Raw genomic sequence first — 576716 nt, forward strand, 5'->3', positions numbered from 1 at the left:
AGCGTAGACGGTTCGAGACATTACTCCCATGGAGGAAAGTGCGCATGGTGACTGTTGTATTCAATCCCGATTCTATTTCTGTGTTTCATCAACACTCTGATAGTCTACAGATTACAGAATGCCACCAGATGTGCATCGGAAACTACTACTGGTCTTCCAGGGATCGATCAAAGCGTAGACTGTTTGAGACATTACTCCCGTGGAGGAAAGTGCGCATGGTGACTGTTGTATTCAATCCCGATGCAATATCTGTGTTTCATCAACACTCTGATTGTCCACAGATTACAGAATGCCTCCAGATGTTCATCGGAAACTACTACTGGTCTTCCAGGGAACGATCAAAGCGTAGACTGCTTGACACATTACTCCCATGGAGGCAAGTGCGCATGGTGACTGTTGTATTCAATCCCGATGCAATTTCTATGTTTCATCAACACTCTGATAGTCCACAGACTACAGAATGCCACCAGATGTGCATCGGAAACTACTACTGGTCTTCCAGGGAACGATCAAAGCGTAGACTGTTTGAGAATTACTCCCATGTAGGAATGTTCGCATGGTGACTGTTGTATTCAATCCCGATGCAATTTCTGTGTTTCACCAACACTCTGATACTCCACAGATTACAGAATGCCTCCAGATATGCATCTGAACTACTACTGGTCTTCCAGGGAACGATCAAATCGTAGACTGTTTGAGACATTACTCCCATGGAGGAAAGTGCGCATGGTGACTGTTGTAATAAATCCCGATGCACTTTCTGTGCTTCATCAACACTCTGATAGCCCACAGATTACAGAAAGTCACCAGATGTGCATCGAAACTACTACTGGTCTTTCAGGGAACGATCAAAGCGTAGACGGTTCGAGACATTACTCCCATGGAGGAAAGTGCGCATGGTGACTGTTGTATTCAATCCCGATTCTATTTCTGTGTTTCATCAACACTCTGATAGTCTACAGATTACAGAATGCCACCAGATGTGCATCGGAAACTACTACTGGTCTTCCAGGGATCGATCAAAGCGTAGACTGTTTGAGACATTACTCCCGTGGAGGAAAGTGCGCATGGTGACAGTTGTATTCAATCCCGATACAATTTCTGTGTTTCATCAACACTCTGATAGTCCACAAATTACGGAATGCCTCCAGATGTGCATCGGAAACTACTACTGGTCTTCCAGGGAACGATCAAAGCGTAGAGTGTTTGAGACATTACTCCCATGGAGGAAAGTGCGCATGGTGATTGTTGTATTCAATCCCGATGCAATTTCTGTGTTTCATCAACACTCTGATAGTCCACAGATTACAGAATGCCACCAGATGTGCATCGGAAACTACTACTGGTCTTCCAGGGAACGATCAAAACGTAGACTGTTTGAGAATTACTCCCATGGAGGAAAGTGCACATGGTGACTGTTGTATTCATTCCCGATGCAATTTCTGTGTTTCATCAACACTCTGATACTTCACGTAGTACAGAATGCCTCCAGATGTGCATCGGAAACTACTACTGGTCTCAGGGAACGATCAAAGCGTAGACTGTTTGAGACATTACTCCCATGGAGGAAAGTGCGCATGGTGACTGTTGTATTCAATCCCGATGCAATTTCTGTGTTTCATCAACTCCCTGATAGTTAACAGATTACAGAATGCCTCCAGATGTGCATCGGAAAGTACTACTGGTCTTCCAGGGAACGATCAAAGCGTAGACTGTTAGAGACATTACTCCCATGGAGGAAAGTGCGGAAGGTGACTGTTGTATTCAATCCCTATGCAATATCTGCGTTCCATCAAAACTCTGATAGTCCACAGATTACAAAATGCCTCCAGATGAGCATCGGAAACTACTACTGGTCTTCCAGGGAACGATCAAAGCGTAAACTCCTTGCGACATTACTCCCATGGAGGGAAGTGCGCATGGTGATTGTTGTATTGAATCCCGATGCAATTTCTATGTTTCATCAACGCTCGGATAGTCCACAGATTACAGAATGCCTTCAGATGTGCATCGGAAACTACTACTGGCCTTCCTGGGAACGATCAAAACGTAGACTGTTTGAGCCATTATTCCCATGAAGGAAAGTGAGCATGGTGACTGTTGTATTCAATCCCGATTCAATTTCTGTGTTTCATCAACACTCCGATAGTGCACAGATTACACAATGCCACCAGACGTGCATCGGAGACTACTACTGGCCTTCCAGGGAACGATCAAAGCGTAAACTGTATGAGACATTACTCCCGTGGATGAAAGTGCGCATGGTGTCTGTTGTATTCAATCCCGATGCAATTTCTGTGTTTAATCAACACTCTGATACTCCACAGATTACAGAATGCCACCAGACGTGCATCGGAAACTACTACTGGTCTTCCAGGGAACGACCAAAGCATAGACTGTTTGAGACATTACCCCCGTGGAGGAAAGTGCGCATGGTGACTGTTGTATTGAATTCACATCAATTTCTGTGTTTCATCAACACTCTGATAGTCCACAGATTACAGAATGCCACCAGATGTGCATCGGAAACTACTACTGGTCTTCCAGGGAACGATCAAAGCGTAGACAGTTTGAGACATTACTCCCGTGGAGGAAAGTGGGCATGGTGACTGTTGTATTCAAACCCGATGCAATTTCTGTGTTTCATCAACACTCTAATAGTCCACAGATTACAGAATGCCACCAGATGTGCATCGGAAACTACTACTGGTCTTCCAGGGAACGATCAAAGCGTAGACTGTTTGAGACATTACTCCCATGGCGGAAAGTGCGCATGGTGACTGTTGTATTCAATCCCGATGCAATTTCTGTGTTTCATCAACTCTCTGATAGTTAACAGATACAGAATGCCTCCAGATGTGCATCGGAAACTACTACTGGTCTTCCAGGGAACGATCAAAGAGTAGACTGTTTGAGACATTACTCCTATGGAGGAAAGTGCGCATGGTGACTGTTGTATTCAATCCCGAAGGATTTTCTGTGTTCCATCAGCACTCTGATAGTCCACAGAATACAGAATGCCGACAGATGTGCATCGGAAACTACTACTGGTCTTCCAGGGAACGATTAAAGCGTAGACTGTTTCAGGGTTACTCCCATGGCGGAAAGTGCGCATGGTGAATGTTTTATTCAATTCCGATGCAAATTTCTGTGTTTCATATACACTCTGATAGTCCACAGATTACAGAATGCAACCAGACGTGCATCGGAAGCTACTACTGGTCTTCCAGGGAACGATCAAAGCGTAGACTGTTTGAGACATTACTCCCGTGGAGGAAAGTGGGCATGGTGACTGTTGTATACAATCCCGATGCAATTTCTGTGTTTCATCAACACTCTAAGAGTCCACAGACTACAGAATACCACCAGATGTGCATCGAAAATTACTACTGGTCTTCTAGGGAACGATCAAAGCGTAGACTGTTTGAGACATTACTCCCGTGGAGGAAAGTGCGCATGGTGACTGTTGTATTCAATCCTGAAGGCAAATTTCTGTGTTTCATCAACACTCTGATACTCCACCGATTACAGAATGCCTCCAGATGTGCATCGGTAACTACTACTGGTCTTCCAGGATATGATCAAAGCGTACACTGTTAGAGACATTACCCCCGTGGAGGAAAGTGCGCATGGTGACTGTTGTATTGAATTCACATTCAATTTCTGTGTTTCATCAACACTCTGATAGTCCACAGATTACAGAATGCCACCAGATGTGCATCGGAAACTACTACTGGTCTTCCAGGGAACGACCAAAGCATAGACTGTTTGAGACATTACCCCCGTGGAGGAAAGTGCGCATGGTGACTGTTGTATTGAATTCACATTCAATTTCTGTGTTTCATCAACACTCTGATAGTCCACAGATTACAGAATGCCACCAGATGTGCATCGGAAACTACTACTGGTCTTCCAGGGAACGATCAAAGCGTAGACTGTTTGAGAATTACTCCCATAGGGGAAAGTGCATGTGGTGACTGTTGTATTCAATCCCGATGCAATTTCTTTGTTTCATCAACACTCTGATACTCCACAGATTACAGAATGCCACCACATGTGCATCGGTAACTACTACTGGTCTTCCAGGGACCGATCAAAGCGTAGACTGTTTGAGACATTACTCCCATGGAGGGAAGTGCCCATGGTGACTGTTGTATTCAATCCCGATCCAATTTCTGTGTTTCATCAACTCTCTGATAGTTAACAGCTTACGGAATGCCTCCAGATGTGCATCGGAAACTACTACTGGTCTTCCAGGAAACGATCAAAGAGTAGACTGTTTGAGACATTACTCCTATGGAGGAAAGTGCGCATGGTGACTGTTGTATTCAATCCTGATGCACTTTCTGTGTTTCATCAACACTCTGATAGTCCACAGATTACCGAATGCCTCCAGATGTGCATCGGTAACTACTACTGGTCTTCCAGGTTATGATCAAAGCGTAGACTGTTAGAGACATTACTCCCATGGAGGAAAGTGCGCATTGGTGACTGTTGTATTCAATCCCGATACAATTTCTGTGTTTCATCAACACTCTGACAGTCCACAGATTACAGAATGCCTCCAGATGTGCATCGGTAACTACTACTGGTCTTCCAGGGAACGATCAAAGCATAGACTGTTTGAGACATTACTCCCATGAAGGAAATTGGGCATGGTGACTGTTGTATTCAATCCCGAAGGATTTTCTGTGTTTCATCAGCACTCTGATAGTCCACAGATTTCAGAATGCCGACAGATGTGCATCGGAAACTACTACTGGTCTTCCAGGGAACGATCAAAGGGTAGACTGTTTGAGACATTACTCCTATGGAGGAAAGTGTGCATGGTGACTGTTGTATTCAATCGCGATGCAATTTCTGTGTTTCATCAACTCTCTGATAGTTAACAGATACAGAATGCCTCCAGATGTGCATCGGTAACTACTACTGGTCTTCCAGGTTACGATCAAAGCGTAGACTGTTAGAGACATTACTCCCATGGAGGAAAGTGCGCATTGGTGACTGTTGTATTCTATCCCGATACAATTTCTGTGTTTCATCAACACTCTGATAGTCCGCAGATTACAGAATGCCTCCAGATGTGCATCGGTAACTACTACTGGTCTTCCAGGGAACGATAAAAGCATAGACTGTTTGAGACATTACTCCCATGGAGGAAAGTGCGCATGGTGACTGTTGTATTCAATCCCGAAGGATTTTCTGTGTTCCATCAGCTCTCTGATAGTCCACAGATTACAGAATGCCGACAGATGTGCATCGGAAACTACTACTGGTCTTCCAGGGAACGATTAAAGCGTAGACTGTTTCAGGGTTACTCCCATGGCGGAAAGTGCGCATGGTGAATGTTTTATTCAATTCCGATGCAAATTTCTGTGTTTCATATACACTCTGATAGTCCACAGATTACAGAATGCCACCAGACGTGCATCGGAAGCTACTACTGGTCTTCCAGGGAACGATCAAAGCGTAGACTGTTTGAGACATTACTCCCGTGGAGGAAAGTGGGCATGGTGACTGTTGTATTCAATCCCGATGCAATTTCTGTGTTTCATCAACACTCTAAGAGTCGACAGACTACAGAATACCACCAGATGTGCATCGAAAATTACTACTGGTCTTCTAGGGAACGATCAAAGCGTAGACTGTTTGAGACATTACTCCCGTGGAGGAAAGTGCGCATGGTGACTGTTGTATTCAATCCCGAAGGCAAATTTCTGTGTTTCATCAACACTCTGATAGTCCACAGATTACAGAATGCCTCCAGATGTGCATCGGTAACTACTACTGGTCTTCCAGGGAACGATCAAAGCGTAGACTGTTTGAGACATTACTCCCGTGGAGAAAAGTGCGCATGGTGACTGTTGTATTCAATCCCGATGCAATTTCTGTGTTTCATCAACTCTCTGATAGTTAACAGATTACAGAATGCCTCCAGATGTGCATCGGAAACTACTACTGGTCTTCCATGGAACGATCAAATAGTAGACTGTTTGAGACATTACTCCCATGGAAGAAAGTGCGCATTGGTGACTGTTGTATTCAATCCCGATACAAATTCTGTGTTTCATCAACGCTCTGATAGTCCACAGATTACAGAATGCCTGCAGATGTGCATCGGTAACTACTACTGGTCTTCCAGGGAACGATCAAAGCATAGACTGTTTGAGACATTACTCCCATGTAGGAAAGTGCGCATGGTGACTGTTGTATTCAATCCCGAAGGATTTTCTGTGTTTCATCAGCACTCTGATAGTCCACAGATTACAGAATGCCGACAGATGTGCACCGGAAACTACTACTGGCTTCCAGGGAACGATCAAAGAGTAGACTGTTTGAGACATTACTCCTATGGAGGAAAGTGCGCATGGTCACTGTTGTATCCAATCCCGATGCAATTTCTGTGTTTCATCAACTCTCTGATAGTTAACAGATACAGAATGCCTCCAGATGTGCATCGGTAACTACTACTGGTCTTCCAGGTTACGATCAAAGCGTAGACTGTTAGAGACATTACTCCCATGGAGCAAAGTGCGCATTGGTGACTGTTGTATTCAATCCCGAAGGATTTTCTGTGTTCCATCAGCACTCTGATAGTCCACAGATTACAGAATGCCGACAGATGTGCATCGGAAACTACTACTGGTCTTCCAGGGAACGATAAAAGCGTAAACTGTTTCCGGGTTTACTCCCATGGCGGAAAGTGCGCATGGTGAATGTTTTATTCAATTCCGATGCAAATTTCTGTGTTTCATATACACTCTGATAGTCCACAGATTACAGAATGCCACCAGACGTGCATCGGAAGCTACTACTGGTCTTCCAGGGAACGATCAAAGCGTAGACTGTTTTAGACATTACTCCCGTGGAGGAAAGTGTGCATGGTGACTGTTGTATTCAATCCCGATGCAATTTCTGTGTTTCATCAACACTCTAAGAGTCCACAGATTACAGAATACCACCAGATGTGCATCGAAAATTACTACTGGTCTTCTAGGGAACGATCAAAGCGTAGACTGTTTGAGACATTACTCCCGTGGAGGAAAGTGCGCATGGTGACTGTTGTATTCAATCCCGAAGGATTTTCTGTGTTTCATCAACACTCTGATAGCCCACAGATTACAGAATGCCACCATATGTGCATCGGAAAACAACTACTGGTCTTCCAGGGAACGATCAAAGCGTAGACTGTATGAGACATCACTCCCATGGAGGAAAGTGCGCATGGGGACTGTTGTATTCAATCCCGATCCAATTTCTGTGTTTCATCAACTCTCTGATAGTTAACAGCTTACGGAATGCCTCCAGATGTGCATCGGAAACTACTACTGGTCTTCCAGGGAACGATCAAAGAGTAGACTGTTTGAGACATTACTCCTATGGAGGAAAGTGCGCATGGTGCCTGTTGTATTCAATCCCGATGCAATTTCTGTGTTTCATCAACACTCTGATAGTCCACAGATTACAGAATGCCTCCAGATGTGCATCGGTAACTACTACTGGTCTTCCAGGTTATGATCAAAGCGTAGACTGTTAGAGACATTACTCCCATGGAGGAAAGTGCGCATTGGTGACTGTTATATTCAATCCCGATACAATTCCTGTGTTTCATCAACACTCTGACAGTCCACAGATTACAGAATGCCTCCAGATGGGCATCGGTAACTACTACTGGTCTTCCAGGGAACGATCAAAGCATAGACTGTTTGAGACATTACTCCCATGAAGGAAAGTGCGCATGGTGACTGTTGTATTCAATCTCGAAGGATTTTCTGTGTTTCATCAGCACTCTGATAGTCCACAGATTACAGAATGCCGACAGATGTGCATCGGAAACTACTACTGGTCTTCCAGGGAACGATCAAAGAGTAGACTGTTTGAGACATTACTCCTATGGAGGAAAGTGCGCATGGTGACTGTTGTATTCAATCCCGATGCAATTTCTGTGTTTCATCAACTCTCTGATAGTTAACAGATACAGAATGCCTCCAGATGTGCATCGGTAACTACTACTGGTCTTCCAGGTTACGATCAAAGCGTAGACTGTTAGAGACATTACTCCCATGGAGGAAAGTGCGCATTGATGACTGTTGTATTCAATCCCGATACAATTTCTGTGTTTCATCAACACTCTGATAGTCCACAGATTACAGAATGCCTCCAGATGTGCATCGGTAACTACTACTGGTCTTCCAGGGACCGATCAAAGCGTAGACTGTTTGAGACATTACTCCCGTGGAGGAAAGTGCCCATGGTGACTGTTGTATTCAATCGCGATGCAATTTCTGTGTTTCATCAACTCTCTGATAGTTAACAGATACAGAATGCCTCCAGATGTGCATCGGTAACTACTACTGGTCTTCCAGGTTACGATCAAAGCGTAGACTGTTAGAGACATTACTCCCATGGAGGAAAGTGCGCATTGGTGACTGTTGTATTCAATCCCGATACAATTTCTGTGTTTCATCAACACTCTGATAGTCCGCAGATTACAGAATGCCTCCAGATGTGCATCGGTAACTACTACTGGTCTTCCAAGGAACGATAAAAGCATAGACTGTTTGAGACATTACTCCCATGGAGGAAAGTGCGCATGGTGACTGTTGTATTCAATCCCGAAGGATTTTCTGTGTTCCATCAGCACTCTGATAGTCCACAGATTACAGAATGCCTTCAGATGTGCATCGGAAACTACTACTGGTCTTCCAGGGAACGATTAAAGCGTAGACTGTTTCAGGGTTACTCCCATGGCGGAAAGTGCGCATGGTGAATGTTTTATTCAATTCCGATGCAAATTTCTGTGTTTCATATACACTCTGATAGTCCACAGATTACAGAATGCCACCAGACGTGCATCGGAAGCTACTACCGGTCTTCCAGGGAACGATCAAAGCGTAGACTGTTTGAGACATTACTCCCGTGGAGGAAAGTGGGCATGGTGACTGTTGTATTCAATCCCGATGCAATTTCTGTGTTTCATCAACACTCTAAGAGTCCACAGATTACAGAATACCACCAGATGTGCATCGAAAATTACTACTGGTCTTCTAGGGAACGATCAAAGCGTAGACTGTTTGAGACATTACTCCCGTGGAGGAAAGTGCGCATGGTGACTGTTGTATTCAATCCCGAAGGCAAATTTCTGTGTTTCATCAACACTCTGATAGTCCACAGATTACAGAATGCCTCCAGATATGCATCGGTAACTACTACTGGTCTTCCAGGTTATGATCAAAGCGTAGACTGTTAGAGACATTACTCCCATGGAGGAAAAAGCGGAAGGTGACTGTTGTATTCAATCCCAATACAATTTCTATGTTTCATCAACACTCTGATAGTCCACAGATTACAGAATGCCTCCAGATGTGCAACGGTAACTTCTACTGGTCTTCCAGGGAACGATCAAAGCGTAGACTGTTTGAGAATTACTCCCATAGAGGAAAGTGAGTCTGGTGACTGTTGTATTCAATCCCGATGCAATTTCTTTGTTTCATCAACACTCTGATACTCCACAGATTACAGAATGCCACCACATGTGCATCGGTAACTACTACTGGTCTTCCAGCGACCGATCAAAGCGTAGACTGTTTGAGACATTACTCCCGTGGAGGAAAGTGCCCATGGTGACTGTTGTATTCAATCCCGATGCAATTTCTTTGTTTCATCAACACTCTGATACTCCACAGATTACAGAATGCCACCACATGTGCATCGGTAACCACTACTGGTCTTCCAGGGACCGATCAAAGCGTAGACTGTTTGAGACATTACTCCCGTGGAAGAAAGTGCCAATGGTGACTGTTGTATTCAATCCCGATGCAATTTCTGTGTTTCATTAACACTCTGATAGTCCACAGATTACAGAATGCCACCAGATGTGCATCGGAAACTACTACTGGTCTTCCAGGGAACGATCGAAGCGTAGACTGATTGAGACATTACTCCCGTGGAGGAAAGTGCGCATGGTGACTGTTGTATTCAATCCCGAAGGATTTTCTGTGTTTCATCAACACTCTGATAGCCCACAGATTACAGAATGCCACCATATGTGCATCGGAAAACAACTACTGGTCTTCCAGGGAACGATCAAAGCGTAGACTGTATGAGACATTACTCCCATGGAGGAAAGTGCGCATGGGGACTGTTGTATTCAATCCCGATCCAATTTCTGTGTTTCATCAACTCTCTGATAGTTAACAGCTTACGGAATGCCTCCAGATGTGCATCGGAAACTACTACTGGTCTTCCAGGGAACGATCAAAGAGTAGACTGTTTGAGACATTACTCCTATGGAGGAAAGTGCGCATGGTGACTGTTGTATTCAATCCCGATGCAATTTCTGTGTTTCATCAACACTCTGATAGTCCACAGATTACAGAATGCCTCCAGATGTGCATCGGTAACTACTACTGGTCTTCCAGGTTATGATCAAAGCGTAGACTGTTAGAGACATTACTCCCATGGAGGAAAGTGCGCATTGGTGACTGTTATATTCAATCCCGATACAATTCCTGTGTTTCATCAACACTCTGACAGTCCACAGATTACAGAATGCCTCCAGATGTGCATCGGTAACTACTACTGGTCTTCCAGGGAACGATCAAAGCATAGACTGTTTGAGACATTACTCCCATGAAGGAAAGTGCGCATGGTGACTATTGTATTCAATCTTGAAGGATTTTCTGTGTTTCATCAGCACTCTGATAGTCCACAGATTACAGAATGCCGACAGATGTGCATCGGAAACTACTACTGGTCTTCCAGGGAACGATCAAAGAGTAGACTGTTTGAGACATTACTCCTATGGAGGAAAGTGCGCATGGTGACTGTTGTATTCAATCCCGATGCAATTTCTGTGTTTCATCAACTCTCTGATAGTTAACAGATACAGAATGCCTCCAGATGTGCATCGGTAACTACTACTGGTCTTCCAGGTTACGATCAAAGCGTAGACTGTTAGAGACATTACTCCCATGGAGGAAAGTGCGCATTGATGACTGTTGTATTCAATCCCGATACAATTTCTGTGTTTCATCAACACTCTGATAGTCCACAGATAACAGAATGCCTCCAGATGTGCATCGGTAACTACTACTGGTCTTCCAGGGAACGATCAAAGCATAGACTGTTTGAGACATTACTCCCATAGAGGAAAGTGCGTCTGGTGACTGTTGTATTCAATCCCGATGCAATTTCTTTGTTTCATCAACACTCTGATACTCCACAGATTACAGAATGCCACCACATGTGCATCGGTAACTACTACTGGTCTTCCAGGGACCGATCAAAGCGTAGACTGTTTGAGACATTACTCCCGTGAAGGAAAGTGCCCATGGTGACTGTTGTATTCAATCCCGATGCAATTTCTGTGTTTCATTAACACTCTGATAGTCCACAGATTACAGAATGCCTCCAGATGTGCATCGGTAACTACTACTGGTCTTCCAGGTTATGATCAAAGCGTAGACTGTTAGAGACATTACTCCCATGGAGGAAAGTGCGGAAGGTGACTGTTGTATTCAATCCCAATACAATTTCTATGTTTCATCAACACTCTGATAGTCCACAGATTACAGAATGCCTCCAGATGTGCAACGGTAACTACTACTGGTCTTCCAGGGAACAATCAAAGCGTAGACTGTTTGAGAATTACTCCCATAGAGGAAAGTGCGTCTGGTGACTGTTGTATTCAATCCCGATGCAATTTCTTTGTTTCATCAACACTCTGATACTCCACAGATTACAGAATGCCACCACATGTGCATCGGTAACTACTACTGGTCTTCCAGGGACCGATCAAAGCGTAGACTGTTTGAGACATTACTCCCGTGGAGGAAAGTGCCCATGGTGACTGTTGTATTCAATCCCGATGCAATTTCTGTGTTTCATTAACACTCTGATAGTCATAGATTACAGAATGCCACCAGATGTGCATCGGAAACTACTACTGGTCTTCCAGTGAACGATCGAAGCGTAGACTGTTTGAGACATTACTCCCGTGGAGGAAAGTGCGCATGGTGACTGTTGTAATCAATCCTGATGCACTTTCTGTGTTTCATCAACACTCTGATAGCCCACAGATTACAGAATGCCACCATATGTGCATCGGAAAACAACTACTGGTCTTCCAGGGAACGATCGAAGCGTAGACTGTTTGAGACATTACTCCCATGGAGGAAAGTGCGCATGGGGACTGTTGTATTCAATCCCGATCCAATTTCTGTGTTTCATCAACTCTCTGATAGTTAACAGATTACGGAATGCCTCCAGATGTGCATCGGAAACTACTACTGGTCTTCCAGGGAACGATCAAAGAGTAGACTGTTTGAGACATTACTCCTATGGAGGAAAGTGCGCATGGTGACTGTTGTATTCAATCCCGATGCAATTTCTGTGTTTCATCAACACTCTGATAGTCCACAGATTACAGAATGCCTCCAGATGTGCATCGGTAACTACTACTGGTCTTCCAGTTTATGATCAAAGCGTAGACTGTTAGAGACATTACTCCCATGGAGGAAAGTGCGCATTGGTGACTGTTGTATTCAATCCCGATAAAATTTCTGTGTTTCATCAACACTCTGACAGTCCACAGATTACAGAATGCCGACAGATGTGCATCGGAAACTACTACTGGTCTTCCAGGGAACGATCAAAGAGTAGACTGTTTGAGACATTACTCCTATGGAGGAAAGTGCGCATGGTGACTGTTGTATTCAATCCCGATGCAATTTCTGTGTTTCATCAACTCTCTGATAGTTAACAGATACAGAATGCCTCCAGATGTGCATCGGTAACTACTACTGGTCTTCCAGGTTACGATCAAAGCGTAGACTGTTTGAGACATTACTCCCATGGAGGAAAGTGCGCATTGGTGACTGTTGTATTCAATCCCGATACAATTTCTGTGTTTCATCAACACTCTGATAGTCCACAGATTACAGAATGCCTCCAGATGTGCATCGGTAACTACTACTGGTCTTCCAGGGAACGATAAAAGCATAGACTGTTTGAGACATTACTCCCATGGAGGAAAGTGCGCATGGTGACTGTTGTATTCAATCCCGAAGGATTTTCTGTGTTCCATCAGCACTCTGATAGTCCACAGATTACAGAATGCCGACAGATGTGCATCGGAAACTACTACTGGTCTTCCAGGGAACGATTAGAGCGTAGACTGTTTCAGGGTTACTCCCATGGAGGAAAGTGCGCATGGTGAATGTTTTATTCAATTCCGATGCAATTTCTGTGTTTCATCAACACTCTAATAGTCCACAGATTACAGAATGCCACCAGATGTGCATCGGAAACTACTACTGGTCTTCCAGGGAACGATCAAAGCGTAGACAGTTTGAGACATTACTCCCGTGGAGGAAAGTGGGCATGGTGACTGTTGTATTCAATCCCGATGCAATTTCTGTGTTTCATCAACACTCTAATAGTCCACAGATTACAGAATGCTACCAGATGTGCATCGGAAGCTACTACAGGTCTTCCAGGGAACGATCAAAGCGTAGACTGTTTGAGACATTACTCCCGTGGAGGAAAGTGCGCATGGTGACTGTTTCATTCAATCCCGATGCAAATTTCTGTGTTTCATCAACACTCTGATAGTCCACAGATTACAGAATGCCTCCAGATGTGCATCTGTAACTACTACTTGTCTCCCAGGGAACGATCAATGCGTAGACTGTTTCAGGGGTACTCCCATGGCGGAAAGTGCGCATGGTGACTGTTGTATTCAATCCCGATGCAATTTCTGTGTTTCATCAACTTTCTGATAGTTAACAGATTACAGAATGCCTCCAGATGTGCATCGGTAACTACTACTGGTCTTCTAGGGAACGATCAAAGCATAGACTGGTTGAGACATGACTCCCATGGAGGAAAGTGCGCATGGTGACTGTTGTATTCAATCCCGAAGGATTTTCTGTGTTTCATCAGCACTCTGATAGTCCACAGATTACAGAATGCCGAGAGATGTGCATCGGAAACTACTACTGGACTTCCAGGGAACGATTAAAGCGTAGACTGTTTCAGGGTTACTCCCATGGCGGAAAGTGCGTATGGTGAATGTTTTATTCAATTCCGATGCAAATATCTGTGTTTCATATACACTCTGATACTCCACAGATTACAAAATGCCACCAGACGTGCATCGGAAGCTACTACTGGTCTTCCAATGAACGATCAAAGCGTAGACTGTTTGAGACATTACTCCCGTGGAGGAAAGTGGGCATGGTGACTGTTGTATTCAATCCCGATGCAATTTCTGTGTTTCATCAACACTCTAAGAGACCACAGATTACAGAATGCCACCAGATGTGCATCGTAAACTACTACTGGTCTTCTAGGGAAAGATCAAAGCGTAGACTGTTTGAGACATTACTCCCGTGGAGGAAAGTGCGCATGGTGACTGTTGTATTCAATCCCGATGCAAATTTCTGTGTTTCATCAACACTCTGATAGTCCACAGATTACAGAATGCCTCCAGATGTGCATCGGTAACTACTACTGGTCTTCCAGGTTATGATCAAAGCGTAGACTGTTAGAGACATTACTCCCATGGAAGAAAGTGCGGAAGGTGACTGTTGTATTCAATCCCGATGCAATTTCTTTGTTTCATCAACACTCTGATACTCCACAGATTACAGAATGCCACCACATGTGCATCGGTAACTACTACTGGTCTTCCAGGGAACGATCAGAGCGTAGACTGTTTGAGAATTACTCCCATAGAGGAAAGTGAGTGTGGTGACTGTTGTATTCAATCCCGATGCAATTTCTTTGTTTCATCAACACTCTGATACTCCACAGATTACAGAATGCCACCAGATGTGCAGCGGTAACTACTACTGGTCTTCCAGGGACCGATCAAAGCGTAGACTGTTTGAGACATTACTCCCATGGAGGAAAGTGCCCATGGTGACTGTTGTATTCAATCCCGATGCAATTTCTGTGTTTCATTAACACTCTGATAGTCCACAGATTACAGAATGCCTCCAGATGTGCATCGGTAACTACTACTGGTCTTCCAGGTTATGATCAAAGCGTAGACTGTTAGAGACATTACTCCCATGGAGGAAAGTGCGGAAGGTGACTGTTGTATTCAATCCCGATGCAATTTCTTTGTTTCATCAACACTCTGATACTCCACAGATTACAGATGGCCACCACATGTGCATCGGTAACTATTACTGGTCTTCCAGGGAACGATCAAAGCGTAGACTGTTTAAGAATTACTCCCATAGAGGAAAGTGCGTGTGGTGACTGTTGTATTCAATCCCGATGCAATATCTTTGTTTCATCAACACTCTGATACTCCACAGATTACAGAATGCCACCACATGTGCATCGGTAACTACTACTGGTCTTCCAGGTTCCGATCAAAGCGTAGACTCTTTGAGACATTACTCCCGTGGAGGAAAGTGCCCATGGTGATTGTTGTATTCAATCCCGATGCAATTTCTGTGTTTCATTAACACTCTGATAGTCCACAGATTACAGAATGCCACCAGATGTGCATCGGAAACTACTACTGGTCATCCAGGGAACGATCAAAGCGTAGACTGTTTGAGACATTACTCCCGTGGAGGAAAGTGCGCATGGTGACCGTTGTAATCAATCCCGATGCAATTTCTGTGTTTCATCAACACTCTGATAGTCCACAGATTACAGAATGCCTCCAGATGTGCATCGGTAACTATTACTGGTCTTCCAGTTTATGATCAAAGCGTAGACTGTTAGAGACATTACTCCCATGGAGGAAAGTGCGCATTGGTGACTGTTGTATTCAATCCCGATAAAATTTCTGTGTTTCATCAACACTCTGACAGTCTACAGATTACAGAATGCCGACAGATGTGCATCGGAAACTACGACTGGTCTTCCAGGGAACGATCAAAGAGTAGACTGTTTGAGACATTTCTCCTATGGAGGAAAGTAGGCATGGTGACTGTTGTATTCAATACCGATGCAATTTCTGTGTTTCATCAACACTCTGATAGTCCACAGATTACAGAATGCCTCCAGATGTGCATCGGTAACTACTACTGGTCTTCCAGGGAACGATAAAAGAGTAGACTGTTTGAGACATTACTCCCATGGAGGAAAGTGCGCATTGGTGACTGTTGTATTCAATCCCGATACAATTTCTGTGTATCATCAACACTCTGATAGTCCACAGATTACAGAATGCCTCCAGATGTGCATCGGTAACTACTACTGGTCTTCCAGGGAACGATAAAAGCATAGACTGTTTGAGACATTACTCCCGTGGAGGAAAGTGCGCATGGTGACTGTTGTATTCAATCCCGAAGGATTTTCTGTGTTCCATCAGCACTCTGATAGTCCACAGATTACAGAATGCCGACAGATGTGCATCGGAAACTACTACTGGTCTTCCAGGGAACGATTAAAGCGTAGACTGTTTCAGGGTTACTCCCATGGCGGAAAGTGCGCATGGTGAATGTTTTATTCAATTCCGATGCAAATTTCTGTGTTTCATATACACTCTGATAGTCCACAGATTACAGAATGCCACCAGACGTCCATCGGAAGCTACTATTGGTCTTCCAGGGAACGATCAAAGCGTAGACTGTTTGAGACATTACTCCCGTGGAGGAAAGTGGGCATGGTGACTGTTGTATTCAATACCGATGCAATTTCTGTGTTTCATCAACACTCTAATAGTCCACAGATTACAGAATGCCACCAGATGTGCATCGGAAACTACTACTGGTCTTCCAGGGAACGATCAAAGCGTAGACTATTTGAGACATTACTCCAGTGGAGGAAAGTGCGCATGGTGACTGTTGCATTCAATCCCGATGCAAATTTCTGTGTTTCATCAACACTCTGATAGTCCACAGATTACAGAATGCCTCCAGATGTGCATCGGTAACTACTACTGGTCTCCCAGGGAACGATCAAAGAGTAGACTGTTTGAGACATTACTCCTATGGAGGAAAGTGCGCATGGTGACTGTTGTATTTAATCCCGAAGGATTTTCTGTGTTTCATCAGCACTCTGATAGTCCACAGATTACAGAAAGCCGACAGATGTGCATCGGAAACTACTACTAATCTTCCAGGGACGATTAAAGCGTAGACTGTTTCAGGGTTACTCCCATGGCGGAAAGTGCGAATGGTGAATGTTTTATTCAATTCCGATGCAATTTCTGTGTTTCATCAACACTCTAATAGTCCACAGATTACAGAATGCTACCAGATGTGCATCGGAAACTACTACTGGTTTTCCAGGGAACGATCAAAGCGTAGACAGTTTGAGACATTACTCCCGTGGAGGAAAGTGGGCATGGTGACTGTTGTATTCAATCCCGATGCAATTTCTGTGTTTCATCAACACTCTAATAGTCCACAGATTACAGAATGCTACCAGATGTGCATCGGAAGCTACTACAGGTCTTCCAGGGAACGATCAAAGCGTAGACTGTTTGAGACATTACTCCCGTGGAGGAAAGTGCGCATGGTGACTGTTGCATTCAATCCCGATGCAAATTTCTGTGTTTCATCAACACTCTGATAGTCCACAGATTACAGAATGCCTCCAGATGTGCATCGGTAACTACTACTGGTCTCCCAGGGAACGATCAATGCGTAGACTGTTTCAGGGGTACTCCCATGGCGGAAAGTGCGCATGGTGACTGTTGTATTCAATCCCGATGCAATTTCTGTGTTTCATCAACTTTCTGGTAGTTAACAGATTACAGAATGCCTCCAGATGTGCATCGGTAACTACTACTGGTCTTCCAGGGAACGATCAAAGCATAGACTGGTTGAGACATGACTCCCATGGAGGAAAGTGCGCATGGTGACTGTTGTATTCAATCCCGAAGGATTTTCTGTGTTTCATCAGCACTCTGATAGTCCACAGATTACAGAATGCCGAGAGATGTGCATCGGAAACTACTACTGGACTTCCAGGGAACGATTAAAGCGTAGACTGTTTCAGGGTTACTCGCATGGCGGAAAGTGCGTATGGTGAATGTTTTATTCAATTCCGATGCAAATATCTGTGTTTCATATACACTCTGATACTCCACAGATTACAAAATGCCACCAGACGTGCATCGGAAGCTACTACTGGTCTTCCAATGAACGATCAAAGCGTAGACTGTTTGAGACATTACTCGAGTGGAGGAAAGTGGGCATGGTGACTGTTGTATTCAATCCCGATGCAATTTCTGTGTTTCATCAACACTCTAAGAGTCCACATATTACAGAATGCCACCAGATGTGCATCGTAAACTACTACTGGTCTTCTAGGGATAGATCAAAGCGTAGACTGTTTGAGACATTACTCCCGTGGAGGAAAGTGCGCATGGTGACTGTTGTATTCAATCCCGATGCAAATTTCTGTGTTTCATCAACACTCTGATAGTCCACAGACTACAGAATGCCTCCAGATGTGCATCGGTAACTACTACTGGTCTTCCAGGTTATGATCAAAGCGTAGACTTTTAGAGACATTACTCCCATGGAAGAAAGTGCGGAAGGTGACTGTTGTATTCAATCCCGATGCAATTTCTTTGTTTCATCAACACTCTGATACTCCACAGATTACAGAATGCCTCCACATGTGCATCGGTAACTACTACTGGTCTTCCAGGGAACGATCAGAGCGTAGACTGTTTGAGAATTACTCCCATAGAGGAAAGTGAGTGTGGTGACCGTTGTATTCAATCCCGATGCAATTTCTTTGTTTCATCAACACTCTGATATTCCACAGATTACAGAATGCCACCAGATGTGCATCGGTAACTACTACTGGTCTTCCAGGGACCGATAAAAGCGTAGACTGTTTGAGACATTACTCCCGTGGAGGAAAGTGCCCATGGTGACCGTTGTATTCAATCCCGATGCAATTTCTGTGTTTCATTAACACTCTGATAGTCCACAGATTACAGAATGCCTCCAGATGTGCATCGGTAACTACTACTGGTCTTCCAGGTTATGATCAAAGCGTAGACTTTTAGAGACATTACTCCCATGGAGGAAAGTGCGGAAGGTGACTGTTGTATTCAATCCCGATGCAAATTCTTTGTTTCATCAACACTCTGATACTCCACAGATTACAGAATGCCACCACATGTGCCTCGGTAACTACTACTGGTCTTCCAGGGAACGATCAAAGCGTAGACTGTTTGAGAATTACTCCCATAGAGGAAAGTGCGTGTGTTGACTGTTTTATTCAATCCTGATGCAATTTCTTTGTTTCATCAACAATCTGATACTCCACAGATTACAGAATGACACCACATGTGCATCGGTAACTACTACTGGTCTTCCAGGGACCGATCAAATCGTAGACTCTTTGAGACATTACTCCCGTGGAGGAGAGTGCCCATGGTGACTGTTGTATTCAATCCCGATGCAATTTCTGTGTTTCATTAACACTCTGATAGTCCACAGATTACAGAATGCCACCAGATGTGCATCGGAAACTACTACTGGTCATCCAGGGAACGATTAAAGCGTAGACTGTTTGAGACATTACTCCCGTGGAGGAAAGTGCGCATGGTGACCGTTGTAATCAATCCCGATGCACTTTCTGTGTTTCATCAACACTCTGATAGCCCACAGATTACAGAATGCCACCATATGTGCATCGGAAAACTACTACTGGTCTTCCAGGGAACGATCAAAGCGTAGACTGTTTGGGACATTACTCCCATGGAGGAAAGTGCGAATGGTGACTGTTGTATTCAATCCCGATCCAATTTCTGTGTTTCTTCAACTCTCTGATAGTTAACAGATTACTGAATGCCTCCAGATGTGCATTGGAAACTGCTACTGGTCTTCCTGCGAACGATCAAAGAGTAGACTGTTTGAGACATTACTCCTATGGAGGAAAGTCCGCATGCTGACTGTTGTATTCAATCCCGAAGGATTTTCTGTGTTTCATCAGAACTCTGACAGTCCACAGATTACAGAATGCCGACAGATGTGCATCGGAAACTACTACTAATCTTCCAGGGACGATTAAAGCGTAGACTGTTTCAAGGTTACTCCCATGGCGGAAAGTGCGCATGGTGAATGTTTTATTCAATACCGATGCAATTTCTGTGTTTCATATACACTCTGATAGTCCACAGATTACAGAATGCCACCAGACGTGCATCGGAAACTACTACTGGTCTTCCAATGAACGATCAAAGCGTAGACTGTTTGAGACAATACTCCCGTGGAGGAAAGTGCGCATGGTGACTGTTGTAAACAATCCCGATGCACTTTCTGTGTTTCATCAACACTCTGATAGCCCACAGATTACAGAATGCCACCATATGTGCAACGGAAAACTACTACTGGTCTTCCAGCTAACGATCAAAGCGTAGACTGTTTGAGACATTACTCCCATGGAGGAAAGTGCGCATGATGACTGTTGTATTCAATCCCGATCCAATTTCTGTGTTTCATCAGCTCTCTGATAGTTAACAGATTACAGTATGCCTAAAGATGTGCATCGGAAACTACTACTGGTCTTCCTGCGAACGATCAAAGAGTAGACTGTTTGAGACATTACTCCTATGGAGGAAAGTGCGCATGGTGACTGTTGTATTCAATCCCGATGCAATTTCTGTGTTTCATCAACACTCTAAGAGTCCACAGATTACAGAATGCCACCAGATGTGCATCGAAAACTACTACTGGTCTTCTAGGGAACGATCAAAGCGTAGACTGTTTGAGACATTACTCCCGTGGAGGAAAGTGCGGAAGGTGACTGTTGTATTCAATCCCGATGCAATTTCTTTGTTTCATCAACACTCTGATACTCCACAGATTACGGAATGCCACCACATGTGCATCGGTAACTATTACTGGTCTTCCAGGGACCGATCAAAGCGTAGACTCTTTGAGATATTACTCCCGTGGAGGAAAGTGCCCATGGTGACGGTTGTATTCAATCCCGATGCAATTTCTGTGTTTCATTAACACTCTGATAGTCCACAGATTACAGAATGCCACCAGATGTGCATCGGAAACTACTACTGGTCTTCCAGGGAACGATCAAAGCATAGACAGTTTGAGACATTACTCCCGTGGAGGAAAGTGCGCATGGTGACTGTTGTAAACAATCCCGATGCACTTTCTGTGTTTCATCAACACTCTGATTGCCCACAGATTACAGAATGCCACCATACGTGCATCGGAAAACTACTACTGGTCTTCCAGGGAACGATCAAAGCGTAGACTGTTTGAGACATTACTATTATGGAGGAAAGTGCGCATGGTGACTGTTGTATTCAATCCCGATCCAATTTCTGTGTTTCATCAACTCTCTGATAGTTAACAGATTACAGAATGCCTCCAGATGTGCATCGGAAACTACTACTGCTCTTCCAGGAAACGATCAAAGCGTAGACAGTTTGAGACATTACTCCCATGGAGGAAAGTGGGCATGGTGACTGTTGTATTCAATCCCGATGCAATTTCTGTGTTTCATCAACACTCTAATAGTCCACAGATTACAGAATGCCACCAGATGTGCATCGGAAACTACTACTGGTCTTCCAGGGAACGATCAAAGCGTAGACAGTTTGAGACATTACTCCCGTGGAGGAAAGTGGGCATGGTGACTCTTGTATTCAATCCCGATGCAATTTCTGTGTTTCATCAACACTCTAATAGTCCACAGATTACAGAATGCTACCAGATGTGCATCGGAAACTACTACTGGTCTTCCAGGGAACGATCAAAGCGAAGACTGTTTGAGACATTACTCCCGTGGAGGAAAGTGCGCATGGTGACTGTTGCATTCAATCCCGATGCAAATTTCTGTGTTTCATCAACACTCTGATAGTCCACAGATTACAGAATGCCACCAGATGTGCATCGGTAACTACTACTGGTCATCCAGGGAACGATCAAAGCATTGACTGTTTGAGACATTACTCCCATGGAGGAAAGTGCGCATGGTGACTGTTGTATTCAATCCCGAAGGATTTTCTGTGTTTCATCAGCACTCTGATAGTCCACAGATTACAGAATGCCTACAGATGTGCATCGGAAACTACTACTGGTCTTCCAGGGAACGATTAAAGCGTAGACTGTTTCAGGGTTACTCCCATGGCGGAAAGTGCGCATGATGAATGTTTTATTCAATTCCGATGCAAATATCTGTGTTTCATATACATTCTGATAGTCCACAGATTACAGAATGCCACCAGACGTGCATCGGAAGCTACTACTGGTCTTCCAATGAACGATCAAAGCGTAGACTGTTTGAGACATTACTCCCGTGGAGGAAAGTGGGCATGGTGACTGTTGTATTCAATCCCGATGCAATTTCTGTGTTTCATCAACACTCTAAAAGTCCACAGATTACAGAATGCCACCATATGTGCATCGAAAACTATTACTGGTCTTCTAGGGAACGATCAAAGCGTAGACTGTTTGAGGCATTACTCCCGTGGAGGAAAGTGCGCATGGTGACTGTTGTATTCAATCCCGATGCAAATTTCCATGTTTCATCAACACTCTGATAGTCCACAGATTACACAGTGCCTCCAGATGTGCATCGGAAACTACTACTGGTCTTCCAGGGAACGATCAAAGCGTAGACTGTTAGAGACATTACTCCCATGGAGGAAAGTGCGGAAGGTGACTGTTGTATTCAATCCCGATGCAATTTCTTTGTTTCATCAACGCTCTGATACTCCACAGATTACAGAATGCCACCACATGTGCATCGGTAACTACTACTGGTCTTCCAGGGAACGATCAAAGCGTAGACTGTTTGAGAATTACTCCCATATAGGAAAGTGCGTGCGGTGACTGTTGTATTCAATCCCGATGCAATTTCTTTGTTTCATCAACACTCTGATACTCCACAGATTACAGAATGCCACCACATGTGCATCGGTAACTACTACTGGTCTTCCAGGGACCGATCAATGCGTAGACTGTTTGAGACATTACTCCCGTGGAGGAAAGTGCACATGGTGACTGTTGTAATCAATCCCGATGCACTTTCTGTGTTTCATCAACACTCTGATAGCCCACAGATTACAGAATGCCACCAGATGTGCATCGGAAAACTACTACTGGTCTTCCAGGGAACGATCAAAGCGTAGACTGTTTGAGACATTACTCCCATGGAGGAAAGTGCGCATGGTGACTGCTGTATTCAATCCCGAGGCAATTTCTGTGTTTCATCAGCACTCTGATAGTCCACAGATACAGAATGCCGACAGATGTGCATCGGAAACTACTACTGGTTTTCCAGGGAACGATTAAAGCGTAGACTGTTAGAGACATTACTCCGATGGAGGAAAGTGCGGAAGGTGACTGTTGTATTCAATCCCAATACCATTTCTATGTTTCATCATCACTCTGATAGTCCACAGATTACAGAATGCCTCCAGATGTGCAACGGTAATTACTACTGGTCTTCCAGGGAACGATCAAAGCGTAGACTGTTTGAGAATTACTCCCATAGAGGAAAGTGCGCGTGGTGACTGTTGTATTCAATCCCGATGCATTTTCTGTATTTCATCAACACTTTGATAGTCCACATATTACAGAATGCCTCCAGATGTGCATCGGTAACTACTACTGGTCTCCCAGGGAACGATCAAAGCGTAGACTGTTTGAGACATTACTCCCGTGGAGGAAAGTGCGCATGGTGACTGTTGTAATCAATCCCGATGCACTCTCTGTGTTTCATCAACACTCTGATAGCCCACAGATTACAGAATGCAACCAGATGTGCATCGGAAACTACTACTAGTCTTCCAGGGAACGATCAAAGCGTAGAATGTTTGAGACATTACTCCCATGGAGGAAAGTGCGCATGGTGATTGTTGTATTCAAACCCGATGCAATTTCTGTGTTTCATCAACTCTCTGATAGTTAACAGATTACAGAATGCCACCAGATGTGCATCGGAAACTACTACTGGTCTTCCAGGGAACGATGACAGAGTAGACTGTTTGAGACATTACTCCTATGGAGGAAAGTGCGCATGGTGACTGTTATATTCAATCCCGATGCAATTTCTGTGTTTCATCAACACTCTGATAGTCCACAGATTACAGAATGCCTCCAGATGTGCATCGGTAACTACTACTGGTCTTCCAGGTTATGATCAATGCGTAGACTGTTAGAGACATACTCCCATGGAGGAAAGTGCGCAATGGTTACTGTTGTATTCAATCCCGATACAATTTCTGTGTTTCATCAACACTCTGATAGTCCACAGATTACAGAATGCCTCCAGATGTGCATCGGTAACTACTACTGGTCTTCCAGGGAACGATCAAAGCATCAACTGTTTGAGACATTACTCCCATGGAGGAAAGTGCGCATGGTGACTGTTGTATTCAATCCCGAAGGATTTTCTGTGTTTCATCTGCACTCTGATAGTCCACAGATTACAGAATGCCGACAGATGTGCATCGGAAACTGCTACTGGTCTTCCAGGGAACGATTAAAGCGTAGACTGTTTCAGGGTTACTCCCATGGCGGTAAGTGCGCATGGTGAATGTTTTATTCAATTCCGATGCAATTTCTGTGTTTCATATACACTCTGATAGTCCACAGATTACAGAATGCAACCAGACGTGCATCGGAAGCTACTACTGGTCTTCCAGGGAACGATCAAAGCGTAGTCTGTTTGAGACATTCCTCCCGTGGAGGAAAGTGGGCATGGTGACTGTTGTATTCAATCCCGAGCAATTTATTTGTTTCATCAACACTCTGATACTCCACAGATTACAGAATGCCACCACATGTGCATCGGTAACTACTACTGGTCTTCCAGGGACCGATCAATGCGTAGACTGTTTAAGACATTACTCCCGTGGAGGAAAGTGCACATGGTGACTGTTGTAATCAATCCCGATGCACTTTCTGTGTTTCATCAACACTCTGATAGCCCACAGATTACAGAATGCCACCAGATGTGCATCGGAAAACTACTACTGGTCTTCCAGGGAACGATCAAAGCGTAGACTGTTTGAGACATTACTCCCATGGAAGAAAGTGCGCATGGTGACTGTTGTATTCAATCCCGATCCAATATCTGTGTTTCATCAACTCTCTGATAGTTAACAGATTACAGAATGCCTAAAGATGTGCATCGGATACTACTACTGGTCTTCGTGGGAACGATCAAAGAGTAGACTGTTTGAGACATTACTCCCATGGAGGAAAGTGCGCATTGTGACTGTTGTATTCAATCCCGAAGGATTTTCTGTGTTTCATCAGCACTCTGTTAGTCCACAGATACAGAATGCCTACAGATGTGCATCGGAAACTACTACTGGTCTTCCAGGGAACGATTAAAGCGTAGACTGTTAGAGACATTACTCCCATGGAGGAAAGTGCGGAAGGTGACTGTTGTATTCAATCCCAATACCATTTCTATGTTTCATCAACACTCTGATAGTCCACAGATTACAGAATGCATCCAGATGTGCAACGGTAACAACTACTGGTCTTCCAGGGAACGATCAAAGCGTAGACTGTTTGAGAATTACTCCCATAGAGGAAAGTGCGCGTGGTGACTGTTGTATTCAATCCCGATGCATTTTCTGTGTTTCATCAACACTTTGATAGTCCACAGATTACAGAATGCCCCCAGATGTGCATCGGTAACTACTACTGGTCCCCCAGGGAACGGTCAAAGCGTAGACTGTTGCAGGGGTACTCCCAGGCCGGAAAGTGCGCATGGTGACTGTTTTATTCAATTCCGATGCAATGTCTGTGTTTCATCAACACTCTGATAGTCCACAGATTACAGAATGCCACCAGACGTGCATCGGAAGCTACTACTGGTCTTCCAGGGAACGATCAAAGCGTAGACTGTTTGAGACATTACTCCCGTGGAGGAAAGTGGGCATGGTGGCTGTTGTATTCAATCCCGATGCAATTTCTGTGTTTCATCATAACTCTAAGAGTCCACAGATTACAGAATGCCACCAGATGTGCATCGAAAGCTACTACTGGTCTTCCAGGGAACGATCAAAGCGTAGACTGTTTGAGACATTACTCCCGTGGAGGAAAGTGCGCATGGTGACTGTTGTATTCAATCCCGATGCAAATTTCTGTGTTTCATCAACACTCTGATAGTCCACATATTACACAATGCCTCCAGATGTGCATCGGTAACTACTACTGGTCTTCCAGGTTATGATCAATGCGTAGACTGTTAGAGACATTACTCCCATGGAGGAAAGTGCGCATTGGTGACTGTTGTATTCAATCCCGATACAATTTCTGTGTTTCATCAACACTCTGATAGTCCACAGATTACAGAATGCCTCCAGATGTGCAACGGTAACTACTACTGGTCTTCCAAGGAACGATCAAAGCGTAGACTGTTTGAGAATTACTCCCATAGAGGAAAGTGCGCCTGGTGACTGTTGTATTCAATCCCGAGCAATTTATTTGTTTCATCAACACTCTGATACTCCACAGATTACAGAATGCCACCACATGTGCATCGGTAACTACTACTGGTCTTCCAGGGACCGATCAATGCGTAGACTGTTTGAGACATTACTCCCGTGGAGGAAAGTGCACATGGTGACTGTTGTAATCAATCCCGATGCACTTTCTGTGTTTCATCAACACTCTGATAGCCCACAGATTACAGAATGCCACCAGATGTGCATCGGAAAACTACTACTGGTCTTCCAGGGAACGATCAAAGCGTAGACTGTTTGAGACATTACTCCCATGGAAGAAAGTGCGCATGGTGACTGTTGTATTCAATCCCGATCCAATTTCTGTGTTTCATCAACTCTCTGATAGTTAACAGATTACAAAATGCCTAAAGATGTGCATCGGATACTACTACTGGTCTTCGTGGGAACGATCAAAGAGTAGACTGTTTGAGACATTACTCCCATGGAGGAAAGTGCGCATTGTGACTGTTGTATTCAATCCCGAAGGATTTTCTGTGTTTCATCAGCACTCTGATAGTCCACAGATACAAAATGCCTACAGATGTGCATCGGAAACTACTACTGGTCTTCCAGGGAACGATTAAAACGTAGACTGTTAGAGACATTACCCCCATGGAGGAAAGTGAGGAAGGTGACTGTTGTATTCAATCCCAATACCATTTCTATGTTTCATCAACACTCTGATAGTCCACAGATTACAGAATGCATCCAGATGTGCAACGGTAACTACTACTGGTCTTCCAGGGAACGATCAAAGCGTAGACTGTTTGAGAATTACTCCCATAGAGGAAAGTGCGCGTGGTGACTGTTGTATTCAATCCCGATGCATTTTCTGTGTTTCATCAACACTTTGATAGTCCACAGATTACAGAATGCCTCCAGATGTGCATCGGTAACTACTACTGGTCCCCCAGGGAACGGTCAAAGCGTAGACTGTTTCAGGGGTACTCCCATGCCGGAAAGTGCGCATGGTGACTGTTTTATTCAATTCCGATGCAATTTCTGTGTTTCATCAACACTCTGATAGTCCACAGATTACAGAATGCCACCAGACGTGCATCGGAAGCTACTACTGGTCTTCCAGGGAACGATCAAAGCGTAGACTGTTTGAGACATTACTCCCGTGGAGGAAAGTGGGCATGGTGGCTGTTGTATTCAATCCCGATGCAATTTCTGTGTTTCATCATCACTCTAAGAGTCCACAGATTACAGAATGCCACCAGATGTGCATCGAAAGCTACTACTGGTCTTCCAGGGAACGATCAAAGCGTAGACTGTTTGAGACATTACTCACGTGGAGGAAAGTGCGCATGGTGACTGTTGTATTCAATCCCGATGCAAATTTCTGTGTTTCATCAACACTCTGATAGTCCACAGATTACACAATGCCTCCAGATGTGCATTGGTAACTACTACTGGTCTTCCAGGGAACGATCAAAGCGTAGACTGTTTGAGACATTACTCCCGTGGAGGAAAGTGCGCATGGTGACTGTTGTAATCAATCCCGATGCACTCTCTGTGTTTCATCAACACTCTGATAGCCCACAGATTACAGAATGCAACCAGATGTGCATCGGAAACTACTACTGGTCTTCCAGGGAACGATCAAAGCGTAGACTGTTTGAGACATTACTCCCATGGAGGAAAGTGCGCATGGTGATTGTTGTATTCAAACCCGATGCAATTTCTGTGTTTCATCAACTCTCTGATAGTTAACAGATTACAGAATGCCTCCAGATGTGCATCGGAAACTACTACTGGTCTTCCAGGGAACGATGAAAGAGTAGACTGTTTGAGACATTACTCCTATGGAGGAAAGTGCGCATGGTGACTGTTATATTCAATCCCGATGCAATTTCTGTGTTTCATCAACACTCTGATAGTCCACAGATTACAGAATGCCTCCAGATGTGCATCGGTAACTACTACTGGTCTTCCAGGTTATGATCAATGCGTAGACTGTTAGAGACATTACTCCCATGGAGGAAAGTGCGCATTGGTGACTGTTGTATTTAATCCCGATACAATTTCTGTGTTTCATCAACACTCTGATAGTCCACAGATTACAGAATGCCTCCAGATGTGCATCGGTAACTACTACTGGTCTTCCAGGGAACGATCAAAGCATAGACTGTTTGAGACATTACTCCCATGGAGGAAAGTGCGCATGGTGACTGTTGTATTCAATCCCGAAGGATTTTCTGTGTTTCATCAGCACTCTGATAGTCCACAGATTACAGAATGCCTCCAGATGTGCATCGGAAACTGCTACTGGTCTTCCAGGGAACGATTAAAGCGTAGACTGTTTCAGGGTTACTCCCATGGCGGTAAGTGCGCATGGTGAATGTTTTATTCAATTCCGATGCAATATCTGTGTTTCATATACACTCTGATAGTCCACAGATTACAGAATGCCACCAGACGTGCACGGAAGCTACTACTGGTCTTCCAGGGAACGATCAAAGCGTAGACTGTTTGAGACATTCCTCCCGTGGAGGAAAGTGGGCATGGTGACTGTTGTATTCAATCCCGATGCAATTTCTGTGTTTCATCAACACTCTAAGAGTCCACAGATTACAGAATGCCACCAGATGTGCATCGAAAACTACTACTGGTCTTCCAGGGAACGATCAAAGCGTAGACTGTTTGAGACATTACTCCCGTGGAGGAAAGTGCGCATGGTAACTGTTGTATTCAATCCCGTTACAAATTTCTTAGTTTCATCAACACTCTGATAGTCCACAGATTACAGAATGCCTCCAGATGTGCATCGGTAACTAATACTGATCTTCCAGGTTATGATCAAAACGTAGACTGATAGAGACATTACTCCCATGGAGGAAAGTGCGGAAGGTGACTGTTGTATTCAATCCCAATAGAATTTCTATATTTCATCAACACTCTGATAGTCCACAGATTACAGAATGCCTCCAGATGTGCAACGGTAACTATTACTGGTCTTCCAGGGAACGATCAAAGCGTAGACTGTTTGAGAATTACTCCCATAGAGGAAAGTGCGCCTGGTGACTGTTGTATTCAATCCCGAGCAATTTATTTGTTTCATCAACACTCTGATACTCCACAGAGTACAGAATGCCACCACATGTGCATCGGTAACTACTACTGGTCTTCCAGGGACCGATCAAAGCGTAGACTGTTTGAGACATTACTCTTGTGGATGAAAGTGCCCATGGTGACTGTTGTATTCAATCCCGATGCAATTTCTGTGTCTCATTAACACTCTGATAGTTTACAGATAACAGAATGCCACCAGATGTGCATCGGAAACTACTACTGGTCTTCCAGGGAACGATCAAAGCGTAGACTGTTTGAGACATTACTCCCGTGGAGGTAAGTGCCCATGGTGACTGTTGTATTCAATCCCGATGCAATTTCTGTGTTTCATTAACACTCTGATAGTCCACAGATTACAGAATGCCACCAGATGTGCATCGGAAACTACTACTGGTCTTCCAGGGAACGATCAAAGCGTAGACTGTTTGAGACATTACTCCCGTGTAGGAAAGTGCGCATGGAGACTGTTGTAATCAATCCCGATGCACTTTCTGTGTTTCATCAACACTCTGATAGCCCACAGGTTACAGAATGCCACCATATGTGCATCGGAAAACTACTACTGGTCTTCCAGGGAACGATCAAAGCGTAGACTGTTTGAGACATTACTCCCATGGAGGAAAGTGCGCATCGTGACTGTTGTATTCAATCCCGATCCAATTTCTGTGCTTTATCAACTCTCTGATAGTTAACAGATTACAGATAACCTCCAGATGTGCATCGGAAACTACTGCTGGTCTTCCAGGGAACGATCAAAGAGTAGACTGTTTGAGACATTACTCCTATGGAGGAAAGTGCGTATGGTGACTGTTGTATTCAATCCCGATGCAATTTCTGTGTTTCATCAACACTCTGATAGTCCACAGATTACAGAATGCCTCCAGTTGTGCATCGGTAACTACTACTGGTCTTCCAGGGAACGATCAAAGCGTAGACTGTATGAGACATTACTCCCGTGGAGGAAAGTGCGCATGGTGACTGTTGTATTCAATCCCGATGCAATTTCTGTGTTTCATCAGTTATCTGATAGTTAAAAGATTACAGAATGCCTCCAGATGTGCATCGGAAACTACTACTGGTCTTCCAGGGAACGATCAAAGAGTAGACTGTTTGAGACATTACTCCTAAGGACTAAAGTGCGCATGGTGACTGTTGTATTCAATCCCGATGCAAATTCTGTGTTTCATCAACACTCTGATAGTCCACAGATTACAGAATGCCTCAAGATGTGCATCGGTAACTACTACTGGTCTTCCAGGTTATGATCAAATCGTAGACTGTTAGAGACATTACTCCCATAGAGGAAAGTAAGCATTGGTGACTGTTGTATTCAATCCCGATACAATTTCTGTGTTTCATCAACACTCTGATAGTCCACAGATTACAGAATGCCTCCAGATGTGCATCGGTAACCACTACTGGTCTTCCAGGGAACGATCAAAGCATAGACTGTTTGAGACATTACTCCCATGGAGGAAAGTGCGCATGGTGACTGTTGTATTCAATCCCGAAGGATTTTCTGTGTTTCATCCGCACTCTGATAGTCCACAGATTACAGAATGCCGACAGATGTGCATCGGAAACTACTACTGGTCTTCAAGGGAACGATTAAAGCGTAGACTGTTTCAGGGTTACTCCCATGGCGGAAAGTGCGCATTGTGAATGTTTTATTCAATTCCGATGCAATTTCTATGTTTCATATACACTCTGATAGTCCACAGATTACAGAATGCCACCAGACGTGCATCGGAAGCTACTACAGGTCTTCCAGGGAACGATCAAAGCGTAGACTGTTTGAGACATTACTCCCGTGGAGGAAAGTGCGCCTGGTGACTGTTGTATTCAATCCCGAGCAATTTATTTGTTTCATCAACACTCTGATACTCCACAGATTACAGAATGCCACCACATGTGCATCGGTAACTACTACTGGTCTTCCAGGGACCGATGAAAGCGTAGACTGTTTGAGACATTACTCTTGTGGGGGAAAGTGCCCATGGTGACTGTTGTATTCAATCCCGATGCAATTTCTGTGTATCATTAACACTCTGATAGTCCACAGATTACAGAATGCCACCAGATGTGCATCGGAAACTACTACTGGTCTTCCAGGGAACGATCAAAGCGTAGACTGTTTGAGACATTACTCCCGTGGAGGAAAGTGCCCATGGTGACTGTTGTATTCAATCCCGATACAATTTCTGTGTTTCATCAACACTCTGATAGCCCACAGATTACAGAATGCCACCATATGTGCATCGGAAAACTACTACTGGTCTTCCAGGGAACGATCAAAGCGTAGACTGTTTGAGACATTACTCCCATGGAGGAAAGTGCGCATGGTGACTGTCTTATTCAATCCCGATCCAATTTCTGTGCTTTATCAACTCTCTGATAGTTAACAGATTACAGATAGCCTCCAGATGTGCATCGGAATCTACTGCTGGTCTTCCAGGGAACGATCAAAGAGTAGACTGTTTGAGACATTACTCCTATGGAGGAAAGTGCGTATGGTGACTGTTGTATTCAATCCCAATGCAATTTCTGTGTTTCATCAACACTCTGATAGTCCACAGATTACAGAATTCCTCCAGATGTGCATCGGTAACTAATACTGGTCTTCCAGGTTATGATCAAAGCGTAGACTGTTAGAGACATTACTCCCATGGAGGAAAGTGCGCATTGGTGACTGTTGTATTCAATCCCGATACAATTTCTGTGTTTCATCAACACTCTGACAGTCCACAGATTACAGAATGCCTCCAGATGTGCATCGGTAACTACTCCTGGTCTTCCAGGGAACGATCAAAGCATAGACTGTTTGAGACATTACTCCCATGGAGGAATGTGCGCATGGTGACTGTTGTATTCAATCCCGATGCAATTTCTGTGTTTCATTAACACTCTGATAGTCCACAGATTACAGAATCCCACCAGATGTGCATCGGAAACTACTACTGGTCTTCCAGGGAACGATCAAAGCGTAGACTGTTTGAGACATTACTCCCGTGGAGGAAAGTGCGCGTGGTGACTGTTGTATTCAATCCCGATGCATTTTCTGTGTTTCATCAACGCTTTGATAGTCCACAGATTACAGAATTCCTCCAGATGTGCATCGGTAACTAATACTGGTCTTCCAGGTTATGATCAAAGCGTAGACTGTTAGAGACATTACTCCCATGGAGGAAAGTGCGCATTGGTGACTGTTGTATTCAATCCCGATACAATTTCTGTGTTTCATCAACACTCTGATAGTCCACAGATTACAGAATGCCTCCAGATGTGCATCGGTAACTACTACTGGTCTTCCAGGGAACGATCAAAGCGTAGACTGTTTGAGACATTACTCCCATGGAGGAAAGTGCGCATGGTGACTGTCGTATTCAATCCCGATCCAATTTCTGTGCTTTATCAACTCTCTGATAGTTAACAGATTACAGATAGCCTCCAGATGTGCATCGGAATCTACTGCTGGTCTTCCAGGGAACGATCAAAGAGTAGACTGTTTGAGACATTACTCCTATGGAGGAAAGTGCGTATGGTGACTGTTGTATTCAATCCCAATGCAATTTCTGTGTTTCATCAACACTCTGATAGTCCACAGATTACAGAATTCCTCCAGATGTGCATCGGTAACTAATACTGGTCTTCCAGGTTATGATCAAAGCGTAGACTGTTAGAGACATTACTCCCATGGAGGAAAGTGCGCATTGGTGACTGTTGTATTCAATCCCGATACAATTTCTGTGTTTCATCAACACTCTGACAGTCCACAGATTACAGAATGCCTCCAGATGTGCATCGGTAACTACTCCTGGTCTTCCAGGGAACGATCAAAGCATAGACTGTTTGAGACATTACTCCCATGGAGGAATGTGCGCATTGTGACTGTTGTATTCAATCCCGAAGGATTTTCTGTGTTTCATCAGCACTCTGATAGTCCACAGATTACAGAATGCCTCCAGATGTGCATCGGTAACTACTACTTGTCTCCCAGGGAACGATCAAAGCGTAGACTGTTTCAGGGGTACTCCCATGGCGGAAAGTGCGCATGGTGACTGTTTTATTCAATTCCGATGCAATTTCTGTGTTTCATCAACACTCTGATAGTCCACAGATTACAGAATGCCTCCAGATGTGCATCGGTAACTACTACTGGTCTTCCAGGGAACGATCAAAGCGTAGACTGTTTGAGAATTACTCCCATAGAGGAAAGTGCGCCTGGTGACTGTTGTATTCAATCCCGAAGCAATTTATTTGTTTCATCAACACTCTGATACTCCACAGATTACAGAATGCCACCACATGTGCATCGGTAACTACTACTGGTCTTCCAGGGACCGATCAAAGCGTAGACTGTTTGAGACATTACTCTTGTGGAGGAAAGTGCCCATGGTGACTGTTGTATTCAATCCCGATGCAATTTCTGTGTCTCATTAACACTCTGATAGTCCACAGATTACAGAATGCCACCAGATGTGCATCGGAAACTACTACTTGTCTTCCAGGGAACGATCAAAGCGTAGACTGTTTGAGACATTAATCCCGTGGAGGAAAGTGCCCATGGTGACTGTTGTATTCAATCCCGATGCAATTTCTGTGTTTCATTAACACTCTGATAGTCCACAGATTACAGAATCCCACCAGATGTGCATCGGAAACTACTACTGGTCTTCCAGGGAACGATCAAAGCGTAGACTGTTTGAGACATTACTCCCGTGGAGGAAAGTGCGCGTGGTGACTGTTGTATTCAATCCCGATGCATTTTCTGTGTTTCATCAACGCTTTGATAGTCCACAGATTACAGAATTCCTCCAGATGTGCATCGGTAACTAATACTGGTCTTCCAGGTTATGATCAAAGCGTAGACTGTTAGAGACATTACTCCCATGGAGGAAAGTGCGCATTGGTGACTGTTGTATTCAATCCCGATACAATTTCTGTGTTTCATCAACACTCTGATAGTCCACAGATTACAGAATGCCTCCAGATGTGCATCGGTAACTACTACTGGTCTTCCAGGGAACGATCAAATCATAGACTGTTTGAGACATTACTCCCATGGAGGAATGTGCGCATTGTGACTGTTGTATTCAATCCCGAAGGATTTTCTGTGTTTCATCAACACTCTGATAGTCCTCAGATTACAGAATGCCGACAGATGTGCATCGGAAACTGCTACTGGTCTTCCAGGGAACGATCAAAGCGTAGACTGTTTGAGACATTACTCCCGTGGAGGAAAGTGCGCATGGTGACTGTTGTACTCAATCCCGATGCAAATTTTTGTGTTTCATCAACACTCTGATAGTCCACAGATTACAGAATGCCTCCAGATGTGCATCGGTAACTAATACTGGTCTTCCTGGGAACGATCAAAGCGTAGACTGTTTGAGACATTACTCCCGTGGAGGAAAGTGCGCATGGTGACTGTTGTAATCAATCCCGATGCACTTTCTGTGTTTCATCAACACTCTGATAGCCCACAGATTACAGAATGCAATCAGATGAGCATCGGAAACTACTACTGGTCTTCCAGGGAACGATCAAAGCGTAGACTGTTTGAGACATTACTCCCATGGAGGAAAGTGCGCATGGCGATTGTTGTATTCAAACCCGATGCAATTTCTGTGTTTCATCAACTCTCTGATAGTTAACAGATTACAGAATGCCTCCAGATGTGCATCGGAAACTACTACTGGTCTTCCAGGGAACGATGAAAGAGTAGACTGTTTGAGACATTACTCCCATGGAGGAAAGTGGGCATGGTAACTGTTGTATTCAATCCCGAAGGATTTTCTGTGTTTCATCACCACTCTGATAGTCCACAGATACAAAATGCCGACAGATGTGCATCGGAAACTACGACTGGTCTTCCAGGGAACGATTCAAGCGTAGAATGTTAGAGACATTACTCCCATGGAGGAAAGTACGGAAGGTGACTGTTGTATTCAATCCCAATACCATTTCTATGTTTCATCAACACTCTGATAGTCCACAGATTACAGAATGCCTCCAGATGTGCAACGGTAACTACTACTGGTCTTCCAGGGAACGATCAAAGCGTAGACTGTTTGAGAATTACTCCCATAGAGGAAAGTGCGCGTGGTGACTGTTGTATTCAATCCCGATGCATTTTCTGTGTTTCATCAACACTTTGATAGTCCACAGATTACAGAATTCCTCCAGATGTGCATCGGTAACTACTACTGGTCGCCCAGGGAACGACCAAAGCGTAGACTGTTTCAGGGGTACTCCCATGGCGGAAAGTGCGCATGGTGACTGTTTTATTCAATTCCGATGCAATTTCTGTGTTTCATCAACACTCTGATAGTCCACAGATTACAGAATGCCACCAGACGTGCATCGGAAGCTACTACTGGTCTTCCAGGGAACGATCAAAGCGTAGACTGTTTGAGACATTACTCCCGTGGAGGAAAGTGGGCATGGTGGCTGTTGTATTCAATCCCGATGCAATTTCTGTGTTTCATCAACACTCTGATAGTCCACAGATTACACAATGCCACCAGATGTGCATCGGTAACTACTACTGGTCTCACAGGGAACGATCAAAGCGTAGACTGTTTCAGGGGTACTCCCAAGGCGGAAAGTGCGCATGGTGACTGTTTTATTCAATTCCGATGCAATTTCAGTGTTTCATCAACACTCTGATAGTCCACAGATTACAGAATGCCACCAGACGTGCATCGGAAGCTACTACTGGTCTTCCAGGGAACGATCAAAGCGTAGACTGTTTGAGACATTACTCCCGTGGAGGAAAGTGGGCATGGTGGCTGTTGTATTCAATCCCGATGCAATTTCTGTGTTTCATCAACACTCTGATAGTCCACAGATTACACAATGCCTCCAGATGTGCATCGGTAACTACTACTGGTCTTCCAGGGAACGATCAAAGCGTAGTCTATTTGAGACATTACTCCCGTGGAGTCAAGTGCGCATGGTGACTGTTGTAATCAATCCCGATGCACTTTCTGTGTTTCATCAACACTCTGATAGCCCACAGATTACAGAATGCAACCAGATGTGCATCGGAAACTACTACTGGTCTTCCAGGGAACGATCAAAGCGTAGACTGTTTGAGACATTACTCCCATGGAGGAAAGTGCGCATGGTGATTGTTGTGTTCAAACCCGATGCAATTTCTGTGTTTCATCAACTCTCTGATAGTTAACAGATTACAGAATGCCTCCAGATGTGCATCGGAAACTACTACTGGTCTTCCAGGGAACGATGAAAGAGTAGACTGTTTGAGACATTACTCCTATGGAGGAAAGTGCGCATGGTGAATGTTGTATTTAATCCCGATGCAATTTCTGTGTTTCATCAACACTCTGATAGTCCACAGATTACAGAATGCCTCCAGATGTGCATCGGTAACTACTACTGGTCTTCCAGGTTATGATCAAAGCGTAGACTGTTAGAGACCATACTCCCATGGAGGTAAGTGCGCATTGGTGACTGTTGTATTCAATCCCGATACAATTTCTGTGTTTCATCAACACTCTGATAGTCCACAGATTACAGAATGCCTCCAGATGTGCATCGGTAACTACTACTGGTCTTCCAGGGAACGATCAAAGCATAGACTGTTTGAGACTTTACTCCCATGGAGGAATGTGCGCATTGTGACTGTTGTATTCAATCCCGAAGGATTTTCTGTGTTTCATCAGCACTCTGATAGTCCACAGATTACAGAATGCCTCCAGATGTGCATCGGTAACTACTACTGGTCTCCCAGGGAACGATCAAAGCGTAGACTGTTTCAGGGGTACTCCCATGGCGGAAAGTGCGCATGGTGACTGTTTTATTCAATTCCGGTGCAATTTCTGTGTTTCATCAACACTCTGATAGTCCACAGATTACAGAATGCCTCCAGATGTGAATCGGTAACTACTACTGGTCTTCCAGGGAACGATCAAAGCGTAGACTGTTTGAGAATTACTCCCATAGAGGAAAGTGCGCCTGGTGACTGTTGTATTCAATCCCGAAGCAATTTATTTGTTTCATCAACACTCTGATACTCCACAGATTACAGAATGCCACCACATGTGAATCGGTAACTACTACTGGTCTTCCAGGGAACGATCAAAGCGTAGACTGTTTGAGACATTACTCTTGTGGAGGAAAGTGCCCATGGTGACTGTTGTATTCAATCCCGATGCAATTTCTGTGTCTCATTAACACTCTGATAGTCCACAGATTACAGAATGCCACCAGATGTGCATCGGAAACTACTACTTGTCTTCCAGGGAACGATCAAAGCGTAGACTGTTTGAGACATTACTCCCGTGGAGGAAAGTGCCCATGGTGACTGTTGTATTCAATCCCGATGCAATTTCTGTGTTTCATTAACACTCTGATAGTCCACAGATTACAGAATCCCACCAGATGTGCATCGGAAACTACTACTGGTCTTCCAGGGAACGATCAAAGCGTAGACTGTTTGAGACATTACTCCCGTGGAGGAAAGTGCGCATGGTGACTGTTGTAATCAATCCCGATGCACTTTCTGTGTTTCATCAACACTCTGATAGCCCACAGATTACAGAATGCCACCATATGTGCATCGGAAAACTACCACTGGTCTTCCAGGGAACGATCAAAGCGTAGACTGTTTGAGACATTACTCCCATGGAGGAAAGTGCACATGGTGACTGTTGTATTCAATCCCGATCCAATTTCTGTGCCTTATCAACTCTCTGATAGTTAACAGATTACAGATAGGCTCCAGAAGTGCATCGGAAACTACTGCTGGTCTTCCAGGGAACGATCAAAGAGTAGACTGTTTGAGACATTACACCTATGGAGGAAAGTGCGTATGGTGACTGTTGTATTCAATCCCGATGCAATTTCTGTGTTTCATTAACACTCTGATAGTCCACAGATTACAGAATTCCTCCAGATGTGCATCGGTAACTACTACTGGTCTTCCAGGTTATGATCAAAGCGTAGACTGTTAGAGACATTACTCCCATGGAGGAAAGTGCGCATTGGTGACTGTTGTATTCAATCCCGATACAATTCTGTGTTTCATCAACACTCTGATAGTCCACAGATTACAGAATGCCGACAGATGTGCATCGGAAACTGCTACTGGTCTTCCAGGGAACGATCAAAGCGTAGACTGTTTGAGACATTACTCCCGTGGAGGAAAGTGCGCATGGTGACTGTTGTATTCAATCCCGATGCAAATTTCTGTGTTTCATCAACACTCTGATAGTCCACAGATTACAGAATGCCTCCAGATGTGCATCGGTAACTAATACCGGTCTTCCTGGGAACGATCAAAGCGTAGACTGTTTGAGACATTACTCCCGTGGAGGAAAGTGCGCATGGTGAATGTTGTAATCAATCCCGATGCACTCTCTGTGTTTCATCAACACTCTGATAGCCCACAGATTACAGAATGCAACCAGATGAGCATCGGAAACTACTACTGGTCTTCCAGGGAACGATCAAAGCGTAGACTGTTTGAGACATTACTCCCATGGAGGAAAGTGCGCATGGCGATTGTTGTATTCAAACCCGATGCAATTTCTGTGTTTCATCAACTCTCTGATAGTTAACAGATTACAGAATGCCTCCAGATGTGCATCGGAAACTACTACTGGTCTTCCAGGGAACGATGAAAGAGTAGACTGTTTGAGACATTACTCCCATGGAGGAAAGTGGGCATGGTGACTGTTGTATTCAATCCCGAAGGATTTTCTGTGTTTCATCACCACTCTGATAGTCCACAGATACAAAATGCCGACAGATGTGCATCGGAAACTACTACTGGTCTTCCAGGGAACGATTCAAGCGTAGACTGTTAGAGACATTACTCCCATGGAGGAAAGTGCGGAAGGTGACTGTTGTATTCAATCCCAATACCATTTCTATGTTTCATCAACACTCTGATAGTCCACAGATTACAGAATGCCTCCAGATGTGCAACGGTAACTACTACTGGTCTTCCAGGGAACGATCAAAGCGTAGACTGTTTGAGAATAACTCCCATAGAGGAAAGTGCGCGTGGTGACTGTTGTATTCAATCCCGATGCATTTTCTGTGTTTCATCAACACTTTGATAGTCCACAGATTACAGAATTCCTCCAGATGTGCATCGGTAACTACTACTGGTCTCCCAGGGAACGATCAAAGCGTAGACTGTTTCAGGGGTACTCCCATGGCGGAAAGTGCGCATGGTGATTGTTTTATTCAATTCCGATGCAATTTCTGTGTTTCATCAACACTCTGATAGTCCACAGATAACAGAATGCCACCAGACGTGCATCGGAAGCTACTACTGGTCTTCCAGGGAACGATCAAAGCGTAGACTGTTTGAGACATTACTCCCGTGGAGGAAAGTGGGCATGGTGGCTGTTGTATTCAATCCCAATGCAATTTCTGTGTTTCATCATCACTCTAAGAGTCCACAGATTACAGAATGCCACCAGATGTGCATCGAAAGCTACTACTGGTCTTCCAGGGAACGATCAAAGCGTAGACTGTTTGAGACATTACTCCCGTGGAGGAAAGTGCGCATGGTGACTGTTGTATTCAATCCCGATGCAAATTTCTGTGTTTCATCAACACTCTGATAGTCCACAGATTACACAATGCCTCCAGATGTGCGTCGGTAACTACTACTGGTCTTCCAGGGAACGATCAAAGCGTAGTCTGTTTGAGACATTACTCCCGTGGAGGAAAGTGCGCATGGTGACTGTTGTAATCAATCCCGATGCACTTTCTGTGTTTCATCAACACTCTGATAGCCCACAGATTACAGAATGCAACCAGATGTGCATCGGAAACTACTACTGGTCTTCCATCGAACGATCAAAGCGTAGACTGTTTGAGACATTACTCCCATGGAGGAAAGTGCGCATGGTGATTGTTGTGTTCAAAACCCGATGCAATTTCTGTGTTTCATCAACTCTCTGATAGTTAACAGATTACAGAATGCCTCCAGATGTGCATCGGAAACTACTACTGGTCTTCCAGGGAACGATGAAAGAGTAGACTGTTTGAGACATTACTCCTATGGAGGAAAGTGCGCATGGTGACTGTTGTATTCAATCCCGATGCAATTTCTGTGTTTCATCAACACTCTGATAGTCCGCAGATTACAGAATGCCTCCAGATGTGCATCGGTAACTACTACTGGTCTTCCAGGTTATGATCAAAGCGTAGACTGTTAGAGACATTACTCCCATGGAGGAAAGTGCGCATTGCTGACTGTTGTATTCAATCCCGATACAATTTCTGTGTTTCATCAACACTCTGATAGTCCACAGATTACAGAATGCCTCCAGATGTGCATCGGTAACTACTACTGGTCTTCCAGGGAACGATCAAAGCATAGACTGTTTGAGACATTACTCCCATGGAAGAAAGTGCGCATGGTGACTGTTGTATTCAATCCCGAAGGATTTTCTGTGTTTCATCGGCACTCTGATAGTCCACAGATTACAGAATGCCGACAGATGTGCATCGGAAACTGCTACTGGTCTTCCTGGGAACGATTAAAGCGTAGACTGTTTCAGGGTTACTCCCATGGCGGTAAGTGCGCATGGTGAATGTTTTATTCAATTCCGATGCAATTTCTGTGTTTCATATACACTCTGATAGTCCACAGATTACAGAATGCCACCAGACGTGCATCGGAAGCTACTACTGGTCTTCCAGGGAACGATCAAAGCGTAGACTGTTTGAGACATTCCTCCCGTGGAGGAAAGTGGGCATGGTGACTGTTGTATTCAATCCCGAAGCAATTTATTTGTTTCATCAACACTCTGATACTCCACAGATTACAGAATGCCACCACATGTGCATCGGTAACTACTACTGGTTTTCCAGGGACCGATCAAAGCGTAGACTGTTTGTGACATTACTCTTGTGGAGGAAAGTGCCCATGGTGACTGTTGTATTCAATCCCGATGCAATTTCTGTGTCTCATTAACACTCTGATAGTCCACAGATTACAGAATGCCACCAGATGTGCATCGGAAACTACTACTGGTCTTCCAGGGAACGATCAAAGCGTAGACTGTTTGAGACATTACTCCCGTGGAGGAAAGTGCCAATGGTGACTGTTGTATTCAATCCCGATGCAATTTCTGTGTTTCATTAACACTCTGATAGTCCACAGAGTACAGAATGCCACCAGATGTGCATCGGAAACTACTGCTGGTCTTCCAGGGAACGATCAAAGAGTAGACTGTTTGAGACATTACTCCTATGCAGGAAAGTGCGTATGGTGACTGTTGTATTCAATCCCGATGCAATTTCTGTGTTTCATTAACACTCTGATAGTCCACAGATTACAGAATGCCACCAGATGTGCATCGGAAACTACTACTGGTCTTCCAGGGAACGATCAAAGCGTAGACTGTTTGAGACATTACTCCCGTGGAGGAAAGTGCGCATGGTGACTGTTGTAATCAATCCCAATGCACTATCTGTGTTTCATCAACACTCTGATAGTCCACAGATTACAGAATGCCTCCAGATGTGCATCGGTAACTACTACTGGTCTTCCAGGGAACGATCAAAGCGTAGACTGTTAGAGACATTACTCCCATGGAGGAAAGTGCGCATTGGTGACTGTTGTATTCAATCCCGATACAATTTCTGTGTTTCATCAACACTCTGATAGTCCACAGATTACAGAATGCCTCCAGATGTGCATCGGTAACTACTACTGGTCTTCCAGGGAACGATCAAAGCATAGACTGTTTGAGACATTACTCAAATGGAGGAATGTGCGCATTGTGACTGTTGTATTCAATCCCGAAGGATTTTCTGTGTTTCATCAGCACTCTGATAGTCCACAGATTACAGAATGCCTGCAGATGTGCATCGGTAACTACTACTGGTCTCCCAGGGAACGATCAAAGCGTAGACTGTTTCAGGGGTACTCCCATGGCGGAAAGTGCGCATGGTGACTGTTTTATTCAATTCCGATGCAGTTTCTGTGTTTCATCAACACTCTGATAGTCCACAGATTACAGAATGCCTCCAGATGTGAATCGGTAACTACTACTGGTCTTCCAGGGAACGATCAAAGCGTAGACTGTTTGAGAATTACTCCCATAGAGGAAAGTGCGCCTGGTGACTGTTGTATTCAATCCCGAAGCAATTTATTTGTTTCATCAACACTCTGATACTCCACAGATTACAGAATGCCACCACATGTGCATCGGTAACTACTGCTGGTCTTCCAGGGACCGATCAAAGCGTAGACTGTTTGAGACATTACTCTTGTGAAGGAAAGTGCCCATGGTGACTGTTGTATTCAATCCCGATGCAATTTCTGTGTCTCATTAACACTCTGATAGTCCACAGATTACAGAATGCCACCAGATGTGCATCGGAAACTACTACTTGTCTTCCAGGGAACGATCAAAGCGTAGACTGTTTGAGACATTACTCCCGTGGAGGAAAGTGCCCATGGTGACTGTTGTATTCAATCCCGATGCAATTTCTGTGTTTCATTAACACTCTGGTAGTCCACAGATTACAGAATCCCACCAGATGTGCATCGGAAACTACTACTGGTCTTCCAGGGAACGATCAAAGCGTAGACTGTTTGAGACATTACTCCCGTGGAGGAAAGTGCGCATGGTGACTGTTGTAATCAATCCCGATGCACTTTCTGTGTTTCATCAACACTCTGATAGCCCACAGATTACAGAATGCAACCAGATGTGCATCGGAAAACTACCACTGGTCTTCCAGGGAACGATCAAAGCGTAGACTGTTTGAGACATTACTCCCATGGAGGAAAGTGCGCATGGTGACTGTTGTATTCAATCCCGATCCAATTTCTGTGCTTTATCAACTCTCTGATAGTTAACAGATTACAGATAGCCTCCAGAAGTGCATCGGAAACTACTGCTGGTCTTCCAGGGAACGATCAAAGAGTAGACTGTTTGAGACATTACTCCTATGGAAGAAAGTGCGTATGGTGACTGTTGTATTCAATCCCGATGCAATTTCTGTGTTTCATTAACACTCTGATAGTCCACAGATTACAGAATTCCTCCAGATGTGCATCTATAACTACTACTGGTCTTCCAGGTTATGATCAAAGCGTAGACTGTTAGAGACATTACTCCCATGGAGGAAAGTGCGCATTGGTGACTGTTGTATTCAATCCCGATACAATTTCTGTGTTTCATATACACTCTGATAGTCCACAGATTACAGAATGCCACCAGACGTGCATCGGAAGCTACTACTGGTCTTCCAGGGAACGATCAAAGCGTAGACTGTTTGAGACATTCCTCCCGTGGAGGAAAGTGGGCATGGTGACTGTTGTATCCAATCCCGATACAATTCTGTGTTTCATCAACACTCTGATAGTCCACAGATTACAGAATGCCGACAGATGTGCATCGGAAACTGCTACTGGTCTTCCAGGGAACGATCAAAGCGTAGACTGTTTGAGACATTACTCCCGTGGAGGAAAGTGCGCATGGTGACTGTTGTATTCAATCCCGATGCAAATTTCTGTGTTTCATCAACACTCTGATAGTCCACAGATTACAGAATGCCTCCAGATGTGCATCGGTAACTAATACCGGTCTTCCTGGGAACGATCAAAGCGTAGACTGTTTGAGACATTACTCCCGTGGAGGAAAGTGCGCATGGTGACTGTTGTAATCAATCCCGATGCACTTTCTGTGTTTCATCAACACTCTGATAGCCCACAGATTACAGAATGCAACCAGATAAGCATCGGAAACTACTACTGGTCTTCCAGGGAACGATCAAAGCGTAGACTGTTTGAGACATTACTCCCATGGAGGAAAGTGCGCATGGCGATTGTTGTATTCAAACCCGATGCAATTTCTGTGTTTCATCAACTCTCTGATAGTTAACAGATTACAGAGTGCCTCCAGATGTGCATCGGAAACTACTACTGGTCTTCCAGGGAACGATGAAAGAGTAGACTGTTTGAGACATTACTCCCATGGAGGAAAGTGGGCATGGTGACTATTGTATTCAATCCCGAAGGATTTTCTGTGTTTCATCACCACTCTGATAGTCCACAGATACAAAATGCCGACAGATGTGCATCGGAAACTACTACTGGTCTTCCAGGGAACGATTCAAGCGTAGACTGTTAGAGACATTACTCCCATGGAGGAAAGTGCGGAAGGTGACTGTTGTATTCAATCCCAATACCATTTCTATGTTTCATCAACACTCTGATAGTCCACAGATTACAGAATGCCTCCAGATGTGCAACGGTAACTACTACTGGTCTTCCAGGGAACGATCAAAGCGTAGACTGTTTGAGAATTACTCCCATAGAGGAAAGTGCGCGTGGTGACTGTTGTATTCAATCCCGATGCATTTTCTGTGTTTCATCAACACTTTGATAGTCCACAGATTACAGAATTCCTCCAGATGTGCATCGGTAACTACTACTGGTCTCACAGGGAACGATCAAAGCGTAGACTGTTTCAGGGGTACTCCCATGGCGGAAAGTGCGCATGGTGATTGTTTTATTCAATTCCGATGCAATTTCTGTGTTTCATCAACACTCTGATAGTCCACAGATAACAGAATGCCACCAGACGTGCATCGGAAGCTACTACTGGTCTTCCAGGGAACGATCAAAGCGTAGACTGTTTGAGACATTACTCCTGTGGAGGAAAGTGGGCATGGTGGCTGTTGTATTCAATCCCAATGCAATTTCTGTGTTTCATCATCACTCTAAGAGTCCACAGATTACAGAATGCCACCAGATGTGCATCGAAAGCTACTACTGGTCTTCCAGGGAACGATCAAAGCGTAGACTGTTTGAGACATTACTCCCGTGGAGGAAAGTGCGCATGGTGACTGTTGTATTCAATCCCGATGCAAATTTCTGTGTTTCATCAACACTCTGATAGTCCACAGATTACACAATGCCTCCAGATGTGCGTCGGTAACTACTACTGGTCTTCCAGGGAACGATCAAAGCGTAGTCTGTTTGAGACATTACTCCCGTGGAGGAAAGTGCGCATGGTGACTGTTGTAATCGATCCCGATGCACTTTCTGTGTTTCATCAACACTCTGATAGCCCACAGATTACAGAATGCAACCAGATGTGCATCGGAAACTACTACTGGTCTTCCAGGGAACGATCAAAGCGTAGACTGTTTGAGACATTACTCCCATGGAGGAAAGTGCGCATGGTGATTGTTGTGTTCAAACCCGATGCAATTTCTGTGTTTCATCAACTCTCTGATAGTTAACAGATTACAGAATGCCTCCAGATGTGCATCGGAAACTACTACTGGTCTTCCAGGGAACGATGAAAGAGTAGACTGTTTGAGACATTACTCCTATGGAGGAAAGTGCGCTTGGTGACTGTTGTTTTCAATCCCGATGCAATTTCTGTGTTTTATCAACACTCTGATAGTCCGCAGATTACAGAATGCCTCCAGATGTGCATCGGTAACTACTACTGGTCTTCCAGGTTATGATCAAAGCGTAGACTGTTAGAGACATTACTCCCATGGAGGAAAGTGCGCATTGGTGACTGTTGTATTCAATCCCGATACAATTTCTGTGTTTCATCAACACTCTGATAGTCCACAGATTACAGAATGCCTCCAGATGTGCATCGGTAACTACTACTGGTCTTCCAGGGAACGATCAAAGCATAGACTGTTTGAGACATTACTCCCATGGAAGAAAGTGCGCATGGTGACTGTTGTATTCAATCCCGAAGGATTTTCTGTGTTTCATCAGCACTCTGATAGTCCACAGATTACAGAATGCCGACAGATGTGCATCGGAAACTGCTACTGGTCTTCCTGGGAACGATTAAAGCGTAGACTGTTTCAGGGTTACTCCCATGGCGGTAAGTGCGCATGGTGAATGTTTTATTCAATTCCGATGCAATTTCTGTGTTTCATATACACTCTGATAGTCCACAGATTACAGAATGCCACCAGACGTGCATCGGAAGCTACTACTGGTCTTCCAGGGAACGATCAAAGCGTAGACTGTTTGAGACATTCCTCCCGTGGAGGAAAGTGGGCATGGTGACTGTTGTATTCAATCCCGAAGCAATTTATTTGTCTCATCAACACTCTGATACTCCACAGATTACAGAATGCCACCACATGTGCATCGGTAACTACTACTGGTTTTCCAGGGACCGATCAAAGCGTAGACTGTTTGAGACATTACTCTTGTGGAGGAAAGTGCCCATGGTGACTGTTGTATTCAATCCCGATGCTATTTCTGTGTCTCATTAACACTCTGATAGTCCACAGATTACAGAATGCCACCAGATGTGCATCGGAAACTACTACTGGTCTTCCAGGGAACGATCAAAGCGTAGACTGTTTGAGACATTACTCCCGTGGAGGAAAGTGCCCATGGTGACTGTTGTATTCAATCCCGATGCAATTTCTGTGTTTCATTAACACTCTGATAGTCCACAGATTACAGAATGCCACCAGATGTGCATCGGAAACTACTACTGGTCTTCCAGGGAACGATCAAAGCGTAGACTGTTTGAGACATTACTCCCGTGGAGGAAAGTGCCCATGGTGACTGTTGTAATCAATCCCGATGCACTTTCTGTGTTTCATCAACACTCTGATAGCCCACAGATTACAGAATGCCACCATATGTGCATCGGATAACTACTACTGGTCTTCCAGGGAACGATCAAAGCGTAGACTGTTTGAGACATTACTCCCATGGAGGAAAGTGCGCATGGTGACTGTTGTATTCAATCCCGATCCAATTTCTGTGCTTTATCAACTCTCTGATAGTTAACAGATTACAGATAGCCTCCACATGTGCATCGGAAACTACTGCTGGTCTTCCAGGGAACGATCAAAGAGTAGACTGTTTGAGACATTACTCCTATGGAGGAAAGTGCGTATGGTGACTGTTGTATTCAATCCCGATGCAATTTCTGTGTTTCATCAACACTCTGATAGTCCACAGATTACAGAATGCCACCAGATGTGCATCGAAAACTACTACTGGTCTTCCAGGGAACGATCAAAGCGTAGACTGTTTGAGACATTACTTCCGTGGAGGAAAGTGCGCATTGTGACTGTTGTATTCAATCCCGATGCAATTTCTGTGTTTCATCAACACTCTGATAGTCCACAGATTACACAATGCCTCCAGATGTGCATCGGTAACTTATACTGGTCTTCCAGGTTATGATCAAAACGTAGACTGATAGAGACATTACTCCCATGGAGGAAAGTGCGGAAGGTGACTGTTGTATTCAATCCCAATAGAATTTCTATATTTCATCAACACTCTGATAGTCCACAGATTACAGAATGCCTCCAGATGTGCAACGGTAACTACTACTGGTCTTCCAGGGAACGATCAAAGCGTAGACTGTTTGAGAATTACTCCGATAGAGGAAAGTGCGCCTGGTGACTGTTGTATTCAATCCCGAAGCAATTTATTTATTTCATCAACACTCTGATACTCCACAGATTACAGAATGCCACCACATGTGCATCGGTAACTACTACTGGTCTTCCAGGGACCGATCAAAGCGTAGACAGTTTGAGACATTACTCTTGTGGAGGAAAGTGCCCATGGTGACTGTTGTATTCAATCCCGATGCAATTTCTGTGTCTCATTAACACTCTGATAGTCCACAGATTACAGAATGCCACCAGATGTGCATCGGAAAGTACTACTTGTCTTCCAGGGAACGATCAAAGCGTAGACTGTTTGAGACATTACTCCCGTGGAGGAAAGTGCCCATGGTGACTGTTGTATTCCATCCCGATGCAATTTCTGTGTTTCATTAACACTCTGATAGTCCACAGATTACAGAATTCCACCAGATGTGCATCGGAAACTACTACTGGTCTTCCAGGGAACGATCAAAGCGTAGACTGTTTGAGACATTACTCCCGTGGAGGAAAGTGCGCATGGTGACTGTTGTAATCAATCCCGATGCACTATCTGTGTTTCATCAACACTCTGATAGCCCACAGATTACAGAATGCCACCATATGTGCATCGGAAAACTACTACTGGTCTTCCAGGGAACGATCAAAGCGTAGACTGTTTGAGACATTACTCCCATGGAGGAAAGTGCGCATGGTGACTGTTGTATTCAATCCCGATCCAATTTCTGTGCTTTATCAACTCTCTGATAGTTAACAGATTACAGATAGCCTCCAGATGTGCATCGGAAACTACTGCTGGTCTTCCAGGGAACGATCAAAGAGTAGACTGTTTGAGACATTACTCCTATGGAGGAAAGTGCGTATGGTGACTGTTGTATTCAATCCCGATGCAATTTCTGTGTTTCATCAACACTCTGATAGTCCACAGATTACAGAATGCCTCCAGATGTGCATCGGTAACCACTACTGGTCTTCCAGGGAACGATCAAAGCATAGACTGTTTGAGACATTACTCCCATGGAGGAAAGTGCGCATGGTGACTGTTGTATTCAATCCCGAAGGATTTTCTGTGTTTCATCAGCACTCTGATAGTCCACAGATTACAGAATGCCTCCAGATGTGCATCGGTAACTACTACTGGTCTTCCAGGTTATGATCAAAGCGTAGACTGTTAGAGACATTACTCCCATGGTGGAAAGTGCGGAAGGTGACTGTTGTATTCAATCCCAATAGAATTTCTATGTTTCATCAACACTCTGATAGTCCACAGATTGCAGAATGCCTCCAGATGTGCAACGGTAACTACTACTGGTCTTCCAGGTTATGATCAAAGCGTAGACTCTTAGAGACATTACTCCCATGGAGGAATGTGCGCATTGGTGACTGTTGTATTCAATCCCGAAGGATTTTCTGTGTTTCATCAGCACTCTGATAGTCCACAGATTACAGAATGCCGACAGATGTGCATTTGAAACTGCTACTGGTCTTCCAGGGAACGATTAAAGCGTAGACTGTTTCAGGGTTACTCCCATGGCGGTAAGTGCGCATGGTGAATGTTTTATTCAATTCCGATGCAATTTCTGTGTTTCATATACACTCTGATAGTCCATAGATTACAGAATGCCACCAGACGTGCATCGGAAGCTACTACTGGTCTTCCAGGGAACGATCAAAACGTAGACTGTTTGAGACATTCCTCCCGTGGAGGAAAGTGGGAATCTTGACTGTTGTATTCAATCCCGATGCAATTTCTGTGTTTCATCAACACTCTGATAGTCCACAGATTACAGAATGCCACCAGATGTGCATCGAAAACTACTACTGGTCTTCCAGGGAACGATCAAAGCGTAGACTGTTTGAGACATTACTCCCGTGGAGGAAAGTGCGCATGGTGACTGTTGTATTCAATCCCGATGCAAATTTCTGTGTTCCATCAACACTCTGATAGTCCACAGATTACAGAATGCCTCCAGATGTGCATCGGTAACTAATACTGGTCTTCCAGGCTATGATCAAAACGTAGACTGATAGAGACATTACTCCCATGGAGGAAAGTGCGGAAGGTGATGTTGTATTCAATCCCAATAGAATTTCCATATTTCATCAACACTGTGATAGTCCACAGATTACAGAATGCCTCCAGATGTGCAACGGTAACTACTACTGGTCTTCCAGGGAACGATCAAAGCGTAGACTGTTTGAGAATTACTCCCATAGAGGAAAGTGCGCCTGGTGACTGTTGTATTCAATCCCGAAGCAATTTATTTGTTTCATCTACACTCTGATACTCCACAGATTACAGAATGCCACCACATGTGCATCGGTAACTACTACTGGTCTTCCAGGGACCGATCAAAGCGTAGACTGTTTGAGACATTACTCTTGTGGAGGAAAGTGCCCATGGTGACTGTTGTATTCAATCCCGATGCAATTTCTGTGTCTCATTAACACTCTGATAGTCCACAGATTACAGAATGCCACCAGATGTGCATCGAAAACTACTACTTGTCTTCCAGGGAACGATCAAAGCGTAGACTGTTTGAGACATTACTCCCGTGGAGGAAAGTGCCCATGGTGACTGTTGTATTCAATCCCGATGCAATTTCTGTGTTTCATTAACACTCTGATAGTCCACAGATTACATAATGCCACCAGATGTGCATCGGAAACTACTACGGGTCTTCCAGGGAACGATCAAAGCGTAGACTGTTTGAGACATTACTCCCGTGGAGGAAAGTGCGCATGGTGACTGTTGTAATCAATCCCGATGCACTTTCTGTGTTTCATCAACACTCTGATAGCCGACAGATTACAGAATGCCACCATATGTGCATCGGAAAACTACTACTGGTCTTCCAGGAAACGTTCAAAGCATAGACTGTTTGAGACATTACTCCCATGGAGGAAAGTGCGCATGGTGACTGTTGTATTCAATCCCGATCCAATTTCTATGCTTTATCAACTCTCTGATAGTTAACAGATTACAGATAGCCTCCAGATGTGCATCGGAAACTACTGCTGGTCTTCCAGGGAACGATCAAAGAGTACACTGTTTGAGACATTACTCCTATGGAGGAAAGTGCGTATGGTGACTGTTGTATTCAATCCCGATGCAATTTCTGTGTTTCATCAACACTCTTATAGTCCACAGATTACAGAATTCCTCCAGATGTGCATCGGTAACTACTACTGGTCTTCCAGGTTATGATCAAAGCGTAGACTGTTAGAGACATTACTCCCATGGAGGAAAGTGCGCACTGGTGACTGTTGTATTCAATCCCCATACAATATCTGTGTTTCATCAACACCCTGATAGTCCACAGATTACAGAATGCCTCCAGATGTGCATCGGTAACTACTACTGGTCTTCCAGGGAACGATCAAAGCATAGACTGTTTGAGACATTACTCCCATGGAGGAATGTGCGCATTGTGACTGTTGTATTCAATCCCGAAGGATTTTCTGTGTTTCATCAGCACTCTGATAGTCCACAGATTACAGAATGCCGACAGATGTGCATCGGAAACTGCTACTGGTCTTCCAGGGAACGATTAAAGCGTAGACTGTTTCAGGGTTACTCCCATGGCGGTAAGTGCGCATGTTGAATGTTTTATTCAATTCCGATGCAATTTCTGTGTTTCATATACACTCTGATAGTCCACAGATTACAGAATGCCACCAGACGTGCATCGGAAGCTACTACTGGTCTTCCAGGGAACGATCAAAGCGTAGAATCTTTGAGACATTACTCCCGTGGAGGAATGTGGGCATGGTGACTGTTGTATTCAATCCCGATGCAATTTCTGTGCTTCATCATCACTCTAAGAGTCCACAGATTACAGAATGCCACCAGATGTGCATCGAAAGCTACTACTGGTCTTCCAGGGAACGATCAAAGCGTAGACTGTATGAGACATTACTCCCGTGGAGGAAAGTGCGCATGGTGACTGTTGTAATCAATCCCGATGCACTTTCTGTGTTTCATCAACACTCTGATAGCCCACAGATTACAGAATGCCGACAGATGTGCATCGGAAACTACTACTGGTCTTCCAGGGAACGATCAAAACGTAGACTGTTTGAGACATTACTCCCGTGGAGGAAAGTGCGCATGGTGACTGTTGTATTCAATCCCGATGCAATTTCTGTGTTTCATCAATTCTCTGATAGTTAAAAGATTACATAATGCCTCCAGATGTGCATCGGAAACTACTACTGGTCTTCCAGGGAACGATCAAATAGTAGACTGTTTGAGACATTACTACTAAGGACTAAAGTGCGCATGGTGACTGTTGTATTCAATCCCGATGCAAATTCTGTGTTTCATCAACACTCTGATAGTCCACAGATTACAGAATGCCTCCAGATGTGCATCAGTAACTACTACTGGTCTTCCAGGTTATGATCAAAGCGTAGACTATTAGAGACATTACTCCCATGGAGGAAAGTAAGCATTGGTGACTGTTGTATTCAATCCCGATACAATTTCTGTGTTTCATCAACACTCTGATAGTCCACAGATTACAGAATGCCTCCAGATGTGCATCGGTAACCACTACTGGTCTTCCAGGGAACGATCAAAGCATAGACTGTTTGAGACATTACTCCCATGGAGGAAAGTGCACATGGTGACTGTTGTATTCAATCCCGAAGGATTTTCTGTGTTTCATCAGCGCTCTGATAGTCCACAGATTACAGAATGCCGACAGATGTGCATCGGAAACTACTACTGGTCTTCCAGGGAACGATTAAAGCGTAGACTGTTTCAGGGTTACTCCCATGGCGGAAAGTGCGCATTGTAATTGTTTTATTCAATTCCGATGCAATTTCTATGTTTCATATACACTCTGATAGTCCACAGATTACAGAATGCCACCAGGCGTGCATCGGAAGCTACTACAGGTCTTCCAGGGAACGGTCAAAGCGTAGACTGTTTGAGACATTACTCCCGTGGAGGAAAGTGGGCATGGTGACTGTTGCATTCAATCCCGTTGCAATTTCTGTGTTTCATCAACACTCTAAGAGTAGACAGATTACAGAATGCCACCAGATGTGCATCGAAAACTACTACTGGTTCCAGGGAACGATCAAAGCGTAGACTGTTTGAGACATTACTCCCGTGGAGGAAAGTGCGCATGGTGACTGTTGTATTCAATCCCGATGCAAATTTCTGTGTTTCATCAACACTCTGATAGTCCACAGATTACAGAATGCCTCCAGATGTGCATCGGTAACTACTACTGGTCTTCCAGGTTATGATCAAAGAGTAGACTGTTAGAGACATTACTCCCATGGTGGAAAGTGCGGAAGGTGACTGTTGTATTCAATCCCAATACAATTTCTATGTTTCATCAACACTCTGATAGTCCACAGATTACAGAATGCCTCCAGATGTGCAACGGTAACTACTACTGGTCTTCCAGGGAACGATCAAAGCGTAGACTGTTTGAGAATTACTCCCATTTAGGAAAGTGCGCGTGGTGACTGTTGTATTCTATCCCGATGCATTTTCTGTGTTTCATCAACTCTCTGATAGTCCACAGATTACAGAATGCCGACAGATGTGCATCGGAAACTACTACTGGTCTTCCAGGGAACGATCAAAACGTAGACTGTTTGAGACATTACTCCCGTGGAGGAAAGTGCGCATGGTGACTGTTGTATTCAATCCCGATGCAATTTCTTTGTTTCATCAACACTCTGATACTCCACAGATTACAGAATGCCTCCAGATGTGCATCGGTAACTACTACTGGTCTTCCAGGGACCGATCAAAGCGTAGACTCTTTGAGACATTACTCCCGTGGAGGAAAGTGCAAATGGTGACTGTTGTATTCAATCCCGATGCAATTTCTGTGTTTCATTAACAATCTGATAGCCCACAGATTACAGAATGCCACCATATGTGCATCGGAAAACTACTACTGGTCTTCCAGGAAACGTTCAAAGCATAGACTGTTTGTGACATTACTCCCATGGAGGAAAGTGCGCATGGTGACTGTTGTATTCAATCCCGATCCAATTTCTATGCTTTATCAACTCTCTGATAGTTAACAGATTACAGATATCCTCCAGATGTGCATCGGAAACTACTGCTGGTCTTCCAGGGAACGATCAAAGAGTAGACTGTTTGAGACATTACTCCTATGGAGGAAAGTGCGTATGGTGACTGTTGTATTCAATCCCGATGCAATTTCTGTGTTTCATCAACACTCTTATAGTCCACAGATTACAGAATTCCTCCAGATGTGCATCGGTAACTACTACTGGTCTTCCAGGTTATGATCAAAGCGTAGACTGTTAGAGACATTACTCCCATGGAGGAAAGTGCGCACTGGTGACTGTTGTATTCAATCCCGATACAATTTCTGTGTTTCATCAACACTCTGATAGTCCACAGATTACAGAATGCCTCCAGATGTGCATCGGTAACTACTACTGGTCTTCCAGGGAACGATCAAAGCATAGACTGTTTGAGACATTACTCCCATGGAGGAATGTGCGCATTGTGACTGTTGTATTCAATCCCGAAGGATTTTCTGTGTTTCATCAGCACTCTGATAGTCCACAGATTACAGAATGCCGACAGATGTGCATCGGATACTGCTACTGGTCTTCCAGGGAACGATTAAAGCGTAGACTGTTTCAGGGTTACTCCCATGGCGGTAAGTGCGCATGTTGAATGTTTTATTCAATTCCGATGCAATTTCTGTGTTTCATATACACTCTGATAGTCCACAGATTACAGAATGCCACCAGACGTGCATCGGAAGCTACTACTGGTCTTCCAGGGAACGATCAAAGCGTAGACTGTTTGAGACATTCCTCCCGTGGAGGAAAGTGGGCATGGTGACTGTTGTATACAATCCCGATGCATTTTCTGTGTTTCATCAACACTCTGATAGTCCACAGATTACAGAATGCCTCCAGATGTGCATCGGTAACTACTACTGGTCTCCCAGGGAACGATCAAAGCGTAGACTGTTTCAGGGGTACTCCCATGGCGGAAAGTGCGCATGGTGACTGTTTTATTCAATTCCGATGCAATTTCTGTGTTTCATCAACACTCTGATAGTCCACAGATTACAGAATGCCACCGGACGTGCATCGGAAGCTACTACTGGTCTTCCAGGGAACGATCAAAGCGTAGAATCTTTGAGACATTACTCCCGTGGAGGAATGTGGGCATGGTGACTGTTGTATTCAATCCCGATGCAATTTCTGTGCTTCATCATCACTCTAAGAGTCCACAGATTACAGAATGCCACCAGATGTGCATCGAAAGCTACTACTGGTCTTCCAGGGAACGATCAAAGCGTAGACTGTATGAGACATTACTCCCGTGGAGGAAAGTGCGCATGGTGACTGTTGTAATCAATCCCGATGCACTTTCTGTGTTTCATCAACACTCTGATAGCCCACAGATTACAGAATGCCGACAGATGTGCATCGGAAACTACTACTGGTCTTCCAGGGAACGATCAAAACGTAGACTGTTTGAGACATTACTCCCGTGGAGGAAAGTGCGCATGGTGACTGTTGTATTCAATCCCGATGCAATTTCTGTGTTTCATCAATTCTCTGATAGTTAAAAGATTACAGAATGCCTCCAGATGTGCATCGGAAACTACTACTGGTCTTCCAGGGAACGATCAAATAGTAGACTGTTTGAGACATTACTACTAAGGACTAAAGTGCGCATGGTGACTGTTGTATTCAATCCCGATGCAAATTCTGTGTTTCATCAACACTCTGATAGTCCACAGATTACAGAATGCCTCCAGATGTGCATCAGTAACTACTACTGGTCTTCCAGGTTATGATCAAAGCGTAGACTATTAGAGACATTACTCCCATGGAGGAAAGTAAGCATTGGTGACTGTTGTATTCAATCCCGATACAATTTCTGTGTTTCATCAACACTCTGATAGTCCACAGATTACAGAATGCCTCCAGATGTGCATCGGTAACCACTACTGGTCTTCCAGGGAACGATCAAAGCATAGACTGTTTGAGACATTACTCCCATGGAGGAAAGTGCACATGGTGACTGTTGTATTCAATCCCGAAGGATTTTCTGTGTTTCATCAGCGCTCTGATAGTCCACAGATTACAGAATGCCGACAGATGTGCATCGGAAACTACTACTGGTCTTCCAGGGAACGATTAAAGCGTAGACTGTTTCAGGGTTACTCCCATGGCGGAAAGTGCGCATTGTAATTGTTTTATTCAATTCCGATGCAATTTCTATGTTTCATATACACTCTGATAGTCCACAGATTACAGAATGCCACCAGGCGTGCATCGGAAGCTACTACAGGTCTTCCAGGGAACGGTCAAAGCGTAGACTGTTTGAGACATTACTCCCGTGGAGGAAAGTGCGCATGGTGACTGTTGTATTCAATCCCGATGCAAATTTCTGTGTTTCATCAACACTCTGATAGTCCACAGATTACAGAATGCCACCAAACGTGCATCGGAAGCTACTACTGGTCTTCCAGGGAACGATCAAAGCGTAGACTGTTTGAGACATTCCTCCCGTGGAGGAAAGTGGGCATGGTGACTGTTGTATACAATCCCGATGCATTTTCTGTGTTTCATCAACACTCTGATAGTCCACAGATTACAGAATGCCTCCAGATGTGCATCGGTAACTACTACTGGTCTCCCAGGGAACGATCAAAGCGTAGACTGTTTCAGGGGTACTCCCATGGCGGAAAGTGCGCATGGTGACTGTTTTATTCAATTCCGATGCAATTTCTGTGTTTCATCAACACTCTGATAGTCCACAGATTACAGAATGCCACCAGACGTGCATCGGAAGCTACTACTGGTCTTCCAGGGAACGATCAAAGCGTAGAATCTTTGAGACATTACTCCCGTGGAGGAATGTGGGCATGGTGACTGTTGTATTCAATCCCGATGCAATTTCTGTGCTTCATCATCACTCTAAGAGTCCACAGATTACAGAATGCCACCAGATGTGCATCGAAAGCTACTACTGGTCTTCCAGGGAACGATCAAAGCGTAGACTGTATGAGACATTACTCCCGTGGAGGAAAGTGCGCATGGTGACTGTTGTAATCAATCCCGATGCACTTTCTGTGTTTCATCAACACTCTGATAGCCCACAGATTACAGAATGCCGACAGATGTGCATCGGAAACTACTACTGGTCTTCCAGGGAACGATCAAAACGTAGACTGTTTGAGACATTACTCCCGTGGAGGAAAGTGCGCATGGTGACTGTTGTATTCAATCCCGATGCAATTTCTGTGTTTCATCAATTCTCTGATAGTTAAAAGATTACAGAATGCCTCCAGATGTGCATCGGAAACTACTACTGGTCTTCCAGGGAACGATCAAATAGTAGACTGTTTGAGACATTACTACTAAGGACTAAAGTGCGCATGGTGACTGTTGTATTCAATCCCGATGCAAATTCTGTGTTTCATCAACACTCTGATAGTCCACAGATTACAGAATGCCTCCAGATGTGCATCAGTAACTACTACTGGTCTTCCAGGTTATGATCAAAGCGTAGACTATTAGAGACATTACTCCCATGGAGGAAAGTAAGCATTGGTGACTGTTGTATTCAATCCCGATACAATTTCTGTGTTTCATCAACACTCTGATAGTCCACAGATTACAGAATGCCTCCAGATGTGCATCGGTAACCACTACTGGTCTTCCAGGGAACGATCAAAGCATAGACTGTTTGAGACATTACTCCCATGGAGGAAAGTGCACATGGTGACTGTTGTATTCAATCCCGAAGGATTTTCTGTGTTTCATCAGCTCTCTGATAGTCCACAGATTACAGAATGCCGACAGATGTGCATCGGAAACTACTACTGGTCTTCCAGGGAACGATTAAAGCGTAGACTGTTTCAGGGTTACTCCCATGGCGGAAAGTGCGCATTGTAATTGTTTTATTCAATTCCGATGCAATTTCTATGTTTCATATACACTCTGATAGTCCACAGATTACAGAATGCCACCAGGCGTGCATCGGAAGCTACTACAGGTCTTCCAGGGAACGGTCAAAGCGTAGACTGTTTGAGACATTACTCCCGTGGAGGAAAGTGCGCATGGTGACTGTTGTATTCAATCCCGATGCAAATTTCTGTGTTTCATCAACACTCTGATAGTCCACAGATTACAGAATGCCTCCAGATGTGCATCGGTAACTACTACTGGTCTTCCAGGTTATGATCAAAGCGTAGACTGTTAGAGACATTACTCCCATGGTGGAAAGTGCGGAAGGTGACTGTTGTATTCAATCCCAATACAATTTCTATGTTTCATCAACACTCTGATAGTCCACAGATTACAGAATGCCTCCAGATGTGCAACGGTAACTACTACTGGTCTTCCAGGGAACGATCAAAGCGTAGACTGTTTGAGAATTACTCCCATTTAGGAAAGTGCGCGTGGTGACTGTTGTATTCTATCCCGATGCATTTTCTGTGTTTCATCAACACTCTGGTAGTCCACAGATTACAGAATGCCGACAGATGTGCATCGGAAACTACTACTGGTCTTCCAGGGAACGATCAAAACGTAGACTGTTTGAGACATTACTCCCGTGGAGGAAAGTGCGCATGGTGACTGTTGTATTCAATCCCGATGCAATTTCTTTGTTTCATCAACACTCTGATACTCCACAGATTACAGAATGCCTCCAGATGTGCATCGGTAACTACTACTGGTCTTCCAGGGACCGATCAAAGCGTAGACTCTTTGAGACATTACTCCCGTGGAGGAAAGTGCAAATGGTGACTGTTGTATTCAATCCCGATGCAATTTCTGTGTTTCATTAACAATCTGATAGTCCACATTTTACAGAATGCCACCAGATGTGCATCGGAAACTACTACTGGTCTTCCAAGGAACGATCAAAGCGTAGACTGTTTGAGAAATTACTCCCGTGGAAGAAAGTGCGCATGGTGACTGTTGTAATCAATCCCGATGCACTTTCTGTGTTTCATCAACACTCTGATAGCCCACAGATTACAGAATGCCACCATATGTGCATCGGAAAACTACTACTGGTCTTCCAGGGAACGATCAAAGCGTAGACTGTTTGAGACATTACTCCCATGGAGAAAAGTGCGCATGGTGACTGTTGTATTCAATCCCGATGCAAATTTATGTGTTTCATCAACACTCTGATACTCCACAGATTACAGAATGCCACCAGATGTGCATCGGAAACTACTACTGGACTTCCAGTTACCGATCAAAGCGTAGACTGTTTGAGACATTACTCCCGTGGAGAAAAGTGCGCATGGTGACTGTTGTATTCAATCCCGATGCAATTTCTGTGTTTCATCAACACTCTGATAGTCCACAGATTACAGAATGCCACCAGATGTGCATCGGAAACTACTACTGGTCTTCCAGGGAACGATCAAAGCGTAGACTGTTTGAGACATTACTCCCGTGGAGGAAAGTGCGCATGGTGACTGTTGTAATCAATCCCGATGCACTTTCTGTGTTTCATCAACACTCTGATTGCCCACAGATTACAGAATGCCACCAGATGTGCATCGGAAACTACTACTGGTCTTCCAGGGAACGATGAAAGCATAGACTGTTTGAGTCATACCTCCCGTGATGGAAAGTGCGCATGGTGACTGTTGCATTCAATCCCGATGCAATGTCTGTGTTTCATCAAAAATCTGGTAGTCCACAGATTACAGAATGCCTCCAGATGTGCATCGGAAAATACAACTGGTCTTCAAGGGAACGATCAAAGCGTAGACTGTTTGAGACATTACTCCCATGGAGAAAAGTGCGCATGGTGACTGTTGTATTCAATCCCGATGCAAATTTCTGTGTTTCATCAACACTCTGATACTCCACATATTACAGAATGCCACCACATGTGCATCGGTAACTACTACTGGTCTTCCAGGGACCGATCAAAGCGTAGACTGTTTGAGACAAAACTCCCGTGGAGAAAAGTGCGCATGGTGACTGTTGTATTCAATCCCGATGCACTTTCTGTGTTTCATCAACACTCTGATAGCCCACAGATTACAGAATGCCACCAGACGTGCATCGGAAGCTACAACTGGTCTTCCAGGGAACGATCAAAGCCTAGACTGTTTGAGACATTACTCCCGTGGAGGAATGTGGGCATGGTGACTGTTGTATTCAATCCCGATGCAATTTCTGTGTTTCATCATTTCTCTGATAGTTAAAAGATTACAGAATGCCTCCAGATGTGAATCGGAAACTACTACTGGTCTTCCAGGGAACGATCAAAGAGTAGACTGTTTGAGACATTACTCCTAAGGACTAAAGTGTGCATGGTGACTGTTGTATTCAATCCCGATGCAAATTCTGTGTTTCATCAACACTCTGATAGTCCACAGATTACAGAATGCCTCCAGATGTGCATCGGTAACTACTACTGGTCTTCCAGGTTATGATCAAAGCGTAGACTGTTAGAGACATTACTCCCATGGAGGAAAGTAAGCATTGGTGACTGTTGTTTTCAATCCCGATACAATTTCTGTGTTTCATCAACACTCTGATAGTCCACAGATTACAGAATGCCTCCAGATGTGCATCAGTAACCACTACTGGTCTTCCAGGGAACGATCAAAGCGTAGACTGTTTGAGAATTACTCCCATTTAGGAAAGTGCGCGTGGTGACTGTTGTATTCTATCCCGATGCATTTTCTGTGTTTCATCAACACTCTGATAGTCCACAGATTACAGAATGCCGACAGATGTGCATCGGAAACTACTACTGGTCTTCCAGGGAACGATCAAAACGTAGACTGTTTGAGACATTACTCTTGTGGAGGAAAGTGCCCATGGTGACTGTTGTATTCAATCCCGATGCAATTTCTGTGTCTCATTAACACTCTGATAGTCCACAGATTACAGAATGCCACCAGATGTGCATCGAAAACTACTACTTGTCTTCCAGGGAACGATCAAAGCGTAGACTGTTTGAGACATTACTCCCGTGGAGGAAAGTGCCCATGGTGACTGTTGTATTCAATCCCGATGCAATTTCTGTGTTTCATTAACACTCTGATAGTCCACAGATTACATAATGCCACCAGATGTGCATCGGAAACTACTACGGGGCTTCCAGGGAACGATCAAAGCGTAGACTGTTTGAGACATTACTCCCGTGGAGGAAAGTGCGCATGGTGACTGTTGTAATCAATCCCGATGCACTTTCTGTGTTTCATCAACACTCTGATAGCCCACAAATTACAGAATGCCACCATATGTGCATCGGAAAACTACTACTGGTCTTCCAGGAAACGTTCAAAGCATAGACTATTTGAGACATTACTCCCATGGAGGAAAGTGCGCATGGTGACTGTTGTATTCAATCCCGATCCAATTTCTATGCTTTATCAACTCTCTGATAGTTAACAGATTACAGATAGCCTCCAGATGTGCATCGGAAACTACTGCTGGTCTTCCAGGGAACGATCAAAGAGTAGACTGTTTGAGACATTACTCCTATGGAGGAAAGTGCGTATGGTGACTGTTGTATTCAATCCCGATGCAATTTCTGTGTTTCATCAACACTGTGATAGTCCACAGATTACAGAATGCCTCCAGATGTGCAACGGTAACTACTACTGGTCTTCCAGGGAACGATCAAAGCGTAGACTGTTTGAGAATTACTCCCATAGAGGAAAGTGCGCCTGGTGACTGTTGTATTCAATCCCGAAGCAATTTATTTGTTTCATCTACACTCTGATACTCCACAGATTACAGAATGCCACCACATGTGCATCGGTAACTACTACTGGTCTTCCAGGGACCGATCAAAGCGTAGACTGTTTGAGACATTACTCTTGTGGAGGAAAGTGCCCATGGTGACTGTTGTATTCAATCCCGATGCAATTTCTGTTTCTCATTAACACTCTGATAGTCCACAGATTACAGAATGCCACCAGATGTGCATCGAAAACTACTACTTGTCTTCCAGGGAACGATCAAAGCGTAGACTGTTTGAGACATTACTCCCGTGGAGGAAAGTGCCCATGGTGACTGTTGTATTCAATCCCGATGCAATTTCTGTGTTTCATTAACACTCTGATAGTCCACAGATTACATAATGCCACCAGATGTGCATCGGAAACTACTACTGGTCTTCCAGGGAACGATCAAAGCGTAGACTGTTTGAGACATTACTCCCGTGGAGGAAAGTGCGCATGGTGACTGTTGTAATCAATCCCGATGCACTTTCTGTGTTTCATCAACACTGTGATAGCCCACAGATTACAGAATGCCACCATATGTGCATCGGAAAACTACTACTGGTCTTCCAGGAAACGTTCAAAGCATAGACTGTTTGTGACATTACTCCCATGGAGGAAAGTGCGCATGGTGACTGTTGTATTCAATCCCGATAAAATTTCTATGCTTTATCAACTCTCTGATAGTTAACAGATTACAGATATCCTCCAGATGTGCATCGGAAACTACTGCTGGTCTTCCAGGGAACGATCAAAGAGTAGACTGTTTGAGACATTACTCCTATGGAGGAAAGTGCGTATGGTGACTGTTGTATTCAATCCCGATGCAATTTCTGTGTTTCATCAACACTCTTATAGTCCACAGATTACAGAATTCCTCCAGATGTGCATCGGTAACTACTACTGGTCTTCCAGGTTATGATCAAAGCGTAGACTGTTAGAGACATTACTCCCATGGAGGAAAGTGCGCACTGGTGACTGTTGTATTCAATCCCGATACAATTTCTGTGTTTCATCAACACTCTGATAGTCCACAGATTACAGAATGCCTCCAGATGTGCATCGGTAACTACTACTGGTCTTCCAGGGAACGATCAAAGCATAGACTGTTTGAGACATTACTCCCATGGAGGAATGTGCGCATTGTGACTGTTGTATTCAATCCCGAAGGATTTTCTGTGTTTCATCAGCACTCTGATAGTCCACAGATTACAGAATGCCGACAGATGTGCATCGGAAACTGCTACTGGTCTTCCAGGGAACGATTAAAGCGTAGACTGTTTCAGGGTTACTCCCATGGCGGTAAGTGCGCATGTTGAATGTTTTATTCAATTCCGATGCAATTTCTGTGTTTCATATACACTCTGATAGTCCACAGATTACAGAATGCCACCAGACGTGCATCGGAAGCTACTACTGGTCTTCCAGGGAACGATCAAAGCGTAGACTGTTTGAGACATTCCTCCCGTGGAGGAAAGTGGGCATGGTGACTGTTGTATACAATCCCGATGCATTTTCTGTGTTTCATCAACACTCTGATAGTCCACAGATTACAGAATGCCTCCAGATGTGCATCGGTAACTACTACTGGTCTCCCAGGGAACGATCAAAGCGTAGACTGTTTCAGGGGTACTCCCATGGCGGAAAGTGCGCATGGTGACTGTTTTATTCAATTCCGATGCAATTTCTGTGTTTCATCAACACTCTGATAGTCCACAGATTACAGAATGCCACCAGACGTGCATCGGAAGCTACTACTGGTCTTCCAGGGAACGATCAAAGCGTAGAATCTTTGAGACATTACTCCCGTGGAGGAATGTGGGCATGGTGACTGTTGTATTCAATCCCGATGCAATTTCTGTGCTTCATCATCACTCTAAGAGTCCACAGATTACAGAATGCCACCAGATGTGCATCGAAAGCTACTACTGGTCTTCCAGGGAACGATCAAAGCGTAGACTGTATGAGACATTACTCCCGTGGAAGAAAGTGCGCATGGTGACTGTTGTAATCAATCCCGATGCACTTTCTGTGTTTCATCAACACTCTGATAGCCCACAGATTACAGAATGCCACCAGATGTGCATCGGAAACTACTAGTGGTCTTCCAGGGAACGACCAAAGCGTAGACTGTTTGAGACATTACTCCCATGGAGGAAAGTGCGCATGGTGACTGTTGTATTCAATCCCGATGCAATTTCTGTGTTTCATCAATTCTCTGATAGTTAAAAGATTACAGAATGCCTCCAGATGTGCATCGGAAACTACTACTGGTCTTCCAGGGAACGATCAAATAGTGGACTGTTTGAGACATTACTCCTAAGGACTAAAGTGCGCATGGTGACTGTTGTATTCAATCCCGATGCAAATTCTGTGTTTCATCAACACTCTGATAGTCCACAGATTACAGAATGCCTCCAGATGTGCATCGGTAACTACTACTGGTCTTCCAGGTTATGATCAAAGCGTAGACTGTTAGAGACATTACTCCCATGGAGGAAAGTAAGCATTGGTGACTGTTGTATTCAATCCCGATACAATTTCTGTGTTTCATCAACACTCTGATAGTCCACAGATTACTGAATGCCTCCAGATGTGCATCGGTAACCACTACTGGTCTTCCAGGGAACGATCAAAGCATAGACTGTTTGAGACATTACTCCCATGGAGGAAAGTGCACATGGTGACTGTTGTATTCAATCCTGAAGGATTTTCTGTGTTTCATCAGCGCTCTGATAGTCCACAGATTACAGAATGCCGACAGATGTGCATCGGAAACTACTACTGGTCTTCCAGGGAACGATTAAAGCGTAGACTGTTTCAGGGTTACTCCCATGGCAGAAAGTGCGCATTGTGAATGTTTTATTCAATTCCGACGCAATTTCTATGTTTCATAAACACTCTGATAGTCCACAGATTACAGAATGCCACCAGACGTGCATCGGAAGCTACTACAGGTCTTCCAGGGAACGATCAAAGCGTAGACTGTTTGAGACATTACTCCCGTGGAGAAAAGTGGGCATGGTGACTGTTGTATTCAATCCCGTTGCAATTTCTGTGTTTCATCAACACTCTAAAAGTAGACAGATTACAGAATGCCACCAGATGTGCATCGAAAACTACTACTGGTCTTCCAGGGAACGATCAAAGCGTAGACTGTTTGAGACATTACTCCCGTGGAGGAAAGTGCGCATGGTGACTGTTGTATTCAATCCCGATGCAAATTTCTGTGTTTCATCAACACTCTGATAGTCCACAGATTACAGAATGCCTCCAGATGTGCATCGGTAACTACTACTGGTCTTCCAGGGAACGATCAAAGCGTAGACTGTTTGAGAATTACTCCCATAGAGGAAAGTGCGCGTGGTGACTGTTGTATTCAATCCCGATGCATTTTCTGTGTTTCATCAACACTTTGATAGTCCACAGATTACAGAATTCCTCCAGATGTGCATCGGTAACTACTACTGGTCTCCCAGGGAACGATCAAAGAGTATCTGTTTGAGAATTACTCCCATTTAGGAAAGTGCGCGTGGTGACTGTTGTATTCTATCCCGATGCATTTTCTGTGTTTCATCAACACTCTGATAGTCCACAGATTACAGAATGCCGACAGATGTGCATCGGAAACTACTACTGGTCTTCCAGGGAACGATCAAAACGTAGACTGTTTGAGACATTACTCCCGTGGAGGAAAGTGCGCATGGTGACTGTTGTATTCAATCCCGATGCAATTTCTGTGTTTCATCAATTCTCTGATAGTTAAAAGATTACAGAATGACTCCAGATGTGCATCGGAAACTACTACTGGTCTTCCAGGGAACGATCAAATAGTAGACTGTTTGAGACATTACTACTATGGACTAAAGTGCGCATGGTGACTGTTGTATTCAATCCCGATGCAAATTCTGTGTTTCATCAACACTCTGATAGTCCACAGATTACAGAATGCCTCCAGATGTGCATCAGTAACTACTACTGGTCTTCCAGGTTATGATCAAAGCGTAGACTATTAGAGACATTACTCCCATGGAGGAAAGTAAGCATTGGTGACTGTTGTATTCAATCCCGATACAATTTCTGTGTTTCATCAACACTCTGATAGTCCACAGATTACAGAATGCCTCCAGATGTGCATCGGTAACCACTACTGGTCTTCCAGGGAACGATCAAAGCATAGACTGTTTGAGACATTACTCCCATGGAGGAAAGTGCACATGGTGACTGTTGTATTCAATCCCGAAGGATTTTCTGTGTTTCATCAGCGCTCTGATAGTCCACAGATTACAGAATGCCGACAGATGTGCATCGGAAACTACTACTGGTCTTCCAGGGAACGATTAAAGCGTAGACTGTTTCAGGGTTACTCCCATGGCGGAAAGTGCGCATTGTAATTGTTTTATTCAATTCCGATGCAATTTCTATGTTTCATATACACTCTGATAGTCCACAGATTACAGAATGCCACCAGGCGTGCATCGGAAGCTACTACAGGTCTTCCAGGGAACGATCAAAGCGTAGACTGTTTGAGACATTACTCCCGTGGAGGAAAGTGGGCATGGTGACTGTTGTATTCAATCCCGTTGCAATTTCTGTGTTTCATCAACACTCTAAGAGTAGACAGATTACAGAATGCCACCAGATGTGCATCGAAAACTACTACTGGTTCCAGGGAACGATCAAAGCGTAGACTGTTTGAGACATTACTCCCGTGGAGGAAAGTGCGCATGGTGACTGTTGTATTCAATCCCGATGCAAATTTCTGTGTTTCATCAACACTCTGATAGTCCACAGATTACAGAATGCCTCCAGATGTGCATCGGTAACTACTACTGGTCTTCCAGGTTATGATCAAAGCGTAGACTGTTAGAGACATTACTCCCATGGTGGAAAGTGCGGAAGGTGACTGTTGTATTCAATCCCAATACAATTTCTATGTTTCATCAACACTCTGATAGTCCACAGATTACAGAATGCCTCCAGATGTGCAACGGTAACTACTACTGGTCTTCCAGGGAACGATCAAAGCGTAGACTGTTTGAGAATTACTCCCATTTAGGAAAGTGCGCGTGGTGACTGTTGTATTCTATCCCGATGCATTTTCTGTGTTTCATCAACACTCTGATAGTCCACAGATTACAGAATGCCGACAGATGTGCATCGGAAACTACTACTGGTCTTCCAGGGAACGATCAAAACGTAGACTGTTTGAGACATTACTCCCGTGGAGGAAAGTGCGCATGGTGACTGTTGTATTCAATCCCGATGCAATTTCTTTGTTTCATCAACACTCTGATACTCCACAGATTACAGAATGCCTCCAGATGTGCATCGGTAACTACTACTGGTCTTCCAGGGACCGATCAAAGCGTAGACTCTTTGAGACATTACTCCCGTGGAGGAAAGTGCAAATGGTGACTGTTGTATTCAATCCCGATGCAATTTCTGTGTTTCATTAACAATCTGATAGTCCACATTTTACAGAATGCCACCAGATGTGCATCGGAAACTACTACTGGTCTTCCAAGGAACGATCAAAGCGTAGACTGTTTGAGAAATTACTCCCGTGGAAGAAAGTGCGCATGGTGACTGTTGTAATCAATCCCGATGCACTTTCTGTGTTTCATCAACACTCTGATAGCCCACAGATTACAGAATGCCACCATATGTGCATCGGAAAACTACTACTGGTCTTCCAGGGAACGATCAAAGCGTAGACTGTTTGAGACATTACTCCCATGGAGAAAAGTGCGCATGGTGACTGTTGTATTCAATCCCGATGCAAATTTCTGTGTTTCATCAACACTCTGATACTCCACAGATTACAGAATGCCACCAGATGTGCATCGGAAACTACTACTGGACTTCCAGTTACCGATCAAAGCGTAGACTGTTTGAGACATTACTCCCGTGGAGAAAAGTGCGCATGGTGACTGTTGTATTCAATCCCGATGCAATTAATGTGTTTCATCAACACTCTGATAGTCCACAGATTACAGAATGCCACCAGATGTGCATCGGAAACTACTACTGGTCTTCCAGGGAACGATCAAAGCGTAGACTGTTTGAGACATTACTCCCGTGGAGGAAAGTGCGCATGGTGACTGTTGTAATCAATCCCGATGCACTTTCTGTGTTTCATCAACACTCTGATTGCCCACAGATTACAGAATGCCACCAGATGTGCATCGGAAACTACTACTGGTCTTCCAGGGAACGATGAAAGCATAAACTGTTTGAGTCATACCTCCCGTGATGGAAAGTGCGCATGGTGACTGTTGCATTCAATCCCGATGCAATGTCTGTGTTTCATCAAAAATCTGGTAGTCCACAGATTACAGAATGCCTCCAGATGTGCATCGGAAAATACAACTGGTCTTCAAGGGAACGATCAAAGCGTAGACTGTTTGAGACATTACTCCCATGGAGAAAAGTGCGCATGGTGACTGTTGTATTCAATCCGATGCAAATTTCTGTGTTTCATCAACACTCTGATACTCCACATATTACAGAATGCCACCACATGTGCATCGGTAACTACTACTGGTCTTCCAGGGACCGATCAAAGCGTAGACTGTTTGAGACATTACTCCCGTGGAGAAAAGTGCGCATGGTGACTGTTGTATTCAATCCCGATGCACTTTCTGTGTTTCATCAACACTCTGATAGCCCACAGATTACAGAATGCCACCAGACGTGCATCGGAAGCTACAACTGGTCTTCCAGGGAACGATCAAAGCCTAGACTGTTTGAGACATTACTCCCGTGGAGGAATGTGGGCATGGTGACTGTTGTATTCAATCCCGATGCAATTTCTGTATTTCATCATTTCTCTGATAGTTAAAAGATTACAGAATGCCTCCAGATGTGAATCGGAAACTACTACTGGTCTTCCAGGGAACGATCAAAGAGTAGACTGTTTGAGACATTATTCCTAAGGACTAAAGTGTGCATGGTGACTGTTGTATTCAATCCCGATGCAAATTCTGTGTTTCATCAACACTCTGATAGTCGACAGATTACAGAATGCCTCCAGATGTGCATCGGTAACCACTACTGGTCTTCCAGGGAACGATCAAAGCGTAGACTGTTTGAGAATTACTCCCATTTAGGAAAGTGCGCGTGGTGACTGTTGTATTCTATCCCGATGCATTTTCTGTGTTTCATCAACACTCTGATAGTCCACAGATTACAGAATGCCGACAGATGTGCATCGGAAACTACTACTGGTCATCCAGGGAACGATCAAAACGTAGACTGTTTGAGACATTACTCCCGTGGAGGAAAGTGCGCATGGTGACTGTTGTATTCAATCCCGATGCAATTTCTTTGTTTCATCAACACTCTGATACTCCACAGATTACAGAATGCCTCCAGATGTGCATCGGTAACTACTACTGGTCTTCCAGGGACCGATCAAAGCGTAGACTCTTTGAGACATTACTCCCGTGGAGGAAAGTGCAAATGGTGACTGTTGTATTCAATCCCGATGCAATTTCTGTGTTTCATTAACAATCTGATAGTCCACATTTTACAGAATGCCACCAGATGTGCATCGGAAACTACTACTGGTCTTCCAAGGAACGATCAAAGCGTAGACTGTTTGAGAAATTACTCCCGTGGAAGAAAGTGCGCATGGTGACTGTTGTAATCAATCCCGATGCACTTTCTGTGTTTCATCAACACTCTGATAGCCCACAGATTACAGAATGCCACCATATGTGTATCGGAAAACTACTACTGGTCTTCCAGGGAACGATCAAAGCGTAGACTGTTTGAGACATTACTCCCATGGAGAAAAGTGCGCATGGTGACTGTTGTATTCAATCCCGATGCAAATTTCTGTGTTTCATCAACACTCTGATACTCCACAGATTACAGAATGCCACCAGATGTGCATCGGAAACTACTACTGGTCTTCCAGGGAACGATGAAAGCATAGACTGTTTGAGTCATACCTCCCGTGATGGAAAGTGCGCATGGTGACTGTTGCATTCAATCCCGATGCAATGTCTGTGTTTCATCAAAAATCTGGTAGTCCACAGATTACAGAATGCCTCCAGATGTGCATCGGAAAATACAACTGGTCTTCAAGGGAACGATCAAAGCGTAGACTGTTTGAGACATTACTCCCATGGAGAAAAGTGCGCATGGTGACTGTTGTATTCAATCCCGACGCATTTTCTGTGTTTCATCAACACTCTGATAGTCCACAGTTTACAGAATGCCGACAGATGTGCATCGGAAACTACTACTGGTCTTCCAGGGAACGATCAAAACGTAGACTGTTTGAGACATTACTCCCGTGTAGGAAAGTGCGCATGGTGACTGTTGTATTCAATCCCGATGCAATTTCTGTGTTTCATCAATTCTCTGATAGTTAAAAGATTACAGAATGCCTCCAGATGTGCATCGGAAACTACTACTGGTCTTCCAGGGAACGATCAAATAGTAGACTGTTTGAGACATTACTCCTAAGGACTAAAGTGCGCATGGTGACTGTTGTATTCAATCCCGATGCAAATTCTGTGTTTCATCAACACTCTGATAGTCCACAGATTACAGAATGCCTCCAGATGTGCATCAGTAACTACTACTGGTCTTCCAGGTTATGATCAAAGCGTAGACTATTAGAGACATTACTCCCATGGAGGAAAGTAAGCATTGGTGACTGTTGTATTCAATCCCGATACAATTTCTGTGTTTCATCAACACTCTGATAGTCCACAGATTACAGAATGCCTCCAGATGTGCATCGGTAACCACTACTGGTCTTCCAGGGAACGATCAAAGCATAGACTGTTTGAGACATTACTCCCATGGAGGAAAGTGCACATGGTGACTGTTGTATTCAATCCCGAAGGATTTTCTGTGTTTCATCAGCGCTCTGATAGTCCACAGATTACAGAATGCCGACAGATGTGCATCGGAAACTACTACTGGTCTTCCAGGGAACGATTAAAGCGTAGACTGTTTCAGGGTTAGTCCCATGGCGGAAAGTGCGCATTGTGAATGTTTTATTCAATTCCGATGGAATTTCTATGTTTCATATACACTCTGATAGTCCACAGATTACAGAATGCCACCAGACGTGCATCGGAAGCTACTACAGGTCTTCCAGGGAACGATCAAAGCGTAGACTGTTTGAGACATTACTCCCGTGGAGGAAAGTGGGCATGGTGACTGTTGTATTCAATCCCGTTGCAATTTCTGTGTTTCATCAACACTCTAAGAGTAGACAGATTACAGAATGCCACCAGATGTGCATCGAAAACTACTACTGGTCTTCCAGGGAACGATCAAAGCGTAGACTGTTTGAGACATTACTCCCATGGAGGAAAGTGCGCATGGTGACTGTTGTATTCAATCCCGATGCAAATTTCTGTGTTTCATCAACACTCTGATAGTCCACAGATTACAGAATGCCTCCAGATGTGAATCGGTAACTACTACTGGTCTTCCAGGTTATGATCAAAGCGTAGACTGTTAGAGACATTACTCCCATGGTGGAAAGTGCGGAAGGTGACTGTTGTATTCAATCCCAATACAATTTCTATGTTTCATCAACACTCTGATAGTCCACAGATTACAGAATGCCTCCAGATGTGCAACGGTAACTACTACTGGTCTTCCAGGGAACGATCAAAGCGTAGACTGTTTGAGAATTACTCCCATTTAGGAAAGTGCGAGTGGTGACTGTTGTATTCTATCCCGATGCATTTTCTGTGTTTCATCAACACTCTGATAGTCCACAGATTACAGAATGCCGACAGATGTGCATCGGAAACTACTACTGGTCTTCCAGGGAACGATCAAAACGTAGACTGTTTGAGACATTACTCCCGTGGAGGAAAGTGCGCATGGTGACTGTTGTATTCAATCCCGATGCAATTTCTTTGTTTCATCAACACTCTGATACTCCACAGATTACAGAATGCCTCCAGATGTGCATCGGTAACTACTACTGGTCTTCCAGGGACCGATCAAAGCGTAGACTCTTTGAGACATTACTCCCGTGGAGGAAAGTGCAAATGGTGACTGTTGTATTCAATCCCGATGCAATTTCTGTGTTTCATTAACAATCTGATAGTCCACATTTTACAGAATGCCACCAGATGTGCATCGGAAACTACTACTGGTCTTCCAAGGAACGATCAAAGCGTAGACTGTTTGAGAAATTACTCCCGTGGAAGAAAGTGCGCATGGTGACTGTTGTAATCAATCCCGATGCACTTTCTGTGTTTCATCAACACTCTGATAGCCCACAGATTACAGAATGCCACCATATGTGCATCGGAAAACTACTACTGGTCTTCCAGGGAACGATCAAAGCGTAGACTGTTTGAGACATTACTCCCATGGAGAAAAGTGCGCATGGTGACTGTTGTATTCAATCCCGATGCAAATTTCTGTGTTTCATCAACACTCTGATACTCCACAGATTACAGAATGCCACCAGATGTGCATCGGAAACTACTACTGGACTTCCAGTTACCGATCAAAGCGTAGACTGTTTGAGACATTACTCCCGTGGAGAAAAGTGCGCATGGTGACTGTTGTATTCAATCCCGATGCAATTAATGTGTTTCATCAACACTCTGATAGTCCACAGATTACAGAATGCCACCAGATGTGCATCGGAAACTACTACTGGTCTTCCAGGGAACGATCAAAGCGTAGACTGTTTGAGACATTACTCCCGTGGAGGAAAGTGCGCATGGTGACTGTTGTAATCAATCCCGATGCACTTTCTGTGTTTCATCAACACTCTGATTGCCCACAGATTACAGAATGCCACCAGATGTGCATCGGAAACTACTACTGGTCTTCCAGGGAACGATGAAAGCATAAACTGTTTGAGTCATACCTCCCGTGATGGAAAGTGCGCATGGTGACTGTTGCATTCAATCCCGATGCAATGTCTGTGTTTTATCAAAAATCTGGTAGTCCACAGATTACAGAATGCCTCCAGATGTGCATCGGAAAATACAACTGGTCTTCAAGGGAACGATCAAAGCGTAGACTGTTTGAGACATTACTCCCATGGAGAAAAGTGCGCATGGTGACTGTTGTATTCAATCCGATGCAAATTTCTGTGTTTCATCAACACTCTGATACTCCACATATTACAGAATGCCACCACATGTGCATCGGTAACTACTACTGGTCTTCCAGGGACCGATCAAAGCGTAGACTGTTTGAGACATTACTCCCGTGGAGAAAAGTGCGCATGGTGACTGTTGTATTCAATCCCGATGCACTTTCTGTGTTTCATCAACACTCTGATAGCCCACAGATTACAGAATGCCACCAGACGTGCATCGGAAGCTACAACTGGTCTTCCAGGGAACGATCAAAGCCTAGACTGTTTGAGACATTACTCCCGTGGAGGAATGTGGGCATGGTGACTGTTGTATTCAATCCCGATGCAATTTCTGTATTTCATCATTTCTCTGATAGTTAAAAGATTACAGAATGCCTCCAGATGTGAATCGGAAACTACTACTGGTCTTCCAGGGAACGATCAAAGAGTAGACTGTTTGAGACATTATTCCTAAGGACTAAAGTGTGCATGGTGACTGTTGTATTCAATCCCGATGCAAATTCTGTGTTTCATCAACACTCTGATAGTCGACAGATTACAGAATGCCTCCAGATGTGCATCGGTAACCACTACTGGTCTTCCAGGGAACGATCAAAGCGTAGACTGTTTGAGAATTACTCCCATTTAGGAAAGTGCGCGTGGTGACTGTTGTATTCTATCCCGATGCATTTTCTGTGTTTCATCAACACTCTGATAGTCCACAGATTACAGAATGCCGACAGATGTGCATCGGAAACTACTACTGGTCATCCAGGGAACGATCAAAACGTAGACTGTTTGAGACATTACTCCCGTGGAGGAAAGTGCGCATGGTGACTGTTGTATTCAATCCCGATGCAATTTCTTTGTTTCATCAACACTCTGATACTCCACAGATTACAGAATGCCTCCAGATGTGCATCGGTAACTACTACTGGTCTTCCAGGGACCGATCAAAGCGTAGACTCTTTGAGACATTACTCCCGTGGAGGAAAGTGCAAATGGTGACTGTTGTATTCCATCCCGATGCAATTTCTGTGTTTCATTAACAATCTGATAGTCCACATTTTACAGAATGCCACCAGATGTGCATCGGAAACTACTACTGGTCTTCCAAGGAACGATCAAAGCGTAGACTGTTTGAGAAATTACTCCCGTGGAAGAAAGTGCGCATGGTGACTGTTGTAATCAATCCCGATGCACTTTCTGTGTTTCATCAACACTCTGATAGCCCACAGATTACAGAATGCCACCATATGTGTATCGGAAAACTACTACTGGTCTTCCAGGGAACGATCAAAGCGTAGACTGTTTGAGACATTACTCCCATGGAGAAAAGTGCGCATGGTGACTGTTGTATTCAATCCCGATGCAAATTTCTGTGTTTCATCAACACTCTGATACTCCACAGATTACAGAATGCCACCAGATGTGCATCGGAAACTACTACTGGTCTTCCAGGGAACGATGAAAGCATAGACTGTTTGAGTCATACCTCCCGTGATGGAAAGTGCGCATGGTGACTGTTGCATTCAATCCCGATGCAATGTCTGTGTTTCATCAAAAATCTGGTAGTCCACAGATTACAGAATGCCTCCAGATGTGCATCGGAAAATACAACTGGTCTTCAAGGGAACGATCAAAGCGTAGACTGTTTGAGACATTACTCCCATGGAGAAAAGTGCGCATGGTGACTGTTGTATTCAATCCCGACGCATTTTCTGTGTTTCATCAACACTCTGATAGTCCACAGTTTACAGAATGCCGACAGATGTGCATCGGAAACTACTACTGGTCTTCCAGGGAACGATCAAAACGTAGACTGTTTGAGACATTACTCCCGTGTAGGAAAGTGCGCATGGTGACTGTTGTATTCAATCCCGATGCAATTTCTGTGTTTCATCAATTCTCTGATAGTTAAAAGATTACAGAATGCCTCCAGATGTGCATCGGAAACTACTACTGGTCTTCCAGGGAACGATCAAATAGTAGACTGTTTGAGACATTACTCCTAAGGACTAAAGTGCGCATGGTGACTGTTGTATTCAATCCCGATGCAAATTCTGTGTTTCATCAACACTCTGATAGTCCACAGATTACAGAATGCCTCCAGATGTGCATCAGTAACTACTACTGGTCTTCCAGGTTATGATCAAAGCGTAGACTATTAGAGACATTACTCCCATGGAGGAAAGTAAGCATTGGTGACTGTTGTATTCAATCCCGATACAATTTCTGTGTTTCATCAACACTCTGATAGTCCACAGATTACAGAATGCCTCCAGATGTGCATCGGTAACCACTACTGGTCTTCCAGGGAACGATCAAAGCATAGACTGTTTGAGACATTACTCCCATGGAGGAAAGTGCACATGGTGACTGTTGTATTCAATCCCGAAGGATTTTCTGTGTTTCATCAGCGCTCTGATAGTCCACAGATTACAGAATGCCGACAGATGTGCATCGGAAACTACTACTGGTCTTCCAGGGAACGATTAAAGCGTAGACTGTTTCAGGGTTAGTCCCATGGCGGAAAGTGCGCATTGTGAATGTTTTATTCAATTCCGATGGAATTTCTATGTTTCATATACACTCTGATAGTCCACAGATTACAGAATGCCACCAGACGTGCATCGGAAGCTACTACAGGTCTTCCAGGGAACGATCAAAGCGTAGACTGTTTGAGACATTACTCCCGTGGAGGAAAGTGGGCATGGTGACTGTTGTATTCAATCCCGTTGCAATTTCTGTGATTCATCAACACTCTAAGAGTAGACAGATTACAGAATGCCACCAGATGTGCATCGAAAACTACTACTGGTCTTCCAGGGAACGATCAAAGCGTAGACTGTTTGAGACATTACTCCCGTGGAGGAAAGTGCGCATGGTGACTGTTGTATTCAATCCCGATGCAAATTTCTGTGTTTCATCAACACTCTGATAGTCCACAGATTACAGAATGCCTCCAGATGTGAATCGGTAACTACTACTGGTCTTCCAGGTTATGATCAAAGCGTAGACTGTTAGAGACATTACTCCCATGGTGGAAAGTGCGGAAGGTGACTGTTGTATTCAATCCCAATACAATTTCTATGTTTCATCAACACTCTGATAGTCCACAGATTACAGAATGCCTCCAGATGTGCAACGGTAACTACTACTGGTCTTCCAGGGAACGATCAAAGCGTAGACTGTTTGAGAATTACTCCCATTTAGGAAAGTGCGAGTGGTGACTGTTGTATTCTATCCCGATGCATTTTCTGTGTTTCATCAACACTCTGATAGTCCACAGATTACAGAATGCCGACAGATGTGCATCGGAAACTACTACTGGTCTTCCAGGGAACGATCAAAACGTAGACTGTTTGAGACATTACTCCCGTGGAGGAAAGTGCGCATGGTGACTGTTGTATTCAATCCCGATGCAATTTCTTTGTTTCATCAACACTCTGATACTCCACAGATTACAGAATGCCTCCAGATGTGCATCGGTAACTACTACTGGTCTTCCAGGGACCGATCAAAGCGTAGACTCTTTGAGACATTACTCCCGTGGAGGAAAGTGCAAATGGTGACTGTTGTATTCAATCCCGATGCAATTTCTGTGTTTCATTAACAATCTGATAGTCCACATTTTACAGAATGCCACCAGATGTGCATCGGAAACTACTACTGGTCTTCCAAGGAACGATCAAAGCGTAGACTGTTTGAGAAATTACTCCCGTGGAAGAAAGTGCGCATGGTGACTGTTGCATTCAATCCCGATGCAATGTCTGTGTTTCATCAAAAATCTGGTAGTCCACAGATTACAGAATGCCTCCAGATGTGCATCGGAAAATACAACTGGTCTTCAAGGGAACGATCAAAGCGCAGACTGTTTGAGACATTACTCCCATGGAGAAAAGTGCGCATGGTGACTGTTGTATTCAATCCCGATGCAAATTTCTGTGTTTCATCAACACTCTGATACTCCACAGATTACAGAATGCCACCACATGTGCATCGGTAACTACTACTGGTCTTCCAGGGACCGATCAAAGCGTAGACTGTTTGAGACATTACTCCCGTGGAGAAAAGTGCGCATGGTGACTGTTGTATTCAATCCCGATGCACTTTCTGTGTTTCATCAACACTCTGATAGCCCACAGATTACAGAATGCCACCAGACGTGCATCGGAAGCTACAACTGGTCTTCCAGGGAACGATCAAAGCCTAGACTGTTTGAGACATTACTCCCGTGGAGGAATGTGGGCATGGTGACTGTTGTATTCAATCCCGATGCAATTTCTGGGTTTCATCATTTCTCTGATAGTTAAAAGATTACAGAATGCCTCCAGATGTGAATCGGAAACTACTACTGGTCTTCCATTGAACGATCAAAGAGAAGACTGTTTGAGACATTACTCCTAAGGACTAAAGTGTGCATGGTGACTGTTGTATTCAATCCCGATGCAAATTCTGTGTTTCATCAACACTCTGATAGTCCACAGATTACAGAATGCCTCCAGATGTGCATCGGTAACTACTACTGGTCTTCCAGGTTATGATCAAAGCGTAGACTGTTAGAGACATTACTCCCATGGAGGAAAGTAAGCATTGGTGACTGTTGTTTTCAATCCCGATACAATTTCTGTGTTTCATCAACACTCTGATAGTCCACAGATTACAGAATGCCTCCAGATGTGCATCGGTAACTACTACTGGTCTTCCAGGTTATGATCAAAGCGTAGACTGTTAGAGACATTACTCCCATGGAGGAAAGTAAGCATTGGTGACTGTTGTTTTCAATCCCGATGCAAATTCTGTGTTTCATCAACACTCTGATAGTCCACAGATTACAGAATGCCTCCAGATGTGCATCGGTAACCACTACTGGTCTTCCAGGGAACGATCAAAGCATAGACTGGTTGAGACATTACTCCCATGGAGGAAAGTAAGCATTGGTGACTGTTGTATTCAATCCCGATACAATTTCTGTGTTTCATCAACACTCTGATAGTCCACAGATTACAGAATGCCGACAGATGTGCATCGGAAAATACTACTTATCTTCCAGGGAACGATTAAAGCGTAGACTGTTTCAGAGTTACTCCCATGGCGGAAAGTGCGCATTGTGAATGTTTTATTCAATTCCGATGCAATTTCTATGTTTCATATACACTCTGATAGTCCACAGATTACAGAATGCCACCAGACGTGCATCGGAAGCTACTACAGGTCTTCCAGGGAACGATCAAAGCGTAGACTGTTTGAGACATTACTCCCGTGGAGGAAAGTGCGCATGGTGACTGTTGTATTCAATCCCGATGCACTTTCTGTGTTTCATCAACACTCTGATAGCCCACAGATTACAGAATGCCACCATATGTGCATCGGAAAACTACTACTGGTCTTCCAGGGAACGATCAAAGCGTAGACTGTTTGAGACATTACTCCCATGGAGAAAAGTGCGCATGGTGACTGTTGTATTCAATCCCGATGCAAATTTCTGTGTTTCATCAACACTCTGATACTCCACAGATTACAGAATGCCACCAGATGTGCATCGGAAACTACTACTGGACTTCCAGTTACCGATCAAAGCGTAGACTGTTTGAGACATTACTCCCGTGGAGAAAAGTGCGCATGGTGACTGTTGTATTCAATCCCGATGCAATTTCTGTGTTTCATCAACACTCTGATAGTCCACAGATTACAGAATGCCACCAGATGTGCATCGGAAACTACTACTGGTCTTCCAGGGAACGATCAAAGCGTAGACTGTTTGAGACATTACTCCCGTGGAGGAAAGTGCGCATGGTGACTGTTGTAATCAATCCCGATGCACTTTCTGTGTTTCATCAACACTCTGATTGCCCACAGATTACAGAATGCCACCAGATGTGCATCGGAAACTACTACTGGTCTTCCAGGGAACGATGAAAGCATAGACTGTTTGAGTCATACCTCCCGTGATGGAAAGTGCGCATGGTGACTGTTGCATTCAATCCCGATGCAATGTCTGTGTTTCATCAAAAATCTGGTAGTCCACAGATTACAGAATGCCTCCAGATGTGCATCGGAAAATAGAACTGGTCTTCAAGGGAACGATCAAAGCGTAGACTGTTCGAGACATTACTCCCATGGAGAAAAGTGCGCATGGTGACTGTTGTATTCAATCCCGACGCATTTTCTGTGTTTCATCAACACTCTGATAGTCCACAGATTACAGAATGCCGACAGATGTGCATCAGAAACTACTACTGGTCTTCCAGGGACCGATCAAAACGTAGACTGTTTGAGACATTACTACCGTGGAGGAAAGTGCGCATGGTGACTGTTGTATTCAATCCCGATGCAATTTCTGTGTTTCATCAATTCTCTGATAGTTAAAAGATTACAGAATGCCTCCAGATGTGCATCGGAAACTACTACTGGTCTTCCAGGGAACGATCAAATAGTAGACTGTTTGAGACATTACTCCTAAGGACTAAAGTGCGCATGGTGACTGTTGTATTCAATCCCGATGCAAATTCTGTGTTTCAACAACACTCTGATAGTCCACAGATTGCAGAATGCCTCCAGATGTGCATCAGTAACTACTACTGGTCTTCCAGGTTATGATCAAAGCGTAGACTATTAGAGACATTACTCCCATGGAGGAAAGTAAGCATTGGTGACTGTTGTATTCAATCCCGATACAATTTCTGTGTTTCATCAACACTCTGATAGTCCACAGATTACAGAATGCCTCCAGATGTGCATCGGTAACCACTACTGGTCTTCCAGGGAACGATCAAAGCATAGACTGTTTCAGGGTTACTCCCATGGCGGAAAGTGCGCATTGTGAATGTTTTATTCAATTCCGATGCAATTTCTATGTTTCATATACACTCTGATAGTCCACAGATTACAGAATGCCACCAGACGTGCATCGGAAGCTACTACAGGTCTTCCAGGGAACGATCAAAGCGTAGACTGTTTGAGACATTACTCCCGTGGAGGAAAGTGGGCATGGTGACTGTTGTATTCAATCCCGTTGCAATTTCTGTGTTTCATCAACACTCTAAGAGTAGACAGATTACAGAATGCCACCAGATGTGCATCGAAAACTACTACTGGTCTTCCAGGGAACGATCAAAGCGTAGACTGTTTGAGACATTACTCCCGTGGAGGAAAGTGCGCATGGTGACTGTTGTATTCAATCCCGATGCAAATTTCTGTGTTTCATCAACACTCTGATAGTCCACAGATTACAGAATGCCTCCAGATGTGCATCGGTAACTACTACTGGTCTTCCAGGTTATGATCAAAGCGTAGACTGTTAGAGACATTACTCCCATGGTGGAAAGTGCGGAAGGTGACTGTTGTATTCAATCCCAATACAATTTCTATGTTTCATCAACACTCTGATAGTCCACAGATTACAGAATGCCTCCAGATGTGCAACGGTAACTACTACTGGTCTTCCAGGGAACGATCAAAGCGTAGACTGTTTGAGAATTACTCCCATTTAGGAAAGTGCGCGTGGTGACTGTTGTATTCTATCCCGATGCATTTTCTGTGTTTCATCAACACTCTGATAGTCCACAGATTACAGAATGCCGACAGATGTGCATCGGAAACTACTACTGGTCTTCCAGGGAACGATCAAAACGTAGACTGTTTGAGACATTACTCCCGTGGAGGAAAGTGCGCATGGTGACTGTTGTATTCAATCCCGATGCAATTTCTTTGTTTCATCAACACTCTGATACTCCACAGATTACAGAATGCCTCCAGATGTGCATCGGTAACTACTACTGGTCTTCCAGGGACCGATCAAAGCGTAGACTCTTGAGACATTACTCCCGTGGAGGAAAGTGCAAATGGTGACTGTTGTATTCAATCCCGATGCAATTTCTGTGTTTCATTAACAATCTGATAGTCCACATTTTACAGAATGCCACCAGATGTGCATCGGAAACTACTACTGGTCTTCCAAGGAACGATCAAAGCGTAGACTGTTTGAGAAATTACTCCCGTGGAAGAAAGTGCGCATGGTGATTGTTGTAATCAATCCCGATGCACTTTCTGTGTTTCATCAACACTCTGATAGCCCACAGATTACAGAATGCCACCATATGTGCATCGGAAAACTACTACTGGTCTTCCAGGGAACGATCAAAGCGTAGACTGTTTGAGACATTACTCCCATGGAGAAAAGTGCGCATGGTGACTGTTGTATTCAATCCCGATGCAAATTTCTGTGTTTCATCAACACTCTGATACTCCACAGATTACAGAATGCCACCAGATGTGCATCGGAAACTACTACTGGACTTCCAGTTACCGATCAAAGCGTAGACTGTTTGAGACATTACTCCCGTGGAGAAAAGTGCGCATGGTGACTGTTGTATTCAATCCCGATGCAATTTCTGTGTTTCATCAACACTCCGATAGTCCACAGATTACAGAATGCCACCAGATGTGCATCGGAAACTACTACTGGTCTTCCAGGGAACGATCAAAGAGTACACTGTTTGAGACATTACTCCCGTGGAGGAAAGTGCGCATGGTGACTGTTGTAATCAATCCCGATGCACTTTCTGTGTTTCATCAACACTCTGATTGCCCACAGATTACAGAATGCCACCAGATGTGCATCGGAAACTACTACTGGTCTTCCAGGGAACGATGAAAGCATAGACTGTTTGAGTCATACCTCCCGTGATGGAAAGTGCGCATGGTGACTGTTGCATTCAATCCCGATGCAATGTCTGTGTTTCATCAAAAATCTGGTAGTCCACAGATTACAGAATGCCTCCAGATGTGCATCGGAAAATACAACTGGTCTTCAAGGGAACGATCAAAGCGTAGACTGTTTGAGACATTACTCCCATGGAGAAAAGTGCGCATGGTGACTGTTGTATTCAATCCCGATGCAAATTTCTGTGTTTCATCAACACTCTGATACTCCACAGATTACAGAATGCCACCAGACGTGCATCGGAAGCTACAACTGGTCTTCCAGGGAACGATCAAAGCCTAGACTGTTTGAGACATTACTCCCGTGGAGGAATGTGGGCATGGTGACTGTTGTATTCAATCCCGATGCAATTTCTGTGTTTCATCATTTCTCTGATAGTTAAAAGATTACAGAATGCCTCCAGATGTGAATCGGAAACTACTACTGGTCTTCCAGGGAACGATCAAAGAGTAGACTGTTTGAGACATTACTCCTAAGGACTAAAGTGTGCATGGTGACTGTTGTATTCAATCCCGATGCAAATTCTGTGTTTCATCAACACTCTGATAGTCCACAGATTACAGAATGCCTCCAGATGTGCATCGGTAACTACTACTGGTCTTCCAGGTTATGATCAAAGCGTAGACTGTTAGAGACATTACTCCCATGGTGGAAAGTAAGAATTGGTGACTATTGTTTTCAATCCCGATACAATTTCTGTGTTTCATCAACACTCTGATAGTCCACAGATTACAGAATGCCTCCAGATGTGCATCGGTAACCACTACTGGTCTTCCAGGGAACGATCAAAGCTAAGACTGTTTGAGACATTACTCCCATGGAGGAAAGTAAGCATTGGTGACTGTTGTATTCAATCCCGATACAATTTCTGTGTTTCATCAACACTCTGATAGTCCACAGATTACAGAATGCCGACAGATGTGCATCGGAAACTACTACTTATCTTCCAGGGAACGATCAAATAGTAGACTGTTTGAGACATTACTCCTAAGGACTAAAGTGCGCATGGTGACTGTTGTATTCAATCCCGATGCAAATTCTGTGTTTCAACAACACTCTGATAGTCCACAGATTACAGAATGCCTCCAGATGTGCATCAGTTACTACTACTGGTCTTCCAGGTTATGATCAAAGCGTAGACTATTAGAGACATTACTCCCATGGAGGAAAGTAAGCATTGGTGACTGTTGTATTCAATCCCGATACAATTTCTGTGTTTCATCAACACTCTGATAGTCCACAGATTACAGAATGCCTCCAGATGTGCATCGGTAACCACTACTGGTCTTCCAGGGAACGATCAAAGCATAGACTGTTTGAGACATTACTCCCATGGAGGAAAGTGCACATGGTGACTGTTGTATTCAATCCCGAAGGATTTTCTGTGTTTCATCAGCGCTCTGATAGTCCACAGATTACAGAATGCCGACAGATGTGCATCGGAAACTACTACTGGTCTTCCAGGGAACGATTAAAGCGTAGACTGTTTCAGGGTTACTCCCATGGCGGAAAGTGCGCATTGTGAATGTTTTATTCAATTCCGATGCAATTTCTATGTTTCATATACACTCTGATAGTCCACAGATTACAGAATGCCACCAGACGTGCATCGGAAGCTACTACAGGTCTTCCAGGGAACGATCAAAGCGTAGACTGTTTGAGACATTACTCCCGTGGAGGAAAGTGGGCATGGTGACTGTTGTATTCAATCCCGTTGCAATTTCTGTGTTTCATCAACACTCTAAGAGTAGACAGATTACAGAATGCCACCAGATGTGCATCGAAAACTACTACTGGTCTTCCAGGGAACGATCAAAGCGTAGACTGTTTTAGACATTACTCCCGTGGAGGAAAGTGCGCATGGTGACTGTTGTATTCAATCCCGATGCAAATTTCTGTGTTTCATCAACACTCTGATAGTCCACAGATTACAGAATGCCTCCATATGTGCATCGGTAATTACTACTGGTCTTCCAGGTTATGATCAAAGCGTAGACTGTTAGAGACATTACTCCCATGGTGGAAAGTGCGGAAGGTGACTGTTGTATTCAATCCCAATACAATTTCTATGTTTCATCAACACTCTGATAGTCCACAGATTACAGAATGCCTCCAGATGTGCAACGGTAACTACTACTGGTCTTCCAGGGAACGATCAAAGCGTAGACTGTTTGAGAATTACTCCCATTTAGGAAAGTGCGCGTGGTGACTGTTGTATTCTATCCCGATGCATTTTCTGTGTTTCATCAAAACTCTGATAGTCCACAGATTACAGAATGCCGACAGATGTGCATCGGAAACTACTACTGGTCTTCCAGGGAACGATCAAATAGTAGACTGTTTGAGACATTACTCCCGTGGAGGAAAGTGCGCATGGTGACTGTTGTATTCAATCCCGATGCAATTTCTTTGTTTCATCAACACTCTGATACTCCACAGATTACAGAATGCCTCCAGATGTGCATCGGTAACTACTACTGGTCTTCCAGGGACCGATCAAAGCGTAGACTCTTTGAGACATTACTCCCGTGGAGGAAAGTGCAAATGGTCACTGTTGTATTCAATCCCGATGCAATTTCTGTGTTTCATTAACAATCTGATAGTCCACATTTTACAGAATGCCACCAGATGTGCATCGGAAACTACTACTGGTCTTCCAAGGCACGATCAAAGCGTAGACTGTTTGAGAAATTACTCCCGTGGAAGAAAGTGCGCATGGTGACTGTTGTAATCAATCCCGATGCACTTTCTGTGTTTCATCAACACTCTGATAGCCCACAGATTACAGAATGCCACCATATGTGCATCGGAAAACTACTACTGGTCTTCCAGGGAACGATCAAAGCGTAGACTGTTTGAGACATTACTCCCATGGAGAAAAGTGCGCATGGTGACTGTTGTATTCAATCCCGATGCAAATTTCTGTGTTTCATCAACACTCTGATACTCCACAGATTACAGAATGCCACCAGATGTGCATGGGAAACTACTACTGGACTTCCAGTTACCGATCAAAGCGTAGACTGTTTGAGACATTACTCCCGTGGAGAAAAGTGCGCATGGTGACTGTTGTATTCAATCCCGATGCACTTTCTGTGTTTCATCAACACTCTGATAGTCCACAGATTACAGAATGCCTCCAGATGTGCATCGGTAACTACTACTGGTCTTCCAGGTTATGATCAAAGCGTAGACTGTTAGAGACATTACTCCCATGGAGGAAAGTAAGCATTGGTGACTATTGTTTTCAATCCCGATACAATTTCTGTGTTTCATCAACACTCTGATAGTCCACAGATTACAGAATGCCTCCAGATGTGCATCGGTAACCACTACTGGTCTTCCAGGGAACGATCAAAGCTAAGACTGTTTGAGACATTACTCCCATGGAGGAAAGTAAGCATTGGTGACTGTTGTATTCAATCCCGATACAATTTCTGTGTTTCATCAACACTCTGATAGTCCACAGATTACAGAATGCCGACAGATGTGCATCGGAAACTACTACTTATCTTCCAGGGAACGATTAAAGCGTAGACTGTTTCAGAGTTACTCCCATGGCGGAAAGTGCGCATTGTGAATGTTTTATTCAATTCCGATGCAATTTCTATGTTTCATATACACTCTGATAGTCCACAGATTACAGAATGCCACCAGACGTGCATCGGAAGCTACTACAGGTCTTCCAGGGAACGATCAAAGCGTAGACTGTTTGAGACATTACTCCCGTGGAGGAAAGTGCGCATGGTGACTGTTGTATTCAATCCCGGTGCAATTTCTGTGTTTCATCAACACTCTAAGAGTAGACAGATTACAGAATGCCACCAGATGTGCATCGAAAACTACTACTGGTCTTCCAGGGAACGATCAAAACGTAGACTGTTTGAGACATTACTCCCGTGGAGGAAAGTGCGCATGGTGACTGTTGTATTCAATCCCGATGCAATTTCTTTGTTTCATCAACACTCTGATACTCCATAGATTACAGAATGCCACCACATGTGCATCGGTAACTACTACTGGTTTTCCAGGGACCGATCAAAGCGTAGACTCTTTGAGACATTACTCCCGTGGAGGAAAGTGCAAATGGTGACTGTTGTATTCAATCCCGATGCAATTTCTGTGTTTCATTAACAATCTGATAGTCCACATTTTACAGAATGCCACCAGATGTGCATCGGAAACTACTACTGGTCTCCCAAGGAACGATCAAAGCGTAGACTGTTTGAGAAATTACTCCCGTGGAAGAAAGTGCGCATGGTGACTGTTGTAATCAATCCCGATGCACTTTCTGTGTTTCATCAACACTCTGATAGCCCACAGATTACAGAATGCCACAATATGTGCATCGGAAAACTACTACTGGTCTTCCAGGGAACGATCAAAGCGTAGACTGTTTGAGACATTACTCCCATGGAGAAAAGTGCGCATGGTGACTGTTGTATTCAATCCCGATGCAAAATTTCTGTGTTTCATCAACACTCTGATACTCCACAGATTACAGAATGCCACCACATGTGCATCGGTAACTACTACTGGTCTTCCAGGGACCGATCAAAGCGTAGACTGTTTGAGACATTACTCCCGTGGAGAAAAGTGCGCATGGTGACTGTTGTATTCAATCCCGATGCAATTTCTGTGTTTCAACAACACTCTGATAGTCCACAGATTACAGAATGCCACCAGATGTGCATCGGAAACTACTACTGGTCTTCCAGGGAACGATCAAAGCGTAGACTGTTTGAGACATTACTCCCGTGGAGGAAAGTGCGCATGGTGACTGTTGTAATCAATCCCGATGCACTTTCTGTGTTTCATCAACACTCTGATAGCCCACAGATTACAGAATGCCACCAGATGTGCATCGGAAACTACTACTGGTCTTCCAGGGAACGATCAAAGCGTAGACTGTTTGAGACATTACTCCCATGGAGGAAAGTGCGCATGGTGACTGTTGTATTCAATCCCGATGCAATTTCTGTGTTTCATCAACTCTCTGATAGTTAACAGATTACAGAATGCCTCCAGATGTGCATCGGAAACTACTACTGGTCTTCCAGGGAACGATCAAAGAGTAGACTGTTTGAGACATTACTCCTATGGAGGAAAGTGCGCATGGTGACTGTTGTATTCAATCCCGATGCAATTTCTGTGTTTCATCAACACTCTGATAGTCATCAGATTACAGAATGCCTCCAGATGTGCATCGGTAGCTACAACTGGTCTTCCAGGTTATGATCAAAGCGTAGACTGTTAGAGACATTACTCCCATGGAGGAAAGTGCGCATGGTGACTGTTGTATTCAATCCCGATGCAATTTCTGTGTTTCATCAACTCTCTGATAGTTAACAGATTACAGAATGCCTCCAGATGTGAATCGGAAACTACTACTGGTCTTCCATTGAACGATCAAAGAGTAGACTGTTTGAGACATTACTCCCATGGAGGAATGAGCGCATGGTGACTGTTGTATTCAATCCCGAAGGATTTTCTGTGTTTCATGAGCACTCTGATAGTCCACAGATTACAGAATGCCGACAGATGTGCATCGGAAACTACTACTGGTCTTCCAGGGATCGATAAAAGCGTAGACTGTTTCAGGGTTACTCCCATGGCGGAAAGTGCGCATGGTGAATGTTTTATTCAATTCCGATGCAATTTCTGTGTTTCATATACACTCTGATAGTCCACAAATTACAGAATGCCACCAGACGTGCATCGGAAACTACTACTGGTCTTCCAGGGAACGATCAAAGCGTAGACAGTTTGAGACATTACTCCCGTGGAGGAAAGTGCGCATGGTGACTGTTGTAATCAATCCCGATGCACTTTCTGTGTTTCATCAACACTCTGATAGCCCACAGATTACAGAATGCCACCAGATGTTCATCGGAAACTACTACTGGTCTTCCAGAGAACGATCAAAGATTAGACTGTTTGAGACATTACTCCCATGGAGGAAAGTGCGCATGGTAACTGTTGTATTCAATCCCGATGCAAAATTTCTGTGTTTCATCAACACTCTGATACTCCACAGATTACAGAATGCCACCACATGTGCATCGGTAACTACTACTGGTCTTCCAGGGATCGATAAAAGCGTAGACTGTTTCAGGGTTACTCCCATGGCGGAAAGTGCGCATGGTGAATGTTTTATTCAATTCCGATGCAATTTCTGTGTTTCATATACACTCTGATAGTCCACAAATTACAGAATGCCACCAGACGTGCATCGGAAACTACTACTGGTCTTCCAGGGAACGATCAAAGCGTAGACTGTTTGAGACATTACTCCCGTGGAGAAAAGTGCGCATGGTGACTGTTGTATTCAATCCCGATGCAATTTCTGTGTTTCAACAACACTCTGATAGTCCACAGATTACAGAATGCCACCAGATGTGCATCGGAAACTACTACTGGTCTTCCAGGGAACGATCAAAGCGTAGACTGTTTGAGACATTACTCCCGTGGAGGAAAGTGCGCATGGTGACTGTTGTAATCAATCCCGATGCACTTTCTGTGTTTCATCAACACTCTGATAGCCCACAGATTACAGAATGCCACCAGATGTGCATCGGAAACTACTACTGGTCTTCCAGGGAACGATCAAAGCGTAGACTGTTTGAGACATTACTCCCATGGAGGAAAGTGCGCATGGTGACTGTTGTATTCAATCCCGATGCAATTTCTGTGTTTCATCAACTCTCTGATAGTTAACAGATTACAGAATGCCTCCAGATGTGCATCGGAAACTACTACTGGTCTTCCAGGGAACGATCAAAGAGTAGACTGTTTAAGACATTACTCCTATGGAGGAAAGTGCGCATGGTGACTGTTGTATTCAATCCCGATGCAATTTCTGTGTTTCATCAACACTCTGATAGTCATCAGATTACAGAATGCCTCCAGATGTGCATCGGTAGCTACAACTGGTCTTCCAGGTTATGATCAAAGCGTAGACTGTTAGAGACATTACTCCCATGGAGGAAAGTGTGCATGGTGACAGTTGTATTCAATCCCGATGCAATTTCTGTGTTTCATCAACTCTCTGATAGTTAACAGATTACAGAATGCCTCCAGATGTGAATCGGAAACTACTACTGGTCTTCCATTGAACGATCAAAGAGTAGACTGTTTGAGACATTACTCCCATGGAGGAATGTGCGCATGGTGACTGTTGTATTCAATCCCGAAGGATTTTCTGTGTTTCATGAGCACTCTGATAGTCCACAGATTACAGAATGCCGACAGATGTGCATCGGAAACTACTACTGGTCTTCCAGGGAACGATAAAAGCGTAGACTGTTTCAGGGTTACTCCCATGGCGGAAAGTGCGCATGGTGAATATTTTATTCAATTCCGATGCAATTTCTGTGTTTCATATACACTCTGATAGTCCACAAATTACAGAATGCCACCAGACGTGCATCGGAAACTACTACTGGTCTTCCAGGGAACGATCAAAGCGTAGACAGTTTGAGACATTACTCCCGTGGAGGAAAGTGGGCATGGTGACTGTTGTAATCAATCCCGATGCACTTTCTGTGTTTCATCAACACTCTGATAGCCCACAGATTACAGAATGCCACCAGATGTTCATCGGAAACTACTACTGGTCTTCCAGAGAACGATCAAAGATTAGACTGTTTGAGACATTACTCCCATGGAGGAAAGTGCGCATGGTAACTGTTGTATTCAATCCCGATGCAATTTCTGTGTTTCATCAACTCTCTGATAGTCCACAGATTACAGAATGCCGACAGATGTGCATCGGAAACTACTACTGGTCTTCCAGGGAACGATCAAAACGTAGACTGTTTGAGACATTACTCCCGTGGAGGAAAGTGGGCATGGTGACTGTTGTATTCAATCCCGATGCAATTTCTTTGTTTCATCAACACTCTGATACTCCACAGATTACAGAATGCCTCCAGATGTGCATCGGTAACTACTACTGGTCTTCCAGGGACCGATCAAAGCGTAGACTCTTTGAGACATTACTCCCGTGGAGGAAAGTGCAAATGGTGACTGTTGTATTCAATCCCGATGCAATTTCTGTGTTTCATTAACAATCTGATAGTCCACATTTTACAGAATGCCACCAGATGTGCATCGGAAACTACTACTGGTCTTCCAAGGAACGATCAAAGCGTAGACTGTTTGAGAAATTACTCCCGTGGAAGAAAGTGCGCATGGTGACTGTTGTAATCAATCCCGATGCACTTTCTGTGTTTCATCAACACTCTGATAGCCCACAGATTACAGAATGCCACCATATGTGCATCGGAAAACTACTACTGGTCTTCCAGGGAACGATCAAAGCGTAGACTGTTTGAGACATTACTCCCATGGAGAAAAGTGCGCATGGTGACTGTTGTATTCAATCCCGATGCAATTTCTGTGTTTCAACAACACTCTGATAGTCCACAGATTACAGAATGCCACCAGATGTGCATCGGAAACTACTACTGGTCTTCCAGGGAACGATCAAAGCCTAGACTGTTTGAGACATTACTCCCGTGGAGGAAAGTGCGCATGGTGACTGTTGTAATCAATCCCGATGCACTTTCTGTGTTTCATCAACACTCTGATAGCCCACAGATTACAGAATGCCACCACATGTGCATCGGAAACTACTACTGGTCTTCCAGGGAACGATCAAAGCGTAGACTGTTTGAGACATTACTCCCATGGAGGAAAGTGCGCATGGTGACTGTTGTATTCAATCCCGATGCAATTTCTGTGTTTCATCAACTCTCTGATAGTTAACAGATTACAGACTGCCTCCAGATGTGCATCGGAAACTACTACTGGTCTTCCAGGAAACGATCAAAGAGTAGACTGTTTGAGACATTACTCCTATGGAGGAAAGTGCGCATGGTGACTGTTGTATTCAATCCCGATGCAATTTCTGTGTTTCATCAACACTCTGATAGTCATCAGATTACAGAATGCCTCCAGATGTGCATCGGTAGCTACAACTGGTCTTCCAGGTTATGATCAAAGCGTAGACTGTTAGAGACATTACTCCCATGGAGGAAAGTGCGCATGGTGACTGTTGTATTCAATCCCGATGCAATTTCTGTGTTTCATCAACTCTCTGATAGTTAACAGATTACAGAATGCCTCCAGATGTGCATCGGAAACTACTACTGGTCTTCCATTGAACGATCAAAGAGTAGACAGTTTGAGACATTACTCCCATGGAGGAAAGTGCGCATGGTGACTGTTGTATTCAATCCCGAAGGATTTTCTGTGTTTCATCAGCACTCTGATAGTCCACAGATTACAGAATGCCGACAGATGTGCATCGGAAACTACTACAGGTCTTCCAGGGAACGATAAAAGCGTAGACTGTTTCAGGGTTACTCCCATGGCGGAAAGTGCGCATGGTGAATGTTTTATTCAATTCCGATGCAATTTCTGTGTTTCATATACACTCTGATAGTCCACAAATTACAGAATGCCACCAGACGTGCATCGGAAACTACTACTGGTCTTCCAGGGAACGATCAAAGCGTAGACAGTTTGAGACATTACTCCCGTGGAGGAAAGTGCGCATGGTGACTGTTGTAATCAATCCCGATGCACTTTCTGTGTTTCATCAACACTCTGATAGCCCACAGATTACAGAATGCCACCAGATGTTCATCGGAAACTACTACTGGTCTTCCAGAGAACGATCAAAGATTAGACTGTTTGAGACATTACTCCCATGGAGGAAAGTGCGCATGGTAACTGTTGTATTCAATCCCGATGCAATTTCTGTGTTTCATCAACTCTCTGATAGTCCACAGATTACAGAATGCCAACAGATGTGCATCGGAAACTACTACTGGTCTTCCAGGGAACAAACAAAACGTAGACTGTTTGAGACATTACTCCCGTGGAGGAAAGTGGGCATGGTGACTGTTGTATTCAATCCCGATGCAATTTCTTTGTTTCATCAACACTCTGATACTCCACAGATTACAGAATGCCTCCAGATGTGCATCGGTAACTACTACTGGTCTTCCAGGGACCGATCAAAGCGTAGACTCTTTGAGACATTACTCCCGTGGAGGAAAGTGCAAATGGTGACTGTTGTATTCAATCCCGATGCAATTTCTGTGTTTCATTAACAATCTGATAGTCCACATTTTACAGAATGCCACCAGATGTGCATCGGAAACTACTACTGGTCTTCCAAGGAACGATCAAAGCGTAGACTGTTTGAGAAATTACTCCCGTGGAAGAAAGTGCGCATGGTGACTGTTGTAATCAATCCCGATGCACTTTCTGTGTTTCATCAACACTCTGATAGCCCACAGATTACAGAATGCCACCATATGTGCATCGGAAAACTACTACTGGTCTTCCAGGGAACGATCAAAGCGTAGACTGTTTGAGACATTACTCCCATGGAGAAAAGTGCGCATGGTGACTGTTGTATTCATTCCCGATGCAAATTTCTGTGTTTCATCAACACTCTGATACTCCACAGATTACAGAATGCCACCAGATGTGCATCGGAAACTACTACTGGACTTCCAGTTACCGATCAAAGCGTAGACTGTTTGAGACATTACTCCCGTGGAGAAAAGTGCGCATGGTGACTGTTGTAATCAATCCCGATGCACTTTCTGTGTTTCATCAACACTCTGATAGCCCACAGATTACAGAATGCCACCACATGTGCATCGGAAACTACTACTGTTCTTCCAGGGAACGATCAAAGCGTAGACTGTTTGAGACATTACTCCCATGGAGGAAAGTGCGCACATTGACTGTTGTATTCAATCCCGATGCAATTTCTGTGTTTCATCAACACTCTGATAGTCATCAGATTACAGAACGCCTCCAGATGTGCATCGGTAGCTACAACTGGTCTTCCAGGTTATGATCAAAGCGTAGACTGTTAGAGACATTACTCCCATGGAGGAAAGTGCGCATGGTGACTGTTGTATTCAATCCCGATGCAATTTCTGTGTTTCATCAGCTCTCTGATAGTTAACAGATTACAGAATGCCTCCAGATGTGCATCGGAAACTACTACTGGTCTTCCATTGAACGATCAAAGAGTAGACTGTTTGAGACATTACTCCCATGGAGGAAAGTGCGCATGGTGACTGTTGTATTCAATCCCGAAGGATTTTCTGTGTTTCATCAGCACTCTGATAGTCCACAGATTACAGAATGCCGACAGATGTGCATCGGAAACTACTACTGGTCTTCCAGGGAACGATAAAAGCGTAGACTGTTTCAGGGTTACTCCCATGGCGGAAAGTGCGCATGGTGAATGTTTTATTCAATTCCGATGCAATTTCTGTGTTTCATATACACTCTGATAGCCCACAGATTACAGAATGCAACCAGATGTTCATCGGAAACTACTACTGGTCTTCCAGGGAACGATGAAAGAGTAGACTGTTTGAGACATTACTCCCATGGCGGAAAGTGCGCATGGTAACTGTTGTATTCAATCCCGAAGGATTTTCTGTGTTTCATCAGCGCTCTGATAGTCCACAGATTACAGAATGCCGACAGATGTGCATCGGAAACTACTACTGGTCTTCCAGGGAACGATTAAAGCGTAGACTGTTTCAGGGTTACTCCCATGGCGGAAAGTGCGCATTGTGAATGTTTTATTCAATTCCGATGCAATTTCTATGTTTCATATACACTCTGATAGTGCACAGATTACAGAATGCCACCAGATGTGCATCGGAAACTACTACTGGTCTTCCAGGGAACGATGAAAGAGTAGACTGTTTGAGACATTACTCCTATGGAGGAAAGTGGGCATGGTGACTGTTGTATTCAATCCCGATGCAATTTCTGTGTTTCATCAACACTCTGATAGTCCACAGATTACAGAATGCCTCCAGATGTGCATCGGTAACTACTACTGGTCTTCCAGGGACCGATCAAAGCGTAGACTCTTTGAGACATTACTCCCGTGGAGGAAAGTGCAAATGGGGACTGTTGTATTCAATCCCGATGCAATTTCTGTGTTTCATTAACAACCTGATAGTCCACATTTTACAGAATGCCACCAGATGTGCATCGGAAACTACTACTGGTCTTCCAAGAAACGATCAAAGCGTAGACTGTTTGAGAAATTACTCCCGTGGAGGAAAGTGCGCATGGTGACTGTTGTAATCAATCCCGATGCACTTTCTGTGTTTCATCAACACTCTGATAGCCCACAGATTACAGAATGCCACCATATGTGCATCGGAAAACTACTACTGGTCTTCCAGGGAACGATCAAAGCGTAGACTGTTTGAGACATTACTCCCATGGAGGAAAGTGCGCATGGTGACTGTTGTATTCAATCCCGATGCAATTTCTGTGTTTCATCAACTCTCTGATAGTTAACAGATTACAGACTGCCTCCAGATGTGCATCGGAAACTACTACTGGTCTTCCAGGAAACGATCAAAGAGTAGACTGTTTGAGACATTACTCCTATGGAGGAAAGTGCGCATGGTGACTGTTGTATTCAATCCCGATGCAATTTCTGTGTTTCATCAACACTCTGATAGTCATCAGATTACAGAATGCCTCCAGATGTGCATCGGTAGCTACAACTGGTCTTCCAGGTTATGATCAAAGCGTAGACTGTTAGAGACATTACTCCCATGGAGGAAAGTGCGCACGGTGACTGTTGTATTCAATCCCGATGCAATTTCTGTGTTTCATCAACTCTCTGATAGTTAACATATTACAGAATGCCTCCAGATGTGCATCGGAAACTACTACTGGTCTTCCATTGAACGATCAAAGAGTAGACTGTTTGAGACATTACTCCCATGGAGGAAAGTGCGCATGGTGAATGTTGTATTCAATCCCGAAGGATTTTCTGTGTTTCATCAGCACTCTGATAGTCCACAGATTAAAGAATGCCGACAGATGTGCATCGGAAACTACTACTGGTCTTCCAGGGAACGATAAAAGCGTAGACTGTTTCATGGTTACTCCCATGGCGGAAAGTGCGCATGGAGAATGTTTTATTCAATTCCGATGCAATTTCTGTGTTTCATATACACTCTGATAGTCCACAAATTACAGAATGCCACCAGACGTGCATCGGAAGCTACTACTGGTCTTCCAGGGAACGATCAAAGCGTAGACAGTTTGAGACATTACTCCCGTGGAGGAAAGTGGGCATGGTGACTGTTGTATTCAATCCCAATGCAATTTCTGTGTTTCATCAACACTCTAATAGTCCACAGATTACAGAATGCCACCAGATGTGCATCGGAAACTACTACTGGTCTTCCAGGGAACGACCAAAGCGTAGACAGTTTGAGACATTACTCCCGTGGAGGAAAGTGGGCATGGTGACTGTTGTATTCAATCCCGATGCAATTTCTGTGTTTCATCAACACTCTAATAGTCCACAGATTACAGAATGCCACCAGATGTGCATCGGAAACTACTACTGGTCTTCCAGGGAACGATCAAAGCGTAGACTGTTTGAGACATTACTCCCGTGGAGGAAAGTGCGTATGGTGACTGTTGTATTCAATCCCGATGCAAATTTCTGTGTTTCATCAACACTCTGATACTCCACAGATTACAGAATGCCACCACATGTGCATCGGTAACTACTACTGGTCTTCCAGGGACCGATCAAAGCATAGACTCTTTGAGACATTACTCCCGTGGAGGAAAGTGCGCATGGTGACTGTTATATTCAATCCCGATGCAATTTCTGTGTTTCATCAACTCTCTGATAGTCCACAGATTACAGAATGCCACCAGATGTGCATCGGCAACTATTACTGGTCTTCCAGGGAACGATCAAAGCGTAGACTGTTTGAGACATTACTCCCGTTGAAGAAAGTGCGCATGGTGACTGTTGTAATCAATCCCGATGCACTTCCTGTGTTTCATCAACACTCTGATAGCCCACAGATTACAGAATGCCACCAGATGTTCATCGGAAACTACTACTGGTCTTCCAGGGAACGATGAAAGAGTAGACTGTTTGAGACATTACTCCCATGGAGGAAAGTGCGCATGGTAACTGTTGTATTCAATCCCGAAGGATTTTCTGTGTTTCATCAGCGCTCTGATAGTCCACAGATTACAGAATGCCGACAGATGTGCATCGGAAACTACTACTGGTCTTCCAGGGAACGATTAAAGCGTAGACTGTTTCAGGGTTACTCCCATGGCGGAAAGTGCGCATTGTGAATGTTTTATTCAATTCCGATGCAATTTCTATGTTTCATATACACTCTGATAGTGCACAGATTACAGAATGCCACCAGATGTGCATCGGAAACTACTACTGGTCTTGCAGGGAACGATCAAAGCGTAGACTGTTTGAGAAATAACTCCCGTGGAAGAAAGTGCGCATGTTGACTGTTGTAATCAATCCCGATGCACTTTCTGTGTTTCATCAACACTCTGATAGCCCACAGATTACAGAATACCACCATATGTGCATCGGAAAACTACTACTGGTCTTCCAGGGAACGATCAAAGCGTAGACTGTTTGAGACATTACTCCCATGGAGAAAAGTGCGCATGGTGACTGTTCTATTCAATCCCGATGCAAGTTTCTGTGTTTCATCAACACTCTGATACTCCACAGATTACAGAATGCCACCACATGTGCATCGGTAACTACTACTGGTCTTCCAGGGACCGATCAGAGCGTAGACTGTTTGAGACATTACTCCCGTGGAGAAAAGTGCGCATGGTGACTGTTGTATTCAATCCCGATGCAATTTCTGTGTTTCATCAACTCTCTGATAGTTAACAGATTACAGAATGCCTCCAGATGTGCATCGGAAACTACTACTGGTCTTCCAGGGAACGATAAAAGCGTAGACTGTTTCAGGGTTACTCCCATGGCGGAAAGTGCGCATGGTGAATGTTTTATTCAATTCCGATGCAATTTCTGTGGTTCATATACACTCTGATAGTCCACAAATTACAGAATGCCACCAGACGTGCATCGGAAACTACTACTGGTCTTCCAGGGAACGATCAAAGCGTAGACAGTTTAGGACATTACTCCCATGGAGGAAAGTGGGCATGGTGACTGTTGTATTCAATCCCGATGCAATTTCTGTGTTTCATCAACACTCTAATAGTCCACAGATTACGGAATGCCACCAGATGTGCATCGGAAACTACTACTGGTCTTCCAGGGAACGATCAAAGCGTAGACAGTTTGAGACATTACTCCCGTGGAGGAAAGTGGGCATGGTGACTGTTGTATTCAATCCCGATGCAATTTCTGTGTTTCATCAACACTCTAATAGTCCACAGATTACAGAATGCCACCAGATGTGCATCGGAAACTACTACTGGTCTTCCAGGGAACGATCAAAGAGTAGACTGTTTGAGACATTACTCCCGTGGAGGAAAGTGCGTATGGTGACTGTTGTATTCAATCCCGATGCAAATTTCTGTGTTTCATCAACACTCTGATACTCCACAGATTACAGAATGCCACCACATGTGCATCGGTAACTACTACTGGTCTTCAAGGGACCGATCAAAGCGTAGACTCTTTAAGGCATTACTCCCGTGGAGGAAAGTGGGCATGGTGACTGTTGTATTCAATCCCGATGCAATTTCTGTGTTTCATCAACACTCTGGTAGCCCACAGATTACAGAATGCAACCAGATGTTCATCGGAAACTACTACTGGTCTTCCAGGGAACGGTCAAAGCGTAGACTGTTTGAGACATTACTCCCATGGAGGAAAGTGCGCATGGTAACTGTTGTATTCAATCCCGATGCAATTTCTGTGTTTCATCAACTCTCTGATAGTTAACAGATTACAGAATGCCTCCAGATGTGCATCGGAAACTACTACTGGTCTTCCAGGGAACGATCAAAGAGTAGACTGTTTGAGACATTACTCCTATGGAGGAAAGTGGGCATGGTGACTGTTGTATTCAATCCCGATGCAATTTCTGTGTTTCATCAACACTCTGATAGTCCACAGATTACAGAATGCCTCCAGATGTGCATCGGTAACTACTACTGGTCTTCCAGGGACCGATCAAAGCGTAGACTCTTTGAGACATTACTCCCGTGGGGGAAAGTGCAAATGGTGACTGTTGTATTTAATCCCGATGCAATTTCTGTGTTTCATTAACAATCTGATAGTCCACATTTTACAGAATGCCACCAGATGTGCATCGGAAACTACTACTGGTCTTCCAAGGAACGATCAAAGCGTGGACTGTTTGAGAAATTACTCCCGTGGAGGAAAGTGCGCATGGTAACTGTTGTAATCAATCCCGATGCACTTTCTGTGTTTCATCAACACTCTGATAGCCCACAGATTACAGAATGCCACCATATGTGCCATCGGAAAACTACTACTGGTCTTCCAGGGAACGATCAAAGTGTAGACTGTTTGAGACATTACTCCCATGGAGAAAAGTGCGCATGGTGACTGTTGTATTCAATCCCGATGCAAATTTCTGTGTTTCATCAACACTCTGATACTCCACAGATTACAGAATGCCACCACATGTGCATCGGTAACTACTACTGGTCTTCCAGGGACCGATCAAAGGGTAGACTGTTTGAGACATTACTCCCGTGGAGAAAAGTGCGCATGGTGACTGTTGTATTCAATCCCGATGCAATTTCTGTGTTTCATCAACACTCTGATAGTCCACAGATTACAGAATGCCACCAGATGTGCATCGGAAACTACTACTGGTCTTCCAGGGAACGATCAAAGCGTAGACTGTTTGAGACATTACTCCCGTGGAGGAAAGTGCGCATGGTGACTGTTGTAATCAATCCCGATGCACTTTCTGTGTTTCATCAACACTCTGATAGCCCACAGATTACAGAATGCCACCAGATGTGCATCGGAAACTACTACTGGTCTTCCAGGGAACGATCAAAGCGTAGACTGTTTGAGACATTACTCCCATGGAGGAAAGTGCGCATGGTGACTGTTGTATTCAATCCCGATGCAATTTCTGTATTTCATCAAATCTCTGATAGTTAACAGATTACAGAATGCCTCCAGATGTGCATCGGAAACTACTACTGGTCTTCCAGGGAACGATCAAAGAGTAGACTGTTTGAGACATTACATCAATGGAGGAAAGTGCGCATGGTGACTGTTGTATTCAATCCCGATGCAATTTCTGCGTTTCATCAACACTCTGATAGTCATCAGATTACAGAATGCCTCCAGATGTGCATCGGTAGCTACAACTGGTCTTCCAGGTTATGATCAAAGCGTAGACTGTTAGAGACATTACTCCCATGGAGGAATGTGCGCATGGTGACTGTTGTATTCAATCCCGATGCAATTTCTGTGTTTCATCAACTTTCTGATAGTTAACAGATTACAGATTGCCTCCAGATGTGCATCGGAAACTACTACTGGTCTTCCATTGAACGATCAAAGAGTAGACTCTTTGAGATATTACTCCCATGGATGAAAGTGCGCATGGTGACTGTTGTATTTAATCCCGAAGGATTTTCTGTGTTTCATCAGCACTCTGAAAGTCCACAGATTACAGAATGCCGACAGATGTGCGTCGGAAACTACTACTGGTCTTCCAGGGAACGATAAAAGCGTAGACTGTTTCAGGGTTACTCCCATGGCGGAAAGTGCGCATGGTGAATGTTTTATTCAATTCCGATGCAATTTCTGTGGTTCATATACACTCTGATAGTCCACAAATTACAGAATGCCACCAGACGTGCATCGGAAACTACTACTGGTCTTCCAGGGAACGATCAAAGCGTAGACAGTTTGAGACATTACTCCCGTGGAGGAAAGTGGGCATGGTGACTGTTGTATTCAATCCCGATGCAATTTCTGTGTTTCATCAACACTCTAATAGTCCACAGATTACGGAATGCCACCAGATGTGCATCGGAAACTACTACTGGTCTTCCAATGAACGATCAATGCGTAGACAGTTTGAGACATTACTCCCGTGGAGGAAAGTGGGCATGGTGACTGTTGTATTCAATCCCGATGCAATTTCTGTGTTTCATCAACACTCTAATAGTCCACAGATTACAGAATGCCACCAGATGTGCATCGGAAACAACTACTGGTCTTCCAGGGAACGATCAAAGCGTAGACTGTTTGAGACATTACTCCCGTGGAGGAAAGTGCGTATGGTGACTGTTGTATTCAATCCCGATGCAAATTTCTGTGTTTCATCAACACTCTGATACTCCACAGATTACAGAATGCCACCACATGTGCATCGGTAACAACTACTGGTCTTCCAGGGACCGATCAAAGCGTAGACTCTTTGAGACATTACTCCCGTGGAGGGAAGTGCGCATGGTGACTGTTGTATTCAATGCCGATGCAATTTCTGTGTTTCATCAACACTCTGATAGTCCACAGATTACAGAATGCCACCAGATGTGCATCGGAAACTATTACTGGTCTTCCAGAGAACGATCAAAGCGTAGACTGTTTGAGACATTACTCCCGTTGAAGAAAGTGCGCATGGTGACTGTTGTAATCAATCCCGATGCACTTTCTGTGTTTCATCAACACTCTGATAGCCCACAGATTACAGAATGCCACCAGATGTTCATCGGAAACTACTACTGGTCTTCCAGGGAACGATCAAAGAGTAGACTGTTTGAGACATTACTCCCGTGGAGAAAAGTGCGCATGGTGACTGTTGTATTCAATCCCGATGCAATTTCTGTGTTTCATCAACACTCTGATAGTCCACAGATTACAGAATGCCACCAGATGTGCATCGGAAACTACTACTGGTCTTCCAGGGAACGATCAAAGCGTAGACTGTTTGAGACATTACTCCCGTGGAGGAAAGTGCGCATGGTGACTGTTGTAATCAATCCCGATGCACTTTCTGTGTTTCATCAACACTCTGATAGCCCACAGATTACAGAATGCCACCAGATGTGCATCGGAAACTACTACTGGTCTTCCAGGGAACGATCAAAGCGTAGACTGTTTGAGACATTACTCCCATGGAGGAAAGTGCGCATGGTGACTGTTGTATTCAATCCCGATGCAATTTCTGTATTTCATCAAATCTCTGATAGTTAACAGATTACAGAATGCCTCCAGATGTGCATCGGAAACTACTACTGGTCTTCCAGGGAACGATCAAAGAGTAGACTGTTTGAGACATTACATCAATGGAGGAAAGTGCGCATGGTGACTGTTGTATTCAATCCCGATGCAATTTCTGCGTTTCATCAACACTCTGATAGTCATCAGATTACAGAATGCCTCCAGATGTGCATCGGTAGCTACAACTGGTCTTCCAGGTTATGATCAAAGCGTAGACTGTTAGAGACATTACTCCCATGGAGGAATGTGCGCATGGTGACTGTTGTATTCAATCCCGATGCAATTTCTGTGTTTCATCAACTTTCTGATAGTTAACAGATTACAGATTGCCTCCAGATGTGCATCGGAAACTACTACTGGTCTTCCATTGAACGATCAAAGAGTAGACTCTTTGAGACATTACTCCCATGGATGAAAGTGCGCATGGTGACTGTTGTATTTAATCCCGAAGGATTTTCTGTGTTTCATCAGCACTCTGAAAGTCCACAGATTACAGAATGCCGACAGATGTGCGTCGGAAACTACTACTGGTCTTCCAGGGAACGATAAAAGCGTAGACTGTTTCAGGGTTACTCCCATGGCGGAAAGTGCGCATGGTGAATGTTTTATTCAATTCCGATGCAATTTCTGTGGTTCATATACACTCTGATAGTCCACAAATTACAGAATGCCACCAGACGTGCATCGGAAACTACTACTGGTCTTCCAGGGAACGATCAAAGCGTAGACAGTTTGAGACATTACTCCCGTGGAGGAAAGTGGGCATGGTGACTGTTGTATTCAATCCCGATGCAATTTCTGTGTTTCATCAACACTCTAATAGTCCACAGATTACGGAATGCCACCAGATGTGCATCGGAAACTACTACTGGTCTTCCAATGAACGATCAATGCGTAGACAGTTTGAGACATTACTCCCGTGGAGGAAAGTGGGCATGGTGACTGTTGTATTCAATCCCGATGCAATTTCTGTGTTTCATCAACACTCTAATAGTCCACAGATTACAGAATGCCACCAGATGTGCATCGGAAACAACTACTGGTCTTCCAGGGAACGATCAAAGCGTAGACTGTTTGAGACATTACTCCCGTGGAGGAAAGTGCGTATGGTGACTGTTGTATTCAATCCCGATGCAAATTTCTGTGTTTCATCAACACTCTGATACTCCAGAGATTACAGAATGCCACCACATGTGCATCGGTAACAACTACTGGTCTTCCAGGGACCGATCAAAGCGTAGACTCTTTGAGACATTACTCCCGTGGAGGGAAGTGCGCATGGTGACTGTTGTATTCAATGCCGATGCAATTTCTGTGTTTCATCAACACTCTGATAGTCCACAGATTACAGAATGCCACCAGATGTGCATCGGAAACTATTACTGGTCTTCCAGAGAACGATCAAAGCGTAGACTGTTTGAGACATTACTCCCGTTGAAGAAAGTGCGCATGGTGACTGTTGTAATCAATCCCGATGCACTTTCTGTGTTTCATCAACACTCTGATAGCCCACAGATTACAGAATGCCACCAGATGTTCATCGGAAACTACTACTGGTCTTCCAGGGAACGATCAAAGAGTAGACTGTTTGAGACGTTACTCCTATGGAGGAAAGTGGGCATGGTGACTGTTGTATTCAATCCCGATGCAAATTTCTGTGTTTCATCAACACTCTGATACTCCACAGATTACAGAATGCCACCACATGTCCATCGGTAACTACTACTGGTCTTCCAGGGACCGATCAAAGCGTAGACTGTTTGAGACATTACTACTATGGAGGAAAGTGGGCGTGGTGACTGTTGTATTCAATCCCGATGCCATTTCTGTGTTTCATCAACACTCTGATAGTCATCAGATTACAGAATGCCTCCAGATGTGCATCGGTAGCTACAACTGGTCTTCCAGGTTATGATCAAAGCGTAGACTGTTAGAGACATTACTCCCATGGAGGAAAGTGCGCATGGTGACTGTTGTATTCAATCCCGATGCAATTTCTGTGTTTCATCAACTCTCTGATAGTTAACAGATTACAGAATGCCTCCAGATGTGCATCGGAAACTACTACTGGTCTTCCATTGAACGATCAAAGAGTAGACTGTTTGAGACATTACTCCCATGGAGGAAAGTGCGCATGGTGACTGTTGTATTCAATCCCGAAGGATTTTCTGTGTTTCATCAGCACTCTGATAGTCCACAGATTACAGAATGCCGACAGATGTGCATCGGAAACTACTACTGGTCTACCAGGAACCGATAAAAGCGTAGACTGTTTCAGGGTTACTCCCATGGAGGAAAGTGCGCATGGTGAATGTTTTATTCAATTCCGATGCAATTTCTGTGGTTCATATACACTCTGATAGTCCACAAATTACAGAATGCCACCATACGTGCATCGGAAACTACTACTGGTCTTCCAGGGAACGATCAAAGCGTAGACAGTTTGAGACATTACTCCCGTGGAGTAAAGTGGGCATGGTGACTGTTGTATTCAATCCCGATGCAATTTCTGTGTTTCATCAACACTCTAATAGTCCACAGATTACGGAATGCCACCAGATGTGCATCGGAAACTACTACTGGTCTTCCAGGGACCGATCAAAGCGTAGACTCTTTGAGACATTACTCCCGTGGAGGAAAGTGGGCATGGTGACTGTTGTATTCAATCGCGATGCAATTTCTGTGTTTCATCAACACTCTAATAGTCCACAGATTACAGAATGCCACCAGATGTGCATCGGAAACTACTACTGGTCTTCCAGGGAACGATCAAAGCGTAGACTGTTTGAGACATTACTCCCGTGGAGGAAAGTGCGTATGGTGACTGTTGTATTCAATCCCGATGCAAATTTCTGTGTTTCATCAACACTCTGATACTCCACAGATTACAGAATGCCACCACATGTGCATCGGTAACTACTACTGGTCTTCCAGGGACCGATCAAAGCGTAGACTCTTTGAGACATTACTCCCGTGGAGGGAAGTGCGCATGGTGACTGTTGTATTCAATGCCGATGCAATTTCTGTGTTTCATCAACACTCTGATAGTCCACAGATTACAGAATGCTACCAGATGTGCATCGGAAACTATTACTGGTCTTCCAGGGAACGATCAAAGCGTAGACTGTTTGAGACATTACTCCCGTGGAAGAAAGTGCGCATGGTGACTGTTGTAATCAATCCCGATGCACTTTCTGTGTTTCATCAACACTCTGATAGCCCACAGATTACAGAATGCCACCAGATGTTCATCGGAAACTACTACTGGTCTTCCAGGGAACGATCAAAGCGTAGACTGTTTGAGACATTACTCCCATGGAGGAAAGTGCGCATGGTAACTGTTGTATTCAATCCCGATGCAATTTCTGTGTTTCATCAACTCTCTGATAGTTAACAGATTACAGAATGCCTCCAGATGTGCATCGGAAACTACTACTGGTCTTCCAGGGAACGATCAAAGAGTAGACTGTTTGAGACATTACTCCCGTGGAGGAAAGTGCGTATGGTGACTGTTGTATTCAATCCCGATGCAATTTCTGTGTTTCATCAACACTCTGATAGTCCACAGATTACAGAATGTCTCCAGATGTGCATCGGTAACTACTACTGGTCTTCCAGGGACCGATCAAAGCTTAGACTCTTTGAGACATTACTCCCATGGAGGAAAGTGCAAATGGTGACTGTTGTATTCAATCCCGATGCAATTTCTGTGTTTCATTAACAATCTGATAGTCCACATTTTACAGAATGCCACCAGATGTGCATCGGAAACTACTACTGGTCTTCCAAGGAACGATCAAAGCGTAGACTGTTTGAGAAATTACTCCCGTGGAGGAAAGTGCGCATGGTGACTGTTGGAATCAATCCCGATGCACTTTCTGTGTTTCATCAACACTCTGATAGCCCACAGATTACAGAATGCCACCAGATGTGCATCGGAAACTACTACTGGTCTTCCAGGGAACGATCAAAGCGTAGACTGTTTGAGACATTACTCCCATGGAGGAAAGTGCGCATGGTAACTGTTGTATTCAATCCCGATGCAATTTCTGTGTTTCATCAACTCTCTGATAGTCTACAGATTACAGAATGCCTCCAGATGTGCATCGGAAACTACTACTGGTCTTCCAGGGAACGATCAAAGAGTAGACTGTTTGAGTCTTTACTCCAATGGAGGAAAGTGCGCATGGTGACTGTTGTATTCAATCCCGATGCAATTTCTGTGATTCATCAACACTCTGATAGTCATCAGATTACAGAATGCCTCCAGATGTGCATCGGTAGCTACAACTGGTCTTCCAGGTTATGATCAAAGCGTAGACTGTTAGAGACATTACTCCCATATAGGAAAGTGCGCATGGTGACTGTTGTATTCAATCCCGATGCAATTACTGTGTTTCATCAACTCTCTGATAGTTAACAGATTACAGAATGCCTCCAGATGTGCATCGGAAACTACTACTGGTCTTCCATTGAACGATCAAAGAGTAGACTGTTTGAGACATTACTCCCATGGAGGAAAGTGCGCATGGTGACTGTTGTATTCAATCCCGAAGGATTTTCTGTGTTTCATCAGCACTCTGATAGTCCACAGATTACAGAATGCCGACAGATGTGCATCGGAAACTACTACTGGTCTTCCAGGAAAAGATAAAAGCGTAGACTGTTTCAGGGTTACTCCCATGGCGGAAAGTGCGCATGGTGAATGTTTTATTCAATTCCGATGCAATTTCTGTGGTTCATATACACTCTGATAGTCCACAAATTACAGAATGCCACCAGACGTGCATCGGAAACTACTACTGGTCTTCCAGGGAACGATCAAAGCGTAGACAGTTTGAGACATTACTCCCGTGGAGTAAAGTGGGCATGGTGACTGTTGTATTCAATCCCGATGCAATTTCTGTGTTTCATCAACACTCTAATAGTCCACAGATTACGGAATGCCACCAGATGTGCATCGGAAACTACTACTGGTCTTCCAGGGAACGATCAAAGCGTAGACTGTTTGAGACATTACTCCCGTGGAGGAAAGTGGGCATGGTGACTGTTGTATTCAATCCCGATGCAATTTCTGTGTTTCATCAACACTCTAATAGTCCACAGATTACAGAATGCCACCAGATATGCATCGGAAACTACTACTGGTCTTCCAGGGAACGATCAAAGCGTAGACTGTTTGAGACATTACTCCCGTGGAGGAAAGTGAGTATGGTGACTGTTGTATTCAATCCCGATGCAAATTTCTGTGTTTCATCAACACTCTGATACTCCACAGATTACAGAATGCCACCACATGTGCATCGGTAACTACCACTGGTCTTCCAGGGACCGATCAAAGCGTAGACTCTTTGAGACATTACTCCCGTGGAGGAAAGTGCGCATGGTGACTGTTGTATTCAATCCCGATGCAATTTCTGTGTTTCATCAACACTCTGATAGTCCACAGATTACAGAATGCCACCAGATGTGCATCGGAAACTATTACTGGTCTTCCAGGGAACGATCAAAGCGTAGACTGTTTGAGACATTACTCCCGTGGAAGAAAGTGCGCATGGTGACTGTTGTAATCAATCCCGATGCACTTTCTGTGTTTCATCAACACTCTGATAGCCCACAGATTACAGAATGCCACCAGATGTTTATCGGAAACTACTACTGGTCTTCCAGGTAACGATCAAAGCGTAGACTGTTTGAGACATTACTCCCATGGAGGAAAGTGCGCATGGTAACTGTTGTATTCAATCCCTATGCAATTTCTGTGTTTCATCAACTCTCTGATAATTAACAGATTACAGAATGCCTCCAGATGTGCATCGGAAACTACTACTGGTCTTCCAGGGAACGATCAAAGCGTAGACTGTTTGAGACATTACTCCTATGGAGGAAAGTGGGCATGGTGACTGTTGTATTCAATCCCGATGCAATTTCTGTGTTTCATCAACACTCTGATAGTCCACAGATTACAGAATGCCTCCAGATGTGCATCGGTAACTACTACTAGTCTTCCAGGGACCGATCAAAGCGTAGACTCTTTGAGACATTACTCCCGTGGAGGAAAGTGCAAATGGTGACTGTTGTATTCAATCCCGATGCAATTTCTGTGTTTCATTAACAATCTGATAGTCCACATTTTACAGAATGCCACCAGATGTGCATCGGAAACTACTACTGGTCTTCCAGGGACCGATCAAAGCGTAGACTGTTTGAGACATTACTCCCGTGGAGAAAAGTGTGCATTGTGACTGTTGTATTCAATCCCGATGCAATTTCTGTGTGTCATCAACTCTCTGATAGTCCACAGATTACAGAATGCCACCAGATGTGCATCGGAAACTACTACTGGTCTTCCAGGGAACGATCAAAGCGTACACTGTTTGAGACATTACTCCCATGGAGGAAAGTGCGCATGGTGACTGTTGTAATCAATCCCGATGCACTTTCTGTTTTTCATCAACACTCTGATAGCCCACAGATTACAGAATGCCACCAGATGTGCATCGGAAACTACTACTGGTCTTCCAGGGAACGATCAAAGCGTAGACTGTTTGAGACATTACTCCCATTGAGGAAAGTGCGCATGGTGACTGTTGTATTCAATCCCGATGCAATTTCTGTGTTTCATCAACTCTCTGATAGTTAACAGATTACAGAATGCCTCCAGATGTGCATCGGAAACTACTATTGGTCTTCCAGGGAACGATCAAAGAGTAGACTGTTTGAGACATTACTCCAATGGAGGAAAGTGCGCATGGTGACTGTTGTATTCAATCCCGATGCAATGTCTGTGATTCATCAACACTCTGATAGTCATCAGATTACAGAATGCCTCCAGATGTGCATCGGTAGCTACAACTGGTCTTCCAGGTTATGATCAAAGCGTAGACTGTTAGAGACATTACTCCCATGGAGGAAAGTGCGCATGCTGACTGTTGTATTCAATCCCGATGCAATTTCTGTGTTTCATCAACTCTCTGATTGTTAACAGATTACAGAATGCCTCCAGATGTGCATCGGAAACTACTACTGGTCTTCCATTGAACGATCAAAGAGTAGACTGTTTGAGACATTACTCCCATGGAGGAAAGTACGCATGGTGACTGTTGTATTCAATCCCGAAGGATTTTCTGTGTTTCATCAGCACTCTGATAGTCCACAGATTACAGAATGCCGACAGATATGCATCGGAAACTACTACTGGTCTTCCAGGGAACGATAAAAGCGTAGACTGTTTCAGGGTTACTCCCATGGCGGAAAGTGCGCATGGTGAATGTTTTATTCAATTCCGATGCAATTTCTGTGTTTCATATACACTCTGATAGTCCACAAATTACAGAATGCCACCAGACGTGCATCGGAAACTACTACTGGTCTTCCAGGGAACGATCAAAGCGTAGACAGTTTGAGACATTACTCCCGTGGAGGAAAGTGGGCATGGTGACTGTTGTATTCAATCCCGATGCAATTTCTGTGTTTCATCAACACTCTAATAGTCCACGGATTACAGAATGCCACCAGATATGCATCGGAAGCTACTACTGGTCTTCCAGGGAACGATCAAAGCGTAGACAGTTTGAGACATTACTCCCGTGGAGGAAAGTGGGCATGGTGACTGTTGTATTCAATCCCGATGCAATTTCTGTGTTTCATCAACACTCTAATAGTCCACAGATTACAGAATGCCACCAGATGTGCATCGGAAACTACTACTAATTTTCCAGGGAACGATCAAAGCGTAGACTGTTTGAGACATTACTCCCGTGGAGGAAAGTGCGTATGGTGACTGTTGTATTCAATCCCGATGCAAATTTCTGTGTTTCATCAACACTCTGATACTCCACAGATTACAGAATGCCACCACATGTGCATCGGTAACTACTACTGGTCTTCCAGGGACCGATCAAAGCGTAGACTCTTTGAGACATTACTCCTGTGGAGGAAAGTGCGCATGGTAACTGTTGTATTCAATCCCGATGCAATTTCTGTGTTTCATCAACACTCTGATAGTCCACAGATTACAGAATGCCACCAGATGTGCATCGGAAACTATTACTGGTCTTCCAGGGAACGATCAAAGCGTAGACTGTTTGAGACATTACTCCCGTGGAAGAAAGTGCGCATGGTGACTGTTGTAATCAATCCCGATGCACTTTCTGTGTTTCATCAACACTCTGATAGCCCACAGATTGCAGAATGCCACCTGATGTTCATCGGAAACTACTACTGGTCTTCCAGGGAACGATGAAAGAGTAGACTGTTTGACACATTACTCCCATGGAGGAAAGTGCGCATGGTAACTGTTGTATTCTATCCCAATGCAATTTCAGTGTTTCATCAACTCTCTGATAGTTAACAGATTACAGAATGCCTCCAGATGTGCATCGGAAACTACTACTGGTCTTCCAGGGAACGATCAAAGAGTAGACTGAGACATTACTCCTATGGAGGAAAGTGGGCATGGTGACTGTTGTATTCAATCCCGATGCAATTTCTGTGTTTCATCAACACTCTGATAGTCCACAGATTACAGAATGCCTCCAGATGTGCATCGGTAACTACTACTGGTCGTCCAGGTTATGATCAAAACGTAGACTGTTAGAGACATTACACCCATGGAGGAAAGTGCGCTTTGGTGACTGCTGTATTCAATCCCGATACAATTTCTGTGTTTCATTAACACTCTGATAGTCCACAGATTACAGAATGCCTCCAGATGTGCATCGGTAACTACTACTGGTCTTCCAGGGAACGATCAAAGCATAGACTGTTTGAGACATTACTCCCATGGAGGAAAGTGCGCATGGTGACTGTTGTATTGAATCCCGAAGGATTTTCTATGTTTCATCAGCACTCTGATAGTCTACAGATTACAGAATGGCTCCAGATGTGCATCGGAAACTACTACTGGTCTTCCAGGGAACGATTAAAGCGTAGACTGTTTCAGGGTTACTCCCATGGCGGAAAGTGCGCATGGTGAGTGTTTTATTCAATTCCGATGTAATTTCTTTGTTTCATATACACTCTGATAGTCCACAGATTACAGAATGCCACCTGACGTGCATCGGAAACTACTACTGGTCTTCCAGGAAAGGATCAAACCGTAGACAGTTTGAGACATTACTCCCGTGGAGGAAAGTGGGCATGGTGACTGTTGTATTCAACCCCGATGCAATTTCTGTGTTTCATCAACACTCTAATAGCCCACAGATTACAGAATGCCACCAGATGTGCATCGGAAACCACTACTGGTCTTCCAGGGAACGATCAAAGCGTAGACTGTTTGAGACATTACTCCCATTGAGGAAAGTGCGCATGGTGACTGTTGTATTCAATCCCGATGCAATTTCTGTGTTTCATCAACTCTCTGATAGTTAACAGATTACAGAATGCCTCCAGATGTGCATCGGAAACTACTACTGGTCTTCCAGTTAATGATCAAAGAGTAGAGTGTTTGAGACATTACTCCAATGGAGGAAAGTGCGCATGGTGACTGTTGTATTCAATCCCGATGCAATGTCTGTGTTTCATCAACACTCTGATAGTCATCAGATTACAGAATGCCTCCAGATGTGCATCGGTAGGCACAACTGGTCTTCCAGGTTATGATCAAAGCGTAGACTGTTAGAGACATTACTCCCATGGAGGAAAGTGCGCATGCTGACTGTTGTATTCAATCCCGATGCAATTTCTGTGTTTCATCAACTCTCTGATTGTTAATAGATTACAGAATGCCTCCAGATGTGCATCGGAAACTACTACCGGTCTTCCATTGAACGATCAAAGAGTAGACTGTTTGAGACATTACTCCCATGGAGGAAAGTGCGCATGGTGACTGTTGTATTCAATCCCGAAGGATTTTCTGTGTTTCATCAGCACTCTGATAGTCCACAGATTACAGAATGCCGACAGATATGCATCGGAAACTACTACTGGTCTTCCAGGGAACGATAAAAGCGTAGACTGTTTCAGGGTTACTCCCATGGCGGAAAGTGCGCATGGTGAATGTTTTATTCAATTCCGATGCAATTTCTGTGTTTCATATACACTCTGATAGTCCACAAATTACAGAATGCCACCAGACGTGCATCGGAAACTACTACTGGTCTTCCAGGGAACGATCAAAGCGTAGACAGTTTGAGACATTACTCCCGTGGAGGAAAGTGGGCATGGTGACTGTTGTATTCAATCCCGATGCAATTTCTGTGTTTCATCAACACTCTAATAGTCCACGGATTACAGAATGCCACCAGATATGCATCGGAAGCTACTACTGGTCTTCCAGGGAACGATCAAAGCGTAGACAGTTTGAGACATTACTCCCGTGGAGGAAAGTGGGCATGGTGACTGTTGTATTCAATCCCGATGCAATTTCTGTGTTTCATCAACACTCTAATAGTCCACAGATTACAGAATGCCACCAGATGTGCATCGGAAACTACTACTAATTTTCCAGGGAACGATCAAAGCGTAGACTGTTTGAGACATTACTCCCGTGGAGGAAAGTGCGTATGGTGACTGTTGTATTCAATCCCGATGCAAATTTCTGTGTTTCATCAACACTCTGATACTCCACAGATTACAGAATGCCACCACATGTGCATCGGTAACTACTACTGGTCTTCCAGGGACCGATCAAAGCGTAGACTCTTTGAGACATTACTCCTGTGGAGGAAAGTGCGCATGGTAACTGTTGTATTCAATCCCGATGCAATTTCTGTGTTTCATCAACACTCTGATAGTCCACAGATTACAGAATGCCACCAGATGTGCATCGGAAACTATTACTGGTCTTCCAGGGAACGATCAAAGCGTAGACTGTTTGAGACATTACTCCCGTGGAAGAAAGTGCGCATGGTGACTGTTGTAATCAATCCCGATGCACTTTCTGTGTTTCATCAACACTCTGATAGCCCACAGATTGCAGAATGCCACCTGATGTTCATCGGAAACTACTACTGGTCTTCCAGGGAACGATGAAAGAGTAGACTGTTTGACACATTACTCCCATGGAGGAAAGTGCGCATGGTAACTGTTGTATTCTATCCCAATGCAATTTCTGTGTTTCATCAACTCTCTGATAGTTAACAGATTACAGAATGCCTCCAGATGTGCATCGGAAACTACTACTGGTCTTCCAGGGAACGATCAAAGAGTAGACTGAGACATTACTCCTATGGAGGAAAGTGGGCATGGTGACTGTTGTATTCAATCCCGATGCAATTTCTGTGTTTCATCAACACTCTGATAGTCCACAGATTACAGAATGCCTCCAGATGTGCATCGGTAACTACTACTGGTCGTCCAGGTTATGATCAAAACGTAGACTGTTAGAGACATTACACCCATGGAGGAAAGTGCGCTTTGGTGACTGCTGTATTCAATCCCGATACAATTTCTGTGTTTCATTAACACTCTGATAGTCCACAGATTACAGAATGCCTCCAGATGTGCATCGGTAACTACTACTGGTCTTCCAGGGAACGATCAAAGCATAGACTGTTTGAGACATTACTCCCATGGAGGAAAGTGCGCATGGTGACTGTTGTATTGAATCCCGAAGGATTTTCTATGTTTCATCAGCACTCTGATAGTCTACAGATTACAGAATGGCTCCAGATGTGCATCGGAAACTACTACTGGTCTTCCAGGGAACGATTAAAGCGTAGACTGTTTCAGGGTTACTCCCATGGCGGAAAGTGCGCATGGTGAGTGTTTTATTCAATTCCGATGTAATTTCTTTGTTTCATATACACTCTGATAGTCCACAGATTACAGAATGCCACCTGACGTGCATCGGAAACTACTACTGGTCTTCCAGGAAAGGATCAAACCGTAGACAGTTTGAGACATTACTCCCGTGGAGGAAAGTGGGCATGGTGACTGTTGTATTCAACCCCGATGCAATTTCTGTGTTTCATCAACACTCTAATAGCCCACAGATTACAGAATGCCACCAGATGTGCATCGGAAACCACTACTGGTCTTCCAGGGAACGATCAAAGCGTAGACTGTTTGAGACATTACTCCCATTGAGGAAAGTGCGCATGGTGACTGTTGTATTCAATCCCGATGCAATTTCTGTGTTTCATCAACTCTCTGATAGTTAACAGATTACAGAATGCCTCCAGATGTGCATCGGAAACTACTACTGGTCTTCCAGTTAATGATCAAAGAGTAGAGTGTTTGAGACATTACTCCAATGGAGGAAAGTGCGCATGGTGACTGTTGTATTCAATCCCGATGCAATGTCTGTGTTTCATCAACACTCTGATAGTCATCAGATTACAGAATGCCTCCAGATGTGCATCGGTAGCTACAACTGGTCTTCCAGGTTATGATCAAAGCGTAGACTGTTAGAGACATTACTCCCATGGAGGAAAGTGCGCATGCTGACTGTTGTATTCAATCCCGATGCAATTTCTGTGTTTCATCAACTCTCTGATTGTTAATAGATTACAGAATGCCTCCAGATGTGCATCGGAAACTACTACCGGTCTTCCATTGAACGATCAAAGAGTAGACTGTTTGAGACATTACTCCCATGGAGGAAAGTGCGCATGGTGACTGTTGTATTCAATCCCGAAGGATTTTCTGTGTTTCATCAGCACTCTGATAGTCCACAGATTACAGAATGCCGACAGATATGCATCGGAAACTACTACTGGTCTTCCAGGGAACGATAAAAGCGTAGACTGTTTCAGGGTTACTCCCATGGCGGAAAGTGCGCATGGTGAATGTTTTATTCAATTCCGATGCAATTTCTGTGTTTCATATACACTCTGATAGTCCACAAATTACAGAATGCCACCAGACGTGCATCGGAAACTACTACTGGTCTTCCAGGGAACGATCAAAGCGTAGACAGTTTGAGACATTACTCCCGTGGAGGAAAGTGGGCATGGTGACTGTTGTATTCAATCCCGATGCAATTTCTGTGTTTCATCAACACTCTAATAGTCCACGGATTACAGAATGCCACCAGATATGCATCGGAAGCTACTACTGGTCTTCCAGGGAACGATCAAAGCGTAGACAGTTTGAGACATTACTCCCGTGGAGGAAAGTGGGCATGGTGACTGTTGTATTCAATCCCGATGCAATTTCTGTGTTTCATCAACACTCTAATAGTCCACAGATTACAGAATGCCACCAGATGTGCATCGGAAACTACTACTAATTTTCCAGGGAACGATCAAAGCGTAGACTGTTCGAGACATTACTCCCGTGGAGGAAAGTGCGTATGGTGACTGTTGTATTCAATCCCGATGCAAATTTCTGTGTTTCATCAACACTCTGATACTCCACAGATTACAGAATGCCACCACATGTGCATCGGTAACTACTACTGGTCTTCCAGGGACCGATCAAAGCGTAGACTCTTTGAGACATTACTCCTGTGGAGGAAAGTGCGCATGGTGACTGTTGTATTCAATCCCGATGCAATTTCTGTGTTTCATCAACACTCTGATAGTCCACAGATTACAGAATGCCACCAGATGTTCATCGGAAACTATTACTGGTCTTCCAGGGAACGATCAAAGCGTAGACTGTTTGAGACATTACTCCCGTGGAAGAAAGTGCGCATGGTGACTGTTGTAATCAATCCCGATGCACTTTCTGTGTTTCATCAACACTCTGATAGCCCACAGATTGCAGAATGCCACCTGATGTTCATCGGAAACTACTACTGGTCTTCCAGGGAACGATGAAAGAGTAGACTGTTTGAGACATTACTCCCATGGAGGAAAGTGCGCATGGTAACTGTTGTATTCTATCCCAATGCAATTTCTGTGTTTCATCAACTCTCTGATAGTTAACAGATTACAGAATGCCTCCAGATGTGCATCGGAAACTACTACTGGTCTTCCAGGGAACGATCAAAGAGTAGACTGTTTGAGACATTACTCCAATGGAGGAAAGTGCGCATGGTGACTGTTGTATTCAATCCCGATGCAATGTCTGTGATTCATCAACACTCTGATAGTCATCAGATTACAGAATGCCTCCAGATGTGCATCGGTAGCTACAACTGGTCTTCCAGGTTATGATCAAAGCGTAGACTGTTAGAGACATTACTCCCATGGAGGAAAGTGCGCATGCTGACTGTTGTATTCAATCCCGATGCAATTTCTGTGTTTCATCAACTCTCTGATTGTTAACAGATTACAGAATGCCTCCAGATGTGCATCGGAAACTACTACTGGTCTTCCATTGAACGATCAAAGAGTAGACTGTTTGAGACATTACTCCCATGGAGGAAAGTACGCATGGTGACTGTTGTATTCAATCCCGAAGGATTTTCTGTGTTTCATCAGCACTCTGATAGTCCACAGATTACAGAATGCCGACAGATATGCATCGGAAACTACTACTGGTCTTCCAGGGAACGATAAAAGCGTAGACTGTTTCAGGGTTACTCCCATGGCGGAAAGTGCGCATGGTGAATGTTTTATTCAATTCCGATGCAATTCCTGTGTTTCATATACACTCTGATAGTCCACAAATTACAGAATGCCACCAGACGTGCATCGGAAACTACTACTGGTCTTCCAGGGAACGATCAAAGCGTAGACAGTTTGAGACATTACTCCCGTGGAGGAAAGTGGGCATGGTGACTGTTGTATTCAATCCCAATGCAATTTCTGTGTTTCATCAACACTCTAATAGTCCACGGATTACAGAATGCCACCAGATATGCATCGGAAGCTACTACTGGTCTTCCAGGGAACGATCAAAGCGTAGACAGTTTGAGACATTACTCCCGTGGAGGAAAGTGGGCATGGTGACTGTTGTATTCAATCCCGATGCAATTTCTGTGTTTCATCAACACTCTAATAGTCCACAGATTACAGAATGCCACCAGATGTGCATCGGAAACTACTACTAATTTTCCAGGGAACGATCAAAGCGTAGACTGTTTGAGACATTACTCCCGTGGAGGAAAGTGCGTATGGTGACTGTTGTATTCAATCCCGATGCAAATTTCTGTGTTTCATCAACACTCTGATACTCCACAGATTACAGAATGCCACCACATGTGCATCGGTAACTACTACTGGTCTTCCAGGGACCGATCAAAGCGTAGACTCTTTGAGACATTACTCCTGTGGAGGAAAGTGCGCATGGTGACTGTTGTATTCAATCCCGATGCAATTTCTGTGTTTCATCAACACTCTGATAGTCCACAGATTACAGAATGCCACCAGATGTGCATCGGAAACTATTACTAGTCTTCCAGGGAACGATCAAAGCGTAGACTGTTTGAGACATTACTCCCGTGGAAGAAAGTGCGCATGGTGACTGTTGTAATCAATCCCGATGCACTTTCTGTGTTTCATCAACACTCTGATAGCCCACAGATTGCAGAATGCCACCTGATGTTCATCGGAAACTACTACTGGTCTTCCAGGGAACGATGAAAGAGTAGACTGTTTGAGACATTACTCCCATGGAGGAAAGTGCGCATGGTAACTGTTGTATTCTATCCCAATGCAATTTCTGTGTTTCATCAACTCTCTGATAGTTAACAGATTACAGAATGCCTCCAGATGTGCATCGGAAACTACTACTGGTCTTCCAGGGAACGATCAAAGAGTAGACTGAGACATTACTCCTATGGAGGAAAGTGGGCATGGTGACTGTTGTATTCAATCCCGATGCAATTTCTGTGTTTCATCAACACTCTGATAGTCCACAGATTACAGAATGCCTCCAGATGTGCATCGGTAACTACTACTGGTCGTCCAGGTTATGATCAAAACGTAGACTGTTAGAGACATTACACCCATGGAGGAAAGTGCGCTTTGGTGACTGCTGTATTCAATCCCGATACAATTTCTGTGTTTCATTAACACTCTGATAGTCCACAGATTACAGAATGCCTCCAGATGTGCATCGGTAACTACTACTGGTCTTCCAGGGAACGATCAAAGCATAGACTGTTTGAGACATTACTCCCATGGAGGAAAGTGCGCATGGTGACTGTTGTATTGAATCCCGAAGGATTTTCTGTGTTTCATCAGCACTCTGATAGTCTACAGATTACAGAATGGCTCCAGATGTGCATCGGAAACTACTACTGGTCTTCCAGGGAACGATTAAAGCGTAGACTGTTTCAGGGTTACTCCCATGGCGGAAAGTGCGCATGGTGAGTGTTTTATTCAATTCCGATGTAATTTCTTTGTTTCATATACACTCTGATAGTCCACAGATTACAGAATGCCACCTGACGTGCATCGGAAACTACTACTGGTCTTCCAGGAAAGGATCAAACCGTAGACAGTTTGAGACATTACTCCCGTGGAGGAAAGTGGGCATGGTGACTGTTGTATTCAACCCCGATGCAATTTCTGTGTTTCATCAACACTCTAATAGCCCACAGATTACAGAATGCCACCAGATGTGCATCGGAAACCACTACTGGTCTTCCAGGGAACGATCAAAGCGTAGACTGTTTGAGACATTACTCCCATTGAGGAAAGTGCGCATGGTGACTGTTGTATTCAATCCCGATGCAATTTCTGTGTTTCATCAACTCTCTGATAGTTAACAGATTACAGAATGCCTCCAGATGTGCATCGGAAACTACTACTGGTCTTCCAGGGAACGATCAAAGAGTAGACTGTTTGAGACATTACTCCAATGGAGGAAAGTGCGCATGGTGACTGTTGTATTCAATCCCGATGCAATGTCTGTGTTTCATCAACACTCTGATAGTCATCAGATTACAGAATGCCTCCAGATGTGCATCGGTAGCTACAACTGGTCTTCCAGGTTATGATCAAAGCGTAGACTGTTAGAGACATTACTCCCATGGAGGAAAGTGCGCATGCTGACTGTTGTATTCAATCCCGATGCAATTTCTGTGTTTCATCAACTCTCTGATTGTTAACAGATTACAGAATGCCTCCAGATGTGCATCGGAAACTACTACCGGTCTTCCATTGAACGATCAAAGAGTAGACTGTTTGAGACATTACTCCCATGGAGGGAAGTGCGCATGGTGACTGTTGTATTCAATCCCGAAGGATTTTCTGTGTTTCATCAGCACTCTGATAGTCCACAGATTACAGAATGCCGACAGATATGCATCGGAAACTACTACTGGTCTTCCAGGGAACGATAAAAGCGTAGACTGTTTCAGGGTTACTCCCATGGCGGAAAGTGCGCATGGTGAATGTTTTATTCAATTCCGATGCAATTTCTGTGTTTCATATACACTCTGATAGTCCACAAATTACAGAATGCCACCAGACGTGCATCGGAAACTACTACTGGTCTTCCAGGGAACGATCAAAGCGTAGACAGTTTGAGACATTACTCCCGTGGAGGAAAGTGGGCATGGTGACTGTTGTATTCAATCCCGATGCAATTTCTGTGTTTCATCAACACTCTAATAGTCCACGGATTACAGAATGCCACCAGATATGCATCGGAAGCTACTACTGGTCTTCCAGGGAACGATCAAAGCGTAGACAGTTTGAGACATTACTCCCGTGGAGGAAAGTGGGCATGGTGACTGTTGTATTCAATCCCGATGCAATTTCTGTGTTTCATCAACACTCTAATAGTCCACAGATTACAGAATGCCACCAGATGTGCATCGGAAACTACTACTAATTTTCCAGGGAACGATCAAAGCGTAGACTGTTTGAGACATTACTCCCGTGGAGGAAAGTGCGTATGGTGACTGTTGTATTCAATCCCGATGCAAATTTCTGTGTTTCATCAACACTCTGATACTCCACAGATTACAGAATGCCACCACATGTGCATCGGTAACTACTACTGGTCTTCCAGGGACCGATCAAAGCGTAGACTCTTTGAGACATTACTCCTGTGGAGGAAAGTGCGCATGGTGACTGTTGTATTCAATCCCGATGCAATTTCTGTGTTTCATCAACACTCTGATAGTCCACAGATTACAGAATGCCACCAGATGTGCATCGGAAACTATTACTGGTCTTCCAGGGAACGATCAAAGCGTAGACTGTTTGAGACATTACTCCCGTGGAAGAAAGTGCGCATGGTGACTGTTGTAATCAATCCCGATGCACTTTCTGTGTTTCATCAACACTCTGATAGCCCACAGATTGCAGAATGCCACCTGATGTTCATCGGAAACAACTACTGGTCTTCCAGGGAACGATGAAAGAGTAGACTGTTTGAGACATTACTCCCATGGAGGAAAGTGCGCATGGTAACTGTTGTATTCTATCCCAATGCAATTTCTGTGTTTCATCAACTCTCTGATAGTTAACAGATTACAGAATGCCTCCAGATGTGCATCGGAAACTACTACTGGTCTTCTAGGGAACGATGAAAGTGTAGACTGAGACATTACTCCTATGGAGGAAAGTGGGCATGGTGACTGTTGTATTCAATCCCGATGCAATTTCTGTGTTTCATCAACAATCTGATAGTCCACAGATTACAGAATGCCTCCAGATGTGCATCGGTAACTACTACTGGTCTTCCAGGTTATGATCAAAACGTAGACTGTTAGAGACATTACACCCATGGAGGAAAGTGCGCTTTGGTGACTGTTGTATTCAATCCCGATACAATTTCTGTGTTTCATTAACACTCTGATAGTCCACAGATTACAGAATGCCTCCAGATGTGCATCGGTAACTACTACTGGTCTTCCAGGGAACGATCAAAGCATAGACTGTTTGAGACATTACTCCCATGGAGGAAAGTGCGCATGGTGACTGTTGTATTGAATCCCGAAGGATTTTCTGTGTTTCATCAGCACTCTGATAGTCTACAGATTACAGAATGGCTCCAGATGTGCATCGGAAACTACTACTGGTCTTCCAGGGAACGATTAAAGCGTAGACTGTTTCAGGGTTACTCCCATGGCGGAAAGTGCGCATGGTGAGTGTTTTATTCAATTCCGATGTAATTTCTTTGTTTCATATACACTCTGATAGTCCACAGATTACAGAATGCCACCTGACGTGCATCGGAAACTACTACTGGTCTTCCAGGAAAGGATCAAACCGTAGACAGTTTGAGACATTACTCCCGTGGAGGAAAGTGGGCATGGTGACTGTTGTATTCAACCCCGATGCAATTTCTGTGTTTCATCAACACTCTAATAGCCCACAGATTACAGAATGCCACCAGATGTGCATCGGAAACCACTACTGGTCTTCCAGGGAACGATCAAAGCGTAGACTGTTTGAGACATTACTCCCATGGAGGAAAGTGCGCATGGAAACTGTTGTAGTCAATCCCGATGCAATTTCTGTGTTTCATCAACTCTCTGATAGTTAACAGATTACAGAATGCCTCCAGATGTGCATCGGAAACTACTACTGGTCTTCCAGGGAACGATCAAAGAGTAGACTGTTTGAGACATTACTCCTATGGAGGAAAGTGGGCATGGTGACTGTTGTATTCAATCCCGATGCACTTTCTGTGTTTCATCAACACTCTGATAGTCATCAGATTACAGAATGCCTCCAGATGTGCATCGGTAGCTACTACTGGTCTTCCAGGGACCGATCAAAGCGTAGACTCTTTAGACATTACTCCCCTGGAGGAAAGTGCAAATGGTGACTGTTGTATTCAATCCCGATGCAATTTCTGTGTTTCATTAACAATCTGATAGTCCACATTTTACAGAATGCCACCAGATGTGCATCGGAAACTACTACTGGTCTTCCAAGGAACGATCAAAGCGTATACTGTTTGAGAAATTACTCCTGTGGAGGAAAGTGCGCATGGTGACTGTTGTAATCAATCCCGATGCACTTTCTGTGTTTCATCAACACTCTGATAGTCATCAGATTACAGAATGCCTCCAGATGTGCATCGGTAGCTACAACTGGTCTTCCAGGTTATGATCAAAGCGTAGACTGTTAGAGACATTACTCCCATGGAGGAAAGTGCGCATGGTGACTGTTGTATTCAATCCCGATGCAATTTCTGTGTTTCATCAACTCTCTGATAGTTAACAGATTATAGAATGCCACCAGATGTGCATCGGAAACTACTACTGGTCTTCCATTGAACGATCAAAGTGTAGACTGTTTGATACAGTACTCCCATGGAGGAAAGTGCGCATGGTGACTGTTGTATTCAATCCCGATGCAAATTTCTGTGTTTCATCAACACTCTGATACTCCACAGATTACAGAATGCCACCACATGTGCATCGGTAACTACTACTGGTCTTCCAGGGACCGATCAAAGCGTAGACTCTTTGAGACATTACTCCTGTGGAGGAAAGTGCGCATGGTGACTGTTGTATTCAATCCCGATGCAATTTCTGTGTTTCATCAACACTCTGATAGTCCACAGATTACAGAATGCCACCAGATGTGCATCGGAAACTATTACTGGTCTTCCAGGGAACGATCAAAGCGTAGACTGTTTGAGACATTACTCCCGTGGAAGAAAGTGCGCATGGTGACTGTTGTAATCAATCCCGATGCACTTTCTGTGTTTCATCAACACTCTGATAGCCCACAGATTGCAGAATGCCACCTGATGTTCATCGGAAACAACTACTGGTCTTCCAGGGAACGATGAAAGAGTAGACTGTTTGAGACATTACTCCCATGGAGGAAAGTGCGCATGGTAACTGTTGTATTCTATCCCAATGCAATTTCTGTGTTTCATCAACTCTCTGATAGTTAACAGATTACAGAATGCCTCCAGATGTGCATCGGAAACTACTACTGGTCTTCTAGGGAACGATGAAAGTGTAGACTGAGACATTACTCCTATGGAGGAAAGTGGGCATGGTGACTGTTGTATTCAATCCCGATGCAATTTCTGTGTTTCATCAACACTCTGATAGTCCACAGATTACAGAATGCCTCCAGATGTGCATCGGTAACTACTACTGGTCTTCCAGGTTATGATCAAAACGTAGACTGTTAGAGACATTACACCCATGGAGGAAAGTGCGCTTTGGTGACTGTTGTATTCAATCCCGATACAATTTCTGTGTTTCATTAACACTCTGATAGTCCACAGATTACAGAATGCCTCCAGATGTGCATCGGTAACTACTACTGGTCTTCCAGGGAACGATCAAAGCATAGACTGTTTGAGACATTACTCCCATGGAGGAAAGTGCGCATGGTGACTGTTGTATTGAATCCCGAAGGATTTTCTGTGTTTCATCAGCACTCTGATAGTCTACAGATTACAGAATGGCTCCAGATGTGCATCGGAAACTACTACTGGTCTTCCAGGGAACGATTAAAGCGTAGACTGTTTCAGGGTTACTCCCATGGCGGAAAGTGCGCATGGTGAGTGTTTTATTCAATTCCGATGTAATTTCTTTGTTTCATATACACTCTGATAGTCCACAGATTACAGAATGCCACCTGACGTGCATCGGAAACTACTACTGGTCTTCCAGGAAAGGATCAAACCGTAGACAGTTTGAGACATTACTCCCGTGGAGGAAAGTGGGCATGGTGACTGTTGTATTCAATCCCGATGCAATTTCTGTGTTTCATCAACACTCTAATAGCCCACAGATTACAGAATGCCACCAGATGTGCATCGGAAACCACTACTGGTCTTCCAGGGAACGATCAAAGCGTAGACTGTTTGAGACATTACTCCCATGGAGGAAAGTGCGCATGGAAACTGTTGTAGTCAATCCCGATGCAATTTCTGTGTTTCATCAACTCTCTGATAGTTAACAGATTACAGAATGCCTCCAGATGTGCATCGGAAACTACTACTGGTCTTCCAGGGAACGATCAAAGAGTAGACTGTTTGAGACATTACTCCTATGGAGGAAAGTGGGCATGGTGACTGTTGTATTCAATCCCGATGCACTTTCTGTGTTTCATCAACACTCTGATAGTCATCAGATTACAGAATGCCTCCAGATGTGCATCGGTAGCTACTACTGGTCTTCCAGGGACCGATCAAAGCGTAGACTCTTTAGACATTACTCCCCTGGAGGAAAGTGCAAATGGTGACTGTTGTATTCAATCCCGATGCAATTTCTGTGTTTCATTAACAATCTGATAGTCCACATTTTACAGAATGCCACCAGATGTGCATCGGAAACTACTACTGGTCTTCCAAGGAACGATCAAAGCGTATACTGTTTGAGAAATTACTCCTGTGGAGGAAAGTGCGCATGGTGACTGTTGTAATCAATCCCGATGCACTTTCTGTGTTTCATCAACACTCTGATAGTCATCAGATTACAGAATGCCTCCAGATGTGCATCGGTAGCTACAACTGGTCTTCCAGGTTATGATCAAAGCGTAGACTGTTAGAGACATTACTCCCATGGAGGAAAGTGCGCATGGTGACTGTTGTATTCAATCCCGATGCAATTTCTGTGTTTCATCAACTCTCTGATAGTTAACAGATTACAGAATGCCACCAGATGTGCATCGGAAACTACTACTGGTCTTCCATTGAACGATCAAAGAGTAGACTGTTTGATACAGTACTCCCATGGAGGAAAGTGCGCATGGTGACTGTTGTGTTCAATCCCGAAGGATTTTCTGTGTTTCATCAGCTCTCTGATAGTCCACAGATTACAGAATGCCGACAGATGTGCATCGGAAACTACTACTTGTCTTCCAGGGAACGATAAAAGCGTAGACTGTTTCAGGGTTACTCCCATGGCGGAAAGTGCGCATGGTGAATGTTTTATTCAATTCCGATGCAATTTCTGTGTTTCATATACACTCTGATAGTCCACAAATAACAGAATGCCACCAGACGTGCATCGGAAACTACTACTGGTCTTCCAGGGAACGATCAAAGCGTAGACTGTTTGAGATATTACTCCCGTGGAGGAAAGTGGGCATGGTGACTGTTGTATTCAATCCCGATGCAATTTCTGTGTTTCATCAACACTCTAATAGTCCACAGATTACAGAATGCCACCAGATGTGCATCGGAAACTACTACTGGTCTTCCAGGGAACGATCAAAGCGTAGACAGTTTGAGACATTACTCCCATAGAGGAAAGTTGGCATGGTGACTGTTGTATTCAATCCCGATGCAATTCTGTGTTTCATCAACACTCTAATAGTCCACAGATTACAGAATGCCACCAGATGTGCATCGGAAACTACTACTGGTCTTCCAGGTTATGATCAAAGCGTAGACTGTTAGAGACATTACTCCCATGGAGGAAAGTGCGCATGGTGACTGTGGTATTCAATCCCGATGCAATTTCTGTGTTTCATCAACTCTCTGATAGTTAACAGATTACAGAATGCCTCCAGATGTGCATCGGAAACTACTACTGGTCTTCCAGGGAACGATCAAAGCGTAGACTGTTTGAGACATTACTCCCATGGAGGAAAGTGCGCATGGTAACTGTTGTATTCAATCCCGATGCAATTTCTGTGTTTCATCAACACTCTGATAGTCCACAGATTACAGAATGCCTCCAGATGTGCATCGGTAACTACTACTGGTCTTCCAGGGACCGATCAAAGCGTAGACTCTTTGAGACATTACTCCCGTGGAGGAAAGTGCAAATGGTGACTGTTGTATTCAATCCCGATGCAATTTCTGTGTTTCATTAACAATCTGATAGTCCACATTTTACAGAATGCCACCAGATGTGCATCGGAAACTACTACTGGTCTTCCAAGGAACGATCAAAGCGTAGACTGTTTGAGAAATTACTCCCGTGGAGGAAAGTGCGCATAGTGACTGTTGTAATCAATCCCGATGCACTTTCTGTGATTCATCAACACTCTCATAGCCCACAGATTACAGAATGCCACCATATGTGCATCGGAAAACTACTACTGGTCTTCCAGGGAACGATCAAAGTGTAGACTGTTTGAGACATTACTCCCATGGAGAAAAGTGGGCATGGTGACTGTTGTATTCAATCCCGATGCAAATTTCTGTGTTTCATCAACACTCTGATACTCCACAGATTACAGAATGCCACCACATGTGCATCGGTAACTACTACTGGTCTTCCAGGGACCGATCAAAGCGTAGACTGTTTGAGACATTACTCCCGTGGAGAAAAGTGCGCATGGTGACTGTTGTATTCAATCCCGATGCAGGTTCTGTGTTTCATCAACACTCTGATAGTCCACAGATTACAGAATGCCACCAGATGTGCATCGGACACTACTACTGGTCTTCCAGGGAACGATCAAAGCGTAGACTGTTTGAGACATTACTCCCGTATAGGAAAGTGCGCATGGTGACTGTTGTAATCAATCCCGATGCACTTTCTGTGTTTCATCAACACTCTGATAGCCCACAGATTACAGAATGCCACCAGATGTGCATCGGAAACTACTACTGGTCTTGCAGGGAACGATCAAAGCGTAGACTGTTTGAGACATTACTCCCATGGAGGAAAGTGCGCATGGTGACTGTTGTATTCAATCCCGATGCAATTTCTGTGTTTCATCAACTCTCTGATAGTTAACAGATTACAGAATGCCTCCAGATGTGCATCGGAAACTACTACTGGTCTTCCAGGGAACGATCAAAGAGTAGACTGTTTGAGACATTACTCCTATGGAGGAAAGTGGGCATGGTGACTGTTGTATTCAATCCCGATGCAATTTCTGTGTTTCATCAACACTCTGATAGTCCACAGATTACAGAATGCCTCCAGATGTGCATCGGTAACTACTACTGGTCTTCCAGTTAACGATCAAAGCATAGCCTGTTTGAGACATTACTCCCATGGAGGAAAGTGCGCATGGTGACTGTTGTATTGAATCCCGAAGGATTTTCTGTGCTTCATCAGCACTCTGATAGTCCACAGATTACAGAATGGCTCCAGATGTGCATCGGAAACTACTACTGGTCTTCCAGGGAACGATTAAAGCGTAGACTGTTTCAGGGTTACTCCCATGGCGGAAAGTGCGCATGGTGAATGTTTTATTCAATTCCGATGTAATTTCTGTGTTTCATATACACTCTGATAGTCCACAGATTACAGAATGCCACCTGACGTACATCGGAAACTACTACTGGTCTTCCAGGAGAGGATCAAAGCGTAGACTGTTTGAGACATTACTCCCATGGAGGAAAGTGGGCATGGTGACTGTTGTATTCAATCCCGATGCAATTTCTGTGTTTCATCAACACTCTAATAGTCCACAGATTACAGAATGCCACCAGATGTGCATCGGAAACTACTAATGGTCTTCCAGGGACGATCAAAGCATAGACAGTTTGAGACATTACTCCCATGGAGGAAAGTGGGCATGGTGACTGTTGTATTCAATCCAGATGCAATTTCTGTGTTTCATCAACACTCTAATAGTCCACAGATTACAGAATGCCACCAGATGTGCATCGGAAATTACTACTGGTCTTCCAGGGAACGATCAAAGCGGAGACTGTTTGAGACATTACTCCCGTGGTGGAAAGTGCGCATGGTGACTGTTGCATTAAATCCCGATGCAAATTTCTGTGTTTCATCAACACTCTGATAGTCCACAGATTACAGAATGCCTCCAGATGTGCATCGGTAACTACTACTGGTCTTCCAGGAAACGATCAAAGAGTAGACTGTTTGAGACATTACTCCTATGGAGGAAAGTGCGCATGGTGACTGTTGTATTCAATCCCGATGCAATTTCTGTGTTTCATCAACACTCTGATAGTCCACAGATTACAGAATGCCTCCAGATGTGCATCGGTAACTACTTCTGGTCTTCAAGGTTATGATCAAAGCGTAGACTGTTAGAGACATTACTCCCATGGAGGAAAGTGCGCATTGGTGACTCTTGTAATCAATCCCGATGCACTTTCTGTGTTTCATCAACACTCTGATAGCCCACAGATTACAGAATGCCACCAGATGTGCATCGGAAACTACTACTGGTCTTCCAGGGAACGATCAAAGCGTAGACTGTTTGAGACATTACTCCCGTATAGGAAAGTGCGCATGGTGACTGTTGTAATCAATCCCGATGCACTTTCTGTGTTTCATCAACACTCTGATAGCCCACAGATTACAGAATGCCACCAGATGTGCATCGGAAACTACTACTGGTCTTCCAGGGAACGATCAAAGCGTAGACTGTTTGAGACATTACTCCCATGGAGGAAAGTGCGCATGGTGACTGTTGTATTCAATCCCGATGCAATTTCTGTGTTTCATCAACTCTCTGATAGTTAACAGATTACAGAATGCCTCCAGATGTGCATCGGAAACTACTACTGGTCTTCCAGGGAACGATCAAAGAGTAGACTGTTTGAGACATTACTCCTATGGAGGAAAGTGCGCATGGTGACTGTTGTATTCAATCCCGATGCAATTTCTGTGTTTCATTAACACTCTGATAGTCCACAGATTACAGAATGGCTTCAGATGTGCATCGGAAACTACTACTGGTCTTCCAGGGAACGATTAAAGCGTAGACTGTTTCAGGGTTACTCCCATGGCGGAAAGTGCGCATGGTGAATGTTTTATTCAATTCCGATTTAATTTCTGTGTTTCATATACACTCTGATAGTCCACAGATTACAGAATGCCACCTGACGTGCATCGGAAACTACTACTGAGCTTCCAGGAAAGGATCAAAGCGTAGACAGTTTGAGACATTACTCCCATGGAGGAAAGTGGGCATGGTGACTGTTGTATTCAATCCCGATACAATTTCTGTGTTTCATCAACTCTCTGATAGTTAACAGATTACAGAATGCCTCCAGATGTGCATCGGAAACTGCTACTGGTCTTCCATTGAACGATCAAAGAGTAGACTGTTTGAGACATTACTCCCATGGAGGAAAGTGCGCATGGTGACTGTTGTATTCAATCCCGAAGGATTGTATGTGTTTCATCAGCACTCTGATAGTCCACAGATTACAGAATGCCGACAGATGTGCATCGGAAACTACTACTGGTCCTCCAGGGAACGATAAAAGCGTAGACTGTTTCAGGGTTACTCCCATGGCGGAAAGTGCGCATGGTGAATGTTTTATTCAATTCCGATGCAATTTCTGTGTTTCATATACACTCTGATAGTCCACAAATTACAGAATGCCACCAGACATGCATCGGAAACTACTACTGGTCTTCCAGGGAGCGATCAAAGCGTAGACTGTTTGAGACATTACTCCCGTGGAGGAAAGTAGGCATGGCGACTGTTGTATTCAATCCCGATGCAATTTCTGTGTTTCATCAACACTCTAATAGTCCACAGATTACAGAATGCCACCAGATGTGCATCGGAAACTACTACTGGTCTTCCAGGGTACGATCAAAGCGTAGACAGTTTGAGACATTACTCCCGTGGAGGAAAGTGGGCATGGTGAATGTTGTATTCAATCCCGTTGCAATTTCTGTGTTTCATCAACACTCTAATAGTCCACAAATTACAGAATGCCACCAGATGTGCATCGGAAACAATTACTGGTCTTCCAGGGAACGATCAAAGATTAGACTGTTTGAGACATTACTCCTATGGAGGAAAGTGCGCATGGTGACTGTTGTATTCAATCCCGATGCAATTTCTGTGTTTCATCAACACTCTGATAGTCCACAGTTTACAGAAAGCCTCCAGATGTGCATCGGTAACTACTACTGGTCCTCCAGGTTATGATCAAAGCGTAGACTGTTATTGACATTACTCCCATGGAGGAAAGTGCGCATTGGTGACTGTTGTATTCAATCCCGACACAATTTCTGTGTTTCATCAACACTCTGATAGTCCACAGATTACAGAATGCCTCCAGATGTGCATCGGTAACTACTACTGGTCTTCCAGGTTATGATCAAAACGTAGACTGTTAGAGACATTACTCCCATGGAGGAAAGTGCGCATTGGTGACTGTTGTATTCAATCCCGATACAATTTCTGTGTTTCATTAACACTCTGATAGTCCACAGATTACAGAATGCCTCCAGATGTGCATCGGTAACTACTACTGGTCTTCCAGTTAACGATCAAAGCATAGCCTGTTTGAGACATTACTCCCATGGAGGAAAGTGCGCATGGTGACTGTTGTATTGAATCCCGAAGGATTTTCTGTGTTTCATCAGCACTCTGATAGTCCACAGATTACAGAATGGCTCCAGATGTGCATCGGAAACTACTACTGGTCTTCCAGGGAACGATTAAAGCGTAGACTGTTTCAGGGTTACTCCCATGGCGGAAAGTGCGCATGGTGAATGTTTTATTCAATTCCGATGTAATTTCTGTGTTTCATATACACTCTGATAGTCCACAGATTACAGAATGCCACCTGACGTGCATCGGAAACTACTACTGGTCTTCCAGGAGAGGATCAAAGCGTAGACTGTTTGAGACATTACTCCCATGGAGGAAAGTGGGCATGGTGACTGTTGTATTCAATCGCGATGCAATTTCTGTGTTTCATCAACACTCTAATAGTCCACAGATTACAGAATGCCAACAGATGTGCATCGCAAACTACTAATGGTCTTCCAGGGACGATCAAAGCATAGACAGTTTGAGACATTACTCCCATGGAGGAAAGTGGGCATGGTGACAGTTGTATTCAATCCAGATGCAATTTCTGTGTTTCATCAACACTCTAATAGTCCACAGATTACAGAATGCCACCAGATGTGCATCGGAAATTACTACTGGTCTTCCAGGGAACGATCAAAGCGGAGACTGTTTGAGACATTACTCCCGTGGTGGAAAGTGCGCATGGTGACTGTTGCATTCAATCCCGATGCAAATTTCTGTGTTTCATCAACACTCTGATAGTCCACAGATTACAGTATGCCTCCAGATGTGCATCGGTAACTACTACTGGTCTTCCAGGGAACGATCAAAGAGTAGACTGTTTGAGACATTACTCCCACGGAGGAAAGTGCGCGTGGTGACTGTTGTATTCAATCCCGATGCAATTTCTGTGTTTCATCAACACTCTGATAGTCCACAGATTACAAAATGCCTCCAGATGTGCATCGGTAACTACTACTGGTCTTCCAGGTTATGATCAAAGCGTAGACTGTTAGAGACATTACTCCCATGGAGGAAAGTGCGCATTGGTGACTGTTGTATTCAATCCCGATACAATTTCTGTGTTTCATCAACACTCTGATAGTCCACAGATTACAGAATGCCACCAGATGTGCATCGGAAACTATTACTGGTCTTCCAGGGAACGATCAAAGCGTAGACTGTTTGAGACATTACTCCCGTGGAAGAAAGTGCACATGGTGACTGTTGTAATCAATCCCGATGCACTTTCTGTGTTTCATCAACACTCTGATAGCCCACAGATTACAGAATGCCACCAGATGTGCATCGGAAACTACTACTGGTCTTCCAGGGAACGATCAAAGCGTAGACTGTTTGAGACATTACTCCCACGGAGGAAAGTGCGCATGGTGACTGTTGTATTCAATCCCGATGCAATTTCTATGTTTCATCAACTCTCTGATAGTTAACAGATTACAGAATGCCTCCAGATTTGCATCGGAAACTACTACTGGTCTTAGAGGGAACGATCAAAGAGTAGACTGTTTGAGACATTACTCTTATGGAGGAAAGTGGGCATGGTGACTGTTGTATTCAATCCCGATGCAATTTCTGTGTTTCAACAACACTCTGATAGTCCACAGATTACAGAATGCCTCCAGATGTGCATCGGTAACTACTACTGGTCTTCCAGGGAACGATCAAAGGGTAGACTGTTTGAGACATTACTCCCACGGAGGAAAGTGCGCGTGGTGACTGTTGTATTCAATCCCGATGCAATTTCTGTGTTTCATCAACACTCTGATAGTCCACAGATTACAGAATGCCTCCAGATGTGCATCGGTAACTACTACTGGTCTTCCAGGTTATGATCAAAGCGTAGACTGTTAGAGACATTACTCCCATGGAGGAAAGTGCGCATTGGTGACTGTTGTATTCAATCCCGATACAATTTCTGTGTTTCATCAACACTCTGATAGTCCACAGATTACAGAATGCCACCAGATGTGCATCGGAAACTATTACTGGTCTTCCAGGGAACGATCAAAGCGTAGACTGTTTGAGACATTACTCCCGTGGAAGAAAGTGCACATGGTGACTGTTGTAATCAATCCCGATGCACTTTCTGTGTTTCATCAACACTCTGATAGTCCACAGATTACAGAATGCCTCCAGATGTGCATCGGTAACTACTACTGGTCTTCCAGGTTATGATCAAAACGTAGACTGTTAGAGACATTACTCCCATGGAGGAAAGTGCGCATTGGTGACTGTTGTATTCATCCCGATACAATTTCTGTGTTTCATTAACACTCTGATAGCCCACAGATTACAGAATGCCTCCAGATGTGCATCGGTAACTACTACTGGTCTTCCAGGGAACGATCAAAGCATAGACTGTTTGAGACATTACTCCCATGGAGGAAAGTGCGCATGGTAACTGTTGTATTGAATCCCGAAGGATTTTCTGTGTTTCATCAGCACTCTGATAGTCCACAGATTACAGAATGGCTCCAGATGTGCATCGGAAACTACTACTGGTCTTCCAGGGAACGATTAAAGCGTAGACTGTTTCAGGGTTGCTCCCATGGAGGAAAGTGCGCATGGTGAATGTTTTATTCAATTCCGATGTAATTTCTGTGTTTCATATACACTCTGATAGTCCACAGATTACAGAATGCCACCTGACGTGCATCGGAAACTACTACTGGTCTTCCAGGAAAGGATCAAAGCGTAGACAGTTTGAGACATTACTCCCATGGAGGAAAGTGGGCATGGTGACTGTTGTATTCAATCCCGATGCAATTTCTGTGTTTCATCAACACCCTAATAGTCCACAGATTACAGAATGCCACCAGATGTGCATCGGAAATTACTACTGGTCTTCCAGGGAACGATAAAAGCGGAGACTCTTTGAGACATTACACCCGTGGAGGAAAGTGCGCATGGTGACTGTTGCATTCAATCCCGATGCAAATTTCTGTGTTTCATCAACACTCTGATAGTCCACAGATTACAGAATGCCTCCAGATGTGCATCGGTAACTACTACTGGTCTCCCAGGGAACGATCAAGGCATAGACTCTTTCAGGGGTACTCCCATGGCGGAAAGTGCGCATGGTGACTGTTGTATTCAATCCCGATGCAATTTCTGTGTTTCATCAACTCTCTGATAGTTAACAGATTACAGAATGCCTCCAGATGTGCATCGGAAATTACTACTGGTCTTCCAGGGAACGATCAAAGAGTAGACTGTTTGAGACATTACTCCTATGGAGGAAAGTGCGCATGGTGACTGTTGTATTCAATCCCGATGCAATTTCTGTGTTTCATCAACACTCTGATAGTCCACAGATTACAGAATGCCTCCAGATGTGCATCGGTAACTACTACTGTTCTTCCAGGTTATGATCAAAGCGTAGACTGTTTGAGACATTACTCCCGTGGTGGAAAGTGCACATGGTGACTGTTGTAATCAATCCCGATGCACTTTCTGTGTTTCATTAACACTCTGATAGCCCACAGATTACAGAATGCCTCCAGATGTGCATCGGTAACTACTACTGGTCTTCCAGGGAACGATCAAAGCATAGACTGTTTGAGACATTACTCCCATGGAGGAAAGTGCGCATGGTAACTGTTGTATTGAATCCCGAAGGATTTTCTGTGTTTCATCAGCACTCTGATAGTCCACAGATTACAGAATGGCTCCAGATGTGCATCGGAAACTACTACTGGTCTTCCAGGGAACGATTAAAGCGTAGACTGTTTCAGGGTTGCTCCCATGGAGGAAAGTGCGCATGGTGAATGTTTTATTCAATTCCGATGTAATTTCTGTGTTTCATATACACTCTGATAGTCCACAGATTACAGAATGCCACCTGACGTGCATCGGAAACTACTACTGGTCTTCCAGGAAAGGATCAAAGCGTAGACAGTTTGAGACATTACTCCCATGGAGGAAAGTGCGCATGGTGACTGTTGCATTCAATCCCGATGCAAATTTCTGTGTTTCATCAACACTCTGATAGTCCACAGATTACAGAATGCCTCCAGATGTGCATCGGTAACTACTACTGGTCTTCCAGGGAACGATCAAAGAGTAGACTGTTTGAGACATTACTCCCACGGAGGAAAGTGCGCGTGGTGACTGTTGTATTCAATCCCGATGCAATTTCTGTGTTTCATCAACACTCTGATAGTCCACAGATTACAGAATGCCTCCAGATGTGCATCGGTAACTACTAATGGTCTTCCAGGTTATGATCAAAGCGTAGACTGTTAGAGACATTACTCCCATGGAGGAAAGTGCGCATTGGTGACTCTTGTATTCAATCCCGATACAATTTCTGTGTTTCATCAACACTCTGATAGTCCACAGATTACAGAATGCCACCAGATGTGCATCGGAAACTATTACTGGTCTTCCATTGAACGATCAAAGCGTAGACTGTTTGAGACATTACTCCCGTGGAAGAAAGTGCACATGGTGACTGTTGTAATCAATCCCGATGCACTTTCTGTGTTTCATCAACACTCTGATAGTCCACAGATTACAGAATGCCTCCAGATGTGCATCGGTAACTACTACTGGTCTTAAAGGTTATGATCAAAACGTAGACTGTTAGAGACATTACTCCCATGGAGGAAAGTGCGCATTGGTGACTGTTGTATTCATCCCGATACAATTTCTGTGTTTCATTAACACTCTGATAGCCCACAGATTACAGAATGCCTCCAGATGTGCATCGGTAACTACTACTGGTCTTCCAGGGAACGATCAAAGCATAGACTGTTTGAGACATTACTCCCATGGAGGAAAGTGCGCATGGTAACTGTTGTATTGAATCCCGAAGGATTTTCTGTGTTTCATCAGCACTCTGATAGTCCACAGATTACAGAATGGCTCCAGATGTGCATCGGAAACTACTACTGGTCTTCCAGGGAACGATTAAAGCGTAGACTGTTTCAGGGTTGCTCCCATGGAGGAAAGTGCGCATGGTGAATGTTTTATTCAATTCCGATGTAATTTCTGTGTTTCATATACACTCTGATAGTCCACAGATTACAGAATGCCACCTGACGTGCATCGGAAACTACTACTGGTCTTCCAGGAAAGGATCAAAGCGTAGACAGTTTGAGACATTACTCCCATGGAGGAAAGTGGGCATGGTGACTGTTGTATTCAATCCCGATGCAATTTCTGTGTTTCATCAACACCCTAATAGTCCACAGATTACAGAATGCCACCAGATGTGCATCGGAAATTACTACTGGTCTTCCAGGGAACGATAAAAGCGGAGACTCTTTGAGACATTACACCCGTGGAGGAAAGTGCGCATGGTGACTGTTGCATTCAATCCCGATGCAAATTTCTGTGTTTCATCAACACTCTGATAGTCCACAGATTACAGAATGCCTCCAGATGTGCATCGGTAACTACTACTGGTCTCCCAGGGAACGATCAAGGCATAGACTCTTTCAGGGGTACTCCCATGGCGGAAAGTGCGCATGGTGACTGTTGTATTCAATCCCGATGCAATTTCTGTGTTTCATCAACTCTCTGATAGTTAACAGATTACAGAATGCCTCCAGATGTGCATCGGAAATTACTACTGGTCTTCCAGGGAACGATCAAAGAGTAGACTGTTTGAGACATTACTCCTATGGAGGAAAGTGCGCATGGTGACTGTTGTATTCAATCCCGATGCAATTTCTGTGTTTCATCAACACTCTGATAGTCCACAGATTACAGAATGCCTCCAGATGTGCATCGGTAACTACTACTGTTCTTCCAGGTTATGATCAAAGCGTAGACTGTTAGAGACATTACTCCCATGGAGGAAAGTGCGCATTGGTGACTGTTGTATTCAATCCCGATAGAATTTCTGTGTTTCATCAACACTCTGATAGTCCACAGATTACAGAATGCCACCACATGTCCATCGGTAACTACTACTGGTCTTCCAGGGACCGATCAAAGCGTAGACTGTTTGAGACATTACTCCCGTGGAGAAAAGTGCGCATGGTGACTGTTGTATTCAATCCCGATGCAATTTCTGTGTTTCATCAACACTCTGACAGTCCACAGATTACAGAATGCCACCAGATGTGCATCGGAAACTACTACTGGTCTTCCAGGGAACGATCAAAGCGTAGACTGTTTGAGACATTACTCCCGTGGAGGAAAGTGCGCATGGTGACTCTTGTAATCAATCCCGATGCACTTTCTGAGTTTCATCAACACTCTGATAGCCCACAGATTACAGAATGCCACCAGATGTGCATCGGAAACTACTACTGGTCTTCCAGGGAACGATCAAAGCGTAGACTGTTTGAGACATTACTCCCATGGAGGAAAGTGCGCATGGTAACTGTTGTATTCAATCCCGATGCAATTTCTGTGTTTCATCAACTCTCTGATAGTTAACAGATTACAGAATGCCTGCAGATGTGCATCGGAAACTACTACTGGTCTTCCAGGGAACGATCAAAGAGTAGACTGTTTGAGACATTACTCCAATGGAGGAAAGTGCGCATGGTGACTGTTGTATTCAATCCCGATGCAATTTCTGTGTTTCATCAACACTCTGATAGTCATCAGATTACAGAATGCCTCCAGATGTGCATCGGTAGCTACAACTGGTCTTCCAGGTTATGATCAAAGCGTAGACTGTTAGAGACATTACTCCCATGGAGGAAAGTGCGCATGGTGACTGTTGTATTCAATCCCGATGCAATTTCTGTGTTTCATCAACTCTCTGATAGTTAACAGATTACAGAATGCCTCCAGATGTGCATCGGAAACTACTACTGGTCTTCCATTGAACGATCAAAGAGTAGACTGTTTGAGACATTACTCCCATGGAGGAAAGTGCGCATGGTGACTGTTGTATTCAATCCCGAAGGATTTTTTGTGTTTCATCAGCACTCTGATAGACCACAGATTACAGAATGCCGACAGATGTGCATCGGAAACTACTACTGGTCTTCCAGGAAACGATAAAAGCGTAGACTGTTTCAGGGTTACTCCCATGGCGGAAAGTGCGCATGGTGAATGTTTTATTCAATTCCGATGCAATTTCTGTGGTTCATATACACTCTGATAGTCCACAAATTACAGAATGCCACCAGACGTGCATCGGAAACTACTACTGGTCTTCCAGGGAACGATCAAAGCGTAGACAGTTTGAGACATTACTCCCGTGGAGTAAAGTGGGGAATGGTGACTGTTGTATTCAATCCCGATGCAATTTCTGTGTTTCATCAACACTCTAATAGTCCACAGATTATGGAATGCCACCAGATGTGCATCGGAAACTACTACTGGTCTTCCAGGGAACGATCAAAGCGTAGACTGTTTGAGACATTACTCCCGTGGAGGAAAGTGGGCATGGTGACTGTTGTATTCAATCCCGATGCAATTTCTGTGTTTCATCAACACTCTAATAGTCCACAGATTACAGAATGCCACCAGATATGCATCGGAAACTACTACTGGTCTTCCAGGGAACGATCAAAACGTAGACTGTTTGAGACATTACTCCCGTGGAGGAAAGTGCGTATGGTGACTGTTGTATTCAATCCCGATGCAAATATCTGTGTTTCATCAACACTCTGATACTCCACAGATTACAGAATGCCACCACATGTGCATCGGTAACTACTACTGGTCTTCCAGGGACCGATCAAAGCGTAGACTCTTTGAGACATTACTCCCGTGGAGGAAAGTGCGCATGGTGACTGTTGTATTCAATCCCGATGCAATTTCTGAGTTTCATCAACACTCTGATAGTCCACAGATTACAGAATGCCACCAGATGTGCATCGGAAACTATTACTGGTCTTCCAGGGAACGATCAAAGCGTAGACTGTTTGAGACATTACTCCCGTGGAAGAAAGTGCGCATGGTGACTGTTGTAATCAATCCCGATGCACTTTCTGTGTTTCATCAACACTCTGATAGCCCACAGATTACAGAATGCCACCAGATTTTTATCGGAAACTACTACTGGTCTTCCAGGTAACGATCAAAGCGTAGACTGTTTGAGACATTACTCCCATGGAGGAAAGTGCGCATGGTAACTGTTGTATTCAATCCCGATGCAATTACTGTGTTTCATCAACTCTCTGATAATTAACAGATTACAGAATGCCTCCAGATGTGCATCGGAAACTACTACTGGTCTTCCAGGGAACGATCAAAGCGTAGACTGTTTGAGACATTACTCCTATGGAGGAAAGTGGGCATGGTGACTGTTGTATTCAATCCCGATGCAATTTCTGTGTTTCATCAACACTCTGATAGTCCACAGATTACAGAATGCCTCCAGATGTGCATCGGTAACTACTACTAGTCTTCCAGGGACCGATCAAAGCGTAGACTCTTTGAGACATTACTCCCGTGGAGGAAAGTGCAAATGGTGACTGTTGTATTCAATCCCGATGCAATTTCTGTGTTTCATTAACAATCTGATAGTCCACATTTTACAGAATGCCACCAGATGTGCATCGGAAACTACTACTGGTCTTCCAAGGAACGATCAAAGCGTAGACTGTTTGAGAAATTACTCCCGTGGAGGAAAGTGCGCATGGTGACTGTTGTAATCAATCCCGATGCACTTTCTGTGTTTCATCAACACTCTGATAGCCCACAGATTACAGAATGCCACCATATGTGCATCGGAAAACTACTACTGGTTTTCCAGGGAACGATCAAAGTGTAGACTGTTTGAGACATTACTCCCATGGAGAAAAAGTGCGCATGGTGTCTGTTGTATTCAATCCCGATGCAAATTTCTGTGTTTCATCAACACTCTGATACTCCACAGATTACAGAATGCCACCACATGTGCATCGGTAACTACTACTGGTCTTCCAGGGACCGATCAAAGCGTAGACTGTTTGAGACATTACTCCCGTGGAGAAAAGTGCGCATGGTGACTGTTGTATTCAATCCCGATGCAATTTCTGTGTGTCATCAACACTCTGATAGTCCACAGATTACAGAATGCCACCAGATGTGCATCGGAAACTACTACTGGTCTTCCAGGGAACGATCAAAGCGTACACTGTTTGAGACATTACTCCCGTGGAGGGAAGTGCGCATGGTGACTGTTGTAATCAATCCTGATGCACTTTCTGTTTTTCATCAACACTCTGATAGCCCACAGATTACAGAATGCTACCAGATGTGCATCGGAAACTACTACTGGTCTTCCAGGGAACGATCAAAGCGTAGACTGTTTGAGACATTACTCCCATGGAGGAAAGTGCGCATGGTGACTGTTGTATTCAATCCCGATGCAATTTCTGTGTTTCATCAACTCTCTGATAGTTAACAGATTACAGAATGCCTCCAGATGTGCATCGGAAACTACTACTGGTCTTCCAGGGAACGATCAAAGAGTACACTGTTTGAGACATTACTCCAATGGAGGAAAGTGCGCATGGTGACTGTTGTATTCAATCCCGATGCAATGTCTGTGTTTCATCAACACTCTGATAGTCATCAGATTACAGAATGCCTCCAGATGTGCATCGGTAGATACAACTGGTCTTCCAGGTTATGATCAAATCGTAGACTGTTAGAGACATTACTCCAATGGAGGAAAGTGCGCATGCTGACTGTTGTATTCAATCCCGAAGGATTTTCTGTGTTTCATCAGCACTCTGATAGTCCACAGATTACAGAATGCCGACAGATATGCATCGGAAACTACTACTGGTCTTCCAGGGAACGATAAAAGCGTAGACTGTTTCAGGGTTACTCCCATGGCGGAAAGTGCGCATGGTGAATGTTTTATTCAATTCCGATGCAATTTCTGTGTTTCATATACACTCTGATAGTCCACAAATTACAGAATGCCACCAGACGTGCATGGGAAACTACTACTGGTCTTCCAGGGAACGATCAAAGCGTAGACAGTTTGAGACATTACTCCCGTGGAGGAAAGTGGGCATGGTGACTGTTGTATTCAATCCCGATGCAATTTCTGTGTTTCATCAACACTCTAATAGTCCACGGATTACAGAATGCCACCAGATGTGCATCGGAAGCTACTACTGGTCTTCCAGGGAACGATCAAAGCGTAGACAGTTTGAGACATTACTCCCGTGGAGGAAAGTGGGCATGGTGACTGTTGTATTCAATCCTGATGCAATTTCTGTGTTTCATCAACACTCTAATAGTCCACAGATTACAGAATGCCACCAGATGTGCATCGGAAACTACTACTGGTCTTCCAGGGAACGATCAAAGCGTAGACTGTTTGAGACATTACTCCCGTGGAGCAAAGTGCGTATGTTGACTGTTGTATTCAATCCCGATGCAAATTTCTGTGTTTCATCAACACTCTGATAGTCCACAGATTACAGAATGCCACCACATGTGCATCGGTAACTACTACTGGTCCTCCAGGGACCGATCAAAGCGTAGACTCTTTGAGACATTACTCCTGTGGAGGAAAGTGCGCATGGTGACTGTTGTATTCAATCCCGATGCAATTTCTGTGTTTCATCAACACTCTGATAGTCCACAGATTACAGAATGCCACCAGATGTGCATCGGAAACTAATACTGGTCTTCCAGGGAACGATCAAAGCGTAGACTGTTTGAGACATTACTCCCGTGGAAGAAAGTGCGCATGGTGACTGTTGTAATCAATCCCGATGCACTTTCTGTGTTTCATCAACACTCTGATAGCCCACAGATTACAGAATGCCACCTGATGTTCATCGGAAACTACTACTGGTCTTCCAGGGAACGATGAAAGAGTAGACTGTTTGAGACATTACTCCTATGGAGGAAAGTGCGCATGGTAACTGTTGTATTCAATCCCGATGCAATTTCTGTGTTTCATCAACTCTCTGATAGTTAACAGATTACAGAATGCCTCCAGATGTGCATCGGAAACTACTACTGGTCTTCCAGGGAACGATCAAAGAGTAGACTGTTTGAGACATTACTCCTATGGAGGAAAGTGGGCATGGTGACTGTTGTATTCAATCCCGATGCAATTTCTGTGTTTCATCAACACTCTGATAGTTAACAGATTACAGAATGCCTCCAGATGTGCATCGGTAACTACTACTGGTCTTCCAGGTTATGATCAAAACGTAGACTGTTAGAGACATTACTCCCATGGAGGAAAGTGCGCTTTGGTGACTGTTGTATTCAATCCCGATACAATTTCTGTGTTTCATTAACACTCTGATAGTCCACAGATTACAGAATGCCTCCAGATGTGCATCGGTAACTACTACTGGTCTTCCAGGGAACGATCAAAGCATAGACTGTTTGAGACATTACTCCCATGGAGGAAAGTGCGCATGGTGACTGTTGTATTGAATCCCGAAGGATTTTCTGTGTTTCATCAGCACTCTGATAGTCTACAGATTACAGAATGGCTCCAGATGTGCATCGGAAACTACTACTGGTCTTCCAGGGAACGATTAAAGCGTAGACTGTTTCAGGGTTACTCCCATGGCGGAAAGTGCGCATGGTGAATGTTTTATTCAATTCCGATGTAATTTCTTTGTTTCATATACACTCTGATAGTCCACAGATTACAGAATGCCACCTGACGTGCATCGGAAACTACTACTGGTCTTCCAGGAAAGGATCAAACCGTAGACAGTTTGAGACATTACTCCCGTGGAGGAAAGTGGGCATGGTGACTGTTGTATTCAACCCCGATGCAATTTCTGTGTTTCATCAACACTCTAATAGCCCACAGATTACAGAATGCCACCAGATGTGCAACGGAAACCACTACTGGTCTTCCAGGGAACGATCAAAGCGTAGACTGTTTGAGACATTACTCCCATGGAGGAAAGTGCGCATGGAAACTGTTGTATTCAATCCCGATGCAATTTCTGTGTTTCATCAACTCTCTGATAGTTAATAGATTACAGAATGCCTCCAGATGTGCATCGGAAACTACTACTGGTCTTCCAGGGAACGATCAAAGAGTAGACTGTTTGAGACATTACTCCTATGGAGGAAAGTGGGCATGGTGACTGTTGTATTCAATCCCGATGTACTTTCTGTGTTTCATCAACACTCTGATAGTCATCAGATTACAGAATGCCTCCAGATGTGCATCGGTAACTACTACTGGTCTTCCAGGGACCGATCAAAGCGTAGACTCTTTAGACATTACTCCCGTGGAGGAAAGTGCAAATGGTGACTGTTGTATTCAATCCCGATGCAATTTCTGTGTTTCATTAACAATCTGATAGTCCACATTTTACAGAATGCCACCAGATGTGCATCGGAAACTACTACTGGTCTTCCAGGGAACGATCAAAGAGTAGACTGTTTGAGACATTACTCCTATGGAGGAAAGTGCGCATGGTGACTGTTGTAATCAATCCCGATGAACTTTCTGTGTTTCATCAACACTCTGATAGTCATCAGATTACAGAATGCCTCCAGATGTGCATCGGTAGCTACAACTGGTCTTCCAGGTTATGATCAAAGCGTAGACTGTTAGAGACATTACTCCCATGGAGGAAAGTGCGCATGGTGACTGTTGTATTCAATCCCGATGCAATTTCTGTGTTTCATCAACTCTCTGATAGTTAACAGATTACAGAATGCCACCAGATGTGCATCGGAAACTACTACTGGTCTTCCATTGAACGATCAAAGAGTAGACTGTTTGATACAGTACTCCCATGGAGGAAAGTGCGCATGGTGACTGTTGTGTTCAATCCCGAAGGATTTTCTGTGTTTCATCAGCTCTCTGATAGTCCACAGATTACAGAATGCCGACAGATGTGCATCGGAAACTACTACTGGTCTTCCAGGGAACGATAAAAGCGTAGACTGTTTCAGGGTTACTCCCATGGCGGAAAGTGCGCATGGTGAATGTTTTATTCAATTCCGATGCAATTTCTGTGTTTCATATACACTCTGATAGTCAACAAATTACAGAATGCCACCAGACGTGCATCGGAAACTACTACTGGTCTTCCAGGGAACGATCAAAGCGTAGACTGTTTGAGACATTACTCCCGTGGAGGAAAGTGGGCATGGTGACTGTTGTATTCAATCCCGATGCAATTTCTGTGTTTCATCAACACTCTAATAGTCCACAGATTACAGAATGCCACCAGATGTGCATCGGAAACTACTACTGGTCTTCCAGGGAACGATCAAAGCGTAGACAGTTTGAGACATTACTCCCGTGGAGGAAAGTTGGCATGGTGACTGTTGTATTCAATCCCGATGCAATTTCTGTGTTTCATCAACACTCTAATAGTCCACAGATTACAGAATGCCACCAGATGTGCATCGGAAACTACTACTGGTCTTCCAGGGAACGATCAAAGCGTAGACTGTTTGAGACATTACTCCCATGGATGAAAGTGCGTATGGTGACTTTTGTATTCAATCCCGATGCAAATTTCTGTGTTTCATCAACACTCTGATACTCCACAGATTACAGAATGCCACCACATGTGCATCGGTAACTACTACTGGTCTTCCAGGGACCGATCAAAGCGTAGACTCTTTGAGACATTACTCCCGTGGAGGAAAGTGCGCATGGTGACTGTTGTATTCAATCCCGATGCAATTTCTGTGTTTCATCAACACTCTGATAGTATACAGATTACAGAATGCCACCAGATGTGCATCGGAAACTATTACTGGTCTTCCAGGGAACGATCAAAGCGTAGACTGTTTGAGACATTACTCCCGTGGAAGAAATTTCGCATGGTGACTGTTGTAATCAATCCCGATGCACTTTCTGTGTTTCATCAACACTCTGATAGCCCACAGATTACAGAATGCCACCAGATGTTCATCGGAAACTACTACTGGTCTTCCAGGGAACGATCAAAGCGTAGACTGTTTGAGACATTACTCCCATGGAGGAAAGTGCGCATGGTAACTGTTGTATTCAATCCCGATGCAATTTCTGTGTTTCATCAACTCTCTGATAGTTAACAGATTACAGAATGCCTCTAGATGTGCATCGGAAACTACTACTGGTCTTCCAGGGAACGATCAAAGAGTAGACTGTTGAGACATTACTCCTATGGAGGAAAGTGGGCATGGTAACTGTTGTATTCAATCCCGATGCAATTTCTGTGTTTCATCAACACTCTGATAGTCCACAGATTACAGAATGCCTCCAGATGTGCATCGGTAACTACTACTGGTCTTCCAGGGACCGATCAAAGCGTAGACTCTTTGAGACATTACTTCCGTGGAGGAAAGTGCGCATAGTGACTGTTGTAATCAATCCCGATGCACTTTCTGTGTTTCATCAACACTCTGATAGTCCACAGATTACAGAATGCCACCAGATGTGCATCGGAAACTACTACTGGTCTTCCAGGGAACGATCAAAGCGTAGACTGTTTGAGACATTACTCCCGTATAGGAAAGTGCGCATGGTGACTGTTGTAATCAATCCCGATGCACTTTCTGTGTTTCATCAGCACTCTGATAGCCCACAGATTACAGAATGCCACCAGATGTGCATCGGAAACTACTACTGGTCTTCCAGGGAACGATCAAAGCGTAGACTGTTTGAGACATTACTCCCATGGAGGAAAGTGCGCATGGTGACTGTTGTATTCAATCCTGATGCAATTTCTGTGTTTCATCAACTCTCTGATAGTTAACAGATTACAGAATGCCTCCAGATGTGCATCGGAAACTACTACTGGTCTTCCAGGAAACGATGAAAGAGTAGACTGTTTGAGACATTACTCCTATGGAGGAAAGTGCGCATGGTGACTGTTGTATTCAATCCCGATGCAATTTCTGTGTTTCATTAACACTCTGATAGTCCACAGATTACAGAATGGCTCCAGATGTGCATCGGAAACTACTACTGGTCTTCCAGGGAACGATTAAAGCGTAGACTGTTTCAGGGTTACTCCCATGGCGGAAAGTGCGCATGGTGAATGTTTTATTCAATTCCGATTTAATTTCTGTGTTTCATATACACTCTGATAGTCCACAGATTACAGAATGCCACCTGACGTGCATCGGAAACTACTACTGAGCTTCCAGGAAAGGATCAAAGCGAAGACAGTTTGAGACATTACTCCCATGGAGGAAAGTGGGCATGGTGACTGTTGTATTCAATCCCGATGCAATTTCTGTGTTTCATCAACTCTCTGATAGTTAACAGATTACAGAATGCCTCCAGATGTGCATCGGAAACTGCTACTGGTCTTCCATTGAACGATCAAAGAGTAGACCGTTTGAGACATCACTCCCGTGGAGGAAAGTTGGCATGGCGACTGTTGTATTCAATCCCGATGCAATTTCTGTGTTTCATCAACACTCTAATAGTCCACAGATTACAGAATGCCACCAGATGTGCATCGGAAACTACTACTGGTCTTCCAGGGTACGACGAAAGCGTAGACAGTTTGAGACATTACTCCCGTGGAGGAAAGTGGGCATGGTGAATGTTGTATTCAATCCCGATGCAATTTCTGTGTTTCATCAACACTCTAATAGTCCACAGATTACAGAATGCCACCAGATGTGCATCGGAAACTACTACTGGTCTTCCAGGGAACGATCAAAGCGTAGACTGTTTGAGACATTACTCCCGTGGAGGAAAGTGCGTATGGTGACTGTTGTATTCAATCCCGATGCAAATTTCTGTGTTTCATCAACACTCTGATACTCCACAGATTACAGAATGCCACCACATGTGCATCGGTAACTACTACTGGTATTCCAGGGACCGATCAAAGCGTAGACTGTTTGAGACATTACTCCCATGGAGGAAAGTGCGCATGGTGACTGTTGTATTCAATCCCGATGCAATTTCTGTGTTTCATCAACACTCTGATAGTCCACAGATTACAGAATGCCACCAGATGTGCATCGGAAACTATTACTGGTCTTCCAGGGAACGATCAAAGCGTAGACTGTTTGTGACATTACTCCCGTGGAAGAAAGTGCGCATGGTGACTGTTGTAATCAATCCCGATGCACTTTCTGTGTTTCATCAACACTCTGATAGCCCACAGATTACAGAATGCCACCAGATGTGCATCGGAAACTACTACTGGTCTTGCAGTTAACGATCAAAGCGTAGACTGTTTGAGACATTACTCCCATGGAGGAAAGTGCGCATGGTGACTGTTGTTTTCAATCCCGATGCAATTTCTGTGTTTCATCAACTCTCTGATAGTTAACAGATTACAGAATGCCTCCAGATGTGCATCGGAAACTACTACTGGTCTTCCAGGGAACGATCAAAGAGTAGACTGTTTGAGACATTACTCCTATGGAGGAAAGTGGGCATGGTGACTGTTGTATTCAATCCCGATGCAATTTCTGTGTTTCATCAACACTCTGATAGTCCACAGATTACAGAATGCCTCCAGATGTGCATCGGTAACTACTACTGGTCTTCCAGTTAACGATCAAAGCATAGCCTGTTTGAGACATTACTCCCATGGAGGAAAGTGCGCATGGTGACTGTTGTATTGAATCCCGAAGGATTTTCTGTGTTTCATCAGCACTCTGATAGTCCACAGATTACAGAATGGCTCCAGATGTGCATCGGAAACTACTACTGGTCTTCCAGGGTACGATTAAAGCGTAGACTGTTTCAGGGTTACTCCCATGGCGGAAAGTGCGCATGGTGAATGTTTTATTCAATTCCGATGTAATTTCTGTGTTTCATATACACTCTGATAGTCCACAGATTACAGAATGCCACCTGACGTGCATCGGAAACTACTACTGGTCTTCCAGGAGAGGATCAAAGCGTAGACTGTTTGAGACATTACTCCCATGGAGGAAAGTGGGCATGTTGACTGTTGTATTCAATCCCGATGCAATTTCTGTGTTTCATCAACACTCTAATAGTCCACAGATTACAGAAAGCCACCAGATGTGCATCGGAAACTACTAATGGTCTTCCAGGGACGATCAAAGCATAGACAGTTTGAGACATTACTCCCATGGAGGAAAGTGGGCATGGTGACTGTTGTATTCAATCCCGATGCAATTTCTGTGTTTCATCAACACTCTAATAGTCCACAGATTACAGAATGCCACCAGATGTGCATCGGAAATTACTACTGGTCTTCCAGGGAACGATCAAAGCGGAGACTGTTTGAGACATTACTCCCGTGGAGGAAAATGCGCATGGTGACTGTTGCATTCAATCCCGATGCAATTTTCTGTGTTTCATCAACACTCTGATAGTCAACAGATTACAGAATGCCTCCAGATGTGCATCGGTAACTACTACTGGTCTTCCAGGGAACGATCAAAGAGTAGACTGTTTGAGACATTACTCCTATGGAGGAAAGTGCGCATGGTGACTGTTGTATTCAATCCCGATGCAATTTCTGTGTTTCATCAACACTCTGATAGTCCATAGATTACAGAATGCCTCCAGATGTGCATCGGTAACTACTACTGGTCTTCCAGGTTATGATCAAAGCGTAGACTGTTAGAGACATTACTCCCATGGAGGAAAGTGCGCATTGGTGACTGTTGTATTCAATCCCGATACAATTTCTGTGTTTCATCAACACTCTGATAGTCCACAGATTACAGAATGCCACCAGATGTGCATCGGAAACTATTACTGGTCTTCCAGGGAACGATCAAAGCGTAGACTGTTTGAGACATTACTCCCGTGGAAGAAAGTGCGCATGGTGACTGTTGTAATCAATCCCGATGCACTTTCTGTGTTTCATCAACACTCTGATAGCCCACAGATTACAGAATGCCACCAGATGTGCATCGGTAACTACTACTGGTCTTCCAGGTTATGATCAAAACGTAGACTGTTAGAGACATTACTCCCATGGAGGAAAGTGCGCATTGGTGACTGTTGTATTCAATCCCGATACAATTTCTGTGTTTCATTAACACTCTGATAGCCCTCAGATTACAGAATGCCTCCAGATGTGCATCGGTAACTACTACTGGTCTTCCAGGGAACGATCAAAGCATAGACTGTTTGAGACATTACTCCCATGGAGGAAAGTGCGCATGGTGACTGTTGTATTGAATCCCGAAGGATTTTCTGTGTTTCATCAGCACTCTGATAGTCCACAGATTACAGAATGGCTCCAGATGTGCATCGGAAACTACTACTGGTCTTCCAGGGAACGATTAAAGCGTAGACTGTTTCAGGGTTACTCCCATGGAGGAATGTGCGCATGGTGAATAATTTATTCAATTCCGATGTAATTTCTGTGTTTCATATACACTCTGATAGTCCACAGATTACAGAATGCCACCTGACGTGCATCGGAAACTACTACTGGTCTTCCAGGAAAGGATCAAAGCGTAGACAGTTTGAGACATTACTCCCATGGAGGAAAGTGGGCATGGTGACTGTTGTATTCAATCCCGATGCAATTTCTGTGTTTCATCAACACTCTAATAGTCCACAGATTACAGAATGCCACCAGATGTGCATCGGAAATTACTACTGGTCTTCCAGGGAACGATAAAAGCGGAGACTCTTTGAGACATTACACCCGTGGAGGAAAGTGCGCATGGTGACTGTTGCATTCAATCCCGATGCAAATTTCTGTGTTTCATCAACACTCCGATAGTCCACAGATTACAGAATGCCTCCAGATGTGCATCGGTAACTACTACTGGTCTCCCAGGGAACGATCAAGGCATAGACTCTTTCAGGGGTACTCCCATGGCGGAAAGTGCGCATGGTGAATGTTGTATTCAATCCCGATGCAATTTCTGTGTTTCATCAACTCTCTGATAGTTAACAGATTACAGAATGCCTCCAGATGTGCATCGGAAATTCTACTGGTCTTCCAGGGAACGATCAAAGAGTAGACTGTTTGAGACATTACTCCTATGGAGGCAAGTGCGCATGGTGACTGTTGTATTCAATCCCGAAGCAATTTCTGTTTTTCATCAACACTCTGATAGTCCACAGATTACAGAATGCCTCCAGATGTGCATCGGTAACTACTACTGTTCTTCCAGGTTATGATCAAAGCGTAGACTGTTAGAGACATAACACCCATGGAGGAAAGTGCGCATTGGTGAGTGTTGTATTCAATCCCGATAGAATTTCTGTGTTTCATCAACACTCTGATAGTCCACAGATTACAGAATGCCTCCAGATGTGCATCGGTAACTACTACTGGTCTTCCAGGGAACGATCAAAGCATAGACTGTTTGAGACATTACTCCCATGGAGGAAAGTGGGCATGGTGACTGTTATATTCAATCCCGAAGGATTTTCTGTGTTTCATCAGCACTCTGATAGTCCACAGATTACATAATGCCAACAGATGTGCATCGGAAACTACTACTGGTCTTCCAGGGAACGATTAAAGCGTAGACTGTTTCAGGGTTACTCCCATGGAGGAAAGTGCGCATGGTGAATGTTTCATTCAATTCCGATGCAATTTCTGTGTTTCTTCAACAGCCTGATAGTCCATAGATTACAGAATGCCACCAGACGTGCATCGGAATCTACTACTGGTCTTCCAGGGAACGATCAAAGCGTAGACTGTTTGAGACATTACTCCCGTGGAGGAAAGTGGGCATGGTGACTGTTGTATTCAATCGCGATGCAATTTCTATGTTTTATCAACACTCTAAGAGTCCACAGATTACAGAATGCCACCAGATGTGCATCGGAAACTACTACTGGTCTTCCAGGGAACGATCAAAGCGTAGACTGTTTGAGACATTACTCCCATGGAGGAAAGTGCGCATGGTGACTGTTGTAATCAATCCGGATGCACTTTCTGTGTTTCATCAACACTCTGATAGCCCACAGATTACAGAATGCCACCATATGTGCATCGGAAAACTACTACTGGTCTTCCAGGGAACGATCAAAGCGTAGAATGTTTGAGAGATTACTCCCATGGAGGAAAGTGCGCGTGGTGACTGTTGTATTCAATCCCGATCCAATTTCTGTGTTTCATCAACTCTCTGATAGTTAACAGATTACAGAATGCCTCCAGATGTGCATCGGAAACTACTACTGGTCTTCCAGGGATTGATCAAAGAGTAGACTGTTTGAGACATTACTCCTATGGAGGAAGGTGCGCATGGTGACTGTTGTATTCAATCCCGATGCAATTTCTGTGTTTCATCAACACTCTGATAGTCCACAGATTACAGAATGCCTCCAGATGTGCATCGGTAACTACTACTGGTCTTCCAGGTTATGATCAAAGCGTAGACTGTTAGAGACATTACTCCCATGTAGGAAAGTGCGCATTGGTGACTGTTGTATTCAATCCCGATACAATTTCTGTGTTTCATCAACACTCTGATAGTCCACAGATTACAGAATGCCTCCAGATGTGCATCGGTAACTACTACTGGTCTTCCAGGGAACGATCAAAGCATAGACTGTTTGAGACATTACTCCCATGGAGGAAAGTGCGCATGGTGACTGTTGTATTGAATCCCGAAGGATTTTCTGTGTTTCATCAGCACTCTGATAGTCCACAGATTACAGAATGGCTCCAGATGTGCATCGGAAACTACTACTGGTCTTCCAGGGAACGATTAAAGCGTAGACTGTTTCAGGGTTACTCCCATGGCGGAAAGTGCGCATGGTGAATGTATTATTCAATTCCGATGTAATTTCTGTGTTTCATATACACTCTGATATTCCACAGATTACAGAATGCCACCTGACGTGCATCGGAAACTACTAGTGGTCTTCCAGGAAAGGATCAAAGCGTAGACAGTTTGAGACATTACTCCCATGGAGGAAAGTGGGCATGGTGACTGTTGTATTCGATCCCGATGCAATTTCTGTGTTTCATCAACACTCTAATAGTCCTCAGATTACAGAATGCCACCAGATGTGCATCGGAAACTACTACTGGTCTTCCAGGGAACGATCAAAGCGTAGACAGTTTGAGACATTACTCCCATGGAGGAAAGTGGGCATGGTGACTGTTGTATTCAATCCCGATGCAATTTCTGTGTTTCATCAACACTCTAATAGTCCACAGATTACAGAATGCCACCAGATGTGCATCGGAAATTACTACTGGTCTTCCAGGGAAAGATCAAAGCGGAGACTGTTTGAGACATTACTCCCGTGGAGGAAAGTGCGCATGGTGACTGTTGCATTCAATCCCGATGCAAATTTCTGTGTTTCATCAACACTCTGATAGTCCACAGATTACAGAATGCCTCCAGATGTGCATCGGAAACTACTACTGGTCTTCCAGGGAACGATCATTGAGTAGACTGTTTGAGACATTACTCCTATGGAGGAAAGTGCGCATGGTGACTGTTGTATTCAATCGCGAAGGATTTTCTGTGTTTCATCAGCACTCTGATAGTCCACAGATTACAGAATGCCGACAGATGTGCATCGGAAACTACTACTGGTCTTCCAGGGAACGATTAAAGCGTAGACTGTTTCAGGGTTACTCCCATGGAGGAAAGTGCGCATGGTGAATGTTTTATTCAATTCCGATGCAATTTCTGTGTTTCATCAACACTCTGATAGTCCATAGATTACAGAATGCCACCAGACGTGCATCGGAATCTACTACTGGTCTTCCAGGGAACGATCAAAGAGTAGACTGTTTGAGACATTACTCCTATGGAGGGAAGTGGGCATGGTGACTGTTGTATTCAATCCCGATGCAATTTCTGTGTTTCATCAACACTTTGATAGTCCACAGATTACAGAATGCCTCCAGATGTGCATCGGTAACTACTACTGGTCCTCCAGGTTATGATCAAAGCGTAGACAGTTTGAGACATTACTCCCATGGAGGAAAGTGGGCATGGTGACTGTTGTATTCAATCCCGATGCAATTTCTGTGTTTCATCAACACTCTAATAGTCCACAGATTGCAGAATGCCACCAGATGTGCATCGGAAATTACTACTGGTCTTCCAGGGAACGATCAAAGCGGAGACTGTTTGAGACATTACTCCCGTGGAGGAAAGTGCGCATGGTGACTGTTGCATTCAATCAAGATGCAAATTTCTGTGTTTCATCAACACTCTGATAGTCCACAGATTACAGAATGCCTCCAGATGTGCATCGGAAACTACTATTGGTCTTCCAGGGAACGATCATTGAGTAGACTGTTTGAGACATTACTCCTATGGAGGAAAGTGCGCATGGTGACTGTTGTATTCAATCCCGAAGGATTTTCTGTGTTTCATCAGCACTCTGATAGTCCACAGATTACAGAATGCCGACAGATGTGCATCGGAAACTACTACTGGTCTTCCAGGGAACGATTAAAGCGTAGACTGTTTCAGGGTTACTCCCATGGAGGAAAGTGCGCATGGTGAATGTTTTATTCAATTCCGTTGCAATTTCTGTGTTTCATCAACACTCTGATAGTCCATAGATTACAAATTGCCAGCAGACGTGCATCGGAAATTACTAGTGGTCTTCCAGGGAACGATCAAAGCGGAGACTGTTTGAGACATTACTCCCGTGGAGGAAAGTGCGCATGGTGACTGTTGCATTTAACCCCGATGCAAATTTCTGTGTTTCATCAACACTCTGATAGTCCACAGATTACAGAATGCCTCCAGATGTGCATCGGTAACTACTACTGGTCTTCCAGGTTATGATCAAAGCGTAGATTGTTAGAGACATTACTCCCATGGAGGAAAGTGCGCATTGGTGACTGTTGTATTCAATCCCGATACAATTTCTGTGTTTCATCAACACTCTGATAGTCCACAGATTACAGAATGCCTCCAGATGTGCATCGGTAACTACTACTGGTCTTCCAGGGAACGATCAAAGCATAGTCTGTTTGAGACATTACTCCCATGGAGGAAAGTGCGCATGGTGACTGTTGTATTGAATCCCGAAGGATTTCCTGTGTTTCATCAGCACTCTGATAGTCCACAGATTACCGAATGGCTCCAGATGTGCATCGGAAACTATTACTGGTCTTCCAGGGAACGATTAAAGCGTAGACTGTTTCAGGGTTACTCCCATGGCGGAAAGTGCGCATGGTGAATGTTTTATTCAATTCCGATGTAATTTCTGTGTTTCATATACACTCTGATAGTCCACAGATTACAGAATGCCACCTGACGTGCATCGGAAACTACTACTGGTCTTCCAGGAAAGGATCAAAGCGTAGACAGTTTGAGACATTACTCCCATGGAGGAAAGTGGGCATGGTGACTGTTGTATTCAATCCCGATGCAATTTCTGTGTTTCATCAACACTCTAATAGTCCTCAGATTACAGAATGCCACCAGATGTGCATCGGAAACTACTACTGGTCTTCCAGGGAACGATCAAAGCGTAGACAGTTTGAGACATTACTCCCATGGAGGAAAGTGGGCATCGTGACTGTTGTATTCAATCCCGATGCAATTTCTGTGTTTCATCAACACCCTAATAGTCCTCAGATTACAGAATGCCACCAGATGTGCATCGGAAATTACAACTGGTCTTCCAGGGAACGATCAAAGCGGAGACTGTTTGAGACATTACTCCCGTGGAGGAAAGTGCGCATGGTGACTGTTGCATTCAATCCCGATGCAAATTTCTGTGTTTCATCAACACTCTGATAGTCCACAGATTACAGAATGCCTCCAGATGTGCATCGGAAACTACTACTGGTCTTCCAGGGAACGATCATTGAGTAGACTGTTTGAGACATTACGCCTATGGAGGAAAGTGCGCATGGTGACTGTTGTATTCAATCCCGAAGGATTTTCTGTGTTTCATCAGCACTCTGATAGTCCACAGATTACAGAATGCCGACAGATGTGCATCGGAAACTACTACTGGTCTTCCAGGGAACGATTAAAGCGTAGACTGTTTCAGGGGTACTCCCATGGAGGAAAGTGCGCATGGTGAATGTTTTATTCAATTCCGATGCAATTTCTGTGTTTCATCAACACTCTGATAGTCCATAGATTACAGAATGCCACCAGACGTGCATCGGAATCTACTACTGGTCTTCCAGGGAGCGATCAAAAAGTAGACTGTTTGAGACATTACTTCTATGGAGGGAAGTGGGAATGGTGACTGTTGTATTCAATCCCGATGCAATTTCTGTGTTTCATCAACACTCTGATTGTCCACAGATTACAGAATGCCTCCAGATGTGCATCGGTAACTACTACTGGTCCTCCAGGTTATGATCAAAGCGTAGACAGTTTGAGACATTACTCCCATGGAGGAAAGTGGGCATGGTGACTGTTGTATTCAATCCCGATGCAATTTCTGTGTTTCATCAACACTCTAATAGTCCACAGATTACAGAATGCCACCAGATGTGCATCGGAAATTACTACTGGTCTTCCAGGGAACGATCGAAGCGGAGACTGTTTGAGACATTACTCCCGTGGAGGAAAGTGCGCATGGTGACTGTTGCATTCAATCCCGATGCAAATTTCTGTGTTTCATCAACACTCTGATAGTCCACAGATTACAGAATGCCTCCAGATGTGCATCGGAAACTACTATTGGTCTTCCAGGGAACGATCATTGAGTAGACTGTTTGAGACATTACTCCTATGGAGGAAAGAGCGCATGGTGACTGTTGTATTCAATCCCAAAGGATTTTCTGTGTTTCATCAGCACTCTGATAGTCCACAGATTACAGAATGCCGACAGATGTGCATCGGAAACTACTACTGGTCTTCCAGGGAACGATTAAAGCGTAGACTGTTTCAGGGTTACTCCCATGGAGGAAAGTGCGCATGGTGAATGTTTTATTCAATTCCGATGCAATTTCTGTGTTTCATCAACACTCTGATAGTCCATAGATTACAGAATGCCACCAGACGTGCATCGGAAATTACTACTGGTCTTCCAGGGAACGATCAAAGCGGAGACTATTTGAGACATTACTCCCATGGAGGAAAGTGCGCATGGTGACTGTTGTATTCGATCCCGATGCAATTTCTGTGTTTCATCAACTCTCTGATAGTTAACAGATTACAGAATGCCTCCAGATGTGCATCGGTAACTACTACAGGTCTTCCAGGGAACGATCAAAGCATAGACTGTTTGAGACATTACTCCCATGGAGGAAAGTGCGCATGGTGACTGTTATATTCAATCCTGAAGGATTTTCTGTGTTTCATCAGCACTCTGATACTCCACTGATTACAGAATGCCGACAGATGTGCATCGGAAACTACTACTGGTCTTCCAGGGAACGATTAAAGCGCAGACTGTTTCAGGGTTACTCCCATGGAGGAAAGTGCGCATGGTGAATGTTTTATTCAATTCCGATGCAATTTCTGTGTTTCATCAACACTCTGATAGTCCATAGATTACAGAATGCCACCAGACGTGCATCGGAAATTACTACTGGTCTTCCAGGGAACGATCAAAGCGGAGACTATTTGAGACATCACTCCCGTGGAGGAAAGTGCGCATGGTGAATGTTTTATTCAATTCCGATGCAATTTCTGTGTTTCATCAACACTCGATAGTCCATAGATTACAGAATGCCACCAGACGTGCATCGGAATCTACTACTGGTCTTCCAGGGAACGATCAAAGCGTAGACTGTTTGAGACATTACTCCCGTGGAGGAAATTGGGCATGGTGACTGTTGTATTCAATCCCGATGCAATTTCTGTGTTTCATCAACACTCTAAGAGTCCACAGATTACAGAATGCCACCATATGTGCATCGGAAAACTACTACTGGTCTTCCAGGGAACGATCAAAGCGTAGAATGTTTGAGAGATTACTCCCATGGAGGAAAGTGCGCATGGTGACTGTTGTATTCAATCCCGATATAATTTCTGTGTTTCATCAACACTCTGATAGTCCACAGATTACAGAATGCCTCCAGATGTGCATCGGTAACTACTACTGGTCTTCCTGGGAACGATCAAAGCATAGACTGTTTGAGACATTACTCCCATGGAGGAAAGTGCGCATGGTGACTATTGTATTCAATCCCGAAGGATTTTCTGTATTTCATTAGCACTCTGATAGTCCACAGATTACAGAATGCCGACAGATGTGCAACGGAAACTACTACTGGTCTTCCAGGGAACGATTAAAGCGTAGACTGTTAGAGACATTACTCCCATGGAGGAAAGTGCGGAAGGTGACTGTTGTATTCAATCCCAATACCATTTCTATGTTTCATCAACACTCTGATAGTCCACAGATTACAGAATGTCTCCAGATGTGCAACGGTAACTACTACTGGTCTTCCAGGGAACGATCAAAGCGTAGACTGTTTGAGAATTACTCCCATAGAGGAAAGTGCGCGTGGTGACTGTTGTATTCAATCCCGATGCATTTTCGGTGTTTCATCAACACTCTGATAGTCCACAGATTACAGAATGCCTCCAGATGTGCATCGGTAACTACTACTGGTCTCCCAGGGAACGATCAAAGCGTAGACTGTTTCAGGGGTACTCCCATGGCGGAAAGTGCGCATGGTGACTGTTTTATTCAATTCCGATGCAATTTTTGTGTTTCATCAACACTCTGATAGTCCACAGATTACAGAATGCCACCAGACGTGCATCGGAAGCTACTACTGGTCTTCCAGGGAACGATCAAAGCGTAGACTGTTTGAGACATTACTCCCGTGGAGGAAAGTGGGCATGGTAACTGTTGTATTCAATCCCGATGCAATTTCAGTGTTTCATCATCACTCTAAGAGTCCACAGATTACAGAATGCCACCAGACGTGCATCGGAAGCTACTACTGGTTATCCAGGGAACGATCAGAGCGTAGATTGTTTGAGACATTACTCCTGTGGAGGAAATTGCGCATGGTGACTGTTGTATTCAATCCCGATGCAAATTGCTGTGTTTCATCAACACTCTGATAGTCCACAGATTACACAATGCCTCCAGATGTGCATCGGTAACTAGTACTGGTCTTCCAGGGAACGATCAAAGCGTAGACTGTTTGAGACATTACTCCCGTGGAGGAAAGTGCGCATGGTGACTGTTGTAATCAATCCCGATGCACTTTCTGTGTTTCACCAACACTCTGATAGCCCACAGATTACAGAATGCCCCTAGATGTGCATCGGAAAATACTACTGGTCTTCCAGGGAACGATCAAAGCGTAGACCGTTTGAGACATTACTCCCATGGAAGAAAGTGCGCATGGTGACTGTTGTATTCAATCCCGATGCAATTTCTGTGTTTCATCAACTCTCCGATAGTTAACAGATTACAGAATGCCTCCAGATGTGCATCGGAAACTACTACTGGTCTTCCAGGGAACGATCAAAGAGTAGACTTTTTGAGACATTACTCCTATGGAGGAAAGTGCGCATGGTGACTGTTGTATTCAATCCCGATGCAATTTCTGTGTTTCATCAACACTCTGATAGTCCACAGATTACAGAATTTCTCCAGATGTGCATCGGTAACTACTACTGGTCTTCCAGGGAACGATCAAAGCATAGACTGTTTGAGACATTCCTCCCATGGAGGAAAGTGCGCATGGTGACTGTTGTATTGAATCCCGAAGGATTTTCTGTGTTTCATCAGCACTCTGATAGTCAACAGATTACAGAATGCCTCCAGATGTGCATCGGAAACTACTACTGGTCTTCCAGGGAACGATCAAAGCGTAGACTGTTTGAGACATTACTCCCGTGGAAGAAAGTGCGCATGGTGACTGTTGTAATCAATCCCGATGCACTTTCTGTGTTTCATCAACACTCTGATAGCCCACAGATTACAGAATGCCACCAGATGTGCATCGGAAACTACTACTGGTCTTCCAGGGAACGATCAAAGCGTAGACTGTTTGAGACATTACTCCCGTGGAGGAAAGTGCGCATGGTGACTGTTGTATTCAATCCCGATGCAATTTCTGTGTTTCATCAACTCTCTGATAGTTAAGAGATTACAGAATGCCTCCAGATGTGCATCGGAAACTACTACTGGTCTTCCAGGGAACGATCAAAGAGTAGACTGTTTGAGACATTACTCCTATGGAGGAAAGTGGGCATGGTGACTGTTGTATTCAATCCCGATGCAATTTCTGTGTTTCATCAACACTCTGATAGTCCACAGATTACAGAATGCCTCCAGATGTGCATCGGTAACTACTACTGGTCTCCCAGGGAACGATCAAAGCGTAGACTGTTTCAGGGGTACTCCCATGGCGGAAAGTGCGCATGGTGACTGTTTTATTCAATTCCGATGCAATTTTTGTGTTTCATCAACACTCTGATAGTCCACAGATTACAGAATGCCACCAGACGTGCATCGGAAGCTACTACTGGTCTTCCAGGGAACGATCAAAGCGTAGACTGTTTGAGACATTACTCCCGTGGAGGAAAGTGGGCATGGTAACTGTTGTATTTAATCCCGATGCAATTTCAGTGTTTCATCATCACTCTAAGAGTCCACAGATTACAGAATGCCACCAGACGTGCATCGGAAGCTACTACTGGTCATCCAGGGAACGATCAAAGCGTAGACTGTTTGAGACATTACTCCTGTGGAGGAAATTGCGCATGGTGACTGTTGTATTCAATCCCGATGCAAATTGCTGTGTTTCATCAACACTCTGATAGTCCACAGATTACACAATGCCTCCAGATGTGCATCGGTAACTAGTACTGGTCTTCCAGGGAACGATCAAAGCGTAGACTGTTTGAGACATTACTCCCGTGGAGGAAAGTGCGCATGGTGACTGTTGTAATCAATCCCGATGCACTTTCTGTGTTTCACCAACACTCTGATAGCCCACAGATTACAGAATGCCCCTAGATGTGCATCGGAAAATACTACTGGTCTTCCAGGGAACGATCAAAGAGTAGACTTTTTGAGACATTACTCCTATGGAGGAAAGTGCGCATGGTGACTGTTGTATTCAATCCCGATGCAATTTCTGTGTTTCATCAACACTCTGATAGTCCACAGATTACAGAATGCCTCCAGATGTGCATCGGTAACTACTACTGGTCTTCCAGGGAACGATCAAAGCATAGACTGTTTGAGACATTACTCCCATGGAGGAAAGTGCGCATGGTGACTGTTGTATTGAATCCCGAAGGATTTTCTGTGTTTCATCAGCACTCTGATAGTTAACAGATTACAGAATGCCTCCAGATGTGCATCGGAAACTACTACTGGTCTTCCAGGGAACGATCAAAGCGTAGACTGTTTGAGACATTACTCCCGTGGAAGAAAGTGCGCATGGTGACTGTTGTAATCAATCCCGATGCACTTTCTGTGTTTCATCAACACTCTGATAGCCCACAGATTACAGAATGCCACCAGATGTGCATCGGAAACTACTACTGGTCTTCCAGGGAACGATCAAAGCGTAGACTGTTTGAGACATTACTCCCGTGGAGGAAAGTGCGCATGGTGACTGTTGTATTCAATCCCGATGCAATTTCTGTGTTTCATCAACTCTCTGATAGTTAAGAGATTACAGAATGCCTCCAGATGTGCATCGGAAACTACTACTGGTCTTCCAGGGAACGATCAAAGAGTAGACTGTTTGAGACATTACTCCTATGGAGGAAAGTGGGCATGGTGACTGTTGTATTCAATTCCGATGTAATTTCTGTGTTTCATATACACTCTGATAGTCCACAGATTACAGAATGCCACCTGACGTGCATCTGAAACTACTACTGGTCTTCCAGGAAAGGATCAAAGCGTAGACAGTTTGAGACATTACTCCCATGGAGGAAAGTAGGCATCGTGACTGTTGTATTCAATCCCGATGCAATTTCTGTGTTTCATCAACACTCTAATAGTCCACAGATTACAGAATGCCACCAGATGTGCATCGGAAACTACTACTGGTCTTCCAGGGAACGATCAAAGCGTAGACAGTTTGAGACATTACTCCCATGGAGGAAAGTGGGCATGGTGACTGTTGTATTCAATCCCGATGCAATTTCTGTGTTTCATCAACACTCTAATAGCCCACAGATTACAGAATGCCACCAGATGTGCATCGGAAATTACTACTGGTCTTCCAGGGAACGATCAAAGCGTAGACTGTTTCAGGGGTACTCCCATGGCGGAAAGTGCGCATGGTGACTGTTTTATTCAATTCCGATACACTTTCTGTGTTTCATCAACACTCTGATAGTCCACAGATTACAGAATGCCACCAGACGTGCATCGGAAGCTACTACTGGTCATCCAGGGAACGATCAAAGCGTAGACTGTTTGAGACATTACTGCTGTGGAGGAAATTGCGCATGGTGACTGTTGTATTCAATCCCGATGCAAATTGCTGTGTTTCATCAACACTCTGATAGTCCACAGATTACACAATGCCTCCAGATGTGCATCGGTAACTAGTACTGGTCTTCCAGGGAACGATAAAAGCGTAGACTGTTTGAGACATTACTCCCGTGGAGGAAAGTGCGCATGGTGACTGTTGTAATCAATCCCGATGCACTTTCTGTGTTTCATCAACACTCTGATAGCCCACAGATTACAGAATGCCACCAGATGTGCATCGGAAAATACTACTGGTCTCCCAGGGAACGATCAAAGCATAGACTGTTTCAGGGGTACTCCCATGGCGGAAAGTGCGCATGGTGACTGTTGTATTCAATCCCGATGCAATTTCTGTGTTTCATCAACTCTCTGATAGTTAACAGATTACAGAATGCCACCAGATGTGCATCGGAAATTACTACTGGTCTTCCAGGGAACGATCAAAGCGTATACTGTTTGAGACATTACTCCCGTGGAAGAAAGTGCGCATGGTGACTGTTGTAATCAATCCCGATGCACTTTCTGTGTTTCATCAACACTCTGATAGCCCACAGATTACAGAATGCCACCAGATGTGCATCGGAAACTACTACTGGTCTTCCAGGGAACGATCAAAGCGTAGACTGTTTGAGACATTACTCCCATGGAGGAATGTGCGTATGGTGACTCTTCTATTCAATCCCGATGCAATTTCTGCGTTTCATCAACTCTCAGATAGTTAACAGATTACAGAATGCCTCCAGATGTGCATCGGAAACTACTACTGGTCTTCCAGGGAACGATCAAAGAGTAGACTGTTTGAGACATTACTCCTATGGAGGAAAGTGGGCATGGTGACTGTTGTATTCAATCCCGATGCAATTTCTGTGTTTCATCAACACTCTGATAGTCCACAGATTACAGAATGCCTCCAGATGTGCATCGGTAACTACTACTGGTCTTCCAGGTTATGATCAAAACGTAGACTGTTAGAGACATTACTCCCATGGAGGAAAGTGCGCATTGGTGACTGTTGTATTCAATCCCGATACAATTTCTGTGTTTCATTAACACTCTGATAGTCCACAGATTACAGAATGCCTCCAGATGTGCATCGGTAACTACTACTGGTCTTCCAGGGAACGATCAAAGCATAGACTGTTTGAGACATTACTCCCATGGAGGAAAGTGCGAATGGTGACTGTTGTATTGAATCCCGAAGGATTTTATGTGTTTCATCAGCACTCTGATAGTCCACAGATTACAGAATGGCTCCAGATGTGCATCGGAAACTACTACTGGTCTTCCAGGGAACGATTAAAGCGTAGACTGTTTCAGGGTTACTCCCATGGCGGAAAGTGCGCATGGTGAATGTTTTATTCAATTCCGATGTAATTTCTGTGTTTCATATACACTCTGATAGTCCACAGATTACAGAATGCCACCTGACGGGCATCGGAAACTACTACTGGTCTTCCAGGAAAGGATCAAAGCGTAGACAGTTTGAGACATTACTCCCATGGAGGAAAGTAGGCATGGTGACTGTTGTATTCAATCCCGATGCAATTTCTGTGTTTCATCAACACTCTAATAGTCCACAGATTACAGAATGCCACCAGATGTGCATCGGAAACTACTACTGGTCTTCCAGGGAACGATCAAAGCGTAGACAGTTTGAGACATTACTCCCATGGAGGAAAGTGGGCATGGTGACTGTTGTATTCAATCCCGATGCAATTTCTGTGTTTCATCAACACTCTAATAGTCCACAGATTACAGAATGCCACCAGATGTGCATCGGATATTACTACTGGTGTTCCAGGGAACGATCAAAGCGGAGACTGTTTGAGACATTACTCACGTGGAGGAAAGTGCGCATGGTGACTGTTGCATTCAATCCCGATGCAAATTTCTGTGTTTCATCAACACTCTGATAGTCCTCAGATTACAGAATGCCTGCAGATGTGCATCGGTAACTACTACTGGTCTCCCAGGGAACGATCAAAGCATAGACTGTTTCAGGGGTACTCCCAAGGCGGAAAGTGCGCATGGTGACTGTTGTATTCAATCCCGATGCAATTTCTGTGTTTCATCAACTCTCTGATAGTTAACAGTTTACAGAATGCCTCCAGATGTGCATCGGAAACTACTACTGGTCTTCCAGGGAACGATCAAAGAGTAGACTGTTTGAGACATTACTCCTATGGAGGAAAGTGCGCATGGTGACTGTTGTATTCAATCCCGAAGGATTTTCTGTGTTTCACCAGCACTCTGATAGTCCACAGGTTACAGAATGCCGACAGATGTGCATCGGAAACTACTACTGGTCTTCCAGGGAACGATTAAAGCGTAGACTGTTTCAGGGTTACTCCCATGGAGGAAAGTGCGCATGGTGAATGTTTTATTCAATTCCGATGCAATTTCTGTGTTTCATCAACACTCTGATAGTCCATAGATTACAGAGTGCCACCAGACGTGCATCGGAATCTACTACTGGTCTTCCAGGGAACGATCAATGCGTAGACTATTTGAGACATTACTCCCGTGGAGGAAAGTGGGCATGGTGACTGTTGTATTCAATCCCGATGCAATTTCTGTGTTTCATCAACACTCTGATAGTCCACAGATTACAGAATGCCACCAGATGTGCATCGGAAACTACTACTGGTCTTCCAGGAAACGATCAAAGCGTAGACTGTTTGAGACATTACTCCTGTGGAGGAAAGTGCGCATGGTGACTGTTGTAATCAATCCCGATGCACTTTCTGTGTTTCATCAACACTCTGATAGCCCACAGATTACAGAATGCCACCATATGTGCATCGGAAAACTACTACTGGTCTTCCAGGGAACGATCAAAGCGTAGAATGTTTGAGAGATTACTCCCATGGAGGAAAGTGCGCATGGTGACTGTTGTATTCAATCCCGATCCAATTTCTGTGTTTCATCAACTCTCTGATAGTTAACAGATTACAGAATGCCTCCAGATGTGCATCGGAAACTACTACTGGTCTTCCAGGGATTGATCAAAGAGTAGACTGTTTGAGACATTACTCCTATGGAGGAAAGTGCACATGGTGACTGTTTTATTCAATCCCGATGCAAATTCTGTGTTTCATCAACACTCTGATAGTCCACAGATTACAGAATGCCTCCAGATGTGCATCGGTAACTACTACTGGTCTTCCAGGTTATGATCAAAGCGTAGACTGTTAGAGACATTACTCCCATGGAGGAAAGTGCGCATTGGTGACTGTTGTATTCAATCCCGATACAATTTGTGTGTTTCATCAACACTCTGATAGTCCACAGATTACAGAATGCCACCAGATGTGCATCGGAAACTATTACTGGTCTTCCAGAGAACGATCAAAGCGTAGACGGTTTGAGACATTACTCCGTGGAAGAAAGTGCGCATGGTGTCTGTTGTAATCAATCCCGATGCACTTTCTGTGTTTCATCAACACTCTGATAGCCCACAGATTACAGAATGCCACCAGATGTGCATCGGAAACTACTACTGGTCTTCCAGGGAACGATCAAAGCGTAGACTGTTTGAGACATTACTCCCATGGAGGAAAGTGCGCATGGTGACTGTTGTATTCAATCCCGATGCAATTTCTGTGTTTCATCAACTCTCTGATAGTTAACAGATTACAGAATGCCTCCAGATGTGCATCGGAAACTACTACTGGTCTTCCAGGGAACGATCAAAGAGTAGACTGTTTGAGACATTACTCCTATGGATGAAAGTGGGCATGGTGACTGTTGTATTCAATCCCGATGCAATTTCTGTGTTTCATCAACACTCTGATAGTCCACAGATTACAGAATGCCTCCAGATGTGCATCGGTAACTACTACTGGTCTTCCAGGTTATGATCAAAACGTAGACTGTTAGAGACATTACTCCCATGGAGGAAAGTGCGCATTGGTGACTGTTGTATTCAATCCCGATACAATTTCTGTGTTTCATCAACACTCTGATAGTCCACAGATTACAGAATGCCACCAGATGTGCATCGGAAACTATTACTGGTCTTCCAGGGAACGATCAAATCGTAGACTGTTTGAGACATTACTCCCATGGAGGAAAGTGCGCATGGTGACTGTTGTATTCAATCCCGAAGGATTTTCTGTGTTTCATCAGCACTCTGATAGTCCACAGATTACAGAATGGATCCAGATGTGCATCGGAAACTACTACTGGTCTTCCAGGGAACGATTAAAGCGTAGACTGTTTCAGGGTTACTCCCATGGCGGAAAGTGCGCATGGTGAATGTTTTATTTAATTCCGATGTAATTTCTGTGTTTCATATACACTCTGATAGTCCACAGATTACAGAATGCCACCTGACGTGCATCGGAAACTACTACTGGTGTTCCAGGAAAGGATCAAAGCGTAGACAGTTTGAGACATTACTCCCATGGAGGAAAGTGAGCATGGTGACTGTTGTATTCAATCCCGATGCAATTTCTGTGTTTCATCATCACTCTAATAGTCCACAGATTACAGAATGCCACCAGATGTGCATCGGAAACTACTACTGGTCTTCCAGGGAACGATCAAAGCGTAGACAGTTTGAGACATTACCCCCATGGAGGAAAGTGGGCATGGTGACTGTTGTATTCAATCCCGATGCAATTTCTGTGTTTCATCAACACTCTAATAGTCCACGGATTACAGAATGCCACCAGATGTGCATCAGAAATTACTACTGGTCTTCCAGGGAACGATCAAAGCGAAGACTGTTTGAGACATTACTCCCGTGGAGGAAAGTGCGCATGGTGATTGTTGCATTTAATCCCGATGCAAATTTCTGTGTTTCATCAACACTCTGATAGTCCACAGATTACAGAATGCCTCCAGATGTGCATCGGTAACTACTACTGGTCTTCCAGGTTATGATCAAAGCGTAGACTGTTAGAGGCATTACTCCCATGGAGGAAAGTGCGCATTGGTTACTGTTGTATTCAATCCCGATACAATTTCTGTGTTTCATCAACACTCTGATAGTCCACAGATTACAGAATGCCTCCAGATGTGCATCGGATACTACTACTGGTCTTCCAGGGAACGATCAAAGCATGGACTGTTTGAGACATTACTCCCATGGAGGAAAGTGCGCATGGTGACTGTTGTATTCAATCCCGAAGGATTTTCTGTGTTTCATCAGCACTCTGATAGTCCACAGATTACAGAATGCCGACAGATGTGCATCGGTAACTACTACTGGTCTTCCAGGTTATGATCAAAACGTAGACTGTTAGAGACATTACTCCCATGGAGGAAAGTGCGCATGGTCACTGTTGTAATCAATCCCGATGCACTTTCTGTGTTTCATCAACACTCTGATAGCCCACAGATTACAGAATGCCACCAGATGTGCATCGGAAACTACTAATGGTCTTCCAGGGAACGATCAAAGCGTACACAGTTTGAGACATTACTCCCATGGAGGAAAGTGCGCATGGTGACTGTTGTATTCAATCCCGAAGGATTTTCTGTGTTTCATCAGCACTCTGATAGTCCACAGATTACAGAATGGATCCAGATGTGCATCGGAAACTACTACTGGTCTTCCAGGGAACGATTAAAGCGTAGACTGTTAGAGACATTACTCCCATGGAGGAAAGTGCGGAAGGTGACTGTTGTATTCAATCCCGATGCAATTTCTGTGTTTCATCAACTCTCTGATAGTTAACAGATTACAGAATGCCTCCAGATGTGCATCGGAAACTACTACTGGTCTTCCAGGGAACGATCAAAGAGTAGACTGTTTGAGACATTACTCCTATGGAGGAAAGTGGGCATGGTGACTGTTGTATTCAATCCCGATGCAATTTCTGTGTTTCATCAACACTCTGATAGTCCACAGATTACAGAATGCCTCCAGATGTGCATCGGTAACTACTACTGGTCTTCCAGGTTATGATCAAAACGTAGACTGTTAGAGACATTACTCCCATGGAGGAAAGTGCGCATTGGTGACTGTTGTATTCAATCCCGATACAATTTCTGTGTTTCATTAACACTCTGATAGTCCACAGATTACAGAATGCCCCCAGATGTGCATCGGTAACTACTACTGGTCTTCCAGGGAACGATCAAAGAGTAGATTATTTGAGACATTACTCCCATGGAGGAAAATGCGCATGGTGACTGTTGTATTGAATCCCGAAGGATTTTCTGTGTTTCATCAGCACTCTGATAGTCCACAGATTACAGAACGGATCCAGATGTGCATCGGAAACTACTACTGGTCTTCCAGGGAACGATTAAAGCGTAGACTGTTTCAGGGTTACTCCCATGGCGGAAAGTGCGCATGGTGAATGTTTTATTTAATTCCGATGTAATTTCTGTTATTCATATACACTCTGATAGTCCACAGATTACAGAATGCCACCTGACGTGCATCGGAAACTACTACTGGTCTTCCAGGAAAGGATCAAAGCGTAGACAGTATGAGACATTACTCCCATGGAGGAAAGTGAGCATGGTGACTGTTGTATTCAATCCCGATGCAATTTCTGTGTTTCATCAACACTCTAATAGTCCACAGATTATAGAATGCCACCAGATGTGCATCGGAAACTACTACTGGTCTTCCAGGGAACGATCAAAGCGTAGACAGTTTGATACATTACTCCCATGGAGGAAAGTGGGCATGGTGACTGTTGTATTCAATCCCGATGCAATTTCTGTGTTTCATCAACACTCTAATAGTCCACGGATTACAGAATGCCTCCAGATGTGCATCAGAAAGTACTACTGGTCTTCCAGGGAACGATCAATGCGGAGACTGTTTGAGACATTACTCCCGTGGAGGAAAGTGCGCATAGTGACTGTTGCATTCAATCCCGATGCAAATTTCTGTGTTTCATCAACACTCAGATAGTCCACAGATTACAGAATGCCTCCAGATGTGCATCGGTAACTACTACTGGTCTCCCAGGGAACGATCAAAGCATAGACTGATTCAGGGGTACTCCCATGGCGGAAAGTGCGCATAGTGACTGTTGTATTCAATCCCGATGCAATTTCTGTGTTTCATCAACTCTCTGATAGTTAACAGATTACAGAATGCCTCCAGATGTGCATCGAAAACTACTACTGGTCTACCAGGGAACGATCAAAGAGTAGACTGTTTGAGACATTACTCCTATGGAGGAAAGTGCGCATGGTGACTGTTGTATTCAATCCCGATGCAATTTCTGTGTTTCATCAACACTCTGATAGTCCACAGATTACAGAAAGCCTCCAGATGTGCATCGGTAACTACTACTGGTCCTCCAGGTTATGATCAAAGCGTAGACTGTTATTGACATTACTCCCATGGAGGAAAGTGCGCATTGGTGACTGTTGTATTCAATCCCGATACAATTTCTGTGTTTCATCAACACTCTGAAAGTCCACAGATTACAGAATGCCTCCAGATGTGCATCGGTAACTACTACTGGTCTTCCAGGGAACGATCAAAGCATAGACTGTTTGAGACATTACTCCCATGGAGGAAAGTGCGCATGGTGATTGTTATATTCAATCCCGAAGGATTTTCTGTGTTTCATCAGCACTCTGATAGTCCACAGATTACAGAATGCCGACAGATGTGCATCGGAAACTACTACTGGTCTTCCAGGGAACGATCAAAGCGTAGACTGTTTCAGGGTTACTACCATGGAGGAAAGTGCGCATGGTGAATGTTTTATTCAATTCCGATGCAATTTCTGTGTTTCATCAACACTCTGATAGTCCATAGATTACAGAATTCCACCAGACGTGCATCGGAATCTACTACTGGTCTTCCGGGGAACGATCAAAGCATAGACTGTTTGAGACATTACTCCCGTGGAGGAAAGTGGGCATGGTGACTGTTGTATTCAATCCCGATGCAATTTCTGTGTTTCATCAACACTCTAAGAGTCCACAGATAACAGAATGCCTCCAGATGTGCATCGGTAACTACTACTGGTCTTCCAGGTTATGATCAAAGCGTAGACTGTTAGAGGCATTACTCCCATGGAGGAAAGTGCGCATTGGTGACTGTTGTATTCAATCCCGATAAAATTTCTGTGTTTCATCAACACTCTGATAGTCCACAGATTACAGAATGCCTCCAGATGTGCATCGGATACTACTACTGGTCTTCCAGGGAACGATCAAAGCATAGACTGTTTGAGACATTACTCCCATGGAGGAAAGTGCGCATGGTGACTGTTGTATTCAATCCCGAAGGATTTTCTGTGTTTCATCAGCACTCTGATAGTCCACAGATTACAGAATGCCGACAGATGTGCATCGGTAACTACTACTGGTCTTCCAGGTTATGATCAAAACGTAGACTGTTAGAGACATTACTCCCATGGAGGAAAGTGCGCATGGTGACTGTTGTAATCAATCCCGATGCACTTTCTGTGTTTCATCAACACTCTGATAGCCCACAGATTACAGAATGCACCAGATGTGCATCGGAAACTACTACTGGTCTTCCAGGGAACGATCAAAGCGTAGACTGTTTGAGATATTACTCCCATGGAGGGAAGTGGGCATGGTGACTGTTGTATTCAATCCCGATGCAATTTCTGTGTTTCATCAACTCTCTGATAGTTAACAGATTACAGAATGCCTCCAGATGTGCATCGGAAACTACTACTGGTCTTCCAGGGAACGATCAAAGAGTAGACTGTTTGAGACATTACTCCTATGGAGGAAAGTGGGCATGGTAACTGTTGTATTCAATCCCGATGCAATTTCTGTGTTTCATCAACACTCTGATAGTCCACAGATTACAGAATGCCTCCAGATGTGCATCGGTAACTACTACTGGTCTTCCAGGTTATGATCAAAACGTAGACTGTTAGAGACATTACTCCCATGGAGGAAAGTGCGCATTCCTGACTGTTGTATTCAATCCCGATACAATTTCTGTGTTTCATTAACACTCTGATTGTCCACAGATTACAGAATGCCTCCAGATGTGCATCGGTAACTACTACTGGTCTTCCAGGGAACGATCAAAGAGTAGACTGTTTGAGACATTACTCCCATGGAGGAAAATGCGCATGGTGACTGTTGTATTGAATCCCGAAGGATTTTCTATGTTTCATCAGCACTCTGATAGTCCACAGATTACAGAATGGATCCAGATGTGCATCGGAAACTACTACTGGTCTTCCAGGGAACGATTAAAGCGTAGACTGTTTCAGGGTTACTCCCATGGCGGAAAGTGCGCATGGTGAATGTTTTATTTAATTCCGATGTAATTTCTGTGTTTCATATACACTCTGATAGTCCACCGATTACAGAATGCCACCTGACGTGCATCGGAAACTACTACTGGTCTTCCAGGAAAGGATCAAAGCGTAGACAGTTTGAGACATTACTCCCATGGGGGAAAGTGAGCATGGTGACTGTTGTATTCAATCCCGATGCAATTTCTGTGTTTCATCAACACTCTAATAGTCCACAGATTACAGAATGCCACCAGATGTGCATCGGAAACTACTACTGGTCTTCCAGGGAACGATCAAAGCGTAGAAAGTTTGAGACATTACTCCCTTGGAGGAAAGTGCGGAAGGTGACTGTTGTATTCAATCCCAATACAATTTCTGTGTTTCATCAACACTCTGATAGTCCACAGATTACAGAATGCCTCCAGATGTGCATCTGTAACTACTACTGGTCTTCCAGGTTATGATCAAAGCGTAGACTGTTTGAGACATTACTCCCATGGAGGAAAGTGCGCATGGTGACTGTTGTATTCAATCCCGATGCAATTTCTGTGTTTCATCAACTCTCTGATAGTTAACAGATTACAGAATGCCTCCAGATGTGCATCGGAAACTACTACTGGTCTTCCAGGGAACGATCAAAGAGTAGATTGTTTGAGACATTACTCCTATGGAGGAAAGTGGGCATGGTGACTGTTGTATTCAATCCCGATGCAATTTCTGTGTTTCATCAACACTCTGATAGCCCACAGATTACAGAATGCCACCAGATGTGCATCGGAAACTACTACTGGTCTTCCAGGGAACGATCAAATCGTAGACTGTTTGAGACATTACTCCCATGGAGGAAAGTGGGCATGGTGACTGTTGTATTCAATCCCGATGCAATTTCTGTGTTTCATCAACTCTCTTATAGTTAACAGATTACAGAATGCCTCCAGATGTGCATCGGAAACTACTACTGGTCTTCCAGGGAACGATCAAAGAGTAGACTGTTTGAGACGTTACTCCTATGGAGGAAAGTGGGCATGGTGACTGTTGTATTCAATCCCGATGCAATTTCTGTGTTTCATCAACACTCTGATAGTCCATAGATTACAGAATGCCTCCAGATGTGCATCGGATACTACTACTGGTCTTCCAGGGAACGATCAAAGCATAGACTGTTTGAGACATTACTCCCATGGAGGAAAGTGCGCATGGTGACTGTTGTATTCAATCCCGAAGGATTTTCTGTGTTTCATCAGCACTCTGATAGTCCACAGATTACAGAATGCCGACAGATGTGCATCGGTAACTACTACTGGTCTTCCAGGTTATGTTCAAAACGTAGACTGTTAGAGACATTACTCCCATGGAGGAAAGTGCGCATGGTGACTGTTGTAATCAATCCCGATGCATTTTCTGTGTTTCATCAACACTCTGATAGCCCACAGATTACAGAATGCCACCAGATGTGCATCGGAAACTACTACTGGTCTTCCAGGGAACGATCAAAGCGTAGACTGTTTGAGACATTACTCCCATGGAGGAAAGTGGGCATGGTGACTGTTGTATTCAATCCCGATGCAATTTCTGTGTTTCATCAACTCTCTGATAGTTAACAGATTACAGAATGCCTCCAGATGTGCATCGGAAACTACTACTGGTCTTCCAGGGAACGATCAAAGAGTAGACTGTTTGAGACATTACTCCTATGGAGGAAAGTGGGCATGGTGACTGTTGTATTCAATCCCGATGCAATTTCTGTGTTTCATCAACACTCTGATAGTCCACAGATTACAGAATGCCTCCAGATGTGCATCGGTAACTACTACTGGTCTTCCAGGTTATGATCAAAACGTAGACTGTTAGAGACATTACTCCCATGGAGGAAAGTGCGCATTCGTGACTGTTGTATTCAATCCCGATACAATTTCTGTGTTTCATTAACACTCTGATAGTCCACAGATTACAGAATGCCTCCAGATGTGCATCGGTAACTACTACTGGTCTTCCAGGGAACGATCAAAGAGTAGACTGTTTGAGACATTACTCCCATGGAGGAAAGTGAGCATGGTGACTGTTGTATTCAATCCCGATGCAAATTGCTGTGTTTCATCAACACTCTAATAGTCCACAGATTACAGAATGCCACCAGATGTGCATCGGAAACTACTACTGGTCTTCCAGGGAACGATCAAAGCGTAGAAAGTTTGAGACATTACTCCCATGGAGGAAAGTGCGGAAGGTGACTGTTGTATTCAATCCCAATACCATTTCTGTGTTTCATCAACACTCTGATAGTCCACAGATTACAGAATGCCTCCAGATGTGCATCGGTAACTACTACTGGTCTTCCAGGTTATGATCAAAGCGTAGACTGTTTGAGACATTACTCCCATGGAGGAAAGTGCGCATGGTGACTGTTGTATTCAATCCCGATGCAATTTCTGTGTTTCATCAACTCTCTGATAGTTAACAGATTACAGAATGCCTCCAGATGTGCATCGGAAACTACTACTGGCCTTCCAGGGAACGATCAAAGAGTAGATTGTTTGAGACATTACTCCTATGGAGGAAAGTGGGCATGGTGACTGTTGTATTCAATCCCGTTGCAATTTTTGTGTTTCATCAACACTCTGATAGCCCACAGATTACAGAATGCCACCAGATGTGCATCGGAAACTACTACTGGTCTTCCAGGGAACGATCAAAGCGTAGACTGTTTGAGACATTACTCCCATGGAGGAAAGTGGGCATGGTGACTGTTGTATTCAATCCCGATGCAATTTCTGTGTTTCATCAACTCTCTGATAGTTAACAGATTACAGAATGCCTCCAGATGTGCATCGGAAACTAATACTGGTCTTCCAGGGAACGATCAAAGAGTAGACCGTTTGAGACATTACTCCTATGGAGGAAATTGGGCATGGTGACTGTTGTATTCAATCCCGATGCAATTTCTGTGTTTCATCAACACTCTGATAGTCCATAGATTACAGAATGCCTCCAGATGTGCATCGGATACTACTACTGGTCTTCCAGGGAACGATCAAAGCATAGACTGTTTGAGACATTACTCCCATGGAGGAAAGTGCGCATGGTGACTGTTGTATTCAATCCCGAAGGATTTTCTGTGTTTCATCAGCACTCTGATAGTCCACAGATTACAGAATGCCGACAGATGTGCATCGGTAACTACTACTGGTCTTCCAGGTTATGATCAAAACGTAGACTGTTAGAGACATTACTCCCATGGAGGAAAGTGCGCATGGTGACTGTTGTAATCAATCCCGATGCACTTTCTGTGTTTCATCAACACTCTGATAGCCCACAGATTACAGAATGCCACCAGATGTGCATCGGAAACTACTACTGGTCTTCCAGGGAACGATCAAAGCGTAGACTGTTTGAGACATTACTCCCATGGAGGAAAGTGGGCATGGTGACTGTTGTATTCAATCCCGATGCAATTTCTGTGTTTCATCAACTCTCTGATAGTTAACAGATTACAGAATGCCTCCAGATGTGCATCGGAAACTACTACTGGTCTTCCAGGGAACGATCAAAGAGTAGACTGTTTGAGACATTACTCCTATGGAGGAAAGTGGGCATGGTGACTGTTGTATTCAATCCCGATGCAATTTCTGTGTTTCATCAACACTCTGATAGTCCACAGATTACAGAATGCCTCCAGATGTGCATCGGTAACTACTATTGGTCTTCCAGGTTATGATCAAAACGTAGACTGTTAGAGACATTACTCCCATGGAGGAAAGTGCGCATTCGTGACTGTTGTATTCAATCCCGATACAATTTCTGTGTTTCATTAACACTCTGATAGTCCACAGATTACAGAATGCCTCCAGATGTGCATCGGTAACTACTACTGGTCTTCCAGGGAACAATCAAAGAGTAGACTGTTTGAGACATTACTCCCATGGAGGAAAATGCGCATGGTGACTGTTGTATTGAATCCCGAAGGATTTTCTGTGTTTCATCAGCACTCTGATAGTCCACAGATTACAGAATGGATCCAGATGTGCATCGGAAACTACTACTGGTCTTCCAGGGAACGATTAAAGCGTAGACTGTTTCAGGGTTACTCCCATGGCGGAAAGTGCGCATGGTGAATGTTTTATTTAATTCCGATGTAATTTCTGTGTTTCATATACACTCTGATAGTCCACAGATTACAGAATGCCACCTGACGTGCATCGGAAACTACTACTGGTCTTCCAGGAAAGGATCAAAGCGTAGACAGTTTGAGACATTACTCCCATGGAGGAAAGTGAGCATGGTGACTGTTGTATTCAATCCCGATGCAATTTCTGTGTTTCATCAACACTCTAATAGTCCACAGATTACAGAGTGCCACCAGATGTGCATCGGAAACTACTACTGGTCTTCCAGGGAACGATCAAAGCGTAGAAAGTTTGAGACATTACTCCCATGGAGGAAAGTGCGGAAGGTGACTGTTGTATTCAATCCCAATACAATTTCTGTGTTTCATCAACACTCTGATAGTCCACAGATTACAGAATGCCTCCAGATGTGCATCGGTAACTACTACTGGTCTTCCAGGTTATGATCAAAGCGTAGACTGTTTGAGACATTACTCCCATGGAGGAAAGTGCGCATGGTGACTGTTGTATTCAATCCCGATGCAATTTCTGTGTTTCATCAACTCTCTGATAGTTAACAGATTACAGAATGCCTCCAGATGTGCATCGGAAACTACTACTGGTCTTCCAGGGAACGATCAAAGAGTAGATTGTTTGAGACATTACTCCTATGGAGGAAGTGGGCATGGTGACTGTTGTATTCAATCCCGATGCAATTTCTGTGTTTCATCAACACTCTGATAGTCCACAGATTACAGAATGCCTCCATATGACATCGGTAACTACTACTGGTCTTCCAGGTTATGATCAAAACGTAGACTGTTAGAGACATTACTCCCATGGAGGAAAGTGCGCATTGGTGACTGTTGTATTCAATTCCGTTACAATTTCTGTGTTTCATTAACACTCTGATAGTCCACAGATTACAGAATGCCTCCAGATGTGCATCGGTAACTACTACTGGTCTTCCAGGGAACGATCAAAGAGTAGACTGTTTGAGACATTAAACCCATGGAGGAAAATGCGCATGGTGACTGTTGTATTGAATCCCGAAGGATTTTCTGTGTTTCATCAGCACTCTGATAGTCCACAGATTACAGAATGGATCCAGATGTGCATCGGAAACTACTACTGGTCTTCCAGGGAACGATTAAAGCGTAGTCTGTTTCAGGGTTACTCCCATGGCGGAAAGTGCGCATGGTGAATGTTTTATTTAATTCCGATGTAATTTCTGTGTTTCATATACACTCTGATAGTCCACAGATTACAGAATGCCACCTGACGTGCATCGGAAACTACTACTGGTCTTCCAGGAAAGGATCAAAGCGTAGACAGTTTGAGACATTACTCCCATGGAGGAAAGTGCGCATGGTGACTGTTGTATTCAATCCCGATGCAATTTCTGTGTTTCATCAACACTCTAATAGTCCACGGATTACAGAATGCCACCAGATGTGCATCAGAAATTACTACTGGTCTTCCAGGGAACGATCAAAGCGGAGACTGTTTGAGACATTACTCCCGTGGAGGAAAGTGTGCATGGTGACTGTTGCATTCAATCCCGATGCAAATTTCTGTGTTTCATCAACACTCTGATAGTCCACAGATTACAGAATGCCTCCAGATGTGCATCGGTAACTACTACTGGCCTCCCAGGGAGCGATCAAAGCATAGACTGTTTCAGGGGCACTCCCATGGCGGAAAGTGCGCATGGTGACTGTTGTATTCAATCCCGATGCAATTTCTGTGTTTCATCAACTCTCTGATAGTTAACAGATTACAGAATGCCTCCAGATGTGCATCGAAAACTACTACTGGTCTTCCAGGGAACGATCAAAGAGTAGACTGTTTGAGACATTACTCCTATGGAGGAAAGTGCGCATGGTGACTGTTGTATTCAATCCCGATGCAATTTCTGTGTTTCATCAACACTCTGATAGTCCACAGATTACAGAAAGCCTCCAGATGTGCATCGGTAACTACTACTGGTCCTCCAGGTTATGATCAAAGCGTAGACTGTTATTGACATTACTCCCACGGAGGAAAGTGCGCATTGGTGACTGTTGTATTCAATCCCGATACAATTTCTGTGTTTCATCAACACTCTGATAGTCCACAGATTACAGAATGCCTCCAGATGTGCATCGGTAACTACTACTGGTCTTCCAGGGAACGATCAAAGCGGAGACTGTTTGAGACATTACTCCCATGGAGGAAAGTGCGCATGGTGATTGTTATATTCAATCCCGAAGGATTTTCTGTGTTTCATCAGCACTCTGATAGTCCACAGATTACAGAATGCCGACAGATGTGCATCGGAAACTACTACTGGTCTTCCAGGGAACGATTAAAGCGTAGACTGTTTCAGGGTTACTCCCATGGAGGAAAGTGCGCATGGTGAATGTTTTATTCAATTCCGATGCAATTTCTGTGTTTCATCAACACTCTGATAGTCCATAGATTACAGAATGCCACCAGACGTGCATCGGAATCTACTACTGGTCTTCCGGGGAACGATCAAAGCATAGACTGTTTGAGACATTACTCCCGTGGAGGAAAGTGGGCATGGCGACTGTTGTATTCAATCCCGATGCAATTTCTGTGTTTCATCAACACTCTAAGAGTCCACAGATAACAGAATGCCTCCAGATGTGCATCGGTAACTTCTACTGGTCTTCCAGGTTATGATCAAAGCGTAGACTGTTAGAGGCATTACTCCCATGGAGGAAAGTGCGCATTGGTGACTGTTGTATTCAATCCCGATACAATTTCTGTGTTTCATCAACACTCTGATAGTCCACAGATTACAGAATGCCTTCAGATGTGCATCGGATACTACTACTGGTCTTCCAGGGATCGATCAAAGCATAGACTGTTTGAGACATTACTCCCATGGAGGAAAGTGCGCATGGTGACTGTTGTATTCAATCCCGAAGGATTTTCTGTGTTTCATCAGCACTCTGATAGTCCACAGATTACAGAATGCCGACAGATGTGCATCGGTAACTACTACTGGTCTTCCAGGTTATGATCAAAACGTAGACTGTTAGAGACATTACTCCCATGGAGGAAAGTGCGCATGGTGACTGTTGTAATCAATCCCGATGCACTTTCTGTGTTTCATCAACACTCTGATAGCCCACAGATTACAGAATGCCACCAGATGTGCATCGGAAACTACTACTGGTCTTCCAGGGAACGATCAAAGCGTAGACTGAGACATTACTCCCATGGAGGAAAGTGGGCATGGTGACTGTTGTATTCAATCCCGATGCAATTTCTGTGTTTCATCAACTCTCTGATAGTTAACAGATTACAGAATGCCTCCAGATGTGCATCCGAAACTACTACTGGTCTTCCAGGGAACGATCAAAGAGTAGACTGTTTGAGACATTACTCCTATGGAGGAAAGTGGGCATGGTGACTGTTGTATTCAATCCCGAAGGATTTTCTGTGTTTCATCAGCACTCTGATAGTCCACAGATTACAGAATGGATCCAGATGTGCATCGGAAACTACTACTGGTCTTCCAGGAACGATTAAAGCGTAGACTGTTTCAGGGTTACTCCCATGGCGGAAAGTGCGCATGGTGAATGTTTTATTTAATTCCGATGTAATTTCTGTGTTTCATATACACTCTGATAGTCCACAGATTACAGAATGCCACCTGACGTGCATCGGAAACTACTACTGGTCTTCCAGGAAAGGATCAAAGCGTAGACAGTTTGAGACATTACTCCCATGGAGGAAAGTGAGCATGGTGACTGTTGTATTCAATCCCGATGCAATTTCTGTGTTTCATCAACACTCTAATAGTCCACAGATTACAGAATGCCACCAGATGTGCATCGGAAACTACTACTGGTCTTTCAGGGAACGATCAAAGCGTAGACAGTTTGAGACATTACTCCCATGGAGGAAAGTGGGCATGGTGACTGTTGTATTCAATCCCGATGCAATTTCTGTGTTTCATCAACACTCTAATAGTCCACGGATTACAGAATGCCACCAGATGTGCATCAGAAATTACTACTGGTCTTCCAGGGAACGATCAAAGCGGAGACTGTTTGAGACATTACTCCCATGGAGGAAAGTGCGCATGGTGACTGTTGCATTCAATCCCGATGCAAATTTCTGTGTTTCATCAACACTCTGATAGTCCACAGATTACAGAATGCCTCCAGATGTGCATCGGTAACTACTACTGGTCTCCCAGGGAACGATCAAAGCATAGACTGTTTCAGGGGTACTCTCATGGCGGAAAGTGCGCATGGTGACTGTTGTATTCAATCCCGATGCAATTTCTGTGTTTCATCAACTCTCTGATAGTTAACAGATTACAGAATGCCTCCAGATGTGCATCGAAAACTACTACTGGTCTTCCAGGGAACGATCAAAGAGTAGACTGTTTGAGACATTACTCCTATGGAGGAAAGTGCGCATGGTGACTGTTGTATTCAATCCCGATGCAATTTCTGTGTTTCATCAACACTCTGATAGTCCACAGATTACAGAATGCCACCTGACGTGCATCGGAAACTACTACTGGTCTTCCAGGAAAGGATCAAAGCGTAGACAGTTTGAGACATTACTCCCATGGAGGAAAGTGAGCATGGTGAATGTTTTATTCAATTCCGATGCAATTTCTGTGTTTCATCAACACTCTGATAGTCCATAGTTTACAGAATGCCACCAGACGTGCATCGGAATCTACTACTGGTCTTCCGGGGAACGATCAAAGCATAGACTGTTTGAGACATTACTCCCGTGGAGGAAAGTGGGCATGGTGACTGTTGTATTCAATCCCGATGCAATTTCTGTGTTTCATCAACACTCTAAGAGTCCACAAATAACAGAATGCCTCCAGATGTGCATCGGTAACTACTACTGGTCTTCCAGGTTATGATCAAAGCGTAGACTGTTAGAGGCATTACTCCCATGGAGGAAAGTGCGCATTGGTGACTGTTGTATTCAATCCCGATACAATTTCTGTGTTTCATCAACACTCTGATAGTCCACAGATTACAGAATGCCTCCAGATGTGCATCGGATACTACTACTGGTCTTCCAGGGAACGATCAAAGCATAGACTGTTTGAGACATTACTCCCATGGAGGAAAGTGCGCATGGTGACTGTTGTATTCAATCCCGAAGGATTTTCTGTGTTTCATCAGCACTCTGATAGTCCACAGATTACAGAATGCCGACAGATGTGCATCGGAAACTACTACTGGTCTTCCAGGGATTGATCAAAGAGTAGACTGTTTGAGACATTACTCCTATGGAGGAATGTGCGCATGGTGACTGTTGTATTCAATCCCGATGCAATTTCTGTGTTTCATCATTACTCAGATAGTCCACAGATAACAGAATGCCTCCAGATGTGCATCGGTAACTACTACTGGTCTTCCAGGTTATGATCAAAGCGTAGACTGTTAGAGGCATTACTCCCATGGAGGAAAGTGCGCATTGGTGACTGTTGTATTCAATCCCGAAGGATTTTCTGTGTTTCATCAGCACTCTGATAGTCCACAGATTACAGAATGCCGACAGATGTGCATCGGAAACTACTACTGGTCTTCCAGGGAACGATTAAAACGTAGACTGATAGAGTCATTACTCCCATGGTGGAAAGTGCGCGTGGTGACTGTTGTATTCAATCCCGATGCATTTTCTGTGTTTCATCAACACTCTGATAGTCCACAGATTACAGAATGCCTCCAGATGTGCATCGTTAACTACAACTGGTCTCCCAGGAAACGATCAAAGCGTAGACTGTTTCAGGGGTACTCCCATGGCGGAAAGTGCGCATGGTGACTGTTTTATTCGATTCCGATGCAATTTCTGTGTTTCATCAACACTCTGATAGTCCACAGATTACAGAATGCCACTAGACGTGCATCGGAAGCTACTACTGGTCTTCCAGGGAACGATCAAAGCGTAGACTGTTTGAGAATTACTCCCATAGAGGAAAGTGCGCGTGGTGACTGTTGTATTCAATCCCGATGCATTTTCTGTGTTTCATCAACACTCTGATAGTCCACAGATTACAGAATGCCTCCAGATGTGCATCGGTAACTACTACTCGTCTCCCAGGAAACGATCAAAGCGTAGACTGTTTCAGGGGTACTCCCATGGCGGAAAGTGCGCATGGTGACTGTTTTATTCAATTCCGATGCAATTTCTGTGTTTCATCAACAATCTGATAGTCCACAGATTACAGAATGCCACCAGACGTGCATCGGAAGCTACAACTGGTCATCCAGGGAACGATCAAAGCGTAGACTGTTTGAGACATTACTCCCATGGAGGAAAGTGGGCATGGTAACTGTTGTATTCAATCCCGATGCCATTTCAGTGTTTCATCATCACTCTAAGAGTCCACAGATTACAGAATGCCACCAGACGTGCATCGGAAGCTACTACTGGTCATCCAGGGAACGATCAAAGCGTAGACTGTTTGAGACATTACTCCTGTGGAGGAAAGTGCGCATGGTGACTGTTGTATTCAATCCCGATGCAAATTGCTGTGTTTCATCAACACTCTGATAGTCCACAGATTACACAATGCTTCCAGATGTGCATCGGTAACTAGTACTGGTCTTCCAATGAACGATCAAAGCGTAGACTGTTTGAGACATTACTCCCGTGGAGGAAAGTGCGCATGGTGACTGTTGTAATCAATCCCGATGCACTTTCTGTGTTTCATCAACACTCTGATAGCCCACAGATTACAGAATGCCACCAGGTGTGCATCGGAAAATACTACTGGTCTTCCAGGGAACGATCAAAGCGTAGACTGTTTGAGACATTACTCCCTTGGAAGAAAGTGCGCATGGTGACTGTTGTATTCAATCCCGATGCAATTTCTGTGTTTCATCAACTCTCCGATAGTTAACAGATTACAGAATGCCTAAAGATGTGCATCGGAAACTACTACTGGTCTTCCAGGGAACGATCAAAGAGTAGACTTTTTGAGACATTACTCCTATGGAGGAAAGTGCGCATGGTGACTGTGGTATTCAATCCCGATGCAATTTCTGTGTTTCATCATCACTCTAAGACTCCACAGATTACAAAATGCCACCAGACGTGCATCGGAAGCTACTACTGGTCATCCAAGGAACGATCAAAGCGTAGACTGTTTGAGACATTACTCCCGTGCAGGAAAGTGTTCAAGGTGACTGTTGTATTCAATCCCGATGCAAATTGCTGTGTTTCATCAACACTCTGATAGTCCACAGATTACACAATGCCTCCAGATGTGCATCGGTAACTAGTACTGGTCTTCCAGGGAACGATCAAAGCGTAGACTGTTTGAGACATTACTCCCGTAGAGGAAAGTGCGCGTGGTGACTGTTGTAATCAATCCCGATGCAGTTTCTGTGTTTCATCAACACTCTGATAGCCCACAGATTATAGAATGCCACCAGATGTGCATCGGAAACTACTACTGGTTTTCCAGGGAACGATCAAAGCGTAGACTGTTTGAGACATTACTCCCATGGAAGAAAGTGCGCATGGTGACTGTTGTATTCAATCCCGATGCAATTTCTGTGTTTCATCAACTCTCTCATAGTTAACAGATTACAGAATGCCTCCAGATGTGCATCGGAAACTACTACTGGTCTTCCAGGGAACGATCAAAGAGTAGACTGTTTGAGACATTACTCCTATGGAGGAAAGTGCGCATGGTGACTGTTGTATTCAATCCCGATGCAATTTCTGTGTTTAATCAACACTCTGATAGTCCACAGATTACAGAATGCCTCCATATGACATCGGTAACTACTACTGGTCTTCCAGGTTATGATCAAAGCGTAGACTGTTAGAGACATTACTCCCATGGAGGAAAGTACGCATTGGTGAATGTTTTATTCAATTCCGATGCAATTTCTGTGTTTCATATACACTCTGATAGTCCACAGATTACAGAATGCCACCAGACGTGCATCGGAAGCTACTACTGGTCTTCCAGGGGACGATCAAAGCGTAGACTGTTTGAGACATTACTCGCGTGGAGGAAAGTGGGCATGGTGACTGTTGTATTCAATCCCGATGCAATTTCTGTGTTTCATCAACACTCTGATAGTCCACAGATTACAGAATCGGTCCAGACGTGCAACGGTAACTACTACTGGTCTTCCAGGGAACGATCAAAGCGTAGACTGTTTGAGAATTACTCCCATTGGGGAAAGTGCGCGTGGTGACTGTTGTATTCAATCCCGATGCAATTTCTTTGTTTCATCAGCACTCTGATACTCCACAGATTACAGAATGCCACCACATGTGCATCGGTAACTACTACTGGTCTTCCAGGGACCGATCAAAGCGTAGACTGTTTGAGACATTACTCCCGTGGAGGAAAGTGCTCATGGTGACTGTTTTAATCAATCCCGATTCACTTTCTGTGTTTCATCAACACTCTGATAGCCCACAGATTACAGAATGCCACCATATGTGCATCGGAAAACTACTACTGGTCTTCCAGGGAACGATCAAAGCGTAGACTGTTTGAGACATTACTCCCATGGAGGAAAGTGCGCATGGTGACTGTTGTATTCAATCCCGATCCAATTTCTGTGTTTCATCAACTCTCTGATAGTTAACAGATTACAGAATGCCTCCAGATCTGCATCGGAAACTACTACTGGTCTTCCAGGGAACGATCAAAGAGTAGACTGTTTGAGACACTACTCCCATGGAGGAAAGTGCGCATGGTGACTGTTGTATTCAATTCCGATGCAATTTTTGTGTTTCATCAACACTCTGATAGTCCACAGATTACAGAATGCCTCCAGATGTGCATCGGTAACTACTACTGGTCTTCCAGGTTATGATCAAAGCGTATACTGTTAGAGACATTACTCCCATGGAGGAAAGTGCGCATTGGTGACTGTTGTATTCAATCCCGATACACTTTCTGTGTTTCATCAACTTTCTGATAGTCCACAGATTACAGAATGCCTCCAGATGTGCATCGGTAACTACTACTGGTCTTCCAGGGAACGATCAAAGCATAGACTGTTTGAGACATTACTCCCCTCGAGGAAAGTGCGCATGGTGACTGTTGTATTCAATCCCGAAGGATTTTCTGTGTTTCATCAGCACTCTGATAGTCCACAGATTACAGAATGCCGACAGATGTGCATCGGAAACTACTACTGGTCTTCCAGGGAACGATCAAAGCGTAGACTGTTAGAGACATTACTCCCATGGAGGAAAGTGCGCATTGGTGACTGTTGTATTCATTCCCGATACAATTACTGTGTTTCATCAACACTCTGATAGTCCACAGATTACAGAATGCCTCCAGATGTGCATCGGTAACTACTACTGGTCTTCCAGGGAACGATCAAAGCATAAACTGTTTGAGACATTACTCCCATGGTGGAAAGTGCGCATGGTGACTGTTGTATTCAATCCCGAAGGATTTTCTGTGTTTCATCAGCACTCTGATAGTCCACATATTACAGAATGCCGACAGATGTGCATCGGAAACTACTACTGGTCTTCCAGGGAACGATTAAAGCGTAGACTGTTTCAGGGTTACTCCCATGGCGGAAAGTGCGCATGGTGAATGTTTTATTCAATTCCGATGCAATTTCTGTGTTTCATCAACTCTCTGATAGTCCACAGATTACAGAATGCCACCAGACGTGCATCGGAAGCTACTACTGGTCTTCCAGGGAACGATCAAAGCGTAGACTGTTTGAGACATTACTTCCGGGGAGGAAAGTGGGCATGGTAACTGTTGTATTCAATCCCGATGCAATTTCAGTGTTTCATCATCACTCTAAGAATCCACAGATTACAGAATGCCACCAGACGTGCATCGGAAGCTACTACTGGTCATCCAGGGAACGATCAAAGCGTAGACTGTTTGAGACATTACTCCTGTGGAGGAAAGTGCGCATGGTGACTGTTGTATTCAATCCCGATGCAAATTGCTGTGTTTCATCAACACTCTGATAGTCCACAGATTACACAATGCCTCCAGATGTGCATCGGAAACTACTACAGGTCTCCCAGGGAACGATCAAAGCGTAGACTGTTACAGGGGTACTCCCATGGCGGAAAGTGCGCATGGTGACTGTTTTATTCAATTCCGATGCAATTTCTGTGTTTCATCAACACTCTGATAGTCCACAGATTACAGAATGCCACCAGACGTGCATCGGAAGCTACTACTCGTCTTCCAGGGAACGATCAAAGCGTAGACTGTTTGAGACATTACTCCCATGGAGGAAAGTGCGCATGGTGACTGTTGTATTCAATCCCGATGCAATCTCTGTGTTTCATCAACTCTCTGATAGTTAACAGATTACAGAATGCCTCCAGATGTGCATCGGAAACTACTACTGGTCTTCCAGGGAACGATCAAAGAGTAGACTGTTTGAGACATTACTCCTATGGACGAAAGTGCGCATGGTGACTGTTGTATTCAATCCCGATGCAATTTCTGTGTTTCATCAACACTCTGATAGTCCACAGATTACAGAATGCCTCCAGATGTGCATCGGTAATTACTACTGGTCTTCCAGGTTATGATCAAACCGTAGACTGTTAGAGACATTACTCCCATGGAGGAATGTGCGCATTGGTGACTGTTGTATTCAATCCCGATACAATTACTGTGTTTCATCAACACTCTGATAGTCCACAGATTACAGAATGCCTCCAGATGTGCATCGGTAACTACTACTGGTCTTCCAGGGAACGATCAAAGCATAAACTGTTTGAGACATTACTCCCATGGAGGAAAGTGCGCATGGTGACTGTTGTATTCAATCCCGAAGGATTTTCTGTGTTTCATCAGCACTCTGATAGTCCACAGATTACAGAATGCCGACAGATGTGCATCGGAAACTACTACTGGTCTTCCAGGGAACGATTAAAGCGTAGACTGTTTCAGGGTTACTCCCATGGCGGAAAGTGCGCATGGTGAATGTTTTATTCAATTCCGATGCAATTTCTGTGTTTCATCAACACTCTGATAGTCCACAGATTACAGAATGCCACCAGACGTGCATCGGAAGCTACTACTGGTCTTCCAGGGAACGATCAAAGCGTAGACTGTTTGAGACATTACTCCCGTGGAGGAAAGTGGGCATGGTAACTGTTGTATTCAATCCCGATGCAATTTCAGGGTTTCATCATCACTCTAAGAATCCACAGATTACAGAATGCCACCAGACGTGCATCGGAAGCTACTACTGGTCATCCAGGGAACGATCAAAGCGTAGACTGTTTGAGACATTACTCCTGTGGAGGAAAGTGCGCATGGGGACTGTTGTAAACAATCGCGATGCACTTTCTGTGTTTCATCAACACTCTGATAGCCTACAGATTACAGAATGCCACCAGATGTGCATCGGAAAATACTACTGGTCTTCCAGGGAACGATCAAAGCGTAGACTGTTTGAGACATTACTCCCATGGAAGAAAGTGCGCCTGGTGACTGCTGTATTCAATCCCGATGCAATTTCTGTGTTTCATCAACTCTCCGATAGTTAACAGATTACAGAATGCCTCCAGATGTGCATCGGAAACTACTACTGGTCTTCCAGGGAACGATCAAAGAGTAGACTTTTTGAGACATTATTCCTATGGAGGAAAGTGCGCATGGTGACTGTTGTATTCAATCCCGATGCAATTTCTGTGTTTCATCAACACTCTCATAGTCCACAGATTACTGAATGCCTCCAGATGTGCATCGGTAACTACTACTGGTCTTCCAGGTTATGATCAAAGCGTAGACTGTTAGAGACATTACTCCCATGGAGGAAAGTGCGCATTGGTGACTGTTGTATTCAATCCCGATACAATTACTGTGTTTCATCAACACTCTGATAGTCCACAGATTACAGAATGCCTCCAGATGTGCATCGGTAACTACTACTGGTCTTCCAGGGAACGATCAAAGCATAGACTCTTTGAGACATTACTCCCATGGAGGAAAGTGCGCATGGTGACTGTTGTATTCAATCCCGAAAGATTTTCTGTGTTTCATCAGCACTCTGATAGTCCACAGATTACAGAATGCCACCAGATGTGCATCGAAAACTACTACTGGTCTTCCAGGGAACGATCAAAGCGTAGACTGTTTGAGACATTACTCCCGTAGAGTAAAGTGCCCATGGTGACTGTTGTATTCAATCCAGATGCAATTTCTGTGTTTCATTAACACTCTGATAGTCCACAGATTACAGGATTCCACCAGATGTGCATCGGAAACTACTACTGGTCTTCCAGGGAACGATCAAAGCGTAGACTGTATGAGACATTACTCCCGTGGAGGAAAGTGCGCATGGTGACTGTTGTAATCAATCCCGATGCACTTTCTGTGTTTCATCAACACTCTGATAGCCCACAGATTACAGAATGCCACCATATGTGCATCGGAAAACTACTACTGGTCTTCCAGGGAACGATCAAAGCGTAGACTGTTTGAGACATTACTCCCATGGAGGGAAGTGCGCATTGTGACTGTTGTATTCAATCCCGATCCAATTTCTGTGTTTCATCAACTCTCTGATAGTTAACAGATTACAGAGTGCCTCCAGATGTGCATCGAAAACTACTACTGGTCTTCCAGGGAACGATCAAAGAGTAGACTGCTTGAGACATTACTCCTATGGAGGAAAGTGCGCATGGTGACTGTTGTATTCAATCCCGATGCAATTTCTGTGTTTCATCAACACTCAGATAGTCCACAGATTGCAGAATGCCACCAGATGTGCATCGGTAACTACTACAGGTCTTCCAGGTTATGATCAAAGCGTAGACTGTTAGAGACATTACTCCCATGGAGGAAAGTGCGCATTGGTGACTGTTGTATTCAATCCCGATACAATTTCTGTGTTTCATCAACACTCTGATAGTCCACAGATTACAGAATGCCTCCAGATGTGCATCGGTAACTACTACTGGTCTTCCAGGGAACGATCAAAGCGTAGACTGTTTGAGACATTACTCCCGTGGAGGAAAGTGGGCATGGTGACTGTTGTATTCAATCCCGATGCAATTTCTGTGTTTCATCAACACTCTGATAGTCCACAGATTACAGAATGCCTCCAGATGTGCATCGGAAGCTACTACTGGTCTTCCAGTTTATGATCAAAGCGTATACTGTTAGAGACATTACTCCCATGGAGGAAAGTGCGCATTGGTGACTGTTGTATTCAATCCCGATGCAATTTCTGTGTTTCATCAACACTCTGATAGTCCACAGATTACAGAATGCCTCCAGATGTGCATCGGAAACTACTACAGGTCTCCCAGGGAACGATCAAAGCGTAGACTGTTACAGGGGTACTCCCATGGCGGAAAGTGCGCATGGTGACTGTTTTATTCAATTCCGATGCAATTTCTGTGTTTCATCAACACTCTGATAGTCCACAGATTACAGAATGCCACCAGACGTGCATCGGAAGCTACTACTCGTCTTCCAGGGAACGATCAAAGCGTAGACTGTTTGAGACATTACTCCCATGGAGGAAAGTGCGCATGGTGACTGTTGTATTCAATCCCGATGCAATCTCTGTGTTTCATCAACTCTCTGATAGTTAACAGATTACAGAATGCCTCCAGATGTGCATCGGAAACTACTACTGGTCTTCCAGGGAACGATCAAAGAGTAGACTGTTTGAGACATTACTCCTATGGACGAAAGTGCGCATGGTGACTGTTGTATTCAATCCCGATGCAATTTCTGTGTTTCATCAACACTCTGATAGTCCACAGATTACAGAATGCCTCCAGATGTGCATCGGTAATTACTACTGGTCTTCCAGGTTATGATCAAACCGTAGACTGTTAGAGACATTACTCCCATGGAGGAATGTGCGCATTGGTGACTGTTGTATTCAATCCCGATACAATTACTGTGTTTCATCAACACTCTGATAGTCCACAGATTACAGAATGCCTCCAGATGTGCATCGGTAACTACTACTGGTCTTCCAGGGAACGATCAAAGCATAAACTGTTTGAGACATTACTCCCATGGAGGAAAGTGCGCATGGTGACTGTTGTATTCAATCCCGAAGGATTTTCTGTGTTTCATCAGCACTCTGATAGTCCACAGATTACAGAATGCCGACAGATGTGCATCGGAAACTACTACTGGTCTTCCAGGGAACGATTAAAGCGTAGACTGTTTCAGGGTTACTCCCATGGCGGAAAGTGCGCATGGTGAATGTTTTATTCAATTCCGATGCAATTTCTGTGTTTCATCAACACTCTGATAGTCCACAGATTACAGAATGCCACCAGACGTGCATCGGAAGCTACTACTGGTCTTCCAGGGAACGATCAAAGCGTAGACTGTTTGAGACATTACTCCCGTGGAGGAAAGTGGGCATGGTAACTGTTGTATTCAATCCCGATGCAATTTCAGGGTTTCATCATCACTCTAAGAATCCACAGATTACAGAATGCCACCAGACGTGCATCGGAAGCTACTACTGGTCATCCAGGGAACGATCAAAGCGTAGACTGTTTGAGACATTACTCCTGTGGAGGAAAGTGCGCATGGGGACTGTTGTAAACAATCGCGATGCACTTTCTGTGTTTCATCAACACTCTGATAGCCTACAGATTACAGAATGCCACCAGATGTGCATCGGAAAATACTACTGGTCTTCCAGGGAACGATCAAAGCGTAGACTGTTTGAGACATTACTCCCATGGAAGAAAGTGCGCATGGTGACTGCTGTATTCAATCCCGATGCAATTTCTGTGTTTCATCAACTCTCCGATAGTTAACAGATTACAGAATGCCTCCAGATGTGCATCGGAAACTACTACTGGTCTTCCAGGGAACGATCAAAGAGTAGACTTTTTGAGACATTATTCCTATGGAGGAAAGTGCGCATGGTGACTGTTGTATTCAATCCCGATGCAATTTCTGTGTTTCATCAACACTCTCATAGTCCACAGATTACTGAATGCCTCCAGATGTGCATCGGTAACTACTACTGGTCTTCCAGGTTATGATCAAAGCGTAGACTGTTAGAGACATTACTCCCATGGAGGAAAGTGCGCATTGGTGACTGTTGTATTCAATCCCGATACAATTACTGTGTTTCATCAACACTCTGATAGTCCACAGATTACAGAATGCCTCCAGATGTGCATCGGTAACTACTACTGGTCTTCCAGGGAACGATCAAAGCATAGACTCTTTGAGACATTACTCCCATGGAGGAAAGTGCGCATGGTGACTGTTGTATTCAATCCCGAAGGATTTTCTGTGTTTCATCAGCACTCTGATAGTCCACAGATTACAGAATGCCACCAGATGTGCATCGAAAACTACTACTGGTCTTCCAGGGAACGATCAAAGCGTAGACTGTTTGAGACATTACTCCCGTAGAGTAAAGTGCCCATGGTGACTGTTGTATTCAATCCAGATGCAATTTCTGTGTTTCATTAACACTCTGATAGTCCACAGATTACAGGATTCCACCAGATGTGCATCGGAAACTACTACTGGTCTTCCAGGGAACGATCAAAGCGTAGACTGTATGAGACATTACTCCCGTGGAGGAAAGTGCGCATGGTGACTGTTGTAATCAATCCCGATGCACTTTCTGTGTTTCATCAACACTCTGATAGCCCACAGATTACAGAATGCCACCATATGTGCATCGGAAAACTACTACTGGTCTTCCAGGGAACGATCAAAGCGTAGACTGTTTGAGACATTACTCCCATGGAGGGAAGTGCGCATTGTGACTGTTGTATTCAATCCCGATCCAATTTCTGTGTTTCATCAACTCTCTGATAGTTAACAGATTACAGAGTGCCTCCAGATGTGCATCGAAAACTACTACTGGTCTTCCAGGGAACGATCAAAGAGTAGACTGCTTGAGACATTACTCCTATGGAGGAAAGTGCGCATGGTGACTGTTGTATTCAATCCCGATGCAATTTCTGTGTTTCATCAACACTCAGATAGTCCACAGATTGCAGAATGCCACCAGATGTGCATCGGTAACTACTACAGGTCTTCCAGGTTATGATCAAAGCGTAGACTGTTAGAGACATTACTCCCATGGAGGAAAGTGCGCATTGGTGACTGTTGTATTCAATCCCGATACAATTTCTGTGTTTCATCAACACTCTGATAGTCCACAGATTACAGAATGCCTCCAGATGTGCATCGGTAACTACTACTGGTCTTCCAGGGAACGATCAAAGCGTAGACTGTTTGAGACATTACTCCCGTGGAGGAAAGTGGGCATGGTGACTGTTGTATTCAATCCCGATGCAATTTCTGTGTTTCATCAACACTCTGATAGTCCACAGATTACAGAATGCCTCCAGATGTGCATCGGAAGCTACTACTGGTCTTCCAGTTTATGATCAAAGCGTATACTGTTAGAGACATTACTCCCATGGAGGAAAGTGCGCATTGGTGACTGTTGTATTCAATCCCGATGCAATTTCTGTGTTTCATCAACACTCTGATAGTCCACAGATTACAGAATGCCTCCAGATGTGCATCGGAAACTACTACAGGTCTCCCAGGGAACGATCAAAGCGTAGACTGTTACAGGGGTACTCCCATGGCGGAAAGTGCGCATGGTGACTGTTTTATTCAATTCCGATGCAATTTCTGTGTTTCATCAACACTCTGATAGTCCACAGATTACAGAATGCCACCAGACGTGCATCGGAAGCTACTACTCGTCTTCCAGGGAACGATCAAAGCGTAGACTGTTTGAGACATTACTCCCATGGAGGAAAGTGCGCATGGTGACTGTTGTATTCAATCCCGATGCAATCTCTGTGTTTCATCAACTCTCTGATAGTTAACAGATTACAGAATGCCTCCAGATGTGCATCGGAAACTACTACTGGTCTTCCAGGGAACGATCAAAGAGTAGACTGTTTGAGACATTACTCCTATGGACGAAAGTGCGCATGGTGACTGTTGTATTCAATCCCGATGCAATTTCTGTGTTTCATCAACACTCTGATAGTCCACAGATTACAGAATGCCTCCAGATGTGCATCGGTAATTACTACTGGTCTTCCAGGTTATGATCAAACCGTAGACTGTTAGAGACATTACTCCCATGGAGGAATGTGCGCATTGGTGACTGTTGTATTCAATCCCGATACAATTACTGTGTTTCATCAACACTCTGATAGTCCACAGATTACAGAATGCCTCCAGATGTGCATCGGTAACTACTACTGGTCTTCCAGGGAACGATCAAAGCATAAACTGTTTGAGACATTACTCCCATGGAGGAAAGTGCGCATGGTGACTGTTGTATTCAATCCCGAAGGATTTTCTGTGTTTCATCAGCACTCTGATAGTCCACAGATTACAGAATGCCGACAGATGTGCATCGGAAACTACTACTGGTCTTCCAGGGAACGATTAAAGCGTAGACTGTTTCAGGGTTACTCCCATGGCGGAAAGTGCGCATGGTGAATGTTTTATTCAATTCCGATGCAATTTCTGTGTTTCATCAACACTCTGATAGTCCACAGATTACAGAATGCCACCAGACGTGCATCGGAAGCTACTACTGGTCTTCCAGGGAACGATCAAAGCGTAGACTGTTTGAGACATTACTCCCGTGGAGGAAAGTGGGCATGGTAACTGTTGTATTCAATCCCGATGCAATTTCAGGGTTTCATCATCACTCTAAGAATCCACAGATTACAGAATGCCACCAGACGTGCATCGGAAGCTACTACTGGTCATCCAGGGAACGATCAAAGCGTAGACTGTTTGAGACATTACTCCTGTGGAGGAAAGTGCGCATGGGGACTGTTGTAAACAATCGCGATGCACTTTCTGTGTTTCATCAACACTCTGATAGCCTACAGATTACAGAATGCCACCAGATGTGCATCGGAAAATACTACTGGTCTTCCAGGGAACGATCAAAGCGTAGACTGTTTGAGACATTACTCCCATGGAAGAAAGTGCGCATGGTGACTGCTGTATTCAATCCCGATGCAATTTCTGTGTTTCATCAACTCTCCGATAGTTAACAGATTACAGAATGCCTCCAGATGTGCATCGGAAACTACTACTGGTCTTCCAGGGAACGATCAAAGAGTAGACTTTTTGAGACATTATTCCTATGGAGGAAAGTGCGCATGGTGACTGTTGTATTCAATCCCGATGCAATTTCTGTGTTTCATCAACACTCTCATAGTCCACAGATTACTGAATGCCTCCAGATGTGCATCGGTAACTACTACTGGTCTTCCAGGTTATGATCAAAGCGTAGACTGTTAGAGACATTACTCCCATGGAGGAAAGTGCGCATTGGTGACTGTTGTATTCAATCCCGATACAATTACTGTGTTTCATCAACACTCTGATAGTCCACAGATTACAGAATGCCTCCAGATGTGCATCGGTAACTACTACTGGTCTTCCAGGGAACGATCAAAGCATAGACTCTTTGAGACATTACTCCCATGGAGGAAAGTGCGCATGGTGACTGTTGTATTCAATCCCGAAGGATTTTCTGTGTTTCATCAGCACTCTGATAGTCCACAGATTACAGAATGCCACCAGATGTGCATCGAAAACTACTACTGGTCTTCCAGGGAACGATCAAAGCGTAGACTGTTTGAGACATTACTCCCGTAGAGTAAAGTGCCCATGGTGACTGTTGTATTCAATCCAGATGCAATTTCTGTGTTTCATTAACACTCTGATAGTCCACAGATTACAGGATTCCACCAGATGTGCATCGGAAACTACTACTGGTCTTCCAGGGAACGATCAAAGCGTAGACTGTATGAGACATTACTCCCGTGGAGGAAAGTGCGCATGGTGACTGTTGTAATCAATCCCGATGCACTTTCTGTGTTTCATCAACACTCTGATAGCCCACAGATTACAGAATGCCACCATATGTGCATCGGAAAACTACTACTGGTCTTCCAGGGAACGATCAAAGCGTAGACTGTTTGAGACATTACTCCCATGGAGGGAAGTGCGCATTGTGACTGTTGTATTCAATCCCGATCCAATTTCTGTGTTTCATCAACTCTCTGATAGTTAACAGATTACAGAGTGCCTCCAGATGTGCATCGAAAACTACTACTGGTCTTCCAGGGAACGATCAAAGAGTAGACTGCTTGAGACATTACTCCTATGGAGGAAAGTGCGCATGGTGACTGTTGTATTCAATCCCGATGCAATTTCTGTGTTTCATCAACACTCAGATAGTCCACAGATTGCAGAATGCCACCAGATGTGCATCGGTAACTACTACAGGTCTTCCAGGTTATGATCAAAGCGTAGACTGTTAGAGACATTACTCCCATGGAGGAAAGTGCGCATTGGTGACTGTTGTATTCAATCCCGATACAATTTCTGTGTTTCATCAACACTCTGATAGTCCACAGATTACAGAATGCCTCCAGATGTGCATCGGTAACTACTACTGGTCTTCCAGGGAACGATCAAAGCGTAGACTGTTTGAGACATTACTCCCGTGGAGGAAAGTGGGCATGGTGACTGTTGTATTCAATCCCGATGCAATTTCTGTGTTTCATCAACACTCTGATAGTCCACAGATTACAGAATGCCTCCAGATGTGCATCGGAAGCTACTACTGGTCTTCCAGTTTATGATCAAAGCGTATACTGTTAGAGACATTACTCCCATGGAGGAAAGTGCGCATTGGTGACTGTTGTATTCAATCACGATACACTTTCTGTGTTTCATCAACACTCTGATAGTCCACAGATTACAGAATGCCTCCAGATGTGCATCGGTAACTACTACTGATCTTTTAGGTTATGATCAAAGCGTAGACTGTTAGAGACATTACTCCCTTGGAGGAAAGTGGGGAAGGTGACTGTTGTATTCAATCCCGATGCAATTTCTTTGTTTCATCAACACTCTGATACTCCACAGATTACAGAATGCCACCACATGTGCATCGGTAACTACTACTGGTCTTCCAGGGACCGATCAAAGCGTAGACTGTTTGAGACATTACTCCCGCTGAGGAAAGTGCCCATGGTGACTGTTGTATTCAATCCCGATGCGATTTCTGTGTTTCATTAACACTCTGATAGTCCACAGATTACAGAATGCCTCCAGATGTGCATCGGAAACTACTACTGGTCTTCCAGGGAACGATTAAAGCGTAGACTGTTAGAGACATTACTCCCATGGAGGAAAGTGCGTAAGGTGACTGTTGTATTCAATCCCAATACCATTTCTATGTTTCATCAACACTCTGATAGTCCACAGATTACAGAATGCCTCCAGATGTGCAACGGTAACTACTACTGGTCTTCCAGGGAACGATCAAAGCGTAGACTGTTTGAGACATTACTCCCATGGAGGAAAGTGCGCATGGTGACTGTTGTATTCAATCCCGATCCAATTTCAGTGTTTCATCAACTCTCTGATAGTTAACAGATTACAGAATGCCTCCAGATGTGCATCGGAAACTACTACTGGTCGTCCAGGGAACGATCAAACAGTAGACTCTTTGAGACATTACTCCTATGGAGGAAAGTGCGCATGGTGACTGTTGTATTCAATCCTGAAGGAGTTTCTGTGTTTCATCAGCACCCTGATAGTCCACAGATTACAGAATGCCGACAGATGTGCATCGGAAACTACTACTGGTCTTCCAGAGAACGATTAAAGCGTAGACTGTTAGAGACATTACTCCCATGGAGGAAAGTGCGTAAGGTGACTGTTGTATTCAATCCCAATACCATTTCTATGTTTCATCAACACTCTGATAGTCCACAGATTACAGAATGGCTCCAGATGTGCATCGGTAACTACTACTGGTCTTCCAGGGAACGATCAAAGCGTAGACTGTTTGAGAATTACTCCCATAGAGGAAAGTGCGCGTGGTGACTGTTGTATTTAATCCCGATGCAATTTCTGTGTTTCATCAACACTCTGATAGTCCACAGATTACAGAATGCCACCAGACGTGCATCGGAAGCTATTACTGGTCTTCCAGGGAACGATCAAAGCGTAGACTGTTTGAGACATTACTCCCGTGGAGGAAAGTGTTCATGGTGACTGTTGTATTCAATCCCGATGCAATTTCTGTGTTTCACCATCACTCTAAGAGTCCACAGATTTCAGAATGCCACCAGATGTGCATCGAAAGCTACTACTGGTCTTCCAGGGAACGATCAAAGCGTAGACTGTTTGAGACATTACTCCCGTGGAGGAAAGTGGGCATGGTGACTGTTGTATTCAATCCCGATGCAAATTGCTGTGTTTCATCAACACTCTGATAGTCCACAGATTACCTAATGCCTCCAGATGTGCATCGGTAACTAGTACTGGTCTTCCAGGGAACGATCAAAGCGTAGACTGTTTGAGACATTACTCCCGTGGAGGAAAGTGCGCATGGTGACTGTTTTAATCAATCCCGATGCACTTTCTGTGTTTCATCAACACTCTGATAGCCTACAGATTACAGAATGCCACCAGATGTGCATCGGAAAATACTACTGGTCTTCCAGGGAACGATCAAAGCGTAGACTGTTTGAGACATTACTCCCATGGAAGAAAGTGCGCATGGTGACTGTTGTATTCAATCCCGATGCAATTTCTGTGTTTCATCAACTCTCCGATAGTTAACAGATTACAGAATGCCTCCAGATGTGCATCGGAAACTACTACTGGTCTTCCAGGGAACGATCAAAGAGTAGACTTTTTGAGACATTACTCCTATGGAGGAAAGTGCGCATGGTGACTGTTGTATTCAATCCCGATGCAATTTCTGTGTTTCATCAACACTCTCATAGTCCACAGATTACTGAATGCCTCCAGATGTGCATCGGTAACTACTACTGGTCTTCCAGGTTATGATCAAAGTGTAGAATGATAGAGACATTACTCCCATGGAGGAAAGTGCGCATTGGTGACTGTTGTATTCAATCCCGATACAATTACTGTGTTTCATCAACACTCTGATAGTCCACAGATTACAGAATGCCTCCAGATGTGCATCGGTAACTACTACTGGTCTTCCAGGGAACGATCAAAGCATAGACTGTTTGAGACATTACTCCCATGGAGGAAAGTGCGCATGGTGACTGTTGTATTCAATCCCGAAGGATTTTCTGTGTTTCATCAGCACTCTGATAGTCCACAGATTACAGAATGCCACCAGATGTGCATCGAAAACTACTACTGGTCTTCCAGGGAACGATCAAAGAGTAGACTGTTTGAGACATTACTCCCGTGGAGGAAAGTGCCCATGGTGACTGTTGTATTCAATCCCGATGCAATTTCTGTGTTTCATTAACACTCTGATAGTCCACAGATTACAGAATGCCACCAGATGTGCATCGGAAACTACTACTGGTCTTCCAGGGAACGATCAAAGCGTAGACTGTATGAGACATTACTCCCGTGGAGGAAAGTGCGCATGGTGACTGTTGTAATCAATCCCGATGCACTTTCTGTGTTTCATCAACACTCTGATAGCCCACAGATTACAGAATGCCGAGAGATATGCATCGGAAACTACTACTGGTCTTCCAGGGAACGATTAAAGCGTAGTCTGTTAGAGACATTACTCCCATGGAGGAAAGTGCGGAAGGTGACTGTTGTATTCAATCCCAATACCATTTCTATGTTTCATCAACACTCTGATAGTCCACAGATTACAGAATGCCTCCAGATGTGCAACGGTAACTACTATTGGTCTTCCAGGGAACGATCAAAGCGTAGACTGTTTGAGAATAACTCCCATAGGGGAAAGTGCGCGTGGTGACTGTTGTATTCAATCCCGATGCAATTTCTGTGTTTCATCAACACTCTGATAGTCCACAGATTACAGAATGCCTCCTGATGTGCATCGGGAACTACTAATGGTCTCCCAGGGAACTATCAAAGCGTAGACTGTTTCAGGGGAACTCCCATGGCGGAAAGTGCGCATGGTGACTGTTTTATTCAATTCCGATGCAATATCTGTGTTTCATCAACACTCTGATTATCCACAGATTACAGAATGACACCAGACGTGCATCGGAAGCTACTACTGGTCTTCCAGGGAACGATCAAAGCGTAGACTGTTTGAGACATTACTCCCGTGGAGGAAAGTGGGCATGGTGACTGTTGTATTCAATCCCGATGCAATTTCTGTGTTTCATCATCACTCTAAGAGTCCACAGATTACAGAATCGGTCCAGACGTGCAACGGTAACTACTACTGGTCTTCCAGGGAACGATCAAAGCGTAGACTGTTTGAGACATTACTCCAGTGGAGGAAAGTGCGCATGGTGACTGTTGTAATCAATCCCGATGCACTTTCTGTGTTTCATCAGCACCCTGATAGTCCACAGATTACAGAATGCCGACAGATGTGCATCGGAAACTACTACTGGTCTTCCAGGGAACGATCAAACCGTAGACTGTTTGAGACATTACTCCCATGGAGGATAGTGCGGAAGGTGACTGTTGTATTCAATCCCAATACCAAATCTATGTTTCATAAACACGCTGATAGTCCACAGATTACAGAATGCCTCCAGATGTGCAACGGTAACTACTACTGGTCTTCCAGGGAACGATCAAAGCGTAGACTGTTTGAGAATTACTCCCATAGAGGAAAGTGCGCGTGGTGACTGTTGTGTTTAATCCCGATGCATTTTCTGTGTTTCATCAACACTCTGATAGTCCACAGATTACAGAATGCCTCCAGATGACATCGGTAACTACTGCTGGTCTTCCAGGTTATGATCAAAGCGTAGACTGTTAGAGACATTACTCCCATGGAGGAAAGTACGCATTGCTGACTGTTGTATTCAATCCCGATGCAATTTCTGTGTTTCATATACACTCTGATAGTCCACAGATTACAGAATGCCACCAGACGTGCATCGGAAGCTACTACTGGTCTTCCAGGGGACGATCAAAGCGTAGACTGTTTGAGACATTACTCCCGTGGAGGAAAGTGGGCATGGTGACTGTTGTATTCAATCCCGATGCAATTTCTGTGTTTCATCAACACTCTGATAGTCCACAGTTTACAGAATCGGTCCAGACGTGCAACGGTAACTACTACTGGTCTTCCAGGGAACGATCAAAGCGTAGACTGTTTGAGAATTACTCCCATTGAGGTTTAGTGCGCGTGGTGACTGTTGTATTCAATTCCGATACAATTTCTGTGTTTCATCAACACTCTGATACTCCACAGGTTACAGAATGCCACCACATGTGCATCGGTAACTACTACTGGTCTTCCAGGGACCGATCAAAGCGTAGACTGTTTGAGACATTACTCCCCTGGAGGAAAGTGCGCATGGTGACTGTTGTAATCAATCCCGATGCACTTTCTGTGTTTCATCAACACTCTGATAGCCCGCAGATTACAGAATGCCACCATATGTGCATCGGAAAACTACTACTGGTCTTCCAGGGAACGATCAAAGCGTAGACTGTTTGAGACATTACTCCCATGGAGGAAAGTGCGCATGGTGACTGTTGTATTCAATCCCGATCCAATTTCTGTGTTTCATCAACTCTCTGATAGTTAACAAAATACAGAATGCCTCCAGATGTGCATCGGAAACTACTACTGGTCTTCCAGGGAACGATCAAAGAGTAGACTGTTTGAGACATTACTCCCATGGAGGAAAGTGCGCATGGTGACTGTTGTATTCAATCCCGATGCAATTTTTGTGTTTCATCAACACTCTCATAGTCCACAGATTACAGAATGCCTCCAGATGTGCATCGGTAACTACTACTGATCTTCCAGGTTATGATCAAAGCGTATACTGTTTGAGACATTACTCCCATGGAGGAAAGTGCGCATTGGTGACTGTTGTATTCAATCACGATACACTTTCTGTGTTTCATCAACACTCTGATAGTCCACAGATTACAGAATGCCTCCAGATGTGCATCGGTAACTACTACTGATCTTCCAGGTTATGATCAAAGCGTAGACTGTTAGAGACATTACTCCCATGGAGGAAAGTGGGGAAGGTGACTGTTGTATTCAATCCCGATGCAATTTCTTTGTTTCATCAACACTCTGATACTCCACAGATTACAGAATGCCACCACATGTGCATCGGTAACTACTACTGGTCTTCCAGGGACCGATCAAAGCGTAGACTGTTTGAGACATTACTCCCGTGGAGGAAAGTGCCCATGGTGACTGTTGTATTCAATCCCGATGCGATTTCTGTGTTTCATTAACACTCTGATAGTCCACAGATTACAGAATGCCACCATATGTGCATCGGAAAACTACTACTGGTCTTCCAGGGAACGATCAAAGCGTAGTCTGTTTGAGACATTACTCCCATGGAGGAAAGTGCGCATGGTGACTGTTGTATTCAATCCCGATCCAATTTCTGTGTTTCATCAACTCTCTGATAGTTAACAGATTACAGAATGCCTCCAGATGTGCATCGGAAACTACTACTGGTCTTCCAGGGAACGATCAAACAGTAGACTGTTTGAGACATTACTCCTATGGAGGAAGGTGCGCATGGTGACTGTTGTATTCAATCCTGAAGGATTTTCTGTGTTTCATCAGCACTCTGATAGTCCACAGATTACAGAATGCCGACAGATGTGCATCGGAAACTACTACTGGTCTTCCAGGGAACGATTAAAGCGTAGACTGTTAGAGACATTACTCCCATGGAGGAAAGTGCGGAAGGTAACTGTTGTATTCAATCCCAATACCATTTCTATGTTTCATCATCACTCTGATAGTCCACAGATTACAGAAAGCCTCCAGATGTGCAACGGTAACTACTACTGGTCTTCCAGGGAACGATCAAAGCGCAGACTGTTTGAGAATTACTCCCATAGAGGAAAGTGCGCGTGGTGACTGTTGTATTTCATCCCGATGCATTTTCTGTGTTTCATCAACACTCTGATAGTCCACAGATTACAGAATGGCTCCAGATGTGCATCGGTAACTACTACTGGTCTCCCAGGGAACGATCAAAGCGTAGACTGTTTCAGGGGTACTCCCATGCCGGAAATTGCGCATGGTGACTGTTTTATTCAATTCCGATGCAATTTCTGTGTTTCATCAACACTCTGATAGCCCACAGATTACAGAATGCCACCAGACGTGCATCGGAAGCTACTACTGGTCTTCCAGGGATCGATCAAAGCGTAGACTGTTTGAGACATTACTCCCGTGGAGGAAAGTGGGCATGGTGACTGTTGTATTCAATCCCGATGCAATTTCTGTGTTTCATCATCACTCTAAGAGTCCACAGATTTCAGAATGCCACCAGATGTGCATCGAAAGCTACTACTGGTCTTCCAGGGAACGATCAAAGCGTAGACTGTTTGAGACATTACTCCCGTGGAGGAAAGTGGGCATGGTGACTGTTGTATTCAATCCTGATGCAAATTTCTGTGTTTCATCAACACTCTGATAGTCCACAGATTACAGAATGCCTCCAGATGTGCATCGGTAACTACTACTGGTCTTCCAGAGAACGATCAGAGCGTAGACTGTTTGAGACATTACTCCCGTGGAGGAAAGAACGCATGGTGACAGTTGTAATCAATCCCGATGCACTTTCTGTGTTTCAACCACACTCTGATAGCCCACAGATTACAGAATGCCACCAGATGTGCATCGGAAACTACTACTGGTCTTCCAGGGAACGATCAAAGCGTAGACTGTTTGAGACATTACTCCCATGGAGGAAAGTGCGCATGGTGACTGTTGTATTCAATCCCGATGCAATTTCTGTGTTTCATCAACTCTCTGATAGTTAACAGATTACAGAATGCTTCCAGATGTGCATCGGAAACTACTACTGGTCTTCCAGGGAACGATCAAAGCCTAGACTGTTTGAGACATTACTCCTATGGAGGAAAGTGCGCATGGTGACTTTTGTATTCAATCCCGATGCAATTTCTGTGTTTCATCAACACTCTGATAGTCCACAGATTACAGAATGCCTCCAGATGTGCATCGGTAACTACTACTGGTCTTCCAGGTTATGATCAAAGCGTAGACTGTTAGAGACATTACCCCCATGGAGGAAATGCGCATTGGTGACTGTTGTATTCAATCCCGATACAATTTCTGTGTTTCATCATCACTCTGACAGTCCACAGATTACAGAATGCCTCCAGATGTGCATCGGTAACTACTACTGATCTTCCAGGTTATGATCAAAGCGTAGACTGTTAGAGACATTACTCCCATGGAGGAAAGTGCGGAATGTGACTGTTGTATTCAATCCCAATACAATTTCTATGTTTCATCAACACTCTGATAGTTCACAGATTACAGAATGCCTCCAGATGTGCAACGGTAATTACTACTGGTCTTCCAGGGAACGATCAAAGCGTAGACTGTTTGAGAATTACTCCCATAGAGGAAACTGCGCGTGGTGACTGTTGTATTCAATCCCGATGCATTTTCTGTGTTTCATCAACACTCTGATAGTCCACAGATTACAGAATGCCGACAGACGTGCATCGGAAACTACTACTGGTCTTCCAGGGAGCGATCAAAGCGTAGACTGTTTGAGACATTACTCCCGTGGAGGAAAGTGCGCATGGTGACTGTTGTATTCAATCCCGATGCAATTTCTTTGTTTCATCAACACTCTGATACTCCACAGATTACAGAATGCCACCACATGTGCATCGGTAACTACTACTGGTCTTCCAGGGACCGATCAAAGCGTAGACTGTTTGAGACATTACTCCCATGGAGGAAAGTGCGCATGGTGACTGTTGTATTCAATCCCGATGCAATTTCTGTGTTTCATCAACTCTCTGATAGTTAACAGATTACAGAATGCTTCCAGATGTGCATCGGAAACTACTACTGGTCTTCCAGGGAACGATCAAAGCCTAGACTGTTTGAGACATTACTCCTATGGAGGAAAGTGCCCATGGTGACTGTTGTATTCAATCCCGATGCAATTTCTGTGTCTTATTAACACTCTGATATTCCACAGATTACAGAATGCCACCAGATGGGCATCGGAAACTACTACTGTTCTTCCAGGGAACGATCAAAGCGTAGACTGTTTGAGACATTACTCCCATGGAGGAAAGTGCGCATGGTGACTGTTGTATTCAATCCCGATGCAATTTTTGTGTTTCATCAACTCTCTGATAGTTAGCAGATTACAGAATGCCTCCAGATGTGCATCGGAAACTGCTACTGGTCTTCCAGGGAACGATCAAAGAGTAGACTGTTTGAGACATTACTCCTATGGAGGAAAGTGCGCATGGTGACTGTTGTATTCAATCCCGATGCAATATCTGTGTTTCATCAACACACTGATAGTCCACAGATTACAGAATGCCTCCAGATGTGCATCGGTAACTACTACTGGTCTTCCAGGTTATGATCAAAGCGTAGACTGTTAGAGAAATTACTCCCATGGAGGAAAGTGCGCATTGGTGACTGTTGTATTCAATCCCGATACAATTTCTGTGTTTCATCAACACTCTGATAGTCCACAGATTACAGAATGCCGACAGATGTGCATCGGAAACTACTACTGGTCTTCCAGGGAACGATTAAAGCGTAGACTGTTTCAGGGTTACTCCCATGGCGGAAAGTGCGCATGGTGAATGTTTTATTCAATTCCGATGCAATTTCGGTGTTTCATATACACTCTGATAGTCCACAGATTACAGAATGTCACCAGACGTGTATCGGAAGCTACTACAAGTCTTCCAGGGAACGATCAAAGCGTAGACTTTTTGAGACATTACTCCCGTGGAGGAAAGTGGTCATGGTGACTGTTGTATTCAATCCCGATGCAATTTCTGTGTTTCATCAACACTCTAAGAGTCCACAGATTACAGAATGCCACCACATGTTTCTTCGAAAACTACTACTGGTCTTCCAGGGAACGATCAAAGCATAGACTGTTTGAGACATTACTCCCGTGGAAGAAAGTGCGCATGGTGACTGTTGTATTCAATCCCGATGCAAATTTCTGTGTTTCATCAACACTCTGATAGTCCACAGATTACAGAATGCCTCCAGATGTGCATCGGTAACTACTACTGATCTTCCAGGTTATGATCAAAGCGTAGACTGTTAGAGACATTACTCCCATGGAGGAAAGTGCGGAAGGTGACTGTTGAATTCAATCGCAATACAATTTCTATGTTTCATCAACACTCTGATAGTCCACAGATTACAGAATACCTCCAGATGTGCAACGGTAAGTACTAATGGTCTTCCAGGGAACGATCAAAAGCGTAGACTGTTTGAGAATTACTCCCATAGAGGAAACTGCGCGTGGTGACTGTTGTATTCAATCCTGATGCATTTTCTGTGTTTCATCAACACTCTGATAGTCCACAGATTACAGAATGCCGACAGATGTGCATCGGAAACTACTACTGGTCTTCCAGGGAACGATCAAAGCGTAGACTGTTTGAGACATTACTCCCGTGGAGGAAAGTGCGCATGGTGACTGTTGTATTCAATCCCGATGCAATTTCTTTGTTTCATCAACACCCTGATACTCCACAGATTACAGAATGATACCACATGTGCATCGGTAACTACTACTGGTCTTCCAGGGACCGATCAAAGTGTAGACTGTTTGAGACTTTACTCCCGTGGAGGAAAGTGCCGATGGTGACTGTTGTATTCAATCCCGATGCAATTTCTGTGTTTCATTAACACTCTTATAATAAACAGTTTACAGAATGCCACCAGATGTGCATCGGAAACTACTACTGGTCTTCCAGGGAACGATCAAAGCGTAGACTGTTTGAGACATTCCTCCCGTGGAGGAAAGTGCACATGGTGACTGTTGTAATCAATCCCGATGCACTTTCTGTGTTTCATCAACACTCTGATAGCCCACAGATTACAGAATGCAACCATATGTGCATCGGAAAACTACTACTGGTCTTCCAGGGAACGATCAAAGCGTAGACTGTTTGAGACATTACTCCCATGGAGGAAAGTGCGCATGGTGACTGTTGTTTTCAATCCCGATCCAATTTCTGTGTTTCATCAACTCTCTGATAGCTAACAGGTTACAGAATGCCTCCAGATGTGCATCGGAAACTACTACTGGTCTTCCAGGGAACGATCAAAGAGTAGACTGTTTGAGACGTTACTCCTATGGAGGAAAGTGCGCATGGTGACTGTTGTATTGAATCCCGATGCAATTTCTGTGTTTCATCAACACTCTGATTGTCCACAGATTACAGAATGCCTCCAGATGTGCATCGGTAACTAATACTGGTCTTCCAGGTAATGATCAAAGCGTAGACTGTTAGAGACATTACTCCCATGGAGGAAAGTGCGCATTGGTGACTGTTGTATTCAATCCCGATACAATTTCTGTGTTTCATCAACACTCTGATAGTCCACAGATTACAGAATGCCACCAGATGTGCATCGGAAACTACTACTGGTCTTCCAGGGAACGATCAAAGCGTAGACTGTTTGAGACATTACTCCCGTGGAGGAAAGTGCGCATGGTGACTGTTGTAATCAATCCCGATACACTTTCTGTGTTTCATCAACACTCTGATAGCCCACAGATTACAGAATGCCACCAGATGTGCATCGGAAACTACTACTGGTCTTCCAGGGAACGATCAAAGCGTAGACTGTTTGAGACATTACTCCCATGGAGGAAAGTGCGCATGGTGACTGTTGTATTCAATTCCGATGCATTTTCTGTGTTTCATCAACTCTCTGATAGTTAACAGATTACAGAATGCCTCCAGATATGCATCGGAAACTACTACTGGTCTTCCAGGGAACGATCAAAAAGTAGACTGTTTGAGACATTACTCCTATGGAGGAAAGTGCGCATGGTGACTGTTGTATTCAATCTCGATGCAATTTCTGTGTTTCATCAGCACTCTGATAGTCCACAGATTACAGAATGCCGACAGATGTGCATCGGAAACTACTACTGGTCCTCCAGGGAACGATAAAAGCGTAGACTGTTTCAGGGTTACTCCCATTGCGGAAAGTGCGCATGGTGAATGTTTTATTCAATTCCGATGCAATTTCTGTGTTTCATATACACTCTGATAGTCCACATATTACAGAATGCCACCAGACGTGCATCTGAAACTACTACTGGTCTTCCAGGGAACGATCAAAGCGTAGACAGTTTGAGACAATACTCCCGTGGAGGAAAGTGGGTATGGTGACTGTTGTATTCAATCCCGATGCAATTTCTGTGTTTCATCAACACACTAATAGTCCACAGATTACAGAATGCCACCAGATGTGCATCGGAAACTACTACTGGTCTTCCAGGTTATGATCAAAGCGTAGACTGTTAGAGACATTACTCCCATGGAGGAAAGTGCGCATTGGTGGCAGTTGTATTCAATCCCGATACAATTTCTGTGTTTCATCAACACTCTGATAGTCCACAGATTACAGAATGCCTCCAGATGTGCATCGGTAACTACTACTGGTCTTCCAGGGAACGATCAATGCATAGACTGTTTGAGACATTACTCCTATGGAGGAAAGTGCGCATGGTGTCTGTTGTATTCAATCCCGAAGGATTTTCTGTGTTTCATCAGCACTCTGATAGTCCACAGATTACAGAATGCCGACAGATGTGCATCGGAAACTACTACTGGTCCTCCAGGGAACGATAAAAGCGTAGACTGTTTCAGGGTTACTCCCATTGCGGAAAATGCGCATGGTGAATGTTTTATTCAATTCCGATGCAATTTCTGTGTTTCATATACACACTGATAGTCCACAGATTACAGAATGCCACCAGATGTGCATCGGAAACTACTACTGGTCTTCCAGGGAACGATCAAAGCGTAGACTGTTTGAGACATTACTCCCATGGAGGAAAGTGCGCATGGTGACTGTTGTATTCAATACCGATGCAATTTCTGTGTTTCATCAACTCTCTGATAGTTAACAGATTACAGAATGCTTCCAGATGTGCATCGGAAACTACTACTGGTCTTCCAGGGAACGATCAAAGCGTAGACTGTTTGAGACATTACTCCTATGGAGGAAAGTGCGCATGGTGACTTTTGTATTCAATCCCGATGCAATTTCTGTGTTTCATCAACACTCTGATAGTCCACAGATTACAGAATGCCTCCAGATGTGCATCGGTAACTACTACTGGTCTTCCAGGTTATGATCAAAGCGTAGACTGTTAGAGACATTACCCGCATGGAGGAAATGCGCATTGGTGACTGTTGTATTCAATCCCGATACAATTTCTGTGTTTCATCAGCACTCTGACAGTCCACAGATTACAGAATGCCTCCAGATGTGCATCGGTAACTACTACTGATCTTCCAGGTTATGATCAAAGCGTAGACTGTTAGAGACATTACTCCCATGGAGGAAAGTGCGGAATGTGACTGTTGTATTCAATCCCAATACAATTTCTATGTTTCATCAACACTCTGATAGTTCACAGATTACAGAATGCCTCCAGATGTGCAACGGTAACTACTACTGGTCTTCCAGGGAAAGATCAAAGCGTACACTGTTTGAGAATTACTCCCATAGTGGAAACTGCGCGTGGTGACTGTTGTATTCAATCCCGATGCATTTTCTGTGTTTCATCAACACTCTGATAGTCCACAGATTACAGAATGCCGACAGACGTGCATCGGAAACTACTACTGGTCTTCTAGGGAGCGATCGAAGCGTAGACTGTTTGAGACATTACTCCCGTGGAGGAAAGTGCGCATGGTGACTGTTGTATTCAATCCCGATGCAATTTCTTTGTTTCATCAACACTCTGATACTCCACAGATTACAGAATGCCACCACATGTGCATCGGTAACTACTACTGGTCTTCCAGGGACCGATCAAAGCGTAGACTGTTTGAGACATTACTCCCGTGGAGGAAAGTGCCCATGGTGACTGTTGTATTCAATCCCGATGCAATTTCTGTGTCTTATTAACACTCTGATAGTCCACAGATTACAGAATGCCACCAGATGGGCATCGGAAACTACTACTGTTCTTCCAGGGAACGATCAAAGCGTAGACTGTTTGAGACATTACTCCCATGGAGGAAAGTGCTCATGGTGACTGTTGTATTCAATCCCGATGCAATTTTTGTGTTTCATCAACTCTCTGATAGTTAGCAGATTACAGAATGCCACCAGATGTGCATCGGAAACTGCTACTGGTCTTCCAGGGAACGATCAAAGAGTAGACTGTTTGAGACATTACTCCTATGGAGGAAAGTGCGCATGGTGACTGTTGTATTCAATCCCGATGCAATTTCTGTGTTTCATCAACACACTGATAGTCCACAGATTACAGAATGCCTCCAGATGTGCATCGGTAACTACTACTGGTCTTCCAGGTTATGATCAAAGCGTAGACTGTTAGAGAAATTACTCCCATGGAGGAAAGTGCGCATTGGTGACTGTTGTATTCAATCCCGATACAATTTCTGTGTTTCATCAACACTCTGATAGTCCACAGATTACAGAATGCCGACAGATGTGCATCGGAAACTACTACTGGTCTTCCAGGGAACGATTAAAGCGTAGACTGTTTCAGGGTTACTCCCATGGCGGAAAGTGCGCATGGTGAATGTTTTATTCAATTCCGATGCAATTTCGGTGTTTCATATACACTCTGATAGTCCACAGATTACAGAATGCCACCAGACGTGTATCGGAAGCTACTACAAGTCTTCCAGGGAACGATCAAAGCGTAGACTTTTTGAGACATTACTCCCGTGGAGGAAAGTGGTCATGGTGACTGTTGTATTCAATCCCGATGCAATTTCTGTGTTTCATCAACACTCTAAGAGTCCACAGATTACAGAATGCCACCACATGTTTCTTCGAAAACTACTACTGGTCTTCCAGGGAACGATCAAAGCATAGACTGTTTGAGACATTACTCCCGTGGAAGAAAGTGCGCATGGTGACTGTTGTATTCAATCCCGATGCAAATTTCTGTGTTTCATCAACACTCTGATAGTCCACAGATTACAGAATGCCTCCAGATGTGCATCGGTAACTACTACTGATCTTCCAGGTTATGATCAAAGCGTAGACTGTTAGAGACAGTACTCCCATGGAGGAAAGTGCGGAAGGTGACTGTTGAATTCAATCGCAATACAATTTCTATGTTTCATCAACACTCTGATAGTCCACAGATTACAGAATGCCTCCAGATGTGCAACGGTAACTACTACTGGTCTTCCAGGGAACGATCAAAGCGTAGACTGTTTGAGAATTACTCCCATAGAGGAAACTGCGCGTGGTGACTGTTGTATTCAATCCTGATGCATTTTCTGTGTTTCATCAACACTCTGATAGTCCACAGATTACAGAATGCCGACAGATGTGTATCGGAAACTACTACTGGTCTTCCAGGGAACGATCAAAGCGTAGACTGTTTGAGACATTACTCCCGTGGAGGAAAGTGCGCATGGTGACTGTTGTATTCAATCCCGATGCAATTTCTTTGTTTCATCAACCCCCTGATACTCCACAGATTACAGAATGATACCACATGTGCATCGGTAACTACTACTGGTCTTCCAGGGACCGATCAAAGCGTAGACTGTTTGAGACTTTACTCCCGTGGAGGATAGTGCCCATGGTTACTGTTGTATTCAATCCCGATGCAATTTCTGTGTTTCATTAACACTCTGATAATAAACAGTTTACAGAATGCCACCAGATGTGCATCGGAAACTACTAATGGTCTTCCAGGGAACGATCAAAGCGTAGACTGTTTGAGACATTCCTCCCGTGGAGGAAAGTGCACATGGTGACTGTTGTAATCAATCCCGATGCACTTTCTGTGTTTCATCAACACTCTGATAGCCCACAGATTACAGAATGCAACCATATGTGCATCGGAAAACTACTACTGGTCTTCCAGGGAACGATCAAAGCGTAGACTGTTTGAGACATTACTCCCATGGAGGAAAGTGCGCATGGTGACTGTTGTTTTCAATCCCGATCCAATTTCTGTGTTTCATCAACTCTCTGATAGCTAACAGGTTACAGAATGCCTCCAGATGTGCATCGGAAACTACTACTGGTCTTCCAGGGAACGATCAAAGAGTAGACTGTTTGAGACATTACTCCTATGGAGGAAAGTGCGCATGGTGACTGTTGTATTGAATCCCGATGCAATTTCTGTGTTTCATCAACACTCTGATTGTCCACAGATTACAGAATGCCTCCAGATGTGCATCGGTAACTAATACTGGTCTTCCAGGTAATGATCAAAGCGTAGACTGTTAGAGACATTACTCCCATGGAGGAAAGTGCGCATTGGTGACTGTTGTATTCAATCCCGATACAATTTCTGTGTTTAATCAACACTCTGATAGTCCACAGATTACAGAATGCCACCAGATGTGCATCGGAAACTACTACTGGTCTTCCAGGGAACGATCAAAGCGTAGACTGTTTGAGACATTACTCCCGTGGAGGAAAGTGCGCATGGTGACTGTTGTAATCAATCCCGATACACTTTCTGTGTTTCATCAACACTCTGATAGCCCACAGATTACAGAATGCCACCAGATGTGCATCGGAAACTACTACTGGTCTTCCAGGGAACGATCAAAGCGTAGACTGTTTGAGACATTACTCCCATGGAGGAAAGTGCGCATGGTGACTGTTGTATTCAATTCCGATGCATTTTCTGTGTTTCATCAACTCTCTGATAGTTAACAGATTACAGAATGCCTCCAGATATGCATCGGAAACTACTACTGGTCTTCCAGGGAACGATCAAAAAGTAGACTGTTTGAGACATTACTCCTATGGAGGAAAGTGCACATGGTGACTGTTGTAATCAATCCCGATGCACTTTCTGTGTTTCATCAACACTCTGATAGCCCACAGATTACAGAATGCAACCATATGTGCATCGGAAAACTACTACTGGTCTTCCAGGGAACGATCAAAGCGTAGACTGTTTGAGACATTACTCCCATGGAGGAAAGTGCGCATGGTGACTGTTGTTTTCAATCCCGATCCAATTTCTGTGTTTCATCAACACTCTGATAGTCCACAGATTACAGAATGCCGACAGATGTGCATCGGAAACTACTACTGGTCCTCCAGGGAACGATAAAAGCGTAGACTGTTTCAGGGTTACTCCCATTGCGGAAAGTGCGCATGGTGAATGTTTTATTCAATTCCGATGCAATTTCTGTGTTTCATATACACTCTGATAGTCCACAGATTACAGAATGCCACCAGACGTGCATCGGAAACTACTACTGGTCTTCCAGGGAACGATCAAAGCGTAGACAGTTTGAGACATTACTACCGTGGAGGAAAGTGGGCATGGTGACTGTTGTATTCAATCCCGATGCAATTTCTGTGTTTCATCAACACACTAATAGTCCACAGATTACAGAATGCCACCAGATGTGCATCGGAAACTACTACTGGTCTTCCAGGTTATGATCAAAGCGTAGACTGTTAGAGACATTACTCCCATGGAGGAAAGTGCGCATTGGTGGCAGTTGTATTCAATCCCGATACAATTTCTGTGTTTCATCAACACTCTGATAGTCCACAGATTACAGAATGCCTCCAGATGTGCATCGGTAACTACTACTGGTCTTCCAGGGAACGATCAATGCATAGACTGTTTGAGACATTACTCCTATGGAGGAAAGTGCGCATGGTGTCTGTTGTATTCAATCCCGAAGGATTTTCTGTGTTTCATCAGCACTCTGATAGTCCACAGATTACAGAATGCCGACAGATGTGCATCGGAAACTACTACTGGTCCTCCAGGGAACGATAAAAGCGTAGACTGTTTCAGGGTTACTCCCATTGCGGAAAATGCGCATGGTGAATGTTTTATTCAATTCCGATGCAATTTCTGTGTTTCATATACACACTGATAGTCCACAGATTACAGAATGCCACCAGACGTGCATCGGAAACTACTACTGGTCTTCCAGGGTACGATCAAAGCGTAGACAGTTTGAGACATTACACCCGTGGAGGAAAGTGGGCATGGTGACTGTTGTATTCAATCCCGATGCAATTTCTGTGTTTCATCAACACACTAATAGTCCACAGATTACAGAATGCCACCAGATGTGCATCGGAAACTACTACTGGTCTTCCAGGGAACGATCAAAGCGTAGACAGTTTGAGACATGACTCCCGTGGAGGAAAGTGGGCATGGTGACTGTTGTTTTCAATCCCGATGCAATTTCTGTGTTTCATCAACACACTAATAGTCCACAGATTACAGAATGCCACCAGATGTGCATCGGAAACTACTACTGGTCTTCCAGGGAACATCAAAGCGTAGACAGTTTGAGACATTACTCCCGTGGAGGAAAGTGGGCATGGTGACTGTTGTATTCAATACCGATGCAATTTCTGTGTTTCATCAACACTCTAATAGTCCACAGATTACAGAATGCCAACAGATGTGCATTGGAAACTACTACTGGTCTTCCAGGGAACGATCAAAGCGTAGACATTTTGAGACATTACTCCCGTGGAGGAAAGTGGGCATGGTGACTGTTGTATTCAATCCCGATGCAATTTCTGTGTTTCATCAACACTCTAATAGTCCACAGATTACAGAATGCCACCAGATGTGCAGCGGAAACTACTACTGGTCTTCCAGGGAACGATCAAAGAGTAGACAGTTTGAGACATTACTCCCGTGGAGGAAAGTGCGCATGGTGACTGTTGTATTCAATCCCGATGCAATTTCTGTGTTTCATCAACACTCTAATAGTCCACAGATTACAGAATGAAGACAGATGTGCATCGGAAACTACTACTGGTCCTCCAGGGAACGATAAAAGCGTAGACTGTTTCAGGGTTACTCCCATGGAGGAAAGTGCGCATGGTGACTGTTGTATTCAATCCCGATGCAATTTCTGTGTTTCATCAACACTCTAATAGTCCACAGATTACTGAATGCCGACAGATGTGCATCGGAAACTACTACTGGTCCTCCAGGGAACGATAAAAGCGTAGACTGTTTCAGTGTTACTCCCATGGCGGAAAGTGCGCATGGTGAATGTTTTATTCAATTCCGATGCAATTTCTGTGTTTCATATTCACTCTGATAGTCCACAGATTACAGAATGCCACCATACGTGCATCGGAAACTACTACTGGTCTTCCAGGGAACGATCAAAGCGTAGACAGTTTGAGACATGACTCCCATGGAGGAAAGTGTTCATGGTGACTGTTGTTTTCAATCCCGATGCAATTTCTGTGTTTCATCAACACTCTAATAGTCCACAGATTACAGAATGCCACCAGATGTGCATCGGAAACTACTACTGGTCTTCCAGGGAATGATTAAAGCGTAGACGGTTTGAGACATTACTCCCGTGGAGGAATATGGGCATGGTGACTGTTGTATTCAATCCCGATGCAATTTCTGTGTTTCATCAACACTCTAATAGTCCACAGATTACAGAATGCCACCAGATGTGCATCGGAAACTACTACTGGTCTTCCAGGGAACGATCAAAGCGTAGACAGTTTGAGACATTACTCCCATGGAGGAAAGTGCGCATGGTGACTGTTGTATTCAATCCCGAAGGATTTTCTGTGTTTCATCAGCACTCTGATAGTCCACAGATTACAGAATGCCGACAGATGTGCATCGGAAACTACTACTGGTCTTCCAGGGAACGATTAAAGCGTAGACTGTTTCAGGGTTACTCCCATGGCGGAAAGTGCGCATGGTGACTGTTGTATTCAATCCCGATGCTTTTTCTGTGTTTCATCAACACTCTGATAGTCCACAGATTACAGAATGCCGACAGACGTGCATCGGAAACTACTACTGGTCTTCCAGGGAGCGATCAAAGCGTAGACTGTATGAGACACTACTCCCGTGGAGGAAAGTGGTCATGGTGACTGTTGTATTCAATCCCGATGCAATTTCTGTGTTTCATAAACACTCTAAGAGTCCACAGATTACAGAATGCCACCACATGTTTCTTCGAAAACTACTACTGGTCTTCCAGGGAACGATCAAAGCATAGACTGTTTGAGACATTACTCCCGTGGAAGAAAGTGCGCATGGTGACTGTTGTACTCAATCCCGATGCAAATTTCTGTGTTTCATCAACACTCTGATAGTCCACAGATTACAGAATGCCTCCAGATGTGCATCGGTGACTACTACTGACCTTCCAGGTTATGATCAAAGCGTAGACTGTTAGAGACATTACTCCCATGGAGGAAAGTGCGGAAGGTGACTGTTGAATTCAATCGCAATACAATTTCTATGTTTCATCAACACTCTGATAGTCCACAGATTACAGAATGCTTCCAGATGTGCAACGGTAACTACTACTGGTCTTCCAGGGAACGATCAAAACGTAGACTGTTTGAGAATTACTCCCATAGAGGAAACTGCGCGTGGTGACTGTTGTATTCAATCCTGATGCATTTTCTGTGTTTCATCATCACTCTGATAGTCCACAGATTACAGAATGCCGCAGATGTGCATCGGAAACTACTACTGGTCTTCCAGGGAACGATCAAAGCGTAGACTGTTTGAGACATTACTCCCGTGGAGGAAAGTGCGCATGGTGACTGTTGTATTCAATCCCGATGCAATTTCTTTGTTTCATCAACACCCTGATACTCCACAGATTACAGAATGTTACCACATGTGCATCGGTAACTACTACTGGTCTTCCAGGGACCGATCAAAGCGTAGACTGTTTGAGACATTACTCCCGTGGAGGAAAGTGCCCATGGTGACTGTTGTATTCAATCCCGATGCAATTTCTGTGTTTCATTAACACTCTGATAATAAACAGTTTACAGAATGCCACCAGATGTGCATCGGAAACTATTACTGGTCTTCCACGGAACGATCAAAGCGTAGACTCTTTGAGACATTACTCCCGTGGAGGAAAGTGCACATGGTGACTGTTGTAATCAATCCCGATGCACTTTCTGTGTTTCATCAACACTCTGATAGCCCACAGATTACAGAATGCATCCATATGTGCATCGGAAAACTACTACTGGTCTTCCAGGGAACGATCAAAGCGTAGACTGTTTGAGACATTACTCCCATGGAGGAAAGTGCGCATGGTGACTGTTGTATTCAATCCCGATCCAATTTCTGTGTTTCATCAACTCTCTGATAGTTAACAGGTTACAGAATGCCTCCAGATGTGCATCGGAAACTACTACTGGTCTTCCAGGGAACGATCAAAGAGTAGACTGTTTGAGACATTACTCCTATGGAGGAAAGTGCGCATGGTGACTGTTGTATTGAATCCCGATGCAATTTCTGTGTTTCATCAACACTCTGATTGTCCACAGATTACAGAATGCCTCCAGATGTGCATCGGTAACTAATACTGGTCTTCCAGGTAATGATCAAAGCGTAGACTGTTAGAGACATTACTCCCATGGAGGAAAGTGCGCATTGGTGACTGTTGTATTCAATCCCGATACAATTTCTGTGTTTCATCAACACTCTGATAGTCCACAGATTACAGGATGCCACCAGATGTGCATCGGAAACTACTACTGGTCTTCCAGGGAACGATCAAAGCGTAGACTGTTTGAGACATTACTCCCGTGGAGGAAAGTGCGCATGGTGACTGTTGTAATCAATCCCGATGCACTCTCTGTGTTTCATCAACACTGTGATAGCCCACAGATTACAGAATGCCACCAGATGTGCATCGGAAACTACTACTGGTCTTCCAGGGAACGATCAGAGCGTAGACTGTTTGAGACATTACTCCCATGGAGGAAAGTGCGCATGGTGACTGTTGTATTCAATTCCGATGCATTTTCTGTGTTTCATCAACTCTCTGATAGTTAACAGATTACAGAATGCCTCCAGATATGCATCGGAAACTACTACTGGTCTTCCAAGGAACGATCAAAGAGTAGACAGTTTGAGACATTACTCCTATGGAGGAAAGTGCGCATGGTGACTGTTGCATTCAATCCCGATGCAATTTCTGTGTTTCATCAGCACTCTGATAGTCCACAGATTACAGAATGCCGACAGATGTGCATCGGAAACTACTACTGGTCCTCCAGGGAACGATAAAAGCGTAGACTGTTTCAGGGTTACTCCCATTGCGGAAAGTGCGCATGGTGAATGTTTTATTCAATTCCGATGCAATTTCTGTGTTTCATCAACACTCTGATAGTCCACAGATTACAGAATGCCACCAGACGTGCATCGGAAACTACTACTGGTCTTCCAGGGAACGATCAAAGCGTAGACAGTTTGAGACATTACACCTATGGAGGAAAGTGCGCATGGTGTCAGTTGTATTCAATCCCGAAGGATTTTCTGTGTTTCATCAGCACTCTGATAGTCCACAGATTACAGAATGCCGACAGATGTGCATCGGAAACTACTACTGGTCCTCCAGGGAACGATAAAAGCGTAGACTGTTTCAGGGTTACTCCCATTGCGGAAAGTGCGCATGGTGAATGTTTTATTCAATTCCGATGCAATTTCTGTGTTTCATCAACACTCTGATAGTCCACAGATTACAGAATGCCACCAGACGTGCATCGGTAACTACTACTGGTCTTCCAGGGAACGATCAATGCATAGACTGTTTGAGACATTACTCCTATGGAGGAAAGTGCGCATGGTGTCTGTTGTATTCAATCCCGAAGGATTTTCTGTGTTTCATCAGCACTCTGATAGTCCACAGATTACAGAATGCCGACAGATGTGCATCGGAAACTACTACTGGTCCTCCAGGGAACGATAAAAGCGTAGACTGTTTCAGGGTTACTCCCATTGCGGAAAATGCGCATGGTGAATGTTTTATTCAATTCCGATGCAATTTCTGTGTTTCATATACACTCTGATAGTCCACAGATTACAGAATGCCACCAGACGTGCATCGGAAACTACTACTGGTCTTCCAGGGAACGATCAAAGCGTAGACAGTTTGACACATTACTCCCGTGGAGGAAAGTGGGCATGGTGACTGTTGTATTCAATCCCGATGCAATTTCTGTGTTTCATCAACACACTAATAGTCCACAGATTACAGAATGCCACCAGATGTGCATCGGAAACTACTACTGGTCTTCCAGGGAACGATCAAAGCGTAGACAGTTTGAGACATGACTCCCGTGGAGGAAAGTGGGCATGGTGACTGTTGTTTTCAATCCCGATGCAATTTCTGTGTTTCATCAACACTCTAATAGTCCACAGATTACAGAATGCCACCAGATGTGCATCGGAAACTACTACTGGTCTTCCAGGGAACATCAAAGCGTAGACAGTTTGAGACATTACTCCCGTGGAGGAAAGTGGGCATGGTGACTGTTGTATTCAATACCGATGCAATTTCTGTGTTTCATCAACACTCTAATAGTCCACAGATTACAGAATGCCACCAGATGTGCATCGGAAACTACTACTGGTCTTCCAGGGAACGATCAAAGCGTAGACATTTTGAGACATTACTCCCGTGGAGGAAAGTGGGCATGGTGACTGTTGTATTCAATCCCGATGCAATTTCTGTGTTTCATCAACACTCTAATAGTCCACAGATTACAGAATGCCACCAGATGTGCATCGGAAACTACTACTGGTCTTCCAGGGAACGATCAAAGAGTAGACAGTTTGAGACGTTACTCCCGTGGAGGAAAGTGCGCATGGTGACTGTTGTATTCAATCCCGATGCAATTTCTGTGTTTCATCAACACTCTAATAGTCCACAGATTACAGAATGCCGACAGATGTGCATCGGAAACTACTACTGGTCCTCCAGGGAACGATAAAAGCGTAGACTGTTTCAGGGTTACTCCCATGGAGGAAAGTGCGCATGGTGACTGTTGTATTCAATCCCGATGCAATTTCTGTGTTTCATCAACACTTTAATAGTCCACAGATTACAGAATGCCGACAGATGTGCATCGGAAACTACTACAAGTCCTCCAGGGAACGATAAAAGCGTAGACTGTTTCAGGGTTACTCCCATGGAGGAAAGTGCGCATGGTGAATGTTTTATTCAATTCCGATGCAATTTCTGTGTTTCATATTCACTCTGATAGTCCACAGATTACAGAATGCCACCATACGTGCATCGGAAACTACTACTGGTCTTCCAGGGAACGATCAAAGCGTAGACAGTTTGAGACATGACTCCCATGGAGGAAAGTGTTCATGGTGACTGTTGTTTTCAATCCCGATGCAATTTCTGTGTTTCATCAACACTCTAATAGTCCACAGATTACAGAATGCCACCAGATGTGCATCGGAAACTACTACTGGTCTTCCAGGGAACGATCAAAGCGTAGACAGTTTGAGACATTACTCCCATGGAGGAAAGTGCTCATGGTGACTGCTGTATTCAATCCCGAAGGATTTTCTGTGTTTCATCAACACTCTGATAGTCCACAGATTACAGAATGCCGACAGATGTGCATCGGAAACTACTACTGGTTTTCCAGGGAACGATTAAAGCGTAGACTGTTTCAGGGTTACTCCCATGGCGGAAAGTGCGCATGGTGAATGTTTTATTCAATTCCGATGCAATTTCTGTGTTTCATATACACTCTGATAGTCCACAGATTACAGAATGCCACCAGACGTGCATCGGAAGCTACTACAGGTCTTACAGGGTACGATCAAAGCGTAGACTGTTTGAGACATTACTCCCGTGGACGAAAGTGGGCGTGATGACTGTTGTATTCAATCCCGATGCAATTTCTGTGTTTCATCAACACTCTAAGAGTCCACAGATTACAGAATGCCACCAGATGTGCATCGAAAACTACTACTGGTCTTCCAGGAAACGATCAAAGCGTAGACTGTTTGATACATTACTCCCGTGGAGGAAAGTGCGCATGGTCACAGTTGTATTCAATCCCGATGCAAATTTCTGTGTTTCATCAACACTCTGATTGTCCACAGATTACAGAATGCCTCCAGATGTGCATCGGTAACTACTACTGATCTTCCAGGTTTTGATCAAAGCGTAGACTGTTAGAGACATTACTCCCATGGAGGAAAGTGCATAAGGTGACTGTTGTATTCAATCACAATACTATTTCTATGTTTCATCAACACTCTGATAGTCCACAGATTACAGAATGCCACCAGATGTGCATCGGAAACTACTACTGGTCTTCCAGGGAACGATCAAAGCGTACACAGTTTGAGACATGACTCCCTTGGAGGAAAGTGGGCATGGTGACTGTTGTTTTCAATCCCGATGCAATTTCTGTGTTTCATCAACACTCGAATAGTCCACAGATTACAGAATGCCACCAGATGTGCATCGGAAACTACTACTGGTCTTCCAGGGAACATCAAAGCGTAGACAGTTTGAGACATTACTCCCATGGAGGAAAGTGGGCATGGTGACTGTTGTATTCAATACCGATGCAATTTGTGTGTTTCATCAATACTCTAATAGTCCACAGATTACAGAATGCCACCAGATGTGCATCGGAAACTACTACTGGTCCTCCAGGGAACGATAAAAGCGTAGACTGTTTCAGGGTTACACCCATTGCGAAAAATGCGCATGGTGAATGTTTTATTCAATTCCGATGCAATTTCTGTGTTTCATATACAGTCTGATAGTCCACAGATTACAGAATGCCACCATACGTGCATCGGAAACTACTACTGGTCTTCCAGGGAACGATCAAAGCGTAGACAGTTTGAGACATTACTCCCGTGGAGGAAAGTGGGCATGGTGACTGTTGTATTCAATCCCGATGCAATTTCTGTGTTTCATCAACACACTAATAGTCCACAGATTACAGAATGCCACCAGATGTGCATCGGAAACTACTACTGGTCTTCCAGGGAACGATCAAAGCGTAGACAGTTTGAGACATGACTCCCGTGGAGGAAAGTGGGCATGGTGACTGTTGTTTTCAATCCCGATGCAATTTCTGTGTTTCATCAACACTCTAATAGTCCACAGATTACAGAATGCCACCAGATGTGCATCGGAAACTACTACTGGTCTTCCAGGGAACATCAAAGCGTAGACAGTTTGAGACATTACTCCGTGGAGGAAAGTGGGCATGGTGACTGTTGTATTCAATACCGATGCAATTTCTGTGTTCCATCAACACTCTAATAGTCCACAGATTACAGAATGCCACCAGATGTGCATCGGAAACTACTACTGGTCTTCCAGGGAACGATCAAAAACGTAGACAGTTTGAGACATTACTCCCATGGAGGAAAGTGGGCATGGTGACTGTTGTATTCAATACCGATGCAATTTCTGTGTTTCATCAACACTCTAATAGTCCACAGATTACAGAATGATACCACATGTGCATCGGTAACTACTACTGGTCTTCCAGGGACCGATCAAAGCGTAGACTGTTTGAGACATTACTCCCGTGGAGGAAAGTGAACATGGTGACTGTTGTATTCAATCCCGATGCAATTTCTGTGTTTCATTAACACTCTGATAATAAACAGTTTACAGAATGCCACCAGATGTGCATCGGAAACTACTACTGGTCTTCCAGGGAACGATCAAAGCGTAGACTCTTTGAGACATTACTCCCGTGGAGGAAAGTGCACATGGTGACTGTTGTAATCAATCACGATGCACTTTCTGTGTTTCATCAACACTCTGATAGCCCACAGATTACAGAATGCATCCATATGTGCATTGGAAAACTACTACTGGTCTTCCAGGGAACGATCAAAGCGTAGACTGTTTGAGACATTACTCCCATGGAGGAAAGTGCGCATGGTGACTGTTGTATTCAATCCCGATCCAATTTCTGTGTTTCATCAACTCTCTGATAGTTAACAGGTTACAGAATGCCTCCAGATGTGCATCGGAAACTACTACTGGTCTTCCAGGGAACGATCAAAGAGTAGACTCTTTGAGACATTACTCCTATGGAGGAAAGTGCGCATGGTGATTGTTGTATTGAATCCCGATGCAATTTCTGTGTTTCATCAACACTCAGATTGTCCACAGATTACAGAATGCCTCCAGATGTGCATCGGTAACTAATACTGGTCTTCCAGGTAATGATCAAAGCGTAGACTGTTAGAGACATTACTCCCATGGAGGAAAGTGCGCATTGGTGACTGTTGTATTCAATCCCGATACAATTTCTGTGTTTCATCAACACTCTGATAGTCCACAGATTACAGGATGCCACCAGATGTGCATCGGAAACTACTACTGGTCTTCCAGGGAACGATCAAAGCGTAGACTGTTTGAGACATTACTCCCGTGGAGGAAAGTGCGCATGGTGACTGTTGTAATCAATCCCGATGCACTTTCTGTGTTTCATCAACACTCTGATAGCCCACAGATTACAGAATGCCACCAGATGTGCATCGGAAACTACTACTGGTCTTCCAGGGAACGATCAAAGCGTAGACTGTTTGAGACATTACTCCCATGGAGGAAAGTGCGCATGGTGACTGTTGTATTCAATTCCGATGCATTTTCTGTGTTTCATCAACTCTCTGATAGTTAACAGATTACAGAATGCCTCCAGATATGCATCGGAAACTACTACTGGTCTTCCAGGGAACGATCAAAGAGTAGACAGTTTGAGACATTACTCCCGTGGAGGAAAGTGCGCATGGTGACTGTTGTATTCAATCCCGATGCAATTTCTGTGTTTCATATACACTCTGATAGTCCACAGATTACAGAATGCCACCAGACGTGCATCGGAAACTACTACTGGTCTTCCATGGAACGATCAAAGCGTAGACAGTTTGAGACATTACTCCCGTGGAGGAAAGTGGGCATGGTGACTGTTGTATTCAATCCCGATGCAATTTCTGTGTTTCATCAACACACTAATAGTCCACAGATTACAGAATGCCACCAGATGTGCATCGGAAACTACTACTGGTCTTCCAGGGAACGATCAAAGCGTAGACAGTTTGAGACATGACTCTCGTGGAGGAAAGTGGGCATGGTGACTGTTGTTTTCAATCCCGATGCAATTTCTGTGTTTCATCAACACTCTAATAGTCCACAGATTACAGAATACCACCAGATGTGCATCGGAAACCACTACTGGTCTTCCAGGGAACATCAAAGCGTAGACAGTTTGAGACATTACTCCCGTGGAGGAAAGTGGGCATGGTGACTGTTGTATTCAATACCGATGCAATTTCTGTGTTTCATCAACACTCTAATAGTCCACAGATTACAGAATGCCACCAGATGTGCATCGGAAACTACTACTGGTCAATCAGGGAACGATCAAAGCGTTGACATTTTGAGACATTACTCCCGTGGAGGAAAGTGGGCATGGTGACTGTTGTATTCAATCCCGATGCAATTTCTGTGTTTCATCAACACTCTAATAGTCCACAGATTACAGAATGCCACCAGATGTGCATCGGAAACTACTACTGGTCTTCCAGGGAACGATCAAAGAGTAGACAGTTTGAGACATTACTCCCGTGGAGGAAAGTGCGCATGGTGACTGTTGTATTCAATCCCGATGCAATTTCTGTGTTTCATCAACACTCTAATAGTCCACAGATTACAGAATGCCGACAGATGTGCATCGGAAACTACTACTGGTCCTCCAGGGAACGATAAAAGCGTACACTGTTTCAGGGTTACTCCCATGGAGGAAAGTGCGCATGGTGACTGTTGTATTCAATCCCGCTGCAATTTCTGTGTTTCATCAACACTTTAATAGTCCACAGATTACAGAATGCCGACAGATGTGCATCGGAAACTACTACTGGTCCTCCAGGGAACGATAAAAGCGTAGACTGTTTCAGGGTTACTCCCATGGCGGAAAGTGCGCATGATGAATGATTTATTCAATTCCGATGCAATTTCTGTGTTTCATATTCACTCTGATAGTCCACAGATTACAGAATGCCACCATACGTGCATCGGAAACTACTACTGGTCTTCCAGGGAACGATCAAAGCGTAGACAGTTTGAGACATGACTCCCATGGAGGAAAGTGTTCATGGTGACTGTTGTTTTCAATCCCGATGCAATTTCTGTGTTTCATCAACACTCTAATAGTCCACAGACTACAGAATGCCACCAGATGTGCATCGGAAACTACTACTAGTCTTCCAGGGAATGATTAAAGCGTAGACGGTTTGAGACATTACTCCCGTGGAGGAATGTGGGCATGGTGACTGTTGTATTCAATCCCGATGCAATTTCTGTGTTTCATCAACACTCTAATAGTCCACAGATTACAGAATGCCACCAAATGTGCATCGGAAACTACTACTGGTCTTCCAGGGAACGATCAAAGCGTAGACAGTTTGAGACATTACTCCCATGGAGGAAAGTGCGCATGGTGACTGTTGTATTCAATCCCGAAGGATTTTCTGTGTTTCATCAGCACTCTGATAGTCCACAGATTACAGAATGCCGACAGATGTGCATCGGAAACTACTACTGGTTTTCCAGGGAACGATTAAAGCGTAGACTGTTTCAGGGTTACTCCCATGGCGGAAAGTGCGCATGGTGAATGTTTTATTCAATTCCGATGCAATTTCTGTGTTTCATATACACTCTGATAGTCCACAGATTACAGAATGCCACCAGACGTGCATCGGAAGCTACTACAGGTCTTACAGGGTACGATCAAAGCGTAGACTGTTTGAGACATTACTCCCGTGGACGAAAGTGGGCATGATGACTGTTGTATTCAATCCCGATGCAATTTCTGTGTTTCATCAACACTCTAAGAGTCCACAGATTACAGAATGCCACCAGATGTGCATCGAAAACTACTACTGGTCTTCCAGGGAACGATCAAAGCGTAGACTGTTTGATACATTACTCCCGTGGAGGAAAGTGCGCATGGTCACAGTTGTATTCAATCCCGATGCAAATTTCTGTGTTTCATCAACACTCTGATTGTCCACAGATTACAGAATGCCTCCAGATGTGCATCGGTAACTACTACTGATCTTCCAGGTTTTGATCAAAGCGTAGACTGTTAGAGACATTACTCCCATGGAGGAAAGTGCATAAGGTAACTGTTGTATTCAATCACAATACTATTTCTATGTTTCATCAACACTCTGATAGTCCACAGATTACAGAATGCCACCAGATGTGCATCGGAAACTACTACTGGTCTTCCAGGGAACGATCAAAGCGTACACAGTTTGAGACATGACTCCCGTGGAGGAAAGTGGGCATGGTGACTGTTGTTTTCAATCCCGATGCAATTTCTGTGTTTCATCAACACTCGAATAGTCCACAGATTACAGAATGCCACCAGATGTGCATCGGAAACTACTACTGGTCTTCCAGGGAACATCAAAGCGTAGACAGTTTGAGACATTACTCCCGTGGAGGAAAGTGGGCATGGTGACTGTTGTATTCAATCCCGATGCAATTTCTGTGTTTCATCAACACACTAATAGTCCACAGATTACAGAATGCCACCTGATGTGCATCGGAAACTACTACTGGTCTTCCAGGGAACGATCAAAGCGTAGACAGTTTGAGACATGACTCCCGTGGAGGAAAGTGGGCATGGTGACTGTTGTTTTCAATCCCGATGCAATTTCTGTGTTTCATCAACACTCTAATAGTCCACAGATTACAGAATGCCACCAGATGTGCATCGGAAACTACTACTGGTCTTCCAGGGAACATCAAAGCGTAGACAGTTTGAGACATTACTCCCGTGGAGGAAAGTGGGCATGGTGACTGTTGTATTCAATACCGATGCAATTTCTGTGTTTCATCAACACTCTAATAGTCCACAGATTACAGAATGCCACCAGATCTGCATCGGAAACTACTACTGGTCTTCCAGGGAACGATCAAAAACGTAGACAGTTTGAGACATTACTCCCATGGAGGAAAGTGGGCATGGTGACTGTTGTATTCAATCCCGATGCAATTTCTGTGTTTCATCAACACTCTAATAGTCCACAGATTACAGAATGCCACCAGATGTACATCGGAAACTACTACTGGTCTTCCAGGGAACGATCAAAGAGTAGACAGTTTGAGACATTACTCCCGTGGGGGAAAGTGCGCATGGTGGCTGTTGTATTCAATCCCGATGCAATTTCTGTGTTTCATCAACACTCTAATAGTCCACAGATTACAGAATGCCGACAGATGTGCATAGGAAACTACTACTGGTCCTCCAGGGAACGATAAAAGCGTAGACTGTTTCAGGGTTACTCCCATGGAGGAAAGTGCGCATGGTGACTGTTGTATTCAATCCCGATGCAATTTCTGTGTTTCATCAACAATCTAATAGTCCACAGATTACAGAATGCTACCAGATGTGCATCGGAAACTACTACTGGTCTTCCAGGGAATGATTAAAGCGTAGACGGTTTGAGACGTTACTCCCGTGGAGGAATGTGGGCATGGTGACTGTTGTATTCAATCCCGATGCAATTTCTGTGTTTCATCAACACTCTAATAGTCCACAGATTACAGAATGCCACCAGATGTGCATCGGAAACTACTACTGGACTTCCAGGGAACGATCAAAGCGTAGACAGTTTGAGAATTACTCCCGTAGAGGAAACTGCGCGTGGTGACTGTTGTATTCAATCCCGATGAATTTTCTGTGTTTCATCAACACTCTAATAGTCCACAGATTACAGAATGCCGACAGATGTGCATCGGAAACTACTACTGGTCTTCCAGGGAACGATCAAAGCGTAGACCTGTTGAGACATTACTCCCGTGGAGGAAAGTGCCCATGGTGACTGTTGTATTCCATCCCGATGCAATTTCTGTGTTTCATTAACACTCTGATAGTCCACAGATTACAGAATGCCACCATATGTGCATCGGAAAACTACTACTGGTCTTCCAGGGAACGATCAAAGCGTAGACTGTTTGAGACATTACTCCCATGGAGGAAAGTGCGCATGGTGACTGTTGTATTCAATCACTATCCAATTTCTGTGTTTCATCAACTCTCTGATAGTTAACAGATTACAGAATGCCTCCAGATGTGCATCGGAAACTACTACTGGTCTTCCAGGGAACGATCAAAGGGTAGACTGTTTGAGACATTACTCCTATGAAGGAAAGTGCGCATGGTGACTGTTGTATTCAATCCTGAAGGATTTTCTGTGTTTCATCAGCACTCTGATAGTCCACAGATTACAGAATGCCGACAGATGTGCATCGGAAACTACTACTCGTCTTCCAGGGAACGATTAAAGCGTAGACTGTTAGAGACATTACTCCCATGGAGGAAAGTGCGGAAGGTGACTGTTGTATTCAATCCCGATTCACTTTCTGTGTTTCATCAAGACTCTGGTAGTCCACAGATTACAGAATGCCACCAGATGTGCATCGGAAACTACTACTGGTCTTCCAGGGAACGATCAAAGCGTAGACTGTTTGAGAATTACTCCCATAGAGGAAACTGCGCGTGGTGACTGTTGTATTCAATCCCGATGCATATTCTGTGTTTCATCAACACTCTGATAGTCCACAGATTACAGAATGCCGACAGATGTGCATCGGAAACTACTACTGGTCTTCCAGGGAACGATCAAAGCGTAGACTGTTTGAGACATTACTCCCGTGGAGGAAAGTGCGCATGGTGACTGTTGTATTCAATCCCGATGCAATTTCTTTGTTTCATCAACACTCTGATACTCCACAGATTACAGAATGCCACCACATGTGCATCGGTAACTACTACTGGTCTTCCAGGGACCGATCAAAGCGTAGACTGTTTGAGACATTACTCCCGTGGAGGAAAGTGACCATGGTGAGTGTTGTATTCAACCCCGATGCAATTTCTGTGTTTCATTAACACTCTAATAGTCCACAGATTACAGAATGCCAACAGATGTGCATTGGAAACTACTACTGGTTTTCCAGGGAACGATCAAAGCGTAGACATTTTGAGACATTACTCCCGTGAAGGAAAGTGGGCATGGTGACTGTTGTATTCAATCCCGATGCAATTTCTGTGTTTCATCATCACTCTAATAGTCCACAGATTACAGAATGCCACCAGATGTGCATCGGAAACTACTACTGGTCTTCCAGGGAACGATCAAAGAGAAGACAGTTTGAGACATTACTCCCGTGGAGGAAAGTGCGCATGGTGACTGTTGTATTCAATCCCGATGCAATTTCTGTGTTTCATCAACACTCTAATAGTCCACAGATTACAGAATGCCGACAGATGTGCATCGGAAACTACTACTGGTCCTCCAGGGAACGATAAAAGCGTAGACTGTTTCAGGGTTACTCCCATGGAGGAAAGTGCGCATGGTGACTGTTGTATTCAATCGCGATGCAATTTCTGTGTTTAATCAACACTCTAATAGTCCACAGATTACAGAATGCCGACAGATGTGCATCGGAAACTACTACTGGTCCTCCAGGGAACGATAAAAGCGTAGACCGTTTCAGGGTTACTCCCATGGCGGAAAGTGCGCATGGTGAATGTTTTATTCAATTCCGATGCAATTTCTGTGTTTCATATTCACTCTGATAGTCCACAGATTACAGAATGCCACCATACGTGCATCGGAAACTACTACTGGTCTTCCAGGGAACGATCAAAGCGTAGACAGTTTGAGACATGACTCCCATGGAGGAAAGTGTTCATGGTGACTGTTGTTTTCAATCCCGATGCAATTTCTGTGTTTCATCAACATTCTAATAGTCCACAGATTACAGAATGCCACCAGATGTGCATCGGAAACTACTACTGGTCTTCCAGGGAATGATTAAAGCGTAGACGGTTTGAGACATTACTCCCGTGGAGGAATATGGGCATGGTGACTGTTGTATTCAATCCCGATGCAATTTCTGTGTTTCATCAACACTCTAATAGTCCACAGATTACAGAATGCCACCAGATGTGCATCGGAAACTACTACTGGTCTTCCAGGGAACGATCAAAGCGTAGACAGTTTGAGACATTACTCCCATGGAGGAAAGTGCGCATGGTGACTGTTGTATTCAATCCCGAAGGATTTTCTGTGTTTCATCAGCACTCTGATAGTCCACAGATTACAGAATGCCGACAGATGTGCATCGGAAACTACTACTGGTCTTCCAGGGAACGATTAAAACGTAGACTGTTTCAGGGTTACTCCCATGGCGGAAAGTGCGCATGGTGACTGTTGTATTCAATCCCGATGCATTTTCTGTGTTTCATCAACACTCTGATAGTCCACAGATTACAGAATGCCGACAGACGTGCATCGGAAACTACTACTGGTCTTCCAGGGAGCGATCAAAGCGTAGACTGTATGAGACATTACTCCCGTGGAGGAAAGTGGTCATGGTGACTGTTGTATTCAATCCCGATGCAATTTCTGTGTTTCATCAACACTCTAAGAGTCCACAGATTACAGAATGCCACCACATGTTTCTTCGAAAACTACTACTGGTCTTCCAGGGAACGATCAAAGCATAGACTGTTTGAGACATTATTCCCGTGGAAGAAAGTGCGCATGGTGACTGTTGTATTCAATCCCGATGCAAATTTCTGTGTTTCATCAACACTCTGATAGTCCACAGATTACAGAATGCCTCCAGATGTGCATCGGTAACTACTACTGATCTTCCAGGTTATGATCAAAGCGTAGACTGTTAGAGACATTACTCCCATGGAGGAAAGTGCGGAAGGTGACTGTTGAATTCAATTGCAATACAATTTCTATGTTTCATCAACACTCTGATAGTCCACAGATTACAGAATGCCTCCAGATGTGCAACGGTAACTACTACTGGTCTTCCAGGGAACGATCAAAGCGTAGACTGTTTGAGAATTACGCCCATAAAGGAAACTGCGCGTGGTGACTGTTGTATTCAATCCTGATGCATTTTCTGTGTTTCATCAACACTCTGATAGTCCACAGATTACAGAATGCCGACAGATGTGCATCGGAGACTACTACTGGTCTTCCAGGGAACGATCAAAGCGTAGACTGTTTGAGACATTACTCCCGTGGAGGAAAGTGCGCATGGTGACTGTTGTATTCAATCCCGATGCAATTTCTTTGTTTCATCAACACCCTGATACTCCACAGATTACAGAATGATACCACATGTGCATCGGTAACTACTACTGGTCTTCCAGGGACCGATCAAAGCGTAGACTGTTTGAGACATTACTCCCGTGGAGGAAAGTGCCCATGGTGACTGTTGTATTCAATCCCGATGCAATTTCTGTGTTTCATTAACACTCTGATAATAAACAGTATACAGAATGCCACCAGATGTGCATCGGAAACTACTACTGGTCTTCCAGGGAACGATCAAAGCGTAGACTGTTTGAGACATTACTCCCGTGGAGGAAAGTGCACATGGTGACTGTTGTAATCAATCCCGATGCACTTTCTGTGTTTCATCAACACTCTGATAGCCCACAGATTACAGAATGCCACCAGATGTGCATCGGAAACTACTACTGGTCTTCCAGGGAATGACTAAAGCGTAGACGGTTTGAGACATTACTCCCGTGGAGGAATGTGGGCATGGTGACTGTTGTATTCAATCCCGATGCACTTTCTGTGTTTCATCAACACTCTGATAGCCCACAGATTACAGAATGCCGACAGATGTGCATCGGAAACTACTACTGGTCCTCCAGGGAACCATAAAAGCGTAGACTGTTTCAGGGATACTCCCATTGCGGAATGTGCGCATGGTGAATGTTTTATTCAATTCCGATGCAATTTCTGTGTTTCATATACACTCTGATAGTCCACAGATTACAGAATGCCACCAGACGTGCATCGGAAACTACTACTGGTCTTCCAGGGAACGATCAAAGCGTAAACAGTTTGAGACATTACTCCCGTGGAGGAAAGTGGGCATGGTGACTGTTGTACTCAATCCCGATGCAATTTCTGTGTTTCATCAACACACTAATAGTCCACAGATTACAGAATGCCACCAGATGTGCATCGGAAACTACTACTGGTCTTCCAGGTTATGATCAAAGCGTAGACTGTTAGAGACATTACTCCCATGGAGGAAAGTGCGCATTGGTGACTGTTGTATTCAATCCCGATACAATTTCTGTGTTTCATCAACACTCTGATAGTCCACAGATTAAGAGAATGCCTCCAGATGTGCATCGGTAACTACTACTGGTCTTCCAGGGAACGATCAATGCATAGACTGTTTGAGACATTACTCCTATGGAGGAAAGTGCGCATGGTGTCTGTTGTATTCAATCCCGAAGGATTTTCTGTGTTTCATCAGCACTCTGATAGTCCACAGATTACAGAATGCCGACAGATGTGCATCGGAAACTACTACTGGTCCTCCAGGGAACGATAAAAGCGTAGACTGTTTCAGGGTTACTCCCATTGCGGAAAATGCGCATGGTGCATGTTTTATTCTATTCCGATGCAATTTCTGTGTTTCATATACACTCTGATAGTCCACAGATTACAGAATGCCACCAGACGTGCATCGGAAACTACTACTGGTCTTCCAGGGAACGATCAAAGCGTAGACAGTTTGAGACATTCCTCCCGTGGAGGAAAGTGGGCATGGTGACTGTTGTATTCAATCCCGATGCAATTTCTGTGTTTCATCAACACACTAATAGTCCACAGATTACAGAATGCCACCAGATGTGCATCGGAAACTACTACTGGTCTTCCAGGGAACGATCAAAGCGTAGACAGTTTGAGACATGACACCCGTGGAGGAAAGTGGGCATGGTGACTGTTGTTTTCAATCCCGATGCAATTTCTGTGTTTCATCAACACTCTAATAGTCCACAGATTACAGAATGCCACCAGATGTGCATCGGAAACTACTACTGGTCTTCCAGGGAACATCAAAGCGTAGACAGTTTGAGACATTACTCCCGTGGAGGAAAGTGGGCATGGTGACTGTTGTATTCAATACCGATGCAATTTCTGTGTTTCATCAACACTCTAATAGTCCACAGATTACAGAATGCCACCAGATGTGCATCGGAAACTACTACTGGTCTTCCAGGGAACGATCAAAGCGTAGACATTTTGAAACATTACTCCCATGGAGGAAAGTGGGCATGGTGACTGTTGTATTCAATCCCGATGCAATTTCTGTGTTTCATCAACACTCTAATAGTCCACAGATTACAGAATGCCACCAGATGTGCATCGGAAACTACTACTGGTCTTCCAGGGAACGATCAAAGAGTAGACAGTTTGAGACATTACTCCCGTGGAGGAAAGTGCGCATGGTGACTGTTGTATTCAATCCCGATGCAATTTCTGTGTTTCATCAACACTCTAATAGTCCACAGATTACAGAATGCCGACAGATGTGCATCGGAAACTACTACTGGTCCTCCAGGGGACGATAAAAGCGTAGACTGTTTCAGGGTTACTCCCATGGAGGAAAGTGCGCATGGTGACTGTTGTATTCAATCCCGATGCAATTTCTGTGTTTCATCAACACTCTAATAGTCCACAGATTACAGAATGCCGACAGATGTGCATCGGAAACTACTACTGGTCCTCCAGAGAATGATAAAAACGTAGACTGTTTCAGGGTTACTCCCATGGCGGAAAGTGCGCATGGTGAATGTTTTATTCAAATCCGATGCAATTTCTGTGTTTCATATTCACTCTGATAGTCCACAGATTACAAAATGCCACCATACGTGCATCGGAAACTACTACTGGTCTTCCAGGGAACGATCAAAGCGTAGACAGTTTGAGACATGACTCCCATGGAGGAAAGTGTTCATGGTGACTGTTGTTTTCAATCCCGATGCAATTTCTGTGTTTCATCAACACTCTAATAGTCCACAGATTACAGAATGCCACCAGATGTGCATCGGAAACTACTACTGGTCTTCCAGGGAATGACTAAAGCGTAGACGGTTTGAGACATTACTCCCGTGGAGGAATGTGGGCATGGTGACTGTTGTATTCAATCCCGATGCAATTTCTGTGTTTCATCAAAACTCTAATAGTCCACAGATTACAGAATGCCACCAGATGTGCATCGGAAACTACTACTGGTTTTCCAGGGAACGATTAAAGCGTAGACTGTTTCAGGGTTACTCCCATGGCGGAAAGTGCGCATGGTGAATGTTGTATTCAATTCCGATGCAATTTCTGTGTTTCATATACACTTTGATAGTCCACAGATTACAGAATGCCACCAGACGTGCATCGGAAGCTACTACAGGTCTTACAGGGAACGATCAAAGCGTAGACTGTTTGAGACATTACTCCCGTGGAGGAAAGTGGGGATGATGACTGTTGTATTCTATCCCGATGCAATTTCTGTGTTTCATCAACACTCTAAGAGTCCACAGATTACAGAATGCCACCAGATGTGCATCGGAAACTACTACTGGTCTTCCAGAGAACATCAAAGCGTAGACAGTTTGAGACATTACTCCCGTGGAGGAATGTGGTCATGGTGACTGTTGTATTCAATACCGAGGCAATTTCTGTGTTTCATCAACACTCTAATAGTCCACAGATTACAGAATGCCACCAGATGTGCATCGGAAACTACTACTGGTCCTCCAGGGAACGATAAAAGCGTAGACTGTTTCAGGGTTACTCCCATTGCGGAAAATGCGCATGGTGAATGTTTTATTCAATTCCGATGCAATTTCTGAGTTTCATATACAGTCTGATAGTCCACAGATTACAGAATGCCACCAGACGTGCATCGGAAACTACTACTGGTCTTCCAGGGAACGATCAAAGCGTAGACAGTTTGAGACATTACTCCCGTGGAGGAAAGTGGGCATGGTGACTGTTGTATTCAATCCCGATGCAATTTCTGTGTTTCATCAACACACTAGTAGTCCACAGACTACAGAATGCCAGCAGATGTGCATCGGAAACTACTACTGGTCTTCCAGGGAGCGATCAAATCGTAGACAGTTTGAGACATGACTCCCGTGGAGGAAAGTGGGCATGGTGACTGTTGTTTTCAATCCCGATGCAATTTCTGTGTTTCATCAACACTCTAATAGTCCACAGATTACAGAATGCCACCAGATGTGCATCGGAAACTACTACTGGTCTTCCAGGGAACATCAAAGCGAAGACAGTTTGAGACATTACTCCCGTGGAGGAAAGTGGGCATGGTGACTGTTGTATTCAATACCGATGCAATTTCTGTGTTTCATCAACACTCTAATAATCCACAGATTACAGAATGCCACCAGATGTGCATCGGAAACTACTACTGGTCTTCCAGGGAACGATCAAAAACGTAGACAGTTTGAGACATTACTCCCATGGAGGAAAGTGGGCATGGTGACTGTTGTATTCAATCCCGATGCAATTTCTGTTTTTCATCAACACTCTAATAGTCCACAGATTACAGAATGCCACCAGATGTGCATCGGAAACTACTACTGGTCTTCCAGGGAACGATCAAAGAGTAGACAGTTTGAGACATTACTCCCGTGGAGGAAAGTGCGCATGGTGACTGTTGTATTCAATCCCGATGCATTTTCTGTGTTTCATTATCACTCTAAGAGTCCACAGATTTCAGAATGCCACCAGATGTGCATCGAAAGCTACTACTGGTCTTCCAGGGAACGATCAAAGCGTAGAATGTTTGAGACATTACTCCCGTGGAGGAAAGTGGGCATGGTGACTGTTGTATTCAATCCCGATGCAAATTTCTGTGTTTCATCAACACTCTGATAGTCCACAGATTACAGAATGCCTCCAGATGTGCATCGGTAACTACTACTGGTCTTCCAGAGAACGATCAGAGCGTATACTGTTTGAGACATTACTCCCGTGGAGGAAAGTGCGCATGGTGACAGTTGTAATCAATCCCGATGCACTTTCTGTGTTTCATTAAGACTCTGGTAGTCCACAGATTACAGAATGCCACCAGATGGGCATCGGAAACTACTACTGGTCTTCCAGGGAACGATCAAAGCGTAGACTGTTTGAGAATTACTCCCATAGAGGAAACTGCGCGTGGTGACTGTTGTATTCAATCCCGATGCATTTTCTGTGTTCCATCAACACTCTGATAGTCCACAGATTACAGAATGCCGACAGATGTGAATCGGAAACTACTACTGGTCTTCCAGGGAACGATCAAAGCGTAGACTGTTTGAGACATTACTCCCGTGGAGGAAAGTGCGCATGGTGACTGTTGTATTCAATCCCGATGCAATTTCTTTGTTTCATCAACACTCTGATACTCCACAGATTACAGAATGCCACCACATGTGCATCGGTAACTACTACTGGTCTTCCAGGGACCGATCAAAGCGTAGACTGTTTGAGACATTACTCCCGTGGAGGAAAGTGCCCATGGTGAGTGTTGTATTCAACCCCGATGCAATTTCTGTATTTCTTTGACACTCTGATAGTAAACAGATTACAGAATGCCACCAGATGTGCATCGGAAACTACTACTGGTCTTCCAGGGAACGATCAAAGCGTACACTGTTTGAGACATTACTCCCGTGGAGGAAAGTGCACATGGTGACTGTTGTAATCAATCCCGATGCACTTTCTTTGTTTCATCAACATTCTGATAGCCCACAGATTACAGAATGCAACCATATGTGCATCGGAAAACTACTACTGGTCTTCCAGGGAACGATCAAAGCGTAGACTGTTTGAGACATTACTCCCTTGGAGGAAAGTGCGCATGGTGACTATTGTATTCAATCCCGATCCAATTTCTGTGTTTCATCAACTCTCTGATAGTTAACAGGTTACAGAATGCCTCCAGATGTGCATCGGAAACTACTACTGGTCTTCCAGGGAACGATCAAAGAGTAGACTGTTTGAGAGATTACTCCTATGGAGGAAAGTGCGCATGGTGACTGTTGAATTGAATCCCGATGCAATTTCTGTGTTTCATCAACACTCTGATAGTCCACAGATTACAGAATGCCTCCAGATGTGCATCGGTAACTACTACTGGTCTTCCAGGTTATGATGAAAGCGTAGACTGTTAGAGACATTACTCCCATGGAGGAAAGTGGGCAATGGTGACTGTTGTATTCAATCCCGATACAATTTCTGTGTTTCATCAAAACTCTGATAGTCCACAGATTACAGAATGCCTCCAGATGTTCATCGGTAACTACTACTGGTCTTCCAGGGAACGATCAAAGCGTAGGCTGTTTGAGAATTACTCCCATAGAGGAAAGTGCGCGTGGTGACTGTTGTATTCAATCCCGAGGCAATTTCTTTGTTTCATCAACACTCTGATACTCCACAGATTACAGAATGCCACCACATGTGCATCGGTAACTACTACTGGTCTTCCAGGTTATGATCAAAGCGTAGACTGTTAGAGACATTACTCCCGTGGAGGAAAGTGCACATGGTGACTGTTGTAATCAATCCCGATTCACTTTCTGTGTTTCATCAACACTCTGATAGCCCACAGATTACAGAATGCCACCATATGTGCATCGGAAAACTACTACTGGTCTTCCAGGGAACGATCAAAGCGTAGACTGTTTGAGACATTACTCCCATGGAGGAAAGTGCGCATGGTGACTGTTGTATTCAATCCCGATGCAATTTTTGTGTTTCATCAACTCTCTGATAGTTAACAGATTACAGAATGCCTCCACATGTGCATCGGAAACTACTACTGGTCTTCCAGGGAACGATCAAAGAGTAGACTGTTTGAGACATTACTACTATGGAGGAAAGTGCGCATGGTGACTGTTGTATTCAATCCCGATGCAATTTCTGTGTTTCATCAACACTCTGATAGTCCACAGATTACAGAATGCCTCCAGATGTGCATCGGTAACTACTACTGGTCTTCCAGTTTATGATCAAAGCGTAGACTGTTAGAGAAATTACTCCCATGGAGGAAAGTGCGCATGGTGACTGTTGTATTCAATCCCGATACAATTTCTGTGTTTCATCAACACTCTGATAGTCCACAGATTACAGAATGCCTCCAGATGTGCATCGGTAACTACTACTGGTCATCCAGGGAACGATCAAAGCATAGACTGTTTGAGACATTACTCCCATGGAGGAAAGTGCGCGTGGTGACTGTTGTATTCAATCCCGAAGGATTTTCTGTGTTTCATCAGCACTCTGATTGTCCACAGATTACAGAATGCCGACAGATGTGCATCGGAAACTACTAGTGGTCTTCCAGGGAACGATTAAAGCGTAGACTGTTTCAGGGTTACTCCCATGGCGGAAAGTGCGCATGGTGAATGTTTTATTCAATTCCGATATAATTTCGGTGTTTCATATACACTCTGATAGTCCACAGATTACAGAATGCCACCAGACGTGCATCGGAAGCTACTACAGGTCTTCCAGGGAACGATCAAAACGTAGACTTTTTGAGACATTACTCCCGTGGAGGAATGTGGTCATGGTGACTGTTGTATTCAATCCCGATGCAATTTCTGTGTTTCATCAACACTCTAAGAGTCCACAGATTACAGAATGCCACCACATGTTTCTTCGAAAACTACTACTGGTCTTCCAGGGAACGATCAAAGCGTAGACTGTTTGAGACATTACTCCCATGGAGGAAAGTGCGCATGGTGACTGTTGTATTCAATCCCGATGCAAATTTCTGTGTCTCATCAACACTCTGATAGTCCACAGATTACAGAATGCCTCCAGATGTGCATCGGTAACTACTACTGATCTTCCAGGTTATGATCAAAGCGTAGACTGTTAGAGACATTACTCCCATGGAGGAAAGTGCGGAAGGTGACTGTTGAATTCAATCGCAATACAATTTCTATGTTTCATCAACACTCTGATAGTCCACAGATTACAGAATGCCTCCAGATGTGCAACAGTAACTACTACTGGTCTTCCAGGGAACGATCAAAGCGTAGACTGTTTGAGAATTACTCCCATAGAGGAAACTGCGCGTGGTGACTGTTGTATTCAATCCCGATGCATTTCCTGTGTTTCATCAACACTCTGATAGTCCACAGATTACAGAATGCCGACAGATGTGCATCGGAAACTACTACTGGTCTTCCAGGGAACGATCAAAGCGTAGACTGTTTGAGACATTACTACCGTGGAGGAAAGTGCGCATGGTGACTGTTGTATGCAATCCCGATGCAATTTCTTTGTTTCATCAACACTCTGATACTCCACAGATTACAGAATGCCACCACATGTGCATCGGTAACTACTACTGGTCTTCCAGGGACCGATCAAAGCGTAGACTGTTTGAGACATTACTCCCGTGGAGGAAAGTGCCCATGGTGAGTGTTGTATTCAATCCCGATGCAATTTCTGTGTTTCATTAACACTCTGATAGTAAACAGATTGCAGATAGCCACCAGATGTGCATCGGAAACTACTACTGGTCTTCCAGGGAACGATCAAAGAGTAGACTCTTTGAGACATTACTCCTATGGAGGAAAGTGCGCATGGTGACTGTTGTATTGAATCCCGATGCAATTTCTGTGTTTCACCAACACTCTGATAGTCCACTGATTACAGAATGCCTCCAGATGTGCATCGGTAACTACTACTGGTCTTCCAGGTTATGATCAAAGCGTAGACTGTTAGAGACATTACTCCCATGGAGGAAAGTGCGCATTGGTGACTGTTGTATTCAATCCCGATACAATTTCTGTGTTTCATCAAAACTCTGATAGGTCACAGATTACAGAATGCCTCCAGATGTGCATCGGTAACTACTACTGGTCTTCCAGGGAACGATCAAAGCGTAGACTGTTTGAGAATTACTCCCATAGAGGAAAGTGCGCGTGGTGACTGTTGTATTCAATCCCGATGCATTTTCTGTGTTTCATCAACACTCTGATAGTCCACAGATTACAGAATGCCGACAGATGTGCATCGGAAACTACTACTGGTCTTCCAAAGGAACGATCAAAGCGTAGACTGTTTGAGACATTACTCCCGTGGAGGAAAGTGCGCATGGTGACTGTTGTATTCAATCCCAATGCAATTTCTTTGTTTCATCAACACTCTGATACTCCACAGATTACAGAATGCCACCACATGTGCATCGGTAACTACTACTGGTCTTCCAGGGAACGATCAAAGAGTAGACTGTTTGAGACATTACTCCCGTGGAGGGAAGTGCGCATGGTGACTGTTGTATTCAATGCCGATCCAATTTCTGTGTTTCATCAACTCTCTGATAGTTAACAGGTCCAGAATGCCTCCAGATGTGCATCGGAAACAACTACTGGTCTTCCAGGGACCGATCAAAGCGTAGACTGTTTGAGACATTACTCCCGTGGAGGAAAGTGCCCATGGTGACTGTTGTATTCAATCCCGATGCAATTTCTGTGTTTCATTAACACTCTGATAGTCCAAAGAATACAGAATGCCACCATATGTGCATCGGAAAACTACTACTGGTCTTCCAGGGAACGATCAAAGCGTAGACTGTTTGAGACATTACTCCCATGGAGGAAAGTGCGCATGGTGACTGTTGTATTCAATCCCGATCCAATTTCTGTGTTTCATCAACTCTCTGATAGCTAACAGATTACAGAATGCCTCCAGATGTGCATCGGAAACTACTACTGGTCTTCCAGGGAACGATCAAAGAGTAGACTGTTTGAGACATTACTCCTATGGAGGAAAGTGCGCATGGTGACTGTTGTATTCAATCCTGAAGGATTTTCTGTGTTTCATCAGCACTCTGATAGTCCACAGATTACAGAATGCCGACAGATGTGCATCGGAAACTACTACTGGTCTTCCAGGGAACGATTAAAGCGTAGACTGTTAGAGACATTACTCCCATGGAGGAAAGGGCGGAAGGTGACTGTTGTATTCAATCCCAATACCATTTCTATGTTTCATCAACACTCTGATAGTCCACAGATTACAGAATGCCACCAGACGTGCATCGGAAGCTACTACTGGTCTTCCAGGGAACGATCAAAGCGTAGACTGTTTGAGACATTACTCCCGTGGAGGAAAGTGCCCATGGTGCCTGTTGTATTCAATCCCGATGCAATTTCTGTGTCTCATAAAAACTCTGATAGTCCACAGATTACAAAATGCCACCAGATGGGCATCGGAAACTACTACTGGTCTTCCAGGGAACGATCAAAGCGTAGACTGTTTGAGACATTACTCCCATGGAGGAAAGTGCGCATGGTGACTGTTGTATTCAATCCCGATGCAATTTTTGTGTTTCATCAACTCTCTGATAGTTAACAGATTACAGAATGCCTCCAGATGTGCATCGGAAACTACTACTGGTCTTCCAGGGAACGATCAAAGAGTAGACTGTTTGAGACATTACTCCTATGGAGGAAAGTGCGCATGGTGACTGTTGTATTCAATCCCGATGCAACTTCTGTGTTTCATCAACACTGTGATAGTCCACAGATTACAGAATGCCTCCTGATGTGCATCGGTAACTACTACTGGTCTTCCAGGTTATGATCAAAGCGTAGACTGTTAGAGAAATTACTCCCATGGAGGAAAGTGCGCATTGGTGACTGTTGTATTCAAACCCGATACAATTTCTGTGTTTCATCAACACTCTGATAGTCCACAGATTAAAGAATGCCTCCAGATGTGCATCGGTAACTACTACTGGTCTTCCAGGGCACGATCAAAGCATAGACTGTTTGAGACATTACTCCCATGGAGGAAAGTGCGCATGGTGACTGTTGTATTCAATCCCGAAACATTTTCTGTATTTCATCAGCACTCTGATTGTCCACAGATTACAGAATGCCGACAGATGTGCATCGGAAACTACTACTGGTCTTCCAGGGAGCGATTGAAGCGTAGAATGTTTCAGGGTTACTCCCATGGCGGAAAGTGCGCATGGTGAATGTTTTATTCAATTCCGATGCAATTTCTGTGTTTCATATACACTCTGATAGTCCACAGATTACAGAATGCCACCAGACGTGCATCGGAAGCTACTACAGGTCTTCCAGGGAACGATCAAAGCCTAGACTTTTTTAAGACATTACTCCCGTGGAGGAAAGTGGTCATGGTGACTGTTGTATTCAATCCCGATGCAATTTCTGTATTTCATCAACACTCTAAGAGTCCACAGATTTCAGAATGCCACCACATGTTTCTTCGAAAACTACTACTGGTCTTCCAGGGAACGATCAAAGCGTAGACTGTTTGAGAATTACTCCCATAGAGGAAACTGCGCGTGGTGACTGTTGTATTCAATCCTGATGCATTTTCTGTGTTTCATCAACACTCTGATAGTCCACAGATTACAGAATGCCGACAGATGTGCATCGGAAACTATTACTGGTCTTCCAGGGAACGATCAAAGCGTAGACTGTTTGAGACATTACTCCCGTGGAGGAAAGTGCGCATGATGACTGTTGTATTCAATCCCGATGCAATTTCTTTGTTTCATGAACACTCTGATACTCCACAGATTACAGAATGCCACCACATGTGCATCGGTAACTACTACTGGTCTTCCAGGGACCGATCAAAGCGTAGACTGTTTGAGACATTACTCCCGTGGAGGAAAGTGCCCATGGTGACTGTTGTATTCAATCCCGATGCAATTTCTGTGTTTCATTAACACTCTGATAGTAAACAGATTACAGAATGCCACCAGATGTGCATCGGAAACTACTACTGGTCTTCCAGGGAACGATCAAAGCGTAGACTGTTTGAGACATTACTCCCATGGAGGAAAGTGCACATGGTGACTGTTGTAATCAATCCCGATGCACTTTCTGTGTTTAATCAACACTCTGATAGCCCACAGATTACAGAATGCCACCATATGTGCATTGGAAAACTACTACTGGTCTTCCAGGGAACGATCAAAGCGTAGACTGTTTGAGACAATACTCCCATGGAGGAAAGTGCGCATGCTGACTGTTGTATTCAATCCCGATCCAATTTCTGTGTTTCATCAACTCTGGTAGTTAACAGGTTACAGAATGCCTCCAGATGTGCATCGGAAACTACTACTGGTCTTCCAGGGAACGATCAAAGAGTAGACTGTTTGAGACATTACTCCTATGGAGGAAAGTGCGCATGATGACTGTTGTATTCAATCCCGATGCAATTTCTGTGTTTCATCAGCACTCTGATAGTCCACAGATTACAGAATGCCGACAGATGTGCATCGGAAACTACTACTGGTCCTCCAGGGAACGATAAAAGCGTAGACTGTTTCAGGGTTACTCCCATTGCGGAAAGTGCGCATGGTGAATGTTTTATTCAATTCCGATGCAATTTCTGTGTTTCATATACACTCTGATAGTCCACAGATTACAGAATGCCACCAGACGTGCATCGGAAACTACTACTGGTCCTCCAGGGAACGATCAAAGCGTAGACAGTTTGAGATATTACTCCCGTGGAGGAAAGTGGGCATGGTGACTGTTGTATTCAATCCCGATGCAATTTCTGTGTTTCATCAACACTCTAATAGTCCACAGATTACAGAATGCCACCAGATGTGCATCGGAAACTACTACTGGTCTTCCAGGTTATGATCAAAGCGTAGACTGTTAGAGACATTACTCCCATGGAGGAAAGTGCGCATTGCTGACTGTTGTATTCAATCCCGATACAATTTCTGTGTTTCATCAACACTCTGATAGTCCACAGATTACAGAATGCCTCCAGATGTGCATCGGTAACTACTACTGGTCTTCCAGGGAACGATCAATGCATAGACTGTTTGAGACATTACTCCCATGGAGGAATGTGCGCATGGTGTCTGTTGTATTCAATCCCGAAGGATTTTCTGTGTTTCATCATCACTCTGATAGTCCACAGATTACAGAATGCCGACAGATGTGCATCGGAAACTACTACTGGTCCTCCAGGGGACGATAAAAGCGTAGACTGTTTCAGGGTTACTCCCATTGCGGAAAGTGCGCATAGTGAATGTTTTATTCAATTCCGATGCAATTTCTGTGTTTCATATACACTCTGATAGTCCACAGATTACAGAATGCCTCCAGATGTGCAACGGTAACTACTACTGGTCTTCCAGGGAACGATCAAAGCGTAGACTGTTTGAGAATTACTCCCATAGAGGAAACTGCGCGTGGTGACTGTTGTATTCAATCCTGATGCATTTTCTGTGTTTCATCAACACTCTGATAGTCCACAGATTACAGAATGCCGACAGATGTGCATCGGAAACTATTACTGGTCTTCCAGGGAACGATCAAAGCGTAGACTGTTTGAGACATTACTCCCGTGGAGGAAAGTGCGCATGATGACTGTTGTATTCAATCCCGATGCAATTTCTTTGTTTCATGAACACTCTGATACTCCACAGATTACAGAATGCCACCACATGTGCATCGGTAACTACTACTGGTCTTCCAGGGACCGATCAAAGCGTAGACTGTTTGAGACATTACTCCCGTGGAGGAAAGTGCCCATGGTGACTGTTGTATTCAATCCCGATGCAATTTCTGTGTTTCATTAACACTCTGATAGTAAACAGATTACAGAATGCCACCAGATGTGCATCGGAAACTACTACTGGTCTTCCAGGGAACGATCAAAGCGTAGACTGTTTGAGACATTACTCCCATGGAGGAAAGTGCACATGGTGACTGTTGTAATCAATCCCGATGCACTTTCTGTGTTTAATCAACACTCTGATAGCCCACAGATTACAGAATGCCACCATATGTGCATTGGAAAACTACTACTGGTCTTCCAGGGAACGATCAAAGCGTAGACTGTTTGAGACAATACTCCCATGGAGGAAAGTGCGCATGCTGACTGTTGTATTCAATCCCGATCCAATTTCTGTGTTTCATCAACTCTGGTAGTTAACAGGTTACAGAATGCCTCCAGATGTGCATCGGAAACTACTACTGGTCTTCCAGGGAACGATCAAAGAGTAGACTGTTTGAGACATTACTCCTATGGAGGAAAGTGCGCATGATGACTGTTGTATTCAATCCCGATGCAATTTCTGTGTTTCATCAGCACTCTGATAGTCCACAGATTACAGAATGCCGACAGATGTGCATCGGAAACTACTACTGGTCCTCCAGGGAACGATAAAAGCGTAGACTGTTTCAGGGTTACTCCCATTGCGGAAAGTGCGCATGGTGAATGTTTTATTCAATTCCGATGCAATTTCTGTGTTTCATATACACTCTGATAGTCCACAGATTACAGAATGCCACCAGACGTGCATCGGAAACTACTACTGGTCTTCCAGGGAACGATCAAAGCGTAGACAGTTTGAGATATTACTCCCGTGGAGGAAAGTGGGCATGGTGACTGTTGTATTCAATCCCGATGCAATTTCTGTGTTTCATCAACACTCTAATAGTCCACAGATTACAGAATGCCACCAGATGTGCATCGGAAACTACTACTGGTCTTCCAGGTTATGATCAAAGCGTAGACTGTTAGAGACATTACTCCCATGGAGGAAAGTGCGCATTGCTGACTGTTGTATTCAATCCCGATACAATTTCTGTGTTTCATCAACACTCTGATAGTCCACAGATTACAGAATGCCTCCAGATGTGCATCGGTAACTACTACTGGTCTTCCAGGGAACGATCAATGCATAGACTGTTTGAGACATTACTCCCATGGAGGAAAGTGCGCATGGTGTCTGTTGTATTCAATCCCGAAGGATTTTCTGTGTTTCATCATCACTCTGATAGTCCACAGATTACAGAATGCCGACAGATGTGCATCGGAAACTACTACTGGTCCTCCAGGGGACGATAAAAGCGTAGACTGTTTCAGGGTTACTCCCATTGCGGAAAGTGCGCATGGTGAATGTTTTATTCAATTCCGATGCAATATCTGTGTTTCATATACACTCTGATAGTCCACAGATTACAGAATGCCACCAGACGTGCATCGGAAACTACTACTGGTCTTCCAGGGAACGATCAAAGCGTAGACAGTTTGAGACATTACTCCCGTGGAGGAAAGTGGGCATGGTGACTGTTGTTATCAATCCCGATGCAATTTCTGTGTTTCATCAACACTCTAATAGTCCACAGATTACAGAATGCCACCAAATGTGCATCGGAAACTACTACTGGTCTTCCAGGGGACATCAAAGCGTAGACAGTTTGAGACATTACTCCCGTGGAGGAAAGTGGGCATGGTGACTGTTGTATTCAATACCGATGCAATTTCTGTGTTTTATCAACACTCTAATAGTCCACAGATTACAGAATGCCACCAGATGTGCATCGGAAACTACAACTGGTCTTCCAGGGAACGATCAAAGTGTAGACAGTTTGAGACATTACTCCCGTCTAGGAAAGTGGTAATGGTGACTGTTGTATTCAATCCCGATGCAATTTCTGTATTTCATCAACACTTTAATAGTCCACAGATTACAGAATGCCACCAGATGTGCATCGGAAACTACTACTGGTCTTCCAGGGAACGATCAAAGAGTAGACAGTTTGAGACATTACTCCCGTGGAGGAAAGTGCGCATGGTGACTGTTGTATTCAATCCCGATGCAATTTCTGTGTTTCATCAACACTCTAATAGTCCACAGATTACAGAATGCCACCAGATGTGCATCGGAAACTACTACTGGTCTTCCAGGGAACGATCAAAGCGTAGACAGTTTGAGACATTACTCCCGTGGAGGAAAGTGGGCATGGTGACTGTTGTATTCAATCCCGATGCAATTTCTGTGTTTCATCAACACTCTAATAGTCCACAGATTACAGAATGCCACCAGATGTGCATCGGAAACTACTACTGGTCTTCCAGGGAACGATCAAAGCGTAGACAGTTTGAGACATTACTCCCGTGGAGGAAAGTGGGCATGGTGACTGTTGTATTCAATCCCGATGCAATTTCTGTGTTTCATCAACACTCTAATAGTCCACAGATTACAGATTGCCACCAGATGTGCATCGGAAACTACTACTGGACTTCCAGGGAACGATCAAAGCGTAGACAGTTTGAGACATCACTCCCGTGGAGGAAAGTGGGCATGGTGACTGTTGTATTCAATCCCGATGCAATTTCTGTGTTTCATCAACACTCTAATAGTCCACAGATTACAGAATGCCACCAGATGTGCATCGGAAACTACTACTGGTCTTCCAGGGAACGATCAAAGACTAGACTGTTTGAGACATTACTCCTATGGAGGAAAGTGCGCATGATGACTGTTGTATTCAATCCCGATGCAATTTCTGTGTTTCATCAGCACTCTGATAGTCCACAGATTACAGAATGCCGACAGATGTGCATCGGAAACTACTACTGGTCCTCCAGGGAACGATAAAAGCGTAGACTGTTTCAGGGTTACTCCCATTGCGGAAAGTGCGCATGGTGAATGTTTTATTCAATTCCGATGCAATTTCTGTGTTTCATATACACTCTGATAGTCCACAGATTACAGAATGCCACCAGACGTGCATCGGAAACTACTACTGGTCTTCCAGGGAACGATCAAAGCGTAGACAGTTTGAGATATTACTCCCGTGGAGGAAAGTGGGCATGGTGACTGTTGTATTCAATCCCGATGCAATTTCTGTGTTTCATCAACACTCTAATAGTCCACAGATTACAGAATGCCACCAGATGTGCATCGGAAACTACTACTGGTCTTCCAGGTTATGATCAAAGCGTAGACTGTTAGAGACATTACTCCCATGGAGGAAAGTGCGCATTGCTGACTGTTGTATTCAATCCCGATACAATTTCTGTGTTTCATCAACACTCTGATAGTCCACAGATTACAGAATGCCTCCAGATGTGCATCGGTAACTACTACTGGTCTTCCAGGGAACGATCAATGCATAGACTGTTTGAGACATTACTCCCATGGAGGAATGTGCGCATGGTGTCTGTTGTATTCAATCCCGAAGGATTTTCTGTGTTTCATCATCACTCTGATAGTCCACAGATTACAGAATGCCGACAGATGTGCATCGGAAACTACTACTGGTCCTCCAGGGGACGATAAAAGCGTAGACTGTTTCAGGGTTACTCCCATTGCGGAAAGTGCGCATAGTGAATGTTTTATTCAATTCCGATGCAATTTCTGTGTTTCATATACACTCTGATAGTCCACAGATTACAGAATGCCACCAGACGTGCATCGGAAACTACTACTGGTCTTCCAGGGAACGATCAAAGCGTAGACAGTTTGAGACATTACTCCCGTGGAGGAAAGTGGGCATGGTGACTGTTGTTATCAATCCCGATGCAATTTCTGTGTTTCATCAACACTCTAATAGTCCACAGATTACAGAATGCCACCAAATGTGCATCGGAAACTACTACTGGTCTTCCAGGGGACATCAAAGCGTAGACAGTTTGAGACATTACTCCCGTGGAGGAAAGTGGGCATGGTGACTGTTGTATTCAATACCGATGCAATTTCTGTGTTTCATCAACACTCTAATAGTCCACAGATTACAGAATGCCACCAGATGTGCATCGGAAACTACTACTGGTCTTCCAGGGAACGATCAAAGTGTAGACAGTTTGAGACATTACTCCCGTGGAGGAAAGTGGTAATGGTGACTGTTGTATTCAATCCCGATGCAATTTCTGTATTTCATCAACACTTTAATAGTCCACAGATTACAGAATGCCACCAGATGTGCATCGGAAACTACTACTGGTCTTCCAGGGAACGATCAAAGAGTAGACAGTTTGAGACATTACTCCCGTGGAGGAAAGTGCGCATGGTGACTGTTGTATTCAATCCCGATGCAATTTCTGTGTTTCATCAACACTCTAATAGTCCACAGATTACAGAATGCCACCAGATGTGCATCGGAAACTACTACTGGTCTTCCAGGGAACGATCAAAGCGTAGACAGTTTGAGACATTACTCCCGTGGAGGAAAGTGGGCATGGTGACTGTTGTATTCAATCCCGATGCAATTTCTGTGTTTCATCAACACTCTAATAGTCCACAGATTACAGAATGCCACCAGATGTGCATCGGAAACTACTACTGGTCTTCCAGGGAACGATCAAAGCGTAGACAGTTTGAGACATTACTCCCGTGGAGGAAAGCGGGCATGGTGACTGTTGTATTCAATCCCGATGCAATTTCTGTGTTTCATCAACACTCTAATAGTCCACAGATTACAGATTGCCACCAGATGTGCATCGGAAACTACTACTGGACTTCCAGGGAACGATCAAAGCGTAGACAGTTTGAGACATCACTCCCGTGGAGGAAAGTGGGCATGGTGACTGTTGTATTCAATCCCGATGCAATTTCTGTGTTTCATCAACACTCTAATAGTCCACAGATTACAGAATGCCACCAGATGTGCATCGGAAACTACTACTGGTCTTCCAGGGAACGATCAAAGAGTAGACAGTTTGAGACATTACCCCCGTGGAGGAAAGTGCGCATGGTGACTGTTGTATTCAATCCCGATGCAATTTCTGTGTTTCATCAACACTCTAATAGTCCACAGATTACAGAATGCCGACAGATGTGCATCGGAAACTACTACTGGTCCTCCAGGGAACGATAAAAGCGTAGACTGTTTCACGGTTACTCCCATTTAGGAAAGTGCGCATGGTGACTGTTGTATTCAATCCCGATGCAATTTCTGTGTTTCATCAACACTCTAATAGTCCACAGATTACAGAATGCCGACAGATGTGCATCGGAAACTACTACTGGTCCTCCAGGGAACGATAAAAGCGTAGACTGTTTCAGGGTTACTCCCATGGAGGAAAGTGCGCATGGTGACTGTTGTATTCAATCCCGATGCAATTTCTGTGTTTCATCAACACTCTAATAGTCCACAGATTACAGAATGCCGACAGATGTGCATCGGAAACTACTACTGGTCTTCCAGGGAACGATCAAAGAGTAGACAGTTTGAGACATTACTCCCGTGGAGGAAAGTGCGCATGGTGACTGTTGTATTCAATCCCGATGCAATTTCTGTATTTCATCAACACTTTAATAGTCCACAGATTACAGAATGCCACCAGATGTGCATCGGAAACTACTACTGGTCTTCCAGGGAACGATCAAAGAGTAGACAGTTTGAGACATTACTCCCGTGGAGGAAAGTGCGCATGGTGACTGTTGTATTCAATCCCGATGCAATTTCTGTGTTTCATCAACACTCTAATAGTCCACAGATTACAGAATGCCACCAGATGTGCATCGGAAACTACTACTGGTCTTCCAGGGAACGATCAAAGCGTAGACAGTTTGAGACATTACTCCCGTGGAGGAAAGTGGGCATGGTGACTGTTGTATTCAATCCCGATGCAATTTCTGTGTTTCATCAACACTCTAATAGTCCACAGATTACAGAATGCCACCAGATGTGCATCGGAAACTACTACTGGTCTTCCAGGGAACGATCAAAGCGTAGACAGTTTGAGACATTACTCCCGTGGAGGAAAGTGGGCATGGTGACTGTTGTATTCAATCCCGATGCAATTTCTGTGTTTCATCAACACTCTAATAGTCCACAGATTACAGATTGCCACCAGATGTGCATCGGAAACTACTACTGGACTTCCAGGGAACGATCAAAGCGTAGACAGTTTGAGACATCACTCCCGTGGAGGAAAGTGGGCATGGTGACTGTTGTATTCAATCCCGATGCAATTTCTGTGTTTCATCAACACTCTAATAGTCCACAGATTACAGAATGCCACCAGATGTGCATCGGAAACTACTACTGGTCTTCCAGGGAACGATCAAAGAGTAGACAGTTTGAGACATTACCCCCGTGGAGGAAAGTGCGCATGGTGACTGTTGTATTCAATCCCGATGCAATTTCTGTGTTTCATCAACACTCTAATAGTCCACAGATTACAGAATGCCGACAGATGTGCATCGGAAACTACTACTGGTCCTCCAGGGAACGATAAAAGCGTAGACTGTTTCAGGGTTACTCCCATGGAGGAAAGTGCGCATGGTGACTGTTGTATTCAATCCCGATGCAATTTCTGTGTTTCATCAACACTCTAATAGTCCACAGATTACAGAATGCCGACAGATGTGCATCGGAAACTACTAGTGGTCCTCCAGGGAACGATAAAAGCGTAGACTGTTTCAGGGTTACTCCCATGGCGGATAGTGCGCATGGTGAATGTTTTATTAAATTCCGATGCAATTTCTGTGTTTCATATACACTCTGATAGTCCACAGATTACAGAATGCCACCAGACGTGCATCGGAAACTACTACTGGTCTTCCAGGGAACGATCAAAGCGTAGACAGTTTGAGACATGACTCCCGAGGAGGAAAGTGGGCATGGTGACTGTTGTTTTCAATCCCGATGCAATTTCTGTGTTTCATCAACACTCTAATAGTCCACAGATTACAGAATGCCACCACATGTGAATCGGTAACTACTACTGGTCTTCCAGGGACCGATCAAAGCGTAGACTGTTTGAGACATTACTCCCGTGGAGGAAAGTGCGCATGGTGACTGTTGTATTCAATCCCGATGCAATTTCTGTGTTTCATCAACACTCTGATAGTCCACAGATTACAGAATGCGACCAGATGTGCATCGGAAACTACTACTGGTCTTCCAGGGAACGATCAAAGCGTAGACTGTTTGTGACATTACTCCCGTGGAGGAAAGTGCGCATGGTGACTGTTGTAATCAATCCCGATGCACTTTCTGTGTTTCATCAACACTCTGATAGCCCACAGATTACAGAATGCCACCAGATGTTCATCGGAAACTACTATTGGCCTTCCAGGGAACGATCAAAGCGTAGACTGTTTGAGACATTACTACCATGGAGGAAAGTGCGCATGGTGACTGTTGTATTCAATCCCGATGCAATTTCTGTGTTTCATCAACTCTCTGATAGTTAACAGATTACAGAATGCCTCCAGATGTGCATCGGAAACTACTACTGGTCTTCCAGGGAACGATCAAAGAGTACACTGTTTGAGACATTACTCCTATGGAGGAAAGTGCGCATGGTGACTGTTGTATTCAATCCCGATACAATTTCTGTGTTTCATCAACACTCTGATAGTCCACAGATTACAGAATGCCTCCAGATGTGCATCGGTAACTACTACTGGTCTTCCAGGTTATGATCAAAACGTAGACTGTTAGAGACATTACTCCCATGGAGGAAAGTGCGGATTGGTGACTGTTGTATTCAATCCCGATACAATTTCTGTGTTTCATCAACACTCTGATAGTCCACAGATTACAGAATGCCTCCAGATGTGCATCGGTAACTACTACTGGTCTTCCAGGTTATGATCAAAGCGTAGACTGTTAGAGACATTACTCCCATGGAGGAAAGTGCGGAAGGTTACTGTTGTATTCAATCCCAATACAATTTCTGTGTTTCATCAACACTCTGATAGTCCACAGATTACAGAATGCCTCCAGATGTGCAACGGTAACTACTACTGGTCTTCCAGGGAACGATCAAAGCGTAGACAGTTTGAGACATTACTCCCGTGGAGGAAAGTGGGCATGGTGACTGTTGTATTCAATCCCGATGCAATTTCTGTGTTTCATCAACACTCTGATAGTCCACAGATTACAGAATGCCTCCAGATGCGCGTCGGTAACTACTACTGGTCTTCCAGGGAACGATCAAAGCATAGACTGTTTGAGACATTACTCCCATGGAGGAAAGTGCGCATGGTGACTGTTGTATTCAATCCCGAAGGATTTTCTGTGTTTCATCAGCACTCTGATAGTCCACAGATTACAGAATGCCGACAGATGTGCATCGGAAACTACTACTGGTCTTCCAGGGAACGATTAAAGCGTAGACTGTTTCAGGGTTACTCCCATGGAGGAAAGTGCGCATGGTGAATGTTTTATTCGATTCCGATGCTATTTCTGTGTTTCATATACACTCTGATAGTCCACAGATTACAGAATGCCACCAGACGTGCATCGGAAACTACTACTGGCGTTCCAGGGAACGATGAAAGCGTAGACAGTTTGAGACATTACTCCCGTGGAGGAAAGTGGGCATGGTGACTGTTGTATTCAATCCCGATGCAATTTCTGTGTTTCATCAACACTCTAATAGTCCACAGATTACAGAACGCCACCAGATGTGCATCGGAAACTACTACTGGTCTTCCAGGGAACGATCAAAGTGTAGACAGTTTGAGACATTACTCCCGTGGAGGAAAGTGGTAATGGTGACTGTTGTATTCAATCCCGATGCAATTTCTGTATTTCATCAACACTTTAATAGTCCACAGATTACAGAATGCCACCAGATGTGCATCGGAAACTACTACTGGTCTTCCAGGGAACGATCAAAGAGTAGACAGTTTGAGACATTACTCCCGTGGAGGAAAGTGCGCATGGTGACTGTTGTATTCAATCCCGATGCAATTTCTGTGTTTCATCAACACTCTAATAGTCCACAGATTACAGAATGCCACCAGATGTGCATCGGAAACTACTACTGGTCTTCCAGGGAACGATCAAAGCGTAGACAGTTTGAGACATTACTCCCGTGGAGGAAAGTGGGCATGGTGACTGTTGTATTCAATCCCGATGCAATTTCTGTGTTTCATCAACACTCTAATAGTCCACAGATTACAGAATGCCACCAGATGTGCATCGGAAACTACTACTGGTCTTCCAGGGAACGATCAAAGCGTAGACAGTTTGAGACATTACTCCCGTGGAGGAAAGTGGGCATGGTGACTGTTGTATTCAATCCCGATGCAATTTCTGTGTTTCATCAACACTCTAATAGTCCACAGATTACAGATTGCCACCAGATGTGCATCGGAAACTACTACTGGACTTCCAGGGAACGATCAAAGCGTAGACAGTTTGAGACATCACTCCCGTGGAGGAAAGTGGGCATGGTGACTGTTGTATTCAATCCCGATGCAATTTCTGTGTTTCATCAACACTCTAATAGTCCACAGATTACAGAATGCCACCAGATGTGCATCGGAAACTACTACTGGTCTTCCAGGGAACGATCAAAGAGTAGACAGTTTGAGACATTACCCCCGTGGAGGAAAGTGCGCATGGTGACTGTTGTATTCAATCCCGATGCAATTTCTGTGTTTCATCAACACTCTAATAGTCCACAGATTACAGAATGCCGACAGATGTGCATCGGAAACTACTACTGGTCCTCCAGGGAACGATAAAAGCGTAGACTGTTTCAGGGTTACTCCCATGGAGGAAAGTGCGCATGGTGACTGTTGTATTCAATCCCGATGCAATTTCTGTGTTTCATCAACACTCTAATAGTCCACAGATTACAGAATGCCGACAGATGTGCATCGGAAACTACTACTGGTCCTCCAGGGAACGATAAAAGCGTAGACTGTTTCAGGGTTACTCCCATGGCGGAAAGTGCGCATGGTGAATGTTTTATTAAATTCCGATGCAATTTCTGTGTTTCATATACACTCTGATAGTCCACAGATTACAGAATGCCACCAGACGTGCATCGGAAACTACTACTGGTCTTCCAGGGAACGATCAAAGCGTAGACAGTTTGAGACATGACTCCCGAGGAGGAAAGTGGGCATGGTGACTGTTGTTTTCAATCCCGATGCAATTTCTGTGTTTCATCAACACTCTAATAGTCCACAGATTACAGAATGCCACCACATGTGAATCGGTAACTACTACTGGTCTTCCAGGGACCGATCAAAGCGTAGACTGTTTGAGACATTACTCCCGTGGAGGAAAGTGCGCATGGTGACTGTTGTATTCAATCCCGATGCAATTTCTGTGTTTCATCAACACTCTGATAGTCCACAGATTACAGAATGCGACCAGATGTGCATCGGAAACTACTACTGGTCTTCCAGGGAACGATCAAAGCGTAGACTGTTTGTGACATTACTCCCGTGGAGGAAAGTGCGCATGGTGACTGTTGTAATCAATCCCGATGCACTTTCTGTGTTTCATCAACACTCTGATAGCCCACAGATTACAGAATGCCACCAGATGTTCATCGGAAACTACTATTGGCCTTCCAGGGAACGATCAAAGCGTAGACTGTTTGAGACATTACTACCATGGAGGAAAGTGCGCATGGTGACTGTTGTATTCAATCCCGATGCAATTTCTGTGTTTCATCAACTCTCTGATAGTTAACAGATTACAGAATGCCTCCAGATGTGCATCGGAAACTACTACTGGTCTTCCAGGGAACGATCAAAGAGTACACTGTTTGAGACATTACTCCTATGGAGGAAAGTGCGCATGGTGACTGTTGTATTCAATCCCGATACAATTTCTGTGTTTCATCAACACTCTGATAGTCCACAGATTACAGAATGCCTCCAGATGTGCATCGGTAACTACTACTGGTCTTCCAGGTTATGATCAAAACGTAGACTGTTAGAGACATTACTCCCATGGAGGAAAGTGCGGATTGGTGACTGTTGTATTCAATCCCGATACAATTTCTGTGTTTCATCAACACTCTGATAGTCCACAGATTACAGAATGCCTCCAGATGCGCGTCGGTAACTACTACTGGTCTTCCAGGGAACGATCAAAGCATAGACTGTTTGAGACATTACTCCCATGGAGGAAAGTGCGCATGGTGACTGTTGTATTCAATCCCGAAGGATTTTCTGTGTTTCATCAGCACTCTGATAGTCCACAGATTACAGAATGCCACAAGACGTGCATCGGAAACTACTACTGGCGTTCCAGTTAACGATCAAAGCGTAGACAGTTTGAGACATTACTCCTGTGGAGGAAAGTGGGCATGGTGACTGTTGTATTCAATCCCGATGCAATTTCTGTGTTTCATCAACACTCTAATAGTCCACAGATTACAGAATGCCACCAGATGTGCATCGGAAACTACTACTGGTCTTCCAGGGAACGATCAAAACGTAGACAGTTTGAGACATTACTCCCGTGGAGGAAAGTGGGCATGGTGACTGTTGTATTCAATCCCGATGCAAATTTCTGTGTTTCATCAACACTCTGATAGTCCACAGATTACAGAATGCCTCCAGATGTGCATCGGTAACTACTACTGGTCTTCCAGGTTATGATCAAAGCGTAGACTGTTAGAGACATTACTCCCATGGAGGAAAGTGCGGAAGGTTACTGTTGTATTCAATCCCAATACAATTTCTGTGTTTCATCAACACTCTGATAGTCCACAGATTACAGAATGCCTCCAGATGTGCAACGGTAACTACTACTGGTCTTCCAGGGAACGATCAAAGCGTAGACAGTTTGAGACATTACTCCCGTGGAGGAAAATGGGCATGGTGACTGTTGTATTCAATCCCGATGCAATTTCTGTGTTTCATCAACACTCTGATAGTCCACAGATTACAGAATGCCTCCAGATGCGCGTCGGTAACTACTACTGGTCTTCCAGGGAACGATCAAAGCATAGACTGTTTGACACATTACTCCCATGGAGGAAAGTGCGCATGGTGACTGTTGTATTCAATCCCGAAGGATTTTCTGTGTTTCATCAGCACTCTGATAGTCCACAGATTACAGAATGCCGACAGATGTGCATCGGAAACTACTACTGGTCTTCCAGGGAACGATTAAAGCGTAGACTGTTTCAGGGTTACTCCCATGGAGGAAAGTGCGCATGGTGAATGTTTTATTCGATTCCGATGCTATTTCTGTGTTTCATATACACTCTGATAGTCCACAGATTACAGAATGCCACCAGACGTGCATCGGAAACTACTACTGGCGTTCCAGGGAACGATGAAAGCGTAGACAGTTTGAGACATTACTCCCGTGGAGGAAAGTGGGCATGGTGACTGTTGTATTCAATCCCGATGCAATTTCTGTGTTTCATCAACACTCTAATAGTCCACAGATTACAGAACGCCACCAGATGTGCATCGGAAACTACTACTGGTCTTCCAGGGAACGATCAAAGTGTAGACAGTTTGAGACATTACTCCCGTGGAGGAAAGTGGTAATGGTGACTGTTGTATTCAATCCCGATGCAATTTCTGTATTTCATCAACACTTTAATAGTCCACAGATTACAGAATGCCACCAGATGTGCATCGGAAACTACTACTGGTCTTCCAGGGAACGATCAAAGAGTAGACAGTTTGAGACATTACTCCCGTGGAGGAAAGTCCGCATGGTGACTGTTGTATTCAATCCCGATGCAATTTCTGTGTTTCATCAACACTCTAATAGTCCACAGATTACAGAATGCCACCAGATGTGCATCGGAAACTACTACTGGTCTTCCAGGGAACGATCAAAGCGTAGACAGTTTGAGACATTACTCCCGTGGAGGAAAGTGGGCATGGTGACTGTTGTATTCAATCCCGATGCAATTTCTGTGTTTCATCAACACTCTAATAGTCCACAGATTACAGAATGCCACCAGATGTGCATCGGAAACTACTACTGGTCTTCCAGGGAACGATCAAAGCGTAGACAGTTTGAGACATTACTCCCGTGGAGGAAAGTGGGCATGGTGACTGTTGTATTCAATCCCGATGCAATTTCTGTGTTTCATCAACACTCTAATAGTCCACAGATTACAGATTGCCACCAGATGTGCATCGGAAACTACTACTGGACTTCCAGGGAACGATCAAAGCGTAGACAGTTTGAGACATCACTCCCGTGGAGGAAAGTGGGCATGGTGACTGTTGTATTCAATCCCGATGCAATTTCTGTGTTTCATCAACACTCTAATAGTCCACAGATTACAGAATGCCACCAGATGTGCATCGGAAACTACTACTGGTCTTCCAGGGAACGATCAAAGAGTAGACAGTTTGAGACATTACCCCCGTGGAGGAAAGTGCGCATGGTGACTGTTGTATTCAATCCCGATGCAATTTCTGTGTTTCATCAACACTCTAATAGTCCACAGATTACAGAATGCCGACAGATGTGCATCGGAAACTACTACTGGTCCTCCAGGGAACGATAAAAGCGTAGACTGTTTCAGGGTTACTCCCATGGAGGAAAGAGCGCATGGTGACTGTTGTATTCAATCCCGATGCAATTTCTGTGTTTCATCAACACTCTAATAGTCCACAGATTACAGAATGCCGACAGATGTGCATCGGAAACTACTACTGGTCCTCCAGGGAACGATAAAAGCGTAGACTGTTTCAGGGTTACTCCCATGGCGGAAAGTGCGCATGGTGAATGTTTTATTAAATTCCGATGCAATTTCTGTGTTTCATATACACTCTGATAGTCCACAGATTACAGAATGCCACCAGACGTGCATCGGAAACTACTACTGGTCTTCCAGGGAACGATCAAAGCGTAGACAGTTTGAGACATGACTCCCGAGGAGGAAAGTGGGCATGGTGACTGTTGTTTTCAATCCCGATGCAATTTCTGTGTTTCATCAACACTCTAATAGTCCACAGATTACAGAATGCCACCACATGTGAATCGGTAACTACTACTGGTCTTCCAGGGACCGATCAAAGCGTAGACTGTTTGAGACATTACTCCCGTGGAGGAAAGTGCGCATGGTGACTGTTGTATTCAATCCCGATGCAATTTCTGTGTTTCATCAACACTCTGATAGTCCACAGATTACAGAATGCGACCAGATGTGCATCGGAAACTACTACTGGTCTTCCAGGGAACGATCAAAGCGTAGACTGTTTGTGACATTACTCCCGTGGAGGAAAGTGCGCATGGTGACTGTTGTAATCAATCCCGATGCACTTTCTGTGTTTCATCAACACTCTGATAGCCCACAGATTACAGAATGCCACCAGATGTTCATCGGAAACTACTATTGGCCTTCCAGGGAACGATCAAAGCGTAGACTGTTTGAGACATTACTACCATGGAGGAAAGTGCGCATGGTGACTGTTGTATTCAATCCCGATGCAATTTCTGTGTTTCATCAACTCTCTGATAGTTAACAGATTACAGAATGCCTCCAGATGTGCATCGGAAACTACTACTGGTCTTCCAGGGAACGATCAAAGAGTACACTGTTTGAGACATTACTCCTATGGAGGAAAGTGCGCATGGTGACTGTTGTATTCAATCCCGATACAATTTCTGTGTTTCATCAACACTCTGATAGTCCACAGATTACAGAATGCCTCCAGATGTGCATCGGTAACTACTACTGGTCTTCCAGGTTATGATCAAAACGTAGACTGTTAGAGACATTACTCCCATGGAGGAAAGTGCGGATTGGTGACTGTTGTATTCAATCCCGATACAATTTCTGTGTTTCATCAACACTCTGATAGTCCACAGATTACAGAATGCCTCCAGATGTGCATCGGTAACTACTACTGGTCTTCCAGGGAACGATCAAAGCATAGACTGTTTGAGACATTACTACCATGGAGGAAAGTGCGCATGGTGACTGTTGTATTCAATCCCGAAGGATTTTCTGTGTTTCATCAGCACTCTGATAGTCCACAGATTACAGAATGCCGACAGATGTGCATCGGATACTACTACTGGTGTTCCAGGGAATGATTATAGCGTAGACTGTTTCAGGGTTACTCCCATGGAGGAAAGTGCGCATGGTGAATGTTTTATTCGATTCCGATGCTATTTCTGTGTTTCATATAAACTCTGATAGTCCACAGATTACAGAATGCCACAAGACGTGCATCGGAAACTACTACTGGCGTTCCAGGGAACGATCAAAGCGTAGACAGTTTGAGACATTACTCCTGTGGAGGAAAGTGGGCATGGTGACTGTTGTATTCAATCCCGATGCAATTAATGTGTTTCATCAACACTCTAATAGTCCACAGATTACAGAATGCCACCAGATGTGCATCGGAAACTACTACTGGTCTTCCAGGGAACGATCAAAACGTAGACAGTTTGAGACATTACTCCCGTGGAGGAAAGTGGGCATGGTGACTGTTGTATTCAATCCCGATGCAAATTTCTGTGTTTCATCAACACTCTGATAGTCCACAGATTACAGAATGCCTCCAGATGTGCATCGGTAACTACTACTGGTCTTCCAGGTTATGATCAAAGCGTAGACTGTTAGAGACATTACTCCCATGGAGGAAAGTGCGGAAGGTTACTGTTGTATTCAATCCCAATACAATTTCTGTGTTTCATCAACACTCTGATAGTCCACAGATTACAGAATGCCTCCAGATGTGCAACGGTAACTACTACTGGTCTTCCAGGGAACGATCAAAGCGTAGACAGTTTGAGACATTACTCCCGTGGAGGAAAGTGGGCATGGTGACTGTTGTATTCAATCCCGATGCAATTTCTGTGTTTCATCAACACTCTGATGGTCCACAGATTACAGAATGCCTCCAGATGCGCGTCGGTAACTACTACTGGTCTTCCAGGGAACGATCAAAGCATAGACTGTTTGAGACATTACTCCCATGGAGGAAAGTGCGCATGGTGAATGTTGTATTCAATCCCGAAGAATTTTCTGTGTTTCATCAGCACTCTGATAGTCCACAGATTACAGAATGCCGACAGATGTGCATCGGAAACTACTACTGGTCTTCCAGGGAACGATTAAAGCGTAGACTGTTTCAGGGTTACTCCCATGGAGGAAAGTGCGCATGGTGAATGTTTTATTCGATTCCGATGCTATTTCTGTGTTTCATATACACTCTGATAGTCCACAGATTACAGAATGCCACCAGACGTGCATCGGAAACTACTACTGGCGTTCCAGGGAACGATGAAAGCGTAGACAGTTTGAGACATTACTCCCGTGGAGGAAAGTGGGCATGGTGACTGTTGTATTCAATCCCGATGCAATTTCTGTGTTTCATCAACACTCTAATAGTCCACAGATTACAGAACGCCACCAGATGTGCATCGGAAACTACTACTGGTCTTCCAGGGAACGATCAAAGCGTAGACAGTTTAAGACATTACTCCCGTGGAGGAAAGTGGGCATGGTGACTGTTGTATTCAATCCCGATGCAATTTCTGTGTTTCATCAACACTCTGATAGTCCCCAGATTACAGAATGCCTCCAGATGTGCATCGGTAACTACTACTGGTCTTCCAGGGAACGATCAAAGCGTAGACTCCCATAGCGGAAACTGCGCATGGTGACTGTTTTATTCAATTCCGATGCAATTTCTGTGTTTCATCAACACTCTGATAGTCCACAGATTACAGAATGCCACCAGACGTGCATCGGAAGCTACTACTGGTCTTCCAGGGAACGATCAAAGCGTAGACTGCTTGAGACATTACTCCCGTGGAGGAAAGTGGGCATGGTGACTGTTGTATTCAATCCCGATGCAATTTCTGTGTTTCATCAACACTCTAAGAGTCCACAGATTACAGAATGCCACCAGATGTGCATCGGAAACTACTACTGGTCTTCCATAGAACGAGCAAAGCGTAGACTGTTTGAGACATTACTCCAGTGGAGGAAAGTGCGCATGGTGACTGTTGTATTCAATCCCGATGCAATTTCTGTGTTTCATCAACACTCTAATAGTCCACAGATTACAGAATGCCACAAGATGTGCATCGGAAACTACTACTGGTCTTCCAGGGAACGATCAAAGCGTAGACTGTTTGAGACATTACTCCCGTGGAGGAAAGTGGTCATGGTGACTGTTGTATTCAATCCCGATGCAATTTCTGTGTTTCATCAACAGTCTGATAGTCCCCAGATTACAGAATGCCTCCAGATGTGCATCGGTAACTACTACTGGTCTTCCAGGGAACGATCAAAGCGTAGACTGTTTCAGGAATACTCCCATATCGGAAAGTGCGCATGGTGACTGTTTTATTCAATTCCGATGCAATTTCTGTGTTTCATCAACACTCTGATAGTCCACAGATTACAGAATGCCTCCAGATGTGCAACGGTAACTACTACTGGTCTTCCAGGGAACGATCAAAGCGTAGACAGTTTGAGAATTACTCCCATAGAGGAAAGTGCGCATGGTGACTGTTGTATTCAATCCCGATGCATTTTCTGTGTTTCATCAACACTCTGATAGTCCACAGATTACAGAATGCCGACAGATGTGCATCGGATACTACTACTGTTCTTCCAGGTTATGATCAAAACGTAGACTTTTAGAGACATTACTCCCATGGAGGAAAGTGCGGATTGGTGACGGTTGTATTCAATCCCGATACAATTTCTGTGTTTCATCAACACTCTGATAGTCCACAGATTACAGAATGCCTCCAGATGTGCATCGGTAACTTCTACTGGTCTTCCAGGGAACGATCAAAGCATAGACCGTTTGAGACATAACTCCCATGGAGGAAAGTGCGCATGGTGACTGTTGTATTCAATCCCGAAGGATTTTCTGTGTTTCATCAGCACTCTGATAGTCCACAGATTACAGAATGCCGACAGATGTGCATCGGAAACTACTACTGGTCTTCCAGGGAACGATTAAAGCGTAGACTGTTTCAGGGTTACTCCCATGGAGGAAAGTGCGCATGGTGAATGTTTTATTCGATTCCGATGCTATTTCTGTGTTTCATATACACTCTGATAGTCCACAGATTACAGAATGCCACCAGACGTGCATCGGAAACTACTACTGGCGTTCCAGGGAACGATCAAAGCGTAGACAGTTTGAGACATTACTCCCGTGGAGGAAAGTGGGCATGGTGACTGTTGTATTCAATCCCGATGCAATTTCTGTGTTCCATCAACACTCTAATAGTCCACAGATTACAGAATGCCACCAGATGTGCATCGGAAACTACTACTGGTCTTCCAGGTTATGATCAAAGCGTAGACTGTTAGAGACATTACTCCCATGGAGGAAAGTGCGGAAGGTGACTGTTGTATTCAATCCCAATACAATTTCTGTGTTTCATCAACACTCTAATAGTCCACAGATTACAGAATGCCACCAGATGTGCATCGGAAACTACTACTGGTCGTCCAGGGAACGATCAAAACGTAGACAGTATGAGACATTACTCCCGTGGAGGAAAGTGGGCATGGTGACTGTTGTATTAAATCCCGATGCAATTTCTGTGTTTCATCAACACTCTGATAGTCCCCAGATTACAGAATGCCTCCAGATGTGCATCGGTAACTACTACTGGTCTTCCAGGGAACGATCAAAGCGTAGACTCCCATAGCGGAAAGTGCGCATGGTGACTGTTTTATTCAATTCCGATGCAATTTCTGTGTTTCATCAACACTCTGATAGTCCACAGATTACAGAATGCCACCAGACGTGCATCGGAAGCTACTACTGGTCTTCCAGGGAACGATAAAAGCGTAGACTGTTTGAGACATTACTCCCGTGGAGGAATGTGGGCATGGTGACTGTTGTATTCAATCCCGATGCAATTTCTGTGTTTCATCAACACTGTAAGAGTCCACAGATTACAGAATGCCACCAGATGTGCATCGGAAACTACTACTGGTCTTCCAGGGAACGATCAAATCGTAGACTGTTTGAGACATTACTCCCGTGGAGGAAAGTGGACATGGTGACTGTTGTATTCAATCCCGATGCAATTCCTGTGTTTCATCAACACTCTGATAGTCCCCAGATTACAGAGTGCCTACAGATGTGCATCGGTAACCACTACTGGTCTTCCAGGGAACGATCAAAGCGTAGACTGTTTTAGGAATACTCCCATAGCGGAAAATGCGCATGGTGACTGTTTTATTCAATTCCGATGCAATTTCTTTGTTTCATCAACACTCTGATAGTCCACAGATTACAGAATGCCTCCAGATGTGCAACGGTAACTACTACTGGTCTTCCAGGGAACGATCAAAGCGCAGACTGTTTGAGAATTACTCCCATAGAGGAAAGTGCGCATGGTGACTGTTGTATACAATCCCGATGCATTTTCTGAGTTTCATCAACACTCTGATAGTCCACAGATTACAGAATGCCGACAGATGTGCATCGGAAACTACTACTGGTCTTCCAGGGAACGATCAAAGCGTAGACTGTTCGAGAAATCACTCCAGTGGAGGATAGTGGGCATGGTGACTGTTGTATTCAATCCCGATGCAAATTTCTGTGTTTCATCAACACTCTGATAGTCCACAGATTACAGAATGCCTCCAGATGTGCATCGGTAACTACTACTGGTCTTCCAGGTTATGATCAAAGCGTAGACTGTTAGAGACATTACTCCCGTGCAGGAAAGTGCGGAAGGTGACTGTTGTATTCAATCCCAATACAATTTCTGTGTTTCAGCAACACTCTAATAGTCCACAGATTACAGAATGCGACCAGATGTGCATCGGAAACTACTACTGGTCTTCCAGGGAACGATCAAAACGTAGACAGTATGAGACATTACTCCCGTGGAGGAAAGTGGGCATGGTGACTGTTGTATTCAATCCCGATGCCATTTCTGTGTTTCATCAACACTCTAATAGTCCACAGTTTACAGAATGCCCCCAGATGTGCATCGGAAACTACTACTGGTCTTCCAGGGAACGATCAAAGCGTAGACAGTTTGAGACATTACTCCCGTGGAGGAAAGTGGGCATGGTGATTGTTGTATTCAATACCGATGCAATTTCTGTGTTTCATCAACACTCTGATAGTCCCCAGATTACAGAATGCCTCCAGATGTGCATCGGAACCTACTACTGGTCTTATAGGGAACGATCAAAGCGTAGACTCCCATAGCGGATAGTGCGCATGGTGACTGTTTTATTCAATTCCGATGCAATTTCTGTGTTTCATCAACACTCTGATAGTCCACAGATTACAGAATGCCACCAGACGTGCATCGGAAGCTACTACTGGTCTTCCAGGGAACGATCAAAGCGTAGACTGTTTGAGACATTACTCCCGTGGAGGAAAGTGGGCATGGTCACTGTTGTATTCAATCCCGATGCAATTTCTGTGTTTCATCAACACTCTAAGAGTCCACAGATTACATAATGCCACCAGATGTGCATCGGAAACTACTACTGGTCATCCAGGGAACGATCAAAGCGTAGCCTGTTTGAGACATTACTCCAGTGGAGGAAAGTGCGCATGGTGACTGTTGTATTCAATCCCGATGCAATTTCTGTGTTTCATCAACACTCTAATAGTCCACAGATTACAGAATGCCTCCAGATGTGCATCGGAAACTACTACTGGTCTTCCAGGGAACGATCAAAACGTAGACTGTTCCAGGAATACTCCCATAGCGGAAAGTGCGCATGGTGACTGTTTTATTCAATTCCGATGCAATTTCTGTGTTTCATCAACACTCTGATAGTCCACAGATTACAGAATGCTCCAGATGTGCAACGGTAACTACTACTAGTCTTCCAGGGAACGATCAAAGCGTAGACTGTTTGAGAATTACTCCCATAGAGGAAAGTGCGCATGGTGACTGTTGTATTCAATCCCGATGCATTTCCTGTGTTTCATCAACACTCTGATAGTCCACAGATTACAGAATGCCGACAGATGTGCATTGGAAACCACTACTGGTCTTCCAGGGAACGATCAAAGCGTAGACTGTTTGAGACATTACTACCGTGGAGGAAAGTGCGCATGCTGACTGTTGTATTCAATCCCGATGCAATATCTGTGTTTCATCAACACTCTAAGAGTCCACAGATTACAGAGTGCCACCAGATGTGCATCGGAAACTACTACTGGTCTTCCAGGGAACGATCAAAGCGTAGACTGTTTGAGACATTACTCCAGTGGAGGAAAGTGCGCATGGTGACTGTTGTATTCAATCCCGATGCAAATTTCTGTGTTTCATCAACACTCTGATAGTCCACAGATTACAGAATGCCTCCAGATCTGCATCGGTAACTACTACTGGTCTTCCAGGTTATGATCAAAGCGTAGACTGTTAGAGACATTACTCCCATGGAGGAAAGTGCGGAAGGTGACTGTTGTATTTAATCCCAATACAATTTCTGTGTTTCATCAACACTCTGATAGTCCACAGATTACAGAATGCCTCCAGATGTGCAACGGTAACTACTACTGGTCTTCCAGGGAACGATCAAAGCGTAGACAGTTTGAGACATTACTCCCGTTGAGGAAAGGGGGCATGGTGACTGTTGTATTCAATCCCGATGCAATTTCTGTGTTTCATCAACACTCTGATAGTCCACAGATTACAGAATGCCACCAGATGTGCATCGGAAACTACTACTGGTCTTCCAGGGAACGATCAAAGCGTAGACTGTTTGAGACATTACTCCCGTGGAGGATAGTGCGCATGGTGACTGTTGTAATCAATCCCAATGCACTTTCTGTGTTTCATCAACACTCTGATAGCCCACAGATTACAGAATGCCACCGGATGTTCAATGGAAACTACTACTGGTCTTCCAGGGAACGATTAAAGCGTAGACTGTTTCAGGGTTACTCCCATGGCGGAAAGTGCGCATGGTGAATGTTTTATTTGATTCCGATGCTGTTTCTGTGTTTCATATACACTCTGATAGTCCACAGATTACATAATGCCACCAGACGTGCATCGGAAACTACTACTGGCGTTCCAGGGAACGATCAAGGCGTAGACAGTTTGAGACATTACTCCCGTGGAGGAAAGTGGGCATGGTGACTGTTGTATTCAATCCCGATGCAATTTCTGTGTTTCATCAACACTCTGATAGTCCCCAGATTACAGAATGCCTCCAGATGTGCATCGGTAACTACTACTGGTCTTCCAGGGAACGATCAAAGCGTAGACAGTTTCAGGAATACTCCCATAGCGGAAAGTGCGCATGGTGACTATTTTATTCAATTCCGATGCAATTTCTGTGTTTCATCAGCACTCTGATAGTCCACAGATTACAGAATGCCACCAGACGTGCATCGGAAGCTACTACTGGTCTTCCAGGGAACGATCAAAGCGTAGACTGTTTGAGACATTACTCCCGTATAGGAAAGTGGGCATGGTGACTGTTGTATTCAATCCCGATGAAATTTCTGTGTTTCATCAACACTCTAAGAGTCCACGGATTACAGAATGCCACCAGATGTGCATCGGAAACTACTACTGGTCTTCCAGGGAACGATCAAAGCGTAGACTGTTTGAGACATTACTCCAGTGTGGGAAAGTGCGCATGGTGACTGTTGTATTCAATCCCGATGCAATTTCTGTGTTTCATCAACACTCTAATAGTCCACAGATTACAGAATGCCACCAGATGTGCATCGGAAACTACTACTGGTCTTCCAGGGAACGAACAAAACGTAGACTGTTTGAGACATTACTCCCGTGGAGGAAAGTGGGCATGGTGACTGTTGTATTCAATCCCGATGCAATTTCTGTGTTTCATCAACACTCTGATAGTCCCCAGATTACAGAAAGCCTCCAGATGTGCATCGGTAACTACTACTGGTCTTCCAGGGAACGATCAAAGCGTAGACTGTTTCAGGAATACTCCCATAGCGGAAAGTGCGCATGGTGACTGTTTTATTCAATTCCGATGCAATTTCTGTGTTTCATCAACACTCTGATAGTCCACAGATTACAGAATGCCTCCAGATGTGCAACGGTAACTACTACTGGTCTTCCAGGGAACGATCAAAGCGTAGACTGTTTGAGAATTACTCCCATAGAGGAAAGTGCGCATGGTGACTGTTGTATTCAATCCCGATGCAATTTCTGTGTATCATCAACACTCTGATAGTCCACAGATTACAGAATGCCTCCAGATGTGCATCGGAAACTACTACTGGTCTTCCAGGGAACGATCAAAACGTAGACAGTATGAGACATTACTCCCGTGGAGGAAAGTGGGCATGGTGACTGTTGTATTCAATCCCGATGCAATTTCTGTGTTTCATCAACACTCTGATAGTCCCCAGATTACAGAATGCCTCCAGATGTGCATCGGAACCTACTACTGGTCTTATAGGGAACGATCAAAGCGTAGACTCCCATAGCGGATAGTGCGCATGGTGACTGTTTTATTCAATTCCGATGCAATTTCTGTGTTTCATCAACACTCTGATAGTCCACAGATTACAGAATGCCACCAGACGTGCATCGGAAGCTACTACTGGTCTTCCAGGGAACGATCAAAGCGTAGACTGTTTGAGACATTACTCCCGTGGAGGAAAGTGGGCATGGTCACTGTTGTATTCAATCCCGATGCAATTTCTGTGTTTCATCAACACTCTAAGAGTCCACAGATTACATAATGCCACCAGATGTGCATCGGAAACTACTACTGGTCATCCAGGGAACGATCAAAGCGTAGCCTGTTTGAGACATTACTCCAGTGGAGGAAAGTGCGCATGGTGACTGTTGTATTCAATCCCGATGCAATTTCTGTGTTTCATCAACACTCTAATAGTCCACAGATTACAGAATGCCTCCAGATGTGCATCGGAAACTACTACTGGTCTTCCAGGGAACGATCAAAACGTAGACTGTTTCAGGAATACTCCCATAGCGGAAAGTGCGCATGGTGACTGTTTTATTCAATTCCGATGCAATTTCTGTGTTTCATCAACACTCTGATAGTCCACAGATTACAGAATGCTCCAGATGTGCAACGGTAACTACTACTAGTCTTCCAGGGAACGATCAAAGCGTAGACTGTTTGAGAATTACTCCCATAGAGGAAAGTGCGCATGGTGACTGTTGTATTCAATCCCGATGCATTTCCTGTGTTTCATCAACACTCTGATAGTCCACAGATTACAGAATGCCGACAGATGTGCATTGGAAACCACTACTGGTCTTCCAGGGAACGATCAAAGCGTAGACTGTTTGAGACATTACTACCGTGGAGGAAAGTGCGCATGCTGACTGTTGTATTCAATCCCGATGCAATATCTGTGTTTCATCAACACTCTAAGAGTCCACAGATTACAGAGTGCCACCAGATGTGCATCGGAAACTACTACTGGTCTTCCAGGGAACGATCAAAGCGTAGACTGTTTGAGACATTACTCCAGTGCAGGAAAGTGCGCATGGTGACTGTTGTATTCAATCCCGATGCAAATTTCTGTGTTTCATCAACACTCTGATAGTCCACAGATTACAGAATGCCTCCAGATCTGCATCGGTAACTACTACTGGTCTTCCAGGTTATGATCAAAGCGTAGACTGTTAGAGACATTACTCCCATGGAGGAAAGTGCGGAAGGTGACTGTTGTATTCAATCCCAATACAATATCTGTGTTTCATCAACACTCTGATAGTCCACAGATTACAGAATGCCTCCAGATGTGCAACGGTAACTACTACTGGTCTTCCAGGGAACGATCAAAGCGTAGACAGTTTGAGACATTACTCCCGTTGAGGAAAGGGGGCATGGTGACTGTTGTATTCAATCCCGATGCAATTTCTGTGTTTCATCAACACTCTGATAGTCCACAGATTACAGAATGCCACCAGATGTGCATCGGAAACTACTACTGGTCTTCCAGGGAACGATCAAAGCGTAGACTGTTTGAGACATTACTCCCGTGGAGGATAGTGCGCATGGTGACTGTTGTAATCAATCCCAATGCACTTTCTGTGTTTCATCAACACTCTGATAGCCCACAGATTACAGAATGCCACCGGATGTTCAATGGAAACTACTACTGGTCTTCCAGGGAACGATTAAAGCGTAGACTGTTTCAGGGTTACTCCCATGGCGGAAAGTGCGCATGGTGAATGTTTTATTTGATTCCGATGCTGTTTCTGTGTTTCATATACACTCTGATAGTCCACAGATTACATAATGCCACCAGACGTGCATCGGAAACTACTACTGGCGTTCCAGGGAACGATCAAGGCGTAGACAGTTTGAGACATTACTCCCGTGGAGGAAAGTGGGCATGGTGACTGTTGTATTCAATCCCGATGCAATTTCTGTGTTTCATCAACACTCTGATAGTCCCCAGATTACAGAATGCCTCCAGATGTGCATCGGTAACTACTACTGGTCTTCCAGGGAACGATCAAAGCGTAGACTGTTTCAGGAATACTCCCATAGCGGAAAGTGCGCATGGTGACTATTTTATTCAATTCCGATGCAATTTCTGTGTTTCATCAGCACTCTGATAGTCCACAGATTACAGAATGCCACCAGACGTGCATCGGAAGCTACTACTGGTCTTCCAGGGAACGATCAAAGCGTAGACTGTTTGAGACATTACTCCCGTATAGGAAAGTGGGCATGGTGACTGTTGTATTCAATCCCGATGAAATTTCTGTGTTTCATCAACACTCTAAGAGTCCACAGATTACAGAATGCCACCAGATGTGCATCGGAAACTACTACTGGTCTTCCAGGGAACGATCAAATCGTAGACTGTTTGAGACATTACTCCAGTGAGGGAAAGTGCGCATGGTGACTGTTGTATTCAATCCCGATGCAATTTCTGTGTTTCATCAACACTCTAATAGTCCACAGATTACAGAATGCCACCAGATGTGCATCGGAAACTACTACTGGTCTTCCAGGGAACGAACAAAACGTAGACTGTTTGAGACATTACTCCCGTGGAGGAAAGTGGGCATGGTGACTGTTGTATTCAATCCCGATGCAATTTCTGTGTTTCATCAACACTCTGATAGTCCCCAGATTACAGAAAGCCTCCAGATGTGCATCGGTAACTACTACTGGTCTTCCAGGGAACGATCAAAGCGTAGACTGTTTCAGGAATACTCCCATAGCGGAAAGTGCGCATGGTGACTGTTTTATTCAATTCCGATGCAATTTCTGTGTTTCATCAACACTCTGATAGTCCACAGATTACAGAATGCCTCCAGATGTGCAACGGTAACTACTACTGGTCTTCCAGGGAACGATCAAAGCGTAGACTGTTTGAGAATTACTCCCATAGAGGAAAGTGCGCATGGTGACTGTTGTATTCAATCCCGATGCAATTTCTGTGTATCATCAACACTCTGATAGTCCACAGATTACAGAATGCCGACAGATGTGCATCGGAAACTACTACTGGTCTTCCAGGGAACGATCAAAGCGTAGACTGTTTGAGACATTACTCCCGTGGAGGAAAGTGCGAATGGTGACTGTTGTATTCAATCCCGATGCAATTTCTTTGTTTCATCAACACTCTGATAGTCCACAAATTACAGAATGCCGCCAGACGTGCATCGGAAGATACTACTGGTCTTCCAGGGAACGATCAAATCGTAGACTGTTTGAGACATTACTCCCGTGGAGGAAAGTGCGCATGGTGACTGTTGTATTCAATTCCGATTCAACTTCTGTGTTTCATCAACACTCTGATAGTCCACAGATTAAAGAATGCCACCAGACGTGCATCGGAAGCTATTACTGGTCTTCCAGGGAACTTTCAAAGAGTAGACTGTTTGAGACATTACTCCCGTGGAGGAAAGTGGGCATGGTGACTGTTGTATTCAATCCCGATACAATTTCTGTGTTTCATCAACACTCTGATAGTCCACAGATTACAGAATGCCTCCAGATGTGCATCGGTAACTACTACTGGTCTTCCAGAGAACGATCAACGCGTAGACTGTTAGAGACATTACTCCCATGGTGGAAAGTGCGCATTGGTGACTGTTGTATTCAATCCCGATACAATTTCTGTGTTTCATCAACACTCTGATAGTCCACAGATTACAGAATGCCTCCAGATGTGCAACGGTAACTACTACTGGTCTTCCAATGAACGATCAAAGCGTAGACTGTTTGAGACATTACTCCCGTGGAGGAAAGTGGGCATGGTGACTGTTGTATTCAATCCCGATGCAATTTCTGTGTTTCATCAACACTCTAAGAGTCCACAGATTACAGAATGCCACCAGATGTGCATCGGAATCTACTACTGGTCTTCCAGGGAACGATCAAAGCGTAGACTGTTTGAGACATTACTCCCATGGAGCAAAGTGCGCATGGTGACTGTTGTATTCAATCCCGATACAATTTCTGTGTTTCATCAACACTCTGATAGTCCACAGATTACAGAATGCCTCCAGACGTGCATCGGTAACTACTACTGGTCTTCTAGGGAACGATCAAAGCATAGACTTTTTGAGATATTGCTCCCATGGAGGAATGTGCTCATGGTGACTGTTGTATTCAGTCCCGAGGGAATTTCTGTGTTTCAAACCACACTTTGACGGTCCACAGATTACAGAAGGAATTCAGATGTGCATCGGAAACTACTACTGGTCTTGCAGGGAACGATCAAAGCGTAGACTGTTTGAGAATTACTCCCATGGAGGAAAGTGCGCATGGTGACTGTTGTATTCAATCCCGATGCAATTTCTGTGTTTCATCAACACTCTGATAGACCACAGATTACAGAATGCCGCCGAATGTGCAACGGAAACTACTACTGGTCTTCCAGGGAACGATTAAAGAATAGACTGTTTCAGGGGTACTCCCATGGCGGAAAGGGCACATGGTGGCTGTTTTATTCAATTCCGATGCAATTTCTGTGTTTCATCAACACTCTGATAGTCCACAGATAACAGAATGCCACCAGACGTGCATCGGAAGCTACTACTGGTCGTCCAGTTAACGATCAAAGCGTAGACTGTTTCAGACATTAGTCCCACGGAGGAAAGTGCGGAAGGTGACTGTTGTATTCAATCCCGACACAATTTCTGTGTTTCATCAACATTCTGATAGTCCACAGATTACAGAATGCCACCAGATGTGCATCGGAAACTAGTACTGGACTTCCAGGGAACGATCAAAGCGTAGACTGTTTGAGATTTACTCCCATGGAGGAAAGTGCGCATGGTGTCTGTTGTATTCAATCCCGATGCATTTTCTGTGTTTCATCAACACTCCGATAGTCCACAGATTACAGAATGCCTCCAGATGTGCATCGGTAACTACTACTGGTCTTCCAGGTTATGATCGAAGCGTAAACTGTTAGAGACATTACTCCCATGGAGGAAAGTGCGCATTGGCGACTGTTGTATTCAATCCCGATACAATTTCTGTGTTTCATCAACACTCTGATAATCCACAGATTACAGAATGCCTCCAGATGTGCATCGGTAACTACTACTGGTCTTGCAGGGAACGATCAAAGCGTAGACTGTTTGAGACATTACTCCCGTGGAGGAAAGTGGGCATGGTGACTGTTGTATTCAATCCCGATGCAATTTCTGTGTTTCATCTACACTCTCCTAGTCCACAGATTACAGAATGCCACCAGATGTGCATCAGAAACTACTACTGGTCTTCCAGGGAACGATTAAAGCGTAGACTGTTTGAGACATTACTCCCGTGGTGGAAAGTGCGCATGGTGACTGTTGTATTCAATCCCGATGCAATTTCTGTGTTTCATCAACATTCTGATAGTCCACAGATTACATAATGAAATCAGATGTGCATCGGAAACTACTACTGGTCTTCCAGGGAACGATCAAAGCGTAGACTGTTTCAGACATTACTCCCATGGAGGAAAGTGCGGAAGGTGACTGTTGTATTCAATCCCGATGCAATTTCTGTGTTCCATCAACATTCTGTTAGTCCACAGATTACAGAATGCCACCAGATGTGCATCGGAAACTACTACTGGTCTTCCATGGAACGATTAAATCGTAGACTGTTTGAGACATTACTCCCGTGGAGGAAAGTGCGCATGGTGACTGTTGTATTCAATCCCGATGCAATTTCTTTGTTTCATCAACACAATGATAGTCCACACATTACAGAATGCCACGAGATGTTCATCGCAAACTACTACTGGCCTTCCTGGGAACAATCAAAGCGTAGACTGTTTGAGACATTACACCCATGGAGAAAATTGCGGATGGAGGCTGTTGTATTCAATCCCGATGCAATTTCTGTGTTTCATCAACACGCTGATAGTCCATTGATTACAGAATGCCACCAGATGTGCATCTGTAACTACTACTGGTCTTCCAGGGAACGTTCAAAGCGTAGACTGTTTCAGACATTACTCCCATGGAGGAAAGTGCGCATGGTGACTGTTATATTCAATTCCGATTCAATTTCTGTGTTTCATCAACACACTGATAGTCCACAGATTACAGAACGCTACCAGATGTCCATCGGAAACTACTACTGGTCTTCCAGGGAACGATAAAAGCGTAGACTATTTCAGACATTACTCCCATGGAGGAAAGTGCGGATGGTGACTGTTGTATTCAATCCCGAACGAATTTCTGTGTTTCATCAACACTCTGATAGTCAACAGATTACAGAATGGCACCAGATGTGCATAGGAAACCACTACTGGTCTTCCAGGGAACGATCAAAGCGTAGACTGTTAGAGACATTACTCCCGTGGAGGAAAGTGGGCATGGTGACTGTTGTATTCAATCCCGATGCAATTTCTGTGTTTCATCTACACTCTACTAGTCCACAGATTACAGAATGCCACCAGATGTGCATCGGAAACTACTACTGTTCTTCCAGGGAACGATTAAAGCGTAGACTGTTTGAGACATTACTCCCGTGGAGGAAAGTGCGCATGGCGACTGTTGTATTCAATCCCGATGCAATTTCTGTGTTTCAATCCACACTTTGAAGGTCCACAGATTACAGAAGGAATCCAGATGTGCATCGGAATCTACTACTGGTCTTCAGGGACTATCAAAGCGTAGACTGTTTGAGAATTACTCCCATGGAGGAAAGTGCGTATGCTAACTGTTGTATTCAATCCCGCTGATATTTCTGTGTTTCATCAACACTCTGATAGTCCAAAGATTACAGAATGCCTCCATATGTGCATCGGAAACTTCTACTGGTCTTCCAGGGAACGATCAAAGCGTAGACTGTTTGAGACATTACCCCCATGGATGGAAGTGTACATGGTGACTGTTGTATTCAATCCCGATGCAATTTCTGTGTTTCATCAACACTCTGATAGTCCACAGATTACAGAATGGCACCAGATGTGCATCGGAAACTGCTACTGGTCTTCCAGGGAACGATCAAAGCGTAAACTCTTTGAGACATTATTCCCATGGAGGAAAGTGCGCATGGTGACAGTTGTATTCAATCCCGATGCAATTTGTGTGTTTCATCAACACTCTGATAGTCCACAGATTACAGAATGCCACCAGACGCGCATCGGAAACTACTACTGGTCGTCCAGGGAACGATCAAAGCGTAGACAGTTTGAGACATTACTCCTGTAGAGGAAAGTTGGCATGGTGACTGTTGTATTCAATCCCGATTTAATTTCTGTGTTTTATCAACACTCTGATAGTCCACAGATTACAGAATGCAACCAGATGTGCTTTGGAAACTACTACTGGTCTTCCAGGGAACGATGAAAGCGTAGACAGATTGAGACATTACTCCCGTGGAGGAAAGTGCGCATGGTGATAGTGTGACTGTTGTATTCAATCCCGATGCAATTTCTGTGTTTCATCAACACTCTGATAGTCCACACATTACAGAATTGTTCCAGATGTGCATCGGAAACTGCTACTGGTCTTCCAGGGAACGATCAAAGCGTAAACACTATGAGACATTATTCCCATGGAGGAAAGTGCGGGTGGTGACTGTTGTATTCAATCCCGATGCATTTTCTGTGTTTCATCAACACTCTGATAGTCCACAGATTACAGAATGCCTCCAGATGTGCATCGGAAATTACACTGGTCTTCCAGGGAACGATCAAAGCGTAGACTCATTGAGACATTACTCCCATGGAGGAAAGTGTGCGTGGTGACAGTTGTATTCAATCCCGATGCAATTTCTGTGTTGCATCAACACTCTGATAGTGCACAGATTACAGAATGCCACTATACGTGCATCGGAAACTACTGCTGTTCTCCCAGGGAACGATCAAAGCGTAGTCTGTTTGAGACATTACTCCCGTGGAGGAATGTGCGCATGGTGACTGTTGTATTCAATCCCGATGCAATTTCTGTGTTTCATCAACACTCTGATAGCCCACAGATTACAGAATGCCTCCAGATGTGCATCGGAAACTACTACTGGTCTTCCAGGGAACGATCGAAGCGTAGACTATTTGAGACATTACTCCCATGGGGGAAAGTGCGCATGGTGACTGTTGTATTCAATTCCGAGGCAATTACTGTGTTTCATCAACACTTTAAAGGTCCACAGATTACAGAAAGCCTCCAGATGTGCATCGGAAACTACTACTGGCCTTCCACGGAACGATTAAATCGTAGACTGTTTGAGTTTTTCTCCCATGGAGGAAATTTCGCATGGTGACTTTTGTATTCAATCTCGGTGCAATTTCTGTGATTCATCAGCACTCCGATGGTCCTCACATTACAGAATGCCACGAGAAATGCATCGGAAACTACTACTTTTCTTCCAGGGAACGATGAAATCGTAAACTGTTTGAGACCTACCTCCCGTGGAGGTAAGTGCTTATGGTGACTGTTGTATTCAATCCCATTACAATATCTGTGTCTCATCAACACTCTGATAGTCCACAGATTACAAAATGCCTCCTGATGTGCATCGGAATCTATTACTGGTCTTCCAGGGAACGATCAAAGCGTAAACTCTTTGAGACATTACTCCCATTGAGGAAGGTGCGCATGGTGACTGTTGTATTCAATCGCGATGCAATTTCTGTGTTTCATCAACACTCTGATACTCCACAGATTACAGAATGCAACCAGATGTGCATCGGAAACTACTACTTTTCTTCCAGGGAACGTTGAAATCGTAAACTGTTTGAGACCTACCTCCCGTGGAGGAAAGTGCCTATGGTGACTGTTGTATTCAATCCCATTACAATATCTGTGTTTCATCAACACTCTGATAGTCCACAGATTACAAAATGCCTCCTGATGTGCATCGGAAACTATTACTGGTCTTCCAGGGAACGATCAAAGCGTAAACTCTTTGAGACATTACTCCCATTGAGGAAGGTGCGCATGGTGACTGTTGTATTCAATCCCGATGCAATTTCTGTGTTTCAACAACACTCTGATACTCCACAGATTACAGAATGTCTCCATATGTGCATCGGAAAGTACTACTGGTCTTCCAGGGAACGATCAAATCGTAGACTGTTTGAGACATTACTCCCATGGAGGAAAGTGCGCATGGTGACTGTTGTATTCAATCCCGACGCAATTTCTGTGTTTCATCAACACTCTGATATTGCACAGATTACAGAATGCCACCAGATGTGCATCGGAAACTACTACTGGTCTTCCTGGGAACGATCAAAGCATAGACTGTTTGAGTCATACCTCCCGTGGAGGAAAGTGCGCATTGTGACTGTTGCATTCAATCGCAATGCAATTTCTGTGTTTCATCAACAATCTGATAGTCCACGTATTACAGAATGCCTCCAGATGTGCATCGGAAAATACAACTGGTCTTCCAGGGAATGTTCAAATCGTAGACTGTTTGAGACATTACACCTGTGGAGGAAAGTGCGCATGGTGACTGTTGTATTCAATCCCGATGCAATTTATGTGTTTCATCATCACTCTGATATTCCACAGATTACAGAATACCTCCAGATGTGCATCGGAAACTACTACTGATCATCCAGGGAACGATCAAAGCGTAGACTGTTTGAGACATTACTCCCATGGAGGAAAGTGCGCATGGTGACTGTTCTATTCAATAACGATTCAATTTCTGTGTTTCATCAACACTCAGATAGTCCACAGATTGCAGAATGCCACCAGATGTGCATCGGAAAGTACTACTGGTCTTCCAGGGAAAGATCAAAGCGTAGACTGCTTGGGACATTACTCCCATGGAGGAAAGTCCGCATGGTGACTGTTGTATTAAATCCCGATGCAATTTCTGTGTTTCATCAACACTCTGATAGTCCACAGATTACAGAATGCTTCCAGATGTGCATCGGAAACTACTACTGGTCTTGCAGGGAACGATCAAAGCGTAGACTGTTTGAGAATTACTCCCATGGAGGAAAGTGCGCATGGTGACTGTTGTATTCAATCCCGATGCAATTTCTGTGTTTCATCAACACTCTGATAGACCACAGATTACAGAATGCCGCCGAATGTGCAATGGAAACTTCTACTGGTCTTCCAGGGAACGATTAAAGAATAGACTGTTTCAGGGGTACTCCCATGGCGGAAAGGGCACATGGTGGCTGTTTTATTCAATTCCGATGCAATTTCTGTGTTTCATCAACACTCTGATAGTCCACAGATAACAGAATGCCACCAGACGTGCATCGGAAGCTACTACTGGTCGTCCAGTTAACGATCAAAGCGTAGACTGTTTGAGACATTACTCCCGTGGAGGAAAGTGGGTATGGTGACTGTTGTATTCAAATCCGATTCAATTTCTGTTTTTCGTCAACACTCTGATAGACCACAGATTACAGAATGCCATCAGATGTGCATCGGAAACTACTACTGGACTTCCAGGGAACGATTAAAGCGTAGACTGTTTCAGACATTAGTCCCATGGAGGAAAGTGCGGAAGGTGACTGTTGTATTCAATCCCGACACAATTTCTGTGTTTCATCAACATTCTGATAGTCCACAGATTACAGAATGCCACCAGATATGCATCAGAAACTACTACTGGTCTAACAGGGAACGATCAAATCGTAGACTGTTTGAGACATTACTCCCATGGAGGAAAGTGCGGAAGGTGACTGTTGTATTCAATCCCGACGCAATTTCTGTGTTTCATCAACATTCTGATAGTCCACAGATTACAGAATGCCTACAGATCTGCATCGGTAACTACTACTGGTCTTCCAGGGAACGATCAAGCCTAGACTTTTTGAGACATTGCTCCCATGGAGGAAAGTGCGCATCGTGACTGTTGTATTCAATCCCGAGGCAATTTCTGTGTTTCAAACCACACTTTGAAGGTCCACAGATTACAGAAGGAATTCAGATGTGCATCGGAAACTACTACTGGTCTTGCAGGGAACGATCAAAGCGTAGACTGTTTGAGAATTACTCCCATGGAGGAAAGTGCGCATGGTGTCTGTTGTATTCAATCCCGATGCATTTTCTGTGTTTCATCAACACTCTGATAGTCCACAGATTACAGAATGCCTCCAGATGTGCATCGGTAACTACTACTGGTCTTCCAGGTTTTGATCGAAGCGTAAACTGTTAGAGACATTACTCCCATGGAGGAAAGTGCGCATTGGCGACTGTTGTATTCAATCCCGATACAATTTCTGTGTTTCATCAACACTCTGATAATCCACAGATTACAGAATGCCTCCAGATGTGCATCGGTTACTACTACTGGTCTTCCAGGGAACGATCAAAGCGTAGACTGTTTGAGACATTACTCCCGTGGAGGAAAGTGGGCATGGTGACTGTTGTATTCAATCCCGATGCAATTTCTGTGTTTCATCTACACTCTACTAGTCCACAGATTACAGAATGCCACCAGATGTGCATCGGAAAATACTACTGGTCTTCCAGGGAACGATTAAAGCGTAGACTGTTTGAGACATTACTCCCGTGGAGGAAAGTGCGCATGGTGACTGTTGTATTCAATCCCGATGCAATTTCTGTGTTTCATCAACATTCTGATAGTCCACAGATTACAGAATGAAATCAGACGTGCATCGGAAACTACTACTGGTCTTCCAGGGAACGATCAAAGCGTAGACTGTTTCAGACATTACTCCCATGAAGGAAAGTGCGGAAGGTGACTGTTGTATTCAATCCCGATGCAATTTCTGTGTTTCATCAACATTCTGATAGTCCACAGATTACAGAATGCCACCAGATGTGCATCGGAAACTACTACTGGTCTTCCAGGGAACGATTAAAGCGTAGACTGTTTGAGACATTTCTCCCGTGGAGGAAAGTGCGCATGGTGACTGTTGTATTCAATCCCGATGCAATTTCTTTGTTTCATCAACACAATGATAGTCCACACATTACAGAATGCCACGAGATGTTCATCGCAAACTACTACTGGCCATCCTGGGAACAATCAAAGCGTAGACTGTTTGAGACATTACACCCATGGAGAAAATTGCGGATGGTGACTGTTGTATTCAATCCCGATGCAATTTCTGTGTTTTATCAACACTCTGATAGTCCACAGATTACAGAATGCCTCCAGATGTGCATCGGAAAATACAACTGGTCTTCCAGGGAAAGTTCAAATCGTAGACTGTTTGAGACATTACACCCGTGGAGGAAAGTGCGCATGGTGACTGTTGTATTCAATCCCGATGCACTTTCTGTGTTTCATCATCACTCTGATATTCCACAGATTACAGAATACCTCCAGATGTGCATCGGAAACTACTACAGGTCATCCAGGGAACGATCAAAGCGTAGACTGTTTGAGACATTACTCCCATGGAGGAAAGTGCGCATGGTGACTGTTGTATTCAATAACGATTCAATTTCTGTGTTTCATCAACACTCAGATAGTCCACAGATTGCAGAATGCCACCAGATGTGCATCGGAAACTACTACTGGACTTCCAGGGAACGATCAAAGCGTAGACTGTTTCAGACATTAGTCCCATGGAGGAAAGTGCGGAAGGTGACTGTTGTATTCAATCCCGACACAATTTCTGTGTTTCATCAACATTCTGATAGTCCACAGATTACAGAATGCCACCAGATGTGCATCGGAAACTACTACTGGTCTTCCAGGGAACGATCAAATCGTAGACTGTTTGAGACATTACTCCCTTGGAGGAAAGTGCGGAAGGTGACTGTTGTATTCAATCCCGACGCAATTTGTGTGTTTCATCAACATTCTGATAGTCCACAGATTACAGAATGCCTCCAGATCTGCATCGGTAACTACTACTGGTCTTCCAGGGAACGATCAAGCATAGACTTTTTGAGACATTGCTCCCATGGAGGAAAGTGCGCATGGTGACTGTTGTATTCAATCCCGAGGCCATTTCTGTGTTTCAATCCACACTTTGAAGGTCCACAGATTACAGAAGGAATTCAGATGTGCATCGGAAACTACAACTGGTCTTGCAGGGAACGATCAAAGCGTAGACTGTTTGAGAATTACTCCCATGGAAGAAAGGGCGTATGGTGTCTGTTGTATTCAATCCCGATGCATTTTCTGTGTTTCATCAACACTCTGATAGTCCACAGATTACAGAATGCCTCCAGATGTGCATCGGTAACTACTACTGGTCTTCCAGGTTATGATCGAAGCGTAAACTGTTAGAGACACTACTCCCATGGAGGAAAGTGCGCATTGGCGACTGTTGTATTCAATCCCGATACAATTTCTGTGTTTCCTCAACACTCTTTTAGTCCACAGATTACAGAATGCCACCAGATGTGCATCTGTAACTACTACTGGTCTTCCAGGGAACGTTCAAAGCGTAGACTGTTTCAGACATTACTCCCATGGAGGAAAGTGCGCATTGTGACTGTTGTAATCAATCCCGATTCAATTTCTGTGTTTCATCAACACTCTGATAGTCCACAGATTACAGAATGCCTCCAGATGTGCATCGGTATCTACTACTGGTCTTCCACGGAACGATCAAAGCGTAGACTGTTTGAGACATTACTCCCGTGGATGAAAGTGCGCATGGTGACTGTTGTATTCAATCCCGATGCAATTTCTGTGTTTCATCAACACTCTGATAGTCCACAGATTACAGAATGCCACCAGATGTGCATCGAAAACTACTACTGATCTTCCAGGGAACGATCAAAGTGTAGACTGTTTGAGACATTACTCCCGTGGAGGAAAGTGCACATGGTGACTGTTGTATTCAATCACGATGCAATTTCTTTGTTTCATCAACACCCTGATAGTCCACACATTACTGAATGCCACGAGATGTGCATCGGAAACTACTACTGGTCTTCCTGGGAACGATCAAATCGTATACAGTTTCAGACATTACTCCCGTGGAGAAAATTGCGTATGGTGCCTGTTGTATTCAATCCCGATGCAATTTCTGTGTTTCATCAACACTCTGATAGTCCACAGATTACAGAATGCCACCAGACGTGCATCGAAAACTACTACTGATCTTCCAGGGAACGATCAAAGTGTAGGCTGTTTGAGACACTACTCCCGTGGAGGAAAGTGCGCATGGTGACTGTTATATTCAATTCCGATTCAATTTCTGAGTTTCATCAACACACTGATAGTCCACAGTTTACAGAACGCCACCAGATGTGCATCGGAAACTACTACTGGTCTTCCAGGGAACGATAAAAGCGTAGACTATTTCAGACATTACTCCCATGGAGGAAAGTGCGGATGGTGACTGTTGTATTCAATCCCGATCGAATTTCTGTGTTTCATCAACACTCTGATAGTCAACAGATTACAGAATGGCACCAGATGTGCATAGGAAACCACTACTGGTCTTCCAGGGAACGATCAAAACGTAGACTGTTAGAGACATTACTCCCATGGAGGAAAGTGCGCATGTTGACTGTTGTATTCTATCCCGATGCAATTTCTGGGTTTCATCAACACTCTGATAGTCCACAGATTACAGAATGCCTCCAGATGTGCATCGGTAACTACTACTGGTCTTCCAGGGAACGATCAAAGCGTAGACTGTTTGAGACATTACTCCCATGGAGGAAAGTGCGCATGGTGACTGTTGTATTCAATCCCGATGCAATTTCTGTTTTTCAACCCACACTTTGAAGGTCCACAGATTACAGAAGGAATCCAGATGTGCATCGGAATCTACTACTGGTCTTCAGGGACTATCAAAGCGTAGACTGTTTGAGAATTACTCCCATGGAGGAAAGTGCGCATGGTGACTGTTGTATTCAATCCCGATGCAATTTGTGTGTTTCATCAACACTCTGATAGTCCACAGATTACAGAATTCCACCAGACGTGCATCGGAAACTACTACTGGTCGTCCAGAGAACGATCAAAGCGTAGACAGTTTGAGACATTACTCCCATGGAGGAAAGTGGGCATGGTGACTGTTGTATTCAATCCCGATGCAATTTCTGTGTTTTATCAACACTCTGATAGTCCACAGATTACAGAATGCAACCAGATGTGCTTTGGAAACTACTACTGGTCTTCCAGGGAACGATGAAAGCGTAGACAGATTGAGACATTACTCCCGTGGAGGAAAGTGCGCATGGTGATAGTGTGACTGTTGTATTCAATCCCGATGCAATTTCTGTGTTTCATCAACACTCTGATAGTCCACACATTACAGAATGCTTCCAGATGTGCATCGGAAACTGCTACTGGTCTTCCAGGGAACGATCAAAGCGTAAACACTTTGAGACATTATTCCCATGGAGGAAAGTGCGGGTGGTGACTGTTGTATTCAATCCCGATGCATTTTCTGTGTTTCATCAACACTCTGATAGTCCACAGATTACGGAATGCCTCCAGATGTGCATCGGAAATTACACTGGTCTTCCAGGGAACGATCAAAGCGTAGACTCATTGAGACATTACTCCAATGGAGGAAAGTGTGCGTGGTGACTGTTGTATTCAATCCCGATGCAATTTCTGTGTTTCATCAACACACTGATAGTCCACAGATTACAGAATGCCTCCAGATGTGCATTGGAAACTACTACTGGTCTTCCAGGGAACGATCGAAGAGTAGACTATTTGAGACATTACTCCCATGGGGGAAAGTGCGCATGGTGACTGTTGTATTCAATTCCGAGGCAATTACTGTGTTTCATCAACACTTTAAAGGTCCACAGATTACAGAAAGCCTCCAGATGTGCATCGGAAACTACTACTGGCCTTTCACGGAACGATTATATCGTAGACTGTTTGAGTTTTACTCCCATGGAGGAAATTTCGCATGGTGACTGTTGTATTCAATCTCGGTGCAATTTCTGTGATTCATCAGCACTCTGATAGTCCACAGATTACAGAATTAATCGAGATGTGCATCGGAAACTACTACTGGTCTTCCAGGGAACGATAAAACCGTAGACTGTTTCAGACATTACTCCCATGGAGTAAAGTGCGCATGTTCACTGTTGTATTCTATCCCGAAACAATTTCTGTGTTTCATCAACACTCTGATATTGCACAGATTACAGAATGCCACCAGATGTGCATCAGAAACTACTACTGGTCTTCCAGCTAACGATCAAAGCATAGACTGTTTGAGTCATACCTCCCGTGGAGGAAAGTGCGCATGGTGACTGTTGTAATCAATCCCGATTCAATTTCTGTGTTTTATCAACACTCCGATAGTCCCCACATTACAGAATGCCACGAGATGTGCATCGGAAACTACTACTTTTCTTCCAGGGAACGATGAAATCGTAAACTGTTTGAGACCTACCTCCCGTGGAGGAAAGTGCCTATGGTGACTGTTGTATTCAATCCCATTACAATATCTGTGTTTCATCAACACTCTGATAGTCCACAGATTACAAAATGCCTCCTGATGTGCATCGGAAACTATTACTGGTCTTCCAGGGAACGATCAAAGCGTAAACTCTTTGAGACATTACTCCCATTGAGGAAGGTGCGCATGGTGACTGTTGTATTCAATCGCGATGCAATTTCTGTGTTTCATCATCACTCTGATACTCCACAGATTACAGAATGCAACCAGATGTGCATCGGAAACTACTACTTTTCTTCCAGGGAACGATGAAATCGTAAACTGTTTGAGACCTACCTCCCGTGGAGGAAAGTGCCTATGGTGACTGTTGTATTCAATCCCATTACAATATCTGTGTTTCATCAACAATCTGATAGTCCACAGATTACAAAATGCCTCCTGATGTGCATCGGAAACTATTACTGGTCTTCCAGGGAACGATCAAAGCGTAAACTCTTTGAGACATTACTCCCATTGAGGAAGGTGCGCATGGTGACTGTTGTATTCAATCCCGATGCAATTTCTGTGTTTCGTCAACACTCTGATACTCCACAGATTACAGAATGTCTCCATATGTGCATCGGAAAATACAACTGGTCTTCCAGGGAAAGTTCAAATCGTAGACTGTTTGAGACATTACACCCGTGGAGGAAAGTGCGCATGGTGACTGTTGTATTCAATCCCGATGCAATTTCTGTGTTTCATCATCACTCTGATATTCCACAGATTACAGAATACCTCCAGATGTGCATCGGAAACTACTACTGGTCATCCAGGGAACGATCAAAGCGTAGACTGTTTGAGACATTACTCCCAAGGAGGAAAGTGCGCATGGTGACTGTTGTATTCAATAACGATTCAATTTCTGTGTTTCATCAACACTCAGATAGTCCACAGATTGCAGAATGCCACCAGATGTGCATCGGAAAGTACTACTGGTCTTCCAGGGAAAGATCAAAGCGTAGACTGTTTGGGACATTACTCCCATGGAGGAAAGTGCGCATGGTGACTGTTGTATTAAATCCCGATGCAATTTCTGTGTTTCATCAACACTCTGATAGTCCACAGATTACAGAATGCTTCCAGATGTGCATCGGAAACTACTGCTGGTCTTCCTGGGAACGATCAAAGCGTAGACTGTTTGTGACATTACTCCCATGGAGGAAAGTGTTCATGGTGACTGTTGTATTCAATCCCGATGCAATTTCTGTGTTTCATCAACACTCTAATAGTCCACAGATTACAGAATGCCACCAGAAGTGCATCGAAAACTGCTACTGGTCTTCCAGGGATCGATCAAAGTGTAGACTGTTTGAGACATTTCTCCCGTGGAGGAAAGTGCGCATTGTGACTGTTGTATTCAATCCCGATGCAATTTCTGTGTTTCATCAACACTCAGATATTCCACAGATTACTGAATTAATCGAGATGTGCATCGGAAACTACTACTGGTCTTCCAGGGAACGATAAAAGCGTAGACTGTTTCAGACATTACTCCAATGGAGTAAAGAGCGCATGTTCACTGTTGTATTCTATCCCGAAACAATTTCTGTGTTTCATCAACACTCTGATATTGCACAGATTACAGAATGCCACCAGATGTGCATCAGAAACTACTACTGGTCTTCCAGCTAACGATCAAAGCATAGACTGTTTGAGTCATACCTCCCGTGGAGGAAAGTGCGCATGGTGACTGTTGTAATCAATCCCGATGCAATTTCTGTGTTTCATCAACACTCTGATAGTCCACAGATTACAGAATGGCACCAGATGTGCATCGGAAACCACTACTGGTCTTCCAGGGAATGATCAAAGCGTAGACTGTTAGAGACATTACTCCCATGGAGGAAAGTGCGCATGGTGACTCATGTATTCAATATCGATGCAATTTCTGTGTCTCATCAACACTCTAATAGTCCACAGATTACAGAATGCCTCCAGATGTGCATCAGTAACTACTAATGGTCTTCCAGCGAACGATCAAAGCGTAGACTGTTTGAGACATTACTCTCATGGAGGAAAGTGCGCATGTTGACTGTTGTATTCTATTCCGATACAATTTCTGTGTTTCATCAATACTCTGATAGTCCACAGATTACAGAATGCCTCCTGATGTGCATCGCTAACTACTACTGGTCTTCCAGGGAACGATCAAAGCGTAGACTGTTTGAGACATTACTCCCATGGAGTAAAGTGCGCATGTTCACTGCTGTATTCTATCCCGATACAATTTCTGTGTTTCATCAACACTCTGATATTGCACAGATTACAGAATGCCACCAGATGTGCATCGGAAACTACTACTGGTCTTCCAGGGAACGATCAAAGCGTAGACTGTTTCAGACATTACTCCCATGGAGTAAAGAGCGCATGTTCACTGTTGTATTCTATCCCGAAACAATTTCTGTGTTTCATCAACACTCTGATATTGCACAGATTACAGAATGCCACCAGATGTGCATCAGAAACTACTACTGGTCTTCCAGCTAACGATCAAAGCATAGACTGTTTGAGTCATACCTCCCGTGATGGAAAGTGCGCATGGTGACTGTTGCATTCAATCCCGATGCAATGTCTGTGTTTCATCAAAAATCTGGTAGTCCACAGATTACAGAATGCCTCCAGATGTGCATCGGAAAATACAACTGGTCTTCAAGGGAGCGATCAAAGCCTAGACTGTTTGAGACATTGCTCCCATGGAGGAAAGTGCGCATGGTGACTGTTGTATTCAATCTCAATGCAATTTCTGTGTTTCATCAAAACTCTGATAGTCCACAGATAAGAGAATGCCTCCAGATGTGCATCGGAAACTACTACTGGTCTTCCAGGGAACGTTCAATTCGTAGACTGTTTGAGACATTACACCCGTGGAGGAAAGTGCGCATGGTGACTGTTGTATTCAATCCCGATGGAATTTCTGTGTTCCATCATCACTCTGATATTCCACAGATTACAGAATATCTCCAGATGTGTATCGGAAACTAATACTGGTCATCCAGGGAACGATCAAAGCGTAGACTGTTTGAGACATTACTCCCATGGAGGAAAGTGCGCATGGTGACTGTTGTATTCAATAACGATTCAATTTCTGTGTTTCATCAACACTCTGATAGTCCACAGATTGCAGAATGCCTCCAGATGTGCATCGGAAAACTACTACTGGTCTTCCAGGGAAATATCAAATCGTAGACTGTTTGAGACATTACTCCCATGGAGGAAAGTGCGCATGGTGACTGTTGTATTAAATCCCGATGCAATTTCTGTGTTTCATCAACACTCTGATAGTCCACAGATTACAGAATGCCTCCAGATGTGCATCGGAAACTACTGCTGGTCTTCCAGGGAACGATCAAATCGTAGTCTGTTTGAGACATTACACCTGTGGAGGTAAGTGCGCATGGTGACTGTTGTATTCAATCCCGATGCAATTTCTGTGTTTCATCATCACTCTGATGTTCCACAGATTACAGAATGCTTCCAGATGTGCATCGGAAACTACTACTGGTCATCCAGGGAACGATCAAAGCGTTGACTGATTGAGACATTCCTCCCATGGAGGAAAGTGCGCATGGTGACTGTTGTATTCAATAACGATTCAATTTCTGTGTTTCACCAACACTCTGATAGTCCACAGATTGCAGAATGCCACCATATGTGCATCGGAAAGTACTACTTGTCTTCCAGGAAAAGATCAAAGCGTAGACTGTTTGAGACATTACTCCCATGGAGGAAAGTGCGCATAGTGACTGTTGTAATAAATCCCGATGCAATATCTGTGTTTCATCAACACTCTGATAGTCCACAGATTACAGAATGCCTCCAGATGTGCATCGTAAACTACTGCTGGTCTTCCAGTGAACGATCAAAGCGTAGACTGTTTGAGACATTACTCCCATAGAGGAAAGTGCGCATGGTGACTGTTGTATTCAATCCCGATGCAATTTCTGTGATTCATCAACACTCTGTTAGTCCACAGATTACAGAATTAATCCAGACGTGCATCGGATACTACTACTGGACTTCCAGGGAACGATCAAAGCGTAGACTGTTTCTGACATTACTTCCATTGAGGAAAGTGCGGATGGTGACTGTTGTAATCTATCCCGATACAATTTCTGTGTTTCATCAACACTCTGATAGTCCACAGATTACTGAATGCCACCAGATGTGCATCGGAAACCACTACTGGTCTTCCAGGGAATGATCAAAGCGTAGACTGTTAGAGACATTACTCCCATGGAGGAAAGTGCGCATGGTGACTCATGTATTCAATATCGATGCAATTTCTGTGTCTCATCAACACTCTGATAGTCCACAGATTACAGAATGCCTCCAGATGTGCATCGGTAACTACTAATGGTCTTCCAGCGAACGATCAAAGCGTGGACTGTTTGTGACATTACTCCCATGGAGGAAAGTGCGCATGTTGACTGTTGTATTCTATCCCGATACAATTTCTGTGTTTCATCAACACTCTGATAGTCCACAGATTACAGAATGCCTCCTGATGTGCATCGGTAACTACTACTGGTCTTCCAGGGAACGATCAAAGCGTAGACTGTTTGAGACATTACTCCCATGGAGTAAAGTGCGCATGTTCACTATTGTATTCTATCCCGATATAATTTCTGTGTTTCATCAACACTCTGATAGTATACAGATTACAGAATGCCTCCAGATGTGCATCGGAAACTACTACTGGTCTTCCAGGGAACGATCAAAGTGTAGACTGTTTGAGCCAATACTTCCATGGATGGAAGTGTACATGGTGACTGTTGTATTCAATCCCGATGCAATTTCTGTGTTTCATCAACACTCTGATAGTCCACAGATAACAGAATGCCTCCAATTGTGGATCGGAAACTGCTACTGGTCTTCCAGGGAACGATCAAAGCGTAAACTCTTTGTGACATTATTCCCATGGAGGAAAGTGCGCATGGTGACTGTTGTATTCAATCCCGATGCATTTTCTGTGTTTCAACAACACTCTGATAGTCCACAGATTACAGAATGCCTTCAGATGTGCATCGGAAACTACTACTCGTCATCCAGGGAACGATTAAAGCGTAGACTGTTTCTGGATTACTCCCATGGAGGAAAGTGCGCATGGTGACTGTTTTATTCAATCCCGATGCAATTTCTGTGTTTCATCAACACTCTGATAGTCCACAGATTACAGAATGCCACTAGACGTGCATCGGAATCTACTACTGGTCTTCCAGGGAACGATCAAACCGTAGACAGTTTGAGACATTACTCCCATGGAGGAAAGTTGGCATGGTGACTGTTATATTCAATCCCGATGCAATTTCTCTGTTGTATCAACACTCTGATAGTCCACAGATTACAGAATGCCACCAGATGTGCATCGGAAACTACTGCTGGTCTTCCAGGGAACCATGAAAGCGTAGACTGTTTGAGACATTACTCCCGTGGAGGAAAGTGAGCATTGTGACATGGTGACTGTTGTATTCAATCCCGATGACATTTCTGTGTTTCATCAACACTCTGATAGTCCACACATTAGAGAATGCCTCCAGATGTGCATCGAAAACTGCTACTGGTCTTCCAGGGAACGATCAAGGCGTAGACTGTTTGAAACATTACTCTCGTGGAGGAAAGGGCGCATGGTGACATGGTGACAGTTGTATTCAATCCCGATGCAATTTCTGTGCTTCATCAACACTCTGATAGTCCACACATTACAGAATGCCTCCAGATGTGCATCGGAAACTGCTACTTGTCTTCCAGGGAACGATCAAAGCATAAACACTTTGAGACATTATTCCCATGGAGGAAAGTGCGCATGGTGACTGTTGTATTCAATCCCGATGCATTTTCTGTGTTTCATCAACACTCTGATAGTCCACAGATTACAGAATGCACCAGATGTGCATCGAAAACTACTACTGGTCTTCCTGGGAACGATCAAAGTGTAGACTGTTTGAGACATTACTCCCGTAGAGGAAATTGCGCATGGTGACTGTTATATTCAATTCCGATTCAATCTCTGTGTTTCATCAACACTCTGATAGTCCACATATTACAGAATGCCACCAGACGTGCATCGGAAACTACTACTGGTCTTCCAGGGAACGATAAAAGCGTAGACTGTTTCAGACATTACTCCCATTGAGGAAAGTGCGGATGGTGACTGTTGTATTCAATCCCGATCCAATTTCTGTGTTATATCAACACTCTGATAGTCCACAGATCACAGAATGCCACCAGATGTGCATCGGAAACTACTATTGGCCTTCCAGGGAACGATCAAAGCGTAGACTGTTTGAGACATACCTCCCGTGGAGGAAAGTGCGCATGGTGACTGTTGTAATCAATCCCGATGCAATTTCTGGGTTTCATCAACACTCTGATAGTCCACAGATTGCAGAATGGCACCAGATGTGCTTCGGAAACCACTACTGGTCTTCCAGGGAATCTTCAAAGCGTAGACTTTTAGAGACATTACTCCCATGGAGGAAAGTGCGCATGGTGACTCATGTATTCAATATCGATGCAATTTCTGTGTCTCATGAACACTCTGATAGTCCATAGATTACAGAATGCCTCCAGATGTGCATCGGTAACTACTAATAGTCTTCCAGCGAACGATCAAAGCGTAGACTGTTTGAGACATTACTCCCATGGAGGAAAGTGTGCATGTTGACTGTTGTATTCTATCCCGATACAATTTCTGTGTTCCATGAACACTCTGATAGTCCACAGATTACAGAATGCCTCCAGATGTGCATCGGTAACTACTACTGGTCTTCCAGGGAACGATCAAAGTGTAGACTGTTTGAGACATTACTCCCATGGATGGAAGTGTGCATGGTGACTGTTGTATTCAATCCCGATGCAATTTCTGTGTTTCATCAACGCTCTGATAGTCCACAGATTACAGAAAGCCTACAATTGTGCATCGGAAACTGCTACTGGTCTTCCAGGGAACGATCAGAGCGTAAACCCTTTGAGACATTATTCCCATGGAGGAAAGTGCGCATGGTGACTGTTGTATTCAATACCTATGCATTTTCTGTGTTTCATTAACACTCTGATAGTCCACACATTACAGAATGCATCCAGATGTGCATCGGAATTTGCTACTGGTCTTCCAGGGAACGATCAAAACGTAGACTGTTAGAGACATTACTCCCATGGAGGAAAGTGCGCATGGTGACTCATGTATTCAATATCGATGCAATTTCTGTGTCTCATCTACACTCTGATAGTCCACAGATTACAGAATGCCTCCAGATGTGCATCGGTAACTACTAATGGTCTTCCAGCGAACGATCAAAGCGTAGACTGTTTGAGACATTACTCCCATGGAGGAAAGTGCGCATGTTGACTGTTGTATTCTATCCCGATACAATTTCTGTATTTCATCAACACTCTGATAGTCCACAGATTACAGAATGCCTCCTGATGTGCATCGGTAACTACTACTGGTCTTCCAGGGAACGATCAAAGCGTAGACTGTTTGAGACATTTCTCAAATGGTGTAAAGTGCGCATGTTGACTGTTGTATTCTATCCCGATACAATTTCTGTGTTTCATCAACACTCTGATAATCCACAGATTACAGAATGCCTCCTGATGTGCATCGGTAACTACTACTGGTCTTCAGGGAACTACCAAAGCGTAGACTATTTCAGAATTACTCCCATGGAGGAAAGTGCGCATTGTGACTGTTGTGAACAAACCCGATGCAATTTCTGTGTTTCATCAACACTCTGATAGTCCACAGATTACAGAATGCCACCAGACGTGCATCGGAAACTACTACTCGTCTTCCAGGGAACGATCAAAGCGTAGACAGTTTGAGACATTACTCCAGTGGAGGAAAGTGGGCAAGGTGACTGTTGTATTCAATCCCGATGCAATTTCTCTGTTTGATCAACACTCTGATAGTCCACAGATTACAGAATGCCACCAGATGTGCATCGGAAACTACTACTGGGCTTCCAGGGAACCATGAAAGAGTAGACTGTTTGAGACATTACTCCCGTGGAGGAAAGTGCGCATGGTGATATGGTGACTGTTGTATTCAATCCCGATGAAATTTCTGTGTTTCATTAACACTCTGATAGTCCACACATTACAGAATGCCTGCAGATGTGCATCGGAATTTGCTACTGGTCTTCCAGGGAACGATCAAAGCGTAGACTGTTAGAGACATTACTCCCATGGAGGAAAGTGCGCATGGTGACCCATGTATTCAATATCGATGCAATTTCTGTGTCTCATCTACACTCTGATAGTCCTCAGATTACAGAATGCCTCCAGATGTGCATCGGTAACTACTAATGGTCTTCCAGCGAACGATCAAAGCGTAGACTGTTTGAGACATTACTCAAATGGTGTAAAGTGCGCATGTTGACTGTTGTATTCTATCCCGATACAATTTCTGTGTTTCATCAACACTCTGATAATCCACAGTTTACAGAATGCCTCCTGATGTGCATCGGTAACTACTACTGGTCTTCAGGGAACTATTAAAGCGTAGACTGTTTGAGACATTACTCCCATGGAGGAAAGTGCACATGTTGACTGTTGTATTCTATCCCGATACAATTTCTGAATTTCATCAACACTCTGATAGTCCACAGATTACAGAATGCCTCCTGATGTGCATTGGTAACTACTACTGGTATTCCAGGGAACGATCAAAGCGTAGACTGTTTGAGACATTACTCAAATGGTGTGAAGTGCGCATGTTGACTGTTGTATTCTATCCCGATACAATTTCTGTGTTTCATCAACACTCTGATAATCCACAGATTACAGAATGCCTCCCGATGTGCATCGGTAACTACTACTGGTCTTCAGTGAACTATTAAAGCGTAGACTATTTGAGAATTACTCCCATGGAGGAAAGTGCGCATTGTGACTGTTGTTAACAAACCCGATGCAATTTCTGTGTTTCATCAACACTCTGATAGTCCACAGATTACAGAATGCCACCAGACGTGCATCAGAAACTACTACTGGTCTTCCAGGGAACGATCAAAGCGTAGACAGTTTGAGACATTACTCCAGTGGAAGAAAGTGGGCAAGGTGACTGTTGTATTCAATCCCGATGCAATTTCTCTGTTTTATCAACACTCTGATAGTCCACAGATTACAGAATGCCACCAGATGTGCATCGGAAACTATTACTGGTCCTCCAGGGAACCATGAAAGAGTAGACTGTTTGAGACATTTCTCCCGTAGAGGAACGTGCGCATGGAGACATGGTGTCTGTTGCATTCAATCCCGATGCAATGTCTGTGTTTCATCAACACCCTGATAGTCCACACATTACAGAATGCCTCCAGATGTGCATCGGAAACTGCTACTGGTCTTCCAGGGAACGATCAAAAACGTAAACTCTTTGAGACATTATTCCCATGGAGAGAAGTGCGCCTGGTGACTGTTGTATTCAATCCCGATGCATTTTCTGTGTTTCATCAACACTCTGATAGTCCACAGATTACAGAATGCCTCCAGATGTGCATCGGAAACTACTACTGGTCTTCCAGGGAACGATTAAAGCGTAGACTGTTTCAGGATTACTCCCATGGAGAAGAGCGCATGGTGACTGTTTTATTCAATCCCGATGCAATTTCTGTGTTTCATCAACACTCTGATAGTCCACAGATTACAGAATGCCACCAGACGTGCATCGGAAACTACTACTGGTCTTCCAGGGAACGATCAAATCGTAGACTGTTTGAGACATTAGTCCCGTGGAGGAAAGTGGGCATGGTGACTGTTGTATTCAATCCCGATGCAATTTCTTTGTTGTACCAACACTCTGATAGTCCACAGATTACAGAATGCCACCAGATGTGCATCGGAAACTACTACTGTTCTTCCGGGGAACGATGAAAGCGTAGACTGTTTGAGACATTACTCCCGTGGAGGAAAGTGCACATGGTGAAATAGTGACTGTTGTATTCAATCCCGATGCAAATTCTGTGTTTCATCAACACACTGATAGTCCACACATTACAGAATGCCTCCAGATGTGCATCGGAAACTACTACTGGTCTTCCAGGGAACGATCAAATCGTAGACTGTTAGAGACATTACTCCCATGGAGGAAAGTGCGCATGGTGACTGTTGTATTCAATCACGAGGCTATTTCTGTGTTTCAATCCACACTTTGAAGGTCCACAGATTACAGAAGGAATCCAGATGTGCATCGGAAACTACTACTGGTCTTCCAGGGAACGATTAAAGCGTAGACTGTTTGAGACACTACTCCCATGGAGGAAAGTGGGCAAGGTGACTGTTGTATTCAATCCCGATTCAGTTTCTGTGTTTCATCTACACTTCGATAGTAAACACATTACAGAATGCCACGAGATGTGCATCGGAAACTACTACTGGTCTTACAGGGAACGATCAAAGCGTAGACTGTTTCAGACATTACTCCCATGGAGTAAAGTGCGGATGGTGACTGTTGTATTCAATCCCGGTGCAATTTCTGTGTTTCATCAACACTCTGATTGTCCACATATTACAGAATGCAACCAGATGTGCATCGGAAACTACTACTGGTCTTCCAGGGAACGATCAAAGCGTAGACTGTTTGAGACCTACCTCCCGTGGAGGAAAGTGCGCATGGTGACTGTTGTATTCAATCCCATTGCAATTTCTGGGTTTCATCAACACTTTGATAGTCCGCAGATTACAGAATGCCTCCATATGTGCATCGAAAACTCCTACTGGTCTTCCAGGGAACGATCAAAGCGTAGACTCTTTGAGACATTGCTTTCATGGAGGAAAGTGCGCATGGTGACTGTTGTATTCAATCCCGATACACTTTCTGTGTTTCATCAACACTCTGATAATCCACAGATTACAGAATGCCTCCTGATGTGCATCGGTAACTACTACTGGTCTTCAGGGAACTATCAAAGCGTAGACTATTTGAGAATTACTCCCATGGAGGAAAGTTCGCATTGTGACTGTTGTAAACAATCCCGATGCATTTTCTGTGTTTCATCAACACTCTGATAGTCCACAGATTACAGAATGCCTCCAGATGTGCATCGGAAACTACTACTGGTCTTCCAGGGAACGATTAAAGCGTAGACTGTTTCAGGATTACTCCCATGGAGGAAAGTGCTCATGGTGACAGTTTTATTCAATCCCGATGCAATTTCTGTGTTTCATCAACACTCTGATAGACCACAGATTACAGAATGCCACCAGACGTGCATCGGAAACTACTACTGGTCTTCCAGGGAACGATCAAAGCGTAGACAGTTTGAGACATTACTCCCGTTTAGGAAAGTGGGCATGGTGACTGTTGTATTCAATCCCGATGCAATTTCTCTCTTTTATCAACACTCTGATAGTCCACAGATTAATGAATGCCACCAGATGTGCATCGGAAACTACTACTGGAATTCCAGGGAACCATGAAAGCGTAGACTGTTTGAGACATTTCTCCCGTGTAGGAACGTGCGCGTGGTGACATGGTGACAGTTGCATTCAATCCCGATGCAATGTCTGTGTTTCATCAACACCCTGATAGTCCACACATTACAGAATGCCTCCAGATGTGCATCGGAAACTGCTACTGGTCTTCCAGGGAACGATCAAAGCGTAAACTCTTTGAGACATTATTCCCATGGAGAAAAGTGCGCCTGGTGACTGTTGTATTCAATCCCGATGAATTTTCTGTGTTTCATCAACACTCCGATAGTCCACAGATTACAGAATGCCTCCGGATGTGCATCGGAAGCTACTACTGGTCTTCCAGGTAACGATTAAAGCGTAGACTGTTTCAGGATTACTCCCATGGAGGAAAGTGCGTATGGTGACTGTTTTATTCAATCCAGATGCAATTTCTGTGTTTCATCAACACTCTGATAGTCCACATATTACAGAATGCAACCAGATGTGCATCGGAAACTACTACTGGTCTTCCAGGGAACGACCAAGCGTAGACTGTTTGAGACCTACCTCCCGTGGAGGAAAGTGCGCATGGTGGCTGTTGTATTCAATCCCATTGCAATTTCTGTGTTTCATCAACACTTTGATAGTCAACAGATTACAGAATGCCTCCATATGTACATCGAAAACTCCTACTGGTCTTCCAGGGAACGATCAAAGCGTAGACTCTTTGAGACATTGCTTTCATGGAGGAAAGTGCGCATGGTGACTGTTGTATTCAATCCCGATACAATTTCTGTGTTTCATGAACACTCTGATAGTCCACAGATTACAGAATGCCACCAGATGTTCATCGGAAACATCTACTGGTCTTCCAGGGAACGATCAAAGCGTAGACTGTTTGAGACATTACCCCCGTGGTGGAAAGTGCGCATGGTGACTGTTGTATTCAATCCCGATTCAATTTCTGTGTTTCATCAACACTCCGATAGTCCACACTTTACAGAATGCCAAGAGATGTGCATCGGAAACTACTACTGGTCTTCAGGGAACGATTAAAGCGTAGACTGTTTGAGACACTACTCCCATGGAGGAAAGTGGGCATGGTGACTGTTTTATTCAATCCCGAATCAGTTTCTGTGTTTCATCAACACTCCGATAGTGAACACATTACAGAATGCCACGAGATGTGCATCGGAAAGCGTAGACTGTTTCAGACATTGCTCCCTCGGAGGAAAGTGCACATGGTGACTGTTGTATTCAATCCCGATGCAATTTCTGTGTTTCATCAACACTCTGATAGTCCACAGATTACAGAATGCCTCCAGATGTGCATCGGAAACTACTACTGGTCTTCCAGGGTACGATCTAAGCGTAGACTGGTTGAGAAATTACTCCCATGGAGGAAAGTGCGCATGGTGACTGTTGTATTCTATTCCGAGGCAATAACTGTGTTTCATCAACACTTTGAAGGTCCACAGATTACAGAAAGCCTCCAGATGTGCATCGGAAACTACTACTGGCCTTCCACTGCACGAATAAAGCGTAGAATATTTGAGGATTACTCCCACTGAGGAAAGTGCGCATGGTGACTGTTGTATTTAATCTCGATGCAATTTCTGTGTTTCATCAACACTCTGATAGTCCACAGGTTACACAATGCCACCAGCCGTGCATCGGAAACTACTACTGGTCTTCCAGGGAACGATCAAAGCGTAGAATGTTTAAGACATTACTCCCATGGAGGAAAGTGGGCATGGTGACTGTTGTATTCAATCCCGATGCAATTTCTGTGTTTCATGAACACTCTGATAGTCCACAGATTACAGAATGCTACCAGAAGTGCAACGGAAACTACTGCTGGTCTTCCAGGGAACGATCAAAGCGTAGACTGTTTGAGACATTACCCCCGTGGAGGAAAGTGCGCATGGTGACTGTTGTATTCAATCCCGATTCAGTTTCTGTGTTTCATCAACACTCCGATAGTCCACACATTACAAAATGCCACGAGATGTGCATCGGAAACTGCTACTGATCTTCCAGGGAACGATCAAAGCGTAGACTGTTTCAGACATTACTCACATGGAGGAAAGTGCGGATGGTGACTGTTGTATTCAATCCCATTGCAATTTCTCTGTTTCATCAACACTCTGATAGTCCACAGATTACAGAATGCCTCCAGATGTGCATCGAAAACTACTACTGGTCTTCAAGGGAACGATCAAAGCGTAGACTGTTTGAGACATTGCTCCCATGGAGGAAAGTGCGCATGGTGACTGTTGTATTCAATCCCAATGCAATTTCTGTGTTTCATCAACACTCTGATAGTCCACAGATAAGAGAATGCCTCCAGATGTGCATCGGAAACTACTACTCGTCTTCCAGGGGACGATCAAAGCGTAGACTGTTTGAGACATTACTCCCATGAAGGAAAGTGCGCATGGTGACTGTTGTATTCAATCCCGATTCAATCTCTGTGTTTCATCATTACTCCGATAGTCCACAGATTGCAGAATGCCACCAGATGTGCATCGCAAAAGTACTACTGGTCTTCCAGGGACCGATCAAAGCGTAGACTGTTTGAGACATTACTCCCATGGAGGAAAGAGCGCATGGTGACTGTTGTATTAAATCCCGATGCAATTTCAGTGTTTCATCAACACTCTTATAGTCCACAGATTACAGAATGCCTCCAGATGTGCATCGGAAACCACTGCTGGTCTTCCAGCGAACGATCAAAGCGTAGACTGTTTGAGACATTACACCCATGGAGGAAAGTGCGCATGGTGACTGTTGTATTGAATCCCGATGCAATTTGTGTGTTTCATCAACACTCTGATAGTCCACAGATTACAGAATGCCTCCAGATGTGCATCGGAAGCTACTGCTGCTCTTCCAGGGAACGATCAAATCGTAGACTGTTTGAGACATTACTCCCATGGAGGAAAGTGCGCATGGTGACTGTTGTATTCAATCCCATTGCAATTTCTGTGTTTCATCAACACTCTAATAGTCCACAGATTACAGAATGCCACCAGATGTGCATCGGAAACTACTACTGGTCTTCCAGGGATCGATCAAAGTGTAGACTGTTTGGGACATTTCTCCCGTGGAGGAAAGTGCGCATGGAGACTGTTGTATTCAATCCCGAAGCAATTTCTGTGTTTCATCAACACTCTAATAGTCCACAGATTACAGAATGCCACCAGATGTGCATCGGAAATTACTACTGGTCTTCCAGGGAACGATCAAAGCGGAGACTGTTTGAGACATTACTCCCATGGAGGAAAGAGCGCATGGTGACTGTTGTATTAAATCCCGATGCAATTTCTGTGTTTCATCAACACTCTTATAGTCCACAGATTACAGAATGCCTCCAGATGTGCATCGGAAACCACTGCTGGTCTTCCAGCGAACGATCAAAGCGTAGACTGTTTGAGACATTACTCCTATGGAGGAAAGTGCGCATGGTGACTGTTGTATTGAATCCCGATGCAATTTGTGTGTTTCATCAACAGTCTGATAGTCCACAGATTACAGAATGCCTCCAGATGTGCATCGGAAACTACAGCTGGTCTTCCAGGGAACGATCAAATCGTAGACTGTTTCAGACATTTCTCCCATGGAGGAAAGTGCGCACGGTGACTGTTGTATTCAATCCCGATGCAATTTCTGTGTTTCGTCAACACTCTGATAGTCCACAGATTAAAGAATGCCTCCAGATGTGCATCGGAAACTACTGCTGGTCTTCCAGGGAACGATCAAAGCGTAGACTGTTTGAGACATTACTCCCATGGAGGAAAGTGCGCATGGTGACTGTTGTATTCAATCCCGATGCAATTTCTGTGTTTCATCAACAATCTAATAGTCCACAGACTACAGAATGCCACCAGATGTGCATCGGAAACTACTACTGGTCATCCAGGGATCGATCAAAGTGTAGACTGTTTGGGACATTTCTGCCGTGGAGGAAACTTCGCATGGAGACTGTTGTATTCAATCCCGATGCAATTTCTATGCTTCATCAACACTCTGATAGTCCACAGATTACAGAATTAATCCAGATGTGCATCGGAAACTACTACTGGTCTTCCAGGGAACGATCAAAGCGTAGACCCTTTGGGACATTTCTCCTGTGGAGGGAAGTGCGCATGGTGACTGTTGTATTCAATCCCGATGCAATTTTTGTGTTTCATCAACACTCTGATAGTCCACAGATTACAGAATGCCACCAGATGTGCATCGGAAAGTACTACTGGACTTCCAGGGAACAATCAAAGCATAGACTGTTAGAGACATTACTCCCATGGAGGAGAGTGCGCATGGTGACTGTTGTATTCAATCCCGATGCAATTTCTGTGTTTCATCAACAGTCTGATAGTCCACAGATTTCAGAATGCCTCCAGATGTGCATCGGAAACTACTACTGGTCTTCCATTGAACGATCAAAGTGTAGACTGTTTGGGACATTTCTCCCGTGGAGGAAAGTGCGCATGGTGACTGTTGTATTCAATCCCGATGCAATTTCTGTGTTTCATCAACACCCTGATAGTCCACAGATTACAGAATGCCTCCAGATGTGCATCGGAAACCACTGCTGGTCTTCCAGGGAACGATCAAAGCGTAGACTGTTTGAGACATTACTCCCATGGAGGAAATTGCGCATGGTGACTGTTGTATTCAATCCCGATTCAATTTCTGTGTTTCATCAACACTCTGATAGTCCACAGATTGCAGAATGCCACCAGATATGCATCGCAAAAGTACTACTGGTCATCCAGGGTTCTTTCAAATCGTATACTGTTTGAGAATTACTCCCATGGAGGTGAGGGAACATGGTGACTGTTGTATTCAATCCCAATGCAATTTCTGTTTTTCATCAACAGTCTGATAGTCCACAGATTACAGAATATCTCCAGATGTGCATCGAAAACTACTACTGGTCTTCAAGGGAACGATCAAAGCGCAGACTGTTTGAGACATTGCTCCCATGGAGGAAAGTGCGCATGGTGACTGTTGTATTCAATCCCAATGCAATTTCTGTGTTTCATCAACACTCTGATAGTCCACAGATAAGAGAATGCCTCCAGATGTGCATCGGAAACCACTGCTGGTCTTCCAGCGAACGATCAAAGCGTAGACTGTTTGAGACATTACTCCCATGGAGGAAAGTGCGCATGGTGACTGTTGTATTGAATCCCGATGCAATTTGTGTGTTTCATCAACACTCTGATAGTCCACAGATTACAGAATGCCTCCAGATGTGCATCGGAAGCTACTGCTGCTCTTCCAGGGAACGATCAAAGCGTAGACTGTTTGAGACATTACTCCCATGGAGGAAAGAGCGCATGGTGACTGTTGTATTCAATCCCATTGGAATTTCTGTGTTTCATCAACACTCTAATAGTCCACAGATTACAGAATGCCACCAGATGTGCATCGGAAACTACTACTGGTCTTCCAGGGATCGATCAAAGTGTAGACTGTTTGGGACATTTCTCCCGTGGAGGAAAGTGCGCATGGAGACTGTTGTATTCAATCCCGAAGCAATTTCTGTGTTTCATCAACAGTCTGATAGTCCACAGATTACAGAATGCCTCCAGATGTGCATCGGAATCTACTGCTGGTCTTCCAGGGAACGATCAAATCGTAGACTGTTTCAGACATTTCTCCCATGGAGGAAAGTGCGCACGGTGACTGTTGTATTCAATCCCGATGCAATTTCTGTGTTTCATCAACACTCTGATAGTCCACAGATTAAAGAATGCCTCCAGATGTGCATCGGAAACTACTGCTGGACTTCCAGGGAACGATCAAAGCGTAGACTGTTTGAGACATTACTCCCATGGAGGAAAGTGCGCATGGTGACTGTTGTATTCAATCCCGATGCAATTTCTGTGTTTCATCAACAATCTAATAGTCCACAGATTACAGAATGCCACAAGATGTGCATCGGAAACTACTACTGGTCATCCAGGGATCGATCAAAGTGTAGACTGTTTGGGACATTTCTGCCGTGGAGGAAACTTCGCATGGAGACTGTTGTATTCAATCCCGATGCAATTTCTATGCTTCATCATCACTCTGATAGTCCACAGATTACAGAATTAATCCAGATGTGCATCGGAAACTACTACTGGTCTTCCAGGGAACGATCAAAGCGTAGACCCTCTGGGACATTTCTCCTGTGGAGGGAAGTGCGCATGGTGACTGTTGTATTCAATCCCGATGCAATTTTTGTGTTTCATCAACACTCTGATAGTCCACAGATTACAGAATGCCACCAGATGTGTATCGGAAAGTACTACTGGACTTCCAGGGAACAATCAAAGCATAGACTGTTAGAGACATTACTCCCATGGAGGAAATTGCGCATGGTGACTGTTGTATTCAATCCCATTGCAATTTCTGTGTTTCATCAACACTCTGATAGTCCACAGATAAGAGAATGCCTCCAGATGTGCATCGGAAACTACTACTCGTCTTCCTAGGGACGATCAAAGCGTAGACTGTTTGAGACATTACTCCCATGAAGGAAAGTGCGCATGGTGACTGTTGTATTCAATCCCGATAAATCTCTGTGTTTCATCAACACTCCGATAGTCCACAGATTGCAGAATGCCACCAGATGTGCATCGCAAAAGTACTACTGGTCTTCCAGGGACCGATCAAAGCGTAGACTGTTTGAGACATTACTCCCATGGAGGAAAGAGCGCATGGTGACTGTTGTATTATATCCCGATGCAATTTCTGTGTTTCATCAACACTCTTATAGTCCACAGATTACAGAATGCCTCCAGATGTGCATCGGAAACCACTGCTGGTCTTCCAGCGAACGATCAAAGCGTAGACTGTTTGAGACATTACTCCCATGGAGGAAAGTGCGCATGGTGACTGTTGTATTGAATCCCGATGCAATTTGTGTGTTTCATCAACACTCTGATAGTCCACAGAATACAGAATGCCTCCAGATGTGCATCGGAAGCTACTGCTGCTCTTCCAGGGAACGATCAAAGCTTAGACTGTTTGAGACATTACTCCCATGGAGGAAAGTGCACATGGTGACTGTTGTATTCAATCCAATTGCAATTTCTGTGTTTCATCAACACTCTAATAGTCCACAGATTACAGAATACCACCAGATGTGCATCGGAAACTACTACTGGTCTTCCAGGGATCGATCAAAGTGTAGACTGTTTGGGACATTTCTCCCGTGGAGGAAAGTGCGCATGGAGACTGTTGTATTCAATCCCGAAGCTATTTCTGTGTTTCATCAACAGTCTGATAGTCCACAGATTACAGAATGCCTCCAGATGTGCATCGGAAACTACTGCTGGTCTTCCAGGGAACGATCAAATCGTAGACTGTTTCAGACATTTCTCCCATGGAGGAAAGTGCGCACGGTGACTGTTGTATTCAATCCCGATGCAATTTCTGTGTTTCATCAACACTCTGATAGTCCACAGATTAAAGAATGCCTCCAGATGTGCATCGGAAACTACTGCTGGTCTTCCAGGGAACGATCAAAGCGTAGACTGTTTGAGACATTACTCCCATGGAGGAAAGTGCGCATGGTGGCTGTTGTATTCAATCCCGATGCAATTTCTGTGTTTCATCAACAATCTAATAGTCCACAGATTACAGAATGCCACCAGATGTGCATCGGAAACTACTACTGGTCATCCAGGGATCGATCAAAGTGTAGACTGTTTGGGACATTTCTGCCGTGGAGGAAACTTCGCATGGAGACTGTTGTATTCAATCCCGATGCAATTTCTATGCTTCATCAACACTCTGATAGTCCACAGATTACAGAATTAATCCAGATGTGCATCGGAAACTACTACTGGTCTTCCAGGGAACGATCAAAGCGTAGACCCTTTGGGACATTTCTCCTGTGGAGGGAAGTGCGCATGGTGACTGTTGTATTCAATCCCGATGCAATTTTTGTGTTTCATCAACACTCTGATAGTCCACAGATTACAGAATGCCACCAGATGTGCATCGGAAAGTACTACTGGACTTCCAGGGAACAATCAAAGCATAGACTGTTAGAGACATTACTCCCATGGAGGAGAGTGCGCATGGTGACTGTTGTATTCAATCGCGATGCAATTTCTGTGTTTCATCAACAGTCTGATAGTCCACAGATTTCAGAATGCCTCCAGATGTGCATCGGACACTACTACTGGTCTTCCATTGAACGATCAAAGTGTAGACTGTTTGGGATATTTCTCCCGTGGAGGAAAGTGCGCATGGTGACTGTTGTATTCAATCCCGATGCAATTTCTGTGTTTCATCAACACTCTGATAGTCCACAGATTACAGAATGCCTCCAGATGTGCATCGGAAACCACTGCTGGTCTTCCAGGGAACGATCAAAGCGTAGACCATTTGAGACATTACTCCCATGGAGGAAATTGCGCATGGTGACTGTTGTATTCAATCCCGATTCAATTTCTGTGTTTCATCAACACTCTGATAGTCCACAGATTGCAGAATGCCACCAGATATGCATCGCAAAAGTACTACTGGTCATCCAGGGATCTTTCAACTCGTATACTGTTTGAGAATTACTCCCATGGAGGTGAGGGAACATGGTGACTGTTGTATTCAATCCCAATGCAATTTCTGTTTTTCATCAACAGTCTGATAGTCCACAGATTACAGAATATCTCCAGATGTGCATCGGAAACTACTGCTGGTCTTCCAGGGAACGAACAAAGCGTAGACTGTTTGAGACATTACTCCCATGGAGGAAAGTGCGCATGGTGAGTGTTGTATTCAATCCCGATGAAATTTCTGTGTTTCATCAACATTCTAATAGTCCACAGATTACAGAATGCCACCAGATGTGCATCGGAAACTACTACTGGTCTTCCAGGGATCGTTCAAAGTGTAGACTGTTTGGGACATTTCTCCCGTGGAGGAAAGTGCGCATGTAGACTGTTGTATTCAATCCCGACGCAATTTCTGTGTTTCATCAACAGTCTGATAGTCCACAGATTACAGAATGCCTCCAGATGTGCATCGGAAACTACTGCTGGTCTTCCAGGGAACGATCAAAGCGTAGACTGTTTCAGACATTTCTCCCATGGAGGAAAGTGCGCATGGTGACTGTTGTATTCAATCCCGATGCAATTTCTGTGTTTCATCAACACTCTAATAGTCCAGAGATTACAGAATGCCACCAGATGTGCAACGGAAACTACTACTGGTCTTCCAGGGATCGATCAAAATGTAGACTGTTTGGCACATTTCTCCCGTGGAGGAAACTGTGCATGGAGACTGTTGTATTCAGTCCCGATGCAATTTCTGTGTTTTATCAACAATCTAATAGTCCACAGATTACAGAATGCCACGAGATGTGCATCGGAAACTACTACTGGTCTTCCAGGGAACGATCAAAGCGTAGACTGTTTTGGACACTTCTCCCGTGGAGGGAAGTGCGCTTGGTGACTGTTGTATTCAATCCCGATGCAATTTCTGTATTTCATCAACACTCTGATAGTCCACAGATTACAGATTGCCTCCAGATGTTCATCGGAAACTAATACTGGTCTTCCAGGGAACGATCAAAGTGTAGACTGTTACAGACATTACTCCCATGGAGGAAAGTGCGCATGGTGACTATTGTTTTCAATCCCGATGCAATTTCTGTGTTTCATCAACACTCTAATAGTCCACAGATTACAGAATGCCACCAGATGTGCATCGGAAACTACTACTGGTCATCCAGGGATCGGTCAAAGTGTAGACTGTTTGGGACATTTCTGCCGTGGAGGAAACTTCGCATGGAGACAGTTGTATTCAATCCCGATGCAATTTCTGTGCTTCATGAACACTCTGATAGTCCACAGATTACAGAATTAATCCAGATGTGCATCGGAAACTACTACTGGTCTTCCAGGGAACGATCAAAGGGTAGACCCTTTGGGACATTTCTCCTGTGGAGGGAAGTGCGCATGGTGACTGTTGTATTCAATCCCGATGCAATTTTTGTGTTTCATCAACACTCTGATAGTCCACAGATTACAGAATGCCACCAGATGTGCATCGGAAAGTACTACTGGTCTTCCAGGGAACAATCAAAGCATAGACTGTTAGAGACATTACTCCCATGGAGGAGAGTGCGCATGGTGACACTTGTATTCAATCCCGATGCAATTTCTGTGTTTCATCAACAGTCTGATAGTCCACAGATTTCAGAATGCCTCCAGATGTGCATCGGAAACTACTACTGGTCTTCTAGGGAACGATCAAAGTGTAGACTGTTTGGGACATTTCTCCCGTGGAGGAAAGTGCGCATGGTGACTGTTGTATTCAATCCCGATGCAATTTCTGTGTTTCATCAACACTCTGATAGTCCACAGATTTCAGAATGCCTCCAGATGTGCATCGGAAACTACTACTGGTCTTCCAGGGAACGATCGAAGCGTAGGCTATTTGAGACATTACTCCCGTGGAGGAAAGTGCGCATGGTGACTGTTGTATTCAATCCCGATGCAATTTCTGTGTTTCATCAACACTCTGATAGTCCACAGATTACAGAATGCCTCCAGATGTGCATCGGAAACCACTGCTGGTCTTCCAGGAAACGATCAAAGCGTAGACTGTTTGAGACATTACTCCCATGGAGGAAATTGCGCATGGTGACTGTTGTATTCAATCCCGATTCAATTTCTGTGTTTCATCAACACTCTGATAGTCCACAGGTTGCAGAATGCCACCGGATATACATCGCAAAAGTACTACTGGTCATCCAGGGATCGTTCAAATCGTATACTGTTTGAGAATTACTACCTTGGAGGTGAGGGAACATGGTGACTGTTGTATTCAATCACGATGCAATTTCTGTTTTTCATCAACAGTCTGATAGTCCACAGATTACATAATATCTAAAGATGTGCATCGGAAACTACTGCTGGTCTTCCAGGGAACGATCAAAGCGTAAACTGTATGAGACATTACTCCCATGGAGGAAAGTGCGCATGGTAACTGTTGTGTTCAATCCCGAGGCAATTTCTGTGTGTCATCAACACTCTGATAGTCCACAGATTACAGAATGCCTCCAGATGTGCATCGGAAACTACTACTGGACTTCTAGGGAACGATCAAAGTGGAGACTGTTTGAGACATTACTCCCATGGAGGAAAGTGCGCATGGTGACTGTTGTATTAAATCCCGATGCAATTTCTGTGTTTCATCAACACTCTGATAGTCCACAGATTACAGAATGCCACGAGATGTGCATCGGTAACTACTGCTGGTCTTCCAGGGAACGATCAAAGCGTAGACTGTTTGGGAATTACTCCCATGGAGGAAAGTGCGCATGATGACTGTTGTATTCAATCCCGATACAATTACTGTGTTTCATCAACACTCAGATAATACACAGATTACAGAATGCCTCCAGATATGCATCGGAAACTACTACTGGTCTTCCAGGGAATGAACAAAGCATAGACTGTTTGAGAGATTACTCCCATGGAGGAAAGTGTGCTCGGTGACTGTTGTATTCAATCCCGATGCAATTTCTGTATTTCATCAACAGTCTGATAGTCCACAGATTACAGAATGCCTCCAGATGTGCATCGGAAACTACTACTGGGCTTCCAGGGAACGATGAAAGCGTAGACTGTTTGAGGCATTACTCCCATGGAAGAAAGTGCCCATGGTGACTGTTGTATTCAATCCCGATGCAATTTCTGTGTTTCATAAACACTCTTATAGTCCACAGATTACAGAATGATTCCAGATGTGCATCGGAAACTACTACTGGTCTTCCAGGGAACGATCAAACCGTAGACTGTTTGAGACATTACTCCTATGGAGGAATGTGCGCATGTTGACTGTTGAATTCAATCCCGATGCAATTTCTGTGTTTCATCAACACTTAGTTTGTCCACAGATTTCAGAATGCCTCCAGATGTGCATCGGAAACTACGACTGGTCTTCCAGGGAACGATCAAAGCGTAGGCTGTTTGAGAGATTACTCCCAAGGAGGAAAGTGTGCATGGTGACTTTTGTATTCAATCCCGATGCAATTTCTGTGTTTCATCAACAGTCTGATAGTCCACAGATTACAGAATGCCTCCAGATGTGCATCGAAAACTACTACTGGTCTTCCTGGGAACGATCAAAGCGTAGACTGTTTGAGAATTACTCCCATGGACGAAAGTGCGCATGGTGACTGTTGTATACAATCCCGATGCAATTTCTGTGTTTCATCAACAGTCTGATAGTCCACAGATTACAGAATGCTTACCGATATACATCAGAAACTACTACTGGTCTTCCAGGGAACGATCAAAGGGTAGACTGTTTGAGACATTACTCCCATGGAGGAAAGTGCGGCTGGTGACTGTTGTATTCTATCCGGATGCAATTTCTGTGTTTCATCAACACTCAGTTAGTCCACAGATTTCAGAATGCTTCCACATGTGCTTCGGAAACAACTACTGGTCTTCCTGGGAACGATCAAAATGTAGACTGTGTGAGAGATTACTATCTTGAAGAAAAGTGTGCACGGTGAATGTTGTATTTAATCCCGATGAAATTTCTGTGTTTCATGAACACTCTGGTAGTCCACAGATTATAGAATGCCTCCAGATGTGCATCGGAAACTAACACTGGTCTTACAGGGAACGATCAAAACGTAGACCGTTCGAGACATTACTAACATGGAGGAAAGTGCGCATGGTGAGTGTTGTATTCAATCCCGATGAATTTCTGTGCTTCATCAACACTCAGGTAATCCACAGATTACACAATGCTTCCAGATATGCATCGGAAAGTACTACTGGTATTCCAGGGAATTATCAAAGCGTAGACTGTTTGAGAATTACTCCCATGGAGGAAAGTGTGCACGGTGACTGCTGTATTCAATCCCGATGCAATTTGTGTGTTTCATCAACACTCTGATACTCCACAGATTACAGAATGCCTCCAGATGTGCATCGAAAACTACTACAGGTCTTCCTGGGAACGATCAAAGCGTAGACTGTTTGAGAATTACTCCCATGGAGGAAAGTGCGCATGGTGACTGTTGTATTCAATCCCGATGCAATTTCTGTGTTTCATCAACACTCAGATAATCCACAGATTACAGAATGCCTCCAGATGTGCATCGGAAACTACTACTGGTCTTCCAGGGAATGAGCAAAGCGTAGACTGTTTGAGAGATAACTCCTATCTAGGAAAGTGTGCACAGTGACTGTTGAATTCAATCCCGATGCAATTTCTGTGTTTCATCAACAGTCTGATAGTCATCAGATTACAGAATGCCTCCAGATGTGCATCGGAAACTACTACAGGGCTTCCAGCGAACGATCAAAGCGTAGACTGTTTGAGACATTACTCCCTTGGAGGAAGGTGCGCATGGTGACTGTTGTATTCAATCCCGATGCAATTTGTGTGTTGCATCAACTGTCTGATAGTCCACAGATTACAGAATGCCTCCAGATTTGCATCGGAAACTACTACTGGACTTCCAGGGAAGGATCAAAGCGTAGACTGTTTGAGACATTACTCCCATGGAGGAAAGTGCGCATGGTGACTGTTGTAATCAATCCCAATGCAAGTTCTGTGTTTCATCAACACTCAGATAATCCACAGATTACAGAATGCCTCCAGATGTGCATCGGAAACTACGACTGGTCTTCCAGGGAACGATCAAAGCGTAGGCTGTTTGAGAGATTACTCCCAAGGAGGAAAGTGTGCATAGTGACTGTTGTATTCAATCGCGATGCAATTTCTGTGTTTCATCAACAGTCTGATAGTCCACAGATTACAGAATGCCTCCAGATGTGCATCGGAAACTACTACTGGACTTCCAGGGAAGGATCAAAGCGTAGACTGTTTGAGACATTACTCCCATGGAGGAATGTGCGGCTGGTGACTGTTGTATTCTATCCGGATGCAATTTCTGTGTTTCATCAACACTCAGTTAGTCCACAGATTTCAGAATGCTTCCACATGTGCTTCGGAAACAACTACTGGTCTTCCTGGGAACGATCAAAGTGTAGACTGTTTGAGAGATTACTCCCATGAAGAAAAGTGTGCACGGTGACTGTTGTATTTAATCCCGATGAAATTTCTGTGTTTCATCAACACTCTGGTAGTCCACAGATTACAGAATGCCTCCAGATGTGCATCGGAAACTAACACTGGTCTTACAGGGAACGATCAAATCGTAGACCGTTCGAGACATTACTAGCATGGAGGAAAGTGCGCATGGTGACTGTTGTATTCAATCCCGATGAATTTCTGTGTTTCATCAACACTCAGGTAATCCATAGATTACACAATGCCTCCAGATATGCATCGGAAACTACTACTGGTATTCCAGGGAATGATCAAAACGTAGACTGTTTGAGAGATTACTCCCTCGGAGGAAAGTGTGCACGGTGACTGTTGTATTCAATCCCGATGCAATTTATGTGTTTCATCAACACTCTGATACTCCACAGATTACACAATGCCTCCAGATGTGCATCGAAAACTACTACTGGTCTTCCTGATAACGATCAAAGCGTAGACTGTTTGAGAATTACTCCCATGGAGGAAAGTGCGCATGGTGACTGTTGTATTGAATCCCGATTCAATTTCTGTGTTACATCAACACTCAGATAATCCACAGATTACAGAATGCCTCCACATATGCATCGGAAACTACTACTGGTCTTCCAGGGAATGAACAAAGCGTAGACTGTTTGTGAGATTACTCCCATGGAGGAATGTGCGGCTGGTGACTGTTGTATTCTATCCGGATGCAATTTCTGTGTTTCATCAACACTCAGTTAGTCCACAGATTTCAGAATGCTTCCACATGTGCTTCGGAAACAACTACTGGTCTTCCTGGGAACGATCAAAGTGTAGACTGTTTGAGAGATTACTCCCATGAAGAAAAGTGTGCACGGTGACTGTTGTATTTAATCCGGATGAAAATTCTGTGTTTCATCAACACTCTTATAGTCCACAGATTACAGAATGCTTCCAGATGTGCATCGGAAGATAACACTGGTCTTACAGGGAACGATCAAATCGTAGACCGTTCGAGACATTACTAACATGGAGGCAAGTTGCATGGTGACTGTTGTATTCAATCCCGATGAATTTCTGTGTTTCATCAACACTCAGGCAATCCACAGATTACACAATGCCTCCAGATATGCATCGGAAACTACTACTGGTATTCCAGGGAATGATCAAAGCGTAGACTGTTTGAGAGATTACTCCCATGGAGGAAAGTGTGCACGGTGACTGTTGTATTCAATCCCGATGCAGTTTCTGAGTTTCATCAACAGTCTGACAGTCTACAGATTACAGAATGCCTAAAGAAGTGCATCGGAAACTACTACTGGACATCCAGGGAACGATCAAAGCGTAGACTCTTTGAGACATTACTCCCATGGAGGAAAGTGCGCATGGTGACTGTTGTATTCAATCCCGATGCAATTTCTCTGTTTCATCAACACTCTGATAGTCCACAGATTACAGAATGCCACGAGATGTGCATCGAAAACTACTACTGGTATTCCAGGGAATGATCAAAGCGTAGACTGTTTGAGAGATTACTCCCATGGAGGAAAGTGTGCACGGTGACTGTTGTATTCAATCCCGATGCAGTTTCTGAGTTTCATCAACAGTCTGACAGTCTACAGATTACAGAATGCCTAAAGAAGTGCATCGGAAACTACTACTGGACATCCAGGGAACGATCAAAGCGTAGACTCTTTGAGACATTACTCCCATGGAGGAAAGAGTGCATGGTGACTGTTGTATTCAATCCCGAAGCAATTTCTGTGTTTCATCAACACTCTGATAGTCCACAGATTACAGAATGCCACGAGATGTTCATCAGAAACTACTACTGGTCTTCCAGGGAACGATAAGCGTAGACTGTTTGAGAATTACCCCCATGGAGGAAAGTGCGCATGGTGACTGTTGTATTCAATCCCGATGCAATTTCTGTGTTTCATCAACACTCTTATAGTCCACAGATGTCAGAATGCCTCCAGATGTGCATCGGAAACTACTACTGGTCTTCCAGGGAACGATCAAGGCGTAGACTGTTTGAGACATTACTCCTATGGAGGAATGTGCGCATGGTGACTGTTGAATTCAATCCCGATGGAATGTCTGTGTTTCATCAACACTTAGTTTGTCCACAGATTTCAGAATGCCTCCAGAAGTGCATCGGAAACTACGACTGGTCTTCCAGGGAACGATCAAAGCGTAGGCTGTTTGAGAGATTACTCCCATGGAGGAAAGTGTGCATGGTGATTGTTGTATTCAATCCCGATGCAATTTCTGTGTTTCATCAACAGTCTGATAGTTAACAGATTACAGAATGCCTCCAGATGTGCATCGGAAACTACTACTGGACTTCCAGGGAAGGATCAAAGTATAGACTGTTTGAGACATTACTCCCATGGAGGATAGTACGCATGGTGACTGTTGTAATCAATCCAGATGCAAGTTCTGTCTTTCATCAACACCCTGATAGCCCACAGAATACAGAATGCCTCCAGATGTGCATCGGTAACTACTACTGGTCTTCCAGGGAACGATCAAAGCGTAGGCTGTTTGAGACATTACTCCCATGGAGGAAAGTGCGCATGGTGACTGTTGTATTCAATCCCGTTGCAATTTCTGTGTTTCATCAACACTCTGATAGTCCACAGATTACAGAATGCTTCCAGATGTGCATCGGAAACTACTACTGGTCTTCCAGGGAACGATCAAAGCGTAGACTGTTTGAGACATTACTCCAATGGAGGAATGTGCGGCTGGTGACTATTGTATTCAATCCCGATGCAATTTCTGTGTTTCATCAACACTCTTATAGCCCACAGATTACAGCATGCCTCCAGAAGTGCATCGGAAACTACTACTGGTCTTCCAGGGAACGATCAAACCGTAGACTGTTTGAGACATTACTCCTATGGAGGAATGTGCGTATGGTGTCTGTTGTATTCAATCCCGATGCAATTTCTGTGTTTCATCAACACTTAGTTTGTCCACAGATTTCAGAATGCCTCCAGATGTGCATCGGAAACTACGACTGGTCTTCCAGGGAACGATCAAATCGTAGGCTGTTTGAGAGATTACTCCCAAGGAGGAAAGTGTGCATGGTGACTGTTGTATTCAATCCCCATGCAATTTCTGTGTTTCATCAACAGTCTGATAGTCCACAGATTACAGAATGCCTCCAGATGTGCATCGGAAACTACTACTGAACTTCCTGGGAACGATCAAAGCGTAGACTGTTTGAGACATTACTCCCATGGAGAAAAGTGCGCATGGTGACTGTTGTAATCAATCCCGATGCAAGTTCTGTGTTTCATCAACACTCTGATAGCCCACAGATTACAGAATGCAGCCAGATGTGCATCGGTAACTATTACTGTTCTTCCAGGGAACGATCAAAGCGTAGACTGTATGAGACATTACTCCCTTGGAGGAAAGTGTGCATGGTGACTGTTGTATTCAATCCCGATGCAATTTCTGTGTTTCATCAACACTCTTATAGTCCACAGATTACAGAATGCCACCAGATGTGCATCGGAAACTACTACTGGCCTTCCAGGGAACGATCAAAGCGTAGACTGTTTGAGACATTACTCCCGTGGAGGAAAGTGCGCATGGTGACTGTTGTATTCAATCCCGATGAAATTTCTGTGTTTCATCAACACTCTGATACTCCACAGATTACAGAATGCCACAAGATGTGAATCGGAAACTATTACTGGTCTTCCAGGGAACGATCAAAGCGTAGACTGTTTGAGACATTTATCCCATGGAGGAAAGTGAGCATGGTGACTGTTCTATTCAATCCCGATGCAATTTCTGTGTTTCATCAACACTCTGATAGTCCACAGATTACAGAATGGCACCAGATGTGCATCGGAAACTACAACTGGCCTTCCAGGGAACGATAAAAGCGTAGAATGTTTGAGACATTACTCCCATGGAGGAATGTGCGGCTGGTGACTATTGTATTCTATCCGGATGAATTTTCTGTGTTTCATCAACACTCAGGTAGTCCACAGATTTCAGAATGCTTCAACATGTGCTTCGGAAACAACTACTGGTCTTCCAGGGAACGATCAAAGTGTAGACTGTTTGAGAGATTACCTTCATGGAGGAAAGTGTGCATGGTGACTGTTGTATTTAATCCTGATGAAATGTCTGTGTTTCATCAACACTCTGGTAGTCCACAGATTACCGAATGCCTCCAGATGTGCATCGGAAACTAACACTGGTCTTACAGGAAACGATGAAATCGTAGACCGTTCGAGACATTACTAACATGGAGGAAAGTGCGCATGGTGACTGTTGTATTCAATCCCGATGCAATTTCTGTGTTTCATCAATACTCTTATAGTCCACAGAATACAGAATGCCTCCAGATGTGCATCGGAAACTACTACTGGTATTCCAGAAAATGATGAAAGCGTAGACTGTTAGAGATATTACTCGCATGGAGGAAAGTGCGCATGGTGACTTTTGTATTTAATCCCGATGAAATTTCTGTGTTTCATCAGTACTCTGATAGTCCACAGATTACAGAATGCCTCCAGATATGCATCGGAAACTAACACTGGCCTTACAGGGAACGACAAAGCGTAGACTGTTTGTGACATTACTCCCATGGAGGAAAGTGCGCATGGTGACTGTTGTATTCAATCTCGATGCAATTTTTGTGTTTCATCAACACTCTGATAGTCCACAGATTACAGAATGCTTCCAGATGTGCATCGGAAACTAACACTGGTCTTACAGGAAACGATCAAATCGTAGTCCGTTCGAGACATTACTAACAAGGAGGAAAGTGCGCATGGTGACTGTTGTATTCAATCCCGATGAATTTCTGTGTTTCATCAACACTCAGGTAGTCCACAGATTACACAATGCCTCCAGATATGCATCGGAAACTACTAATGGTATTCCAGGGAATGATCAAAGCGCAGATAGTTTGAGAGAGTACTCCCATGGAGGAAAGTGTGCACGGTGACTGTTGTATTCAATCCCGATGCAATTTCTGTGTTTCATCAACAGTCTGAAAGTCCACAGATTACAGAATGCCTCCAGATGTGCATCGGAAACTACTACTGAACTTCCAGGGCACGATCAAAGCGTAGACTGTTTGAGACATTATTCCCATGGAGAAAAGTGCGCATGGTGACTGTTGTAATCAATCCCGATGCAAGTTCTGTGTTTCATCAACACTCTGATAGCCCACAGATTACAGAATGCCTCCAGATGGGCATCGGTAACTATTACTGTTCTTCCAGGGAACGATCAAAGCGTAGACTGGTTGAGACATTACTCCCATGGAGGAAAGTGCGCATGGTGACTGTTGTATTCAATCCCGATGCAATTTCTGTGTTTCATCAACACGCTTATAGTCCACAGATTACAGAATGCCTCCAGATTAGCATCGGTAACTATTACCGTTCTCCCAGGGAACGATCAAAGGGTAGACTGTTTGAGACACTACTCTCATGGAGGAAAGTTCGCATGGTGACTGTTGTATTCAATCCCGATGCAATTTCTGTGTTTCATCAATACTCTTATAGTCCACAGAATACAGAATGCCTCCAGATGTGTATCGAAAACTACTACTGGTCTTCCAGGGAACGATCAAAGCGTAGACTGTTAGAGATATTACTCCCATGGAGGAAAGTGCGCATGGTGACTTTTGTATTTAATCCCGATGAAATTTCTGTGTTTCATCAGTACTCTCATAGTCCACAGATTACAGAATGCCTCCAGATATGCATCGGAAACTAACACTGGTCTTACAGGGAACGTCAAAGCGTAGACTGTTTGTGACATTACTCCCATGGATCAAAGTGACCATGGTGATTGTTGTATTCAATCCCGATGCAATTTGTGTGTTTCATCAACACTCTGATACTCCACAGATTACAGAATGCCTCCAGATGTGCATCGAAAACTACTACTGGTCTTCCTGGGAACGATCAAAGCGTGGACTGTTTGAGAATTACTCCCATGGAGGAAAGTGCGCATGGTGACTGTTTTATTCAATCCCGATGCAATTTCTATGTTTCATCAACACTCAGATAATCCACAGATTACAGAATGCCTCCAGATATGCATCGGATACTACTACTGGTCTTAGAGGGAATGAACAAAGCGTAGACTGTTTGAGAGATTACTCCCATGGAGGAAAGTGTGCATGGTGACTGTTGTATTCAATCCCGATGCAAGTTCTGTGTTTCATCAACACTCTGATAGTCCACAGATTACATAATGCCTCCAGATGTGCATCGGTAACTATTACTGTTCTTCCAGGGAACGATCAAAGCGTGGACTGTTTGAGACATTACTCCCATGGAGGAAAGTGCTCATGGTGACTTTTGTATTCAATCCCGATGCAATTTCTGTGTTTCATCAACACTCTTATAGTCCACAGATTACAGAGTGGCACGAGATGTGCATCGGAAACTACCACTGGTCTTCCAGGGAACGATCAAAGCGTAGACTGTTTGAGAATTACCCCCATGGAGGAAAGTGCGCATTGTGACTGTTGTATTCAATCCCGATGCCATTTCTGTGTTTCATCAAAACTCTTATAGTCCACAGATTAGAGAATGCCTCCAGATGTGCATCGGTAACTATTACTGTTCTTCCAGGGAACGATCAAAGGGTAGACTCTTTGAGACATTACTCCCATGGAGGAAAGTGCGCATGGTGACTTTTGTATTCAATCCCGATGCAATTTCTGTGTTTCATCAACACTCTTATAGTCCACAGATTACAGAATGCTTCCAGATGTGCATCGGAAACTACTACTGGTCTTCCAGGGAACGATCAAAGCGTAGACTGTTTGAGACATTACTCCAATGGAGGAATGTGCGGCTGGTGACTATTGTATTCAATCCCGATGCAATTTCTGTGTTTCATCAACACTCTTATAGTCCACAGATTACAGCATGCCTCCAGATGTGCATCGGAAACTACTACTGGTCTTCCAGGGAACGATCAAACCGTAGACTGTTTGAGACATTACTCCTATGGAGGAATGTGCGTATGGTGTCTGTTGTATTCAATCCCGATGCAATTTCTGTGTTTCATCAACACTTAGTTTGTCCACAGATTTCAGAATGCCTCCAGATGTGCATCGGAAACTACGACTGGTCTTCCAGGGAACGATCAAATCGTAGGCTGTTTGAGAGACTACTCCCAAGGAGGAAAGTGTGCATGGTGACTGTTTTATTCAATCCCGATGCAATTTCTGTGTTTCATCAACAGTCTGATAGTCCACAGATTACAGAATGCCTCCAGATGTGCATCGGAAACTACTACTGAACTTCCTGGGAACGATCAAAGCGTAGACTGTTTGAGACATTACTCCCAAGGAGGAAAGTGTGCATCGTGACTGTTGTATTCAATCCCGATGCAATTTCTGTGTTTCATCAACACTCTTATAGTCCACAGATTACTGAATGCCACCAGATGTGCATCGGAAACTACTACTGGCCTTCCAGGGAACGATCAAAGCGTAGACTGTTTGAGACATTACTCCCGTGGAGGAAAGTGCGCATGGTGACTGTTGTATTCAATCCCGATGAAATTTCTGTGTTTCATCAACACTCTGATACTCCACAGATTACAGAATGCCACAAGATGTGAATCGGAAACTATTACTGGTCTTCCAGGGAACGATCAAAGCGTAGACTGTTTGAGACATTTATCCCATGGAGGAAAGTGAGCATGGTGACTGTTCTATTCAATCCCGATGCAATTTCTGTGTTTCATCAACACTCTGATAGTCCACAGATTACAGAATGGCACCAGATGTGCATCGGAAACTACAACTGGCCTTCCAGGGAACGATAAAAGCGTAGAATGTTTGAGACATTACTCCCATGGAGGAATGTGCGGCTGGTGACTATTGTATTCTATCCGGATGAAATTTCTGTGTTTCATCAACACTCAGGTAGTCCACAGATTTCAGAATGCTTCAACATGTGCTTCGGAAACAACTACTGGTCTTCCAGGGAACGATCAAAGTGTAGACTGTTTGAGAGATTACCTTCATGGAGGAAAGTGTGCATGGTGACTGTTGTATTTAATCCCGATGAAATGTCTGTGTTTCATCAACACTCTGGTAGTCCACAGATTACCGAATGCCTCCAGATGTGCATCGGAAACTAACACTGGTCTTACAGGAAACGATCAAATCGTAGACCGTTCGAGACATTACTAACATGGAGGAAAGTGCGCATGGTGACTGTTGTATTCAATCCCGATGCAATTTTTGTGTTTCATCAATACTCTTATAGTCCACAGAATACAGAATGCCTCCAGATGTGCATCGGAAACTACTACTGGTATTCCAGAAAATGATGAAAGCGTAGACTGTTAGAGATATTACTCGCATGGAGGAAAGTGCGCATGGTGACTTTTGTATTTAATCCCGATGAAATTTCTGTGTTTCATCAGTACTCTGATAGTCCACAGATTACAGAATGCCTCCAGATATGCATCGGAAACTAACACTGGCCTTACAGGGAACGACAAAGCGTAGACTGTTTGTGACATTACTCCCATGGAGGAAAGTGCGCATGGTGACTGTTGTATTCAATCTCGATGCAATTTTTGTGTTTCATCAACACTCTGATAGTCCACAGACTACAGAATGCTTCCAGATGTGCATCGGAAACTAACACTGGTCTTACAGGAAACGATCAAATCGTAGTCCGTTCGAGACATTACTAACATGGAGGAAAGTGCGCATGGTGACTGTTGTATTCAATCCCGATGAATTTCTGTGTTTCATCAACACTCAGGTAGTCCACAGATTACACAATGCCTCTAGATATGCATCGGAAACTACTACTGGTATTCCAGGGAATGATCAAAGCGCAGATAGTTTGAGAGAGTACTCCCATGGAGGAAAGTGTGCACGGTGACTGTTGTATTCAATCCCGATGCAATTTCTGTGTTTCATCAACAGTCTGAAAGTCCACAGATTACAGAATGCCTCCAGATGTGCATCGGAAACTACTACTGAACTTCCAGGGCACGATCAAAGCGTAGACTATTTGAGACATTACTCCCATGGAGAAAAGTGCGCATGGTGACTGTTGTAATCAATCCCGATGCAAGTTCTGTGTTTCATCAACACTCTGATAGCCCACAGATTACATAATGCCTCCAGATGTGCATCGGTAACTATTACTGTTCTTCCAGGGAACGATCAAAGCGTAGACTGGTTGAGACATTACTCCCATGGAGGAAAGTGCGCATGGTGACTGTTGTATTCAATCCCGATGCAATTTCTGTGTTTCATCAACACTCTTATAGTCCACAGATTACAGAATGCCTCCAGATTAGCATCGGTAACTATTACTGTTCTCCCAGGGAACGATCAAAGGGTAGACTGTTTGAGACACTACTCCCATGGAGGAAAGTTCGCATGGTGACTGTTGTATTCAATCCCGATGCAATTTCTGTGTTTCATCAATACTCTTATAGTCCACAGAATACAGAATGCCTCCAGATGTGTATCGAAAACTACTACTGGTCTTCCAGGGAACGATCAAAGCGTAGACTGTTAGAGATATTACTCCCATGGTGGAAAGTGCGCATGGTGACTTTTGTATTTAATCCCGATGAAATTTCTGTGTTTCATCAGTACTCTCATAGTCCACAGATTACAGAATGCCTCCAGATATGCATCGGAAACTAACACTGGTCTTACAGGGAACGTCAAAGCGTAGACTGTTTGTGACATTACTCCCATGGATCAAAGTGACCATGGTGACTGTTGTATTCAATCCCGATGCAATTTGTGTGTTTCATCAACACTCTGATACTCCACAGATTACAGAATGCCTCCAGATGTGCATCGAAAACTACTACTGGTCTTCCTGGGAACGATCAAAGCGTGGACTGTTTGAGAATTACTCCCATGGAGGAAAGTGCGCATGGTGACTGTTGTATTCAATCCCGATGCAATTTCTATGTTTCATCAACACTCAGATAATCCACAGATTACAGAATGCCTCCAGATATGCATCGGATACTACTACTGGTCTTAGAGGGAATGAACAAAGCGTAGACTGTTTGAGAGATTACTCCCATGGAGGAAAGTGTGCATGGTGACTGTTGTATTCAATCCCGATGCAAGTTCTGTGTTTCATCAACACTCTGATAGTCCACAGATTACATAATGCCTCCAGATGTGCATCGGTAACTATTACTGTTCTTCCAGGGAACGATCAAAGCGTAGACTGTTTGAGACATTACTCCCATGGAGGAAAGTGCTCATGGTGACTTTTGTATTCAATCCCGATGCAATTTCTGTGTTTCATCAACACTCTTATAGTCCACAGATTACAGAGTGGCACGAGATGTGCATCGGAAACTACCACTGGTCTTCCAGGGAACGATCAAAGCGTAGACTGTTTGAGAATTACCCCCATGGAGGAAAGTGCGCATTGTGACTGTTGTATTCAATCCCGATGCCATTTCTGTGTTTCATCAATACTCTTATAGTCCACAGATTAGAGAATGCCTCCAGATGTGCATCGGTAACTATTACTGTTCTTCCATGGAACGATCAAAGGGTAGACTCTTTGAGACATTACTCCCATGGAGGAAAGTGCGCATGGTGACTGTTGTATTCAATCCCGATGCAATTTTTGTGTTTCATCAATACTCTGATACTCCACAGATTACAGAATGCCTCCAGATGTGCGTCAGAAAATACTACTGGCATTCCAGGGAACGATCAAAGCGTAAACTCTTTGAGACATTACTCCCATGGAGGAAAGTGCGCATGGTGACTGTTGTTTTCAATCCTGATGCAATTTCTGTGTTTCATCAACACTCTGATACTCCACTGATTACAGAATGTCTGCAGATGTGCATCGGAAACTGCTACTGGTCTTCCTGGGAACGATCAAATCGTAGACATTTTGAGACATTACTCCCATGGAGGAAAGTGCGCATGGTGACTGTTGTATTCAATCCCGATGCAACTTCTGTGTTTCATCAACACTCTGATACTCCACAGATTACAGAATGCCTCCAGATATGCATCGGAAACTAACACTGTTCTTACAGGGAACGACAAAGCGTAGACTGTTTGTGACATTACTCCCATGGAGGAAAGTTAACATGGTGACTGTTGTATTCAATCCCGATGCCATTTCTGTGTTTCATCAACACTCTAAAAGTCCACAGATTACAGAATGCCCACAGATGTGCATCGGAAACTACTTCTGGTCTTCCAGGGAACGATTAAAGCGTAGACTGCTTGAGACATTACTCCCATGGAAGAAAGTGTGCATGGTGACTGTTGTATTCAATCCCGATGCAATTTCTGTGTTTCATCAACACTCAGATAACCCACAGATTACAGAATGCCTCCAGATATGCATCGGATACTACTACTGGTCTTAGAGGGAATGAACAAAGCGTAGACTGTTTGAGAGATTACTCCCATAGAGGAAAGTGTGCACGGTGACTGTTGTATTCAATCCCGATGCAAGTTCTGTGTTTCATCAACACTCTGATAGTCCACAGATTACATAATGCCTCCAGATGTGCATCGGTAACTATTACTGTTCTTCCAGGGAACGATCAGAGCGTAGACTGTTTGAGACATTACTCCCATGGAGGAATGTGCTCATGGTGACTTTTGTATTCAATCCCGATGCAATTTCTGTGTTTCATCAACACTCTTATAGTCCACAGATTACAGAATGCCACGAGATGTGCATCGGAAACTACCACTGGTCTTCCAGGGAACGATCAAAGCGTGGGCTATTTGAGAGATTATTCCCATGGAGGAAAGTGTGAATGGTGACTGTTGTATTCAATCCCGATGCAATTTCTGTTTTTCATCAACTGTCTGATAGTCCACAGATTTCAGAATGGCTTCAGATGTGCATCGGAAACTACGACTGGTCTTCCAGGGAACGATCAAAGCGTAGGCTGTTTGAGAGATTACTCCCAAGGAAAAAACTGTGCTTGGTGACTGTTGTATTCAATCCCGATGCAATTTGTGTGTTTCATCAACTGTCTGATAGTCCACAGATTACAGAATGCCTCCAGATGTGCATCGGAAACTACTACTGAACTTCCAGGGAACGATAAAAGCGTACACTGTTTGAGACATTACTCGCATGGAGGAAAGTGCGCATGGTGACTGTTGTATTCAATCCCGATGCAATTTCTGTGTTTCATCAATACTCTTATAGTCCACAGAATACAGAATGCCTCCTGATGTGCATCGGAAACTACCACTGGTCTTCCAGGGAACGATCAAAGCGTAGACTGTTTGAGAATTACCCCCATGGAGGAAAGTGCGCATTGTGACTGTTGTATTCAATCCCGATGCCATTTCTGTGTTTCATCAAAACTCTTATAGTCCACAGATTAGAGAATGCCTCCAGATGTGCATCGGAAACTACTACTGGTCTTCCAGGGAACGATCAAACCGTAGACTGTTTGAGACATTACTCCTATGGACGAATGTGCACATGGTGACTGTTGTATTCAATCCCGATGCAATTTCTGTGTTTCATCAACACTTAGTTTGTCCACAGATTTCAGAATGCCTCCAGATGTGCATCGGAAACTACAACTGGTCTTCGAGGGAACGATCAAAGCGCGGGCTGTTTGAGAGATTACTCCCATGGAGGAAAGTGTGAATGGTGACTGTTGTATTCAATCCCGATGCAATTTCTGTGTTTCATCAACAGTCTGATAGTCCACAGATTTCAGAATGCCTCTAGATGTGCATCGGAAGGTACTACTGGACTTACAGGGAACGATCAAAGCGTAGACTATTTGAGACATTACTCCCATGGAGGAAAGTGCGCATGGTGACTTTTGTATTCAATCCCGATGCAACTTCTGTGTTTCATCAACACTCTGATAGTCCACAGATTACAGAATGCCTCCAGATGTGCATCGGTAACTATTACTGTTCTTCCAGGGAACGATCAAAGCGTAGACTCTTTGAGACATTACTCCCATGGAGGAAAGTGCGCATGGTGACTGTTGTATTCAATCCCGATGCAATTTTTGTGTTTCATCAATACTCTGATACTCCACAGATTACAGAATGCCTCCAGATGTGCGTCAGAAAATACTACTGGTATTCCAGGGAACGATCAAAGCGTAAACTCTTTGAGACATTACCCCAATGGAGGAAAGTGCGCATGGTGACTGTTGTATTCAATCCTGATGCAATTTTTGTGTTTCATCAACACTCTGATACTCCACTGATTACAGAATGTTTGCAGATGTGCATCGGAAACTGCTACTGGTCTTCCTGGGAACGATCAAATCGTAGACATTTTGAGACATTACTCCCATGGAGGAAAGTGCGCATGGTGACTGTTGTATTCAATCCCGATGCAATTTCTGTGTTTCATCAACACTCTTATACTCCACAGATTACAGATTGCCTCCAGATGTGCATCGAAAACTACTACTGGTCTTCCTGGGAACGATCAAACCGTAGACTCTTAGAGCCATTACTCCCATGGAAGAAAGTGCGCATGGTGACTGTTGTATTCAATCCCGATGCAATTTCAGTGTTTCATCAACACTCAGATAATCCACAGATTACAGAATGCCTCCAGATATGCATCGGATACTACTACTGGTCTTAGAGGGAATGAACAAAGCGTAGACTGTTTGAGAGATTACTCCCATGGAGGAAAGTGTGCACGGTGACTGTTGTATTCAATCCGAATGCAAGTTCTGTGTTTCATCAACACTCTGATACTCCACAGATTACAGAATGCATCCAGATGTGCATCGAAAACTACTACTGGTCTTCCTGGGAACGATCAAAGCGTAGACTGTTTGAGAATTATTCCCATGGAGGAAAGTGCGCATGGTGACTGTTGTATTCAATCCCGATGCAATTTCTGTGTTTCATCAACACTCAGATACTCCACAGATTACAGAATGCCTCCAGATATGCATCGGAAACTACTACTGGTCTTCCAGGGAATGATCAAAGCGTAGACTGTTAGAGACTTTAACCTCATGGAGGAAAGTGCGCATGGTGACTGTTGTATTCAATCCCGATGCAATTTCTGTGTTTCATCAACAGTCTGATAGTCCACAGATTACAGAATGCCTCCATATGTGCATCGGAAACTACTACTGGACTTCCAAGGAACGATCAAAGCGTAGACTGTTTGAGACATTACTCCCATGGAGGAACGTTTGCATGGTGACTGTTGTATTCAATCCCGATGCAATTTTAGTGTTTCATCAACACTCTGATAGTCCACAGACTACAGAATGCTTCCAGATGTGCAACGGAATCTACTACTGGTCTTCCAGGGAACGATCAAAGCGTAGACTGTTAGAGACATTACTCGCATGGAGGAAAGTGCGCATGGTGACTTTTGTATTCAATCCCGATGAAATTTCTGTGTTTCATCAATACTCTGATAGACCACAGATTACAGAATGCCTCCAGATGTGCATCGGAAACTAACACTGGTCTTACAGGGAACGATCAAAGCGTAGACCGTTTGAGACATTACTAACATGGAGGAAAGTGCGCATAGTGACTGTTGTATTCAATCCCGATGCAATTTCTGTGTTTCATCAACACTCTGATAGTCCACAGATTACAGAATGCCACCAGATGTGCATCGGTAACTATTACTGTTCATCCAGGGAACGATCAAAGCGTAGACTGTTTGTGACATTACTCCCATGGAGGAAAGTGCGCATGGTGACTGTTGTATTCAATCCCGATGCAATTTTTGTGTTTCATAAACACTCTGATACTCCACAGATTACAGAATGCCTCCAGATGTGCATCGGAAACTACTACTGGTCTTCCAGGGAACGATCAAAGCGTAGACTGTTTGAGACATTACTTCCATGGAGGGAGGTGTTCATGGTGACTGTTGTATTCAATCCCGATGCTATTTTAGTGTTTCATCAACACTCTGATAGTCCACAGACTACAGAATGCTTCCAGATGTGCATCGGAATCTACTACTGGTCTTCCAGGGAACGATCAAAGCGTAGACTGTTAAAGATATTACTCGCATGGAGGAAAGTGCGCATGGTGACTTTTGTATTTAATACCGATGACATTTCTGTGTTTCATCAATACTCTGATAGTCCACAGATTACAGAATGCCTCCAGATGTGCATCGGAAACTAACACTGGTCTTACAGGGAACCATCAAAGAGTAGACCGTTTGAGACATTACTAACATGGAGGAAAGTGCGGATGGTGACTGTTGTATTCAATACCGATGCAATTTCTCTGTTTCATCAACACTCAGATAATCCACAGATTACAGAATGCCTCCAGATATGCATCGGAAACTACTACTGGTCTTCCAGGGAATGATCAATGCGTAGACTGTTAGAGACTTTAACCTCATTGAGGAAAGTGCGCATGGTGACTGTTGTATTCAATCCCGATGCAATTTCTGTGTTTCATCAACAGTCTGATAGTCCACAGATTACAGAATGCCTCCATATGTGCATCGGAAACTACTACTGGACTTCCAAGGAACGATCAAAGCGTAGACTGTTGGAGACATTACTCCCATTGAGGAAAGTTTGCATAGTGACTGTTGTATTCAATCCCGATGCAATTTTAGTGTTTCATCAACACTCTGATAGTCCACAGACTACAGAATGCTTCCAGATGTGCAACGGAATCTTCTACTGGTCTACCAGGGAACGATCAAAACGTAGAGACATTACTCGCATGGAGGAAAGTGCGCATGGTGACTATTGTATTTAATCCCGATGAAATTTCTGTGTTTCATCAATACTCTGATAGACCACAGATTACAGAATGCCTCCAGATGTGCATCGGAAACTAACACTGGTCATACAGGGAACAATCAAAGCATAGACCGTTTGAGACATTACTAACAAGGAGGAAAGTGCGCATAGTGACTGTTGTATTCAATCCCGATGCAATTTCTGTGTTTCATCAACACTCTGATAGTCCACAGATTACAGAATGCCACCAGATGTGCATCGGTAATTATTACTGTTCATCCAGGGAACGATCAAAGCGTAGACTGTTTGTGACATTACTCCCATGGGGGAAAGTGCGCATGGTGACTGTTGTATTCAATCCCGATGCAATTTGAGTGTTTCATAAACACTCTGATACTCCACAGATTACAGAATGCCTCCAGATGTGCATCGGAAACTACTACTGGTCTTCCAGAGAACGATCGAAGCGTAGGCTAATTGAGACATTACTGCCGTGGAGGAAGGTGCGCATGGAGACTGTTGTATTCAATCCCGATGCAATTTCTGTGTTTCAACAACACTCAGATATTCCACAGATTACAGAATGCCTCCAGATATGCATCGGAAACTACTACTGGTCTTCCAGGGAATGATCAAAGCGTAGACTGTTAGAGACTTTAACCTCATGGAGGAAAGTGCGCATGGTGACTGTTATATTCAATCCTGATGCAATTTCTGTGTTTCATCAACAGTCTGATAGTCCACAGATTACAGAATGCCTCCATATGTGCATCGGAAACCACTACTGGACTTCCAAGGAACGATCAAAGCGTAGACTGTTTGAGACATTACTCCCATGGAGGAAAGTTCGCATGGTGACTGTTATATTCAATCCCGATGCAATTTCTGTGTTTCATCAACACTCTTATAGTCCACAGATTACAGAATGCCAAAAGATGTGCATCGGTAACTATTACTGTTCATCCAGGGAACGATCAAAGCGTAGACTGTTTGTGACATTACTTCCATGGAGGAAGGTGGGCATGGTGACTGTTGTATTCAATCCCGATGCAATTTTAATGTTTCATCAACACTCTGATAGTCCACAGACTACAGAATGCTTCCAGATGTGCAACGGAATCTACTACTGGTCTTCCAGGGAACGATCAAAGCGTAGACTGTTAGAGACATTACTCGCATGGAGGAAAGTGCGCATGGTGACTTTTGTATTTTATCCCGATGAAATTTCTGTGTTTCATCAATACTCTGATAGACCACAGATTACAGAATGCCTCCAGATGTGCATCGGAAACTAACACTGGACTTACAGGGAACGATCAAAGCGTAGACCGTTTGAGACATTACTAACATGGAGGAAAGTGCGCATAGTGACTGTTGTATTCAATCCCGATGCAATTTCTGTGTTTCATCAACACTCTGATAGTCCACAGATTACAGAATGCCACCAGATGTGCATCGGTAACTATTACTGTTCATCCAGGGAACGATCAAAGCGTAGACTGTTTGTGACATTACTCCCATGGGGGAAAGTGCGCATGGTGACTGTTGTATTCAATCCCGATGCAATTTTTGTGTTTCATAAACACTCTGATACTCCACAGATTACAGAATGCCTCCACATGTGCATCGGAAACTACTACTGGACTTAGAAGGAACGATCAAAGCGTAGACTGTTGGAGACATTACTCCCATGGAGGAAAGTTTGCATGGTGACTGTTGTATTCAATCCCGATGCAATTTTAGTGTTTCATCAACACTCTGATAGTCCACAGACTACAGAATGCTTCCAGATGTGCAACGGAATCTACTACTGGTCTACCAGGGAACGATCAAAGCATAGAGACATTACTCGCATGGAGGAAAGTGCGCATGGTATCTTTTGTATTTAATCCCGATGAAATTTCTGGGTTTCATCAATACTCTGATAGACCACAGATTACAGAATGCCTCCAGATGTGCATCGGAAACTAACACTGGTCTTACAGGGAACAATCAAAGCGTGGACCGTTTGAGACATTACTAACATGGAGGAAAGTGCGCATAGTGACTGTTGTATTCAAGCCCGATGCAATTTGTGTGTTTCATAAACACTCTGATACTCCACAGATTACAGAATGGTTCCAGATGTGCATCGGAAACTACTACTGGTCTTCCAGGGAACGATCGAAACGTAGGCTATTTAAGACATTACTCCCGTGGAGGAAGGTGCGCATGGTGACTGTTGTATTCAATCCCGATGCAATTATTGTGTTTCATCAACACTCGGATCCTCCACTGATTACTGAATATCTCCAGATGTGCATCGGAAACTGCTAATGGTCTTCCTGGGAACGATCAAATCGTAGACATTTTGAGACATTACTCCCATGGAGGAAAGTGCGCATGGTGACTGTTGTATTCAATCGCGATGCAATTTCTGTGTTTCATCAACACTCTGATAGTCCGCAGATTACAGAAGGCCACCAGATGTGCATCGGAAACTAATGTTGGTCTTCCAGGGAACGATCAATGAGTAGACTGTTTGAGACATACCTCCCGTGGAGAGAAGTGAGCATGGTGACTGTTCTATTCAATCCCGATGCATTTTCTGTGTTTCATCAACACTCTGATACTCCACAGATTACAGAATGCCACCAGATGTGCATCGGAAACTACTACTGGTCTTCCAGGGAACGATCAATGCGGAGACTCTTTAAGACATACCTCCCACGGAGGAAAGTGAGCATGGTGACTGTTCTATTCAATCCCGATGCAATTTCTGTGTTTCATCAACACTCTGATAGTCCACAGATTACAGAATGGCACCAGATGTGCATCGGAAACTACTACTGGTCTTCCAGGGGACGATCAAAGCGTAGACTGTATGAGAATTACTCCCATGGAGGAAAGTGCGCATGGTGACTGTTGTATTAAATCCCGATGCAATTTCTGTGTTTCATCAACAGTCTGATTGTCCACAGGTTACAGAATGCCTCCAGATGTGCGTCAGAAACTACTACTGGTATTCCAGGAAACGATCAAAGCGTAAACTCTTTGAGACATTACTCCCATGGAAGAAAGTGCGCATGGTGACTGTTGTATTCAATCCCGATGCAATTTCTGTGTTTCATCAACACTCTGAAAGTCCACAGATTACAGAATGCCTCCAGATGTGCATCGGAAACTACTACTGGACTTCCAGGGAACGATCAAAGCGTAGACTGTTTGAGACACTACTCTTATGGAATTAAGTGCGCATGGTGACTGTTGTATTTATTCCCGATGCAATTTCTGTGTTTCATCAACACTCTGATATTCCAAAGATTACAAAATGCCTCCAGATGTGCATCGGAAACTGCTACTGGTCTTCCAGGGAACGATCAAAACGTAGACTGTTTGAGAATTACTCCCATGGAGGAAAGTGCGCATGGTGACTGTTGTATTCAATCCTGATGCAATTTCTGTGTTTCATCAACACTCTGATAGTCCACAGATTACAGAATGCCTCCAGATGGGCATCGGAAACTGCTACTGGACTTCCAGGGAACGATCAAAGCGTAGGCTGTTTGCGACATTACTCCCATGAAGGAAAGTGCGCATGGAGACTGTTGTATTCAGTCCCGCTGCAATTTCTGTGTTTCATCAACACTCTGATATTCCACAGATTACAGAATGCCTCCAGATGTGCATCGGAAACTGCTACTGGTCTTCCAGGGAACGATCAAAACGTAGACGGTTTGAGAGTTACTCATATGGAGGAAAGTGCGCATGGTGACTGTTGTAATCAATCCCGATGCAATTTCTGTGTTTCATCAACACTCTAATAATCCACAGATTACAGAATGCCTTCAGATGTGCATCGGAAACTACTACTGGTCTTCTAGGGAACGATCAAAGCGTAGACTGTTTGAGACATTACTCCCATGGAGGAAAGTGCGCATGGAGACTGTTGTATTCAATCCCGATGCAATTTCTGTGTTTCATCAACCCTCTGATAGTCCACAGATTACAGAATGCCTCCAGATGTGCATCGGAAACTAACACTGGTCTTACAGGGAACGATCAAAGCGTAGACCGATTGAGACATTACTAACATGGAAGAAAGTGCGCATAGTGACTGTTGTATTCAATCCCGATGCAATTTCTGTGTTTCATCAACACTCTGATAGTCCGCAGATTACAGAATGCCTCCAGATGTGCATCGGAAACTACTACTGGTCTTCCAGAGAACGATCGAAGCGTAGGCTATTGGAGACATTACTCCCGTAGAGGAAGGTGCGCATGGAGACTGTTGTATTCAATCCCGATGCAATTTCTGTGTTTCAACAACACTCTGATAGTCCACAGATTACAGAATGCCTGCAGATGTGCATCGGAAACTACTACTGGTCTTCCAGGGAACGATCAAAGAGTAGACTGTTTGAGACCCTACTCCCATGGAGGAAAGTGCGCATGGTGACTGTTGTATTCAATACCGATGCATTATCTGTGTTTCATCAACACTCAGATAATCCACAGATTACAGAATGCCTCCAGATATGCATCGGAAACCACTACTGGACTTCCAAGGAACGATCAAAGCGTAGACTGTTTGAGACATTACTAACATGGAGGAAAGTTCGCATGGTGACTGTTATATTCAATCCCGATGCAATTTCTGTGTTTCATCAACACTCTTATAGTCCACAGATTACAGAATGCCAAAAGATGTGCATCGGTAACTATTATTGTTCATCCAGGGAACGATCAAAGCGTAGACTGTTTGTGACATTACTCCCATGGAGGAAATTGCGCATGGTGACTGTTGTATTCAATCCTGATGCAATTTCTGTGTTTCATCAACACTCTGATAGTCCACAGATTAGAGAATGCCTCCAGATGTGCATCGGAAACTACTACTGGTCTTCCAGGGAACGATCAAACCGTAGACTGTTTGAGACATTACTCCTATGGACGAATGTGCACATGGTGACTGTTGTATTCAATCCCGATGCAATTTCTGTGTTTCATCAACACTTAGTTTGTCCACAGATTTCAGAATGCCTCCAGATGTGCATCGGAAACTACAACTGGTCTTCGAGGGAACGATCAAAGCGCGGGCTGTTTGAGAGATTACTACCATGGAGGAAAGTGTGAATGGTGACTGTTGTATTCAATCCCGATGCAATTTCTGTGTTTCATCAACAGTCTGATAGTCCACAGATTTCAGAATGCCTCTAGATGTGCATCGGAAGGTACTACTGGACTTACAGGGAACGATCAAAGCGTAGACTATTTGAGACATTACTCCCATGGAGGAAAGTGCGCATGGTGACTTTTGTATTCAATCCCGATGCAACTTCTGTGTTTCATCAACACTCTGATAGTCCACAGATTACAGAATGCCTCCAGATGTGCATCGGTAACTATTACTGTTCTTCCAGGGAACGATCAAAGCGTAGACTCTTTGAGACATTACTCCCATGGAGGAAAGTGCGCATGGTGACTGTTGTATTCAATCCCGATGCAATTTCTGTGTTTCATCAACACTCTGATACTCCACAGATTACAGAATGCCTCCAGATATGCATCGGAAACTAACACTGGTCTTACAGGGAACGACAAAGCGTAGACTGTTTGTGACATTACTCCCATGGAGGAAAGTGCGCATGGTGACTGTTGTATTCAATCCCGATGCAATTTGTGTGTTTCATCAACACTCTTATACTCCACAGATTACAGATTGCCTCCAGATGTGCATCGAAAACTACTACTGGTCTTCCTGGGAACGATCAAACCGTAGACTCTTAGAGCCATTACTCCCATGGAAGAATGTGCGCATGGTGACTGTTGTATTCAATCCCGATGCAATTTCAGTGTTTCATCAACACTCAGATAATCCACAGATTACAGAATGCCTCCAGATATGCATCGGATACTACTACTGGTCTTAGAGGGAATGAACAAAGCGTAGACTGTTTGAGAGATTACTCCCATGGAGGAAAGTGTGCACGGTGACTGTTGTATTCAATCCGAATGCAAGTTCTGTGTTTCATCAACACTCTGATACTCCACAGATTACAGAATGCATCCAGATGTGCATCGAAAACTACTACTGGTCTTCCTGGGAACGATCAAAGCGTAGACTGTTTGAGAATTACTCCCATGGAGGAAAGTGCGCATGGTGACTGTTGTATTCAATCCCGATGCAATTTCTGTGTTTCATCAACACTCAGATACTCCACAGATTACAGAATGCCTCCAGATATGCATCGGAAACTACTACTGGTCTTCCAGGGAATGATCAAAGCGTAGACTGTTAGAGACTTTAACCTCATGGAGGAAAGTGCGCATGGTGACTGTTGTATTCAATCCCGATGCAATTTCTGTGTTTCATCAACAGTCTGATAGTCCACAGATTACGGAATGCCTCCATATGTGCATCGGAAACTACTACTGGACTTCCAAGGAACGATCAAAGCGTAGACTGTTTGAGACATTACTCCCATGGAGGAACGTTTGCATGGTTACTGTTGTATTCAATCCCGATGCAATTTTAGTGTTTCATCAACACTCTGATAGTCCACAGACTACAGAATGCTTCCAGATGTGCAACGGAATCTACTACTGGTCTTCCAGGGAACGATCAAAGCGTAGACTGTTAGGGACATTACTCGCATGGAGGAAAGTGCGCATGGTGACTTTTGTATTTAATCCCGATGAAATTTCTGTGTTTCATCAATACTCTGATAGACCACAGATTACAGAATGCCTCCAGATGTGCATCGGAAACTAACACTGGTCATACAGGGAACAATCAAAGCATAGACCGTTTGAGACATTACTAACATGGAGGAAAGTGCGCATAGTGACTGTTGTATTCAATCCCGATGCAATTTCTGTGTTTCATCAACACTCTGATAGTCCACAGATTACAGAATGCCACCAGATGTACATCGGTAATTATTACTGTTCATCCAGGGAACGATCAAAGCGTAGACTGTTTGTGACATTACTCCCATGGGGGAAAGTGCGCATGGTGACTGTTGTATTCAATCCCGATGCAATTTGAGTGTTTCATAAACACTCTGATACTCCACAGATTACAGAATGCCTCCAGGTGTGCATCGGAAACTACTACTGGTCTTCCAGAGAACGATCGAAGCGTAGGCTAATTGAGACATTACTCCCGTGGAGGAAGGTGCGCATGGAGACTGTTGTATTCAATCCCGATGCAATTTCTGTGTTTCAACAACACTCAGATATTCCACAGATTACAGAATGCCTCCAGATATGCATCGGAAACTACTACTGGTCTTCCAGGGAATGATCAAAGCGTAGACTGTTAGAGACTTTAACCTCATGGAGGAAAGTGCGCATGGTGACTGTTATATTCAATCCTGATGCAATTTCTGTGTTTCATCAACAGTCTGATAGTCCACAGATTACAGAATGCCTCCATATGTGCATCGGAAACCACTACTGGACTTCCAAGGAAGGGTCAAAGCGTAGACTGTTTGAGACATTACTCCCATGGAGGAAAGTTCGCATGGTGACTGTTATATTCAATCCCGATGCAATTTCTGTGTTTCATCAACACTCTTATAGTCCACAGATTACAGAATGCCAAAAGATGTGCATCGGTAACTATTACTGTTCATCCAGGGAACGATCAAAGCGTAGACTGTTTGTGACATTACTCCCATGGAGGAAAGTGCGCATGGTGACTGTTGTATTCAATCCTGATGCAATTTCTGTGTTTCATAAACACTCTGAAAGTCCACAGATTACAGAATGCCTCCAGATGTGCATCGGAAACTACTACTGGTCTTCCAGGGAACGATCAAAACGTAGACTGTTTGAGACATTACTTCCATGAGGAAGGTGGGCATGGTGACTGTTGTATTCAATCCCGATGCAATTTTAGTGTTTCATCAACACTCTGATAGTCCACAGACTACAGAATGCTTCCAGATGTGCAACGGAATCTACTACTGGTCTTCCAGGGAACGATCAAAGCGTAGACTGTTAGAGACATTACTCGCATGGAGGAAAGTGGGCATGGTGACTTTTGTATTTTATCCCGATGAAATTTCTGTGTTTCATCAATACTCTGATAGACCACAGATTACAGAATGCCTCCAGATGTGCATCGGAAACTAACACTGGACTTACAGGGAACGATCAAAGCGTAGACCGTTTGAGACATTACTAACATGGAGGAAAGTGCGCATAGTGACTGTTGTATTCAATCCCGATGCAATTTCTGTGTTTCATCAACACTCTGATAGTCCACAGATTACAGAATGCCACCAGATGTGCATCGGTAACTATTACTGTTCATCCAGGGAACGATCAAAGCGTAGACTGTTTGTGACATTACTCCCATGGGGGAAAGTGCGCATGGTGACTGTTGTATTCAATCCCGATGCAATTTTTGTGTTTCATAAACACTCTGATACTCCACAGATTACAGAATGCCTCCACATGTGCATCGGAAACTACTACTGGACTTAGAAGGAACGATCAAAGCGTAGACTGTTGGAGACATTACTCCCATGGAGGAAAGTTTGCATGGTGACTGTTGTATTCAATCCCGATGCAATTTTAGTGTTTCATCAACACTCTGATAGTCCACAGACTACAGAATGCTTCCAGATGTGCAACGGAATCTACTACTGGTCTACCAGGGAACGATCAAAGCATAGAGACATTACTCGCATGGAGGAAAGTGCGCATGGTATCTTTTGTATTTAATCCCGATGAAATTTCTGGGTTTCATCAATACTCTGATAGACCACAGATTACAGAATGCCTCCAGATGTGCATCGGAAACTAACACTGGTCTTACAGGGAACAATCAAAGCGTGGACCGTTTGAGACATTACTAACATGGAGGAAAGTGCGCATAGTGACTGTTGTATTCAATCCCGATGCAAATTCTGTGTTTCATCAACACTCTGATAGTCCACAGATTACAGAATGCCACCAGATGTGCATCGGTAACTATTACTGTTCATCCAGGGAACGATCAAAGCGTAGACTGTTTGTGACATTACTCCCATGGAGGAAAGTGCGCATGGTGACTGTTGTATTCAATCCCGATGCAATTTGTGTGTTTCATAAACACTCTGATACTCCACAGATTACAGAATGGTTCCAGATGTGCATCGGAAACTACTACTGGTCTTCCAGGGAACGATCGAAACGTAGGCTATTTAAGACATTACTCCCGTGGAGGAAGGTGCGCATGGTGACTGTTGTATTCAATCCCGATGCAATTATTGTGTTTCATCAACACTCGGATCCTCCACTGATTACTGAATATCTCCAGATGTGCATCGGAAACTGCTAATTGTCTTCCTGGGAACGATCAAATCGTAGACATTTTGAGACATTACTCCCATGGAGGAAAGTGCGCATGGTGACTGTTGTATTCAATCGCGATGCAATTTCTGTGTTTCATCAACACTCTGATAGTCCGCAGATTACAGAAGGCCACCAGATGTGCATCGGAAACTAATGTTGGTCTTCCAGGGAACGATCAATGAGTAGACTGTTTGAGACATACCTCCCGTGGAGAAAAGTGAGCATGGTGACTGTTCTATTCAATCCCGATGCATTTTCTGTGTTTCATCAACACTCTGATACTCCACAGATTACAGAATGCCACCAGATGTGCATCGGAAACTACTACTGGTCTTCCAGGGAACGATCAATGCGGAGACTCTTTGAGACATACCTCCCACGGAGGAAAGTGAGCATGGTGACTGTTCTATTCAATCCCGATGCAATTTCTGTGTTTCATCAACACTCTGATAGTCCACAGATTACAGAATGGCACCAGATGTGCATCGGAAACTACTACTGGTCTTCCAGGGGACGATCAAAGCGTAGACTGTATGAGAATTACTCCCATGGAGGAAAGTGCGCATGGTGACTGTTGTATTAAATCCCGATGCAATTTCTGTGTTTCATCAACAGTCTGATTGTCCACAGGTTACAGAATGCCTCCAGATGTGCGTCAGAAACTACTACTGGTATTCCAGGAAACGATCAAAGCGTAAACTCTTTGAGACATTACTCCCATGGAAGAAAGTGCGCATGGTGACTGTTGTATTCAATCCCGATGCAATTTCTGTGTTTCATCAACACTCTGAAAGTCCACAGATTACAGAATGCCTCCAGATGTGCATCGGAAACTACTACTGGACTTCCAGGAAACGATCAAAGCGTAGACTGTTTGAGACACTACTCTTATGGAATTAAGTGCGCATGGTGACTGTTGTATTTATTCCCGATGCAATTTTAGTGTTTCATCAACACTCTGATAGTCACAGATTACAGAATGCCACCAGATGTGCATCGGAAACTGCTACTGGACTTCCAGGGAACGATCAAAGCGTAGACTGTTTGCGACATTACACCCATGGAGGAAAGTGCGCATGGAGACTGTTGTATTCAATCCCGCTGCAATTTCTGTGTTTCATCAACACTCTGATATTCCACAGATTACAAAATGCCTCCAGATGTGCATCGGAAACTGCTACTGGTCTTCCAGGGAACGATCAAAACGTAGACTGTTTGAGAATTACTCCCATGGAGGAAAGTGCGCATGGTGACTGTTGTATTCAATCCTGATGCAATTTCTGTGTTTCATCAACACTCTGATAGTCCACAGATTACAGAATGCCTCCAGATGGGCATCGGAAACTGCTACTGGACTTCCAGGGAACGATCAAAGCGTAGGCTGTTTGCGACATTACTCCCATGAAGGAAAGTGCGCATGGAGACTGTTGTATTCAGTCCCGCTGCAATTTCTGTGTTTCATCAACACTCTGATATTCCACAGATTACAGAATGCCTCCAGATGTGCATCGGAAACTACTTCTGGTCTTCAAGAGAACGATCAAAGCGTATACTCTTTGAGACATTACTCCCATGGAGGAAAGTGCGCATGGTGACTGTTGTATTCAATCGCGATGCAATTTCTGTGTTTCATCAACACTCTGATAGTCCGCAGATTACAGAAGGCCACCAGATGTGCATCGGAAACTAATGTTGGTCTTCCAGGGAACGATCAATGCGTAGACTGTTTGAGACATACCTCCCGTGTAGAAAAGTGAGCATGGTGACTGTTCTATTCAATCCCGATGCATTTTCTGTGTTTCATCAACACTCTGATACTCCACAGATTACAGAATGCCACCAGATGGGCATCGGAAACTACTACTGGTCTTCCAGGGAACGATCAATGCGTAGACTCTTTAAGACATACCTCCCACGGAGGAAAGTGAGCATGGTGACTGTTCTATTCAATCCCGATGCAATTTCTGTGTTTCATCAACACTCTGATAGTCCACAGATTACAGAATGGCACCAGATGTGCATCGGAAACTACTACTGGTCTTCCAGGGGACGATCAAAGCGTAGACATTTTGAGACATTACTCTCATGGAGGAAAGTGCACATGGTGGCTGTTGTATTCAATCCCGATGCCATTTCTGTGTTTCATCAACACTCTGAAAGTCCACAGATTACAGAATGCCTCCAGATGTGCATCGGAAACTACTACTGGTCTTTCAGGGAACGATCAAAACGTAGACTGTTTGAGACATTACTTCCATGGAGGAAGGTGGGCATGGTGACTGTTGTATTCAATCCCGTGCAATTTCTGAGTTTCATCAACAGTCTGATAGTCCACAGATTACAGAATGCGTAGAGATGTGCATCGGAAACTACTACTGGTCTTCCAGGGAACGATTAAAGCGTAGACTCTTAGAGACATTACTCCCATGGAGGAAAGTGCGCATGGTGACTGTTGTATTCAATCCCAATGCAATTTCTGTGTTTCATCAACACTCTGATACTCCACAGATTACAGAATGCCTCCAGATATGCGTCAGAAACTACTACTGGTATCCAGTAAACGATCAAAGAGTAAACTCTTTGAGACATTACTCCCATGGAGTAATGTGCGCATGGTGACTGTTGTATTCAATCCCGATGCAATTTCTGTGTTTCATCAACACTCGGATACTCCACTGATTACTGAATATCTCCAGATGTGCATCGGAAACTGCTAATGGTCTTCCTGGGAACTATCAAATCGTAGACATTTTGAGACATTACTCCCATGGAGGAAAGTGCACATGGTGACTGTTGTATTTAATCCCGATGCCATTTCTGTGTTTCATCAACACTATGAAAGTCCACAGATTACAGAATGCCTCCAGATGTGCATCGGAAACTACTTCTGGTCTTCAAGAGAACGATCAAAGCGTATACTCTTTGAGACATTACTCCCATGGAGGAAAGTGCGCATGGTGACTGTTGTATTCAATCGCGATGCAATTTCTGTGTTTCATCAACACTCTGATAGTCCGCAGATTACAGAAGGCCACCAGATGTGCATCGGAAACTAATGTTGGTCTTCCAGGGAACGATCAATGCGTAGACTGTTTGAGACATACCTCCCGTGTAGAAAAGTGAGCATGGTGACTGTTCTATTCAATCCCGATGCATTTTCTGTGTTTCATCAACACTCTGATACTCCACAGATTACAGAATGCCACCAGATGGGCATGGGAAACTACTACTGGTCTTCCAGGGAACGATCAATGCGTAGACTCTTTAAGACATACCTCCCACGGAGGATAGTGAGCATGGTGACTGTTCTATTCAATCCCGATGCAATTTCTGTGTTTCATCAACACTCTGATAGTCCACAGATTACAGAATGGCACCAGATGTGCATCGGAAACTACTACTGGTCTTCCAGGGGACGATCAAAGCGTAGACTGTATGCGACATTACTCCCATGGAGGAAAGTGCGCATGGTGACTGTTGTATTAAATCCCGATGCAATTTCTGTGTTTCATCAACAGTCTGATTGTCCACAGGTTACAGAATGCCTCCAGATGTGCGTCAAAAACTACTACTGGTATTCCAGGAAACGATCAAAGCGTAGACTGTTTGTGACATTACTCCCATGGAGGAAAGTGCGCATGGTGACAGTTGTATTCAATCCTGATGCAATTTCTGTGTTTCATCAACACTCTGATACTCCACAGATTACAGAATGCCTCCAGATGTGCATCGGAAACTACTACTGGTCTTCCAGGGAACGATCGAAGCGTAGGCTATTTAAGACATTACTCCCGTGGAGGAAGGTGCGCATTGTGACTGTTGTATTCAATCCCGATGCAATTATTGTGTTTCATCAACACTCGGATCCTCCACTGATTACTGAATATCTCCAGATGTGCATCGGAAACTGCTAATGGTCTTCCTGGGAACGATCAAATCGTAGACATTTTGAGACATTACTCTCATGGAGGAAAGTGCACATGGTGGCTGTTGTATTCAATCCCGATGCCATTTCTGTGTTTCATCAACACTCTGAAAGTCCACAGATTACAGAATGCCTCCAGATGTGCATCGGAAACTACTACTGGTCTTTCAGGGAACGATCAAAACGTAGACTGTTTGAGACATTACTTCCATGGAGGAAGGTGGGCATGGTGACTGTTGTATTCAATCCCGTGCAATTTCTGAGTTTCATCAACAGTCTGATAGTCCACAGATTACAGAATGCGTAGAGATGTGCATCGGAAACTACTACTGGTCTTCCAGGGAACGATTAAAGCGTAGACTCTTAGAGACATTACTCCCATGGAGGAAAGTGCGCATGGTGACTGTTGTATTCAATCCCAATGCAATTTCTGTGTTTCATCAACACTCTGATACTCCACAGATTACAGAATGCCACCAGATGGGCATCGGAAACTACTACTGGTCTTCCAGGGAACGATCAATGCGTAGACTCTTTAAGACATACCTCCCACGGAGGAAAGTGAGCATGGTGACTGTTCTATTCAATCCCGATGCAATTTCTGTGTTTCATCAACACTCTGATAGTCCACAGATTACAGAATGGCACCAGATGTGCATCGGAAACTACTACTGGTCTTCCAGGGGACGATCAAAGCGTAGACTGTATGCGACATTACTCCCATGGAGGAAAGTGCGCATGGTGACTGTTGTATTAAATCCCGATGCAATTTCTGTGTTTCATCAACAGTCTGATTGTCCACAGGTTACAGAATGCCTCCAGATGTGCGTCAAAAACTACTACTGGTATTCCAGGAAACGATCAAAGCGTAAACTCTTTGAGACATTACTCCCATGGAGGAAAGTGCGCATGGTGACTGTTGTATTCAATCCCGATGCAATTTTAACGTTTCATCAACACTCAGATAGTCACAGATTACAGAATGCCACCAGATGTGCATCGGAAACTGCTACTGGACTTCCAGGGAACGATCAAAGCGTAGACTGTTTGCGACATTACACCCATGGCGGAAAGTGCGCATGGGGACTGTTGTATTCAATCCCGCTGCAATTTCTGTGTTTCATCAACACTCTGATATTCCACAGATTACAGAATGCCTCCAGATGTGCAGCGGAAACTGCTACTGGTCTTCCAGGGAACGATCAAAACGTAGACGGTTTGAGAATTACTCATATGGAGGAAAGTGCGCATGGTGATTGTTGTAATCAATCCCGATGCAATTTCTGTGTTTCATCAACACTCTTATAATCCACAGATTACAGAATGCCTTCAGATGTGCATCGGAAACTACTACTGGTCTTCTAGGGAAAGATCAAAGCGTAGACTGTTTGAGACATTACTCCCATGGAGGAAAGTGCGCATGGAGACTGTTGTATTCAATCCCGATGCCATTTCTGTGTTTCATAAACACTTTGAAAGTCCACAGATTACAGAATGTCTCCAGATGTGCGTCAGAAACTACTACTTGACTTCCAGGGAACGATCAAATCGTAGCCTGTTTGAGACATTAGTCCCATGGAGGAAAGTGCGCATGGTGACTGTTGTATTCGTTCCCGATTTCCACTTCTGTGTTTCATCAACACTCTGACAGTCCTCAGATTACAGAAAAACTCCAGATGTGCATCGGTAACTATTACTGTTCTTACAGGAAACGATCAAAGCGTAGACTGTTTGAGACATTACTCCCATGGAGGAAAGTGCGCATGGTGACTGTTGTATTCAATGCCGATGCAATTTCTGTGTTTCATCAACACTCTTATAGTCCACAGATTACAGAATGCCTCCAGATATGCATCGGAAACTACTACTGGACTTCCAAGGAACGATCAAAGCGTAGACTGTTTGAGACATTACCCCCATAGAGGAAAGTTCGCATGGTGACTGTTGTATTCTATCCCAATGCAATTTTAGTGTTTCACCAACACTCTGATAGCCCACAGACTACAGAATGCTTATAGATGTGCATCGGAATCTAATACTGGTCTTCCAGGATCGATCAAATTGTAGACTGTTAGAGATATTACTTGTTATGAGGAAAGTGCGCATGGTAACTTTTGTATTTAATCCCGATGAAATTTCTGTGTTTCATCAATACTCTGATAGTCCACAGATTACAGAATGTCTCCAGATGAGTATCGGAAACTAACACTGGTCTTACAGGGAACGATCAAAGCGTAGACCGTTTGAGACATTACTAACATGGAGGAAAGTGCGGATGGTGACTGTTGTATTCAATACCGATGCAATTTCTGTGTTTCATCAACACTCAGATAATCCAACGATTACAGAATGCCTCCAGATATGCATCGGAAACTACTACTGGTCTTCCAGGGAATGATCAAAGCGTAGACTGTTAGAGACTTTAATCTCATGGAGGAAAGTGCGCATGGTGACTATTGTATTCAATCCCGATGCAATTTCTGTGTTTCATCAACAGTCTGATAGTCCACAGATTACAGAATGCCTCCATATGTGCATCGGAAACTACTAGTTGACTTCCAAGGAACGATCAAAGCGTAGACTGTTTGAGACATTACTCCCATGGAGGAAAGTTCGCATGGTGACTGTTGTATTCATTCCGGATGGAATTTTAGTGTTTCATCAACACTCTGTTAGTCCACAGACTACAGAATGCTTCCAGATGTGCATCGGAATCTACTACTGGTCTTCCATTGAACGATCAAAGCGTAGACTGTTAGAGACATTACTCGCATGGAGGAAAGTGCGCATGGTGACTTTTGTATTTAATCCCGATAAAATTTCTGTGTTTCATCAATACTCTGATAGACCACAGATTACAGAATGCCTCCAGATGTGCATCGGAAACTAACACTGGACTTACAGGGAACGATCAAAGCGTATACCGTTTGAAACATTACTAACATGGAGGAAAGTGCGCATGGTGACTCTTGTATTCAATCCCGATGCAATTTTTGTGTTTCATAAACACTCTGATACTACACATATTACAGAATGCCTCCAGATGTGCATCGGAAACTACTACTGGTCTTCCAGGGAACGATCTAAGCGTAGGCTATTTGAGACATTACTCCCGTGGAGGAAGGTGCGCATGGTGACTGTTGTATTCAATCCCGATGCAATTTCTGTGTTTCATCAACACTCTGATAGTCCACAGATTACAGAATGCCTCCAGATGTGCAACGGAAACTACTACTGGTCATCCAGGGAACGATCAAAGCGTAGACTGTTTGAGACATTACTTCCATGGAGGAAATTGTTCATTGTTACTGTTGTATTCAATCCCGATGCAATTTTAGTGTTTCATCAACACTCTGATAGTCCTCAGACTACAGAATGCTTCCAGATGTGCATCAGAATCTACTACTGGTCTTCCAGAGAACGATCAAAGCGTAGACTGTTAAAGATATTACTCGCATGGAGGAAAGTGCGCATGGTGACTTTTTTATTTAATCCCGATGAAATTTCTGTGTTTCATCAATACTCTTATAGTCCACAGATTACAGAATGCCTCCAGATGTGCATCGGAAACTAACACTGGTCTTACAGGGAACGATCAAAGCGTAGACCGTTTAAGACATTACAAACATGGAGGAAAGTGCGGATGGTGACTGTTGTATTCAATACCGATGCAACTTCTGTGTTTCATCAACACTCAGATAATCCACTGATTACAGAATGCCTTCAGATATGCATCGGAAACTACTACTGGTCCTCCAGGGAATGATCAAAGCGTAGACTGTTAGAGACTTAACCTCATGGAGGAATGTGCGCATGGTGACTGTTGTATTCAATCCCGATGCAATTTCTGTGTTTCATCAACAGTCTGATAGTCCACAGATTACAGAATGCCTCCATATGTGCATCGGAAACTACTACTGGACTTCCAAGGAACGACCAAAGCGTAGACTGTTTGAGACATTACTCCCATGGAGGAAAGTTTGCATGGTAACTGTTGTATTCAATCCCGATGCAATTTTAGTGTTTCATCAACACTCTGATAGTCCACAGACGACAGAATGCTTCCAGATGTGCAACGGAATCTACTACTGGTCTTCCAGGGAACGATCAAAGCGTAGACTGTTAGAGACATTACTCGCATTGAGGAAAGTGCGCATGGTGACTTTTGTACTTAATCCCGATGAAATTTCTGTGTTTCATCAATACTCTGATAGACCACAGATTACAGAATGCCTGCAGATGTGCATCGGAAACTAACACTGGTCTTACAGGGAACGATCAAAGCGTAGACCGTTTGAGACATTACTAACATGGAGGAAAGTGCGCATAGTGACTGTTGTATTCAATCCCGATGCAATTTCTGTGTTTCATCAACACTCTGATAGTCCACAGATTACAGAATGCCACCAGATGTGCATCGGTAACTATTACTGTTCATCCAGGGAACGATCAAAGCGTAGACTGTTTGTGACATTACTCCCATGGAGGAAAGTGCGCATGGTGACTGTTGTATTCAATCCCGATGCAATTTTTGTGTTTCATAAACACTCTGATACTCCACAGATTACAGAATGCCTCCAGATGTGCATCGGAAACTACTACTGGTCTTCCAGGGAACGTTCAAAGCGTAGACTGTTTGAGACATTACTTCCATGGAGGAAGGTGTTCATGGTGACTGTTGTATTCAATCCCGATGCAATTTTAGTGTTTCATCAACACTCTGATAGTCCACAGACTACAGAATGCTTCCAGATGTGCATCGGAATCTACTACTGGTCTTCCAGGGAACGATCAAAGCGTAGACTGTTAAAGATATTACTCGCATGGAGGAAAGTGCGCATGGTGACTTTTTTATTTAATCCCGATGAAATTTCTGTGTTTCATCAATACTCTTATAGTCCACAGATTACAGAATGCCTCCAGATGTGCATCGGAAACTAACACTGGTCTTACAGGGAACGATCAAAGCGTAGACCGTTTGAGACATTACAAACATGGAGGAAAGTGCGGATGGTGACTGTTGTATTCAATACCGATGCAACTTCTGTGTTTCATCAACACTCAGATAATCCACAGATTACAGAATGCCTCCAGATATGCATCGGAAACTACTACTGGTCCTCCAGGGAATGATCAAAGCGTAGACTGTTAGAGACTTAACCTCATGGAGGAATGTGCGCATGGTGACTGTTGTATTCAATCCCGTTGCAATTTCTGTGTTTCATCAACAGTCTGATAGTCCACAGATTACAGAATGCCTCCATATGTGCATCGGAAACTACTACTGGACTTCCAAGGAACGACCAAAGCGTAGACTGTTTGAGACATTACTCCCATGGAGTAAAGTTTGCATGGTGACTGTTGTATTCAATCCCGATGCAATTTTAGTGTTTCATCAACACTCTGATAGTCCACAGACTACAGAATGCTTCCAGATGTGCAACGGAATCTACTACTGGTCTTCCAGGGAACGATCAAAGCGTAGACTGTTAGAGACATTACTCGCATTGAGGAAAGTGCGCATGGTGACTTTTGTATTTATTCCCGATGAAATTTCTGTGTTTCATCAATACTCTGATAGACCACAGATTACAGAATGCCTGCAGATGAGAATCGGAAACTAACACTGGTCTTACAGGGAACGATCAAAGCGTAGACCGTTTGAGACATTACTAACATGGAGGAAAGTGCGCATAGTGACTGTTGTATTCAATCCCGATGCAATTTCTGTGTTTCATCAACACTCTGATAGTCCACAGATTACAGAATGCCACCAGATGTGCATCGGTAACTATTACTGTTCATCCAGGGAACGATCAAAGCGTAGACTGTTTGAGACATTACTTCCATGGAGGAAGGTGTTCATGGTGACTGTTGTATTCAATCCCGATGCAATTTTAGTGTTTCATCAACACTCTGATAGTCCACAGACTACAGAATGCTTCCAGATGTGCATCGGAATCTACTACTGGTCTTCCAGGGAACGATCAAAGCGTAGACTGTTAAAGATATTACTCGCATGGAGGAAAGTGCGCATGGTGACTTTTGTATTTAATACCGATGAATTTTCTGTGTTTCATCAATACTCTGATAGTCCACAGATTACAGAATGCCTCCAGATGTGCATCGGAAACTAACACTGGTCTTACAGGGAACGATCAAAGTGTAGATCGTTTGAGACATTACTAACATGGAGGAAAGTGCGGATGGTGACTGTTGTATTCAATACCGATGCAATTTCTGTGTTTCATCAACACTCAGATAATCCACAGATTACAGAATGCCTCCAGATATGCATCGGAAACTACTACTGGTCTTCCAGGGAATGATCAAAGCGTAGACTGTTAGAGACTTTAACCTCATGGAGGAAAGTGCGCATGGTGACTGTAGTATTCAATCCCGATGCAATTTCTGCGTTTCATCAACAGTCTGATAGTCCACAGATTACAGAATGCCTCCATATGTGCATCGGAAACTACTACTGGACTTCCAAGGAACGATCAAAGCGTAGACTGTTGGAGACATTACTCCCATGGAGGAAAGTTTGCATGGTGTCTGTTGTATTCAATCCCGATGCAATTTTAGTGTTTCATCAACACTCTGATAGTCCACAGACTACAGAATGCTTCCAGATGTGCAACGGAATCTACTACTGGTCTACCAGGGAACGATCAAAGCGTAGAGACATTACTCGCATGGAGGAAAGTGCGCATGGTGACTTTTGTATTTAATCCCGATGAAATATCTGTGTTTCATCAATACTCTGATAGACCACAGATTACAGAATGCCTCCAGATGTGCATCGGAAACTAACACTGGTCTTACAGGGAACGATCAAAGCGTAGACCGTTTGAGACATTACTAACATGGAGGAAGGTGCGCATAGTGACTGTTGTATTCAATCCCGATGCAGTTTCTGTGTTTCATCAACACGCTGATAGTCCACAGATTACTGAATGCCACCAGATGTGCATCGGTAACTATTACTGTTCATCCAGGGAACGATCAAAGCGTAGACTGTTTGTGACATTACTCCCATGGAGGAAAGTGTGCATGGTGACTGTTGTATTCAATCCCGATGCAATTTTTGTGTTTCATAAACACTCTGATACTCCACAGATTACAGAATGCCTCCAGATGTGTATCGGAAACTACTACTGGTCTTCCAGGGAACGATCAAAGCGTAGACTGTTAGAGACTTTAACCTCATGGAGGAAAGTGCACATGGTGACTGTTGTATTCAATCCCGATGCAATTTCTGTGTTTCATCAACAGTCTGATAGTCCACAGATTACAGAATGCCTCCATATGTGCATCGGAAACTACTACTGGACTTCCAATGAACGATCAAAGCGTAGACTGTTGGAGACATTACTCCCATGGAGGAAAGTTTGCATGGTGACTGTTGTATTCAATCCCGATGCAATTTTAGTGTTTCATCAACACTCTGATAGTCATCAGACTACAGAATGCTTCCAGATGTGCAACGGAATCTACTACTGGTCTACCAGGGAACGATCAAAGCGTAGAGACATTACTCGCATGGAGGAAAGTGCGCATGGTGACTTTTGTATTTAATCCCGATGAAATTTCTGTGTTTCATCAATACTCTGATAGACCACAGATTACAGAATGCCTCCAGATGTGCATCGGAAACTAACACTGGTCTTACAGGGAACGATCAAAGCGTAGACCGTTTGAGACATTACTAACATGGAGGAAAGTGCGCATAGTGACTGTTGTATTCAATCCCGATGCAATTTCTGTGTTTCATCAACACTCTGATAGTCCACAGATTACAGAATGCCACCAGATGTGCATCGGTAACTATTACTGTTCATCCAGGGAACGATCAAATCGTAGACTGTTTGTGACATTACTCCCATGGGGGAAAGTGCGCATGGTGACTGTTGTATTCAATCCCGATGCAATTTCTGTGTTTCAACAACACTCTGATAGTCCACAGATTACAGAATGCCTGCAGATGTGCATCGGAAACTACTACTGGTCTTCCAGGGAACGATCAAAGAGTAGACTGTTTGAGACATTACTCCCATGGAGGAAAGTGCGCATGGTGACTGTTGTATTCAATACCGATGCATTATCTGTGTTTCATCAACACTCAGATAATCCACAGATTACAGAATGCCTCCAGATATGCATCGGAAACTACTACTGGTCTTCCAGGGACCGATCAAAGCGTAGACTCTTTGAGACATTACTTCCGTGGAGGAAAGTGCGCATAGTGACTGTTGTAATCAATCCCGATGCAATTTCTGTGTTTCATCAACAGTCAGATAGTCCACAGATTACAGAATGCCTCCATATGTGCATCGGAAACCACTACTGGACTTCCAAGGAACGATCAAAGCGTAGACTGTTTGAGACATTACTCCCATGGAGGAAAGTTCGCATGGTGACTGTTATATTCAATCCCGATGCAATTTCTGTGTTTCATCAACACTCTTATAGTCCACAGATTACAGAATGCCAAAAGATGTGCATCGGTAACTATTACTGTTCATCCAGGGAATGATCAAAGCGTAGACTGTTTGTGACATTACTCCCATGGTGGAAAGTGCGCATTGTGACTGTTGTATTCAATCCCGATGCAATTTGTGTGTTTCATAAACACTCTGATACTCCACAGATTACAGAATGCCTCCAGATGTGCATCGGAAACTACTACTGGTCTTCCAGGGAACGATCGAAGCGTAGGCTATTTGAGACATTACTCCCGTGGAGGAAGGTGCGCATGGTGACTGTTGTATTCAATCCCGATGCAATTATTGTGTTTCATCAACACTCGGATCCTCCACTGATTACTGAATATCTCCAGATGTGCATCGGAAACTGCTAATGGTCTTCCTGGTAACGATCAAATCGTAGACATTTTGAGACATTACTCTCATGGAGGAACGTGCACATGGTGACTGTTGTATTTTAATCCCGATGCCATTTCTGTGTTTCATCAACACTCTGAAAGTCCACAGATTACAGAATGCCTCCAGATGTGCATCGGAAACTTCTACTGGTCTTCCAGGGAACGATCAAAACGTAGACTGTTTGAGACATTACTCCCATGGAGGAAAGTGCGCATGGAGACTGTTGTATTCAATCCCGCTGCAATTTCTGTGTTTCATCAACACTCTGATATTCCAAAGATTACAGAATGCCTCCAGATGTGCATCGGAAACTGCTACTGGTCTTCCAGGGACCGATCAAAACGTAGACGGTTTAAGAATTACTCATATGGAGGAAAGTACGCATGGTGACTGTTGTAATCAATCCCGATGCAATTTCTGTGTTTCATCAACTCTCTTATAATCCACAGATTACACAATTCCTTCAGATGTGCATCGGAAACTACTACTGGTCTTCTAGGGAACGATCAAAGCGTAGACTGTTTGAGACATTACTCCCATGGAGGAAAGTGCGCATGGAGACTGTTGTATTCAATCCCGATGCAATTTCTGTGTTTCATCAACCGTCTGATAGTCCAGAGATTACAGAATGCCTCCAGATGTGCATCGGAAACTAACACTGGTCTTACAGGGAACGATCAAAGCGTAGACCGATTGAGACATTACTAACATGGAGGAAAGTGCGCATAGTGACTGTTGTATTCAATCCCGATGCAATTTCTGTGTTTCATCAACACTCTGATAGTCCACAGATTACAGAATGCCACCAGATGTGCTTCGGTAACTATTACTGTTCATCCAGGGAACGATCAAAGGGTAGACTGTTTGTGACATTACTCCCATGGGGGAAAGTGCGCATGGTGACTGTTGTATTCAATCCCGATGCAATTTGTGTGTTTCATAAACACTCTGATAGTCCACAGATTACAGAATGCCTCCAGATGTGCATCGGAAACTACTACAGGTCTTCCAGGGAACGATCAAAACGTAGACTGTTTGAGACATTACTTCCATGGAGGAAGGTGGGCATGGTGACTGTTGTACTCAATCCCGTGCAATTTCTGTGTTTCATCAACAGTCTGATAGTCCACGGATTACAGAATGCGTCCAGAAGTGCATCGGAAACTACTACTGGTCTTCCAGGGAACGATTAATGCGTAGACTCTTAGAGACATTACTCCCATGGAGGAAAGTGCGCATGGTGACTGTTGTATTCAATCCCGATGCAATTTCTGTGTTTCATCAACACTCTGAAACTCCACAGATTACAGAATGCTTCCAGATATGTGTCAGAAACTACTACTGGTATTCCAGGAAACGATCAAAGCGTAAAGTCTTTGAGACATTACTCCCATGGAGGAAAGTGCGCATGGTGACTGTTGTATTCAATCCCGCTGCAATTTCAGTGTTTCATCAACACTCTGATATTCCACAGATTACAGCATGCCTCCAGATGTGCATCGGAAACTAGGACTGGTCTTCCAGGGAACGATCAAAACGTAGACTGTTTGAGAATTACTCCCATGGAGGAAAGTGCGCATGGTGACTGTTGTATTCAATCCTGATGCAATTTCTGTGTTTCATCAACACTCTGATAGTCCACAGATTACAGAATGCCTCCAGATGTGCATCAGAAACTAACACTGGTCTTACAGGGAACAATCAAAGCGTAGACTGTTTGAGACATTACTCCCATTTAGGAAAATGCGCATTGTGACTGTTGTATTCAATCCCGAGGCAATTTCTGTGTTTCAATCCACACTTTGAAGGTCTACAGATTAAAGAAGGAATCCAGATGTGCATCGGAACCTACTACTGGTCTTCCAGGGAACGATCAAAGCATAGACTGTTTAAAAGATTACTCCCAAGGAGGAAAGTGTGCACGGTGACTTGTATTCAATCCCGATGCAATTTCTGTGTTTCATCAACAGTCTGATAGTCCACAGATTACAGAATGCCTCCAGATGTGCATCGGAAACTACTACTGGATTTCCAGGGATCGATCAAAGCGTAGACTGTTTGAGACATTACTCCCATGGAGGAAAGTGTGCATGGTGACTGTTGTTTTCAATTCCGATGCAATTTTAGTGTTTCATCAACACTCTGATAGTCCACAGATTACAGAATACCTCCAGATGTGCATCGGAAACTACTACTGGTCTTGCAGGGTACGATCAAAGCGTAGACTGTTATAGACATTACTCGCATGGAGGAAAGTGCGCATGGTGACTGTTGTATTTAATCCCGATGAAATTTCTGTGTTTCATCAACACTCTCATATACCACAGATTACAGAATGCCTCCAGATGTGCATCGGAAACTGCTACTGGCCTTCCAGTGAACGATCAAAGCGTAGACTGTTTGCGACATTACTCCCATGGAGGAAAGTGCGCATGGAGACTGTTGTATTCAATCCCACTGCAATTTCTGTGTTTCATCAACACTCTGATAGTCCACAGATTACAGACTGCCTCCAGATGTGCATCGGAAACTACTACTGGTCTTCCAGGGAACGATCAAAGCGTAGACTGTTTGAGAATTACTCCCATGGAGGAAAGTGCGCATGGTGACTGTTGTATTCAATCCCGATGCAATTTCTGTGTTTCATCAACACTCTTATAATCCACAGATTTCAGAATGCCTCCCGATGTGCATCGGTAACTACTACTGGTCTTCCAGGGAACGATCAAAGCGTAGACTGTTTGAGAAAAACTCCCATGGAGGAAAATGCGCATGGTGACTGTTGTATTCAATCCCGATGCAATTTCTGTGTTTCATCAACACTCTTATAATCCACAGATTTCAGAATGCCTCCAGATGTGCATCGGAAACTGCGACTGGTCTTCCAGGGAACGATCAAAGCGTAGACAGTTTGAGAGATTACTCCCATGGAGGAAAGTGCGCATGGTGACTGTTCTATTCAATCCCGATGCAATTTCTGTGTTTCATCAACACTCTGATAGTCCACAGATTACAGAATATCACCAGATGTGCATCGGAAACTACTACTGGTCTTCCAGGGGACGATCAAAGCGTAGACTGTATGAGAATTACTCCCATGGAGGAAAGTGCGCATGGTGACTGTTGTATTCAATCCTGATGCAATTTCTGTGTTTCATCAACACTCTGATAGTCCACAGATTACAGAATATCAACAGATGTGCATTGGGAACTGCTAATGGTCTTCCAGGGAACGATCAAATCGTAGACTGTTTGAGAATTACTCCCATGTAGGAAAGTGCGCATGGTGACTGTTGTAATCAATCCCGGTGCTATATCTGTGTTTCATCAACACTCTTATAATCCACAGATTACTGAATGCCACCAGATGTGCATCGGAAACTGCTAATGGTCTTCCAGGGAACGATCAAAACGTAGACTGTTTGAGAATTACTCCCATGTAGGAAAGTGTGCATAGTGACTGTTGTAATCAATCCCGATGCTATTTCTGTGTTTCATCAACACTCCTATAATCCACAGATTACAGAATGCCTTCAGATGTGCATCGGAAACTACTAATGGTCTTCTAGGGAACGATCAAAGCGTAGACTGTTTGAGACATTACTCCCATGGAGGAAAGTGCGCATGGTGACCGTTGTATTCAATCCTGATGCAATTTCTGTGTTTCATCGTCCCTCTGATAGTACACAGATTACAGAATGCCTCCAGATGTGCATCGGAAACTACTACTGGACTTCCAGGGAACGATCAAAGCGTAGACTGTTTGAGACACTATTCCCATGGAGGAAAGTGCGCATGGTGACTGTTGTATTCAATCCCGATGCAATTTCTGTGTTTCATCAACACTCTGATACTCCACAGACTACAGAGCGCCAACAGATGTGCATCGGAAACTTCTACTGGACTTCCAGGGAACGATCAAAGCGTAGACTGTTTGCGACATTACTCCCATGGAGGAAGGTGCGCATGGAGACATTTGTATTCAATCCCGCTGCAATTTCTGTGTTTCATCAACACTCTGATATACCACAGATTACAGAATGCATCCAGATGTGCATTGGAAACTGCTACTGGACTTCCAGGGAACGATCAAAGTGTAGACTGTTTGCGACATTACTCCCATGGAGGAAAGTGCGCATGGAGATTGTTGTATTCAATCCCACTGCAATTTCTGTGTTTCATCAACACTCTGATAGTCCACAGATTACAGAATGCCAGCAGATGTGCATCGGAAACTACTACTGGTCTTCCAGGGAACGATCAAAGCGTAGACTGTTTGAGAATTACTCCCATGGAGGAAAGTGCGCATGAAGACTGTTGTATTCAATCCCGATGCGATTTCTGTGTTTCATCAACACTCTTATAATCCACAGATTTCAGAATGCCTCCAGATGTGCATCGGAAACTACGACTGGTCTTCCAGAGAACGATCAAAGCGTAGACTGAGAGATTATTCCCATGGAGGAAAGTGTGCACGGTGACTGTTGTATTCAATCCCGATGCAATTTCTGTGTTTCATCAACAGACTGATAGTCCACAGATTACAGAATGCCTCCAGATGTGCATCGGAAACCACTACTGGACTTCCAGGGAACGACCAAAGCGTAGACTGCTTGAGACAATACTCCCATGGAGAAAAGTGCGTATGGTGACTGTTGTATTCAATCCCGATGCAATTTCTGTGTTTCAACAACACTCTGATACTCCACAGACTACAGAGTGCCAACAGATGTGCATCGGAAACTGCTACTGGACTTCCAGGGAACGATCAAAGCGTAGACTGTTTGCGACATTACTCCCATGGAGGAAAGTGCGCATGGAGACTGTTGTATTCAATCCCGCTGCAATTTCTGTGTTTCATCAACACTCTGATATACCACAGATTACAGAATGCCTCCAGATGTGCATCGGAAACTGCTACTGGACTTACAGGGAACGATCAAAGCGTAGACTGTTTGCGACATTACTCCCATGGAGGAAAGTGCGCATGGAGATTGTTGTATTCTATCCCACTGCAATTTCTGTGTTTCATCAACACTCCGATAGTCCACAGATTACAGAATGCCAGCAGATGTGCATCGGAAACTACTACTGGTCTTCCAGGGAACGATCAAAGCGTAGACTGTTTGAGAATTATTCCCATGGAGGAAAGTGCGCATGGTGACTGTTGTATTCAATCCCGATGCGACTTCTGTGTTTCATCAACACTCTTATAATCCACAGATTTCATAATGCCTCCAGATGTGCATCGGAAACTACGACTGGTCTTCCAGGGAACGATCAAAGCGTGGACTGTTTGAGAGATTACTCCCATGGAGGAAAGTGTGCACGGTGACTGTTGTATTCAATCCCGATGCAATTTCTGTGTTTCATCAACAGACTGATAGTCCACAGATTACAGAATACCTCCAGATGTGCATCGGAAACTACTACTGGACTTCCAGGGAACGATCAAAGCGTAGACTGCTTGAGACAATACTCTCATGGAGAAAAGTGCGCATGGTGACTGTTGTATTGAATCCCGATGCAATTTTAGTGTTTCATCAACACTCTGATAGTCCACAGATTAGAGAATACCTCTGGATGTGCATCGGAAACTACTACTGGTCTTGCAGGTTACGATCAAGTCGTAGACTGTTAGAGACAACACTCGCATAGAGGAAAATGCGCATGGTGACTGTTGTATTTAATCCCGATGAAATATCTGTGTTTCATCAATACTCTGATAGTCCACATATTATAGAATGCAACCAGATGTGCATCGGAACTAACACTGGTCTTCCAGGGAACGATGAAAGCGTAGACTGTTTGAGAGATTATTCCCATGGAGGAAAGTGTGCACGGTGACTGTTGTATTCAATCCCGATGCAATTACAGTGTTTCATCAACACTCTGATACTCCACAGACTACAGAATGCCACCAGATGTGCATCGGAAACTACTACTGGTCTTCCAGGGAACGATCAAAGCGTAGACTGTTTGAGACATACCTCCCGTGGAGGAAAGTGAGCATGGTGACTGTTCAATTCAATCCCGATGCAATTTTTGTGTTTCATCAACACTCAGATAGTCCACAGATTACAGAATGGCACCAGATGTGCATCGGAAACTACTACTGGTCTTCCAGGGAACGATCGAAGCGTAGACTGTTTGAGACATACCTCCCGTGGAGGAAAGTGAGCATGGTGACCGTTCAGTTCAATCCCGATGCAATTTTTGTGTTTCATCAACACTCAGATAGTCCACACATTACAGAATGCCTCCAGATGTGCATCGGAAACTGCTACTGGACTTCCAGGGAACGATCAAAGCGTAGACTGTTTGCGACATTACTCCCATGGAGGAAAGTGAGCTTGGAGACTGTTGTATTCAATACCACTGCGATATCTGTGTTTCATCAACAATCTGAGAGTCCACAGATTACAGAATGCCTCCAGATGTGCATCGGAAACTACTACTGGTCTTCCAGGGAACGATCAAAGCGTAGACTGTTTGAGACATTACTCCCATGGAGGAAAGTGCGCATGGTGACTGTTAAATTCAATCCCGACGCAATTTCTGTGTTTCAATCCACACTTTGAAGGTCCACACATTACAGAAGGAATCCAGATGTGCATCGGAAACTACTACTGGTCTTCCAGGTAACGATCAAAGGGTAGACAATTTGGGAAATACTCCCATGGAGGAAAGGGCGCATGGTGACTCTTGTGTTCAATCCCGATGCAATTTCTGTGTTTCATCAACACTCTGATAGTCCACAGATTACAGAGTGCCAGCAGATGTGCATCGGAAACTACTACTGGTCTTCCAGGGAACGATCAAAGCGTAGACTGTTTGAGACATTACTCCCATGGAGGCAAGTGCGCATGGTAATTGTTGTATTCAATCCCGATGCAATTTCTGTGTTTCATTAACACTCAGTTAGTCCACAGATTTCAGAATGCCTCCAGATGTGCATCGGAAACTACGACTGGTCTTCCAGAGAACGATCAAAGCGTAGACTGTGTGAGAGATAACTCCCATGGAGGAAAGTGTGCACGGTGATTAATGTATTCAATCCCGAAGCAATATCTGTGTTTCATCAATACTTTGATAGTCCACACATTATAGAATGCAACCAGATGTGCATCGGAAACTAACACTGGTCTTACAGCTAACGATCAAAGCGTAGACTGTTAGAGACTTTAATCTCATGGAGGAGAGTGCGCATGGTGCCTGTTGTATACAATCCCGATGCTATTTCTGTGTTTCATCAACACTCTGATAGTAAACAGATTACAGAATGCCTCCAGATGTGCATCGGTAACTATTACTGTTCTTCCAAGAAACGATCAAAGCGTAGACTGTTTGTGACATTACTCCCATGGAGGAAAGTGCGCATGGTGACTGTCGTATTCAATCCCGATAGAATTTCTGTGTTTCATCAACACTCTGATATTCCACAGATTACAGAATGCCTCCAGATGTGCATCGGAAACTTCTACTGGACTTCCAGGGAACGATCAAAGCGTAGACTGTTTGAGACACTACTCTTATGGAGGAAAGTGCGCATGGAGACTGTTGTATTCAATCCCGATGCAATTTTAGTGTTTCATCAACATTCTGATAGTCCACAGATTACAGAATGCCACCAGATGTGCATCGGAAACTACTACTGGTCTTCCAGGGAACGATCAAAGCGTAGACTGTTTGAGACATACCTCCCGTTGAGGGAAGTGAGCATGGTGACTGTTCTATCCAATCCCGATGCAATTTTTGTGTTTCATCAACACTCTGATAGTCCACAGATTACAGAATGGCACCAGATGTGCATCGGAATCTACTACAGGTCTTCCAGGGGACGATCAAAACGTAGACTGTATGAGAAATACTCCCAGGGAGGGAAGTGCGCATGGTGACTGTTGTATTCAATCCCACTGCAATTTCTGTGTTTCATCAACAATCTGATAGTCCACAGATTACAGAATGCCTCCAGATGTCATCGGGAACTACTACTGGTCTTCCAGGGAACGATCAAAGCGTAGACTGTTTGAGACATTACTCCCATGGAGGAAACTGTGCACGGTGATTAATGTATTCAATCCCGAAGCAATATCTGTGTTTCATCAATACTCTGATAGTCCACACATTATAGAATGCAACCAGATGTGCATCGGAAACTAACACTGGTCTTACAGGGAACGATCAAAGCGTAGACTGTTAGAGACTTTAATCTCATGGAGGAAAGTGCGCATGGTGCCTGTTGTATACAATCCCGATGCAATTTCTGTGATTCTTCAACACTCTGATAGTAAACAGATTACAGAATGCCTCCAGATGTGTATCGGTAACTATTACTGTTCTTCCAGGAAACGATCAAAGCGTAGACTGTTTATGACATTACTCCCATGGAGGAAAGTGCGCATGGTGACTGTTGTATTCAATCCCGATACAATTTCTGTGTTTCATCAACACTCTGATATTCCACAGATTACAGAATGCCTCCAGATGTGCATCGGAAACTGCTACTGGACTTCCAGGGAACGATCAAAGCGTAGACTGTTTGAGACACTACTGTTATGGAGGAAAGTGCGCATGGAGGCTGTTGTATTCTATCCCGATGCAATTTTAGTGTTTCATCAACATTCTGATAGTCCACAGATTACAGAATGCCACCAGATGTGCATCGGAAACTACTACTGGTCTTCAAGGGAACAATCAAAGCGTATACTGTTTGAGACATTACTCCCGTGGAGGAAAGTGCGCATGGTGACTGTTGTATTCAATCCCGATGCAATTTCTGTGTTTCAATATACACTTTGAAGGTCCACAGATTACAGAAGGAGTCCAGATGTGCATCGGAAACTACTACTGGTCTTCCAGCGAACGATCAAAGGGTAGACTATTTGAGAAATACTCCCATGGAGGAAAGTGCGCATGGTGACTGTTGTGTTCAATCCCGATGCAATTTCTGTGTTTCATCAACACTCTGATAGTCCACAGATTACAGAATGCCAGCAGATGTGCATCGGAAACTACTACTGGTCTTCCAGGGAACGATCAAAGCGTAGACTGTTTGAGAATTACTCCCATGGAGGAAAGTGCGCATGGTGACTGTTGTATTCAATCCCGATGCAATTTCTGTGTTTCATCAACACTCTTATAATACACAGATTACAGAATGCCTCCAGATGTGCATCGGAAACTACTACTGGTCTTCCAGGGAACGATCAAAGCGTAGACTGTTTGCGACATTACTCCCATGGAGGAAAGTGCGCATGGAGATTGTTGTATTCAATCCCACTGCAATTTCTGTGTTTCATCAACACTCCGATAGTCCACAGATTACAGAATGCCAGCAGATGTGCATCGGAAACTACTACTGGTCTTCCAGGGAACGATCAAAGCGTAGACTGTTTGAGAATTATTCCCATGGAGGAAAGTGCGCATGGTGACTGTTGTATTCAATCCCGATGCGACTTCTGTGTTTCATCAACACTCTTATAATCCACAGATTTCATAATGCCTCCAGATGTGCATCGGAAACTACGACTGGTCTTCCAGGGAACGATCAAAGCGTAGACTGTTTGAGAGATTACTCCCATGGAGGAAAGTGTGCACGGTGACTGTTGTATTCAATCCCGATGCAATTTCTGTGTTTCATCAACAGACTGATAGTCCACAGATTACAGAATGCCTCCAGATGTGCATCGGAAACTACTACTGGACTTCCAGGGAACGATCAAAGCGTAGACTGCTTGAGACAATACTCTCATGGAGAAAAGTGAGCATGGTGACTGTTGTATTCAATCCCGATGCAATTTTAGTGTTTCATCAACACTCTGATAGTCCACAGATTACAGAATACCTCTGGATGTGCATCGGAAACTACTACTGGTCTTGCAGGTTACGATCAAGGCGTAGACTGTGAGAGACATCACTCGCATAGAGGAAAGTGCGCATGGTGACTGTTGTATTTAATCCCGATGAAATATCTGTGTTTCATCAATACTCTGATAGTCCACATATTATAGAATGCAACCAGATGTGCATCGGAACTAACACTGGTCTTCCAGGGAACGATGAAAGCGTAGACTGTTTGAGAGATTATTCCCATGGAGGAAAGTGTGCACGGTGACTGTTGTATTCAATCCCGATGCAATTACAGTGTTTCATCAACACTCTGATACTCCACAGATTACAGAATGCCACCAGATGTGCATCGGAAACTACTACTGGTCTTCCAGGGAACGATCAAAGCGTAGACTGTTTGAGACATACCTCCCGTGGAGGAAAGTGAGCATGGTGACTGTTCAATTCAATCCCGATGCAATTTTTGTGTTTCATCAACACTCAGATAGTCCACAGATTACAGAATGGCACCAGATGTGCATCGGAAACTACTACTGGTCTTCCAGGGAACGATCAAAGCGTAGACTGTTTGAGACATACCTCCCGTGGAGGAAAGTGAGCATGGTGACCGTTCAGTTCAATCCCGATGCAATTTTTGTGTTTCATCAACACTCAGATAGTCCACACATTACAGAATGCCTCCAGATGTGCATTGGAAACTGCTACTGGACTTCCAGGGAACGATCAAAGCGTAGACTTTTTGCGACATTACTCCCATGGAGGAAAGTGAGCTTGGAAACTGTTGTATTCAATCCCACTGCGATATCTGTGTTTCATCAACAATCTGATAGTCCACAGATTACAGAATGCCTCCAGATGTGCATCGGAAACTACTACTGGTCTTCCAGGGAACGATCAAAGCGTAGACTGTTTGAGACATTACTCCCATGGAGGAAAGTGCGCATGGTGACTGTTAAATTCAATCCCGACGCAATTTCTGTGTTTCAATCCACACTTTGAAGGTCCACAGATTACAGAAGGAATCCAGATGTGCATCGGAAACTACTACTGGTCTTCCAGGTAACGATAAAAGGGTAGACAATTTGGGAAATACTCCCATGGAGGAAAGGGCGCATGGTGACTCTTGTGTTCAATAACGATGCAATTTCTGTGTTTCATCAACACTCTGATAGTCCACAGATTACAGAATGCCAGCAGATGTGCATCGGAAACTACTACTGGTCTTCCAGGGAACGATCAAAGCGTAGACTGTTTAAAACATTACTCCCATGGAGGCAAGTGCGCATGGTAATTGTTGTATTCAATCCCGATGCAATTTCTGTGTTTCATTAACACTCAGTTAGTCCACAGATTTCAGAATGCCTCCAGATGTGCATCGGAAACTACGACTGGTCTTCCAGAGAACGATCAAAGCGTAGACTGTGTGAGAGATAACTCCCATGGAGGAAAGTGTGCACGGTGATTAATGTATTCAATCCCGAAGCAATATCTGTGTTTCATCAATACTCTGATAGTCCACACATTATAGAATGCAACCAGATGTGCATCGGAAACTAACACTGGTCTTACAGCTAACGATCAAAGCGTAGACTGTTAGAGACTTTAATCTCATGGAGGAGAGTGCGCATGGTGCCTGTTGTATACAATCCCGATGCTATTTCTGTGTTTCATCAACACTCTGATAGTAAACAGATTACAGAATTTCTCCAGATGTGCATCGGTAACTATTACTGTTCTTCCAGGAAACGATCAAAGCGTAGACTGTTTGTGACATTACTCCCATGGAGGAAAGTGCGCATGGTGACTGTCGTATTCAATCCCGATAGAATTTCTGTGTTTCATCAACACTCTGATATTCCACAGATTACAGAATACCTCCAGATGTGCATCGGAAACTTCTACTGGACTTCCAGGGAACGATCAAAGCGTAGACTGTTTGAGACACTACTCTTATGGAGGAAAGTGCGCATGGAGACTGTTGTATTCAATCCCGATGCAATTTTAGTGTTTCATCAACATTCTGATAGTCCACAGATTACAGAATGCCACCAGATGTGCATCGGAAACTACTACTGGTCTTCCAGGGAACGATCAAAGCGTAGACTGTTTGAGACATACCTCCCGTTGAGGAAAGTGAGCATGGTGACTGTTCTATCCAATCCCGATGCAATTTTTGTGTTTCATCAACACTCTGATAGTCCACAGATTACAGAATGGCACCAGATGTGCATCGGAATCTACTACTGGTCTTCCAGGGGACGATCAAAACGTAGACTGTATGAGAAATACTCCCAGGGAGGAAAGTGCGCATGGTGACTGTTGTATTCAATCCCACTGCAATTTCTGTGTTTCATCAACAATCTGATAGTCCACAGATTACAGAATGCCTCCAGATGTCATCGGGAACTACTACTGGTCTTCCAGGGAACGATCAAAGCGTAGACTGTTTGAGACATTACTCTCATGGAGGAAACTGTGCACGGTGATTAATGTATTCAATCCCGAAGCAATATCTGTGTTTCATCAATACTCTGATAGTCCACACATTATAGAATGCAACCAGATGTGCATCGGAAACTAACACTGGTCTTACAGGGAACGATCAAAGCGTAGACTGTTAGAGACTTTAATCTCATGGAGGAAAGTGCGCATGGTGCCTGTTGTATACAATCCCGATGCAATTTCTGTGATTCTTCAACACTCTGATAGTAAACAGATTACAGAATGCCTCCAGATGTGTATCGGTAACTATTACTGTTCTTCCAGGAAACGATCAAAGCGTAGACTGTTTATGACATTACTCCCATGGAGGAAAGTGCGCATGGTGACTGTTGTATTCAATCCCGATACAGTTTCTGTGTTTCATCAACACTCTGATATTCCACAGATTACAGAATGCCTCCAGATGTGCATCGGAAACTGCTACTGGACTTCCAGGGAACGATCAAAGCGTAGACTGTTTGAGACACTACTGTTATGGAGGAAAGTGCGCATGGAGGCTGTTGTATTCTATCCCGATGCAATTTTAGTGTTTCATCAACATTCTGATAGTCCACAGATTACAGAATGCCACCAGATGTGCATCGGAAACTACTACTGGTCTTCAAGGGAACAATCAAAGCGTATACTGTTTGAGACATTACTCCCGTGGAGGAAAGTGCGCATGGTGACTGTTGTATTCAATCCCGATGCAATTTCTGTGTTTCAATATACACTTTGAAGGTCCACAGATTACAGAAGGAGTCCAGATCTGCATCGGAAACTACTACTGGTCTTCCAGCGAACGATCAAAGGGTAGACTATTTGAGAAATACTCCCATGGAGGTAAGTGCGCATGGTGACTGTTGTGTTCAATCCCGATGCAATTTCTGTGTTTCATCAACACTCTGATAGTCCACAGATTACAGAATGCCAGCAGATGTGCATCGGAAACTACTACTGGTCTTCCAGGGAACGATCAAAGCGTAGACTGTTTGAGAATTACTCCCATGGAGGAAAGTGCGCATGGTGACTGTTGTATTCAATCCCGATGCAATTTCTGTGTTTCATCAACACTCTTATAATTCACAGATTACAGAATGCCTCCAGATGTGCATCGGAAACTACTACTGGTCTTCCAGGGAACGATCAAAGCGTAGACTGTTTGAGACATTACTCCCATGGAGGAAAGTGCGCATGGTAACTGTTGTATTCCATCCCGTTGCAATTTCTGTGTTTCATTAACACTCACTTAGTCCACAGATTTTAGAATGCCTCCAGATGTGCATCGGAAACTACGACTGGTCTTCCAGGGAACGATCAAAGCGTAGACTGTTTGAGAGATTACTCCCATGGAGGAATGTGTGCACGGTGATTAATGTATTCAATCCCGAAGCAACTTCTGTGTTTCATCAACAGTCTGATAGTCCACAGATTACAGAATGCCTCCAGATGTGCATCGGAAACTACTACTGGACTTCCAGGGAACGATCAAAGCGTAGACTGTTTGAGACATTACTCCCATGGAGGAAAGTGCGCATGGTGACTGTTGTATTCAATCCCGATGCAATTTTAGTGTTTCATCAACACTCTGATAGTCCACAGATTACAGAATACCTCCAGATGTGCATCGGAAACTACTACTGGTCTTGCAGGGTACGATCAAAGCGTAGACTGTTAGAGACATTACTCGCATAGAGGAAAGTGCGCATGCTGACTGTTGTATTTATTCCCGATGAAATATCTGTGTTTTATAAATACTCTGATAGTCCACGTATTATAGAATGCAACCAGATGTGCATCGGAAACGAACACTGGTCTTACAGGGAACGATCAAAGCGTAGACTGTTAGAGACTTTAATCTCATGGAGGAAAGTGCGCATGGTGCCTGTTGTATTCATTCCCGATGCAATTTCTGTGATTCATCAACACTCTGATAGTAAACAGATTACAGAATGCCTCCAGATGTGCATCGGTAACTATTACTGTACTTCCAGGAAACGATCAAAGCGTAGACTGTTTGTGACATTACTCCCATGGAGGAAAGCGCCATGGTGACTGTTGTATTCAATCCCGATGCAATTTGTGTGTTTCATCAACACTCTGATACTCCACAGATTACAAAATGCCTCCAGATGTGCATCGGAAACTACTACTGGACTTCCAGGGATCGATCAAAGCGTAGGCTGTTTGAGACATTACTCCCGTGGAGGAAGGTGCGCATGGTGACTGTTGTATTCAATCCTGATGCAATTTCTTTGTTTCATCAACACTCTGATACTCCACAGATTACAGAATGCCTCCAGATGTGCATCGGAATCTACTGCTGGTCTTCAAGGGCACGATCAAAGCGTAGACTGTTTAAGACATTACTCCCATGGAGGAAAGTGCGCATGGTGACTGTTGTATTGAATCCCGATGCAATTTCTGTGTTTCATCAACAGTCTGATAGTCCACAGGTTACAGAATGCCTTCAGATGTGCATCGGAAACTACTACTGGACTTCCAGGGAACGATCAAAGCGTAGACTCTTTGAGACATTACTCCCATGGAGGAAAGTGCACATGGGGACTGTTGTATTCAATCACGAGAAAATTACTGTGCTTCATGAACACTTTGAAGGTCCACAGATTACAGAAAGCCTCCAGATGTGCATTGGAAACTACTAGTGGTTTTCCAGGGAACGATTAAAGCATAGACTGTTTGAGACATTACTCCCATGGAGGAAAGTGCGCATGGTGACTGTTGCATTCAATCCCGATGCAAATTCTGTGTTTCATCAACACTCTGATCGTCCACACGTTACAGAATGCCACCAGATGTGCATCGGAAACTACTATTGGTCTTCCAGGGAACGATCAAAGCATAGGCTGTTTGAGACATTACTCTTATGGAGGAAAGGCGCATGGTGACTGTTGTATTCAATTCCAATGCAATTTCTGTGTTTCATCAACACTCTGATACTCCACAGATTACAGAATGCCTCCAGATGTGCATCGGAAACTGCTACTGGTCTTCCAGGGAACGATCAAAGCGTAGACTGTTTGAGAATTACTCCCATGGAGGAAAGTGCGCATGGTGACTGTTGTATTCAATCCCGATGCTATTACTGTGTTTCATCAACAGTCTGATAGTCCACAGTTACAGAATGCCTCCAGATGTGCATCGGTAACTATTACTGTTCTTCCTGGAAACGATCAAAGCGTAGACTGTTTGTGACATTACCCCCATGGAGGAAAGTGCCATGGTGACTGTTGCATTCAATCCCGATGCAATTTGTGTGTTTCATCAACACTCTGATACTCCACAGATTACAGAATGCCTCCAGATGTGCATCGGAATCTACTGCTGGTCTTCCAGGGAACGATCAAAGCGTAGACTGTTTAAGACATTACTCCCATGGAGGAAAGTGCGCATGGTGACTGTTGTATTGAATCCCGATGCAATTTCTGTGTTTCATCAACAGTCTGATAGTCCACAGGTTACAGAATGCCTTCAGATCTGCATCGGAAACTACTACTGGACTTCCAGGGAACGATCAAAGCGTAGGCTGTTTGAGACATTACTCCCGTGGAGGAAGGTGCGCATGGTGACTGTTGTATTCAATCCTGATGCAATTTCTTTGTTTCATCAACACTCTGATACTCCACAGATTACAGAATGCCTCCAGATGTGCATCGGAATCTACTGCTGGTCTTCCAGGGAACGATCAAAGCGTAGACTGTTTAAGACATTACTCCCATGGAGGAAAGTGCGCATGGTGACTGTTGTATTGAATCCCGATGCAATTTCTGTGTTTCATCAACAGTCTGATAGTCCACAGGTTACAGAATGCCTTCAGATGTGCATCGGAAACTACTACTGGACTTCCAGGGAACGATCAAAGCGTAGACGGTTTGAGACATTACTCCCATGGAGGAAAGTGTACATGGGGAATGTTGTATTCAATCCCGAGAAAATTACTGTGTTTCATGAACACTTTGAAGGTCCACAGATTACAGAAAGACTCCAGATGTGCATCGGAAACTACTAGTGGTTTTCCAGGGAACGATTAAAGCATAGACTGTTTGAGACATTACTCCCATGGAGGAAAGTGCGCATGGTGACTGTTGTATTCAATCCCGATGCAAATTCTGTGTTTCATCAACACTCTGATCGTCCACACGTTACAGAATGCCACCAGATGTGCATCGGAAACTACTACTGGTCTTCCAGGGAACGATCAAAGCGTAGACTGTTTGAGACATTACTCTTATGGAGGAAAGTGCGCATGGTGACTGTTGTATTCAATTCCAATGCAATTTCTGTGTTTCATCAACACTCTGATACTCCACAGATTACAGAATGCCTCCAGATGTGCATCGGAAACTGCTAATGGTCTTCCATGGAACGATCAAAGCGTAGACTCTTTGAGACATTACTCCCATGGAGGAAAGTTTGCATGGTGACTGTTGTATTCAATCCCGATGCAATTTCTGTGTTTCATCACCACTCTGATATTCCACAGATTACAGAATGCCTCCAGATGTGCATCGGAAACTACTACTGGTCTTCCAGGGAATGATCAAAGCGTAGACTGTTAGAGACTTTAATCTCATGGAGGAAAGTGCGAATGGTGCCTGTTGCATTCAATTCCGATACTATTTCTGTGATTCATCAACACTCTGATAGTCCACAGATTACAGAATGCCTCCAGATGTGCATCGGTAACTATTACTGTTCTTCCAGGAAACGATCAAAGCGTAGACTGTTTGTGACATTACCCCCATGGAGGAAAGTGCCATGGTGACTGTTGTATTCAATCCCGATGCAATTTGTGTGTTTCATCAACACTCTGATACTCCACAGATTACAAAATGCCTCCAGATGTGCATCGGAAACTACTACTGGACTTCCAGGGATCGATCAAAGCGTAGGCTGTTTGAGACATTACTCCCGTGGAGGAAGGTGCGCATGGTGACTGTTGTATTCAATCCTGATGCAATTTCTTTGTTTCATCAACACTCTGATACTCCACAGATTACAGAATGCCTCCAGATGTGCATCGGAATCTACTGCTGGTCTTCAAGGGCACGATCAAAGCGTAGACTGTTTAAGACATTACTCCCGTGGAGGAAGGTGCGCATGGTGACTGTTGTATTCAATCCCGATGCAAATTCTGTGTTTCATCAACACTCTGATCGTCCACACGTTACAGAATGCCACCAGATGTGCATCGGAAACTACTATTGGTCTTCCAGGGAACGATCAAAGCATAGGCTGTTTGAGACATTACTCTTATGGAGGAAAGGCGCATGGTGACTGTTGTATTCAATTCCAATGCAATTTCTGTGTTTCATCAACACTCTGATACTCCACAGATTACAGAATGCCTCCAGATGTGCATCGGAAACTGCTACTGGTCTTCCAGGGAACGATCAAAGCGTAGACTGTTTGAGAATTACTCCCATGGAGGAAAGTGCGCATGGTGACTGTTGTATTCAATCCCGATGCTATTACTGTGTTTCATCAACTGTCTGATAGTCCACAGTTACAGAATGCCTCCAGATGTGCATCGGTAACTATTACTGTTCTTCCTGGAAACGATCAAAGCGTAGACTGTTTGTGACATTACCCCCATGGAGGAAAGTGCCATGGTGACTGTTGCATTCAATCCCGATGCAATTTGTGTGTTTCATCAACACTCTGATACTCCACAGATTACAGAATGCCTCCAGATGTGCATCGGAATCTACTGCTGGTCTTCCAGGGAACGATCAAAGCGTAGACTGTTTAAGACATTACTCCCATGGAGGAAAGTGCGCATGGTGACTGTTGTATTGAATCCCGATGCAATTTCTGTGTTTCATCAACAGTCTGATAGTCCACAGGTTACAGAATGCCTTCAGATCTGCATCGGAAACTACTACTGGACTTCCAGGGAACGATCAAAGCGTAGGCTGTTTGAGACATTACTCCCGTGGAGGAAGGTGCGCATGGTGACTGTTGTATTCAATCCTGATGCAATTTCTTTGTTTCATCAACACTCTGATACTCCACAGAATACAGAATGCCTCCAGATGTGCATCGGAATCTACTGCTGGTCTTCCAGGGAACGATCAAAGCGTAGACTGTTTAAGACATTACTCCCATGGAGGAAAGTGCGCATGGTGACTGTTGTATTGAATCCCGATGCAATTTCTGTGTTTCATCAACAGTCTGATAGTCCACAGGTTACAGAATGCCTTCAGATGTGCATCGGAAACTACTACTGGACTTCCAGGGAACGATCAAAGCGTAGACGGTTTGAGACATTACTCCCATGGAGGAAAGTGTACATGGGGAATGTTGTATTCAATCCCGAGAAAATTACTGTGTTTCATGAACACTTTGAAGGTCCACAGATTACAGAAAGACTCCAGATGTTAATCGGAAACTACTAGTGGTTTTCCAGGGAACGATTAAAGCATAGACTGTTTGAGACATTACTCCCATGGAGGAAAGTGCGCATGATGACTGTTGTATTCAATCCCGATGCAAATTCTGTGTTTCATCAACACTCTGATCGTCCACACGTTACAGAATGCCACCAGATGTGCATCGGAAACTACTACTGGTCTTCCAGGGAACGATCAAAGCGTAGACTGTTTGAGACATTACTCTTATGGAGGAAAGTGCGCATGGTGACTGTTGTATTCAATTCCAATGCAATTTCTGTGTTTCATCAACACTCTGATACTCCACAGATTACAGAATGCCTCCAGATGTGCATCGGAAACTGCTAATGGTCTTCCATGGAACGATCAAAGCGTAGACTCTTTGAGACATTACTCCCATGGAGGAAAGTTTGCATGGTGACTGTTGTATTCAATCCCGATGCAATTTCTGTGTTTCATCACCACTCTGATATTCCACAGATTACAGAATGCCTCCAGATGTGCATCGGAAACTACTACTGGTCTTCCAGGGAATGATCAAAGCGTAGACTGTTAGAGACTTTAATCTCATGGAGGAAAGTGCGAATGGTGCCTGTTGTATTCAATCCCGATACTATTTCTGTGATTCATCAACACTCTGATAGTCCACAGATTACAGAATGCCTCCAGATGTGCATCGGTAACTATTACTGTTCTTCCAGGAAACGATCAAAGCGTAGACTGTTTGTGACATTACCCCCATGGAGGAAAGTGCCATGGTGACTGTTGCATTCAATCCCGATGCAATTTGTGTGTTTCATCAACACTCTGATACTCCACAGATTACAGAATGCCTCCAGATGTGCATCGGTATCTATTACTGTTCTTCCAGGAAACGATCAAAGCGTAGATCGTTTGAGACATTACTGACATGGAGGGAAGTGCGGATGGTGACTGTTGTATTCAATACCGATGCAATTTCTGTGTTTCATCAACACTCAGATAGTCCACAGATTACAGAATGCCTCCAGATGTGCATCGGAAACTAGGACTGGTCTTCCAGTTAACGATCAAAGCGTAGACTGTTTGTGACATTACTCCCATGGAGGAAAGTGCGCATGGTGACTGTTGTATTGAATCCCGATGCAATTTCTGTGTTTCATCAACAGTCTGACAGTCCACAGGTTACAGAATGCCTTCAGATGTGCATCGGAAACTACTACTGGTCTTCCAGGGAACGATCAAAGCGTAGACTGTTTAAGACATTACTCCCATGGAGGAAAGTGCGCATGGTGACTGTTGTATTGAATCCCGATGCAATTTCTGTGTTTCATCAACAGTCTGACAGTCCACAGGTTACAGAATGCCTTCAGATGTGCATCGGAAACTACTACTGGACTTCCAGGGAACGATCAAAGCGTAGGCTGTTTGAGACATTACTCCCGTGGAGGAAGGTGCGCATGGTGACTGTTGTATTCAATCCTGATGCAATTTCTTTGTTTCATCAACACTCTGATACTCCACAGATTACAGAATGCCTCCAGATGTGCATCGGAATCTACTGCTGGTCTTCCAGGGAACGATCAAAGCGTACACTGTTTAAGACATTACTCCCATGGAGGAAAGTGCGCATGGTGACTGTTGTATTGAATCCCGATGCAATTTCTGTGTTTCATCAACAGTCTGATAGTCCACAGGTTACAGAATGCCTTCAGATGTGCATCGGAAACTACTACTGGACTTCCAGGGAACGATCAAAGCGTAGACGGTTTGAGACATTACTCCCATGGAGGAAAGTGCACATGGGGACTGTTGTATTCAATCCCGAGAAAATTACTGTGTTTCATGAACACTTTGAAGGTCCACAGATTACAGAAAGCCTCCAGATGTGCATCGGAAACTACTTGTGGTTTTCCAGGGAACGATTAAAGCATAGACTGTTTGAGACATTACTCCCATGGAGGAAAGTGCGCATGGTGACTGTTGTATTCAATCCCGATGCAAATTCTGTGTTTCATCAACACTCTGATCGTCCACACGTTGCAGAATGCCACCAGATGTGCATCGGAAACTACTACTGGTCTTCCAGGGAACGATCAAAGCGTAGACTGTTTGAGACATTACTCTTATGGAGGAAAGTGCGTATGGTGACTGTTGTATTCAATTCCAATGCAATTTCTGTGTTTCATCAACACTCTGATACTCCACAGATTACAGAATGCCTCCAGATGTGCATCGGAAACTGCTAATGGTCTTCCATGGAACGATCAAAGCGTAGACTCTTTGAGACATTACTCCCATGGAGGAAAGTTTATATGGTGACTGTTGTATTCAATCCCGATGCAATTTCTGTGTTTCATCAACACTCTGATATTCCACAGATTACAGAATGCCTCCAGATGTGCATCGGAAACTACTACTGGTCTTCCAGGGAATGATCAAAGCGTAGACTGTTAGAGACTTTAATCTCATGGAGGAAAGTGCGAATGGTGCCTGTTGTATTCAATCCCGATACTATTTCTGAGATTCATCAACCCTCTGATAGTCCACAGATTACAGAATGCCTCCAGATGTGCATCGGTAACTATTACTGTTCTTCCAGGAAACGATCAAAGCGTAGACTGTTTGTGACATTACCCCCATGGAGGAAAGTGCCATGGTGACTGTTGCATTCAATCCCGAGGCAATTTGTGTGTTTCATCAACACTCTGATACTCCACAGATTACAGAATGCCTCCAGATGTGCATCGGTATCTATTACTGTTCTTCCAGGAAACGATCAAAGCGTAGATCGTTTGAGACATTACTGACATGGAGGGAAGTGCGGATGGTGACTGTTGTATTCAATACCGATGCAATTTCTGTGTTTCATCAACACTCAGATAGTCCACAGATTACAGAATGCCTCCAGATGTGCATCGGAAACTAGGACTGGTCTTCCAGTTAACGATCAAAGCGTAGACTGTTTGAGGGTTACTCCCATTGGAGGAAAGTGTGCACGGTGACTGTTGTATTCAATCCCGATGCAATTTCTGTGTTTCATCAACATTCTGATACTCCACAGATTACAGAATGCCACCAGATGTGCATCGGAAACTACTACTGGTCTTCCAGGGAACGATCAAAGCGTACACTCTCTGAGACATATCTCCCGTGGAGGAAAGTGAGCATAGTGACTGTTCTATTCCATCCCGATGCAATTTCTGTGTTTCATCAACACTCGGATAGTGCACAGATTACAAAATGGCACCAGATGTGCATCGGAAACTACTACTGGCCTTTCAGGGGACGATCAAAGCGTAGACTGTATGAGAATTACTCCCTTGGAGGAAAGTGCGAATGGTGACTGTTGTATTCAATCCTGATGCAATTTCTGTGTTTCATCAACACTCTGATAGTCCACAGGTTACAGAATGCGTCGAGATGTGCATCGGAAACTGCTACTGGACTTCCAGGGAACGATCAAAGCGTAGGCTGTATGCGACATTACTCCCATTTAGGAAAGTGCACATGGAGACTTTTGTATTCAATCCCGCTGCAATTTCTGTGTTTCATCAACTCTCTGTTAGTCCACAGATTACAGAATGATTCCAGATGTGCATCGGAAACTACTACTGGTCTTCCAGGGAACGATCAAAGCGTAGACTGTTTGAGACATTACTCCCATGGAGGAAAGTGCGCATGGTGACTGTTGTATTCAATCCCGATGCAATTTCTGTGTTTCAATCCACACTTTGAAGGACCACAGATTACAGAATGAATCCAGATGTGCATCGGAAACTACTACTGGTCTTCCAGGGAATAATCAAAGGGTAGACTGTTTGAGAATTACTCCCATGGAGGAAAGTGCGCATGGTGACTGTTGTGTTCAATCCCGATGCAATTTCTGTGTTTCATCAACACTCTGATACTCCACAGATTACAATATGCCTCCAGATGTGCATCAGAAACTACTACTGGTCTTCCAGGGAACGATCAAAGCGTAGACTGTTTGAGAATTACTCCCATGGAGGAAAGTGCGCATGGTGACTGTTGTATTCAATCACGATGCAATTTCTGTGTTTCATCAACACTCTTATAGTCCACAGATTACAGAATGCCTCCAGATGTGCATCGGAAACTACTACTGGTCTTCCAGGGAACGATCAAAGCGTAGAATGTTTCAGACATTACTCCCATTGAGGAAAGTGCGCATATTAATTGTTGTATTCAATCCCGATGCAATTTCTGTGTTTCATCAACACTCAGTTAGTCCACAGATTTCAGAATGCCTCCAGATGTGCATCAGAAACTACGACTGGTCTTCCAGGGAACGATCAATGCGTAGACTGTTTGAGAGATTACTCCCATGGAGGAAAGTGTGCACGGTGACTGCTGTATTCAATCCCGATGCTATTTCTGTGTTTCATCAACAGTCTGATAGTCCACAGATTGCAGAATGCCTCCAGATGTGCATCGGAAACTACTACTGGACTTCCAGGGAACGAACAAAGCGTAGACTGTTTTTGACATTACCCCATGGAGGAAAGTGCCATGGTGACTGTTGCATTCAATCCCGATGCAATTTGTGTGTTTCATCAACACTCTGATACTCCACAGATTACAGAATGCCTCCAGATGTGTATCGGAAACTACTACTGTTCTTCCAGGGAACGATCAAAGCGTAGGCTGTTTGAGACATTACTCCCATGGAGGAAGGTGCGCATGGTGGCTGTTGTATTCAATCCCGATGCAATTTCTGTATTTCATCAACACTCTGATACTCCACAGATTACAGAATGCCTCCAGATGTGCATCGGAAACTACTACTGGACTTCCAGGGAACGATCAAAGCGTAGACTGTTTGAGACACTACCCCCATGGAGGAAAGTGTGCACGGTGACTGTTGTATTCAATCCCGATGCAATTTCTGTGTTTCATCAACAGTCTGATAGTCCACAGATTACGGAATGCCTCCAGATGTGCATCGGAAACTACTCCTGCACTTCCAGTTAACGATTAAAGCGTAGACTGTTTGAGACACTACTCTTATGGAGGAAAGTGCGCATGGTGACTGTTGTATTTAATCCCGTTGCAATTTTAGTGTTTCATCAACACTCTGATAATCCACAGATTACAGAATGCCTCCTGATGTGCATCGGAAACTACTACTGGTCTTCCTGAGAACGATCAAAGCGTAGACTGTTTGAGACTTTACTCCCATGGAGGAAAGTGCGCATGGTGACTGTTGTATTCAATACCGATGCAATTTCTATGTTTCATCAACACTCAGATAGTCCACAGATTACAGAATGCCTCCAGATATGCATCGGAAACTACGACTGGTCTTCCAGGGAATGTTCAAAGGGTAGACTGTTAGAGACTTTAATCTCATGGAGGAAAGTGCGCATGGTGCCTGTTGTATTCAATCCCGAAGCTATTTCTGTGATTCATCAACACTCTGATAGTCCACATATTACAGAATGCCTCCAGATGTTTATCGGTAACTATTACTGTTCTTCCATGAAACGATCAAAGCGTAGACTGTAACATTACCCCCATGGAAGAAAGTGCCATGATGACTGTTGTATTCAATCCCGATGCAATTTGTGTGTTTCATCAACACTCTGATACTCCACAGATTACAGAATGCCTCCTGATGTGCATCGGAAACTACTACTGGTCTTCCAGGGAACGATCAAAGCGTAGACTGTATGAGACATTACTCCCGTGGAGGAAGGTGCGCATGGTGAATGTTGTATTCAATCCCGATGCAATTTCTGTGTTTCATCAACACTCTGATACTCCACAGATTACAGAATGCCTCCAGATGTGCATCGGAAACTACTACTGGTCTTCCAGGGAACGATCAAAGCGTAGACTGTTTGAGACACTACTCTTATGGAGGTAAGTGCGCATGGTGACTGTTGTATTCAATCCCGATGCAATTTTAGTCTTTCATCAACACTCTGATAGTCCACAGATTACAGAATGCCTCCACATATGCATCGGAAACTACTACTGGTCTTCCAGGGAATGATCAAAGCGTAGACTGTTAGAGACTTTAATCTCATGGAGGATAGTGCTCATTGTGCCTGTTGTATTCAATCCCGATGCAATTTCTGTGATTCATCAACACTCTGATACTCCACAGCTTACAGAATGCCTCCAGATGTGCATCGGAAACTACTACTGCTCTTCCAGGGAACGATCAAAGCGTAGACTGTTGGAGACATTACTCCCATGGAGGAAAGTGCGCATGGTGACTGTTGTATTCGATCCCGATGCAATTTCTGTGTTTCATCAACAGTCTGATAGTCCACAGGTTACAAAATGCCTCCAGATGTGCATCGGAAACTACTACTGGACTTCCAGGGAACGATCAAAGCGTAGACTGTTTGAGACACTACTCCCATGGAGGAAAGTGTGCACGGTGACTGTTGTATTCAATCCCGATGCAATTTCTGTGTTTCATCAACAGTCTGATAGTCCACAGATTACGGAATGCCTCCAGATGTGCATCGGAAACTACTCCTGCACTTCCAGTTAACGATTAAAGCGTAGACTGTTTGAGACACTACTCTTATGGAGGAAAGTGCGCATGGTGACTGTTGTATTTAATCCCGTTGCAATTTTAGTGTTCCATCAACACTCTGATAATCCACAGATTACAGAATGCCTCCTGATGTGCATCGGAAACTACTACTGGTCTTCCTGAGAACGATCAAAGCGTAGACTGTTTGAGACTTTACTCCCATGGAGGAAAGTGCGCATGGTGACTGTTGTATTCAATACCGATGCAATTTCTATGTTTCATCAACACTCAGATAGTCCACAGATTACAGAATGCCTCCAGATATGCATCGGAAACTACGACTGGTCTTCCAGGGAATAATCAAAGGGTAGACTGTTAGAGACTTTAATCTCATGGAGGAAAGTGCGCATGGTGCCTGTTGTATTCAATCCCGATGCTATTTCTGTGATTCATCAACACTCTGATAGTCCACATATTACAGAATGCCTCCAGATGTTTATCGGTAACTATTACTGTTCTTCCATGAAACGATCAAAGCGTAGACTGTAACATTACCCCCATGGAAGAAAGTGCCATGATGACTGTTGTATTCAATCCCGATGCAATTTGTGTGTTTCATCAACACTCTGATACTCCACAGATTACAGAATGCCTCCTGATGTGCATCGGAAACTACTACTGGTCTTCCAGGGAACGATCAAAGCGTAGGCTGTTTGAGACATTACTCCCGTGGAGGAAGGTGCGCATGGTGAATGTTGAATTCAATCCCGATGCAATTTCTGTGTTTCATCAACACTCTGATACTCCACAGATTACAGAATGCCTCCAGATGTGCATCGGAAACTACTACTGGTCTTCCAGGGAACGATCAAAGCGTAGACTGTTTGAGACACTACTCTTATGGAGGAAAGTGCGCATGGTGACTGTTGTATTCAATCCCGATGCAATTTTAGTGTTTCATCAACACTCTGATAGTCCACAGATTACAGAATGCCTCCACATATGCATCGGAAACTACTACTGGTCTTCCAGGGAATGATCAAAGCGTAGACTGTTAGAGACTTTAATCTCATGGAGGATAGTGCTCATTCTGCCTGTTGTATTCAATCCCGATGCAATTTCTGTGATTCATCAACACTCTGATAGTCCACAGATTACAGAATGCCTCCAGATGTGCATCGGTAACTATTACTGTTCTTCCAGGAAACGATCAAAGCGTAGACTGTTGTGACATTACCCCCATGGAGGAAAGTGCCATGGTGACTGTTGTATTCAATCCCGATGCAATTTCTGTATTTCATCAACACTCTGATACTCCACAGCTTACAGAATGCCTCCAGATGTGCATCGGAAACTACTACTGCTCTTCCAGGGAACGATCAAAGCGTAGACTGTTGGAGACATTACTCCCATGGAGGAAAGTGCGCATGGTGACTGTTGTATTCGATCCCGATGCAATTTCTGTGTTTCATCAACAGTCTGATAGTCCACAGGTTACAGAATGCCTCCAGATGTGCATCGGAAACTACTACTGGACTTCCAGGGAACGATCAAAGCGTAGACTGTTTGAGACACTACTCCCATGGAGGAAAGTGTGCACGGTGACTGTTTTATTCAATCCCGATGCAATTTCTGTGTTTCATCAACAGTCTGATAGTCCACAGATTACGGAAAGCCTCCAGATGTGCATCGGAAACTACTCCTGGACTTCCAGGGAACGATTAAAGCGTAGACTGTTTGAGACACTACTCTTATGGAGGAAAGTGCGCATGGTGACTGTTGTATTTAATCCCGTTGCAATTTTAGTGTTTCATCAACACTCTGATAATCCACAGATTACAGAATGCCTCCTGATGTGCATCGGAAACTACTACTGGTCTTCCTGAGAACGATCAAAGCGTAGACTGTTTGAGACTTTACTCCCATGGAGGAAAGTGCGCATGGTGACTGTTGTATTCAATCCCGAGGCAATTTCTGTGTTTCAATCCACACTTTGAAGGTCCACAGATTACAGAAGGAATCCAGATGTGCATCGGAAACTACTACTGGTCTTCCAGGGAACGATCAAAGCGTAAACTGTTTGAGAGATTACCCCCATGGAGGAAAGTGTGCACGGTGACTGTTGTATTCAATCCCGATGCAATTTCTGGGTTTCATCAACAGTCTGATAGTCCACTGATTACAGAATGCCTCCAGATCGGCAACGGAAACTACTACTGGACTTCTAGGGAACGAACAAAGCGTAGACTGTTTCAGACATTACTCCCATGGAGGAAAGTGCGCATGGTGACTGTTGTATTCAATCCCGATGCAATATCTGTGTTTCATCAATACTCTGATTGTCCACAGATTATGGAATGCAACCAGATGTGCATCGGAAACTAACACTGGTCATAAAGGGAACGATCAAAGCGTAGACCGTTTGAGACATTACTAACATGGAGGAAAGTGCGGATGGTGACTGTTGTATTCAATACCGATGCAATTTCTATGTTTCATCAACACTCAGATAGTCCACAGATTACAGAATGCCTCCAGATATGCATCGGAAACTACGACTGGTCCTCCAGGGAATGTTCAAAGGGTAGACTGTTAGAGACATTAATCTCATGGAGGAAAGTGCGCATGGTGCCTGTTGTATTCAATCCCAATGCTATTTCTGTGTTTCATCAACTCTCTGTTAGTCCACAGATTACAGAATGATTCCAGATGTGCATCGGAAACTACTACTGGTCTTCCAGGGAACGATCAAAGCGTAGACTGTTTGAGACATTACTCCCATGGAGGAAAGTGCGCATGGTGACTGTTGTATTCAATCCCGAGGCAATTTCTGTGTTTCAATCCACACTTTGAAGGACCACAGATTACAGAATGAATCCAGATGTGCATCGGAAACTACTACTGTTCTTCCAGGGAATAATCAAAGGGTAGACTGTTTGAGAATTACTCCCATGGAGGAAAGTGCGCATGGTGACTGTTGTGTTCAATCCCGATGCAATTTCTGTGTTTCATCAACACTCTGATACTCCACAGATTACAATATGCCTCCAGATGTGCATCAGAAACTACTACTGGTCTTCCAGGGAACGATCAAAGCGTAGACTGTTTGAGAATTACTCCCATGGAGGAAAGTGCCATGGTGAGTGTTGCATTCAATCCCGATGCAATTTGTGTGTTTCATCAACACTCTGATACTCCACAGATTACAGAATGCCTCCAGATGTGCATCGGTATCTATTACTGTTCTTCCAGGAAACGATCAAAGCGTAGATCGTTTGAGACATTACTGACATGGAGGGAAGTGCGGATGGTGACTGTTGTATTCAATACCGATGCAATTTCTGTGTTTCATCAACACTCAGATAGTCCACAGATTACAGAATGCCTCCAGATGTGCATCGGAAACTAGGACTGGTCTTCCAGTTAACGATCAAAGCGTAGACTGTTTGAGGGATTACTCCCATGGAGGAAAGTGTGCACGGTGACTGTTGTATTCAATCCCGATGCAATTTCTGTGTTTCATCAACATTCTGATACTCCACAGATTACAGAATGCCACCAGATGTGCATCGGAAACTACTACTGGTCTTCCAGGGAACGATCAAAGCGTACACTCTTTGAGACATATCTCCCGTGGAGGAAAGTGAGCATAGTGACTGTTCTATTCCATCCCGATGCAATTTCTGTGTTTCATCAACACTCGGATAGTCCACAGATTACAGAATGGCACCAGATGTGCATCGGAAACTACTACTGGCCTTCCAGGGGACGATCAAAGCGTAGACTGTATGAGAATTACTCCCTTGGAGGAAAGTGCGAATGGTGACTGTTGTATTCAATCCTGATGCAATTTCTGTGTTTCATCAACACTCTGATAGTCCACAGGTTACAGAATGCGTCGAGATGTGCATCGGAAACTGCTACTGGACTTCCAGGGAACGATCAAAGCGTAGGCTGTATGCGACATTACTCCCATTTAGGAAAGTGCACATGGAGACTTTTGTATTCAATCCCGCTGCAATTTCTGTGTTTCATCAACTCTCTGTTAGTCCACAGATTACAGAATGATTCCAGATGTGCATCGGAAACTACTACTGGTCTTCCAGGGAACGATCAAAGCGTAGACTGTTTGAGACATTACTCCCATGGAGGAAAGTGCGCATGGTGACTGTTGTATTCAATCCCGAGGCAATTTCTGTGTTTCAATCCACACTTTGAAGGACCACAGATTACAGAATGAATCCAGATGTGCATCGGAAACTACTACTGGTCTTCCAGGGAATAATCAAAGGGTAGACTGTTTGAGAATTACTCCCATGGAGGAAAGTGCGCATGGTGACTGTTGTGTTCAATCCCGATGCAATTTCTGTGTTTCATCAACACTCTGATACTCCACAGATTACAATATGCCTCCAGATGTGCATCAGAAACTACTACTGGTCTTCCAGGGAACGATCAAAGCGTAGACTGTTTGAGAATTACTCCCATGGAGGAAAGTGCGCATGGTGACTGTTGTATTCAATCACGATGCAATTTCTGTGTTTCATCAACACTCTTATAGTCCACAGATTACAGAATGCCTCCAGATGTGCATCAGAAACTACTACTGGTCTTCCAGGGAACGATCAAAGCGTAGAATGTTTCAGACATTACTCCCATTGAGGAAAGTGCGCATATTAATTGTTGTATTCAATCCCGATGCAATTTCTGTGTTTCATCAACACTCAGTTAGTCCACAGATTTCAGAATGCCTCCAGATGTGCATCAGAAACTACGACTGGTCTTCCAGGGAACGATCAATGCGTAGACTGTTTGAGAGATTACTCCCATGGAGGAAAGTGTGCACGGTGACTGCTGTATTCAATCCCGATGCTATTTCTGTGTTTCATCAACAGTCTGATAGTCCGCAGATTACAGAATGCCTCCAGATGTGCATCGGAAACTACTACTGGACTTCCAGGGAACGAACAAAGCGTAGACTGTTTTTGACATTACCCCATGGAGGAAAGTGCCATGGTGACTGTTGCATTCAATCCCGATGCAATTTGTGTGTTTCATCAACACTCTGATACTCCACAGATTACAGAATGCCTCCAGATGTGCATCGGAAACTACTACTGTTCTTCCAGGGAACGATCAAAGCGTAGGCTGTTTGAGGCATTACTCTTATGGAGGAAAGTGCGCATGGTGACTGTTGTATTCAATCCCGATGCAATTTTAGTGTTTCATCAACACTCTGATAGTCCACAGATTACAGAATGCCTCCACATATGCATCGGAAACTACTACTGGTCTTCCAGGGAATGATCAAAGCGTAGACTGTTAGAGACTTCAATCTCATGGAGGATAGTGCTCATTGTGCCTGTTGTATTCAATCCCGATGCAATTTCTGTGATTCATCAACACTCTGATAGTCCACAGATTACAGAATGCCTCCAGATGTGCATCGGTAACTATTACTGTTCTTCCAGGAAACGATCAAAGTGTAGACTGTTGTGACATTACCCCCATGGAGGAAAGTGCCATGGTGACTGTTGTATTCATCCCGATGCAATTTTTGTGTTTCATCAACACTCTGATACTCCACAGATTACAGAATGCCTCCAGATGTGCATCGGAAACTACTACTGGTCTTCCAGGGAACGATCAAAGCGTAGGCTGTTTGAGACATTACTCCCATGGAGGAAGGTGCGCATGGTGACTGTTGTATTCAATCCCGATGCAATTTCTGTATTTCATCAACACTCTGATACTCCACAGATTACAGAATGCCTCCAGATGTGCATCGGAAACTACTACTGGACTTCCAGGGAACGATCAAAGCGTAGACTGTTTGAGACACTACTCCCATGGAGGAAAGTGTGCACGGTGACTGTTGTATTCAATCCCGATGCAATTTCTGTGTTTCATCAACAGTCTGATAGTCCACAGATTACGGAATGCCTCCAGATGTGCATCGGAAACTACTCCTGGACTTCCAGTTAACGATTAAAGCGTAGACTGTTTGAGACACTACTCTTATGGAGGAAAGTGCGCATGGTGACTGTTGTATTTAATCCCGTTGCAATTTTAGTGTTTCATCAACACTCTGATAATCCACAGATTACAGAATGCCTCCTGATGTGCATCGGAAACTACTACTGGTCTTCCTGAGAACGATCAAAGCGTAGACTGTTTGAGACTTTACTCCCATGGAGGAAAGTGCGCATGGTGACTGTTGTATTCAATACCGATGCAATTTCTATGTTTCATCAACACTCAGATAGTCCACAGATTACAGAATGCCTCCAGATATGCATCGGAAACTACGACTGGTCTTCCAGGGAATGTTCAAAGGGTAGACTGTTAGAGACTTTAATCTCATGGAGGAAAGTGCGCATGGTGCCTGTTGTATTCAATCCCGATGCTATTTCTGTGATTCATCAACACTCTGATAGTCCACATATTACAGAATGCCTCCAGATGTTTATCGGTAACTATTACTGTTCTTCCATGAAACGATCAAAGCGTAGACTGTAACATTACCCCGATGGAAGAAAGTGCCATGATGACTGTTGTATTCAATCCCGATGCAATTTGTGTGTTTCATCAACACTCTGATACTCCACAGATTACAGAATGCCTCCTGATGTGCATCGGAAACTACTACTGGTCTTCCAGGGAACGATCAAAGCGTAGGCTGTTTGAGACATTACTCCCGTGGAGGAAGGTGCGCATGGTGAATGTTGTATTCAATCCCGATGCAATTTCTGTGTTTCATCAACACTCTGATACTCCACAGATTACAGAATGCCTCCAGATGTGCATCGGAAACTACTACTGGTCTTCCAGGGAACGATCAAAGCGTAGACTGTTTGAGACACTACTCTTATGGAGGAAAGTGCGCATGGTGACTGTTGTATTCAATCCCGATGCAATTTTAGTGTTTCATCAACACTCTGATAGTCCACAGATTACAGAATGCCTCCACATATGCATCGGAAACTACTACTGGTCTTCCAGGGAATGATCAAAGCGTAGACTGTTAGAGACTTTAATCTCATGGAGGATAGTGCTCATTGTGCCTGTTGTATTCAATCCCGATGCAATTTCTGTGATTCATCAACACTCTGATAGTCCACAGATTACAGAATGCCTCCAGATGTGCATCGGTAACTATTACTGTTCTTCCAGGAAACGATCAAAGCGTAGACTGTTGTGACATTACCCCCATGGAGGAAAGTGCCATGGTGACTGTTGTATTCAATCCCGATGCAATTTCTGTATTTCATCAACACTCTCATACTCCACAGCTTACAGAATGCCTCCAGATGTGCATCGGAAACTACTACTGCTCTTCCAGGGAACGATCAAAGCGTAGACTGTTGGAGACATTACTCCCATGGAGGAAAGTGCGCATGGTGACTGTTGTATTCGATCCCGATGCAATTTCTGTGTTTCATCAACAGTCTGATAGTCCACAGGTTACAGAATGCCTCCAGATGTGCATCGGAAACTACTACTGGACTTCCAGGGAACGATCAAAGCGTAGACTGTTTGAGACACTACTCCCATGGAGGAAAGTGTGCACGGTGACTGTTTTATTCAATCCCGATGCAATTTCTGTGTTTCATCAACAGTCTGATAGTCCACAGATTACGGAAAGCCTCCAGATGTGCATCGGAAACTACTCCTGGACTTCCAGGGAACGATTGAAGCGTAGACTGTTTGAGACACTACTCTTATGGAGGAAAGTGCGCATGGTGACTGTTGTATTTAATCCCGTTGCAATTTTAGTGTTCCGTCAACACTCTGATAATCCACAGATTACAGAATGCCTCCTGATGTGCATCGGAAACTACTACTGGTCTTCCTGAGAACGATCAAAGCGTAGACTGTTTGAGACTTTACTCCCATGGAGGAAAGTGCGCATGGTGACTGTTGTATTCAATCCCGAGGCAATTTCTGTGTTTCAATCCACACTTTGAAGGTCCACAGATTACAGAAGGAATCCAGATGTGCATCGGAAACTACTACTGGTCTTCCAGGGAACGATCAAAGCGTAAACTGTTTGAGAGATTACCCCCATGGAGGAAAGTGTGCACGGTGACTGTTGTATTCAATCCCGATGCAATTTCTGGGTTTCATCAACAGTCTGATAGTCCACTGATTACAGAATGCCTCCAGATCTGCAACGAAAACTACTACTGGACTTCTAGGGAACGAACAAAGCGTAGACTGTTTCAGACATTACTCCCATGGAGGAAAGTGCGCATGGTGACTGTTGTATTCAATCCCGATGCAATATCTGTGTTTCATCAATACTCTGATTGTCCACAGATTATGGAATGCAACCAGATGTGCATCGGAAACTAACACTGGTCATAAAGGGAACGATCAAAGCGTAGACCGTTTGAGACATTACTAACATGGAGGAAAGTGCGGATGGTGACTGTTGTATTCAATACCGATGCAATTTCTATGTTTCATCAACACTCAGATAGTCCACAGATTACAGAATGCCTCCAGATATGCATCGGAAACTACGACTGGTCCTCCAGGGAATGTTCAAAGGGTAGACTGTTAGAGACTTTAATCTCATGGAGGAAAGTGCGCATGGTGCCTGTTGTATTCAATCCCAATGCTATTTCTGTGTTTCATCAACTCTCTGTTAGTCCACAGATTACAGAATGATTCCAGATGTGCATCGGAAACTACTACTGGTCTTCCAGGGAACGATCAAAGCGTAGACTGTTTGAGACATTACTCCCATGGAGGAAAGTGCGCATGGTGACTGTTGTATTCAATCCCGAGGCAATTTCTGTGTTTCAATCCACACTTTGAAGGACCACAGATTACAGAATGAATCCAGATGTGCATCGGAAACTACTACTGGTCTTCCAGGGAATAATCAAAGGGTAGACTGTTTGAGAATTACTCCCATGGAGGAAAGTGCGCATGGTGACTGTTGTGTTCAATCCCGATGCAATTTCTGTGTTTCATCAACACTCTGATACTCCACAGATTACAATATGCCTCCAGATGTGCATCAGAAACTACTACTGGTCTTCCAGGGAACGATCAAAGCGTAGACTGTTTGAGAATTACTCCCATGGAGGAAAGTGCGCATGGTGACTGTTGTATTCAATCACGATGCAATTTCTGTGTTTCATCAACACTCTTATAGTCCACAGATTACAGAATGCCTCCAGATGTGCATCGGAAACTATTACTGGTCTTCCAGGGAACGATCAAAGCGTAGAATGTTACAGACATTTCTCCCATTGAGGAAAGTGCGCATATTAATTGTTGTATTCAATCCCGATGCAATTTCTGTGTTTCATCAACACTCAGTTAGTCCACAGATTTCAGAATGCCTCCAGATGTGCATCAGAAACTACGACTGGTCTTCCAGGGAACGATCAATGCGTAGACTGTTTGAGAGATTACTCCCATGGAGGAAAGTGTGCACGGTGACTGCTGTATTCAATCCCGATGCTATTTCTGTGTTTCATCAACAGTCTGATAGTCCACAGATTACAGAATGCCTCCAGATGTGCATCGGAAACTACTACTGGACTTCCAGGGAACGAACAAAGCGTAGACTGTTTTTGACATTACCCCATGGAGGAAAGTGCCATGGTGACTGTTGCATTCAATCCCGATGCAATTTGTGTGTTTCATCAACACTCTGATACTCCACAGATTACAGAATGCCTCCAGATGTGCATCGGAAACTACTACTGTTCTTCCAGGGAACGATCAAAGCGTAGGCTGTTTGAGGCATTACTCTTATGGAGGAAAGTGCGCATGGTGACTGTTGTATTCAATCCCGATGCAATTTTAGTGTTTCATCAACACTCTGATAGTCCACAGATTACAGAATGCCTCCACATATGCATCGGAAACTACTACTGGTCTTCCAGGGAATGATCAAAGCGTAGACTGTTAGAGACTTCAATCTCATGGAGGATAGTGCTCATTGTGCCTGTTGTATTCAATCCCGATGCAATTTCTGTGATTCATCAACACTCTGATAGTCCACAGATTACAGAATGCCTCCAGATGTGCATCGGTAACTATTACTGTTCTTCCAGGAAACGATCAAAGCGTAGACTGTTGTGACATTACCCCCATGGAGGAAAGTGCCATGGTGACTGTTGTATTCAATCCCGATGCAATTTTTGTGTTTCATCAAAACTCTGATACTCCACAGATTACAGAATGCCTCCAGATGTGCATCGGAAACTACTACTGGTCTTCCAGGGAACGATCAAAGCGTAGGCTGTTTGAGACATTACTCCCATGGAGGAAGGTGCGCATGGTGACTGTTGTATTCAATCCCGATGCAATTTCTGTATTTCATCAACACTCTGATACTCCACAGATTACAGAATGCCTCCAGATGTGCATCGGAAACTACTACTGGACTTCCAGGGAACGATCAAAGCGTAGACTGTTTGAGACACTACTCCCATGGAGGAAAGTGTGCACGGTGACTGTTTTATTCAATCCCGATGCAATTTCTGTGTTTCATCAACAGTCTGATAGTCCACAGATTACGGAAAGCCTCCAGATGTGCATCGGAAACTACTCCTCGACTTCCAGGGAACGATTAAAGCGTAGACTGTTTGAGACACTACTCTTATGGAGGAAAGTGCGCATGGTGTCTGTTGTATTTAATCCCGTTGCAATTTTAGTGTTTCATCAACACTCTGATAATCCACAGATTACAGAATGCCTCCTGATGTGCATCGGAAACTACTACTGGTCTTCCTGAGAACGATCAAAGCGTAGACTGTTTGAGACTTTACTCCCATGGAGGAAAGTGCGCATGGTGACTGTTGTATTCAATCCCGAGGCAATTTCTGTGTTTCAATCCACACTTTGAAGGTCCACAGATTACAGAAGGAATCCAGATGTGCATCGGAAACTACTACTGGTCTTCCAGGGAACGATCAAAGCGTAAACTGTTTGAGAGATTACCCCCATGGAGGAAAGTGTGCACGGTGACTGTTGTATTCAATCCCGATGCAATTTCTGGGTTTCATCAACAGTCTGATAGTCCACTGATTACAGAATGCCTCCAGATCTGCAACGGAAACTACTACTGGACTTCTAGGGAACGAACAAAGCGTAGACTGTTTCAGACATTACTCCCATGGAGGAAAGTGCGCATGGTGACTGTTGTATTCAATCCCGATGCAATATCTGTGTTTCATCAATACTCTGATTGTCCACAGATTATGGAATGCAACCAGATGTGCATCGGAAACTAACACTGGTCATAAAGGGAACGATCAAAGCGTAGACCGTTTGAGACATTACTAACATGGAGGAAAGTGCGGATGGTGACTGTTGTATTCAATACCGATGCAATTTCTATGTTTCATCAACACTCAGATAGTCCACAGATTACAGAATGCCTCCAGATATGCATCGGAAACTACGACTGGTCCTCCAGGGAATGTTCAAAGGGTAGACTGTTAGAGACTTTAATCTCATGGAGGAAAGTGCGCATGGTGCCTGTTGTATTCAATCCCGATGCTATTTCAGTGATTCATCAACACTCTGATAGTCCACATATTACAGAATGCCTCCAGATGTTTATCGGTAACTATTACTGTTCTTCCATGAAACGATCAAAGCGTAGACTGTAACATTACCCCCATGGAAGAAAGTGCCATGATGACTGTTGTATTCAATCCCGATGCAATTTGTGTGTTTCATCAACACTCTGATACTCCACAGATTACAGAATGCCTCTTGATGTGCATCGGAAACTACTACTGGTCTTCCAGGGAACGATCAAAGCGTAGGCTGTTTGAGACATTACTCCCGTGGAGGAAGGTGCGCATGGTGAATGTTGTATTCAATCCCGATGCAATTTCTGTGTTTCATCAACACTCTGATACTCCACAGATTACAGAATGCCTCCAGATGTGCATCGGAAACTACTACTGGTCTTCCAGGGAACGATCAAAGCGTAGACTGTTTGAGACACTACTCTTATGGAGGAAAGTGCGCATGGTGACTGTTGTATTCAATCCCTATGCAATTTTAGTTTTTCATCAACACTCAGATAGTCCACAGATTACAGAATGCCTCCAGATATGCATCGGAAACTACTACTGGTCTTCCAGGGAACGATCAAAGCGTAGACTGTTTGAGACACTAATCTTATGGAGGAAAGAGCGCATGGTGACTGTTGTATTCAATCCCGATGCAATTTTAGTGTTTCATCAACACTCAGATAGTCCACAGATTACAAAATGCCTCCAGATATGCATCGGAAACTACTACTGGTCTTTCGGGGGATGATCAAAGCGTAGACAGTTAGAGACTTTAATCTCATGGAGGAAAGTGCGCATGGTGACTGTTGTATTCAATCCCGATGCTGTGTCTGTGATTCATCAACACTCTGATAGTCCACAGATTACAGAATGCCTCCAGATGTGGATCGGTAACTATTACTGTTCTTCCAGGAAACAATCAAAGCGTAGACTGTTTGTGACAGTACCCCAATGGAGGAAAGTGCCATGGAGACTGTTGCATTCAATGCCGATGCAATTTGGGTGTTTCATCAACACTCTGATACTCCACAGATTACAGAATGCCTCCAGATGTGCATCGGAAACTACTACTGGTCTTCCAGGGAACGATCAAAATGTAGACTGTTAGAGACATTACTCTTCATGGAGGAAAGTGCGCATGGTGACTTTTGTATTCAATCCCGATGCAATTTTAGTGTTTCATCAACACTCTGATAGTCCACAGATTATAGAATGCAACCAGATGTGCATCGAAAACTAACACTGGTCTTACAGGGAACGATCAAAGCGTAGACCGTTTGAGACGTTACTAACATGGAGGAAAGTGCGGATGGTGACTGTTGTATTCAATAACGATGCAATTTCTATGTTTCATCAACACTCAGATAGTCCACAGATTACAGAATGCCTCCAGATGTTTATCGGTAACTATTACTGTTCTTCCATGAAACGATCAAAGCGTAGACTGTGATATAACCCCCATGGAGGAAAGTGCCATGGTGACTGTTGTATTCAATCCCGATGCAATTTGTGTGTTTCATCAACACTCTGATACTCCACAGATTACAGAATGCCTCCAGATGTGCATCGGAAACTACTACTGGACTTCTAGGGAACGAACAAAACGTAGACTATTTCAGACATTACTCCCGTGGAGGAAGGTGCGCATGGTGACTGTTGTATTCAATCCCGATGCAATTTCAGTGTTTCATCAACACTCTGATACTCCACATATTACAGAATGCCTCCAAATGTGCATCGGAAACTACTACTGGTCTTCTAGGGAACGATCAAAGCGTAGACTGTTTGAGACATTACTCCTATGGAGGAAAGTACGCATGGTGACTGTTGTATTCAATCCCGATGCAATTTCTGTGTTTCATCAACAGTCTGATAGTCCACAGGTTATAGAATGCCTCCAGATGTGCATCGGAAACTACTACTGGTCTTCCAGGGAACGATCAAAGCGTAGACTGTTTGAGACACTACTCTTATGGAGGAAAGTGCGCATGGTGACTGTTGTATTCAATCCCGATGCAATTTTAGTGTTTCATCAACACTCAGATAGTCCACAGATTACAGAATGCCTCCAGATATACATCGGAAACTACTACTGGTCTTCAAGGGAATGATCAAATCGTAGACTGTTAGAGACTTTAATCTCATGGAGGAAAGTGCGCATGGTGCCTGTTGTATTCAATCCCGATGCTATATCTGTGATTCATCAACACTCTGATAGTCCACAGATTACAGCATGCCTCCAGATGTGCATCGGTAACTATTACTGTTCTTCCAGGAAACGATCAAAGTGTAGACTGTTTCTGACATTAGCCCTATGGAGGAAAGTGCCATGGTGACTGTTGCATTCAATCCCGATGCAATTTGTGTGTTTCATCAACACTCTGATACTCCACAGATTACAGAACGCCTCCAGATGTGCATTGGAAACTACTACTGGTCTTCCAGGGAACGATCAAAGCGTAGGCTGTTTGAGACATTACTCCCGTGGAGGAAGGTGCGCATGTTGACTGTTGTATTCAATCCCGATGCAATTTCTGTGTTTCATCAACAGTCTGATAGTCCACAGGTTACAGAATGCCTATAGATGTGCATCGGAAACTACTACTGGACTTCCAGGGAACGATCAAATTGTAGACTGTTTGAGACACTACTCTTATGGAGGAAAGTGCGCATGGTGACTGTTGTATTCAATCCCGATGCAATTTCTGTGTTTCATCAACACTCTGATACTCCACAGATTACAGAATGCCTCCAGATGTGCATCGGAAACTACTACTGGTCTTCCAGGGAACGATCAAAGCGTAGACTGTTTGAAACATTACTCCCATGGAGGAAAGTACGCATGGTGACTGTTGTATTCAATCCCGATGCAATTTCTAAGTTTCATTAACAGTCTGATAGTCCACAGGTTACATAATGCCTCCAGATGTGCATCGGAAACTACTATTGGACTTCCAGGGAACGATCAAAGCGTAGACTGTTTGAGACACTACTCTTATGGAGGAAAGTGCGCATGGTGGCTGTTGTATTCAATCTCGCTGCAATTTCTGTGTTTCATCAACACTCTGATAGTCCACAGATTACAGAATGCCTCCAGATGTGCATCGGAAACTACTGCTGGTCTTCCAGGGAACGATCAAAGCGTAGACTGTTTGGGACATTACTCCCATGGAGGAAAGTGCGCATGGTGACTGTTGTATTCAATCCCGAGGCAATTTCTGTGTTTCAATCCACACTTTGAAGGTCCACAGATTACAGAAGGAATGCAGATGTGCATCGGAAACTACTACTGGTCTGCCAGGGAACGATCAAAGTGTAGACTGTTTGAGACATTACTCCCATGGAGGAATGTACGCATGGTGACTGTTGTATTCAATCCCGATGCAATTTCTAAGTTTCATTAACAGTCTGATAGTCCACAGGTTACATAATGCCTCCAGATGTGCATCGGAAAGTACTATTGGACTTCCAGGGAACGATCAAAGCGTAGACTGTTTGAGACACTACTCTTATGGAGGAAAGTGCGCATGGTGACTGTTGTGTTCAATCCCGATGCAATTTCTGTGTTTCATCAACACTCTGATAGTCCACAGATTACAGAATGCCAGCAGATGTGCATCGGAAACTACTGCTGGTCTTAAAGGGAACGATCAAAGCGTAGACTGTTTGAGAATTACTCCCATGGAGGAAAGTGCGCATGGTGACTGTTGTATTCAATACCGATGCAATTTCTGTGTTTCATCAACACTGAGTTAGTCCACAGATTTCAGAATGCATCCAGATGAGAATTGGAAACTAAGACTGGTCTTCCAGAGAACGATCAAAGCAAAGACTGTTTGAGAGATTACTCCCATGGAGGAAAGTGTGCACGGTGACTGTTGTATTCAATCCCGATGCAATTTCTGGGTTTCATCAGCAGTCTGATAGTCCACAGATTACAGAATGCCTCCAGATGCGAATCGGTAACTATTACTGTTCTTCCAGGGAACTAATAAAGTGTAGACTGATTGTGACATTACTCAGATGGAGCAAAAATGCGCATGGTGACTGTTGTATTCAATCCCGATGCAATTTGGGTGTTTCATCAACACTCTGATACTCCACAGATTACAGAATGCCTCCAGATGTGCATCGGAAACTACTACTGGTCTTCCAGGGAACGATCAAAATGTAGACTGTTAGAGACATTACTCGGCATGGAGGAAAGTGCGCATGGTGACTTTTGTATTCAATCCCGATGCAATTTTAGTGTTTCATCAACACTCTGACAGTCCACAGATTATAGAATGCAACCAGATGTGCATCGAAAACTAACACTGGTCTTACAGGGAACGATCAAAGCGTAGACCGTTTGAGACGTTACTAACATGGAGGAAAGTGCGGATGGTGACTGTTGTATTCAATAACGATGCAATTTCTATGTTTCATCAACACTCAGATAGTCCACAGATTACAGAATGCCTCCAGATGTTTATCGGTAACTATTACTGTTCTTCCATGAAACGATCAAAGCGTAGACTGTGATATTACCCCCATGGAGGAAAGTGCCATGGTGACTGTTGTATTCAATCCCGATGCAATTTGTGTGTTTCATCAACACTCTGATACTCCACAGATTACAGAATGCCTCCAGATGTGCATCGGAAACTACTACTGGACTTCTAGGGAACGAACAAAACGTAGACTATTTCAGACATTACTCCCGTGGAGGAAGGTGCGCATGGTGACTGTTGTATTCAATCCCGATGCAATTTCAGTGTTTCATCAACACTCTGATACTCCACATATTACAGAATGCCTCCAAATGTGCATCGGAAACTACTACTGGTCTTCTAGGGAACGATCAAAGCGTAGACTGTTTGAGACATTACTCCTATGGAGGAAAGTACGCATGGTGACTGTTGTATTCAATCCCGATGCAATTTCTGTGTTTCATCAACAGTCTGATAGTCCACAGGTTATAGAATGCCTCCAGATGTGCATCGGAAACTACTACTGGTCTTCCAGGGAACGATCAAAGCGTAGACTGTTTGAGACACTACTCTTATGGAGGAAAGTGCGCATGGTGACTGTTGTATTCAATCCCGATGCAATTTTAGTGTTTCATCAACACTCAGATAGTCCACAGATTACAGAATGCCTCCAGATATACATCGGAAACTACTACTGGTCTTCCAGGAATGATCAAATCGTAGACTGTTAGAGACTTTAATCTCATGGAGGAAAGTGCGCATGGTGCCTGTTGTATTCAATCCCGATGCTATATCTGTGATTCATCAACACTCTGATAGTCCACAGATTACAGCATGCCTCCAGATGTGCATCGGTAACTATTACTGTTCTTCCAGGAAACGATCAAAGTGTAGACTGTTTCTGACATTAGCCCTATGGAGGAAAGTGCCATGGTGACTGTTGCATTCAATCCCGATGCAATTTGTGTGTTTCATCAACACTCTGATACTCCACAGATTACAGAATGCCTCCAGATGTGCATTGGAAACTACTACTGGTCTTCCAGCGAACGATCAAAGCGTAGGCTGTTTGAGACATTACTCCCGTGGAGGAAGGTGCGCATGTTGACTGTTGTATTCAATCCCGATGCAATTTCTGTGTTTCATCAACAGTCTGATAGTCCACAGGTTACAGAATGCCTATAGATGTGCATCGGAAACTACTACTGGACTTCCAGGGAACGATCAAATTGTAGACTGTTTGAGACACTACTCTTATGGAGGAAAGTGCGCATGGTGACTGTTGTATTCAATCCCGATGCAATTTCTGTGTTTCATCAACACTCTGATACTCCACAGATTACAGAATGCCTCCAGATGTGCATCGGAAACTACTACTGGTCTTCCAGGGAACGATCAAAGTGTAGACTGTTTGAGACATTACTCCCATGGAGGAAAGTACGCATGGTGACTGTTGTATTCAATCCCGATGCAATTTCTAAGTTTCATTAACAGTCTGATAGTCCACAGGTTACATAATGCCTCCAGATGTGCATCGGAAACTACTATTAGACTTCCAGGGAACGATCAAAGCGTAGACTGTTTGAGACACTACTCTTATGGAGGAAAGTGCGCATGGTGGCTGTTGTATTCAATCTCGCTGCAATTTCTGTGTTTCATCAACACTCTGATAGTCCACAGATTACAGAATGCCTCCAGATGTGCATCGGAAACTACTGCTGGTCTTCCAGGGAACGATCAAAGCGTAGACTGTTTGGGACATTACTCGCATGGAGGAAAGTGCGCATGGTGACTGTTGTATTCAATCCCGAGGCAATTTCTGTGTTTCAATCCACACTTTGAAGGTCCACAGATTACAGAAGGAATGCAGATGTGCATCGGAAACTACTACTGGTCTTCCAGGGAACAATCAAAGTGTAGACCGTTTGAGACATTACTCCCATGGAGGAAAGTACGCATGGTGACTGTTGTATTCAATCCAGATGCAATTTCTAAGTTTCATTAACAGTCTGATAGTCCACAGGTTACATAATGCCTCCAGATGTGCATCGGAAAGTACTATTGGACTTCCAGGGAACGATCAAAGCGTAGACTGTTTGAGACACTACTCTTATGGAGGAAAGTGCGCATGGTGACTGTTGTGTTCAATCCCGATGCAATTTCTGTGTTTCATCAACACTCTGATAGTCCACAGATTACAGAATGCCAGCAGATGTGCATCGGAAACTACTACTGGTCTTAAAGGGAACGATCAAAGCGTAGACTGTTTGAGAATTACTCCCATGGAGGAAAGTGCGCATGGTGACTGTTGTATTCAATACCGATGCAATTTCTGTGTGTCATCAACACTGAGTTAGTCCACAGATTTCAGAATGCATCCAGATGAGAATCGGAAACTAAAACTGGTCTTCCAGAGAACGATCAAAGCGTAGACTGTTTGAGAGATTACTCCCATGGAGGAAAGTGTGCACGGTGACTGTTGTATTCAATCCCGATGCAATTTCTGGGTTTCATCAGCAGTCTGATAGTCCACAGATTACAGAATGCCTCCAGATGTGCATCGGAAACTACTACTGGACTTCCAGGGAACGATCAAAGCATAGACTGTTTGAGACACTACTCTTATGGAGGAAAGTGCGCATGGTGACTGTTGTATTCAATCCCGTTGCAATTTTAGTGTTTCATCAACACTCTGATACTCCACAGATTACAGAATACCTACAGATGTGAATCGGAAACTACTACTGGTCTTGCAGGGTACGATCAAATCGTAGACTGTTAGAGACATTACTCGGCGTGGAGGAAAGTGCGCATGGTGACTGTTGTATTCAATCCCGATGCAATTTCTGTGATTCATCAACACTCTGATAGTCCACAGATTACAGAATGCCTCCAGATGCGAATCGGTAACTATTACTGTTCTTCCAGGGAACTATTAAAGCGTAGACTGATTGTGACATTACTCAGATGGAGCAAAAATGCGCATGGTGACTGTTGTATTCAATCCCGATGCAATTTCTGTGTTTCATCAACACGCTGATACTCCACAGATTACTGAATTCCTCCAGATGTGCATCGGAAACTACTACTGGTCTTCCAGGGAACGATCAAAGCGTAGGCTGTTTGAGACATTACTCCCATGGAGGAAAGTGCGCATGGTGACTGTTGTATTCGATCCCGAGACAATTTCTGTGATTCATCAACACTCAGATAGTCCACAGATTACAGAATGCCTCCAGATGTTTATCGGTAACTATTACTGTTCTTCCATGAAACGATCAAAGCGTAGACTGTGATATTACCCCCATGGAGGAAAGTGCCATGGTGACTGTTGTATTCAATCCCGATGCAATTTGTGTGTTTCATCGACACTCTGATACTCCACAGATTACAGGATGCCTCCAGATGTGCATAGGAAACTGCTACTGGACTTCTAGGGAACGAACAAAACGTAGACTGTTTCAGACATTACTCCCGTGGAGGAAGGTGCGCATGGTGACTGTTGTATTCAATCCCGATGCAATTTCTGTGTTTCATCAACACTCTGATACTCCACAGATTACAGAATGCCTCCAAATGTGCATCGGAAACTACTACTGGTCTTCTAGGGAACGATCAAAGCGTAGACTGTTTGAGACATTACTCCTATGGAGGAAAGTACGCATGGTGACTGTTGTATTCAATCCCGATGCAATTTCTGTGTTTCATCAACAGTCTGATAGTCCACAGGTTAAGAATGTCTCCAGATGTGCATCGGAAACTACTACTGGTCTTCCAGGGAACGATCAAAGCGTAGACTGTTTGAGACACTACTCTTATGGAGGAAAGTGCGCATGGTGACTGTTGTATTCAATCCCGATGCAATTTTAGTGTTTCATCAACACTCAGATAGTCCACAGATTAGAGAATGCCTCCAGATATACATCGAAAACTACTACTGGTCTTCCAGGGAATGATCAAATCGTAGACTGTTAGAGACTTTAATCTCATGGAGGATAGTGCGCATGGTGCCTGTTGTATTCAATCCCGATGCTATATCTGTGATTCATCAACACTCTGATAGTCCACAGATTACAGAATGCCTCTAGATGTGCATCGGTAACTATTACTGTTCTTCCAGGAAACGATCAAAGTGTAGCCTGTTTGTGACATTACCCCCATGGAGGAAAGTGCCATGGTGACTGTTGCATTCAATCCCGATGCAATTTGTGTGTTTCATCAACACTCTGATACCCCACAGATTACAGAATGCCTCCAGATGTGCATTGGAAACTACTACTGGTCTTCCAGGGAACGATCAAAGCATAGGCTGTTTGAGACATTACTCCCGTGGAGGAATGTGCGCATGTTGACTGTTGTATTCAATCCCGATGCAATTTCTGTGTTTCATCAACACTCTGATACTCCACAGATTACAGAATGCCTCCAGATGTGCATCGGAAACTACTACTGGTCTTCCAGGGAACGATCAAAGCGTAGGCTGTTTGAGACATTACTCCCGTTTAGGAAGGTTCGCATGTTGACTGTTGTATTCAATCCCGATGCAATTTCTGTGTTTCATCAACAGTCTGATAGTCCATAGGTTACAGAATGCCTTTAGATGTGCATCGGAAACTACTACTGGACTTCCAGGGAACGATCAAATTGTAGACTGTTTGAGACACTACTCTTATGGAGGAAAGTGCGCATGGTGACTGTTGTATTCAATCCCGATGCAATGTCTGTGTTTCATCAACACTCTGATACTCCACAGATTACAGAATGCCTCCAGATGTGCATCGGAAACTATTACTGGTCTTCCAGGGAACGATCAAAGTGTAGACTGTTTGAGACATTACTCCCATGGAGGAAAGTACGCATGGTGACTGTTGTATTCAATCCCGATGCAATTTGTAAGTTTCATTAACAGTCTGATAGTCCACAAGTTACATAATGCCTCCAGATGTGCATCGGAAACTACTATTGGACTTCCAGGGAACGATCAAAGCGTAGACTGTTTGAGACACTACTCTTATGGAGGAAAGTGCGCATGGTGGCTGTTGTATTCAATCCCGTTGCAATTTCTGTGTTTCATCAACACTCTGATAGTCCACAGATTACAGAATGCCTCCAGATGTGCATCGGAAACTACTACTGGTCTTCCAGGGAACGATCAAAGCGTAGACTGTTTGAGACATTACTCCCATGGAGGAAAGTGCGCATGGTGACTGTTGTATTCGATCCCGAGACAATTTCTGTGTTTCAATCCACACTTTGAAGGTCCACAGATTACAGAAGGAATGCAGATGTGCATCGGAAACTACTACTGGTCTTCCAGGGAACGATGAAAGGGTAGACTGTTAGAGACATTACTCGGCGTGGAGGAAAGTGCGCATGGTGACTGTTGTATTTAATCCCGATGAAATATCTGTGTTTCATCAATACTGTGATAGTCCACAGATTATAGAATGCAACCAGATGTGCATCGGAAACTAACACTGGTCTTACAGGGAACGATCAAAGCGTAGACCGTTTGAGACATTACTAACATGGAGGAAAGTGAGGATGGTGACTGTTGTATTCAATACCGATGCAATTTCTATGTTTCATCAACACTCAGATAGTCCACAGATTACAGAATGCCTCCAGATATGCATCGGAAACTACTACTGGTCTTCCAGGGAATGATCAAAGCTTAGACTGTTAGAGACTTTAATCTCATGGAGGAGAGTGCGCATGGTGCCTGTTCTATTCAATCCCGATGCTATATCTGTGATTCATCAACACTCTGATAGTCCACAGATTACAGAATGCCTCCAGATGTGCATCGGTAACTATTACTGTTCTTCCATGAAACGATCAAAGCGTAGACTGTTTGTGACATTACCCCCATGGAGGAAAGTGCCATGGTGTCTGTTGTATTCAATCCCGATGCAATTTGTGTGTTTCATCAACACTCTGATACTCCACAGATTACAGAATGCCTCCAGATGTGCATCGGAAACTACTACTGGTCTTCCAGAGAACGATCAAAGCGTAGGCTGTTTGAGACATTACTCCCGTGGAGGAAGGTGCGCATGGTGACTGTTGTATTCAATCCCGATGCAATTTCTGTGTTTCATCAACACTCTGATACTCCACAGATTACAGAATGCCTCCAGATGTGCAACGGAAACTACTACTGGTCTTCCGGGGATCGATCAAAGCGTAGACTGTTTGAGACATTACTCCCATGAAGGAAAGTACGCATGGTGACTGTTGTATTCAATCCCGATGCAAGTTCTGTGTTTCATCATCAGTCTGATAGTCCACAGGTTACAAAATGCCTCCAGATGTGCATCGGAAACTACTACTGGTCTTCCAGGGAACGATCAAAGCGTAGACTGTTTGAGACACTACTCTTATGGAGGAAAGTGCGCATGGTGACTGTTGTATTCAATCCCGATGCAATTTTAGTGTTTCACCAACACTCAGATAGTCCACAGATTACAGAATGCTTCCAGATATGCATCGGAAACCACTACTGGTCTTCCAGGGAATGGTCAAAGCGTAGACTGTTAGAGACTTTAATCTCATGGAGGAAAGTGCGCATGGTGCCTGTTGTATTCAATCCCGATGCAATTTCAGTGTTTCATCAACAGTCTGATAGTCCACAGATTCCAGAATGCCTCCAGATGTGCATCGGAAACTACTACTGGTCTTCCAGGGAACGATCAAAGCGTAGAGTGTTTGAGACATTACTCCCATGGAGGAAGGTGCGCATGTTGACTGTTGTATTCAGTGCCGATGCAATTTTAATGTTTCATCAACACTCTCATAGTCCAGAGATTACAGGATGCCACCCGATGTGCATTTGAAACTACTACTGGTCTTCCAGGGAACGATCAAAGCGTAGACCGTTTGAGACATTACTAACATGGAAGAAAGTGCGGATGGTGACTGTTGTATTCAATATCGATGCTATTTCTGTGATTCATCAACACTCTGATAGCCTACAGATTCCAGAATGCCTCCAGATGTGAATCGGAAACTACTACAGGACTTCAGGGGAACTATCAAAGCGTAGACTGTTAGAGACATTACTCGCATTGAGAAAAGTGCGCATGGTGACTGTTGTATTTAATCCAGATGAAATATCTGTGTTTCATGAATACTCTGATAGTCCACAGATTATAGAATGCAACCAGATGTGCATCGGAAACTAACATGGTCTTACAGGGAACGACCAAAGCGTAGACCGTTTGAGACATTACTAACATGGAGGAAAGTGCGGTCGGTGACTGTTGTATTCAATACCGATGCATTTTCTATGTTTCATCAAAACTCCGATAGTCCACAGATACAGAATGCCTCCAGATATGCATCGGAAACTACTACTGGTCTTCCAGGGAATGATCAAAGCGTAGACTGTTAGAGACTTTAATCTCATGGAGGAGAGTGCGCATGGTGCCTGTTCTATTCAATCCCGATGCTATATCTGTGATTCATCAACACTCTGATAGTCCACAGATTACAGAATGCCTCCAGATGTGCATCGGTAACTATTACTGTTCTTCCATGAAACGATCAAAGCGTAGACTGTTTGTGACATTACCCCCATGGAGGAAAGTGCCATGGTGTCTGTTGTATTCAATCCCGATGCAATTTGTGTGTTTCATCAACACTCTGATACTCCACAGATTACAGAATGCCTCCAGATGTGCATCGGAAACTACTACTGGTCTTCCAGAGAACGATCAAAGCGTAGGCTGTTTGAGACATTACTCCCGTGGAGGAAGGTGCGCATGGTGACTGTTGTATTCAATCCCGATGCAATTTCTGTGTTTCATCAACACTCTGATACTCCACAGATTACAGAATGCCTCCAGATGTGCATCGGAAACTACTACTGGTCTTCCGGGGATCGATCAAAGCGTAGACTGTTTGAGACATTACTCCCATGAAGGAAAGTACGCATGGTGACTGTTGTATTCAATCCCGATGCAAGTTCTGTGTTTCATCATCAGTCTGATAGTCCACAGGTTACAAAATGCCTCCAAATGTGCATCGGAAACTACTACTGGTCTTCCAGGGAACGATCAAAGCGTAGACTGTTTGAGACACTACTCTTATGGAGGAAAGTGCGCATGGTGACTGTTGTATTCAATCCCGATGCAATTTTAGTGTTTCACCAACACTCAGATAGTCCACAGATTACAGAATGCTTCCAGATATGCATCGGAAACCACTACTGGTCTTCCAGGGAATGGTCAAAGCGTAGACTGTTAGAGACTTTAATCTCATGGAGGAAAGTGCGCATGGTGCCTGTTGTATTCAATCCCGATGCAATTTCAGTGTTTCATCAACAGTCTGATAGTCCACAGATTCCAGAATGCCTCCAGATGTGCATCGGAAACTACTACTGGTCTTCCAGGGAACGATCAAAGCGTAGATAGTTTGAGACATTACTCTTTTGGAGGAAAGTGCGCATGTTGACTGTTGTATTCAGTGACGATGCAATTTTAGTGTTTCATCAACACTCTGATAGTCCAGAGATTACAGGATGCCACCCGATGTGCATTTGAAACTACTACTGGTCTTCCAGGGAACGATCAAAGCGTAGACCGTTTGAGACATTACTAACATGGAAGAAAGTGCGGATGGTGACTGTTGTATTCAATATCGATGCTATTTCTGTGATTCATCAACACTCTGATAGCCCACAGATTCCAGAATGCCTCCAGATGTGAATCGGAAACTACTACAGGACTTCAGGGGAACTATCAAAGCGTAGACTGTTAGAGACATTACTCGCATTGAGGAAAGTGCGCATGGTGACTGTTGTATTTAATCCAGATGAAATATCTGTGTTTCATGAATACTCTGATAGTCCACAGATTATAGAATGCAACCAGATGTGCATCGGAAACTAACATGGTCTTACAGGGAACGACCAAAGCGTAGACCGTTTGAGACATTACTAACATGGAGGAAAGTGCGGTCGGTGACTGTTGTATTCAATACTGATGCATTTTCTATGTTTCATCAAAACTCCGATAGTCCACAGATACAGAATGCCTCCAGATATGCATCGGAAACTACTACTGGTCTTCCAGGGAATGATCAAAGCGTAGACTGTTAGAGACATTAATCTTATGGAGGAAAGTGAGCATGGTGCCTGTTGTATTCAATCCCGATGCTATTTCTATGATTCATCAACACTCTGATAGTCCACAGGTTACAGAATGCCTACAGATGTGCATCGGTAACTATTACTGTTCTTCCAGGAAACGATCAAAGCGTAGACTGTTTGTGACATTACCCCCCATGGTGGAAAGTGCCATGGTGACTGTTGTATTCAATCCCGATGCAATTTGTGTGTTTCATCAACACTCTGATACTCCACAGATTACAGAATGCCTCCAGATGTGCATCGGTAACTATTACTGTTCTTTCAGGGAACTATTAAAGCGTAGACTGATTGTGACATTACTCAGGTGGTGCAAAAATGCGCATGGTGACTGTTGTATTCAATCCCGATGCAATTTTAGTGTTTCATCAACACTCAGATAGTCCACAGGTTACAGAATGCCTCCAGATATGCATCGGAAACTACTACTGGTCTTCCAGGGAACGATCAAAGCGTTGACTGTTAGAGAAATTACTCCCTTGGAGGAAAGTGCGCATGTTGACTGTTCTATTCAATCCCGATGCAATTTTAGTGTTTCATGAACACTCTGATAGTAAACAGATTACAGAATGTCTCCAGATGTGCATCGGAAACTACTACTGGTCTTCCAGGGAACGATCAAAGCGTAGACTGTTTGAGACATAACTCCCGTGGAGGATAGTGCGCATGGTGACTGTTGTATTCAATCCCGATGCAATTTTAGTGTTTCATCAACACTCAGATAGTCCACAGATTACAGAATGCCTCCAGATATGCATCGGAAACTACTACTGGTCTTCCAGGGAACGATCAAAGCGTAGACTGTTAGAGAAATTACTCCCTTGGAGGAAAGTGCGCATGGTGACTGTTGTATTCAATCCCGATGCAATTTTAGTGTTTCATGAACACTCTGATCCTCCACAGATTACAGAATGCCACAAGATGTGCATCGGAAACTACTACTGGTCTTCCAGGGAACGATCAATGCGTGGACAATTTGAGACATTACTAACATGGAGGAAAGTGCGGATGGTGACTGTTGTATTCAATACCGATGCTATTTCTGTGATTCGTCAACACTCTGATAGTCCACAGATTACAGAATGCCTCCAGATGTGAATCGGAAACTACTACTGGTCTTCCAGGGAATGATCAAAGCGTAGACTGTTAGAGACTTTAATCTCATGGAGGAAAGTGAGCATGGTGCATGTTGTATTCAATCCCGATGCTATTTCTGTGATTCATCAACACTCTGATAGTCCACAGATTTCAGAATGCCTACAGATGTGCATCGGTAACTATTACTGTTCTCCCAGGAAATAATCAAAGCGTAGACTGTTTGTGACATTACCCCCATGGAGGAAAGTGCCATGGTGACTGTAGTATTCAATCCCGATGCAATTTTTGTGTTTCATCAACACTCTGATACTCCACAGATTACAGAATGCCTCCAGATGTGCATCGGAAACTACTACTGGTCTTCCAGGGAACGATCAAAGCGTAGGCTGTTTGAGACATTACTCCCGTGGAGGAAGGTGCGCATGGTGACTGTTGTATTCAATCCCGATGCAATATCTGTGTTTCATCAACACTCTGATACTCCACAGATTACAGAATGCCTCCAGATGTGCATCGGAAACTACTACTGGACTTCCAGGGAACGATCAAAGAATAGACTGTTTGACACACTACTCTTATGGAGGAAAGTGCGCATGGTGACTGTTGTATTCAATCCCGATGCAATTTTAGTGTTTCATCAACACTCTGATAGTCCACAGATTACAGAATGCCACCAGATGTGCATCGGAAACTACTACTGGTCTTCCAGGGAACGATCAAAACGTAGACTGTTTGAGACATTACTCCCGTGGAGGAAAGTGCGCATGGTGACTGTTGTATTCAATCCCGATGCAATTTCTGTATTTCATTAACACTCTGATACTCCGCAGATTACAAAATGCCTCCAGATGTGCATCGGAAACTACTACTGGTCTTCCAGGGAACGATCAAAGCGTAGGCTGTTTGAGACATTACTCCCGTGGAGGAAGGTGCGCATGGTGACTGTTGTATTCAATCCCGATGCAATTTCTGTGTTTCATCAACACTCTGATACTCCACAGATTACAGAATGCCTCCAGATGTGCATGGGAAACTGCTACTGGTCTTCCAGGGAACGATCAAAGCGTAGACTGCTTGAGACACTACTCTTATGGAGGAAAGTGCGCATGGTGACTGTTGTATTCAATCCCGATGCAATTTTAGTGTTTCATCAACACTCAGATAGTCCACAGATTACAGAATGCCTCCAGATATGCATCGGAAGCTACTACTGGTCTTCCAGGGAATGATCAAAGCGTAGACTGTTAGAGACTTTAATCTCATGGAGGAAAGTGCGCATGGTGCCTGTTGTATTCAATCCCGATGCTATTTCTGTGATTCATCAACACTCTGATACTCCACAGATTACAGAATGCCTCCAGATGTACATCGGAAACTACTACTGGTCTTCCAACGAACGATCAAAGCGTAGACTGTTTGAGACCTTACTCCCATGGAGGAAAGTACGCCTGGTGACTGTGGTATTCAATCCCGATGCAATTTCTGTGTTTCATCAACACTCTGATAGTCCAGAGATTACAGAATGCCACCGGATGTGCATCGGAAACTACTACTGGTCTTCCAGGGAACGATCAAAGCGTAGACCGTTTGAGACATTACTAAAATGGTGGAAAGTGCGGATGGTGACTGTTGTATTCAATACCGATGCAATTTCTGTGTTTCATCAACACTCTGATACTCCACAGATTACAGAATGCCTCCAGATGTGCATCGGAAACTACTACTGGTCTTCCAGGGAACGATCAAAGCGTAGACTGCTTGAGACATTACTCCCATGGAGGAAAGTACCCATGGTGACTGTTGTATTCAATCCCGATGCAATTTCTGTGTTTCATCAACAGTCTGATAGTCCACAGGTTACAGAATGCCTCCAGATGTGCATCGGAAACTACTACTGGACTTCCAGGGAACGATCAAAGAATAGACTGTTTGACACACTACTCTTATGGAGGAAAGTGCGCATGGTGGCTGTTGTATTCAATCCCGATGCAATTTTAGTGTTTCATCAACACTCTGATAGTCCACAGATTACAGAATGCCACCAGATGTGCATCGGAAACTACTACTGGTCTTCCAGGGAACGATCAAAGCGTAGACTGTTTGAGACATTACTCCCGTGGAGGATAGTGCGCATGGTGACTGTTGCACTCAATCCCGATGCAATTTGTGTGTTTCATCAACACTCTGATACTAAACAGATTACAGAATGCCTCCAGATGTGCATCGGAAACTACTACTGGTCTTCCAGGGAACGATCATAGCGTAGGCCTTTTGAGACATTACTCCCGTGGAGGAAGGTCCGCATGTTGACTGTTGTATTCAATCCCGAAGCAATTTCTGTGTTTCATCAACACTCTGATACTCCATAGATTACGGAATGCCTCCAGATGTGCATCGGAAACTACTACTGGTCTTCCAGGGAACGATCAAAGCGTAGATAGTTTGAGACATTACTCTTTTGGAGGAAAGTGCGCATGGTGACTGTTGTATTCAATGCTGATGCAATTTTAGTGTTTCATCAGCACTCTGATAGTCCAGAGATTACAGAATGCCACCGGATGTGCATCGAAAACTACTACTGGTCTTCCAGGGAACGATCAAAGCGTAGACCGTTTGAGACATTACTAAAATGGAGGAAAGTGCCGATGGTGACTGTTGTATTCAATACCGATGCAATTTCTGTGTTTCATCAACAGTCTGATAGTCCACAGGTTACAGAATGCCTCCAGATGTGCATCGGAAACTACTACTGGACTTATAGGGAACGATCAAAGAATAGACTGTTTGACACACTACTCTTATGGAGGAAAGTGCGCATGGTGACTGTTGTATTCAATCCCGATGCAATTTTAGTGTTTCATCAACACTCTGATAGTCCACATATTACAGAATGCCACCAGATATGCATCGAAAACTACTACTGGTCTTCCAGGGAACGATCAAAGCGTAGACTGTTTGAGACATTACTCCCATGGAGGAAAGTGCGCATGGTGACTGTTGTATTCAATCCCGATGCAATTTCTGTATTTCATAAACACTCTGATACTCCACAGATTACAGAATGCCTCCAGATGTGCATCGGAAACTGCTACTGGTCTTCCAGGGAACGATCAAAGCGTAGACTGCTTGAGACACTACTCTTATGGAGGAAAGTGCGCATGGTGACTGTTGTATTCAATACCGATGCAATTTCTGTGTTTCATCAACACTCTGATACTCCACAGATTACAGAATGCCTCCAGATGTGCATCGGTAACTATAACTGTTCTTTCAGGGAACTATTAAAGCGTAGACTGATTGTGACATTACTCAGATGGAGCAAAAATGCGCATGGTGACTGTTGTATTCAATCCCGATGCAATTTTAGTGTTTCATCAACACTCAGATAGTCCACAGATTACAGAATGCCTCCAGATATGCATCGGAAACTACTACTGGTCTTCCAGGGAACGATCAAAGCGTAGACTGTTAGAGAAATTACTCCCTTGGAGGAAAGTGCGCATGGTGATTGTTGTATTCAATCCCGATGCAATTTTAGTTTTTCATGAACACTCTGATAGTAAACAGATTACAGAATGTCTCCAGATGTGCATCGGAAACTACTACTGGTCTTCCAGGGAACGATCAAAGCGTAGACTGTTTGAGACATAACTCCCGTGGAGGATAGTGCGCATGGTGACTGTTGTATTCAATCCCGACGCAATTTTAGTGTTTCATCAACACTCAGATAGTCCACAGATTACAGAATGCCTCCAGATATGCATCGGAAACTACTACTGGTCTTCCAGGGAACGATCAAAGCGTAGACTGTTAGAGAAATTACTCCCTTGGAGGAAAGTGCGCATGGTGACTGTTGTATTCAATCCCGATGCAATTTTAGTGTTTCATGAACACTCTGATCCTCCACAGATTACAGAATGCCACAAGATGTGCATCGGAAACTACTACTGGTCTTCCAGGGAACGATCAAAGCGTGGACAATTTGAGACATTACTAACATGGAGGAAAGTGCGGATGGTGACTGTTGTATTCAATACCGATGCTATTTCTGTGATTCGTCAACACTCTGATAGTCCACAGATTACAGAATGCCTCCAGATGTGAATCGGAAACTACTACTGGACTTCAGGGGAACGATCAAAGCGTAGACTGTTAGAGACATTACTCGCATGGAGGAAAGTGTGCATGGTGACTGTTGTATTTAATCCCGATGAAATATCTGTGTTTCAACAATACTCTGATAGTCCACAGATTATAGAATGCAACCAGATGTGCATCGAAACTCACACTGGTCTTACAGGGAACGATCAAAGCGTAGACCGTTTGAGACATTACTAACATGGAGAAAAGTGCGGATGGTGACTGTTGTATTCAATACCGATGCAATTTCTATGTTTCATCAATACTCAGATAGTCCACAGATTACAGAATGCCTCCAGATATGCATCGGAAACTACTACTGGTCTTCCAGGGTATGATCAAAGCGTAGACTGTTAGAGACTTTAACCTCATGGAGGAAAGTGCGCATGGTGACTGTAGTATTCAATCCCGATGCAATTTCTGTGTTTCATCAACAGTCTGATAGTCCACAGATTACAGAATGCCTCCATATGTGCATCGGAAACTACTACTGGACTTCCAAGGAACGATCAAAGCGTAGACTCTTGGAGACATTACTCCCATGGAGGAAAGTTTGCATGGTGACTATTGTATTCAATCCCGATGCAATTTTAGTGTTTCATCAACACTCTGATAGTCCACAGACTACAGAATGCTTCCAGATGTGCAACGGAATCTACTACTGGTCTACCAGGGAACGATCAAAGCGTAGAGACATTACTCGCATTGAGGAAAGTGCGCATGGTGACTTTTGTATTTAATCCCGATGAAATATCTGTGTTTCATCAATACTCTGATAGACCACAGATTACAGAATGCCTCCAGATGTGCATCGGAAACTACTACTGGTCTTCCAGGGATTGATCAAAGCGTAGACTGTTAGAGACTTTAATCTCATGGAGGAAAGTGAGCATGGTGCATGTTGTATTCAATCCCGATGCTATTTCTGTGATTCATCATCACTCTGATAGTCCACAGATTTCAGAATGCCTACAGATGTGCATCGGTAACTATTACTGTTCTCCCAGGAAATGATCAAAGCGTAGACTGTTTGTGACATTACCCCCATGGAGGAAAGTGCCATGGTGACTGTTGTATTCAATCCCGATGCAATTTTTGTGTTTCATCAACACTCTGATACTCCACAGATTACAGAATGCCTCCAGATGTGCATCGGAAACTACTACTGGTCTTCCAGGGAACGATCAAAGCGTAAGCTGTTTGAGACATGACTCCCGTGGAGGAAGGTGCGCATGGTGACTGTTGTATTCAATCCCGATGCAATTTCTGTGTTTCAGCAACACTCTGATACTCCACAGATTACAGAATGCCTCCAGATGTGCATCGGAAACTGCTACTGGTCTTCCAGGGAACGATCAAAGCGTAGACTGCTTGAGACACTACTCTTATGGAGGAAAGTGCGCATGGTGACTGTTGTATTCAATCCCGATGCAATTATAGTGTTTCATCAACACTCAGATAGTCCACAGATTACAGAATGCCTCCAGATATGCATCGGAAACTACTACTGGTCTTCCAGGGAATGATCAAAGCGTAGACTGTTAGAGACTTTAATGTCATGGAGGAAAGTGCGCATGGTGTCTGTTGTATTCAATCCCGATGCTATTTCTGTGATTCATCAACACTCTGATAGTCCACAGATTACAGAATGCCTCCAGATGTGCATCGGTAACTATTACTGTTCTTCCAGGAAACGATCAAAAAGTAGACTGTTTGTGACATTACCCCATGGAGGAAAGTGCCATGGTGACAGTTGCATTCAATCCCGATGATATTTTAGTGTTTCATCAACACTCTGATAGTCCAGAGATTACAGAATGCCACCGGATGTGCATCGGAAACTACTACTGGTCTTCCTGGGAACGATCAAAGCGTAGACCGTTTGAGACATAACTAAAATGGTGGAAAGTGCGGATGGTGACTGTTGTATTCAATACCGATGCAATCTCTGTGTTTCATCAACACTCTGATACTCCACAGATTACAGAATGCCTCCAGATGTGCATCGGAAACTACTACTGGTCTTCCAGGGAACGATCAAAGCGTAGACTGCCTGAGACATTACTCCCATGGAGGAAAGTACCCATGGTGACTGTTGTATTCAATCCCGATGCAATTTCTGTGTTTCATCAACAGTCTGATAGTCCACAGGTTACAGAATGCCTCCAGATGTGCATCGGAAACTACTACAGGACTTCCAGGGAACGATCAAAGAATAGACTGTTTGACACACTACTCTTATGGAGGAAAGTGCGCATGGTGACTGTTGTATTCAATCCCGATGCAATTTTATTGTTTCATCAACACTCTGATAGTCCACAGATTACAGAATGCCACCAGATGTGCACCGGAAACTACTACTGGTCTTCCAGGGAACGATCAAAGCGTAGACTGTATGAGACATTACTCCCGTGGAGGATAGTGCGCATGGTGACTGTTGTATTCAGTCCCGAAGCAATTTCTGTATTTCATTAACACTCTGATACTCCACAGATTACAAAATGCCTCCAGATGTGCATCGGAAACTGCTACTGGTCTGCCAGGGAACGATCAAAGCGTAGACTGCTTGAGACACTACTCTTATGGAGGAAAGTGCGCATGGTGACTGTTGTATTCAATCCCGATGCAATTTTAGTGTTTCATCAACACTCAGATAGTCCACAGATTACAGAATGCCTCCAGATATGCATCGGAAACTACTACGGGTCTTCAAGGGAATGATCAAAGCGTAGACTGTTAGAGACTTTAATCTCATGGAGGAAAGTGCGCATGGTGCCTGTTGTATACAATCCTGATGCTATTTCTGTGATTCATCAACACTCTGATAGTCCAGTGATTACAGAATGCAACCGGATGTGCATCGGAAACTACTACTGGTCTTCCAGGGAACGATGAAATCGTAGACCGTTTGAGACATTACTAAAATGGAGGAAAGTGCGGATGGTGACTGTTGTATTCAATACCGATGCAATTTCTGTGTTTCATCAACACTCTGATACTCCACAGATTACAGAATGCCTCCAGATGTACATCGGAAACTACTACTGGTCTTCCAGGGAACGATCAAAGCGTAGACTGTTTGAGACCTTACTCCCATGGAGGAAAGTACGCCTGGTGACTGTTGTATTCAATCCCGATGCAATTTCTGTGTTTCATCAACAGTCTGATAGTCCTTAGGTTACAGAATGCCTCCAGATGTGCATCGGAAACTACTACTGGACTTCCAGGGAACGATCAAAGAATAGACTGTTTGACACACTACTCTTATGGAGGAAAGTGCGCATGGTGACTGTTGCATTCAATCCCGATGCAATTTTAGTGTTTCATCAACACTCTGATAGTCCACAGATTACAGAATGCCACCAGATGTGCATCGGAAACTACTACTGGTCTTCCAGGGAACGATCAAAGCGTAGACTGTTTGAGACATTACTCCCGTGGAGGAAAGTGCGCATGGTGACTGTTGTATTCAATCCCGATGCAATTTCTGTATGTCATTAACACTCTGATACTCCGCAGATTACAAAATGCCTCCAGATGTGCATCGGAAACTGCTACTGGTCTGCCAGGGAACGATCAAAGCGTAGACTGCTTGAGACACTACTCTTATGGAGGAAAGTGCGCATGGTGACTGTTGTATTCAATCCCGATTTAATTTTAGTGTTTCATCAACACTCAGATAGTCCACAGATTACAGAATGCCTCCAGATATGCATCGGAAACTACTACTGGTCTTCAAGGGAATGATCAAAGCGTAGACTGTTAGAGACTTTAATCTCATGGAGGAAAGTGCGCATGGTGCCTGTTGTATACAATCCTGATGCTATTTCTGTGATTCATCAACACTCTGATAGTCCACAGATTACAGAATGCCTCCAGATGTGCATCGGTAACTATTACTGTTCTTCCAGGAAACGATCAAAGCGTAGACTGTTTGTGACATTACCCCCATGGAGGAAAGTGCCATGGTGACTGTTGCATTCAATCCCGATGCAATTTGTGTGTTTCATCAACACTCTGATACTAAACAGATTACAGAATGCCTCCAGATGTGCATCGGAAACTACTACTGGTCTTCCAGGGAACGATCATAGCGTAGGCCTTTTGAGAAATTACTCCCGTGGAGGAAGGTCCGCATGTTGACTGTTGTATTCAATCCCGAAACAATTTCTGTGTTTCATCAACACTCTGATACTCCATAGATTACGGAATGCCTCCAGATGTGCATCGGAAACTACTACTGGTCTTCCAGGGAACGATCAAAGCGTAGACAGTTTGAGACACTACTCTTATGGAGGAAAGTGCGCATGGTGACTGTTGTATTCAATCCCGATGCAATATTAGTGTTTCATCAACACTCTGATAGCCCACAGATTACAGAATGCCACCAGATGTGCATCGAAAACTACTACTGGTTTTCCAGGGAACGATCAAAGCGTAGACCGTTTGAGACATTACTAAAATGGAGGAAAGTGCCGATGGTGACTGTTGTATTCAATACCGATGCAATTTCTGTGTTGCATCAACACTCTGATACTCCACAGATTACAGAATGCCTCCAGATGTGCATCGGAAACTACTACTGGTCTTCCAGGGAACGATCAAAGCGTAGACTGTTTGAGACATTACTCCCATGGAGGAAAGAACGCATGGTGACTGTTGTATTCAATCCCGATGCAATTTCTGTGTTTCATCAACAGCCTGATAGTCCACAGGTTACAGAATGCCTCCATGATGTGCATCGGAAACTACTACTGGACTTATAGGGAACGATCAAAGAATAGACTGTTTGACACACTACTCTTATGGAGGAAAGTGCGCATGGTGACTGTTGTATTCAATCCCGATGCAATTTTAGTGTTTCATCAACACTCTGATAGTCCACATATTACAGAATGCCACCAGATATGCATCGGAAACTACTACTGGTCTTCCAGGGAACGATCAAAGCGTAGACTGTTTGAGACATTACTCCCATGGAGGAAAGGGCGCATGGTGACTGTTGTATTCAATCCCGATGCAATTTCTGTATTTCATAAACACTCTGATACTCCATAGATTACAGAATGCCTCCAGATGTGCATCGGAAACTGCTACTGGTCTTCCAGGGAACGATCAAAGCGTAGACTGCTTGAGACACTACTCTTATGGAGGAAAGTGCGCATGGTGACTGTTGTATTCAATCCCGATGCAATTTTAGTGTTTCATCAACACTCAGATAGTCCACAGATTACAGAATGCCTCCAGATATGCATCGGAAACTACTACTGGTCTTCAAGGGAATGATCAAAGCGTAGACTGTTAGAGACTTTAATCTCATAGAGGAAAGTGCGCATGGTGCCTGTTGTATACAATCCCGATGCTATTTCTGTGATTCATCAACACTCCGATAGTCCACAGATTACAGAATGCCTCCAGATGTGCATCGGTAACTATTACTGTTCTTCCAGGAAACGATCAAAGCGTGGACTGTTTGTGACATTACCCCCATGGAGGAAAGTGCCATGGTGACTGTTGCATTCAATCCCGATGCAATTTGTGTGTTTCATCAACACTCTGATACTCCACAGATTGCGGAATGCCTCCAGATGTGCATCGGAAACTACTACTGCTCTTCCAGGGAACGATCAAAGCGTAGACTGTTTGAGACATTACTCCCATGGAGGAAAGTGCGCATGGTGACTGTTGTATTCAGTCCCGATGCAATTTCTGTGTTTCAACAACATTCTGATAGTCCACAGGTTACAGAATGCCTCCAGATGTGCATCGGAAACTACTACTGGACTTCCAGGGAAAATTCAAAGCGTAGACAGTTTAAGACACTACTCTTATGGAGGAAAGTGCGCATGGTGACAGTTGTATTCAATCACGATGCAATATTAGTGTTTCATCAACACTCTGATAGCCCACAGATTACAGAATGCCACCATATGTGCATCGGAAACTACTACTGGACTTCCAGGGAACGATCAAAGCGTAGACTGTTTGAGACATTACTCTTTTGGAGGAAAGTGCCATGGTGACTGTTGCATTCAATCCCGATGCAATTTGTGTGTTTCATCAACACTCAGATACTCCACAGATTGCGGAATGCCTCCAGATGTGCATCGGAAACTACTACTGCTCTTCCAGGGAACGATCAAAGCGTAGACCGTTTGAGACATTACTAAAATGGAGGAAAGTGCGGATGGTGACTGTTGTATTCAATACCGATGCAATATCTGTGTTGCATCAACACTCTGATACTCCACAGATTACAGAATGCCTCCAGATGTGCATCGGAAACTACTACTGGTCTTCCAGGGAACGATCAAAGCGTAGACTGTTTGAGACATTACTCCCATGGAGGAAAGTACGCATGGTGACTGTTGTATTCAATCCCGATGCAATTTCTGTGTTTCATCAACAGTCTGATAGTCCACAGGTTACAGAATGCCTCCAGATGTGCATCGGAAACTACTACTTCCGGACTTATAGGGTACGATCAAAGAATAGACTGTTTGACACACTACTCTTATGGAGGAAAGTGCGCATGGTGACAGTTGTATTCAATCCCGATGCAATTATAGTGTTTCATCAACACTCTGATAGCCCACAGATTACAGAATGCCACCAGATGTGCATCGGAAACTACTACTGGTCTTCCAGGGAACGATCAAAGCGTTGACTGTTTGAGACATTACTCCCATGGAGGAAAGTGCGCATGGTGATTGTTTTATTCAATCCCGATGCAATTTCTCTATTTCATAAACACTCTGATACTCCACAGATTACAGAATGCCTCCAGATGTGCATCGGAAACTGCTACTGGTGTTCCAGGGAACGATCAAAGCGTAGACTGCTTGAGACACTACTCTTATGGAGGAAAGTGCGCAAGGTGACTGTTGTATTCAATCCCGATGCAATTTTAGTGTTTCATCAACACTCACATAGTCCACAGATTACAGAATGCTTCCAGATATGCATCGGAAACTACTACTGGTCTTCAAGGGAATGATCAAAGCGTAGACTGTTAGAGACTTTAATCTCATAGAGGAAAGTGCGCATGGTGCCTGTTGTATACAATCCCGATGTTATTTCTGTGATTCATCATCACTCCGATAGTCCACAGATTACAGAATGCCTCCAGATGTGCATCGGTAACTATTACTGTTCTTCCAGGAAACGATCAAAGCTTGGACTGTTTGTGACATTACCCCCATGGAGGAAAGTGCCATGGTGACTGTTGCATTCAATCCCGATGCAATTTGTGTGTTTCATCAACACTCTGATACTCCACAGATTACAGAATGCCTCCAGATGTGCATCGGAAACCACTACTGGTCTTCCAGGGAACGATCAAAGCGTAGACTGTTTGAGACATTACTCCCGTGGAGGAAGGTGCGCATGTTGACTGTTGTATTCAATCCCGAAGCAATTTCTGTGTTTCATCAACACTCTGATACTCCACAGATTACGGAATGCCTCCAGATGTGCATCGGAAACTACTACTGGTCTTCCAGGGAACGAGCAAAGCGTAGACTGTTTGAGACATTACTCCCATGGAGGAAACTGTGCATGGTGACTGTTGTATTCAATCCCGATGCAATTTCTGTGTTTCATCAACATTCTGATAGTCCACAGGTTACAGAATGCCTCCAGATGTGCATCGGAAACTACTACTGGACTTCCAGGGAACGATCAAAGCGTAGACTGTTTGAGACACTACCCTTATGGAGGAAAGTGCGCATGGTGACTGTTGTATTCAATCCCGATGCAATTTTAGTGTTTCATCAACACTCTGATAGCCCACAGATTACAGAATGCCACCAGATGTGCATCGGAAACTACTACTGGACTTCCAGGGAACTTTCAAAGCGTAGACTGTTTGAGACATTACTCTTTTGGAGGAAAGTGCGCATGGTGACTTTTGTATTCAATGTCGATGCAATTTTAGTGTTTCATCAACACTCTGATAGTCCAGAGATTACAGAATGCCACCGGATGTGCATCGAAATTTACTACTGGTCTTCCAGGGAACGATCAAAGCGTAGACCGTTTGAGACATTACTAAAATGGAGGAAAGTGCGGATGGTGACTGTTGTATTCAATACCGATGCAATTTCTGTGTTTCATCAACACTCTGATACTCCACAGGTTACAGAATGCCTCCAGATGTGCATCGGAAACTACTACTGGACTTCCAGGGAAAATTCAAAGCGTAGACAGTTTAAGACACTACTCTTATGGAGGAAAGTGCGCATGGTGACAGTTGTATTCAATCCCGATGCAATATTAGTGTTTCATCAACACTCTGATAGCCCACAGATTACAGAATGCCACCATATGTGCATCGGAAACTACTACTGGACTTCCAGGGAACGATCAAAGCGTAGACTGTTTGAGACATTACTCTTTTGGAGGAAAGTGCGCATGGTGACTGTTGTATTCAATGCCGATGCAATTTTAGTGTTTCATCAACACTCTGATAGTCCAGAGATTACAGAATGCAACCGGATGTGCATCGGAAACTACTACTGGTCTTCCAGGGAACTTTCAAAGCGTAGACTGTTTGAGACATTACTCTTTTGGAGGAAAGTGCGCATGGTGACTTTTGTATTCAATGTCGATGCAATTTTAGTGTTTCATCAACACTCTGATAGTCCAGAGATTACAGAATGCCACCGGATGTGCATCGAAATTTACTACTGGTCTTCCAGGGAACGATCAAAGCGTAGACCGTTTGAGACATTACTAAAATGGAGGAAAGTGCGGATGGTGACTGTTGTATTCAATACCGATGCAATTTCTGTGTTTCATCAACACTCTGATACTCCACAGGTTACAGAATGCCTCCAGATGTGCATCGGAAACTACTACTGGACTTCCAGGGAAAATTCAAAGCGTAGACAGTTTAAGACACTACTCTTATGGAGGAAAGTGCGCATGGTGACAGTTGTATTCAATCCCGATGCAATATTAGTGTTTCATCAACACTCTGATAGCCCACAGATTACAGAATGCCACCATATGTGCATCGGAAACTACTACTGGTCTTCCAGGGAACGATCAAAGCGTTGACTATTTGAGACATTACTCCCATGGAGGAAAGTGCGCATGGTGATTGTTTTATTCAATCCCGATGCAATTTCTCTATTTCATAAACACTCTGATACTCCACAGATTACAGAATGCCTCCAGATGTGCATCGGAAACTGCTACTGGTGTTCCAGGGAACGATCAAAGCGTAGACTGCTTGAGACACTACTCTTATGGAGGAAAGTGCGCAAGGTGACTGTTGTATTCAATCCCGATGCAATTTTAGTGTTTCATCAACACTCACATAGTCCACAGATTACAGAATGCCTCCAGATATGCATCGGAAACTACTACTGGTCTTCAAGGGAATGATCAAAGCGTAGACTGTTAGAGACTTTAATCTCATAGAGGAAAGTGCGCATGGTGCCTGTTGTATACAATCCCGATGTTATTTCTGTGATTCATCATCACTCCGATAGTCCACAGATTACAGAATGCCTCCAGATGTGCATCGGTAACTATTACTGTTCTTCCAGGAAACGATCAAAGCTTGGACTGTTTGTGACATTACCCCCATGGAGGAAAGTGCCATGGTGACTGTTGCATTCAATCCCGATGCAATTTGTGTGTTTCATCAACACTCTGATACTCCACAGATTACAGAATGCCTCCAGATGTGCATCGGAAACCACTACTGGTCTTCCAGGGAACGATCAAAGCGTAGACTGTTTGAGACATTACTCCCGTGGAGGAAGGTGCGCATGTTGACTGTTGTATTCAATCCCGAAGCAATTTCTGTGTTTCATCAACACTCTGATACTCCACAGATTACGGAATGCCTCCAGATGTGCATCGGCAACTACTACTGGTCTTCCAGGGAACGAGCAAAGCGTAGACTGTTTGAGACATTACTCCCATGGAGGAAACTGTGCATGGTGACTGTTGTATTCAATCCCGATGCAATTTCTGTGTTTCATCAACATTCTGATAGTCCACAGGTTACAGAATGCCTCCAGATGTGCATCGGAAACTACTACTGGACTTCCAGGGAACGATCAAAGCGTAGACTGTTTGAGACACTACCCTTATGGAGGAAAGTGCGCATGGTGACTGTTGTATTCAATCCCGATGCAATTTTAGTGTTTCATCAACACTCTGATAGCCCACAGATTACAGAATGCCACCAGATGTGCATCGGAAACTACTACTGGACTTCCAGGGAACTTTCAAAGCGTAGACTGTTTGAGACATTACTCTTTTGGAGGAAAGTGCGCATGGTGACTTTTGTATTCAATGTCGATGCAATTTTAGTGTTTCATCAACACTCTGATAGTCCAGAGATTACAGAATGCCACCGGATGTGCATCGAAATTTACTACTGGTCTTCCAGGGAACGATCAAAGCGTAGACCGTTTGAGACATTACTAAAATGGAGGAAAGTGCGGATGGTGACTGTTGTATTCAATACCGATGCAATTTCTGTGTTTCATCAACACTCTGATACTCCACAGGTTACAGAATGCCTCCAGATGTGCATCGGAAACTACTACTGGACTTCCAGGGAAAATTCAAAGCGTAGACAGTTTAAGACACTACTCTTATGGAGGAAAGTGCGCATGGTGACAGTTGTATTCAATCCCGATGCAATATTAGTGTTTCATCAACACTCTGATAGCCCACAGATTACAGAATGCCACCATATGTGCATCGGAAACTACTACTGGACTTCCAGGGAACGATCAAAGCGTAGACTGTTTGAGACATTACTCTTTTGGAGGAAAGTGCCATGGTGACTGTTGCATTCAATCCCGATGCAATTTGTGTGTTTCATCAACACTCTGATACTCCACAGATTGCGGAATGCCTCCAGATGTGCATCGGAAACTACTACTGCTCTTCCAGGGAACGATCAAAGCGTAGACCGTTTGAGACATTACTAAAATGGAGGAAAGTGCGGATGGTGACTGTTGTATTCAATACCGATGCAATATCTGTGTTGCATCAACACTCTGATACTCCACAGATTACAGAATGCCTCCAGATGTGCATCGGAAACTACTACTGGTCTTCCAGGGAACGATCAAAGCGTAGACTGTTTGAGACATTACTCCCATGGAGGAAAGTACGCATGGTGACTGTTGTATTCAATCCCGATGCAATTTCTGTGTTTCATCAACAGTCTGATAGTCCACAGGTTACAGAATGCCTCCAGATGTGCATCGGAAACTACTACTTCCGGACTTATAGGGTACGATCAAAGAATAGACTGTTTGACACACTACTCTTATGGAGGAAAGTGCGCATGGTGACTGTTGTATTCAATCCCGATGCAATTATAGTGTTTCATCAACACTCTGATAGCCCACAGATTACAGAATGCCACCAGATGTGCATCGGAAACTACTACTGGTCTTCCAGGGAACGATCAAAGCGTTGACTGTTTGAGACATTACTCCCATGGAGGAAAGTGCGCATGGTGATTGTTTTATTCAATCCCGATGCAATTTCTCTATTTCATAAACACTCTGATACTCCACAGATTACAGAATGCCTCCAGATGTGCATCGGAAACTGCTACTGGTGTTCCAGGGAACGATCAAAGCGTAGACTGCTTGAGACACTACTCTTATGGAGGAAAGTGCGCAAGGTGACTGTTGTATTCAATCCCGATGCAATTTTAGTGTTTCATCAACACTCACATAGTCCACAGATTACAGAATGCTTCCAGATATGCATCGGAAACTACTACTGGTCTTCAAGGGAATGATCAAAGCGTAGACTGTTAGAGACTTTAATCTCATAGAGGAAAGTGCGCATGGTGCCTGTTGTATACAATCCCGATGTTATTTCTGTGATTCATCATCACTCCGATAGTCCACAGATTACAGAATGCCTCCAGATGTGCATCGGTAACTATTACTGTTCTTCCAGGAAACGATCAAAGCTTGGACTGTTTGTGACATTACCCCCATGGAGGAAAGTGCCATGGTGACTGTTGCATTCAATCCCGATGCAATTTGTGTGTTTCATCAACACTCTGATACTCCACAGATTACAGAATGCCTCCAGATGTGCATCGGAAACCACTACTGGTCTTCCAGGGAACGATCAAAGCGTAGACTGTTTGAGACATTACTCCCGTGGAGGAAGGTGCGCATGTTGACTGTTGTATTCAATCCCGAAGCAATTTCTGTGTTTCATCAACACTCTGATACTCCACAGATTACGGAATGCCTCCAGATGTGCATCGGAAACTACTACTGGTCTTCCAGGGAACGAGCAAAGCGTAGACTGTTTGAGACATTACTCCCATGGAGGAAACTGTGCATGGTGACTGTTGTATTCAATCCCGATGCAATTTCTGTGTTTCATCAACATTCTGATAGTCCACAGGTTACAGAATGCCTCCAGATGTGCATCGGAAACTACTACTGGACTTCCAGGGAACGATCAAAGCGTAGACTGTTTGAGACACTACCCTTATGGAGGAAAGTGCGCATGGTGACTGTTGTATTCAATCCCGATGCAATTTTAGTGTTTCATCAACACTCTGATAGCCCACAGATTACAGAATGCCACCAGATGTGCATCGGAAACTACTACTGGACTTCCAGGGAACTTTCAAAGCGTAGACTGTTTGAGACATTACTCTTTTGGAGGAAAGTGCGCATGGTGACTTTTGTATTCAATGTCGATGCAATTTTAGTGTTTCATCAACACTCTGATAGTCCAGAGATTACAGAATGCCACCGGATGTGCATCGAAATTTACTACTGGTCTTCCAGGGAACGATCAAAGCGTAGACCGTTTGAGACATTACTAAAATGGAGGAAAGTGCGGATGGTGACTGTTGTATTCAATACCGATGCAATTTCTGTGTTTCATCAACACTCTGATACTCCACAGGTTACAGAATGCCTCCAGATGTGCATCGGAAACTACTACTGGACTTCCAGGGAAAATTCAAAGCGTAGACAGTTTAAGACACTACTCTTATGGAGGAAAGTGCGCATGGTGACAGTTGTATTCAATCCCGATGCAATATTAGTGTTTCATCAACACTCTGATAGCCCACAGATTACAGAATGCCACCATATGTGCATCGGAAACTACTACTGGACTTCCAGGGAACGATCAAAGCGTAGACTGTTTGAGACATTACTCTTTTGGAGGAAAGTGCGCATGGTGACTGTTGTATTCAATGCCGATGCAATTTTAGTGTTTCATCAACACTCTGATAGTCCAGAGATTACAGAATGCAACCGGATGTGCATCGGAAACTACTACTGGTCTTCCAGGGAACGATCAAAGCGTAGACCGTTTGAGACATTACTAAAATGGAGGAAAGTGCGGATAGTGACTGTTGTATTCAATACCGATGCAATATCTGTGTTGCATCAACACTCTGATACTCCACAGATTACAGAATGCCTCCAGATGTGCATCGGAAACTGCTACTGGTGTTCCAGGGAACGATCAAAGCGTAGACTGCTTGAGACACTACTCTTATGGAGGAAAGTGCGCAAGGTGACTGTTGTATTCAATCCCGATGCAATTTTAGTGTTTCATCAACACTCACATAGTCCACAGATTACAGAATGCTTCCAGATATGCATCGGAAACTACTACTGGTCTTCAAGGGAATGATCAAAGCGTAGACTGTTAGAGACTTTAATCTCATAGAGGAAAGTGCGCATGGTGCCTGTTGTATACAATCCCGATGTTATTTCTGTGATTCATCATCACTCCGATAGTCCACAGATTACAGAATGCCTCCAGATGTGCATCGGTAACTATTACTGTTCTTCCAGGAAACGATCAAAGCTTGGACTGTTTGTGACATTACCCCCATGGAGGAAAGTGCCATGGTGACTGTTGCATTCAATCCCGATGCAATTTGTGTGTTTCATCAACACTCTGATACTCCACAGATTACAGAATGCCTCCAGATGTGCATCGGAAACCACTACTGGTCTTCCAGGGAACGATCAAAGCGTAGACTGTTTGAGACATTACTCCCGTGGAGGAAGGTGCGCATGTTGACTGTTGTATTCAATCCCGAAGCAATTTCTGTGTTTCATCAACACTCTGATACTCCACAGATTACGGAATGCCTCCAGATGTGCATCGGAAACTACTACTGGTCTTCCAGGGAACGAGCAAAGCGTAGACTGTTTGAGACATTACTCCCATGGAGGAAACTGTGCATGGTGACTGTTGTATTCAATCCCGATGCAATTTCTGTGTTTCATCAACATTCTGATAGTCCACAGGTTACAGAATGCCTCCAGATGTGCATCGGAAACTACTACTGGACTTCCAGGGAACGATCAAAGCGTAGACTGTTTGAGACACTACCCTTATGGAGGAAAGTGCGCATGGTGACTGTTGTATTCAATCCCGATGCAATTTTAGTGTTTCATCAACACTCTGATAGCCCACAGATTACAGAATGCCACCAGATGTGCATCGGAAACTACTACTGGACTTCCAGGGAACTTTCAAAGCGTAGACTGTTTGAGACATTACTCTTTTGGAGGAAAGTGCGCATGGTGACTTTTGTATTCAATGTCGATGCAATTTTAGTGTTTCATCAACACTCTGATAGTCCAGAGATTACAGAATGCCACCGGATGTGCATCGAAATTTACTACTGGTCTTCCAGGGAACGATCAAAGCGTAGACCGTTTGAGACATTACTAAAATGGAGGAAAGTGCGGATGGTGACTGTTGTATTCAATACCGATGCAATTTCTGTGTTTCATCAACACTCTGATACTCCACAGGTTACAGAATGCCTCCAGATGTGCATCGGAAACTACTACTGGACTTCCAGGGAAAATTCAAAGCGTAGACAGTTTAAGACACTACTCTTATGGAGGAAAGTGCGCATGGTGACAGTTGTATTCAATCCCGATGCAATATTAGTGTTTCATCAACACTCTGATAGCCCACAGATTACAGAATGCCACCATATGTGCATCGGAAACTACTACTGGACTTCCAGGGAACGATCAAAGCGTAGACTGTTTGAGACATTACTCTTTTGGAGGAAAGTGCGCATGGTGACTGTTGTATTCAATGCCGATGCAATTTTAGTGTTTCATCAACACTCTGATAGTCCAGAGATTATAGAATGCAACCGGATGTGCATCGGAAACTACTACTGGTCTTCCAGGGAACGATCAAAGCGTAGACCGTTTGAGACATTACTAAAATGGAGAAAAGTGCGGATAGTGACTGTTGTATTCAATACCGATGCAATATCTGTGTTGCATCAACACTCTGATACTCCACAGATTACAGAATGCCTCCAGATGTGCATCGGAAACTACTACTGGTCTTCCAGGGAACGATCAAAGCGTAGACTGTTTGAGACATTACTCCCATGGAGGAAAGTACGCATGGTGACTGTTGTATTCAATCCCGATGCAATTTCTGTGTTTCATCAACAGTCTGATAGTCCACAGGTTACAGAATGCCTCCAGATGTGCATCGGAAACTACTACTTCCGGACTTATAGGGTACGATCAAAGAATAGACTGTTTGACACACTACTCTTATGGAGGAAAGTGCGCATGGTGACTGTTGTATTCAATCCCGATGCAATTATAGTGTTTCATCAACACTCTGATAGGCCACAGATTACAGAATGCCACCAGATGTGCATCGGAAACTACTACTGGTCTTCCAGGGAACGATCAAAGCGTTGACTATTTGAGACATTACTCCCATGGAGGAAAGTGCGCATGGTGATTGTTTTATTCAATCCCGATGCAATTTCTCTATTTCATAAACACTCTGATACTCCACAGATTACAGAATGCCTCCAGATGTGCATCGGAAACTGCTACTGGTGTTCCAGGGAACGATCAAAGCGTAGACTGCTTGAGACACTACTCTTATGGAGGAAAGTGCGCAAGGTGACTGTTGTATTCAATCCCGATGCAATTTTAGTGTTTCATCAACACTCACATAGTCCACAGATTACAGAATGCCTCCAGATATGCATCGGAAACTACTACTGGTCTTCAAGGGAATGATCAAAGCGTAGACTGTTAGAGACTTTAATCTCATAGAGGAAAGTGCGCATGGTGCCTGTTGTATACAATCCCGATGTTATTTCTGTGATTCATCATCACTCCGATAGTCCACAGATTACAGAATGCCTCCAGATGTGCATCGGTAACTATTACTGTTCTTCCAGGAAACGATCAAAGCTTGGACTGTTTGTGACATTACCCCCATGGAGGAAAGTGCCATGGTGACTGTTGCATTCAATCCCGATGCAATTTGTGTGTTTCATCAACACTCTGATACTCCACAGATTACAGAATGCCTCCAGATGTGCATCGGAAACCACTACTGGTCTTCCAGGGAACGATCAAAGCGTAGACTGTTTGAGACATTACTCCCGTGGAGGAAGGTGCGCATGTTGACTGTTGTATTCAATCCCGAAGCAATTTCTGTGTTTCATCAACACTCTGATACTCCACAGATTACGGAATGCCTCCAGATGTGCATCGGAAACTACTACTGGTCTTCCAGGGAACGAGCAAAGCGTAGACTGTTTGAGACATTACTCCCATGGAGGAAAGTGTGCATGGTGACTGTTGTATTCAATCCCGATGCAATTTCTGTGTTTCATCAACATTCTGATAGTCCACAGGTTACAGAATGCCTCCAGATGTGCATCGGAAACTACTACTGGACTTCCAGGGAACGATCAAAGCGTAGACTGTTTGAGACACTACCCTTATGGAGGAAAGTGCGCATGGTGACTGTTGTATTCAATCCCGATGCAATTTTAGTGTTTCATCAACACTCTGATAGTCCAGAGATTACAGAATGCCACCGGATGTGCATCGAAATTTACTACTGGTCTTCCAGGGAACGATCAAAGCGTAGACCGTTTGAGACATTACTAAAATGGAGGAAAGTGCGGATGGTGACTGTTGTATTCAATACCGATGCAATTTCTGTGTTTCATCAACACTCTGATACTCCACAGATTACAGAATGCCCCCAGATGTGCATCGGAACCTACTACTGGTCTACCAGGGAACGATCAAAGCGTAGACTGTTTGAGACATTACTCCCATTGTGGAAAGTACGCATGGTGACTGTTGAGTTCAATCCCGATGCAATTTTTGTGTTTCATCAACAGTCTGATAGTCCACAGGTTACAGAATGCCCCCAGATGTACATCGGAAACTACTAGTGGACTTCCAGGGAACGATCAAAGAATAGACTGTTTGACACACTACTCTTATGGAGGAAAGTGCCATGGTGACTGTTGTATTCAATCCCGATGCAATTTCTGTATTTCATTAACACTCTGATACTCCACAGATTACAGAAAGCCTCCAGATGTGCATCGGTAACTGCTACTGGTCTTCCAGGGAACGATCAAAGCGTAGACAGCTTGAGACACTACTCTTATGGAGGAAGGTGCGCATTTTGACTGTTGTATTCAATCCCGATGCAATTTTAGTGTTTCATCAACACTCAGATAGTCCACAGATTACAGAATGCCTCCAGATATGCATCGGAAACTACTACTGGTCTTCAAGGGAATTATCACAGCGTAGACTGTTAGAGACTTTAATCTCATAGAGGAAAGTGCGCATGGTGCCTGTTGTATACAATCCCGATGCTATTTCTGTGATTCATCAACACTCTGATAGTCCACAGATTACAGAATGCCTCCAGATGTGCATCGGTAACTATTACTGTTCTTCAAGGAAACGATCAAAGCGTAGACTGTTTGTGACATTACCCCCATGGAGGTAAGTGCCATGGTGACTGTTGCATTCAATCCCGATGCAATTTCTGTGTTTCATCAACATTCTCATATTCCACAGATTACAGAAAGCCTCTAGATGTGCATCGGAAACTGCTACTGGTCTTCCAGGGAACGATCAAAACGTAGGATGTTAGAGATATTACTCCCTTGGAGGAAAGTGCGCATGGTGACTGTTGTATTCAATACCGATGCAATTTCTGTGTTTCATCAACACTCAGATAGTCCACAGATTACACAATGCCTCCAGGTATGCATCGGAAACTACTACTGGTCTTCCAGGGAATGATCAAAGCGTAGACTGTTAGAGACATTAATCACATGGAGGAAAATGCGCATGTGCCTGTTGTATTCAATCCGGATGCAATTTCTGTGTTTCATCAACACTCTGATAGTCCGCAGATTACAGAATGGCTCCAGATGTCATCGGTAACTATTACTGTTCTTCCAGGGAACGATCAAAGCGTAGACTGTTTGTGACATTACTCCCATGGAGGAAAGTGCGCATGGTGCTGTTGTATTCAATCCCGATGCAATTTCTGTGTTTCATCAACACTCTGATACTCCACAGATTACAAAATGCCTCCAGATGTGCATCGGAAACTACTACTGGTCTTCCAGGGGACGATCAAAGCGTAGACTGTTTGAGACATTACTTTTATGGAGGAAAGTGCGCATGGTAACTGTTGTATTCAATCCCGATGCAATTTCTGTGTTTCATCAACAGTCTGATAGTCCACAGGTTACAGAATGCCTCCAGATGTGCATCGGAAACTACTACTGGACTTCCAGGGAACGATCAAAGCGTAGACTGTTTGAGACATTAATCTCATGGAGGAAAGTGCGCATGGTGCCTGTTGTATTCAATCCAGATGCTATTTCTGTGATTCATCTACACTCTGATAGTCCACAGATTACAGAATGCCTCCAGATGTGCATCGGTAACTATTACTGTTCTTCCTGGAAACGATCATAGCGTAGACTGTTTGTGACATTACCCCCATGGAGGAAAGTGCCATGGTGACTGTTGTATTCAATCCCGATGCAATTTGTGTGTTTCATCAACACTCTGATACTCCACAGATTACAGAATGCCTCCAGATGTGCATCGGAAACTACTACGGGTCTTCTAGGGAACGATCAAAACGTAGGCTGTTTGAGACATAACTCCCTTGGAGGAAGGTGCGCATGGTGACTGTTGTATTCAATCCCGATGCAATTTCTGTGTGTCATCAACACTCTGATACTCCACAGATTACAGAATGCCTGCAGATGTGCATCGGAAACTACTACTGGTCTTCCAGGGAACGATCAAAACGTAGACTGTTTGAGACATTACTCCCATGGAGGAAAGTACGCATGGTGACTGTTGTATTCAATCCCTATGCAATTTCTGTGTTTCATCAACACTCTGATAATCCACAGAATACAGAATGACACCAGATGTGCATCGGAAACTACTACTGGTCTTCCAGTGAACGATCAAAGCGTAGACTGTTTGAGACATTACTCCCGTTGAGGAAAGTGCGCATGGTGACAGTTGTATTCAATCCCGATGTATTTTCTGTATTTCATCAACACTCTGATACTCCACAGATTACAGAATGCCTCCAGATGTGCATCGCAAACTGCTACTGGTCTTCCAGGGAACGATCAAAACGTAGACTGTTTGAGACACTACTCTTATGGAGGTAAATGAGCATGGTGACTGTTGTATTCAATCCCGATGCAATTTTAGTGTTTCATCAACACTCAGATAGTCCACAGATTACAGAATGCCTCCAGATATGCATCGGAAACTACTACTGGTCTTCCAGGGAATGATCAAAGCGTAGACTGTTAGAGACTTTAATCTCATGGAGGAAGGTGCGCATGGTCCCTGTTGTATTCAATCCCGATGCTATTTCTGTGATTCATCAACACTCTGATAGTCCACAGATTAAAGAATGCCTCCAGATGTGCATCGGTAACTATTACTGTTCTTCCAGGAAACGATCAAAGCGTAGACTATTGGTGACATTACCCCCATGGAGGAAAGTGCCATGGTGACTGTTGCATTCAATCCCGATGCAATTTCTGTGTTACATCAACAGTCTGATAGTCCACAGGTTACAGAATGCCTCCAGATGTGCATCGGAAACTACTACAGGACTTCCAGGGAACGATCAAAGAATAGACTGTTTGACACACTACTCTTATGGAGGAAAGTGAGCATGGTGACTGTTGTATTCAATCCCGAAGCAATTTCTGTGTTTCATCAACACTCTGATACTCCACAGATTACGGAATGCCTCCAGATGTGCATCGGAAACTACTACTGGTCTTCCAGGGAACGATCAAAGCGTAGACTGTTTGAGACATTACTCCCATGGAGGAAAGTGCGCATGGTGACTGTTGTATTTAGTCCCGATGCAATTTCTGTGTTTCATCAACATTCTGATAGTCCACAGGTTACAGAATGCCTCCAGATGTGCATCGGAAACTACTACTGGACTTCCAGGGAACGATCAAAGCGTAGACTGTTTGAGACACTACTTTTATGGAGGAAAGTGCGCATGGTGACTGTTGTATTCAATCCCGATGCAATTTTAGTGTTTCATCAACACTCTGATAGCACACAGATTACAGAATGCCACCAGATGTGCATCGGAAACTACTACTGGACTTCCAGGGAACGATCAAAGCGTAGACTGTTTGAGACATTACTCTTATGGAGGAAAGTGCGCATGGTGAGTGTTGTATTCAATGCTGATGCAATTTTAGTGTTTCATCAACACTCTGATAGTCCAGAGATTACAGAATGCATCCGGATGTGCATCGGAAACTACTACTGGTCTTCCAGGGAACGATCAAAGCGTAGACCGTTTGAGACATTACTAAAATGGAGGAAAGTGCGGATGGTGACTTTTGGATTCAATACCGATGCAATTTCTGTGTTTCATCAACACTCTGATACTCCACAGATTACAGAATGCCTCCAAATGTGCATCGGAAACTACTACTGGTCTTCCAGGGAACGATCAAAGCGTAGACTGTTTGAGACATTACTCCCATGGAGGAAACTGCGCATGGTGACTGTTGTATTCAATCCCGATGCACTTTCTGTGTTTCATCAACAGTCTGATAGTCCACACATTACAGAATGCCTCCAGATGTGCATCGGAAACTACTACTGGACTTCCAGGCAACTTTCAAAGAATAGACTGTTTGACACACTACTCTTATGGAGGAAAGTGTGCATGGTGACTGTTGTATTCAATCCCGATGCAATTTTAGTGTTTCATCAAGACTCTGATAGTCCACAGATTACAGAATGCCACCAGATGTGCATCGGAAACTACTACTGGTCTTCCAGGGAACGATCAAAGCGTAGACTGTTTGAGACATTACTCCCATGGATTAAAGTGCGCATGGTGACTGTTGTATTCAATCCCGATGCAATTTCTGTATTTCATTAACACTCTGATACTCCACAGATTACAGAATGCCTCCAGATGTGCATCGGAAACTGCTACTGGTCTTCCAGAGAACGATCAAAGAGTAGACTGCTTGAGACACTACTCTTATGGAGGAAAGTGCGTATGGTGACTGTTGTATTCAATCCCGATGCAATTTTAGTGTTTCATCAACACTCAGATAGTCCACAGATTACAGAATGCCTCCAGATATGCATCGGAAACTACTACTGGACTTCCAGGGAACGATCAAAGAATAGACTGTTTGACACACTACTCTTATGGAGGAAAGTGCGCATGGTGACTGTTGTTATCAATCCCGATGCAATTTCTGTATTTCATTAACACTCTGATACTCCACAGACTACAGAATGCCTCCAGATGTGCATCATAAACTGCTACTGGTCTTCAAGGGAATGATCAAAACGTAGACTGTTAGAGACTTTAATCTCATGGAGGAAAGTGTGCATGGTGCCTGTTGTATACAATCCTGATGCTATTTCTGTGATTCATCAACACTCTGATAGTCCACAGATTACAGAATGCCTCCAGATGTGCATCGGTAACTATTACTGTTCTTCCAGGAAACGATCAAAGCGTAGACTGTTTGTGACATTACCCCCATGGAGGAAAGTGCCATGGTGACTGTTGCATACAATCCCGATGCAATTTCTGTGTTTCATCAACAGTCTGATAGTCCACAGGTTACAGAATGCCTCCAGATGTGCATCGGAAACTACTACAGGACTTCCAGGGAACGATCAAAGAATAGACTGTTTGACACACTACTCTTATGGAGGAAAGTGCGCATGGTGACTGTTGTATTCAATCCCGATGCAATTTTAATGTTTCATCAGCACTCTGATAGTCCACAGATTACAGAATTCCACCAGATGTGCATCGGAAACTACTACTGGTCTTCCAGGGAACGATCAAAGCGTAGACTGTTTGAGACATTACTCCCATGGAGAAAAGTGCGCATGCTGACTTTTGTATTCAATCCCGATGCAATTTCTGTATTTCATTACACTCTGATACTCCACAGATTACAGAATGCCTCCAGATGTGCATCGGAAACTGCTACTGGTCTTCCAGGGAACGATCAAAGCGTAGACTGCTTGAGACACTACTCCTATGGAGGAAAGTGCGCATGGTGACTGTTGTATTCAATCCCGATGCAATTTTAGTGTTTCATCCACACTCAGATAGTCCACAGATTACAGAATGCCTCCAGAAATGCATCGGAAACAACTACTGGTCTTCAAGGGAAAGATTACAGCGTAGACTGTTAGAGACTTTAATCTCATAGAGGAAAGTGCGCATGGTGCCTGTTGTATACAATCCCGATGCTATTTCTGTGATTCATTAACACTCTGATAGTCCACAGATTACAGAATGCCTCCAGATGTGCAACGGTAACTATTACTGTTCATCCAGGAAACGATCAAAGCGTAGACTGTTTGTGACATTACCCCCATGGAGGTAAGTGCCATGGTGACTGATGCATTCAATCCCGATGCAATTTCTGTGTTTCATCAACACTCTGATATTCCACAGATTACAGATAGCCTCTAGATCTGCATCGGAAACTGCTACTGGTCTTGCAGGGAACGATCAAAGCGTAGGCTGTTAGAGAAATTACTCCTTTGGAGGAAAGTGCGCATGGTGACTGTTGTATTCAATCCCGATGCGATTTTAGTGTTTCATGAACACTCTGATAGTAAACAGACTACAGAATGTCTCCAGATGTGCATCGGAAACTACTACTGGTCTTCCAGGGAACGATCAAAGCGTAGACTGTTAGAGACATTACTCACATGGAGGAAAGTGCGCATGGTGACTGTTGTATTTAATCCCGATGAAATTTATGTGTTTCATCAATACTCTGATAGTCCACAGATTATAGAATGCCTCCAGATGTGCATAGGAAACTAACTCTGGTCTTACAGGGAACGATCAAAGCGTAGACCGTTTGAGACATTACTGATGTGGAGGAAAGTGCGCATGGTGCCTGTTGTATTCAATCCCGATGCTATTCCTGTGATTCACCAACACTCTGATAGTCCACAGATTACAGAATGCCTCCAGATGTGCATAGGTAACTATTACTGTTCTTCCAGGAAACGATCAAAGCGTAGACTGTGTGTGACATTACCCCCATGGAGGAAAGTGCCATGGTGACTGTTGTATTCAATCCCGATGCAATTTGTGTGTTTCATCAACACTCTGATACTCCACAGATTACAGAATGCCTCCAGATGTGCATCGGAAACTACTACGGGTCTTCTATTTAACGATCAAACGTAGGCTGTTTGAGACATAACTCCCGTGGAGGAAGGTGCGCATGGTGACTGTTGGATTCAATCCCGATGCAATTTCTGTGTTTCATCAACACTCTGATACTCCACAGATTACAGAATGCCTCCAGATGTGCATCGGAAACTACTACTGGTCTTCCAGGGAACGATCAAAGCGTAGACTGTTTGAGACATTACTCCCATGGAGGAAAGTACGCATGGTGACTGTTGTATTCAATCCCGATGCAGTTTCTGTGTTTCATCAACACTCTGATAATCCACAGATTACAGAATGACACCAGATGTGCATCGGAAACTACTACTGGTCTTCCAGTGAACGATCAAAGCGTAGACTGTTTGAGACATTACTCCAGTTGAGGAAAGTGCGCATGGTGACTGTTGTATTCAATCCCGATGCAATTTCTGTGTTTCATCAACACTCTGATACTCCACAGATTACAGAATGCCTCCAGATGTGCATCGGAAACTGCTACTGGTCTTCCAGGGAACGGTCAAAGCGTAGACTGTTTGAGACACTACTCTTATGGAGGAAAATGAGCATATTGACTGTTGTATTCAATCCCGATGCAATTTTAGTGTTTCATCAACACTCAGATAGTCCACAGATTACAGAATGCCTCCAGATATGCATCGGAAACTACTACTGGTCTTCCAGGGAATGATCAAAGCGTAGACTGTTAGAGACTTTAATCTCATGGAGGAAAGTGCGCATGGTCCCTGTTGTATTCAATCCCGATGCTATTTCTGTGATTCATCACCACTCTGATAGTCCACAGAAAACAGAATGCCTCCAGATGTTCTTCGGTAACTATTACTGTTCTTCCAGGAATCGATAAAAGCGTAGACAGTTTGTGACATTACCCCCATGGAGGAAAGTGCCATGGTGATTGTTGCATTCAATCCCGATGCAATTTGTGTGTTTCATCAACACTCTGATATTCCACAGATTACAGAGTGCCTCCAGATGTGCATCGGAAACTACTATTGGTCTTCCAGGGAACGATCAAAGCGTAGACCGTTTGAGACATTAATCTCATGGAGGAAAGTGCGCATGGTGCCTGTTGTATACAATTCTGATGCTATATCTGTGATTCATCAACACTCTGATAGTCCACAGATTACAGAATGCCTCCAGATGTGCAATGGTAACTATTACTGTTCTTCCAGGAAACGATCAAAGCGTAGACTGTTTGTGACATTACCCGCATGGAGGAAAGTGCCATGGTGACTGTTGCATTCAATCCCGATGCAATTTGTGTGTTTCATCAACACTCTGATACTAAACAGATTACAGAATGCCTCCAGATGTGCATCGGAAACTATTACTTGTCTTCCAGGGAACGATCAAAGCGTAGGCCGTTTGAGACATTACTCCCGTGGAGGAAGGTGCGCATGTTGACTGTTGTATTCAATCCCGAAGCAATTTCTGTGTTTCATCAACACTCTGATACTCCACAGATTACGCAATGCCTCCAGATGTGCATCGGAAACTAATACTGGTTTTCCAGGGAACGATCAAAGCGTAGACTGTTTGAGACATTACTCCCATGGAGGAAAGTGCGCATGGTGACTGTTGTATTCAATACCGATGCAATTTCTGTATTTCATTAACACTCTGATACTCCACAGATTACAGAATGCCTCCAGATGTGCATCGGAAACTGATACTGGTCTTCCAGGGAACGATCAAAGCGTAGACCGTTTGAGACATTACTAAAATGGAGGAAAGTGCGGATGGTGACTGTTGTATTCAATTCCGATGCAAATTTCTGTGTTTCATCAACACTCTGATACTCCACAGATTACAGAATGCCTCCAGATGTGTGTCGGAAACTACTACTGGTCTTCCAGGGAACGATCAAAGCGTAGACTGTTTGAGACACTACTCTTATGGAGGAAAATGAGCATATTGACTGTTGTATTCAATCCCGATGCAATTTTAGTGTTTCATCAACACTCAGATAGTCCGCAGATTACAGAATGCCACCGGATGTGCATCGGAAACTACTACTGGTCCTCCAGGGAACGATCAAAGCGTAGACTGTTTGAGACATTACTCCCATGGAGGAAAGTGCGCATGGTGACTGTTGTATTCAATACCGATGCAATTTCTGTATTTCATTAACACTCTGATACTCCACAGATTACAGAATGCCTCCAGATGTGTGTCGGAAACTACTACTGGTCTTCCAGGGAACGATCAAAGCGTAGACTGTTTGAGACATTACTCCCATGGAGGGAAGTACGCATGGTGACTGTTGTATTCAATCCCGATGCAATTTCTGTGTTTCATCAACAGTCTGATAGTCCACAGGTTACAGAATGCCTCCAGATGTGCATCGGAAACTACTACTGGACTTCCAGGGAACGATCAAAGAATTGACTGTTTGACACACTACTCTTATGGAGGAAAGTGCGCATGGTGACTGTTGTATTCAATCCCGATGCAATTTTAGTGTTTCATCAACACTCTGATAGTCCGCAGATTACAGAATGCCACCGGATGTGCATCGGAAACTACTACTGGTCCTCCAGGGAACGATCAAAGCGTAGACTGTTTGAGACATTACTCCCATGGAGGAAAGTGCGCATGGTGACTGTTGTATTCAATACCGATGCAATTTCTGTATTTCATTAACACTCTGATACTCCACAGATTACAGAATGCCTCCAGATGTGCATCGGAAACTGATACTGGTCTTCCAGGGAACGATCAAAGAGTAGACTGCTTGAGACACTACTCTTATGGAGGAAAGTGCGTATGGTGACTGTTGTATTCAATCCCGATGCAATTTTAGTGTTTCATCAACACTCAGATACTCCATAGATTACAGAATGCCTCCAGATGTGCATCGGAAACTGCTACTGGTCTTCCAGGGAACGATCAAAGCGTAGACTGTTTGAGACACTACTCTTATGGAGGAAAATGAGCATATTGACTGTTGTATTCAATCCCGATGCAATTTTAGTGTTTCATCAACACTCAGATAGTCCACAGATTACAGAATGCCTCCAGATATGCATCGGAAACTACTACTGGTCTTCCAGGGAATGATCAAAGCGTAGACTGTTAGAGACTTTAATCTCATGGAGGAAAGTGCGCATGGTCCCTGTTGTATTCAATCCCGATGCTATTTCTGTGATTCATCAACACTCTGATAGTCCACAGAAAACAGAATGCCTCCAGATGTTCTTCGGTAACTGTTACTGTTCTTCCAGGAATCGATAAAAGCGTAGACTGTTTGTGACATTACCCCCATGGAGGAAAGTGCCATGGTGACTGTTGCATTCAATCCCGATGCAATTTGTGTGTTTCATCAACACTCTGATACTCCACAGATTACAGAGTGCCTCCAGATGTGCATCGGAAACTACTATTGGTCTTCCAGGGAACGATCAAAGCGTAGACCGTTTGAGACTTTAATCTCATGGAGGAAAGTGCGCATGGTGCCTGTTGTATACAATTCTGATGCTATTTCTGTGATTCATCAACACTCTGATAGTCCACAGATTACAGAATGCCTCCAGATGTGCAACGGTAACTATTACTGTTCTTCCAGGAAACGATCAAAGCGTAGACTGTTTGTGACATTACCCGCATGGAGGAAAGTGCCATGGTGACTGTTGCATTCAATCCCGATGCAATTTGTGTGTTTCATCAACACTCTGATACTAAACAGATTACAGAATGCCTCCAGATGTGCATCGGAAACTACTACTGGTCTTCCAGGGAACGATCAAAGCGTAGGCCGTTTGAGACATTACTCCCGTGGAGGAAGGTGCGCATGTTGACTGTTGTATTCAATCCTGAAGCAATTTCTGTGTTTCATCAACACTCTGATACTCCACAGATTACGCAATGCCTCCAGATGTGCATCGGAAACTAATACTGGTTTTCCAGGGAACGATCAAAGCGTAGACCGTTTGAGACATTACTAAAATGGAGGAAAGTGCGGATGGTGACTGTTGTATTCAATTCCGATGCAATTACTGTGTTTCATCAACACTCTGATACTCCACAGATTACAGAATGCCTCCAGATGTGTGTCGGAAACTACTACTGGTCTTCCAGGGAACGATCAAAGCGTAGACTGTTTGAGACATTACTCCCATGGAGGGAAGTACGCATGGTGACTGTTGTATTCAATCCCCATGCAATTTCTGTGTTTGATCAACAGTCTGATAGTCCACAGGTTACAGAATGCCTCCAGATGTGCATCGGAAACTACTACTGGACTCCCAGGGAACGATCAAAGAATAGACTGTTTGACACACTACTCTTATGGAGGAAAGTGCGCATGGTGACTGTTGTATTCAATCCCGATGCAATTTTAGTGTTTCATCAAGACTCTGATAGTCCACAGATTACAGAATGCCACCAGATGTGCAGCGGAAACTACTACTGGTCCTCCAGGGGACGATCAAAGCGTAGACTGTTTGAGACTTTAATCTCATAGAGGAAAGTGCGCATGGTGCCTGTTGTATACAATCCCGATGCTATTTCTGTGATTCATCAACACTCTGATACTCCACAGATTACGGGATGCCTCCAGATGTGCATCGGAAGCTACTACTGGTCTTCCAGGGAACGATCAAAGCGTAGACATGTTTGAGACATTACTCCCATGGAGGAAAGTGTGCATGGAGAATGATGTATTCAATCCCGATGCAATTTCTGTGTTTCATCAACATTCTGATAGTCCACAGGTTACAGAATGCCTCCAGATGTGCATCGGAAACTACTACTGGACTTCCAGGGAACAATCAAAGCGTAGACTGTTTGAGACATTACTCTTTTGGAGGAAAGTGCGCATGGTGACTTTTGTATTCAATGCCGATGCAATTTTAGTGTTTCATCAACACTCTGATAGTCCAGAGATTACAGAATGCCACAGGATGTGCATCGGAAACTACTACTGGTCTTCCAGGGAACGATCAAAGCGTAGACCGTTTGAGACATTACTAAAATGGAGGAAAGTGCGGTTGGTGACTGTTGTATTCAATACCGATGCAATTTTAGTGTTTCATCAACACTCTGATAGTCCACAGATTACAGAATGCCACCGGATGTGCATCGGAAACTACTACTGGACTTCCAGGGAACGATCAAAGAATAGACTGTTTGACACACTACTCTTATGGAGGAAAGTGCGCATGGTGACTGTTGAATTCAATCCCGATGCAATTTTAGTGTTTCATCAACACTCTGATAATCCACAGATTACAGAATGCCACCAGATGTGCATCGGAAACTACTACAGGTCTTCCAGGGAACGATCAAAGCGTAGACTGTTTGAGACATTACTCCCATGCAGAAAAGTGCGCATGGTGACTGTTGTATTCAATCCCGATGCAATTTTAGTGTTTCATCAACACTCAGATAGTCCACAGATTACAGAATGCCTCCAGATATGCATCGGAAACTACTACTGGTCTTCAAGGGAATGATCACAGCGTAGACTGTTAGAGACTTTAATCTCATAGAGGAAAGTGCGCATGGTCCCTGTTGTATACAATCCCGATGCTATTTCTGTGATTCATCAACACTCTGATAGTCCACAGATTACAGAATGCCTCCAGATGTGCATCGGTAACTATTACTGTTCTTCCAGGAAACGATCAAAGCGTAGACTGTTTGTGACATTACCCCCATGGAGGTAAGTGCCATGGTGACTGTTGCATTCAATCCCGATGCAATTTCTGTGTTTCATCCACACTCTGATATTCCACAGATTACAGAAAGCCTCTAGATGTGCATCGGAAACTGCTACTGGTCTTCCAGGGAACGATCAAAGCGTAGACTGTTAGAGACATTACTCACATGGAGGAAAGTGCGCATGGTGACTGTTGTATTTAATCCCGATGAAATTTCTGTGTTTCAACAATACTCTGATAGTCCACAGATTATAGAATGCCTCCAGATGTGCATCGGAAACTACCACTGGTCTTACAGGGAACGATCAAAGCGTAGACCGTTTGAGACATTACTGATGTGGAGGAAAGTGCGGATGGTGACTGTTGTATTCAATACCGATGCAATTTCTGTGTTTCATCAACACTCTGATAGTCCACAGGTTACAGAATGCCTCCAGATGTGCATCGGAAACTACTACTGGACTTCCAGGGAACGATCAAAGCGTAGACTGTTAGAGACATTACTCGCATGAAGGAAAGTGCGCATGGTGACTGTTGTATTTAAATCCGATGAAATATCTGTGTTTCATCAATACTCTGATAGTCCATAGATTATAGAATGCAACCAGATGTGCATCGGAAACTAACACTGGTCATACAGGGAACGATTAAAGCGTAGACCGTTTGAGACATTACACCCATGGAGTAAAGTGCGGATGGTGACTGTTGTATTCAATACCGATGCAATTTCTATGTTTCATCAACACTCAGATAGTCCACAGATTACAGAATGTCTCCAGATATGCATCGGAAACTACTACTGGTCTTCCAGTTAATGATCAAAGCGTAGACTGTTAGAGACTTTAATATCATGGAGGAAAGTGCGCATGGTGCCTGTTGTATTCAATCCCGATGCTATTTCTGTGATTCATCAACACTCTGATAGTCCACAGATTACAGAATGCCTCCAGATGTGCATCGGTAACTATTACTGTTCTTCCAGGAAACGATCAAAGCGTAGACTGTTTGTGACATTACCCCCATGGAGGAAAGTGCCATGGTGCCTGTTGTATTCAATCCCGATGCAATTTGTGTGTTTCATCAACACTCTGATACTCCACAGATTACAGAAAGCCTCTAGATGTGCATCGGAAACTGCTACTGGTCTTCCAGGGAACGATCAAAGCGTAGGCTGTTAGAGAAATTACTCCCTTGGAGGAAAGTACGCATGGTGACTGTTGTATTCAATCCCGATGCAATTTCTGTGTTTCATCAACACTCTGATACTCCACAGATTACAGAATGCCTTCATCATGTGCATCGGAAACTACTACTGGTCTTCCAGGGAATGATCAAAGCGTAGACTGTTAGAGACTTTAATCACATGGAGGAAAGTGCGCATGTGCCTGTTGTATTCAATCCCGATGCAATTTCAGTGTTTCATAAACACTCTGATACTCCACAGATTACAGAATGCCACCAGATGTGCATCGGAAACTACTACTGGTCTTCCAGGGAACAATCAGAGCGTAGACTCTTTGAGACATTACTCCCATGGAGGAAAGTGCGCATGGTGATTGTTGTATTCAATCCCGATGCAATTTCTGAGTTTCATCAACACTCTGATAGTCCTCTGATTACAGAAGTCCTCCATATGTGCATCGGAAACTACTACTGGTTTTCAGGGAACGATCAAAGCGATGACAGTTTGAGACATTACTCCCATGGAGGAAAGTGCGCATGGTGACTGTTGTATTCAATCCCGATGCAATTTCTGTGTTTCATCAACACTCTGATACTCCACAGATTACAGAATGCCACCAGATGTGCATCGGAAACTACTACTGGCCTTCCAGGGAACGATTAAAACGTAGACTGTTTGAGACATTACTATCGTGGAGGAAAGTGCGCATGGTGACTGTTGTATTCAATCCCGATGCAATTTCTGTGTTTCATCAACACTCTGATACTCCACAGAATACAGAATGCCACAAGATGTGCATCGGAAACTACTACTGGTCTTCCAGGGAACGATCAAAGCGTAGACTGTTTGAGACATTACTCCCGTGGAGGAAAGTGCGCATGGTGACTTGTTGTATTCAATCCCAATGCAATTACTGTGTTTCATCAACACTCAGATACTCCACAGATTACAGAATGCCACCAGATGTGCATCGGGAACTACTACTGGTCTTCCAGGGAACGATCAAAGCGTAGACTGTTTGAGACATTACTCCCATGGAGGAAAGTGCGCATGGTGACTCTTGTATTCAATCCCGATGCAATTTCTGTGTTTCATCAACACTCTGATATTCCACAGATTACAGAATGCCACCAGATGTGCATCGGGAACTACTACTGGTCTTCCAGGGAACGATCAAAGCGTAGACTGTTTGAGACATTACTCCCATGGAGGAAAGTGCGCATGGTGACTCTTGTATTCAATCCCGATGCAATTTCTGTGTTTCATCAACACTCTGATATTCCACAGATTACAGAAAGCCTCTAGATGTTCATCGGAAACTGCTACTGGTCTTCCAGGGAACGATCAAAGCGTAGACTCTTTGAGACATTACTCCCTTGGAGGAAAGTGCGCATGGTGACTGTTGTATTCAATCCCGATGCAATTTTAGTGTTTCATGAACACTCTGATAGTAAACAGATTACAGAATGTCTCCAGATGTTGCATCGGAAACTACTACTGGTCTTCCAGCGAACGATCAAAGCGTAGACTGTTAGAGACATTACTCACGGGGGGGAAAGTGCGCAAGGTGACTGTTGTATTTAATCCCGATGAAATTTCTGTGTTTCATCAACACTCTTATAGTCCACAGATTGTAGAATGCCTCCATATGTGCATCGGAAACTAACACTGGTCTTACAAGGAACGATCAAAGCGTAAACCGTTTGAGACATTACTAATATGAAGGAAAGTGCGGATCGTGACTGTTGTATTCAATACCGATGCAATTTCTGTGTTTCATCAACACTCAGATAGTCCACAGATTACACAATCCCTCCAGGTATGCATCGAAAACTACTACTGGTCTTCCATGGAATGATCAAAGCGTAGACTGTTAGTGACTTTAATATCATGGGGGAAAGTGCGCATGGTGCCTGTTGTATTCAATCCCGATGCAATTTCTGTGTTTCATCAACACTCTGACAGTCCGCAGATTACACAATGCCTCCAGATGTGCATCGGTAACTATTACTGTTCTTCCAGGGAACGATCAAAGCGTAGACTGTTTGTGATATTACTCCCATGGAGGAAAGTGCGCCTGGTGACTGTAGTATTCAATCTCGATGCAATTTCTGTGTTTCATCAACACTTTGAAGGTCCACAGATTACACAGTGCCTCCAGATGTGCATCAAAAACTACTACTGGTCTTCCAGGGAACGATCAAAGCGTAGGCAGTTTGAGACATTACTCCCGTGGAGGAAGGTGCGCATGGTGACTGTTGTATTCAATCCCAATGAAATTTCTGTGTTTCATCAACACTCTGATACTCCACAGATTTCAAAATGCCTCCAGATGTGCATCGGAAACTACTACTGGTCTTCCAGATAACGATCAAAGCGTAGACTGTTTGAGACATTACTTTTGTAGTGGAAAGTGCGCATGGTAACTGTTGTATTCAATCCCGATGCAATTTCTGTGTTTCATCAACAGTCTGATAGTCCACAGGCTACAGAATGCCTCCAGATGTGCATCGGAAACTACTACTGGACTTCCAGGGAACGATTAAAGCGTAGACTGTTTGAGACATTACTCTTATGGAGGAAAGTGCGCATGGTGACTGTTGTACTCAATCTTGATGCAATTTTAGTGTTTCATCAACACTCTGATAGTCCACAGATTACAGAATGCCACCAGATGTGCATCGGAAACTACTAATGGTCTTCCAGGGAACGATCAAAGCGTAGACTGTTTGAGACATTACTCCCGTGGAGGAAAGTGCGCATGGTGACTGTTGTATTCAATCCTGATGCAATTTCTGTGTTTCATCAACACTCTGATACTCCACAGATTACAGAATGCCACAAGATGTGCATCGGAAACTGCTACTGGTCTTCCAGGGAACGATAAAATCGTAGACCGTTTGAGACATTACTAACATGGAGGAAAGTGCGGATGGTGACTGTTGTATTCAATACCGATGCTATTTCTGTGATTCATCAACACTCTGATAGTCCACAGATTACAGAATGCCTCCAGATGTGAATCGGAAACTACTACTGGACTTCAAGGGAACGATCAAAGCGTAGACTGTTTGTGACATAACCCCCATGGAGGAAAGTGCCATGGTGACTGTTGTATTCAATCCCGATGCAATTTGTGTGTTTCATCAACACTCTGATAGTTCACAGATTACAGAATGCCTCCAGATGTGCATCGGAAACTACTACTGGTCTTCCAGGGAACGATCAAAGCGTAGGCTGTTTGAGACATAACTCCAGTGGAGGAGGGTGCGCATGGTGTCTGTTGTATTCAATCCCGATGCAATTTGTGTGTTTCATCAACACTCTGATACTCCACTGATTACAGAATGCCTCCACATGTGCATCGGAAACTACTACTGGTCTTCCAGGGAACGATCAAAGCCTAGACTGTTTGAGACATTACTCCCATGGAGGAAAGTACGCATGGTGACTGTTGTATTCAATCCCGATGAAATTTCTGTGTTTCATCAACACTCTGATACTCCACAGATTACAGAATGCCTCCAGATGTGCATCGGAAACTACTACTGGTATGCCAGGGAACGTTCAAAGCGTAGACTGTCTGAGACATTACTCCCGTGGAGGAAAGTGCGCATGGTGACTGTTGTATTCAATCCCGATGCAATTTCTTTGTTTCATCAACACTCTGATACTCCACAGATTACAGAATGCCTCCAGATGTGCATCGGAAACTGCTACTGGTCTTCCAGGGCACGATCAAAGCGTAGACTGATTGTGACATTACTCCCATGGAGGAAAGTGCGCATGGTGACTGTTGTATTCAATCCCGATGCAATTTCTGTGTTTCTTCAACACTCTGATACTCCACAGATTGCAGAATTCCTCCAGATGTGCATCGGAAACTACTACTGGTCTTCCAGGGAACTATGAAAGCATAGACTGTTTGAGACACTGCTCCCATGGAGGAAAGTGCGCATGGGGACTGTTGTATTCAATCCCGATACAATTTCTGAGTTTCATCAACAGTCTGATAGTCCACAGGTTACAGAATGGCTCCAGATGTGCATCGGAAACTACTACTGGACTTCCAGGGGACGATCTAAGCGTAGACTGTTTGAGACATTACTCTTTTGGAGGAAAGAGCGCATGGTGCCTGTTGTACTTAATCCCGATGCCATTTCTGTGTTTCATCAACACTCTGATATTCCACAGGTTACAGAATGCCTCCAGATGTGCATCGGTAACTACTACTGTTCTTCCAGGGAACGATCAAAGCGTAGACTGTTTGTGACATTACTCCCATGGAGGAAAGTGCACGTGGTAACTGTTGTATTCAATCCCGATGCAATTTCTGTGTTTCATCAACAGTCTGACATTCCACAGGTTACAGAATGCCTCCAGATGTGCATCGGAAACTACTACTGCACTTATAGGGAACGATCAAAGCGTAGACTGTTTGAGACATTACTCTTATGGAGGAAAGTGCGCATGGTGACTGTTGTATTCAATCCCGATGCAATTTTAGTGTTTCATCAATACTCTGATAGTCCACAGATTACAGAATGCCACCAGATGTGGATCGGAAACTACTACTGGTCTTCCAGGGAACGATCAAAGCGTAGACTGTTTGAGACATTACTCCCGTGGAGGAAAGTGCGCATGGTGACTGTTGTAATCAATCCCAATGCAATTTCTGTGTTTCATCAACACTCTGATACTCCACAGATTACGGAATGCCACCAGATGTGCATCGGAAACTACTACTGGTCTTTCAGGGAACGATCAAAGCGTAGACTGTTTGAGACATTACTCCCATGGAGGAAAGTGCGCATGGTGACTGTTGTATTCAATCCCGATGCAATTTCTGTGTTTCATCAACACTTTGAAGGTCCACATATTACAGAGTGCCTCCAGATGTGCATCGGAAACTACTACTGGTCTTCCAGGGAACGATCAAATTGTAGGCAGTTTGAGACATTACTCCATTGGAGGAAGGTGCGCATGGTGACTGTTGTATTCAATCCCGATGCAATTTCTGTGTTTCATCAACACTCTGATACTCCACAGATTACAAAATGCCTCCAGATGTTCATCGGAAACTACTATGGGTCTTCCAGGGAACGATCAAAGCGTAGAATGTTTGAGAATTACTCCCATGGGGGAAAGTGCGCATGGTGACTGTTGTATTCAATCCCGATGCAATTTCGGTGTTTCATCAACACTCTGATAGTCCACAGATTACAGAATGCCTCCAGATGTGCATCGGTAACTATTATTGTTCTTCCAGGGAACGATCAAAGCGTAGACTGTTTGTGACACTACTCCCATGGAGGAAAGTGCGCATGGTGACTGTTGTATTCAATCCCGATGCAATTTGTGTGTTTCATCAACACTCTGATACTCCACAGATTACAGAATGCCTCCAGATGTGCATCGGAAACTACTACTGTTCTTCCAGGGAACGATCAAAGCGTAGACTGTTTGTGACATTACTCCCATGGAGGAAAGTGCACGTGGTGACTGTTGTATTCAATCCCGATGCAATTTCTGTGTTTCATCAACAGTCTGATAGTCCACAGGTTACAGAATGCCTCCAGATGTGCATCGGAAACTACTACTGGACTTATAGGGAAAGATCAAAGCGTAGACTGTTTGAGACATTACTCTTATGGAGGAAAGTGCGCATGGTGACTGTTGTATTCAATCCCGATGCAATTTTAGTGTTTCATCAATACTCTGATAGTCCACAGATTACAGAATGCCACCAGATGTGCATCGGAAACTACTACTGGTCTTCCAGGGAACGATCAAAGCGTAGACTGTTTGAGACATTACTCCCGTGGAGGAAAGTGCGCATGGTGACTGTTGTAATCAATCCCAATTAATTTCTGTGTTTCATCAACACTCTGATACTCCACAGATTACGGAATGCCACCAGATGTGCATCGGAAACTACTACTGGTCTTCCAGGGAACGATCAAAGCGTAGACTGTTTGAGACATTACTCTCATGGAGGAAAGTGCGCATGGTGACTGTTGTATTCAATCCCGATGCATTTTCTGTGTTTTTCATCAACACTCATATAGTCCACAGATTACACAATGCCTCCAGGTATGCATCGGAAACTACTACTAGTCTTCCAGGGAATGATCAAAGCGTAGACTGTTAGAGACTTTAATCTCATGGAGGAAAGTGCGCATGGTGCCTGTTGTATTCATTCCCGAAGCAATTTCTAAGTTTCATCAACACTTTGAAGGTCCACATATTACAGAGTGCCTCCAGATGTGCATCGGAAACTACTACTGGTCTTCCAGGGAACGATCAAATCGTAGGCAGTTTGAGACATTACTCCATTGGAGGAAGGTGCGCATGGTGACTGTTGTATTCAATCCCGATGCAATTTCTGTGTTTCATCAACACTCTGATACTCCACAGATTACAAAATGCCTCCAGATGTGCATCGGAATCTACTACTGGACTTCCAGGGAACGATCAAAGCGTAGACTGTTTGAGACATTACTCTTATGGAGGAAAGTGCGCATGGTGACTGTTGTATTGAATCCCGATGCAATTTTAGTTTTTCATCAACACTCTGATAGTCCACAGATTACAGAATGCCACCAGATGTGCATCGGAAACTACTACTGGTCTGCCAGGGAACGTTCAAAGCGTAGACTGTCTGAGACATTACTCCCGTGGAGGAAAGTGCGCATGGAGACTGTTGTATTCAATCCCGATGCATTTTCTGTGTTTCATCAACACTCTGATACTCCACAGAATACAGAATGCCACAAGATGTGCATCGGAAACTACTACTGGTCTTCCAGGGAACGATCAAAGCGTAGACTGTTTGAGACATTTATCCCATGGGGGAAAGTGAGCATAGTGACTGTTCTATTCAATCCCGATGCAATTTCTGTGTTTCATGAACACTCTGATAGCCCACAGATTACAGAATGGCACCAGATGTGCATCGGAAACTACTACTACTGGACTTCCAGGGAACGATCAAAGCGTAGACTGTTTGAAAATTGCTCCCATGGAGGAAAGTGCGCATGGTGACTTTTGTATTCAATCCTGATGCAATTTCTGTGTTTGATCAACACTCTGATAGTCCACATATTACAGAATGCCTCCAGATGTGCATCGGAAACTGCTACTGGGTTCCAGAGAACGATCAAAACGTAGACTGTTAGAGACATTACTCCCATGGAGGATAGTGCGCATGGAGACTGTTGTATTCAATCCTGATGCAATTTCTGTGTTTCATCAACACCCTGATATTCCACAGATTACAGAATGCCTTTAGATGTGCAACGGAAGCTGCTACTGGTATTCCAGGGAATGATTAAAGCGTAGACTCTTTGAGACATTACTCCCATGGAGGAAAGTGCGCATGGTGACTGTAGTATTCAATCCCGATGCATTTTCTGTGTTTCATCAACACTCTCATAGTCCACAGATTACAGAATGCCTCCAGATGTGCATCGGTAACTACTACTGATCTTCCAGGGAACGATCAAAGCGTAGACTGTTTGAGACATTACTCCCATGGAGGAAAGTGCGCATGGTGACTGTTGTATTCAATCCCGAGGCAATTTCTGTGTTTCAACACACACTTTGAACGTCCACAGATTACAGAAGGAATCCAGATATGCATCGGAAACTACTACTGGTCTTCCAGGGAACGATCAAAGATTAGACCGTTTGAGAATTACTCCCATGGAGGAAAGTGGCATGGTGACTGTTGTATTCAATTCCGATGCAATTTCGGTGTTTCATCAACACTCTGATAGTACACAGATTACAGAATGCCTCCAGATGTGCATCGGTAACTATTACTGTTCTTCCAGGGAACGATCAAAGCGTAGACTGTTTGTGACACTACTCCCATGGAGGAAAGTGCGCATGGTGACTGTTATATTCAATCCCGATGCAATTTGTGTGTTTCATCAACAGTCTGATAGTCCACAGGTTACAGAGAGCCACCAGATGTGCATCGGAAACTACTGCTCGTCCTCCAAGGAACGATCAAAGCGTAGACTGTTTGAGACAATACTCCCGTGCAGGAAAGTGCACATGGTGACTGTTGAATTCAATCCCGATGCAATTTCAGTGTTTTATCAACACTCTGATATTCCACAGATTACAGAATGCATCCAGATGTGCATCGGAAACTGCTACTGGTCTTCCAGGGAACGATCAAAGCGTAGACTCTTTGAGACATTACTCCCATGGAGGAAAGTGCGCATGCTGACTGTTGTATTCAATCCTGATGCAATTTCTTTGTTTCATCAACACTCTGATAGTCCGCAGATTACAGAATGCCACCAGATGTGCATCGGAAACTGCTACTGGCCTTCCAGGAAACGGTCAAAGCGTAGACTGTTTGAGACATTACTAACGTGGAGGAAAGTGCGCATGGTGACTGTTGTATTCAATCCCAATGCAATTTCTGTGTTTCATCAACACCCTGATACTCCACAGATTACAGAATGCCACCAGATGTGCATCGGAAACTACTACTGGTCTTCCAGGGAACGATCAAAGCGTAGACTGTTTGAGACATTACTCCCATGGAGGAAAGTGCGCATGGTAACTGTTGTATTCAATCCCGATGCAATTTTAGTGTTTCATTAACACTCTGATAGTAAACAGATTACAGAATGTCTCCAGATGTGCATCGGAAACTACTACTGGTCTTCCAGGGAATGATCAAAGCGTAGACTGTTTGAGACATTACTCCCATGGAGGAAAGTGCGCATGGTGACTGTCGTATTCAATCCCCAGGCAATGTCTGTGTTTCAATTTACACTTTTAAGGCCCACAGATTACAGAAGGAATCCACATGTGAATCGGAAACTACTACTGGTCTTCCAGGGAACGATCAAAGATTAGACTGTTTCAGACATACTCCCATGGCGGAAAATGCGCATGGTGACTGTTGCTTTCAATCCCGATCCAATTTCGGTGTTTCATCAACAGTCTGATAGCCCACAGGTTACAGAATGCCTCCAGATGTGCATCGGAAACTACTACTGGACTTCCAGGGAACGATCTAAGCGTAGACTGTTTGAGACATTACTCTTTTGGAGGAAAGAGCGCATGGTGCCTGTTGTATTCAATCCCGCTGCAATTTCTGTGTTTCATCAACAGTCTGATAGTCCACAGATTACAGAATGCCTCCAGATGTGCATCGGTAACTATTACTGTTCTTCCAGGGAACGATCAAAGCGTAGACTCTTTGAGACATTACTCCCATGGAGGAAAGTCCGAATGGTGACTGTTGTATTCAATCCTGATGCAATTTCTGTGTTTCATCAACACTCTGATAGTCCACAGATTACAGAATGCCACCAGATGTGCATCGGAAACTACAACTGGTCTTCCAGGGAACGATCAAAGCGTAGACTGTTTGAGACATTACTCCCGTGGAGGAAAGTGCGCATAGTGACTGTTGTATTCAATCCCAATGCAATTTCTGTGTTTCATCAACACCCTGATAATCCACAGATTACAGAATGCCACCAGATGTGCATCGGAAACTACTACTGGTCTTCCAGGGAACGATCAAAGCGTAGACAGTTTGAGACATTACTCCCATGGAGGAAAGTGCGCATGGTGACTGTTGTATTCAATCCTGATGCAATTTCTGTGTTTCATCAACACTCTGATAGTCCACAGATTACAGAATGCCACCAGATGTGCATCGGAAACTACTACTGGTCTTCCAGGGAAAGATTAAAAGCGTAGACTGTTTGAGACATTACTCCCGTGGAGGAAAGTGCGCATGGTGACTGTTGTATTGAATCCCAATGCAATTTCTGTGTTGCATCAACACCCTGATACTCCACAGATTACAGAATGCCACCAGATGTGCATCGGAAACTACTACTGGTCTTCCAGGGAACGATCAAAGCGTAGACTGTTTGAGACATTACTCTTTTGGAGGAAAGAGCGCATGGTGCCTGTTCTATTCAATCCCGATGCAATTTCTGTGTTTCATCAACACTCATATAGTCCACAGGTTACAGAATGCCTCCTGATTTGCATCGGAAACTACTACTGGACTTCCAGGGAACGATCAACGCGTAGACGCTTTGAGACATTACTCTTATGGAGGAAAGTGCGCATGGTGACTGTTGTATTGAATCCCGATGCAATTTTAGTGTTTCATCAACACTCTGATAGTCCACAGATTACAGAATGCCATCAGATGTGCATCGGAAACTACTACTGGCCTTCCATTGAACTATCAAAGCTTATACTGTTTGAGACATTACTCCCGTGGAGGAAAGTGCGCATGGTGACTGTTGTATTCAATCCCGATGCAATTTCTGTGTTTCATCAACACTCTGATACTCCACAGATTACAGAATGCCACAAGATGTGCATCGGAAACTACTACTGGTCTTCCAGGGAACGATCTAAGCGTAGACTGTTTGAGACATTTATCCCATGGAGGAAAGTGAGCATGGTGACTGTTGTATTCAATCCCGATGCAATTTCTGTGTTTCATCAACACTCCGATAGTCCACAGATTACAGAATGGCACCAGATGTGCATCGGAAACTACTACTAGTCTTCCAGGGAACGATCAAAGCGTAGACTGTTTGAAAATTACTCCAATGGAGGAAAGTGCGCATGGTGACTGTTGTATTCAATCCCTATGCAATTTCTGTGTTTCATCAACAGTCTGATAGTCCACAGGTTACAGAGAGCCACCAGATGTGCATCGGAAACTACTGCTGGTCCTCCAAGGAACGATCAAAGCGTAGACTGTTTGAGACAATACTCCCGTGGAGGAAAGTGCGCATGGTGACTGTTGATTTCAATCCCGATGCAATTTCAGTGTTTTATCAACACTCTGATATTCCACAGATTACAGAATGCATCCAGATGTGCATCGGAAACTGCTACTGGTCTTCCAGGGAACGATCAAAGCGTAGACTCTTTGAGACATTACTCCCATTGAGGAAAGTTCGCATGGTGACTGTTGTATTCAATCCTGATGCAATTTCTGTGTTTCATCAACACTCTGATAGTCCACAGATTACAGAATGCCACCAGATGTGCATCGGAAACTGCTACTGGTCTTCCAGGAAACGATCAAAGCGTAGACTGTTGGGGACATTACTCCCGTGGAGGAAAGTGCGCATGGTGACTGTTGTATTCAATCCCAACGCAATTTCTGTGTTTCATCAACACCCTGATACTCCACAGTTTACAGAATGCCACCAGCTGTGCATCGGAAACTACTACTGGTCTTCCAGGGAACGATCAAAGCGTAGACTGTTTGAGACATTACTCCCATGGAGGAAAGTGCGCATGGTAACCGTTGTATTCAATCCCGATGCAATTTTAGTGTTTCATCAACACTCTGATAGTAAACAGATTACAGAATGTATCCAGATGTGCATCGGAAACTACTACTGGTCTTCCAGGGAATGATCAAAGCGTAGACTGTTTGAGACATTACTCCCATGGAGGAAAGTGCGCATGGTGACTGTCGTATTCAATCCCCAGGCAATGTCTGTGTTTCAATCCACACTTTTAAGGCCCACAGATTACAGAAGGAATCCACATGTGAATCGGAAACTACTACTGGTCTTCCAGGGAACGATCAAATCGTAGGCAGTTTGAGACATTACTCCATTGGAGGAAGGTGCGCATGGTGACTGTTGTATTCAATCCCAAAGCAATTTCTGTGTTTCATCAACACTCTGATACTACACAGATTACAAAATGCCTCCAGATGTGCATCGGAAACTCCAATGGGTCTTCCAGGGGACGATCAAAGCGTAGACTGTTTGAGACATTACTCCCTTGGAGGAAAGTTCCAAATGGTGACTGTTGTATTCAATCCCGATGCAATTTCTGTGTTTCATCAACAGTCTGATAGTCCACAGGTTACAGAATGCCTCCAGATGTGCATCGGAAACTACTACTGGACTTCCAGGGAACGATCAAAGCGTAGACTGTTTGAGACATTTATCCCACGGAGGAAAGTGAGCATGGTGACTGTTGTATTCAATCCCGATGCAATATCTGTGTTTCATCAACACTCCGATAGTCCACAGATTACAGAATGGCACCAGATGTGCATCGGAAACTACTACTAGTCTTCCAGGGAACGAACAAATCGTAGACTGTTTGAAAATTACTCCAATGGAGGAAAGTGCGCATGGTGACTTTTGTATTCAATCCTGATGCAATTTCTGTGTTAGATCAACACTCTGATAGTCCACAGATTACAGAATGCCTCCAGATGTGCATCGGAAACTGCTACTGGACTTCCAGAGAACGATCAAAACGTAGACTGATAGAGACATTACTCCCATGGAGGATAGTGCGCATGGAGACTGTTTTATTTAATCCCGATGCAATTTCTGTGTTTCATCAACGCCCTGATATTCCACTGATTACAGAATGCCTCCAGATGTGCATCGGAAACTGCTACTGGTATTCCAGGGAACGATTAAAGCGTAGACTCTGTGAGACATTACTCCCATGGAGGAAAGTGCGCATGGTGACTGTTGTATTCAATCCCGATGCAATTTCGGTGTTTCATCAACACTCTGATAGTACATATATTACAGAATGCCTCCAGATGTGCATCGGAAACTACTACTGGTCTTCCAGGGAAAGATAAAAGCGTAGACTGTTTGAGACATTACTCCCGTGGAGGAAAGTGCGCATGGTGACTGTTGTATTGAATCCCAATGCAATTTCTGTGTTGCATCAACACCCTGATACTCCACAGATTACAGAATGCCACCAGATGTGCATCGGAAACTACTACTGGTCTTCCAGGGAACGATCAAAGCGTAGACTGTTTGAGACATTACTCTTTTGGAGGAAAGAGCGCATGGTGCCTGTTCTATTCAATCCCGATGCAATTTCTGTGTTTCATCAACACTCTGATAGTCCACAGATTACAGAATGCCTCCAGATGTGCATCGGTAACTATTACTGTTCTTCCAGGGAACGATCAAAGCGTAGACTGTTTGTGACATTACTCCCATGGAGGAAAGTGTACCTGATGACTGTTGTATTCAATCCCGGTGCAATTTCTGTGTTTCATCAACAGTCTGATGGTCCACAGATTACAGAATGCCTCCAGATGTGCATCGGAAACTACTACTGGTCTTCCAGGGAACGATCAAATCGTAGGCAGTTTGAGACATTACTCCATTGGAGGAAGGTGCGCATGGTGACTGTTGTATTCAATCCCGATGCAATTTCTGTGTTTCATCAACACTCTGATACTACACAGATTACAAAATGCCTCCAGATGTGATCGGAAACTCCAATGGGTCTTCCAGGGGACGATCAAAGCGTAGACTGTTTGAGACATTACTCCCTTGGAGGAAAGTGCGAATGGTGACTGTTGTATTCAATCCCGATGCAATTTCTGTGTTTCATCAACAGTCTGATAGTCCACAGGTTACAGAATGCCTCCTGATTTGCATCGGAAACTACTACTGGACTTCCAGGGAACGATCAACGCGTAGACGCTTTGAGACATTACTCTTATGGAGGAAAGTGCGCATGGTGACTGTTGTATTGAATCCCGATGCAATTTTAGTGTTTCATCAACACTCTGATAGTCCACAGATTACAGAATGCCATCAGATGTGCATCGGAAACTACTACTGGCCTTCCATTGAACTATCAAAGCTTATACTGTTTGAGACATTACTCCCGTGGAGGAAAGTGCGCATGATGACTGTTGTATTCAATCCCGATGCAATTTCTGTGTTTCATCAACACTCTGATACTCCACAGATTACAGAATGCCACAAGATGTGCATCGGAAACTACTACTGGTCTTCCAGGGAACGATCTAAGCGTAGACTGTTTGAGACATTTATCCCATGGAGGAAAGTGAGCATGGTGACTGTTGTATTCAATCCCGATGCAATTTCTGTGTTTCATCAACACTCCGATAGTCCACAGATTACAGAATGGCACCAGATTTGCATCGGAAACTACTACTAGTCTTCCAGGGAACGATCAAAGCGTAGACTGTTTGAAAATTACTCCAATGGAGGAAAGTGCGCATGGTGACTGTTGTATTCAATCCCTATGCAATTTCTGTGTTTCATCAACAGTCTGATAGTCCACAGGTTACAGAGAGCCACCAGATGTGCATCGGAAACTACTGCTGGTCCTCCAAGGAACGATCAAAGCGTAGACTGTTTGAGACAATACTCCCGTGGAGGAAAGTGCGCATGGTGACTGTTGATTTCAATCCCGATGCAATTTCAGTGTTTTATCAACACTCTGATATTCCACAGATTACAGAATGCATCCAGATGTGCATCGGAAACTGCTACTGGTCTTCCAGGGAACGATCAAAGCGTAGACTCTTTGAGACATTACTCCCATGGAGGAAAGTTCGCATGGTGACTGTTGTATTCAATCCTGATGCAATTTCTGTGTTTCATCAACACTCTGATAGTCCACAGATTACAGAATGCCACCAGATGTGCATCGGAAACTGCTACTGGTCTTCCAGGAAACGATCAAAGCGTAGACTGTTGGAGACATTACTCCCGTGGAGGAAAGTGCGCATGGTGACTGTTGTATTCAATCCCAACGCAATTTCTGTGTTTCATCAACACCCTGATACTCCACAGGTTGCAGAATGCCACCAGATGTGCATCGGAAACTACTACTGGTCTTCCAGGGAACGATCAAAACGTAGACTGATAGAGACATTACTCCCATGGAGGAAAGTGCGCATGGTAACCGTTGTATTCAATCCCGATGCAATTTTAGTGTTTCATCAACACTCTGATAGTAAACAGATTACAGAATGTATCCAGATGTGCATCGGAAACTACTACTGGTCTTCCAGGGAATGATCAAAGCGTAGACTGTTTGAGACATTACTCCCATGGAGGAAAGTGCGCATGGTGACTGTCGTATTCAATCCCCAGGCAATGTCTGTGTTTCAATCCACACTTTTAAGGCCCACAGATTACAGAAGGAATCCACATGTGAATCGGAAACTACTACTGGTCTTCCAGGGAACGATCAAATCGTAGGCAGTTTGAGACATTACTCCATTGGAGGAAGGTGCGCATGGTGACTGTTGTATTCAATCCCAAAGCAATTTCTGTGTTTCATCAACACTCTGATACTACACAGATTACAAAATGCCTCCAGATGTGCATCGGAAACTCCAATGGGTCTTCCAGGGGACGATCAAAGCGTAGACTGTTTGAGACATTACTCCCTTGGAGGAAAGTTCCAAATGGTGACTGTTGTATTCAATCCCGATGCAATTTCTGTGTTTCATCAACAGTCTGATAGTCCACAGGTTACAGAATGCCTCCAGATGTGCATCGGAAACTACTACTGGACTTCCAGGGAACGATCAAAGCGTAGACTGTTTGAGACATTTATCCCACGGAGGAAAGTGAGCATGGTGACTGTTGTATTCAATCCCGATGCAATATCTGTGTTTCATCAACACTCCGATAGTCCACAGATTACAGAATGGCACCAGATGTGCATCGGAAACTACTACTAGACTTCCAGGGAACGAACAAATCGTAGACTGTTTGAAAATTACTCCAATGGAGGAAAGTGCGCATGGTGACTTTTGTATTCAATCCTGATGCAATTTCTGTGTTAGATCAACACTCTGATAGTCCACAGATTACAGAATGCCTCCAGATGTGCATCGGAAACTGCTACTGGACTTCCAGAGAACGATCAAAACGTAGACTGATAGAGACATTACTCCCATGGAGGATAGTGCGCATGGAGACTGTTTTATTTAATCCCGATGCAATTTCTGTGTTTCATCAACGCCCTGATATTCCACTGATTACAGAATGCCTCCAGATGTGCATCGGAAACTGCTACTGGTATTCCAGGGAACGATTAAAGCGTAGACTCTTTGAGACATTACTCCCATGGAGGAAAGTGCGCATGGTGACTGTTGTATTCAATCCCGATGCAATTTCGGTGTTTCATCAACACTCTGATAGTACATATATTACAGAATGCCTCCAGATGTGCATCGGAAACTACTACTGTTCTTCCAGGTAACGATCAAAGCGTAGACTGTTTGTGACACTACTCCCATGGAGGAAAGTGCGCATGGTGACTGTTGTATTCAATCCCGATGCAATTTGTGTGTTTCATCAACACTCTGATACTACACAGATTACAGAATGCCTCCAGATGTGCATCGGAAACTACTACTGGTCTTCCAGGGAACGATCAAAGCATAGACTGTTTGAGACATTACTCCCATGGAGGAAAGTGTGCATGGTGACTGTTGTATTCAATCCCTATGCAATTTCTGTGTTTCATCAACAGTCTGATAGTCCACAGGTTACAGAGAGCCACCAGATGTGCATCGGAAACTACTGCTGGTCCTCCAAGGAACGATCAAAGCGTAGACTGTTTGAGACAATACTCCCATGGAGGAAAGTGCGCATGGTGACTGTTGAATTCAATCCCGATGCAATTTCAGTGTTTTATCAACACTCTGATATTCCACAGATTACAGAATGCATCCAGATGTGCATCGGAAACTGCTACTGGTCTTCCAGGGAACGATCAAAGCGTAGACTCTTTGAGACATTACTCCCATGGAGGAAAGTGCGCATGGTGACTGTTGTATTCAATCCTGATGCAATTTCTGTGTTTCATCAACACTCTGATAGTCCACAGATTACAGAATGCCACCAGATGTGCATCGGAAACTACTACTGGTCTTCCAGGGAACGATCAAAGATTAGACTGTTTGAGACATACTCCCATTGAGGAAAGTGCGCATGGTGACTGTTGCTTTCAATCCCGATGCAATTTCTGTGTTTAATCAACAGTCTGATAGTCCACATGTTACAGAATGCCTCCAGATGTGCATCGGAAACAACTACTGGACTTCCAGGGAACGATCTAAGCGTAGACTGTTTGAGACATTACTCTTTTGGAGGAAAGAGCGCATGGTGCCTGTTGTATTCAATCCCGCTGCAATTTCTGTGTTTCATCAACAGTCTGATAGTCCACAGATTACAGAATGCCTCAGGATGTGCATCGGTAACTATTACTGTTCTTCCAAGGAACGATCAAAGCGTAGACTCTTTGAGACATTACTCCCATGGAGGAAAGTGCGCATGGTGACTGTTGTATTCAATCCTGATGCAATATCTGTGTTTCATCAACACTCTGATAGTCCACAGATTACAGAATGCCACCAGATGTGCATCGGAAACTACAACTGGTCTTCCAGGGAACGATCAAAGCGTAGACTGTTTGAGACATTACTCCCGTGGAGGAAAGTGCGCATGGTGACTGTTGTATTCAATCCCAATGCAATTTCTGTGTTTCATCAACACCCTGATAGTCCACAGATTACAGAATGCCACCAGATGTGATTCGGAAACTACTACTGGTCTTCCAGGGAACGATCAAAGCGTAGACTGTTTGAGACATTACTCTTTTGGAGGAAAGAGCGCATGGTGCCAGTTGTATTCAATCCCGATGCAATTTCTGTGTTTCATCAACACTCTGATAGTCCACAGATTACAGAATGCCTCCAGATGTGCATCGGTAACTATTACTGTTCTTCCAGGGAACGATCAGAGCGTAGACTGTTTGTGACATTACTCCCATGGAGGAAAGTGCACCTAATGACTGTTGTATTCAATCCCGATGCAATTTCTGTGTTTCATCAACAGTCTGATGGTCCACAGATTACAGAATGCCTCCAGATGTGCATCGGTAACTATAACTGTTCTTCCAGGGAACGATCAAAGCGTAGACAGTTTGTGACATTACTCCCATGGAGGAAAGTGCACGTGGTTACTGTTGTATTCAATCCCGATGCAATTTCTGTGTTTCATCAACAGTCTGATAGTCCACAGGTTACAGAATGCCTCCAGATGTGCATCGGAAACTACTACTGGACTTCCAGGGAACGATCTAAGCGTAGACTGTTTGAGACGTTACTCGTTTGGAGGAAAGAGCGCATGGTGACTGTTGTATTCAATCCCGATGCAATTTTAGTGTTTCATTAACACTCTGATAGTCCACAGATTACAGAATGCCACCAGATGTGCATCGGAAACTACTACTGGTCTTCCAGGGAACGATCAAAGCGTAGACTGTTTGAGACATTACTCCCGTGGAGGAAAGTGCGCATGGTGACTGTTGTATTCAATCCCAATGCAATTTCTGTGTTTCATCAACACTCTGATACTCCACAGATTACAGAATGCCACCAGATGTGCATCGGAAACTACTACTGGTATTCCAGGGAACGATCAAAGCGTAGACTGTTTGAGACATTACTCCCATGGAGGAAAGTGCGCATGGTGACTGTTGTATTCAATCCCGATGCATTTTCTGTGTTTCATCAACACTCTGATAGTCCACAGATTACAGAATGCCACCAGATGTGCATCGGAAACTACTACTGGCTTTCCATTGAACGATCAAAGCGTAGACTGTTTGAGACATTACTCCCGTGGAGGAAAGTGCGCATGGTGACTGTCGTATTCAATCCCGATGCAATTTCTGTGTTTCATCAACACTCTGATAATCCACAGATTACAGAATGCCACAAGATGTGCATCGGAAATTACTACTGGTCTTCCAGGGAACGATCAAAGCGTAGACTGTTTGAGACATTTATCCCATGGAGGAAAGTGAGCATGGTGACTGTTGTATTCAATCCCGATGCAATTTCTGTGTTTCATCAACACTCCGATAGTCCACAGATTACAGAATGGCACCAGATGTGCATCGGAAACTGCTACTAGTCTTCCAGGGAACGATCAAAGCGTAGACTGTTTGAAAATTACTCCAATGGAGGAAAGTGCGCATGGTGACTTTTGTATTCAATCCTGATGCAATTTCTGTGTTTGATCAACACTCTGATAGTCCACAGATTACAGAATGCCTCCAGATGTGCATCGGAAACTGCTACTGGTCTTCCAGAGAACGATCAAAACGTAGACTGGTAGAGACATTACTCCCATGGAGGATAGTGAGCATGGAGACTGTTTTATTTAATCCCGATGCAATTTCTGTGTTTCATCAACACCCTGATATTCCACAGATTACAGAATGCCTCCAGATGTGCATCGGAAACTGCTACTGGTATTCCAGGGAACGATTAAAGTGTAGACTCTTTGAGACATTACTCCCATGGAGGAAAGTGCGCATGGTGACTGTTGTATTCAATCCCGAGGCAATTTCTGTGTTTCAACACACACTTTGAAGGTCCACAGATTACAGAAGTAATCCAGATATTCATCGGAAACTACTACTGGTCTTCCAGGGAACGATCAAAGATTAGACTGTTTGAGAATTACTCCCATGGAGGAAAGTGCGCATGGTGACTGTTGTATTCAATCCCGATGCAATTTCGGTGTTTCATCAACACTCTGATAGTCCACAGATTACAGAATGCCTCCAGATGTGCATTGGTAACTATTACTGTTCTTCCAGGGAACGATCAAAGCGTAGACTGTTTGTGACACTACTCCCATGGAGGAAAGTGCGCATGGTGACTGTTGTATTCAATCCCGATGCAATTTGTGTGTTTCATCAACACTCTGATACTCCGCAGATTACAGAATGCCTCCAGATGTGCATCGGAAACTACTACTGGTCTTCCAGGAAACGATCAAAGCGTAGACTGTTTGAGACATTACTCCCATGGAGCAAAGTGCGCATGGTGACTGTTGTATTCAATCCCGATGCAATTTCTGTGTTTCATCAACATTCTGATAGTCCACAGGTTAGAGAAAGCCACCAGATGTGCATCGGAAACTACTGCTGGTCTTCCAGGAACGATCAAAGCGTAGACTGTTTGAGACTTTACTCCCGTGGAGGAAAGTGCGCAAGGTGACTGTTGAATTCAATCCCGATGCAATTTCAGTGTTTCATCAACACTCTGATATTCCACAGATTACAGAATGCATCCAGATGTGCATCGGAAACTGCTACTGGTCTTCCGGGGAACGATCAAAGCGTAGACTGTTTGAGACATTACTCCCGTGGAGGAAAGTGCGCATGGTGACTGTTGTATTCAATCCCAATGCAATTTCTGTGTTTTGAAAGTGCGCATGGTGACTGTCGTATTCAATCCCCAGGCAATGTCTGTGTTTCAATCCACACTTTGAAGGCCCACAGATTACAGAAGGAATCCACATGTGCATCGGAAACTACTACTGGTCTTCCAGGGAACGATCAAAGATTAGACTGTTTGACACATACTCCCATGGAGGAAAGTGCGCATGGTGACTGTTGCTTTCAATCCCGATCCAATTTCGGTGTTTCATCAACACTCTGATAGTCCACAGATTACAGAATGCATCCAGATGTGCATCGGTAACTATTACTGTTCTTCCAGGGAACGATCAAAGCGTAGACTGATTGTGACATTACTCCAATGGAGGAAAGTGCGCATGGTGACTGTTGTACTCAATCCCGATGCAATTTCTGTGTTTCATCAACACTCTGATACTCCACAGATTACAGAATTCCTCCAGATGTGCATCGGAAACTACTACTGGTCTTCCAGGGAACGATGAAAGCATATGTTTGAGACACTACCCCATGGAGGAAAGTGCGCATGGTGACTGTTGTATTCAATCCCGATGCAATTTGTGTGTTTCATCAACACTCTGATACTCCACAGATTACAGAATGCCTCCAGATGTGCATCGGAAACTACTACTGGTCTTCCAGGAAACGATCAAAGCTTAGACTGTTTGAGACATTACTCCCATGGTACAAAGTGCGCATGGTGACTGTTGTATTCAATCCCGATGCAATTTCTGTGTTTCATCAACAGTCTGATAGTCCACAGGTTACAGAAAGCCACCAGATGTGCATCGGAAACTACTGCTGGTCTTCCAGGGAACGATCAAAGCGTAGACTGTTTGAGACATTACTCCCGTGGAGGAAAGTGCGCATGGTGACTGTTGTATTCAATCCCAATGCAATTTCTGTGTTTTGAAAGTGCGCATGGTGACTGTCGTATTCAATCCCGATGCAATTTCTGTGTTTCATCAACACTCTGATATTCCACAGATTACAGAAAGCCTCTAGATGTGCATCGGAAACTGCTACTGGTCTCCCAGGGAACGATCAAAGCGTAGACTCTTTGAGACATTACTCCCTTGGAGGAAAGTGCGCATGGTGAATGTTGTATTCAATCCCGATGCAATTTTAGTGTTTCATCAACACTCTGATAGTAAACAGATTACAGAATGTCTCCAGATGTGCATCGGAAACTACTACTGGTCTTCCAGGGAATGATCAAAGCGTAGACTGTTTGAGACATTACTCCCATGGAGGAAAGTGCGCATGGTGACTGTCGTATTTAATCCCCAGGCAATGTCTGTGTTTCAATCCACACTTTTAAGGCCCACAGATTACAGAAGGAATCCTCATGTGCATCGGAAACTACTACTGGTCTTCCAGGGAACGATTAAAGATTAGACTGTTTGAGACATACTCCCATGGAGGAAAGGGCACATGGTGACTGTTGCTTTCAATCCCGATCCAATTTCGGTGTTTCATCAACACTCTGATAGTCCACAGATTACAGAATGCATCCAGATGTGCATCGGTAACTATTACTGTTCTTCCAGGGAACGATCAAAGCGTAGACTGATTGTGACATTACTCCCATTGAGGAAAGTGCGCATGGTGACTGTTGTATTCAATCCCGATGCAATTTCTGTGTTTCATCAACACTCTGATACTCCACAGATTACAGAATTCCCCCAGATGTGCATCGGAAACTACTACTGGTCTTCCAGGGAACGATCAAAGCGTAGACTGTTTGAGACATTACTCCCGTGGAGGAAAGAGCACGTGGTGACTGTTGTATTCAATCCCGATGCAATTTCTGTGTTTCTTCAACAGTCTGATAGTCCACAGGTTACAGAATGCCTCCAGATGCGCATCAGAAACTACTACTGGACTTATAGGGAACGATCAAAGCGTAGACTGTTTGAGACATTACTCTTATGGAGGAAAGTGCGCAAGGTGACTGTTGTATTCAATCCCGATGCAATTTTAGTGTTTCATCAACACTCTGATAGTCCACAGATTACAGAATGCCACCAGATGTGCATCGGAAACTACTACTGGTCTTCCAGGGAACGATGAAAGCATATGTTTGAGACACTACTCCCATGGAGGAAAGTGCGCATGGTGACTGTTGTATTCAATCACGATGCAATTTCTGTGTTTCATAAACAGTCTGATAGTCCACAGGTTACAGAATGCCTCCAGATGTGCATCAGAAACTACTACTGGACTTATAGGGAACGATCAAAGCGTAGACTGTTTGAGACATTACTCTTATGGAGGAAAGTGCGCATGGTGACTGTTGTATTCAATCCCGATGCAATTTTAGTGTTTCATCAACACTCTGATAGTCCACAGATTACAGAATGCCACCAGATGTGCATCGGAAACTACTACTGGCCTTCCAGGGAACGATCAAAGCGTAGACTCTTTGAGACATTACTCCCGTGGAGGAAAGTGCGCATGGTCACTGTTGTATTCAATCCCGATGCAATTTCTGTGTTTCATCAACACTCTGATACTCCACAGATTACAGAATTCCACAAGATGTGCATCGGAAACTACTACTGGTCTTCCAGGGAACGATCAAAGCGTAGACTGTTTGAGACATTTATCCCATGGAGGAAAGTGAGCATGGTGACTGTTCTATTCAATCCCGATGCAATTTCTGTGTTTCATCAACACTCTGATAGTCCACAGATTACAGAATGGCACCAGATGTGTATCGGAAACTACTACTAGTCTTCCAGGGAACGATCAAAGCGTAGACTGTTTGAAAATTGCTCCCATGGAGGAAAGTGCGCATGGTGACTTTTGTATTCAATACTGATGCAATTTCTGTGTTTCATCAACACTCTGATACTCCACAGATTACAGAATGCCTCCAGATGTGCATCGGAAACTGCTACTGGACTTCCAGAGAACGATCAAAACGTAGACTGTTAGAGACATTACTCCCACGGAGGATAGTGCGCATGGTGACTGTTGTATTCAATCCCGATGTATTTTCTGTGTTTCATCAACACTCTGATAGTCCACAGATTACAGAACGCCTAAAGATGTGCATCGGTAACTACTACTGATCTTCCAGGGAACGATCAAAGCGTAGACTGTTTGAGACATTACTCCCATGGAGGAAAGTGCGCATGGTGACTGTTGTATTCAATCCCGAGGCAATTTCTGTGTTTCAACACACACTTTGAAGGTCTACAGATTACAGAAGGAATCCAGATATGCATCGGAAACTACTACTGGTCTTCCAGGGAACGATCAAAGATTAGACTGTTTGAGAATTACTCCCATGGAGGAAAGTGCGCATGGTGACTGTTGTATTCAATCCCGATGCAATTTCGGTGTTTCATCAACACTCTGATAGTCCACAGATTACAGAATACCTCCAGATGTGCATCGGTAACTACTACTGTTCTTCCAGGGAACGATCAAAGCGTAGACTGTTTGTGACACTACTCCCATGGAGGAAAGTGCGCATGGTGACTGTTGTATTCAATCCCGATGCAATTTGTGTGTTTCATCAACACTCTGATACTCCACAGATTACAGAATGCCTCCAGATGTGCATCGGAAACTACTACTGGTCTTCCAGTGAACGATCAAAGCGTAGACTGTTTGAGACATTACTCCCATGGGGGAAAGTGCGCATGGTGACTGTTGTATTCAATCCTGATGCAATTTCTGTGTTTCATCAACACTCTGATAGTCCACAGATTACAGAATGCCACCAGATGTGCATCGGATACTACTACTGGTCTTCCAGGGAACGATCAAAGCGTAGACTGTTTGAGACATTACTCCCGTGGAGGAAAGTGCGCATGGTGACTGTTGAATTCAATCCCGATGCAATTTCAGTGTTTTATCAACACTCTGATATTCCACAGATTACAGAATGCCACCAGATGTGCATCGGAAACTACTACTGGTCTTCCAGGGAACGATCAAAGCGTAGACTGTTTGAGACATTACTCCCGTGGAGGAAAGTGCGCATGGTGACTGTTGTATTCAATCCCAATGCAATTTCTGTGTTTCATCAACACCCTGATACTCCACAGATTACAGAATGCCACCAGATGTGCATCGGAAACTACTACTAGTCTTCCAGGGAACGATCAAAGCGTAGACTGTTTGAGACATTACTCCCATGGAGGAAAGTGCGCATGGTGACTGTTGTATTCAATCCCGATGCAATTTCTGTGTTTCATCAACACTCTGATATTCCACAGATTACAGAAAGCCTCTAGATGTGCATCGGAAACTACTACTTGTCTTCCAGGAAACGATCAAAACGTAGACACTTTGAGACATCACTCCCTTGGAGGAAAGTGCGCATGGTGACTGTTGTATTGAATCCCAATGCAATTTCTGTGTTTCATCAACACCCTGATACTCCACAGATTACAGAATGCCACCAGATGTGCATCGGAAACTACTACTGGTCTTCCAGGGAACGATCAAAGCGTAGACTGTTTGAGACATTACTCCCATGGAGGAAAGTGCGCATGGTGACTGTTGTATTCAATCCCGATGCAATTTCTGTGTTTCATCAACACTCTGATATTCCACAGATTACAGAAAGCCTCTAGATGTGCATCGGAAACTGCTACTGGTCTTTAAGGGAACGATCAAAGCGTAGACTCTTTGAGACATTACTCCCTTGGAGGAAAGTGGGCATGGTGACTGTTGTATTCAATCCCGATGCAATTTTAATGTTTCATCAACACTCTGATAGTAAACAGATTACAGAATGTCTCCTGATGTGCATCGGAAACTACTATTGGTCTTCCAGGGAATGATCAAAGCGTAGACTGTTTGAGACATTACTCCCATGAGGGAAAGTGCGCATGGTGACTGTCGTATTCAATCCCCAGGCAATGTCTGTGTTTCAATCCACACTTTTAAGGCCCACAGATTACAGAAGGAATCCACATGTGCATCGGAAACTACTACTGGTCTTCCAGGGAACGATCAAAAATTAGACTGTTTGAGACATACTCCCATGGAGGAAAGGGCGCATGGTGACTGTTGCTTTCAATCCCGATCCAATTTCGGTGTTTCATCAACACTCTGATAGTCCACAGATTACAGAATGCATCCAGATGTGCATCGGTAACTATTACTGTTCTTCCAGGGAACGATCAAAGCGTAGACTGATTGTGACATTACTCCCATGGAGGAAAGTGCGCATGGTGACTGTTGTATTCAATCCCGATGCAATTTCTGTGTTTCATCAACACTCTGATACTCCACAGATTACAGAATTCCCCCAGATGTGCATCGGAAACTACTACTGGTCTTCCAGGGAACGATGAAAGCATAGACTGTTTGAGACACTACTCCCATGGAGGAAAGTGCGCATGGTGACTGTTGTATTCAATCACGATGCAATTTCTGTGTTTCATCAACAGTCTGATAGTCCACAGGTTACAGAATGCCTCCAGATGTGCATCGGAAACTACTACTGGCCTTCCAGGGAACGATCAAAGCGTAGACTCTTTGATACATTACTCCCATGGAGGAAAGTGCGCACGGTGACTGTTGTATTTAATCCCGATGAATTTTCTGTGTTTCATCAACACTCTGATAGTCCACAGGTTACAGAATGCCTCCAGATGTGCATCGGTAACTACTACTGGTCTTCCAGGGAACGATCAAAGCGTAGACTGTTTGAGACATTACTCCCATGGAGGAAAGTGCGCATGGTGACTGTTGTATTCAATCCCGAGGCAATTTCTGTGTTTCAACACACTCTTTGAAGGTCCACAGATTACAGAAGTAATCCAGATATTCATCGGAAACTACTACTGGTCTTCCAGGGAACGATCAAAGATTAGACTGTTTGAGAAATACTCCCATGGAGGAAAGTGCGCATGGTGACTGTTGTATTCAATCCCGATGCAATTTCGGTGTTTCATCAACACTCTGATAGTCCACAGATTACAGAATGCCTCCAGATGTGCATCGGTAACTATTACTGTTCTTCCAGGGAACGATCAAAGCGTAGACTGTTTGTGACACTACTCCCATGGAGGAAAGTGCGCATGGTGACTGTTGTATTCAATCCCGATGCAATTTGTGTGTTTCATCAACACTCTGATATTCCACAGATTACAGAAAGCCTCAGGATGTGCATCGGAAAATGCTACTGGTCTTCCAGGGAACGATCAAAGCGTAGACTCTTTGAGACATTACTCCCTTGGAGGAAAGTGCGAATGGTGACTGTTGTATTCAATCCCGATGCAATTTTAGTGTTTCATCAACACTCTGATAGTAAACAGATTACAGAATGTCTCCAGATGTGCATCGGAAACTACTACTGGTCTTCCAGGGAATGATCAAAGATTAGACTGTTTGAGACATACTCCCATGGAGGAAAGGGCACATGGTGACTGTTGCTTTCAATCCCGATCCAATTTCGGTGTTTCATCAACACTCTGATAGTCCACAGATTACAGAATGCATCCAGATGTGCATCGGTAACTATTACTGTTCTTCCAGGGAACGATCAAAGTGTAGACTGATTGTGACATTACTCCCATGGAGGAAAGTTCGCATGGTGACTGTTGTATTCAATCCCGATGCAATTTCTGTGTTTCATCAACACTCTGATACTCCACAGATTACAGAATTCCCCCAGATGTGCATCGGAAACTACTACTGGTCTTCCAGGGAACGATGAAAGCATAGACTGTTTGAGACACTACTCCCATGGATGAAAGTGCGCATGGTGACTCTTGTATTCAATCACGATGCAATTTCTGTGTTTCATCAACAGTCTGATAGTCCACAGGTTACAGAATGCCTCCAGATGTGCATCGGAAACTACTACTGGACTTCCAGGGAACGATCTAAGCGTAGACTGTTTGAGACATTACTCTTTTGGAGGAAAGAGCGCATGGTGCCTGTTGTATTCAATCCCGATGCAATTTCTGTGTTTCATCAACACTCTGATAGTCCACAGATTACAGAATGCCTCCAGATGTGCATCGGTAACCTATACTGTTCTACCAGGGAACGATCAAAGCATAGACTGTTTGTGACATTACTCCCATGGAGGAAAGTGCACGTGGTGACTGTTGTATTCAATCCCGATGCAATTTCTGTGTTTCATCAACAGTCTGATAGTCCACAGGTTACAGAATGCCTCCAGATGCGCATCAGAAACTACTACTGGACTTATAGGGAACGATCAAAGCGTAGACTGTTTGAGACATTACACTTATGGAGGAAAGTGCGCATGGTGACTGTTGTATAGAATCCCGATGCAATTTTAGTGTTTCATCAACACTCTGATAGTCCACAGATTACAGAATGCCACCAGATTTGCATCGGAAACTACTACTGGCCTTCCAGGGAACGATCAAAGCGTAGACTGTTTGAGACATTACTCCCGTGGAGGAAAGTGCGCATAGTGACTGTTGTATTCAATCCCGATGCAATTTCTGTGTTTCATCAACACTCTGATACTCCACAGATTACAGAATGCCACAAGATGTGCATCGGAAACTACTACTGGTCTTCCAGGGAACGATCAAAGCGTAGACTCTTTGAGACATTACTCCCGTGGAGGAAAGTGCGCATGGTGACTGTTGTATTCAATCCCAATGCAATTTCTGTGTTTCATCAACACCCTGATACTCCACAGATTACAGAATGCCACCAGATGTGCATCGGAAACTACTACTAGTCTTCCAGGGAACGATCAAAGCGTAGACTGTTTGAGACATTACTCCCATGGAGGAAAGTGCGCATGGTGACTGTTGTATTCAATCCCGATGCAATTTCTGTGTTTCATCAACACTCTGATATTCCACAGATTACAGAAAGCCTCTAGATGTGCATCGGAAACTACTACTTGTCTTCCAGGAAACGATCAAAACGTAGACACTTTGAGACATCACTCCCTTGGAGGAAAGTGCGCATGGTGACTGTTGTATTGAATCCCAATGCAATTTCTGTGTTTCATCAACACCCTGATACTCCACAGATTACAGAATGCCACCAGATGTGCATCGGAAACTACTACTGGTCTTCCAGGGAACGATCAAAGCGTAGACTGTTTGAGACATTACTCCCATGGAGGAAAGTGCGCATGGTGACTGTTGTATTCAATCCCGATGCAATTTCTGTGTTTCATCAACACTCTGATATTCCACAGATTACAGAAAGCCTCTAGATGTGCATCGGAAACTGCTACTGGTCTTTAAGGGAACGATCAAAGCGTAGACTCTTTGAGACATTACTCCCTTGGAGGAAAGTGGGCATGGTGACTGTTGTATTCAATCCCGATGCAATTTTAATGTTTCATCAACACTCTGATAGTAAACAGATTACAGAATGTCTCCTGATGTGCATCGGAAACTACTATTGGTCTTCCAGGGAATGATCAAAGCGTAGACTGTTTGAGACATTACTCCCATGAGGGAAAGTGCGCATGGTGACTGTCGTATTCAATCCCCAGGCAATGTCTGTGTTTCAATCCACACTTTTAAGGCCCACAGATTACAGAAGGAATCCACATGTGCATCGGAAACTACTACTGGTCTTCCAGGGAACGATCAAAAATTAGACTGTTTGAGACATACTCCCATGGAGGAAAGGGCGCATGGTGACTGTTGCTTTCAATCCCGATCCAATTTCGGTGTTTCATCAACACTCTGATAGTCCACAGATTACAGAATGCATCCAGATGTGCATCGGTAACTATTACTGTTCTTCCAGGGAACGATCAAAGCGTAGACTGATTGTGACATTACTCCCATGGAGGAAAGTGCGCATGGTGACTGTTGTATTCAATCCCGATGCAATTTCTGTGTTTCATCAACACTCTGATACTCCACAGATTACAGAATTCCCCCAGATGTGCATCGGAAACTACTACTGGTCTTCCAGGGAACGATGAAAGCATAGACTGTTTGAGACACTACTCCCATGGAGGAAAGTGCGCATGGTGACTGTTGTATTCAATCACGATGCAATTTCTGTGTTTCATCAACAGTCTGATAGTCCACAGGTTACAGAATGCCTCCAGATGTGCATCGGAAACTACTACTGGCCTTCCAGGGAACGATCAAAGCGTAGACTCTTTGATACATTACTCCCATGGAGGAAAGTGCGCACGGTGACTGTTGTATTTAATCCCGATGAATTTTCTGTGTTTCATCAACACTCTGATAGTCCACAGGTTACAGAATGCCTCCAGATGTGCATCGGTAACTACTACTGGTCTTCCAGGGAACGATCAAAGCGTAGACTGTTTGAGACATTACTCCCATGGAGGAAAGTGCGCATGGTGACTGTTGTATTCAATCCCGAGGCAATTTCTGTGTTTCAACACACTCTTTGAAGGTCCACAGATTACAGAAGTAATCCAGATATTCATCGGAAACTACTACTGGTCTTCCAGGGAACGATCAAAGATTAGACTGTTTGAGAATTACTCCCATGGAGGAAAGTGCGCATGGTGACTGTTGTATTCAATCCCGATGCAATTTCGGTGTTTCATCAACACTCTGATAGTCCACAGATTACAGAATGCCTCCAGATGTGCATCGGTAACTATTACTGTTCTTCCAGGGAACGATCAAAGCGTAGACTGTTTGTGACACTACTCCCATGGAGGAAAGTGCGCATGGTGACTGTTGTATTCAATCCCGATGCAATTTGTGTGTTTCATCAACACTCTGATATTCCACAGATTACAGAAAGCCTCAGGATGTGCATCGGAAAATGCTACTGGTCTTCCAGGGAACGATCAAAGCGTAGACTCTTTGAGACATTACTCCCTTGGAGGAAAGTGCGAATGGTGACTGTTGTATTCAATCCCGATGCAATTTTAGTGTTTCATCAACACTCTGATAGTAAACAGATTACAGAATGTCTCCAGATGTGCATCGGAAACTACTACTGGTCTTCCAGGGAATGATCAAAGATTAGACTGTTTGAGACATACTCCCATGGAGGAAAGGGCACATGGTGACTGTTGCTTTCAATCCCGATCCAATTTCGGTGTTTCATCAACACTCTGATAGTCCACAGATTACAGAATGCATCCAGATGTGCATCGGTAACTATTACTGTTCTTCCAGGGAACGATCAAAGTGTAGACTGATTGTGACATTACTCCCATGGAGGAAAGTTCGCATGGTGACTGTTGTATTCAATCCCGATGCAATTTCTGTGTTTCATCAACACTCTGATACTCCACAGATTACAGAATTCCCCCAGATGTGCATCGGAAACTACTACTGGTCTTCCAGGGAACGATGAAAGCATAGACTGTTTGAGACACTACTCCCATGGATGAAAGTGCGCATGGTGACTCTTGTATTCAATCACGATGCAATTTCTGTGTTTCATCAACAGTCTGATAGTCCACAGGTTACAGAATGCCTCCAGATGTGCATCGGAAACTACTACTGGACTTCCAGGGAACGATCTAAGCGTAGACTGTTTGAGACATTACTCTTTTGGAGGAAAGAGCGCATGGTGCCTGTTGTATTCAATCCCGATGCAATTTCTGTGTTTCATCAACACTCTGATAGTCCACAGATTACAGAATGCCTCCAGATGTGCATCGGTAACCTATACTGTTCTACCAGGGAACGATCAAAGCATAGACTGTTTGTGACATTACTCCCATGGAGGAAAGTGCACGTGGTGACTGTTGTATTCAATCCCGATGCAATTTCTGTGTTTCATCAACAGTCTGATAGTCCACAGGTTACAGAATGCCTCCAGATGCGCATCAGAAACTACTACTGGACTTATAGGGAACGATCAAAGCGTAGACTGTTTGAGACATTACACTTATGGAGGAAAGTGCGCATGGTGACTGTTGTATAGAATCCCGATGCAATTTTAGTGTTTCATCAACACTCTGATAGTCCACAGATTACAGAATGCCACCAGATTTGCATCGGAAACTACTACTGGCCTTCCAGGGAACGATCAAAGCGTAGACTGTTTGAGACATTACTCCCGTGGAGGAAAGTGCGCATAGTGACTGTTGTATTCAATCCCGATGCAATTTCTGTGTTTCATCAACACTCTGATACTCCACAGATTACAGAATGCCACAAGATGTGCATCGGAAACTACTACTGGTCTTCCAGGGAACGATCAAAGCGTAGACTCTTTGAGACATTTATCCCATGGAGGAAAGTGAGCATGGTGACTGTTCTATTCAATCCCGATGCAATTTCTGTGTTTCATCAACACTCTGATAGTCCACAGATTACAGAATGGCACCAGATGTGCATCGGAAACTACTACTAGTCGTCCAGGGAACGATCAAAGCGTAGACTGTTTGAAAATTACTCCCATGGAGGAAAGAGCGCATGGTGACTTTTGTATTCAATCCTGATGCAATTTCTGTGTTTGATCAACACTCTGATAGTCCACAGATTACAGAATGCCTCCAGATGTGCATCGGAAACTGCCACTATACTTCCAGAGAACGATCAAAACGTAGACTGTTAGAGACATTACTCCCATGGAGGATAGTGCGCATGGAGACTGTTGTATTCAATCCCGATGCAATTTCTGTGTTTCATCAACACCCTGATATTCCACAGATTACAGAATGCCTCCAGATGTGCATCGGAAACTGCTACTGGTATTCCAGGGAACGATTAAAGCGTAGACTCTTTGAGACATTACTCCAATGGAGGAAAGTGCGCACGGTGACTGTTGTATTTAATCCCGATACATTTTCTGTGTTTCATCAACACTCTGATAGTCCACAGATTACAGAATTCCTCCACATGTGCATCGGTAACTACTACTGGTCTTCCAGGGAACGATCAAAGCGTAGATTGTTTGAGACATTACTCCCATGGAGGAAAGTGCGCATGGTGACTGTTGTATTCAATCCCGAGGCAATTTCTGTGTTTCAACACACTCTTTGAAGGTCCACAGATTACAGAAGTAATCCAGATATTCATCGGAAACTACTACTGGTCTTCCAGGGAACGATCAAAGATTAGACTGTTTGAGAATTACTCCCATGGAGGAAAGTGCGCATGGTGACTGTTGTATTCAATCCCGATGCAATTTCGGTGTTTCATCAACACTCTGATAGTCCACAGATTACAGAATGCCTCCAGATGTGCATCGGTAACTATTACTGTTCTTCCAGGGAACGATCAAAGCGTAGACTGTTTGTGACACTACTCCCATGGAGGAAAGTGCGCATGGTGACTGTTGTATTCAATCCCGATGCAATTTGTGTGTTTCATCAACACTCTGATATTCCACAGATTACAGAAAGCCTCAGGATGTGCATCGGAAAATGCTACTGGTCTTCCAGGGAACGATCAAAGCGTAGACTCTTTGAGACATTACTCCCTTGGAGGAAAGTGCGAATGGTGACTGTTGTATTCAATCCCGATGCAATTTTAGTGTTTCATCAACACTCTGATAGTAAACAGATTACAGAATGTCTCCAGATGTGCATCGGAAACTACTACTGGTCTTCCAGGGAATGATCAAAGATTAGACTGTTTGAGACATACTCCCATGGAGGAAAGGGCACATGGTGACTGTTGCTTTCAATCCCGATCCAATTTCGGTGTTTCATCAACACTCTGATAGTCCACAGATTACAGAATGCATCCAGATGTGCATCGGTAACTATTACTGTTCTTCCAGGGAACGATCAAAGTGTAGACTGATTGTGACATTACTCCCATGGAGGAAAGTTCGCATGGTGACTGTTGTATTCAATCCCGATGCAATTTCTGTGTTTCATCAACACTCTGATACTCCACAGATTACAGAATTCCCCCAGATGTGCATCGGAAACTACTACTGGTCTTCCAGGGAACGATGAAAGCATAGACTGTTTGAGACACTACTCCCATGGATGAAAGTGCGCATGGTGACTCTTGTATTCAATCACGATGCAATTTCTGTGTTTCATCAACAGTCTGATAGTCCACAGGTTACAGAATGCCTCCAGATGTGCATCGGAAACTACTACTGGACTTCCAGGGAACGATCTAAGCGTAGACTGTTTGAGACATTACTCTTTTGGAGGAAAGAGCGCATGGTGCCTGTTGTATTCAATCCCGATGCAATTTCTGTGTTTCATCAACACTCTGATAGTCCACAGATTACAGAATGCCTCCAGATGTGCATCGGTAACCTATACTGTTCTACCAGGGAACGATCAAAGCATAGACTGTTTGTGACATTACTCCCATGGAGGAAAGTGCACGTGGTGACTGTTGTATTCAATCCCGATGCAATTTCTGTGTTTCATCAACAGTCTGATAGTCCACAGGTTACAGAATGCCTCCAGATGCGCATCAGAAACTACTACTGGACTTATAGGGAACGATCAAAGCGTAGACTGTTTGAGACATTACACTTATGGAGGAAAGTGCGCATGGTGACTGTTGTATAGAATCCCGATGCAATTTTAGTGTTTCATCAACACTCTGATAGTCCACAGATTACAGAATGCCACCAGATTTGCATCGGAAACTACTACTGGCCTTCCAGGGAACGATCAAAGCGTAGACTGTTTGAGACATTACTCCCGTGGAGGAAAGTGCGCATAGTGACTGTTGTATTCAATCCCGATGCAATTTCTGTGTTTCATCAACACTCTGATACTCCACAGATTACAGAATGCCACAAGATGTGCATCGGAAACTACTACTGGTCTTCCAGGGAACGATCAAAGCGTAGACTCTTTGAGACATTTATCCCATGGAGGAAAGTGAGCATGGTGACTGTTCTATTCAATCCCGATGCAATTTCTGTGTTTCATCAACACTCTGATAGTCCACAGATTACAGAATGGCACCAGATGTGCATCGGAAACTACTACTAGTCGTCCAGGGAACGATCAAAGCGTAGACTGTTTGAAAATTACTCCCATGGAGGAAAGAGCGCATGGTGACTTTTGTATTCAATCCTGATGCAATTTCTGTGTTTGATCAACACTCTGATAGTCCACAGATTACAGAATGCCTCCAGATGTGCATCGGAAACTGCCACTATACTTCCAGAGAACGATCAAAACGTAGACTGTTAGAGACATTACTCCCATGGAGGATAGTGCGCATGGAGACTGTTGTATTCAATCCCGATGCAATTTCTGTGTTTCATCAACACCCTGATATTCCACAGATTACAGAATGCCTCCAGATGTGCATCGGAAACTGCTACTGGTATTCCAGGGAACGATTAAAGCGTAGACTCTTTGAGACATTACTCCAATGGAGGAAAGTGCGCACGGTGACTGTTGTATTTAATCCCGATACATTTTCTGTGTTTCATCAACACTCTGATAGTCCACAGATTACAGAATTCCTCCACATGTGCATCGGTAACTACTACTGGTCTTCCAGGGAACGATCAAAGCGTAGATTGTTTGAGACATTACTCCCATGGAGGAAAGTGCGCGTGGTGACTGTTGTATTCAATCCCGAGGCAATTTCTGTGTTTCAACACACACTTTGAAGGTCCACAGATTACAGAATGCCTCCAGATGTGCATCGGAAACTACTACTGGCCTTCAAGGGAACGATCAAAGCGTAGAATGTTTGAGACATTACTCCCATGGAGAAAAGTGCGCATGGTGACTGTTGTATTCAATCCCGATGCAATTTCTGTGTTTCATCAACACTCTGATAGTCCACAGATTACAGAATGCCTCCAGATGTGCATCGGTAACTATTACTGTTCTTCCAGGGAACGATCAAAGCGTAGACTGTTTGTGACACTACTCCCATGGAGGAAAGTGCGCATGGTGACTGTTGTATTCAATCCCGATGCAATTTGTGTGTTTCATCAACACTCTGATACTCCACAGATTACAGAATGCCTCCAGATGTGCATCGGAAACTACTACTGCCCTTCCAGGAAACGATCAAAGCGTAGACTGTTTGAGACATTACTCCCATGGAGAAAAGTGCGCATGGTGACTGTTGTATTCAATCCCGATGCAATTTCTGTGTTTCATCAACAGTCTGATAGTCCACAGGTTACAGAAAGCCACCAGATGTGCATCGGAAACTACTGCTGGTCTTCCAGGGAACGATCAAAGCGTAGACTGTTTGAGACATTACTCCCGTGGAGGAAAGTGCGCAAGGTGACTGTTGAATTCAATCCCGATGCAATTTCAGTGTTTCATCAACACTCTGATATTCCACAGATTACAGAATGCCTCCAGATGTGCATCGGAAACTACTACTGGACTTCCAGGGAACGATCTAAGCGTAGACTGTTTGCGACATTACTCTTTTCTAGGAAAGAGCGCATGGTGCCTGTTGTATTCAATCCCGATGCAATTTCTGTGTTTCATCAACACTCTGATAGTCCACAGATTACAGAATGCCTCCAGATGTGCATCGGTAACTATTACTGTTCTTCCAGGGAACGATCAAAGCGTAGACTGTTTGTGACATTACTCCCATGGAGGAAAGTGCGCATGGTGACTGTTGTATTCAATCCCGAGGCTATTTCTGTGTTTCAACACACACTTTGAAGGTCCACAGATTACAGAAGGAATCCAGATATGCATCGGAAACTACTACTGGTCTTCCAGGGAAAGATCAAAGATTAGACTGTTTGAGAATTACTCCCATGGAGGACAGTGCGCATGGTGACTGTTGTATTCAATCCCGATGCAATTTCGGTGTTTCATCAACACTCTGATACTCCACAGATTACAGAATGCCTCCAGATGTGCATCGGAAACTACTACTGGTTTTCCAGTGAACGATCAAAGCGTAGACTGTTTGAGACATTACTCCCATGGGGGAAAGTGCGCATGGTGACTGTTGTATTCAATCCCTATGCAATATCTGTGTTTCATCAACAGTCTGATAGTCCACAGGTTATAGAAAGCCACCAGATGTGCATCGGAAACTACTGCTGGTCTTCCAGGGGACGATCAAAGCGTAGACTGTTTGAGACATTACTCACGTGGAGGAAAGTGCGCATGGTGACTGTTGAACACAATCCCGATGCAATTTCAGTGTTTTATCAACACTCTGATATTCCACAGATTACAGAATGCATCCAGATGTGCATCGGAAACTGCTACTGGTCTTCCAGGTAACGATGAAAGCGTAGACTCTTTGAGACATTACTCCCATGGAGGAAAGTGCGCATGGTGACTGTTCTATTCAATCCTGATGCAATTTCTGTGTTTCATCAACACCCTGATAGTCCACAGATTACAGAATGCCACCAGATGTGCATCGGAAACTACTACTGGTCTTCCAGGGAACGATCAAAGCGTAGACTGTTTGAGACATTACTCCCGTGGAGGAAAGTGCGCATGGTGACTGTTGTATTCAATCCCAATGCAATTTCTGTGTTTCATCAACACCCTGATACTCCACAGATTACAGAATGCCACCAGATGTGCATCGGAAACTACTACTGGTCTTTTAGGGAACGATCAAAGCGTAGACTGTTTGAGACATTACTCCCATGGAGGAAAGTGCGCATGGTGACTGTTGTATTCAATCCCGATGCAATTTCTGTGTTTCATCAACACTCTGATATTCCACAGATTACAGAAAGCCTCTAGATGTGCATCGGAAACTGCTACTGGTCTTCCAGGGAACGATCAAAGCGTAGACTCTTTGAGACATTACTCCCTTGGAGGAAAGTGCGCATGGTGACAGTTGTATTCAATCCCGATGCAATTTTAGTGTTTCATCAACACTCTGATAGTAAACAGATTACAGAATGTCTCCAGATGTGCATCGGAAACTACTACTGGTCTTCCAGGGAATGATCAAAGCGTAGACTGTTTGAGACATTACTCCCATGGAGGAAGGTGCCCATGGTGACTGTCGTATTCAATCCCCAGGCACTGTCTGTGTTTCAATCCACACTTTTAAGGCCCACAGATTACAGAAGGAATCCACATGTGCATCGGAAACTACTACTGGTCTTCCAGGGAACGATCAAAGATTAGACTGTTTGAGACATACTCCCATGGAGGAAAGTTCGCATGGTGACTGTTGCTTTTAATCCCCATCCAATTTCGGTGTTTCATCAACACTCTGATAGTCCACAGATTACAGAATGCATCCAGATGTGCATCGGTAACTATTATTGTTCTTCCAGGGAACGCTCAAAGCGTAGACTGATTGTGACATTACTCCCATGGAGGAAAGTGCGCATGGTGTCTGTTGTATTCAATCCCGATGCAATTTCTGTGTTTCATCAACACTCTGATACTCCACAGATTACAGAATTCCCCCAGATGTGCATCGGAAACTACTACTGGTCTTCCAGGGAACGATGAAAGCATAGACTGTTTGAGACACTACTCCCATGGAGGAAAGTGTGCATGGTGACTGTTGTATTCAATCCCGATGCAATTTCTGTGTTTCATCAACAGTCTGATAGTCCACAGGTTACAGAATGCCTCCAGACGTGCATCGGAAACTACTACTGGACTTCCAGGGAACGATCTAAGCGTAGACTGTTTGAGACATTACTCTTTTGGAGGAAAGAGCGCATGGTGCCTGTTGTATTAAATCCCGAGGCAATTTCTGTGTTTCATCAACACTCTGATAGTCCACAGATTACAGAATGCCTCCAGATGTGCATCGATAACTATTACTGTTCTTCCAGGGAACGATCAAAGCGTAGACTATTTGTGACATTACTCCCATGGAGGAAAGTGCACGTGGAGACTGTTGTATTCAATCCCGATGCAATTTTAGTGTTTCATCAACACTCTGATAGTCCACAGATTACAGAATGCCACCAGATGTGCATCGGAAACTACTACTGGTCATCCAGGGAACGATCAAAGCGTAGACTGTTTGAGACATTACTCCCATGGAGGAAAGTGCGCATGGTGACTGTTGTATTTAATCCCGATGAAATTTGTGTGTTTCATCAATACTCTGATAGTCCACAGATTATAGAATGCCTCCAGATGTGCATCGGAAACTAACACTGGTCTTAGAGGGAACGATCAAAGAGTAGACCGTTTGAGACATTACTAATATGGAGGAAAGTGCGGATGGTGAATGTTTTATTCAATACCGATGCAATTTCTGTGTATCATCAACACTCAGATAGTCCACAGATTACACAATGCCTCCAGGTATGCATCGGAAACTACTACTAGTCTTCCAGGGAATGATCAACGCGTAAACTGTTTGAGACATTACTCTTATTTAGGAAAGTGCGCATGGTGACTGTTGTATTCAATCCCGATGCAATTTCTGTGTTTCATCAACACTCTGATAATCCGCAGATTACAGAATGCCTCCAGATTTGCATCGGTAACTATTACTGTTCTTCCATCGAACGATCAAAGCGTAGACTGTTTGTGACATTACTCCCATGGAGGAAAGTGCGCATGGTAACTGTTGTATTCAATCCCGATGCAATTTCTGTGTTTCATCAACACTTTGAAGGTCCACAGATTACAGAGTGCCTCCAGATGTGCATCGGAAACTACTACTGGTCTTCCAGGGAACGATCAAATCGTAGGCAGTTTGAGACATTACTCCATTGGAGGAAGTTGCGCATGGTGACTGTTGTATTCAATCCCGATGCAATTTCTGTGTTTCATCAACACTCTGATACTCCACAGATTACAAAATGCCTCCAGATGTGCATCGGAAACTACTACTGGACTTCCAGGGAACGATCAAAGCGTAGACTGTTTGAGACATTACTCTTATTTAGGAAAGTGCGCATGGTGACTGTTGTATTCAATCCCGATGCAATTTCTGTGTTTCATCAACACTCTGATACTCCACAGATTACAGAATGGCACCAGATGTGCATCTGAAACTACTACTAGTCTTCCAGGGAACGATCAAAGCGTAGACTGTTTGAAAATTGCTCCCATGGAGGAAAGTGCGCATGGTGACTTTTGTATTCAATCCTGATGCAAATTCTGTGTTTGATCAACACTCTGATTGTCCACAGATTACAGAATGCCTCCAGATGTGAATCGGAAACTGCTACTGGACCTCCAGAGAACGATCAAAACGTAGACTGTTAGAGACATTACTCCCATGGAGGATAGTGCGCATGGAGACTGTTGTATTCAATACCGATGCAATTTCTGTGTTTCATCAACACCCTGATATTCCACAGATTACAGAATGCCTCCAGGTGTGCATCGGAAACTGCTACTGGTATTCCAGGGAACGATTAAAGCGTAGACACTTTGAGACATTAATCCCATGGAGGAAAGTGCGCATGGGTGACTGTTGTATTCAATCCCGATGCAATTTCGGTGTTTCATCAACACTCTGATAGTCCACAGATTACAGAATGCCTCCTGATGTGCATCGGTAACTATTACTGTTCTTCCAGGGAACGATCAAAGCGTAGACTGTTTGTGACACTACTCCCATGGAGGAAAGTGCGCATGGTGACTGTTGTATTCAATCCCGATGCAATTTGTTTGTTTCATCAACACTCTGATACTCCACAGATTACAGAATGCCTCCATATGTGCATCGGAAACTACTACTGGTCTTCCAGGGAACGATCAAAGCGTAGACTGTTTGAGAAATTACTCCCATGGAGAAAGTGCGCATGGTGACTGTTGTATTCAATCCCTATGCAATTTCTGTGTTTCATCAACAGTCTGATAGTCCACAGGTTACAGAAAGCCACCAGATGTGCATCGGAAACTACTGCTGGTCTTCCAGGGAACGATCAAAGCGTAGACTGTTAGAGCCTTTAATCTCATGGAGGAAAGTGCGCATGTTGCCTGTTGTATTCAATCCCGATGCAATTTCTGTGTTTCATAAACACTCTGATAATCCGCAGATTACAGAATGCCTCCAGATGTGCATCGGTAACTATTACTGTTCTTCCATCGAACGATCAAAGCGTAGACTGTTTGTGACATTACTCCCATGGAGGAAAGTGCGCATGGTAACTGTTGTATTCAATCCCGATGCTATTTCTGTGTTTCATCAACACTTTGAAGGTCCACAGATTACAGAGTGCCTCCAGATGTGCATCGGAAACTACTACTGGTCTTCCAGGGAACGATCAAATCGTAGGCAGTTTGAGACATTACTCCATTGGAGGAAGGTGCGCATGGTGACTGTTGTATTCAATCCCGATGCATTTTCTGTGTTTCATCAACACTCTGATACTCCACAGATTACAGAATGCCACAAGATGTGCATCGGAAACTACTACTGGTCTTCCAGGGAACGATCAAAGCGTAGACTGTTTGAGACATTTTTCCCATGGAGGAAAGTGAGCATGGTGACTGTTGTATTCAATCCCGATGCAATTTCTGTGTTTCATCAACACCCTGATAATCCGCAGATTACAGAATGCCTCCAGATGTGCATCGGTAACTATTACTGTTCTTCCATCGAACGATCAAAGCGTAGACTGTTTGTGACACTACTCCCATGGAGGAAAGTGCGCATGGTAACTGTTGTATTCAACCCCGATGCAATTTCTGTGTTTCATCCACACTTTGAAGGTCCACAGATTACAGAGTGCCTCCAGATGTGCATCGGAAACTACTACTGGTCTTCCAGGGAACGATCAAATCGTAGGCAGTTTGAGACATTACTCCATTGGACTAAGGTGCGCATGGTGACTGTTGTATTCAATCCCGATGCAATTTTAGTGTTTCATCAACACTCTGATAGTCCACAGATTACAGAATGGCACCAGATGTGCATCGGAAACTACTACTAGTCTTCCAGGGAACGATCAAAGCGTAGACTGTTTGAAAATTGCTCCCATGGGGGAAAGTGCGCATGGTGACTTTTGTATTCAATCCTGATGCAATTTCTGTGTTTGATCAACACTCTGATAGTCCACATATTACAGAATGCCTCCAGATGTGCATCGGAAACTGCTACTGGACTTCCAGAGAACGATCAAAACGTAGACTGTTAGAGACATTACTCCCATGGAGGATAGTTCGCATGGAGACTGTTGTATTCAATCCTGATGCAATTTCTGTGTTTCATCAACACCCTGATTATCCACAGATTACAGAATGCCTCCAGATGTGCAACGGAAACTGCTACTGGTATTCCAGGGAACGATTAAAGCGTAGACTCTTTGAGACATTACTCCCATGGAGGAAAGTGGGCATGGTGACTGTTGTATTCAATCCCGATGCATTTTCTGTCTTTCATCAACACTCTGATAGTCCACAGATTACGGAATGCCTCCAGATGTGCATCGGTAACTACTACTGCTCTTCCAGGGAACGATCAAAGCGTAGACTCTTTGAGACATTACTCCCATGGAGGAAAGTGCGCATGGTGACTGTTGTATTCAATCCCGAGGCAATTTCTGTGTTTCAACACACACTTTGAAGGTCCACAGATTACAGAAGGAATCCAGATATGAAACGGAAACTACTACTGGTCTTCCAGGGAACGATCAAAGATTAGACTGTTTGAGAATTACTCCCATGGAGGAAAGTGCGCATGGTGACTGTTGTATTCAATCCCGATGCAATTTCGGTGTTTCATCAACACTCTGATAGTCCACAGATTACAGAATGCCTCCAGATGTGCATCGGTAACTATTACTGTTCTTCCAGGGAACGATCAAAGCGTAGACTGTTTGTGACACTACTCCCATGGAGGAAAGTGCGCATGGTGACTGTTGTATTCAATCCCGATGCAATTTGTGTGTTTCATCAACACTCTGATACTCCACAGATTACAGAATGCCTCCAGATGTGCATCGGAAACTACTACTGGTCCTCCAAGGAGCGATCAAAGCGTAGACTGTTTGAGACAATACTCCCGTGGAGGAAAGTGCGCATGGTGACTGTTGAATTCAATCCCGATGCTATTTCAGTGATTTATCAACACTCTGATATTCCACAGATTACAGAATGCATCCAGATGTGCATCGGAAACTGCTACTGGTCTTCCAGGGAACGATCAAAGCGTAGACTCTTTGAGACATTACTCCCATGGAGGAAAGTACGCATGGTGCCTGTTGTATTCAATCCTGATGCTATTTCTGTGTTTCATCAACGCACTGCTACTCCACAGATTACAGAATGCCACCAGATGTGCATCGGAAACTACTACTGGTCTTCCAGGGAACGATCAAAGCGTAGACTGTTTGAGACATTACTCCCATGGAGGAAAGTGCGCATGGTAACTGTTGTATTCAATCCCGATGCAATTTTAGTGTTTCATCAACACTCTGATAGTAAACAGATTACAGAATGTCTCCAGATGTGCATCGGAAACTACTACTGGTATTCCAGGGAATGATCAAAGCGTAGACTGTTTGAGACATTACTCCCATGGAGGAAAGTGCGCATGGTGACTGTCGTATTCAATCCCAATGCAATTTATGTGTTTCATCAACACCCTGATACTCCACAGATTACAGAATGCCACCAGATGTGCATCGGAAACTACTACTGGTCTTCCAGGGAACGATCAAAGCGTAGACTGTTTGAGACATTACTCCCATGGAGGAAAGTGATCATGGTGACTGTTGGATTCAATCCCGATGCAATTTCTGTGTTTCATCAACACTCTGATATTCCACAGATTACAGAAAGCCTCTAGATGTGCATCGGAAACTGCTACTGGTCTTCCAGGGAACGATTAAAGCGTAGACTCTTTGAGACATTACTCCCTTGGAGTAAAGTGCGCATGGTGACTGTCGTATTCAATCCCGATGCAATTTTAGTGTTTCATCAACACTCTGATAGTAAACAGATTACAGAATGTCTCCAGATGTGCATCGGAAACTACTACTAGTCTTCCAGGGAATGATCAAATCGTAGACTGTTTGAGACATTACTCCCATGGAGTAAAGCGCGCATGGTGACTGTCGTATTCAATCCCCAGGCAATGTCTGTGTTTCAATCCACACATTTAAGGCCCACAGATTACAGAAGGAATCCACATGTGCATCGGAAACTACTACTGGTCTTCCAGAGAACGATCAAAGATTAGACTGTTCGAGACATACTCCCATGGAGGAAAGTGCGCATGGTGACTGTTGCTTTCAATCCCGATCCAATTTCGGTGCTTCATCAACACTATGATAGTCCACAGATTACAGAACGCATCCTGATGTGCATCGGTAACTATTACTGTTCTTCCAGGGAACGATCAAAGCGTAGGCTGTTGTGACATTACTCCCATGGAGGAAAGTGCACGTGGTGACTGTTGTATTCAATCCCGATGCATTTTCTGTGTTTCATCAACAGTCTGATGGTCCACAGATTACAGAATGCCTCCAGATGTGCATCGGTAACTATTACTGTTCTTCCAGGGAACGATCAAAGCGTAGACTGTTGTGACATTACTCCCATGGAGGAAAGTGCACGTGGTGACTGTTGTATTCAATCCCGATGCATTTTCTGCTTTTCATCAACAGTCTGATGGTCCACAGATTACAGAATGCCTCCAGATGTGCGTCGGTAACTATTACTGTTCTTCCAGGGAACGATCAAAGCGTAGACTGCTTGTGACATTACTCCCATGGAGGAAAGTGCACGTGGTGACTGTTGTATTCAATCCCGATGCAATTTCTGTGTTTCATCAACAGTCTGATAGTCCAAAGGTTACAGAATGCCTCCAGATATGCATCGGAAACTACTACTGGACTTCCAGGGAACGATCTAAGCGTAGACTGTTTGAGACGTTACTCTTTTGGAGGAAAGAGCGCATGGTGACAGTTGTATTCAATCCCGATGAAATTTTAGTGTTTCATCAACACTCTGATAGTCCACAGATTACAGAATGCCACCAGATGTGCATCGGAAACTTCTACTGGTCTTCCAGGGAACGATCAAATCGTAGACTGTTTGAGACATTACTCCCGTGGAGGAAAGTGCGCATGGTGACTGTTGTATTCAATCCTGATGCAATTTCTGTGTTTCATCAACACTCTGATACTCCACAGATTACAGATTGCCACCAGATGCGCATCGGAAACTACTACTGGTCTTCCAGGGAACGATCAAAGCCTAGACTGTTTGAGACATTACCCCCATGGAGGGAAGTGCGCATGGTGACTGTTGTATTCAATCCCGATGAATTTTCTGAGTTTCATCAACACTCAGATAGTCCACAGATTACACAATGCCTCCAGGTATGCATCGGAAACTACTACTAGTCTTCCAGGGAATGATCAAAGCGTAGACTGTTAGAGACTTTAATCTCATGGAGGAAAGTGCGCATGGTGCCCGTTGTATTCAATCCCGATGCAATTTCTGTGTTTCATCAACACTTTGAATCTCCACATATTACAGAGTGCCTCCAGATGTGCATCGGAAACTACTACTGGTCTTCCAGGGAACGATCAAATCGTAGGCAGTTTGAGACATTACTCCATTGGAGGAAGGTGCGCATGGTGACTGTTGTATTCAATCCCGATGCAATTTCTGTGTTTCATCAACACTCTGATACTCCACAGATTACAAAATGCCTCCAGATGTACATCGGAAACTACTATGGGTCTTCCAGGGGACGATCAAAGCGTAGACTGTTTGAGACATTACTCCCTTGGAGGAAAGGGCGAATGGTGACTGTTGTATTCAATCCCGATGCAATTTCTGTGTTTCATCAACAGTCTGATAGTCCACAGGTTACAGAATGCCTCCAGATGTGCATCGGAAACTACTACTGGACTTCCAGGGAACGATCAAAGCGTAGACTCTTTGAGACATTACTGTTATGGAGGAAAGTGCGCATGGTGACTGTTGTATTGAATCCCGATGCAATTTTAGTGTTTCATCAACACTCTGATAGTCCACAGATTACAAAATGCCACCAGATGTGCATCGGAAACTACTACTGGCCTTCCAGGGAACGATCAAAGCGTAGACTGTTTGAGACATTACTCCCGTGGAGGTTAGTGCGCATGGTGACTGTTGTATTCAATCCCGATGCAATTTCTGTGTTTCATCAACACTCTAATACTCCACAGATTACAGAATGCCACAAGATGTGCATCGGAAACTACTACTGGTCTTCCAGGGAACGATCAAAGCGTAGACTCATTGAGACATTTATCCCATGGAGGAAAGTGAGCATGGTGACTGTTCTATTCAATCCCAATGCAATTTCTGTGTTTCATCAACACTCTGATAGTCCACAGATTACAGAATGGCACCAGATGTGCATCGGAAACTACTACTAGTCTTCCAGGGAACGATCAAAGCGTAGACTGTTTGAAAATTACTCCCATGGAGGAAAGTGCGCATGGTGACTTTTGTATTCAATCCTGATGCAATTTCTGTGTTTGATCAACACTCTGATACTCCACAGATTACAGATTGCCACCAGATGCGCATCGGAAACTACTACTGGTCTTCCAGGGAACGATCAAAGCCTAGACTGTTTGAGACATTACCCCCATGGAGGGAAGTGCGCATGGTGACTGTTGTATTCAATCCCGATGAATTTTCTGAGTTTCATCAACACTCAGATAGTCCACAGATTACACAATGCCTCCAGGTATGCATCGGAAACTACTACTAGTCTTCCAGGGAATGATCAAAGCGTAGACTGTTAGAGACTTTAATCTCATGGAGGAAAGTGCGCATGGTGCCCGTTGTATTCAATCCCGATGCAATTTCTGTGTTTCATCAACACTTTGAATCTCCACATATTACAGAGTGCCTCCAGATGTGCATCGGAAACTACTACTGGTCTTCCAGGGAACGATCAAATCGTAGGCAGTTTGAGACATTACTCCATTGGAGGAAGGTGCGCATGGTGACTGTTGTATTCAATCCCGATGCAATTTCTGTGTTTCATCAACACTCTGATACTCCACAGATTACAAAATGCCTCCAGATGTACATCGGAAACTACTATGGGTCTTCCAGGGGACGATCAAAGCGTAGACTGTTTGAGACATTACTCCCTTGGAGGAAAGGGCGAATGGTGACTGTTGTATTCAATCCCGATGCAATTTCTGTGTTTCATCAACAGTCTGATAGTCCACAGGTTACAGAATGCCTCCAGATGTGCATCGGAAACTACTACTGGACTTCCAGGGAACGATCAAAGCGTAGACTCTTTGAGACATTACTGTTATGGAGGAAAGTGCGCATGGTGACTGTTGTATTGAATCCCGATGCAATTTTAGTGTTTCATCAACACTCTGATAGTCCACAGATTACAAAATGCCACCAGATGTGCATCGGAAACTACTACTGGCCTTCCAGGGAACGATCAAAGCGTAGACTGTTTGAGACATTACTCCCGTGGAGGTTAGTGCGCATGGTGACTGTTGTATTCAATCCCGATGCAATTTCTGTGTTTCATCAACACTCTAATACTCCACAGATTACAGAATGCCACAAGATGTGCATCGGAAACTACTACTGGTCTTCCAGGGAACGATCAAAGCGTAGACTCATTGAGACATTTATCCCATGGAGGAAAGTGAGCATGGTGACTGTTCTATTCAATCCCAATGCAATTTCTGTGTTTCATCAACACTCTGATAGTCCACAGATTACAGAATGGCACCAGATGTGCATCGGAAACTACTACTAGTCTTCCAGGGAACGATCAAAGCGTAGACTGTTTGAAAATTACTCCCATGGAGGAAAGTGCGCATGGTGACTTTTGTATTCAATCCTGATGCAATTTCTGTGTTTGATCAACACTCTGATAGTCCACAGATTACAGAATGCCTCCAGATGTGCATCGGAAACTGCTACTGGTCTTCCAGGGAACGATTAAAGCGTAGACTCTTTGAGACATTACTCCCATGAAGGAAAGTGCGCACGGTGACAGTTGTATTTAATCCCGACGCATTTTCTGTGTTTCATCAACACTCTGATAGTCCACAGATTACAGAATGCCTCCAGATGTGCATCGGTAACTACTACTGGTCTTCCAGGGAACGATCAAAGCGTAGACTGTTTGAGACATTACTCCCATGGAGGAAAGTGCGCATGGTGACTGTTGTATTCAATCCCGAGGCAATTTCTGTGGTTCAACACTCACTTTGAAGGTCCACAGATTACAGAAGTAATCCAGATATTCATCGGAAACTACTACTGGTCTTCCAGGGAACGATCAAAGATTAGACTGTTTGAGAATTACTCCCATGGAGGAAAGTGCGCATGGTGACTGTTGTATTCAATCCCGATGCAATTTCGGTGTTTCATCAACACTCTGATAGTCCACAGATTACAGAATGCCTCCAGATGTGCATCGGTAACTATTACTGTTCTTCCAGGGAACGATCAAAGCGTAGATTGTTTGTGACACTACTCCCATGGAGGAAAGTGCGCATGGTGACTGCTGTATTCAATCCCGATGCAATTTCTGTGTTTCATCAACAGTCTGATAGTCCACAGGTTACAGAAAGCCACCAGATGTGCATCGGAAACTACTGCTGGTCTTCCAGGGAAAGATCAAAGCGTAGACTGTTTGAGACATTACTCCCGTGGAGGAAAGTGCGCAAGGTGACTGTTGAATTCAATCCCGATGCAATTTCAGTGTTTCTTCAACACTCTGATATTCCACAGATTACAGAATGCATCCAGATGTGCATCGGAAACTGCTACTGGTCCTCTGGGGAACGATCAAAGCGTAGACTGTTTGAGACATTACTAACGTGGAGGAAAGTGCGCATGGTGACTGTTGTATTTAATCCCAATGCAATTTCTGTGTTTTGAAAGTGCGCATGGTGACTGTCGTATTCAATCCCCAGGCAATGTCTGTGTTTCAATCCACACTTTGAAGGCCCACAGATTACAGAGGGAATCCACATGTGCATCGGAAACTACTACTGGTCTTCCAGGGAACGATCAAAGATTAGACTGTTAGAGACATACTCCCATGGAGGAAAGTGCACATGGTGACTGTTGCTTTCAATCCCGATAGAATTTCGGTGTTTCATCAACACTCTGATAATCCACAGATTACAGAATTCATCCAGATGTGCATCGGTAGCTATTACTGTTCTTCCAGGGAACGATCAAAGCGTAGACTGATTGTGACATTACTCCCATGGAGGAAAGTGCGCATGGTGACTCTTGTTTTCAATCCCGATGCAATTTCTGTGTTTCATCAACACTCTGATACTCCACAGATAACAGAATTCCTCCAGATGTGCATCGGAAACTACTACTGGTCTTCCAGGGAACGATGAAAGTATATGTTTGAGACACTACTCCCATGGAGGAAAGTGCGCATGGTGACTGTTGTATTCAATCACGATGCAATTTCTGTGTTTCATCAACAGAGTGATAGTCCACAGGTTACAGAATGCCTCCAGATGTGCATCGGAAACTACTACTGGACTTCCAGGGAACGATCTAAGCGTAGACTGTTTGAGACATTACTCTTTTGGAGGAAAGAGCACATGGTGCCTGTTGTATTCAATCCCGATGAAATTTCTGTGTTTCAACAACACTCTGATAGTCCAAAGATTACAGAATGCCTCCAGATGTGCATCGGTAACTATTACTGTTCTTCCAGGGAACGATCAAAGCGTAGACTGTTTGTGACATTACTCCCATGGAGGAAAGTGCACGTGGTGACTGTTGTATTCAATCCCGATGCAATTTCTGTGTTTCATCAACAGTCTGATAGTCCACAGGTTACAGAATGCCTCCAGATGTGCCTCGGAAACTACTACTGGACTTATAGGGAACGATCAAAGCGTAGACTGTTTGTGACATTACTCCCATGGAGGAAACTGCACATGGTGCCTGTTGTATTCAATCCCGATGCAATTTTAGTGTTTCATCAACACTCTGATAGACCACAGATTACAGAATGCCACCAGATGTGCATCGGAAACTACTACTAGTCTTCCAGGGAATGATCAAAGCGTAGACTGTTAGAGGCTTTAATCTCATGGAGGAAAGTGCGCATGGTGCCTGTTGTATTCAATCCCGATGCAATTTCTGTGTTTCATCAACACTCTGATAATCCGCAGATTACAGAATGCCTCCAGATGTGCATCGGTAACTATTACTGTTCTTCCATCGAACGATCAAAGCGTAGACTGTTTGTGACACTACTCCCATGGAGGAAAGTGCGCATGGTAACTGTTGTATTCAACCCCGATGCAATTTCTGTGTTTCATCCACACTTTGAAGGTCCACAGATTACAGAGTGCCTCCAGATGTGCATCGGAAACTACTACTGGTCTTCCAGGGAACGATCAAATCGTAGGCAGTTTGAGACATTACTCCATTGGACTAAGGTGCGCATGGTGACTGTTGTATTCAATCCCGATGCAATTTTAGTGTTTCATCAACACTCTGATAGTCCACAGATTACAGAATGCCACCAGATGTGCATCGGAAACTACTACTGGCCTTCCAGGGAATGATCAAAGCGTAGACTGTTTGAGACATTACTCCCGTGGAGGAAAGTGGGCATGGTGACTGTTGTATTCAATCCCGATGCAATTTCTGTGTTTCATCAACTCTCTGATACTCCTCAGATTACAGAATGCCACAAGATGTGCATCGGAAACTACTACTGGTCTTCCAGGGAACGATCAAAGCGTAGACTGTTTGAGACATTTATCCCATGGAGGAAAGTAAACATGGTGACTGTTCTATTCAATCCCGATGCAATTTCTGTGTTTCATCAACACTCTGATAGTCCACATATTACAGAATGGCACCAGATGTGTATCGGAAACTACTACTAGTGTTCCAGGGAACGATCAAAGCGAAGACTGTTTGAAAATTGCTCCCATGGAGGAAAGTGCGCATGGTGACTTTTGTATTCAATCCTGATGCAATTTCTGTGTTTGATCAACACTCTGATAGTCCACAGATTACAGAATGCCTCCAGATGTGCATCGGAAACTGCTACTGGACTTCCAGAGAACGATCAAAACGTAGACTGTTAGAGACATTACTCCCATGGAGGATAGTGCGCATGGAGACTGTTGTATTCAATCCCGATGCAATTTCTGTGTATCATCAACACCCTGATATTCCACAGATTACAGAATGCCTCCAGATGGGCAACGGAAACTGCTACTGGTATTCCAGGGAACGATTAAAGCGTAGACTCTTTGAGACATTATTCCCATGGAGGAAAGTGCGCATGGTGACTGTTGTATTCAATCCCGATGCATTTTCTGTGTTTCATCAACACTCTGATAGTCCACAGATTACAGAATGCCTAAAGATGTGCATCGGTAACTACTACTGATCTTCCAGGGAACGATCAAAGCGTAGACTGTTTGAGACATTACTCCCATGGAGGAAAGTGCGCATGGTGACTGTTGTATTCAATCCCGATGCAATTTCGGTGTTTCATCAACACTCTGATAGTCCACAGATTACAGAATGCCTCCAGATGTGCATCGGTAACTACTACTGGTCTTCCAGGGAACGATCAAAGCGTAGACTGTTTGAGACATTACTCCCATGGAGGAAAGTGCGCATGGTGACTGTTGTATTCAATCCCGAGGCAATTTCTGTAGTTCAACACTCACTTTGAAGGTCCACAGATTACAGAAGTAATCCAGATATTCATCGGAAACAACTACTGGTCTTCCAGGGAACGATCAAAGATTAGACTGTTTGAGAATTACTCCCATGGAGGAAAGTGCGCATGGTGACTGTTGTATTCAATCCCGATGCAATTTCGGTGTTTCATCAACACTCTGATAGTCCACAGATTACAGAATGCCTCCAGATGTGCATCGGTAACTATTACTGTTCTTCCAGGGAACGATCAAAGCGTAGATTGTTTGTGACACTACTCCCATGGAGGAAAGTGCGCATGGTGACTGTTGTATTCAATCCCGATGCAATTTCTGTGTTTCATCAACAGTCTGATAGTCCACAGGTTACAGAAAGCCACCAGATGTGCATCGGAAACTACTGCTGGTCTTCCAGGGAAAGATCAAAGCGTAGACTGTTTGAGACATTACTCCCGTGGAGGAAAGTGCGCAAGGTGACTGTTGAATTCAATCCCGATGCAATTTCAGTGTTTCTTCAACACTCTGATATTCCACAGATTACAGAATGCATCCAGATGTGCATCGGAAACTGCTACTGGTCTTCTTGGGAACGATCAAAGCGTAGACTGTTTGAGACATTACTAACGTGGAGGAAAGTGCGCATGGTGACTGTTGTATTTAATCCCAATGCAATTTCTGTGTTTTGAAAGTGCGCATGGTGACTGTCGTATTCAATCCCCAGGCAATGTCTGTGTTTCAATCCACACTTTGAAGGCCCACAGATTACAGAGGGAATCCACATGTGCATCGGAAACTACTACTGGTCTTCCAGGGAACGATCAAAGATTAGACTGTTTGAGACATACTCCCATGGAGGAAAGTGCGCATGGTGACTGTTGCTTTCAATCCCGATAGAATTTCGGTGTTTCATCAACACTCTGATAATCCACAGATTACAGAATTCATCCAGATGTGCATCGGTAGCTATTACTGTTCTTCCAGGGAACGATCAAAGCGTAGACTGATTGTGACATTACTCCCATGGAGGAAAGTGCGCATGGTGACTCTTGTTTTCAATCCCGATGCAATTTCTGTGTTTCATCAACACTCTGATACTCCACAGATAACAGAATTCCTCCAGATGTGCATCGGAAACTACTACTGGTCTTCCAGGGAACGATGAAAGTATATGTTTGAGACACTACTCCCATGGAGGAAAGTGCGCATGGTGACTGTTGTATTCAATCACGATGCAATTTCTGTGTTTCATCAACAGAGTGATAGTCCACAGGTTACAGAATGCCTCCAGATGTGCATCGGAAACTACTACTGGACTTCCAGGGAACGATCTAAGCGTGGACTGTTTGAGACATTACTCTTTTGGAGGAAAGAGCACATGGTGCCTGTTGTATTCAATCCCGATGAAATTTCTGTGTTTCATCAACACTCTGATAGTCCACAGATTACAGAATGCCTCCAGATGTGCATCGGTAACTATTACTGTTCTTCCAGGGAACGATCAAAGCGTAGACTGTTTGTGACATTACTCCCATGGAGGAAAGTGCACGTGGTGACTGTTGTATTCAATCCCGATGCAATTTCTGTGTTTCATCAACAGTCTGATAGTCCACAGGTTACAGAATGCCTCCAGATGTGCCTCGGAAACTACTACTGGACTTATAGGGAACGATCAAAGCGTAGACTGTTTGTGACATTACTCCCATGGAGGAAACTGCACATGGTGCCTGTTGTATTCAATCCCGATGCAATTTTAGTGTTTCATCAACACTCTGATAGACCACAGATTACAGAATGCCACCAGATGTGCATCGGAAACTACTACTAGTCTTCCAGGGAATGATCAAAGCGTAGACTGTTAGAGGCTTTAATCTCATGGAGGAAAGTGCGCATGGTGCCTGTTGTATTCAATCCCGATGCAATTTCTGTGTTTCATCAACACCCTGATAATCCGCAGATTACAGAATGCCTCCAGATGTGCATCGGTAACTATTACTGTTCTTCCATCGAACGATCAAAGCGTAGACTGTTTGTGACACTACTCCCATGGAGGAAAGTGCGCATGGTAACTGTTGTATTCAACCCCGATGCAATTTCTGTGTTTCATCCACACTTTGAAGGTCCACAGATTACAGAGTGCCTCCAGATGTGCATCGGAAACTACTACTGGTCTTCCAGGGAACGATCAAATCGTAGGCAGTTTGAGACATTACTCCATTGGACTAAGGTGCGCATGGTGACTGTTGTATTCAATCCCGATGCAATTTTAGTGTTTCATCAACACTCTGATAGTCCACAGATTACAGAATGCCACCAGATGTGCATCGGAAACTACTACTGGCCTTCCAGGGAACGATCAAAGCGTAGACTGTTTGAGACATTACTCCCGTGGAGGAAAGTGGGCATGGTGGTTGTTGTATTCAATCCCGATGCAATATCTGTGTTTCATCAACTCTCTGATACTCCTCAGATTACAGAATGCCACAAGATGTGCATCGGAAACTACTACTGGTCTTCCAGGGAACGATCAAAGCGTAGACTGTTTGAGACATTTATCCCATGGAGGAAAGTAAACATGGTGACTGTTCTATTCAATCCCGATGCAATTTCTGTGTTTCATCAACACTCTGATAGTCCACATATTACAGAATGGCACCAGATGTGTATCGGAAACTACTACTAGTGTTCCAGGGAACGATCAAAGCGAAGACTGTTTGAAAATTGCTCCCATGGAGGAAAGTGCGCATGGTGACTTTTGTATTCAATCCTGATGCAAATTCTGTGTTTGATCAACACTCTGATAGTCCACAGATTACAGAATGCCTCCAGATGTGCATCGGAAACTGCTACTGGACTTCCAGAGAACGATCAAAACGTAGACTGTTAGAGACATTACTCCCATGGAGGATAGTGCGCATGGAGACTGTTGTATTCAATCCCGATGCAATTTCTGTGTTTCATCAACACCCTGATATTCCACAGATTACAGAATGCCTCCAGATGGGCAACGGAAACTGCTACTGGTATTCCAGGGAACGATTAAAGCGTAGACTCTTTGAGACATTACTCCCATGGAGGAAAGTGCGCATGGTGACTGTTGTATTCAATCCCGATGCATTTTCTGTGTTTCATCAACACTCTGATAGTCCACAGATTACAGAATGCCTAAAGATGTGCATCGGTAACTACTACTGATCTTCCAGGGAACGATCAAAGCGTAGACTGTTTGAGACATTACTCCCATGGAGGAAAGTGCGCATGGTGACTGTTGTATTCAATCCCGATGCAATTTCTGTGTTTCATCAACACTTTGAAGGTCCACAGATTACAGAGTGCCTCCAGATGTGCATTGGAAACTACTACTGGTCTTCCAGGGAACGATCAAATCGTAGGCAGTTTGAGACATTACTCCATTGGAGGAAAGTGCGGATGGTGAGTGTTCTATACAATCCCGATGCCATTTCTGTGTTTCATCAACACTCTGATACTCCACAGATAACAGAATTCCTCCAGATGTGCATCGGTAACTATTACTGTTCTTCCAGGGAACGATCAAAGCGTAGACTGTTTGTGACATTACTCCCATGGAGGAAACTGCACGTGGTGACTGTTGTATTCAATCCCGATGCAATTTCTGTGTTTCATCAACAGTCTGATAGTCCACAGGTTACATTATGCCTCCAGATGTGCATCGGAAACTACTACTGGACTTATAGGGAACGATCAAAGCGTAGACTGTTTGTGACATTACTCCCATGGAGGAAACTGCACATGGTGCCTGTTGTATTCAATCCCGATGCAATTTTAGTGTTTCATCAACACTCTGATAGTCCACAGATTACAGAATGCCACCAGATGTGCATCGGAAACTACTACTAGTCTTCCAGGGAATGATCAAAGCGTAGACTGTTAGAGGCTTTAATCTCATGGAGGAAAGTGCGCATGGTGCCTGTTGTATTCAATCCCGATGCAATTTCTGTGTTTCATCAACACTCTGATAATCCGCAGATTACAGAATGCCTCCAGATGTGCATCGGTAACTATTACTGTTCTTCCATCGAACGATCAAAGCGTAGACTGTTTGTGACATTACTCCCATGGAGGAAAGTGCGCATGGTAACTGTTGTATTCAATCCCGATGCAATTCCTGTGTTTCATCAACACTTTGAAGGTCCACAGATTACAGAGTGCCACCAGATGTGCATCGGAAATTACTACCGGTCTTCCAGGGAACGATCAAATCGTAGGCAGTTTGTGACATTACTCCCATGGAGGAAACTGCACATGGTGCCTGTTGTATTCAATCCCGATGCAATTTCTGTGTTTCATCAACACTCTGATGCTCCACAGATTACAGAATGCCACAAGATGTGCATCGGAAACTACTACTGGTCTTCCAGGGAACGATCAAAGCGTAGACTGTTTGAGACATTTATCCCATGGAGGAAAGTGAACATGGTGACTGTTCTGTTCAATCCCGATGCAATTTCTGTGTTTCATCAACACTCTGATAGTCCACAGATTACAGAATGGCACCAGATGTGTATCGGAAACTACTACTAGTGTTCCAGGGAACGATCAAAGCGTAGACTGTTTGAAAATTGCTCCCATGGAGGAAAGTGCGCATGGTGACTTTTGTATACAATCCTGATGCAATTTCTGTGTTTCATCAACACTCTGATAGTCCACAGATTACAGAATGCCTAAAGATGTGCATCGGTAACTACTACTGGTCTTCCAGGGAACGATCAAAGCGTAGACTGTTTGAGACATTACTCCCATGGAGGAAAGTGCGCATGGTGACTGTTGTGTTCAATCCCGAGGCAATTTCTGTGATTCAACACACACTTTGAAGGTCCACAGATTACAGAAGGAATCCAGATATGCATCGGAAACTACTACTGGTCTTCCAGGGAACGATCAAAGATTAGACTGTTTGAGAATTACTCCCATGGAGGAAAGTGCGCATGGTGACTGTTGTATTCAATCCCGATGCAATTTCGGTGTTTCATCAACACTCTGATAGTCCACAGATTACAGAATGCCACAAGATGTGCATCGGAAACTACTACTGGTCTTCCAGGGAACGATCAAAGCGTAGACTGTTTGAGACATTTATCCCATGGAGGAAAGTAAACATGGTGACTGTTCTATTCAATCCCGATGCATTTTCTGTGTTTCATCAACACTCTGATAGTCCACAGATTACAGAATGCCTAAAGATGTGCATCGGTAACTACTACTGATCTTCCAGGGAACGATCTAAGCGTAGACTGTTTGAGACATTACTCTTTTGGAGGAAAGAGCACATGGTGCCTGTTGTATTCAATCCCGATGCAATTTCTGTGTTTCATCAACACTCTGATAGTCCACAGATTACAGAATGCCTCCAGATGTGCATCGGTAATTATTACTGTTCTTCCAGGGAACGATCAAAGCGTAGACTGTTTGTGACATTACTCCCATGGAGGAAACTGCACGTGTTGACTGTTGTATTCAATCCCGATGCAATTTCTGTGTTTCATCAACAGTCTGATAGTCCACAGGTTACAGAATGCCTCCAGATGTGCATCGGAAACTACTACTGGACTTATAGGGAACGATAAAAGCGTAGACTGTTTGTGACATTACTCCCATGGAGGAAAGTGCGAATGGTAACTGTTGTATTCAATCCCGATGCAATTTCTGTGTTTCATCAACACTTTGAAGGTCCACAGATTACAGAGTGCCTCCAGATGTGCATCGGAAACTACTACCGGTCTTCCAGGGAACGATCAAATCGTAGGCAGTTTGTGACATTACTCCCATGGAGGAAACTGCACATGGTGCCTGTTGTATTCAATCCCTATGCAATTTCTGTGTTTCATCAACACTCTGATGCTCCACAGATTACAGAATGCCACAAGATGTGCATCGGAAACTACTACTGGTCTTCCAGGGAACGATCAAAGCGTAGACTGTTTGAGACATTTATCCCATGGAGGAAAGTGAGCATGCTGACTGTTCTATTCAATCCCGATGCAATTTCTGTGATTCAACACACACTTTGAAGGTCCTCAGATTACAGAAGGAATCCAGATATGCATCGGAAACTACTACTGGTCTTCCAGGGAACGATCAAAGATTAGACTGTTTGAGAATTACTCCCATGGAGGAAAGTGCGCATGGTGACTGTTGTATTCAATCCCGATGCAATTTCGGTGTTTCATCAACACTCTGATAGTCCACAGATTACAGAATGCCTCCAGATGTGCATCGGTAACTATTACTGTTCTTCCAGGGAACGATCAAAGCGTAGACTGTTTGAAAATTGCTCCCATGGAGGAAAGTGCGCATGGTGACTTTTGTATTCAATCCTGATGCAATTTCTGTGTTTCATCAACACTCTGATAGTCCACAGATTACAGAATGCCTAAAGATGTGCATCGGTAACTACTACTGATCTTCCAGGGAACGATCAAAGCGTAGACTGTTTGAGACATTACTCCCATGGAGGAAAGTGCGCATGGTGACTGTTGTATTCAATCCCGAGGCAATTTCTGTGATTCAACACACACTTTGAAGGTCCACAGGTTACAGAAGGAATCCAGATATGCATCGGAAACTACTACTGGTCTTCCAGGGAACGATCAAAGATTAGACTGTTTGAGAATTACTCCCATTGAGGAAAGTGCGCATGGTGACTGTTGTATTCAATCCCGATGCAATTTCGGTGTTTCATCAACACTCTGATAGTCCACAGATTACAGAATGCCTCCAGATGTGCATCGGTAACTATTACTGTTCTTCCAGGGAACGATCAAAGCGTAGACTGTTTGTGACACAACTCCCATGGAGGAAAGTGCGCATGGTGACTGTTGTATTCAATCCCGATGCAATTTGTGTGTTTCATCAACACTCTGATACTCCACAGATTACAGAATGCCTCCAGATGTGCATCGGAAACTACTACTGGTCTTCCAGGGAACGATCAAGGCGTAGAGTGTTTGAGACATTACTCCCATGGGGGAAAGTGCGCATGGTGACTGTTGTATTTAATCCCGATGAAATTTGTGTGTTTCATCAATACTCTGATAGTCCACAGATTATAGAATGCCTCCAGATGTGCATCGGAAACTAACACTGGTCTTAGAGGGAACGTTCAAAGAGGAGACCGTTTGAGACATTACTAATATGGAGGAAAGTGCGGATGGTGAATGTTGTATTCAATACCGATGCAATTTCTGTGTTTCATCAACACTCAGATAGTCCACAGATTACACAATGCCTCCAGGTATGCATCGGAAACTACTACTAGTCTTCCAGGGAATGATCAAAGCGTAGACTGTTAGAGGCTTTAATCTCATGGAGGAAAGTGCGCATGGTGCCTGTTGTATTCAATCCCGATGCAATTTCTGTGTTTCATCAACACTCTGATAATCCGCAGATTACAGAATGCCTAAAGATGTGCATCGGTAACTATTACTGTTTTTCCATCGAACGATCAAAGCGTAGACTGTTTGTGACATTACTCCCATGGAGGAAAGTGCGCATGGTAACTGTTGTATTCAATCCCGATGCAATTTCTGTGTTTCATCAACACTTTGAAGGTCCACAGATTACAGAGTGCCTCCAGATGTGCATCGGAAACTACTACTGGTCTTCCAGGGAACGATCAAATCGTAGGCAGTTTGAGACATTACTCCATTGGAGGAAGTTGCGCATGGTGACTGTTGTATTCAATCCCGATGCAATTTCTGTGTTTCATCAACACTCTGATACTCCACAGATTACAAAATGCCTCCAGATGTGCATCGGAAACTACTACTGGTCTTCCAGGGGACGATCAAAGCCTAGACTGTTTGAGACATTACTCCCATGGAGGAAAGTGCGCATGGTGACTGTTGTATTCAATCCCGATGCAATTTCTGTGTTTCTTCAACAGTCTGATAGTCCACAGGTTACAGAATGCCTCCAGATGTGCATCGGAAACTACCACTGGACTTCCAGGGAACGATCAAAGCGTAGACTGTTTGAGACATAACTCTTATGGAGGAAAGTGTTTATGGTGACTGTTGTATTCAATCCCGATGCAATTTCTGTGTTTCATCAACACTCTGATACTCCACAGATTACAGAATGCCACAAGATGTGCATCGGAAACTACTACTGGTCTTCCAGGGAACGATCAAATCGTAGACTGTTTGAGACATTTTTCCCATGGAGGAAAGTGAGCATGCTGACTGTTCTATTCAATCCCGATGCAATTTCTGTGTTTCATCAACACTCTGATTGTCCACAGATTACAGAATGGCACCAGATGTGCATCGGAAACTACTACTAGTCTTCCAGGGAACGATCAAAGCGTAGACTGTTTGTGACACAACTCCCATGGAGGAAAGTGCGCATGGTGACTGTTGTATTCAATCCCGATGCAATTTCTGTGTTTCATCAACACTCTGATACTCCACAGATTACAAAATGCCTCCAGATGTGCATCGGAAACTACTACTGGTCTTCCAGGGGACGATCAAAGCCTAGACTGTTTGAGACATTACTCCCATGGAGGAAAGTGCGCATGGTGACTGTTGTATTCAATCCCGATGCAATTTCTGTGTTTCTTCAACAGTCTGATAGTCCACAGATTACAGAATGCCTAAAGATGTGCATCGGTAACTACTACTGATCTTCCAGGGAATGATCAAAGCGTAGACTGTTAGAGGCTTTAATCTCATGGAGGAAAGTGCGCATGGTACCTGTTGTATTCAATCCCGATGCAATTTCTGTGTTTCATCAACACTCTGATACTCCACAGATTACAAAATGCCTCCAGATGTGCATCGAAAACTACTACTGGCCTTCCAGGGGACTATCAAAGCCTAGACTGTTTGAGACATTACTCCCATGGAGGAAAGTGCGCATGGTGACTGTTGCATTCAATCCCGATGCAATTTCTGTGTTTCTTCAACAGTCTGATAGTCCACAGGTTACAGAATGCCTCCAGATGTGCATCGGAAACTACCACTGGACTTTCAGGGAACGATCAAAGCGTAGACTGTTTGAGACATTACTCCCATGGAGGAAAGTGCGCATGGTGACTGTTGTATTCAATCCTGATGCAATTTCTGTGTTTCATCAACACTCTGATAGTCCACAGATTACAGAATGCCACCAGATGTGCATCGGAAACTACTACTGGTCTTCCAGGGAACGATCAAAGCGTAGACTGTTTGAGACATTACTATCATTGAGGAAAGTGCGCATGGTGACTGTTGTATTCAATCCAGATGCAATTTCTGTGTTTCATCAACACTCTGATATTCCACAGATTACAGAAAGCCTCTAGATGTGCATCGGAAACTGCTACTGGTCTTCCAGGGAACGATCTAAGCGTAGACTCTTTGAGACATTACTCCCTTGGAGGAAAGTGCGCATGGTGACTGTTGTATTCAATCCCGATGCAATTTTAGTGTTTCATCAACACTCTGATAGTAAACAGATTACAGAATGTCTCCAGATGTGTATCGGAAACTACTACTGGTCTTCCAGGGAACGATCAAAGCGTAGACTGTTAGAGACATTACTCACATGGAGGAAAGTGCGCATGGTGACTGTTGTATTCAATCCCGATGCAATTTCTGTGTTTCATCAACACTTTGAAGGTCCACAGATTACAGAGTGCCTCCAGATGTGCATCGGAAACTACTACTGGTCTTCCAGGGAACGATCAAAACGTACACTGTTTGAGACATTACTCCTGTGGAGGAAAGTGCGCATGGCGACTGTTGTATTCAATCTCAATGCAATTTCTGTGTTTCATCAACACTCTGATACTCCACAGATTACAGAATGCCACCAGATGTGCATCGGAAACTACTACTGGTCTTCCAGGGAACGATCAAAGCGTAGACTGTTTGAGACATTACTCCCATGGAGGAAAGTGCGCATGGTGACTGTTGTATTCAATCCCAATGCAATTTCTGTGTTTCATCAACACTCTGATACTCCACAGATTACAGAATGCCACCAGATGTGCATCGGAAACTACTACTGGTCTTCCAGGGAACGATCAAAGCGTAGACTGTTTGAGACATTACTCCCTTGGAGGAAAGTGCGCATGATGACTGTTGTATTCAATCCCGATGCAATTTTAGTGTTTCATCAACACTCTGATAGTAAACAAATTACAGAATGACCTCAGATGTGCATCGGAAACTACTACTGGTCTTCCAGGGAACGATCAAATTGTGGACTGTTAGAGACATTACTCACATGGAGGAAAGTGCGCATGGTGACTGTTGTATTTAATCACGATGAATTTTGCGTGTTTCATCAATACTCTGATAGTCCACAGATTATAGAATGCCTCCAGATGTGCATCGGAAACTAACACTGGTCTTAGAGGGAACGATCAAAGAGTAGACCGTTTGAGACATTACTAATATGGAGGAAAGTGCGGATGGTGACTGTTGTATTCAATACCGATGCAATTTCTGTGTTTCATCAACACTCAGATAGTCCACAAATTACACAATGCCTCCAGGTATGCATCGGAAACTACTAGTAGTCTTCCAGGGAATGATCAAAGCGTAGACTGTTAGAGAGTTTAGTCTCATGGAGGAAAGTGCGCATGGTGCCTGTTGTATTCAATCCCGATGCAATTTCTGTGTTTCATCAACACTCTGATAATCCGCAGATTACAGAATTCCACAAGATGTGCATCGCAAACTACTACTGGTCTTCCAGGGAAGGATCAAAGCGTAGACTGTTTGAGATTACTCCCATGGAGGAAAGTTAGCACGGTGACTGTTGTATTCAATCCCGATGCAATTTCTGTGTTTCATCATCACTTTGAAGGTCCACAGATTACAGAGTGCCTCCAGATGTGCATCGGAAACTACTACTGGTCTTCCAGGGAACGATCAAATTGTAGGCAGTGTGAGACATTACTCCTTTGGAGGAAGGTGCCAATGGTGACTGTTCTATTCAATCCCGATGCAATTTCTGTGTTTCATCAACACTCTGATACTCCAGATTACAAAATGCCTCCAGATGTGCATCGGAAACTACTACTGGTCTTCCAGGGGCCGATCAAAGCGTAGACTGTTTGAGACATTACTCCCAAGGAGGAAATTGCGCATGGTGACTGTTGTATTCAATCCCGATGCAATTTCTGTGTTTCATCAACAGTCTGATGGTCCACAGGATAGAGAATGTTCTCCAGATGTGCATCGGAAACTACTACAATACTTCCAGGGAACGATCAATGCGTAGACTGTTTGAGACACTACTCTTATGGAGGAAAGTGCGAATGGTTACTGTTGTATTCAATCCCGATGCAATTTTAGTGTTTCATCAACACTCTGATAGAACACAGATTACAGAATGCCACCAGATGTGCATCGGAAACCACTACTGGTCTTCCAAGGAACGATCGAAGCGTAGACCGTTTGAGACATTACTAACATGGAGGAAAGTGCGGATGGTGACTGTTGTATTCAATACCGATGCAATTTCTGTGTTTCATCAACACTTAGATAGTCCACAGATTACAGAATGCCACAAGATGTGCATCGGAACTACTACTGGTCTTCCAGGGAACGATCAAAGCGTAGACTGGTTGAGACATTTACCCCATCGAGTAAAGTGAGCATGGTGACTGTTGTATTCAATCCCGATGCAATTTCTGTGTTTCATCAACACTCTGATATACCACAGATTACAGAATGGCACCAGATGTGCATCGGTAACTACTACTAGTCATCCAGGGAAAGATCAAAGCGTAGACTGTTTGAAAATTACTCCCAAGGAGGAAAGTGCGCATGGTGACTTTTGTATTCAATCCTGATGCAATTTCTGTGTTTGATCAACACTCCGATAGTCCCCAGATTACAGAATGCCTCCAGATGTGCATCGGTAACTACTACTGTTCTTCCAGGGAACGATCAAAGCGTAGACTGTTTGTGACACTACTCCCATGGAGGAAAGTGCGCATGGTGACTGTTGTATTCAATCCCGATGCAATTTGTGTGCTTCATCAACACTCTGATACTCCACAGATTACAGAATGCCTCCAGATGTGCATCGGAAACTACTACTGGTCTTCCAGGGAACGATCAAAGCGTAGACCGTTTGAGACATTACTCCCATGGAGGAGAGTGCGCATGGTGACTGTTGTATTCAATCCCTATGCAATTTCTGTGTTTCGTCAACAGTCTGATAGTCCACAGGTTACAGAAAGCCACCAGATGTGCATCGGAAACTACTGCTGGTCTTCCAGGGAACGATCAAAGCGTAGACTGTTTGAGACATTGCTCCCGTGGAGGACAGTGTGCATGGTGACTGTTGAATTCAATCCCAATGCAATTTCAGTGTTTTATCAACACTCTGATATTCCACAGATTACAGAATGCATCCAGATGTGCATCGGAAACTGCTACTGGTCTTCCAGGGAACGATCAAAGCGTAGACTCTTTGAGACATTACTGCCATGGAGGAAAGTGCGCATGGTGACTGTTGTATTCAATCCTGATGCATTTTCTGTGTTTCATCAACACTCTGATAGTCCACAGATTACAGAATGCCACCAGATGTGCATCGGAAACTACTACTGGTCTTCCAGGGAACGATCAAAGCGTAGACTGTTTGAGACATTACTCCCGTGGAGGAAAGTGCGCATGGTGACTGTTGTATTCAATACCAAAGCAATTTCTGTGTTTCATCAACACCCTGATACTCCGCAGATTACAGAATGCCACCAGATGTGCATCGGAAACTACAACTGGTCTTCCAGGGAACGATCAAAGCGTGGACTGTTTGAGACATTACTCCCATGGAGGAAAGTGCGCATGGTGACTGTTGTATTCAATCCAGATGCAATTTCTGTGTTTCATCAACACTCTGATATTCCACAGATTACAGAATGCCTCTAGATGTGCATCGGAAACTGCTACTGGTCTTCCAGGGAACGATCAAAGCGTAGACTCTTTGAGACATTACTCTCTTGGAGGAAAGTGCGCATGGTGACTGTTGTATTCAATCCCGATGCAATTTTAGTGTTTCATCAACACACTGATAGTAAACAGATTACAGAATGCCTCCAGATGTGCATCGGAAACTAACACTGGTCTTAGAGGGAACGATCAAAGAGTAGACCGTTTGAGACATTACTAATATGGAGGAAAGTGCGGATGGTGACTGTTGTCTTCAATACCGATGCAATTCCTGTGTTTCATCAACACTCAGATAGTCGACAGATTACACAATGCCTCCAGGTATGCATCGGAAAGTACTACTAGTCTTCCAGGGAATGATCAAAGTGTAGACTGTTAGAGACTTTAATCTCATGGAGGAAAGTGCGCATGGTGCCTGTTGTATTCAATCCCTATGCAATTTCTGTGTTTCATCAACAGTCTGATAGTCCACAGGTTACAGAAAGCCACCAGATGTGCATCGGAAACTACTGCTGGTCTTCGAGGGAACGATCAAAGCGTAGATTGATTGTGACTCTACTCCCATGGGAGAAAGTGCGCATGGTGACTGTTGTATTCAATCCCGATGCAATTTGTGTGTTTCATCAACACTCTGATACTCCACAGATTACAGAATGCCTCCAGATGTGCATCGGAAACTACTACTGGTCTTCCAGGGAACGATCAAAGCGTAGACCGTTTGAGACATTACTCCCATGGAGGAAAGTGCGCATGGTGACTGTTGTATTCAATCCCTATGCAATTTCTGTGTTTCATCAACAGTCTGATAGTCCACAGGTTACAGAAAGCCACCAGATGTGCATCGGAAACTATTGCTGGTCTTCCAGGGAACGATCAAAGCGTAGACTGTTTGAGACATTGCTCCCGTGGAGGACAGTGCGCATGGTGACTGTTGAATTCAATCCCGATGCAATTTCAGTGTTTTATCAACACTCTGATATTCCACAGATTACAGAATGCATCCAGATGTGCATCGGAAACTGCTACTGGTCTTCCAGGGAACGATCAAACCGTAGACTCTCTGAGACATTACAGCCATGGAGGAAAGTGCGCATGGTGACTGTTGTATTCAATCCTGATGCAATTTCTGTTTCATCAACACTCTGATATTCCACAGATTACAGAAAAACTCTAGATGTGCATCGGAAACTGCTACTGGTCTTCCAGGGAACGATCAAAGCGTAGACTCTTTGAGACATTACTAATATGGAGGAAAGTGCGGATGGTGACTGTTGTATTCAATCCCGATGCAATTTTAGTGTTTCATCAACACACTGATAGTAAACAGATTACTGAATGCCTCCAGATGTGCATCGGAAACTTATACTGGTCTTAGAGGGAAAGATCAAAGAGTAGACCGTTTGAGACATTACTAATATGGAGGAAAGTGCGGATGGTGACTGTTGTCTTCAATCCCGATGCAATTTTAGTGTTTCATCAACACACTGATTGTAAACAGATTACTGAATGCCTCCAGATGTGCATCGGAAACTTATACTGGTCTTAGAGGGAACGATCAAAGAGTAGACCGTTTGAGACATTACTAATATGGAGGAAAGTGCGGATGGTGACTGTTGTCTTCAATACCGATGCAATTCCTGTGTTTCATCAACACTCAGATAGTCCACAGATTACACAATGCCTCCAGGTATGCATCGGAATCTACTACTAGTCTTCCAGGGAATGATCAAAGCGTAGACTGTTAGAGACTTTAAACTCATGGAGGAAAGTGCGCATGGTGCCTGTTGTATTCAATCCCGATGCAATTTCTGTGTTTCATCAACACTCTGATAATCCGCAGATTACAGAATGCCTCCAGATGTGCATCGGTAACTATTACTGTTCTTCCATCGAACAATCAAAGCGTAGACTGTTTGTGACATTACTCCCATGGAGGAAAGTGCGCATGGTGACTGTTGTATTCAATCCCGATGCAATTTCTGTGTTTCATCAACACTTTGAAGGTCCACAGATTACAGAGTGCCTCCAGATGTGCATCGGAAACTACTACTGGTCTTCCAGGGAACGATCAAATCGTAGGCAGTTTGAGACATTACTCCTTTGGAGGAAGGTGCCAATGGTGACTGTTCTATTCAATCCCGATGCAATTTCTGTGTTTCATCAACACTCTGATACTCCAGATTACAAAATGCCTCCAGATGTGCATCGGAAACTACTACTGGTCTTCCAGGGGCCGATCAAAGCGTAGACTGTTTGAGACATTACTCCCATGGAGGAAATTGCGCATGGTGACTGTTGTATTCAATCCCGATGCAATTTCTGTGTTTCATCAACAGTCTGATGGTCCACAGGATAGAGAATGTTCTCCAGATGTGCATCGGAAACTACTACTATACTTCCAGGGAACGATCAAAGCGTAGACTGTTTGAGACACTACTCTTATGGAGGAAAGTGCGAATGGTTACTGTTGTATTCAATCCCGATGCAATTTTAGTGTTTCATCAACACTCTGATAGAACACAGATTACAGAATGCCACCAGATGTGCATCGGAAACCACTACTGGTCTTAAAAGGAACGATCGAAGCGTAGACCGTTTGAGACATTACTAAAATGGAGGAAAGTGCGGATGGTGACTGTTGTATTCAATACCGATGCAATTTCTGTGTTTCATCAACACTTAGATAGTCCACAGATTACAGAATGCCAAAAGATGTGCATCGGAAACTACTACTGGTCTTCCAGGGAACGATCAAAGCCTAGACAGGTTGAGACATTTACCCCATGGAGTAAAGTGAGCATGGTGACTGTTGTATTCAATCCCGATGCAATTTCTGTGTTTCATCAACACTCTGATATACCACAGATTACAGAATGGCACCAGATGTGCATCGGAAACTACTACTAGTTATCCAGGGAAAGATCAAAGCGTAGACTGTTTGAAAATTACTCCCAAGGAGGAAAATGCGCATGGTGACTTTTGTATTCAATCCTGATGCAATTTCTGTGTTTGATCAACACTCCGATAGTCCACAGATTACAGAATGCCTCCAGATGTGCATCGGTAACTACTACTGTTCTTCCAGGGAACGATCAAAGCGTAGACTGTTTGAGACATTACTTCCGTGGAGGAAAGTGCGCATGGTGACTGTTGTATTCAATCCCAAAGCAATTTCTGTGTTTCATCAACACCCTGATACTCCGCAGATTACAGAATGCCACCAGATGTGCATCGGAAACTACTACTTGTCTTCCAGGGAACGATCAAAGCGTAGACTGTTTGAGACATTACTCCCATGGAGGAAAGTGCGCATGGTGACTGTTGTATTCAATCCAGATGCAATTTCTGTGTTTCATCAACAGTCTGATAGTCCACAGGTTACAGAAAGCCACCAGATGTGCATCGGAAACTACTGCTGGTCTTCCAGGGAACGATCAAAGCGTAGACTGTTTGAGACATTGCTCCCGTGGAGGACAGTGCGCATGGTGACTGTTGAATTCTATCCCGATGCAATTTCAGTGTTCTATCAACACTCTGATATTCCACAGATTACAGAATGCATCCAGATGTGCATCGGAAACTGCTACTGGTCTTCCAGGGAACGATCAAACCGTAGACTCTTTGAGACATTACAGATATGGAGGAAAGTGCGCGTGGTGACTGTTGTATTCAATCCTGATGCAATTTCTGTTTCATCAACACTCTGATAGTCCACAGATTACAGAATGCCACCAGATGTGCATCGGAAACTACTACTGGTCTTCCAGGGAACGATCAAAGCGTAGACTGTTTGAGACATTACTTCCGTGGAGGAAAGTGCGCATGGTGACTGTTGTATTCAATCCCAAAGCAATTTCTGTGTTTCATCAACACCCTGATACTCCGCAGATTACAGAATGCCACCAGATGTGCATCGGAAACTACTACTTGTCTTCCAGGGAACGATCAAAACGTAGACTGTTTGAGACATTACTCCCATGGAGGAAAGTGCGCATGGTGACTGTTGTATTCAATCCAGATGCAATTTCTGTGTTTCATCAACACTCTGATATTCCACAGATTACAGAAAGCCTCTAGATGTGCATCGGAAACTGCTACTGGTCTTCCAGGGAACGATCAAAGCGTAGACTGTTTGAGACATTACTCCCTTGGAGGAAAGTGCGAATGGTGACTGTTGTATTCAATCCCGATGCAATTTTAGTGTTTCATCAACACACTGATAGTAAACAGATTACAGAATGCCTCCAGTTGTGCATCGGAAACTTATACTGGTCTTAGAGGGAACGATCAAAGAGTAGACCGTTTGAGACATTACTAATATGGAGGAAAGTGCGGATGGTGACTGTTGTCTTCAATACCGATGCAATTCCTGTGTTTCATCAACACTCAGATAGTCGACAGATTACACAATGCCTCCAGGTATGCATCGGAAAGTACTACTAGTCTTCCAGGGAATGATCAAAGTGTAGACTGTTAGAGACTTTAATCTCATGGAGGAAAGTGCGCATGGTGCCTGTTGTATTCAATCCCTATGCAATTTCTGTGTTTCATCAACAGTCTGATAGTCCACAGATTACAGAAAGCCACCAGATGTGCATCGGAAACTACTGCTGGTCTTCGAGGGAACGATCAAAGCGTAGATTGATTGTGACTCTACTCCCATGGGAGAAAGTGCGCATGGTGACAGTTGTATTCAATCCCGATGCAATTTGTGTGTTTCATCAACACTCTGATACTCCACAGATTACAGAATGCCTCCAGATGTGCATCGGAAACTACTACTGGTCTTCCAGGGAACGATCAAAGCGTAGACCGTTTGAGACATTACTCCCATGGAGGAAAGTGCGCATGGTGACTGTTGTATTCAATCCCTATGCAATTTCTGTGTTTCATCAACAGTCTGATAGTCCACAGGTTACAGAAAGCCACCAGATGTGCATCGGAAACTACTGCTGGTCTTCCAGGGAACGATCAAAGCGTAGACTGTTTGAGACATTGCTCCCATGGAGGACAGTGCGCATGGTGACTGTTGAATTCAATCCCGATGCAATTTCAGTGTTTTATCAACACTCTGATATTCCACAGATTACAGAATGCATCCAGATGTGCATCGGAAACTGCTACTGGTCTTCCAGGGAACGATCAAACCGTAGACTCTTTGAGACATTACAGCCATGGAGGAAAGTGCGCATGGTGACTGTTGTATTCAATCCTGATGCAATTTCTGTTTCATCAACACTCTGTTAGTCCACAGATTACAGACTGCCACCAGATGTGCATCGGAAACTACTACTGGTCTTCCAGGGAACGATCAAAGCGTAGACTGTTTGAGACATTACTCCCGTGGAGGAAAGTGCGCATGGTGACTGTTGTATTCAATCCCAAAGCAATTTCTGTGTTTCATCAACACCCTGATACTCCGCAGATTACAGAATGCCACCAGATGTGCATCGGAAACTACTACTTGTCTTCCAGGGAACGATCAAAGCGTAGACTGTTTGAGACATTACTCCCATGGAGGAAAGTGCGCATGGTGACTGTTGTATTCAATCCAGATGCAATTTCTGTGTTTCATCAACACTCTGATATTCCACAGATTACAGAAAGCCTCTAGATGTGCATCGGAAACTGCTACTGGTCTTCCAGGGAACGATCAAAGCGTAGACTCTTTGAGACATTACTCCCTTGGAGGAAAGTGCGCATGGTGACTGTTGTATTCAATCCCGATGCAATTTTAGTGTTTCATCAACACACTGATAGTAAACAGATTACAGAATGCCTCCAGATGTGCATCGGAAACTTATACTGTTCTTAGAGGGAACGATCAAAGAGTAGACCGTTTGAGACATTACTAATATGGAGGAAAGTGCGGATGGTGACTGTTGTCTTCAATACCAATGCAATTCCTGTGTTTCATCAACACTCAGATAGTCCACAGATTACACAATGCCTCCAGGTATGCATCGGAATCTACTACTAGTCTTCCAGGGAATGATCAAAGCGTAGACTGTTAGAGACTTTAATCTCATGGAGGAAAGTGCGCATGGTGCCTGTTGTATTCAATCCCGATGCAATTTCTGTGTTTCATCAACACTCTGATAATCCGCAGATTACAGAATGCCTCCAGATGTGCATCGGTAACTATTACTGTTCTTCCATCGAACAATCAAAGCGTAGACTATTTGTGACATTACTCCCATGGAGGAAAGTGCGCATGGTGACTGTTGTATTCAATCCCGATGCAATTTCTGTGTTTCATCAACACTTTGAAGGTCCACAGATTACAGAGTGCCTCCAGATGTGCATCGGAAACTACTACTGGTCTTCCAGGGAACGATCAAATCGTAGGCAGTTTGAGACATTACTCCTTTGGAGGAAGGTGCCAATGGTGACTGTTCTATTCAATCCCGATGCAATTTCTGTGTTTCATCAACACTCTGATACTCCAGATTACAAAATGCCTCCAGATGTGCATCGGAAACTACTACTGGTCTTCCAGGGGCCGATCAAAGCGTAGACTGTTTGAGACATTACTCCCATGGAGGAAATTGCGCATGGTGACTGTTGTATTCAATCCCGATGCAATTTCTGTGCTTCATCAACAGTCTGATGGTCCACAGGATAGAGAATGTTCTCCAGATGTGCATCGGAAACTACTACTATACTTCCAGGGAACGATCAAAGCGTAGACTGTTTGAGACACTACTCTTATGGAGGAAAGTGCGAATGGTTACTGTTGTATTCAATCCCGATGCAATTTTAGTGTTTCATCAACACTCTGATAGAACACAGATTACAGAATGCCACCAGATGTGCATCGGAAACCACTACTGGTCTTCCAAGGAACGATCGAAGCGTAGACCGTTTGAGACATTACTAACATGGAGGAAAGTGCGGATGGTGACTGTTGTATTCAATACCGATGCAATTTCTGTGTTTCATCAACACTTAGATAGTCCACAGATTACAGAATGCCACAAGATGTGCATCGGAAACTACTACTGGTCTTCCAGGGAACGATCAAGGCCTAGACTGGTTGAGACATTTACCCCATGGAGTAAAGTGAGCATGGTGACTCTTGTATTCAATCCCGATGCAATTTCTGTGTTTCATCAACACTCTGATATACCACAGATTACAGAATGGCACCAGATGTGCATCGGAAACTACTACTAGTCATCCAGGGAAAGATCAAAGCGTAGACTGTTTGAAAATTACTCCCAAGGAGGAAAGTGCGCATGGTGACTTTTGTATTCAATCCTGATGCAATTTCTGTGTTTGATCAACACTCCGATAGTCCACAGATTACAGAATGCCTCCAGATGTGCATCGGTAACTACTACTGTTCTTCCAGGGAACGATCAAAGCGTAGACTGTTTGTGACACTACTCCCATGGAGGAAAGTGCGCATGGTGACTGTTGTATTCAATCCCGATGCAATTTGTGTGCTTCATCAACACTCTGATACTCCACAGATTACAGAATGCCTCCAGATGTGCATCGGAAACTACTACTGGTCTTCCAGGGAACGATCAAAGCGTAGACCGTTTGAGACATTACTCCCATGGAGGAAAGTGCGCATGGTGACTGTTGTATTCAATCCCTATGCAATTTCTGTGTTTCATCAACAGTCTGATAGTCCACAGGTTACAGAAAGCCACCAGATGTGCATCGGAAACTACTGCTGGTCTTCCAGGGAACGATCAAAGCGTAGACTGTTTGAGACATTACTTCCGTGGAGGAAAGAGCGCATGGTGACTGTTGTATTCAATCCCAAAGCAATTTCTGTGTTTCATCAACACCCTGATACTCCGCAGATTACAGAATGCCACCAGATGTGCATCGGAAACTACTACTTGTCTTCCAGGGAACGATCAAAGCGTAGACTGTTTGAGACATTACTCCCATGGAGGAAAGTGCGCATGGTGACTGTTGTATTCAATCCAGATGCAATTTCTGTGTTTCATCAACACTCTGATATTCCACAGATTACAGAAAGCCTCTAGATGTGCATCGGAAACTGCTACTGGTCTTCCAGGGAACGATCAAAGCGTAGACTCTTTGAGACATTACTCCCTTGGAGGAAAGTGCGCATGGTGACTGTTGTATTCAATCCCGATGCAATTTTAGTGTTTCATCAACACACTGATAGTAAACAGATTACAGAATGCCTCCAGATGTGCATCGGAAACTTATACTGGTCTTAGAGGGAACGATCAAAGAGTAGACCGTTTGAGACATTACTAATATGGAGGAAAGTGCGGATGGTGACTGTTGTCTTCAATACCGATGCAATTCCTGTGTTTCATCAACACTCAGATAGTCCACAGATTACACAATGCCTCCAGGTATGCATCGGAAACTACTACTAGCCTTCCAGGGAATGATCAAAGCGTAGACTGTTAGAGACTTTAATCTCATGGAGGAAAGTGCCCATGGTGCCTGTTGTATTCAATCCCGATGCAATTTCTGTGTTTCATCAACACTCTGATAATCCGCAGATTACAGAATGCCTCCAGATGTGCATCGGTAACTATTACTGTTCTTCCATCGAACGATCAAAGAGTAGACTGTTTGTGACATTACTCCCATGGAGGAAAGTGCGCATGGTGACTGTTGTATTCAATCCCGATGCAATTTCTGTGTTTCATCAACACTTTGAAGGTCCACAGATTACAGAGTGCCTCCAGATGTGCATCGGAAACTACTACTGGTCTTCCAGGGAACGATCAAATCGTAGGCAGTTTGAGAAATTACTCCATTGGAGGAAGGTGCGCATGGTGACTGTTGTATTCAATCCCGACGCAATTTCTGTATTTCATCAACACTCTCATACTCCAGATTACAAAATGCCTCCAGATGTGCATCGGAAACTACTACTCGTCTTCCAGGGGCCGATCAAAGCGTAGACTGTTTGAGACATTACTCCCATGGAGGAAAGTGCGCATGGTGACTGTTGTATTCAATCCCGATGCAATTTCTGTGTTTCATCAACAGTCTGATGGTCCACAGGTTAGAGAATGTTCTCCAGATGTGCACCGGAAACTACTACTATACTTCCAGGGAACGATCAAATCGTGGACTGTTTGAGACACTACTCTTATGGAGGAAAATGCGCATGGTTAATGTTGTATTCAATCCCGATGCAATTTTAGCGTTTCATCAACACTCTGATATTCCACAGATTACAGAATGCATCCAGATGTGCATCGGAAACCACTACTGGTCTTCCAAGGAACGATCAAAGCGTATACCGTTTGAAACATTACTAACATGGAGGAAAGTGCAAATGGTGACTGTTAAATTCAATACCGATGCAATTTCTGTGTTTCATCAACACTTAGATAGTACACAGATTACAGAATGCCTCCACATGTGCATCGGTAACTGGTACTGGTCTTCCAGGGAATGATCAAAGCGTAGACTGTTTCAGACATTACTCCCATGGAGGAAAGTGCGCATGGTGACTGTTGTATTCAATCCCCAGGCAATTTCTGTGTTTCAATCCACACTTTGAAGGCCCACAGATTACAGAAGGAATCCACATGTGCATCGGAAACTACTACTGGTCTTCCAGGGAACGATCAAAGATTAGACTGTTTGAGACATACTCCCATGGAGGAAAGTGCGCATGGTGACTGTTGCTTTCAATCCCGATCCAATTTCGGTGTTTCAACAACACTCTGATAGTCCACAGATTACAGAATGCATCCAGATGTGCATCGGTAACTATTACTGTTCTTCCAGGGAACGATCAAATCGTCGACTGATTGTGACATTACTCCCATGGAGGAAAGTGCGCATGGTGACTGTTGTATTCAATCCCGATGCAATTTCTGTGTTTCATTAGCACTCTGATACTCCACAGATTACAGAATTCCTAGAGATGTGCATCGGAAACTACTACTGGTCTTAAAGGGAACGATGAAAGCATAGACTGTTTGAGACACTACTCCCATGGAGGAAAGTGCGCATGGTGACTGTTGTATTCAATCCCGATGCAATTTCTGTGTTTCATCAACAGTCTGATAGTCCACAGGTTACAGAATGCCTCCAGATGTGCATCGGAAACTACTACTGGACCTCCAGGGAACGATCTAAGCGTAGACTGTTTGAGACATTACTCTTTTGGAGGAAAGAGCGCATGGTGCCTGTTGTATTCAATCCCGATGCAATTTCTGTGTTTCATCAACAGTCTGATAGTCCACAGGTTACTGAATGCCTCCAGATGTGCATCGGAAACTACTACTGGACGTCCAGGGAACGATCTAAGCGTAGACTGTTTGAGACATTACTCTTTTGGAGGAAAGAGCGCATGGTGCCTGTTGTATTCAATCCCGATGCAATTTCTGTGTTTCATCAACCCTCTGATAGTCCACAGATTACAGAATGCCTCCAGATGTGCATCGGTAACTATTACTGTTCTTCCAGGGAACGATCAAAGCGTAGACTGTTTGTGACATTACTCCCATGGAGGAAAGTGCACGTGGTGACTGTTGTATTGAATCCCGATGCAATTTTAGTGTTTCATCAACACTCTGATAGTCCACAGATTACAGAATGCTACCAGATGTGCATCGGAAACTACTACTGGTCTTCCAGGGAACGATCAAAGCGTAGACTGTTTGAGACATTTTTCCCTTGGAGGAAAGTGCGCATGGTGACTGTTGTATTCAATCCCGATGCAATTTTAGTGTTTCATCAACACTCTGATAGTAAACAGATTACAGAATGACCTCAGATGTGCATCGGAAACTACTACTGGTCTTCCAGGGAACGATCAAATTGTAGACTGTTAGAGACATTACTCACATGGAGGAAAGTGCGCATGGTGACTGTTGTATTTAATCCCGATGAAATTTGCGTGTTTCATCAATACTCTGATAGTCCACAGATTATAGAATGCCTACAGATGTGCATCGGAAACTAACACTGGTCTTAGAGGGAACGATCAAAGAGTAGACCGCTTGAGACATTACTAATATGGAGGAAAGTGCGGACGGCGACTGTTGTATGCAATACCGATGCAATTTCTGTGTTTCATCAACACTCAGAGAGTCCACAGATTACACAATGCCTCCAGGTATGCATCGGAAACTACTACTAGTCTTCCAGGGAATGATCAAAGCGTAGACTGTTAGAGAGTTTAGTCTCATGGAGGAAAGTGCGCATGGTGCCTGTTGTATTCAATCCCGATGCAATATCTGTGTTTCATCAACACTCTGACAATCCGCAGATTGCAGAATTCCACAAGATGTGCATCGCAACTACTACTGGTCTTCCAGGGAACGATCAAAGCGTAGACTGTTTGAGACATTACTCCCATGGAGGAAAGTGAGCATGGTGACTGTTCTATTCAATCCCGATGCAATTTCTGTGTTTCATCAACACTCTGATTGTCCACAGATTACACAATGGCACCAGATGTGCATCGGAAACTACTACTAGTCTTCCAGGGAACGATCAAAGCGTAGACTGTTTCAAAATTACTCCCATGGAGGAAAGTGTGCATGGTGACTATTGTATTCAATCCTGATGCAATTTCTGTGTTTGATCAAAACTCTGATATTCCACAGATTACAGGATGCCTTCAGATGTGCATCGGAAACTGTTACTGGACTTCCAGAGAACGATCAATACGTAGACTGTTAGAGACATTACTCCCATGGAGGATAGTGCGCATGGTGACTGTTGTATTCAATCCCGATGCAATTTCTGTGTTTCATCAACACTCTGATACTCCACAGATTACAGAATTCCACAAGATGTGCATCGGAAACTACTACTGGTCTTCCAGGGAACGATCAAATTGTAGACTGTTTGAGACATTTATCCCATGGAGGAAAGTGCGCATGGTGACAGTTGTATTCAATTCCGATGCAATTTCGGTGTTTCATCAAAACTCTGATAGTCCACAGATTACAGAATGCCTCCAGATGTGCATCGGTAACTATTACTATTCTTCCAGGGAACGATCAAAGCGTAGACTGTTTGTGACACTACTCCCATGGAGGAATGTGCGCATGGTGACTGTTGTATTCAATCCCGATGCAATTTGTGTGTTTCTTCAACACTCTGATACTTCACAGATTACAGAATGCCTCCAGATGTGCATCGGAAATTACTACTGGTCTTCCAGGGAACGATCAAAGCGTAGACTGTTTCAGACATTACTCCCATGGAGGAAAGTACGCATGGTGACGGTTGTATTCAATCCCGATGCAATTTCTGTGTTTCATCAACAGTCTGATAGTCCACAGGTTATAGAAACCCACCAGATGTGCATCGGAAACTACTGCTGGTCTTCCAGGGAACGATCAAAGCGTAGACTGTTTGAGACATTACTCCCGTGGAAGAAAGTGCGCATGGTGACTGTTGAATTGAATCCCGATGCAATTTCAGTGTTTAATCAACATTTTGATATTCCACACATTACAGAATGCATCCATATGTGCATCGGAAACTGCTACTGTTCTTCCAGGGAACGATCAAAGCGTAGACTGTCTGAGACATTACTCCCATGGAGGAAAGTGCACATGGTGACTGTTGTATTCAATCCTGATGCAATTTCTGTGTTTCATCAACACTCTGATAGTCCACAGATTACAGAATGCCACCAGATGTGCATCGGAAACTACTACTGGTCTTCCAGGGAATGATCAAAGTGTAGACTGTTCGAGACATTACTCCCGTGGTGGAAAGTGCGCATGGCGACTGTTGTATTCAATCCCAATTCAACTTCTGTGTTTCATCAACACTCTGATACTCCACAGATTACAGAATGCCACCAGATGTGCATCGGAAACTACTACTGGATTTCCAGGGAACGATCAAAGCGTAGACTGTTTGAGACATTACTCCCATGGAGAAAAGTGCGCATGGTGACTGTTGTATTCAATCCCGATGCAATTTCTGTGTTTCATCAACACTCTGATATTCCACAGATTACAGAAGGCCTCTAGATGTGCATCGGAAACTGCTACTGGTCTTCCAGGGAACGATCAAAGCGTAGACTCTTTGAGACATTACTCCCTTGGAGGAAAGTGCGCATGGTGACTGTTGTATTCAATCCCGATGCAATTTTAGTGTTTCATCAACACTCTGATAGTAAACAGATTACAGAATGTCTCCAGATGTGCATCGGAAACTACTACTGGTCTTCCAGGGAACGATCAAAGCGTAGAGTGTTAGAGACATTACTCACATGGAGGAAAGTGCGCATGGTGACTGTTGTATTTAATCCCGATGAAATTTGTGTGTTTCATCAATACTCTGATAGTCCACAGATTATAGAATGCCTCCAGATGTGCATCGGAAACTAACACTGGTCTTAGATGAACGATCAAAGAGTAGCCCGTTTGAGACATTACTAATATGGAGGAAAGTGCGGATGGTGACTGTTGTATTCAATACCGATGCAATTTCTTTGTTTCAACAACACTCAGATAGTCCACAGATTACATAATGCCTCCAGGTATGCATCGGAAACTACTACTAGTCTTCCAGGGAATGATCAAAGCGTAGACTGTTAGAGACTTTAATCTCATGGAGGAAAGTGCGCATGGTGCCTGTTGTATTCAATCCCGATGCAATTTCTGTGTTTCATCAACACTCTGATAATCCGCAGATTACAGAATGCCTCCAGATGTGCATCGGTAACAATTACTGTTCTTCCATCGAACGATCAAAGCGTAGACTGTTTGTGACATTACTCCCATGGAGGAAAGTATGCATGGTGACTGTTGTATTCAATCCCGATGCAATTTCTGTGTTTCATCAACACTTTGAAGGTCCACAGATTACAGAGTGCCTCCAGATGTGCATCGGAAACTACTACTGGTCTTCCAGGGAACGATCAAATCGTAGGCATTTTGATACATGACTCCATTGGAGGAAGGTGCGCATGGTGACTGTTGTATTCAATCCCGATGCAATTCCTGTGTTTCATCAACACTCTGATACTCCACAGATTACAAAATGCCTCCAAATGTGCATCGGAAACTCTTACTGGTCTTCCAGGGGACGATCAAAGCGTAGACTGTTTGAGAAATTACTCCCATGGAGGAAAGTGCGCATGGTGACTGTTGTATTCAAACCCGATGCAATTTCTGTGTTTCATCAACAGTCTGATAATCCACAGGTTACAGAATGCCTCCAGATGTGCATCGGAAACTACTACTGGACTTTCAGGTAGCGATCAAAGCGTAGACTGTTTGAGACATTACTCTTATGGAGGAAAGTGCGTATGGTGACTGTTGTATTCAATCCCGATGCAATTTCAGTGTTTCATCAACACTCTGATAGTCCACAGATTACAGAATGCCACCAGATGTGCATCGGAAATTACTACTGGTCTTCCACGGAACGATCAAAGTGTAGACTGTTTGAGACATTACTCCCGTGGAGGAAAGTGCGCATGGTGACTGTTGTATTCAATCCCGATGCAATTTCGGTGTTTCATCAACACTCTGATAGTCCACAGATTACAGAATGCCTCCAGATGTGCATCGGTATCAATTACTGTTCTTCCAGGGAACGATCAAAGCGTAGACTGTTTGTGACACTACTCCCATGGAGGAAAGTGCGCATGGTGACTGTTGTATTCAATCCCGATGCAATTTGTGTGTTTCATCAACACTCTGATACTCCACAGATTACAGAATGCCTCCAGATGTGCATCGGAAACTACTACTGGTCTTCCAGGGAACGATCAAAGCGTAGACTGTTTGAGACATTACTCCCATGGAGGAAAGTGCGCATTGTGACTGTTGTATTCAATCCCGATGCAATTTCTGTGTTTCATCAACAGTCTGATAGTCCACAGGTTACAGAAAGCCACCAGATGTGCATCGGAAACTACTACTGGTCTTCCAGGGAACGATCAAAGCGTAGACTGTTTGAGACACTACTCCCGTGGAGGAAAGTGCGCATGGTGACTGTTGAATTCAATCCCGATGCAATTTCAGTGTTTCATCAACACTCTGATATTCCACAGATTACAGAATGCATCCAGATGTGCATCGGAAACTGCTACTGGTCTTCCAGGGAACGATCAAAACGTAGACTCTTTGAGACATTACTCCCATGGAGGAAAGTGCGCATGGTGATTGTTGTATTCAATCCCGATGCATTTTCTGTGTTTCATCAACACTCTGATAGTTCACACATTACAGAATGCCTCCAGATGTGCATCGGTAACTACTACTGGTTTTCCAGGGAACAATCAATGCGTAGACTGTTTGAGGCACTACTCCCATGGAGGAAAGTGCGCATGGTGACTGTTGTATTCAATCCCGATGCAATTTCTGTGTTTCAATCCACACTTTGGAGGTCCACAGATTACAGAAGGAATCCAGATGAGCATCGGAAACTACTACTGGTCTTCCAGGGAACGATCAATGATTAGACTGTTTGAGAATTACTCCCATGGAGGAAAGTGCGAAGGTGACTGTTGTATTCAATCCCGATGCAATTTTAGTGTTTCATCAATACTCTGATAGTCCACAGATTACAGAATGCCACCAGATGTGCATCGGAAACTACTACTGTTCTTCCAGGGAACGATCAAAGCTAGACTGTTTGAGACATTACTCCCGTGGAGGAAAGTGCGCATGGTGACTGTTGTATTCAATCCCGATGCAATTTCTGTGTTTCATCAACACTCTGATACTCCACAGATTACAGAATGCCACAAGATGTGCATCGGAAACTACTACAGGTCTTCCAGGGAACGATCAAAGCGTAGACTGTTTGAAACATTTATCCCATGGAGGAAAGTGAGCATGGTGACTGTTCTATTCAATCCCGATGCAATTTCTGTGTTTCATCAACACTCTGATAGTCCACAGATTACAGAATGGCACCAGATGTGCATCGGAAACTATTACTAGTCTTCCAGGGAACGATCAAAGCGTAGACTGTTTGAAATTTACTCCCATGGAGGAAAGTGCGCATGGTGACTGTTGTATTCAATCCTGATGCAATTTCTGTGTTTCATCAACACTCTGATAGTCCACAGATTACAGAATGCCTAAAGATGTGCATCGGAAACTGATACTTTACTTCCAGAGAACGATCAAAGCGTAGACAGTTTGAGACATTACTCCAATGGAGGATAGTGCGCATGGTGGCTGTTGTATTCAATCCCGATGCAATTTCTGTGTTTCATCAACACTCTGATATTCCACTGATTACAGAATGCCTCTAGATGTGCATCAGAAACTGCTACTGGTCTTCCAGGGAACGATCAAAGCTTAGACTCTTTGAAACATTACTCCCATGGAGGAAAGTGCGCATGGTGACTGTTGTATTCAATCCCGATGCATTTTCTGTGTTTCATCAACACACTGATAGTCCACAGATTACAGAATGCCTCCAGATGTGCATCGGTAACTACTACTGGTCTTCTAGGGAACGATCAAGGCGTAGACTGTTTGAGACATTACTCCCATGGAGGAAAGTGCGCATGGTGACTGTTGTATTCAATCCCGATGCAATCTCTGTGTTTCATCAACAGTCTGATAGTCCACAGGTTACAGAATGCCTCCAGATGTGCATCGGAAACAACTTCTGGACTTCCAGGGAACGATCAACGCGTAGAGTGTTTGAGACATTACCCTTGTGGAGGAAAGTGCGCATGGTGACTGTTGTATTCAGTCCCGATGCAATTTTAGTGTTTCATCAACACTCTGATAGTCCACAGATTACAGAATGCCACCAGATGTTCATCGGAAACTACTACTGGTCTTCCAGGGAACGATCAAAGTGTAGACTGTTTGAGACATTACTCCCGTGGAGGAAAGTGCGGATGGTGACTGTTGTAATCAATCCCGATGCAATTTGTGTGTTTCATCAACACTCTGATACTTTACAGATTACAGAATGCCTCCAGATGTGCATCGGAAGCTACTACTGGTCTTCCAGGGAACGATCACAGCGTAGACTCTTTGAGACATACCTCCCGTGGAGGAAAGTGAGCATGGTGACTGTTCTATTCAATCCCGATGCAATTTCTGTGTTTCATCAACACTCTGATAGTCCACAGATTACAGAATGGCACCAGATGTGCATCGGAAACTACTACTAGTCTTCCATGGAACGATCAAAGCGTAGACTGTTTGAAAATTACTCCCATGGAGAAAGTGCGCATGGTGACTTTTGTATTCAATCCTGATGCAATTTCTGTGTTTCATCAACACTCTGATAGTCCACAGATTACAGAATGACTCCAGATGTGCATCGAAAACTGCTACTGGACTTCCAGCGAACGACAAAGCGTAGACTGTTTGAGACATTACTCCCATGGAGGAAAGTGCGCATGGTGACTGTTATATTCAATCCCGATGCAATTTCTGTGTTTCATCAACACTCTGATATTCCACAGATTACAGAATGCCTCCAGATGTGCATCGGAAACTGCTACTGGTCTTCCAGGGAACGATTAAAGCGTAGACTCTTTGAGACATTACTCCCAATGAGGAAAGTGCGCATGGTGACTGTTGAATTCAATCCCGATGCATTTTCTGTGTTTCATCAACACTCTGATAGTCCACAGATTATAGAATGCCTCCAGATGTGCATCGGTAACTATTACCGGTATTCCAGGGAACGATCAAACGTAGACTGTTTGAAACATTACTCCCATGAAGGAAAGTGCGCATGGTGACTGTTGTAATCAATCCCGAGGCAATTTCTGTGTTTCAACACACACTTTGAAGGTCGACAGATTACAGAAGGAATCCATATGTGCATCGGAAAGTACTACTGGTCTTCCAGGGAACGATCATAGATTAGACTGTTTGAGAATTACTCCCTTGGAGGAAAATGCGCATGGTGACTGTTGTATTCAATCCCTATGCAATATCAGTGTTTCATCAACACTCTGATAGTCCACAGATTACAGAATGCCACCAGATGTGCATCGGTAACTATTACTGTTCTACCAGGGAACGATCAAAGCGTTGACTGTTTGTGACACTACTCCCATGGAGAAAAGTGCGCATGGTGACTGTTGTATTCAATCCCGATGCAATTTGTGTGTTTCATCAACACTCTGATACTACACAGATTTCAGAATGCCTCCAGATGTGCAGCGAAAACTACTATTGGTCTTCCAGGGAATGATCAATACGTAGGGTGTTTGAGACATTACTCCCGTGGAGGAAGGTGCGCATGGTGACTCTTGTATTCAATCCCGATGCAATTTCTGTGTTTCATCAACACTCTGATACTCCACAGATTACAGAATGCTTCCAGATGTGCATCGGAAACTACTACTGGCCTTCCAGGGAACGATCAAATCTTAGACTGTTTGAGACATTACTCCCATGGAGGAAAGTGCGCATGGTGACTGTTGTATTCAATCCCGATGCAATTTCTGTGTTTCATCAACAGTCTGATAGTCCACAGGTTATAGAAAGCCACCAGATGTGCATCGGAAATTACTACTGGTCTTCCAGGGAACGATCAAAGCGTAGACTGTTTGAGACATTACTCCCGTGGAGGAAAGTGCGCATGGTGACTGTTGTATTCAATCCCGATGCAATTTCAGTGTTTCATCAACACTCTGATAGTCCACAGATTACAGAATGACACCAGATGTGCATCGGAAGCTACTACTAGTCTTCCAGGGAACGATCAAAGCGTAGACTGTTTGAGAATTACTCCCATGGAGGAAAGTGCGCATTGCGACTGTTGAATTCAATCCTGATGCAATATCTGTGTTTCATCAACACTCTGATAGTCCACAGATTACAGAATGCCTCCAGATGTGCATAGGAAACTGCTACTGGACTTCCAGGGAACGATCAAATCGTAGACTGTTTGAGACATTACTCCCATGGAGGAAAGTGCGCATGGTGACTGTTGTATTCAATCCCGATGCAATTTCTGTGTTTCATCAACACTCGGATAGTCCACAGATTACAGAATGCCTCCAGATGTGCATCGGAAACTGATACTGGACTTCCAGAGAACGATCAAAGCGTAGACTGTTTGACACATTACTCCAATGGAGGATAGTGCGCATGGTGACTGTTGTATTCAATCCCGATGCAATTGCTGTGTTTCATCAACACTCTGATATTCCACAGATTACAGAATGCCTAGAGATGTGCATCGGAAACTGCTACTGGTCTTCCAGGGAACGTTCAAAGCGTAGACTCTTTGAGACATTACTCCCATGGAGGAAAGTGCACATGGTGACTGTTGTATTCAATCCCGAGGCAATTTCTGTGTTTCAATCCACACTTTGAAGGTCCACAGATTACAGAAGGAATCCAGATGTGCATCGGAAACTGCTACTGGACTTCCAGAGAACGACAAAGCGTAGACTGTTTGAGACATTACTCCCATGGAGGATAGTGCGCATGGTGACTGTTATATTCAATCCCGATGCAATTTCTGTGTTTCATCAACACTCTGATATTCCACAGATTACAGAATGCCTCCAGATGTGCATCGGAAACTGCTACTGGTCTTCCAGGGAACGATTAAAGCGTAGACTCTTTGAGACATTACTCCCAATGAGGAAAGTGCGCATGGTGACTGTTGTATTCAATCCCGATGCATTTTCTGTGTTTCATCAACACTCTGATAGTCCACAGATTATAGAATGACTCCAGATGTGCAGCGAAAACTACTACTGGTCTTCCAGGGAATGATCAATGCGTAGGCTGTTTGAGACATTACTCCCGTGGAGGAAGGTGCGCATGGTGACTCTCGTATTCAATCCCGATGCAATTTCTGTGTTTCATCAACACTCTGATACTCCACAGATTACAGAATGCCTCCAGATGTGCATCGGAAACTACTACTGGCCTTCCAGGGAACGATCAAAGCTTAGACTGTTTGAGACATTACTCCCATGGAGGAAAGTGCGCATGGTGACTGTTGTATTCAATCCCGATGCAATTTCTGTGTTTCATCAACAGTCTGATAGTCCACAGGTTACAGAAAGCCACCAGATGTGCATCGGAAACTACTACTGGTCTTCCAGGGAACGATCAAAGCGTAGACTCTTTGAGACATTACTCCCATGGAGGAAAGTGCACATGGTGACTGTTGTATTCAATCCCGAGGCAGATTCTGTGTTTCAATCCACACTTTGAAGGTCCACAGATTACAGAAGGAATCCAGATGTGCATCGGAAACTACTACTGGTCTTCCAGGGAACGATCAAAGATTAGACTGTTTGAGAGTTACTCCCATGGAGGAAAGTGCGCATGGTGACTGTTGTACTCAATCCCGATGCAATTTCTGTGTTTCATCAACACTCCGATATTCCACAGATTACAGAATGCATCCAGATGTGCATCGGAAACAGCTACTGGTCTTCCATGGAACGATCAAAGCGTAGACTCTTTGAGACATTACTCCCATCTAGGAAAGTACGCATGGTGACTTTTGTATTCAATCCCGATGCTTTTTCTGTGTTTCATCAACACTCTGTTAGTCCACACATTACAGAATGCCTCCAGATGTGCATCAGTAACTACTACTGGTCTTCCAAGGAACGATCAAAACGTAGACTGTTTGAGACATTACTCCCATGGAGGAAAGTGCGCATGGTGACTGTTGTATTCAATCCCGAGGCAATTTCTGTGTTTCAATCCACACTTTGAAGGTCCACAGATTACAGAATGCCTCCAGATGTGCATCGAAAACTACTACTGGTCTTCCAGGGAATGATCAAAGCGTAGGCTAATTGAGACATTACTCCCGTGGAGGTAGGTGCGCATGGTGACTGTTGTATTCAATCCCGATGCAATTTCTGTGTTTCATCAACACTATGATACTCCACAGATTACAGAATGCCTCCAGATGTGCATCGGAGACTACTACTGGTCTTCCAGGGAACGATCAAAGCGTAGACTGTTTGAGACATTACTCCCTTGGAGGAAAGTGCGCATGGTGACTGTTGTATTCAATACCGATGCAATATCTGTGTTTCATCAACAGTCTGATAGTCCACATTTTACAGAAAGCCACCAGATGTGCATCGGAAACTACTACTGGTCTTCCAGGGAACGATCAAAGCGTGGACAGTTTGAGACATTACTGCCGTGGAGGAAAGTGCGCATGGTGACTGTTGTATTCAATCCCTATGCTATTTCAGTGTTTCATCAACACTCTGATAGTCCACAGATTACAGAATGGCACCAGATGTGCATCGGAAACTACTACTAGTCTTCCAGGGAACGATCAAAGCGTAGACTGTTTGAGAATTACTCCCATGGAGGAAAGTGCGCATTGTGACTGTTGTATTCAATCCTGAAGCAATTTCTGTGTTTCATCAACACTCTGATAGTCCACAGATTACAGAATGCCTCCAGATGTGCATCGGAAACTGCTACATTACTTCCAGGGAACGATCAAACCGTAGACTGTTTGAGACATTACTCCCATGGAGGATAGTGCGCATGGTGACTGTTATATTCAATCCCGATGCAATTTCTGTGTTTCATCAACACTCTGATATTCCACAGATTACAGAATGCCTCCAGATGTGCATCGGAAACTGCTACTGGTCTTCCAGGGAACGATTAAAGCGTAGACTCTTTGAGACATTACTCCCAATGAGGAAAGTGCGCATGGTGACTGTTGTATTCAATCCCGATGCATTTTCTGTGTTTCATCAACACTCTGATAGTCCACAGATTATAGAATGACTCCAGATGTGCAGCGAAAACTCCTACTGGTCTTCCAGGGAATGATCAATGCGTAGGCTGTTTGAGACATTACTCCCGTGGAGGAAGGTGCGCATGGGGACTCTCGTATTCAATCCCGATGCAATTTCTGTGTTTCATCAACACTCTGATACTCCACAGATTACAGAATGCCTCCAGATGTGCATCGGAAACTACTACTGGCCTTCCAGGGAACGATCAAAGCTTAGACTGTTTGAGACATTACTCCCATGGAGGAAAGTGCGCATGGTGACTGTTGTATTCAATCCCGATGCAATTTCTGTGTTTCATCAACAGTCTGATAGTCCACAGGTTACAGAAAGCCACCAGATGTGCATCGGAAACTACTACTGGTCTTCCAGGGAACGATCAAAGCGTAGACTGTTTGAGACATTACTCCCGTGGAGGAAAGTGCGCATGGTGACTGTTGTATTCAATCCCGATGCAATTTCTGTGTTTCATCAACACTCTGATAGTCCACAGATTACAGAATGCCTCCAGATGTGCATAGGAAACTGCTACTGGACTTCCAGGGAACGATCAAATCGTAGACTGTTTGAGACATTACTCCCATGGAGGAAAGTGCGCATGGTGACTGTTGTATTCAATCCCGATGCAATTTCTGTGTTTCATCAACACTCTGATAGTCCACAGATTACAGAATGCCTCCAGATGTGCATCGGAAACTGATACTGGACTTCCAGAGAACGATCAAAACGTAGACCGTTTGACACATTACTCCAATGGAGGATAGTGCGCATGGTGACTGTTGTATTCAATCCCGATGCAATTTCTGTGTTTCATCAACACTCTGATATTCCACAGATTACAGAATGCCTAGAGATGTGCATCGGAAACTGCTACTGGTCTTCCAGGGAACGATCAAAGCGTAGACTCTTTGAGACATTACTCCCATGGAGGAAAGTGCACATGGTGACTGTTGTATTCAATCCCGAGGCAGTTTCTGTGTTTCAATCCACACTTTGAAGGTCCACAGATTACAGAAGGAATCCAGATGTGCATCGGAAACTACTACTGGTCTTCCAGGGAACGATCAAAGATTAGACTGTTTGAGAGTTACTCCCATGGAGGAAAGTGCGCATGGTGACTGTTGTACTCAATCCCGATGCAATTTCTGTGTTTCATCAACACTCCGATATTCCACAGATTACAGAATGCATCCAGATGTGCATCGGAAACAGCTACTGGTCTTCCATGGAACGATCAAAGCGTAGACTCTTTGAGACATTACTCCCATCTAGGAAAGTACGCATGGTGACTTTTGTATTCAATCCCGATGCTTTTCCTGTGTTTCATCAACACTCTGTTAGTCCACACATTACAGAATGCCTCCAGATGTGCATCAGTAACTACTACTGGTCTTCCAAGGAACGATCAAAACGTAGACTGTTTGAGACATTACTCCCATGGAGGAAAGTGCGCATGGTGACTGTTGTATTCAATCCCGAGGCAATTTCTGTGTTTCAATCCACACTTTGAAGGTCCACAGATTACAGAATGCCTCCAGATGTGCATCGAAAACTACTACTGGTCTTCCAGGGAATGATCAAAGCGTAGGCTAATTGAGACATTACTCCCGTGGAGGTAGGTGCGCATGGTGACTGTTGTATTCAATCCCGATGCAATTTCTGTGTTTCATCAACGCTCTGATACTCCACAGATTACAGAATGCCTCCAGATGTGCATCGGAAACTACTACTGGTCTTCCAGGGAACGATCAAAGCGTAGACTGTTTGAGACATTACTCCCTTGGAGGAAAGTGCGCATGGTGACTGTTGTATTCAATACCGATGCAATTTCTGTGTTTCATCAACAGTCTGATAGTCCACATTTTACAGAAAGCCACCAGATGTGCATCGGAAACTACTACTGGTCTTCCAGGGAACGATCAAAGCGTGGACAGTTTGAGACATTACTGCCGTGGAGGAAAGTGCGCATGGTGACTGTTGTATTCAATCCCTATGCTATTTCAGTGTTTCATCAACACTCTGATAGTCCACAGATTACAGAATGGCACCAGATGTGCATCGGAAACTACTACTAGTCTTCCAGGGAACGATCAAAGCGTAGACTGTTTGAGAATTACTCCCATGGAGGAAAGTGAGCATTGTGACTGTTGTATTCAATCCTGAAGCAATTTCTGTGTTTCACCAACACTCTGATAGTCCACAGATTACAGAATGCCTCCAGATGTGCATAGGAAACTGCTACTGGACTTCCAGGGAACGATCAAATCGTAGACTGTTTGAGACATTACTCCCATGGAGGAAAGTGCGCATGGTGACTGTTGTATTCAATCCCGATGCAATTTCTGTGTTTCATCAACACTCTGATAGTCCACAGATTACAGAATGCCTCCAGATGTGCATCGGAAACTGATACTGGACTTCCAGAGAACGATCAAAGCGTAGACCGTTTGACACATTACTCCAATGGAGGATAGTGCGCATGGTGACTGTTGTATTCAATCCCGATGCAATTTCTGTGTTTCATCAACACTCTGATATTCCACAGATTACAGAATGCCTAGAGATGTGCATCGGAAACTGCTACTGGTCTTCCAGGGAACGATTAAAGCGTAGACTCTTTGAGACATTACTCCCATGGAGGAAAGTGCACATGGTGACTGTTGTATTCAATCCCGAGGCAGTTTCTGTGTTTCAATCCACACTTTGAAGGTCCACAGATTACAGAAGGAATCCAGATGTGCATCGGAAACTACTACTGGTCTTCCAGGGAACGATCAAAGATTAGACTGTTTGAGAGTTACTCCCATGGAGGAAAGTGCGCATGGTGACTGTTGTACTCAATCCCGATGCAATTTCTGTGTTTAATCAACACTCTGATACTTTACAGATTACAGAATGCCTCCAGATGTGCATCGGAAGCTACTACTGGTCTTCCAGGGAACGATCACAGCGTAGACTCTTTGAGACATACCTCCCGTGGAGGAAAGTGAGCATGGTGACTGTTCTATTCAATCCCGATGCAATTTCTGTGTTTCATCAACACTCTGATAGTCCACAGATTACAGAATGGCACCAGATGTGCATCGGAAACTACTACTAGTCTTCCAGGGAACGATCAAAGCGTAGACTGTTTGAAAATTACTCCCATGGAGAGAGTGCGCATGGTGACTTTTGTATTCAATCCTGATGCAATTTCTGTGTTTCATCAACACTCTGATAGTCCACAGATTACAGAATGACTCCAGATGTGCATCGAAAACTGCTACTGGACTTCCAGCGAACGACAAAGCGTAGACTGTTTGAGACATTACTCCCATGGAGGAAAGTGCGCATGGTGACTGTTATATTCAATCCCGATGCAATTTCTGTGTTTCATCAACACTCTGATATTCCACAGATTACAGAATGCCTCCAGATGTGCATCGGAAACTGCTTCTGGTCTTCCAGGGAACGATTAAAGCGTAGACTCTTTGAGACATTACTCCCAATGAGGAAAGTGCGCATGGTGACTGTTGTATTCAATCCCGATGCATTTTCTGTGTTTCATCAACACTCTGATAGTCCACAGATTATAGAATGCCTCCAGATGTGCATCGGTAACTACTACCGGTATTCCAGGGAACGATCAAACGTAGACTGTTTGAAACATTACTCCCATGAAGGAAAGTGCGCATGGTGACTGTTGTAATCAATCCCGAGGCAATTTCTGTGTTTCAACACACACTTTGAAGGTCGACAGATTACAGAAGGAATCCATATGTGCATCGGAAAGTACTACTGGTCTTCCAGGGAACGATCATAGATTACACTGTTTGAGAATTACTCCCTTGGAGGAAAATGCGCATGGTGACTGTTGTATTCAATCCCTATGCAATATCAGTGTTTCATCAACACTCTGATAGTCCACAGATTACAGAATGCCACCAGATGTGCATCGGTAACTATTACTGTTCTACCAGGGAACGATCAAAGCGTTGACTGTTTGTGACACTACTCCCATGGAGAAAAGTGCGCATGGTGACTGTTGTATTCAATCCCGATGCAATTTGTGTGTTTCATCAACACTCTGATACTACACAGATTTCAGAATGCCTCCAGATGTGCAGCGAAAACTACTATTGGTCTTCCAGGGAATGATCAATACGTAGGGTGTTTGAGACATTACTCCCGTGGAGGAAGGTGCGCATGGTGACTCTTGTATTCAATCCCGATGCAATTTCTGTGTTTCATCAACACTCTGATACTCCACAGATTACAGAATGCCTCCAGATGTGCATCGGAAACTACTACTGGCCTTCCAGGGAACGAATAAATCTTAGACTGTTTGAGACATTACTCCCATGGAGGAAAGTGCGCATGGTGACTGTTGTATTCAATCCCGATGCAATTTGTGTGTTTCATCAACAGTCTGATAGTCCACAGGTTATAGAAAGCCACCAGATGTGCATCGGAAATTACTACTGGTCTTCCAGGGAACGATCAAAGCGTAGACTGTTTGAGACATTACTCCCGTGGAGGAAAGTGCGCATGGTGACTGTTGTATTCAATCCCGATGCAATTTCAGTGTTTCATCAACACTCTGATAGTCCACAGATTACAGAATGACACCAGATGTGCATCGGAAGCTACTACTAGTCTTCCAGGGAACGATCAAAGCGTAGACTGTTTGAGAATTACTCCCATGGAGGAAAGTGCGCATTGCGACTGTTGAATTCAATCCTGATGCAATATCTGTGTTTCATCAACCCTCTGATAGTCCACCGATTACAGAATGCCACCAGATGTGCATAGGAAACTGCTACTGGACTTCCAGGGAACGATCAAATCGTATACTGTTTGAGACATTACTCCCATGGAGGAAAGTGCGCATGGTGACTGTTGTATTCAATCCCGATGCAATTGCTGTGTTTCATCAACACTCTGATATTCCACAGATTACAGAATGCCTAGAGATGTGCATCGGAAACTGCTACTGGTCTTCCAGGGAACGTTCAAAGCGTAGACTCTTTGAGACATTACTCCCATGGAGGAATGTGCACATGGTGACTGTTGTATTCAATCCCGAGGCAATTTCTGTGTTTCAATCCACACTTTGAAGGTCCACAGATTACAGAAGGAATCCAGATGTGCATCGGAAACTGCTACTGGACTTCCAGAGAACGACAAAGCGTAGACTGTTTGAGACATTACTCCCATGGAGGATAGTGCGCATGGTGACTGTTATATTCAATCCCGATGCAATTTCTGTGTTTCATCAACACTCTGATATTCCACAGATTACAGAATGCCTCCAGATGTGCATCGGAAACTGCTACTGGTCTTCCAGGGAACGATCAAAGCGTAGACTCTTTGAGACATTACTCCCATGGAGGAAAGTGCACATGGTGACTGTTGTATTCAATCCCGAGGCAGTTACTGTGTTTCAATCCACACTTTGAAGGTCCACAGATTACAGAAGGAATCCAGATGTGCATCGGAAACTACTACTGGTCTTCCAGGGAACGATCAAAGATTAGACTGTTTGAGAGTTACTCCCATGGAGGAAAGTGCGCATGGTGACTGTTGTACTCAATCCCGATGCAATTTCTGTGTTTCATCAACACTCCGATATTCCACAGATTACAGAATGCATCGAGATGTGCATCGGAAACAGCTACTGGTCTTCCATGGAACGATCAAAGCGTAGACTCTTTGAGACATTACTCCCATCTAGGAAAGTACGCATGGTGACTTTTGTATTCAATCCCGATGCTTTTTCTGTGTTTCATCAACACTCTGATAGTCCACACATTACAGAATTCCTCCAGATGTGCATCAGTAACTACTACTGGTCTTCCAAGGAACGATCAAAGCGTAGACTGTTTGAGACATTACTCCCATGGAGGAAAGTGCGCATGGTGACTGTTGTATTCAATCCCGAGGCAATTTCTGTGTTTCAATCCACACTTTGAAGGTCCACAGATTACAGAATGCCTCCAGATGTGCATCGAAAACTACTACTGGTCTTCCAGGGAATGATCAAAGCGTAGGCTAATTGAGACATTACTCCCGTGGAGGTAGGTGCGCATGGTGACTGTTGTATTCAATCCCGATGCAATTTCTGTGTTTCATCAACACTCTGATACTCCACAGATTACAGAATGCCTCCAGATGTGCATCGGAAACTACTACTGGTCTACCAGGGAACGATCAAAGCGTAGACTGTTTGAGACATTACTCCCATGGAGGAAAGTGCGCATGGTGACTGTTGTATTCAATACCGATGCAATTTCTGTGTTTCATCAACAGTCTGATAGTCCACATTTTACAGAAAGCCACCAGATGTGCATCGGAAACTACTACTGGTCTTCCAGGGAACGATCAAAGCGTGGACAGTTTGAGACATTACTGCCGTGGAGGAAAGTGCGCATGGTGACTGTTGTATTCAATCCCTATGCTATTTCAGTGTTTCATCAACACTCTGATAGTCCACAGATTACAGAATGGCACCAGATGTGCATCGGAAACTACTACTAGTCTTCCAGGGAACGATCAAAGCGTAGACTGTTTCAGAATTACTCCCATGGAGGAAAGTGCGCATTGTGACTGTTGTATTCAATCCTGAAGCAATTTCTGTGTTTCATCAACACTCTGATAGTCCACAGATTACAGAATGCCTCCAGATGTGCATCGGAAACTGCTACTTTACTTCCAGGAAACGATCAAACCGTAGACTGTTTGAGACATTACTCCCATGGAGGAACGTGCGCATGGTGACTGTTGTATTCAATCCCGATGCAATTTCTGTGTTTCATCAACACTCTGATATTCCACAGATTACAGAATGCATCCAGATGTGCATCGGAAACTGCTACTTTACTTCCAGGGAACGATCAAACCGTAGACTGTTTGGGACATTACTCCCATGGAGGAACGTGCGCATGGTGACTGTTGTATTCAATCCCGATGCAATTTCTGTGTTTCATCTACACTCTGATATTCCACAGATTACAGAATGCATCCAGATGTGCATCGGAAACTGCTACTGGTCTTCCAGGGAACGATTACAGCGTAGACTGTTTGAGACATTACTCCCATGGAGGAAAGTGCGCATGGTGACTGTTGTATTCAATCCCGATGCAATTTCTGTGTTTCAATTGACACTTTGAAGGTCCACAGATTACAGAAGGAATCCAGATGTGCATCGGAAACTACTACTGGTCTTCCAGGGAACGATCAAAGCGTAGACTGTTTGAGACATTACTCCCATGGAGGAAAGTGCGCATGGTGACTGTTGTATTCAATCCCGATTCAATTTCTGTGTTTCATCAACAGTCTGATAGTCCACAGGTTTCAGAATGCCTCCAGATGTGCATCGGAAATAACTACTGGACTTCCAGGGAAGGATCAACGCGTAGACTGTTTGAGACATTACTCTTATGGAGGAAAGTGCGCATGGTGACTGTTGTATTCAATCCCGATGCAATTTCTGTGTTTCATCAACACTCTGATAGTCCACACATTACAGAATGTCTCCAGATGTTCATCGGTAACTACTACTGGTCTTCCAGGGAATGATCAATGCGTAGACTGTTTGAGACATTACTACCATGGAGGAAAGTGCGCAAAGTGACTGTTGCATTCAATCCCGAGGCAATTTCTGTGTTTCAATCCACACTTTGAAGGTCCACAGATTACAGAAGGAATCTACTACTGGTCTTCCAGGGAACGATCAATGATTAGAATGTTTGAGAATTACTCCCATGGAGGAAAGTGCGCATGGTGACTGTTGTATTCAATCCCGATGCCATTTTAGTGTTTCATCAATACTCTGATAGTCCACAGATTACAGAATGCCACCAGATGTGCATCGGAAACTACTACTGGTCTTCCAGGGAACGATCAAAGCGTAGACTGTTTGAGACATTACTCACGTGGAGGAAAGTGCGCAAGGTGACTGTTGTATTCAATCCCGATGCAATTTCTGTGTTTCATCAACAGTCTGATGGTCCACAGGATAGAGAATGTTCTCAACACTCACTTTGTAGGTCCACAGATTACAGAAGTAATCCAGATATTCATCGGAAACTACTACTGGTCTTCCAGGGAACGATCAAAGATTAGACTGTTTGAGAATTACTCCCATGGAGGAAAGTGCGCATGGTGACTGTTGTATTCAATCCCGATGCAATTTCGGTGTTTCATCAACACTCTGATAGTCCACAGATTACAGAATGCCTCCAGATGTGCATCGGTAACTATTACTGTTCTTCCAGGGAACGATCAAAGCGTAGATTGATTGTGACACTACTCCCATGGAGGAAAGTGCGCATGGTGACTGTTGTATTCAATCCCGATGCAATTTCTGTGTTTCATCAACAGTCTGATAGTCCACAGGTTACAGAAAGCCACCAGATGTGCATCGGAAACTACTGCTGGTCTTCCAGGGAAAGATCAAAGCGTAGACTGTTTGAGACATTACTCCCGTGGAGGAAAGTGCGCATGGTAACTGTTGTATTCAATCCCGATGCAATTTTAGTGTTTCATCAACACTCTGATACTCCACAGATTACAGAATGCCACAAGATGTGCATCGGAAACTACTACTGGTCTTCCAGGGAACGATCAAAGCGTAGACTGTTTGAGACATTTATCCCATGGAGGAAAGTGAGCATGGTGACTGTTGTATTCAATCCCGATGCAATTTCTGTGTTTCATCAACACTCTGATAGTCCACAGATTACAGAATGGCACCAGATGTGCATCGGAAACTACTACTAGTCTTCCAGGGAACGATCAAAGCGTAGACTGTTTGAAAATTGCTCCCATGGAGGAAAGTGAGAATGGTGACTGTTCTATTCAATCCCGATGCAATTTCTGTGTTTCATCAACACTCCGATAGTCCACAGATTACAGAATAGCACCAGATGTGCATCGGAAACTACTACTAGTCATCAAGGAAACGATCAAAGCGTAGACTCTTTGAAATTTACTCCCATGGAGGAAAGTACGCATGGTGACTGTTCTATTCAATACCGATGCATTTTCTGTGTTTCATCAACACTCTGATAGTCCACAGATTACAGAAGGCCTCCACATGTGCATCGGTAACTACTACTGGTCTTCCAGGGAACGATCAAAGCGTAGACTGGTTGCGACATTACTCCCGTGGAGGAAAGTGCGCAAGGTGACTGTTGTATTCAATCCCGATGCAATTTCTGTGTGTCATCAACACTCTGATACTCCACAGATTAAAGAATACCACAAGATGTGCATCGGAAACTACTACAGGTCTTCCAGGGAACGATCAAAGCGTAGACGGTTTGAGACATTTATCCCATGGAGGAAAGTGAGCATGGTGACTGTTCTATTTAATCCCGATGCAATTTCTGTGTTTCATCAGCACTCTGATAGTCCACAGATTACAGAATAGCACCAGATGTGCATCGGAAACTACTACTAGTCTTCCAGGGAACTATCAAAGCGTAGACTGTTTGAAATTTACTCCCATGGAGGAAAGTGCGCATGGTGACGGTTGTATTCAATCCTGATGCAATATCTGTGTTTCATCAACACTCTGATATTCCACAGATTACAGAATGCATCCAGATGTGCATCGGAAACTGCTACTGGTCTTCCAGGGAACGATTAAAGCGTAGACTCTTTGAGACATTACTCCCATGGAGGAAAGTGCGCATGGTGACTGTTGTATTCAATCCCGATGCAATTTCTGTGTTTCAATTGACACTTTGAAGGTCCACAGATTACAGAAGGAATCCAGATGTGCATCGGAAACTACTACTGGTCTTCCAATGAACGATCAAAGCGTAGACTGTTTGAGACATTACTCCCATGGAGGAAAGTGCGCATGGTGACTGTTGTATTCAATCCCGATGCAATTTCTGTGTTTCATCAACAGTCTGATAGTCCACAGGTTTCAGAATGCCTCCAGATGTGCATCGGAGAGAACTACTGGACTTCCAGGGAAGGATCAACGCGTAGACTGTTTGAGACATTACTCTTATGGAGGAAAGTGCGCATGGTGACTGTTGTATTCAATCCCGATGCAATTTCTTTGTTTCATTAACACTCTGATATTCCACAGATTACAGAATGCATCCAGATGTGCATCGGAAACTACTACTGGTCTTCCAGGGAACGATCAAAGCGTAGACTCTTTGAGACATTACTCCCATGGAGGAAAGTGCGCATGGTGACTGTTGTATTCAATCCCGATGCTTTTTCTGTGTTTCATCAACACTCTGATAGTCCACACATTACAGAATGCCTCCAGATGTTCATCGGTAACTACTACTGGTCTTCCAGGGAATGATCAATGCGTAGACTGTTTGAGACATTACTCCCATGGAGGAAAGTGCGCAAAGTGACTGTTGTATTCAATCCCGAGGCAATTTCTGTGTTTCAATCCACACTTTGAAGGTCCACAGATTACAGAAGGAATCCAGATGTGCATCGGAAACTACTACTGGTCTTCCAGGGAACGATCAATGATTAGAATGTTTGAGAATTACTCCCATGGAGGAAAGTGCGCATGGTGACTGTTGTATTCAATCCCGATGCCATCTTAGTGTTTCATCAATACTCTGATAGTCCACAGATTACAGAATGCCACCAGATGTGCATCGGAAACTACTACTGGTCATCCAGGGAACGATCAAAGCGTAGACTGTTTGAGACATTACTCCCGTGGAGGAAAGTGCGCAAGGTGACTGTTGTATTCAATCCCGATGCAATTTCTGTGTTTCATCAACACTCTGATACTCCATAGATTAAAGAATGCCACAAGATGTGCATCGGAAACTACTACAGGTCTTCCAGGGAACGATCAAAGCGTAGACGGTTTGAGACATTTATCCCATGGAGGAAAGTGAGAATGGTGACTGTTCTATTCAATCCCGATGCAATTTCTGTGTTTCATCAACACTCTGATAGTCCACAGATTACAGAATAGCACCAGATGTGCATCGGAAACTACTACTAGTCATCCAGGGAACGATCAAAGCGTAGACTGTTTGAAATTTACTCCCATGGAGGAAAGTACGCAAGGTGATTGTTGTATTCAATCCCGATGCAATTTCTGTTTTTCATCAACAGTCTGATAGTCCACAGGTTACAGAATGCCTCCAGATGTGCATCGGAAACAACTACTGGACTTCCAGGGAACGATCAAAGCGTAGACTGTTTGAGAGATTACTCCCGTGGAGGAAAGTGCGCATGGTGACTGTTGTATTCAATCCCGATGCAATTTCAGTGTTTCATCAACACTCTGATACTCCACAGATTACAGAATGCCTCCAGATGTGCATCGGAAACTACTACTGGTCTTCCAGGGAACGATCGAAGCGTAGACTCTATGAGACATTACTCACATGGAGGAAAGTGCGCATGGTGACTGTTCTATTCAATACCGATGCATTTTCTGTGTTTCATCAACACTCTGATAGTCCACAGATTACAGAATGCCTCCAGATGTGCATCGGTAACTACTACTGGTATTCCAGGGAACGATCAAAGCGTAGTCTGTTTGCGACATTACTCCCGTGGAGGAAAGTGCGCAAGGTGACTGTTGTATTCAATCCCGATGCAATTTCTGTGTGTCATCAACACTCTGATACTCCACAGATTAAAGAATGCCACAAGATGTGCTTCGGAAACTACTACAGGTCTTCCAGGGAACGATCAAAGCGTAGACGGTTTGAGACATTTATCCCATGGAGGAAAGTGAGCATGGTGACTGTTGTATTCAATCCCGATGCAATTTCTGTGTTTCATCAACACTCTGATACTCCATAGATTAAAGAATGCCACAAGATGTGCATCGGAAACTACTACAGGTCTTCCAGGGAACGATCAAAGCGTAGACGGTTTGAGACATTTATCCCATGGAGGAAAGTGAGAATGGTGACTGTTCTATTCAATCCCGATGCAATTTCTGTGTTTCATCAACACTCTGATAGTCCACAGATTACAGAATAGCACCAGATGTGCATCGGAAACTACTACTAGTCATCCAGGGAACGATCAAAGCGTAGACTGTTTGAAATTTACTCCCATGGAGGAAAGTACGCAAGGTGATTGTTGTATTCAATCCCGATGCAATTTCTGTTTTTCATCAACAGTCTGATAGTCCACAGGTTACAGAATGCCTCCAGATGTGCATCGGAAACAACTACTGGACTTCCAGGGAACGATCAAAGCGTAGACTGTTTGATAGATTACTCCCGTGGAGGAAAGTGCGCATGGTGACTGTTGTATTCAATCCCGATGCAATTTCAGTGTTTCATCAACACTCTGATACTCCACAGATTACAGAATGCCTCCAGATGTGCATCGGAAACTACTACTGGTCTTCCAGGGAACGATCGAAGCGTAGACTCTATGAGACATTACTCACATGGAGGAAAGTGCGCATGGTGACTGTTCTATTCAATACCGATGCATTTTCTGTGTTTCATCAACACTCTGATAGTCCACAGATTACAGAATGCCTCCAGATGTGCATCGGTAACTACTACTGGTATTCCAGGGAACGATCAAAGCGTAGTCTGTTTGCGACATTACTCCCGTGGAGGAAAGTGCGCAAGGTGACTGTTGTATTCAATCCCGATGCAATTTCTGTGTGTCATCAACACTCTGATACTCCACAGATTAAAGAATGCCACAAGATGTGCATCGGAAACTACTTCAGGTCTTCCAGGGAACGATCAAAGCGTAGACGGTTTGAGACATTTATCCCATGGAGGAAAGTGAGCATGGTGACTGTTCTATTTAATCCCGATGCAATTTCTGTGTTTCATCAGCACTCTGATAGTCCACAGATTACAGAATAGCACCAGATGTGCATCGGAAACTACTACTAGTCTTCCAGGGAACGATCAAAGCGTAGACTGTTTGAAATTTACTCCCATGGCGGAAAGTGCGCATGGTGACTGTTGTATTCAATCCTGATGCAATATCTGTGTTTCATCAACACTCTGATATTCCACAGATTACAGAATGCATCCAGATGTGCATCGGAAACTGCTACTGGTCTTCCAGGGAACGATTAAAGCGTAGACTCTTTGAGACATTACTCCCATGGAGGAAAGTGCGCATGGTGACTGTTGTATTCAATCCCAATGCAATTTCTGTGTTTCAATTGACACTTTGAAGGTCCACAGATTACAGAAGGAATCCAGATGTGCATCGGAAACTACTACTGGTCTTCCAGGGAACGATCAAAGCGTAGACTGTTTGAGACATTACTCCCATGGAGGAAAGTGCGCATGGTGACTGTTGTATTCAATCCCGATGCAATTTCTGTGTTTCATCAGCAGTCTGATAGTCCACAGGTTTCAGAATGCCTCCAGATGTGCATCGGAAAGAACTACTGGACTTCCAGGGAAGGATCAACGCGTAGACTGTTTGAGACATTACTCTTATGGAGGAAAGTGCGCATGGTGACTGTTGTATTCAATCCCGATGCAATTTCTCTGTTTAATCAACACTCTGATATTCCACAGATTACAGAATGCATCCAGATATGCATCGGAAACTGCTACTGGTCTTCCAGGGAACGATCAAAGCGTAGACTCTTTGAGACATTACTCCCATGGAGGAAAGTGCGCATAGTGACTGTTGTATTCAATCCCGATGCTTTTTCTGTGTTTCATCAACACTCTGATAGTCCACACATTACAGAATGCCTCCAGATGTTCATCGGTAACTACTACTGGTCTTCCAGGGAATGATCAATTCGTAGACTGTTTGAGACATTACTCCCATGGAGGAAAGTGCGCAAAGTGACTGTTGTATTCAATCCCTAGGCAATTTCTGTGTTTCAATCCACACTTTGAAGGTCCACAGATTACAGAAGGAATCCAGATGTGCATCGGAAACTACTACTGGTCTTCCAGGGAACGATCAATGATTAGAATGTTTGAGAATTACTCCCATGGAGGAAAGTGCGCATGGTGACTGTTGTATTCAATCCCGATGCCATTTTAGTGTTTCATCAATACTCTGATAGTCCACAGATTACAGAGTGCCACCAGATGTGCATCGGAAACTACTACTGGTCATCCAGGGAACGATCAAAGCGTAGACTGTTTGAGACATTACTCCCGTGGAGGAAAGTGCGCAAGGTGACTGTTGTATTCAATTACGATGCAATTTCTGTGTTTCATCAACACTCTGATACTCCATAGATTAAAGAATGCCACAAGATGTGCATCGGAAACTACTACAGGTCTTCCAGGGAACGATCAAAGCATAGACGGTTTGAGACATTTATCCCATTGAGGAAAGTGGGAATGGTGACTGTTCTATTCAATCCCGATGCAATTTCTGTGTTTCATCAACACTCTGATACTCCACACATTACAGAATGCCTCCAGATGTGCATCGGAAACTACTACTGGTCTTCCAGGGAACGATCAAAGCGTAGACTCTTTGAGACATACCTCCCATGGAGGAAAGTGAGCATGGTGACTGTTGTATTAAATCCCGATGCAATTTCTGTGTTTCATCAACACTCTGATAGTCCACAAATTACAGAATGGCACCAGATGTGCATCGGAAACTCCTACTAGTCTTCCAGGGAACGATCAAAGCGTAGACTGTTTGAGAATTACTCCCATGGAGGAAAGTGCGCATGGTGACTGTTGTATTCAATCCCGATGCAATTTCTGTGTCTCATCAACACTCTGATATTCCACAGATTGCAGAATGCCTCCAGATGTGCATCGGAAACTGCTACTGGTCTTCCAGGGTACGATCAAAGCGTAGACTCTATGAGACATTACTCCCATGGAGGAAAGTGCGCATGGTGACTGTTCTATTCAATACCGATGCATTTTCTGTTATTTCATCAACAGTCTGATAGTCCACACATTACAGAATGCCTCCAGATGTGCATCGGTATCTACTACTGGTCTTCCAGGGAACGATCAAAGCGTAGACTGTTTGAGACATTACTCCCGTGGAGGAAAGTGCGCAAGGTGACTGTTATATTTAATCCCGATGCAATTTCTGTGTTTCATCAGCACTCTGATAGTCCACACATTACAGAATGCCTCCAGATGTGCATCGGAAACTACTACTAGTCTTCCAGGGAACGATCAAAGCGTAGACAGTTTGAAATTTACTCCCATGGAGGAAAGTGCGCATGGTGACTGTTGTATTCAATCCTGATGCAATTTCTGTGTTTCATCAACACTCTGATAGTCCACAGATTACAGAATGCCTCCAGATGTGCATCGGAAACTGATACTGGACTTCCAGAGGACGATCAAAGCGTAGACTGTTTGAGACATTACTCCAATGGAAGATAGTGCGCATGGTGACTGTTGTATTCAATCCCGATGCAATTTCTGTGTTTCATCAACACTCTGATATTCCACAGATTACAGAAAGCCTAGAGATGTGCATCGGAAACTGCTACTGGTCTTCCAGGGTTCGATCAAAGCGTAGACTCTTTGAGACATTACTCCCATGGAGGAAAGTGCGCATGTTGACTGTTGTATTCAATCCCGATGCAATTTCTGTGTTTCAATCCATACTTTGAAGGTCCACAGATTACAGAAGGAATCCAGATGTGCATCGGAAACTACTACTGGTCTTCCAGGGAACGATCAAAGATTAGACTGTTTGAGAATTACTCCCATGGAGGAAAGTGCGCATGGTGACTGTTGTATTCAATCCCGATGCAATTTCTGTGTTTCATCAACACTCTGATACTCCACAGATTACAGAATGCCTCCAGATGTGCATCGGAAACTACTACTGGTCTTCCAGGGAACGATGAAAGCGTAGACTGTTTGAGACATTACTTCCATGGAGGAAAGTGCGCATGGTGACTGTTGTATTCAATCCCGATGCCATTTCTGTGTTTCATCAACAGTCTGATAGTCCACAGGTTACAGAATGCCTCCAGATGTGCTTCGGAAACAACTACTGGACTTCCAGGGAACGATCAAAGCGTAGACTGTTTGAGAGGTTACTCCCGTGGAGGAAAGTGCGCATGGTGACTGTTGTATTCAATCCCGATGCAATTTAAGTGTTTCATCAACACTCTGATACTCCACAGATTACAGAATGCCTCCAGATGTGCTTTGGAAACTACTACTGGTCTTCCAGGGAACGATCAAAGCGTAGACTCTTTGAAACATACCTCCCGTTGAGGAAAGTGAGCATTGTGACTGTTGTATTAAATCCCGATGCAATTTCTGTGTTTCATCAGCACTCTGATAGTCCACAAATTACAGAATGATACCAGATGTGCATCGGAAACTCCTACTAGTCTTCCAGGGAACGATCAAAGCGTAGACTGTTTGAGAATTACTCCCATGGAGGAAAGAGCGCATTGTGACTGTTGTATTCAATCCTGATGCAATTTCTGTGTTTCATCAACACTCTGATAGGTCACAGATTACAGAATGCCTCCAGATGTGCATCGGAAACTGCTACTGGGGTTCCAGGGAACGACCAAAACGTAGACTGTTTGAGACATTACTCCCATGGAGGAAAGTGCGCATGGTGACTGTTGTATTCAATCCCGATGCAATTTCTGTGTCTCATCAACACTCTGATATTCCACAGATTGCAGAATGAATCCAGATGTGCATCGGAAACTGCTACTGGTCTTCCAGGGAACGATCACAGCGTATACTCTATGAGACATTACTCCCATGGAGGAAAGTGCGCATGGTGACTGTTCTATTCAATCCCGATGCATTTTCTGTGTTTCATCAACACTCTGATAGTCCACAGATTACAGAATGCCTCCAGATGTGCATCGGTAACTACTACTGGTCTTCCAGGGAACGATCAAAGCGTAGACTGTTTGAGACATTACTCACGTGGAGGAAAATGCGCATGGTGACTGTTGTATTCAATCAGGATGCAATTTCTGTCTTTCATCAACACTCTGATAGTCCACAGATTACAGAATGCCACCAGATGTGCATCGGAAACTACTACTGGTCTACCAGGGAACGAACAAAGCGTAGACTGTTTGAGACATTACTCCCGTGGTGGAAAGTGCGCATGGTGAATGTTGTATTCAATCCCGATGCAATTTCTGTGTTTCATCAACACTCTGATAGTCCGCAGATTACAGAATGCCTCCAGATGTGCATCGGTAACTATTACTGTTCTTTCAGGGAACGATCAAGGCGTAGACTGTTTGTGACATTACTCCCATGGAGGAAAGTGCGCATGGTGACTGTTTTATTCAATCCCGATGCAATTTCTGTGTTTCTTCAACACTTTGAAGGTCTACAGATTACAGAATGCCTCCAGATGTGCATCGGAAACTACTACTGGTCTTCCAGGGAACGATCAAAGCGTAGAGTGTTTGAGACATTATTCCCATGGAGGAAAGTGCGCATGGTGACTGTTGTATTCAATCCCGATGCAATTTCTGTGTTTCATCAACACTCTGATAGTCCACAGATTACAGAATGGCACCAGTGGTGCATCGGAAACTAATACTAGCCTTCCAGGGAACGATCAAAGCGTAGACTGTTTGTGACATTTATCCCATGGAGGAAAGTGAGCATGGTGACTGTTCTATTCAATCCCGATGCAATTTCTGTGTTTCATCAACACTCTGATAGTCCACAGATTACAGAATGCCTCCAGATGTGCATCGGAAACTACTACTGGACTTCCAGGAACGATCAAAGAATAGACTGTTTGACACACTACTCTTATGGAGGAAAGAGCGCATGGTGACTGTTGTATTCAATCCCGATGCATTTTCTGTGTTTCATCAATACTCTGATAGTCCACAGATTACAGAATGCCTCCAGATGTGCATCGGTAACTACTACTGGTCTTCCAGGGAACGATCAAAGCGTAGAGTGTTTGAGACATTATTCCCATGGAGGAAAGTGCGCATGGTGACTGTTGTATTCAATCCCGATGCAATATCTGTGTTTCATCAACACTCTGATACTCCACAGATTACAGAATGCCTCCAGATGTGCATCGGAAACTACTACTGGTCTTCCAGGTAACGATCAAAGCGTAGACTGTTTGAGACATTACTCCCATGGAGGAAAGTGCGCATGGTGACAGTTGTATTCAATCCCGATGCAATTTCTGTGTTTCATCAACAGTCTGATAGTCCACAGGTTACAGAATGCCACCAGATTGCATCGGAAACTACTACTGGACTTCCAGGGAACGATCAACGCGTAGACTGTTTGAGACATTATTCTTATGGAGGAAAGTGCGCATGGTGACTGTTGTATTCAATCCCGAAGCAATTTTAGTGTTTCATCAACACTCTGATAGTCCACAGATTACAGAATGCCACCAGATGTGCACCGGAAACTACTACTGGTCTTCCAGGGAACGATCAAAGCGTAGACTGTTTGAGACATTACCCCCTTAGTGGAAAGTGCGCATGGTGACTGTTGTATTAAATACCGATGCAATTTCAGTGTTTCGTCAACACTCTGATAGTCCACAGATTACAGAATGACTCCAGATGTGCAACGGAAACTACTACTGGTCTTTCAGGGAACGATCAAAGCGTAGACTGTTTGAGACATTAACCCCATTGAGGAAATTGCGCATGGTGACTTTTGTATTCAACCCCGATGTAATTTCTGTGTTTCATCAACACTTTGAATGTCCACAGATTACAGAATGCCTCCAGATGTGCATCGGAAACTACTACTGGTCTTCCATTGAACGGTCAAAGCATAGACTGTTTTAGACATTACTCCCATGGAGAAACGTGTGCATGGCGACACTTGTATTCAATCAGGATGCACTTTCTGTGTTTCATCAACACTCTGGTAGTCCACAGTTTACAGAATGCCTCCAGATGTGCATCGGAAACTACTACGGGTCTTCCAGGGAACGATCAAAGCGTAGACTGTTTGAGACATTTATCCCATGGAGGAAAGTGAGCATGGTGACTATTCTATTCAATCCCGATGCAATTTCTGTGTTTCATCAACACTCAGATACTCCACAGATTACAGAATGCCACAAGATATGCATCGGAAACTACTACGGGTCTTCCAGGGAACGATCAAAGCGTAGACTGTTTGAGACATTTATCCCATGGAGGAAAGTGAGCATGGTGACTATTCTATTCAATCCCGATGCAATTTCTGTGTTTCATCAACACTCTGATAGTCCACAGATTACAGAATGGCACCCGATGTGCATCGGAAACTACTACTAGTCTTCCAGGGAACGATCAAAGCGTAGACTGTTTGAAAATTACTCCTATGGAGGAAAGTGCGAATGGTGACTGTTGTATTCAATCCCGAGGCAATTTCTGTGTTTCAATCCACACTTTGAAGGTCCAATGATTACAGAAGGAATCCAGATGTGCATCGGAAAATACTTCTGGTCTTCCAGGGAACGATCAATGATTAGACTGTTTGAGAATTACTCCCATGGAGGAAAGTGTGCATGTTGACTGTTGTATTCAATCCCGATGCAATTTTAGTGTTTCATCAACACTCTGATAGTAAACAGATTACAGAATGCCACCAGATGTGCATCGGAAACTACTACTGGTCTTCCAGGGAACGATCAAACCGTAGACTGTTTGAGACATTACTCCCGTAGAGGAAAGTGCGCATGTTGACATTTGTATTCAATCCCGATGCAATATCAGGGTTTCATCAACACTCTGATACTCGACAGATTACAGAATGCCACCGGATGTGCATAGGAAACTACAACTGGTCTTCCAGGAACGATCAAAGCGTAGACTCTTTGAGACATTACTCCCATGGAGGAAAGTGCGCATGGTGACTGTTGTATTCAATCCCGATGCATTTTCTGTGCTTCATCAACACTCTGATAGTCCACAGATTACAGAATGCCTCCAGATGTGCATCGGTAACTACTACTGGTCTTCCAGGGAACGATCAAAGCGTAGACTGTTTGAGACATTACTCCCATGGAGGAAAGTGCGCATGGTGACTGTTGTATTCAATCCCGAGGCAATTTCTGTGTTTCAATCCAAACTTTGAAGGTCCACAGATTACAGAAGGAATCCAGATGTGCATCGGAAACTACTACTGGTCTTCCAGGGAACGATCAATGATAAGACTGTTTGAGAATTACTCCCATGGAGGAAAGTGCGCATGGTGACTGTTGTATTCAATCCCGATGCAATTTTAGTGTTTCCTCAACACTCTGATAGTCCACAGATTACACAATGCCACCAGATGTGCATCGGAAACTACTACTCGTCTTCCAGGGAACGATCAAAGCGTAGACTGTTTGAGACATTACTCCCGTGGTGGAAAGTGCACATGGTGATTGTTGTATTCAATCCCGAAGCAATTTCTGTGTTTCATCAACACTCAAATACTCCACAGATTACAGAATGCCACAAGATGTGCATCGGAAACTACTACTGGTCTTCCACGGAACGATCAAAGCGTAGACTGTTTAAGACATTTATCCCATGGAGGAAAGTGAGCATGGTGACTGTTCTATTCAATCCCGATGCAATTTCTGTTTTCATCAACACTCTGATAGTCCACAAATTACAAAATGGCACCAGATGTGCATCGTTAACTACTACTGGTCTTCCAGGGAACGATCAAAGCGTAGACTGTTTGAGACATTTATCCCATGGAGGAAAGTGAGCATGGTGACTGTTCTATTCAATCCCGATGCAATTTCTGTGTTTCATCAACACTCTGATAGTCCACAGATTACAGAATGATTCCAGATGTGCATCGGAAAGTGATACTGGACTTCCAGAGAACGAACAAAACGTAAACTGTTTGAGACATTACTCCCATGGAGGATAGTGCGCGTGGTGACTGTTGTATTCAAACCCTATGCAATTTCTGTGTTTCATCAACACTCTGATATTCCACAGATTACAGAATGCCTCCAGATGTGCATCGAAAAATACTACTGGTCTTCCAGGGAATGATCAAAGCGTAGGCTGTTTGAGACATTACTCCCGTGGAGGAAGGTGTGCATGGTGACTGTTGTATTCAATCCCGATGCAATTTCTGTGTTTCATCAACACTCTGATACTCCACAGATTACAGAATGCCTCCAGATGTGCCTCGGTAACTACTACTGGTCTTCCTGGGAACGGTCAAAGCGTAGACTGTTTGAGACATTACTCCCATGGAGAAACGTGTGCATGGCGACACTTGTATTCAATCAGGATGCACTTTCTGTGTTTCATCATCACTCTGGTAGTCCACAGATTACAGAATGACACCAGATGTGCATCGGAAACTACTACTAGTCTTCCAGGGAACGATCAAAGCGTAGACTGTTTGAAAATTACTCCCATGGAGGAAAGTGCGCATGGTGACTGTTGTATTCAATCCTGATGCAATTTCTGTGTTTCATCAACACTCTGATAGTCCACAGATTACAGAATGATTCCAGATGTGCATCGGAAAGTGATACTGGACTTCCAGAGAACGAACAAAACGTAAACTGTTTGAGACATTACTCCCATGGAGGATAGTGCGCGTGGTGACTGTTGTATTCAATCCCGATGCAATTTCAGTGTTTCACCAACACTCTGATACTCCACAGATTACAGAATGGCACCAGATGTGCATCGGAAACTACTACTGGTCTTCCAGGGAACGACCAAAGCGTAGACTGTTTGAGACATTACCCCCGTGGAGGAAAGTGCGCATGGTGACTGTTGTATTCAATCCCGATGCAATTTCAGTGTTTCATCAACACTCTGATAGTCCACAGATTACAGAATGACTCCAGATGTGCAACGGAAACTACTACTGGTCTTTCAGGGAACGATCAAAGCGTAGACTGTTTGAGACATTAACCCCATTGAGGAAATTGCGCATGGTGACTTTTGTATTCAACCCCGATGTAATTTCTGTGTTTCATCAACACTTTGAATGTCCACAGATTACAGAATGCCTCCAGATGTGCATCGGAAACTACTACTGGTCTTCCATTGAACGGTCAAAGCATAGACTGTTTGAGACATTACTCCCATGGAGAAACGTGTGCATGGCGACACTTGTATTCAATCAGGATGCACTTTCTGTGTTTCATCAACACTCTGGTAGTCCACAGTTTACAGAATGCCTCCAGATGTGCATCGGAAACTACTACGGGTCTTCCAGGGAACGATCAAAGCGTAGACTGTTTGAGACATTTATCCCATGGAGGAAAGTGAGTATGTTGACTATTCTATTCAATCCCGATGCAATTTCTGTGTTTCATCAACACTCAGATACTCCACAGATTACAGAATGCCACAAGATATGCATCGGAAACTACTACGGGTCTTCCAGGGAACGATCAAAGCGTAGACTGTTTGAGACATTTATCCCATGGAGAAAAGTGAGCATGGTGACTATTCTATTCAATCCCGATGCAATTTCTGTGTTTCATCAACACTCTGATAGTCCACAGATTACAGAATGGCACCCGATGTGCATCGGAAACTACTACTAGTCTTCCAGGGAACGATCAAAGCGTAGACTGTTTGAAAATTACTCCTATGGAGGAAAGTGCGAATGGTGACTGTTGTATTCAATCCCGAGGCAATTTCTGTGTTTCAATCCACACTTTGAAGGTCCAATGATTACAGAAGGAATCCAGATGTGCATCGGAAAATACTACTGGTCTTCCAGGGAACGATCAATGATTAGACTGTTTGAGAATTACTCCCATGGAGGAAAGTGTGCATGTTGACTGTTGTATTCAATCCCGATGCAATTTTAGTGTTTCATCAACACTCTGATAGTCCACAGATTACAGAATGCCACCAGATGTGCATCGGAAACTACTACTGGTCTTCCAGGGAGCGATCAAACCGTAGACTGTTTGAGACATTACTCCCGTAGAGGAAAGTGCGCATGTTGACATTTGTATTCAATCCCGATGCAATATCAGGGTTTCATCAACACTCTGATACTCGACAGATTACAGAATGCCACCGGATGTGCATAGGAAACTACAACTGGTCTTCCAGGAACGATCAAAACGTAGACTCTTTGAGACATTACTCCCATGGAGGAAAGTGCGCATGGTGACTGTTGTATTCAATCCCGATGCATTTTCTGTGCTTCATCAACACTCTGATAGTCCACAGATTACAGAATGCCTCCAGATGTGCATCGGTAACTACTACTGGTCTTCCAGGGAACGATCAAAGCGTAGACTGTTTGAGACATTACTCCCATGGAGGAAAGTGCGCATGGTGTCTGTTGTATTCAATCCCGAGGCAATTTCTGTGTTTCAATCCAAACTTTGAAGGTCCACAGATTACAGAAGGAATCCAGATGTTTATCGGAAACTACTACTGGTCTTCCAGGGAACGATCAATGATAAGACTGTTTGAGAATTACTCCCATGGAGGAAAGTGCGCATGGTGACTGTTGTATTCAATCCCGATGCAATTTTAGTGTTTCCTCAACACTCTGATAGTCCACAGATTACACAATGCCTCCAGATGTGCATCGGAAACTACTACTCGTCTTCCAGGGAACGATCAAAGCGTAGACTGTTTGAGACATTACTCCCGTGGTGGAAAGTGCACATGGTGATTGTTGTATTCAATCCCGAAGCAATTTCTGTGTTTCATCAACACTCAAATACTCCACAGATTACAGAATGCCACAAGATGTGCATCGGAAACTACTACTGGTCTTCCACGGAACGATCAAAGCGTAGACTGTTTAAGACATTTATCCCATGGAGGAAAGTGAGCATGGTGACTGTTCTATTCAATCCCGATGCAATTTCTGTTTTCATCAACACTCTGATAGTCCACAAATTACAAAATGGCACCAGATGTGCATCGTTAACTACTACTGGTCTTCCAGGGAACGATCAAAGCGTAGACTGTTTGAGACATTTATCCCATGGAGGAAAGTGAGCATGGTGACTGTTGTATTCAATCCCGATGCAATTTCTGTGTTTCATCAACACTCTGATAGTCCACAGATTACAGAATGATTCCAGATGTGCATCGGAAAGTGATACTGGACTTCCAGAGAACGAACAAAACGTAAACTGTTTGAGACATTACTCCCATGGAGGATAGTGCGCGTGGTGACTGTTGTATTCAAACCCTATGCAATTTCTGTGTTTCATCAACACTCTGATATTCCACAGATTACAGAATGCCTCCAGATGTGCATCGAAAAATACTACTGGTCTTCCAGGGAATGATCAAAGCGTAGGCTGTTTGAGACATTACTCCCGTGGAGGAAGGTGTGCATGGTGACTGTTGTATTCAATCCCGATGCAATTTCTGTGTTTCATCAACACTCTGATACTCCACAGATTACAGAATGCCTCCAGATGAGCATCGGAAACTACTACTGGTCTTCCAGGGAACGATCAAAACGTAGACTGTTTGAGACAATACTCCCATGGAGGAAAGTGCGCATGGTGACTGTTGTATTCAATCCCGATGCAATTTCAGTGTTTCACCAACACTCTGATACTCCACAGATTACAGAATGGCACCAGATGTGCATCGGCAACTACTACTGGTCTTCCAGGGAACGATCAAAGCGTAGACTGTTTGAGACATTACTCCCGTGGAGGAAAGTGTGCATGGTGACTGTTGTATTCAATCCCGATGCAATTTCAGTGTTTCATCAACACTCTGATAGTCCACAGATTACAGAATGACTCCAGATGTGCAACGGAAACTACTACTGGTCTTTCAGGGAACGATCAAAACGTAGACTGTTTGAGACATTAACCCCATTGAGGAAAGTGCGCATGGTGACTGTTGTATTCAATCCCGATGTAATTTCTGTGTTTCATCAACACTTTGAATGTCCACAGATTACAGAATGCCTCCAGATGTGCATCGGAAACTACTACTGGTCTTCCATTGAACGGTCAAAGCATAGACTGTTTGAGACATTACTCCCATGGAGAAACGTGTGCATGGCGACACTTGTATTCAATCAGGATGCACTTTCTGTGTTTCATCAACACTCTGGTAGTCCACAGTTTACAGAATGCCTCCAGATGTGCATCGGAAGCTACTACTGGTCTTCCAGGAAACGATCAAAGCGTAGACTGTTTGAGACATTACTCCCATGCAGGAAAGTGCGCATGGTGACTGTTGTATTCAATCCCGATGCAATTTCTGTGTTTCATCAACACTCAGATACTCCACAGGTTACAGAATGCCACAAGATGTGCATCGGAAACTACTACGGGTCTTCCAGGGAACGATCAAAGCGTAGACTGTTTGAGACATTTATCCCATGTAGGAAAGTGAGCATGGTGACTATTCTATTCAATCCCGATGCAATTTCTGTGTTTCATCAACACTCTGATAGTCCACAGATTACAGAATGGCACCCGATGTGCATCGAAAACTACTACTAGTCTTCCAGGGAACGATCAAAGCGTAGACTGTTTGAAAATTACTCCTATGGAGGAAAGTGCGAATGGTGACTGTTGTATTCAATCCCGAGGCAATTTCTGTGTTTCAATCCACACTTTGAAGGTCCACAGATTACAGAAGGAATGCAGATGTGCATCGGAAACTACTACTGGTCTTCCAGGGAACGATCAATGATAAGACTATTTGAAAATTACTCCCATGGAGGAAAGTGCGCATGGTGACTGTTGTATTCAATCCCGATGCAATTTTAGTGTTTCATCAACACTCTGATAGTCCACAGATTACAGAATGCCACCAGATGTGCATCGGAAACTACTACTGGTCTTCCAGGGAACGATCAAACCGTAGACTGTTTGAGACATTACTCCCGTGGAGGAAAGTGCGCATGTTGACAGTTGTATTCAATCCCGATGCAATATCAGGGTTTCATCAACACTCTGATACTCGACAGATTACAGAATGCCACCGGATGTGCATAGGAAACTACTACTGGTCTACCAGGAACGATCAAAGCGTAGACTCTTTGAGACATTACTCCCATGGAGGAAAGTGCGCATGGTGACTGTTGTATTCAATCCCGATGCATTTTCTGTGCTTCATCAACACTCTGATAGTCCACAGATTACAGAATGCCTCCAGATGTACATCGGTAACTACTACTGGTCTTCCAGGGAACGATCAAAGCGTAGACTGTTTGAGACATTACTCCCATGGAGGAAAGTGCGCATGGTGACTGTTGTATTCAATCCCGAGGCAATTTCTGTGTTTCAATCCTCACTTTGAAGGTCCACAGATTACAGAAGGAATGCAGATGTGCATCGGAAACTACTACTGGTCTTCCAGGGAACGATCAATGATAAGACTATTTGAAAATTACTCCCATGGAGGAAAGTGCGCATGGTGACTGTTGTATTCAATCCCGATGCAATTTTAGTGTTTCATCAACACTCTGATAGTCCACAGATTACACAATGCCACCAGATGTGCATCGGAAACTACTACTCGTCTTCCAGGGAACGATCAAAGCGTAGACTGTTTGAGACATTACTCCCGTGGTGGAAAGTGCACATGGTGATTGTTGTATTCAATCCCGAAGCAATTTCTGTGTTTCATCAACACTCAAATACTCCACAGATTCAGAATGCCACAAGATGTGCATCGGAAACTACTACTGGTCTTCCAGGGAACGATCAAAGCGTAGACTGTTTGAGACATTTATCCCATGGAGGAAAGTGAGCATGGTGACTGTTCTATTCAATCCCGATGCAATTTCTGTGTTTCATCAACACTCTGATAGTCCACAAATTACAGAATGGCAACAGATGTGCATCGTAAACTACTACTAGTCTTCCAGAGAACGATCAAAGCGTAGATTGTTTGAAAATTGCTCCCATGGGGAAAAGTGCGCATGGTGACTGTTGGATTCAATCCTGATGCAATTTCTGTGTTTCATCAACACTCTGATAGTCCACAGATTACAGAATGCCTCGAAATGTGCATCGGAAACTGCTACTGGACTTCCAGGGAACGATCAAAACGTTGACTGTTTGAGACATTACTCCCATGGAGGAAAGTGCGCATGGTGACTGTTGTATTCAATCCCGATGCATTTTCTGTGTTTCATCAACACTCTGACAGTCCACAGATTACAGAATGCCTCCACATGTGCATCGGTAACTACTACTGGCCTTCCAGGGAACGATCAAAGCGTAGACTGTTTGAGACATTACTACCATGGAGGAAAGTGCGCATGGTGACTGTTGTATTCAATCCCGATGCAATTTTAGTGTTTCATCAACACTCTGATAGTCCACAGATTACAGAATGCCACCAGATGTGCATCGGAAACTACTACTGGCCTTCCTGGGAACGATCAAACCGTAGACTGTTTGAGACATTTATCCCATGGAGGAAAGTGCGAATGGTGACTGTTGTATTCAATCCCGAGGCAATTTCTGTATTTCAATCCACACTTTGAAGGTCCACAGATTACAGAAGGAATCCAGATGTGCATCGGAAACTACTACTGGTCTTCCAGGGAACGATCAATGCGTAGACTGTTTGAGACATTTATCCCATGGAGGAAAGTGAGCATGGTGACTGTTCTATTCAATCCCGATGCAATGTCTGTGTTTCATCAACACTCTGATACTCCACAGATTACAGAGTGGCACCAGATGTGCATCGGAAACTACTACTAGTCTTCCAGGGAACGATCAAAGCGTAGACTGTTTGAAAATTACTCTCATGGAGGAAAGTGCGCATGGTGACTGTTGTATTCAATCCTGATGCAATTTCTGTGTTTCATAAACACTCTGATAGTCCACAGATTACAGAATGCCTCCAGATGTGCATGGGAAACTGCTACTGAACTTCCAGGGAACGATCAAAACGTTGACTGTTTGAGACATTACTCCCATGGAGGAAAGTGCGCATGGTGACTGTTGTATTCATTCCCGATCCAATTTCTGTGTTTCATCAACACTCTGATATTCCATAGATTACAGAATGCCTCCAGATGTGCATCGGAAACTGCTACTGGTCTTCCAGGGAACGATCAAAGCGTAGACTCTTTGAGACATTACTCCCATGGAGGAAAGTGCGCATGGTGACTGTTGTATTCAATCCCGATGCATTTTCTGTGTTTCATCAACACCCTGATAGTCCACAGATTACAGAATGCCTCCAGATGTGCATCGGTAACTACTACTGGCCTTCCAGGGAACGATCAAAGCGTAGACTGTTTGAGACATTACTCCCATGGAGGAAAACGCGCATGGTGACTGTTGTATTCAATCCCGAGGAAATTTCTGTGTTTCAATCCACACTTTGAAGGTCCACAGATCACAGAATGCCTCCAGATGTGCATCGGAAACTACTACTGGTCTCCAGGGAACGATTAATTATTAGACTGTTTGAGAACTACTCCCATAGAGGAAAGTGCGCATGGTGACTGTTGTATTCAATCGCGATGCAATTTGTGTGTTTCATCAACACTCTGATACTCCACAGATTACAGAATGCCTCCAGATGTGCATCGAAAACTACTACTGGTCTTGCAGGGAATGATCGAAGCGTAGGCTGTATGCGACATTACTCCCGTGGAGGAAGGTGCGCATGGTGACTTTTGTATTCAATCACGATGCAATTTCTGTGTTTCATCAACACTCTGATACTCCACAGATTACAGAATGCCTCCAGATGTGCATCGGAAACGACTACTGGTCTTCCAGGGAACGATCAAAGCGTAGACTGTTTGAGACATTACTCCCATGGAGGAAAGTGCGCATGGTGACTGTTGTATTCAATCCCGATGCAATTTCTGTGTTTCATCAACAGTCTGATAGTCCACAGGTTACAGAATGCCTCCAGATGTGCATCGGAAACTACTACTGGACTTCCAGGGAACGATCAACGCGTAGACTGTTTGAGACATTACTCTTATTGAGGAAAGTGCGCATGGTGACTGTTGTATTCAATCCCGATGCAATTTTAGTGTTTCATCAACACTCTGGTAGTCCACAGATTACAGAATGCCACCAGATGTGCATCGGAAACTACTACTGCTCTTCCAGGGAACGATTAAAGCGTAGACTGTTTGAGACATTACTCCTATGGAGGAAAGTGCGAATGGTGACTGTTGTATTCAATCCCGAGGCAATTTCTGTGCTTCAATCCACACTTTGAGGGTCCACAGATTACATAAGGAATCCAGATGTGCATCGGAAACTACTACTGGTCTTCCAGGGAATGATCAATGATTAGACTGTTTGAGAATTACTCCCATGGAGGAAAGTACGCATGGTGACTGTTGTATTCAATCCCGATGCAATTTTAGTGTATCATCAACACTCTGATAGTCCACAGATTACAGAATGCCACCAGATGTGCATCGTAAACTACTACTGGTCTTCCACGGAACGATCAAAGCGTAGACAGTTTGAGACATTACTCCCGTGGAGGAAAGTGCGCATGTTGACTGTTCTATTCAATCCCGATGCAATTTCAGTGTTTCATCAACACTGATACTCCACAGGATACAGAATGCAACCAGATGTGCATCGGAAACTACTACTGGTCTTCCAGGGAACGATCAAAGCGTAGACTCTTTGAGATATTACTCCCATGGAGGAAAGTGCGCATGGTGACTGTTGTATTCAATCCCGATGCATTTTCTGTGCTTCATCAACACCCTGATAGTCCACAGAATACAGAATGCCTCCAGATGTGCATCGGTACTTACTACTGGTCTTCCAGGGAACGATCAAAGCGTAGACTGTTTGAGCCATTACTCCCATGGAGAAAAGTGCGCATTGTGACTGTTGTATTCAATCCCGAGGCAATTTCTGTGTTTCAATCCACACTTTGAAGGTCCACAGATTACAAGAAGGAATCCAGATCTGCATCGGAAACTTCTACTGGTCTTCCAGGGAACGATCAATGATTAGACTGTTTGAGAATTACTCCCATGGAGGAAAGTGCGCATGGTGACTGTTGTGTTCAATCCCGATGCAATTTTAGTGTTTCATCAACACTCTGATAGTCCACAGATTACAGAATGCCACCAGATGTGCATCGGAAACTACTACTGGTCTTCCAGGGAACGATCAAAGCGTAGACTGTTTGAGACATTACTCCCGTGGAGGAAAGTGCGCATGGTGACTGTTGTATTCAATCCCGAAGCAATTTCTGTGTTTCATCAACACTCAGATACTCCACAGATTACAGAATGCCACAAGATGTGCATCGGAAACTACTACTGGTCTTCCAGGGAACGATCAAAGCGTAGACTGTTTAAGGCATTTATCCCATGGAGGAAAGTGAGCATGGTGACTGTTCTATTCAATCCCGATGCAATTTCTGTGTTTCATCAACACTCTGATAGTACACAGATTACAGAATGGCACCAGATGTGCATCGGAAACTACTACTAGTCTTCCAGGGAACGATCAAAGCGTAGACTATTTGAAAATTTCTCCCATGGAGGAAATGGCGCATGGTGACTGTTGTATTCAATCCTGATGCAATTTCTGTGTTTCATCAACACTCTGATAGTCCACAGATTACAGAATGACTCCTGATGTGCATCGGCAACTGATACTGGACTTCCAGAGAACGATCAAAGCGGAGACTGTTTGAGACATTACTCCCATGGAGGATAGTGCGCGTGGTGACTGTTGTATTCAATTGCGATGCTATTTCTGTGTTTCATCAAGACTCTGATATTCCACAGATTACAGAATGCCTCCAGATGTGCATCGGAAACTGGTACGTGTCTTCCATTGAACGATCAAAGCGTAGACACTTTGAGACATTACTCCCATTTAGGAAAGTGCGCATGGTGACTGTTGTATTCAATCCCGATGCATTTTCTGGGTTTCATCAACACTCTGATAGTCCACAGATTACAGAATGCCTCCAGATGTGCATCGGTAACTACTACTGGTCTTCCAGGGAACGATCAAATATTAGACTGTTTGAGAATAACTCACATGGAGGATAGTGCGCAAGGTGACTGTTGTACTCAATCCCGATGCCATTTCGGTGTTTCATCAACACTCTGATAGTCCACAGATTACAGAATGGCACCAGATGTGCATCGGAAACTACTACTAGTCTTCCAGGGAACGATCAAATATTAGACTGTTTGAGAATAACTCACATGGAGGATAGTGCGCAAGGTGACTGTTGTACTCAATCCCGATGCAATTTCTGTGTTTCATCAACACTCAGATACTCCACAGATTACAGAATGCCACCAGGTGTGCATCGGAAACTACTACTGGTCTTCCAGGGAACGATCAAAGCGTAGACTGTTTGAGACATACCTCCCGTGGAGGAAAGTGAGCATTGTGACTGTTCTATTCAATCCCGATGCAATTTCTGTGTTTCGTCAACACTCTGATAGTCCACAGATTACAGAATGGCACCAGATGTGCATCGGAAACTACTACTAGTCTTCCAGGGAACGATCAAAGAGTAGACTATTTGAAAATAACTCCCATGGAGGAAAGTGCGCATGGTGACTGTTGTATTCATTCCCGATGCATTTTATGTGTTTCATCAACACTCTGATAGTCCACAGATTACAGAATGCCTCCAGATGTGCATCGGTAACTACTACTCGTCTTCCAGGGAACGATCAAAGCGTAGACTGTTTGAGACATTACTCCCATGGAGGAAAGTGCGAATGGTGACTGTTGTATTCAATCCCGAGGGAATTTCTGTGTTGCAATCCACACTTTGAAGGTCCACAGATTACAGAAGGAATCCGGATGTGCATCGGAAACTACTACTGGTCTTCCGAGGAACGATCAATGATTAGACTGTTTGAGAATTACTCCCATGGAGGAAAGTGCGCATCGTAACTGTTGTATTCAATCCCGATGCATTTTCTGGGTTTCATCAACACTCTGATAGACCACAGATTGCAGAATGATTCCAGATGTTCATCGGAAACTACTACTGGTCTTCCTATGAACGATAAAAGCGTAGACTGTTTGAGACATTACTCCCATGGAGTAAAGTGCGCATGGTGACTGTTGTATTCAATCCCGAGGATATTTCTGTGTTTCCATCCACACTTTGAAGGTCCACAGATTACAGAAGGAATCCAGATGTGCATCGGAAACTACTACTGGTCTTCCAGGGAACGATCAAAGTGTAGACCGTTTGAGAATTACTCCCATGGAGGAAAGTGCGCATGGTGTCTGTTGTATACAATCCAGATGTAAGTTCTGTGTTTCATCAACAGTCTGATAGTCCACAGACTACAGAATGCCTCCAGATATGCATCGGAAACTACTACTGGACTTCCAGGTAACGATCAAAGAGTAGACTGTTTGAGACATTACTCCCATGGAGGAAAGTGTGCATGGTGACTGTTGTATTCAATCCCGAAGATATTTCTGTGTTTCATCAACACACTGATAGTCCACAGATTACAGAATGGCACCAGATGTGCATCGGCAACTACTACTGGTCTTCCAGGGAACGATCAAAGCGGTGACTGTTTGAGACATTACTCCCATAGAGGATAGTGCGCGTGGTGACTGTTGTATTCAATCCCGATGCAATTCCTGTGTTTCATCAACACTCTGATATTCCACAGATTACAGAATGCCTCCAGATGTGCGTCGGAAACTGGTACTGGTCTTCCATTGAACGATCAAAGCGTAGACACTTTAAGACATTACTCCCATTTAGGAAAGTGCGCATGGTGACTGTTGTATTCAATCCCGATGCATTTTCTGTGTTTCATCAACACTCTGATAGTCCACAGATTACAGAATGGCACCAGAAGTGCATCGGTAACTACTACTGGTCTTCCAGGGAACGATCAAATATTAGACTGTTTGAGAATAACTCACATGGAGGATAGTGCGCATGGTGACTGTTGTATTCAATCCCGATGCCATTTCGGTGTTTCATCAACACTCTGATACTCCACAGATTACAGAATGCCACCAGATGTGCATCGGAAACTACTACTGGTCTTCCAGGGAACGATCAAAGCGTAGACTCTTTGTGACATTACTCCCGTGGAGGAAGGTGCGCATGGTGACTGTTGTATTCAATCCCGATGCAATTTCAGTGATTCATCAACACTCTGATACTCCACAGATTACAGAATGCCACCAGATGTGCATCGGAAACTACTACTGGTCTTCCAGGGAACGATCAAAGCGTAGACTGTTTGAGACATACCTCCCGTAGAGGAAAGTGAGCATTGTGACTGTTCTATTCAATCCCGATGCAATTTCTGTGTTCCATCAACACTCTGATAGTCCACAGATTACAGAATGGCACCAGATGTGCATCGGAAACTACTACTAGTCTTCCAGGGAACGATCAAAGAGTAGACTGTTTGAAAATTACTCCCATGGAGGAAAGTGCGCATGGTGACTGTTGTATTCAATCCTGATGCAATTTCTGTGTTTCATCAACACTCTGATAGTCCACAGATTACAGAATGACTCCAGATGTGCATCGGAAACTGATACTGGACTTCCAGAGAACGATCAAAGCGGAGACTGTTTGAGACATTACTCCCATGGAGGATAGTGCTCGTGGTGACTGTTGTATTCAATCCCGATGCAATTTCTGTGTTTCATCAACACTCTGATATTCCACAGATTACAGAATGCCTCCAGATGTGCATCGGAAACAGGTACTGGTCTTCCATTGAACGATCAAAGCGAAGACACTTTGAGACATTGCTCCCATTTAGGAAACTGCGCATGGTGATTGTTGTATTCTATCCCGATGCATTTTCTGTGTTTCATCAACACTCTGATAGTCCACAGATTACAGAATACCTCCAGATGTGCATCGGTAACTACTACTGGTCTTCCAGGGAACGATCAAATATTAGACTGTTTGAGAATAACTCACATGGAGGATAGTGCGCAAGGTGACTGTTGTACTCAATCCCGATGCCATTTCGGTGTTTCATCAACACTCTGATAGTCCACAGATTACAGAATGGCACCAGATGTGCATCGGAAACTACTACTAGTCTTCCAGGGAACGATCAAATATTAGACTGTTTGAGAATAACTCACATGGAGGATAGTGCGCAAGGTGACTGTTGTACTCAATCCCGATGCAATTTCTGTGTTTCATCAACACTCAGATACTCCACAGATTACAGAATGCCACCAGGTGTGCATCGGAAACTACTACTGGTCTTCCAGGGAACGATCAAAGCGTAGACTGTTTGAGACATACCTCCCGTGGAGGAAAGTGAGCATTGTGACTGTTCTATTCAATCCCGATGCAATTTCTGTGTTTCGTCAACACTCTGATAGTCCACAGATTACAGAATGGCACCAGATGTGCATCGGAAACTACTACTAGTCTTCCAGGGAACGATCAAAGAGTAGACTATTTGAAAATAACTCCCATGGAGGAAAGTGCGCATGGTGACTGTTGTATTCATTCCCGATGCATTTTATGTGTTTCATCAACACTCTGATAGTCCACAGATTACAGAATGCCTCCAGATGTGCATCGGTAACTACTACTCGTCTTCCAGGGAACGATCAAAGCGTAGACTGTTTGAGACATTACTCCCATGGAGGAAAGTGCGAATGGTGACTGTTGTATTCAATCCCGAGGGAATTTCTGTGTTGCAATCCACACTTTGAAGGTCCACAGATTACAGAAGGAATCCGGATGTGCATCGGAAACTACTACTGGTCTTCCGAGGAACGATCAATGATTAGACTGTTTGAGAATTACTCCCATGGAGGAAAGTGCGCATCGTAACTGTTGTATTCAATCCCGATGCATTTTCTGGGTTTCATCAACACTCTGATAGACCACAGATTGCAGAATGATTCCAGATGTTCATCGGAAACTACTACTGGTCTTCCTATGAACGATAAAAGCGTAGACTGTTTGAGACATTACTCCCATGGAGTAAAGTGCGCATGGTGACTGTTGTATTCAATCCCGAGGATATTTCTGTGTTTCCATCCACACTTTGAAGGTCCACAGATTACAGAAGGAATCCAGATGTGCATCGGAAACTACTACTGGTCTTCCAGGGAACGATCAAAGTGTAGACCGTTTGAGAATTACTCCCATGGAGGAAAGTGCGCATGGTGTCTGTTGTATACAATCCAGATGTAAGTTCTGTGTTTCATCAACAGTCTGATAGTCCACAGACTACAGAATGCCTCCAGATATGCATCGGAAACTACTACTGGACTTCCAGGTAACGATCAAAGAGTAGACTGTTTGAGACATTACTCCCATGGAGGAAAGTGTGCATGGTGACTGTTGTATTCAATCCCGAAGATATTTCTGTGTTTCATCAACACACTGATAGTCCACAGATTACAGAATGGCACCAGATGTGCATCGGCAACTACTACTGGTCTTCCAGGGAACGATCAAAGCGGTGACTGTTTGAGACATTACTCCCATAGAGGATAGTGCGCGTGGTGACTGTTGTATTCAATCCCGATGCAATTCCTGTGTTTCATCAACACTCTGATATTCCACAGATTACAGAATGCCTCCAGATGTGCGTCGGAAACTGGTACTGGTCTTCCATTGAACGATCAAAGCGTAGACACTTTAAGACATTACTCCCATTTAGGAAAGTGCGCATGGTGACTGTTGTATTCAATCCCGATGCATTTTCTGTGTTTCATCAACACTCTGATAGTCCACAGATTACAGAATGGCACCAGAAGTGCATCGGTAACTACTACTGGTCTTCCAGGGAACGATCAAATATTAGACTGTTTGAGAATAACTCACATGGAGGATAGTGCGCATGGTGACTGTTGTATTCAATCCCGATGCCATTTCGGTGTTTCATCAACACTCTGATACTCCACAGATTACAGAATGCCACCAGATGTGCATCGGAAACTACTACTGGTCTTCCAGGGAACGATCAAAGCGTAGACTCTTTGTGACATTACTCCCGTGGAGGAAGGTGCGCATGGTGACTGTTGTATTCAATCCCGATGCAATTTCAGTGATTCATCAACACTCTGATACTCCACAGATTACAGAATGCCACCAGATGTGCATCGGAAACTACTACTGGTCTTCCAGGGAACGATCAAAGCGTAGACTGTTTGAGACATACCTCCCGTAGAGGAAAGTGAGCATTGTGACTGTTCTATTCAATCCCGATGCAATTTCTGTGTTCCATCAACACTCTGATAGTCCACAGATTACAGAATGGCACCAGATGTGCATCGGAAACTACTACTAGTCTTCCAGGGAACGATCAAAGAGTAGACTGTTTGAAAATTACTCCCATGGAGGAAAGTGCGCATTGTGACTGTTGTATTCAATCCTGATGCAATTTCTGTGTTTCATCAACACTCTGATAGTCCACAGATTACAGAATGACTCCAGATGTGCATCGGAAACTGATACTGGACTTCCAGAGAACGATCAAAGCGGAGACTGTTTGAGACATTACTCCCATGGAGGATAGTGCTCGTGGTGACTGTTGTATTCAATCCCGATGCAATTTCTGTGTTTCATCAACACTCTGATATTCCACAGATTACAGAATGCCTCCAGATGTGCATCGGAAACAGGTACTGGTCTTCCATTGAACGATCAAAGCGAAGACACTTTGAGACATTGCTCCCATTTAGGAAACTGCGCATGGTGATTGTTGTATTCTATCCCGATGCATTTTCTGTGTTTCATCAACACTCTGATAGTCCACAGATTACAGAATACCTCCAGATGTGCATCGGTAACTACTACTGGTCTTCCAGGGAACGATCAAATATTAGACTGTTTGAGAATAACTCACATGGAGGAAAGTGCGCATTGTGACTGTTGTATTCAATCCCGATGCCATTTCGGTGTTTCATCAACACTCTGATAGTGCACAAATTACAGGATGCCTCCAGATGTGCATCGGTAACTATTACTGTTCTTCCAAGGAACGATCAAAGCGTAGACTGTTTGTGACATTACCCCCGTGGAGGAAGGTGCGCATGGTGACTGTTGTATTCAATCCCGATGCAATTTCTGTGTTTCTTCAACACTCTGATTCTCCACAGATTACAGAATGTCTCCAGATGTTCATCGGAAACTACTACTGGTCTTCCAGGGAACGATCAAAGCGTAGACTGTTTGAGACATTACTCCCATGGAGGAAAGTGCGCATGGTGACTGTTGTATTCAATCCCGATGCAATTTCTGTGTTTCATCAACACTCTGATACTCCACAGATTACAGAATGCCACCAGATGTGCATCGAAAACTACTACTGGTCTACCAGGGAACGATCAAAGCGTAGACTGTTTGAGACATACCTCCCGTAGAGGAAAGTGAGCATTGTGACTGTTCTATTCAATCCCGATGCAATTTCTGTGTTCCATCAACACTCTGATAGTCCACAGATTACAGAATGGCACCAGATGTGCATCGGAAACTACTACTAGTCTTCCAGGGAACGATCAAAGAGTAGACTGTTTGAAAATTACTCCCATGGAGGAAAGTGCGCACGGTGACTGTTGTTTTCAATCCTGATGCAATTTCTGTGTTTCATCAACACTCTGATATTCCACAGATTACAGAATGACTCCAGATGTGCATCGGAAACTGATACTGGACTTCCAGAGAACGATCAAAGCGGAGACTGTTTGAGACATTACTCCCATGGAGGAAAGTGCGCGTGGTGACTGTTGTATTCAATCCCGATGCAATTTCTGTGTTTCATCAACACTCTGATATTCCACAGATTACAGAATGCCTCCAGATGTGCATCGGAAACTGGTACTGGTCTTCCATTGAACGATCAAAGCGAAGACACTTTGAGACATTGCTCCCATTTAGGAAAGTGCGCATGGTGACTGTTGTATTCAATCCCGATGCATTTTCTGTGTTTCATCTACACTCTGATAGTCCACAGATTACAGAATGCCTCCAGATGTGCATCGGTAACTACTACTGGTCTTCCAGGGAACGATCAAATATTAGACTGTTTGAGAATAACTCACATGGAGGAAAGTGCGCATGGTGACTGTTGTATTCAATCCCGATGCCATTTCGGTGTTTCATCAACACTCTGACAGTGCACAAATTACAGGATGCCTCCAGATGTGCATCGGTAACTATTACTGTTCTTCCAGGGAACGATCAAAGCGTAGACTGTTTGTGACATTACTCCCGTGGAGGAAGGTGCGCATGGTGACTGTTGTATTCAATCCCGATGCAATTTCTGTGTTTCATCAACACTCTGATACTCCACAGATTACAGAATGTCTCCAGATTTTCATCGGAAACTACTACTGGTCTTCCAGGGAACGATCAAAGCGTAGACTGTTTGAGACATTACTCCCATGGAGGAAAGTGCGCATGGTGACTGTTGTATTCAATGCCGATGCATTTTCTGTGTTTCATCAACACTCTGATAGTCCACAGATTACAGAATGCCTCCAGATGTGCATCGGTAACTACTACTGGTCTTCCAGGGAAAGATCAAATGTTAGACTGTTTGAGAATAACTCACATGGAGGATAGTGCGCATGGTGACTGTTGTATTCAATCCCGATGCCATTTCGGTGTTTCATCAACACTCTGATACTCCACAGATTACAGAATGCCACCAGATGTGCATCGGAAACTACTACTGGTCTTCCAGGGAACGATCAAAGCGTAGACTGTTTGAGACATACCTCCCGTAGAGGAAAGTGTGCATTGTGACTGTTCTATTCAATCCCGATGCAATTTCTGTGTTCCATCAACCCTCTGATAGTCCACAGATTACAGAATGGCACCAGATGTGCATCGGAAACTACTACTAGCCTTCCAGGGAACGATCAAAGAGTAGACTGTTTGAAAATTACTCCCATGGAGGATAGTGCGCGTGGTGACTGTTGTATTCAATCCCGATGCAATTTCTGTGTTTCATCAACACTCTGATATTCCACAGATTACAGAATGCCTCCAGATGTGCATCGGAAACTGGTACTGGTCTTCCATTGAACGATCAAAGCGAAGACACTTTGAGACATTGCTCCCATTTAGGAAAGTGCGCATGGTGACTGTTGTATTCAATCCCGATGCATTTTCTGTGTTTCATCAACACTCTGATAGTCCACAGATTACAGAATGCCTCCAGATGTGCATCGGTAACTACTACTGGTCTTCCAGGGAACGATCAAATATTAGACTGTTTGAGAATAACTCACATGTAGGAAAGTGCGCATGGTGACTGTTGTATTCAATCCCGATGCCATTTCGGTGTTTCATCAACACTCTGATAGTGCACAAATTACAGGATGCCTCCAGATGTGCATCGGTAACTATTACTGTTCTTCCAGGGAACGATCAAAGCGTAGACTGTTTGTGACATTACTCCCGTGGAGGAAGGTGCGCATGGTGACTGTTGTATTCAATCCCGATGCAATTTCTGTGTTTCATCAACACTCTGATACTCCACAGATTACAGAATGTCTCCAGATGTTCATCGGAAACTACTACTGGTCTTCCAGGGAACGATCAAAGCGTAGACTGTTTGAGACATTACTCCCATGGAGGAAAGTGCGCATGGTGACTGTTGTATTCAATCCCGATGCAATTTCTGTGTTTCATCAACACTCTGATACTCCACAGATTACAGAATGCCACCAGATGTGCATCGGAAACTACTCCTGGTCTTCCAGGGAACGATCAAAGCGTAGACTGTTTGAGACATACCTCCCGTAGAGGAAAGTGAGCATTGTGACTGTTCTATTCAATCCCGATGCAATTTCTGTGTTTCATCAACACTCTGACGGTCCACAGATTACAGAATGGCACCAGATGTGCATCGGAAACTACTACTAGTCTTCCAGGGAACGATCAAAGCGTAGACTGTTTGAGAATTACTCCCATGGAGGAAAGTGCGCATTGTGACTGTTGTATTCAATCCTGATGCAATTTCTGTGTTTCATCAACACTCTGATATGCCACAGATTACAGAATGCCTCCAGATGTGCATCGGAAACTGCTACTGGACTTCCTGGGAACGATCAAACGTAGACTGTTTGAGACATTTCTCCCATGGAGGAAAGTGCGCATCGTAACTGTTGTATTCAATCCCGATGCATTTTCTGGGTTTCATCAACACTCTGATAGACCACAGATTACAGAATGCCTCCAGATGTTCATCGGAAACTACTACTGGTCTTCCTAAGAACGATAAAAGCGTAGACTGTTTGAGACATTACTCCCATGGAGGAAAGTGCGCGTGGTGACTGTTGTATTCAATCCCGAGGATATTTCTGTGTTTCCATCCACACTTTGAAGGTCCTCAGATTACAGAAGGAATCCAGATGTGCATCGGAAACTACTACTGGTCTTCCAGGGAACGATCAAAGCGTAGACTGTTTGAGAATTACTCCCATGTAGGAAAGTGCGCATGGTGTCTGTTGTATACAATCCCGATGTAATTTATGTGTTTCATCAACAGTCTGATAGTCCACAGACTACAGAATGCCTCCAGATATGCATCGGAAACTGGTACTGGTCTTCCATTGAACGATCAAAGCGTAGACACTTTGAGACATTACTCCCATTTAGGAAAGTGCGCATGGTGACTGTTGTATTCAATCCCGATGCCATTTCGGTGTTTCATCAACACTCTGATACTCCACAGATTACAGAATGCCACCAGATGTGCATCGGAAACTACTACTGGTCTTCCATGGAACGATCAAAGCGTAGACTCTTTGTGACATTACTCCCGTGGAGGAAGGTGCGCATGGTGACTGTTGTATTCAATCCCGATGCAATTTCTGTGTTTCATCAACACTCTGATACTCCACAGATTACAGAATGTCTCCAGATGTTCATCGGAAACTACTACTGGTCTTCCAGGGAACGATCAAAGCGTAGACTGTTTGAGACATTACTCCCATGGAGGAAAGTGCGCATGGTGACTGTTGTATTCAATCCCGATGCAATTTCAGTGTTTCATCAACACTCTGATACTCCACAGATTAAAGAATGCCACCAGATGTGCATCGGAAACTACTACTGGTCTTCCAGGGAACGATCAAAGCGTAGACTGTTTGAGACATACCTCCCGTAGAGGAAAGTGAGCATTGTGACTGTTCTATTCAATCCCGATGCAATTTCTGTGTTCCATCAACACTCTGATAGTCCACAGATTACAGAATGGCACCAGATGTGCATCGGAAACTACTACTAGTCTTCCAGGGAACGATCAAAGAGTAGACTGTTTGAAAATTACTCCCATGGAGGAAAGTGCGCATGGTGACTGTTGTATTCAATCCTGATGCAATTTCTGTGTTTCATCAACACTCTGATAGTCCACAGATTACAGAATGACTCCAGATGTGCAACGGAAACTGATACTGGACTTCCAGAGAACGATCAAAGCGGAGACTGTTTGAGACATTACTCCCATGGAGGATAGTGCGCGTGGTGACTGTTGTATTCAATCCCGATGCAATTTCTGTGTTTCATCAACAGTCTGATAGTCCACAGACTACAGAATGCCTCCAGATATGCATCGGAAACTGGTACTGGTCTTCCATTGAACGATCAAAGCGTAGACACTTTGAGACATTACTCCCATTTAGGAAAGTGCGCATGGTGACTGTTGTATTCAATCCCGATGCCATTTCGGTGTTTCATCAACACTCTGATACTCCACAGATTACAGAATGCCACCAGATGTGCATCGGAAACTACTACTGGTCTTCCATGGAACGATCTAGCGTAGACTCTTTGTGACATTACTCCCGTGGAGGAAGGTGCGCATGGTGACTGTTGTATTCAATCCCGATGCAATTTCTGTGTTTCATCAACACTCTGATACTCCACAGATTACAGAATGTCTCCAGATGTTCATCGGAAACTACTACTGGTCTTCCAGGGAACGATCAAAGCGTAGACTGTTTGAGACATTACTCCCATGGAGGAAAGTGCGCATGGTGACTGTTGTATTCAATCCCGATGCAATTTCAGTGTTTCATCAACACTCTGATACTCCACAGATTAAAGAATGCCACCAGATGTGCATCGGAAACTACTACTGGTCTTCCAGGGAACGATCAAAGCGTAGACTGTTTGAGACATACCTCCCATAGAGGAAAGTGAGCATTGTGACTGTTCTATTCAATCCCGATGCAATTTCTGTGTTCCATCAACACTCTGATAGTCCACAGATTACAGAATGGCACCAGATGTGCATCGAAAACTACTACTAGTCTTCCAGGGAACGATCAAAGAGTAGACTGTTTGAAAATTACTCCCATGGAGGAAAGTGCGCATGGTGACTGTTGTATTCAATCCTGATGCAATTTCTGTGTTTCATCAACACTCTGATAGTCCACAGATTACAGAATGACTCCAGATGTGCAACGGAAACTGATACTGGACTTCCAGAGAACGATCAAAGCGGAGACTGTTTGAGACATTACTCCCATGGAGGATAGTGCGCGTGGTGACTGTTGTATTCAATCCCGATGCAATTTCTGTGTTTCATCAACACTCTGATATTCCACAGATTACAGAATGCCTCCAGATGTGCATCGGAAACTGGTACTGGTCTTCCATTGAACGATCAAAGCGAAGACACTTTGAGACATTGCTCCCATTTAGGAAAGTGCGAATGGTGACTGTTGTATTCAATCCCGATGCATTTTCTGTGTTTCATCAACACTCTGATAGTCCACAGATTACAGAATGCCTCCAGATGTGCATCGGTAACTACTACTGGTCTTCCAGGGAACGATCAAATATTAGACTGTTTGAGAATAACTCACATGGAGGAAAGTGCGCATGGTGACTGTTGTATTCAATCCCGATGCCATTTCGGTGTTTCATCAACACTCTGATAGTGCACAAATTACAGGATGCCTCCAGATGTGCATCGGTAACTATTACTGCTCTTCCAGGGAACGATCAAAGCGTAGACTGTTTGTGACATTACTCCCATGGAGGAAGGTGCGCATGGTGACCGTTGTATTCAATCCCGATGCAATTTCTGTGTTTCATCAACACTCTGATACCCCACAGATTACAGAATGTCTCCAGATGTTCATCGGAAACTACTACTGGTCTTCCAGGGAACGATCAAAGCGTAGACTGTTTGAGACATTACTCCCATGGAGGAAAGTGCGCATGGTGACTGTTGTATTCAATCCCGATGCAATTTCTGCGTTTCATCAACACCCTGATACTCCACAGATTACAGAATGCCACCAGATGTGCATCGGAAACTACTACTGGTCTTCCAGGGAACGATCAAAGCGTAGACTGTTTGAGACATATCTCCCGTGGAGGAATGTGAGCATTGTGACTGTTCTATTCAATCCAGATGCAATTTCTGTGTTTCATCAACACTCTGACAGTCCGCAGATTACAGAATGGCACCAGATGTGCATCGGAAACTACTACTAGTCTTCCAGGGAACGATCAAAGCGTAGACTGTTTGAGAATTACTCCCATGGAGGAAAGTGCGCATTGTGACTGTTGTATTCAATCCTGATGCAATTTCTGTGTTTCATCAACACTCTGATATGCCACAGACTACAGAATGCCTCCAGATGTGCATCGGAAACTGCTACTGGACTTCCAGGGAACGATCAAACGTAGACTGTTTGAGACATTACTCCCATGGAGGATAGTGCGCATGGTGACTGCTGTATTCAATCCCGATGCATTTTCTGTGTTTCATCAACACTCTGATAGTCCACAGATTACAGAATGCCTCCAGATGTGCATCGGTAACTACTACTCGTCTTCCAGGGAACGATCAAAGCGTAGACTGTTTGAGACATTACTCCCATGGAGGAAAGTGCGAATGGTGACTGTTGTAATCAATCCCGAGGGAATTTCTGTGTTTCAATCCACACTTTGAAGGTCCACGGATTACAGAAGGAATCCGGATGTGCATCGGAAACTACTACTGGTCTTCCAGGGAACGATCAATGATTAGACTGTTTGAGAATTACTCCCATGGAGGAAAGTGCGCATCGTAACTGTTGTATTCAATCCCGATGCATTTTCTGGGTTTCATCAACACTCTGATAGACCACAGATTACAGAATGCCTCCAGATGTTCATCGGAAACTGGTACTGGTCTTCCATTGAACGATCAAAGCGTAGACACTTTGAGACATTACTCCCATTTAGGAAAGTGCGCATGGTGACTGTTGTATTCAATCCCGATGCATTTTCTGTGTTTCATCAACACTCTGATAGTCCACAGTTTACAGAATGCCTCCAGATGTGCATCGGTAACTACTACTGGTCTTCCAGGGAACGATCAAATGTTAGACTGTTTGAGAATAACTCACATGGAGAATAGTGCGCATGGTGACTGTTGTATTCAATCCCGATGCAATTTCTGTGTTTCATCAACACTCTGATACTCCACAGATTACAGAATGTCTCCAGATGTTCATCGAAAACTACTACTGGTCTTCCAGGGAACGATCAAAGCGTAGACTGTTTGAGACATTACTCCCATATAGGAAAGTGCGCATGGTGACTGTTGTATTCAATCCCGATGCAATTTCAGTGTTTCATCAACACTCTAATAATCCACAGATTACAGAATGCCACCAGATGTGCATCGGAAACCACTACTGGTCTTCCAGGGAACGATCAAAGCGTAGACTGTTTGAGACATACCTCCCGTGGAGGAAAGTGAGCATTGTGACTGTTCTATTCAATCCCGATGCTATTTCTGTGTTTCATAAACACTCTTATAGTCCACAGATTACAGAATGGCACCAGATGTGCATCGGAAACTACTACTAGTCTTCCAGGGAACGATCAAAGAGTAGACTGTTTGAAAATTACTCCCATGGAGGAAAGTGCGCATGGTGACTGTTGTATTCAATCCTGATGCAATTTCTGTGTTTCATCAACACTCTGATATTCCACAGATTACAGAATGCCTCCAGATGTGCGTCGGAAACTGGTACTGGTCTTCCATTGAACGATCAAAGCGTAGACACTTTGAGACATTACTCCCATTTAGGAAAGTGCGCATGGTGACTGTTGTATTCAATCCCGATGCATTTTCTGTGTTTCATCAACACTCTGATAGTCCACAGATTACAGAATGCCTCCAGATGTTCATCGGTAACTACTACTGGTCTTCCAGGGAACGATCAAATATTAGACTGTTTGAGAATAACTCACATGGAGGATACTGCGCATGGTGACTGTTGTATTCAATCCCGATGCCATTTCGGTGTTTCATCAACACTCTGATACTCCACAGATTACAGAATGCCACCAGATGTGCATCGGAAACTACTACTGGTCTTCCAGGGAACGATCAAAGCGTAGACTCTTTGTGACATTACTCCCGTGGAGGAAGGTGCGCATGGTGACTGTTGTATTCAATCCCGATGCAATATCTATGTTTCATCAACACTCTGATACTCCACAGATTACAGAATGTCTCCAGATGTTCATCGGAAACTACTACTGGTCTTCCAGGGAACGATCAAAGCGTAGACTCTTTGAGACATTACTCCCATGGAGGAGAGTGCGCATGGTAACTGTTGTATTCAATCCCGATGCAATTTCAGTGATTCATCAACACTCTGATACTCCACAGATTACAGAATGCCACCAGATGTGCATCGGAAACTATTACTGGTCTTCCAGGGATCGATCAAAGCGTAGACAGTTTGAGACATACCTCCCGTAGAGGAAAGTGAGCATTGTGACTGTTCTATTCAATCCCGATGCAATTTCTGTGTTTTATCAACACTCCGATAGTCCACAGATTACAGAATGGCAACAGATGTGCATCGGAAACTAATACTAGTCTTCCAGGGAACGATCAAAGAGTAGACTGTTTTAAAATTACTCCCATGGAGGAAAGTGCGCATGGTGACTGTTGTATTCAATCCTGATGCAATTTGTGTGTTTCATCAACACTCTGATATGCCACAGATTACGGAATGACTCCAGATGTGCATCGGAAACTGATACTGGACTTCCAGAGAACGATCAAATCGGAGACTGTTTGAGACATTACTCCCATGGAGGATAGTGCGCGTGGTGACTGTTGTATTCAATCCCGATGCAATTTCTGTGTTTCATCAACACTCTGATATTACACAGATTACAGAATGCCTCCAGATGTGCATCGGAAACTGGTACTGGTCTTCCATTGAACGATCAAAGCGAAGACACTTTGAGACATTGCTCCCATTTAGGAAAGTGCGCATGGTGACTGTTGTATTCAATCCCGATGCAATTTCTGTGTTTCATCAACACTCTGATACTCCACAGATTACAGAATGTCTCCAGATGTTCATCGGAAACTACTACTGGTCTTCCAGGGAACGATCAAAGCGTAGACTGTTTGAGACATTACTCCCATGGAGGAAAGCGCGCATGGTGACTGTTGTATTCAATCCCGATGCAATTTCAGTGTTTCATCAACACTCTGATACTTCACAGATTACAGAATGCCACCAGATGTGCATCGGAAACTACTACTAGTCTTCCAGGGAACGATCAAAGCGTAGACTGTTTGAGAATTACTCCCATGGAGAAAAGTGCGCATTGTGACTGTTGTAATCAATCCTGATGCAATTTCTGTGTTTCATCAACACTCTGATATGCCACAGATTACAGAATGCCTCCAGATGTGCATCGGAAACTACTACTGGTCTTCCAGGGAACGATCAAAGCGTAGACTGTTTGAGACATTACTCCCATGGAGGAAAGTGTGAATGGTGACTGTTGTATTCAATCCCGAGGGAATTTCTGTGTTGCAATCCACACTTTGAAGGTCCACAGATTACAGAAGGAATCCGGATGTGCATCGGAAACTACTACTGGTCTTCCGAGGAACGATCAATGATTAGACTGTTTGAGGATTACTCCCACAGAGGAAAGTGCGCATCGTAACTGTTGTATTCAATCCCGATGCATTTTCTGGGTTTCATCAACACTCTGATAGACCACAGATTACAGAATGATTCCAGATGTTCATCGGAAACTACTACTGGTCTTCCTATGAACGATAAAAGCGTAGACTGTTTGAGACATTACTCCCATGGAGGAAAGTGCGCATGGTGACTGTTGTATTCAATCCCGAGGATATTTCTGTGTTTCCATCCACACTTTGAAGGTCCACAGATTACAGAAGGAATCCAGATGTGCATCGGAAACTACTACTGGTCTTCCAGGGAACGATCAAAGCGTAGACTGTTTGAGAATTACTCCCATGGAGGAAAGTGCGCATGGTGTCTGTTGTATACAATCCCGATGTAATTTCTGTGTTTCATCAACAGTCTGATAGTCCACAGACTACAGAATGCCTCCAGATATGCATCGGAAACTACTACTGGACTTCCAGGTAACGATCAAAGAGTAGACTGTCTGAGACATTACTCCCATGGAGGAAAGTGTGCATGGTGACTGTTGTATTCAATCCCGAAGATATTTCTGTGTTTCATCAACACACAGATAGTCCACAGATTACAGAATGGCACCAGATGTGCATCGGAAACTACTACTGGTCTTCCAGGGAACGATCAAAAACGGTGACTGTTTGAGACATTACTCCCATAGAGGATAGTGCGCGTGGTGACTGTTGTATTCAATCACGATGCAATTTCTGTGTTTCATCAACACTCTGATATTCCACAGTTTACAGAATGCCTCCAGATGTGCGTCGGAAACTGGTACTGGTCTTCCATTGAACGATCAAAGCGTAGACACTTTGAGACATTACTCCCATTTAGGAAAGTGCACATGGTGACTGTTGTATTCAATCCCGATGCATTTTCTGTGTTTCATCAACACTCTGATGGTCCACAGATTACAGAATGCCTCCAGATGTGCATCGGAAACTACTACTGGTCTTCCAGGGAACGATCAAATATTAGACTGTTTGAGAATAACTCACATGGAGGATAGTGCGCATGGTGACTGTTGTATTCAATCCCGATGCCATTTCGGTGTTTCATCAACACTCTGATACTCCACAGATTACAGAATGCCACCAGATGTAAATCGGAAACTACTACTGGTCTTCCAGGGAACGATCAAAGCGTAGACTCTTTGTGACATTACTCCCATGGAGGAAGGTGCGCATGGTGACTGTTGTATTCAATCCCAATGCATTTTCTGTGTTTCATCAACACTCTGATACTCCACAGATTACAGAATGTCTCCAGATGTTCATCGGAAACTACTACTGGTCTTCAAGGGAACGATCAAAGCGTAGACTGTTTGAGACATTACTCCCATGGAGGAAAGTGCGCATGGTGACTGTTGTATTCAATCCCGATGCAATTTCAGTGTTTCATCAACACTCTGATACTCCACAGATTACAGAATGCCACCAGATGTGCATCGGAAACTACTACTGATCTTCCAGGGAACGATCAAAGCGTAGACTGTTTGAGACATACCTCCCTTAGAGGAAAGTGAGCATTGTGACTGTTCTATTCAATCCCGATGCAATTTCTGTGTTCCATCAACACTCTGATAGTCCACAGATTACAGAATGGCACCAGATGTGCATCGGAAACTACTACTAGCCTTCCAGGGAACGATCAAAGAGTATACTGTTTGAAAATTACTCCCATGGAGGAAAGTGCGCATGGTGACTGTTGTATTCAATCCTGATGCAATTTCTGTGTTTCATCAACACTCTGATAGTCCACAGATTACAGAATGACTCCAGATGTGCATCGGAAACTGATACTGGACTTCCAGAGAACGATCAAAGCGGAGACTGTTTGAGACATTACTCCCATGGAGGATAGTGCGCGTGGTGACTGTTGTATTCAATCCCGATGCAATTTCTGTGTTTCATCAACACTCTGATATTCCACAGATTACAGAATGCCTCCAGATGTGCATCGGAAACTGGTACTGGTCTTCCATTGAACGATCAAAACGAAGACACTTTGAGACATTGCTCCCATTTAGGAAAGTGCGCATGGTGACTGTTGTATTCAATCCCGATGCATTTTCTGTGTTTCATCAACACTCTGATAGTCCACAGATTACAGAATGCCTCCAGATGTGCATCGGTAACTACTACTGGTCTTCCAGGGAACGATCAAATATTAGACTGTTTGAGAATAACTCACATGGAGGAAAGTGCGCATGGTGACTGTTGTATTCAATCCCGATGCCATTTCGGTGTTTCATCAACACTCTGATAGTGCACAAATTACAGGATGCCTCCAGATGTGCATCGGTAACTATTACTGTTCTTCCAGGGAACGATCAAAGCGTAGACTGTTTGTGACAATACTCCCGTGGAGGAAGGTGCGCATGGTGACTGTTGTATTCAATGCCGATGCAATTTCTGTGTTTCATCAACACTCTGATACTCCACAGATTACAGAATGTCTCCAGATGTTCATCGGAAACTACTACTGGTCTTCCAGGGAACGATCAAAACGTAAACTGTTTGAGACATTACTCCCATGGAGGAAAGTGCGCATGGTGACTGTTGTATTCAATCCCGATGCAATCTCTGTGTTTCATCAACACTCTGATACTCCACAGATTACAGAATGCCACCAGATGTGCATCGGAAACTACTACTGGTCTTCCAGGGAACGATCAAAGCGTAGACTGTTTGAGACATACCTCCCGTGGAGGAAAGTGAGCATTGTGACTGTTCTATACAATCCCGATGCAATTTCTGTGTTTCATCAACACTCTGACAGTCCACAGATTACAGAATGGCACCAGATGTGCATCGGAAACTACTACTAGTCTTCCAGGGAACGATCAAAGCCTAGACTGTTATAGAATTACTCCCATGGAGGGAAGTGCGCATTGTGACTGTTGTATTCAATCCTGATGCAATTTCTGTGTTTCATCAACACTCTGATATGCCACAGATTACAGAATGCCTCCAGATGTGCATCGGAAACTGCTACTGGACTTCCAGGGAACGATCAAAACGTAGACTGTTTGAGACATTACTCCCATGGAGGAAAGTGCGCATGGTGACTGCTGTATTCAATCCCGATGCATTTTCTGTGTTTCATCAACACTCTGATAGTCCACAGATTACAGAATGCCTCCAGATGTGCATCGGTAACTACTACTCGTCTTCCAGGGAACGATCAAAGCGTAGACTGTTTGAGACATTACTCCCATGGAGGAAAGTGCGAATGGTGACTGTTGTATTCAATCCCGAGGGAATTTCTGTGTTTCAATCCACACTTTGAAGGTCCACGGATTACAGAAGGAATCCGGATGTGCATCGGAAACTACTACTGGTCTTCCAGGGAACGATCAATGATTAGACCGTTTGAGAATTACTCCCATGGAGGAAAGTGCGCATCGTAACTGTTGTATTCAATCCCGATGCATTTTCTGGGTTTCATCAACACTCTGATAGACCACAGATTACAGAATGCCTCCAGATGTTCATCGGAAACTACTACTGGTCTTCCTATGAACGATAAAAGCGTAGACTCTTTGAGACATTACTCCCATGGAGGAAAGTGCGCATGGTGATTGTTGTATTCAATCCCGAGGATATTTCTGTGTTTCCATCCAAACTTTGAAGGTCCACAGATTACAGAAGGAATCCAGATGTGCATCGGAAACTACTACTGGTCTTCCATTGAACGATCAAAGCGTAGACTGTTTGAGACATTACTCCCATGGAGGAAAGTGCGCATGGTGACTGATGTATTCAATCCCGATGCAATTTCAGTGTTTCATCAACACTCTGATAGTCCACAGATTACAGAATGCCACCAGATGTGCATCGGAAACCACTACTGGTCTTCCAGGGAACGATCAAAGCGTAGACTGTTTGAGACATACCTCCCGTGGAGGAAAGTGAGCATTGTGACTGTTCTATTCAATCCCGATGCTATTTCTGTGTTTCATAAACACTCTGATAGTCCACAGATTACAGAATGGCACCTGATGCGCATCGGAAACTACTACTAGTCTTCCAGGGAACGATCAAAGAGTAGACTGTTTGAAAATTACTCCCATGGAGGAAAGTGCGCATGGTGACTGTTGTATTCAATCCTGATGCAATTTCTGTGTTTCATCAACACTCTGATATTCCACAGATTACAGAATGCCTCCAGATGTGCGTCGGAAACTGGTACTGGTCTTCCATTGAACGATCAAAGCGTAGACACTTTGAGACATTACTACCATTTAGGAAAGTGCGCATACTGACTGTTGTATTCAATCCCGATGCATTTTCTGTGTTTCATCAACACTCTGATAGTCCACAGATTACAGAATGCCTCCAGATGTGCATCGGTAACTACTACTGGTCTTCCAGGGAACGATCAAATATTAGACTGTTTGAGAATAACTCACATGGAGGATAGTGCGCATGGTGACTATTGTATTCAATCACGATGCCATTTCGGTGTTTCATCAACACTCTGATACTCCACAGATTACAGAATGCCACCAGATGTGCATCGGAAACTACTACTGGTCTTCCAGGGAACGATCAAAGCGTAGACTCTTTGTGACATTACTCCCTTGGAGGAAGGTGCGCATGGTGACTGTTGTATTCAATCCCGATGCAATTTCTATGTTTCATCAACACTCTGATACTCCACAGATTACAGAATGTCTCCAGATGTTCATCGGAAACTACTACTGGTCTTCCAGGGAACGATCAAAGCGTAGACTGTTTGAGACATTACTCCCATGGAGGAAAGTGCGCATGGTGACTGTTGTATTCAATCCCGATGCAATTTCAGTGTTTCATCAACACTCTGATACTCCACAGATTACAGAATGCCACCAGATGTGCATCGGAAACTACTACTGGTCTTCCAGGGAACGATCAAAGCGTAGACTGTTTGAGACATACCTCCCGTAGAGGAAAGTGAGCATTGTGACTGTTCTATTCAATCCCGATGCAATTTCTGTGTATCATCAACACTCCGATAGTCCACAGATTACAGAATGGCACCAGATGTGCATCGGAAACTAATACTAGTCTTCCAGGGAACGATCAAAGAGTAGACTGTTTGAGACATTACTCCCATGGAGGAAAGTGCGCGTGGTGACTGTTGTATTCAATCCCGATGCAATTTCTGTGTTTCATCAACACTCTGATATTCCACAGATTACAGAATGCCTCCAGATGTGCATCGGAAACTGGTACTGGTCTTCCATTGAACGATCAAAGCGAAGACACTTTGAGACATTGCTCCCATTTAGGAAAGTGCGCATGGTGACTGTTGTATTCAATCCCGATGCAATTTCTGTGTTTCATCAACACTCTGATACTCCACAGATTACAGAATGTCTCCAGATGTTCATCGGAAACTACTACCGGTCTTCCAGGGAACGATCAAAGCGTAGACTGTTTGAGACATTACTCCCATGGAGGAAAGTGCGCATGGTGACTGTTGTATTCAATCCCGATGCAATTTCAGTGTTTCATCAACACTCTGATACTTCACAGATTACAGAATGCCACCAGATGTGAATCGGAAACTACTACTGGTCTTCCAGGGAACGATCAAAGCGTAGACTGTTTGAGACATACCTCCCGTGGAGGAAAGTGAGCTTTGTGACTGTTCTATCCAATCCCGATGCAATTTCTGTGTTTCATCAACGCTCTGACAGTCCACAGATTACAGAATGGCACCTGATGTGCATCGGAAACTACTACTAGTCTTCCAGGGAACGATCAAAGCGTAGACTGTTTGAGAATTACTCCCATGGAGGAAAGTGCGCATTGTGGCTGTTGTATTCAATCCTGATGCAAATTCTGTGTTTCATCAACACTCTGATATGCCACAGATTACAGAATGCCTCCAGATGTGCATCGGAAACTGCTACTGGACTTCCAGGGAACGATCAAAACGTAGACTGTTTGAGACATTACTCCCATGGAGGAAAGTGCGCATGGTGACTGCTGTATTCAATCCCGATGCATTTTCTGTGTTTCATCAACACTCTGATAGTCCACAGATTACAGAATGCCTCCAGATGTGCATCGGTAACTACTACTCGTCTTCCAGGGAACTATCAAAGCGTAGACTGTTTGAAACATTACTCCCATGGAGGAAAGTGCGAATGGTGACTGTTGTATTCAATCCCGAGGGAATTTCTGTGTTTCAATCCACACTTTGAAGGTCCACAGATTACAGAAGGAATCCGGATGTGCATCGGAAACTACTACTGGTCTTCCAGGGAACGATCAATGATTAGACCGTTTGAGAATTACTCCCATGGAGGAAAGTGCGCATCGTAACTGTTGTATTCAATCCCGATGCATTTTCTGGGTTTCATCAACACTCTGATAGACCACAGATTACAGAATGCCTCCAGATGTTCATCGGAAACTACTACTGGTCTTCCTATGAACGATAAAAGCGTAGACTGTTTGAGACATTACTCCCATGGAGGAAAGTGCGCATGGTGACTGTTGTATTCAATCCCGAGGATATTTCTGTGTTTCCATCCACACTTTGAAGGTCCACAGATTACAGAAGGAATCCAGATGTGCATCGGAAACTACTACTGGTCTTCCAGCGAACGATCAAAGCGTAGACTGTTTGAGAATTACTCCCATGGAGGAAAGTGCGCATGGTGTCTGTTGTATACAATCCCGATGTAATTTCTGTGTTTCATCAACAGTCTGATAGTCCACGGACTACAGAATGCCTCCAGATATGCATCGGAAACTGGTACTGGTCTTCCATTGAACGATCAAAGCGTAGACACTTTGAGACATTACTCCCATTTAGGAAAGTGCGCATGGTGACTGTTGTATTCAATCCCGATGCATTTTCTGTGTTTCATCAACACTCTGATAGTCCACAGATTACAGAATGCCTCCAGATGTGCATCGGTAACTACAACTGGTCTTCCAGGGAACGATCAAATGTTAGACTGTTTGAGAATAACTCACATGGAGAATAGTGCGCACGGTGACTGTTGTATTCAATCCCGATGCCATTTCGGTGTTTCATCAACACTCTGATAGTCCACAAATTACAGGATGCCTCCAGATGTGCATCGGTAACTATTACTGTTCTTTTGGGGAACGATCAAAGCGTAGACTGTTTGTGACATTACTCCCGTGGAGGAAGGTGCGCATGGTGACTGTTGTATTCAATCCCGATGCAATTTCTGTGTTTCATCTACACTCTGATACTCCACAGATTACAGAATGTCTCCAGATGTTCATCGAAAACTACTACTGGTCTTCCAGGGAAAGATCAAAGCGTAGACTGTTTGAGACAATACTCCCATGGAGGAAAGTGCGCATGGTGACTGTTGTATTCAATCCCGATGCAATTTCAGTGTTTCATCAACACTCTAATACTCCACAGATTACAGAATGCCACCAGATGTGCATCGGAAACCACTACTGGTCTTCCAGGGAACGATCAAAGCGTAGACTGTTTGAGACATACCTCCCGTGGAGGAAAGTGAGCATTGTGACTGTTCAATTCAATCCCGATGCAATTTCTGAGTTTCATAAACACTCTGATAGTCCACAGATTACAGAATGGCACCAGATGTGCATCGGAAACTACTACTAGTCTTCCAGGGAAAGATCAAAGAGTAGACTGTTTGAAAATTACTCCCATGGTGGAAAGTGCGCATGGTGACTGTTGTATTCAATCCTGATGCAATTTCTGTGTTTCATCAACACTCTGATAGTCCACAGATTACAGAATGCCTCCAGATGTGCATCGGTAACTACTACTGGTCTTCCAGGGAACGATCATAAATTAGACTGTTTGAGAATAACTCACATGGAGGAAAGTGCGCATGGTGACTGTTGTATTCAATCCCGATGCCATTTCGGTGTTTCATCAACACTCTGATAGTCCACAAATTACAGGATGCCTCCAGATGTGCATCGGTAAATATTACTGTTCTTCCAGGGAACGATCAAAGCGTAGACTGTTTGTGACATTACTCCTGTGGAGGAAGGTGCGCATGGTGACTGTTGTATTCAATCCCGATGCAATTTCTGTGTTTCATCAACACTCTGATACTCCACAGATTAAGAGAATGTCTCCAGATGTTCATCGGAAACTACTACTGGTCTTCCAGGAAACGATCAAAGCGTAGACTGTTTGAGACATTACTCCCATGGAGGAAAGTGCGCATGGTGACTGTTGTATTCAATCCCGATGCAATATCAGTGTTTCATCAACACTCTGATACTCCACAGATTACAGAATGCCACCAGATGTGCATCGGAAACTACTACTGGTCTTCCAGGGAACGATCAAACCGTAGACTGTTTGAGACATACCTCCCGTGGAGGAAAGTGAGCATTGTGACTGTTCTATTCATTCCCGATGCTATTTCTGTGTTTCATCAACACTCTGACAGTCCACAGATTACAGAATAGCACCAGATGTGCATCGGAAACTACTACTAGTCTTCCAGGGAAAGATCAAAGAGTAGACTGTTTGAAAATTACTCCCATGGTGGAAAGTGCGCATGGTGACTGTTGTATTCAATCCTGATGCAATTTCTGTGTTTCATCAACACTCTGATAGTCCACAGATTACAGAATGACTCCAGATGTGCATCGGAAACTGATACTGGACTTGCAGAGAACGATCAAAGCGGAGACTGTTTGAGACATTACTCCCATGGAGGATAGTGCGCGTGGTGACTGTTGTATTCAATCCCGATGCATTTTCTGTGTTTCATCAACACTCTGATAGTCCACAGATTACAGAATGCCTCCAGATGTGCATCGGAAACTACTACTGGTCTTCCAGGGAACGATCAAAGCGTAGACTGTTTGAGACATTACTCCCATGGAGGAAAGTGCGCATGGTGACTGTTGTATTCAATCCCGATGCAATTTCAGTGTTTCATCAACACTCTGATACTCCACAGATTACAGAATGCCACCAGATGTGCATCGGAAACTACTACTGGTCTTCCAGGGAACGATCAAAGCGTAGACTGTTTGAGACATACCTCCCGTGGAGGAAAGTGAGAATTGTGATTGTTCTATTCAATCCCGATGCAATTTCTGTGTTTCATCAACACTCTGACAGTCCACAGATTACAGAATGGCACCAGATGTGCATCGGAAACTACTACTAGTCTTCCAGGGAACGATCAAAGCGTAGACTGTTTGAGAATTATCCCATGGAGGAAAGTGCGCTATGTGACTGTTGTATTCAATCCTGATGCAATTTCTGTGTTTCATCAACACTCTGATATGCCACAGATTACAGAATGCCTCCAGTAGTGCATCGGAAACTGCTACTGGACTTCAAGGGAACGTTCAAAGCGTACACTGTTTGAGAATTACTCCCATGGAGGAAAGTGCGCATGGTGTCTGTTGGATACAATCCCGATGTAATTTCTGTGTTTCATCAACAGTCTGATAGTCCACAGACTACAGAATGCCTCCAGATATGCATCGGAAACTGGTACTGGTCTTCCATTGAACGATCAAAGCGTAGACACTTTGAGACATTACTCTCATTTAGGAAAGTGCGCATGGTGACTGTTGTATTCAATCCCGATGCATTTTCTGTGTTTCATCAACACTCTGATAGTCCACAGATTACAGAATGCCTCCAGATGTGCATCGGAAACTACTACTGATCTTCCACGGAACGATCAAATATTAGACTGTTTGAGAATAACTCACATGGAGAATGGTGCGCATGGTGACTGTTGTATTCAATCCCGATGCCATTTCGGTGTTTCATCAACACTCTGATAGTCCACAAATTACAGGATGCCTCCAGATGTGCTTCGGTAACTATTACTGTTCTTTTGGGGAACGATCAAAGCGTAGACTGTTTGTGACATTACTCCCGTGGAAGAAGGTGCGCATGGTGACTGTTGTATTCAATCCCGATGCAATTTCTGTGTTTCATCAACACTCTGATACTCCACAGATTACAGAATGTCTCCAGATGTTCATCGAAAACTACTACTGGTCTTCCAGGGAACGATCGAAGCGTAGACTGTTTGAGACATTACTCCCATGGAGGAAAGTGCGCATGGTGACTGTTGTATTCAATCCCGATGCAATTTCAGTGTTTCATCAACACTCTAATACTCCACAGATTACAGAATGCCACCAGATGTGCATCGGAAAGCACTACTGGTCTTCCAGGGAACGATCAAAGCGTAGACTGTTTGAGACATACCTCCCGTGGAGGAAAGTGAGCATTGTGACTGTTCTATTAAATCCCGATGCAATATCTGTGTTTCATAAACACTCTGATAGTCCACAGATTACAGAATGGCACCAGATGTGCATCGGAAACTACTACTAGTCTTCCAGGGAACGATCAAAGAGTAGACTGTTCGAAAATTACTCCCATGGAGGAAAGTGCGCATGGTGACTGTTGTATTCAATCCTGATGCAATTTCTGTGTTTCATCAACACTCTGATATTCCACAGATTACAGAATGCCTCCAGATGTGCATCGGAAACTGGTACTGGTGTTCCATTGAACGATCAAAGCGTAGACACTTTGAGACATTACTCCCATTTAGGAAAGTGCGCATGGTGACTGTTGTATTCAATCCCGATGCATTTTCGGTGTTTCATCAACACTCTGATAGTCCACAGATTACAGAATGCCTCCAGATGTGCATCGGTAACTACTACTGGTCTTCCAGGGAACGATCAAATATTAGACTGTTTGAGAATAACTCACATGGAGGAAAGTGCGCATGGGGACTGTTGTATTCAATCCCTATGCCATTTCAGTGTTTCATCAACACTCTGATAGTCCACAATTTACAGGATGCCTCCAGATGCGCATCGGTAACTATTACTGTTCTTCCAGGGAACGATCAAAGCGTAGACTGTTTGTGACATTACTCCCGTGGAGGAAGGTGCGCATGGTGACTGTTGTATTCAATCCCGATGCAATTTCTGTGTTTCATCAACACTCTGATACTCCACAGATTAAGAGAATGTCTCCAGATGTTCATCGGAAACTACTACTGGTCTTCCAGGGAACGATCAAAGCGTAGACTGTTTGAGACATTACTCCCATGGAGGAAAGTGCGCATGGTGACTGTTGTATTCAATCCCGATGCAATTTCAGTGTTTCATCAACTCTCTGATACTCCACAGATTACAGAATGCCACCAGATGTGCATCGGAAACTACTACTGGTCTTCCAGGGAACGATCAAAGCGTAGACTGTTTGAGACATACCTCTCGTGGAGGAAAGTGAGCATTGTGACTGTTCTATTCATTCCCGATGCAATTTCTGTGTTTCATCAACACTCTGACAGTCCACAGATTACAGAATGCCTCCAGATGTGCATCGGTAACTACTACTCGTCTTCCAGGGAACGATCAAAGCGTAGACTGTTTGAGACATTACTCCCATGGTGGAAAGTGCGAATGGTGACTGTTGTATTCAATCCCGAGGGAATTTCTGTGTTTCAATCCACACTTTGAAGGTCCACAGATTACATAAGGAATCCGGATGTGCATCGGAAACTACTACTGGTCCTCCAGGGAACGATCAATGATTAGACTGTTTGAGAATTACTCCCATGGAGGAAAGTGCGCATCGTAACTGTTGTATTCAATCCCGATGCATTTTCTGGGTTTCATCAACACTCTGATAGACCACAGATTACAGAATGCCTCCAGATGTTCATCGGAAACTACTACTTGTCTTCCTATGAACGATAAAAGCGTAGACTGTTTGAGACATTACTCCCATGGAGGAAAGTGCGCATGGTGACTGTTGTATTCAATCCCGAGGATATTTCTGTGTTTCCATCCACACTTTGAAGGTCCACAGATTACAGAAGGAATCCAGATGTGCATCGGAAACTACTACTGGTCTTCCAGGGAACGATCAAAGGATAGACTGTTTGAGAATTACTCCCATGGAGGAAAGTGCGCATGGTGTTTGTTGTATACAATCCCGATGTAATTTCTGTGTTTCATCAACAGTCTGATAGTCCACAGACTACAGAATGCCTCCAGATATGCATCGGAAACTACTACTGGACTTCCAGGGAACGATCAAAGAGTAGACAGTTTGAGACATTACTCCCATGGAGGAAAGTGTGCATGGTGACTGTTGTATTCAATCCCGAAGATATTTCTGTGTTTCATCAACACACTGATAGTCCACAGATTACAGAATGGCACCAGATGTGCATCGGACACTACTACTGGTCTTCCAGGGAACGATCAAAGCGTAGACTGTTTGAGAATTACTCCCATGGAGGAAAGTGCGCATGGTGACTGTTGTATTCAATCACGATGCAATTTCTGTGTTTCATCAACACTCTGATAGTCCACAGATTACAGAATGCCTTCAGATGTGCACCGGAAACTACTACTGGTCTTCCAGGTAACGATGAAAGCGTAGACTCTTTGAGACATTACTCCCATGGTGGAAAGTGGGCATGGTGACTCTTGTATTCAATCCCGATGCAATTTCTGTGTTTCATCAACACTCTGATAGTCCACAGATTACAGAATGCCACCAGATGTGCATCGGAAACTACTACTGGTCTTCCAGGGAACGATCAAAGCATAGACTGTTTGAGAATTACTCCCATGGAGGAAAGTGCGCATGGTGACTGTTGTATTCAATCCCGATGCAATTTTTCTGTTTCATCAACACAGATTACAGAATATCTCCAGATGTGCATCGGAATCTACTACTGGTCTTCCAGGGAACGATCAAAGCGTAGACTGTAGAAGACATTACTCCCATGGAGGAAATTGCGCATAGTGCCTGTTGTATTCAATCCCGATGCAATTTCTGTCTTTCATCAACACTCTGATAGTCCACAGATTACAGAATGCCTCCAGATGTGCATCGGAATCTCCTATTGGTCTTCCAGGGAACGATCAAAGCGTAGACTGTTTGAGAATTACTCCCATGGAGGAAAGTGCGCATTGTGCCTGTTGTATTCAATCGTGATGCAGTTTCTGCGTTTCATCAACACTCTGATATTCCACAGATTACAGAATGCCTCCAGATGTGCATCGGAAACTGCTACTGCTCTTCCAGGGAACGATTAAAGTGTAAACTCTTTGAGACATTAATCCCATGGAGGAAAGTGCGCATCGTGATTGTTGTATTCAATCCCGATGCAATTTCTGTGTTTCATCAACACTCTGATAGTCCACAGATTACAGAATGGCACCAGATGTGCATCGGAAACTGCTACTGGTCTTCCAGGGAACGATCAAAGCGTAGACAGTTTGAGAATTACTATCATGGAGCAAAGTGCGCATGGTGACTGTTGTATTCAATCCCGATGCAATTTCTGTGTTTCATCAACACTCTGATTGTCCTCAGATTACAGAATGCCTCCAGAAGTGCATCGGAAACTGCTACTGGTCTGCCAGGGAACGATCAAAGCGTAAACTCTTTGAGACATTACTCACATGGAGGAAAGTGCGCATGGTTACAGTTGTATTTAATCCCGATGCATTTTCTGTGTTTCATCACCACTCTGATAGTCCACAGATTACAGAATGCCTCCAGATGTGCATCGGAATCTACTATTGGTCTTCCAGGGAACGATCAAAGCGTAGTCTGTAGATGACATTTCTCGCATGGAGGAAAGTGCTCATGGTGGCTGTTGTATTCAATCACGATGCAATTTCTGTTTTCATCAACACTCTGATAGTCCACAGATTACAGAATGCCTCCAGATGTGCATAGGAGTCTACTACTGGTCTTCCATGGAACGATAAAGCGTAGACTGTTAGAGGATTACTCCCATGGAGGAAAGTGCGCATGGTGACTGTTGTATTAAATCCCGATGCAATTTCTGTGTTTCATAAATACTCTGATAGTCCACAGATTGCAGAATGCCACCAGACGTGCATCGTAAACTACTACTGGTCTTCCAGGGAACGATCAAAGCGTAGACTGTTTGAGACATTACTCCAATGGAGGAAAGTGGGCATGGTGACTGTTGTATTCAATCTCGATGCAATTTCTGTGTTTCATCAACTCTCTGATAATCCACAGATGGCAGAATGCCACCAGATGTGCATCCGAATCTACTACTGGTCTTCCAGGGGACGATCAAAGCGTAGATTGTTTGAGACATACCTCCCGTGGAGGAAAGTGCGCATTGTGACTGTTGTATTCAATCCCGATGCAATTTCTGTGTTTCATTAACACTCTGATAGTCCACAGATTTCAGAATGCCACCAGATGTGCATCGGTAACTAATACTGGGCTTCCAGGGAATGATCATAGCGTAGACTGTTAGAGACATTACTTCCATGGAGGAAAGTGCGCATGGTGACTGTTGTATTCAATCGCGATGCAATTTCTGTGTTTCATCAACACTCTGATAGTCCACAGATTACAGAATGCCTCCAGATGTGCATCGGTATCTACCACTGGTCTTCCAGGGAACGATCAAAGCGTAGACTGTTAGAGACATTACTCGAATGGAGGAAAGTGCGCATGGTGACTGTTGTATTCAATCCCGATACAATTTCTATGTTTCATCAACACTCTGATAGTCCACAGATTACAGAATGCCTCCAGATGTGCATCGGAATCTACTACTGGTCTTCCAGGGAACGATCAAAGCGTAGACTGTTTGAGACATACCTCCCGTGGAGGAAGTGCGCATGGTGACTGATGTATCCAATCCCGATGCAATATCTGTGTTTCATCAACACTCTGATAGTGCACAGATTACAGAATGCCTCCAGATGTGCATCGGTAACTACTACTGGTATTCCAGGGAACGATCAAAGCGTAGACTGTTAGAAAACTTACCCCTATGGAGGAAAGTGCGCATGGTGACTGTTCTATTCAATTCCGAGACAATTACTGTGTTTCATCAACACTTTGAAGGTCCACAGATTACAGAATGCCAACAGACGTGCATTGGAAACTAATACTGGGCTTCCAGGGAATGATCATAGCGTAGACTGTTAGAGACATTACTTCCATGGAGGAAAGTGTGCATGGTGACTGTTGTATTCAATCCCGATGCAATTTCTGTGGTTCATCAACTCTCTGATAGTCCACAGGTTACATAATGCCTCCAGATGTGCATCGGTATCTACCACTGGTCTTCCAGGGAACGATCAAAGCGTAGACTGTTAGAGACATTACTCGAATGGAGGAAAGTGCGCATGGTGACTGTTGTATTCAATCCCGATTCAATTTCTATGTTTCATCAACACTCTGATAGTCCACAGATTTCAGAATGCTTCCAGATGTGCATCGGTAACTACTACTGGTCTTCCTTGGAACGATCAAAGCGTAGACTGTTTGAGACATTACTCCCATGGAGGAAAGTGCGCGTGGTGACTGTTGTATTCAATCCCGAAGCAATTTCTGTCTTTCATCAACACTCTGATAGTCCACAGATTACAGAATGCCTCCAGATGTTCATCGGAAACTGCTACTGCTCCTCCAGGGAACGATCAAAGCGTAGACTGTTAGTGAAATTACTCCTATGGAGGAAAGTGCGCATGGTGACTGTTGTATTCAATTCCGAGACAATTACTATGTTTCTTCAACACTTGGAAGGTCTACAGATTACAGAAAGATTCCAGATGTGCATAGGAAACTACTACTGGTCTTCCAGGGAACGATTAAAGCGTTGACTGTTTGAGGATTACTCCCATGGAGGAAAGTGCGCATGGTGACTGTTGTATTCAATCCCGATGCAATTTCTGTGTTTCATCAACTCTCTGATACTCCACAGATTACAGAATGACTCCAGATGTGCATCGGTAACTACTATCGGTCTTCCAGGGAACGATCAAAGGGTAGACTGTTTGAGACATTACTCCCATGGAGGAAAGTGCGCATGGTGACTGTTGTATTCAATCCCGATGCAATTTCTGTGTTTCATCAACACTCTGATAGTCCACAGATTACAGAATGCCTCCAGTTGTGCATCGGTAACTGCTACTGGTCTTCCAGGGAACGATCAAAGCGTAGACTGTTAGAGAAATTACTCCTATGGAGGAAAGTGCGCATGGTGACTGTTGTATTCAATTCCGAGACAATTACTGTGTTTCATCAACACTTTGAAGTTTCACAGATTACAGAAAACCTCCAGATGTGCATAGGAATCTACTACTGGTCTTCCAGGGAACGATTAAAGCGTAGAGTTTTTGAGGATTACTCCCATGGAGGAAAGTGCGCATGGTGACTGTTGTATTTAATCCCGATGCATTTTCTGTGTTTCATCACCACTCTGATAGTCCACAGATTACAGAATGCCTCCAGATGTTCATCGGAAACTACTATTGGTCTTCCAGGGAACGATCAAAGCGTAGACTGTAGATGACACTTCTCGCATTCAGGAACGTGCTCATGGTGGCTGTTGTATTCAATCACGATGCAATTTCTGTTTTCATCAACACTCTGATAGTCCACAGATTACAGAATGCCTCCAGATGTGCATCAGAATCTACTACTGGTCTTCCAGGGAACGATCAAAGTGTAGACTGTTAGAGAAATTACTCCTATGGAGGAAAGTGCGCATGGTGACTGTTCTATTCAATTCCGAGACAATTACTGTGTTTCATCAACACTTTGAAGGTCCACGGATTACATAATGCCTCCAGATGTGCATAGGAATCTACTACTGGTCTTCCAGGGATCGATTAAAGCGTAGACTGTTTGAGGATTACTCCCATGGAAGAAAGTGCGCATGGTGACTGTTGTATTAAATCCCGATACAATTTCTGTGTTTCATAAATACTCTGATAGTCCACAGATTGCAGAATGCCACCAGACGTGCATCGTA

The sequence above is a fragment of the Schistocerca gregaria genome, unplaced genomic scaffold (genome assembly GCF_023897955.1).
Source record: "Schistocerca gregaria isolate iqSchGreg1 unplaced genomic scaffold, iqSchGreg1.2 ptg000480l, whole genome shotgun sequence".
Taxonomy (NCBI): Eukaryota; Metazoa; Arthropoda; class Insecta; order Orthoptera; family Acrididae; genus Schistocerca; species Schistocerca gregaria.